The sequence below is a fragment of the Phymastichus coffea genome, unplaced genomic scaffold (genome assembly GCF_024137745.1).
Source record: "Phymastichus coffea isolate CEN01 unplaced genomic scaffold, Cenicafe_Pcof_1.1 PCOF00069, whole genome shotgun sequence".
Taxonomy (NCBI): domain Eukaryota; kingdom Metazoa; phylum Arthropoda; class Insecta; order Hymenoptera; family Eulophidae; genus Phymastichus; species Phymastichus coffea.
Window position 1 is genome coordinate 822,563 of NW_026706880.1, and position 542,779 is coordinate 1,365,341.

A 542,779-nucleotide genomic window follows, 5' to 3' on the forward strand; every position below is an offset into this window, starting at 1 on the left:
GATAATCGGACCTCGGCAAATAATTTTTGCCTAATAAATTGCGTACTAAGCAGATCATTCTTAAGATGTCGGTATGATAAATGCAGTATTATTCGAGACATCGGAGATTTAGCGAATAAACCATGCATTCTCGTTGCACAGTATCAACACAACATAGTGTCTGTTGACACTTTATTTCGAGGTCAGTGCACAATAATAGTTCCGTATTCACGTATATCTTGAAATAGATGTATCGATCGATAAGGGCTCTGTGAAAGCAAAGTAGGAATGGAGAAATAGGCGAAGTAACTAATCCGTTTGGAAATTTCATCCGGTAATAATTCTTTTGGCAGCTTACTTGCTCTCAATTTTCGTTTGGGTTTGCGTTTGCTCACTGCTCGCACACACCGCACATCCACGTAGATATAGTCTCTTCGAGTTCTCTAAATGCTTTTACCTCTCTTTCACTTTGCATCTCCATGTCCACACGTACGAGCGAGCGCTATCGTTCTCACTCTTGCACTTAGCTCTGGGAGCCTCGGACAGGTCGCGCTGGTGAACGAAACGATCGAACCTCGCTCCCTCTCTCTCACTCTCTCTCTCTCTCACTCATTCTCTCTGGTGCGGATCAGCGTATATTTATACAAGGATCCCCACCTTGGTGGTAACGAACAAAGGCTTGGCAAGCCCTCGACAAATTAAAGCTCCGTTGTCTTGCTCGCCGCGCTTATATTGTCGCGAGAGAGAAGATCTATCTGCGCACGGATTTCTCGCTTTTCCAAAGCTGCGCGCTCGCTTACTGTTTGCTTCAATTTAATCGGCGTTATTTGAATAACGGTCCGACGTTCCAGTTCAGTCTCTCGATGCTATACTCTCTTTCTCCCTCGGTTTTATCTTTCGTACCTGTTATAGGTTTTCAGTTGATTATAACTCTTCATGTATGCAGAGCACCAGATGGCTTATATCAATCGAAACATTGATTCCTCTGGCAGTTCACTCGCCCAAGCGAGTAAAAGTAGACGCACGTTGGATTTTAATCAAATCTAGGGCCTTTTCGCCAAATCCGCAATTTAAGCTTATGTGATAATATCAATTACATATGCGTTTGTATAAAAAAGAATGTTAAATAAGTACATTCACATCACCTGTCAAATTAACAATAATCAGTGTTATAATACTACTCCTTATCCGTATAAAAGCTCAACAAACTTAATTGATTCAATTTTGCTCGTACTAATTTTTGGCGATTCGAATAAATTCAGCGAGTTTCCATCATACCGCTTTAATTGCGTTTTCTTCCATCGCTTTTATTGCTAGAGTGAGCGACGAGGGAACAGAGAGAGAGAGAGAGAGAGAGAGAGAGAGAGAGAGAGAGAGAGAGAGAGAGAGAGAGAGAGAGGGCGAGATAGATGTACATACAAGAGAAACTGCTGATTTTTATTTTTGCCGTTGGGACGTTTGATTGAATTGTTGAGAATCAAATGAAATTACAATGAGCTTGATCGCGCTTTAACGAAATTCAATTAAGGTCAGTTTTGTTTGCCTCTGCTGCAGCTGATTGGTTTTCTCATTTGATGACATAACAGCCCTTTATTTTAACTGTGAAATTAGTTATTTCATTCAATACTGTTATTTTGTTGATTACTTGATTTTTCTACAAATGTATTTTGCTTGACGAATAAAAATAAAATAACAAAAGACAGGATTTCACGAAGAACATCGGTTTTGTGAATAAAGAGTTGACCGAAAAACAGTCAATAAGATTTAATAAGATTATTCGAAAGTTACTTGTGGTACTCGCGTATAATTTGCGAGAATATGCGGAGAGGAACCAAAACTTAGAAGCAGTAAGAATGCAAAACTTGAGAGAGTATTTCACGATTATATGCTGCTCTCTTTCTTTACATATATATGTTATATAAATATATGTGTGTCCATAAGAAAAGGGTATAAACTGCAAGAGAGCTTTAAAGTTATCAAACAAGGTATATTCAATTCCTAGGGATTACGAATAAGTATATAGCCGGTGTGGATCGAGCGTGCCAGAATATAATATATTTCAAGCAGCAGCAGCAACAGCCGAGCGACAGCTGCTGGTCCATTCCTACAGGCTAGAGGAGACAGACGGACGGACGACACGACTACGTTACTGGATCGCGCATTTTACGAGTTCGGGGAAGCCCGGCTGCAAGAAAAGCGAGGCTATAGGTATACGCTCGCTGCTGGATTGAAAGACGAGAGAGACAAGGCGACGATAGGCAGAAATATTTAGCAGAAAGGCTGCTGCATCGATTGCAGTATTCGCTTCTGTTTTACTTCTGCATTGACCCGTCCGAAAATAGCATAATATTGAATTTGCTTATTGTACGTATATTGAAATTCGCAGTAGGTGGCTTTTGAGTTGACAATAACCTTGTATTTTCATTTCCTGCACTCTTCTCGAAATTACGTCAACATTATATGACCAAGTGTTTCCTAATTTTTTACTGCAACTACTTACTGTATATATATATCTATGGAAATAGAATGATCGAATTTCGGTTTGACTTCAACCTGAAATTGAATATTATTTTGTGAATATTGAGCTTATTATTAGAAAAACCTTTTGACCAGCCATTAACAAGATATTTCAAAACCACATCTGACATGAATGCTCGTCTTATTTAATTATCATTACGCGCCGTAAGCGAACGTGTACTTGTTCTTCACTCCGGGACATTCGCTCGCAATGTGTTTTCTCTCACCCGCAGTCGAATTTGAGCTTGCAGCTCGGAATGATCGAGCATCGCCAAGGCCTCATCCCTTCTATCTTGGCTGCTCGCTTGCGCTCGTCGTCGTAACAGATGTAAGACGTGCAGCGCGTACATGCCTGGCATATAAAAACACGAAAAAAGTGACAAATCATGAAATTTAAAAAAATTGACCATTAAAATGACAAATCTTGAAATTTCGATAAAAACACGAAAAAAGTGAAAAATCATGAAATTTTGACGAACTGGGGGGGTTATTGGGTTATATTGCAGTGTATTACTCAAGAGAGAGAGAGAGAGAGAGAGAGAGAGAGAGAGAGAGAGAGAGAGAGAGAGAGAGAGCGCGTGCACACTACGCACCTGAAATCATATATCCGCGTGTCGGATTACCATGCCTAAGAGGGAGAGAGAAAGCATCTTGTGCGAATTGCTCTAGGCTGTATATCGCTTGGATTTTCCGTTGCGTCAAGCGGCTGCTGCTGCTTTTGCTACACGAGGATTATATACGCCAAGAAACTTTATAATTTCAACTAAGCCTTGCTTACTCCTTTATCGCGTATCTCGCAAGCCGTTTCTAGTTCTCTAGTTGAGATTCTCTACGATGTGCATATACTTTAAGGAATAGGGGCGCGTCAGCGAATTAATACTTCGTTTTATAAGTAATTTGAAGGATGTATATTACATAGATAGATACTTTTAGTGTGTGTATACGTTAAATCCAGTATGGTACTTTACATTTCATGTGAATTATACTTGTAGACCGATTTTTCGGTCGAACATGTTTTTGCTGGATCGCATATTGAAATAAATTTAATTGTTGTTTGCTGTTTGCCGTTTTACGTCATCTGCAGATATATTAAGTTATATATAAGCTACATATATTTTTTATGAATAATTGTTCAATCTAATGTTATAAGTAATCTATCTGATTTTCCTTGTTTTTAATTTAATAGTAAATGTGAGTAAATTTAGTAGTAAATGTGAAATCGAATCAAACTATTCAGACATTCGAGCATCTATTCTACAAAATTGATAATCACATTTTTTTGCAAATGATAACATGATTATATGTAACATTCAATTTTTCATGTAAAATCATATGAGAAAGTATAAAAATAACAAAATTTAATAGGGTGGATAGAGAAATAATTTTCTCACATCATTCCTTATGTCATCTAATAATAACAACCAGTATTGAGTAAATCGCTCACGTCCGTTGTTTTTTTTTATTAATTTTCTTATATATTTTCGAGCTATTTCTCGGTAAAAATATATCCCATGCGCGTTTGATTTTTTCGTGAGCGACCAACGGTGCTTCGTTCTCGGACTTTTAAAGAGCTAAGACTCTCGCTTGAAGCTTTTCAAATATTAAAACGGTTACCGAATTCTCAAGAGGCCAAAACAACGTAGAGAGAGAGGGAGAGAGAGAGAGAGAGAGAGAGAGAGAGAGAGAGAGAGAGAAACACCTGGGATATATCCGCATGACCCTCTTTCTCACTAGAGTCTCCTGCCTCTCGTCTCTCTGGGCGTGATCGTGGCCTTATATTTAATGTATGCACACACGTACGCGAGGCTCAGTTCGATGGCTACATGTGCACCTTACATATGTAAATTATTAACGTAAGCTCGCCCGGCCTCCAAAGGATTCATGTACTTCATTTCATGTGCCTTTTTCCTACTCTAATCAATTTTATCTGCTCGCAAAGTTTTCTGTCTTATTTGCAAATTCATCACTTTTTCAAAAACGCAAGTCGGAATGTATGAAACATTAAGAGGAGAAAGCTTTCTAGTGATAGTAGCAGTTAAAATTTGTCGTATACGTGTGACTCAAACAGTTTTTAAGCGCTTCGTCAGAGTATAGCGCCTCATTAATATGGGATGGGTAATTAGGTCTCTGTGCTGTTCGTCACATGAATATCACTCTGAGAGTGAGATAACTGTGCGCTTTTGACGGAAGCTCATTCGATAAATGGCGCGAAAGGCGCATGAGATAGTTTGTTTACTGTTCAAGTAAATGCACACCCAAAAACAGCACGAAATTTTCGCCATCATAGTCACATTTCTGCGAGTTTTAAAAAAAATAATCTCCTATGCACTTGAAGTAGTACGTGGAATAATAAAGTGCTGCGACTGAGGCTACGCAGACAGAATTTTCACCCGTCAGAACGATTTGTTAATCTGTTTATAAAATAGTTATTTCTCCCTCAACCGGAATCACCTAGCGCCGAAAATGCATCCTGTGAATTGAATCTCCCCAAGCTGACGATAATTTTGGCCATTATGTGAATATTTCAATGATTTAATCGCCAGGCTAGAAAGAAGAGCGAAGATGTTCAATAAAAAGTTTTTAATGCATAATGTATGAAAATGTAATAAAATGAAGAACGCGGGCACAGAACTAAAAACAAAAGAAGAGCGCGAGGTCGAGCGTCAAGCGAAGTGGTGTGTCGGACCAGTGAGAGAGTCAGCCGGTACGCAGACTGGGAAGGGTAGAAGGTTATTACTCCATAACCCGTGGCTTTTACGGTCGGAACTTGCTACACAGCTTGCGCCCGATAGGCATAAGCAGTACGTAGTGGCATAATAAACCGTGCGTGACGATATCGTTGAATCCGGCATATAACGGCTCTGCGCAACTGGTCACGTAAAGCGTGCAACGCCAGCAAAAGCCGACAAACACAAGGCACAGGCAAAAAATAAGAGGTTCAACGTTCGCTAATTATTATGTACACGTATACTGCGTATCGTATGTAGTAGATAATTTAATTAGCTCGATATCCGATAATATGCGTGAAATTCATCTCCGTGTTTTACCAGCTATTTATACGAGGCGAAGCTTTAGTTTCCCTCTTTTTAAATGCGAGAGGGTGACTACTGCATAGCTCCACCCCTCCTCCCCCACCTGCCGGTACCACAGAATGAATGAGGATAATATTCGCGCGCTCTCGCTACTATGTGCGCCTGATAAATACTCAATGGCGCATTGCATTGAAATAGACTGGCGTCCACTCAGTAAGTTAATCTTTTATGGCTGGCATGCAGCCTCACGTCGTTATTTTCGTATTTTCTCACTCAAAACTAGCACGGCATCATGGAATACTCTTCATAGCTTAATAACACGTTACGGAACTATTCCAAATAGTTTTAATTATTTCGTGCAATAGGAAAACCAATATATGAGTTCTATAATGCCTGTACATGTGGAATAATCAAATTCTGATAAAAAATGATTAACTGCTCGTGACTGCTCGTGTGTGCACATTCGTAAATATAGGTAAATTATCGGCTTTGAACCAACAATAAGTACCTTATGTTAATGCTGGTATTTGTATATATTTGTCCTGCGTATTCAACTGTATAACTTTATACTTTACTATTTCTTGCAAGCATGAATTATTACATTTATATTCTTAGTCGTTTTCTGTTTTGCTATTCATTTTAAAAAGTTCAATTTATTAAAAACAAATAAATATGGCCAATCTACGATTAAGCCACTGAATCAACATTGGTAAATCAGTCAACAACATTTCATTTTAATATTGATTTTTACAAACAAAAAAAACTACTTAATTTTCCAAAGCAATTTGGCATTAATATGCTTATTAAGCATAAAACTCAATGCCAGCTGTGAACGTTGGTCAATTTACAAAACAACTTTTAGATAGATCCGCATGTTTATAAAACTAATGAATTTATTTAACTATTTGGCAAACACGGCTGTGAGCTTCGAATACATTGAAACTTTACCAATGGACTCTACACTCAGGCACTTTATGTACATCTATAGTCCAAGCTGCCATTTACTGGCGAATACCTTAAATTACTGCTCTTCATTCCTGATTTTGTTCCACCATATGACACCGTCAAATATAACCATTTACCACTCTTTCTTTATTTTTGGTTTGGCATGCGTTTACTTGTGAAGAGATCAAACAGATTTTCTAATAACTCTTTCCATTGACATACCGTAATGTACTCATCTTCACTCTGAAGTAATCGAATTTAAATAAATGTTATTTGAAAGCGCGAGTAGTGCTTTCTTCGAAAAGAGAACGAGCATGTTTAGTTGTGTTGATGTAGAGGGAGCCGAACACGTCCATGCCACGTCTCCTGTTCTATTTTATCTGTCTTTTAGCCGTCTGTACTCTAACGTTCGTCCGTCGACGTGCGCGATCTCTCATCCTCCGCTCGAGCACCCTCGTTAAGCGCCTACGTGTCCGCGTTCCGAATCGTCCGATTTCTCGACGAACATTATTTTCGGCCCCCTAGCTCTGACCAATCAGCCGATCGGAAATCGCCCGCGTTCTTTTCTTGCTCTCTTCTCTTTTTTATCTAGACGCACTAGCTCTGGCTTTCTTATTATTTACTGCCATTAATTTAAACGCAGCCATTCCCTTTCCTTTACCCACACTTCTTTCATTCATTTCAATCTTCAATACTTTTTTTCTAACCAAACAGTCTTTCCAATTCATTAGAAAATGTTTAAGTTTTATTAATCTAACATTCCTTTTCTTGGAGTTTATGTATTGTTCATGACGTCTGACCAAATATCTGTTTATACTACTGACGCTGTGGTTTACTGTCAGTTAAAATCTAGATTGGCACTGAAGTTTAAATTCTTCATGCGTAACTTTAAATAAACCTTTCCATTTTCATTTGGAATATTTTGAACGTTAAATCCATACGAGTATAATGCAAGGTTATTGATGATTTATGAAAAAAGTTTGACTAATTCACCGTTGTCAGTGAATCTTGAAATAATTGCTTTTTGATACATCCATATTTATTCTTGACTATAATATTATTCATCTATAAGCTGGGAATAATAGCTGTAAATAGCATGTTAATACTATCGACCGAACTTTTGCAATTCTCAAATTATTCAAAATTATGGTGCATTTTCATAAAACACATAACTTTTTCTAAACTTATTTTTTCGAATAAAGTGTAACAAAACTTAGCGTATTCTGGCACTTGTGCATTGCATGCGTACCTTCTTGAGAGTCACGGACATTGAATTTATGGAGGGGGTGGGAGGAGAAGAAAAATAAGAAGCGCACGCGAATCGTGACAAGCAGGATGAGTCAAGTCGCTGACTAAATTTTGCTTGTTGCAAGTATTTTTTTGTAAACGAAAAGAGCATAGCGGATAGATACGACACGGTGATGCGCATCGAAGACCGAAAGGGCTGGAAATAGAGAAAGAGAAAGAGAGAGAGAGAGAGAGAGAGAGAGCGTGAGGTAACTATGTACGTCACGTCTGGGTTCTGGATTACATTTATATACCCCTCCGTTCGATGCCACGAGTGCGCGGCTCACGCGCAACTCAGTCAGAGAAGGAGGGATAGCCGATGCGCCAATACGTGCCTATAATCTTCTTCCTTTTTTTACCTTATCGTCTTTTTTCAACTTTTACTCTTCACTTCTTACTCTCGTTCTCTCTCTCACGCTCTCTCTCTCTCCCTTTCGCATTCTCTGAAGTTTGCAATAATTCTTTCATATGCTATGTTTTTCTTAGGCTATAAAACTTCTTTCGCTGATGTATCGAGGCTGTTGAATAATACGCAAATACAAAGAAAAATCATTCGAATATATTTAATTTTCTTTCTTGAGTATAACAGACATTTGTCTAAAACTATAGGTGGAATCACGGGAAATTAGATTTGGTATTATTTGAAGAGAAACATATTGTATATTGTTAGAATAACATACGATCGCAGAGTTGTAGCTCCCACAGGTCGTCTTAGTTCTCAACCATCCTCTAGCCATGAGACTCGATAGCCGTTATTAGCAAAGCTTCTTTGGTCACATAATTCCACGTGGATTCGCCACTGTTACGCGCTTGATGAAGCCAGCCAGCGCTGTTGTATACGACGTGAATCAGACCCTATTTCGATGTCTTCATATCTTCTGTACAATATACACGCGTACTGTTCGGGCTGTTATGATACATATAACATTACATAAAAGTAAATTGAAGTCTCAGAAATGGTCCCTTCTATATAACGCTTCAAGAAATAACGCAATAATACGTGTGCGGCTGATTAAGAAGGTATGTAATAGATGAATTAGCATTATAATACTTTTTCCGAATGGCTTATAACCATCAATATACACTATATCGATTATAATTAAATTTATTTATTAAGCTGCAATCTTTGTATATTCTCATCAGGGGTCAGAGCCAATTCAAATTATATGAAATGCGAACTGCGTGTGCGAGAACCGCAGTAAACGTTCCACGTGCTTTTAAGGAATAAGGTTGATTTTTCGCTCAAGCCAATGGCGTATTTATATGACCGCCCGCATTAAAGAGAGAGAGAGAGAGAGTGTTTCTTTGAAAAATATGCCTAGTAAACATTCGATAAATTTGTTACTACTATTCTTTTAGTTCTCGTTTATTTTTTACGTTTTCATTCGTTTACCGAATTCATTGATTTGATCGATTGTTTATTTAACGAAATTATTAGATTAAAATTCCTACTCTATGATTCTATTCTTTCACGAGAACTTTCAAATTTAATCATTTTGGATGAAAAGCTGCCAATTTGTTATACTCACGGTTGTATGCTGAGTCTGTATTTAGAAAGTTCTATAATTTTGCGAAGAATACGCTGATCCTCATACTAAATTATTACTGCACAGAAAGACTGTAGCGTATAAGGAAGAATATTTTAATCAAATTTGTCTCCCAAATTAGTCAATTCTTATATTCTCATATATAACTCTCGTATTACCTTAGCTGCGATATCAGATCTATATTTCAGAGTTTTCAAATATTAATCTAAACATTAATCTGAAATTTTCTCAAACCTAGTTTTCCTCGCAAAAAACCATTGAAAATCATTTAAATAAATTAAAAAATTTTAAATTATTTTACACAAAAATTTTTAAGAATAATTTTTTAATGCTTTATTATTATTAAAAATATAGATTATCGATTCAAATTTATTTAAACAAGACAAAAAGCTAATGTCAATAACAACTGTTATTGTTAATGCAGCATAAGTAATGTTTTTAATAAAGAACGCAGCTTAAGAATATGATATGTGATTCTGTAGTCTCCAAAGGCAATCTTTTTGACTGTAGAGCACGATGACATCGCAAACTCTCGGTAACAATGCTAGCTGAACTTTAAATATTCGAGTGAACGTAAAATTACATTGTAAATATTAATAGAGTCAAAGTTTGCTCTGTAGCTCGATTTGACACTTCACTCCAGTTCTATTTCCAACGAGAAAACAACCAACCAAGATGAAAGCATGCCTTTAAACGGATTAGATCAGTGAGGTTTAGTAGTAAATTTTCGTGGTAAATGTGTTTGTTGTAAACTATAGGCAGATTATAAATTTTTAAAGAAACTGTAAAAAAAATTTCGTATAATAGAAAAGTAAGATCTTTTACAAATGTGATAAATAAAGAAAAAATTTATTCATATAACTGTAATTCTTTATACGTGGACCAATATTGATAAACAATGACAGTTTACTAACAGAGTTATTCAAAAAACTATAGACTATATCGATGTATCAATGTTTATAAAAACTCTGAATAACTGTATTTCTTTTACTTATCTTTGTGATACCATTAAAATAATTGAAAGTATTTAGAAGTCATTAACTCCCACCAACTCAGTTATTATATTTTATCAATGTGTTGTATAGCTACATTGAGATTCCTTTTGTTTATGTGTTTGAAAATATCAGTGCCAAGCGCGTAAAAAGGAAAAAATCCGAAATCACATAAAACTTTTGTTCGGTGACTCACGTACAAAAGAAGACGTCGAGCCGCGGTGTATTACTAGGATAGTGTGAATTCTGAAGAGATCAGTTTCACCGAATTCAGTGCGTAGAACAACCCAATCCGTTTTTCGCTTGCCGTGTTCCTCGAAGCCTTTTTTAGCGAGTTCTCAGAGACCGTCGTGGATTTTCTCGTATTTTATTCATGACATACGGGGCTGTCCTATAGGTTTTTCCGAGAACGTCAGACGAGAGACGTGGGAGGGAGGGTTTAGAAGATGCGCGATATATACGCTAATAGAAGTGGAATACGTGCGTCGTGCAAGTATATATTGTATCTCCGAGCGTAGACCTTCTTTTACTTCTTGTTTATCATTCCTGACTGCGATGCTACGTCAGATTATTAAAATATGCTGATCCATCGCAAAAAATGTAAAGAAATATTAATTTTATTCTGGTCGACGGATTTTTCCGGGAACAGCCTGACAAACATATAATAAAAATAAGCAGAAATATTTAAATTGCGGCATTCATTCATTGAACTCAGTAAGATGGGCATATGCACCTTTTTGATACTAGCGTAGCTATAAACTAGTAATTAAGCCATCTATTTTATTTACTTTTCGGTTAGAAAGCAAAGAAAACAAAGAAAAAATCATAGTGGAGTGAAACATGAAAATAGAGACGAAAATCGAGAACAAGAACACGTCCTAGTTTAAATCCACTGATAAATTTCATTTAGACGTGTACGCCTGCTGCAAACAAGCACTGTCTGCAGACAGTGAATTTAGTGTGATACACAACAGCGCGAGGTAAAGGAGAGAGACAGAACTTCTTTCATCCATAGACTAGTTAATTTTGAATGCAGCAATGCCGTCGAGTCCCAGAGTCCCAATGCAATTAATCAGACAATAGGAAAGAGCCGGCACCTATCACCACCCCGCCAGTATCAAATCTCACTAATCTTTCATCGACACATAATAGTTACTACACTCGTACTTCTCTAATGACCATTTCAGCTTTGAATATATTTCTTGTGTGCATGTCGTTTTGAGTGAACACAAAGATATTTAAAGTTCGTTTAATAAATATTTATATTTGTATAAAATAGCTTTGAATGATGGTTCTCAAAGTTGTTTTTCATTTCTTGCATTGATATTGCAACAAAAATAGTAATTGTCTAGCTCCTCTTTTTTTATTATAGTATTGCTGATCGTTTAACTTTATGTGCAATTTTAACCTGTCGAAATTTGTAATTCCTTTGAGCTATTTCTGAAAGTGGAATTTTCGAGTGAAAGGGTGAACAGGGACCCATTACTACAAAAGCGAGAGAAAGAGTATTAAAGGAAAGAACTGCGTTGGCGGAGCATTATCATTTATATGAAATCCTTTGCGCTCCCTTATGCATAGTCATTATCACTGTACTTTTTTACTCTGCATACAATCGCTGTCAGATCGAAGCGAGTGATTCAATACTCGGCCGAAATCGCTAACTGCATTAAAAGTATTTTGATGAAAGCAATTTCTTATATTCATGATCTACTTATTATTATTTATTTCAAAAATGCATTTTTTATCTTATAAATAATGTAAATAAATTTCAAATCAAAAGTATCGGAAAAATAGTTTATTTAAAAATATTTATAAATTATAATATAACCAGTCGAATTGGAATTGTAATAATAAATGTTTTTAATAGTAGCTGTTTTGAATCGAAGTAAAAAAACACATCTGCAATATTTATCGGTATAGGATATTGGAAACTTATCTAAATATTTCTAATACCATGATAACTGAACTTTTATTAAAGAGGAAATGTATATGTATATATCTTTTATTTTGTAACAGTATAGTTGTTCATGAGAATAATATTCATGAGAAGTTTTAATTTAGTCACTCAAACAGTTAACAACTATCAGTGCCACAATAAATGCGTGAATTAAATCATTTTAACTAATAAGAGGCATAGATTTTAAAAATATTTTTCGATATTAAAATGATTAATAATATTAATTTATCTAAAACTTACCTTAAGGGATCATAATTTTCAAAATAAAATATTTCATTGGTATACTGGTATACGCGACATACTGGTATATGGCGGTAAATAAAGATGTATATATGATTTGAGTTGAGACCTTAGTAGTAAATTTTTCATTTATTGTAATTGATACGGGTCATTTTAAAGATAATAAAAGTAAAGAAAAATAGACTTCAGTGTAATTATTTTAATACTCAAGTTATGAAACTTTTATTAGCAGCTATTAAATCGTTTGATAAAAGCAAGAAATGATGTTTGGAAATGTTCTGATTATTTTCTATTATGAATTTGGAATACGAGAAACTGTTTTACTAATATACATTTTTTCCGTTGTGATATATGTTTTGTAAAAAAATTGAAAAGTCTACCTTTGAAAAAACAAATTAATTTTAAATATGTTAACCAATATAACAAGAAATAAAAAAGTAGATGAGAGCGTATGAAGCGCGTCTGATGTCCCTGGTAAAGCAAAATTTATAATGAAATTAAGTACGATTCATGATAAACAGTTTAGCTGACATTCTGTCAAAAGCTAAATAATTGAAATTTTAGTTTAGTCAGCATCTTGAACTATTACGTGATATATTTTATTATAAGTGAAATATTAAAAATATCGACTTCATAAAGACAGTTTTTTTTACTTCTAATTGTTTATATAAAAAGAAACAAAAACAAAATAAAAAGTAATTGATTGTAATATATATGAAAAGATTATATATATATATATATATATATATATATATATATATATATATATATATATATATATATATATATATATATATATATATATATATATATATATATATATATATATATATATATGGAAATATATTGAAATGGTCGTCGAAGGGAGGTCGAAATAATCCAATTATATGTTTATTTAATTTTCTGTATTTTTAATCGTTAATTTTTCAGATAATAATATGCTATTGAGAGGTTGATAGAAATATAATTTACAAAATATTAAAAAATCAAATTTTCGATATTATTCAAACAGTATTATTATTTCATCGCAGATTTCACACATCGATTTGCTAAATAATTACAATATGGATATAAAACTTGCGTTGAGATATTAAGAAACAATAAAATATAACGCAATAGTTCAGAAATACAAATGAAGTTAGGCAACTTTATACGTAATTTATTTGTTTGTTTGTTTAGTGTACGTGTAAATAATTTATACATACATACATACATACATACATACATAAAAGTAGTTGTTAAAATTTTACTTGCAACCACGATGAAAAAGACACGATGATAAAATGTTTGATTTAGAGCTATTAAATAAAATTCCAATTTATTTACATTAAAATTATTTGTATTTAATCAATTCCATCTCATTAAATTTTACAGAAAAATTAAGATTTAAAAAATAACAGATAATTTTCATTTTATATAAATAATCAATGTTCTAGTTGTAATTCAGAAAAAGAATTTCGACATAATAAGATTAGTTGGAAGGCATTTGTCCTTAGCAAGTTATGGGGTACACATTCAAAAGCACACGACGATACTTCATAATATTCCTTTCTGTTATTCTTTTTTCTAATGATTTTTCAAGCGTAGCAATCGATTTTCATATAAATATATTCACATCACTTTATTTACACTGCGGTTCGTGGTACAATCGTTGATTACACATTTCAATCTAAAATTTTGTTATTTTCAAGAAATATCTGATTTGATGAAACATTTCAAAAAGTAGAAGATCACGTTTCTTTTAAGAAATATTTTTTTCTATTTTTTGTAATATAATTAATATTATATATCTTTCAAAGCATCATAATTATAAAATAAGTTCTTAAATCAGAAATCACTTGAATGTAATATTCCAATTCAAAGTAACAAACTTTCATATTGTTTCACTTTTTATTTTTCATGGTTTTAATGACCACTATTAATATTACATTAAATAAAATATTTATAGTAGGGAATTATTTATAGTTTGGCACTTTTAACTATTTGAAAGTATGTACATCTTTGCTCTAACTTCAATAAAATTATGTTGCAGAAAACAACAGTGAAGTTCGTTTGTAACTTTTAAATATAGCTAGTTATACTGCGTCCTCTTTCTTCTCTATTACAATATGTAGTAGCCTTCCGTTATGTAGGTTTAAGGCTTATATTAAACGTCTAAGTTCTAAAAGAAAGAAAAGCGATCTCTGCCGTTCACATCTGACGTCAGCTTCAGTTTTTTCCGTGTGCGAAGCGATAATACGTATTCTCAAATCTCTCGAGTGTATTTTATTTCAAAGAAGATAAACTAGAAATATATGCAACGAAAATCAAAAAGATCGAATAAAAAAAGGAGTTAGAAAGGCTAAGAACATTGGCACTGAATTCCAGGAAATTAAAATCCAATCGAAAAGAATCGACTGGGTCAAGGTACAAAATATCTTAGACAAGGATTACGATACAATTTTAAACGATCAATATGAAGCATTGTATCAAACTGAAAATTACGAATTTTTTGTTAAGAAAATTAAGAACTCTGTAGCTAAATGTACCTGTATTAGAAAAAGTTTACATGGAAAAATTCACAGGAATTCGGTTCCCTGGTGGCATATCGACTGCGACCGTATAAAAAGGCAAAGGTAGGCCGCCTCCAAACGTGGGAGTATTCTAATATATTAGCTGAGTTCATTGAATACAAGCGACTACGGGCCATGGTAAAAAACTTTTCAGATATAAGAAAAAAAATGCTATCAAGGATTCGCGGGTAAACAATCAATTTACATACGAATCTTCACTATACTTGAAATAAAACTCAAATACTAAAGACTAAATAGACACAAGTCAGTACAAATAGTCTAAATGAAAACTAAAACAATCATGAAAAAATCCAGGAAGCCATTAATAACCTATGCCCAAACGAAGTTCCTAGCGAGCCGGAAAGCTTACCACCGCCGACGGCCAACTCTTTCTTTGATGAACAGTTCAAGTATACCGAATTTAACGTCGCTTTAAACTCACGCGGAAACGAATCTTTGCCGAAAATCGACGGCGTTAATTACGAGGTTTTGCATCAGCTACCAATAAAATATTACTTGCTTCTACTAGACATATTTAACATGTGTCAAAATAACACCTATCCTGAATGCTAGAAAGATATTTATGTACACTTTGTTAAAAAATCTAATAGCAACGGGCTGACCTCTCGTATTAACGTTCTGTCTATGCAAAGTATTTGAATTGATGATATCGAATAGATTGAGATGGTGACTTGAAAATAACAATGTAGATAAGTCAAAGGGCAACTATATTTCTAATATTACCATAATAACACAAGTGTGCCATGATTCACAAATCGAACATCAAAAAGAGGTTTTATTTTCACTATAAGCAGTTGTCGAACTAATCATACTAACCTTAACGAATTGCTAGCTAAAATAAATATAGTACGGGATTCCAAATGTGAATGTGGTGCTAATGTACAGGATCTCAACTACATTTTATGGCAGTGCGACAGGTTTAATACCGAAAGGAAATCCCTACTACGCGTGCTTAGAAAATTCAAACTGTATACTGTATACCCCTTTTGATATGAAAACATTTCTATTAAATCCAATGTAGTGGTAATGCGATAGATATTTAATTTTTTCAAAAAATGAGACATAAAAACATAAAAGTTTAAGAGTACAAAATCTTTAGTATACACTCGGTTATAATTACAATGAACTATTATTTTGTTTAATATGTAAGAATTATTTTTGTGTAGCTAAATGACTTTTACGAGTTAATAAAGCTTTATTAAATATAAGGAGTTGTAAAAAATAAGAGATTGTATAATAAATAATTCAAATTAAGTAGAAAAATTTATTTTTTTAAACTTTGAAAAACAATATGCTGTAATGTAGAAGAGCGAGGACGCAGTATAATTGTACGATCAAGCGAACTTACCTCTAAGTGACGTTCAATCTATATTATATGAAGTCATCATAAATCATCCCGCCAGATCGTAATAAAATTATTATTAGCCCTACCCTTTATCAATTGGAAAAAAAAATGATATCCAAGTGGTCGCTTCTGCCTAGTACTCTCAAAATTGAAGCTGTCATTAGGTATGAGCGGACTTTTTTATTTAGGACTTAAACGTGTGATATTAAGCTTTAAGTCTACGTAGTGGAAGTATACTTCATATTGTAATGTATTCGAGCGAAGACTTGATATAATCTAGATCGAACGTCACTTACAAGTAAATTCGTTTGATCTACAATTATCTATTCATATAATTCATATACGCTATGTTACATTGTCTGACAGATGGAACATTGTTTAAAATTAATAATTGATATAATTCTTATTACACATAACCCAAGGTTTTTTTTACAGAAAACTATTTACAATATTTATTATTCTTACTAGCTAACTTGAATCGCAAGAGCTTTGGGTCATTCGTTTCTAGAATCCATTAGAATACTTCATTCGTTTCACACTCGAACTTAGAGCACCAAAATTTTTATTTATAATTTATGCTTTGTTCATGTATTTTACTTCATCATTAGCATCATAGTACTATTTTGTCGTCCCGATTTTGAATGCCAATACTTGCTTTTGTTAAATGGTAAAATCTACGATTCTTAATCTTAGAAAAGAATTTGAAAAAATGAAATATCGGTTTTTCTTCTCGTTTACAAAAAGAGCAAATTATATTTTGAATAAACAATCATAATTTATGAATTTGTATAATTTTTTGTATATAGCTGTAGGCATTTTAAACCGGGAAGGCAGTGCTATTATTATTATTCATTATTTACTAATAGTATCTCCATTCAATTTTTCAATATTATAGTACTTTGACGTAAGCAGTAGTACTTTCAACTTGTTTTATTAAAATGTTATTTGTACAATATGACTCAGTACAAATTTATTTGATTAAAAACAAAGAATATTCACGGAAAAGGAACCTACTTCATAAATATATTCAGAAGTTGCAATGAATGTTACAATGCATTCGGAAGTTACAACAAATTATTATTACAATTGCACACAAAGCAGTTTATATCGACTTGTGATAGACTTTGAGGAGCACAATAAAATGGTTTAAAATTCAATTTGCTAGAGCAGTAATGCAATGTTGAAGCATAAAAAATGAGTTGATAAAAAAATCGCTTGTGTGAATTTATAATAGTGCAAATAGTGACACAGCATTTATTTTTCGTTCCAAGTGTCACGAAAACTTCATTGAAAAGTTTAACGCCGCTATAAAAAGATGAACTACGTAGTTAGGAAATAGTCCGAACGTATCGCATCGTTAGAACAATGAGAGCTAAGTTGCGAGTTGGTTGATGAAATAGCATCACGCAACGGGCTAATGGTGTAGCGCGTGAAATACGCGTAACTTTTTAACAAAATAACGAGGTAACTGGCTAATGGGTGCCTTTCGCGTGCACGTGAGTTTCTCGCCTGGCGTGCGAAAACTGACACCCTCTTTCTTCTGCGGGTCGCGGCTCGCGGCTCGCGTCGTCGTCGTCGTCGTTTCGGCCGCAAGAAGTTAGTTCGCTAGCCGGGCTTTTGCGGCGTGCGAACTCACGTGGACCACAGAGTCAGTCTCGTCCGATTTTCCGCACGCTCAGGAAATTCCATTAACGAGGTCCGTTAGAATCGTTGGCCTATGAACTGCGAGCGATTGACCGATTAACCAGAATATTTCTTTCCTAATGCTCAATTGGTATGCAAGATATTTCCATTGAAATTTGGATGTTAATCTAGTGTTCATTCACGTGTTCAACTGTTTCTCATTTCACAAAGCAAGATTTTTAGCAAATAAATATATCCCAGTTGCAACATAACAGGGTCGTAATTTTTTTCATTTGGCTGTCCAACAATCCTTGGGGTACTATTTCACTGAAAATACACAAGTTACCAGCTCTCGGCAAGTACAACGGTATATAGAACTGCCACAGTTGCTGCAAGCGTTTTCTCGGCATATGTAGTTGCTACTTTTACCGTATGAAAATTGAATCCCCGAATAAATATAAATTTTTCTCGACTCACTTTTTCTAGCCATTTGTCAGAGTTACCCAATATTTTATTTACTTCAAGCTAGTCCGCGTATTACCTACAATGTTTCTATTTAGACATTCATTTTCACTTGATACATCAATTCAGCTCCCTAGTTTGTATTGTGAATCTTTCATAAATTATGCCTAACAACAATAAATTCAATCTTCTGTATTGTACTCATTAACTTTTTAATAACAGCTTTACACATACTGTTATTGTTCAGTACTTATTCTGCATTTTCCACTCGGCATCCCGTGCTAATTTTATGAAAAAAGTTTTCATTTCATATGACTAATAGACGCACGAGGTTATATTGTATCACGCTGTTAATAATATAAGAACTAAAGTTTAAACATTTAATGCATAAGTCCACCATAAAAAATTGCTTTCGCAATAAATGTTTCAAACGGTAAAAGTAGCTAGAACTTTTACCTAACATAAAATTTGAAGTTACGGCTTTACCTGCTCGCATATAGGTATTGATTAATTGCGCAATGATTTTTTTATTACGTAATAAATTTAGATCCACAGTAATTTATATCCTCTTTCTAGAGTATCAAATGAAAATTGATATAATAAGAAGGAAATTAAAAGTATACGTTACATATTTCAATGGCAAACAACATTCTAATAACTAAATAAAAAAATTATATAGAAAAATAAACAACTGAGAATAGATAATTTTCATTATCAATAAAATATATCATCTGCATGTAAAATGATATATTTTAATCTGTCAAATGAGATAGTAAAAATTGCCGATTAATCAATGAGACGCTTTGACAACAACTCTGTTTTAGGAATAGTTTGCAGTTAACTTTTTGTATGCCTATTCTTTACATTACCGGGATGAACACGTATGTACTGCTCATACTCTTTTTGCAGTGCTATGCCTGCAGATCACGCGGTTTATTACAGCGGGGGGGGGGGGGGGGGCAATGTCGTGCCGTAAAACTTATTTCGGCGCTGGATCGCACAAAAGTGTTCTCGACCGCGTAGTAGCCGCTCGTTCCGTGCAAGACGTAATAGCTCGTAAATAGTTAGAACTCTTGACGTTTTGCAAGAGCGTAGATGTGCACCTTTCTGCTTCGCGTTCTTTAGTTTCTCCATAGACAATCCAATATGTTTAAAAGATTTTCTAACCAATTAAGAAATATTCGTTGTGACTTGCAACTATCGAAGAAAACTTTATCTAAGCGATTATTTATGCATTTCTCGTGGTAAATTTCTAGAATTATATAACAAGTTATTTTTTGTGAGCAACAGCAATTGGCTCGTTATATCTTTACTTGCACTACTTAACTTCTTACAATACGCTTTTTATTAGTCGAGGCAATGGTATGATCAGAATTTTTCCATTTTTTATCGATGAACTTGCAAAAGATGCAATTATCTGAATTGTTGCTCAGACAATATCAGACCAAGATGTATGAATCAATAAATTTTAGAAAAAACGCCTTTATTAATATACCAACTGTTGGAAATCTACATTCTTTTTTAATCCAGTTGGAAAAGCTCCGATAGTGAGTGTTATCTATCCGAATACACGGTTCGCGCAAATGAGTAAAAACAGCGAACCATTTTTTTTTACGAAAAACGAATGAGCCGACGAAAAAACAAAAAAACAAATGAATAACGGGGGTAGGTGAGTGGGCAGTTTTATGCTTATTAATCGCGCGTTGAATGCGTGTAGTATGGGTGAGCCGCGAGTGGGTGGCGCCGATATGCTCACGCGTGTGTGGAGCTTTTGGTGGCCATTAAACGCGCGTCGCGCGATATAACAACGTCACCGTGCAGTATCTCCGTTACGGCTCGGTTGGTTCGGACTGTGGCCGCGCGCGTTCGCTCACGCGTCGCTTAACATAATCCGCTGCCCGCGGCGCCACATAGATTAGCCAACGATGCCTCCTCCGAAAGTGCAAAACTAATCTGATGCACTGGCAAACTACAAAAAAGAACTATGCACAGATATTTTCCACCGTGTACATCGATTTTTTTTTTGTTAGAGAAACCAAATCTGCATGAAACCTCGTTCGACACGCGTTTTCAATCGGCTTCCGTTTGTTCCTCCTTATCGACTTTTTGTAAGCACTTTGTATTTCCAATAGCATGTAAAGCTGTGACGGTTCTTACCTTTCTTATCACTCTGGTTTATTTGTCACTATCATTTAGTTATTTAGTCTTGCTAACTATATTTTACAAAACGAGGGCTAAATGAAAGTAGCAATGTCAAAAGCACGTGCGGGTTAATTGAATTTTCAGTGAAAACTAATAATTTCTATCAGATAAATCTTCAACAAATATGTCAATGTTTTATTAATTTCTTAATCTTATCAAAGTGATCTTTCACTCGAATACACTGGATAAATATAAAATCGCAATAAAGTTGCTGAATTGTTTGCATGAACTACTATCAGCTCTGGTATAATTGAATCGTTGAAATCGTTTCTCTTTCGGTCGGAGCACTTTTGCGGTCGTTCCTTCGAAACTCCGTTTTGAGTAGATACGACAAAGTGAACCGCGAACGAGCTGCCATTTTTCATACCGTCTATTCTTGGCGTAGTATTAATCAAACTAGGGTATCTTGCGCCCCTTGAGACAAGATATAACTTTGCACTTCGCTGTTTCTTTTTTATTCTTTTGACGTGTTTTTTCTTACTTTTTTAGCATTACCCGAACTGTAGAAACGACCGCTGTCTCATTTCTCGTTAAAGTTGACTCGATACACCTTTTAAGAACAGATTCATGGAAATCATTATTTCAAGAATTACTGCTCAGCTCAATCATTCTCATTTGACAACGAAACTAACAATTTAGAAAATAACAGAAAATGTAAAAATTTTCAATCACAATCACGACTCATAAAGACGATTCCAGTGGTAGGAAGACTGTTGACAAGTATAGTAATTATGACAATAATTACGATGTATGTATAATATTGTGCTCCTCAAAGTAGCTACGTGCCAGAAATAATATTTTCTATTGTTAAGATCATTTGTTTAAGCCGTCTCTTATTCACCAGGCTTCAACTCACACTCTCATAAATTATAATTGGAATTTTATACTATTTCTTGAACTTATCATCAATGAATAATCAGCTGATAAGATTAATAACAATATATCTGAGTAATACAAACATATAAAATTTAAAATTCTTACGAAACCAGCCATAAATGATTAGATAAAAAGAAGTTCATGTATTGGCGAGCAAAATTTATTTATCCAACTGATGAAATGATAGATAGACAATAATTTACTTTTAAATATTCATCAGTTCCAAAAATATTTCATGTAATCGTCTTTTTGTCAAATTCATGGCAGTTTTTGAAAAAAGTTCTTATCCGAAGGTGTAGTACTGTGCACCGCACATAGTATACGATCTATGTAGCAGATGACAAAGATTCCTTGGAAAAATTGATCGGCTCAGTCATCAACCGAATGATCAAGTTTAGCCTCTTATTGTATTGCGAGTCCTACGAATGCATTATCCGACAGCAATATTTTGCGAAACGAAGCTTACGGGTAAGTAGAAAAATTAGAGTAGCATCGCCATGAAACAACGAGGAATCCGTATCAAAGGAAACTCATTTTTACATCGTCACGCTCGAACGCGATCCCTGTCGCAGAAGAAAGAACAGAGAGTATCAAGCACTTCGTCCTCGCGTGGCAGCACGACCGATCAGTCAGTGACGGTCTACGTTCGATCAGATTGTGCGTCGATTCCGTGCAGAACGTGGTCCAGCCTGGGCAACAGAATTTTTTCAGTTCACATAATCTACCGTTCGAACGTTCGTGTTTTCTGCTTTAATCCCTATTGCCAGCGATTTCCATAATTTAATCCGAGAATTGGTAAATGCTCAGATGGCTTGAGATATAGAGTGGTGACAAGCACTCGATGTACATACGAACCAATATAAGCGCCAGTCCTAGATGAGTCGCTCAATTGGCAGCCTGGGGAACATAAGGCGGAATATAGGGCCCGGTGAGTATGTACTGCACAGCAACGACCATCAACTGTGGCGCACTCCACCTGATGATGTATGAGCTTCCTGAAACAGAAAATGCATTTCGCCTGTTTATCCAGCAAGCAACAGCAGACTTGCTCGTCTTTGTGCTGTGTACACTGTCGCGTGTCTCTCTGTGGTCTCGTGGGATAGAAGGATAAAGGACACACGTGCGCGTGGCAATTGGAGAGCTGAAATGATCGTAAAAAAGTTTATGACGCCCTCGCACACGCATCGTCTGTGTGAAATATGCCCGGATGAGCTCTAATGCTACTACGCATTATTACTGAAAACTTGACTTTATAGGCCGTGAGAAACACTCCGACACCGAAGAATGCGCTTATTTCTTATGGAGCTGCTAAATAATAGAGGTGCGCGTGAAAGATTGTGATGATCCTCTTTCTCGACCGGTAAATAGGAATTATTGCCGAGCGAAATGTTAACGCGTTGACACCGGCATGATCCGTAAGTGGGTCGTATTTTTCAATATTTTGCTTTCGAATTTCCGAAAAAAATGCAATATTCATCGCAAAAAAAAAGCTTTCCAGCAATGCTACATTTTTAAAATGAATTTTCGAACAATGCTTCGTATTTGCGTATGTCTTTGTACATTGAATATTCACCAAGTAGCATACTGCAAGTTTAATCTTGAAAAGTCGCAGAAATATACGCCGTCGTATTGATGTTACTTGTATTAAAGTCATGTTGTGTGCTTTTAATGGTGCTTAAAAGACGCAAAGCTTAGTTTGGTGAAAAGCCTCGCAACTATTCGAGATGCCCAAAAATTGTACTCACGACGAGAACTCCAATCTAAAGGTTAGATTAATTCAGAACTGTAATAAGGACAGGTATGAAGGGATTCCTTCGTAGACTGTGGCATTACATAGGCATGACGTAGAGCTAAAAAGAACGCGAAGGTCGGGCGAACAGCGCGAGTAAGGATAAGATTTGGATTTTGCAGTAAGTTTCAAGAAAATCCTCTAGAGTGCGTGTTTACGCTTTTGCTCTGGCAGTAGACGACAAGTATTGGTGTTAGTCGATCGTGAGACATTGAAAAGTCGCGTCTTTCTTCTGTTGGCGATTTCGCCGTTAGATGAAATCCGGTCTTGTGCGTTCGTATTGCCACGCGGACGCAACTTATAACTCCCTCAGCGACTAGGGGCCAAGTGCACTTTGGCATTATCTCTATACTCTTGCCCTTCGTGTTCTCGTTTTGTAGCTGTTTACTTTTTCTTCTCTTTATTTCCTCGCGTCGGCCTTTCTCTCCGTGTCGCTTTTGCTGTAATCTTTAGCGTGCAGTTACTTTCTCGAGATTTTCCTCCGTCGCTACAGCAGTAGCACGGCTCCTCTGCCTCTCCAAACGACTATATCGGAAGTTTTATCATTTTATTGGGAGCGAAGTTAGTGTTAAGATAAGCCCCGTGCGCACTGTGCGCCTCAATAAACTTACGAATGTCTCATTATTTTTAATGATACGTTGGCCTCAATCAACGAGCAGTTCAAGATTATATATTATGTAACGATCAACATTTCATCTCGAAACTAACTAAGCTGGATTACATTTCTAATCAAGAATGAAAACAGAAAGAAAAATTATTTTAGTTTTGTCAATTTTTCATGAGAAAATCAAATTCAACATTTTTAAAGGCAAGAAAAGAGGAAGAAAAATAATGAGGCATCAGCTGCCGCTGCTGCATTATTTTATGATTCCATAAATTAATATTTTGATCAAGCTCGGACCGGCGGATACTCATCATCTCTGTTGTATGGCCGAGTATCCTACCCAGGCATCACCAACACACACACACACACACACACACACACACACACACACACAGTAGGCTTAGATTATGCGCTATCGCTTTAAATATCTTATGCGAAGCAACGAAGAGTAAAAGAGGGGTTGGTTGAAGAGGAGAGGCGAGAGGGGTGGCTTTTCGTTTAAGCGAGTTTATGCCGCATCGTCCTCTCTCTCTCTCTTTCTCTCTCTCTCTCTCTCTCTCATACACACACATACACATATACACACAGGGCGTGCCATGAAGCTACGAAAGCCCTTACGCGTAGAAACGTCGGCAGCGCTTCGCTGCTTCTGAGATATACGAGAGCTTATACACTCGCTTGTGTAAAGCCGAGCGGTGTTGGAGAAAAGAGCCGCGAGGCACACACATACACACGCACCGTTGCGCCTCTAAAATCGAAGGAGAGCGAAAAAAACAGAAAGCTCAAAAGCACAAGACACAGGCGCAGACAAGATGTGGCGAGAAAAAAATATATACGAGATCAAAAGTACGTAATTACTTAAAAAAGAGGCTGCTTACTTAATAAGTAGGTCAGGCCCCTTATTTTTCCACGCTTTCGTCTAATGCCTCAAATGATTCACTTTTTTCGCGGTGCGTTACGTAGCCGGGAGCCCATTTTGAAGCGACTTGCGCGCGCACAGTTAATTTAATTATTCATGAACAGCCAAACGTTAAAAACGGGCTCGGCCAACTTAACGAGATTATTCAGCGACCGAATACTTTATTTACAGCTGCAGAAGCAACCTGCTTACCAACGTTGCCCTCGGTATGTTTAACGATCTCTTGTATAAAGCAAGTAAAAGATCGATCGATAGATCTTCAAACGCTTGTCATCTTTAATTTATCGTCACAAATCAAAAATCCTGTGCTCAGTTGCATTGCGTTACGATTATTTCGGTCATCTTTACATCCTATTTCGTTGATCATTCACTTACTTATAGTAATGGACCTTTCTCCTATAAACTTTAGTCCGAAAAAACCAAGCGAGAGTTTAAAAAAAGAGCCTCTCGAGTACGTGGGCATCGCATAAGAGCCTGAAAGTTAACGGAGCGTAACGTAGTTGCGTTACTGCTGCAATCCCAAAAGTGAAATCTTTCACTCGACCTAAACACTTGAATCGCGGACCTTAGTTTCCAGCTCAGAAACGCGGAATCTACAAGGCAAATGAAAATTCAGGATGGTGCGACAAGCGATGTGCGCAGTCGTTGCACTTTGAGATCCTTTATTTACGGTTATTCGATAATAACGGAACGTGCTTAATTAGCCGCTTGTCAAGCTGTCGCCAACATCGACTATAAGTAGGTTAAAGCGTGTTCGCGCTAACATAATAAGTTAATGAACAGTGCAGATTATTTGGAATAGCAACAAAGTTTTTTGGATCCAGAGCTGCGAATAATTTTGAACGCTAGTCATTTAACTGTCTTGCTAAGAGATATCGAATGTTTGATTTAGAAAGAATAGCAGTGTATGAAGCAATATCGGCCAAATTATAATTTCAAATTGTCAAGCTTGATATGACTACAACTAATTTTAGCACATATTTTTGATGTACTTTAATCTCAGTGAATTAGTTAGCATTTGTTCAAAGTGGACACTAAATTTAGTTTGCAATGTTATTTCGTTTCTAGTATGCATTTTTATATAGTATGAGAAATCATGCAAATTGTAATACAGCAATTGAAATGCAGCATTCAACATTGTTTGATGCAAGCTTTCTACAGCATATAAATCACGAATTTATTCGTGCATGCTACTGTTTAATTCGGATGGTAAATGAACGAAAGTTAGTTACATCGTTACATCAAACATGCAAAATAACAAAATGTATCATTAGCGTATTCGTCTATGGTTTGAGTTGAAAATATTGATCAAGATAAATGTATACGAATGATTGAATTAATCCACGACAAATCTATCGTAGCTTATTGTATATCGAACAGAAACTTGCGCGCGGGAGATGCACGTATAAGCGTTTGCGGCGCGTACATGCGGATTATGATTATGAGATTGAGTTTCACGATTGCTCGTCTATATATCCTCGCGCGTACATGCATATATCGAATGCCTCTCTAATTAATTACGAAATTCCCCGTCGGTGTTCGGTGCCCGCTAATAGCTGTTATACAGAAAGTTTGACCGATTCCCAAAGTTATTTTCAAAAGTAGCAGATGTATTTGCGAGCAACTCAATGACCTCGCACTGACAAGTATCTTTTTAATCGGATTATCTCGCTTATTCCTAGCTATGTATACCATGTCGAATTGTTATCCGAGAAAAGTCGATATTGGAAAAGCCGGCTATCGAACCTTAGTCAATTATTAGTCCTTTAATTACACTGCTGTGTCCATAATTCCAAAAACATGAGCGCTTGACTTATCACAATGCTTTAAATTTGTTGTATCAAGTTAACAACCAGACAAAAATACACTTCGTCATTCAATTACTTATAAGTTAAAAGTGGAATATATATTGATAAGCATTTCAAGATGTTCATGCACTTTCGAATAAAACCGAATAAGTTGTATCTCTTATTCCAAAGTTTCACGCTAAAGAAGTGATCGGTTTCAATACGAAAATGACACATTGCTACAGCAGTCGAGAAAGTAACAATGACGAGAATGCAAAGTCACTGGGTAAACATCATGGAACTATGGCTGCAGAAGGTCGGTCGTGTCCCACGAGGAAAACTTATTCGTCTCGACAAGAACCTAATCGTCTCGGTCGTAGAGAGAGAGAGAGAGAGAGAGAGAGAGAGAGAGAGAGAGAGAGAGAGAGAGAGAAAGAGAAAGCAGCGCGCTCGCGCTCGATCCATTAATTATACCACTCGCGCGGGATTAGGTTATCCAAGGGAATATAGCACTGCCATAAGTGCCGCTGCGGCATTTCTCCTCTCTTCCCTCGGCACATACAAGCTGTACGTAGCAGCAGGCTGCGCTCGCGTCTCAGGAAAGTTTCAGCACTCTCGGGGACCGTCTTGCTCTCTCTCCCTCCAGCCATAAGTGCGTGCTCATTGTAGCGTCGTCTCGCTCTATTGCGATTTACTGCGACAAGCCGGCCAGGTAAGCTTCCCTCCACCCTCCTAAAACTTTGCTCCTGCCTCTCCTCTGTCTCTACGTTGTTTCTCTGCAGCTAGTTGTTGAACGCCTCCAACCCTCCCCTTATGACAATAACGCGGACGAGGCAATTATGAATCTTAACTCGTACAAGCTGCATCAACTCAGCTTATGTCTCATTAGCTCCATCGCCAATTGTTGCGAATGGCTGTTTCGATTATAATGCTTGTTTAATGGCTTTGCACCTGCATAACCAATTTCATATTTCGACGCATTGTGTGATGTATTCGCTTTCAAGTCAGAAAAAAACATTCCCTTATTTTTCCTGTAACACGAGGATTTCAATACTATTCTAATAAAAGCTGTTTATTAAGATGCCGAACGTCACATAACGACAGCTATCAATGCTTGATTTGTTCTTCTTACTGGTAGCAAGGCGATTCAATTAATAGCAACGTCAAATATTCTATAATAATAGTAACGCGTAATTGAACTGTAAATATCTTACATTTTAAATTATGTTTCGATCTTGAAATTTTTCCATGAAAAATTTTCTGTTCTAGATTATGACCTTTGGCATATTAGATTTTTGAATTAACTAGTTTGCTCAAATTTACTCGTGAGAATTCAGATCTACGTTGCTTATATTATCTTGACGCAGAATCATAAAAGAATCTTGTACCTATAAATTGCGCGTTAAACGTTATGAGTATAATCCATAAAAAAAATGAAGCTATTACTTGTAGTTAATCATATTATTTTATTCATTGGTTCACAAACCAAGAATTTTCATAAAGAAACACGAAAATTATTTGCTTCTTTGAGGAAAGTTTTCAATTAACGTTCTACTTTTGCTCCAATAGATTTTAGAAGTTTTGAATTATCGATCAAGTTCCTTTCAATCAATTGACCTGAGCTCGCGCTTTGTATACCAACAAGTTCGTAATCCATCCACTCGAGAGATCCTTTGAAAATATCCTTGAAAAAATTTGGTCGATGTACAATTTGGAAGAATGTGAAGTAGCTAGTTTAAGAACTTTAGTATTTATTTTCCTCCTTACCGTGCATTCTTGTTAAAAGTTTTTCTTTAGACTTTGTCATTTGATCCTCCGAATTTCCACTCTATTAGACAACTTTCAGTTCTGATTGAATTTATTAAAATTTTGATGATACGTTTTCAAGTATCATGATTACAATCATTTTATTAAAATGATTAATTAGCCATTGAAAAAGTCTTCAAGTCATTCATACAAAACCTAAAAAGTAAAAATTTACGATGTCGCTTTCAGTAGTTGCTTTGACAGAATGTCATAGTCACCGAAATAGCTGTATAGCTGTTTTAATTGGTTAAAATAACTTGTATAAACTTATGTTTTTCAAATGAATCGTTTATATGCGACAATTTTTCGAAAAACTATCCTGACGCTTCATAAATTTGTTGGTGCATTGCTAAGCTATTGCTAAATTTTAACAGTGTGTATCGTCGAAAGATATGTCTCGAGGTTTACTTCTTTTGGTTGTGGCTGCTCCAGAGAAGCCTCTTTCATAAATCAAAGGATGTCGTGGGTTAGGCGAGAGCATTTTCTCTGGAAATTTATGTGTTTGAGGGATATACCTAAATATTTTCGCCTATCCCTGATGTCTAGCGCCTCTGAGCTATTATTACAGGGGCGGTTTAAGGAAGAAGAGAAAAAAGGGGATATATAAAGTGGCTCTTTTTCTCGTTCACGCCATTTCGTTATTACGCTCGACATAATCCCCAACAGCCTCGAGCGGAAAATGAGATAACCGATCGATCGTTTACCTTGCTGATATCGCACGTTGACGTAACTCTTTTTGATGTGATAATCAGCAAGATTGATTGACGCTTCTGGACTAAATCAAAGAAATGTTCGACAAAATGGATTGCTAATCGGCTAGAACTTTCATGTCAGCTTGCACTGTTGCGAATTTGATATGATTTTATTCAGCCTTGCTATCTTTATTTTAGCATTGTTTTATGATAATGGCTTCTATTCTAATTACTCATCATTGAAATTTGAAAAATAATACCGATAGATGTGCTCGTGATAGTATGAGTATTAATTAAATGATCTGATTAAAATTATTGAATATGAAATTAAATTCCCCTTATAAAAATCATATTATGATCGAATTATTCATTTTCCTTTAAATTAGATGATTGCAAAAGTATCATTTCATCAAATAATACTAGAAGTACTATGAAAAACGGTCGTAATGTTACTTGATCGAATAAAAATTTTTCAATTAGCCAAAGTTATGGAATTCACAAATTCGCGTAAACGTTGATTACACAAGTTTGGTAAGAAAAGGAAGCAGGATTACGAGTGAGGTTCGATCGCGTTTTTTAGCCTTTGTTGCACAAAACGTTGAGCTGCTCTCTCCTTTCATCGGCAAAGTGCACAAGGCGCTCTCACTGATAGTAAGTAGATATTCAGCCGAACGACGCGAGCAAGCATGCACTCATGGGAAATTCGGCGCCTCGAATAAATTTGATATCCTGCGTTGGTGGGTAGGTTGTGCGCGCATAGACATCTCATCGTCTGTGGGCGACTAAGATAGGTAGATGGCCGCGTGTTCTATGTATATGTGGCAAGCTAAAGCTATTGCAAATGCAACGATACCTCAAGCTGTTTCGCGCTGACTTGCCCTCACGAGCGTATGCAGCTGTATATATTTTTTTCTTTTTTTACGAGACGCAATAAAGCTCTTCTCTCTCTCTCTCTCTCTCTCTCTCTCTCTCTCTCTCTCTCTCGGCAGGTATGAATTTCTGAGGCAAGTGCACTTTTAAGACTCTGTCCTTCTGTCTCCTTACCTCCGCGCATATTGCCAGCCCAGAAGTAAGTGGAAGTAACGTGAGTATATGCCAGATCCTTGCGGATATAGCGAGCTTTTGCCTCATACATTCGTATATATATAGAATGCGTAATGTAATAAGTTCGCAAGATTTTTCCATCCAAAAATCAAATCCATTGAACGACAAGTGAAGAATTCACTCTTGTTTGTAGAAATCAGTGTTTGACTTATAAAAATTAAAGAGATATCGGAATACACGATGTCGCTCTCAGTCAATCTCCGAACAGAGAAAATGGAGCTTTACTCTGCCTTCGACGCGGTAGCCGACGGATAATCCCGAGTATTTTGGTATTTCGATAATATTGGCCAAGGCTTCATGTACAAGCTTTGGGAGCTATTTTGATCCCTCCGAGGTTTCCAGGCATCAACCAAACGATCGAATTAGCGCTTAACGAATGTCGACCTGATTTCAGCATTTTCGTTATCATTTACTTAGCCGAGTACCGCGACAGAATCGTGGTTTAGCGATATCTTTGGTTAATATGACTGACTTTGATAAATTTTATTTCAGGAATTATTCGTATTAAAGTTGAAAAGATTTTATTATACGCTGAGTGAAACCTGCACGATTATATGTATTGATTTTTTCGGTGCATCGATGAGAAACGCTTACGAGCGACAAGCATCCATTGTATGTACTTTTCGTTTTTCTTTTTCCCCTTCTGTACTTGTTTCTCTCTCTGCAGGATGAGGCATGTCTGGCTGTACTTAAGCTACGGGGGATTTGCTTGATCCTGACCTAGCGACATTGGTTAACCTGCGGGCTTATCTTGCAGGAAAGAGGAAGACAACGACGGAGGCGACAATAACGCAAAGCTGAGAAAAGAAACGAGGGGAAAGCGGGGGGAGAAAGAGAGAGAGAGAGAGAGAGAGAGCAAAAGGAAAAGATGAGTCTTAGAGAAGAGAAATATAATCGTATTCCGTCAGACAACTGTCAACCGAAATTCATCAATATCGTATATTTGTGGAATATACAAATAACCTCATTGAGACACCTCGTAAAATTGTCTTAAGCATGAATTTCATTTAGTTGAAAAAATGAAATGGTTACTTCAAGTCTCATTACATTAGAGAGCGAAAAAATGCAGAGTTATGTAATTTTTGTAATAGAAATTTGGCGTTCTCATTTCCAAGTATAGCAATGAAATGTGATAAGATGTTTGCTTAGACTTTATATTCATAGCAACTGTGATAGAATAATATAGTAGATCTCATTTCCGCTGAGCGAAAAAACGAAGAGCGAACAAAGCTAGTTTTTAGAGCGAGCTGATCCAACAAGCACGAGTATAAAAGTGAGCGTAATCAAAAGTTCAATTTTATGAATAGAAATTCCTAGGCCTCGAATAAGGGATGAAATTAAAGTACAACTCTTGAAAATAATATAAATCGTAGAGGCAGTTGTGTCGGAAAACACAGCAGAGACAACACTGCGGGCCTCGAATATATATCCTCCGAAAATTTGAAGCTCTGACTGCCCAATTTATCGTTCTTGGTATTCCTTGAATATAGAAGCTGCGAAGAAAGTTACATGAAATCTTGACGAGGAACGGGAATTACCCGCCCGCTCGGAATAAAGCAGCTCCTTTTCTCTTTGCTCGTTTCTCTTTTCATAGGCTTTTATACATTCTATGCTGCCTGAGTTAATCCCGTGCCGTGCCTTATTTCTTTATTATTCGGCAGAAGAAAAAGAACAAATGAAAGTCAATGCTTTTTTACTTATACCGGTAGAAAGTGCGGAGAGTTCATCGTCCAAAGGAACGCGTATGATAAATTCATTTGGCTCATTGACGATTCTAAACGTAGGTGTCGTCTATAACGCAAACTAAATACAATAAGCTGAGCTGTCGCATAAATACATATATACGGCACAGAGGGGTGAGGTTGAGCTTCATTGAGATCGATCGCTTTTGGCGGCGCATGGCGCATATCTGCGTCACGCGGGGAGTACAGAGACCGGGCAGGCATCCAGCCAATAACTTTCACTCGCGAGCGATCCATGCTCATTCTCACCGGAAGGGGAGAGTTGAGACAGTTGGACGCGATGGCGCATTTGAATGGCGTTGATGGGTTCCGCGCGCACAAGGTGGCAGCTAGCGCTGCAGTAGCTCTTGCCTGCTATGCCAACTTTGTTGTTCTTGCCGCTGCGCTAACGTGCAGTTCTGTCTTACAGTTGGATCGATTCAAACTACACAATAATTAATAGCTACACTTGCCGGCTTTCTAGGTGCGCGTAGCATTACGCACGATCTATCATCTCCCTACCCGTACATACTGAATATTCAAGCTATATAATACTTGGCGCAGTGTGCAGATGATGTACCTTTGAATTGCTGGTGATGTCGCTCTCTACGACTCACCTGCGACACCTCACGTGCCCTATGCTGCTGTCCTCTCCCTCCCTCCCTACCTCCCTCGCTCCCTCTCTCTCTCTCTCTCCTTCTCATATCATGAATCATTTTCTCCACGAATATCATTCGTTTTTGTTCACTTCGTTTGAATATACAAACGATTTGCACCTGTCTTTGCTTCAGTATTGATCTGTTTCATAGTGTAGCTTACAAGAAATTATTCGGTAAGACGCTGTCTGGGAATATAGCCCTGGGCAAAGAAGTCTGATCAAAGTCTGGCTGCAACGTATGATCATCCTAACGCTTCGTTATTAATTTCATACTTTTAGTCACACTTTAAGTATGATTTTGAAAAATAATAAATTTCAGGCTATCGGATACAGCTTTCCTAGATTTATGTTACACCTTTTCATTATACAGAACGCAAAAGAAATTAATACCAGTAATAAATATTTTCAACGCTGCATATCTTCAAAATAATATTCAAGCTTTATCTTGTATTTATTCTTGTAACTTTTTTCCGATGGAATCTAGCCTTTTGACCAAATAACTGAAACAACAATAGAGACGGAGCCAGGTAGAAAACGTAAACACTACGAGCCGATGCAAAGCAGCAGAGAGCCATTACCGGGGGTAGGAGTTGTAGCAGTACGAAGTAGCGAAGAAGCGAAAGATACACATATACTATAAGGAGAGAGATAGAGAGACTGGAAGCTAGCTCTCTGACGGTGTTTTGGACGTCGTGTATTTAATATTAACGGAGCAGAACCACGGCATTATAAGATCGCCGCGTGTCGTTGTCTACCTAATAGTATACTCTAAACACGCCGAGGGACGTCCATACATATTTCAGTCTGGTCAAGCTCCGATATACCTACCCTCACGGCTTCTCTCTAGCTAGAGCAATCGTCGTCCTATCCTTTCTAGATTTGCCACAAACTACGGAGTAGAAATAGTCTAGTGATAATCTTAGCAGGGTACGACCTCCTACGTGCGAGTAGCCTCGATTAGATAATCTCCTACTGCAAGGCTCTGTGTCTTGCTGTAATCTGCTCTAGAGATACTTTCTCACTTTTGGACGTATGCGTTAATCTGAGTTGTACTGGCAGATCTAGAATATACAATTCGTGCTAGTGGGCATTTTGTGGAACGTACATATTTTTTAAATATTCTGTGATATCTCGGCAAGTTCCTATAATTCAATTTTCGATGTTTTGTATCTAGCAACGTTTGCACGACACGTAACAAATTTCAATATTTCATCTTTATCATCGATTGCTCGCCTCAATTTCTAAAATACATCTACGACACAAGAAATATGTTTTTTCAGTACAATCCACTGATAATCGTGTTTTTCTATCTCACTGCGTGCATTATACTATGGGGTTACGCAGCAAGTGTCTTTGCAGTGAGTTTCGTCACACTATCCCGAAGACGACGTAACTGTATATAGAATCCTAGCATAGAATGATACAAATTTGGAAGATATTTGGAACACAGAGATTTGGAAGATGACAAACAACACAATAAGGAGATGAGAGACATAAAGCGCAGAGTAAACGAGGCCGAGATCGACAGTGCATGGTGCAGAATAGTGGTTGAAAAAGCCCTTGAGATCGAGCGCGAAAAAGATTAAAAAAACGAAACGGCACTCTTATTAGCTGCGCCGTGCTCTCTCGTAAGTCTCAGTCTACGCTGCAAGGGCTTGGGTAAGGGGGGTGGGGAGGCAAGTTCAGCTAGCTCACCTGTGCTTCTGGCACGGCTATCTCCTCGTTTCACGTCCTGTCTGTCGTAGTCGTTGTCACGATACGGTGGCCTCTCGGTGCGTTTCGGTTGATAGTACGGCGAATATGGTGATGGCCATATGGTCGTCGTACGTCTTGGTGGTGCTACGGTGCTCTTGCGTCCTGAAATACACATATACACACTCTCTAGCTTCAGTGCCAAGGACGCGAACGTTTTATACGGATAAGAATGGGGATCTCTCATCGCGCACTCGAGACTACAATGTGATCGACCGATAGATTGATGCGAGCGTGATCTCATAACACTATTCTACACCATACAGTGATTTTATTTTTTATTGTGAGTTTATTGACACTTTAATCGTGCCAAGGCGCTTGCGTTTTTCATCTTATCAGCAAATAAATTGATTCATAAACATTATGAAAATTGCAAGGGAATATAAAGTTTTTATGAATTCTCTATTGCTAATGGATCTCATCCGAGCGAGTACGAGGAAATTTAACGATTATTCATGACGTGCCTTTTAAAAAACCTTGAAAATAAAAAATCGAAAAATGACCGCGATCGAACATACTGTTACTGTAACGAGAGCAAGATAGTCAGACGAGGATAAAATACCTTTTTTTCTTTCTATTTATTAAACTTTGTTTCTACAGTAATAAAATTAAATAGTCTCGCTTGTTATTGCCAATAGAATTTTGTGACAGCAAAAATATTCTCGTAACAGAGCTTTATAGTGTCATTCATTTATATAATATTTAAATAATGATTGGTCAACGGAATTTATAATTTTAATATGATTAAAATTCCATCAAATAAGAAGTTTCTTCTCTAATTACGTCATTTGAATTTTCAATATATAGCATGTAATTCTTATTCACAAGTGAAACATGACTCCGTTGTATATATTGTAGTTGAAGTATTGATGCTCAACTGTTCATATTCATGAACACTGAAATCCATCATTGTTAAGAAAATACATAAGTCGAAAATAGTCCATTAGTCTCGGTAACTAATAGTAGTTTCGTCGGTGACTTGGTCCAAGTAGGATACAGAGAGCAAGTATGCGCCTCGTAAGCGACAAACAATGCCCAAAGTAGATGGTAACTACGGACGCAACAGTGGCTGGGAGGAGGAGTAACGCGTATAGCGAGTATAGCGAAGCTCGGAAGCATGCATAATCACTCTCAAGTCGAAAGCTCACAAATCTACATTTTGCCCGCGTAGCTGACTTTTGAAAAGCGTCCAACTTGTTGCATTCGATTATACAAGAGCTTCGCCAAGTGTGCATCTTCGGCAACAGACGCGCACTTGCTCGCTCTTTTCCCCGCTCGCTGTTCAGCTGTATACCACTGAGTACAAGTTAAGTGGTAGAAAGGGAAAGAGAGACTGTCAGAAGATTGGATGAAAGTTAATCAAGCTCAATCAAAATCCATTAAGTTGGTTATCGCTGTCACCTAACTGTTTACTAGTCATCATTTTTATTACCAAACGACGAATTTATTGTCGCTCGAATAGTTGAACCAATGTTAAATAAATTGTAATTTAACAAACTTGCGATAATTTATTTTGTTAGCCAATTATTTGAACGGATTTTGTAACCAATGTATGAAAGAATGTTAAGTACAAGTATGTTTGAGTATCTATTGAATTGATTTAAGCGTGTCAAGAAACAAGTACGAGTAGAGCGTAATATAAATTTTTGTCGGCACATGATAAAGCATAAAATTAGTAGGTAAAAAAAGCTGGGTAATCTGCCATTAAAAGCTGGCACAACGTCTACTTCACTTGCACGCGCTGTCTCGTGGCACAAAACACACATGGCTTGGCTCGACCAGCTCTCTCGTACAGAGAGAGAGAGAGAGAGAGAGAGAGAGAGAGAGAGGAGAGAGAGAGAGAGAGAGAGAGAGAGAGAGAGAGAGAGAGAGAGAGAGAGAGAGAGAGATAGGTCTCTTAGCGTCAGACTGCGGCCCACACTACGGAATATTCTCTGTCTCTCTCCTGCATGAGGCACATTCTCTCTTGGCGTCGGTCTGTCTCTGCCGTTCGCACGAGCCACTAAAAAGTTTCCGAATAAAAGTTTAAATACGCCCGTGGCTAAACTTTGTTTTGCCCAGGGATGACGTTCTGCTCACCCTCTCTGTGCTGCGAGCTGGCGTGTGCACATGGAGCTGTGCTGAGTGCGCGAGTGAACGTTTCTTGCGTGACAATATGGCCGTCGGGAGCTGTCTGTATGCTAAGGACAAGCGAATACGTTATAAGCTATCTCCATTCCAGCAAGTCCGTAGATCTGTTGCACATGGAAAAATGGAAAGTAGCTTGGCTAAATATTGGACACGTAAGAGCGTCAAGAAACCGAAGGTGAAGAAATAGTCGTGTTAAAGGGAGCGTGAACGAGATCGATCTGCAAGCTTAATTTCGAACGGGTTGAATTTACTAATAATACGATCCGAGGAAATATCGTCGTCGTGTTTCGTAATTGGCGCAGATTACACGAGAAGCGCAACTTGCCCAATGCTGACACGAGTATCGGGCGTGCGAAGATGCCGCGCTCGTCAACGAGTGCGTGCGCTTGTGTGGGCGTGCGCGTGTCAAAGCTAGGCTGCGAAGGAGCAAACCGCTCCCGCCGTATCTCAAGCAGCTTCTTTTGTCTTGGGATTCTATAAAGCTAGCTTTTTATGAGCTTTCTCTTGCGATTTTCGAGCGCGTATATCAATGCAAGGCCCTCGAGTGCTCTTCTCACTCCCTTTATTTCAACTCTTGCAGAATAGCAGTGTTTTCATTCAATGCCGCCGCTGCCGCCACCGCCGCCGCCGCCGCCCTGTGCAATTCATCTCGCGCGCGCTAACTCTTCTGTATACTCATTTCTATTAAGCATTGTGATGCCGAGAACATCGTAATTTTGCCAAGGAGAATAATGCCATGCCTTGGACAAAGAGTCAAAGAGGGATAAAACTTTGAGATTTTAGTTAGAGTCTACGCTAAGTGCGACGCTAGCGAGCATTTTGTTGATTAGAGGCCGAGAAATTCTGAACTACTTACAACGATGTACAAAGTGTCTCGAATAGCGGATGAGTATAGAATGTTGCTTCGTAAATTTCACCGGATATCTAATTAAATATATTTTATGCGAGATAGATGCCTTTTAAAAACATGCCGTAAATTGCGCAGTGTATACCACGTAATTTCACACTCGGAAAAGTAAATTGACTGTATGGAATTTTCATGTGCCACAATTATTTCACGTGAACTGGCTTTATTGCTACATGCAACAGTAAACATTTTCTTGTCTGTGAAACGAATATTGGACATGATTATTAAATTCTTAAGGCTTATAAAAGAGTCTGCAAACTGCGCAATATGCCTTAAGAATATTAAAAATTCCTTTATATTTCTACTCGAAATAGTCGGATAAGAAAGAATATTGAAAATTTATTGGCATTGAAAGTGGCTTAGTTTTATAGACTGAAATGATTCATTAGTAGAACTATTCAGCTTATGTGTAGCATATTGGCAATAGGAACGCAGAATCGCGACGTACGACGAGCTGCGTGGCAAATTTATGCTTGGTGAAGCTCATACCGGCACAAGTAACTTATCGATCAAGTTAAGTTCCGACCAGCCTTTCTCTCTCGTCCGTCGTCTGGCTGCACGAAATGTGTCTCGAGCGAGGATGTAGCCCAGGGCGGCAAAGCCAACTCTCTGCTTATCTCTCTCTCGCGCTCGTCACGATCCTCGACAAATGCCCGAAATTATTCTCGCTCGCGTACGTAGCGGCGCGCACGGGGCGACGATAATTAATTAGAGCTACGCTCGATCGATATAACATTGCTTTCCGACAGACGCAGAGATATGCGAAACAGGAAATAGAAAGGATGCGACCGCTCATCATTAAACATCCCGCTCTCTGCCTCCCTCTGCTTCATTCAGCTGTTGGAAATTCCGTAATCTAAATACTACTCATTGGTTGCATATCGTGCTCGTGGCATTATTCGTTTACACTGAAATACCCGCAGCAAATTTGCAAACAGCTCATTGAATTTTCAAAATTTTCAGAGCTTCAGCATTTTTTATACTATTCACCTATCCTCAATGTCTAGATATGTTGGAAAATATCAACAATCTCTCAGAACGTTCTACTTTGTTTCGCTTTGTTTCGTCACATCAAGCAATCGTTTCAACTTGCAGTTAACGACACGAATTGAGGTGCCTTTCATGAAACTATGCATTTGTCCAATCACACTTGAATTAAATTACTTACATATTTCTCACAATGTAAAATTCTTTTTTCTATCAATTCTATGACATAAAAATCTCACTCTAGAACTTATCTAGAACAAATTTCATGAAAGCTTATTTCCAAAACAAAATATAAAATACCGTTTCATGGGGAGTATTTTGAAATTCTATATCCCCCAACGGAATGAAATTAAAAGTAATCTCATAAACTGTAGAAGAGTAAAGCAACAAAAAAACTAAATTTCGCGTAAAAACTTTTGAAGTAAGCTCGAAACACGAAAACGAAAAAAAGAAGAAAGTTACGAAAGAAAGCCGTCGTATCGGTGAAACGAACTGGTTAGCCGGTAATGAATTCAAAGGGATGCAAGCATCGTCGAGACGCACGTTTTAGCGGCAGCATAGCCCCGGATGAGGATAGCACCGCAGCGAAAACAACAGTTGGCCGAGTTTGAACCACACATACAGTATAACCGCCGCACAATGTGAGAGGATAGACCCGCCGAGGCTAGAATAAGCTGAACTCGATACGTGCAATGTGATCTTTGTAACGTCTCTTCTAGTGCTTCGCCTTCTCTTATTCATTTTTTAATACTACGATTTTTATATTTTGAGCAAAGTATTCGAATGAAACTTCACGAGCATACATATAATGAACCACGGTAAAAAATTCAAATAATAAGTGAGTAGTTAAGCAGATACACGCAAATAAAGTAGAGATCTTTTTTTTTAATATTTGAACGTGCTAGGTTGAGTCATTTTTAAGCGAGCACGGACTTGTCGCAGTGCACATTTACTCGTTCTCTTCACTTCATTAGGGCGATCCTTGTCAGACTCAATGTCCTGCGATAATTGAATTCTAAATGTGCTTTAATTAGGTCACTTGTTAAGCTGACACGTTGACGATGTAATGGTTTAGCGTTGAAAAATTATAAAATAGCCGCGACCATGATGCACAAGTCGAGTGTACGTATACTTGTTTTACGATCGTTAGAGCACTTGATCTTACTTTGGGAATATTTACGCGAAACACACCATCAAATCGAACGTATATGTGATTTCAGGGATACTTTATTGTTAATGACATTTAAAATAAACAAGTAAATTATAATTAAAGGATTTATTATGACATTCGAAATTTTATGTGAAATTTAATAGTAAGTAGCTTTAATTTGATAAAACGTTTTCTGACAGAAGATGATTTAAATTTAACAAATATTATTATGCAATAATTATAAACTGCGATGCGACAAATTTACAACCTAAAATTTACAATACATGACGAAAATATACAATGTGGGCGATACAACATTATTATTTACGATCCGACTATCTACTATCAATAAATAGTAAATGTATTATATCAAGTAAATAATAAAATGAATCTGTTATAGTTATTGCACTGGCCCACAAAATTTTAGCATTGATTGAACAATCATTTACAGACTAAATGTGTAATATAAGTGGACCTCGTCTGCATCTTAATTCACTTCACTCTGAAATCTTTCTCAAACTCACTTGATTTTTTGCCTGTACGCTATAACGGCGCCTACCTATCGCTTTTCTATCAGTACTTTATCAGCAACCTCGTTTGTAACCTCTTAGAAACACTCCAACTTACGTTCCCTTTTGGCTTCACGCGCGTACGTTCGGAACTATTTTTCATATTTGTCCGCACGTAGACGTAGTAAGCAAGCGAATTTTCTGTTGCGCGATAAGCAAAGAGTGCTAACGTCGATATGACGTTCGTGTACCGCAAATTGTTGCATATACGAACAGATGGGCACAGTGCATCGATTTAATGTTAGAAGTCAATCCTTTAAAGCTCGGATATGAATCTAGATAGAATGAGTGCGCACTTGGTGATGACTGGCTGACGGTGAGAAAAGTATTGAATTCTATTTCAATGAAACTAGATCACCGCGATGAAGCAAGATATTTTCAATAACATTGTCGATAACCTATTATTAGATTTTCAATCTTCTTCTGCTGACACTTTGCTCTTTCTTTATCATTTTTATTCCACTAGCACATCAATTCGCGCCGAGGGCGACAAGAGGCTGGCTATGCACGCGGGCTTGCGACAGGATTCAAGTCTATTTCTAAGGGCTTTTGTTTTTTCTGTACAATGTAAAGTGGAAAGTGAAGTGAAAGATAACAGCAGAAATGCATCCTCACCTTCTTTGTTGGCGCTGCTTTTTATCTCCGTCGCTTTGGGTGGCGCTGAAGGTTTCGAAAATTCTGAAATAGACAGGCGATTTAATTGGCTTTCGCTGTCGCGTCAAAGCGCGCGCATGCAGATTTATTGGCGTTATTTTATTTTATTTTTTCTTTTTTTAGCAAAAATAATTTTCAAAACAAGTCTTCGTTGTCAAATCAGTGCCCAGAGATTTATCCTCTATAATCGGGAAAAAATCGTCTTTGCGCTGCGATAATACTCTCTCCTTTTTGTTGCTTGTCGACTCGTTCATTTTGATTTATTAATTTTAATAAACTATACAATGAAAATCTTTTACTAGGCAAATTAGCTCAATTACACTTAAGTGTCGACATATCGTTGTAACGAACTATTTTTTATTTGAAAAAAAAATATTAGTTTAAGCTCATCCCATTGTACATATATACGTTATCTGTAGATTATAAGTCAATCCGACTGGAAAATAAAATCGAGTCTTTTAAAATTTGATTTTCAATTTACTTTACTAATTATTTATTTTATTTCAATTTCTTAATAAGCATATCAGAATGTCCAATCATAGTTCAGTTAATTTATTACATCAATAAATCATGTTATCAAAGAATCTAGTAATTTTTAATTACTAGATAATAAATTTATTAAATAATAAATAATTGACATAACTTACCATACAACCTAATCGAACCTTCTGTCTCGCCCAGGGAGTTTTTGCTGATACATCGATAATTGCCAAAGTCACCGGGCTGTAAATTACTTATATTGAGATGCATGTGCGTCCTGTAGCTATTCTCATCGTGGTAAGCGGCGTACTTGTCTGTCGACAAAACCATCGAGTTGTTGAACATCCAGTAGCTGATGGCTCGCGGATGAGCTTCTGTTTGGCAGTCGAGTGTGACGTTTGTACCCGAGGGCGCACCCACCAACTGATTCGGCACGAATATCATCGGCGAGACTTTGCATATGAAACAGAAAATATATTTATATTAAGAAATCTTGTGAATGGGTATTCTGACAAATTGTTTTGCATCGTCGGTTTTAATAATGAAATGAGATCCTAGCAGATTTGAAAATGTAGTCCGTGAACCAACGTTATTTTTCCATCTAAAATACGTGTTTGTTATTGTATTGGACTCTCAGTGTGGAATAGATTAGGATCGATGCCTCGGGTAAAAAGGAACGTAAACCCAGTATTCAATTTCCAGAGTCAACAAATACAGGTAAATAAATTATTTAAAGCTTAAAGGTTGTTTTGCTAATTGAAATTCTATTTCGTGCCAACGTCGAAAGCGAGTTTCCAGTCATTGAAGCTTGCTAATGAACCTGTACAGACATTTTTTATTTTTGGACGATTTTTTCTCTCTATTGATGTTATTTGTGAAATTTGTGTATTTGCGCAGCGATATTCATGTTGAATGACCGTTTTTCGTGGAAAAATAACAAGCTTCAATGGCTCTCGCTTTCACGTGAAAAGTTACGGACTTTTATTTTTACTTGAAAATTTGTCAATTAGCAAATTGGTAAATATTTTAATGATAATAAACGCAATGTTTTTTTCGGATATTCAGATTGTTTAATGAGAAAATTGGTACACCAAGCTATCTGACTTTGACTACATGCCGCAAGCATTCCATGATGTATACGTAGACAGTGAATGTGCGAGAAAATTTGGTAAACTAAGGAGATACGTGACTTCAGTAAAGTGACTGAGAGCGAACACGTAGATCTGATTTTTGTATTCTCGCGTATTTCGAGATACGCGATGTCATCTGTAGGGCAAAGAGACAATGCGTCCTGAATTTACGTTATATTGCCAATATATATATACACACACATACGTACTAGCAGATGGGCGGCATAATGCTCATACTCTCACTCACTCACACGTTCGTCGTCGTTGGGGGATATGGCCGAACGATAAATTGGAGCCCATCCTCGGATGGCCGTTGCTCGGCAGATAAAGCACGCAACTAACGTCCCACACGTGACGCATACATACGTGTTGCGCGGTGGACGAAGCGCGATCTATATGATACTTGAAAAAATTGCCAAAACACGCCTACAGAAAAAGACAAGAGCCGAGCGCAAAGACGTTGTTTTAATTTTCACCGCTGGCAATCGATTTGCTCGCTGTTTATTGGGTCAGCATTCGCGTCGGATTTTCAGAAGTTTCCAAATGGTAAAATTTAGAGCGAGAGCTATTCTTCTTGAATTTGATGGAGCGTCGATTTGACGCACATGCAAAAATACAGCCTATATACGTGAGATGAAGTTGGCGACCAAAGGAACGATTGATCTGTCGGGCGCAAATGTTTAGTTAACGCCGTCGCGCTCTCTGGCTCTCTCCGACTCTTGAAATGCGCGAGTGATCGAAGCGCGCGCGCGCGACGTAGATCCAAGATTGAAAAGCAAAATCGAATAATCGCGACGTGTATAGGCGTACATAATCGTATGAATAATCACGTATAAAAATCAAAGGGGAGAGAGAAAGAGATTGAAAAAAGCGATATGATTGCTCGTTCGGTGGCGCTCGAGCTCGTAAACCAAAAAAAAAAAAAAAAATCGCCTATATAAATCACGCTTCAACAAGCACAATTTTATCGGTTTTCTATCTTTACCCCGGCCCGCGCCAGCAAAGCCAGCCGCTCTGTCGCCACCAACTTTCGCGTCGCGCTCAGAACGCTGCGTTCGATGATAAATGATTTTTCAGACTCGCTATTGTGCGCCTTCCCAACTCATCGCTGTGTTCTTCGACTGGGTTAACGCAAGCTCATTCGGAAATTTTAACGAGAGGCCATTTATAGATTTCGCGGGAGTGAAAAGTTGTTGCCGTTGGGAAAGGCGATAATACCAGCAAATTGCGAACAAGCTCGCGGGCTCGAATCCAAGGTAAGAATCTTATTGCTTGCTCTCTCCCCGGCTATAACTCTCACGAGCTCTCCTTTCTCGTGTGTACGGCGATACGTAAACACACACGTATACTGTATTCGTTCACGTCGAATTCACGTATCGGGTTCGCGGCCGTGGCATGTAGCCGACAGGCTTGCCGCAAATCCGCAGATTGCCGCACCCGCTGACCTACCCCCTAATTAACGCATACTTCTGCCCTGGCTTCTCCTCGGCCTATGCTATCCCGCCGGCGAGCCTTTCCTCCCTTCCGGAAGCTGCTTCATGCCGCTGCAATTTGCTTTAGTATTATGTTTCTAGTACACGCGCGCGTACACACTAGCTGCCTCCATTTTGCTCGCTTGATATTCATAAGTGGCTCAAATTATCGCCTGTCTTTACTTTCGACCTACGTAAACAACTTTCGACGTGGATCCTTTTGTCGCTCGCTAATTGATTAATCGCTTAGGCTTCGCGCATAATGTACGCTTCGATGGAGTTTTTTTCAGAACAATTATCACCACGAGAACGAAAACGAGACGACGGATAATTCGAGGAATAATCAAACTGTCAATTTAGCATTCAGCCATACAGGTTTTGATGCTACATATGCGGTGACAGAGCTGCAAGAGAGGAATAAATTTGACGTGATATTCAATATTCAATTTTCGAATGTGGATTCAGAAAACAATACAAACAGTTAGAGTGTACAACGTGACAGAGAGAGAGAGAGAGAGAGAGAGGAAAAGCTGCAAGCGTACGTCATTCGATTATTACTTATGCGACAACAACATCGGGTATAGCCCCGCGGGGCTTGACTGCACTCTTTCCTCTCTTGACTTTTTCTCGATGGTGTTTACGTGGCCCGCGGGCACGAACACTAGGGTAGGGGTCGAGCGAGAGAGTGGGTACAGTGACACAAACGAATGGAGCGCATAAAGGGGAAAAATGAGCGGGACCTGCGGGACGCTTGGCCGACGCTTGCTTGCGCAACAGAGGCCCTGCGCCGCGTATTTCCCATGGGTTTCTTCTTCGCCCGATACATGCAACGCCAATCTACTGCTATCCACTTGTTTACTCCGAAACCCACTCTGCCCCTCGTAGGCGCGTAACAATCAAATTTAAACAATACATGCTCTCGTCGATATAGCATCCGCCACTCGCCTTTCTTCGCAGCTCCCTTTATACATGCACTTTGCGACGTCGAGCCTGCGCGTTTTATCGACGACGAGCTGAGAGAACTACGCGCAGAGGTGGATCGCATTTTTCCTAGATGAAAAATAATGACGTTCGAGCTGCTAAAGTAAGCCCAGATTGAAGCATGAAAGGATAACTTGTCAATAGACACCTACTTCTGATGCTCCTTCATTGATATCGTATGACACTAACCTTCAAGCTTTAGACGTGTTCACACACGTCTAAAGCTAGACTTCGCGTCGCCTTTTACTTTATTCAAACAATTCTTCGCCAGTTATAATAATTTTAACGGCAGAGACATAGCAAGGATTATTCGCTTTTATCTTGAAGCTTTAATTACTTCGATTATTGGTTTTCAATATTTCGGAAACTTCAGTTCTCTCGAGAGACATCTGACAGATAGATTGCGAGCAAATTGGAATTTGATGTTTTGTTCAATTGCAATTATTCAGAGACTATAAATAATACTTACATTCGACGTCGACGATAATTCTTTTGCTCACTGTCGGTGGAACACCGTTACTTGCTATACATAAATAGGCACCCATTTCGTTCCTCGATATCTTCGTAATGTTGAGCGTTTCATCCTCGTAGACGGTCACTGCAAAAATATCGAGAACATGCATTTACTCGTAATTGCCAGATGGAAAACAAGAAAAAATATCGTGGATTATTGAATAGAGTAAAATGAGTCGCGAGCCAGTAGTAAGAAGCACTTAATTGGGAAGTCTAGACCAAAAAAATCCATCGACCGTGTTCGCCCGTCACGCGTTTTACTACCTTCTTGCGTGATTCGCGCATGGCAGCGAATAAAACTGGAGAAGCATTGAGTTTCAAGAGGAAGTTGGCCTCAAATATAAATGGACTTTTGAGCTTGGTATGCTTGAGAGGTCGCTCCGCTGCATCGACTTCCTTTTCGCTCATTCGCTCTGATGGCAAATTAACTACGGAACGTCGTCAAAAGTCTCTCTCTAAGCAAAAATTAATATGTAGACACTTTTGAATGTGCAAGTTCCAAAGAGTCCGCGCGATGCACCCAAGAATCAAGAGTAAAAGATAGAACAAAGAGTACAGAGAGAGAAAGCGAGGAGGCGGGCTGAGCGAGAAGTATAGGCATTGACAAGTGAAGGTTTATTGCTACTGTTATACTACCGCAAGAAACTTTAGCGGGAGCGCGCAACGAGTTATTTACAAACTGTGTCTGCAAAGTTGAAATAAACTCTGGCGCTTGATACTCGCAAAGAAACGTATTCTACATTTTGCTTTAAGTACTGTTCTTCAAATGAAATTTGTCCATAAATCTTTCGAGTAATTATTATACTCTTGTTTGAAGTATGCTTAGTAATAAAAATCCCTGCCTAATAATCGCAACAACGATTTATTTTCGTTAATTATGAAAAGAACTCGAGTATTTTTCAACCTAACAAAGTTTGTAATTTCCAACAGATAAATAAAAGCTTATCTATTTCTCATAACTCTTTAAATTGTCTGGAAAGCTTGCAGGCCAAAGCTAGTATTGAAATTGATAAAAAGGGAAATGGAATGTTTATACAAAAAGGCAATAGATCGGAAAAAACTAAAACAAAAAAAAATGAAATAAAACTGTTGGAAAACACGAGGACGCATAAAAGCCAGTGAGAGGGCGACAAGAGGTAAGGGCTTTTTACGGCCATCCGGTACGAGGTTTCCCTCTCCTTTTCATCCAAGACTCGAAAAGTTCCGCGCGATAGTCAACACACTGCAAAATACAGTAATGCAATTCTGATCGAACACGTATCAGTTTGATATGGCTTCGAATGTTTCCTCAAATCGGCAATGCATTAACATGTTTGTTCGTTTTGCTCGTTTTGTTATTTTGCTTTTACCGGGAGGTAGATTCTCCATTACTGACCATTACTTCTGCACTGTTGATGCATATAATTGTTCAGATGCTGAAAGCTACGAGGAAGTATGTTTGAGCTTCCGATTTGCATTAGTGGGTCGACGATATAAAAGACCATTTCTACATTTCTACCTCAGCACGATAGTAAGAGTGCTCAAAGCTTTGATAATCGAAAACAACATTATGTTCAGAGCTCTAGCAGAATAATCTTGTTATGCCAAGTGGAAATCATCCATATGATTAGGTAGGTGGCCTACATAGAGCAAACAGTTCTCGAATAACATAGCCTCGATTAATTAATCAGCGCGGTTAGCCCAAGTCACTGAAAGCATGTATATTCGAGCGCAGGCGAGTCAACAGCGGATGCGCAACGATTAGGTATAGAGAGAGAGAGAGGCAAGTACTTAAACAGTCGACGGCAAGCAGCGAGCTTACCTCCAGCACGCAAAGCTCGCTCGCCTTCAAACTGCCTCAATTGGCTTTTACCGTTGCTCGAGATCAACTCGCGCACTATAGTTTTTCACAGATGCGGCTCGCAGTTAGTACTCTATCTGTTTACCATCGTCATCTATATATCTCTTTCGTTTACGCGCGCCTACGCGGCAACTTTTAACGAGCCTCAAGTTTGCCTGGGGCTTTCTATCATTCAGCGGCAGAGCCATCAGCACGCGAACTGCCGTGGTGGGTTCAGGCTTTTCGTATGTATACGCGCACATAACTTCCCACCGCGCCTACTCGATCATGTCGCGCGAGTGCTGCACACCACCAATTCCGATGCTCTCGTTATAGTCCTCTCACAATATGTGCATGTGCTTCTGTCACACTTGTTAAGCGTGTCTGCGTGTGTCGCTGTATTTGAAAGGAAACAGAATTCCACGACAAAAATTTCTTTTCTTTTTTTCAGAATCGTCAATTGCGTTCTCACGTCTGTGTGCCGCAACTCTTCCGAAACTTTCTTAACTTTGAAAGTTGATCTCTGGCATTAAATGTTACTTCTACTTTTCATTGCAGCGAATATTTATTTACTTTACTACCATTCAAGTGATGCATTATCGAACAACGTGAAATTCAACAGTAAACGTTGGGTAATAATTGAAAGTAAAGGGTCCGAGAGAGGGAAAATATAAATCTTCGGCACCGTTACAAATAGGCCACACAGCTTGGCCGTATGTCACAGCACCTGCTGGTCCCTCTCCCTCGATCGTCGTGGCGTTAACGCGCAGACGATTACCGTTTACCCTCGCTTGCGTGTGCATGTCTTGCATGGTGGTCCGCGCACACAGCAGCAGTGCCGAGTGTCAACTGTCGTCCAGCTCGAAGGGAGAGGAGTGGCGAGGCTTCTAGTCCGCGAGTAGGCGGCGAAAGGCCCGAGGAAACCGCAATGTTTCCATGCCACGCAAGGGAGGCTGCGGTTTGCGTGGTGTATGCGCGCGCTTGCGACATAATTCGAGCAGCGCCAGGTAACGACGCGCCTCGTCAATGTCAGCCACACCAGTTTCTCTCTCTCTCTCTCTCTCTCTCTCTCTCTCTCTCTCTCTCTCTCATATAAACATTATTACGTTGCTCGTTACTTTTTTAGCTTTTTTTATCACCAACCACAAGCACAAGAGTGTCTCGGTGAATAACAAGTTGGTTGGGTGAGCTTTGTCATTACGATGGTTCCCAATTTGAATTCAACTGATGAAGCTTGCGTACAGCTTGCGTACAGCTTGCGTACAGTTTGCGAATAACGCGCACGTGCTACGTGAAACCTCTAATAGAGCAATTGTTAGAAACGACATGTGACCGTGAGCGTGCGTATCAAGATTAAAATCGGAGGCAATAATGCGAAGATATACGTGAGATACGGTTAACAAATCGGTAAGCAAATGGCCAAATTGATGTGGCTATAATCGCGTATAAGCGCAAAAGGAAACAGGGCAAAACTCTTTACTACGCCGCCGCGCTTTCGAAAACTCGGAGAGGGAGAGAGTGAGAAACCGATTGCCCCTTTAAATTTATAATTGGCGCCTGCTGGGCTCGCTGCGCCAGCTCTGGCCTGTGCATTCGAAACGAAGCTACACATAGAGCGCGAGAGAGTAGGAAGCGCGAGTTCCGTTGTTTGGCGACGCAGCGCACACTGCGCCTTCGACCTCCTACCTCTTCCTTCCCTTATTAGCCCACCATTTCCCTTGTACATGGAGCTCGGAGGCTGAGAGAGAGGCGCAAAGACGGCGTCGTCGACGACTATGCTCTATGTATAGTGGCGTGTGCACACATTAGGATACGGGTGCGGAGAGAGAGCTCCAAGCACTCGCGTGCGATTTCGCGATAATACCCTTCTGATGAATCCGCTTATGCCGGTTTGTTCTCTCTCCTCGACTGCCTGTCTATTTGTCGACTATCGATTACCTCTCTTTGTACTCAATGTTTTAGCACTTTCATGTAACTCTGTGTATTTTTAGTTTTAAAGCTAAATAAATTGTACTGATAAATATGTAACTCGATTGATTTAATTGATTTGAATTATTCAATTTGAATGGACGACAAGAAGCACACGTTGTACATCAGATACTCACAATTTAATTATGTTCAATTAAAGACATTCGATATTTATTGTATCTTATCGGCCAATCTGATCTCAATGATATCTGGCTTATGAATGAATGAAAACTCTATTTTTCGACTAACCGAATTATAAAATACTCAAGGAATCAGTTATTTACGCTACTTGATAATAGCACATATTGATAAAATGGATAACGCAGACTAATAATTCAGTTTTATGATATTCTAGCAATCAAATCTAATATTGAAAACACTGGATTGTGTAAAACAGTCCTATGGTACGAATATAAGCCAGCAACCGTTAGGTTGTCAGAAGTAAAATAAGAACAGTCATTGCTTTAAGAAAATTCATGAGAATTAGGAAGGAGTAATTTTAAAAACGAATTGATGAAATTTATTTCGTATAAAATAATTGAAGGCAAGACGAGTCACACGTCAGACGTTCATTTTATAAGCTTGTCTTCGATGTCCAAAAAGGACATATAGGAACGGAGCCGGACGATTATCATAGCCATTCATCAAGCGACGTAGCGCGAAATTGATAGTCCGCCAAGGCGCGGACGATCCTATTTTTTAATTAGCGCTGCGTGAGCTGCTACTGCGACGGGCGAAGAGAAATATAGAGGAAGGTCGTATAAGTTATTCGTTCTTGCATAATTCCATCATCACTTGACGAGACTTTTTCCTTTTTGCTCGGTCCGCTCGTCTCTCTCTCTCTCTCTCTCTCTCTCTCTCTCTCTCTCTCACGTTCGACGACGTGTGCCCGCATAATTTTTCGCTTTTTTTCTCCCTTTAGAGTCGTCGCTATGGCATACGCTATACATAATAGACTCTTTGTCTTTTCCCGCGTTTTCTCTTTGCTCCCAATCTTTCCTGCTTACTTTTTCATTTTCCTGTGATCATTGCTGCCTACACGCTTGCCCCAGCTATATATTCTTTTATTGATTTTTTTTTTATTTTTTACACTTTTGCTTCCTTTCAAATGTCTTTCGTCGTGATTTCATTTGATTTTCACAGCTATCGCACATGTATATACGCGAACCCTTGAATTGATTTTTCATCGAACGCATGGAATTGGTATGACCATGTTATTCGGTTATTTTGCTCGCGTTCAGCCGAAAACGGAATGAAAATTCATATTTATAAATACTGTTATCACAGCATCGAGTATTTATTAGCAGCATTGAAAAGTACACATCAATATTTAAACAGATAAATGCCGTTGATATTCAGGGCCCAAAAAATCTATGGACTAATTCCGATATGTAGATGCACAAAATTGTATTACGTATGAAATTGCGCAGCTTGGATCTGTCAAAATCTACGATATGCGCGCAAGAGGCGGCTGTATATAAAGCCGCGCCATAAACAACGACGGTAGCCGCTTACACAGCACCTGTCAGCTACTTACTCCAGCGAGGTAATCCCCCTTCATACACTCATCTCAGTCTTGTGCCCCTCCGTGCGGCCAAAGTAAATGCCCTCACTCTTGCGCTGCTTTGGACCATCACTTTCCCACGGGCAAGAGTAAAGGGGGTGAAGTTTCAAGTTGATTAATCCCTACAATATTTAAGAACTCGCTGCTTGCACCACCAACGCGCGTCTGTTCTCTTCCGTCTTCTTCAATCTTTGTTTTACTTTTATCCTCTATCTTTGCTTTATGAATCTTCAGCTAATCTCGCGTTCGCTTCGGTGCACTCGTGCACATATGTACATTTGTTTGGGAAGTCACCGCGCGATTAAGAAAATTATACCGGCGCGAGCTTTCGCAAGCGATATCGCCTACGTGTGCGCACATGGGCGCGCGTCCTTCTCTTACCTCGTATCTGTTTATCGCATTTTTACCTTGCATATTTATGCAAAACAAGTTATTGCGCAACAGCTAACGTGATAGAGAGAGAGAGAGAGAGAGACTTTAAATTTACCCATTCCTATTTTGCGATTTTCCATTGTAAAGGTATCGTACCATACTTGTTATGTTTAAGAAGTTACAAAATTAAAAGTCACTGTGAAAACTAAAATTTGACCGATATTATATAAAATGCTCATTAGGCAGAAGAATGTTCTAGAATCATACTCTTCGTTAATCAATTTGTTTTTCTTATCTTTAGTTGTAAAAGGAGGCGAGGTTACGTGAAGAATCCGATCTTTATTGATTTAAAAATTTTATTTTTTACAAATTGTTTGGAGAAAGCAAAGGACAATGATGAGCGATGCGTAGTTGGCTAAAGCTAAGCTCGCACTGGCGCGCGCCTGTCTCACGTTTTTAAGAGACAAAAATCCATCGAAGTTTACATTTTTTTAAATAAACGACTGTTTCGCGCAGTCTTAATGGACAGCCGCACTCTTCTTTTTCGGTACCTCTCCCCGCTTTCCGTGCTCTCGAGCGCTTTTAGTTCGTCAGCCTGCCTGTCTAAAGTTAGCCATACGCTAACTCTTACCGTAAATAAGCCCACCAGTCCGGTAGCCATGTGTATACCGCGAGGACTACAGCCTCCAGGAAAACCTGGAGCTGTAATTGGCGTCACGGCGACAAAAACGCACAATGCGTTCGCCCGCGTCAATGAGTCGAGCTTTTGGCCAAACAAGAGGCGTAGGCGCATATTGCTGTTATGGTTGCATCTTCGATCGATCGCAGCATGTCATGCGATCGATTGAAGCCGCAACCCACAGCATTCTCACTCGCTACTGATTTTAAGGGTGCTCAACGTACAATATTGAGCCTTGGTGCTTTTTATAATAATCGCTGACCAGTTAAAGCGAGAACAGCTGCATTTTTTTTTATTTTCAGCTTTTTTTACATTAGTAAACTTCGTGAAATGTATAGCAATGTCAAATATGCCGAATTAATGGCAATGCCTAAACGAGCTATTTTTATCTTACACCATTCATTATTTCAAAATGACGAAGGAAAAAAAAATGCCTTTCAAGTCGATCAAATTAATCAGGACATGCACTCGGAGCGAACCAATGAAAAGAAGAAACTAAGGAAAGTGTTACGGTGTTCAAATGGATTATTAAACAACTGATAAAGAATGTAGCGAGGTGATCTCACCTTTAGTGCGTCGGTCGGCGAGTGGAATGCCCTGATTATCCTCGCGCTTCCACTTGATCGTGGGTACGGGGAAGCCGTTGGCTTTGCAGACAAGCGTGACGTTTTGAAACTCGCGCACTGCCACTGTCGACGATGTCGACTCCGAGTCCAATATGTTCGGTGGCACTGCAATCAAAAAACGCCCGCTCACTTTGTTGACCCTATGGCTTCGTTTTACTTTAATATTCCTCCTATTGATATATTTTTTTCTCGAACGTTTAAAATGAAAAAGTTTTTTTTATGCATTGGGTCGTCATGGAGTTTGACATGTGACAGTTCACTCGAATGTTACGGGTATATAAATATAAAACAGTGAATACGCAAGTTCTTTAGATTGATCTATTTCTAAAAACAACTCAAGTAAAATTAGAATATCGATGGCCTAGAGATCAGATGAAATTACCAACGACTTCGAGGAATCCCACTTGGCTCATCATCGGAACTGTGTTGACTTGACACATATAGTAACCGCGGTCCTGTCTCTCGACCGCGTGTATGTGTAGTAGCCAGGTCTTGTGATTGTCGTTCGACACGGAGAACCTTGAAATCTTTGTGACTACGTGCTTATGTACCGAGACGAGCATCTGCCTGCCGACGTGTATCCATACCACCTGCAACAATAAATATATAATGATTCTTAAGCTATTTGTATGATATATTTTATAATTCAAATAACTCCTATGGAACGTATAATTTATTTAGCACTTGTCAGCGATCGATTGCATGAGACATTCTCCTCTTTCAATTATTCAATTTCATTGAATTTAGACAGTAGCACCAGACAAAATATGAACGAGTGCGTGTCAATGACGGAGGTTTATATTTCACTATTAAATGTTGTCTCATCGATTGATCAGCCTGTCTTTATGTAATAATTGTCAATAATTCAACAAAAAATTTTAAATTGTTATGGTAGGATTTACATAAACTACCCAACTAATTGTCAAATTACTGTTGTTACTTAAATAAATTTTTACAACTTGCCAAAAGCTTAATTGTTAGCTGAAAACTAGAAAGAAAGTCCGTGACAGAAGAGCAAGAGACACAGCTGAGAAGAGGAGTGGCGTAAAAAAAGTCGACAGAAGATAGAAAAATGTGAGAAATTTTCCAATAGAGCCGTCAGCCTACGCCCCGAGGATTGTAGTAGGTGCTTCTCCCATCCACAAGTAGGTAACGTGATTTCGCTGCTCCCCCGAGAGAAGTTTGGGAAAGCTTATATATGTATATAGTCATAAGAGAGAAAGAAAAGGAGTGAAAATATAGCGAGTCAGCTCGGTGTCGAGCCCGATCGTTTGATATTTAGAATGTTGTCTCATTTCCACGTCTAAGCTCGCAGCTGCCAACGAGATTGCTTTTTCGGAAAAGCGCTACACGCCGCCAGTTAAAGAAAACGAGTCCTTTCTCTACGCGCAAACTTTTTTCACTTTTCGTTTTATATCACTTCTTCTCCGTAATCCCGCATTATACCTAGCTATCAGTTTGCTACATGCTTATACCGGGTCTTTCAGTTTTTCCTTCTTCGTCTTTTCACTTGTCGATTCCAAAGATATCACTTTCAAGTTGATTGATCATGTAGCAGTGTTAGTATGTCATTGTCGAGAAAAAGCAACATATAAAAATTTTTATGTAATTTGTAAATAAAACTGCTCAGCCCCTTTTTTGCGATTTCGTAACGAGGCTCTATTCGACCTGACTTTTCATGCGTGTCCGCATAATCTCCGCAACGAATTGATCGGTTTCAATGGCAGTAGTTTCATTTAAAAGGCTATATTTTCGAGGCAGTCATGTTTCTTTATTGACTTGGTCGAAGCGTAACTTGTAAAAATGTTGAAAGTCAGCTTCCTTTTTATTAATTTTGCGTACAAGCACGATTGTTCGTACATCTATTTTTCAATAAATATACTTTTATTTTGCAACAGATAAGTCCATCAATAAATTAATAGAGTATCATTTTATAATTGAATCACAAGCACATCAACCAAATATTGAATTGTTCATTCATTTTTATTATTTAATACTGGCATATTATTAGGACCAAACACCCAAACACCAAATGAATAAGCGGTGGTACTGATTATAAACATGAGAGGATATTTAATCAATATATAAAACTCGGATCGTAAATGACATAATATATTTATTTATGAAGGTTTGATTCCTATGATATATTACGCGTTTTTATCAAAATATTTCATTCGCATAGTTACTAAACGTAGTTATTACACATAGTTACTAAACAAGTTTAATTTTAAACTTCTCAAGTATTGCAATCCGCTTCGAGATCGCTTACTTTGCGTATTTTGTTACTTTACTTTTGCATGTTTTTGAGAAAAAAGCCAAAGGTATACGTATAAAGCAGCGAGCTTACAGTGGTGCATTCTTGAAAGATTCTTTCTGAAATTACTTTGTAACGTCAAGAAACGTATGTATGCACTTATACAGCCACGCCACAAGTGGCAGCAAAGGACGACAAGCTTCTTCGCCGGTCCGCGAATATGTACGCATATTACTGAGAGAAAACTGTACGTGAGAGAGAGAGAGAGAGAGAGGAAAAGAGAAAGCAAGGGAGGATGGTGAGGAGGTGAGGTGCGGAGTGAGTTGAAACGCCAGCGGCAAAGCCATTACGACAGTGTTTTACAGACCAACGAGCCGACTTTCACCTTAACTAAGCTTATTCCGCGACAAAGCTCATACGGCGTTCTTGCGAAAATTTCATGCGACAGCAGTGACGGCAGAGCGGGCTCACGACTCCAAACGGGCCGCCACTTTAAACTCAGTTTTTTCTTCTTTTCCTTTACTCTTGCTTGCTTCGTTTCAAAGTGGTTATATTTATTTCCGCCGAAAAAAAGAGCACGCGGAAACGACTTTAAGCGGCAACGGCAAGTGGCCGCGAGGAAAATTTAAATAGCGCTCTCTTTTCCTCTCTCCCGGCTGCTGCAAGAGAGTGCTTGCCGTCGTCGTCGGCGTCGTCGTCGTGGCGTGAGGCTGCGCGCTCACCCCCTTTTTTCTGCACACGCTCGTCAGGCCCCTTAACGAACTCGCAAACTTTGTTCAAGTAAATTTAAGATGCTTACGGGGCTCGCATTAAATAAATGTTGCCTGCTAATTATGAAATTTCTCTACATTCTGGATGATACCCGACTCTTTACTTTTTTTCTCGTTACTCTTTTTATTGCCCAGTACGATGACATATTTTTCGAGTACGCTGCCGAAAAAAAGGAAACTCTATGAAAGGCTGATCATTAAAAAAAAAACTTAGGTTTTTATAGGTAACGTGAAAACAAAAACAATTTTTTTTTCGTAAGTTAAGATAAGCCCAAGATTTAGAAAAAAAGAATGCAGTTTACGAGTCGATTACGTGAAATTAATTTTGAAATAAAATTCCAAGCACTTAAGTGTTTAAAAAAGCACGAATGAAAGCATGTGGCGAAAGGGTATCCACTGTCGAGATGAAGTTTGCAAAGTGAGCTGATAACCTTTTTTACGATAGGGGTAACAAATTGAAAAGTATACAGCGTGCGAGGGAAAGATTGCATTTGCAGTTGGAAGCTGCGTTACGTTTATTGGACCAAGCGAATCCACAAGAAAAAGTGTCTTTCTCTATCGGAGTGCAAGCTCGATTGAAATCTCTGGCAGCGGTTCAAAAGCCTCGAGCGCCAGCGTGCGGCATGTGGCTCTATGTTCCTTCTTTTGTATCCTGCTACTCTTCTACTTGCTGCTGTTTTTTGCTAACGCAAGCCCCGCGGCCGCGAATTAAGCTGTTGGGATAAGCGAATAACTCGAATGCGACTCTGTGTGAGTGTCCGCGACAATTTGTCAAACGGTGATGAAAGCGAGTGAATGGTTTCCGAACGTTTTTGTCATGCCTACACACTCTCTCTCTCTCTCTCTCTCTCGGGCTACCATCCTCACGCCTGGGCGACGTAATGCGCATGAATTTTTCAAAGAATAATCATTTCCATCTCCTCTCCGGGTGAACTCGCGCGCGCACGCTTGTAATTTATTCATTTGACAGTTTGATCGCAAACTTCAGCTGCTGCTAGCTCGCGCACACTTTAGCTCGCCACGATCGCTCTCACTAAATCTCGATGGGCCTCGAGCTTGCAACCAACTTGAGTGGACCCCACTTCTCGCCAGGCGTACCTTCACATTTACATATGAATTGATGTTTTTCTCTTTTACCTTCGGTCACTAACTTTTCTTTCGCTTGCCTCATCCAAGACTTTTTCATTCAAAATAAAAACGTATAGATTATGAGTGTTAAACTTGAAGGAACGGCTGTAAAAATAAAAATAACGGAATCGTGTTTGAATTTCTCTTGATAACGATACTGGATGCTATCTAGTCGAGCTCAATTATTGAATTGAATTATTCATAAACAGTCTGGTACATTATACTAGAAATATAAATCATGACACCAATTAAAAATAGCGTTATTTTATGAACAATGCATTAAGATCTCAAGTTCCGGAACGTAGAGCGAGTTAGCGAGCGCGGTATTGAGGAAGTGTGTGCATGGCAGCGCGTTCGAAGCATTTAGCGCGCGCATACGTCCTTCGAACACGGATTAGAACTCCCTGTCGAAACTATGCCTGGTATTTTAATGAAATTTTCAGCGCATACGAGACCTTAGCAAGAAGTTGGCTAAAGTCTCGAACGAGCACAAGCCTTAGGAGGCTTTCCACACGCCCAACTGGAACACACATTCGCGTCGCTTTGTAACCTCGAGTTTTCCCAGAAGCTCGGCAGTGTGCGCACAAGGCATAGGCAAAACGTAACTTTCGGTACTTTTCCAAATTCTCATAACTCTTGCTCCCTCCTCGTTTCCCAGTCAATAAAACTGAATTCTCTCGCTCGAGCGCGCGCCTGCGAAAGCCGGCTTAAGTTTGCACGAGCTCTCCGCCAATTTTTTTTGCTCAAAAAACACACGTATTGAAAAAAAAAAAAGAAATAAAAACTCTACTCCATCCCACAGGTTTTACGATTCGCTTGGATGATTCATCGCCTGCAGAGCAAGAATTTTCCTATAGCCTTTTTCACCAACTGAACTTTCATCTGAGTCTTCAATAATGTTTGATTCCGTTAAATTTAGTATATTTCAAAAATTAAGCTCACCGCTCTTTTTTCTTCCTACAGGTTCAAAAGTACTGAGCTGTAATAAACTAATTTTTTTTATCACATTTCAAGAAAACAAATTGGATGAGGAATTTTTGGGAAACACGCGTTAGTAGGGCAAATGGCAGAAATCAATCTTGGAACATATTTTACATGGATATTTGAAAATAATAAGCGCGCATAATGAGTTTTATAAATGTCGCAAACATAAGCAATGATCAATGAAAGAAAATTTACATAAACCGTTGAATGGATGAGAAGCAACAGCTACTATAAATGTCAAGCGATGCTAATCTTAATAAGATATATCGGGTAAACTAAATTAGCGTAGAAACCCCCTGAGGACTGAAACGATCAAGAGCGTCAAAATTACTTATTCATATTCAGCTTGAGGGCTGTGAGCTGCCTCTCGCTTGGTACTTTCCGAGAAAGCGTCGCGTGACAAGTCGTTACGTGCGGAGCTGAACGACGACGAAGCCGCGGAACTGCAAAGAACGGCGCTGTCTGTTTTAATCAACTTTTTAAAAATTTCAACGTCGCTGCCGTTGCCCGTTACGTTAAGACCACGGCCTCCTGATTTCCCACCAGATTCTTTGCGCTTTTTACTGCTTGCCTACCATTCACCCTCCAGTTGCTGCTCGATTCTCATTCCCTCTATATTTCATTTTTCATAGTGCACATAAGTACCTACTGTCAACTTTAGCCACCCTCGTTATCCGTTCTCTCTCTCTCTCTCCGTCTCTCTCTCTCCCTCTCTCTCTCTCTCCCTCTCTCTCTCTTTCTCCCTCTCTCTCTCCCTCTCTCTCTCTCTCTCTCTCTCTCTCTCTCTCTCTCTCTGTCAAGACGACACGACACGGTACCGCAAATCCCTGTCTTCTACAAATTGATCACATTTATAATCGACCGCCGCGATTATCTTATGCGCAGAAATTTGAAAAGATTGTAAGATATTTAATCCGTTCGCCGAAGTTTTCATTTTTTACGGACTTATCAAACTTTCCAAACTCTTAAATGCATATCTATCTTATCAGCTTGGAAGGCTTTTTACATCGAGTTCTGTAATTAATCTATAATCTTGCAGCTTACATATTACTTACTTGTATTCTGGTAAACCCTTAAAAATATTTGTCTTATTTTTTATGATATATAAATTCTTGAAGGTAAAGTAAATTAATTCAAAGCTAAAAAATTGTCTTATTTCAACAAAATTTACTATCAAATCTCATTTGCGAATGGCTATTCTCGAAGCACGTCAATTGAACGTGATTTTTTACAGATCTATTGTTAATTAATTAAGTAAAATATGATTGGCTCCATTAATTAGTGCGCGTATGGTTGAGAGTTTGAAAATTTTACAATAGCATTTATCGATGCAACATGAAGTTTTCATTAACAAATATAACCTACTTATTCATTCGGACATTTCTGTGTGGTTGGACGGTACATAACCGATAATTAGTACTCGAATAAATTATTCGCTGAAAAAGTACTGTATATGCATCTCATTGAAAACGCTAGCAACATTAATATTACTGCTAACACATAAAACCTTTATAGCTAATTTACTTCAAAAATGTATATCTAAAATTTTATAATTTAAGAAAGGGTATATTTTTTCCAGCAATATTTCAGTTTCAAGTAAAAAACTGTCTGTACAGAGATTTTATAGAAATGATAAGAAATATGTATAATAGAACTCCACTTCAACAGTAATGATTCTTAAAATGATAAAATTACATCAAACTTAATAGTGATATTCATTCTCATAAACTTACCTTATATGTTCCAAGATTCTCAATAACACAAGGTAAACTAACATCCCTCCCGAGTGCCACTGTGACATTTGGAATAGGCTCAGCAAACATCGGTTTGTCAGAAAGAGCTGAAAATAAAAATAAGTTAGTTTTAAAATTGACAATAAATAAATCAAATGAAATGAGTCAAAATTTATTATTTACTTATAAGAGTGATACAAATGTTATCTCTATCAATGAAAACTATTATATCATTACTTGGCTATAAAAGCTTGATTTCTAGTATAAACTTAGAAACCAAGTAGTTGTTTTTATATGCTGGGGATTCTATTGATTTATATTCGAGATAAGAAGCATATGGAAAATTTCGAATTCAAGATTTTAATATCACATTTACTCGCGAACATTGCATTCGTTAACAAGCACTCGCAAATTCACGTCGTTACACGCTTACATCTCTGAGCAATAATGCAATGCGTTTTGTTATGAATTACGTGAAATTGCATAATTGGCACCACCCGAGTGTTATTCTAATATTCATTGCTAGACTCTTGATGCGAGCACGCGCTTCACGAGATAGTCATTTCCTGCTGCTGAGTTTACTTTAGATATTGTTCTGGGAAATGAAAATTTACTGTTCTATTCCGATTGACGCGTAAATAATTGAGCAATTCAAACGATATTGAAATACTGATGCTGGTGTTCAGCTGTAGTAATGAACAGTACGGTGTACAGTGGTCGTTTCGTGGAGCGTTCTATCTCAGTTGGTTTGTTAGAGCAAAAATTACGAGCTTGCGTCATAAAACTACAGAGACAATATTGAAAAAATTACTACAGATCCTTAGAAACTTTGTAAAATTAGCGAGTTTTGATAAAGCAACCAATGCAATCGTTCAAGTTGAAGAAGATTATCTATCTAATAAATGTAAAAGGTGGCCGAGGATCGGTATCTGCTGCTTTGTACACAACCAAATGCCAGTAAATAATTTTATTTTCTAAATGTGTATCTGACCATTGAAAGCGTGAGATGAAACTTGCGAAGCTAGTTGGGCAGCTGGCCTGATTACTTTTAGTGTTTATTATTGAAAGCGGAGGCGAGTAATAAGTACGGCATCGGTCATATTTGAAAGCTCTTTAAAAGCAAGGACATTTATGAAAACGCGGCCAAGTCAAAGAGAAGAAAAAAATGAAGAGCGCTCAGTTGGACTAAGGAATACACAAGAGAGAAGGCGAGAGCTTCAAGAGTAAAACAAAAGCTCGGCTGGGCGTCGAGTTTTCCCTTTCTCTTTCGCGGGGCGGCTCAGCAACCAGACAGACAGCTGCGCGGGACGTCTCAAAGAGATGGAATAAACGAAGCATTTTCACTTAACACGTGCTCCGTCCGGAAGAGAAGACACCAGCCCGCAATGTACATATAGCACATCTCTCTGCCTCTGTGCATCCTGGGTATATCCGGCTGAAATAATGCTCGCCGCCTCGCGCCGAGGATTGCTTTCATGATGTACGACATGGCGGCGGAATAGAAGCCAGGCGAGAAGAGGCGAGCCTGGCCAAAAGAGGAAGAAGCTTCAAGAGAGAGCGAGGCTAAGGTAAATATCGCCTTGCAATTTCTTTGAAGATCGAAAGAAAAAGACAGAGAGAGAGAGAGAGACCTCTAGGATACGATACAGCTCGATGGATCTCTCTCAAGACATGGTCCAGCACGATGGCGGTACCCACTCGGCTTCCTCCTCGCGAGCGCTAGGAGCCAAAGTAAAAGTAGTGGCGATAAAGGCAACGCGGAAACACGGCCCGAACGAAGTTTGCAGACGAAACGTGGAACTGACAAGTTGCCTTTGACTGGCTGATCTTGCTGAGAATTCCCTTACTTGCTCCTACGGTTTTCCCTCCGCTCCCCCCCCCCCCTCTCGCTCTCTGGCCCTCCCCAACGTGCTCTATTTCTTTCGAGGCAAATACATTTGCCAGCCCGTGCTCCAGTAAATGCACTGTTTAATCGAATCAGATACGGCACGTGGCGTCAGCGAAGGCTCGAGGAACTTGCACTGCCTTTCTTCCTTCCTTTTTTTTCGCGCTCTCTCGGCTTTTTTCTTCTCTCTTTTCTTCTCTTTGCCGCGCGGTCAAAGCGACGGAAGCGAGAAACTTTGGCCCTTGTCCCGGCAAACTTAATGCGCGACGATGAATTCTCGCAACGACGTTGATGGTGCAAACGACTTCATTTGCATTAAATACCAAAGCGCAGCTTTCGAGTGACTTTTCTTGTCCGCGCACAATTATAGCAGTAATCAAAGTAGCCCCACTAATTAATTGTTGCCCGGAAACTCCGTTCTTGTGTCGATATAACTCAATCGAACGCTTAGTCAACAGAAATAATGAAATAATAGTCATATTTGAATGAACAATTATCAGATATTTTGTTATTCAGTAAACGCTCTAATTATGAAATTGTTATGATAAACTTAAATATACTTATTTTCATTACGTTACTTTTGGCCATGTTATATAATATCATTTATTATATAACATTATTTGCATAAATATATTAACATTATATCTGTCGTTACATGCTAATAACAACGAAATGATCGCTGTCAATACAATTATGTAGTGTTATATAGAAAATTATGATTTATGATTGATTGAATCTTTTGTCTACAATGAAAAAAAATATCTTAAATAAAAATGCGATTACTTAGAGCTGGGATACCTTTGAAAGGAATGTCTGTTTTTTCGTGTACCAACAAACCCACAAAACTACCGTAGTATGCAGTTTTTAAGGGATCTGTAAGAGATTAGGCGACAAAGCTCGTTATTATTTATTTTATCCTTGGGGGTCCAAGTTAGCACGCACGCTCGTGCAATTTAAGCACTCGTATTTATTGCTTTTTCGACTAGTGCCGGTGGGGTACATAAGAGCACTTGGTGTTTATAAGCAACCGGATAAAAGATAAAACAGCGCAACGCAACTTTCTAATTTCTTAATAGAGAAACTCTCATCACATTGGTTTTACCGATAATTAAAATGTATTTCAAATTGTTTTATAATAAAAACAAATGAACTTTAAATAAAATAAGGCAGTTTTCTTAATGATTAGATGAAATTTCAAGGCTTTTGGATACAGATGGCGCATTAAATTTGCTCCTCTACAATAGTTCTAGAAGTTCTAGAAGTAGGCGCAGACTCTGAAAATGCTGGTCAGCACTCGAAGTCGAATAAATCAACGAAATATATAGAACGATCAAATTTTTACGACGTTTCTTGGCCGTAAATCGCGTTCGCCATATATAGTTTAATGAAATACACGAGCAGCCGTGAAAATTAATAGGATTTTTACCCGGGAAAATGAAAAGAAACGTATCAGCAGTATCTTGTCAAATATTCCACTTGCAGGGCGAGCATAAAAAACTGACTGTATAATAAAAAAAGGAAAAGCAGCAGCAAGGCCATTTCGATTTTTCGCACCATTCACCATCTGGACGTCTACTTACGTACGCATCAGAGTCCGTTCGCATTAAAAAAAAAAGTGATCACATGCGACCGCAGCTCGTAAACGTAGTGGCGAACGAGCAATCGTATATCGGCCCCTTATATGTGCCCTCTTTTTCTCGATTCTACTCATGCGACAATTCTCTCTCGCTCTCTCTCCCTTTTCGCGCATGACTCGAGTTACGGCTTTTCGCTTCAGCCATCTCCAAGTGAGACAACTGCCTCTATTGATGGGAGTTAGCTACGGAATGGGAGGGGGACACGCGAATAGCAAGAAAAAAAGAAGACTGTAGCAGAGGGCGCAAAAAAAGGAGATACCTAAAGAAATGAGAGGAGGCTGTAGCAGAAGGGAAATCGAGAGGAAAAAGAAAATGGAAAGGCCGCGCAAAAAGAGCTGTAAAACAGAAAATACCGAAAATGGACGCCACGCAAGAGCTACTCCGTATTCTGAATACAATACGTGTATGTAAGCTTTTGCTGACAGGCAAAATAATCCTACAATGCAGAATGAAAGTCAAATATCACGGTCTTCGTATTCAGCCACAAGGCAAATTTTAAAAACAAGGCGTAAAACATACATTAGCAAGATAACAAACAAAATCAAAGAAAAATTGGACTCGTAAGGAAAGAAGATTAAGAACGGAATAATCGAGAAAGAAGAAAATAACAAAGAAGAGGCTAAATAAAAGGTGAAACTATAGAATCGAAAAGAAGAAAAAAGGAAAAAGAAAGAAGGAATAAAAACGGACGGATGGCAAGAAATAAGGAAGAGGGTTATGCGAGTGGGTAAAAGGTGTGCGGATCCCGCTATTCGAAGGGGTTTATCAGCAATAACTCGGGCTCTTTCATATCTCGCCAATAATTTCTCGCCGAGTGCTAGCAGAGAGAGAGGGAGAAGCTAAGAACTCGGCGCGGTCCTTGCGTTGCCGAGGATTCTTTACCACTCTTTCCCCCGCTTCTCCCCACACCTCTTGTGTGCAGTTTGAGAAAGTGCACAGAGTAGGAGAGAGAGCAAAAGAGTCTGGCGAATAGATAGATGTATCCCTGGCTAAGTCGAGGTAGAGATATAAGCCGATCCAACTTGAATTTATCCGACAGATAAAAATGTCTCTTGGAGTTTATATAAGAGGGACAGAGACGCGCGCGCGCGACCCCGCGCCCAGGAGAAGATTTCAATAAAACCCTCGATTGTAAAGTACCGTCGGATAGAAAAGACTGTCCAGGCCGTTACAAGGGTCAATGGAGCTCAAAGTCGACTGGCACGCTCTCACTCCCTTTTATCCTTTGGCTGTGCATGTATCTTATCTGGATATATTTTGTCGCGCGCGTAAACGCTACAAAGAGGTATGACCTTGTACATATGCGTAGATATCCATAGGTCGCTGCAACATATATCTGTACTTGGAGCATATGTGAAAACCGTTTCTACGAATGTTTTACATAGATGTGAAGTCCAAAATAAAAAAGAACAGCTCTTTTATTATCCGTATGTTATTCGACTGATACCTAAGTGATTACATTTGGAGAAGTTTAAGGCAGCAAGGCACAGAAATGCACTTTTTTATAATCTGTAGGTATAGTTTGTTTCAGTTACAGAGTTCGCGATGAAAGTTTGCGTACATTCAGTTACTCAAACTCAAGCGTTGACATGATTAAAACTTGCTCGTATAAATGGACTAAACATACGCATTTGTCAACGAATTATAAAAAGGGTAAAGGGCTTCGTCACTCTCTGCAAATGTCAATGTTGACTGTTTCGTCGCCTGTTAATTTTACAGCTCGTTGGAAGTCGTCATTTCCACTCGGTAAGTTATGAATTCAATGTTGAACGCGCATTTTTAATTAAAAACAAGACACTCCGTTTGCCTCTGCCCGCTAAGAACGTGCAGCTGGAATTTTTCATTTCAGCTTCTAATTGTCCGCCACAACTACATTGCAAGCAAAACAAAGTTGATGAGTGAGCGCGAGCTCAGGCGCTCATTATTCAATACGCAAACGCTGCTCTGTCCATTAGTAAAAGTAGTGTATCTATCTGTATAAATATGTAGAAAGCAAGAGAATTGTTTCATAGCCAAGAAAATTGTAGTCGAAGTGGCATTAAAAGTAGCGGAATGAAGGGGAGAGAGAGAGAGAGAGGAAGTATAGGAGGAGGACTAGAGGAAGCACACTGACACATTCACACGTAGGAACAACGATGGCATAAGGCCTGCGAGAGAGCCGCGCGAAAGCGTAATTAGTCCGGGACACGTCCGTGCGGACTCGCGGCAAGATTAATTGCATGCCGGCAAGTGGCCGCTCGCTCTGCTACCTCGTGTGCTCTTTCTCTCTCTGTGCCCATCGGATGCATGCGCGTGTACTAGCGAAGCACGTGCCACCAATCCCCCGCGGCAACCGAGCAAAGGAAACGCGCTGGATGCGGTTTCGCGCGCACTCTTTCTCTCTCTTGCTCACGTGCAACCTGATACACACATGTGTGTACATGTAAGCACTGAATTGATCGATTTCTAATCTACACTCCGATGCTTATGCAGATGTATCAGCTTTCGAACTTTGTTATACTTTTCAGTAGAAAAATTTATAGAACCACGCTGAAATAAAGTCAGTGTACGGTGGAAAATGAAGATTGTTTTGTACTACTCGTCAAACGTTCAGATTAAAATTCAAAATCCGCTTGGGCATTGGGAAAAAGTTGAAAAATAAACCGAAGATAGGCTTTGTAAAAAGAGGAAGAAAAAACAATGTTGTTACAAATTTTAGAATTATCAAATTTTATTTTTCGATAGATTTTCGAAGGAATTGAACGAAATCACGAATTTTATCTTTTCTTGGAATCCAAGTTTTATGCAGCTGTAAAACTTGTTGTCAGACAATCACATTAATGAAAATTTTCTAGTTAAGCAGGTTAATGCGATTCCGTTATATACATCGATTTCAAGACTTTTCATTCGGGATAATTTTTACTGACGAAATAGCAAATGACAACACCGATTTTTATGTAATGTTATAGCTGAGATGAAAAATGTATAGTTGTCGAAAAGACAATGTTGCCAAAAGATTGAATGAAACAGGTATTGGCTGTGGTATACGTAAGCTCAAAATTTGTATCCCTAGGTAAAAGCCTAAAAGTCGCAAGATGAAAATACCAGCAACACAAAAGTAGAAATAATAGTTTACGTAGCTTCGACTAGCTGCGGTGCGTAATAAGCTGAAAAGCTTTTCTTCGTATATATGCTCGCCTGCGCGTAACAAAAACAAAAGGAAAAGAGCGCGCAAAGCAAGGATAAAAGGGATCAAAGCGAGGGAAATATTTCTTTTGTTACTTATTTAAAGCCGCTCAAATATTAACATTCGCTTTCCTGGGGCGTTTCCACTACATAATACATAGCCTCCTGGCTGCTGGGGATACATATACACGCATAGCTAACACGAGTAACGAGAGAGAGAGAGGGAGTAGAGAGCACAGGCGCATTCACACAGACGCCGACTAGTTGTAATTTATCCGCGAGTATCTACGCAAACGTGATAGCAGGCGCGCGTTCATCCGTTCGGCAGATAATAATGAACTGATGGATGCGTAAGCCACTGCACTGAGCAGTGCCCGTTATGTATTTATGTTGCAAACGAGCAGCAATCGGAATCGAATACAGAGAGAAGAGCAACCTCGAACTAGCGGTAAAATGGAAAGAGCAAGGCTGCGCAGCAATGATTAGACGATAGCTCTACTAGGCATTCGGTTGATACTGCGGCAATGCTCGATATCGCATCGTTGCCAATTCCATTAGTCCAATTGCCAGTGGGAATAGCGCTCCGGCTCACTCCCCCAAGGTCTTCTCATATTTTGGACCCACACACACGCACACGCGCGCACGGACACACACCGTAAACGTCTCAGCGCGTATACCTCAGTGCTGTCTCTACCATTCTCCTTACTTTCCTTGCTCGAGTCGGCCACCTTGCGATCAACTGTTTCAGCAAATTGAAACCCGCCGCTCACTGCTACGCGGCTGACATGCTAATCGCCCCTCGGCTCATCCGGCACGTTTCTTATTTGCGGGATATGAACGCGCAGCGAAAGGAAAACTTGGTGCCAATGGGTCCCAGGAACACGCGATTCTCTATCTCTCTCTCTCTCTCCGCTTACTGCTGCACGTTTCTTCACTGGGCATTGAAACTTTTGCTTTTGTGGCTGACTTCCTCTTTTCCTGTTGCTTCATTATGGCAAATCAAACAAGAGCGAATTTTCTTTTACCGCGAGTATGTTTCATTCTTTTCTTTCTCCTTTTTCTTTTATACGATAATTGTAGTCAACGAGAGATTGGATTTGGATATCTACCGTCATTACAAAATACGGCGTATTCACGTAACTACTTTGTTCGGATTGTGGTTTATTTGTTGTACTATTTGTCGTATCTTTTGCGGATCATTATCGAATTATTTCATTATAGAATGACAATAGATTATCATAAAAAAATCAACGACACGTTGGAAATTGATCGTGTAATTTAGCTCGTTCTTTTCTCGTCCTTTTAGAAAAAAAAGAACCTGACAAAGTGAAGTCAGTTTATTTCTGATCTGATTGGCTGAAAGATAGTCACGTGATCAGCTGTTGCACGAAAGTATATATATGTGGTGTATTCTCATGAAAGATTACAGCAGATATTCGTACGTGATTAAGCGTTCGAAAATTCCATCTGTATATAGTAAGCATGAATTTAATATGATGTGAATGATTTAATCATACTAACCTCAAAATAAAAACCGACTGATACCTCGATAGAAAACTAATTGAATTTTGCTCTATGAATAAACAAAGTCTGCAATAAAAGATACAAATCGATAGATTACCACGATAAAGTATTGTACAGTTATTTCCGCTTTATTCAGTTGCTAATATTATATTAATGCATTTTTTAAAAATGCACTAATTATTATTGTGAACGTCTAGGAAAATTCTAATTTTTCTCGAATTTATATAACATTTTTATTATGTTTGTGGTACTCTTTAATGGTTTTTTGATACAGAAACTCCGATAAAAACTTAAAAGTTCACTGATAGTATTTAAAATCATAAGTATCAACTTGACTGCTTTATTTCCCAAGAAATAAGATTGCCGACTTTATCTCATATGAAATCATCGAAATATTTAATGTATATTGAATTTTCGAATTTTTAATGTCGTCGATAAAAGTTTCGAAGTATATTTGTGCATTAAAATAAATGCGAAAAACGTCGAAAAAGATGTGCGCGAAACGCGTTAGACGTCACTAGTATATGAAACCCGTGATTGCGCTTTTACAGGCGACTTTTCGGTATTGATTATTTCACTTTATGCTATGCTAATTAGTTTGTTGATCACAATGGTGCCACTTCAAAAATCGAATTATTTTAGAAGCCTGCGTTATCTATCGCTCAATTCATATCAGATACGCGTTTTTGGATCGTAATAAGATCTAATTTTCTGGCGGTTAAAACTTTTCACGCGTATCATTAGAGTGATTTTCCCGCGGGAATATGCATACGTATAGGCAAAGCCATCGAAGCTCGCGAGAGCTTGCAGCAAAGCTAATCTATCCGGAGATTGATGAGTGTGCGGAGTATGGCCACTGATAAATGCTGTACGCTGCCTCATGTAAAGGACCCCGATGTACTGCTAGTGATTACTATTATACCAAAGGTTCCATCACAATATAACAATTTCCACTGGAATTTCTCTATCGGCTATGCATTATATTTGTTTAATAACATTTATTTAACTTTGTTGAATCTTCATAAACTGCGTGTGAATTCAAGGTAAATAAATTTCAAGCATCGACAAATAATCAGGGGAAATTGTTTTGAAAATATTAATTTTCGCAGTAGCGAAATGTACGTGTCGAGGAAAACATCAATCAAGCAAACGCAATGGAAAATTAACAGCAAATAATGAGCGCACGGATATTTCAGCATTTATAATCAATATAACAAATATCTTTTTCACTCGTGGATTTATTGATATTTTTTGCATTATTGTTCACAATTTAGCCATCATACATGCGCTTGTGCATTTGTGTTATTATAATTGAAATGTAAACATGGTGAATTAATGATGGCGAGTTCAAATAATTGTAAATGTCAAAATAATAAGTCGAAAGGGACAAAGGAAGCATATCAAGTGCGGCGATGCGTTAGAGGAGTAATTATATTCATTGAAATGGGGCTAACATTAGACACGTGAGAGCACGTTTTTTCAGCACGGTGCGATTTAAGTTTAATTACATAGGTATTAAGTATAGCGAGTCGAGCAAGCAAGGCGAGGCGAGGCCCTGACGATTTTCCGGAAGGACGGAAGCAAGAGAGAGAGAGAGAGAGGAAGAACGCGCGCACTCTGCAGAACTTAACGAGAATTCAGTTGCAGAGTAAGGGACAAGGGAGAACGAACGCCGCGTGCTTTGGAGACATATTCGTTAAACTGCTCGAGCGCGCGTGACATAACGTAGATTAATGAGAATGAAAACTCTGCTGGAAATTTCGGAAAGCCATTGTGTCATGTCCGTCAACGTAAATAAGATCTCGAGATATCACGTCCTGCGGAGATGGTATTTGCAAGGCGCGTCTTTCCATATTTTTATGAATGAAAGTTGATATATTTCATATTTATCTATCGAGTGTCGTACGTGAATTAGTCAAGCCTAAGTAATAAAGCATTCATATTCGTGTTTTTGTTATCAATTGCAAAAAGCAATATATTCTAAAAGAAGAAAAAAAGGAGGAGTAAAATACATGACATTGAGTCGGTGCTACCATGAGTAACTGGCTTCATAAACTATTTACTTTGAAGATTCATGCAATATTTGGTACGGGCGTTTTAGCTCTTTGGCCGTTTCTTAATTATAAATGATATCCAAGACTGAAAGTTTATTAGCGCAAGCTTGACTGCCAAACGTATAAGAAGGAGTAAGATAAATTGTCGTACTCCTTTCTTCTTTTATTTCTTTATCTAGATTCGCGTAACTTTATGATCACAGCTTGGAGAGAAAAAATAAAAGGAACTCCTTCTTTTCTCAGTAGAACAGAATGCTTCTATTAGAAAGTTATAAAAAAGATTTATAAAGTAAATACTATTTCTTGTAGATATTTTCATTGAATTTTCACCGGTGATATTGAATGACTATTGTTAGATTAAATTTTATTTTCGAAAAAAAAATCTGTTTTCGTATTTCACACATGAATGCCAACTTTGTAACAACGTACATTTTTGAAGCGGAGATCTCTGAAGTCGTGATCTTTACCTACTCCATCAAATAATAGAAAAATCGATAGGAGCTATGAAAAAAAGAGGATGTTGCAGGGTACAGAAAGAGAGAAAATTAGAGGAAGAGAGAGAGAGAGAGAGAGAGAGAGAGAGAGAAAGAGAGAAAAGGAGAGAGTAAGAACATATAAAGGCAAATGCAGATATCAAGCAGCACCTCGCGTGTGCACATCATTACTAGAAGGTCAACGAGCATTTCTCGACCGGCAGCATATGCTGCCGATGGAGGCGTCAAGCCTGCGCCTTTATTGAGTGGCATATAGGTCGTGCGAGCGCGTTTCTTTCCTTTCCAGCATGATGGCCCCAATTTTCTTGCCTGCTCAGTCTTCAACGAAAGAAAGAGAGAGAGAAAGAGAGAGAGAGAGAAATATACGCGTTCGCATGCATCAGCTGCGACATTTCAGCGTCCATTCGAGCGACCCGCGGAAACGAGTTTCTTCGTCTGCTATACTTACATTACTATAGCAAGTCGCGTGGAATATACGGTAAATGGCCGAATATGCATTAACACGGTCGAATTCTATGATGAGATTACAATTTTTATCATCTAAATATCACTTGTTGGAATAACAAGTAGCTTTCATATTTCTGTTGCCAAATACAGATGGAATTGAAAACAGATATTCTAGGAAAGAGGTTTTCTGAGAAGCGTAAAAATATTGATGATGCAAGCAATTCCTGTGGTCGAGTATCTAGAATAAGACCATCAGATTCACCATTTATTCATTTGATTTGGTGCAAGAATAATTTCTGCTCGAGTAATCAGTTGGAAAGATATGCTTGAATAGCATCTAGTCGGTTTATTATTAAAAAAATTTGTTGTTTTTTCAGTTTTTTCGATAGAACACAGGTAATAAAGTAATGGAAAATCTATCGTTCCGTTTAGTGTAAATGCTATTATTAATCAAGCTATATTTTTTAAGTAACAAGTAAATTTGAAAAAGTCGTAAGCTGTCATCGTAACACACTCAACAATGTCCTCGCAATAGTGTCATTATATATCAGATTGTACGAACGTCGCGTAATTGAGTAATGCAGAGAGACAAAGAGAGAGCGAGCGCGAGTAAACAACGTTATTTTGTAAAACCGTCTCGTCGCGAATAATCCCTTTAGAAGAAGAGAGAGATATATACGTATATATATAAACGTCGGGCGTAATCTTGCAAGAGCGGTGCGCGGACTCACAAAGCCGCTTGTAGTCTCGTTCAAGCAATTTAAATTCCAAATATCACGAAACGAAATTAATCCAATGCGGAAAGTGGCAAAACGCGCGAGCGAAGAATGGAGTCGCATTCGAAGCAGCGTCACGTCTCGTACCACCGGCGCTGCTGCTGTCGATCCCGCAGCAGCCAGCAGCCCGAGACTATTTTAACGCGGCGGAGCGCGCGTCGACGGGCCGCAATTCAATCATTCCCATTCCGCTCCCAATCCTACGCGACGAGTCTCGCGTGCCTTATAAAACTTTCAGCAGTCTCTTCCTCTCATTCTTCTCGCTGGAGAGGAGGCAGGCACCGGTAGCAGCACCGAGGTAAGCAACCTTATTGTTATCGGCGCACTCACACACCACCGCAGCCAGCAGCTCCGACGGATAAATGTAGAGAAGAATGAAAAAAGCAACGAAAAATAATAGAGGGAGCAGAAATTCGCCACTCGACTAGCGTCGGATAATGGCGCGTAATAGGATATTTCAGGAGCCGTGATGCTTTCTTTTATCGGGTCGAGCATTTAAATGCAAAGCATTATTCAAATGGCAGCTACTCGTGTTGCTGCTGGCGTCGGCGCGTTGCCGCGCTCGCACACACGCGCACACCAAAAGAGTCGCGCAAGGGAGGCACACCGAAACCTCCCCTCTGCCCCCTCTGGGATAGGAGGCTTCATTTCCTGATATTCAAATTGGCTCAAGCATCATCCCGCGGCCATACCACCAGTCGCACAGCCAACTGCATCGCTATATCTTCTCGTTTCGCTTCAAGTTTTTGCTCCCTTGCTGTCCTACTAATATTTCCAAAAGTGACCACGAGTGAGGGAATGCAAAATAAGCTGAAGCCTTGCTTGCGCCTATTGTCGAGCTGACGGAGGATAAGAGGCACTGAGAAAATAATCAGAAGCAACGAGTTGCCGCCAGCAACTAGCGTGAAATCTCGATTGCATTTCTTTTGCGGCGCCTCTTTCGCGGCTCTTGCCACCGCAGCTCGCTCACGCTGGGCGCTCGTTATTTTACGATTAAAAAGGGGAAAGCCAAACCGACCGCGAAATAACTCATTCTGCTCAAGCGACCGAGTGATCGCGGGGTAAATGAAGATAATACTAAAAAGAAGAAGAAGAAGAAGAAGCAAGAAAACGAGGAAATAGCAAGAGAAACGCAGCGGTGCTGGAGGGGGGATAAAATGACTCTCTCTGAGCGGTTTTAAATATGTAAGCACGTTATGTTCCGCGATTCGCACGCGCGGCCGAGGCTCTCTATGAAAAAGTCAAATAGACGAGGGAGAATTATAACGCGAGGTTAGTACGCGGAAAGCCTCATGAATCAGTGATAACTCTTTTTGCTCTCTCTCTCTCTCTCTCTACCTCTCTTCCTCCCTCGCGACGGACAATGAGCTTCCGAGGGACGCGCCAACCTTCTCGTATATTTCACGACCTTGCAATGACGCCCGCTAGCTTTTGAATTTTAAGTGCGTTTTAATCCCTCGCAATGTCACCCTTGCGTAATGTCCCGGTGAAACTGCCAGAAGGACTTTTAATTCTTGGCCGAACGATTTTAAAAGGAGATTTCCTAGAGGTTAATTAGCTCGATCATGCTACCTTCAGTCCTAATGAAACGGATTATCGCTGCAGTCTCTCCGACGCTCTTTTCCGCCCGTATTAATCGCGCTACATCGTCTCAATTGTATTTGCGCTCCTTAATCGTTTTTACATCTCCGCCGATGATTTTCATTCGTTTCAATCGGCCGTGTGCGGCAAGTTTTTCGAGCAATGAAAATATTCAATAAAAGCGCTATTAACTGTCTAACTCTCATAAATTGCGTACCTTTTTTGCTCCATATATCAGGGCATGGTATCCCATGTTATAAAAGAGCTCATAAAATATGTGTAATGGCCATAAAACCTTTTTAAAATTGCATTAGTCACATATGAGTTGAAATGACACGTAAATGTCTACTCGATTTAATAAATAACAGTGCGTTTGCTTGGCGACAATAAGCAAATAAAAAGAAACAAAATATAACAAAAAGGAAAAGAGAGATTTAGCCGTGTAGGGTAGGTGATCTATCAGGTAAGACGTTTAGTTATCAAATTAACTCAGTCTATATACAGTTAGGAGGTCTGACAGCCCATTCGACAGTGACGCGCTCAACGCGATTACAACTCTCAATCTTGAGAGAACGGCGATGCACGTGAGAAAGATTGTCGGTGGTAACGCGCCGGGGAACGGATGGAGGAGCCCGAGCAAAAGAAACTTTTGGCGCTCGTTGACCTCTCTTCTTCTAGCTTGTCCAGTCGTCCTGTGTGCTTTCCGGGAAATTTATACGTAGCCAGCGTAGAAACCGCTATCTTTTAATTTATGCGACGAGCGAGAATTTAATATTCTTGGAGCGCGTCGGGGACGCTCGCGCGTGCCGGCCGACGAGTCTCGCACAGAGACCGAAGTGGGAGGTATTACGCGGGCCAAAGGTTCCTCGGGGGCGCCTCGCTCCTTTGTCGCGCACGCTCGCTGCCCTTTTGCATCTCAAAAAGGGTTAACGGCCGCGATTTCCCGCGCGACACCCCGCTCGTGCTTCTCTTATATGCGCACGGTTAGCAATGTGTTTGTTTCTACTCGCATCTTTAGCTTAGAAGTGATCGTAACTTTTATTTCTTCTCACTTTACATTGCCAATGAATTCGGCGCTTTACAAGTGAATTTCAACGCTAAAAAAACTTCGTTGGTATCAAAGAATTCCATTAAAAAAAGAACAGGCTTCTACGTATAAATTAATACCTATTTTTATGAACGCAAATTTGGTTTTATTATTGTCACAAGACAAAATTGCTTCAAGCGCAAGGTGAAGAGTCGATGATCTGATACAGAACCCTAAACTGTCACTGTTTCGACTAAAACACACATCCCATACGAGTACATAATTTCAGCTCAGCGGATTTGAATGTCTTATCTTTTTTTAAGTGATCATATGCGCCACAGGTATTCAAAATAGTCCAATCGTAAATTTTACCGATTCCGTGTGAGATGGTCGATCGAAATTACAGCCTATCTCCGATACAAAGCAGTCAATAGTAAAATTGATGTACCTTCCGAGTCAAAGTCACAGAGTAAAGCAGGTTACACGCTCTTTGATGAAATCTTGAGATCGCAAGCTCGGATTTCAGCGCTCTAACACTGCGATGTGACAAAACGAAACTTTCTCCGTTATCCAAATAAAAAGATTGCTGCTTGACGAGCTGAAATTGATAAGAATACCGCGAAGAACAAAAGAAGAAAATCCAAGCTTGGCGGGATATGCGCTGAAACTGTAATTATACCGCTGTACGCTCGGCGTGCGGCTTAATTTGGATTTGCAATTGGCCGTAGTCTCTCTCCTCTCTTTTTGCTAAATCTCAATTCTCAACGTTCCTTCTGCCGAGATTAGGTCTAATTGATTTATTTTGCTTTATTTGCCGGGGAGCAAGCTCGCTATTACCCTTTGTCTTTTGGCCTCACACCAGAACTCGACCTCTTATACCACTGGGTCGCGGGGTGTATTAAGACACGACGTCCTGCATACCGAAATCCACGCACGTGCGAAAAGTTTTAGCGCACCGCGCCACGGTTCGACTCTTAACTCCTGCGCGCACGCGCCATGCTATGTTCCTTGGGAGGCGAGCTTGTAAATAGACTCCTGTAACTGTGCTTAAAAGAAAATCAACTGAGTTTATCTTCAGAGACCTTTTGCTAAACGTATCCATGCTTCGCAAATTGGCATCTTCCTTTTTCCTTTGCTGCAATAACGTCACAATCTAAATATATTGATTTCTCAAGTTGTGTCAGATTGGCTAATATGACGAATCAACAAATTTCCTCAAATTTAGATGCAAAAACAATTTTATCAATTGAATAAATCATATTGAAAGAAATGATTTCATTATTCTACAACGAGGCTTTTGTTGATATAACACGTTTCGACTACATTCGAATCATCCAGTTATTCGATTTTCCGTTCCATAAAATTTCATTTTGTATGATAAAGTCGTCACCAGCGTATTCTTGATAAAATACTGCCAGAAAGCTCATCACGCCTCATCAGCTTAACATATGTCTCAATAAGAATCGTACACGAGATATAAAGATTCACGACGCAACCACTGAGGGTAATCGGGGAGGCAGCAGAGAAGCACGAAACGGGTGGGTGTCCTTTATTTCTGAAAATAATCACGCCTAGGTTGTCTCCATCATTATGTTACTTTTTCTCCTTGCAGTCGGCTACCACCAATAGGAATAATTTAAGGTTATCTCGTGTTCCGAATAAATAGAAGATGCTGCCGGAAAAATATCCGGTTACGGCAAGGTATCTCTCCGTCGACGTTGGCCGTAGGGCACGGGTGCACATCGGAAGGAGCATCACGCGCGGGACATAACCGATCGAAAAAGAGAAAGAGAGAAAGCTCACCGAACTTGCACTATCTCCCTCTCCTCTCTCTCTCGTTTTTCTTTCTTGCTCGATTTTCGATCCACGCTCTGCTCGTTTGCTGATAGAGAGTGAGAGAGAGAGGGACGCCGACGGGCTTCTTATCTGTAATTTATACTTTCAATTTAGCCGTAGCTCTCTCACAACCGGCGACCAGTCACTCAACTCCATCGAGCTTACTTACTCCTTCTCTCTTTTACTCTCTTATCCCTCTTTGCTCTCCATCTGTTTGTCTGTGTATATAACTTAGTAGATTCCTCTCTTACTCGCTCTCTTTCAGGCCTTGCGAGAGCCAGTTCGGAAACAACTAGATCGAGGAGATTCCCCTCTTGATATCCACTTCCTCTCGATCTCCTCAGTAGTTCCTTAATTCTCTTGAAGCTTATCGGACACCTCTCGCAAGCTGCAGAGAATTAACGCTCATTATAAGACGCTTATAGGATTCCACGCTGTTTATTAAGCTGCGCTTATTTTCGATGTCGCGCTGCCGCGCCGCCGCAACGTCACGCTAGCCAGAACTGCTACTCTTTCTCCCATCAACTATTTAACGAGAGCCACTCGACTCATCTTCATTTATTTTTATCCGCGGATTTCGAGTATCATATGTAGTCGTAAAATATTACGGTCAACGTTTGCAGGAGCTTCACTTCCTTGAAAGCCTTTTTGTTTCATAATCCTCTTAAAATTCAACTACAATAACGAGCAATTTTAACTTGAATATTGCACTCCGATACAGTAATATCCGTGCTTCACATTATTTCCAAGTTACACCGGTCTAACGCGAAAAGCCCAAGAATCTCGAATTTCTTTATCGTACTGAGTTCCAATTCGCTCTCTTGCGCTCAATCCACTTTGATCGCTGGCGCGCCTCGGCAGCTAATTTCAATTTGGCCGAGAGAGGGAAGACTCTCGCGCGCGAAAGATTAAACTGGAAACTTGGCTCGAGAGAGAGAGAGAGAGAGAGAGAGAGAGAGAGAGAGAGAGAGAGAGAGAGAGAGAGAGAGAGAGAGAGAGAGAGAGAGAGAGAGAGAGAGAGAGAGAGAGAGAGAGAGAGAGAGACAGAGAGACGGCAGCTATTTAGGCCTGCGATTAGCGGACAGCAGCAGCACCGCTTTCTCCGCGATCTGCATGTAACAGCCGCTCAGCGCGACGTATAGCGCGAAAGTTTTTAATCAATTTGGTCCCCTCCCCGTTCTAGTGGAACGCCCTTGCAGCGTTTATCTTCTTCCGCCACGACGATGAACGAAATATATGAGTATATACACAGTCTCTGTGCAGTAGCAGCAAAGCTCGATCGAGAAGAGAGATAGAGAAAGAGGGGACCCCTTCGTGTAGCCATTAGAGGCATAAGCGCTTTTAGGCGAGTGGATCTTGCTTATCGATTTTACTGGACAGAGTAGCAGCCCCCCTCCTCACCTCGAACTATATCCAAGCCGCGTGCACGCACTGAATAGCTCCACTACTGTTACTGGTCATCCGGCAGCCCGCGCGCTCGCTTAATCGCATCCCTGTTGATGCAGGCTTCACGTACTTCTAAAGCGGAGATTAGGATCGTCATTTTGCCCAGCCGCGTTTTATGACTCTGCCGTGTTTCTAACGAGATTAGCATCAAATTTTCTATAACCTCATTTCCTTTTAAGCGCCATTTACGTTTTATACATTGATTATTTCATCTGCGATTATTTTCTATTTTTCGACCGCGCTCGTCAACTGACCGATCGGCGCGAAGAAACCGCTTGTTGATTCCGCTGCTTTGGCAAAGACTCCTGTCTCACAAAGCCTTACTAAATCTAGTGGCATAGCTGCTCGATTGAGCTTTTTCAATAGTCCATAGTGTTTCTTTTCCGCGCTTTTCTGAAACACCAGTTATACTCACTGCACTATACCTTTGTTTGAAAAGATTGTTACTTCACTATACAGTGCACAGAATAGAAAATCTCGGTCTCTGCAAATGTTACATTATAAAAAGTCCTTCGGTTTAAGAGAATAAATCAAATGTCAAAGATAGTAGAAACAATGGAAGATATATATCATTCATTCCCAATACATTTTCTACAGGTGCATCGCGTCGATTTATGTCTGGACGATCCTCTCTTTCTCTCACTCAATATAAAGACAGAGAGCGAATGGCCACCTGTCGTCTTAAACTATTCAATTTCTTTGCTCGCATCGTTGCATTTTTAGCTGCTACTGCAAAATCCTCTTCAAAAGGGCTTTGGTCGAGGATCTATGAGATATAGAAGATAGTTGGATATCAACTTTAACCTGTCTCTTATATATACATTTTTGAGCTGTAGACGTGTTATTTGGATGCTTGTCTCGAAGGAATATCGCTTTGGGCGTCATTACTTCTCGGGTGGAAGTTACTTACGCTACATAAATTCGCCCCATGTAAACACTCGCTCGCTTATCGTTCGATTTCAATTCAATTCGCTCTGCTGAGGACACAATACGCACACGCCTGACAATGCTCTTTCTGTTTTGATGGTATTAGTGCACCGCACTGATACTTTGTTTGTCAGGAGTATTCCGAACCTCATCGACTGTGTCAAGATTACTCTTGGCATAAGTATATTATAAACACAAATAAATATCTTCAAAAGTTGTATAAATTTGAATGAAATTTCATACAATCCTGGAAAATGTGAAAACTCGAATAATAACGATTGTTGTCAGCGACTGTGTAAAAGAATTCTGTCATTTTGTTATATTCGACACACAATGGATCAACGAAGCTTGTCAGCCCAGAGTCAAGCCAATCAGGTGATTGGGATTAATTCTCTAAATGAAAATAATAAAAAGAACAAATTCATCGAATCCTGATCGATAAATGAGAGGTTACACTAGTGCTGTGTGCAAAAATTACAATACTTGAGTTTTTCAATTTTTGAAAATTGTAAATAATTCCATATTCTGCAGTTTTGAAGCTCTCTGCAATGAAAATTTTTTGTTTATCAATTTTCAAACAGATTGTAAGTTAGCGCCGAATAATCGGCAACGGCGTAATAAACCAAAGCGTGGGTTGGTCTAAGCCAAGATCGTCGAAAAAAGAGGAAATCGCTGCTGCTTCTATAATTAGAGTAGCCTCATCAGACTGTCCGTCTCGTCACCGAGTGACGTACAAAAATTGCTCAAGCAAGGAGTCTATCACGCCTGGGGTAGTTGCAGCGCGAGGGTGTATGGGCGTCGCGGCGAGAGAGAAGCAAAGAGAGGCAAAGAAAGCTAAAGCAGAGAGGAGAGAGAAATCTCTTGTGGATAATGATGTTGCGGCTTTTCCGAGCGGGACGACGAGCTTTGTTCGGGTTGGGGCGGCGCGGAAACGGATACCGCTCATCAAGGGCCATCAGTCGAGGCGCGCCCAGCACCATGCGCCAAGCAAAAACTTCTTCCTACTCGGAATTTGTTCCTGTCGCTCCTGTCGTTCTGCTCGCACGTGTCGCCCGCGACAATTAATGGATGCTAGCCGTTGCCACCACTGTCGAAGAATATTCCACCCGCTCGCGATTATTACGCAAGCGCATGAGACGTTCAACATTCGAGATAAAGCCTTTTTTTACTTTCTACGGTGTCTACCATCTCTAGCAATTAGTGTCTTGATCAAAAGCTCCCCGTTTTTCCCGCTACTTTCTCTGGAACAATGGCTGTCGCTTTAATGCTTGTTTGCTACGGCTTTTTTCTCTAAGTTTAGGTGTTTCAGAAAATTACAAGTTACCTACTGTAAAAGAAATTGCTGCCATTATTATTTTTTTTACCCAATGAAAATATAATTAATTACGATTTTACTAAATAAAATTCCAATGTTCTTTCAAGTTTTAATCATTACTGTAAATAAAATTCACACTCGTTAAGGTTATTGAGAAGATAACAGTATATAAACAAATGACGAGGAAAATAAAAATTTCACGACTAATTCAAAATTCAAACATATACAAAAAATCAACTTATTTCGTTCTAAGTCGCGAAATCAAACATGGTGTTGGAAATACAACTTGCCGTATTAAACTCTAAGATTTTGAATGATTGCATTTTGAGCGAGTCTATCCTTCCAAATTTCTCTCTCTCTTTCTCTTTCTAACATTTCGTTTCGGGTTTTATCTTCTTCGTGTTTTGAAGATCATGGAACGTGGCATGTTCTGGCCTTGCCACCATTGGTAATGATTCGCCTGCTATCTCGCTCGGTCCTCAAGTGTAAGATTGGTTCTTGCGGATGACCTAATTCTCCTGCTCGCAAACCTTTTCTACTTTCAAGCATCTTACGTCTTGAAAAGGAAATCGAAAACAATTGTTTCCGATCTGCTAGTGTCAGCAATGCCTGCATCATCTTCGGCGATGGATATACTCGTACGTTGGTTGAGATCTGAACAGCGGCCCACTCACTCGTACCTTTTAAAAATTATTTGATGGAATTTAATTGATCCCTCCAATTTTTTATTAAAAAACTTGAATATTTCAAAGTCTCGTTTTGAAATAAAGTTGATATAGTGATGAAAGAGGAGCTCTGCATTTCTTTCCGCCACTGTGATCTCAACACTCGACTTGTGTCAGTGTATCTCGCTCGTGAACGGTATCGCCCAAACTATCTTTCCCTTTTCGCAAATAACACATCAAATTCTTTTGCTTTTAACATAACGTTTAGATGATTGAATTAGAAGTACGTGATTTTGCTTATACATTTTCTTAATAATAAAAATAGCTCGCGTTGTATTTTGTAAGAGTCGTGCGTTTTTATTTTCACTTCGAGGGAAACTCAAATACATTTTATTTAGTACTTATCGAGAAAGTTGACGGAGAATGGGATGCAAACATCTGGACATATGCAGCTCGTCACTCAGAGGTGATTTTCTCGTGAGCGACACTTGAACGGCCTTAAATTTTCTTTTGTACGTGTTCAGCATCTTTCGGTGGAAAGGTCATAAAAATTAGATCTCATGCGAAGGCGCTGGCACACAATTGAAGGATACTCGGAAAATAAGCGAAAGAAAGAAGTATCGAATATCATAGGTAAAGCGTTTTGGCGCACATGTTATTTAATTTGTTTCTTCTTCGTTATTCTACTTCGCTTATTAACCGTCCAGAAAATACTGTTGATGTAATTAAAATCAAGAAAAGCTAATAAAGAGCAAATCCTTTGAAAAATTCTGTTGGAGTCGTGATTAACAATAGTGTTAGATGGGTACTTCAATTAAAAAGTCAACCGGAAGCACAACGTGTCAGTTCTGAAAGACATAGCGGGTGGATGAGAAAGAGAGGGAGCAGAGTTTCAGAGAGCTAGCACGAGGCATATGTGCTGCTAGCTAGTAGGGACGGCTAATCGGCTTACAGAATTAATCCAGAAAAGTTTCACTCTACAGGTTATACCATGAATGTGGCGTGCTCGTTGGTCCGAAAAAAGTTGACATTGAATAGTCAGCCACAGAGTCAGAGAGAGAAAGACAGAAGGGGAGGGGAAATGACAACAGTCAGGAGTAAAAGAGAAAGCTAGTTGGCTTCTCTAGGACAACAGAAACAAATGCTACCAGTACGAGCATTCCCCTCTCGTCCTTATTCTCCTACCCGCTAAGCTACGCGCTGGAGAATTTAATTAAAATTTAATTCCAGGTTTTGCTAATCCGTAAGTTCGAGGCCACGCGTGCACGGAAGAGAGAGAGAGAGAGAGAGAGAGAGAGAGCTACGGCATCTCTTTTTGCCTCGGCACTGAAAGAGGCAAGCTCCCGAGTACCCCTGCGCGATTCGGGGTTAGAGGCGACGGGGATTACCGCTAAAAGCGTACAAATCCTCGCTCTCTCTCTCTCGCTCTCGCGCGCGCGCTCTGTCTGTCTCGCGTGCAAGCGCAAGTCGCAGTAACAGTATAGTGCTGAGCACGCAGAAAGGACCCGACTCGTTGCTACTACGTCCAGCACAACTTTGCACTCCATACTCTTCTCGTTACTGTCTTTTCCAACAAATCGCTGCCAGCAAAACCTTTCCGATGGATTGCTCTCTTTATTTACTCTATGCGCTTTCTCTGTGCCACAAGCTACTTAGATTGGAAGAAACTGGTAGATGTAGTCTCAATGCTTGTACAACTGCGAATAGAATCACTCAGGTTTATTAGTTTGTCGTACTATGGAGGCCGAAGAGCAGGTTCTGAAAGGGACGGATAGTTACGTGTTACGATCTTTTCAATGGAATCCTAACTCTCGTTTGCATCGTTCGTCTATCAAATCCTATTGGATGGTAAGAGATTAGAGATTATTCGAAATGTTTCACGGGCTTGCGATGATTCTTTGTTAAAAATTTATTCATGAGCGACCCAGGCACATACAATTAGCAGAAAGTTGCCTGTTAACGATTTTTCACTAATTTCAGAGTTAAGCATCTGCCAAGCACCTGAATATAAGTTAATATTACGCCAACCTAACATGTGCGCTTTCGAGCATACGAAATAACTAAGGAGACAGAGAATGTTATCTCACAGTCGCGTCTCATGCAGATACGAAACATTCGTTATCATATCAAAGTGTACAGAGACTCATTTGATTAATTAACTGACAAATGAATGTCAGTCATCATTGGCAATAAATAATCAGAAGTCTCAAAGAAGATTGAATCATCAATTGTTTCCATTTGATATTAAATATTTCTGTCTAAGTAACACATTGACCATCGTATGTTGTGATTTATTTGAAAGTAAATTTGATTGCATAGTAACACGATAGACGTAATTAGAGCAAATCACGTATTTTTGAGGCAATAGCAACTTACTTTGTGTTGTAAATCAAAAGAATCGGGGGTGGAGAAAAAAGCGTCATCAAGTAATTATCCAAACGAGTAATCGATAAAAAGAGACGTCGCGAGTGCGCGCGTGCAGAAAACCTAAGCTAATCGTCAGAGCTGGAGGTTGTGGCTGAAAAGGGGGCGGGAGAGGGTGGATCTCCAATTAATCAGGGCAATTTATTCAGTACAGAAGCTCGTCGTCGTTGACTTGCAACGAAGGAATGAGGAATCTCCCTTTCATCAGTCATGGGTGGAGATACCTCACAACAACAAAAAAACAAGGACGACAATTCTTTTACGGATCTGGCCACGTGAACGTGCATTCGTGCATTCGGAAAGCGCATAGCTTTAAATTACATTCTCGAGTGAAAGGCAGAGAAAGAGAGATAGTCTTTCCCGCTTGATTCCACGTCCAATTGCATCCTCGTAATAGGCTTTAAATGTGAAACAGGCCAACGGACGGTGACACCTAACTCGCGTTCCTGATGGAATTCCTCAGCCTGGCTATATGCACACTCGTTACTCGGCGTCGCGTTCCCTCCTCATCTTCTCTTCTTGCACTCTCTCTCTCTCTCTCTCTCTCTCTCTCTTTCCCCTCCCTCCATTTCCCACGACACTTACCTCTTTCCCTCGCTCCAGCTCGTGCTCCTCAGGCTGTCGCGTCCCGACGAGAAAATGGAAAATACAGCCGTTGTCTGCCGCGGATGCTTTATGAAATTTAATAAATACGAAATGAATCTCCTCGGTCGCACCTCCGCTACTACGTATAGCTGACTATGTATAGAGAGCGAGGGAGAAGCTTGGTTTGCGTGAAGAAAAGGCAGAGCGAAGGCGAGCGAAAACGAGAGGAGATTTTATGTCGAGAGAAAGAGAGAAAGAGAGAGAGAGAGAGAGGAGAGAGAGAGCGAAAAAAAATGCAAGCTCTCCCTCTCTTCCTCTGAGAGGATAAGAAAGAGAGAACGAGTGAGAGAGAGGGAGAGAGAGAGAGCTGGAGCCATTGTTGTCGAATAGGCCAGTTGTTGTCGGCAGCTTTTTCAGCTTGCACAATCTCAGACAAGAATGTTTTGCCTCGGAGATTTTCCGCGCACGAGCAGCCCAAAGAGATTAACCAGCTAATTTAAAATTATGCTCGTTAGCATATTCGTCGGCCTCTGGCTTTTTATATACATGTACACATATACATATATACATGGATTTTGCCGCATGCGCGTACGCTATGCTTTCCAATCTAACCGAAGCTTCTCTTCCTCTCTCTCTCTCTCTCTCTCCCTTTCTCACGGTCATTCAGAAAGTCTCGGCGTAACGAACGACCTCTTTTTGTGCCGAGCCAAATGAAGGCAAGCGCGCTGCCGCCCGGCTAAAGAAATATGCAAATGACCTTTGTTTTCTTTCGCGAGAGGGCTGAGAGCTTTTCTAATTTTCGCGGAATTTTGTCTTCAATTTGAATAGCAGTTTTACGACAATTGTGCTTACCTTTTTTTGTCAACGCTGAGCTAATGATGCCCGATTTTGCGAATAATCAGTATGGACAAAAACGTAAATTAGAAAGAGAATTTTTCACAAGCGATGTGATATTTGTGTTTATGTGGTCATAATTGACTTACCATTTGCGTTTATTGAAATGCTAATTAGACGACCGTGCTTACCTAAAACAATAAAAAGAAATATTATGAACCAATACTGCAGTAAAAAAAATAAATATGCACATATTAAATCTTTAACTGTAAAAGGAAATTTTTTAATTCAAAAGAACTCTTTGTTTATACGGAGAGTTCTTTTAATTTGAATAACGTGCAATTTACGCTGTTTCTTTGAAAAATAACCGCATTCTTGTAATAAGACTGTACACTTGTTTTTTCTAAATTTCTCATAAAATTCCTATTAATATTACGTTGCTCTTTGTGCAACTACTCGAGTGAAATTTTACCGACGTTGGCCTTAGAATTGTTGAGTTATTCGTAGAATTGTTAATACTAAATAAACAAAAGTCAGTGTCTGCGTCAAATGAATTGCTAAGTGCACACACGAGAAACTGCTGTAAATTGATGAAACCAGCCGTAAATTCAAGTGAGGTATCCGTACAGTTCGAACCTGCACAGCAGTGAATCTCGCCTGCGCTGCGGCATACACGTCCGCCTGATTCTGCCGTTTGACGGGCGGAGTAGATGACGACACACGAAAGTGCCGCGGCATGCCTGGCACAGAGAGTACTTGGACGAAAAACAGTTGGGCTTGGCACGACAGTCTCCCCACCTATCCTCGCTCTTGCTCGCGCTTTATTGCAGGACGAAGTTGCTACTAAAAGCTCGATTGCCAAGCCACCAACGTATACAACCGACGCTCGCCTCGATGCTTCGAGATGGCCGCGCTCTCTCTTCTTTTTTCTCTCCTCTCCTTTTACAACTTCATAACTCGCCGTCGCTTACGCGTGTGCGCGCGTGTTTGCTGCAGAAGGTAGCCTCTTATTCGATGCCGCCGCAATTTTCTCGGCCTCCTCGGAGACACCCTCCTCGACCTGCTACTGTTGCTCTTCCTTTTGTCTCGTCTTCGCTGTCGTTTTTTTTCCTTTTCGAGTGAACGTCGTTTATTCATCCGCCGCGATATGGAAGCCCAGGAAGACAACGAGAAGAGTTAATGGTTCGAACAATGATGATCCTATCGCTCTCTGAATAAATAGACTTCTTTGGCAAGTGGATCTTTACAATTATATTTTTCTTTGTTATTTCCAACATAAAAGATATTTTTAATTATGTAACGAAAAACACGCACTTTGAAATGTAATTGAAGCAAACAAAATTTCTTCACTTTACCATATTAATATCGCTTCACTCGTAATATCATTATTTGTTTGGTTCTAACGACGTTAGCGACCCGAGAAATTACGATGTTATCAAGTTATTGCGGCCGATTTTACGATTTTTGAAATAATGAAAATCTACTCTTCCGGAGTTAATAGCTAGTGTTATGTTATAAACTGAAATCGAAATTAAATAGCTTAGTTTGAACGCCAATAACTGTAATAGATTTGTTTTATTTCTAATCGTTTAGATATGGATTTGCAGAAAAGCTTTCTTTAATCAAGCGCAGATTACATTTTTTTATACATTTATACATCAGAGAGACGGGCACTTTCATCAACCAAATTATCAATAAGCCTTAAGAATTCTTCCCTTTTATTACTCTTAATTTTTTCATACATAACATTTCGTCTAAATGAACATTCGTTTCAACATAACAAGTCGGATCAATTATTTACAAAAAAGATGCTCCCTTGAAACCTTGTGCATAAATGAAGATTCCAAATCGTCTAAAAAAATTTATAAGAATTGTTCAAAAAGCAGTAATTCTCATGTTCATGGTACAAAATATTTTGAATAGAACACAAAGATATATAACCCATGAGATTTATCTTTGAATGTCAGAATTTTCGTGAGTAAAAAGTCTGACACGTTCTAGCTAATACTACTTACAGGAAGTTCTTGCTCCCACAAACCGCAAATCTAATCAACGGGGAAAGACGTTGCCGAAATGCGGTTTTGCCTGCTTCGTTTTTCTTTGAAAATCAAATTCATTGCTTAATTCAAGATGTATTTTCCTCTTGTTTTTAGCCAATGAATTTTGTTTTAATAATGTAAAATCTCACATTTAAATAACGCGAGCGCCTATGACGCAGATATTTTGAATATTATTATTTTTCGTTTTTTATGCAAAATTGTGATTCAGAATTATTTAGAAAACGCTATTAATATTTTTTAGTAACGTAAATGTAGTAACGAGTTTCATCTATAAATAGTCAGGTCATCGGACATTGCAGCTAATTTATAGACGTTATTTATGATTTTGAATAATTTTACAATCAATAGCACAATCCCGAAACTATACATACATATATTTTCGTTTAATCAATAACAAAATCCGTATCCACGTGTACGTCACAGTTTCTAACGTTTGAAAGCTGAAAAAGACGAGGTAAACGCTATTCTTATCGCTAATTGTTCTTATTGCGGCTCACAACTTTTAATCAAGTTAACTCACGACACGCAACGATGAGAGAAAAGGCGAGCACGCGACGCTCTGCTAATTTGACTCACAACAGAGGGGAATTAAGATAACGCACAGTGTCTTCTCATCAATGAAAGAAAAGAAGTTGTTACTTTGGCGCAACTTGCATTTATAGGTATACACATTCACATTTGTGTGCTCTCTCGAGCAACTTTACCAACTTCGTATTACGTCAGAGCTAGAACTCTAAACTTTTGATTTAATTACTAATGTTTTTATTCAATCTTCGTTTCTATCTATTAAATGGAAAATTATAAGTCATATCATAATAAGTAGCAATGAAATGTCTCGATTACATTAATAGCCCGATTTGAACAATTACAAATTCGAAATAAATTGGACTATGGTTAATTGAATTGGAAATCATAATTCCACGAAGGAAATGTCTCTGAAGGTAATTTAACACTTTCATCAAGAAGTTGAAACAAGAAGATTAGAAATTATGAAACTATTAAAAGTTTTATTATGAATTAAATATCAAATTATATTATATTTTACTTTATGAAGAACTACTATCTTTCCATTCGTCTCCAAGATAATATTTTTTAGCTTGCTGCATACATTTAATAGAATAGAAAAATAGTTATCTGATCTGATGTTTTCAGTATCGGACAATCGCGAATATCTGCGACATATCTTGCATGGTATTAAAGTTTCAGTCAAAGTCATATATTTCTATAACATACTTCCACATACATACATATATACAAACATTCGTATATAAATAACCGTATATGTATTTCCAAAAAAGTTCGTTTGATTAATCTTCCGTTTTCTCGATTCTCTGTTCAATATGTTATGAAACCCGGCTGAATTCTATAGGCTTCTTTTAATAAGAGAAATGTGTCAAAAACTGAAAATTAAAAAGCATACTTCATAACTCGCTGGTATTACAGCTTATGTATGATATTTGTGATATAGCATATGTGAAGCCTCCGGAAAAAAATTAAACTTTAAATAGTACGAACCATTGCTTTTTTTAAGAAATTATAATATTAAGTAACTATAATTCATAAAAGTCACTTTTAAATACTTTTTTTTTTTTAAACTCGTAGACTGATGGTGGAAGACAAATCTTCACCACACGTCCCAGAGTCCACGCGTTACAATATTGCCAATAGAAATGCACAGCAGCGAAAAAAATCGATATGCAGAATATAAATAGGGCGTTTTCACATTCTGATAGATCGGTGTAGGTGTATATGAAAAGTCGAGGGGATCAAGATTATCATCGGGGCGCGAACACGGGAGACATCAACTGCGTACGACGCCGAACGAAATAAAATGAAAATGGTGATGACAAAAAAAAATGTAGAAACGAGTGGGTTGGGTTCCAAAGTAATGGTAACCTTTTGGTTGATGGCGGGCGTGCATATACGCTACATTAATCGCTGACCGTGGCATGACATGACACTCGTATAAATAATGCATTGGGTTACTAACACTCCCATCGTACATGCGTACACATATATGGGAAAGAGAGAGAGAGAGAGAGAGAGAGACAATGCGAAATGCTCGCATTTTACATAATACATAACTGGGACTGTGCGTGTCCCGTGGGCACGCATCGCACATCCCGAGGTATATAGCTGCGTGCTTAGCCTGGCGATAAATGCGGCGTGAGCATCATCGTCATCGTCGTCGTCGTCGTCGTCACCATCATCATCATCATCATCATCATCATCATCATCATCATCATCATTGGACGCGCATCGACATTGAATCGTACACTGAACATTGTCAATTCAATGACGCGTTCCTCATTGTAGATTTGCAAGTTACCCCTTTAGCAAACCAGATAGCATGCCCTTTAATTCAGCAGCTTGGATTATTGTATGTAGTGTGCGATGTGTGTATTTTGTACTTGCGTTTGCCGATTGATTCGATAGATTAGAAGTCGCCAATATTTTTCAAGCTTAATTGACTTTTATTAGCTAGAGTTGAAAAGTATAGTATTCCAATTGATTTGAACAGAATTAGATTTACACTGTTTTTATAAGGATAAAAGTTTGCTTGAATTTAAACTACTGTCGATTCCACGAGCTTAGGCAGCCTGTATTTTGTACCAGAGAGGTCGCATCTTGAGTCACACAACTGATCTAATACACTTGTGAATAACACAGCACTTGAAATAAATAAATCAGCCTTATTTTAGTCCGCAATTTGCCAGGTAGTGTCGTTTCTTCATTAATCAGTTTATGAAAACGAGCTTATAGACTTGGAAATATGATTATTTAAAGTTTTGCTCGGGGGAAAAAGCGCATGTGATTGAAGCTCAATGCACAGCTAGTCAGAATTTACGATTCCAAGGTGTTTGAAGCTTTGGCAAAGAGGAGCAGTAGTAGTCTGCTCGAGTTTTTCGTCTCACTTCTCTGCGTTTGCTTTTTTTTTTTCGCACAGCTCTACTCAAAGCAGCCGCGAGTCGACGGGGAAAAGAGTAGTAACAGCAGTAGCAGCAGCGGCAGCATGGCGTCATAGCGTCTTTTCAGCACTCTCTACTGCTTTGCGCCGCGTGCTTTTCCTCGAGAATTCAACTATATAAATGCATGGAGAGAGTAAATTTGCACGACGACCGTTGCACGTTTCACGGGGTTAACTGGCTCGCCTCGCTTTCTCGCTCACTTTCTTTTCTCTTCCTGTCGTAAACTTTGTTGTTTCCCTTCCTTTACTCTTCTTTTTTCAAATCCTGCATCTCACGCTCTCTCTCTCTCTCTCTCTCTCTCTCTCTGCGCCATGTGCTAAACTTTCTTCATTTTTTATCTCAATTACGGCATTTGTACGTACTTACTGCTTCGCGCGCTTCTTGAATATTCCACAAAGTGCAATCGTACTTTGCGCGCACGACTTTCTACGCATTAATCGTAGTAGTGTTAAAACATGCCACATAGTTTAAAAAGTAGAAAAAAATTAAAGGCTAGAGCAATCCGGCAAGATTCATTCGAATGCTTATTGTTTTTCCATCTCGATATGTAGGTATATCGAAAACTAATATTTTACGGAAATCCAACGAAAAAATAGAAGAACGCAATCTTTTTCAGATAGCACTTGATCTTTTTCCTCTTTGCTCGATAGTTTACAGCAGCAACATCGATAAAGTATTTTCCTCGTGCATCTGGGTGCAATGTATAAAATAGAGCTCGCGGGCCGCGCAAACTTATTCTCCGCTTGGAAGTAAAACGCCGAGTCAGCTGAAATCCAATCGTCGTCAACACGTGTGTGTGTGTGTGTGTGTGTGTGTGTGTGTGTGTGTGTGTGTGTGCTGCATTTATATGTTGCCGCACAACCATTGGCGAGTGTGTTAAAGGAGGGGGAAGAAAAAAATGAAAGAAGCGCAGCGCAAGGTCCATGGTTTCTACACCGCGTGAGGTATTACACGCGGAAGGAAAAATATTATCGGTATTAGATGGTGTAGAGGAAAGGGCACTCTATATAATTCTCGTGATGCCAGGCCAGATTCTAAGGATAGAAAAGCGCACCAGCCGCCAGAGAAGAAATATGTGTGGCTCGCTGGGGCAGAAGCTGAGCTTTTAAAAATTTTCAGACAGAGAGAGAGAGAGAGAGGGAGAGAGAGAGAGCTTGACTCTGTATGTGTTACATCGAAATAAGCGGCAGCAAGCGCTAGGTGAAAACGCTGCAGCGCCGCTCTGCTCTCGTACGTTGCATTTTCAATTTATGAGCTGATACTTGGCGAAATTTATGGGGCCATCGCCATTCTCGAAGCGAGATACTTTGGTGCGAGTGCGAGAAAGAGAGAGAGAGAGAGAGAGAGAAGTCTGCTTGAGACAGCGACGTAGACTCTCGAACGTTGGAGTGAAACAGAAACTTTCTATTAATTTGAAGCGCTGGCCGTTCTAGTATGCTAGCGCGTATGATTGTTCACGAATGAGAAACCAATTTCAAACGGGATACGTGAGCGAGCAAAGCTTACGTACAGAGACAGAATGTTTGGTATGATTTATTAATTTACCTTTTTGTGTGTTTCATTTTGATGCGGTAAATTTAAATTTTTTCGATTTGATGTGTACATGCGGTTGTATTTTTTGAAAAAATTGCCAGTTGAAATGAAATAAAAAAGGCAGAGCACTTTTTTTCTATATTTCAATCTGTGTATCTGAATTAATGCTTTAAAAGAATTTCAACTAAAAGCTTGAAGTATTGAACTGTGCTGTAAAAGTTAATGATTACGGATTGAAAGTTCATTTACATAAATAGAATTAACGGTATTGAAAGCGCGCGATTTCTTGATTTTGTTAGCTCTACATTTTTTCTGCTAAGACTTTAAAACATCATGTAGTATTAAATAAAACAACCCACCGATATAGAACTCTCTAACGAGTTTAAATGTACATTCTTGAATGAAAATTCTTTTTAGTTATTTTCAAGAAAAGGCGATCAGTGGTGATAATAAAATTGAGAAGAATGAAAATGAACCATTTGGACAATTGATGAAACTGGACTTTAAGATAACCGTATTTTCTTTTCCGGGTACAATTTATCCTTAATGAATTTACTCTTGTTATTTTTATATAAAAAAATCAAGTTCATTGAAAGAAAAAGAAGAGATTAATTATAAACGTCAAGAGTACGTTAAAATCATATCACATCGTGACGATTCGAATTATAATTTTCATACTTTGAATTCCAACAAGGTACATGCCACGTTTACGTAATCTCAAAATGAACTTTCATTGAGTTTTGAAGCTCCTGTGCGCGAGCGCCTTTATCTGATGGAAATTATTTCAACTTTAGTTCGCGTCATTATGCAAGGAGTAATTGAATTCTTAGCGAATATAACACTGAAAGTTCGTTAAAGATTCTCGGGTACTAATGAGCTACGGGAAAATTCATCATTTATCCTCTCACTTTATTTTAATTTGCCGGCTACTACTGCTCAAATGAAAATCATTTCTAAAGCTAATAACCAGTGAGATTACTTGTGTATATATATTCCACGCACGATACAAGAGAAGAAGAAAAAATGCGGATTCATCCGCAAGTCTAGACTCTTGAAATGACACATGTAAATATAGACTGAAAGAGAAAAATCGATAAGTATACATAGCAGCTTGCGCGCTAAGAAATCGGAGTCGTGCGCGCATTCCAAAATATATGAAATGTCGAGCGAGCAGTCGGCGGGAGCAGCTATGGGTTTTCCATATCACAGAAAGAAAAAAGTCATGTATGCATGTCGTGCGCCTCCTAAAGAAGAGTCTTCCTCGGATATATGGAAAAAACGAGCGAGGAGGTAGAAAAGAAGCTGCACTGCCGTCCGATTTTTAATAATGTGAGATATAGAGTCGCGTCGTCGCCGAGAGAGGGAGAAGAGTAAAAAAAAGCTAGAGAAAGCGGCCAACACTCAAGGAGCTCGCGCAATATGAGCAGTAGCAGCCCTTTTCGCACAGCCATACCTCCTCATCGTCGTCTTTGGTGATATATATATACACAGAAAAGCGACTATCTGGCTTTCCTTCTTCAAGAAAGAAAAGGTCTCCACAGCGACGTGACGAGTCTGCAGTTTCGAAATATTTTCACTATGGGCTTTTTTACAAAGTATCTATGTATATGTCGAACTCCAGTCACCCGGGTAATCAATTCGTACAGCTTTTCTGATGCACGTGCAATTATTATTGCTTTCTTAAAAGCCGTCCGATTGCCATATGATTTACATAATACTGTTTGCGCCGTACGCGATCAATACACGAATAATTGCATGTAACGTATATAAACGCACTTTCACTGATTAATTACGCGGTTCTTGATTACGCAATCGGACGCGTGCTGGCGAGGTTGTGTTTAACTAAAGACAATTATATAGCCTCGATATTCCGGAGAGAGAGAGAGGGAGAGAGAGAGAGAGAGAGAGAGAGAGGTTTCTAAACCAATAGTTTTCGTATACAGTGCTTAATTGACTTGGTTTTCAAACGAAAGTCGAAAATTAATTAAGCCTTCAACGCGATTCGGAATACAATTATTTACCAATGACTTTTTCAGTCCACTATAACCATGCGCGAATTAATTAACGTTTAGTCAGAGATTTCGTTCATTTGTTGCTTTTCTCTTGCAAAAGCTTTGCTGTGCGTGTACATAAAAAATAAACACGACAAACGCACAAACCCGTCTGCGTTTATCTCGCTCACGTGTAAATCGCACTTGATACCGTTACAAAGCACTAGCAGCAGTAGCAGCAGTGCAGACTGCTGGAAAATATGGATGTGGGGCGGCGGGCGTCTCTCGTTTGGACTAGAAGAGAGTGGAAAAAACCTACAAAATAGCCCGAAACAAGCACGAGCACTGGCAACTGACGCGCCCCCGCTGATTTGAACTCAAGGCGAAACAAATTAACTACCTCCCTACGCCGCATCCCGTACGTATACATATAGACGCAACAAAAACAGCTTTCGGCTGGCTATGGGATTGATACATAGACTCCACACTGCTACAGACACTTTACGCTTACATAAATTTCACTTAAACGTCACTGTCGCATGAAAGTAACGAGTCTTTTTTATAGCCAGATTTTTATTGCTGTCGACATGATATTGCTCTTAATTGATTTTAATTTATCAGTAGTTGCGAACCACGCTGTGCGCGCTGAGTGACCGTATAGACTCTATCTGATCATAACATTCTATAATCTATGTGATAGAATATTCTCAACTTCATATATTTATCATTCGCTTCGGTAAATTCTTATTTTAGAATAATCAATAGACACCGGTAGTATCATTGTTATCAGCGTGTTATTTTAATTTAGTAAAAAAATTGCACCATAAAATTATTTTTATAGCTTTTATATGTTTGTTTAAACAGTTTGATTTATGATTTCCAAGTCAGTAATTAGAATATTGTACCTTACAGTAAGAAAGAAGATTGCCCGTCAACGATCAAATTGGTAATTATTCCATTATTCTTCGCGAAACAAATATTTTTCACATCCTTTAAAGTTACTGACAGGGAAATCAAATATTTTTCATCACTCAATTACTTAATAAAATCAAAGAGTCAATGGATTATTTCCAGTTCTCCTGCTAAACCTTTACATCGTATCAGCAAGCCAATCAAATGCCAAAATATAATTGACCAACCACAATCAATACCAACTTCACTTTTATAAATAACTCTCCTTTTCAAATTTTATTATCTGATTAATGATCAATTAATAAATTAATTAAATTTTCCGCAATATATGTATTATCGTAATAACAAACACTTTTTCTAATATGCTAATATTGAGTGAACTATGTTAGATCAACCGGAATAAACTAATCATTACATTTTTTATAGCCCGAACGAAGTATATGCGATTACTTTCACAAATATCATGGTTTACATTCAACTTCGATGATAAACAGATTGTAGCCCGCTGGTAAAAGCACTTACATTCATCAGATGCAATATTGATAGTCAATGAAAACAACGTCTCTTATTAGCCGAAAGAAGATTTATCGTCATCACATACATCAAAATACATATTGTATAGCGATCACTACAAAATTATTTGATAATTGATGTAAAGAAAATTGAGTGTTATAAATGTATGCTTGTTTTTTTTTGTATAATAACACGTAGCTATTTTTCGGGTAAATAAATTATTTTTACAAAGACTTTATTTATTGAAATAACAAATTATTTTAGCGCGTAGAATCACAAATATCATCAACATTGATTTAGTATCAAAAAAATTTCATTTTTCTTGCTAAATATCTTAGGAACAAAGAACATGTTAGAATATTTGATAGCGAGTAAAAAATTGTTACTTTCTCACTCTCTCTAAATTGATTATTTTTTGTAAATACAGTTATGGATGCGCTGATATCGATTCAGTTCTGTACAATCTGGAAACACCATGAACACGAAAGGTATAGATAGAGAAAGTGTAAGATTAAATAAATAAACGCACTTATCGCAAGCGCTAGCGATAACAACTGTAGTAGTACTATGAACGTTCAAAAAGTCGGCTTTCAAATCAATTACAGGAACTAAATTTTATAAGCTGGTTATATTTCTTTCTTTCTTTTTTCTCTTATTCATCTGGGAAACCCTTAGAGGTGTACCTAAAACTAAACTTTTGAGATGAGGTTAAGTAAATATAAAAAATCCGAATTTTTTTCGAATTTAGCCGTGAATAAAAAAATGAGGACCGCTCCGTGTGGAGTTTAAGAAAATGAGGTAAAAAATCAAAGAAACAAACGTGGTTTAGTCAGTCTATCTGTGAGGACAGTGCAGGAGGTAAAGTAACCCATCTATTGAATGTTTAACTTGACGTAAGCATGTGAACTCCTAGAGCACGTCAGAGAAAGAGAAAGAGAGAGAGAGAGAGAGAGAGAGAGAGAGAGAGAGAGAGAGAGAGAGAGAGAGAGAGAAAATCGTGCGCATTCAGCTTTTTCTCCAGCTGTCTGGTTCAAGATTACTCGGAAGATATGTAATGGTATGGGACGAGCTGCAATAAATACCCAGTCGAGCCGCCAGAACCTTCCTCGTAGATACACATGATATTCGCCGAATCGACGACTTATATATAAATCACGTCTTCACAAGTTTAAATGTTTATCCGAATGCAGCGTCTGTGTCATATACGTCTGCGTTTGAAAACTAATGCTTTTGTGTTGCAGCAGTCATCTCGAGAGGGCCCATCATCTTCTTTGTTTGCGTTGCTCTTTTTATTTAGACGCTTCCACCTTTGATATGAGATTTAATCGGATTTCATCCCTACGACAGAGGATCTTTCGCATGTTTTCTCATGAGTGAAAGAAAGAGGAAAAGGATTTCGTTAACTGTCAAACGAAAACAAAATAGATAACTTACTTTTCACCTTCATATCTTTGGAATATCATTCTCGTCGGTCAAAATCTATTAGGTTCCAACATTTTCGCATCACTATATGAAAATTGACTCTCGAGGCAAAGTCTAACATGTATCGTTAGAGAGATTCAATAGTGATTGATTTACGTCAGAGCAATGCAATCAAACTCAATCGTAGGTATGCCTTTGAGACAAAGTGAGAGACTCATTCCGTTCGTGCTGACAAAACGTTCCGTCGAGTCCTTTTGACTCTTTTCTACAATGGCGCTCTGGTGAAATTAAGATTTCCGAGAGAACTATTCAATCGATTTACTCTCGGCGTCGCACCACTCTGCAAGCTTCAGCCCTAAATTAGATCTGATTACTTTTCGCTTTCTACGATGGATTAATTGTTGTGAAAAAATATCTCAATAACGTGAGTTCAATTTTGCCTCTAATACAGAAGTATAACAATAGTTATCGAGCAAATCGCGTGACACGGGTGCGAAATTCCAAGTAAAACTTTCGGGAGCAAGATATATATATATATATATATATACATATAAGATATATATACATATATACATACACGTACATTCCATGTGCTTTCTCTGCAGCTTGTTTTCAATGACGACACATCCGGGATTAGAGTTAGAGAAGGGGGCGATATGCAGTAGAAAAGCGATATACAGCAGCAACATATGATTTATCGGCAAGCATAAGGGATGCCCTACTCGCCCACAGCTAAATTATGCTTTCTCCATCTCTCTCCCTCCCACTCCCTCCCTCTCTCTCTCTCTCTCTCTCTCTCTCTCCCAGTCTCTCCCTCTCTCACGCGTATGAACCTATACTTGCAACTGTATACACAGATACTCTCGTCGGCTTTCCTGCTGTTGCAACCGAGACAGAGAGAATGAGCCTGGTGAGCCATGGTTCACATGGGAAATGAATGTTCTGTTGTGGTTTAAACAAGCACCGTGTATAGTTTGCTAACGTGCGACTCTTCGACTTCCATTACTTTTCATTATTTGCATTGCGATTTTTAGAAAATTACAAGATATTTTTAAATGTCCTATGATTAAATAAGTTAAACGGATATGTTCGATAACGGTAAACAATACAAACCAATATTAGTCAAGCTATAAAATATCGTTATTTAATTAAGAGGAATTCACAGTAGATTTAATAAAACAAATAAAATCAGCAAAATGTAAGTACAATATTTTTTTATATTTGGCACCGCTACCAGTCTTGTTATATCAAACTCATGATCATTCGAATTTTTTCACGAAGAAATATTTAATCGATTTCTATAACTGAAAAAAAAAAATTTTTAAATTAACAACGAAAACTATTGGATGGAAAGACAAACATAAAAAGAAAAATTTTTATCACTCGATGTGCGAATCAGTCGCGTGTAGAGGCGAGTGTTGCTCGATAGCGTGAAATTCCTGATACGTGCCAATTCGTGCGTTAGAATATAAAAAAACCTCGTCCACGCAGTGGCGAACGCTTTGTTCGATCACCGAACCAATGTTGATTTGCAAATTTTCACACGTGCTTCGACCCGTGACATACAACTTCATTTCATTGGCCGTATTCTCGTCTTTTTTGTATGGTTTTTAATGTTAAAGCTCACAACCCACGATGGAGATCGAATGAGTAGTGGGCAAAAGAAATAGAAAGAGAGAGAGAGAGAAAGAGAGTTTTACGGCAACCATTTCGATGCAATCGCTCGTTTTATTGCCACCAACGCGCACGGTGATGGTTCTCGTTTCATCGTAATTATAGACTCACGGCTTTGCGAAATTTGCAATTTTAATTACATTTTCCGTCAACCTCCATTATCACAAACATTAAGCAATTCTTTTAATCCCAAACGTATCATAAATTTCGATTTTAACTTGTGCAGCATTGATTATTCGGTTCTTTCAATTTGTTTAAAAAAAAAACAATGTTATCAATTGTATAAAAAATTGATTGGAACAATTCTTCAACATCGAAACGTGATTAAAACTTAAAAAAAAGAAAGCAAGAAAGAAAGAAAATTTGAATGTAAATTTCTAGCAGTAAAAATATACAAGGAATAATATCGATGTTTTGCAGTGGATTTGAAACTCGGTCATGCACGTAAAAGTAGCAATCACTTCTCCCTTTCGTGTACACGAGCATTCCATTCTTATTTTGCCTCTCCCTTTCTCTCTCTCTCTCTCTCTCTCTCCCTTACAGTACTCCACAAGGCCATATTGAAACAACAAAGTGTTAACGAGCGGAAACAAGATAACGGGTGCATTTGCTCGTAACGAGAATTTAAATGGAGAAAAGCGAAATGAAGCTAGCCACACGGCAAATACCGAGGGTTGGAGGACGGGAGTGGATTCCCGATACCCTTGTCGACTTTCCTATAGTATTGCTAATATGAATGTAAAAAAAGCTTCGTGGCCTTACTCACGATTCCATACTTCTACCCTTTTTTTTGCGGATTAATAACTCATGGAAAATGTTGTTATTATTCTACTCAGTTATTGAAACAGTTGTCATTAGTTCAAAATATAGTAACTTTTTTCATAATCATTTTAACAATATGATAATTGGTTTAACTGTCATTTGATAAACTTTTTTGTGAACATCAACGGATACTTATCGGTAAACTTCGTCATTGTCGTAAGTATTCTAGCATAAGCATAGTATAGTCTGTTGCTCACGCTTCATTAGCACAACTGATAGGCCATCACTGTTTATTGACACAAGAATGAGTGGCCCTTTCAATTGATAGAAGAGATCATCATAGGAAAAAGGAAAGAAACCCCTTTATTAGCAATTAAAATAAGAATCGTACAATATTGAGTGTTGGCTCATGGAGTGTTAAAGAGGGTCGAAAGCTTGTCCTGAAGAAAAGAAGAGTAGTGCAAAGCTTTCATCGGGAGGATAATCAACTGTTGCTCTTCTTCGTGTTCTCTTCTCTTTCAACAGTATAGCCAGTAGCCAACGATGCTAAGTACAAGACTGAGAGAGAAAGAGAGCAGGAAAGAGCAGAGCAGAGCGCTCTACACTGTTGCGCGCTTAGCTTTGGCTTCGCGTAGAACGGAAGTTAACTGGAGAGCCTTTCTTTCTCTCTTGCGAGAAGGGGTTAAAGAAACCTTTCTCTTCTTACTCTTTAACACATTCCGCATCGCAGTCGATCTTTTCACTGTCTTCTCACATGGATAACTGTGTTTTTTTACACAGCTCTGTGGAGAGGTGCAAATACAGTGCACGATAAAAGAGTTTTCAACACTCTCAATGTCGGTAATCGACCGGCGACAGCTAAAGGACATTAACGTTGGATATAAATCTTCTATCATCTATGGCACCGATGATGCTTTTTAGTCAACTTTCAATAAGTTGCAAATTCAAAAAATGAAATTGGAAGATATTGTAGCTTTGCAATTTTAAATCATTAAATATGCTGGTCACTTTTAGCATTGTTACATTTAGCATGCAAAATATATCCACGAAATAGGCATACCATATTTTTGAACAAGACAGTCGTACAGGAAAAGTATTACGCGAAGTGATATTAGGAAAAGTATTACAAAAGGAGGAAATTAGCAAAAGAAAACACAGAGAAAATCAGATACACAGGTAAGTGAACAGCATTGTAAGGATAAATACGTATATCCGTAGAAGAATATGAACAGTGCCAGGTAAAGTTGTTCGTTGTGCATCTTTATTATGTCTCTCTTTCACGCTCTCTTGAAACCTAGCTTCTTTCAGTTTTGATAGATTAAATATTAAATATATACTTCGTCTCTCCCTCTCGTTCTTGTGCGGCTCGTTTTTTCAATTATCAAGTCCAATCCCATAGTTATCCTCGGGAGAACGATCGGTCGTCTTTCTTTATTCTCCACGTCCGCGATAAAAGTCGCGAAATCGCCGCTTTATTTAGCAAAGAATCACAAAGATCTCATCCGTCTGTCTTCTTCTCTTTCTGTGTTCGTGCGGACAACCAACGCATTCTCATCTTTTTTTTCTTTCCTTTTCTTTCCCTTCGACCTCTTCCTTTCCCTTTTTTTTCAAGTGTTTGGCCAAGCTAGAGTAAATTTAGCGGTGGACTTTGTCAATACGGCAGCAGCAAACTCTGTTGATTCTGTTTTCGACGCTAGCGGAAACAAGGACCTAACTTTTTCCCCCCGAAAGTATCCTCCATCGTTTTCTTCTCCTAAGCGAGTCATTTAATGTGGCTACCATTTTAGTCTTCTATTTTCTTATTGAGATTTCATTTACGCTTCTCGCCTTAACACATTCGTAAAATACTATAGGTGATCTCGAGCAAAGTTCTATGTATGCAAAAATAAAATTTGATTGCCATGCCGTATCGACGAAAAATGTATTACAACCCAAAAATATAAGAATAAAAAATGGCATTATCAAGTAAATTTTTTATTTGAAAATCGGACTGGCTGCGTAACAACGAAACTGCGATGAGCAAAAGCGTTAGAAGTCAATTAAAGATTTAATGAGGTTGTTAAAATTTCCCAAATGAAATATCATTAGCGTTGAAATATCCTGCGGTAATAAGATTAGTTAATCCCACGTTGTTATAGGCTAGTATGCGACTGAGTTCCCTTGTCCGATTTCATCACAAATGTAAATACTGTCCAGAGCGCGCGTGATATTCCGCTTTTTAAAAACAAAACAGGCTGCATGGAAGAGCATTGAAAATTAAAAAACCCTCTCCTCTGTATTTTCTCCTCTCTGTGCGCGCGAAGTACAGTGTTTTCCAATTTTCAGCGTCACGTCATTAATCTTTAAAGTACAATGGATAAAGCAAAGTACAGAGAGAGAGAGAGAGAGAGAGAGAGAGAGAGAGAGAGAGAGAGAGAGAGAGAGAGAGAGAGAGAGAGAGAGAGAGAGAGAGAGAGAGAGAGTGAGAGAGAGGAGAGAGGAGGGGGCGCTTGTAGTGTGCAACCGCTGAATGATTAAACCTGCCGCACAGAGCAAGACTCGTCAGCGTCATTCATTTCTCGCGTCGCCGCAAAAGAGAGGAGAATATAAAAGCGCGCGCTCGGTGTTCGTCAACAAGCTAGCGTGCTGTGCACACAGACATACAGAGAGAAATAGGGAGAGAGACAGAGGGAGGGAGGGAGAGGGACGGAGAAGTCACTAGCACAAACGGAAAAAACAGAACAAACGTCAACCGAAAAGGGAGAACGAAAGTGACAGAATAAAATAAAAGCGAGAATAATGGCACGAATAAGGCAATACGCAGGGACACAAGGCAGCTGGGACAGCGCATGGATTGTAGATAGATCGTCGAGAGGTTATTCAATTTGAAAGTTTAATATTTGCATTTCGTGCACTGCTGTGACTGCGCGCTATTGAGACAAGTGTAGCCAGCACGCGCTACCTCTCATTCTTTAACGGAGCCTATGTATATGGATACATAATCCTACGCGCCTATCGTCAGTGATAAATCACGAAAAAGGTCGCCTCCCTCTTAGCGCAATAAGAAAGTCTCTGTCATGACGACGAGTGTTGAAAATGTCTCGTTGCCTCAGTTTCCCTCCTGCGAAATATACGTAATGGTTATTTATGTTTGTTCGCCCTTACCAGCCAAAACAAAGAATGCGGCGGCAGCAAGTGATACGAGACAATATACGCTCGGACGCACACGCGGTGTTGTAGTGTTTCTTTTCTTCTCGCTCTGTCTGCTCTATTTGTTTACACGTTAATGTCATGACCTAGCCGTGCGCACGCCGATCTGCGAGTAAGAGAGAGAGAGAGAGAGAGAGAGAGAGAGAGAGAGAGAGAGAAAGAGAGAGACAGCACATGATTTAACGCTCCGTTAACCTGTTCTCGTATTTCTTTCTTCCTCGAGTATTTATTTTTTCGTTTTATTTGCTTCCAGGATTACGTTTGGACGTTCGTCTTTGATCAGATTAATAGTCCGACACAATGTTGACACTGAAAAATACAGGCATCAAAAATTGCCAGCTCCTCCCTTATTCTGATATATATTTATTCTACCGTTGTTTCTTCTTTTTTGCCTATCGTGCTAATTGTAGTCTTTTACTATTCTGCAATTTTTTGGCAATTCCAAACTAGATAAAAGAGTAGACTATAGGCAGAGCAATTTTTCACCCTCAGAGCGATTGAACCGTCGAAAAAAAGGCCGGCATCCAGGCGAATTTAGTGGTACGTAAACGTCACTTAAGCCAGTTTGAAAAGTAACAACGTTTGCTTTAACGAGCGTATGTGACCGAGCAGATAGATTGAGAGTAGACGAGAAGAGAACGACGTGCGGCAGGTGCGAGCACAGATAGGAAACCAAACAGGAAGAGAGAGAGAGAAGAGAGATACGCGCATCGATCGTAGCGCAAGCGGCCTTTGACTGCAGGATTTACTATAGGTCTACAAGAGCTACGACGTGGCGAACGAGAGAGAACGAGAACCATAAAATGCTTGACCTTCTGACCCTCGTCCATTAAAACGTTTACGAGTAACACTGTTGGCCTAAGATGAGCGAACCTCTATGAGGTTACGTTTATCTTGACTTTGAGCGATATCCTGTTGCTAAAAAATTATAATGGTTCATTTGCTGTTACGATGACGTGATTATGGAGATATCAAGCAGGAAAATGACCTTCTTTATTGCACATAAACAGAGATCTAATTCGTGAATGGCAGTTGCAACGGATTTCATGAATTTCAAATATGTTCTTCCGGAGGGCCATGATCTGATTGGTGTATTCGAAATTGTATCGTAACCAGTAGTAAATGCCAACTAAAACATTGTCAAGTGCTGAAATATAATTTATATACGGCATAATGAACGAAACCAGATTTGAAATAGATCAGATGATGAAAGCGTTGTTTTGGAAAATCGTTGGTTGAGTAAAGCATCCATGTTGATGAATCTGACTTGATTCCCATCTAGCTTAAAAGATAAAAGAGCTCTCGAGTCTAATACTCGCTAGGCTGCGACGACTGGCAGCATTAAGAAAATTCGACAGAGCCGACTGACCTCTCCGTCGTCAATTATTCAGCGTAGGAGCGGATAAATCGACAAGAGGCTGCAAGCTCGAAGCTTTACAGTTTGATTTCACGTGGCTCGACGTGGAAGCACGTAACTTAGAGAGATAGAAAGCGGCCGAGGTAGTAGTAGTACTAGCTGTCGGAAGCGGGAGCAAACACCGCTGATCGATTTGAACGCAGATCTTTGTAATCAAGCGGCCAGACGTGCAGCAGCCCGCGTTTGATGCCGTTTTATCTCCGGAAGGAAGCGATGGAAAAATAGCGGAGAGAGAAAAAAGGATGACGCGACGTCGAACGCACTTTAGCAATAGCTCTACCTCTACAAAGGAATACATCAGCCGTCTCTCGCTCTCTTTCTGCATTGCGCTCCGCTCATTCGAGTTTTATCTGCGGGTTGTTCCACTAGCAGCTTAAGCCCCGACGAAATTAAGTCGGGAATGAAAAAGGGAATCATCGCCGTGGCGAGAAGCTTCTATAAAGATTAAATTTGACGCTTCTTTTTGCTCCATCTCCTTTTCTCCCTTTCCTTTCTTTGCTTCCTATTATTCTAGATGAAGTTTTGGTTTGCATATGATTTATTCAGCTGGATTTTTCTTCTGATTTTCGTGAATTAGTTTTTTCCTTCGCCTGAGAAACAATTTACGTAATCTACTTTCTGATTCTACATTATTCAGCGTTAATGGCGTAATTTCTTTGTTTTGATTATTTAAATGTCGAACTGTTTTCTTCGATTGCCATACTTGATGTGACACGATAGCATGAATAATTTGAAAACCATTTTTCATGCAAATCAACGCATAACGATAATATAATAGTTTTCAAATGAACAATATTCTGCGTTGAAAAAATTATATCGAGCAGTATTTAACAAGAAAGGAGAGCCAAATTGAATAATAAATAATCAAGTCGATTAGACATCGACCAGTGAATACCTAAAGACAGCATTTGCGCGTATAATGGTATGTGTACGTTTCAAGGCTTGATGACAGCCAGTACGGAAGTGCAGCGAAACGTTACTTCCAGTTCTTTCCATTTTGTTGAAAAACTGCATCTATGTGTACACTTACATCCACACAGACGCACGTATCGGGGAAAAACGTGGAACTGGTAGCAGAAGAAGCGAGGCGTTTTTCTATGCATGGCATTTTAAAGTAGAGTGAAGAGAGAGAGAGAGAGAGAGAGAGAGAGAGAGAGAGAGAGAGAGAGAGAGAGACTCTAATGCCATAAGCTAACGTCACGTAGCTAACAGGTGTTGCAAGCTTTTCTTTGCCAAGAAAACTTTGATACTTAAGGCCAAAATTTATTGAGTGTCTCTGGTAACGCGTGCCGGTTCGCTCTTTCTACCACACCAAGTAATTTATGTCGAATGCTATACTGCACCAGCAGCAACCTGCCAGACAAAGTCTTTATTCGCCGGCGCGTCAGGACGCTCGCGCCTCGAAACTTTTGCCGCGCGCTGAAATCTCGCAAGTTTATACGCACACACACGAATGGTGGAGTAACGCGGTATCGTTCTTCAAATAATTTCACTGTGAAAGAGGACGAGAAAACGAAAGAGATTTTTGTCTCTAAACTAGCTTTCCTTATTAAGTCTAAACATAGAAGAGCTATGCTGCTATGTAGTATAACCGTAGGTTCTCGTGCTCTAAATTCTCATTACGCACCTTCTTATTCCAAAATCAGCTTTCCCGCAGACTTGCTCCCGGCAGCCGGAGCCTTTCTTAACTCTTCTCCCCGTCGGCTCCCTCCTCTTGCCCAACACCAAGATCTTCAAGTACCTTAATTCGCTCGGCTATTAGGGAGAGCTTGCATGCTCCTTTGCCTTCGGCCTTCTGCGCACATTCATACACTCACACACACGCGTACTTCGGTTCTAGAACGAAGGAAGAAGAGAAAGCTTCTGCTGCACTGAGAGAGACAGAGAAGGCATGGCAAAGAGCTGCTGCACTACCGCCGAGGAGCAAACCGCAAACAGCCTGAATAAGCCTTCTGAATAATTCGCGCCTCGGCGCTACCGAGAGTCAGCTTTTGCGCCAAACTTTTAATCTCTTTACTTGCCTTCTCTCTTTCTCTCACTCTCTCTCTCTCTCTCGCTGTATTTCTCCGTCACTTCCCTTCTTTCTCTCTCTCTCTCTCTCTCTCTCTCTCTCTCTCTCTCTCTCTCTCTCTCTCTCTCTCTCTCTCTTGCTGATGTATATGCATCACGTACACATTCACGAGCATTCGTGTGGGTGCATCTAACCTACTGAATGGTAATGAGCAAGGAAACGCTATAAATCAATGCTATTTTCATTAATTATGCGACATATTGGAACAGAGGCATCTGGTGCGCTTCAATAATTAACATCGTCTAACATTGATATTAATATCATCTCTCTGCATTGTATCGCAGACTCACTTTTTGTTACTTCTGTTCTTATTTCCAACAACTTTTTTTTCTTTAAAAGTCGATTTCTTTTAAATCAGATTATACATGATGTGATTCTAGCATTTCAATTTTTAAATTACTACGTGATTATTTATTCTGGATATTTTTCAAGATGTCTAAAGTTTAGTAACAAGTGAATTGATTTCTGAAAAAATTGAATTTAGGCGATACTTTTAATTATTGGATTTTAGAAATGAAATAAAAGAACGAAAATACTAACTGCCGACCGTCAATATTAATTGAGTTTTTTACGTTGACTAAAATGAAATGCAAGTTAAACAGATTAGCGTTAAGTCAGTTGATTTCGTACTGAAATTCCTTCGTCTAAGGTGCACGCAAGCATTGAATTGTTATTTGAACAGTTAGAGACACACAGGCAGAGAGTCAAGTCTGATTATCCCGGTTAGCTTTCGGACAGGGAGTAAGAGTGTAGCAGCAGCAACGATGCGGCGTTGGGTGCTGGTGGTGGCGCGCAAGAGGCTACGTGACTGCGACTTAAATTAAGTTTAATTAGCGGCGCGACGGTGGCGGCGTTGGTGGCAGGCCCCAAGCTTGCCGGAAATTCGCTGTCGTGCACTCACACGTGCTGCTGCTGGCCTCTGTTACTTGGGCAGCATTTACTATGCGAGCCGGTACTCCGTCAACAGCCCGACTAATGCAGCAGCACCGCCGCCGCTACGGTGCTGCTCTCAATTCGACTTTGAACAAGACGTAAAATATGCAGAGCCGCGTGTTTCGCCATGCTCCCCACTTTCTGTGTAAGCTCTTTGCGGTATCAGCCCTGATTTTTGTCCGTCGCCCTTCGCTTACGCTAATGTTGCGTGCCTCCATGTATTACTAGTATCACTTCTCACCAATCACTTTCATCCAAATTCGATTCAACTTCGTAATGATCAATATCGATGGTATCAAGACGGCTGGCTAATCGTTGAAATTGATCATATCGCCAAATAATCAGTGACACTATTAAATATTTTCATTGATAAACATTATTCAACTGGAACATCGCTCGTTGATGGATATTCTTTTGCATCATGGCTATACACATTTTCAAATTCCTCGCGAGTATTACGATAGGAATTCTGCTTTTTCTTCAGTCTCTTCCACGCCAAGTATCTTACTATTCTCTCGCTCTGGGTGGCGTGTACATACATTCTCCTTCCGAAAATTTCCGCGAGAGAGAGAGAGAGAGAGTGACGTTATTAAGTTACGTACATATTTTCACGTGCCTCCTTACAATCCTGTCTCGCGCGAGTGCGAGCCGTCTTGTTCGCATGTAGTTGCGTAAGTACGCGAGGTATGCGCTAGCATCCTCTTAAGAATTTCAGCCACGTACGCCAGGAGCTACTCTCCTATACCCAACGAAGAAGTCTGTTCGCGGGGGAGTGTGTCTCTTTCTCTCTCTCTTTCTCCCTATCGGTAAAAGTGGGCGATGTCTTTTTTTGGCCTTTTGTGCTGCTGCTGCGGGAGCTATCCCCTTCCGACTTTTTTTCTTTCCCGCGTCTCGAATCGCGGCGGCGGCAGCGGCGAACACGCGCGTTACGTATGCATGTATGACCGCGTGCATGCGCAAGCATATTACGTGGAGGAGCGCGCCTATATGATCAAACAAACACATGTGTGCGCGCGTGTGTGTGCGCGCGCGCGCGCGTGTACCCCTTGCGCGCAGCTCTGCTGGCGCATATTTTAGTAGCTCCGTGCTTTCGCAACTTGAGATGATGTTTTATCAAGTACTCGCACATTTTCTTGTACGAATAGAACTGTTTGCTGCAGCTGATCGACTTTCACACATTCCGTCTTCTTGAGCGAATATTTTGCTATACTTGATTGTTACAACTATACTCATTCACGAATAGATTTGGTCTAAAACATATCCTGTCAAAATAGATGATATGTGTTGAACAGCTTTACTATCTGGTGTCAATTAAACGGTCGGCACAATTACACGTAATTATACACAATGGCAAGCCATCATATCTCTCCATATTTAATTATACAATATAATCCTCATTGAGTCACTTTGGAAAAATTTATAAACTAAGAGAATATTTAACTATTCACATTGGGATGTTGACTTAGAAATTTATATTATATTTATCGAGGAACTTAAGTATAGAATTTGTCGCAAGTAGATTAAGTTCCACTGATATTATTGATCGTTTCCTTAGCTGGTTGAAAGTTTAATTTGATAATTTTTCCAATCGAGTGTACTTTCTGATCACTTAAGTGGGGACATTGCTAACCAACGTGGTCGAGGTCTCGAGAGAATGCTTGGCAAGTACATTTTGGATCGTCAATCAAGTTGTCCCTAGCCAATGACACTGCTAAGTTATAATGGTCCGCTCGTCAAGCGTTGATTGTGGCGATTAGTTTTCTGAAAAGGCTTCACTTTTGAAACCAGGAGTGAGAATATTTGTAAAATATTGAACATCAATTGTTCATTCAAATGAATATATAACAAACAAGAGCATTTGTACCATATAATTGACGATTGAACTTGTATCAACATAAAGGTACGCCAACGTAACCAATTTCATAAAACATCGAAAACAGATATGTTTAGCTCGGACAACGAAAAGATGAGGTGTTGAATGATTTTTACGCTATCAACAGAGAGAAAACTCACGGCTCTTATAGCACGGTAGAGAAAGAGGAAATGTCACAGAGAGAAAGAGAGAGTGGGAGAGAGAGAGAGAGAGAGAGAGAGAAAATCGGATAGAGTGTGAAAAAAAACGCAAGGTGAATAGCGAGGAACGAGCGCAAATGAAAGGCACAAAGTATCAATAGACAATAGCCAACTGATACATTGGCGCTTGGGTGCCGATGAGAGAGCGGTTGACGTGAAGCGGCAGTTGCAGCGACAGCCAACAGAGCCGCCCCCTTGGGTATTACTGGCCGCTCGCGCGTATGTGCTTATGTGTATCGATATAATTGAATCCACTGCCGGCGTCGCCGTATGAGCGGCACACGTTGGTACTGCTGCTTGTTTGCTCATGACGCGACACACAGCCACGTACAAGAGTCTATATAAATAACTGAATGATACGCAGCCGGCAAGTTATGCGCGATTTTTTTTTTCATTTTGTGCCACCTCTCAAGTATACACTCGTGCCTTTTTTTACGTGCTTCTGTGTGTACGCCCAGCACTCGTTGCGCTTTCAGATATACTCTGAAGTAGAGCAAAGCTTGCCGCAACATTACAGCTTTCCAAGCCACGCATTCACCGCGTTTGTTTTATTTTATTTTGTTTTTATCTTTGCCTGCCGTTAATAGCAGTTGGGACTTTTTTCATCCGATATTTCTGACTATTTCTTTTCTTTTACATTTTGTTCTATTTCTTTTGCCTGGTTTTTATTCTGGATGGAAAAAGTCGATACGCAGTGATGTGTTGTTATCGCTTTTGGTTTTTTGATTTTCTTGTTAAGATTCACTATTAGAGCAAACATAAAAAACTTATGATAACGTATGTTATCTTATTTAATTCTTATTTACATAAGAAAAAACAAATTATATTAAATTGACATAAAATTATATAATAAAATATTCAGAGATTGAATACAAAAAAAGTAAAAAAATATACACGATGAAAAATATATAAAAAATGCAGTTTGCAATTTGAGACTCGATGGCTAATTTTATATCCATTGTGGAAGTTTCGACGAAGAGCAATAGTGGAACAAGAGCAGGCAATCTTTATAGGTGGTAAACGACAAGACCTTATATGTTGTGTGCGGGAGCGCCGTGATGACGGTGAAAAGACAAGCCTCGCAATTGTTGGGCAATCAAAGTCTATCTCGCGCAGTTGCCGTCGCTATCTTGTCCTCACTCCTAAGCTCGCGATAGAGCATTGCTTACGAAGGACGACGATAGAGAGAGAGAGAGAGAGAGAGAGAGAGAGAGATGCTGCTGTCAGTGCCTTGAATGCCTATTACTGCATGAGTCTCGTTCGCCACGATCAATAAGTTCCTGTCTACGGCAGCCCTTATACGAGCCAACCAATTGCGCATTGATGGGGAGTTTCACTCTCGCGATCTTTCGCCTTTACTCTTCATAAGTCCTTGAGAAATGGCTACACCCGATTTCACCGAACGCGCTTGCACAATCTGTTTCCAAGTTGTTATCCGTCCTCTCGTCACATTTACTTTTATGCACGATTAAAAGCAGCTGGTTAGATAGATAAATTGAAAATTCTAGAAAGTCGATCAATCTTGAATTTTCGATAGCTCAACTGCACGGTTCTTTCAACTTTTTCAAAATGTTAGAATTGTTGAATGTTCCAATTGAATTAAAAAAAATTGCATCACTGAGATCGATATATGTCACTTTGAACAATTGACTGTTAAGAGTGTTTTTACGAAATAACTCTCTGTACATTTAGTACTGATCGGAATAAATCTAATAATATAGAATTGTTAGAGTTTATAAATTTTGTAAATTTGATTTCCAAAGCTTATACGAATAGCGATAATAGCACATACGATACTTTATACAGAAGCTTCATAGAGTTGGAAGTTGAAAGCCAAAAGTCACAAAGTCTTACCTACACGGAGAGGAAAAAGAATGGACAGAGACACACTTTTATAGAATGGCTAGAGCATTACAATCGGCAAGGCGAAATACAGGAAAATTAAAATTTGAGGCAGCGAGTCCCCTTGGTTGTCCCGGTGATATACAGTAGCGTCGGTTAAGGCACAGGCTCCCTTGCTCTCCCTACCTAGCTGCAACAACGACGGTCAGTACCCTCGGGAAATGCCAGTACCTACTTCTAATCAAGACGGTCCACGCGGCGGCGCTCCACTGCCACCGGAGGGGGTCCGCATACACGTACACACATGCATAGCCCCTGGTGTGCAGCCCGCAATAAAAACCATTTTGCTCTGCACCAACGATAAAATAAATTAATGAAAAATTTGATTAGCCCCCGTGCTCTTGCTAGCCAAGAATAATGCTACATTCAAAAAAAGAGCACGCGTTCACTTGCCTGCATACTGTAGTAGAAAGTAGATTACGGCATACACTTTTCCAGCATTCGGCGGATCAGCGGCTTCGCATGAGCTCGTTTTATATCTTACAAATAATCGAAAAGGACCGTATTCCAGTTGTCTGATACAAATGCGCAAATACGTCTCAAGAAACTTACTGTTTAAATTGCAATAAGAATCAAGGGAAATTAGGCAGTGGTGCAGAAAAGAACAAACAGCGCGGGAAGCTACGAAGGCTAAGCAATAGCTCAAAGATTCGGCCAATAAAATCTGCATACGCGCCGCGAGCGCGAGGGTTATAGCCAATTAGAGGGATATAATAGGGGCTGAGAGCGCTGGCCATCACGCGTATAATGTTCGTTAGTAAAACCATCGGACGTTATTCTCACCTAATCCCTCTCTCGCATAGGATATAAAAGGCTCCGAGTGTTAACGAATGACGCAGCGCGAGCTCGGCTAGTTTTCTCGCGCGAATTCACACGCCAGAATGCCTTCGTACAATAAATAGAGAGCGTAAAAATTCCGTAGGCTAGGCAGCTCGGCATGCAGCTCGCCGCGTGCCCGTGTGCGAGTATGTACGCGATCATTTTCCTCGGAGAGGGAGAATAGCGGTAGCCGGTATAATTCGCGTGATAATTTCTCTCTTGACTGTCGACGGGGGTTGGGGGTGCCACTTGGGAGAGAAATGGGGAATCGATTTTCTTGAGTGGAAGAGTAATCGTCGAAGGGCTCGGGGGACCGCGCGCGGGACTTCGTTATATAGCTCACCTTTGGTCTGTGTACAGAGAGAAGGCACACGCGAACTCTCTGTCATAAATTTTAAGTATGTATCGGCGTAATAAAGAATGGCGCTAACGACTTAGCGATAAGATCTGCGTATTGCTCGCTCTCTTCTATCTTCGTGTGCATCGGGTCGCCACCCTCCACCCTCCCTCCCTCTTTTTCTCGCTACAAGCCGACTCATTAAAGTTTGACTGCCGACAGAATGTTCACTCTGCTTGTTCGTTTTTTTCTTGCTCTTGGCAGACACTCTTGCGTGTGTATTTTCTCGTATTGTCTTGCTGTGATAAGGCCGACTTGATGGCCGTAAATGATCTTTTTAGCGTCGTATTACTGTTGTAAGATAGTCGCAGAATGGCTTTCTTGCTTTTGTGTTAACACTCGTGATTTCTTTTTAGTGACTTTTATTGATATGACGCTGCTCGTGCCTTCCTATCGTGCTCTGAGTGCCGCTGCTTCTTATCGTGCTACGATGATTAACGTGTGTTAGACGGCTTGTAATAACACGTTCGGTTGTAATAATAAAATTTTGTGCTTCTACATTAAGCTACCGAAAAGGATCGATATGTTGCGTAAAAGATCGTTACAATGCTCCAAACTTGCTTATGGTTTTCTACCTAAATTCAAAAATACTCAAAAGAGTATTACAAATATTCATATACTTTAATGATTCATTAATAATGTTGAGTTACCAGAAACATCAGTATTTATAAATAATGTCAAAGTCGTGATATAGTTATAATTAGCTGAATTGACAACTTGTCAGATAAACTGATAAAATTTGAGTTTGAAGCGACAATTGACGTGCAATAAAGACGAGTAGAGCGCTTTATCATGGATGCGTTATTAAACATTGAACAAACAGGGGATGTGGGCATAACGAATCAACGGAACGCAGTCTTACAGAGATATGCATTATATTGAAATGATAAACTTTGAAGCTAATATCGAATAACTCGCAAAGCATGCGGCTGATGGATGTGGAACCGCGAACGGGCTGATTTCAATTTTGGTTCCGCCTGCGCGAGTCGAGTAAGCGCCGCGGGCTGCGACACTGAGAGAATGTCAGGGATAACCTCTCGAGATAGAAACAGAGACACTGCGGAAACAGGTTGAAAGTCATTAAAGGAGCCCCCTGTCAAGAGACGTATGCGCCAATCTCAAACGTTAGACAGGGAGGGAATAAGGAGAGAGAAAGAGAGAGAGAAAGCTTGGGGCGATGGCGGCAGCGGCGGCTTCTCGCTTCTATTCACCGATAAGGATTATATTAGCAGCCTTTTAACTTGAACCACTGGATTTCCGCCGTTTACTTCTGGAATATACCTATAGATCATCTTTCTGCCTTGATTTACATTACAAATGTAATCCTGCCCATGGGTAGTAGCCGCAATGCTATCGATAGATCCATCTGCTGCTGACGTCCATGCGTGTGCGTTAGGTTCACTCACACCCACACACACACACACTGTTATGGAGCTGAATGTGGGAACGCCAGTTGCGAGTAATGAGTTGATTAAAATTCACGAGGCCGGCTCTTTTTTTTTCACGCGCGAACGATTTCATCGCTGAACTTTACTTTTCACTTTCGCCGGAATCAATTTTACCTCCTCCCTTTCCGCTCTACGATTTCTCTACCCTGGCGCGCGCAACCGAGCGAACGTCGGCATCCGCATTTTCATCGGTTCTGGCTCGCTCACCGCCGCTCTATGAATACCATTTAGACGGACCAACAGCTATCTCCACTATCGGCTCGAATAAATGAATAAAAGAAGAATCGTTACGTCAATAATATCGTTCCTAACTCTCTTTCTCTCTTTTTTTTCGACGTATTTTAATTTTTTTCTCTATTCGGTCTTTTGCTTTGTATGCCATTTATCCAATGATATTTTTCGTCGATGATGTCAAGCTTTTTAAAATAGATTTTCAAATTCCACGATGAAATGCATTATAGAATATAGGTTCTATTGCTACGTAATATTATTTCATTTCTTGTTTGCAGCTCAGTTTTGCGTTCATTTCATCTGACTAAATTTTGAAAAGATCAAACTCACAGCAGATACGCTACACAATTAAATATTCAAAATTTGTTTTTCAATGTCAAATAGTTGTTTTATTAGTCAATAATTCAAATTCGTACGAAATGATAATTTATATAATATTTCAATAGTTTGAAAATCAAATTGACATTTTTACTTTGAATTATTTTTCTACCGTAACACAGAAAATAATAATAAATTACTTAAATACAGGTATTAATTACGAGAAAAATTATACAGCAGAACTTAATTAAAGTCTAATATAAATAAGATATAAAGTATCTAAAGAGTTCCTGAAACTTTGGTATTCAATTGCTATTTTGCGCAAAAATCTAAATAGAGTGAAAGCGCGGGTTCGCGAGTACTTACACACTTTGGAAAGTTGACCGGGGCTGGTTAAGAAACAAGTCAAGGAGCAACTGCAATGTATAATAATGAGAGTAACTTGACTGTTACTTTACAACAGCATTCAGTAAAACTTGTCAAATTAATATAATGTTCTGACTTCGACATTTGGCAGAGAAACTTTTGATAACTATTAATTTTGCACTCACCGTGGTATATCATTTCTCGGATCTGCCGGCTGAGATTAACTATTTAATTAGATAGCACTAATCATCCAAAGAGATTCTCGGTATTTGGCAAAAGTTTACACTTGAAAGAAAGTTAAAAAGCACTGCATCTGACAAGTCTGACCAAATCAAAATACGTACTACTTGTCGACCAAAGAGTAACGCTGAATAAGTAAACTTTGAAACTGTAAGTCAAAATAGAGAGTTGCATCGAGAGAAACAATAGAAGGCAGCAATTGGATGAAAAATGGTAGGTTGCAATGTCAAAGGGCGCGAAGAGAGAGTTGGCGATTAGTGTAACAAGCGTCGCGCGGCAGCCAATTACTCTCAGTCAGAAGTTCATCCAACTTTTGGATGGTTCACCCCTTAAGCGGTGGCAGTAGCTCTCGAGAGTCGACGAGCTAATACTCGTATAGTCTGTGCATCGCCGTGCAAGACGCCGAGCCATTAACAGTAGCGAGCGTCGCTCACACCACCCACAGGCGCAAGACCTATTTCTCTACAGTGCGGACCCAAGATGTTGTAGCGTGCGCGTACGAGCGACGAAGATCGAAAGCTGCAATGAATGAACTGCTCGCTGGGCAATCAAGGCAACAACAACACTAGTTGACGGGAATTCCCAACATCGAGTTTAAAATATAGTTCGTATAATCAACACTCGCTCAGCGTTAATATTAAAACGAATAGTTCAAACTTACTTTAACTTTCCTATTATGGCATTCTCCATATTCCAAAAGCGTTAGCAACATTAGCTAGTTTACTAAATTCAAGCAGGAACTACATGGCCGGAAATTCGTGGTGTTGGTAGTGGGATAGTAGTTACGAATTAATGGAGCCGCACGAGTAAAATCAAAGACATTAACATTCGCGCGGCGTTCGCCGGTTGTGCATAACGCGAGGAAAGCCAAAAGCACCAGCATACGAACGCGAAAGGCAAGAGAGCGAGAGAGAGAGAGAGAGAGAGACAGAGACTGTAGGTGTACGCTTCAACCCGAGGAGGAATACCACAGTGGCTACAGGCCAACCCCTTCTCAAGAAACAATATAATGTGATTTAGTAGACCATTACTGCCACTGTACTTTCGACCCCCTCCCCCGCAAGCAGGCTGTAGAGAGGTGTGCGGTGAACCGAGGCTCGCACATCCCGGCGCGAATAACAAGTCGAGCTCATCTTCTCTCCGAGCTTGCGAGTGAAGCTCAGCTTTCTCATCGTCTCTAGCCTTACCTACGTCAACTTTATGCGACATTGCTCCAATTCATTTGTAAGTTATTTTTCTACAAGCGGATGATTATCGTAGCGACGACGATAAAAACAGGAGAATATTCCAAAAGGCAAACCTCTTCAAATTCTCGACGTACGCGCGCATAGCTTTTGGGAAAGGAAAAGATGGATGCGTGGAGCGCAGCGTAGCAACACTCGATAACCGGTCGCCGTACCGACACCACGATATACGCTCCGGACGATTAGCGTAGAACGCTTCCTGAAACATGCGTTAACCGAGGCGCCTCGTAATCCTATTCGCGCTCTCTCTCTCTCTCTCTCTCTCTGTCTCGCGCTCGTGATTCTAGTGCATCTGATACCGCAACTCGGCTTTTAATGGCGCTGAATCTCTCTTCCTCTGTCGCTCTTCACCCTGCGCTAGTTGCCGATCTCGGGTAATGATACTAATCGCGTGCTTACGCGACTGGTAGTTGCGAAAATTCCTGTATTACTGTTTTCATATTCGTCGATTTAAATCAATTTTGTTTTCAAGCATTGCTATATTTTTACATTGTGATGTTCACCTTATAAATTAGCCTTTAAATGAATCGATATCAAATCGATCGTTAATGCTATTTCATACGCAATATCTGCAGTAGTATAAAAAAAAAAAATGTTTTTGATTCGCAATCAGTTTGAATAACTGTTTCAGCCAGTAGAAAATGTTATTCAGCATGAATTGGACGAGAAGTGGAGGAGCGATTGACGCCAAGGAAGAAGGAATTAGGAGGGAAAAAAGAGAGCTTGTTGTTCTTGAGGTTTTGCACATAAAAGAGATGAGAGGCAAGAGAAAGCGCAAGAGCGGCAATCACGGCAGCTGTCTCAAAGAAAAACTCAATTACTCGCGCAAGCAGGTGATTTTTTATTCGAGCACAAGGATCAGCTTTCAGGTTGCTTCGAACAGTTAGCTAGGCGAGTCCTATCTTAATTTCTACTCGGCTAGTTCGACTGCTCAGCTTCTTCTTAGGTGAATTACGCCTTTCTTCGACAAATAGCGGCTCGCACGGGCGCCTAATGCTCAACCAAGCCGATGTAAAAGCCGGATCGTGATTTCCAAGCTCGATCGAGCGTGAAAGGTCTCCATTATTGCTCGTGATTTGTCTTTGGAAGCGTCTTCTCCCTCGAACGAGCGAGCGACCAATACGTTTTACAACGCTTCTGTACAGTCAACTTCGAGCCAAGCCCAAACTGTTTCCAATGAAGAGTTTTAAAGGCCGCTCTGATTAGCTATTTCCAACTTAATGCTCTGTGTTTTATGTACCTTTTAATTATAGCTTGAAGCACGAATAAATCAAGGCAATGTCAAATAGACTGCAACTTTATTGTTTCACTGTCTCACTTTCAACATTCGCAAATGGAGACAGTGTTGCATATCAGTCAATTTGCATTTATTACATTTTATATGACTTCATACTCTCAAGCTTTTCATTTCATCGATCTTCACATGATGTATATACGCGAACATATTTCACAAGTCAGCGCGCAATTAGAAACCGAATTTTATTTAAGCGTAGGATAAGAGTGCCAATAAAAATGGCTTCGCGCCGTTGTAGCATCCAGCAGCAGAGCGTGATTGTCGAAAAGCTCGCAAAAAAACGTAATCGGAAAGGATCATCATTGTCGGGATGGGGGAAACGGGGCGCATCTAAAAAGACGAGATGAAGATGCGAGAGGGAGAGGGACGAGGAGACAGGGGCTACTTTGCATATTCCCCCTCCCTTGGCTGATGTCGCGATTGATCTGCCAAGCGAATTCCATTCCCCGACTTCGCTCGAGAGATGCATAGCCCTTTTATTTCCGATTCTTTCTTCATTCTTAATTCCTTGCGGCGGATTCCTTCTTCTTTTCTTCTTCTCCCGGCATTCGCACAAAGAAGTCCCAGGGGTACCGTTGCCAGAGAGAGCAGAAGCGGACGGCGGCCTCGAAGATTTCCGATCCCGCAAATTTCTCAGATATCTGCGAGCGCGAGAGAAAGTGGGGTGGGGGGATGGGGGCGGCCCGATCATCGCCAGACAATTGCTTCGCTTCGTTTTTATGATCGAAAGAATGTTATTCTCTCACTCGCTTCATCCGGTTTTCATTAGAGTTATTAATCTCGCGAATGTTTCAACGACGAGATTAATACTTTTACGATTGTTACTTTAATAATTTTCATACGCAAAACTAATAAGAAAGTATCAAGAAAGTAAAAGAAAAAAATATCTATGATAAGAGGTATCTGGATTTTTGGTAATCCATCATTGCACGATCAGTCTGTAACTCGGCACAGAAAATTAGCAATTTGTCGAAGTGACGATGAACTTGTCAACTGGAAAGTGCAAGGTAAGTAGAGGATAAGAAAGTTCTCACACAGTGAGAGAGCGAGGAAAAGGAAACGTAAAAGTCTGAGAGAAAGAGAAAAAAGAAAAGCAGCAGCAAATGTTGGTCGCCGAGGAACAGGTAGTCTTCTATGTGGCTGCTTAAGTACTAGATGGTCGTCGTCGAAGTAAGGGAAAGGCAGTTTCGGACTAGAGAAAGCAACATGAAGAGAGAGCGAGCGTCTTTTAATTTATCGCGCGTTGATTTAATTAAATTGCCGAGGCCGCAGAGCCGCTAAAGCCGTTTTTCTTAATTAACCGAGAACGAGTAAGCGTGCGAGCGCAGCAGCTCCAGAAAGCTTGTGCTCTCTTTGCAGCTTGGCAACTCGCTCGTGTAAGAGCAAGACGCTCTGACACTCTTTCCTTTTTCCTCTTCCAACTACTGCTTTGTTTATTTCTTGGTTTTTTCGGCTTCTACACTTTACCTGCTCTCTTTCATGATATCTGTCTCTTCTTTCTTTTTTTCCCTCGTCTTCTTCTCTCATCCACTTCTGCGCGTGTTTTTTCTCATTACTGAATCTGTCCGTCTCTTGCTCGTTCTTTTAATTCCCATGCGTTTGTTTGCAAGTACCTCGACTGCCGGCTTCGCGCATTTCGACGCAAAATCTGTTGTTACGCTACTTACACAAACGACGTCTTATTATCTATTTTTATAAAAGTGTTAGTCGATTCAAAAATCCACAAAAATTAAGTTTACATTAAAACTCGGCAGTCATATTTCACGTATCGCGCACACCAATTTATTTGTAGCGTTAGTAATTCATCAAACTGATCAAATTTGATGGGAAGTGCCTTTGAGTCGAGTCTCGGACAACGTTGATTAGATGAAACCAGTAATCAGACCTAAACAGGTTAATTAAACCGCTACAACGAGCTATTTCGAAAACTTATCTTTCCGTGAATCTTAATGACTTTATTATATTATGATCGACAATATATTAATACCTCTGTGGATTGTTTGCTACAATTTTTCCAATCTTTGTGTGTAAGAAGTTGGATCGGTTGAATGCACGAAAGCTAATGGTATTTGGCTTTGAAGGGAGAGCAGCAATAGCAGCAGCACTCCAGAGTAACTACGGGGCAATCGTCGCGCATCGATTCGACTAACTGCACGATCTCTTTGAGCCACTGTGTCGCGTCTCTGTATACTGTTTGTCATCGCTACTGACTAACTATTAGTCAGCACTGTGTCCGTGTATCCGAATCTCCAGTCGGCTGGCAAACCCCTCTCTATTTAACCACTATCTTCCTGCCGTAATCTCTCCCTTCCTTCGCATACCTAGACGACTCTATCACTGTACTCGCGCATCGACAAACTATACTCTGTAAGTCCTGCTAAAGTTGACATCTTACTTCTTCTATTCGATATCCTATCATTTAGTTATTCTCCTTCAACAATCAAGTAAATATAGGCATTAAAATGTTTAGTGAAAATTCAGAAGAGTAAAAATAAAACGATCTAAAATTATAATAAATTATTTCTTCTGCATTACTTTCTGTAGAGGATCTGTATCTTCTAAACTAAAATAAATCACCATATAAAATGAAAACTTAGATATAGTTGTGTGAATATGTCTTCATTAACAGTTTTTGGAAAGAAATATGAGCAAACTTAATAAATAGAAAAGCTTGTGTTTACTATCCTCGGCTGTCAATGAATCTGTAGTGATTACGAATATTCTGTAGCAAATTTATATTATTTAGTGATAATTGTAACATAGGAATGTTCGAAAATGTAAGAATGATGGTATGTAATTTCACAAATGAATTGTTGCGAGTGTAATTCGAGCAGCTGCAAATAAGTTAAACATTTTTTTATCCGTCTTGAAAAATAAATAAAGAAGCAAATATTGCACTAAACAAAACAGTACTACGTAAAATTTTTTAAATTATTTATCGTCTTAAAACAAGAAAGAATTTCACCGAAGTAGAAGATGGTTACATCTCAGAATTACGTTGAAGCAGTGATATATGATGAATGAAAAGGTAGCATTTATTGAGTTCCTGTAGTTCTTTGTTTGCTCCCCGCTAATTTTGAGCCGCAAAATGCTCTTGAAAGATGTTTACCTTCGGTTTCGAAACCAGTAAGATAGCACAAGAAATAAACGCGTCACAATGAGAGGCCGTACTACTACATCTCGTCACCCTATGTATTTTTCTTCCAAAAAAAGAAAAAGGTAGAAAGAACAAAACGAACTTCTAAGAAAATGGAGGGGAAGAAAATGAGGTAGGAAAGTGAACCCTGCGTGCGCGAACTCTCTTCTTGTCAAGAGGTGTGTGTGTGTGTGTGTGTGTGTGTACATTCATGTGTGTGTGCGTGTGTATAAAGCGAGAGAGAGAGAGAGAGAGAGAGAGAGAAAGAGAGTGTGTGTCGTCGGACAGACGTGGCAGCGAGAGAAAAAGACATTGTTTGATAGTGACAAAGACTTGGAGAATTCAGTGCAAGAGCGGTCCGACGTATACCGCCGGGAGACATCCTGAACATGAGCAAGAGAAAAAAAAGAATACAGTGTCATTTGAGAGACTTGCTCTTTCTTTCGTGATTCTTGTTTTCTTCGCGTGGAGAGCGAAGGTGCAAAACCTACTGACGCTACTCTGTTACTGCTTGTTTCCAACTGTTCGTTCAAATGAAAGTTGCTCGTCTACACTGTGGAGGTAGAGAAAATAAATGTACACGCACCACCTGATTAATTAATACTTACTTTTGAAGGATTTTCGCACTCTCGTTGATTGATCTATTAGAACAATGGGTGGATATATTGACACGTTACAGTTACATTTAACTTGGTTGCTCGGATCAATATTACATTAAAAAATATTCTTGCCAGCAACAACTCACTTGATGACATCAGTTGTCTTTGTCTTATTTCCCGAATCAACCAACCCAATTAACGCATCAAAGCGTTCGATAAATTCATCTATTGTCAAATTTGTTACGTGTCTACTATCTGTGTATATGTCTGTTCTTTCGACGCGTGATTGCGACGTCTGGCTGACGATATTGGCTAACTACTAGCCTTCGCCGAGTAGGGTCCGGTTCGTGTAGCACGGACGGACGAGTATTATGTTATTACGTTACGCTAGAGTCTGGCGTCTGAGTTTGGTATTGACGTGGCAACGTCGTCGTCGCGTCGCAGCCACTCGATCGCAGAATTATAGCCGTAGGTTGTGTGTATACAAGTGGTTTGCCAACGCCTTCATTCCCTTAATTTCATATTAAAATCATTAGAAAAAATCATCAATTTGCATTAGTTTTCAGAGTATCTTTAACAGGATTTTCTGAAAAATTGAAAAAAACAATCCACATGCGAAAAAATTGTACATTGTTGCTTTATCGAGAGCTTTTGATATCTGTTTCGCTTTCACTCGACGAAACGGTTTGTTATTTTTTTGCAACCGGAACTACGCTTTTTTCGTCAGATAGCGCAAAAATAGTTTTCATGTGCGGCAAATTGGCTGGATGATTGAGTTTTCTGTTTTTACAGCGTGGATCGTTTCCAAGAATACCCGGATGAAACGGCAACTTTTATTAAAAACTCGTAACGCTTAGCTTGAAGTAACAAAAGCATGTAGATATTCACTTGGAGTTTTCCCTTATGACGACATTGCCTATAAGTTGATAAATTTATATAACACAGTAGTCTTTCTACCATGGGATATTAAAAAAAGTGATAATTTACAATGGGGTTTTCGCGCTATACGTCGCATCTGAAGCACTTGGAATATCATCGGCGAGGCTTGTCGTCGACGCGTTATCTTAACGAACGAGCACTCGTGCCAGAGAACATGTCTGAATGTGTACGCAAGGCATGAGCGACAAAGAGGCCGACTCTCTGAAAAGGTACGAGTGAAACTCTCGTTGAGAAAACGAAAAAAGCTCGATGGAAAGCACAAGCTGCTAGCTCTCTCTTTTTCTCTCTCACACACACATATACCTCGTCGTTTTTTGCTGTGCCTCTCATTTTCACTCTGTGATTTTTTTTGCTCTGTAATACTTTGTTTTTCTAACACGCACTGGCCTTGGATTTTCTTTTTTCGTTAAATTTTCATCCCTTTCTTTTTTGTGTGAGCTTGTTATTCTTGCGTTTCTCCTTTTCGCAGCTTAAGCTTCGAAACGTGGAGCGCGCAGAGAGAGGAGGAGGGGAGGCGAGACTCGTAGGTAAGCCGAGGCACTTTAAATTCCACGTGCTTACATCGCAAATAGAACTAGCTGCTGCTGCTTGCGAGCGCTACTGAGAAAATTATCGTCGGTGAAATTAGGCGCGGATTAAGACGCGGTTAAAGCGATATAATATTCGCGCCTCGAGCGAATTAAATGAAGAAAAGGGGAAGGGGATGGCAGATTATCTCATACCGTGCGCAGCAAGAGAGAGACGGTAGAAAGAGGTCTTAATTGTCTTTTTCTTTCGCATAGTTTTTGATTAAATTTACACTGATAATATGGATTTTTGATGGGTTTGCTAATAAACAGCTAAAATTCAATTGTCGTATACTTCTCTTTCTTTCTCTCTGGTTATTTAAAAATTGAAATCATTATTAAGTTTAAATCTTTTATCTTCTCTAGCACTATATTCAAAATGGTTTTTTTTTCCAACCGTGGCAATTGTTTGTCTTTAATTGTTTAAAGCACGATAAGGAACCTCATAGCCAGTTTGCGAAATTTTTATTTAATATTTTAAAACATTTGTAACCGAATCGGACCTTTAAATATATCTCACCCCGGTGTGCATGTATTTCCAATACAGAAAAATTTGGTCAATTGGATTTAATTTTCGAGCACGAAGCGAACAAGGGACAAAGTTTTTATTTTTTATCTCAGCAGAGAATATAGTATTTCATATCGAAATGAATCTTGCTGGAAAAACGATAGTTTCTAATCAATTTATTATATCGTCCATACAGTGTATTTAATTGAAATTTGATGCGAGAATCAAAAGGAAAATATTTTAGTACTACTTTTAATTGTGATATCACGAATGGCTTATCGTTACCTACCAATATACCACCTAAAGTCTCTGAAAACGATATTTAATCCAAGTTCATAGGAGGTAGCACAAATCATAATTCTCAGAAAACTACCCATCGTGAAATTTTACCCATCGAGAAGGAAATTAATGGTCCACTCTGCCGGTTGCGGCCATCAGTGCGCAAATGTCAGAAAAGAAAATTAAAAGCGATAATATAGCGTAAAAGCGTTCATTTCTGACTTGGACACTCGAGAGTAGAGACCAAGAAGATGGACAAGGTAAGGTGCGCGCATAATTAATGGGGGGCTTCTTACGCGTGTCAATTAGGCTTGCAGAGTACTGCCGCCGCGGGCTTATAGCACGACACGAAAGGGCCTCTCTCTCTCTCGTCGGTAATTGCATTCACAGCTATTAGTATTCTGTTTGGGTTCCATTATTGTGCAACAGGGGACGCGCGTCCTTACAGTGCTGCGCGCCACTTCCGTGCGTAATTTCATTGCGCACTGATCGCCACCGTCTTGTCAAAGTCAACACTCGAGGCTGTTGCAACGCACGGACACGCCTTATGAAGCTCTTCAAGTAGCTACTATATTAGGCACTGGGTGAAAGCTTATTAGCCTTCAGCAATCTACTTGAATACTAAAATGTTATAATGCGCCTTATGCTAGTCAAAAATAACCTTGTTCAAAGTACGAGTACAGTCTATTCATTTATTTATATACACGATTTTTAATTTCATGACATTCTAATGATAGGATTATTTATTTTTTTGTACCGAAGGTTAATGGATTATTGAAAGAAAACAAAGAAAGAGTTATTTTCTGACCAATGAATGATTAGATATTTCAGTTAAATAACAAAACTAGTTTTATTTTTCATCGAATATGTTGTAGCAATCTAATTCAAACATTATTGCGTTGGAATTGGGTTTTGACTCGGACAATTTACAACTTGAGGGAATAACGAAGCAGATATTTTAAATAAACGAGATTGTTGTACGAGATTGATAGTGACGAAAGAATATCGTTGATATATTGTGACAATCTTAATTCCATTAGACATAAACTAATCGTCGATAGAAAAATGATGAATGACGCCATCGTTACTAATTATTGTTTTAATAATTGATTTGTCGAATCCGAGCTCGGGAAAAGATACTCATAAGTGCCACTCTAATGGTATACTCGTAATTATCTTTTCACACTTTTTCAGTTTAAAGTCAATTGGCTATTTTTTCCTTTAGTCGGCATTTGATCCGTTTCATTTATCGGCTTGTTGTATAGTTCAGGAAGAAAAAATAAATCATTATTATGCAAACAGAACGGGAAGCTGAAATATCAAAAAGTAAATGGATTTCGTTCGGGGAGCTCCAAACAGATTACAAGATAAACGTTTTAGCGTTGCGCGCCGTACGGAGTTGCCGGATAAAAAAGGAGAAAAATTGTGATCGATAACCTTTACTGGATTAGTTTTACACACACACGACTGCCAGAAAAAGTTTCCTTTTAAAAGCCCAATACGCCTCTGCTGATGCTGCTTCGGCCTTCACAAATGAAGTTGCTCGGCGTATCACAAAACACGTTCGAGGGATCAGCCTGTCCCGCAGATTGATTCGATCGATTCAGCAGCAGCAACACAGCAGACCTTGGGTGTTTTACTCTAATTAGTAATTTGCAACTTCATCTTTCTTCCTCGAAAGAAAAGCAACTTTCTCCGTTCCAGTGAAATTTAAATATCGTACGTTTACTCCTCTCCGAAAAAAATTCAATCCGAGTAGAACACACATAAGTCCAAGCAAGAAAGGAAAGTAAAGTTTATCACGCTGACCGATAACATTCAATCAGTTCTATCAATATTAGCCTCAATATTGAAAATGAAATGGCAATCAAGCGTGCAAGCACAATCACACAATTGACATAGCGCGACGACAATTGAAACGAGCGCGTAATAAATAAACAAAACACGCGAGATACAATGGCGAGCAATGTATCCTCGTTAAAGAGTCACGCACATAGAGGGCCGCTTAAATTGGCGACGTGACGATTAGGATAAAGTAGGCGGTGGCTGGGAGGGGGTAGCTTGACTCGCGGGGCACGTAGTGTCGCAGTCAAGGCGCTGACCTACATTATTGGCTTGGTTAAAGCGTGCGCTCAGGCTACGTACGAAGCTTCTACGAGTGCGAGGCCATTGACATCTACCTAAAGGATATTACTCCTGTACATCCACCCCTTATATTATTCTCTCTCGACCTGTTGAAATGTAAAGCTACAATCTGTTCCCTCCGGTTTCAATTCTACATTTCGATACTTTGTATTTCTCTACGTTTCTCAACTACTTATGGATTTTCAACGAGATCCAGCTTTCGGCTTATCAACAACTTAATTCGTTTCTACTGTCAAATTTTCATTAAATAACACTCACCCAATGTTCCTATTGCTTATTATTCTCAATTGTCACGTACCTGGAACAGAGACAATGTGTTTTGTTAACAAAATGATTTTTCGGTATATCCATACAAGAGTTTTAACTGCAATAAAGATTAATAAAATAGTATATTTATAAGCAATATTGTAGTACGAAATGCATCCCATTCAATTTCAACAATACGTTACATCAAATGAAAATATATTCATCACTTTTTTTATATATTTCTGCGAATTTCAATCACATTCCATCATAATTGAAGCATGTTCCGCTACAAATGAAAAACTGATTCAATTTTTTTTTTAACGCATTGTCTGCCGTGGCATATATCAGTAAATTAGTCAAAAAATTCCAATAAAGCTCAATCGGATCAAAATATTAAATTATCTTTTATTCTGTACTCTCGATAAAGGATTCAAGTACTAATGGAACAAAAGGCAATTCGTTTAGGTTGATAAGACGAAAAAGCTAAAACTATCTTTCGTTTCCTTTATACAAGCGAGAAAACAACGGAACACGCCAGTGCGAAATATGCGCACATAAGCCGCTGGGCTGACAAAGCGAGCTCGCTAAATCCCTTGGTGAAAAAAGAATGTGGAAAAGACGACTTATAGCAGCCGCGAGAGTACAAACGGAAACCAAAAAAAACGAATAAATAAAACGACACTGCAACGGCAAAAGAATCGCGCGTAAGCGGAAGAAGAACGGACAAGCGGGGATTTTCCATCTTGGCACTTGCGAAATCCTGCTACTGCTGTGGTTAGCCCTGTTCTCGACACGCGACACCTAAATCAAGTACAACGAGAAAAAAAATCGCTACCCAACGTAATACACGCAGTCCATTCAAATTTGGCGCTTACACACCTTTAGCTATCTTTTTTTGCTGGTGATGGTGATTTAGTAATTTATTTTTTCTGTAATATAAACGTAACTTGGCTAGATATATGTGCGGCGATTCATTCATCTCAGGAACGGGTGAACGCGTTATTCCATGAAAACGAGCGAGCCAGTCGATATCCGTTCTTCCTGTTCTCAGTTTCTCTCTCTTTCTTCTTCGCCGTAAATCGAGTGTGTGAACTTGGGACTGCTCCCCTGGGTACGTGGTTGGCTTACTACTATATACCCTTATATCTACACTGGCCAAAGATTGTCCAGTTGAAAACATAAGCAATACAGTTGTGCTATAAAAACTTATTCACATTGGAGGTGACTTTATGGTGTGATTTTTATCGATACTTAAGTATCTTTGTTGGTTTTATCGACTAACAAATCAATCAACGACTAAATGCTTGGCCTTAGTAGAATGTTTACAAAAATACCTTAAAAAATTGACGGAACACATCGGAACCGACACGATTATTCGCAAGCTTCTGGCAAGCCTATTTCTATCAGCGCAAGTGGCGATTTATAGTTGTATGAGCAAAGTACTAAATGATTCGGTAAAATTATGTCATAGGTCACCAAGAAAGAATATTATGAAATATAAGTGCACTAAGTGCAATGCAATATGCTTTACTAAATTAGCTCACTCCAACTGAACGAAGTAGCAAGTGTTCACATTAATAAATCGCTCTGACCATTAGCAGATAATAATTTTACGAAGCTATGTACATAAAATTAACATGTAAAGACTTGTTGTTGACTTTCCTACCGTAAGTATATAAAAGTATAGCCAGTTGAAGTAAAAGCACTAGCAGTCTTTTCGTCAGTGAAATACTCCGAAAAAAGTCAGGAACGAGAAAAGTAAAGTTAGCATAGTTTAGCACACACGCGCTCTATAGATATTCAAGATACAGAGAAGGAGCGAGCTAAGAAAAAACTTTTGCTGCTCGTATCGCTCGCTCATATGAGCGAGGGATGCGAACGCACCAGAGCAAACTCGACCCGTGTGTGCTCATAGTTGTGCGCACTATTGTTACCTCAAGTACTTGAAAGGTATCTCATACGAGCTGCCCCGAAAATACCTCGTGCATCGTACTTTGCACCCGTGAAAATGAGGCTCGCGTCGATACATACACATACTCATCTATTCCTCGGTACTTTCATATTTTCCTTGATTTTTTCTTACTGCTTAAAGTTTACACGCGAGGGAAAACGCAAGCATAGACATTTTGAAACAGAATTCTACTGGCACAGAATACTACATCAAGCTACATTTTTTACGACAGTTCGTAAATACATTTTTATCGTCCCGTTAAACGAGATCCAACTGGTGAGATATACTCGCTATACTCTAGAGCGGTCACCCGCTCCAACTGTCTCCCTTCTCTCTCTCTCTCTCTCTCTCTCTCTCTCTATCTCTCTCTTTCTCTTTCTCTTTCTCTCGTCCTCGAGGGACTGCCGTTCGCCAGGAAAAAGGAGCTTCTATTCTATGCCCTTCTACCGAGGTTCTCCGTTTACTCATCTTCCTTCGTGTGTCCTTGGGGACGAATGTCAAGAGACGAATCCTTTCGTATGAGTTGTACTTCTTCTTCTTCTTTCTCCTCTTCGACTAAAAATGGAGAGAGAAAAAAACGAATCGCGCTTGAAATTTATGATTTATTCAGACCGTTCTTGATCGTGAATTTGGAATTGGGTAATATTTTAACTTGCAAATGTTACTCTACTTTAACCGAATATTTGCGGTTTTGAAAGTTCACGAAAGCAGATTCTCCTCAAATATCTTCTTGTTCAACTACTCACTTCTTTGAAGTTGGATCACAGTTCCAACCATTCTCATTCGGATGTTATTTTTTTCTTTAATTTTCGTTATTGATAAAATTAGAGTACAGAATTATATATGAAATGATGAAGCGACACTTCGAAAGTTATAAAGCTATAATATAAAATAAGACGTATTTAAAAAAGGAATCAGACCATTGGGACAAGTGAAATAGTCGCACTTATAAAATGCTAAAGTAGATAAGAGCTAAAGGAGGGAAAAAAAATTGGAGAGACAAAAGTCCAGAAAAGTAGAAAAGTTATCAAATTTGATTACACTTGTTTGAGTAGCAGGGAAAGTGGAAACTTCCACCTGAGCCCGCGTTCTCACAGATAGGCGTGTAGAGATGTGTGTATAGTCTTTCTCTGCTCGCGAGCGGATAGCGCCTTCTTTTTTGTCCGCCTCCATGGGAAACGAGGACAAGTTTCGAACTGCTATTGCTATCTAGCAGCGTGTAATGGTTCGCCCGAGATCGTATTAAATATAATTGTTAAAGTTCTTACACACGTGGCCGTTACGACAGTTTCAACTCGAGACCCCTTACCTTCCCCTTCAATGTAAAGCCCACACCCGAACCACCCTTTTTGTAGTCTGGCGAGATACACATATAATTTCAAAACAAAATAAAAGCAAATAGATATTGTGGAAAAATTATGAGGATGAAATATTAGTGGATGGATATGAAAAGTGTGAATGTGCCACTTGTTCTAATTCACATGTCGATGTCGGGTAGACTAACAGCTGAGAAATGCATTGACATTTTTAGACGCGAAAGAATTAACGTGCATCTTTCATTCATTGTCCGGCAAAGACGCGTTTCGCTTCAAACTAAACATATTAATGAAAAAAGCAAAGTATATATATTCTGCAGCAATTAATTTTTAATAATTCGATCGACGAGCAGCATCGTCGATGCGTATGTACCGATTAAAATTTAGGAATTCGGCGCTGATGAGGTGGTGAGGTGTACGGTTAACGAGAGCGCGAAAGATGGCAAAGTCTATTCGCTGGCGAGAAGCAAGCCCCACGAGAGAGATGGGAGGACGCAAGGCCTAACGGGCACGTTAATCAATGAATTATACGCGCAGCACCGCGAAACGTTGCAATTTGGTGGTGGTGGATAGTGTGGCTTGCGTTCCCCTGCGGACAGAGATGAGCTCTCCTTGCCGCCGCCGCCGCCGTCGTCGTCGTTGTCGTCCGCGTCGTCAAATGTTGGAGCCATTCCAAATGAGCTTATTAAATTTACACTTGGCCAGCACCGCGTGACTTGGCTCTGCGCGAGTCGTTTTTTTTTTCGTTTTTACTGCCTATAACCTAATGCTTGGAATATCAATTTTCAGCTGTATCCGTGGAGAGGCTCGTTTATACATGCGCCTCGTAATCGTAAATGTCGATGCGTCGACGAACGAGCCGTGTAAGCGCTTTCCGTAGCAGCGAGAACCGAGAGGCTAATAAGGCCAAGCCACTCGCGTGACATTGCCGCTGTTGCTGGCTGAGCTTTCGATTTAGGGCTTCAAACTGCGGCTTTACGTTTGGCTGTTTAGCACTATCCCCCTGACGCTGCCCTTGCTCGCATTATTAAATCAAATTTTAACGCCGCAGCTGGCTTATTAACGCTCTCACTGGCTGTGTGTTTCACCACCAGCTAACCATCAAAATTAAATGTTGTTGATTGAATTTATGAGTCCTTAGTTTTAATAATTCACGGTTGCGAGTGTACAATATTGCCGTATTATATCAAATCATAATATCGAGATGCCTTTCAAGCAATTATTTCACTGACAGAGACTAAACGCGGCTATACTTTTTAAAAAGGTTTATTAAAATGAAACATCTGCACGTCTGAAATTTATGTAATTATGTGCATAATTCATCCCTCGTCATAAAAATGTGTGATTTCAGTTGTATTAAAGTAAATCATTTCAGTTATATTTTAAACGGTATTTTTTCTCTCAAAAAACGACAAAAACTGGTAAAATTGTAAAAATTCAAAAATCATACCGAAACATTTAAATTTTACTTTATACAACATTTGAGAAAAATCTACTTACGGAGAATCGTCGAGCAATATATATTACGCGCCACGCTGAAAATTACAAGCTCGTGCACGTAACTACGGAATAAAATTCGAACTACGTCCAAAGTAACGACGCTTAATGTTATGGTTCTATGAGTTACGACTCCCGCATCATTAGACTCCGTATGTGTGTTGCAAAAAAAAACTGCCGAGGCCGCAGACCACCACAAGAATCATTACTTTGACGAAATGGCCTCGATTATTCGTTTGTAAAAGCAATTTAAATTAAAAACTTTTTTGTTTTCGCGCTATTTTTATCGTGTAAATTCACACACACACACACACCCACACACGCACACACATATATGCATATTAACCGAAAACATTAACATACACAGAAATAAAATTATTTTTTAACGATTTACATAATATTATTTTATTATTTTCATTCGAATTTAATTTTAGCAATCATATCTAATTACCCCGATATAGCCATAACATAATTAAAGACAGTCGAAACAAAACAGACAAAAAAACGAAAACAAATTAGTTTTAATGAACAATAAATACATACAGAATTAATTAGCACTACGCTATATCGAGAGAGAGAGAGAGAGAGAGTGAGAGAGAGAGAGAGAGAGAGAGTGAGAGAGAGAGAGAGAGAGAGAGAGAGAGAGAAGGGGGGAGGGGGAGGTAGCGATATATAGCAAGAAAGCGAATATAATTAATCAGCAAGTTAAGGTAGGTTATAGTCGTGGAGGGAGGCGCATTTCATTAGCGAATTTTCGCTGGAGCAGCGACTAAACCAGCAAACTCCAACTGCTGCTCTGCTCTCGAGAGCCGCGAGCGCGGGAACCGTTGATCTTGCGTTTCGCCAGTGTCAAGGTAAACCGCGTTTCGCGTTGTTGCCTCGCTGATAACACTAATCTGTAGTTACTGGCGCACAGCTCGATACACCCACTCACCCCTCTTAAGCTTTTGCGGTGGTGCGCACTACACACACACACACACATGTATAGTATGTGTGTGTATATATATATATATATATATATATATATATATATATACATATACACACACAGACGCAGAGCGCGAGGGGGAGGCTAAGATTTAAACCGAAGTACGCCAGAGCAGCAGCAGCGCACTGGAGTTGCGAAAGAGAGTTTGTTTTCTGTTCCATTTTCACTTGGAACACTTCTCTGCAGAAGAGGCAGAGAGAGAGAGAGAGAGAGAGAGAGAGAGAGAGAGAGAGAGAGAGAGAGAGAGAGAGAGAGAGAGCTACGTACTCAGCCATAAAATTCTTGCCCTGGTATTATTAGCGTTATGCAGGATCGAGAAAGTTTTGATGAATTTAGGTTATACGAGTTTTCCTTAGCACAGTTTCTTCTTTTAGCTGCGTTTTATTTTCCCCTACTCATCAGTAACCAGCTTCCTTTCTCTTTTTTCTAAAGCTCTCTCCAAACGGAATATTTCTACCTCTCTCTCTCTCTCTCTCTCTCTCTCTCTCTCTCTCTCTCTAGTTAAACATTAGGGAATAAAAATCCAAACGGATTAATTCATAGTGTGGTAAGAGCCTAATATCGAGTCTTCGTAAAGAAAGCCAGGGCGGCGTTAACGTGCGTGGTTCCCCCACTCGTAGATAACAATACGAATAATACTATTTCAGGGATTTCACAAGTAGTTAACAATGCTAGTAACGTTCGCAAGCTTGTAGAAGAGAGAGAAATCAGAGTCGGATAGCCGAGCGTGACGCTATCGATAAATCCGCGAGCAGTTACGAGGGCACACGTAATTTGAGAGCTTCACTTGCTGCGAAACACCCTGCGTTCGCTCTATATTTCCAGGATAATAATGCAGTGGCCAACCACACTGGTCACATAGATTTTCAGCCCCTCTATCTCTTACTTTTGTTTTTACTTCGATGCGCCCATTACCTTTTAATTCCACTGCCATTGTGTTACAAGTCGAGATCTGATCTGTACTCTGTTGGCGCATTGTCAAATGCCTGAACATCGGATGCAAGCTGAATGCAAATTACACCAGGATCGATCTTTATGAATCATTCGACATAAACATTCCAAAGAAATAATACTCTTTTTTTAGCGAGGTTTTGAAGATGCAGAAAGGAATAAATTCTTACTGTACATGAATACACGTGAGAACGTAAATTCAAGCCGTTATCAATAATAAAAATGCCCATAAGAAATTCATAGTCACACTTACAAAACTCGTATAAAAAAGAAAAGTCTCGTAAAAATTTGAAGTGTAATGCGTCGAAATATGAGACTTATAAGTTTTTTTTTTCTTACACCACAGCTTCTACATTTTATGAAACTTCAAAAAGTTATCAATAAGATTTAGTATGAAATTCCAACTTGGAAAACAACGCGTAAGCGTGAAATTATGACAGTGTATTACTTCTTTAGATGTAAAAATCACCGATGTAAGACTTCACGACAAGCATTCTCGTTGAAATGGATGATCATTAGAAAAACTAGCATGTTTTTGACTCTTTTACAAATTTTCTTATATGCTTATTTATAAACGTACAAGAAAATATTATTTTTTAACAAAAGTTTTTTTTAAAAAGATCTTTTATTGATTGCATATGATATTATTCTGTCTAAGCAGCTATCCATCTCAACTAGGATACTGGCTATAATTTAATATTTAAATTCTTCATTTATACCAATATGCAAGACTTAAAAAATATGAAGTCCTTTCTGTACGCACGCACATATTTACCCATGGATATCACAAAAAATGTTATATTTGGACATCAAAAAACTAATTATGAAAAATTTCGTAGAGTAAAAGTTCCATGTCGTCAAAGAAACAAAATTTATATTTCAGCAAATATTCTGCTCTTTATTAGAAAAAAACCTGTTTGATAAAATAAGAAATAGCATTAAAAAGAGAACGCAGTTATGATTGAGAGACGCACTTGATATGCTCTCAATAATTTCGGTAAAACTATCTGAATAAGGAGTACATGCAAGTTAAAATTCATTAAAATTCATGCAATTTAAAAGCAGTCATAAACTGTCTCTTATACTTCCGTCACGAAGGTTCGTTCATTTGGGGTATTTCTTGTTCTTCGCATATCCTATTAAGTATAATTTATCCACGTTGTTATAAATCTAAAATTTCGTAGAACACTAAAGTCCTGTTCATAATTTTTCCTGTTTTTATTTAATTTGGAATCGAAATAAAACGTGTAAACTTAATGTATATAAAAAAACAAGTGATCGTTGAAAGATTCAATTACAAAAAATAAATTGTAATCGTACTGAAGCCAAGCAGTCATGTAAATGTGCATGCAACAATAAGCCTCTATATGAAATAAAAGCAAACTGCGATAAGACTATTTATTATCAACACTCGATCATTACTCGTACCTCATGTCTAGAAAGTGTCTTTGAAACTCGTTTCTGTCAGACTACGAGTAATCTAGTAGCGGTCCCATCTAATTTCCATTCGCACCCTCGGTTTTCATTTCCATTACGTCATTTGTTCTCTCCCGTACTTGTCTCTGCACGGTAACGGTTGTGAGCGCGTCTTCAAACCAGAGAAACTGCGAGCTACGCAATATTACTTGTCACTCAGAATTCTGTCCTATCGCAATCGCGGTTAAGCCCGAGCACGTCGATTGTTAAAGAAGTCAAAACCAGACGGTCTCTTGCTCGGCACGATGCGACATGACCCTTATCACGCGAGCAAGCAAATTGCTCCGCTGCAGTTTGACGACCTTCTTTTCTTACTTCGCATCGCCGCATTCAACGATTGCCTAATATAATCAAATATTATTTCGACTTTTAAATTGATTCAGGTTGTTCCACATTCACTTTGTTATAAAAATTTACTAAAGAATATCAGTACTAATTAATTTAATGATTGATTAGTTTTCTACGATTTTTCCCGTATCAGATGACAAATGCAGTAACACCATTTCCGAGTAAATAAGCCAATTTTCTTTTTCTCTATTTTTTATTGTTCAAGTAGTAGAAGTAGAGAACTGCGGTGACTACACCAGATTCCATGATAACAAAGAGAAAAGTTTTGCTGCGAAAACGGAAAGTTGCTTAATGCCGGGCATTTTTCACTTTCGTTCTTTCGCCCCACGCGACCCAACCTGAGCGACTCTCTTTCTCTCTCTCGTAGATAACTGGAATTCTGAGGAAAGGAAAGCAACGAATAACCCTTTAAAAAGTCAAAAAGTTCTGCTGATAAACTCGTCTTTTATAAATCATCAATTTTCGAGAATGGAAAACTACGTGAGATTGTTTCGAATAGCACATTAGCTGAAATTGAAAAGTGTACAAGATGAGAGATTATGAATCACTTGATGTTCAACCTGTATTTTTAAATCTTTAATGACATAATTCAATCAAGTTCCATCGAATAAACAAAAAAGGAAATTATATAGCTTGTGAGAAGGTATTAATTATAGTCCAAATAATTATGATTCGTTTTTTTAAATTACAAGAAAACAGAAAACAAACGATTAGACCAAAATATCAATTTTTTGTCAACCCAAAGTACAGAGTATTACACTATATGCTAGCTTATCTCTTAAATTTTGTGAGAAATGTTACACCGAAAATAATGAGAATAATAAATTCGCAACGCGTTGCGAGGTCGCTATAATATCAGCATGGTTATAGTAATATTATCAATAGAAAATAATTGAAAAATTCTTTTATTAGTTTAGGATTGATTATCTACGTCGAAATAGTGCACGCACTGAATTATCAATCAGGATATTATGAACTCGATAGAATCCTTCTGCAAGGAGCAAAAATATTTTATAACATAAACTCCGAACATCATTATATAACATAAATCTGTATCGCTAAAAGATAGTAAAATATATTGAAATCAGATAGCCCGCGTCACGTCAGACACAAAGCAGGCTAGTCAACGTAGGCTGCAAGTCGCGCTCACACACATAGATAAAAGTCGATGATCTATCCGAAGATATTTGCGGCAGTGTGCGAGAGAAGAGCCTCTAGGTGAAAGATAGGCTGAGATACAGTCGAGTTTACGAAGTCAGCTCTGCAGCGGCGGGCGGCGCGAAAGCTTGGGTCGGTATCTCAAACCAGATCAAGATAGATTACCTCGTATGTCTTGGGCCGACAAACCCCTTTTCCTCCCTCAGGTACGTGTGTGTGGGTTGGACGACGACGACGACGACGACTACGATGAGTCGAAACCCCTCTTGAGCTTTCTCGCGCACTCGTCACACGACTTTAACGGACGAGAGGGCCTCGAGTCTCGCTCCCTCTCTCTCTCTCTCTCTCTCTCTCTCTCTCTCTCTCTCTCTCTCTCTCTCTCTCTCTCTCTCTCTCTCTCTCTCTCTCTCTCTCTCTCTCTTGTGGCGAAGGCGCCAAAGCCAAATTAAATTCTAGCCGTGGGCTAACGAGTGACTTTTAATTAACGAGAGTTCGCGCCAAAGCATTTTACGGGCTACGCTAAGAATCGAATTATTTTCATTGAGATTGTTACTTGCCCTGGTGACGAGATGTCCTTGTAAGATACTCTTTGCCCTTTGTCTTTTTCTCTCTCAAATCCTTTTACTATCTCTTTCTCAAAGAAACATTTTCTTACTAATAATATCGAACAAAAAAATATTATTTTGATGCCAAGATTTGGCTTGATCAAGTGTTGAACGTCAACAATTTATTAACAAATAAACCGAACTATTCTCATTAGTTCAAGACGGCCATATGATTTTATTGCAAATCAAAATAGGAGATTCAATGTTATGCCAAACTATAAAATTCATTTACATGGTTCAATTTGCACTTTTCACGACGTAACTTTGGAAAGCGTTAATTTAAAAATGAGCAAACTTTTACTATACATCAATTTACGCACCGTACCTTCTTAACTTTGTTTTTCCTTGGTACTCATAAAACGACTACATTTCGCATCAGTTGTATTTCACATTATGGTTGCATATATAAATTTTGCGTGATTTTCAATTATCAACAACTCATTCACTGGAATTAGATACGTAAATTTCTATGTTCTTGAAGAAATCCATGCTTAAAGAATTATAGTGAAAATCAAAACTTCATCATGGTATAAAGGAAAAATCCTTGCGGTATAATAACAGTGCTTTTCTTGTAGAAAGTCGGCCAATTTGAATAGAAAAAGTTGAAAGTGTGTGTTTAAAGAAGAAGATAACGCTGTAGCATCGCGTAACACAGTACGAGTCCGTTGCACACGAGCTTTACCTCGTTATTAACTACTTAACTGCGCGCCTCAACTTTTATCAGTTTCTTTTTCGTTCGCGTGCAGAACGCAATCAAATTTTTCAATCTCTCTCTCAGCTCGCGCTTCCACATAAATTTTTTAAGCGCGTTTAGTGGCGCGGTGTTGGCGCGAAGCTTGGAAATCGAACTCGATTTCCGCAACTCGAGTATCATTTTCCAAGACGTACGCTCTGCAGTATCTCCATTTCGCCAAGTTGATCGCACCTGAGCCGTCTGCTTTTAGCCGCCAACAGCAGCAGCAGCAGCAGCAGCAGCAGCAGCAGAGCAGCAGCGAATCTCTCCATCGCAGTTTCTTGATTCTTTAATTCGTTTAACGGCCATTACGAGAGCCTCTCTCACCCGCTCGTGCTAGTTCGTCGGGCAGAATAAAAAGAAAAAGGAGAAAGAGGAGAAAAAGGAGGAAAAGGAGCAAAGGAGGGGAGGCAGAAAAACGAGGATGAGGAGACGGCAGAAAATGAGAGTCAAGGAGCTTGCGCTAGCGCGCTCGCGTACACTGAAAAAGAATGGGAATGAGGAAGAGAGATGAAGCGAGCCGAAACTTTTCCATTTCATTACACCGCTCTTTGCCCTGGCCCCTCTGTCCCCTTCGCCCTCAGCTTTCTTGCCGGCCTCTGTTTTCGCTCTCTTTCTCCGAGCGACCATCAACTTTATTACTTTGTAGTCCCCTCTCTCTTTCTCTCTCTCACTCTCATAAGCGCAGACTCGACCCCTCTTTTTCCGACAGCGTCTCACACCCTGCACGCCTCATTTTTATGCGGCATTATTTAGCGCGCTGGAAGTGCAGAGTTATTATGCGACGCTCGCCACTTAGCGCTCGAGTTTTGGCTGTGCGATGCTTTCCGCTCGCTTCTCTGATGCAACCCGTTAGACGTCAAAACTAACTTTTTCACGAGATCACTGCCACGTCTGGCTAAATGAATAACAATAGAGTTTGTATAAATAAATCATAGCTTTCAGTTTATTCAAGGTGGGTCGATATCATATTCTTTATTTTATCAAATTCATCAATACGAGAAATTCAATGGTGAATACTCAACAGTTTAAAACAAACATATTTTATTAGTTACATGCAATAATCAGCTTTTCAACACGAATGAGGAATTTAACTGGAAAAATAATTTTTTAATAACAATATTATTGTCAACAGAAAAATTATGATAAAAATCTAACATAAAACACTGTAAAAAAATGCAGCGTTGGTATTATATCTGTCTTAATAAAAGCAGTTGTTATAATAAATGAAATAAAATTATCTTTGAAGTAATTGCTCTATAAAGAAGATGGTAATCGTGGTACGAATTATGAATCAATTGTTATTGACGTGGAAAAATAAGTATACTGATGTGAAAGGCAAGTCGATTGTATATGCCGAAAGTGCACACGTATTGCAGTATTTCATCATGACAAAGGTGCTCCGATGCATAAATTTCGGCAACGACTAGCTCATAAATAAGCTAGCAAGCATTTCCGAAGCCCAACTCTCTATCCTGCGCCTGCATCGGAGTAGAAGGTATAAGCCGAAGCCGATTCTCACCAGTAGCAGCCTCGGCATAAAATACAGAATTCAGTGCGGATACACGCTGTAGCACGCTTGGACGCCAACAAGATCTCTGGCGAAAAAAGAAAAGAAAAAAGCTGGATAAAACTTCATTGCCTTTCGCTCGCACTTTTGGAGGCAGGCGAGTACAGAGAAGCTGTGTAAGGCTAATCCGAATTAGGGCTGTGGGCATCGTTCTACCGTGCGACCTAACAGATTCTAACGGTTATGCTTACGGTTATGGTTTGGGGCTACTACTAGTATGCTTGTGGTAGCCTCGACGACGTACCGATCCAAACTCGACAGAGAGAGGGAGAGAAGAGGGGAAGAAGGAAAAAAATGAGAGAGGGAGAAGAAAAAAATGTGTAGAATGAAACGCTGCCTAATTACTCGGGAATATCTCGGGAATCGTAATTTCTCAATACTTCTTTCGGACCCTTTGCCTTTATCGCGAGATACCGCATTCTGGGCTCTATGTTCACGCGAAGCTCTCGTTTTATCGGTCTCTCCCGTTTTTTTTTCAGCTGCTACGCCAACCGAGCGTTAAATTGCCGTAAATCGGCACTTTGCCTTTGGCTTAATCAATTTCGTTTAATCGAATTGTACGGCTAGTTTGGTCTTAACGGAATTACCTCATTTGCAAGGGAGGAGTAATCATAAATTTTCCGGATTTTTTGATTGGCTGTTTTGTAAAATCTAATGCGAATATTAAACTCGACGCTGTAAGTTTGATGAGGTTTTCAATTGACTGATTAACAAGATGTCATAACTTATCAAGATAATTTGCAGGAATAATTTCATAATTTGATGAATGTTGCCTATCATCTGATTAGCATAAAATATCTTTACTCGTCACTTGGCACAGAGTATCAAAATATAATCTTCAAAGCGTTACGTTTGAAAGATTGTATAAACTTTAGTAAACTAATGAGCTCATTTTGAAAAACAGTCATTCTCAAACAAATAATAACAGCAACATCGAACAAAAAATAATGGAGCTTATATTTGGGCAGCGCAGGCGAGACTAAGTATATAATAAGCACGCAGTGTACTTTATCTCGTCGCTCACTCATGGGATAGTAGTAGGATGCGCAAACATTCTGACAGTTTACATATATATATGTGTATATATATATATATATATATACATATACATATATATATATATATCCGTGGCTTCGCTAGAAGCACCAGCTGAATAATTCATGGGTGAAAACTTTGCTTTTCCCGATGTAATTTGCAGACGCTAATTTGCTACGCGATAACTCGCTAATGAATCCTCTCTGCCTTATTCTCGCTTTGCCCATAACTCGGTCTTGAGGAATCCACAAGGGAGAGAATTTTATTTGATCGTGCATATGCTTATACGTACATAACATACGCATGCAATACGCAATCGTGAGTGTGCTAAGAGTTCGACCCATTACAGATGCTGTGGTACAGGGACGAAGCATATATATTTATCATTTATATGGGGGCGATGAGATGTCGTTCCAAACCTACAAAACCTACTATATCGTACTTATAGAGTGCAGGATGAACATTGTTCTCCTCACGATGTACTACTGCTAATTGCGATCGCACGTCTGTTTCTCATTATGGAAAGTGATTCTTATTTCCACATTATGCATACGTGCAAACAGGTCAAATTTAAAATCATACGCAAGTACGTTTCCATTAGCTTTATATACTTTTGTTACAAAAGTGAGTCTATCAAGTTTTTTCATTCGTTAATTCATTTATCATTAAGACCTTCTTCTTCTTTGACCGATTAGTTTTTTTAGATTCTCTTTTATTCTTAACAATTATTACTCATTTACTTTTCTCACATGGTTTCTTCAAAATATTCTATGCTTAACATAACTGTATTTCTTTCCTATTCTTAGAAATCTTCTAGTAGCAATCAGAGGAAATTATTTTATTTGAAATTCACAATCATTGATGTAGGTATTTTACAATATGTGACAGCAACTTGTGCCGATATAATTCAGCTATCTCACAGCGTCGTCGTGTAATTGACACATCGGTTTCAAAAATCCGCCGTGTAAATGACAGATTTAACGAAGAAAACACCGTTCGAGAGTGTGAATTGACAACTACTGCAAGTCACTTCAAGACAATAAAATTGTTTAAAGTTGAAGATCGATAAATGGTCGTAGTGTTCGGTAAACGATATTGCCGCACAATTTCAAATCAGACAACATAGTTCACAGCGTACTCACGAAAGAGACGAAAATTCGGATAAAGAGATGGAGTGAGCAAAGAGATAAGAACTATCGGAAACTTTGTACAAGTAGTTTTCTTCTTAGAAAATATCCGCGGTGTCCTTAGAGAATACTCGGAGAGCGAGAGCAACAGACGGCGAATGTTAAGCAAATCAGCCTAATGAATATAGATGCCATGTCGCGTTGACCAGGACTCGCGAGACACGCTCATCGATTACAACTTGCCAAGTGTTAATTTTATGTAATCAGCGTACGCTAAAGTATATGCACGCTACAATCTTATCCTCCCATGTGGGCAAGGATCTTTACACCAAAGGCGAAATCCAGAGTGGGAAAGTGCTAGTGCGTGATGCACATTACGCATGCGAGAGAAACGGATTATCGCATGAAGTGCGAAATGCGCGGGGCTCGAGTCGAGGTTATATAGCCTCGCGCTTGTTGAGGCAACTCGAGAGAAAATTTGCTTTTCAAACCTACAGAGTGAGCATTCCACTTCTCCAGCTGCCTTCATTATTATACAACGTTGTCTCCTCTTGCTAATTATCTCTTGCGTGTCGGTATATCGTGTATCAGCACTTGAGAGTTCATTCTGTATTACACTGTTGAAATAATAAAGGGCAAATTGTTTTTCTTACGCTCTAGCTGTCGAGTCTGCTGCGCTATCGGCAAAATAGTTATATAGATTAATTTCTCGCAGTTTCTTTGTCGCACAAACTTTTCTTCTCAACTATTGTATCGAGTGGTGTTTTTACTCAACTAACTTTCAACGACCATCGATCAAACAATAAGATTAATTGCAACTTTGGATCCAGAAAATAGTTACAATAATTTATTTTAGGAATAATATTACTGGCTACAAACTCCCATTTCAAAAAATAAAAAGTATTCGCGACACTTAGTCGGATTCTGAAAAGAGCTCAGTTATGTGAAAACGTAGCAAAGTCAACTAATTTTCATTGGGTTTTTCGCGAGAGTACATTTTATGCAATTACAGCGTTTCTTTTTTTGTCTTTACAGCCGTGAGGCGTGCTACATGCGATCTCCCTGCTTCAAAATATGAATGCTCGGAGTAAAAAACGAGCGAATTGGTGGGGAGATATAAACGAGCCGTCCGAACGCGCGAAAAAGACGGCAAGACCAGATGGAGATTGCACGAGTGGGAGAGAGAGAGAGAGAGAGTGATAGTGCGAGTGGTGGATGGATAATAGTCGGGGATAGAATTGTTCTCGGAGCAAAAAACCAATCCATCCCTGAGTGTTATCGGATGGCGGAGATACTCGTGAAACGAGAGCTGCGCTGGCTCAGTGGAAAACGCTTAGCTATATATACATAAAAAGATCTTTTTCTTTTTCTACCTTTCGTTTACTGGCCCAAGGCTATATATCCGTATGCAGCTGGCTTTCGCTCGATGTCCATAACTGTGTATTTTTTTACCTTTCCTCTGGAGGATTTTGCGTATTGCGCGACGCATAAGCTATTCACTACGAGATTACGGCTATCATAATTAAAGAAGAACGAAATATGTAAATCACGTACTTTCTTTGCGGATCTATCTTATATGCCAACGTTTTCAGCTTCAACTTTATCACGCATTTGCATTTTTTGTGATTCCGATGTAATTTGATTTTCTCAAATTAAATTAAACAATATGATATAATGGAGACAAAAATAATAATTTAGGCCTGATGTTATTGTTTAAATTACGTGAGAAGTTAAAATTTACAACCAATTATCAAATGTCAGGTTTTCTTATGTCCGACCTCCACAGCAGCAGGAAAAAACCTGCACGACACGCAATGACCGCGAATGTCAGTGGCTGCTGAAAAAAAGATAAAATTGCTAGGAAAAATAACTCAATAAAATAGCACACACCTACACATGTGAGAGAATCTAGAAACGAAATTGAAATAGCAACGTGAGAACAAAAGCTGAATCGTCGGATATTTTACTGTCTTTTCCTATCTATCGAGAATACATTCAGACGTTTGGACAGACAGACCGACAGGCAGCTATAGTGTACGTGTATGTATAGTGCATTTATATATATACATATATATATGTATATTTATAGGTATGCATATATACATAGAAAGGTTTGCGGTGTGTGTATATGAGATATGCGTTCCACTTACTCATTTTTCTTTCTCTAGTATAACCGTCGCGACATTTGATCCGCTCAACCTAGACGTTATGGAGCATAAAGCGTATATATAAAGCCACTGACATGCAGATTGACGTAAGCCCTATTGCCGCTCTAAAAAGTCATTCGCCGCGCCACCGCCTGTTAACGATCGAGCCACATACACAAAACTCGGCCGTGGTGTGTAAGTTTGGCTTTTACTGGGCCACGATGCGATCGATTAGGTAATCAGCCAACGAGTGAGCTTTGCACGCGCCTACCATAAAAAAAAGAAGCCCAGGAACTTTAGGCCATTGGGCTGCTACTGAGAAATAAAAAACACAGCAGACATATACGGCAGAGAAGAAAAATGGGCAATGAGTCGAAGTTTGAATGATCCCGCGTCGTTTGATCGATGAAATAACAAAAGCAAGAGCAAATAGTATACGCACTCTTTGAAGAGGATCTTGGAGTGATTTTAAACTCTCTCTACTCATCTAAACAAGCGGAATTGAAAGAGAACAATGAAATCTAGGAAAATGTTGGTAACTGTGTATTCCCATATGGGATCCCGTGGCTTCTGCAGTCTCTTACAAAAAAAGGGATGAAAAAGAGGATAACAGTACAGCAGTGAACGCCTCACAATGACCGCGAGTACTACTACTCGTGTTGCAATTCTAAAAAGTCACGTAAACTTTACGATTCCCTGCAGGCGTGCCGAGGGAAGAGGCGCTAAAAATTTACCTTCGTTAAAGCGCATTTTCAAAGCCATTGAGAAAGAAGTGAAGTTGATGAAAAAGGGTAACCTTTGATATATACGTGGTATGACTGGGGTAGTCATACACGCAATTCGCTTGCGCGGATGACTGCTGCTCGAGCTGCGGCTCTCTCATTTCCACCCGAATGGAAAAACTTCGATTCCCCAACGGCACTAACTCTCGTGCGAGCAGTACTCTCACTCACCCTATCTTTACTATTCGAGCGTGCGAGCGCGCACGTGCCCTCCTACAGTCGCATCCTTGCTCGACTATTTTCATATTCGTTTTAGCTTTTTTTTCGTGCTCCTACCCGAGATTTGTCAATTCATTTTCAAATAATCAATTCAAACATTCCATTTTCCAAAAAGTCTTCACAAATAATTTGCCCAAAAATCGAAAAGATCTTGTTTGAAAGTGAAATCGGTGAAAACGAATCAATCTTTCAATCTCTGTAACAGATAGTGAATCACCCGAAGACTAATTAATATGATTAAAAACGGAAATAACACAAAGCAGAATATACACTTGAACGTCGTATAAATTCATAAGGATTCGATGAAGTGTAAAGGGATGCTAACAGCAGAAAAGAACGACAGTTGCATCTTGATCTCTCTCCCTCTCTCTCTCTCTCTTTCTATTTCACTTGCAAGTTTCGCTCTTCAATATAAAAGACACATTTAAGATGGCATCTAAATGCGCGCACGCGACGAGTGTGCTTGGTTGCATTCAAAGTTAAGACATTAAACGCGCATCAGCGCTTGAGAGAGAGAAAGAGAGAGAGAAACTCCTCGGGTATTTTAGAATAAAGCAAGAGACAGAGTCTTTGCTCTCTGGTAAAAGATTCAAGAAATGCTCGCTCACCATTTCGGCATTTAGCTAATAACCCACGCTTGCGCGAGCGAAAGGGATGAATGAGAAATGAGCGCTTTGTCGAGTAAAAATTTTGGTCACGATTATTATTATTATGATTATTACTATTATTATTAAAATTATTATTATTATTATTATAAAGTTTTTTAATGATTAAACGAAGAAAATAGATATGTAACCAGCTGATCTTGTTGTATTGCGTTTAGTCTCAATTATTGAACATTGACGAATCGATGTGCAAAGACGCATTATTCAGATGTATGTGCAATATTGCTGTAATTGATGAATGTAGCTAATACGCCAGTAGGTTATTGATGTCGTAATACCTTATTTGTCTGGTTTTGCCATACGTTAATTAGTCATTTGTTTGACCGCAGAGCATGCAAAATTTAATTTTCCCTACATCTGGATCAATGATTTAAATTATGTATGAATATTTCGCTGGCATAATTGAATTGTCCGAGAATATAAAGCTTTACAACCACCAAAATGGAATATATACGAATAGAAAATATAGTAAATATTTCAACAAAGTAGTAAATACATTGAAAATTGAATAGTTATAACAGCAGATAGGTACGTTAAGTCGCGATGAAAGAGCAACGTAAAAACATATGAACACATAAAGAAAAATCACTGCAAATACAGCAGATGAAAAGGCTTACACCTATCATATCTCGCGTGATCAGCCATTTATATATTTGCAGAAAATCTGCAGTCGGCGCGCATGGAAGTTCCAGTTTCTATTGCCGAGCGCGAAAAACACATGTTTAAAAAAAGAAGAGAGAGAGGAAGAGAGAATAAGCCTGTGAATCCAATACAAACGACAAAATAAACAGCAGCAGTATAGTTTGCGCGAACGATGATAGCAACTCGTAAATCAATTTGCAAATAATGCACAAACGTTATAATGTGCTAGAACTCGCGGTGGCAGCACATATATCAAACGCTGCGTATGCGTACACGCGAGCAAAAGGCTCGAGCGATGTGGCCCGTTATATACGGGTTCTTTTATTCGATAGCTGTTGGCGCGCATCTACGTCGTCCTCGCGTAAAACACTTTATAGGAGACGTTCAAACGAGGCGACGATCCGGAAAATAGTGGGAGGCGAGCCGCGACATAGCCAAGTGGGAATTCTTGCAAGCTTCTGCTGCTAGCTGCTGGCCATCGAACGTTGTAGAGAAAACCGACGGCTTTTCTCCTCGCCGGTGCCGGAAAACTGATGGAGTCGTCCTCGTCACACGATCGTATAGCAAAGCTCTCGCGGAAGAAGCGCCGCCACCGACCGATTCAATTTTCAAGTTTGAAAAACGAGCGACTCTGCTCGATTCACCAAGACCATTGAGCTTGCACTTACCTTTTACCTATGTACTTCGTCAGATCTCTCATCGAAATCTTCCTTGACACTTGTCTGTACGCCTTCAAACGATGTCGATGAATTTTGAATATTGGATCGGAGGATTTTTTTCTATCAATTTCTTTAGCCATTATTTCCCACCTATTTTCAATTTTTTGAGACAACGGGAACTCTTTTGAATTCATTTTCAGCGTCAAGTCGAGAGATTCGCTATTTTCAATCGAACGTAAAGTGTCATTATTATCGGAAAAGCAATACTACATATGGCTATAATTGGAATAGTAGTAGGCGATTTTTGGCCAAGTGTTGCCGATGCACTCAAGAAAAATCGTTTTGGTACTACGCGGCGCGCAACCTCACTGGTAATTGCTAAGTGGTCGGTTTTTGGCGCGCGCGTACGTAATAACCATATTCGGATTACCCGTTAACCAACTAGTTTCTTATATTGGAAGAGAAGCTCGGAACGTTTTATCATAATGGACGTCCGCGATTTGATCGAGGTAATGGAGATCAAACGCTACCAGCAATTGCCAGTACAGCTACAATAAAACGTAGAGTGTGTACGTTTATGAAATTGGAACGCGACAAATTACAGGCTGAACGATTTTGTGTATATGTATGTGTATGACTCTCTGTGACTACGCGTATCAATTATTTTTATCACTGCGACCTGCCTGAATGCGCTCACACTTCACGTAGCATTGCGCCAGATTTTATTTCTATTCTCGTGATCCACTCTCCTGAATTTCCTTTTTTACATTCAATTATAGAGCACAACATTTTTAATACTTTGCTGTAATTCTACAATTGGAACAAGATATTTACGTATTTTAATGAAAGAAAGCACACGAATATCTTTGTACACTTCCTTTTATCGAATTATCGTAATCTACATTATATGAGCAGATATATCATACTATGCAAAATTATTAGTCCATTATAGAACTGAATAAGAGAATACGATCCGAGTGCATATCATCGAAGGAAATTCTTTTCCTCTTTCCGATAGGCTATAATTAAATTTGTTCAAAATCAATATCCTCATGGCGATTTCATGCAAATTCCATCTTTATTGTTGAGAATACTCCTAAAAATAAAGGCACGTGTAAGAGAATATTAGAGAGCAGTGCTCACGTGTGACAATGCGTTTGTATAAATTATAACAGGAAAGCAGCTTTGCAAAGAGAAACCTTGGCCATCCAGTTGAATAAGGCATCTGTTTTGACATCAGTAGCAATATGCCGGCTGTTGTATTCTGCGACAGCAGCAGTAGGAAAAGAGCAAGAGAGAGAACGAGAGGCATTAGTGGGCGAAAGAGGCGGCAGCAGACGCTGCTGGCAGGGCGAGCGCTCGCGCTGCGCGCATGTTTCACAGCTCGTTCGCTCTCAAAGCGTCCTACACAACGCACACCTAGTTTCACGCTCGACGTCGCGAAATTGCCTAATAAACTGACATTATTGCGAGAAACGCCGCTGCCGACGCTCCAGAGAGCTGCGCAACCCCCTCCTCTGTGTTACAGCTTGCTGTTGCTGCTCCTGTTGCTGCTGCTGCTGCTGCTACGAGAAACAACCAGACAGATGCGCGACGCGACGGACTGCGAGCTGGAACGAATAACAATACTTTTCTACAAGCTATTGCTCGATTAAGAAGGATAAGTCGCTGGCATAGAAAATATTTTTAAAGTATGGCCGACAGAAAGATGTTAAGAAATAAAAAGAGTCGGGGCACCTTATTTCTTTTATTTCTTTTCAATTTTCTAATGATTTTTAATGTAGCAGACATTAACTGAATTCCTCAAAAGAAAATAAACTGATCGTACGTTTCGAATTGTCTATATTTAAAATCACAGTCGCCATGAATAAATTTGACCATAGCATCGTTGAAAATAAACTAATGGATTTTGAATTTATCAAATTCATCATTTACAAATACTATAATTGCATGACTCTTTTTACATTGTTGAAATATTTATTACAATAATACTACGAACACCGCATAATTCCGAATCACAATATTCAATCTTGAAATAATCATATGCTTTTGAAAACAAAATACAATATTTGTACAGTATTCTAGTAGCGTTTCGCTATTTAATATTTGTCAGTGTACACCTTTGTGGTATCATAAAATGTAAAAGAAAAAAATCTCTGGTAGTACCTGGTCTATAAATATTCATGCAATAAAAAATATCCTATGAAAATGCAAAATTCAAAAATTTACGTGTCAATAAAACAAATCGAAAATTTTATACCTCTTATAATTTTACCCAAGCAATACAAATTCTTTTACAAACTTGGCATGCAGCAGAAAGCGAAAATTTTCGAGATAGTAAAAAAGGTGGAGGCTAGAAATTCCATGCGCAAACTGCCAGTGACAGATGACTTTTCACGTACGAAGAAGACGCGTGTGCAACGTAAACTCCCTCGCGACCTCAAAGTGTACACACACACTCGCGCAGTTATACGCGTACACCGTCTCGCTGTCTCGGGGTAAGAGAGACTCCTCTCGCATGTAACGGAGTGCCGCGCAGTGCATGCATACACGAGAGAACGTATGACGTGAGATTTGAATTTATTCGAAATGGGTTATACAAGAAGAGGTGAGGCTGAGTGTGTATATACATGTTGCAAGAGAGAGAGAGAGAGAGAGAGAGAGAGAGAGAGAGAGAGAGAGAGAGAGACGTTGAGCTCGTTCGTATGCATAGCCGCGCACGTTGATTGGTTGTACGCGTAACCCAGCGCCTCGGCCGAAGTCGTGGCACGTGCGCTTCGCTCTATACTCTCTCTTTCTCTCGTACTATGCCGCCCGTACAGCTAGGGATTAATACCGCTGAGGACACGCCGCGGCCGTAATGTTACACCTGTTATATTAATATATATTTAAATTACCTCGTCAACGTTGGCTTTGAAACTGCCGTTGCTTCATGACGAGAGAGTGAGAGAAAGTGGCATGCCAAAGTGCGCTGTTGCTGCCTAGGTTCTAAGCTAATCCAAGCCCATTCCCATCAAGCCGCGTCAAATCACGACTTTAACTACTACCAAAACAGTCCCTCTCAAACTGCCTCTACAAGTGGCTATTTTCTTTTATCGGTTACGATGAAACACATTTAAGTGTCTGGCTCTCGGAACATACGTTTTTGAAAATTTGAAATTGAAATTCAGTACCCGTCCCAAGTATACATGCATAGAGATGCTGAAGTACCTTTGTAAAATATATTTCTCTCTAAATTGCATGGCACTCTGTCGTCCGTGTCATTTACTCCAGCTATACGGATTTCTACGCTGGAGGATTTGCGCGTTGAGAGCTTGTCGTTGGGCTCTTTTTTTAGGTTGCAGTTAAAAGCTTACACACAATTACCACAGCATAATTCTTGACTTCGAGTATACTATTTCGAGTATACTTCAATCGGTTGGATGGAAAGCGATACTACTGCTTCCTCCAAGATTTACACACTGCATTTGTCACGCTCTGATGTTTCAAACGTCGCAGAAAGCGTCAACAAATAAATTACCGTGAAATGTGTCGAAAACATTTTTACAGTAGTTTAAGAAGAATTTTTCTTAACAAGATGCGGATTTCATACAGAGGACAGATAACTTTAATATTTATTCATTTTTCAGCTTTCAGAAATTACTAAAAGTATTTGAGAAATTTACCTTGACACATTATGGTGACTATGTGTAAAATGCTGAGGGTCAGATAACGACTCCGTCCGTGTCGCTCCGCCATTCTGGAAGTGTTGGTACGTTCAAGAACCTGAAAGTAAAACAAGAATATCACGTTATTTTAGAAATAGATTTATTAAAGTTATTCAACTGTACTATAAGAAATGACTCAAGTATGCAAATTTATTAATTAAATGAACAAAATCAGCGTTATATGACTTTTGATATATTCCCTGGACTTCCATTGTGAAGAATAACGCAGTAGCTTTACAAATGGGACTTAACTTTGTTAAGACTCTTTAGCTATCTTTTATTTTTCTTGCCTGAAACTTTGAGCATATACGCAGTAATTCTGCGGAGACTACTCGCTATGCAAGTAGCATAGCTGCACCAGCGCAACTGAGCTAAAAAACTAAAGAACTTTAATAAATAAATTTCACCTTTTGCTTTTCTCTTCCGGTCAGACGAGAGTTTTTGCTTTTATAAGATACATGCAAAAGTCTCTCTCCGCGGAGGGTCTACGTTATTTATCCATAGCAATTCTGTGTGAGTCTTGTATTTACACATAATGCATGTCGAAAATGGAGTTTTAATTGTCAAAGTCAACTTTGCTAGCCAACTACCTTACGGCTAAGTGTGCGAGCTTGCAAGCTCTTGCTATTTAGCAGAGAGAAAAAAGGGAAGAGTCGGAGATATGTCACGCATGAATCAGATTAAGATTCATAATCCTCGTAGTGCGGTTTCTCTTCTTGCGTAGCCATAACTTTATCTCGCGCGGAAAACACTCTAACATCAAAACTACGTTGGCTAAATTAGATTTAATTTTTCGTTTGAATCGTAGGTTTTTCGAGTAATTTAATAATTTGGGGTTCTTGTACGTTACACAAACTTTTCGTTCTCTACACTAGCGTAGATGACGTGTATTACATATGCGTAGTGAAAATATAACTGGCAAGTGCAGGTAACCAAAAGGGCTTTTGGCGAGTAATTCAAAGACTGTATGCTCTATCCCTCTTACGGTTTTAATTCTCTCTCAGGAGATAAAACGGAAGAGAGAACGAAGAGAAAGGTCCAGTCTGACGAAAGTATAATCAAGTTACAGACAGTTAGTCCACCTCTGTGAGTGACATTCGTTTCTATTCATTATACTTTCCCTTCGCATAATCCTCGGCTCCAGTTTTCATTTCATTTTACCGGGTCCCGTCCGTCTCTCTCTCTCTGCCTCTTTGTCTCTCTCTCTCTCTCTCTCTCTCTCTCTCTCTCTCTCTCTCTCTCTCTCTCTCTCTCTCTCTCTCTCTCTCTCTGATGAACTGTAACTACGTCAAAGTAGACTTCATTCATTTGATAATTTCTCGTCGATTTTTTTCACATTCTATGGATACTGTAAACAATAGTTAAGATCGCTATAACATTTTTCTATGTTGTGAAAGCATCTAGTCCTGCTCTATATTTTGCTATTGGACTTTTTTCATTGAATATGAAACAATCTTCTTTGTTTATACTATTCTCTTAGAAAAAAATTTCATTGAGACTTCTTTAGAAATTTCTAATACTTGAGTTTGTACTTGGAAGTTTTTCAAAATGGCATAAAGGCAGCTTTGTTACAAAACTTTTTTTATTGAAAATTTAAAGAATTCGATAAACAAAAAATTGATATACTAACTTATTTTTTATCATTTATTCCTTTTCTAATAAAATAGAAATAAAGTAGTTAGATTTAGAAAGATTCATTAATGAACTTGAAAGTTATGTCTGACCATATTAAATTCATTCTACTTACATCTATTTCATACAAAGTACATTTTCATTGTCATCAAACTTTCATTTACAATATTTGAATTATAAAATATAACACAGAAGCGCACACATGCATATGTCATTGGCGTATCTTGAGCCAGTCTATTTTTTTTTCAATTGTACTTTATCGCTCAGCAAAAGTGTCGACACTCATATTTTGTCCGTTTCAAAAACGCACAAGTACTAGCAAAGCAACGGCGTATAAAAAAGCTCACTGGCGCGTTTGGGCGTTCAGTGAGAAACGGGACGATAGCGGTGCGAAACAACAACGACACGACGACCAGTGGCGACGGCGGGCCGTCAGGGCATGCACATATGCACGAGTGTTTGGTATGTGTGTATGCGTCCTTCTTCCACCCTCCTTCCCTCCCTCCCTCTCTGACTGTCTGCCTCTCTCTCTCTCTCTCTCTCTCTCTCTCTCTCTCTCTCTCTCTCTCTCTCTCTCTCCCTCTCCACGGGCCAATTAATAGGCGCCGAGCCAACTTCCGGGATTACAAAACTGACCCCCTCACTTCCCCTTTTCCCCAAAGCGCGAGCAACCCATAACAATTACTACTAGTCATCCAGAGAGAGTGAGAGAACTACACGTACGCTTCGGTTCTCACTCGATCTCGCTCTCTCTCTCTCTCTCTCTCTCTCTCTCTCTCTCTCCCTAGCTTTTTTGCTGTTTCGCGTAGATCGCAGCTTCGATTCCGAACGCTGTTTTAACGCAATCGGACAAATTGCCTGCGGTGGAATTCATCTGACTTTTGCCTGTTTTTCCTTTCAAGCTGGGCGAAACAAACTATAGCAAAGAGTTCAACAAATATAGAAAAATGAAGATAGAAAGCAGAACGCGCGCGCGAAATTTATGAGGCGATTTACAAATTGGCGCGTTCTTTAAATCAAAAACTACTGCCATCCTTGATTAAACGGAGCATAAAACGGATTTGATTTCAAAAAGCGCCTGCGGTGTATTTTATTTTCGCTCGGTATCTTTCTCTCTCTCACTCTCTCTCTCATCGAGTTTTAATATAACTTATATCACTATATCACTAACGAATGTGTGGCACAGTTGGCGAGTCAAAACAGATATATCCAGCATGAAAAATCGTCACTGTTGTGTTTGATTGTTTAATCAAATTGATTTTAATGAATGCTCAATGAAAGCTTTCAACGATACGAGCTTTCATCGAGAAGTGCTGTACATTTTCTTCACTCCCTCGCATGTGCATACGCGAGAACGCAAACAATTTGCAGTCCAAAGATTTTATTTAACATTCGCACCAGTTGTACTACAAATGCGATTTTAATTAAATGCGCCAATTTGACATACGGTAACCTTTCGTTTAGGATTCAGAAATGGGATATTTGATTTTTTAATGCATGTTTAGCCATATCAATATTTGTAATTATGCATATGTTTTTACAAAGTATCACCTGTTAAAATAAATTAACGAATATCAGTTACAGAATTTGTAACGGCAACACTGCAGTAAGCCATATTTATATTGGGATAAAATAATAAAGGTAGGCTATCCAATATCATACGTACCACAAGCGTACTTGCGAACGACCAGTTCGAAAATCTATGCCGCCTCATCTTATTGTAATAAACACTTTCCATTATAATCGTAAAATTCAGACTCAAAAATACTTTGCAAATTTCATTAAAAAATTCGGTATACAAGACATACTTTTATTTATGGCTTTTACGGAGAGTAATATTTTTACTAGTAATTTTATCCCTATTATTACCTTGAAGTATTATAATAGTAATGACGTGTTTCAAGGCACAAATGTAAGTTTTTTGTTTTTTTTTACTCCAAATTTATTTATAATCTATCTCAGGTATTGAGACAATAAGCAAATGTTGTTACTTGTTGCTATTAGACATACATATATAATAAACAGCAGTATTCTCCAATGAATATAATGTCCTTGTTTTACAGTATGATTGAAATAATTATGTTAATTTATTTGCGCGTTTAGCGTTTGATCACTGAGGTGTACAGACGTGCCAACGCTGCTTTTTACTCGAAAAGCTAAAGTATTAGCCAATTAGTGAAGTGACAATTAAATTCAAAATTTTATTTAATAAAGTTCACAAAAAAAAACAACGGCGGAATGGCTTCTCAATCAGGAGATGACAAGAGCACTCCTAATAAAAAAAACGAAAACTAGAAAATCGTAACTGGTAAAAGACAAAGAAACAGCCCAGAAAACCAAACTCAAAACAAAAAACGACAAGCACAATTATTAGATTACTGGCTAAGTAATGCAAGCAACAGGTACAAAATATTTCAAGAAAATAAAAAAAATCAAGAAAATCATAGTGAAGAAGAAAACAACAAAGCAAATAAGTTGAAAAGCAAATCCCCTCCGATCTTCGTTTACAATCTAGAAAATATCAAACCGCTAGAAAATCTACTGAACACAATAGTTAAAGAAAATTACACCTTAAAAGTGGTAAGACTAAACAAAATTCAAATTCAGCCGACAATTTCGAAAAAATATTTGACAATTATTACTGCATTGGAAGAAAAAAAATGTAAGTATTTCTACTGAAAAACATGTTTATGATAAAATTAGGTGAATAATTTTGACTGTTGACAATACATATTAATGTATTTTGGGTCAAAATTTATCTTTTTTCTTAAATCACGGTAAGGAATTGCTACGTTTTTTATACTTTAAAATATTTCTGGAGTTCTTTGACCTGAACAAGGACCTCACAAAATTATCGGACTAATGCATCAACCTATTGAACTATCTAATTTAAAAATATATTATTTTTAAATTACATAACCCAATATGTTTTTGACATTTATTTATTCATTCATATATTATTCTTTATGTAATTGAAAAATAAAGAATAAGACTGAAATAAAACGGATATACTTTTGCAATTTTATTCTGATTGCAGATCAAAATATTGTCAAACATTTACACTAAATCATAAATATTTATTTATATATAAAAAGAGTAGTTTGTTCAATATCTGCAATGCTTCGATAGTATAACTAAATGCCTTGGAATGAGCTCATGTATTTGGGATAGAGGTGACCTGGGAGAACTCGTAATATTACATATTTCCTGCATCTAGAGAATTGCATTATCCAGTAGTCCCATTCCAACAGACTGTGCATTTGCAATGCTCCGTCGATTCTACTACTCAGTCAAATCTCGTTGACATGCAAGCGTTTGCTATTATCGATGTCTAGAATGTTATCGATAACTCAATACTTGTCGATTACATGTAGTTACTTTTTAAAATAAATAGAAAGTAAAAAACTCATCTTTTATCGAAACAGTATTTGACTAACATTCATTGAAAAATAAAAAAAATTTCTAGTGAAATAAATGTATCAAAATGTAAATTTCTTATGATTTACGTTGCAAACATCTACTTGAGTTATTTAAAATTATAACTTTTTCTGGCCAACGTAAATTCGAATATTCAAATTTAATATTTACTGGCGCATAGCTTGAGGGAAGCTCTTTTTCATTTCCTGCTACGGAGTGTTCGAAACTTTCGTCCGATGAAATTTCGAAAGTTACACCGTCGTTATCTGCCCGTAAACGACTCGTACATGAAATGCTGTCGTAAGTGCAAGCGAAAAAAGTCAAACTATCATGTTAGTGCCATCATCTTAGTTTTACTAGTCGATACAAATAGGTGTTCAAGGAGGTACGGGATTACGAGTAATTTTGGGGCTCTTACGAAGCTATGAAAATCCCACGACGGAGTTTCAGTTGGAGAGGCGTAATTGGTTCACGTCCTTCAATTTATCCGTCTTTGCGCGCGGCGCCGAGAACATGGACCACGTGGTTTGCACGTAGTGTGCGTAGAAGCATTATTCTAGTGAAATTTATGTTTGGATTGTGATTGGTATCGTCCGCCTACCTAGCATGTGCCAAGTTTTATCAATGTCGCGTCCCGTCACTCACAACGTCGCCTCTTTATTTGACGCTAAAACTTTTAATTAGATAGTCTTAAGAGGCAAAATGACAAACGAATCTTCGCTCGCTATTTAGTGAGGTCAAAAACGCCTTGGCAGATATTTGATAGTAGCTGGATATAATGTTCGAGACATCGATACCTGTCCGTGGAGCTTTTATATTGAGATATGGCCGGGTCCAGCACGTCTAGCCAAAGTTACTTTTATTCAGGGGATTTCTTAACGAGGAAAGTTACGAGAAGAAAGAGACAGCGCCGACGACACCGCCCTCGTTGGTGAATGAGTCTGAGTAGCTTGGATACACAAAATAAGTTTCGCTCTAGATGATAAGACTGCGGTGGGCACAAAAGCCGACTTTCCTTAAATTGCGAGCGTCTAACACTTACTGCGTCGTGTACTCTTATTTATGAGCGGAGATAAGTGTGCTTCGCGGGACAATACACCCGACGAACAGGGGCCCGCGCTGCTGCTAAAGCTACTTCAATTTGGGAATTGCACGTGGCCAAATTGAAAATCTTTGGTTCCAGTGACTTTTATTGAAACAGATAGTGGCCTACACTCATTTCATTGTTAAATAATCTTCTAAGAGTTTGGATCCTCTAATGAAGATTAGCACTGATTTGTTTAGTATTCTACATCTATAAAAAAAGTTAAATAAAGAAAATTAGCATGCCGTAAAGGAGAATACAATTTTGTGACTCGTTAATGAATAATTAGAGACCAATTGTCTTCAATTCGTTTTTAGAGGTGTTTAACTTGATATCTTAATGGCAATCGAAACGTTATAGATAAACCACCTCATGAAGCATTTACAATAATTACATTTATGTAACAATTATACAATAAACGTTATTCAAATCAAACATATTCTCACAATCATGTGAATTTGATTACGGTAGGACCAAATAGTTTATCAATCTGTTCGATCTACATTTTTTATAAGCTGAAATGAATAAAAAACCGAGTCTCTTTTATTGAGTTGAAGTAGTGCGAGAGATTATATGAAAGTCGCATGAAAATTGGAATGATTAATGGAACAGTAATACCGTTTATCTACTTTATGCACACCTTTCGGTTAATATTTACAAGTCTTTCAATTTACAAATGACTGCTATTTCGGTAATAAAGTGGATAATCCCAGAATGAAATCTATTTACAGCTGTACGTATGATTACAATATAAGTTACTTCTCCGGAAAAAGTGTTTTTATATAATAGATTCGCATCTCAAAATAAAAAAATATTCGAGCCAAATTAAAAATAAACTTGGCCATTCTTTGACAAAAATTATTTTAGAAATTTTAAAAATGTGCAGAATTGATTGTAATTAATGTGGGATATTGAATGTTAAATTGAAGTCCGATATATTATAAAATCTTGACAGCATTTATTTCGAAAAATAACAAGGAAACTATTATGAACTTTCAAAACTATGGACTCGACAACTCAAATACTAGTTCTAATATCCGATAACCGTAAGAAGTATTCTTTCGATAATAATGAATAAGTAAAAATTAGTTTTCCGTTAGAACATCAAGATACAAAGATTATTAGTTATTGATTGAATAGTTTCATGAAATAAAAGGAAATGCATGCCGAAAATTAATCAGTGAACCGAACATTTGTTCGCGATCAATCTTTTACTGCAAACGTAATAATCAATATAATCTATTGAAAAAACCAACTAACATTTTCATGCACACGATGAATAATGTAAATTTATTTCAAAAATACATGGAATGAAATCAATATTCGGTATGTTTAGACTGAACACAAAAGCATAAAAGGATTATTAGTATTTCATAAAATTTGCACTAATAATATAGAATATTGATACAGAACCGTCGAACTGACTCTAGTGATTTAAAAATGAAGTACAGATAGTGCGGTTGTACATACGGTTATCTGGGGCTGGAGAGCGAGGAGGTCAGAGTCCTGCCGGCGAATACGAAGTGTCCCGTGAGCTGGAAGCCGGCAATAGTCGGCAGCAGCAGCGGATGTAGCACTACAAGACCGTTTCCGCCAGTACTTGCCAGCCAAGTTACAACTTCCTTTGCCGATTAGCTTGGTCGTGTGGTACCAAAGTCACCAGCGTTTCAAATACATCCATACGCGGTTCTCGCACTCATTCACTATTCATCTCATCGTCACACGCGCATTTACTCGCAGCCTTGTCATCGTCAATGCTAACAATGTTTGCTTAAAAACTGGAGAAAGTCATTGCCGAAATCTAAAGAAAAATTGATCTCCACTTTGCGCAACGGAAAACAGAAGAAAGTATCATAAAAGAAAAACCGAGTGTCGTTCTTCGGGTCCAAAGATACTCGTGAAAAACGAGGTTAGATTATAAACAGATGCGGCATATAAGAAACAGTCAGCCCGAAGGATGTAGCATACGGGCCGTTTGAGCGTACGCGCCAGACTGAGTGGGATTTTCGATAGCAAGCTCCGGCAGCAAGCTTTGCGGAGGATGCTATCTTTCTCTCTCGCGCGCGCACGTCGGTCGAGACGCGACTACTACCTAGCGGCAGCGCGTACACTATGGACAGAGAGAGAGAGAGAGAGAGCACCCCAACTGAACTCTGCGTGCGCGCAGCTCCCGCCCGCCCACTTTTGCCCCTTCTTCTACTGCTCGAGCTCTTTGACGGCCCCCCTCCTACGGCACACGACAAGTGCCAAGATTCACTTGCCGAAAATCAACGACAGCCTATAGGCGTATGGTCTCGTGTAGGGACCTCGGGGGAAAAGGGCGCATCTTTCGGGGCTGATTATTTGTGTGACTATTAGCGGCGCGTGACCAAAGGAACGCTGCTGCTGCTGCTACTGATGCGAGGACCACTGTGTTATCTATTGAAAGTTAATGTCCGGAAAATACGAGCTATTTTCTCGTTAATGCCAGAGCAGCCTCGTAGATGAAACGCGTGCATTACGGTTCAGCAACTTAAATTAAATGCACGTGCGGTGACGCTTCGTCAGTCGAGAGCTGGCTGCTTCTCTCAGTTTCTCTCTTTTATATTTATATTATATCGTATTTTCAGCTTAAGATTTTTTCAAGTCTTTCGTCATTTCCTTTTTATTTAGGCAAACACGCAAGCAAATTTGTGTAATTGAATTAGCGTTTATTACTTACAAATTTGTAATATGATTTCTGCATTTAATTTACATGGTCGAAACAAAACGAAATACTTTTTATGCTTAGTCAAATGAAGCATAGTGATGAAAGAAACTCGGTATGTCAAGAGTCATATTTTTTTTATTTTGTGTTTTTTTTATAATAACGTAAAAGTGTAAAAAGCGGAAAATTAAATAACAATGTAATAAAATTAACGAACCTACGGAATTCCTTTTATTTACAGTTGCTGCTTTTTCGAAAAGTATTTTGAATAAACACATCAATTAACTCTGAACTGAAATTATTTTGTATGGGCAAAATCGTATTATTCATCCAATATTTCTTTTACCACATTAAACACTTTCATTTTATGCAGTAGAGGAAGTTGATAGCATGGTTTCCACTATTAACTATTAACCAAGCGATATAAGTAATTTTTCTCCTCCGCCACATACAGCTGTTATTTACACAATAGTTGATTCAATAGTTTCAAGCGATTCAATTTCGTAATTTCATGAAAATATCTCTACTAATTGTAAGCTATAAAAAATCTGATTTATTAATAATACCATGACTCAAGCAAATTACTAACGAAGTTTTATTTCAATTCTTTAAAGAAGATGACACTTTTCAACCTTCCCTCTGTTAGTATTTATCTCCTCAGAAATAATTATTGACCAAGTAATTAAGTTTTTTTTTCTCAAACCATAAGCTTTCAGTGATACAAAAATAATTGACTCGCGTATATGGGTGTGTGCGTCAGTGCGCGAGTGTGTAAGTTTTGGTGTCCAAAACTTAAACATCACAAATGACGCGGCCGTTATTATTCAGTGAAAGGGACATCGTTACATAGCCACGTACATGGAAGCACAAATGTTCTCTCACTCAAACTGCAGAGTATACACGGGGAAGAGAGAGAGAGAGAGAGAGAGAGAGAGAGAGAGAGAGAGAGAGAGAGAGAGAGAGAGAGAGAGAGCTTGGGCTAGACTGGAAGTATATTTCGCCATGCGCCAGTGGCGCGCGCAAGCGAACGCCGCCAGCCGGGGGTGGTCGAACGTGTTTCTCGTTAAGTGAAGCAATTACTCGACCTATCTATTACTTACACCACCGTCAGCAACTACCGCTGCCTTTTAGTTTTGAAGAGTGCATTAACGGTATTTCAATCCCCCTCCCCTGTTCAACCATCCTCACTGGCTCACGTGCTGCTCTCACTCTCTTTTCTACCTTTCTGCAGTTTTCTTCTTTCTCTCCAACTCCTTATCCATTGAAATCTCTCTCTTTTACTTGTTAAGTCTGTTTTAACAGACGTACTTTTGGCAAAGAGACCGATAATCTGGTATGTTTGTCAAATCACTTGTAGTTTGCATTAGTGGTTAAAGAAATGATAAGAATGCAAAATTGTTGAGTAAGCGTGGCTGTTTATTTCAAAGATCGTCGTTTATCTGACGTCACAGCAGCGAGCCATACTAATTTTCAATGTTAGTAGGCAAAAATCGAATGCGCATTCTTTCATACGGCAAAACTATACGATATGCGATCTTGCAGTCATTTTTCTCGTCAGAATTCTTATTATAAGTGCGTGCATACACGAATGCCAACTTGTTAATATCAAACAAAGAATAAGTATGAATAGCCCTTTCATAGATTTTCATTACGAATTTCGATTATTGCCCACCATTCGCTGTTGGCACATGTTTTCCTTAGTCTCAAATTTTCAATTTCTAGTTCCTGCCCAACTCACCTACATACGTATATGTGTGGCTTTCAGAGTATTTCTCAGCATGAGTAGTAAGACGTTTCTTACGTCTAGCCAAAGCCATTGAAAAAATAAATTTAAATATTGAAAAGAAGTCGTGTACTAAAATATGCAAAATATAACGTGTGCATTTACTCCACCGCTGCAAGAAAATATTGAGACATTTATTGTCGTTATAGTTTGCTTTCGCTAGAACTGATTAACAAAGGACGCAAGTAATTTTGAAAACCACTAATTACAGCTACCAGCCGACACCACGTACAATGCACAATGCTTCATAACACCACATGTCGAATTCAGATTCATTATGCTGCACTATGATCAATTAACATGTTATTGGATCGACGGCGTACTAGTTGAGTGATCGAGAACCTGTTAGTGCTAATCAACCCTAGATATGGTTGAGAAATACCATCGAAATGTATAAATATCTTGGCAAAGATATGGATTGGTAATGGATTGAACATTCAAAGTTATTTTACATCGCTAATTATAATAGAAGCTTCACGAATAAGCGCGCGAAGCACAAGTCGAATAAAATTTGTTCTTCAGATCGGCCAAATGAAAAAAGTTAGCTCACGCTTTAGCATTATTCAAGTTCGAGGTAAAATAAAATAAAAGTTGGTATTTCTCGGTAGCAAAGAGTGTGTTAACGGTAGGTAGGTGGCGACTACGTAACCTCGATGTAGCTGCTGAAAACGAAACGGCAATAAACACATTGGCGCGGCAGGTTTTCCAGGCGATAAGCGAATCGAGAGGCGCCCGCGCAAAACCACGAACGACGGATTAATTTCTCTCTCGCGAGAGCTCGGCTCGCTGGCAAGCAAGCTAGCGTGGCCACTTGACGTAGAGCGCGCAGCCACTCGAAAATTAAGCGATCGATTCCTTGTTAGCCACGATCGCGGCTGCAGACGATTAGGTTAAAAGCCGCCTGCGCGGTACGTGTATATGTGTGTTTGTTTGCGTTGCGGGAGAATGCGGTTTTCAGGTCGAAGGCTTTCGCGCGCCGGCCGTAACGTAACTAATTAGCCGGCGCCTAGTAGAAGTCATCGAAATCAAACAATTAGGGGAAAGCCTGTGTGCGTGCAGGCAATGGCAAGCAAGCTCAGACTGTACACTGCATCGCCGTGCTAGGGATACTTGGGATTTCTCGCGTTGTATCGGAAGCCGCTCTTTCGCGAAACTTGCTCGGCCGTCAAGCGCGTGGAAATTTCATTACCCGGCCTCTGGTGCGTTCGTACGCGTGTACGCTACCGCACACGCGCACGCGACCGAGAGAGGGGGATCGAAGCAAATATCGTAATTTACCCTTGCTTTCTCGCGAGCACACCCCCCAACAAAGCTCAAAGAGAACCAGGTCGAATGCTTCGCGTGCGCAGCTAGCGAAATTTAAAGCTTGCGCTCGCCAAAGCCTCTTTCGTCCAAATTAATAATCATTTGATTAGAACTGCCAGTCGCGCTTGAGCCATTTATACGCTTATTCAATTTTTATCGCATAATATTTATAATAATAATAGTTTATAATGAAACTGCACGCAGCTAGCTATATCGCTAGTCGTGCACACATGAGGCTACGTCGAATAACTATCCGATGCGCGTTACATCAAAGAACCTTCGATTTTATATCATGCCAACAAATTTCAACATAGGTATTTATTCATAGACGATAGCACAGCGGTGTAGTTTCTTTCCGTGTCAATGTTCAGCAAAATTTTCAAGACTAGGCTTCAAATTCGTAATCATTACTGTTAATTTATCATCGAGTTTGAAAGAAGATATCGTTTTGCGTATCCATTATTCTTAACGCTAACGTGTGTCCATTTCAGTAATCGTTATTTTGGAGAACATGTAGCACTTCAAAGATGGTCATCAGTTTTTTTGACCATTCGGTGTTAATCTGGAGCGGCCGGTTTGGTATAGTTTCTCACAAATGACTCAAAAGTTTCCAGATAAAATTGGTTGAGTCGCTGTGAAGATATGCGCTGGTACTCATCAAACGAAATCATGTCGACTACAAAATTGGCATATTTTTTGACATTGATAACAGAAAGATTTCATTTTTCTATAATAATTATCTCTCAATTACAGTAAAAAGGATTGGTTGAATTAAATATTGTTTACTTTCAGATGAATTTTAAAAAGAGAACGAAATTGTGGATTCGCTGTGACATAATCCATAGCGTGTACAAGCTTCGAGCGTGGAAAATTAAGAAGAACACCAATCCGTAACTGGCAATGGCTTTACGAAGTATTAGTCGCGAGCAGAGAGCGAGTGGTCTGTAAGTCTCTCCTCGTGGATTATTGTTTCGTCTGCTGCTTCTATTTTTGTTTACGTGCCTCGTACTAGTACCGCAAAATCTATATCCCAGTGTTTCTGGTAATTGACGTAGAAAACTCGACTATATGGCGAATAGTGGAACCGATTTACATACACTCGTGAAGTTCGCAATGCGTCACTTTCAAAATATTACGAGACGAGTGTAAGACATTTAAAGTATATCATATGCAAGTTGAACAACTATCTAGCTTATACATTCCGACAGGCGAGCTTTAAATTTTCTCGTTCTCCATGTGTGTATATACGTAAGCTTTGGTTGTTGAATAAATAATTTTGTGGTCTGCGCGCATGGATATATATCTCGCAAGCCTCTTACTTCTCGCAACCAAAGAGAGAAGAAGAGAGAGAGAGAGGGAGAGAGAGAGAGAGAGAGAGAGAGAGGCAGACGAAGATAACGTCGGGGGCTAGGGGGCTGGAGCAGTGGTCCGAAGGAATCGATAATAGAGTAGTAGTAATAGTAGATGTAGTAGTAGTAGATGTAGCAGTAGTTATAGTAGCAGCACCCAAAGAGAGGAAAAGGAATGAGAAGAGAAGCATATCTAGGTAGCACCAAAAGAAAAAAGGAGAAGTTAGGCAGAGCGCTAATACCAGAAGATGCGAGTAAGAGAGAGCCGATCTTAATGAAATATGCAGCGAGCTTCTGAGCCTCTCTGTGCTACGGGTGCTATACCAGCAGCAGCGAATAAGACGGAGAGGGGGCGTACTCATTAAAATTCGAAGCAGATGTTGCCCGCAGGAGAGAGTCTCGGTCGGGCGTTATATAGAGTCGCGCGGCTGTACTCGATCGCAGGTAAATCAGAATTTGTGTGTGTATCCGACCTCAGCGTGAGCTGCAACACGTAGCTTTATCCGCGGCTCCAGGTGTTTTCAGCTAGCAAACCGAACGGCGAGCGAACTGCACTGCCTACCCCAAACTTTATCGAGCTTTCGCTTCGATAACTTTCACCTGGATCTTTTTGCCTCCTCTCTCCTTATACCGGGTCTCCAGGCCAATCACCCAAAGAGATACTTTGGTCGCTGAGTTTTCATGATTTATTTCAATGTTAAAGAGTACACCTTTTCGCGGCTTTAATCATCACACCGATGAAGCTTGTTCCGAGAGATTGATAAAATTTTCATTCGTTAAATCAATCATACATTTAAACCAGCAAATTTTCCGAGTAATCAAACGAATGAATGGAATTAATACCCAGTCTTGTGCAAAGATATAAAACAAACATTGCGAAAGAGGGGTCAGTACAAATAATACCCAGTCTATTGGAAAGAGACCAATCAAACATTGCGAAAGAGGGGCCAGTGCAAATAAATAATAAAACTAAAGATTGAAAGCAAAGGCAGAAAATAGAGCGCGAAACTCTAACGATACGTGGAAAGTACGTTGAGTGCTCCATCCTACGTTTGGCCTGTATTGAAAGAGAGAAAAAAAAGGATACAGGCGGACGTAGGGACAGTCACACGAACCACGAACGCTAATAAAAAATGAAGCGAGCGATAAATATCATAAAAGCAAATCGCAGCTAGCCGCTGTATGTATACGTATTGCAGAGAGACAAACTTTTAACTGGGTATGACGCAGCGTAGCGTCATAGCAGCATAGCAGCGCAGCAACGCAGGAGGGTGGGAATGCACCTATGTGTAATGTAGAGCAGCGCAGCAGCCTTTGGCCTCGAAACTTGCGACTTGTGTCAATTAAAACTCGTCCGATACGGGCATGAAATTATTATGTACTAGCCGCATTGTGCAGGACGGAATGTAAGCGCGTGCGTCGATTGTGTTTGCTCGCGTATACAAGCCAGTGCGAGCGCGTGTACGGGCAGCCCAGAAAGAGGGAATGCTCTCGCGCGCCGCTGCAGCTTGGCCGCGCTGTCGCAAGCTTTCAGAATAAAATATGGGCTGCTGGGCCGAGTATCATTCATAATTTATCGGATCTAATTAGCGGACGGTAATTGACTTGGACTACGGCCACGCATCGTCGATCGCTGTGTTCGCGCCGATAATTGTTAATTTTACTATATCCCACGCCTGTACCCCTGGATCTAACTACTAGCAACGTTGCGTGCCCAATCTTCGAGCTTGCGGAACTGATTCGCTCCCTCGTTATCAAGTGATTGCGCGAGTGCGAATTATGCCGCCATTGCCGCACCATGTTCACATAATTTACTTTTGATACGTGGCATTGACGTAATTGCGGTTTTGCGCTTGACAGACGTACGTACGACCTGTTAGTAACGGCGATGTGCATCTATACACCGAGTTTGTTGACCCGAAACCAGTGCATCATTTATTATGTAGCTTTAAAAAACTATATCGATCGGTTCGTTATAGATACGATATCAAATTTTCACTTGTATTTGATAAACGGATACCAAACGCTGACAATTTTCTTGCTTTTGTTGTATTCTTTTTTTATGATCTTGACAGGTAACCACAGCTCCACTGCAGCTAAAAGTAAACACTCGAATAGCCATAAATATCAACCAACTGTATAAAGTATTTAGTCACCGAATCAGTTTGAGATATCGAATTTATCAATTTTTTTATTTGATGATTCATATCAGGCCACGAGTAATCTTCATTTGACCACGGCACGCACATTACTGAAGAACTATGTATCTAATTTTAAGTCAAATATAATAATAGTGCAGTAGTGCACTGACAATGAAATTATAGTTTTCGTTCAAACCAATAATCATTTAGAGCTCTGAAAAATTAATATTGCATGTTAGGAAAGCAAAATTATCGTGAGTAATTAACGCGAATTTCGTAGATCAAGGGAAAAAGCCTGCGTTAAAAAAGCAGAAGTTAACTCAAAAAGATCCAAAGTGACTGGAAAAAAGTGGTGCCATCGATATTGCACAAAGTCTCTCTCTCTCTCTCCCTCTCTCTCTCCCTCTCTCTCCCTCTCTCTCTCTCTCTCTCTCTCTCTCTCTCTCTCTCTTCAGCGGGTAAACACAATAAAGTTGGGACGCAGAGCACGCGTATAGCGCGTTAGCCCATGGCATCAAAGCACAGCTATGCATGCAGAGGCGCCAGTTTGTTCATTCGGCTTAAACACGATCGGATACCTTTGCCGGGTTAGAGCAGCATGAAGTACTAGCACAGCGTAGTTCGTCTTTGGCCAGGATTACGCGCGCCTTATACTGCAGTCCAGACTGTAGCAAACAACATCGAAATTCAGTGGTGGGATCGTAGATAGATAGCCGTCAGAGAGGAGGTGATTACATGCGTTGTTGCGGGCATCTTTGAACGCGAGAGAGCGCAACTTTGCTTGGCTATCCCAAGAGTTTCGTTCGATGTGTAGCTAGAATACATTAAATTTTTAAATGTTCATTCCATTGTGCTCGCCTCTTAAAAGTTATAGGGCGTTTACTACCAAAAGTTGGAAATACTTTGATGTGGAACTAATAAAAGTACTTGTTTACAATGTCATCCAAAATGCTGCAAACATAGTGACGTGTCTATGAGAAACGAGCTGTGTACTAAATGTAAGGAAAACAATTGTTTTTCGAAATCTAGAAAGATCAAGGAAGAATCATTTGCATATAGATAATCGGAGACACGTCAATATCTGGCCCAACACCGCACGGATATGCATGCGAGCTTGCATCAAGCTCCCCACGTACAGGGGGAGCAAAGCTACCGCAATAAGATAGAAGGCGCAAGCAAGCGCAGCGCAGTGCGAAGCATGTAATATACAGCAATAATGGTAATGATGCACGCGCGGCAACGTTGTCGGTGTAATAGCGAACCTGCGCCAGAAACAGAGACAATTCTTTCGCTCCCTTTCTCGTTTCATTTCATACGTGTGTACATATATATATATACACACACACACATATATATATATATACACGTGTACAGTTATAATGCTAGTAAAGGCATTGAAGTCGTTATCCTTCTCCTCTATCCTGTACGTAGATGCAATACGTGGAAGCGTAAGCCATTCGACCCTAATGCAAAACCGTTTCGCCTTCGGACGGCATTTGTTTCATCGATACCACGCACATCTACCTTGTTTCTTTTCTTGTTCTCCTTTGCCTTGCTCGTCTCTACATACTCAGCATTTTCCATGCCTGTGTTATTTGCGAATGTAGGTAACTACCTATTGAATTAGGTTGACGTGTGCGACGACATTGTTTTTACGTGAAAAGTAAATCTGCTGATGAATCAGAGGCTTTCAGTTGACACTTTGTCTAGTTTACGATCAAAATTACTTTACTACTACATGAAAAGCACCAAGCGATTATTTTGCTTTTTATCAAACGACGCTCGTATGCTGCCGTATACATAGTGTTTTGAGAAAGTGAATATAAATGAACAACCGAATTTCAAAAGTAAGTAATTCTCTTGGCGTAGCTTCGTCATCAATTTCAATACGATAAATAAATGATATTAAATATGACATTCTAAAAATACAAAGAAATGCACTTTTCATCGATTCATTGATTGATTTTCAAATGACGGGACATTGGGTAATCACTTAATTTAATTTATATATTGAATCGATAAAATTGTGTTCTTTGACCCAAATTAAATTTTATCTGAAGAGCAGCATATTATCTAACAAAATGAAATTACTTAATAAAGTCGCCATGCATATGCATATTTGAAACTTGAACAAATGAGCGTACGAGTGAACCGCGCTCGTAAAAGAGGGAACATTGCCGTCTTCATTAAAAAAATGGCACGTCGCGTCGAGTCCATTCAAATCAAGTACAAATAAACAAGCGTGACGGAAGAATTGCCCAACTCACGACTATTTTTCTAGAACATCCACTGGTAGTGTAAATGCGCAAAAGCTCGACTCTCATTTTCATCTTCTCGCGAACGAGCCGTACGATGACAGTAGCAACAACGCAAGAGACGATGCACACACAGAACTCGGCGACGTGCATACATTGAAAAATTATTTATAATAGCAAGTCCACGCTCGCCTGGCTCGAAGCGATACTCGCGCATACCCATAACGCAAGTAGTGCGCAACGTGCATTTACAAGAGGACATGAAGGTAAAGAAATGTAGAACGAAGAATACAGGCACTGCGAGGGAAAGAGAGAGGTAGAGCAAAGACATAAACATGGAGAGCCGCAACAGCGACAGCCGTTGTCGCAGGATGAGAACGAAGAAAATGGGCTCTGCAACAGAGCGAGATAGAGAGGGAAAGAGGGAAAGATAAAAGGGGGGGGGGATCGAGTGCAGACTGCAAACGAAATGAAAACCAGAAGCTCGCGAGCTTGCGAGCTTGTAACGCGAGCAAATGCGGGGAAAGAAGAGCGTGAGAGAGAGGATGGTGATGCGCTGGTAGGATGAGTAATGAAACGGTCACGGACAGAGGTTCGCTCTAATCCCGTGGGATCAAAAAGGAAAGCACCCGAAGAGAATGTGGCCAGGGGATCAGAAAGCGATGAGCTCGAGTTCGTTGCTTACCATCCAGCCGAATCTCCTTGTTGCTTCGAAATATACGTACCTATACAAATCCAAGCCAACCAGCGCGTTTTTATATTATGTACATACGCACATGTCACAGGTGAGCTTTTGCTTGTAGGCTTACATACGTACAAAAGTGTCCGACGTATGCGTACTATGCGACAAGCCAACAAAAGAGAATGCAGCAGCAAAAAAGGAGAGACACGATGAGAACGCACGGAATAAAAGGGCTACGTATTAGCCTACCCGCGTGTCTCTCTCTCTCTCTCTCTCTCTGCCTGCGAATATATTATATATGCGCCACATGCGTTTCTGCCTACCTACAGCTCGTGGCAATCCACCTTGTTTTGCTTTCATTCTTTATTTTTCTATTTTATACGTGTACGATACTTTGCTTCTTTTATGTCCATGTCGCTGCGCGAATGAGAAAGCTTGCGCGTTTGAATCTATTACTGATAGAGCTGTTGATCTAAAAGGACAGCTACTTCCTAAGTATACATTTTATTAGCTTTATATTCTTTCTAGGATATATAGTAGTTCTTTCGTGACAAATGGCCGCGTGTTTGGTTAATCGCAATTTTTTCCACGAGTAGTTGAAATGTTTAAATAATGAAATTTCTATCCAATCTTTTTAATAAAAAATAACACTAAAATGCCTGCAATATAGAGAGAATAAATTTATCTTCATATTTCTTCAATTATTTACTTAAGTATTAAATAATAGCTATTAAAATGAAATAAATACCAATCATCACAAACGAAAATCATTGTAATTTATAAGCATTTTACTATTTTGTTGAAATTACCTAATGGAAGTTGGAACCAAGTTCTTTAAAATAATTGACAATAAACCAAGATGTAAAACTTTTTCTTGCATAAATTTGAAAAAAATTCAGCTTGTATTTGTTTTTTTTGACATCAGATTTGATTAGATAATACTAAATTATACAATGCTTACGAACAACTTTCACTGCAAGAGTTACACACACACACACACACACACGCGCGCGCACGCACACACACACACACACACACACACACACACACACACACACACACACACATATAGTTTATTTAAAATCGAAAAATATGTTACAACGATCAAACAATTGAGAATGAGAATAAACAGACGTTACTTACATATCTTTACGTCTAAAAGTTCAAAAATTATAAGCAAATATTAATAATGGTTTTTTGTGAGTATTAAAAACCTATTTTTTAGGTTAACGATAGGAAACAGAGGCTAATACATGATTTTTAGTTAGAATATTATGGCGAATCAAATTTAAATTTATAAAATTTTAAATATCATTTACTTACTCGGTAATGCAGTATGTATATTCTCGAGCTTCTTCGTAGAAAACAACCAAGCCATATTTGTTTTCCTTTTTTCCTTTTTACTATTGTCAGTCACACACAACTTTTTATAGAAAGAAATAAAATACGTTTCTTCAAAACCAAATTACAAAAAGTAGAGTTTTACGTGTATTGACTTTGACATTAACCATTCTCTCATTATCACTAACGAAAAAAAAATTTTTTGTAATTATCGATGTATGAACGTCAACTTCAAAGCGCGAAAAAAATTAACATGGTGTTTTTCATGATTTCTTAATATTTTTATTTTCTAAATGAATTATAGTTACGAATTTAAATATTATTATTATTATACCCAATGGTTCCAGGTACAACCTATAAAATCATTTGCAAAAATACATACAGGTATTATATAAATATTAGCGAGGTAAAATTAAAAAAAACTTTTACAATTGCAAAATATTATGGTATGCTTTATTATAACCATGTATTAAAGATGTTAACGTATCGGTACTTACAAACACGACTTATTGTAAAACTTAAATAATTTTATTTTTTCATTCGCGATCATATCTTAAGACATTTTATTTACAATAGCTAAGTGCAAAGATTGTAACTGGGTTGTCCACTTATCCAAAGCATTATAGCGAGCAGCACACACTGATTTTCTATCTAATTCCAGGACTTGATTGACCTAAAGTAAAATTAATGAAAATGATCTTATTACAAAATCATTAAAATTTGTCTATACTAATAAATATAATTAAGCTTACTTGATCTATTCTGCCCCGAATTGTATTATCCAATATACAAGATGCTAATAAACTTTCCACTTCCGATGCATCAATATTAAGTTCTTTGCTAATAAATGGAATATGAATTCTTGTATATGGTTTTATCAACTTAATAAGCACCTGAAATAAGATATTTTCATGGTTCAAAATTACATTATATTTTAATTAATATTAATTTTATTTTGAATACTATTCTCACCTGAGTCCTAATATTCCTAAGCAAATCTTCAATATGTTCTCTAATAAAAGGGTCGTCCATAATGTTGTTTCTATTTTGTTTCAATATAAGTTCAAATTGATTAATATCATTATTCTGATAACTAACAACCAAATTTGTCATGGCTAAAATTTCAGGATCATTCTTATAAGGCTTTGCTTCTTGAGAATCAAAGGGATTAATTCCTGATTTCATTAACCTTAAAAAATAAAATACAATCTATATCAATCAAATATAAACTAAGAAGTTACTTTAAATGAATACTGAAAATACTAACATATTTGCAAGAACTAAATACTTTAAACATGTTGTTCGACGAGGAGAACCAGATTCATCATAGTTTTTAAATGCTTCAAAAAAGTCAGTATGTGCTCTTTCAAATTCTCCTTCTCTCAAGTGCATTTTTCCTCCACATTCTGTCACATGATAATAGAATATTTAATCACTTAAGAATTGTGATATGAGTAGGAAATGAAAATTTCAAAACAAAAATAACAGTTTACCTCTTATAACACCCATAATTAAAGGATGAGGAATTGCACTTTTGATATGAAGACTTTGTTCATACAGTGTTTTAAGCTTTTTATTGTTTTTTTGAGCTGTATACATTTGAATTTCAAGTGCATAAATCTCCAGAAGTTGAGTACCTTTTTTTAAATCATCTTCACCATCATCAGTCTAGAAAAATAATATTTTTATTTATTAATATTTTAATTTACATATTTTGTAAAATCTTTCCACAATGATTTTATGCCTTACCTGACAACTCTGATGGAGCTGTTTTAATATTTTTGCCAGTTTGGTAAAATCTGACCTGTCGAAATACAATTTTCCTAACTTTGTATTCGTTTTAAACCACAATCTATCATTTTTGGCATCTTTTAGAGCATCCAGCGTAGTTTCATAAAAATCTTGTAATAATTCCATCTGTGAAAAAAGAATAATTTTCAATTTATTTATGTAAAAATAAATAAGAAAGTTTTGAATGTAGTATATACTTACATTTTTGGATGTACTTATGTAATCTAAAATAGAATTAATAGACTTCTCCGAATGATTCCTTGTCACAGCACTTTTAATATATGTAAGCAACTGTTTGTACCTTGACATCATTTCTTTGTAATTATTCTGAAATAAAAATACACAATTTTTAAACAATTCAACATTATTATTGTAAAGTAAGAAATCACTGCAATAAAATAAATGTAATAAAAAGAATTGAAATAAGTTTAATAAAAGAATTGTTATAAGTAAATTAGATTATAAGGAAAAAGTTCATTTGATCATCTCCTTTTGCTACATACCAATTTAAAATTGATTTTTATCATCTGCTTAAGAGCTCTAAATCCCCATTCTCCTTTATCTCCACCTTCCAAATCCAATACTTTCTGAAAACTCTGCAATGCTGCTTTGGGATCATCTTCTTTCAGAGCTTTACTGTTGTAATATTGGTTCTCTAAATCAACGTCTGGTTCAGAATTTGAATCCTCCGAGTACTCCTACAAATATATTTCTGTGTAACAGCTAATTCAAATTAAATTTTAACAGTAAACAATCTTCACAGGAAGAGATAAAGTCATGATGCGATTCATTTTTGCAATTCAATTTTCTAACCTGTACACCGACCACAGACAGACAATACGATTGTAAAAGCAAAGTATTATGAGTCAACTTACTAAACCATAATCCTCTTCTTCTTCACACATGAAATCATCCTCGCCGTCTGACATTTTGGCAAACCTTGGTGAATTGGAATATTAATTAAAAATAATTCTGAGAAATAAAGTCGACTACTATTGTATCGGTACGTTGTAAACACTTTTGATATGTAAGCAACTTTTAAAGTATAACTCCGCTCTACCTTTTCTAAATTACAACTCGATGTTCTAAATACAATCGCAAGGAACAAAATTCAACTTGAAAGCAGTACTGTATAAAAAGACTACATGAAACAGTACATAATGCAATAAATTTACAGAAAGAGTATTTAAAAGTATATTTCTTTTAGACGAGCTTCTCTATCGTCTCTGGTGGTTGCATTGCAACTCCGGTGCAAATGGCTACGCTCATCGCGGCCATTTTTGCAATACTGCGCGTGTATCATGAAAACTACGTTGTGTACATTCTTCATGGCGAGTATACCATTTGAACCAATCACAGAGCGGAAGGAAACCGAATATATTCAAATAATTTTGTTTTTGTATGTCACCAAAGAAAACCAAAGAAAAGGTAAATGTTAACGGTTTTATTTCAATGAATTTCACGCATTAGTTAGCATCTTCAGCAATGTGACAAAATAGTAAAAGATTATATTGTATTTGTAAATTATGTTTACTTTGGTCTTTATAACATTATAAAATTTAAATATTTATATATTATTTACAAGTCGATTCAAGATGAAAAACAACACATTTTATTATAACTAATATTGGTGAACTAATATACTTTTAGCACAATTTAAAATAATAAAAAACTGATACCAAAGCAATGTATTTATACAAAATTTGTTTAATCATATATCTTAATATACTTTAGTCTTTTATTTTCGCAATAAAAGTTGGAAACAGTTTTCATATGTGCTGAGGGCTGGTGGAATACCCTCAAGCTGATTCTGCAAAGCAATAGCATGGGGTATATTCTTCTGTTTGACTAAATTTTCTACTAACAATTTCACATTACTTTCGATTTCCGGCAATGTTCGATTCGTAAAAACTTCTTCGAGAATTTTGTAATACAACTCATGACTAACACTGAAAAATGATGTCAGATTGCAAAAAAAAATTTCTTCAAAGATTACTGAATTTAATGAAAGTGTCTGTAAAAAACATAATAGTAATTATTTATTTATTCTTCAAAATAGAATAACAATAAAGGATATTTCATTACTTTATAATTTGTCATGATATAATCTATAGCTGTTTGTTGAATTGATGGCTCTTTTGAACATAATTGCAAATATATAAGTTGTTCCGGAGTAAGTATTTTTTTTTTATTATTCAAGTACTCAATGAAAACCTAGAAAAAATCTATTATAAATACTGCAGGCTTACGTTATCAAATTAATACAAAGATATATCTTACTTCTTTTGAAATTAATCCTTCTTGTAAAAAGTTTTTAATTTCTTGTAGCAGTCTATCATTAGTCACATTGTTCACTTTATTGATTTCTATCATTTTACTAATTAATTGAATTGTAAGATTCTTATTATCAAGATCAGTATCATTCATATATGATGTTTTAAGCAATAACTTTTTAACTTCCATACAATCATCAAGATTTTGTATTTTTGAAATTTCTTTCACCAAAATTTCGTAGCGTTTTTCAGTTGGCATATGACTTTCTATATTAATCAGTGATTTATCATGATCAATTGTTTCATTTGTTTCATTCTTTATGACATCTAAAGATAAATCCGGCCATTCATCATCCCAACCATCTACTACATTTTTTTCAGTCTGTACAAGTTCTTCAAGTTTAGTAGTTTCTTTTATATTAATAATTTCTCCCATGTTAGTAGATTTTTCTAAGTAAATAGTTTCTTCTATATTAGCAGTTGCTTCTGTGTTAGTAGTTTCTTGTATATTAGTTGTTCTTGGGTCATTTGGTAATTCAGTTAGTTCATTACTCCAAGCATCTGTATCTAGATTCGTTCCAGCAATGCTCAAAGAATTATTAAAGTCAAATGATTGCTGTTCCACTTCAACTTTATCATTTATTGTTGTGTCAGACCATTCATCAGCCCAACCATCTACATCTGAATCTTTATCAATTATACCCAAAGAATTATTTATGCAAGCTATAGATGATTGCTGCTCTTCTTTATCTTTAGAATTGTTAGGCATGCCAGTACAATTGTCATTCCACTCATCTGTATCTAATTTTTGTTCTAAAATGCTCAAAGAATTATTAAAATCAGATACTTGCTGTTCCTCTTCAAATTGATTATTTCTTGTGTTATCAGAATTATTTATACCAGATATCTGCTGATTTTCTTCACCTTTATCATTTTCTGGTATTTCAAGCCATTTTTCACCCCAGACATCTGTATCTAAATCATTTTCCATGATACCTAAATTCTGATCACTTATGTCAGATATAAGTAACTGCTGCTTTTCTTTGTGTTTAGTATTTTCATGTATGTTAGTTGAACCATCACCCCAATCATCTGTATCTAATTGTTTTTCAATAACACTCAATGAATTATTAAAATCAAGTAATTGCTGTTCCTTTGCAGGTTTATCGTTGGTTATGTCAATCCATTCATTTCCCCAGTCATCTGCATTGAAATCCTTTAGTGTAATATCTGAAGCATTATTTGAAGTACATACAATTTCGTCTTCTTCACATCTAATATTATCAGACTTATCAGACCATTCATCACCCCAATTATTCCATGCTACTTCTTCATGTGTTTGTGCATAATCTAATGGTTTCCTTACTTTATTGATAATAGAATGTTTTTCTGCTTCACGTACTCTTTCAACATTCCTAGTTTCGACTTTCAGCACTGAACTTTCATTGGGAGTTTGTTTCAATGCTTGCATCAAAATATTTATCCTTTGCTTCAATTTTTTGTTATCACTATCAGTTTCGGCATTTTTTACCATTGACATGTGCTGTATCAATTCAATCGGATCATATAAAAAAACCTTATATGATTGAGGATGAATCTTTGAATACAACTTGATTGAACAAAAATAGGCTAACATTTGTTGATGCAACTCTATTTGAGGCAAATTCTCGAATAGATCTATTACATCCATGAAATAGTTGTCATCCAAATGTAATAAATAACTCAACCCCATAATACAGTCTTCTGTAAGAGTGTGTTCTGCACATTGAATAAGCACTAAAAAATAAAAGTTTATTAGTATAATACAATTGTGAACCTTAAACCAATTTAAATTTCTGATGAGCACATCATCTAATACTCACAATGATTAACATCACTAACTTCTATACCATATGATGCATTTTCACTCAATAAAGAAATTCGTAATAAGGTCTGACAAAGTTTTAGTTGAAGATTGTAATCAATTTGAGAATACTTTGAGTATTGTGTGTCTAAATTACTTATATCACAATTTTCATGTAGCGATTCATAAAAACTAGAAAATTTTTGAACAAACTTCCTACTTTTCTTTTCTATAATCTGATCTGTCTTTATCTCTTTTAGTGTACTTTCCACAAAATTAAAGTTTAACTTAGACTTCCAAAACTCAGTGTTGCTTGCATTTTTTATCAGATCAAATGTAGATTTTTTTACTATTTGAGCTGAACTTTTAACTATGTCAGTTGATGTTTGAACAATTTTGGGAACAAATTCCTTACTCTCTGTAGTCAGCTAAAAAGTAATTTATAACAAATAAAGAATAATCTATTAAAAAATAAAATGTCCAGAGTAAAAAACTTACTGAATTGTAAATATTTATATTCTCAGCTTCTCCATCTCTATTATCTTCTGACAAAAGATCATTTTCCAATGGCATCAATTTTTCTAAATCAGCATTGAACATTTGAACCTTCAATAAATTAGCACGTTTCATAAACTTTTCTATCATATCACTAGGTCCATTGTGAATGGCAAACCATATACACTGAGTACGAAATGCTAAATCATTGAATTCATCACAATTAGCCATATCCAATGCTATATTCCATGCTGCTTGGTAATTCATTTTGATCATTTGTTTTATGACTGTATAACAAAAATTATAATCTTTCATCTCAAATGACTTTTTTGCTATCAAGTTTAAAACTTTCCCTTCTCTCAGTCGGTTACTTTTATTTTCAACTCTCAAATATTTTGACAAATTTAGTAACTTTTGTTTGTTTTTGTAAGCATCATTTCGACTATTCAAGCAGTCTTCAATTAATTTTATTCTGTCACGTGTCATTCTAACTTGAAATGGTAGAATACTAATGTGAAATTCATTCAAAATTTCTAGTGATTCTATGAGATCATATTCTTCTTTAATTCGACCATTATCATCAGGTACTAAACGAAGACATTCTCTGAAATTAATTAAGTTTGCAATTAATTATTGTTAAAAAGTTATCTTGAAAAGAAATTAAATGTGATAAAATATTTAATATACTTAGCCAAATTCATGTCAGGATCAATAAGACTTTTGGAATTATTAAAATAATCAGAACTGGCTTGTATGATAAAGTCAATTGCTGCTTCATATGACACTTTGAGATGAGAGCGTCCTGTTTTTGTTAATTCCATTAAATTAGTACAACTTTGTATGGCTGTTTTTGATCTGGATTTTAATCTTGCTATCATTGAAATTTCAAAGCAAGTTTCTACTTCCAAACATGTAAACGTGTGTTCTTGAATGTCAAGCATATCATTGAGTATTTGTGACCAATTTTTCTCTGTAGGCATGGGGTATCTAAAAAAATACGTGACTTTTAATTTCAAAACATTGATTATGATTAGTGATAGTAAATAATTAAAAATTACTCACATGTTCATGAAACTTTCACTCAATTGTACAAATAGTTCTTTAGCATCTAAAGTATTTCTTTTACTTGTTCTGATATAATGTAAGGGAACTTTAACTTCATATTTGTTGAGAATTTGTAAACATTTTAATTCTTTTTCTAGATCTTTATATACTTGACTAATATCCTCTCTTCCAGCACAGTGAATTACTGTAGCATCAAATATGGCTTTTGCTTTGGAATACATATCATTGTCACTGCATGCATAAATACAGTCTATGGCCAATGTCGTTATATTTTTTATAGCATCTAATATTTCAGGATCTAAAGACATTTTTAAAGACTCAAAAAATTTAACAGTGAGTGAAAGATTGTCTGTACTCAAACGAATTAAATATTCATATAATAAATCATCGTCTGATGTGTTGCCCTGTTGATCATAAAAATTATTAGATGTTAGCTTATTCTTGTCTTTAAGAAAAAGGAAATAAGATACATTTTTCAAATTTAAGTAATCTACTAATTGTATTTTATTAAAACTATTTGTACAACTACAACAAACATTATACACGATTAAACATGTACTAAGTTATTTCTTTTTAAAATTCGAATAAATAACAAAATCTAATTTTTTTATTAAGACAAAAATGGCAATCAATTTTTTAAAAATTGAGCGCTAATATGAACGAAAATACTTACCAAATAACGTTTTTTTCGTCTACAGTAAGGCAAAAGCATACTTTTTATGTTCTCAACAAAATTATTCTCATCAGAATTTTTCATTAACAGACTAATTTTTTCAAAATCACTCATTTTTTCAACTTTTGTTAATGAAAGTTCTTCAAGTCCAACTTTGTACACGAGATCATCTAAAGTCTCCAACTCAAATAATAATTTTTCCAAGTGATTAATATTGTGAGATTTTCCAATATACACCAAAGATAGTGCATTGTCCACTAAACGACTGTCACGTTCGATCTCGTATGCTCGATCTGTGTACCATTTGTTTAATAAATCTTGTGTATATTCTTTGTTCCTAGAATGCATCCGGATAATAAAGCAAATGCAAGATACTTTCGATATTATGACCTATAGAATACAAATCTTTTACCTGTATACCAAAAGTGCACTTCTGTTTTCATAAATTTGTTCTGTAGTATCACCTTCTATATCAATTATATCTGAAAACACACTTCTTTCAGCCCAATCTTTTGGTCGTAGTTCTTGTTGATATAGTAAAAATAAACGACCTTCAGAGTCGCATTGTGGTAGAAGTTTTTGATATTTTTCTGGATTCAAAGTCTCAGGAAAAAAGCTCAAGATTGTTAGCCAATGAGGTATTAAGTATGACCCATAATATGTAAACATAATTTCTACTCCTCTATGATTACATTCTTTAGCTAATCTAAAATACAGTATAATTTAGCACAATTTACAGTTATAAATAAGTATAGTGATAGTAAAAATATATATTCCATACTTGATAGCATTTTCAAAAGGTGATAGTTGTCTGAATTCTTCATAGAATTTTTTATTAAATTTCGTTGGTGACTCCAGAAGAATTTGAAAGGTTTGCAGCTTATCTAAATGATTAAGAAGTCTTTTTCTTAACTTAATTAACTCTTTTTGGGATTCATTTAAATTATCCTTAGAAATGTTTTCAAGTATTTGATTAACTTTTTGTATCTATAAATAAAAAAAGCACCGTTTTTAGGTAATTTCTATGCGAAAATAATGTAGTATTATAATTCTTATAATAAGTACCTGTTTTAATTCAGAGCTTTTTTTATCCATTTCAATGCCATCATCCAAATCTGAAGGAGTAAATTTACCGTTATCTTCAAAACCTATAGCAACTAATGTTTCCAAGTTAGCTCCAATCAAGCCAAAATTAAGTAATTCTTGTGTAGCCTCTAATGTTTCGGGAACTCTGGATACACATTCATTAAGTACCCATGATCTTTTGCTCACTTTACTCAAATGTTCTTGAATATCATTTATAGAGAATTCAGACTTTCTCCACTGGGTTTGATATACCAAGTCAGGATCTAAATTGTATGTTTTTGCAAGTGATAATGCTTCATCATATGCCTAAATATAAAATAGTGATTAAAAATGGCTTTTTATAAAAAGATACATTGAAGAAAATAAAATATAGTATATAAATATACTTCTAGTTCAATTTTTCTAGCATACAGCTCTTCGGGTGTTGTACTTTTGAGTCCTAGAAGTCTGTAGGTTCTATGAAATACTTTTGATTTCTTTCGTTTTGGTTGAAATTTCTCAATATCGGTTATTGAATACAAAGCACTTTGTAATAAATTTGTTGTGTAATTCAAAATTGTGAGTGGCTTTGACTCATCATCATCTTTTTCACTGTCAGATGACAGTTCTATAATATAAAAGGTAATATATGAATCAGAGCTTTGATTATTAAAAGAATTGAATTATTGAAAATGAAAATACCTGAAATCTGATTATCATTATTAGATTCTCTAGTTCTTTTATTACTAGTCACAATTACTTCACAATCTAAGCATAAAAAACCTTTTATATCACCTAATTCTTCTATTTGAGGATGATTGTATAGAAATTCTGGACTGCATCCTAGTAAATTTTCTAAATGACTGACTGAACAGACAGTAACTGAACCCGAGTACCTTGCAACTATCACAGCCTAGAAGAGTAAATTAAAAGAATACTTATATAAAAAATTCTTATTATTTTATTTAATTAAACTTACATTATCCGACCACCATCCTACATCAATTGGCTGAAATTCTGATATATTAGTAATAGATCTCTTCAACTTAATAGTTTTTAATGGATTTACAGTATCATAATTAGGTTGCTCCATTAATTTCCATTGTTTATGTAATTTCAGTGCTGGTACACTCCATATGGAAATTGTACCATCTATATGAAGGCACACTAAAAATTGATTATTAGGAGAAAGGCTTATTTTGAATATTATTGGCTGAGTTTTATTCTTTACAATTGGAATGAATTGCCATATAGAGAAGCTAGCCTTGTATATATCATTATCTTGAGATGTGACTGAAAGTTTATAGTATGGACAATCGTTCAGTGTCCTCCAACAAGTTAAACCTATTCCAGAAGCTATGCACTGTAAATAAAATTAGATTTTACAAAAATGTATACTTAAATGTAATTTTAGAATATTTGTTGTGAATATGAATTCAAAATGTATATCATGGCTTAAAGAATATTAATTTTATGATTAATATTTACACTTACAGTTAAGCTTTGATTTACATTATTGCCTGCAACAAAAAATAAGTTGTGTCTTTCACTATATACAACTGAATTAACTCCATGTCTATAAAAGTTTCCAAAAGAAAATTCATGGTTTTCATCATATTCACTCCCAGAGATACAATATGATTTAAGTAATCCACTATATGTTACTCTGATAAACTCATAATTCCACTTGTCAGTTTTGACTCTAGGTTTTTTGAAAAACATTGATGCTATGGCATCACCTGCTTCCAGTATATGTGGATTTTGAGACACTGCCTTTGGACTAATGTTAAATAAATTATTGCCAAATGCATTGTAGAAAGATATATAGCCATTACTTGAAGCAAGTGCTAAAATTGAACCATCAGGGCTCCAGACTAATTTTCTCCATTGTGGAAAAGAATCCTTTGGCACTGAAAAATTAAAAAATTATTTGTTACTGTCTACATGTACTTTGAATTTATTTTTTAAAACATGTTGACTTTATTTAATTAATTTTATTAATCATAAAACTTACCAGATGCTTTTCCAACAGCAGATGAATATTCATCCTTTGATTTTCGGATTTCAATAACATTTTCTTGTAGTATAGCAAGAATTCGTCCTTGATCTCCTATCGCAAACTTCCAAGGTAAGGTATAACTGATTTGTTGTGAAATAGTTTCCGGCAAAGAATATCTATTGTTGAGGTATCGTAAGGCATTTTTGATTGTGCCGGACGTTGGCAGAACAACAGAATCATTTTTGAATTTCTGAAATTAAGACGTCGATTAATAGTTATACAAGAACGAAACTATTAGAAGCTATTCCAATTACTGTTATCTCTGGTTCCTGCTTTTTAACAAAATATTCCAAAACTTCGTATAATATCGATTTATTGGATGAATTATTTGTGTTTTCAGTCATTTTTTATACGAAAGTTCTACCATGTATTTAACAAATATACATTATTCAAATTTGATATTTGAAGGTGCTACTATTTATAGGTTATGAATGTTCAAACAACATTTTTCTATGCTATAATGCTGTTCACACTATTACATTATTAAAAAACTAAAAGTTATTCAAACAAAATTGCAAAAAAACTTGTTAAAAGGACACAATTTACTTAATCTTAGTTAATTTCTCAACGATAACATTAAAAACCGTATGTTTAATTATTTCTGTTTATAATGTATATATATATATATATGTAGGTGTGACGTTTGCCATTTCTTGATGTTTGCAATGTCCCGCAGTAATACGTCTGCACTCTGCAGTCTGCTATAGTCACATGATCAAATGCTTATTCTTTGCAAAACAGCTGATATTTTGAATTTGGAAACTTTGTAAAGTCGTAGTAAATATATACATACACATATGACTGCAGAGTTTCGGATCATTTTGTTAAAAAATGTTAAATTCGATAGTAATGAAATTTATATATTTTTTTTGAAAATTTTCACGTAATTTTTGTACGATCTTTAACGAAAAATTGGTAATTTTACTGCATAATATGATCTTGATAATATATTTTGAAAGCCTATTCTTAATCTTTTAAATTTAATTGTTGAATCATAGTAGCAACAGATGTCTTTTTAATATTGATGTACTCTATAATAATTTTTAAAAAGCAACTACCTAAAATAAAATTTTACACAAAACAATTCTAAAATATTCTGTTAAATAAACCTAATCGTTAGCACAACTGTTCACAAATAAGTACACATCAGTAGCTTCTCGAGAAAACTGAATAAGTTACATCCACAGTTTTTAATAAAATTAGTTTGATATATTGGATAAATTCAGGATCAGGATTGCTAAATAATCGAAAAGTTAATGTACCATGCATATACCTAACCCAATTAAGACAAACAATTCTGTAACAGTAGTTTTTGCGTAAATATTTTCACGTTTCGAGGAATTTTAAAAAACATAACATTATCTTCTGGGAACGGTGTGACTTATTAACATTTATAAGCTTAATATGAATAATAGAGCAAATAACTAATTAAACTTTTATTCACATCATTGATAGTATGTACACATACGCACACGCTATATATCTACCTATATACATTATATATGCACTTAAAAGTCATGAAAAATCATGTTTCTTATTTTAATGATTTACATCACTTCTAAAAAAGTGTGAAAAGAATGAAACGTAATAGACTTGAGGTTCTTTAGGTCTATAGTACAGATTAGTAAAATGGTATGGGCAAAAACATGTACACAACATGTACACAATCGGAAATTCCATAAAACTTTCTCGAATTAGACATTTTATGGAATCACTCATATATGAATTTAAATTCCTACATGCATTCATGTTCCTAATGCTAATTGAAATAAATTGTTACTTGAATATTTTCCGTAACATTGAAAGATTAAATAAAGTAATATTATTTAAAATCCATTTTTCAAGCAAAAAAAAGATATAGATTTGAAAATATAAATATTGATTGATATATTTACTTTCATAGAAACAACATTTTAAATTAAAAAGGGTATTCATTTATGCATAACGCTATATCTTAATAAGTATACAGTTGAATATCGAAGGCACGTTTGTTTATTCGTTAATTTTAAATGTTCAAAAAAGTGACATATCTAGTTTTTTTCCAAAAAGTCACAAAATTTATTTAAAAGCATATGAAAATACATAAGTTCTTATTCTTTTACATAAATTTGTATGCACGATAAGTACGAAAACATTAAGAATAATTAATTTACTTTTATATAGCAGAACGTTCGTTACGTGTATAATAAATTATTCAAGTTTTAAGTCCTTCTAATCATACCATACACTCGATTACAAAGTGATCTTTTAGTTTTTAAATGCATTTGTTATAAAGATAAATTAAAAGAAATTACAATAGCGACAGGACCATTGCGTAGTAAAATTTCATGCTTGTAATGAAGACAGCGCGAACAAACGATAAATAAAATTAGTCTCAATTTCTTGAAATAATGGCGGTAAGCGATTATAATACGTTTTGGTAGTGCTTATTTGATATCATCCATGCCTTTTCGTCGATGTGAAAATCCATTGTTTACACAATCGTCGTAAAAAATACATTATCTATAATACATAAAATTATCTGTAACTTCTGAAACAATTTACTAATGTTGAAACACGAAAATACTTGTCAAAAATAGATGCATCTTTAAAATAATTTTGCCGCGTCAAAAATTCACAAGAGTCTTTCAATAATCAAAATACGCAAAATACTTTCATCTACCAACCCATTCGATTGCAGCGAATTCATCAACGACGAGTACATAGTACTCAGAAAAGCTTACTTCCCGTCCATTAACAGGCACATAACAAACTTGATGATTAGGTTGAACTTTACCAATAAGTACTTGGCCGTCTTGAATAACGCGGCCTACAAAGAGGGCTAGGCCATTTTCAGTTTCACCAGCAGGCAAAGCACCCATTGGCACTGCTCCGTTACAACATTTTGCCCAACCAACACCGACACCGCACAACACCTGAAATTGACGCTTGTCGTGGGTATGTCCACCCCAACAGATGCGACAAATAAAATTTGTTATGATGCCTGGTGTCAGCGAGTTTTTATGTCGACTACGGCCGATAAATAGACTATCGTCTTCACGATCGCCTGAAACTGCATCGAAAGGAAGTCCTCGCGTTGGTTCGTAGTCTATCCAATTTTTGTACATTTCAAATAGTTGTGGCCTTACTGCTGCCGCTGTCATTTCGCCTTCTAGATAATACAATATAGATAAAAGAATGTCGATACACAATTCAATATGCATGTAAATTGATTCATACCGTCGAATGTCCATTCGCCTGTTGCACCATAAGCTGTACTAAACCCGATGTAATTTATTGGAAAAGGTTCTTTGTTATGGTAACTAAAAATGTGCGAATGTTCATTTTCGAATTTTACTGATAAATAACCGTCACAAAACCATCTGTAAGAATACATATACACACACATACGTACATAGAAATTTAATTTCAATATAAATCTGTCAAATACTCAGATATCACTTTACAAATTTGCAATATTCAAAATTACTTACTGGATTTGAAAATAACTGTATTCTTCTTCACTTACAATTGAATCAGTTTCCACCTCCTTAAGAATTTGTCCTGTGTTGGTATTCTTTAAGAATGACTTTTTGTTACCGCATCCGCCGATAATAATCTGAAAGAATAAAAGTGATTATACAATAATGCATTGTATAACGAGTTAACATTCACAATATGCCGCACTAATAAAAATATGTACGATGTATTTTGTACCTCATACGCGTCTAATGTATCGTCAGTCAAATTCGTCCTCAAACAAATTCTTGCATCGTGAGCTGCTCTCACGCTTACATTAATTTTTGATTTAGTTATTGGGTAATAAAAGTAATCCAAACTGTTTGGTGTTTCAATGCTCACTGAGAAATTATTGTATTTTTTTATCAATATAAACTTATAAAATCAATTATTTGAGTATTTATTTTGAGATTAATGATTTTTATGTATAAAACTTACTTTTCCTCTTGTTTGTTAATAAAACAATTATACATTTATTATTTGAGCATTAGCATTAAACTTCTTCCATAGAGTGCATTGAGAGTTCTCTTGTCACTGAAAAGCAAATAAAATAGCGGGATTTTTCCATTATTCTTACTTTGGAAAAATAAATTACTCCTACTTATGAAAAATATGCTTCTGATCATTTTTATTAATTGTTATCCTAAGTTTACTTGCACTAGTTTCAAAAATTGACGCAATATTATCGGTTGCTCTAAAACTTCTTTGACACATGCTTTGCGATGTTTCACATTTTGTGTTGTTTTGAAATTATAAGTTATATCACCCTCTGCAGTGTAATAACGTCAGATAACATCAATCCATTCTCATACGTCATAGAGTAGAGTTAATTTTAAGGGCGATATCACGTCAAAAATCGTATTGATACTAATAGTTATAAAACAGTGTAGAAAAATATATATACCACCAGTTCGTAAAGTGTTTAAAATAAATTTAGTTGGAAATTCTGAATCGTTAAGTAAAGTATCTACACGGTATTAGCACTTTCTAAAAAAAGTCTCACTCGCACAATCCACACAGAGAGTAATAATTTTGAACCAGAGAACAGAGCATATCCTGTGATGATTTATAAAGAATTTTGGAGCAAGAAACAAAATAGATTATATGAATTGATTATTACAAGTACAAGAAAAATATTCTGCTTAAGTATAATAATCTCGAGCAATCTTTGCACTCGTGTATAAACCGACGAGCAAAAACAACACTCGACGGTGACGGCCACTGAAAGCAGCTGATCGCCGGTAGATAGAGCGCCATCTACCATGAGATTCGGTTAACATTTTTTAATTCAAGACTAATAAAACAGTTTAATTTGCATTCAATTATACAAAACGCAAAGCATTTATCGATGCTTAATTCGTGAAAACTGTTATGTACGATGCTTAAAAATTACCAATATTGAAATTAAGATTCCAAAATTGTGATACATAATTGCGCTGAAGTTCAAAACAAAAATTAGATAAATTTAATGTGGACTATACTTATTAGATGAAATTTCATTTCATCACGTTCATTTAGACGTATAGAAAAATACGCCCACTTTGGTATAATGTACAATTTTGTACGTATAACAGTACAATGGTACGTATATGTATTTATTAAATATTTTAAAACATTACATTCATATGTCCGATGTTATTTTTGAAATTAATTGCAATTATTATATTCAACCTCGTTCTATATGTTTTCAGTGATTCCGAAACAACTTTACAAACGTTATCAATGCTTATCTATTTATCTTATCATAACGTTGGATTTCATCGATATAATCTGTAATGTTCCAGAAGTCGTCGATGGTTAGTTGGCTACAGTGGTTTTAGCTGGCCCTCTTTTCATAACTAGTTGTTACAGTCCCCTGTCGTATTAAATCATATCCGTTCATTCAGCCTCTCAGTTGTGGCGTCAATGCGTTGCGACAAGCAAGTGCGTATATACGAATACTTATAAAAAATAATCGGTGCATTGTTTTTAAGATATCAGTTGGATAGAAAACAGCAGACACTTAAAATAAACATGACTGAAGGAATATTATTAAAACCTGGACAACAAATTAAGGCGATAATGAATCAAAATGATGCTAGACGATTTGTAGAATTACGATACGGCTTAGTCGTTGAAAGTATAAAAGAACTCGATTCTTATGACGATCGTAACTATCGTATTTTGTGTAAAGATACATCAATAAATAATAATCCATACGTGTCTTCGATAGCAAAAAATGGCTATATATTAAAGGTTATTAACAGCTTAGACTCCAAAAAAACTAGTTTTATTGAAGCTCAGAATGAGTTGTTAATATTCTTGAGCAAAAAGGGTATTATTTGCACAATTCCAGTGAAACAGAAGGACGGGTCATATTATTCGTTAGAGATATTGAATGGTAGCAGTAAGTATATTTTTAATAGGTATACATATATAAAAGCTTATGATTGATAATCTTAAAGATAGAAGCAATACATTTTAATCTCAAATGCATAAAGAGGTTGACGGAGTTACAGGAGCCTATACAAAATGTATAAAGATATGTATAGGTATACAGCTATAAACATATATATTTCGTTATTTTCTTTAAGTATTGAAATGTTTGTAAATATTTGACTCAGCCTTCCTCAAATAACTTTGAAAAGAAGCTAGATACTTATCAAAAGTTTAAAAATATAATATAACTTTAATTTGTTCCGTCATCCACTTCATGAATCAATTCTTTATTTTTATATTGTTACAAAAATAATATTCAAATACATAGTTATTAAATGTTGAAAAATAGTTTTTATTAAATGTGGCATTGAAAAATTATATAAATTGGTACATAGCAGATTAAATTAAAAACTACATATTTAATGAAATATGTATGATAATGTAAACAAAATGATTATTTACATTTCATGCAAAATAACTTAATTTAGGATATTCCAATATTCGAATTATTTTATAGTATTTAAATTTTATATTTTACAAATTTTTTTTCTTATTTTAGGTGAAAAACATGTTGTTCGCTTGTTGACATATTGTGAGGGTGAGATTTTACAAGATGTTCCAAAAACAGCAGAACTTTTAAAAAACGTAGGTTCGTTTACTGCTAGACTGGATAATATTTTAAAAGAATTTTGGCATCCAGCATATGATACTCAAACTTCTCTTTGGGTTATGCCTGCTGTACCAAAAATCCGGGACTTTCTTTTTGTTATGGACGATAAAAGTGATATTAATATCATTGAAGAAATTGTATCAAACTTTGAACAAAAAGTCCTTACCATTATAGATACTTTAGAAAAGGGTATCATACATGGAGATTTGAATGAAAATAATATAGTTATTAGTTCGGATAACAAAGACGTTGGAGCAATTATTGATTTTGGCGATTCTCACAAAAACTGTTTTATTTTCGAATTGGCTATCTCTTTGTGTTACATGATCACTCAAAGTAAAGATATTGAAATGGCTAAATACGTGATTCAGGGTTATCAAGAAGTTCGACAATTAACTTTACAAGAGAAACGTATTTTAAAATTGTGCGTATGTGCCAGATTAGCTCAAAGTTTAGTGCTGGGAAGCTACTCATATCAACGAGAACCAGAAAACGATTATTTAATTCGACAGCATCCAATGAAATGGTTAACCCTAAAGAAACTTTGGCCAATGGATGATAATAAAGTAATGAAAATGTGGAGCATTTAAAATTCAATTAAATTATCTATTATAGACCTGGCTATTTTGTAATAAATTTAAATTTAGTATCGTATTGTATTGTATTGAAATAAAATAACGAATTGCATATGTGTGTGTGTGTGTGTGTGTATAAATGGGAATTATAACATGTTTATATTATTGTAAGATAAATTTCATATTATTTTCAATAGGAGCAGCACGCAGCAATAACCTTTTATTTTTTAGAGATAAGAAAGTGCATGATGCTAGTATGGTGACGGGCAAAGGTCTTAGTTAAAACTACCGCACTAAGATCGAGATTCTTGAGGAGACTTTCGTACATCAAACTAATCTTAATTTGGAGTCAACGGCAAAGTATCCATGCGTTAGCTCGTTTAATTAAAAGCCAAACTTGACATGTCTTTGTATTTTAGTTACGCTTAATATGATAGAGTAATAAAACTTTAATTTCATTGATATATCGTCTTTAATAATTAATCAAAAGTACTTCTCATGCAAGTCTCTATAAAAGTGATTATTATAGTTTTCAAGTAATATTTTTGAATAATTTCATTTATTGAATCTCTATTTTTGAGTAATTTTATTATTAATTAAAAGTATTAATATTTAGAGCATATGCCTGAAACTACAGTGGAGTGCATGTATATAATAATCACGTGCAGATATGTAAAAAAAAGTTTTAATGAGAAAAGATATTTCTGTAAATGCAATAATATTATAAAATCTGCTTTTATATATACACTTTTACATCGCGTACATTAAGTATATCAACAATATTTCGGTTTCAGTTGGCTGTCCTTTCGGAGCACGTTAGCCATTCTCTCTGATAACCTAATTATGACTTCGCTCTTTAATTGTAGAATTACAGCGTTGCGTTAAACATGTTCGCGTTGTCAAATATTTACATGTAGATTGTACATAGTAATTTAAATGTTATTCGAAGGGGAGAAAGGAAAAATTCTAGAAGATACCAAAATAAATTTTAGAAGATATAATAAATACTTATATAAAATTTCACGATGTCATTCGAACATTATGTGGAAAAATTAATTTTTTGTAAAAAATTTTATAGAACTAAAATAAACCTATTATGACGATTATGTTATTGGAGCAATTACGCCGCCCAGTAATATGTTCCCGTATTTATTAGTAAATGTATTATTACTATTGCTGAAAAATATTAGTATTTGAAATTGGTATTAAGAACTAGTGTCACAAGTATACATATCCTCATACATACTAGTATCCCCATATAAAAAAGTGATGGATCCCCTTATAAAAAAATGATGGAAGCCATATTGAAGCATTTTATTCGTGACCTGATTGGCTCAAAAGAAAAAAACCGCGAGAATTCAAATTGATTTTAGTTGATTTTTTATTTCAGATTTAATTTAATTTGTTTTTAGCAAAAAAATAAAATATAAAAAATATAATCTTTCATTCATCATTTATAATCATAATGTAGTTCATTGTTTATCAGTTTTATCCTTTGTAAAAAAAGTGATGGATGCCACGTTGAAGCATATAGTGATCTGATGGCTGAGATATAATTGCGTGATATACTTATGTGGCGGAAAATAAGCATATAGGTGTGGTTTTGAGTTGAGATTTTACTAATAAAAATTCAATTCATCATAATTTATCATACGGATGTTCTATTTTTATTCATCAATAAATATTGACGTATGTAGTCTATTTTAAACAGCATGACTTATTCGTGTCCATTGAAATCTTGAAGTTGACATGTAAAAGGTTCAAATAATGTAATAAACAATAGTAAAACATTAAAAAAAAAGCGCGCGAAGCGCGCTAAATAACACTAGTTATTCAAATTTAAGAAAGTTTAGGTTCAGTTGTAATAAAAAAAGAAACTTCTTTAGACGTAGTTGTTAGTTTATATTTTTGAATACATATACACATACATCACATTAGTATGTACATGTATATAAGAATCAGGCAGTTACATATGTACACAGATGAGATGAACAATCATAAGTACTCTCTTGTCCTCTGGATTATATGTTGTACATAATTTACTCGATGTGGTATATAATACGTGCAGACACTTGAGTGTATATTCATAATAAGTGATTGATCAAAGAACTATATTTTTTTAGATAATTCAGTGTTATATGTACATACGAAAATTTTTTCTATTATTTCTAATGAAATTTCCAAATGATTTATAAATTTGTTGTATACTACACTTTGTTTTGCGCACAATAAGAATATTAAATAAAAATATTCCCTGTTAATCATTTTTGTTTCAAAATCTGTTACAACTTAATTTGTACAATATATATCAGTTAACAGTTCAATAAATGTACGTTATAAAACAAAATCATTATAGACAATGTTATTTTGAAATTTCACTTTATTACTTATACGGCAATATCAGAGATACTATTTACAATGTATACTTTCTGCGATCTCAAACTTATAATTTTTATTAGTATGGGTATAAATATTATTTTTATTCAACCATTTTCATGCTTTCTTTAAGAAAGTGACATACGTAACGTATTAATATAACTTAAGAATAAAAACTTCATGATGCATATATTTTATTGTATAGAAATAATATTTTGTTACTTTTATTTATTCATCTTTTCTCAATATAATCAATTAAATAAATGTAGTAATGGTTTGTCGAAAAATCGTAGAGGCTTCTAAATATATCTGTTCAAATATTAAAATTTTTTCAAGTTATAGTTCGTTATATGAAGTATATTAATTATATTAGTGATCTGAGACAAATAGAATAAGGATATTGTAGTTTGCTTCAATTTACTTTTTATGATGATAATTATTTATATCTTTTATATTTGTTTGGATTATAATTTCCATATCTTGTAATTTTGCACGCAAATGGGAGGAAAAAAGGCTGGGAAAAGAGCATGGATAATAGAAAGCAAACTATATCGAAAATAGAATCTAGAATACTTGTATCGTTATAACTTTTAGCCTTCATTATATTATTTAATCACATTACTCTTTTCATTCCATATTCTATAGCATTTATGCTTAATGACCTTCCCTTTCACATTTGAATGCATATTTTTATTATGCTTAACATTTTTGCTTCTTTAATCATCATTTATTTTTTTTTCTTTTTTGTTAACATCATTTTAATATCGACTTCACTTTGGCAAACCTGTCACGCAGCCATTTCGAGGCAAATTCATTGATGGCGAAAGTACGTCAACAATATAAAATTATCAACACGGAATACTTCATCAGTCGATCGATCAATACTTTGGTATATATGTACGAACGACTGATGCATGCGTCAACGAACTTTCGTCAGACTTACAATTTTCTTTAACAAAATATTATCTTACAATTATCTAATCATACTTACTTTTTATTGCTTACAAACTATTGGCTTACGTTCGACCCGCGAGGGTTTATTTTTTCACACTAGGCATACTTTATGCGTTCTGTAATATATTTATATTTCTTTTTATAATTATATTTTTGCGTAATCCACTTAGCGCGTGATACTTTAACGATACTATACTTTGTTACACATATACGGTAATCCATGCTAGTTTTCAATAGCAAAGACGAAGTAAGTAAGAAACAATCGGATTTTACAAATAATAACAATGAAAGTAATGTTTTCGAATCACAAATCGATTCTTATGGACGTTAGGATTGTAGATAAAAATTTTTTTATTTCTCAGAAAGTTGTGTCATTATCGATTTAAATTTTTTCTTTTCTAATAGGAGTACAGTATCTTGTCAGTCTTAAACAATGAGTTTATCGTATTATTGATTATAGTTTGTTTGAAATATTTTTTAAAAATCATTAATAAATTATTTCTTTTATTCATTGATAAAATTAATGACTCAAAAAAGTCCATCTAATAGATCGTTAAACGATTCTTTACGATATTTTTTGTTCATATTCGATGCACTGATAGATCTTTCGTTCTTACTAAAGTATGAAAGTTTCAGGTTGGTCATCTTAAAATTACGCGAGTAATTTAATAAATTATATATGTCGTTCTTGTCGACAAGATTTGCAACATTGTTTTCCATAAAGAGGTACTCGACACATCCCCATTAGTTTGACTCTTCCACATAATTGTGAATGATCCTTGCACTCATCTGAAAAATAATAAACATTTTTTATTACGTCAGTCAGATTTAAAAATGCTTTTTGTACATATATTTCAAGATTATAATTTTTACCTGGAGATTTAGTACACGGCAATCCTCGACAAGTCTTCATAACTGGTGGCCGAGGTATGTCCCTGCAAGCATTACCGGCTGGTTTCTTCGTTCCAAACCAGACGCATTGTAAAATTCTATATTTGATTCCATCTTCTTCACACGAAGCCGAACACTAAATATACAAATAAAATATTAGTGTAAAATTGCTCTATATAAAAATATAACATTTGAATACTACTCACTTCCGACCATTCGCCTACTCTCCAAACACCTTTGCAAGCGTCATTGTAGCATTCTTGCCGTTGTGGTGGCCTCATAGTTTCGTCACATTTTGCTGAATCAGTAGACGTCGAATTTTTTACTTTATCATCCGTTTCCTCAGTCAAACGACATGCCACTTCTCTTCTTTGCATTGCTTAATTTAAATATTCAAAATAATTAATATTCGATAAAAACAAATCATTTCTTTTGATAAATAAATAAATCTTTACCAGTTTTCCAGTTGAAACAACGCGAGGATTCGCAAGGCGACCACTCGCCGCTGTACCACTGTGGACACCTGCCAGTTCCGCAAGCTCGTACTTTTTCAGGCACAGGATAGCCCGCATCTTCACATAGTGATGCTCCGATTACCGTCCTCGATGCTACTTGTGTTGAATTTGTATCGTTTTTTGCCGAGCGCACTGTGCATTGCGCTCCACGCATCTGTACAAAAGTACGTGTTACTTTATTCACTAGGGATTTCACAATCGATGTTTCTCGATTAAAGGTTGATTAATTCATTTTACCTGGAATCCACCTCCACCACATGTTTGCGAGCATCTCGACCACTCGGTTGTTACCCATTCAAATATCAAATCGTCTTTAGCTGTAACAACAAAAAAGGTTTAACAAATCTGCTGAACCAACGTGAAAAATTTAATTAATGTTATTGATTCCAGATTACCTACCTCTACTGACTACTGGTACAGATCCAATCGTGGGTTCACGATTATTGTCCTCATAACTAAGCACAACAGGTGTTATGTTTTTATTACCCTCAGTTTTGCTCGACGTTTCACTTATAACATTTAGGGACTCATTTGCAGAATCTTTACTCGCTTTTCTATTCAAATCAACTTCTTGCATCACTACATCAGTTTTCTCCACCTGAGAGAATTGGGGCGTAGCTATGGTTTCATTTTCAATCTGCGCATTAGAAGTCTCAGCGACAACCTCGGCTTCCAATTCTTCCGGCGACGAAGATGGTGAATAATCGTCCGTCGTCTTGAGCAACGGTTGATCTTCTTCCGACGTAGTAGTCAGGTTTGTCCGTAGATTTTCGTCTTCTTCCGACTCCCAGGTGTTACTTTGTGTACTCAGTGGTACGATCTCTTCCGATTCGTAGCTTTTCGTCGATTGATGGCGAGCACCTCTTTGGTTTCGGTCAAGCTGTCCTAAGGTACTACCATGATGATGACGTGCACGCGTTGGTCGGTTTACCATTGTCACTGTGGGTTGAGTTTCGTGTTGGTGTCGCGTTGGAGAAATTGTGTTGTCGAACAATTGGTTTTCCTTATTGTGCTCGATTGCGAATACCGTTTCTTCAGCTTCGAAAGGGTCGTCATCTATGAAGATACGCTCTTCGTCAGGACCGAAAGTATTGTCGGGGATAGCCGTATTACCATTACTGCGAAATGGATCAAAATCCGCGTGTGTTGGGTCAAAATAACTTGGCTCTGAGAAACCATTTGTAAATATGTATTGATTTGTTGCTGTACTAGTTGTTGCACGGGTTTCGTGACGGTGAGGCACTTCGTAGTGGTGCTGATCATTCTGAAGATTGACACTGCCGTAGGTGGTGTCTGAACTCGTTGATTCTTGGAATGGCCAGTAACTCTGAGGATTAACGATAATAGTTAATATTTGTTATTTATTCAAGGAGAAAAAGTACCAACTATAATACGATTTTATTTTATCACCATTAACATGCACAGTCATTTTTATTAATTTTTACAATTCCCACCTTGACAGTAGTAATAATGTAATTGAGAGGAGGCATCAGCGTTGAAGCACTCGAAGGAGCAATTGACTCAACCGGCTAGGGTTAGTCATTCGTCAATGTCAGTTAAATTGATTAGTAGTTCATCACCAGTTAGAAAGCGCAAGCAATAATAGCATACCAGAAAGTATTAGTCAGTTACTTTTGATAAGAAGAAAATTGTTTGTCGCAAGATAACAGGGTGAATTTGGAAAATAAGGTTTAAATCTCAGCGCAAAGTATACTTACCTGATGTAGCGGTGTACCGGTGTCTTCGTATTTTCCTGTAGATCCCGAGGGCGATGCGTTCGCTGACTGCTTCTTCTTTTTGCGCGGCTTCTCCGTTGTTTTTTGAGATTTTTGATTATCTTGTCGCGTTTCTTGACTTTCTTCACTGTATACACTGTACGGTTCTGTGGAGAAGTAAGTAAGTATCTTATATACAATGCAAATAAGAACGACCAATACAATGCCGAGATATTAAATACCATGTTTTTTTCATTTTTGATTGAACAGAAGCTTTAATTTTAGAAAATGTATTGCAAGCAATCTCTTATTAACCAACACTATTTTACATAAACAAACAATTCAACTGAAATTTTAATATTTCATAAACTTTGTGTTCTTGAAATTAGTCAAACTGGTATAAACGTGGTTATCAAAAATCGATCGAGAATGAAAGAAAAAACGTGAATTTAACTTAAGAGGACTAACAGATCTTGAAGCTTGTGGGGTTCTTACCAGAATTAACTGGTGCGGAACTAAGACCTTGACGCTGATGCACCGCATTGCCGGAGCGCAAAACTTCCTCGTTGCTCATTAGATCTCGTGGCTTTGGCTTCACCTTCAGATGCATTGCCGCATTTGTTTGTCCGGCTGTAAATTTTCATTTCAGAAGTTCATGAGCCTGACTCCCACGATAACGTTACCCTACTACGCGGTTGGTCTTCTACGATTCGACAACATGATTGATGAGCTTTAGTTTTTCCACCCATTTATTATTTAAAAGACGGGAAAGATATAAAGTTTTGGTTTTTCCATCAGCGATACTATTTTTCAAATTACTTCATATTATATTTTTCATACTTACCCCAACATGAATAAACACCGCTATCTTCAATGTCAATATCGACTATTTTTAAAGCTCCCTTTTTGTTGATCTTGTGTTTCCGCGACTTTCGTAATTCCTCGTGATCCTTCCGCCAAATAATGTGAGCTCTATAAAAATGTAAAATATGGATTAAAATATTATCAGAAAAAAGTTTAAAAAAAATATTATCCTATGACCTAACTTACTTGTCAAATTTCTTGACAGGACAGCGAATTTTGATAACCGGCGTGCCTTGAAAAATCGTCGCCTGCCCCCCAATATCAAGATTAACTTTTTGATTTGGATTGTCTTGAATGTATGTGGTATTTTTAAAGGAAATAATTGGTCGAGCTCCAGCACTAATAGTATCGCAAGCTCGGCTATTGCACTCTTTCTCTGAACGTGGCTTAGGTGATGAACAATCTGACTCTGATCTTGGATCTTTGCGACCCTGTGCCATTACTTGTTCACATGACACCTTTCGTCTCTTTACTCCACCATCACATGTTTTCGAGCACTGCCAAGCATAGATTTATTAAATACTCTCGTTTGCAACCTCAGGAATGTGATTTCATTGATTTATCGGCATTATATAAAATTCTCATCCAAATTTATAAAATGTATCCGTAAAATTTTATTGTACTACTGATTTTGTAAAAAAATTGTTGTGGACGTTAATAAAACACTCTATATAGTCTATATTACGGAACATGTTAAAAAAATTTATCATCAAAATTGGATATTACTCTACATGCAATATGCTTTTACAGAAGTTATTCTGTTTCTCTTTAAAAAAAAAAAAAAATAATTACATTAGTATTTATTGGAAAGAACAATTTTATGGTGTTATTTTCAATACTTCGGAATAATCAATACTCGTTCTCAATATGAATGTGTATATACTTGTTGGTAAAAGGACTAATGAAGTGACCTGAATGAAGTCTGAGAGAATTGATACAATAAATGTGTCATAGTTGCAGTAAAATTCACCACCAAACATAGAATCGTGGGATATACTTGAGTCGTTGAAAAATGTATTAAACTTTTATTAAATTTTACTACAGTCATAATAATTTTTATATGGCAATACTAAAAAGTTAATTATAACAAATAATATACATTAATATGATCTAAATAATTTATTCAACGAACATAGCAAAAATTACATTGAAGTCCTTGATATGTCGTATCAACTGCATATTATATAAAAACAACTGTTCAGGTAATAAGTTATAAGGGCCATGTTGAAATTGATCGCGGTTTAATTTTCTTAACTATCAGAATAAATATTTGATTACTACATAAAAAAATGTTAATCTGAATCATGCATATCAAAAATGCGTGCATTTAATCATTTACCATGCGAACTACATATAATAGGTTAACTTGCAAACTAATAAATAGATAAAAAGTGCACTGGTGATAATGGCCAAAAAGTGGATAGGTATTGGCCGTAACGCATTGATGAATCGTATATGTCTTACTTCAAAGAAGAATTTTTAAGTTGTTATGAGTAAATTGAATCAAATAAAAGAGTTTATTTTGGTTTCTCGAAGCAATGCTAAGTAATTTTAAACTATCTACATAATTTAGGTACATAGTTTAGGAGCTTATTTCCTATATTCTGTTTATAGTAGTAATTATCATGGATTCTACAATCAATATTACCATACCTTTTAAATTTTACTATGTTAGATAACAACTTTCACTACAGTTAGAGTATATTTCATGATTACTATATTTTGTAGTAATTTTTACTACGGATTATGACAAATTTTACAATATTATTTCTCCCGATGTAATTTTTGCAGTTGGGTACGTCGAATGTAATATCCAATTTCCATTAGAGAGATTTCTCGTTCACAAGCGCATGATATCAAGATGCAACGTGGTTTTAATTAAAAATCGATCGATGAGCTTTATCGTATGCGGTGCTAGCATTACAAATGACACCACGACGGCGCATACATTTGCTTTTTCTCAAAGTAAATCTATTTCCAATAAAGGGTTTTTGCTATCAAATTGATTCGACGATGAACTTATAGTGTATCTCACAAGTGGAAGTAGAAGAAGAAGAAGAAAAAGAATTGCCAGAGAAACTCTCAAAAGTTAACGAGGTCCACGGGACGTGGCGACGCGTACGAGTGGAGAGAATAAAATTTCGGTAGTAGCTCGTTATATGTACCTTGCCCCAGTCGCCGACGTGCCACTCGACCGGGCAATCCCAGACATTGCAATACTGACGATCGACAGGCGGTGGCTGCGGACACATGTGATTCGGTACAGCTACTGTGTTGCCAGTACCTCGTGTTACTTCGTGGATGCAGGTCACTTCGCGCGTTTGAATACCTAGTCCGCAGGGACTCGCGCATGGAGTAAAGTCGCTAGTATTCCACCTGTAAACGAACACACGATAAATGTTCAGCTCGCTGCTATGAATTTGATGTATGCCTTTCGCTTTGTAATTCTGAAAAGGACAATTTCATTTATTATGTTTCGTTTTGTTTACACGTATTATTTTTAAAATTTCTTAAAAATCTAACTTCGAAATAGTATCTTTGAACATAGTAAGTGAGAATTAAGTAATTAATAAATAATAAATAAGAATGAATAATTAATAAATGATAAGTTAAGATATAAAGGCTGCATCGCTTTCAGAGATTCTACCAACTACTTCCAATATAAAAATAGAGTAAAGAACTCTGGACAAGACATCACGGTTATGCTTTTAGTAATAATATAATTCAATTTAAATCGTCAAATTTGAACGTTACTACCGCATATTCGTACCTGTAACGTGAAAAATTAATTGATGTCAGTGGATATGTGTCATACAACTATTCTCGGCAGCAGCTTACTATACAAGAATTATGAAATTTTAATGAAATAAGCGTTATATTACCTCGGAGGACAGGGATGGTCGTTGCAGACTCTTATCCTAGATTCTGGCTTCGTATCCGGTGAACATAATAGAGGTGTCACTGCTTTTCCCGTGTCATCTCTGATGCATGTTATTATTAAATCTTGAACTCCTGGCAACGTGTGAAAAAAAAAACTCAATTGTAAATCAAAGCCATAAGAGCTAATGGAATGTTATTGAATTAAATATATCAAGCACATCGAGTATTGCTAACAGTTATGGTTACGAGCACATGAACGTAAAGGTGAACACACCCCCTAAGCAAGTAGCGCTGCAGTCAGTGTATCCGATTTCCTTCCAAGAATACGAAGTCTTAACAGAACTTCCAGAAGCCACTTTGATGTTGGTTTCGTAACCAGTAGCACCAGAACTCGTAGGAATGCCGCTACCACCACCAGCAGCTATTGCAGATGACGAGGACCTAAAGACATCGGTGAGACTGGATTCGGCATAACTACTATCACCCACTGTGTCAATTCGGTAAGCTAAGCTATTCTCCTCGAGACCACAAGCGGGCATTGAGCAATCTTCTGTTTCAACTGGTTTAGGACCTGAGCACTGATGGTCCGGCAACTTAGCTATCATCCGACTGAACTCGAGGAATATCTTGCAGTGCACTTGACGATGTCTGTAACCATCGCCGCAAGTGACGCTACACGGCGACCATTCGTCTGGTATAAACCTGCCGATCAAACGATTTATTAATAAAAGTTGATCGGGTCAGCGATATTTTTGGATTATTTTAGAAACAAGGTAATGGTTCCATTTAGTCCGTACAGTTCTACAAATACAAAGTATGATTTTAATTTGGGGTCGAGCTTTAGGTGTAGTTTATAAAACGAGCCTATCGACTCTTTAGAGAACAATTTCGTGCTATCGGTCTCTAAATATGTCGCTTTATAGCATGATTCAAAACATGAAATAGCTCTCTCAGGTCGATTGCCTGTTGCTTCGCTATATACTAGCTGCGTTATAATTTTAAACTTCTCGAAAGTTACTTTGAAGAAACAATCGAGAGTGTGGCGCCTGCTCGAAAGATATATCCCAGAAATAGCCTCGGAATGAAAACGATCCGCATTCATTTTTGCCAGAGAAAGTGAGTTGAATGCCTCACGAGTTATTTCATTCTCTCTTCTTTTCCATTTATACTTATTCGGGGCAATCGACCCTCTCTCTCTCATTGAAACTTATTCTTGGCAGACCCGAGTCTACTTTTTCCCTCTTGCTCGATCGCCTATTCGCTCTTATTTGAGAGAAGGACTTCTGTCGATTTTATTTAATTTTTTGCACCTTTCGACAGCCATTATTTTAATTTGTCGAAGGCTGCTTCATAGTTTCTGCTCAGAGCCATCTTGAGAGATGCTTAAATTATGAGAAATCAAACATCTCTTATCAGCGTTGATTTACGCTTGAATAGGGAACACTTCTTTTTTTCTCTTTCCATCCGATAAATTCGCGTCAATAAATCATCCTCTCTCTTCATGATATATATGTATAAAATGTGTACCAAGGAGTCGATAAGTTTGAGATTTAAAAAGTTTTCTTCTTTTGAGGGGGCATAGCTGAGCGTACGATTGTTATCGATCAAAATCTCAATATTTTTCTTATGAAACTAAACTTTTGTAGAGAAAGAGAGAGACCGATACACGATAAAGTTTGTTTGCAACTTATACTGCAGCTTTACATTCAAGGCTCACCTTTAGCGCGTTGAAAAGTTTTCTTAACTCACTGGAGAGCTGACAACGTATATGTAACCCTGAGAATATTTGTTTACATGTTCCGCGAGTACTCATCTGCACAACAAAAAACTCTGACCATAAATCTTACTGTATGCAAATACATTTTTTTTCGCCAGTCATCGCACAGTGAGCAAGATTAGCCTTATTATAACCTGGCATCGTAACAAATCAATTATGTAGTCTGAGCATAATGCGAAGCACGTCTTTTCCGACAACGAACAAAAAATTTCACTTCATTAGCATCAACATCGATATGTAGTTCATCACAAGCGGAGGGGTTACGTCACAGTTTTCGTTCTAGATTCTCGCAAAGAAAACATACATATATATGTTTTCCTTTTATATATATATATATATATATATATATATATATATATATATATATATATATACGGACGCACATGCGCGCGTGCGATGCTGCACGAAACGTTGCAAGGATAAACTCGCGCTATACACAGGAGTATTGGATTTGTGCGAACTTTGCCTCTACTAGATTATGGTTTTCGTTGGGGCTGCTCGTGCATGCAACTAGTCGAGTTTAGCACCGTTGCATTCGCCTATGTATGTGTGCGTGGGCAAGTGTGTTAGCTTACGGCTCTCTCTCTCTCTCTCTCTTCTCATTGTTAGCTAATTGATAATAGACACAGTCGCCTCTTCTCTAGAATGATAATAGAATCTCTAGCTACTACTGATAATTACTTCGAAATTGGGACGTTCCATTTGTGTTCCTCGTTTCATTAACGGAATAATGTGATGAAGCATAACATCGTTCCTCTTTATTTTTAGTAATGATGAAGAAACGTAATTATTTTATTTACTTGTCATTAAACGAACAAGCAAGTCTCGTATGTTGACGCAGCACTGTAGCATACATATGAATGAGCAAAGTCGATAGAGAGAGAGAGAGAGAGAGAGAGAGAGAGGAGGGGGGATAGTTCATAGAGCGTGCCAAAAGAATTTCAAACGTAGAAACTCTAAAGTGAAAGAAGCGCGCGAGCACATTTGTCTTGTTTGTACTCACGTTGATTGCGAGGGCACAGGCTGGTCTATAAGCTTCTCTGGCACTGGTGCTGGTGGGTACGACTGCATCAGTGGATGCGTCATCTTCTCTCCGTCTTTTACATAATGTTTAACTTTCATTAAGATGCATATGTACTTTAAAAAAATAACCAAGACTTAAGTAGACTACTAGACTCGCGGGAGACCGATTTTGATGAATCTTTTAGGAAATATTTCTGGTGAAAGAATAAAGACACGCGTCTTTGCATCTTTCGGTTATAGCTCGTAGGTCTTTGTTGGGAATTTACAGGGTCTTAGTTCGAATGTATTGAAAATTAAAGTTACTTTTTAACTTGAAATAACTCTTGAAGAAATGGATATACCACAACTGATAGATATCTGTCTTTTTATTTTTATAAGAAATATTTTTCCGAAGTTTCATCAAAGTGATCTTCCATACGTTCTGATGGCCTTCATGTAAAAGTTGTTTGAATTTTAATGCATATTTTCAGTTTAAATAATTTTTCTATTTCCCTATTTACGGACTGAAAATAAATCTTTTACATAAATAATTTACTCGCGTGTTCAACCTAAAATAATAATAAAATACGATCTAAAAACTTTTCCGTTAAATAAAAAATGTATAACAATGTTTCACAAAGTATTTATATTAAATAATCACGAAGTCTACGATTTCTAGCAAACTATCTACAAGTAGTAACAAATTAACTTGCACGAGAGTACATTTTCTTAGAATGCATTGAACTCACAACTGGGGCAATCGATGTTGGATGCCGGTTTGCAATCTTGTTCGTCTCGAGGTCTCTGCGATGGGTCGCAGTCACTAGAATACTGGCCATTGCCATCCCGACACTCGACATTGCGCGTTTTCACACCGGTACCACAGCTTGCTGAACACTACAATTTCATGTATTTTGGTCAATATTATTGTCAAGATCTTAAGGACCATAAGTTGATTGTGCTTTGTGAATTTGCTTATTTAATAGATTAATATATTCGATTTTTTTTCATTAGTAAAATGATACAGTAAAAATGAGTTTCTAGAATAAATGTTAGTTTTTTTCGGAAATAAATTTAGAAATTGTAAATGGCTTGTCAAAATATGTTCGTTGACCGAATATGAAAATTATAAAAGAAAATAATCGGTGGCCTAAAAAGTCATACTATAGTTTGATTTTTGATCTTCAGACCTCTTAGCTTAATTCAGCTCGGCATTTGCAACTTTGGCGAAGCCTCAGGCAAGATTAAAGAAAAAAAAACAAGACAAAAGGGCACAGAGCAAGCCGAAGAAATAAGAGCACACGAAAAAGTAGAGAAGCCATAGCTGCTGAAACCGCGGACGCGTTCCACAATCACGCTCCTCTTTTGTTCGGTAAAATACTGCGCGCGGGAGTGCGTGAAGCCTGAAGAAATAGTCATGCCAGGTGAAACTGACAGTCAACTGAAAAAGAGATACGACGTCTTGGAGTTAATAAGATATGAGTGACAAAAAAAAAGAAGTAGCCGAGAATGAGCGAGGGTCAGAAGGATTTCACACGAACAAAGTTGCGCTCACGACTGAAGCTTTTACGAGTACAGTAGTCGACAGACAAGAGCAACCGACTATTTTAAAGACTTGGCACTAGAGAAAAACGATTTTCCTTTTTCTTTTTGTCGAGCTCTTCTAATACGCGTGAACTCGTTAGCAGAGACTTGCTTTTTTATTCATACAACACTTTTGCCCGGCGACGAGAAAAACTTTTTTAGCCGTGAGTTAATACCCGTCGCGACTGGCGAGTACAGAACCTACAAGGATAAATGAAAAATTAGTGAAGTGTTTGGTTTAAACAGGGTTGATCACGTTTACCAAATCCTCGCTTACTGCGAATTGTAATTAGCTTAGGCACGTTGGCGTAGTTCAACGATATTGCTTCACACGCAATGCCGCCCACAAACTATAAAATTTCTTGAACTATAAACCTTTTGTCATGTATTTATATAACTTTTTTGGATCAAAGTTTCGAAATAAAATTGGCTATCGTACCTATTTTCCAAGATTTTTTCTTTAACCGTCATATATTCATTAAAACTATAACTTGAAATTCGGTTACGAAATTTCCAATATAAAGCCTTAAAAATTGGTATCTCAAAAATATATTAATTCAGTTTTGGTTAAAACTCCTCAATCGGTGGAGGCAATGTGAAAAGAAAACAACTTTTGACATTTAGTTAATCGATTCGTTAACATCTTCAAAACACTTATTATGATGACTTTATTTGTTTCTTTTTCGTATTGCCTCCACTGACCGAATATAGCTTCAACTATAATAAAGCTATGACAGCCGAGAACAGTGATCAAAGGAAAGTTTTAATTTACTCCCTCACTCGAACAAAAAATCAATATTGTAAAATGATCCACAAAAAAAAAAAATAACTAAGCTTAATCAACGCGGGCAGGTCCTCAGAAAATGTTCTATAAAATTCCTCGTTTGCACCCATTAGCGATAATAAAAAAAATACAAAGTAATAAAGCTGTAAAAATCCAAGTAGAAGAAGAGAAAGAGGGGTCTATTCGCGAAGATAAGAGATGGAGTGCCGTAGGAGAAAAACAAAATAAGAGTGAAAGAGAGAATGGTAGAAGGAGTAAGTGAGATAGGATACAGAGGCCTCGAGTGTTTCCCTCCCTCGTCCCTTTCGGCTGAAGAAAAGCGAACCTCCTGGCTCAATATTTGTTCTCGCGCGGGCCCCTCCCGTCGAGAGGAAAGTCTATCAATTCCTGTCTTCCGCGGCTTATTCACTCTTCCGCTCGACAAAATCATTAACCTGCTCTTTCTTCGCTTTGCCGATAATGCCTCTCCATTCAAAAGTTACATAATCACCGTGCATCATATTTCCTTGCTCGACAATAGGCAAGGAAATCAGTGTCTGATTCTATACGCAATGGAATTTTCAACATACTTTTGTTGGCTTTGGTATATCTATACACTTTGTAACCTTTCTGGAGGATCATTGAGTAATCAATTGATTTCCATTATTGAATTGATTATTCGATCAATGGATATTATCATAATAAATACTACATAAATAGATATTATGATTACAAAGTTTTATACCTCTAATTTTGGTCTCTTTTTTCAATTTGTTACTTGCAATTTTTAATTTGCAGAGAGCTATAACTATAACGACTTCGTATGAGAGTCCTGCGCTTTATTTACAAGACTCTCTTACAAATATTGCATGCAGTGAAACTTTGATAATTCGAAATCCAAGAGTTCGAGTTTCATTTTCGAATCATCGTAATTTAGCGAATGATCAAAGTTTGAATGAACGAGATTTCACTGCAATTTGAAAATACAAATCTGAACTAAAACTAGATATATTTGGAACTGAAAAGTATCGTTTAATATTCTAATCTTTAATCGGTAGATGAAAAGTTCAGCAGATGAAAAGCCAACTTTTTGTACAATACAGTAGATTGAATGTAAGGACACTAAAGCTAAAGAGTAAAGATAAGCAGAAATGCTATGTAAAGAGTCTTTCCAATCATTTTTCTTCCTATTTTCACCGAAGCCTAGAGGGCAAAAGTCTTTCCGATCGTTTTGAATTTTGAAGCCAAAGATAGGATAGAAAGCGAGAGGGAGAGAAAAAGAGAGGGAGAGCCGAGTAAGGAGAGGTAAATCGGATTGCTGTTTGCCTGCATGCAGGATCGCGAGGCCTCGTGTATAGCTTTTAGTTCTCCAAGCCTTTTTCTATAGCATTGTGTCGAAACACACGCAGTCAGGGTTCGCTCTGCTTTCTTTTCTGTTCTCATGCGGTACTCAAATTTTCGCACACTCTAGACTTTTGCAATCACGAGCGCTCACATGCGCGTATTTCGAAATAACCGAAATTGTGATGCTTACCTCGCTCCATTCTCCAGCCTCCCACATGGGACACGAGAAAGCATTGCAGATTTCTTGGAACTTGGGCTTGTGACCCGCAATGCATTTGTAGTCTGCTAACTGTGCATGGAAATGCCAATTCTGGCTTTAATTTAATATGTTGACATGATTTCTGATAATTGCAATTTTGTGTGTTAGATGAGATTAGGGATTGGGAACAAGTTATATTTACTTTGTTCTACATCCAACCTTCATAAATTTTTAACGTAAACGAAAGCTTCTCGAGTTGTCGTTATTAATTCAAGCTTGAACTAGTGAAGCTTCATCGATCAAATGATGTTGCTTACTTGGCTCGTCGTATTGCCGTTTTCCGAAGTACAGAAAACCGCACGACTCCTCGACCCACCACCGCAGGAAACACTGCATTTACTCCAATCGCCGGTCAGCCACCTGCAATAGCAATATACGAGCATTTACAACATATTTACTGAAATTCGAGTTTATTAATAAAATGATAATAAAATGTTTTGAAATGAAGGATATTTCAATGTGTACCGTTTAGAAGGCTTTCAGTAGATTTCATCTTGATAGTTTAAAATATGGAAGCAGTAGCTGCAAATCACTTTCATGATAAAGAAAACGTGACGAATTATTAACGCGTTTTCAGAAACTGAAAACCATTCAAAATTATTCGAGAACTTAATCTCAGAGCTTTTTATAGTTATCGTCGACCCAATTTTCGGTATAATCCGTTGAGGACAAACAGACACTTCTTTTGGCTGCATTTAAGAACCTTTCACTACTTGCATTCAGCATTCCACAGAGAATATTTCATATTCATTATTGACGTGCTCAAGCTGCTGTGCTTCATAAGAGCTTTCGCGCATACGAAAGCGCGTATAAATAGCCAAGAGCGAAAGAGATTGCTTAATGAAAAAGAGCCATTGAAACGTGATTTAGTCATTTACGCATTGGTAAATAGAAATTCAAAGAAGGGGCTCCTGCTGTCAGACGGCAATCAGCACACGAGCGCACTTGCATAATCGATGAAAAAGATTAAGAGGCGTACAGCTTCGAATGGCCCACAACACACGGAAACACAGAAGCGTACTCGAGTAATTGCGTCTCAGATTCCAATTAGCAATGTCGCCGTTTTCCCTCTTTCGCGCCCGGTCAATTCACTGTTTTTTTTTTCTACCTCATTGCACGCAAGCCATGAATTTTCCTTCCACTCTATCAGATCGACTTCTGATACATCATTCATTTGAAATCTCATCTTAACTTGATCTGCATTTGCTTATAATTAGCTTTAATCCTGTCTACTCAATTAATTAGATGTGTTTTTTGGCGATACTATTGCGTTAACAAGGAAGGCGTTAATTTGCGGAATAGCCATCAATGTGGAAGCACTAAAAGCAGTTTATCAATGCTATCGTTCAATTAACTTTCGTTTTAACAAGTATTATTTAACACAAGCCATAAAAATCACGGCAATAGCCTAGGCGCCATTGTACGAAGCGAAGATTCCAAGTGTCGTGGCGGAATCAAAGGTAGCATAAGTCACGCCGCTCTCACTGCAGCATGAGCGCCCTTTCTTTTTTTTCTTTGGCGCAACGTTTGTCTCCGAGACCAGTGTTGAAGCTATCGTATGGCTGAGCACGCTGCACAGCCTCTTCAACCTATCAACTTTAACGAGACTTGAAAAATGTGCTCTGTCTCGCAACGATGGTATGCCTTTTTTTGAGGGTAATATTTGTTTCGCATTCGCGGTTATGAACAACAACTTGCATAATATGCTTTCGTTTCGCTGATTGAAAATTTAAAGGTGCAGTGCAAATGAAATTTCTTCTAAACTAATTCCAGTCGCAGTTGGTAGCTCAGCCTTGGCGATGTTCATATTGACTAACGAATCAAAATCCTCTGCCCGAACGTTAACTTACAAATCAGAATGCAGATATATCCACGATCTCGTGTGTGCAGTCACTCGATCAATCAGTTTCAACAACTGTCCTCCCACTTAACCCGCGTCAAGTGAGCATAGCGCGGACGGCCTTAAATTTCACGTTTTGCGCGCACAGTATATGGAAGCTTATCGTTCTAGCGGTTCTCTCTCGTCAGACACGTTTATCGATCGTTTAATTCGCTCTGTCGCGCAAATACAAGAGTCGAGATGACATGCGACGCATGGGGTGTTCTACCGGCTATTTGTCCTCTGTATAGTGTGCACAGAGTATGGTGGGTGACAGAAGAGAATGGAAAAAGTGAGGATAGACATTGACGTACGTGAGTACTTTGAAAAGACTTGTCTTGGCGCGTTGAAAGCACTCACCAGTTGTGTGAACGATTACGAATAGTAGCTTGGCACTCATACTGATGTAGACTCGAAGAAAGAAAAAACTCGGACGTTCGTTTCCTTGTTTTTCTACGAATATAAATGCGCGCTCTTTAATCCGTATAGTAGTGCAGTTTTACTGCCACCAACTCGTTGCATTAATTGAAATATCAACGGAGTTATGTTGCTCGCAGCTGTCCACTCGTGTATGGCATAGTTGTGCATATTTGCTCTTGGCACATTCTGTGCATCTCTGCACGAGTTATGTAACGCGTTACTTTATTAAATGTTGCATGATAAATAAACGGTATTACTTTTTAACACGTTGACACTGGCATGACTCGTACATAGCTAATAATTTGCAGTAATTTTTGTCCAATTAAAAAAAATTCAATACTCGTCGCAAAAGAATATTTCAACGATGGGCCAAGTAGCATTCAATAATTTGACGAACTTTGAAAATTCATAAAAATACACCGCTAATGTAACGAAAACTGCATAATTTAACAATCTTCAATATGCTGGCTATGTTTGTTAAATAAAAAGAATTACATTATTATTAAGTGTAAATAGATACTTGATCTTTTTTTCTGAATTAATCAAAGCTTAGAAAGTTTGAAGTGGATACTAAGTTATTTAAAGAAGTATGGTGCATACGTAGCTAGTCAATTGAGGCAACATTGCACCTGTAATCCATACATTCAACATTCAAATAAAAATTGACGCGTGAACGAGAACACATGGAGAAGATGCTACCTTGCGAGATGTTCAATTTAATGTTATAACTTGTAAAAAATATTTAATATATATCAGTACAGGCTCTGAATGGTAATTTTTTTAGATCGTATAGGTTTTACATTTTTTTGCTTGTCTCTGAACTTTAACAGCAATTTATTATGTTTGATTGTCTTTATTAATTACAAAAAGTACGTTTTCCTAGAAGTACATTTTTCAATTATTAATTTTTCATGTTTGGAGCTAAAAATAATCAGAAACTTTAAAGCATAATTGAATCGAATCATAATACATGTCCTAACTATATGACAAGTAATTATCAATTTTAGTTTTGTAATCCACCACACTTGCTTAAACATTGGCTATCTCACTTGCATGCTAATGGATCGTTTGCATAAATCTGCGATTTCCCCGAGATATTCATTAGCCCTATTATTAAGCGAGCAAGTTGATTTATTACAAAGGAATAATTATGCTTTTCATTGTTGTTTATCGGTTGCATCTAAGAAATAATTATTTTCAATTATGACAGGGCTTGACGTATGATTGAAAATTAATTTCAATTTCCAATTATGATTTCATGTTAAATGATTTACAATTAATTAAAATTTTCATTTCAATATTTAACGCTGAAATTTGTTGCAAGCTAACATATGCCGATCATTCATTTTTAAATTGTGATTTTTTGTTTGAAAACTGATGCGTGTCTATCAAGAATTTTTAATTTCCTTGTCTAATTTTTAACTTGATTCATAATTTCAATTGAAAAAATAAAATACATATCCAATGATAAGTAATAGAAATCAAATAATTAGTGAAAATAGCAGGTACATAGTGAGGAATTATAAATCTTTCACGCATAAAAGAGCTTTGGCATGAAAAATTAAAGCCAATCAGCAAAACGTGACGCGCACTCAAAGAACATTTTGAAAACGCGATAGAATCGCAGTTGAATGGCTCTCTCCGTCACAGTTAATCATCGAGTGTGAGCTAGCGAATGCGAAGTTAGCAGTCGACTGTGCTCTACCGATAGCGGCGGTGGCTTGCAAGTAGTTTGCTGTAGCAATGGGCAGACAGTAGCGCAGCAACAGCAGTAGTGGAATGCAAGCATCGGAATGCTGCGCGCCTGTGTGTACGTGGACGACGGAGCTCAAGGATAAGGTGACCCCAAGGGGCTAAAGCGACGGCTACACGCTCGCGTTGCACTACTCGAATTAAAGTAAATTTCGCCGAGGCTATAAAGCAATTAGCGCATGATTCGATGGCGCTCGTTCAAGTTAGCTTGATTTATTCATAAGCTCGACACGTATCCACACATAAGTCTAGTGGCTTTTGTCTCATTGGCTTGCACGTAAACCTGCGCACCTAAAATTAGTCCAAGTCGCGCGTGAACGCTCGCGCATATATTTGTTGTACTGTATCACGCGTGGATCCAAACAATTGGAGCGAGCTTGGCTTGCCGCTCGCGTAGCTTCCTGTTATTAGTGGCTGCAATATCCGTGCACGCGGCGGCTATCTAAAAAAGAGCCTTCATCAACGCTGTTATTGTTATCGTTTTGCGCTACTGCTGTCGTTGCTGTCCGTCACTAACGTGGCGTTTCTTGTTATTGATATTTATGGATAGAACCTGCCTGTTAGGTGCAGTTCTTGCGTCTTATGTCCCGAACGAATCATTTTCGTGTATCATGGCGAGTTTGCAAACTATCAAACTTTACCAATTTGTAAATAATGCTCACGATGCATAAAAATTTTTAAAGACCTGGCGAAAGTCAGTGGTACTACTTTCATCAAAGCCCAGAGAAAGAGGAATAAAAGAAAGGAAGAAAGAGAAGAAAAATCGTTGGCTGGCCTACACGAGAGTCGACCAGCCGCGACGACTTGTTTCTCGTTTTCTCTCGTTTTCTCTCGTTGCATGCTCGCGCGCATAAAAACTGTTCACGAGCTGTACTGTCCTTCTCTCTGCACTCGTACTCTTTGGCCCACTTAATGGCTCGCTCAAACTTCAAGACTGAAACTCGTTCGCTTGCCTGCCCACCGACTACGCGTTTTTGCTTTGCGCGACCTACCACCACTTTTCCAAACTTTGAACTTAAATTTGGCTAATTTTCTATTGGCTGGCTTTATAAATCCTTTATTTATTCAATATTTACTCGGCTCCGTTTTATTTATTTATCAAACGCGAACTACCGGAAGTTTATTCTTTGTCTCGGATCAGTTTGTTTCGGTTGTTTTTGGCTCGCTTAGGGATCTTTCATCATGAATCTATTTAACGATAAAAACATGTTCATGGATTGCAAGGAAAAAGAAACTGTATCTGATTAGTTATCTAATCGATCGAGATGTCTCTAAGAAGAATATTTGTTTGTATTATACTTACTTGGTAGAGCAGGGATGAGTGTTGCACGGTAGGAAAACTTTGTTTGGTTTGAAATCTGCATCGCAATTTGTGCTCTCGACAATTTTCTCGACAGTTCCAGTGGTCTTGCATATCGGAGTTGCAATTTTGAATCCTGTAAAATGACAAATTGTAAGTGCTAGATAAGTCGATGCAAGTCTTCAGAGTGCTTTATCGTGTTCATAATGAATACGACAAAGGGGCTAGAAAAAACAACGAGTACAATTGAAGCGCTTGCTAGACGATAGTCAACGCACAATGAAATATGCTAAAACGTACCACCGCCGCAAGACTCAGAACAGGCAGACGTTGATTCCAGCGTCCAAGCGTATTTTGCGTGGCAAGTTGAGCCGTCACCTCCGCAAACGCCACAAACATCCCTGTTTTTACTGCTCCCGACTCTCATATCGCAGCCAACTCTCTGAAAACACAGCAAAGAAAACATCATTCTCAGCTGCTACTAAATTGCGGAGGAAATTTGTACACGGCTTTGGCGATACTTGATCCGAACGCATTAAAATTTCGACGCATAGCTCGCGAGTGAAGTAGGCAGCATAAGTACGAGCGCAGCCCTAATCACTGTAAAATCTGTCCTCGACGGCGCGCACAAGCGTAGAAAACAGTCTGACGAAGCTGATCGCGCGGAAAGAATTTTGAATTAGCTGTCGGCTATGTGTAGACCTACAGCGAGAAAGCGAAAAAAGGAAAAATAGAAGAGTGAGAAGACTTGGGGTGTGCGAGTATGTGTGTATACGAACGCGAACTGATTTGCCATTCAGGCTGCATGCGCGCGAGACTCGCAGGAGAGTCTGCTGATAGCAGCGCCACTGGTACATTATTCATCCCTTATCCAAGCTGTGAGCCCACACGCACAGGTAGGAGGTTGCGAAAGCAACGCGTAGAAAGTAAAAGGAAGATATGATCTGCGGCCTGTCTGTTCACATTATGCAGCGAAGGAACGTTCGAGTTGTGCCTATTAAAAGACGAGTGGAGCCGAAATTGAAGCCAGAAATCATTCTTGCTCTCTTTGAGCCGCACCTCTTCTTCAGATCTAATTACTCGCGGACTTTAATTTTGGCTTCTGCTGAGAGCTGTAATAAATTCTCTTTGCAGCGCTCGTGAATTCGCCGCTGCCGTAAGACTGTAATACCTTCTCTGGATTTGGCTTGAAATACGCTATACCCAGCAAGCGAAGAATGACTCATTGTCGTTTGATTGCGCGCATACTAGGCTATTTTGGTTGAAAATGCGAAAACCGTCGCCGTTCACGCAATACTTGTAACGTCACTGCTAAAGTGTGCGAGACTAGTTATTGTTGGGAGCCTTGGTGGCAAACTTTATGTACGTTCTTGAAACTGTATGCTGATTACGAAACGCTTTCGAGGGATTTGCCAATTAGGAAGTAAAGCTCGTTAACTGTCTTGTGCCACTTGCTTTCTCTCTAATTCGTTACATCGTTCAAAATTGTTGACGTTCTTGTTTGGTTGCTGCTCGAAGATGCGATCGCTTATAGTATTTCTCGCTCGCCACCTGGGCGATCAACAATTATACGCAGCAAACACATCTGATCGATCGTGCCAATTGCAACTATAACTTTTGGTATTGATAAACGATGACTTCAATCAGTCGATTCTAGTGCATGATTTACGCAGAGAAGTGGCTACAATTTCTTATTGTGAATAATTGAAGCGATTCCTTGTCGCGCGCGCTCGACGATGGAGCTGATTGACGTGAGGATGACGCGTGCACTTCTGAGGAGACGCATAGTATCGGAAATGCGATTACGCGAGCATACTACTTGCTTACTCTCGCTCTCTCAATCGCGTAATTGACTCGTACGAAAGTGAAACTCTCGATGGATATGGTGCAGTTGTTGTTGTCGTCGAATCTCATTGCTGTGATTTTTCATCAGTGGAATTGTTTGCTCGAACTTATTTTCAAAATATCATTGAATATAGATTACCAGATATTAATAAGTGACCTTGCAGTAAATTAATTAAACCTATCACGGAATCATTTTGTCAATAATTATAAAAATATTCGCTTTCAGCTATTATCGTATAATAGAACAAGTAAAGAGTAAAAAAAAATTAATTCGCACTCACCATACATTCGCCGTTGATGCATATATCTTGAGTGTCAAGATAGCATTTCGTACCATCCTGTACTTTTTCAGCTAGTTGAACGATGATCGAATCATCCGATTCATACTCGTCGTCATCGTTCGATAGTTTATCTTTCATCGTTTGAGCTTTTAGAACTGCAGATTGCTTCGCCGACGCCCGAAGCAAATTACTGTTGTTAGTTGGTTCACCTCGACATATTAATGCACAAGGCCTTGACAGATCGTAATAGGGATACCATTTTAGTAACTGATCGCTGTGTGGTACACTGTCATAGCTCGAGCATTGCTCTGCACGGGAATCAGTCGGTTTGTCACATGGCTGAAACAAGGAATATTTAAAATATGACATTCTCTAGTTAACTTGTGATGGCGTTTAATTTCAGTACATCCATACCAAAGATTAATTTGCATAATTTATGAACTTAAGAAAAAAATGGAATTATGCATAGAAGATTTAAGAAACATGGCAAGTTGGGTTACGGAACTACTAAATAGTGGATGCCTAAAACAACCGCCACAGTAACAAACTATGTTTTGAAAGTTCCTCAGTAGAATAATTTTACGTTCAGAACGAAACGGTTGCCAGCTTATTTAGTCTACTGAAGTTTGTATGTGCATTTGTCAAAGTTTCAAAAACTGTTTCTCAAAATATAATGTTAATTCAACATTTACTCAAACTAACTTAAAAAATGTAATGCTTTTTTGCCTGGCCATATTCGATGGTGTATTTTACTGCAATATAATAATTTTGTAATTTAATCAATGCACTAACATGATTACTTTACAAAACATTCACTTTTCACGTTTATCTCATCGCAAAAAAACTGTTTAGAAGAATGTTGGTGACGGTGTAGTATTGGAAAAGTTTTGTTATGCCACAGCTTTTTCGCTCAGCGGCCTAGTTTTCTAGTAATTTATCTCTTTTTTCCATAAGAACTTTTACAAAGAAAAGTATTACTAAATAAAATAATAATGTAAATAAACACAAACGGCGTTGGCAAAAAATACAAATGGGAAATAAAAAAAAAAATTTTTTATGAAACAAATCTGTTAACCTAAATGAACAGACTAATTAAAAGGAAAAAATCTTCAAAGATAGAATTAAAGCAAAAATATATGATGGTTGATCCGGATTAATTTTGCTTATAGCTTTGTAAGCACGATCAATTGTTATAGCTGAAAATTCTTGGTGTTTGCAGCTGAGCATTGAAATTGAGGGCTCGATAGAAACTGATGCCATTATACACTGCATTTATGCGTACGCAAGCTATCATAAAACGTAAACAGACGCTCAAAAAGTAAAACCTACTCTTTCCCTTAAAAAAAGTTTATACCGTCAGAATGAAAACATTGAGAGAATCAAGATTGAAAAATATATTTTGAAAGGTTCTGTAAAAAAACATTGGAATGCTAAGATTATTTTTGTATTCTTTCACCGAGATGCAGCTGGTGATGTTAGAAGATAATGGAAGTAAAACTATAGCTTCCAATACTCTAGGGACAACGATAATATCAAGCTTCTCGCTACAGAATAGCAAGAAGTACTCCTTGCAGCAAAGAGACAGCAGTGAAAATATATGCGTAAAATACAAGTTTGCAGTGCGCGAATGATTTTTCTCACAAGTATTGTAAATAAAATAAAGAGTTAGTGTTAAGAACATGTAAATAATCGTTGAGCTGGTTGGTTCGTAAATTGTCTTACTCGAAGCTATCGTGAATGTTTATCGGGTTCAGTTGAACAAACAGTAGCAGTCAAGTACGAAGCACGAGCGAGTCACGTTTCGGTACGCGAACGAACGGTCACGCTTCCATTTTTCCGCAGTTTTCCTTTCGTCGAGTGCGCTCGCTGTTCTCTCTCGCGCGACTACTTTATTTCTCTTAGAGTAGTCGTCGGCTTCTCGTCTCTCTTGTTTTGTGCGCTTTTTCTCCTGCTCGCCTCGCGTTTGTTCTTAAAGCGAGGGGCACGCGCGAGTTACGCGCAGAAAGCTTATTGCCCGTCTTTAGAGATGACGTGACTCTTTCGCGGCGCACAGAGATAAGCGTTTTAATCTTCTGTCGCGTTAGAAAGTTGCTCGGCTAATGTTGTAGATGGAACGCTGAATTGAGCGGCGCGCCGACGGCTGCCAGCCGGAGAAAGCCAAAGCGCGCGAAGCAGACGGACCAGACCTTTTATTTTCGAAAATTTAGCTGTTGCAAGTGACAATCTCAACCACACGTACAAATACATTTGCATTTTATTCGCCAATAAGCTCGCGATCGACTTGTTGATTGTACTTTCTCAACTGTTCGATAGAGAAATAAGCAGGCAATAGGGTCACGCGCTTTACCGTACAGGCACAAGCAAGCTGTGTAATAAAAATAGTTAGGTTATCTCGCTCAATAACCCAAATAAAAGGAAAAAGTACGCACACAAAGCCAACGCCGGGGCTCTCGATTACGCTCCTGTGAACTTTGCCTCCTATATATATCGTATACAAATACACGGTGGATTGCTCTCGCTTTCCTTCTATCGGTCTGCCAAACTTTTTTCGTGCAAATGAAAAAACATTCGGGCACGGGCGGCGAAGAAAAATAAGAAAAGGGACGACTCTTTTCGCACTGGGGAGCGCGGGCATTCGCCTCACGTTGGCGCGAATGCCACGCGAAAAATGCTTGCGTTCACAAAGGAAAAGAGCGAAAGAGAGGAGAGTGCTATGCAATCGTCAAGATAAAACCGGGCACCTGATAGCGAAACACGCTGCAGGCCAGGTTTTACCATGCGTCCGTGTCAAAAACAGTAGATTTCTCTGAGCAAGAGAGAGAGAGAGAGAGCACGTGTTCCTTTGTGCTTCGACCAGGTCATGCGACGTTTGCTTTAGTTGATTTCTCGTGGGCTCTTGATACCACCCCCCTTCCCTTCTTTCTCACTCACCCTCTTGCTGCTATCACTCTTATTTAATGTAATGACTGCCACGTTGTTCTTCTTTGAGCCTTATTTTCTTTGTAACAAATACACTGTAATAAGTATGTGTCAGTCAACCTTCAGTTAGCTTTGTGGGATATTCCAAAGAAGAAATAATTATCAAACGAGTGCATCGCTTTCCGAAAAAAATGATTTCTTATAATTTCAACAAAACAAAACAGCATACAGAAAGCTACTAGACAATTATGCGCTGCCTGCGGTAACGTATACGGTCAAAGCAAACAATTTCCGTTTAATCTGGTTTTCAAACTCCAAAAGCGCTGTTATATAAACAATACAACCAATTACGAGTAAATGCAAATCAACAAAAAGTAAAATTGCAGTTGCGGGAAAAGGAAATGAGTTGGCCACAAAAAAGAGGAGCACACGAGTAGAATTCACTACGTTTAATCGGACGTGCTATAGCCATATCGTTTACAAAACAAAAAATTTTTGAAAAAGGTAAATTGAAGCAGAACGATGAGAATGAAAGAATGGAGAAGGGTGTATCGGAATTGTAAGAATAAAGCCCACATTAGCGGAGAGAATGATTTTCCGAAATATCCATAGCCGAGTAAAACCAATCGTTAAGTTCGATGAAAGCCAACTGAAGAGAGCTTGTTGCGATTATGCACCGTATACCGCTCCTTTCGTGTAGCGCATTTAGCCCATTGGCTTGCGAGAAGGGTGAGTCGGTGAATAGGTGGTTTTTCGCATACTCAACGGAGCGTTAACGCTTATAGGAAAACATGTAGTAGTCGTGCGAAATTCGACCTGGTTTTCGTTTACGAATGAAAGGGGAAAGAGAGGGAGAGATGGTTGCAGGCTATTCAGTTGGCTACTGACCCTTGGCAAATCCCAGCGTTAGCTTTCTGTTGGCTGGTGCGCGTTATGTTGGCTCGCAAACTCACCTCCCCAGGCGCCAGCCCGATTGTTTCATCGGCTCCATTCCGCTAAACGAATCCCCAGATGTGTCAGCGATTTTTGTTTTCCTTTCATTACTGCGCCACGCAAAATTGAGCTTCTCTAACCGATTTTCTCACATACGCAGCAGCCTCAGTTGCACCAAAATGTCAATTTACCGAATTTCACAAGTCAAATATTACCCACGCTAACTTTGTGTAGCTCCTTTCATTCGTTAGCTGATTTTTCAATCTAAACGTCGAGTTTTTCCAAAGGGATAGATTTAGGAGGTCCACGTGCTTTTGCGAAATCCATCCTGCAATATAAATACTTACTTCGGAGCCAACTAGTCGGAGCCCATTTACTTTGGCTTAACTTCCGAAACATGTTTGAGTGGATTGAGTTTTAGCTTCGACTAGTGATCCAAGCATCTGCGTGGTAGCCATTTAATACATAATATTCATACTTCTCTGACGAAGTTACTATCTCCCTTCTTTATTAGATTTTTTTAAACTATAATTCCTCTCTAATTGCTATCTTTCATAATGCTCTATAGCAGCAGGTAAGATCATACTTTGCTCGCATTCATGAGCATTTTTTGCAGAATCGTTAAAGTAGTCGAAACGACATCCGAACGCTCATTACTAATCATGCTGCCGGAGAATAAAAAACGCAGAATATTCGTTTGAGAGATTTGGATTCCATGTAATTCAGTTTTTCAACTTAGCTTTTAGACTACTATTAAAAAGCCCTTTAAATATTCCATAAAAACATACTATGATGGGTTTGTTGACGATGACTACCCCGCCGTCGTTGTGAACTATATGCGTTCACGCCAAATAGCTTTGCTTGTGCACTTCAAACTACGTGCTCAAAAGCAAAGTCACGTGTTGCGCGAAAAATAAAAACAAACTATCGCTTCACCAGTGTGAACATACTGTTTGCGTAATGTAATCCTATCTTTAAAAAATGATAAGTCGCCGACATCCAGCGTTGTGATAGGTTGATGATAAAAAAAACGCGAAATTTTCGTATACTTTGAAATATTTTTATTATAATATTTTTATTATAATAAAGAGTGTGAGATTTATATTTTAGTAGTAAATTCAATGTATGAATAATTAAGATGGATAATAATATGCAAAAGTTGAAATGTACCGTTAATAAATCATTTTGAAAACATCAAACGAAGTTTTGAAGTAATCATTACAAATCGTTAATTTTATAACCACCTGTAATACTGAAATGAATTTTATAGAAAAGAGAAAGAAAATGAATAAAATAAAATAGAGGAGCACATATTCTTATCTTTCATACATTGTAAATTAAGAAGTGTGCGAGCAACGGAAAGTAATTATCAGAATATTAACCCCGTTAAATTTGATAAGTATTCATGGGTGTTCTCGTAGAGGCAACAAAAAGCACAAGGTGTTTAACGTATTACTCATACTAATATACGATTGGTGCCATCATCATAGATATATATACATATATACTATTGGGTATGTAAAGTTTAATGTAGTATAATAATATAATAGCTTTATCTACCGTAGGTTCAATTAATCTTTTGGATAATTTATTTTGAAATGAGTAAAAATTCATCAGTTCTATTTTTATTTATTTGACATATTGATGTAGTTATTCTATTTTAAATAGCATGACTTATTCGTACCCATTAGAATCTCCAAGTTGGCATGTAAATGGTTCAAATAATTTAATAAATAGCAGGAAAACATAAGAGAAAGATCAATCTAATAACAATAGTTTTTTTATAAAATCGTTACGTTTAATTAAATAATACTAATACTATGCAGGTCTTATTTTCTGTGTTTGGAATTTAAGGGTCAGATCTAAATCTTTTGAATCATTGTTGAAAGGATTCGATGACCATATTATTTCTAACGTCGAATTATATTAAAGTTCTTGTTTATTTACAACACTAAATTAGTCATGCGGCTTTTTTACAGAAAATACACAGGTATCGGAAAGTGGAGTGCATTTAGTTGCTATCGAAAATAAGCTTGTTTTGTTCAAGTAGTTGATATCATATACATAAAAGCTTTCTCTCGATTCTTTAGCTCAAAAGCTTGAACGCTCGATAGACCAGCAAAAGATAAAAGAAATTGAGAGTGAAAGAGACGCGTAGACGAAGCAATGGGATAGTCGCATGAAAAAAGAGATCGGATTTTATGGTCGCATACGCGCTCACGCACATACAGACGTGAGTTGGAATGATTGTCAGGTTGACGCGCCGCGTCGACAAGATGAGAGGTTGCGTGCGACTAGGGCTTTTACCGTGCTGCGGCGGCTTCGTGTGTCAATCAGCTCTTGGCGGCCGTTGTCCAATCGGATAGCTCGATTAAAAGTGACGAGCTGTAAAAAGCCCATGCGCTTGGGGTAATTGCAAAGAATCCACTAGCATCTTAAGATCGATGAAGCTTTTGTGAGACGGGTGTACGGACTTTTTAAACGAAATCACGTCGGATTTCGATGTTTCATTCGGAAAGTGAAGGACTTTCAGTGACTGTTGCTTGAATCAACTTAACAGCGGAAAACTGTATATGTAAAATAACTCCCTGGATTTCGAGTGATTTTGAGTTTTTTCAAAGTCGATTTTTAATTTCGAACATCATTATAACAACGTACAGAAACAATGTTATTTTCATTATTTCAGTTGTCTATCAATGACAAAATCCTAATTACTAAAGATTAATCCTCTTGTTACACATAATTAATGTTCGCAAATCGAAATCCCTCTTTTTACCAAAATCCCATGCTATGATATGTAAAAGTCTTCAAGTTATTAAATAAAGTACGAGTAAAACTAAAAGATCCTAGACTGAAAGCAAATTGTCGTCGAAAACTGAATAAAATTCAACGCAAGCTCTGGGCTGGGTAATCAAAATAGAAATAAAAGAAGAAATAAAAGAAGAAATAAAAGGAGAAATAAAAGAGATAAAAAAAATGCATATCACGATTAACGTAGTGTTGAATCTGTATCTGGTAAAAAATTGATTTGCAGCAAAAAGCAAGTATGAAAAAGGCACTAGAATTCGAGCATTTTCGGACGTTATGAATAAACGAATGCGCAGAGAGACAGAGCAGGACTCTGAGCGCATTTCGGCCCTGTGGGACAGCCGAGTGAAAAAAGGGCGTCGAGTAAACACGAGGCAAAAGAGAGTCGTGAAAAACACTGCTGTGGGACTGTTTCTACGCTACATCGCGACTCGAAAGCGTGCCGCATCTTCTTTCTATTTGTCCTCTTTTACTTCCTACTACTTTTGCTACTGCATGAAGATCCAACCTTCGCCCCTTTCCCCTCCCTCGAGACTCTCAATGATGAAGCGAGAAAAGAGAGATGCACACATTATTAGCAGAGAGAATTTTCCATTGGCGCTCGTATACTGCAGGTGTGTAGGCATCAACATGTATATCTCATTATATATGCATCTCTCGGCCATACTTCATTAATCTTCTGTTTATTAAAAGTGTCACAGTATCATCTTGCATTAGCGTATGTGTTTACAAGCAAGCATAAATGAACATTCAAGAGTAGAGCGATAATATTCGGGGAAAGAATATTAATCAGGCAAAAAGCTGCAGTGATAGGCCAAATAGAAAGCGCTTGAGGCCATATACGATGCAGTTGGCTCATGCCGTAGCTTTTAAAAGCTCGGTCCTTGTCTGCATCGCGAATCCCGACATCGTCCTCCGCGAGCAGGAGTAGGAGAAGACAGCGCGCATTCCTAAGGCAAACTCTACAAATCCAATTGGCAGATAGTCGAACGAGGTCAAAACGCCGTTGTCGCCGTGAACGGAGATTCTGGCTGGCTCTGCGTCAGAATCGCGCAACGTATACATGCAAACGTACAGGATTTTTCATCCTCGAGCTCGATCAAAATGTGGGTCGGGTCAGTGTGCGCCTGCACAGGCGCTCGTCCCAAGAGCGATCTCCGTATATGTGTACGTACTGTAGAGAGGGGCAGGGCAAGGGCTCGCCGAGGGGATAAGCAACGAGCCGAGCGTAAAGCTTAGCGCGCGACGATAGCGGGACAACCAACTGTGGATAGGCGCGCGTTGTGTCACCGCCGCTGCTGTTGCTGCTTTAACTGCGGTCCAGATAAGACGACTGCTCGCACGACCGCTTGATGCGGGTTACATATATGGGCCTCGGCTACTGGCAGCTTATACAGGCCTACACACGACGATTTTCATCTCCGTTTGCTGGTCTTGTTATTAGCTTTTCCGTTATAAGAACACGCTACCCATAAATGTTTTCATCGTACGCTCAAATATTAATTTCGCATAAAGCCAGTAATTTGGAATCTATTATCTGTTGCTGAGAAGATTTAATTAGATTATTATTACAGATGGGCGAACACAATATTGAAAATCTATAGATAGATTAATCATCAATTAGCAAAAAAACAGAACGTTAATTGAACGAATTGGAAATACGTGCTATATTATGCAGCGCTTGAATTCCACACGAGTTAGCTTATACAATCTACAAATATACTTTGATTGATCAATAAGAAAACAAGAGATATAACCGTGAGCGAGATAACAGATGGTAAGATGAAAAAAAAAGTTGTATTATTTACCCAAGCGTTACAAGCTACACAACAACTATAGTTTGTATTCGCAACGGCACTATTGTTCTTCGGTGACACGATGCATCTGCATCACGCGTAAATTCCAAAAAATATACAAAATATTTATTGTCATACCTGCACATTGCAAACTTTGTATTTGATGTTCCAAGGTCTGCCTTTGCATGGCTTCCTGCGGCATCGTTTCTGCTGTTTGGATATACCACCCCCGCAGCTCCTGTTTAACAGAACAATTTCCATTCCGATAGTATGTTGATTATGACAAGTGGCGAGCGATTTCCAAGCCGATATTGAAAATATGCAAAAGTTAAAAAATAAGGATAATGAACCTTGAAGCTCGCTTGCGCTTGCTTTTGCGAGGAATATATAATCTTTATGGATGAAAAAACTCGTAGAAAATGTAGGAAAGAAAGGAAAGTAAAGGTTGAGATGGCAAGCTTGCGGAGATCGATGGAGATCTAAGACGCCCGCCGTAAAGATCGTAAAATAGGCGTTTCCGAGCTGTTAGAGTCCGAACTTATAAAGCTCATAAATTATCCGGCGCCTCGCCCGGGAGGCACACGACGAACAGCCTGTTTCCGCGGGCTCCTTGGGAAAACGCTCCACCGTAGGCGAACTTGTCGCGCGCGAGAATCCCAAGCCAAGAATCGTGCAGGCCAAAGGGGAGAAAAAGAAAACGCAGAGGAAAGAAGAAAAGGGGGAGAAAGTACGTGCTAGGTAACCAAGTGGCGTGCTGCGGCGGCGCCAAGAGTCGCAGGAAATTAAGCGCAAGCTCGCTAGCGAAACAAGACTTTTAATTGATTGGGACAATGGAGCGAGGCTAATTTTCTCGACACTTTCGCCAGCTACCACTGCTCTCCTCTTTCTACTACTTCTGCTCTGCTTTCATCGTAGTACGGAACTGCGGCTTTCCAAGCCGATGAATATTAATCATAATTCCTAAATAAGTCGCTTTCCCAGGATGCCTTGCAACGCGGAGCTTGCAAATAAGTTCAAGCCCGTTACAGCTGATACTGTATTAATACGCTAACAATTTTGTCGCTCTCGCTTCATTAATTTTACAAAGCAATTTGTTATACGTAGAGACAGCATGTATTGAAATATAACAAAGTTGCTTACCTCGAACAAGCTGTCCATTCTCCCCATGAGATTCCCTGTAACAAAAGGATAGAAAAAAAAACTTCAGTCACTAGAGGTTTCAGACGTTGTATTGTAGGAAAAGGAGCAATTGACCATAATATTGCACGCGAGTGCATACACGAAGCTTTTACGTAGACATCATTTTAGAATATACATTATGATTTTATATAGTAAACAAGAGAAGATTATGTTGTACATGCAGCTGTTTGCGTATACACTCCAGGTAGACGTCTTTTGTTGAAATATTTTACGGGCTTTTTACTGCTTTTACAATAACGCTATATCACGTAGCGTTGTAGTTATTTTTATTTTGAATAACGTTGAAAACATTGTTTTCCATTAGGGAGGTAGAAGAGAACTTCTTACCCAGGATGGTTTTAGTGAAATTGGATTTGGCGCAATATGCCTTAATGGCGAGCTGGCAGAGCTTTAGCAAAAGAAGCTGTCTCAATTTGTCTAATTTGTCTCACGAGAATAGTAACAATTCTCATTAGGCGACGATATTTCTAGCCATCACAGTGTGTTAAATCATTTTTACGGTAATCCTGTACAAGCGCAATTAATAACTGATATTTCATGAAAATTCTATTCGCGCTATGTCGTCGTCGCGTCAATCGGTACACGCGTACATTTTTCAATAGGCCACCACTTCGACCTGCCGGCTTTGTGCGAGGTTCAGGCTTTTTGGATATTTCATGCGACGGCGGAGCTATCTTCACGTGCACGTACTGTGTAGCTGCGAGACGAATGGCAATGTATTTTCCACGGAGAGAAGGGAATGAGACTTTTATGTGTGTGACGTAGGTTCGACATTGCGAATAACGATTCGCCAATTTTTGCTGAAACTGACTCACTGACAATATTGGCGTATTAATGAATCACATCATAAATTTATCTCAAGCTTTTATTTGCCGTTTTTCAGTTTTTTCCCATCCATATATTCCCGGAAATTTGCATTTATAGAAACTCTGCTTTAAACGTCTTGGAAAGAGAAGAAGATTAATTATTCACAGAGTCGTCATTTTGTTACAAACTTCATTTAAGAGGAATACATATGTATGTATAGTACGTCAAATTCAGTTAAAAAACGTCTGGAAAACTGTTAATTGAATGGACGGGTCATTGCATTATTTTTTCTCAGAAAAAAAAGAAAAGCAGAAATTAATATGCTTATTTCAAACAATATTTTAATAAAGTAGAGAATTCGTCTAAAATAAGAAATGTTCACTGGACTTGTCTTATTTAGAATACTACGATCAAAAAATAAAAAATGCGACGTAAGTAAGGAATCATTTTTATGAAACATTTTATTATCTGATTTTTGTCAAAATTTATCAAAAGATTAAATCATGCAATATAAATAATAATTAACTGCATATCGATTGTAAAATACTTAAATCTATAGCAGTGTAAGATCAAGGACGTCACGAGGATACGAAATAACTTCCTGGTCGTGTATGTATTCTATAGTGATGTCACGTGAGTTTGATGAATACGTGCACATTGCACCCGACGAGTTATGATTTTGCACGTTGGTGTCTCATTCCAATCGCATTCCGTGAGAAAGCAAAACTGTTTCCGCGATATATCTATCGGAGAATCTCGGAGCTTTTCTAAAAAAAAAACGAACGTGAACGTGTTCGATCGACTTTATTTGACGGGTCAAAGGCTTTTTCAATTTTTTACGCTTCAGATTCTCTATTCAAACTTCAATTGCCTCGCGGGTTGCTCCTACTCTCTCTCACACACACGGTATACGGCAAATGCGTTAGCATTGTTTACTATTGCTCGTGCATGGATATTACAATCGATTCGATTTAAAAAAAATTGACGATTAAACGTTAAAAGTTTGTTTCAGACTCTAATAAGTTTTTGACGTATACAATTTTAGATTTGAGCTAACGCAGTAATGTGTATATAAAATATATGTTGAGTACACTGTTACGTTGATTGTTTTTCAAATTTCCTAAAGTATTACAACTAAACGCAAGGAGTAAGTTATATTTCGGTTAGTTCCACCTGGCGCGTTTGAAATTGTATTAGCCAATCTGTGCGATAGGGGAAGCATACATACATCAACAAGGCGTTGCAATTCGTATAGCCAATTTAAAATCAATCTTAGTTGCACTTTGGTGGTGAGTGAGTAAAGGAAAGAGCATTCGTGAGAGCGAGCGATCGGTTTTAAGCCGCTGCTCGCGCGCTTGTAAGTCTGCATTATTCAAACGCGCTTCCTTGGCAATTTCCCGGCCGCTTTCACGCGCTCGCGCTCTCGACTATTCTCTCTCGCTCTCTTTTCGGTGGCTGTAACGACGCTCGCAGAGATTCATTTTGTATTAGAGACTACCTCGAGTCTTCGTCGTCGTCATCGTGTGTCTCGATGAGCCCGTCGATAGTACAATGGCGCGCGACGCCGCATTGTGTGGCGCGGGATTTATTTACGTGCACTCCCAACATCTTGGACGACCCCGTACACGCCTTGATGGTGGCCAAATACTTCAGTCGATCACGTTCAAGAGAAGAGAGAAAGCCCCTTGGATACGTTGTCGACGGAAAATTAAATTGTAGTCTTGTAGTCTGGTCGATTCTTTTACTTTTCAGTTTGATAGTAAAAAGAACTATCAAAGACATGATAATTACAGCTTAGGGTTCGATTTGATACTATAAAAGAGTGCACGCTAAAAGCTTCAAGCATATTTCACAGCAAACGCCTCGAAGCTACATCATAAACGTGCAAAATGACGTTGCGTACGTTCGCTTTGCAAGCTTGCCACGTCACAACATGTTTGAGGTTCTGTTCTTGGCAGTTACAACGTTAACTTTAGCAAACAAGAATTTGCCAAGCGGAATTTTACTGGGAAAAAATGTAAAGCGTCTTTTTTCTCGTTCGAAGTCAAAGCAAAAATTTCTTTTCTGAAATTACGTTGGAGGGGGTGTGCTCACTCTCCTTTTTTTCAAAAAACTGTCAGACGCCGAACGTTTGACACGTAGTCCCCTGCGGTAAGCGTCAGCGGCATGCACGCCACAAGTTTCAGACACGAATATATATTGAATTTCTATGCTGGAGAATATAGACTTGCGACTATCACTGCACGAAGAAAGAAGAAGAAGAAGAAGCCTGCCTGTAGATTTTTTATTAGCTGCATATTATTTTCTTTCGTATTTGATTCTTTTTGTGCGCACGCGTGAGCGAATTTCAACTTGCGAACTCTATTATTCTAGCGGCTACGTGCTACTATTATATAAATGTTTCCGTGTGTGTATGTCGTTTACTTTATTGACGATAGAGAGCTTATTAATTCCCATTCTCTGAGAATAGAGACCAAGTATAGATCAAAGGACCGTGTCCTGCATTCATTTTATACAATGAGCTTTTACAATGTAGCCACGTCAAAAAGTGGTTTGTGTTAGAATGCAAACTTCCATTTATAAACGTGCGACTACCCTTTTACGATATTGTTTTCATAAATTGTCGTGAAAAATGCTCAAATCTCAAGCACGTACTTGAACATGTAAATACTTTTCAGCTGAAATATCAAGTAAAAGAGAATGTAGAATTTTTCTTGTACTATTTGGAATTGTTGTTATAAAATAGGTTGATAAAGGTATAAGAAGCTCATTGTTTACAAAATCTTATAGCAAAGTGTATCTTTCTTCTATCAGAATAAAAATCTCTACTGTTAAGAATGGCAATCAACTTTTTTTTTCTCATTTCCTCCTCATTTTCTCTTTTTTTTAGTGGTGCCGCATCAAGCACTTTACCGTTAGGGCTCGGCGCAACGTCACACTCATCGGCTCCGGTTTTCCATCAAAGAAAAAGCGATCGAATTCTTAAGTAGGAGCCTTACGCTCCTGCTTGCATTATTCAAGGCCTTTCGAAGGAACGTCGTCGTCACAAGACCTCTCTCTCTCTATTTCTTCGACGGCTGCTCTTCTCTTTGGCGGTGAGATTTCTCGCTTGCGCGCGTGCAACTATCAATTTGTCTCTCTCTTCCTCTCTCTCTCTCACCCCGCTTTTCATTCACGCGTCGATTTCCGTGCCAAGCATTAGACTTCCAAATTATTGAGAGCAACAACCGATCTTTTTGCTAATGCAGACCTCCGTCACCACCAACGCTATCGAGAGTGTGGGTCCACTTTCGACAAATCTTCAAGCTAATTCCGATCTTTCATTTGTACGTGCTACACGACTCGAGAGTGCGATCGAAACGTATATGCGCTTATTTATAATTGAGGCCGCCTTCGATTTGATACCGACCCAAAACGGGAATCAGTTAAAGCCAAATATTTTTTTATCTTTTAATATTGCTTTTAAAATTTCTGTCTGTTCTGCTTTTCTTTATAACACAAACAAAGTGATATGAGATTTCCATTGATTAAAAAATTATTTTCCATTAACCACAAAACTTTTACTTTTAACATTGAAACTTATTGTTATTATAGATAAATTACCAGTTTTATACCGTTGAATAGACTCATAAGATTCTTTCCTTAAAAAATTACCAAATAATATCTCATAAGACGTACAAACATGGCAATATCTGATACAATTACATTACTATTTGCTGTCAAGCTTGATTTAATTTATAGGAGAATTTGATGAATCAGCTATCTAAATTTACGATCATAATTCCTCAGCGCGTCGGGAATGAAGATTATGTATTTATTTACGATTGACAGGAGAGAGATTGACGTGGTAGAAGCATGCAGTCTCATCTTGATATATGTTCCCAAAGGAAATCTTATTAACCATGTCGTCTACGTTGACATGCGGTGAGCAGATTTAACGTCGGAAACATAGTAAACGTTTGAAATTTTTGGTTCTGTAAAAATATTTTTCGTTGAATTTGTTTTTTGAACTTACTTCGATAAAACAAATACTCTGCTTGATTCCACTCTTTAACTTTAACAATCCATGGAACTCTATACATTAGTTTTTTTATTAGTGATTCAGCTTTTGATTAAGTAATATATTTAACAAATGAACAGAACAATCTATCAACGTTTGTATACTAACAAATGTGAGAATCTTAATATCGTAAGTAAAATAAATCTCTTAGTAAGAACTGAAGCAAGGAATACTTTAGTCTTTGATAGTAATAACGAATATTAGGCTAGTAGTAAATTTATAAAAACTTAAGAAAAAAACTGACAGTATATGGTAAATTAATAGACGGGAAGATAACCTTTTTATGATTACTGGTCATGATAATCAGTTCTTTATATACTGCTTACTTATAGTAGTATTGCATTTTTAATCATATTTCTATAATTCTATTGCCCTTATTCTTTTTGTATAGCAGCTTATCATGAAACAATATCCAACATCTCCTTCAAAATTTATGCTACTAATGTAACTGAGATTGAACTGACTTATATCTAAAACATCATAATGCTTTTGAATATTAGAGGACCATACTTTTCTGCAATAATTTATTAATAGCCTTAATTCTATAATCAGTGTATATAAAAAGCTATGATATAGATGCTTTTCCTCTAAAAAACTACTATCGTTTTGCATTTTTCTCGATAAAACTAAATTAAAAGAAAGCCTCATTTCATGTATTTATACTTTCTTTAAATATATGTAACTCATTTCTCAAAAATTGTAGAAAATATGTAATAAATCTGGAAATCAAAATAGAAGAAGGAATAGAATTATTATACATTTAAGTCAATAACGCGTAAATAAAATAATAGCTTATCGTGCTTAACATATCTCTATATAATCAAACAAAATATCTACTGCTAACTTTCATTATGAATAAATAATCTTTTCAGTTGTTAATTTTATAAAGAAAAACCTGTTCCTCTTTGTGGAACTTTGAAATATAATTATATAATTGAATCTGCAACAGAAAAATCATGGAACTATCGTTTTATTTAGTGAAGTAACCTATTGGCGAGCATTCAGAGAACAATGACATAATGTTGAGTGTATTACCCATTACAAAGAGAACGATTTTTCAAAGCATCAGAGAGCTTGAAGAGCTGTTAATAGAGAAAAAACGCTGTGAGCTTTTTTACGAGCCCATAAAAGATGTTCAATCGACCTATGTGGACCATCGATATCTCGAAGCTTCACCTTGCTTATATTTACGATTGTCCAGGATATATAACGACACGAAAGACATCCACAAGGCGAGAAATTTTGTTAGGCTTGAGATGGGGGAGAAGACGAAAAAAAATTTTCGATTTCCTTTTAGATCTGTCTGCGGCGAGTATCGACTTTCCATTTCGAGCACCGACAAGGATGCCTGATGCTAAGGCGTATGTGGGCTTGGGCAAAAAAAGTAGACTCCACCAAATGGTTCGAGAGAATGTACTGGGAAAGTGGCACAGCCCCTGAGGCTCAATGTGAACTTTGTACTTATTTCAGAAAATATCATCTTGCAGATAGTGTATAAAGAGGACTATAGAATATTTAATGTTGTTTGGATCGGTTCATTTAGCAAAACAACAGCAAACGTAGAATAAATATTATAATAAGAGATAATCCACGAGCGTTCAACGTAATATGTAAGTAGTAGATCGGTCACGCGCGAATTTAATACTCCGTATTATAGTTACGTCGAATGTTCTCAATGTTGCCGACTTTTTATACAATCGTTTGCTCGCGCATGGGAGTCTCGTAGTTACAAAGTTGCGCCATGAGATTCCTCCATCGGCAATGAACCGCGAAACACGACGCAAAAGCAATCGTGCGACAAACTTAGCCCGTTAAAACGTGGACGAAAAGAACCAAGGTGAAGGGACGTGCCTCTCGCTCTCGTTGTGTATTTTCACGTTATAGGACAGAAAAAGTGCTGGAATTACGATAGTATTAAGCCATTCAATTGGAAGCTCTCGTGGAAAAGAGGAACGGTCAAGTCGTGATACACCGAGGAAACATTAAAAAGATTGTTTTGCTCTTGTTGCCTAATTTTTTTTCGGAGAGATGAAAATGATTTAATTCTAATGCAGCGAAAAATACTGCTGTTGAATTTAATTTTGCAATAGAAGCTGTAGTTATCTGGGCAGATGTACAAGCCCGTCGACTTGCACGCGAAAAATTGTGATTTAACTGCAAATCTACAGAGGTTTCTATAGAGCCAACGTCACGATTAGGCTCTAGATACGTGCTTGGGTTTGAATCAATGTGCTTGATTTGACTGAACGAGCTCGCCCCTCCCCTGTAGAAATCGTCATGAGTGGCATGAGGGATTATTACACGTCAATCAGAATTCTCGCGCCTCCCCTAAAGCTGTACACAATCCTAGACCCTTTACCTCAAAATTGCTAAAGTTTTGCAAGACAACCGTTTTCACGCCTCTCCTGCAACGTTACACCCTTTTCCGTGTTCTCGCTCCCCTTCTTTCCGTTTTGCCAGTTACTGCTCTCTCTTTTTTTATTTGCTCGTTGCATTCATGGGATAGCTACTACAGCCTTTAATTCCTTCTTACTTTGCAGGGTATCAAAACTTTTATTGAAAAGTTAGCACTTGGACAATCCAGTACAAGAGGTAATAAAAATAACTGTTAGGACGTTCAAGTGCGACTCTCAATAGAACAACAATATCGATGTAGTTTATTCATTTCCAGTCGTATTCTCATCATACCCTGATTGCAAGTAAACCACTGCAAGCTACCCATTTTTCTTCTCTTCATTCAAAATTATCATTAACTGCACCGTCAATAATTACTAGTAACTATCCTTACTTTTGAATGTCTCATTACTAAAAATTAATGCTACCATCTTTCCTTATACCCTCACCTGGAATTTATTTATAAAAATTTCTCAAAGAAATATGGATACTCAAAAATATCAATAATAGTGAAAATCTCGTGTGATATTCTGTTCGCGCGTGCTTACATATAAAATTAAAAAATGTACATTACTGTATAGCTCTGTATTTCATAAGATATGAAATAGTTGAATGGTTTTGATGTAAAACAGTAAACTGTAATACTGTCAACTGATCATAAGTAAATTTATATTCATACTATTTTAATATCTTTTTAGTCAAACTCTTGATAAGTGATTTAACAATTTGCAAAGAGAATTTTCGTTCAATTTTCCTACATATAAAACTTAACAAACGGAGTGTAAGCCTGTATGTACCTGGAATCAACAACTCATGAATTATTAACGAACGTGCGCCGGCTTCCCTCGTCTTTAGCGATGTTTGCCAGCTCACGTGCCACCATCTATACGTATATATCATTTGTTTAACGCTGTGAGACGATGACAAGGTGTCGTATAATATTTCGCAATCAAGCTTGTATTTCGAAATTCCTTGAAAAGTCACCTATATTCTGCCATGTAGCTTTGTAAGATTATTTGAGAGTTTGGACAGATTTTACCGAAGGGTTAAAAATACCGATCTTTTCTGTTTATTGGAATGAAAGAAAATTAATATTCAAATGATCTTGCTAGAGTGTATTTTATCAGATCGAATATCCATCAAGTTTTTTGTAATATTCTTTACTTGATGACGAAAATAAAAATCGTTTATAAAACACGTGACTTTTTACATGGATTTGGTTTTAACATTCTCAATAGTTTTAGGCTACAATTAAAATCGACAATACGTCGATTCACCAGTTCAGAAACAAGATAGGTTCGAAAGAAAATACATTTGACCTTTAACATATTGTTACGAACAATATGAAATTCAAAATATACATCATCAGAAATGTGGATCACATTTGAGACATATTGCGATTCTATCGTTGAAATGAACTGTAGTGCCCAAAGTTAGCTTTTTATAAAGACTATCATAATAGTTCTAATGGGAATTGCTACTCTGTCGCCGAGACCCTTCAGCAAAATTGAAGCCCACGCGCGTGTGGGTTGTTGCCTCGTCATCTACACCTCGTCTTATTTGATAGAATTAGCTAATAAAAGTTATACGCGCGTCACGTCCTTCAGCAGTTTATGCTCGAAACAAAATGGATCGACGCGACTACCTATAAGTAACGTGTAATGACTTATTAAAATGAATTTTATAAATTTCGGAAAGAGAAATATAGGAAAAGACCTTACTATGTATAGAAAGTTATTCTTTTGAATATTCTTCCTCAAATTAACCCGTGCATTAGAAAAGTAATATGAAAATAATATAAATTAACTAATAGATTAATGCACTTGAAATGCAATTTATTTTTTGTAGGACAAAAATTAATAAATTTATCATCTACTTTCTCATACTTTACATGCATTTAAAAAGAATGAGTTTACTCAGTGACATTTATAATAATCTTCTGGCCATATATTATTTTACTCATAAAAATTTTCCCTTATTAAAGCTAAACCAAATTGATCTCTGTCGTTCACAACAAGATATCACTTAATAAAGAAAGCCCTGAATTCCCGCGTGTCTTCGGCTCCCCCCCCCCCCCCCCCCCAATCCATCGTTCACGAGCATCGCGCGTATTGAGAAGGAGGAGCTTAGTCAACGATTTTCGCCTTAACCAAAGGCTTGGGCTTTCAACAACTTGCTGTCCCGGCACAAAAGAACAATACCGACGCTCATTCTAACGACACGAGCGCTACGGATAATCTCGTACGTGAGTCCACGGATGAGTAAACCTACCGTATGATACTGTTCCAAGAGCTACATTTTGTCGTTCATCTAATAAAGCTTCTGACAAAGATTCCATGAGTCGACATTATTTTGTCTTATCTGTTAAGGTTTAGAGTGTCAGTATTTTAGAAATATGTGAAAATACACGTTTTTAAGATCATATACCAAAATATTATTTTACGTTTTTTCAAGAGAAAAGAAAATTTTTCAGCGACGATTCTGAATTAACTATTAAAACTTGTACTATCTTCATAAACCAAAAAAGTAATATAAAAAAGTTGGAAGTCGAAGAACGTATAGAAGCGTTGACATTGTGAAGCCTCCTTCCTGACTCATTCTTCCGCGGACTCGCCTCTTAGCTGCAAGCAGAATGGGAACCTTGGCACTCTGGCGCTTGTATGTGCAAGTGCAACGACGAGAGAGGGTGCAAGGCTAAGTGTGCACGAGGATGAGACAAAGAGAATACGAGAGTGGGAGACAAGCACGCGTGCTCATGCACGCGGCAGAATGTCGAGGATGGAGTGCACTGCTACTCGCTACGAGTACAAGGGTAAACGAAAAAAGAAGTGAAAATACCGCCGCCGCCACCAACCCTGTGATAAATGGTCGAAGACGGAAACAAAAAACGCTTGGAAATCCGTTTATTAATTTTTCAAAGGATAAACTTCGCACGCGTAATTTTCATGCTTTTTGACAAAAGCTCATTGTCCCTACTGTAATCACGATTTTGAAAAATTTATTGGTTTGGCCAAATTATAATTTTAATTGTAAATAATGCGCTTGCTCTCTGGCGAGTTTCAAAGGTCTTTAAAAAACATTCAATTATAATTTTAAGTATACGAACTCACAAGATAAAGTAGATAATAAATACATGGTTCACCAAACATCTCGCAGTGACGAAAGGAAAGCTCGAGTGTAAAACAAGCTTGCATTACTATAAGAAAACGTACAATCACAAACGGCATATATTACTGGTTGACACTTTCCTTTCTTTGCAAGCACGAAGCTTAGAAGCTCACACTTCAGGATTCAAGCTCAAGCTTTGTGTGTCATGGCCACTGAATCGAGTCATAAGCACCTTCTTAACATTCAGAGGGTGCATATGCTTGCGTGAGCATCTGGAACCGCGACACTGGAGCAAAGGTCTCCGAGAACAAATCATTCAAACGTGTAGTTTCGATTCAGTATTCAATGACTGCTGAATGTTCATCAACATTTTTTGTCTGCTTTATATCTTACATGCATATAATGGTGAGATCCGTGTATGGCTAATATCTTTTCGGATATTTTCAAAAATATCAGGTTTGAGAGAAATTAAAAATGAAAGCTTTTAGTTGAACATTCAATTTTTTTGTAATCTTTTGAGCGTGTCGATATTCTTTATTGAATTATCTACGTAAATGCAAACAACAAATTCTTTTTAAAGCCATTTTTTTTATGAATTTATCCAGCAAAATTCTAGAAAATAGCTCCAAGCGATGAATTGAAAATACAGAAATCAATTCGTTCAGCTTTGGAATGAGAACATTTTTATCAGGTTCACCGATCTTTTATAAATAGCCCGTCTGACGTTGAACGAAGAAATAGTTTTTTTCTGACTTGAAGTTGAATATTTACGAGTAACTAAATTGTTACCTGATTGGCCGTATCAGTTTCATAACTGCTGGCAGATTGGACAGCTTCTAAACTACTTTCAAATGTGCTATTATCACCTGCAACGATCCCGGTCAGGAATATCTGGAAACAATAAGAAGTTTTATAAGTATTTTATCTTTACATAGAAAATTAATTAGTCAATTGCAGTGATCATAATATATTTATAACGACAAGAAAGATCATTTTCAACAAAATGAAAATTTTTACAGTATAATCTATAATAATATGATCGGTATCATCCCTGAATAATAAGCTCAATTTAAGTTAATCACAAAAACCAAACGTCTATCTGACTGAAATGAAATTACACAAAACGAATTGTGTTAGTTTAGGACATTACCAAGTAAACTCGTCGTTCTAGATTGAGGAAAAAAATTAAAAGATTAAACAACTTTTCAACAGCACTCTATTTAACTTTGGTCTCACCAAAGCCAACAAAACACACGCAAACTAGGTTAATTGGAAAAACGGCATTTCATTGTTTTTAAGTAAATCTAGTTAGAATTTCCGTAATCATTATGAAATTTTTTAACAATTTATCACGATATCCTTGCAAGCGAGAGAGGACCTTAAATTAGTAGAAAATCCACGATGTCGCACCAGAAAATGTACAGCTGTATATAGTAGAACTCGAAATCATTTAAGCGATGAAAGTATGAGAGGGAGGGAGGTGCAAGCGAATACTTAAACGACGTAAGAGCTATATAGACTGGTAAAAACGGCGTTTGCATTATATGTAATTTCGCGCAATAGATAAGGATCTCATGCGCGAACTCGCATCGTTCCCAATGTCTCACGTGCGAGCGGGGAACGTGCGTGTCGTAGATGCCAATTAAAGGCTTGTACATCGCGTAAATCACCGGCCAACCAACATCTTAATTCCATCTCGAATGACAGTTAAGCCGTGGGCCAGCCTTCGTAGATTTCCCCTCCCTTCTTTTTTTTGGCTGTCCTCTCTTACATTCTTTTATTTATACAGCGCTTATTTCTAGGTTGAGAGAACACGCGTGGGCAGATTTAGTTTTGATATGGATTAGTCAACTCTTTAACTCTATGTCCCGATCACCTCGATCTATGTTGCTGCTTGTCACAGATTTTTATCATTGACGAATGTTCATGGGAATCCTAACGAGAAAACTGGTTTCCTTCCGTCAGGCTTTTTAAGAAAGTTGAACATCTTTTAAATGAGCGTACCACAGTGACAGGTTTCACTTTTTTATCTGGCTGCGAACGCAATTGAGATTGATCTGGTTTTTTCGAGGCGATGTTGTATTACAATATTGAAACTAAATGAGCGTGGATTAATGATATACACGTGCGTTAAGGTGCGAACGACGAAAATCAAGATAAGATAGTATTTCAATTACATCGAAATGAACAGTTTTGTCAAGATTGCAGTAATTAATCGTATATAATTTATAATACGTTAGAGAGCATCGAAGAGCGATATATACTCGAGCGAGAAAATTGATTTCGGTTAAAATTATAGGCCAAAATAATCAGGTAAGCAAATAACCGTAAAAATGAGAAAATATGCCTTCATATCCGCAAAGGTATAGGGGGGCGATAAAGGTTGAACGCGCTTGCTGTTATTCTTTTTTTCTTTTCCTCCTCCATCCACAAGCGAGTTTGGCGCTCGTTTAACCGTTTATAGTTGCGTGATAAAAGACGAGCGGTTATTTACAAGGTGCACGGGCTCCCTCCTCTCTGTTCGCGGAGGCTTCGACGAAAAATGGTCGGGTTAAAATTGCTACAGCATTTACGTACACACACCCACGCTTGGCAACTGTCTTGGTTAATGATGTACGCCCGATAGTCGGAGAGAGGATCTCATTTGCGTGCTATCTACGTGCATCGATCGTTGCGGCTATCGCGCGAACGCTATTACGCGCGTTTCGGCACGACTTAGATGAGTCACAAAGATATAGGCTGGGCCGTCCCTCTCTCTTTGCCTGCATAATAAAGCTGAGGTTCATTTTTTCTCTCTCTATTATATTTAGTCAGGCCCAACGGCCAAGTTCAATTTCGGTAGTACCACCGAAGGGAACGTGTGTAACAATCACGCCATTCCTCATTATTAGAAGGCTTTAATTAAACGTAAGTCGAGCAACAGCTAGGGACAATTAACGGAATATAGGTGGAATAGACGAGGATGGTTCAGGGCGCTTACTCTTTTACCAGCGGGATGAAGTTTCGAGTGACGAGTTTTATGCTTGGCTTTTAGTTTCTTTACAACAATTTCTTGTATACGCGACGCTTTTTTTCTTTTTTTTACAAGGTGTCGCGAGCGCGCAAAACTTTCTCTCGGCAAGCAGAAATTACGTCGACTAATGAAAGATAGCTAATTACACAAAAACATATTTTTCCACCGTAAAGTTATGGCAACATCATGGCTATATTACTTTGTTCTTAAATATGATATTTTCTAAATAATAACTTTAATAACAAATAACTTTATTTTGCGAGTTAATGAGTCTTTGCACGAAAAAAATCCTCTTCAGAAAAAGTAAAGATTAAGAACCGATCCTTCCAAAGAGTTACAACTATGTAAAATGCATGGCTGGACAAGTGGCTGTAACAACAGAAAAACGGAGACTCATAATGCGAAGAAGCTAGAGCAGCAGCAGTTTTTCCACTGCGTGTGGATGGGAAGACCCCAACACAGACTCGTACTCCGCGTGACGCTGCGAATATAAAATTAATTCGACTTTACGGGCGGGGTACGATAAGCAACATTCACCCAACTATTTTAATAAATGTGTGAGAACTCAAGAGGCTGCAGAGGCTTACGGCCACAAAATACAAAAAGGTCATTCATTCTGATCGGAAAGCTGGATATTTATCAAATAATATTTACTACCAACTTGTTAATATAATGCCTGTTTAGAAATTCGAAAGTTCTTACATATAATGATTATCAATCATGAATGAGACAATGGAGTGAGTATACGTGCATATATAACTGTACTTTAAAGCTCTGGTTATCCACTTTACGCATTCAAATTTTATTGAATAAGTTGGATCAAGAATATTTAATTGAAAGTTTCTTTACTATTACAATCCATGACTGAAAATCAAAAATGAATACTATCACTTTTATCTCTAATACATTCTATTATGACATTCATATATTATACTAGTAATTTGGTTACAGACAATGATTTTGTACCATTCGATAAATCAATTAACGTAGCTGAAGCCCCATTAATATTTGAAGAGCTACGATTTCATGTAATAAAAATTAAGAATAAGACTATGCGTTGATAATAAAAAATGCACAGCAGCGAAATGTTTTGAATTGTAGATTGAAATCACAAGAGTATGAGTAACACGTATATTATATATTCTTGGCGGAAAATAAGACTCAATAATATTCAGGACGTTGCAATATCACCTCTGTGTAACTGCATTCATGTTAATATACATTGAGGTATATTTCAGTTTAAATTTATCATCGTGCTATGTATTTATTGAATAATATTGTTATCGAGTGAAAAGCGTCAGTTGAAAAATGTCGGAAGCATATTAAAACATCGAAACGAAAAACAGTACAGATAAGTTACAGTAAATGGGTACTTGAAGCTGATATAGATATTCTGATTCATAACTTAAATTTTGCTACAGGCTACTAAAATATACAATCAGACAAGAGTATTTATAACTTTGTTACTAAAAAAGAGTGGCGCGATAAATAGTAATGAAGGTAAATTATGCTAACGAGGAAACAATATAAGCGTCTACTAATCATCGGAAAAAATCTGAACAATGCACGGTAGCGTCCAATTCCACCTCGTGGGCAACAAATTTAAGGCGATAGGGATCCTCTATGAGTGTGGTAACCTTAATCCTCAGTCATTCTGAGATTCCCATCAGCAAGCTCTTCCCCAAAAATGTCTCTACGGGAATGAAGGAGAAATAAAACACAAAAGATTCTCCTAAAAGCTATGTTTTTCCTTGATTTTTCCTGCTATAAATCGCGCCACACATGCGCGCATGCCAAAATTTTATAGTTCCTTTCGAGAACAATACGTATACATACACATTATATTACTCAGACGAATAATTCACAGACGCATCTAATGATGCGGGACCTCCGAGGCAAACGGATATCTGGCGCGAAGAGTTCGGTTACAGTTGTGTGTTTCTTTTTTTATTACCCCTCCTCCAAAGTTTTTTTTTAATAGGATCGGCTCAGTTGCCTCCAATTTCGAAGCACGCGCGAAGGTACAAGAAGGTTGCCCCTTATACAGTGTCGGCCCGCCCAGTAGAATCCTCAGATAGGATCGTCTTTTTTCGCAGTACACACTGTATGTGTGTAATGGGTTAACCTTTCCCGCAGGTCAAAGGCGTTTCTCGCGTGTCTTGTCTCTCTCCCCCGTATCGGAGATATAAAACAAGCGGTGGTTGTAAGTGTGTATGTGATAACCCCCTTCTTGGACTTTCTTGCTCAGGAGTCTTATCTGCGCCACAGCATCTTTCACTCCAAGTCCAAGGGACGCAAGAGCAAAGAGCGACGCGAGCCCCCGAACTAAGGGAGGGAATAGAGATAGAAGAGGATAAAGAGGTAAAGTGAAATGGATGAAGCGAGTGTTGGGGCATTTTCAATTACTTTGGGAAAAGCGTGTGGTGTTTTTGTTCGAAACACACCGGCCGCTATACTGCGCCACACTGTTTATGAGACCGTTGCACTGATCGAGATGTTGCTGCTACGATATCTTCCTTTTTTGCACCTTACACTGTTTGCCTCTCATTTAAACTAAGAAATATTTTGGAATAAATGTTTTCCTTCCTTATTTTATTGTTTTTTCTTAGGGCAACGTTTGGTATTTTAGTTGTCATTGTTGTTGATTTATGTCAAAATTGATAAAGTTTTTTTATTCAACTATTAGATAAAATCTAAATCAAACAACTGTACCCAAGTTGCTTGCCAGATTTATACGCTATGTTACTGTGTACAATCAAACCGTGCACAATTGTCTACACGCCGTTGTATAAATGTAATTGGCAGTTATATTATATAAGCGGTACATTATTTTAACGGAAAAACAAGGGGAAATGGACAACATACTGTGTAAAGTAAAAAAAGCCAATAAAAAACGATATAAATTAGAAAGTCGCGCGGAAAAAAACGTAAGAGAGAGAAAGGCAACGCTTATGAGCTAGGTCTGCTATTTTAAAGCAGGAGTAACAAAAAATAAGAAGAGAGAATTATGAAAGCAAGGCGCGGAAGTGGGTTGCGCGACGGGAATCTTCCTCACATCTACAGTCACGAACTTTCAATTTATTGTGTTCTCGCGGAAAAACGTTGGCTGCATTGATGGACGCCGAGAGGATTGACCGAATAACTTTACTTGAAGTCTAGAGACTTATTGATGAGACGTACGATTTACTTAAGCGTTTTTATATTATGTTATCAGATAAAGCGGTGTTTAATTCTGATTTTAATGTCTTCTTATTTGTATTCTCAACTTACCTTATTCATTTACTTATCTATAAGTATAATTAAATGGTATTTTGATTCTATTTCTCAAATTTATAACAAAAGTACAATTAGATATTTTATAACAACAACAACAAATAAAAGTGCATTTCCTCTTAGTTTCAAAAAAATGTCTTATGAAATGTCTTCGTCTCATACGAGTAAAAGTTCACTTGTGCATTTTGTCCGTATTCTAATAATATGAAAGTTCTGGAAAACTTTACAAACGCTAAAATCTATAAATGTAATTTGAATAAGTATCATTGTGTTATAAAAAAGCTCATGTCTACACGTGAAAATATCATATATTCTCTTTATATATATATATATATATATATATATATATGTGATATATATATGTGATCCATGTACTGTTAATAAGTGATTCAAAGAAAAGAACGATAATATTAAATTTAATTGGTTCGCGTATAAAGCACTTATCGATCTTCATAATGGATATGGCATTTCTCAGAAATCGCGTGGCGTGAAGGTTTATAACAGTTCAAAGAAAATAGAGAAGAAAATAAATGGGGTCATCCGTTGAAAATCTACAGGTACGCGAGAGATGAACCAAGGGCTGAATACGTAAGAAAACAAAGGGCTTGAGGATCGTTCGAAATAAAATAAAAGTCCGGGTAAGGCCATAAATTGAGAACGGAAGGGGGTTTAGGAAGCGCCAAGAATCCGCGTGGCCTTAAACGAATTTTACTGCAGCTTGACGACGACTATAGGCTTCGATGGAAAACTCGGCGCGCGCGTAGAAACATTCGAATTTATCGGAATGATTTTACGTGCACCGCTATCTCGGCGACGATCGCAGCCCCAACTTTCCGAGAAGAGAGAAGATCAAGCTCGATGCAGAGCTGCTCAAGCAGGAGGAGGCGGCGGCCCTACGAAGTCAAACTGTGACGCGAACCGACCGAGGAAATGGCCTCTTAAGCTGAGAAACATTGAAATTTATATCCAGCTCGTTTGTCACTTTGCTGCGCGTCTGAAATATAAGAGAAAGAGTAGAGAGAGAGAGAGAAAGAGAGAGAGAGAAAGAGAGAACATTTATAGAGACGAATGTTTATTGAATTTTTCAAATGTATTTTCTAATATTTTTCCTGATTTTTTTATGACTGGAAGAACATTCCAAATGCGTAATTACCGATTAATAAAAGCCAAATTGCAGGCAAGCCGACGATTGTGCACATAACTATTTTGCTCATAAATTGTTGTGCACAGTAACATACGTAAAAATTGATACACAAATATACTGTATCATAATATACTATGTACCATAAATAATGTGTAAAATATTTATGGGTACAATCGTCGATTTGCCCAATTGCATAAGTCAAGTTCTCTTCCTTTGAATTAACAATCAACTTTATTTCCAGATAATCAATAAACCTTGAAGATTTTTCCAGGAAGCCAATCAGCATTTGAACAGAGATGTCATTTATACAACTTTGCATCAATAGTATAATATTGGAATCTTGAAGTTCAAATGAAAGGAGAGTGCCAACTAGCTTCGAGAAGAGATGGCTCTCGTTTAGCTTGAAGAAAGAGAGAGAAAGCTGCTTAAGACAATGAGCAAAGCAGAACAATGAGGTGATCTATTCAAGCGATCTCTCTCTCTCTCTCTCTCTCTTTCTCTCGTGTATATATATGTATAGATAACGAATCCGCGAAGATGTGATTAATTGAAATTTCCGCAGATCTCGAGTGACTCAATCGAAGGAGAGAAGGCCTTTTTCCTTTGTGTGACGATCTTTAGTCATGTGCGCGAAGCTTCATTTGGGCTGCGCAACCATCAGATAGGATCTACAGCGCGTATATTGCCTTCGGATTGCTGGTTTGATTGAGAATTCAGATTTCAACGAGGTATAAGAAAACGACAGAGACAGCCAATCGGAAAAAGTAAGTTATCGCTTTGGCCTATTTGGCGTTTAGTATTACAACTAGCTTTTGGGTTTTACTCTTTTCTAGTTGTTCCATCTTCGTTGTCGATCTCTCTGAGCGTCGCGTGAGTTCGAGGATGAGCTGCGCCGATCAATGCTTCGCGTTACGTGCCGCGTACTCCTTCCTAGCTGTAAGTTCGTACACGCAAATTATCTGTTCGCGCGCGTTTGATTGTTTTAAGAACTTTCCATTTGCAGGCCGTGTTACTAAAAGCACTTTTAAATGATCTGATAGCAGCCTGCAGAATATCAGTTGATTCCAAATTCAACGCGAGTGTGCAAAAGCGAAAATAAATTGAAACATATGCATTGATCAGATAGCAGAGAAATTAATAATTACAAAGAAATACCAATTCACTGGATAATTAGTTATAATTCAATTCTAGCAATTGTCATCGACAAAGTTTAACAGTTTGGACTTGCAAATTCATTGTCTGTTTGCAACTTCTGTTTGCAAATAGAGATGAATCGGATCATAAATTGCAAATATTACGCAATGTTGTAGTTTCTTTAATGTCCAACACAATTTTGTATGCTTATCAAATCGCAAATTGCACCTCTTCGAAAACGCGCGGCACACATTTCAAGTCTTTTGCAAAGGACTTGGTTTTAATTAACAACCGGGGGCCAAAGCTCGTTCCCCGCAAGAGGCGCTTAGATTTCGCCCAGGCTTATTCCGGAATTAAGACTAATACCCTTTCCTCTACTGCTGTCCCACGGCCGTTCTCTCGCACCTTTCTCAACCCACCAAGATAACCAATGCCGCTTTTCCAACGTTTAAATCTGTAATAGCCCTGCGTAATCGTTAATCAATGAATATACGCGACGCTAGTATTTTAATGACGCTGTCGCTGTTATACCAATATAATCCCATGGCCCGTGAAAGCGTACAAGTTCGTGTAATAGCCGTTTTACACTTCTGCGATTGCGTCAGATATTTGTGTTTATGTTTCGCTCGAGTACATTTTGTACAGAAAAATTTTATTCAGCGTGTATTAAAGCCATCGAGTTTTCTTAACAAAAGTTATTTCCGATCTCGCAGAACAGCATAAATTATAAATTTCATACATTTCACAATACTTCATCAAGCAGGTAATAGCTTTCTTAATTTAGTTATCCAAACAAAAGAGCTTGATTTCCATTTTTAGTTGGGTTTTTTTAATACTCTAGAGAGAAAAAAGGAATAAAGTTTGACAAAGAAGAATACAGCGTTAAGAAACGGTTTGAATGAAGATGCTTCGATGCGCCACTAGAATATCTATAGATAGCTGCCAAACTGTTCTCCATGTGCGAGCTTATCATTGATAGAATCTCTCTCTCTCTCTCTCCTCTCTTTCGCTCTCTTGAGCGGATATGAGAGTTCGACTATAGGTGGTCCGTGACTTTGCGGAAATACGTATACTGGCGCGCGGCACACGCAGGATATCAATTGGATTTTTATGCTCCAATAGGCTTACATACATACACACACCCACACACACACATACACGTCACAATGTAATTGCGATCGATCCTTATTTCAGCGCTAACGTTCTTTTATATTTATCTGATATACAGTTGACCTTCTTTACGAAAATACCAGGAGGCAAATTTGACGCGGCATGAAAGATGAGATTGATCATTTGACTGGGGCGTGATCAAAGAATATTCATAAATAATTACAACGGAAGTCTCTTTCTTATGTTAGCCGTGAAAAAAAGTATTCTTAGCAATATTTTCTACCGGAAATTTCTCGAAACAATATTGACATTGTAAGATGTTAGAAATATAACGAGGAAGCATCTTTATTGACTTTTTCTGGAGAATTTTTAAACTTTAAAGTTCTGATTAACTTAGCACTTATAATTTAGTAACTTTAAGAATAATAAAAATCAACATCTAAAATTTTAGAATGTTTTTGTAAATATTGTTCGAGCTGTTAGTATTCAACAGACATGGAACTGAAGAAACAAATTATAATTGTATTTTATACTTATATATAAAGAAAAAAAAATAAGATTGATATCTGCGATACTCTAATTTACACCTTCATATCGGTTAATCTATATTTGAAAGATATTGAGTGACAACAGTAATTATATATAGATACTGAAAATTTTTAATTATTGAAACCGTATCATTTGCAAATACAGTTGTCTATGGCATATAAATCCAACTTCATGTCTTCTGTATAGGGTTGAGCGACCTGACCAGCTGGCATCTATGCAATCTCATACTCACAACACGGTTATGCAGGAGGGTACAGTGCACTCGACTATAGGTGACTGACACACAGCGAACGAGAGTTACAGTCGTCGCTGTTGGGGTAAGCCTTAGCCATGATATTTTTCCGTATATATGCCCACTCTAGGCAGACGCTCCGCATTCTTATTGATTTCGTGTAAACCCAGCGACGGAATAACAGACGGCTGCCCCACCAAACTCGTGCGTCCTCGTAATATACGGGCTCGCGACCTGTCGTACATCCACCGATTTTTTTTTGTTTCATATCAAACTCATGTTACCTCTAGTTTGTCAATTCCAAGTATTACATAAATTTATAACAAATGTAAAAGTGTATTTAAATCATATTTTATTATAGACTAAGGCTCAACTATCAACTATTGTATTATAATGTTTATCTCACAAATTTGTCTTTTGATTTACAAATTTTTGGTATTCTATTGACTAGCATTTGTGCAATGTTTGTTGCCAAATAAATGTAATAATAGTTTAACCTGATGTACACATTTAGAGCTACCGCGGAAATAGGAAAAATAAGCGCGTTCAAATGAAAGGCCACGTGTGAAAAGCATGTGCTTATATGGGTTTTGACAGAATACGAAGCAACATCAATTCGAACAGAATTGATATTGTGTTATCTAGCCGCGCTTGTATATCTACTGGATAAATAGGTCACACTACGCTTACTCTCTCTCTCTCTCTCTCTCTCTCTCTCTCTCTCTCTCTCTCTCTCTCTCTCTCTTGCATATGCAAATAATTGATTTCATTTCAAAGTTAGGATTTGTAGTATGATCAGGTGATTTTCCAAGACATGTACGATATTTGCGAGATCCCACTTGTTTGACTTTTCGTCTTTGACTAAAGAGGCAATGTAAATGTTTATTCTTAAACTATTTTAGTCATTGTTTTTGCGCTACTCGTGATATTAACAAAAGTGGTACAAGGCATTGGGGAAATCTTGAGTGATGAGTTGGCTTTATATATTTTTTATCTATTCAAGTTTCGTTCCAAATGTCTGCAATACTGCTCTCTTTCCTTACTGATTACTTATAACAAATAACATACAATACATCGAGCATCTCGATAAATTTATGAAAATTGAAAACCTCACGGAACCACGAAACCCACACGATTAATATTTGAAATCGCACTTTACAATCGGACAGTGGTACAGCAGAAGATTCCAAGCAGCGGACCACCTCTTCCCTTGTTCGGCCTAAAATTGGCTTATCGCAGTGGTGAACCAACATTATCCGCTGTTCCGCTAACTAAGCCATCGATTAATAATCTCGACTCGGCCAATCGGTCGTGCAATTACGCGCGCCTACGCGCACGATAATTCAGCTGCACAGACGCAGAAATGGATGTGCGTTATACATACGTATACGCATACCATATCCCAAACAACACGAGGGTTGCATTGTTGACACCTGCGCGAACTCTCGTCTGCTAACCCGAGTTCTGGTAACCCGAGTTCACAAACTACTACCGACTCGCCCTCCTACTTTTCTCCAGTTTCTCTTTTCTTTCTCTGCCAGACTTGCATTCTCTTAATTGAATGCGATCCTTAGGATACGGTTACGCTCTTCGCTTCTTATTTTTCCCGTCCTTCGAGTAGATATATACGTCTGCTTCTTATTCTTCTTCTATTCCGTGCTAATTCTTATGGCACTTGCCGCTACGTGTAGGAATGCCGAAAATGCGCGATTCCATTGCTTTGATAAGTAGAGAAAAGCACTGGTTCTGCATATGGCTTTGCCTGTACGCAATTCTTTTACCTCTTTTTCTTGCACTATTTCTTCTTCGAGAACGATCGTGCATGCGCTATAATCCTGATTATATATTTATCGTTCTAACTTTATTATTTTTTGCTTCGAGAAGCTATTTAAGTTATTTTGTGCGTATTCCTCCGCAGGAGCTGACATGTATTGAAAATATGACCATTGCTTTCCGCTTGAAAAATGTACTCTCGATATATATGCTTGTATAATACTCTTTTTCGTACGAAAGACTATTCTTGTACTGAGAAATTAATTGCTTTCAAATTTGTTATTTCAATAATAGCATTTTGGCACATTTTCGTCTCGAGAAGCTAAATAACAAGTGTAGCATCATCAAAGTTTATTTCTCGGCTACTAAATAGAGCTTATCCCTTATTCGAAACAAGCTCGGCGTCCCATGTGTCCAAAGCCAAAAATTAAGAAAAAAATCGATAAGGTACACGTCGTTACATCTAAATGTGCATGTGTCTCTCATGCTAAAGCTCAATTTCTTCGGTAGCACTGGCTGCATGGAAATATCGAAACTAAGCGCAGAAGAAAGGCCAACATTGTGCGAAGGTGTAATATCAAGCGTTGAATGGACAAGTGGCGCTTATACAAGCGAAAAGAAAATGAGAAATACAGCGCAAAAGGTGCGGGCGCTCACGCAAGCGAGTGAAATGCCAAAAGGCTTGCAAGAAAACGGAAGAGAAAAATGAAAAAGAAAGGGATAGCTACGTTTGTGCCTGTGCGAGGAAAGTTGGCAGATTTCACGTTAAGGCTCTCGGAAAATGAGGACGTTTGAATGCCGTTCCGAAAACGGGTTATCTCGTTATCTTCAGAGCAGAGCGAGGATTGTTCCACACGGGACGAATGCAACGGCAAGTACGTACGTACCTATACCTGCCGATGCTTAGAGAGTAGAGAATTATAATGTACGCCTTCAAAAGCGTCAGAGAATGAATTTATTAACGAAAGATCAACGATGTATTTTACCTCAAAAGCCTTTTACCATTTCCGCTAACGTTTGCAAAATCCATCTACATCTCACGAGAATTCACGTATGTATAGAAAAGCTATAGATTTTAGAATATTTTGAAAGACAACTTTTTTGATAATATTAAAGCTCAAATGCATCGTAAAGTATATTTGAAAATTTAGAGTCAAATAACCAACGGATCCTCTTGTCATAATCATTTGCACTGATTATGCTCTATCCATCATTAGTTAATTGGATGCACAGTCGAGTGCGTGTTTGTTTGAAGCAGCTTCGAATCAAAATCAGTTTCTAATCTGCTTAATTGCATTTTACTTTTAAGCTAATAACAATACGCTTCAATTAATTCGAATCATATCACACGTGTACCATTAGATTATTTTCATCAATATTTGCGCTTCAGTAGTACATATTGATTCACGCAGAGATTGCATTATACGATCAGAATATAATTAGGTTAAAATTTAAACTGTATTCATTGGTTAATGAAGTACATATCAATCCTAGAAACAATTAGCCTAGCTAATAAAACTTTCAAACAAAAATAATGTTACTCTTTCCATCAAAATAACTTCCTCTTACTGTGCCCACTCATATTTATGCAACCGATAGCTGCGAATCAGAAAGAGAGAGAGAGAGAGAGAGAGAGAGAGAGAGAGAGCTAATAAGCTCGTTATACATACTTTACTTAAAGAAAAAATGGCGAAATACTGAAGAAAAAATTATAAAGCCTGGAGATTCCAACGAAATATTTCAAGGATTTACCTTTTTTTTCTTCGTTACTCTTCTCAGTGTAGCGCGGGCAGCCAGCACGGAGAATAGAATTTAGCGAGTACCGCAGAAAGTATAGAGAGAGAGAGAGGGAGAGAGAGAGCCTGAATGCGTCCTAAAGAAGACAATGAGAAGCGGTCTGGCTATAGTCCAACCCCCCTCCCCCCTATCTGTTCTTCCTTTCTTCCCTTTTTATACAACACGGCGGCACGACTTCGTTTCTCTCTCTCTCTCCCTAAGATAACAAGGTAACGATTATTTTCGAATTTCGAGTGTCCTTTGTATCTATAATGAGCCCATTTCTACGATTGTACTCCTTCACGCTGATTTCATGGTGTTTCATTTGAGAAAGGGAATGGTACTTGATAATGAAGCTACATTTGTGATAACAATGGTTCTTCATACTCTATATAAAAAATCTCTGTACTTTGTATTTCTCTACAGTTGAAAGAAGCATCCGAGATATGGACTAGTTTTTTTTATTGTTTTTCTTCATCTCTGACATCAGGACTTTTAAGGCCAGAAGCGCGCGCGAGCAGCTTGCTAATGAAGCCCAGCTGAAGAAACAACAGAACTGCGAGGGAAAGAATGAGACGGCAGAGTTATTTGCAGGCAGCACAAAAAGCTTGCAGAGCTATTTCGCGCGTGTATTTTCGGGGTCACGATGATTTACGTTTTAGAGTGAACGCGCCACGCGAATGCATCATCATTGTTGATCGAAGTCTCGCACTCTCTCAATGGTTGCACGTTCTGCTCGTAAAAACGCCTAAGGGAGAGTAAATATAACGCACTGCTCGCGGCTGCTGTCCGTCCGATAGGGCTGCGCTTATCCATTCAAATGTCAAATCGTGCACCGAATAATATTTGGGTCTGCAGTTGTAAGAATATGTTGCTATACCTGCAATAAATATTTTCGATTTTATTTAGATAGAATAAAACTACAGTTCCGATTAAGCTAGCAATGTATTTCTATAATTTTAATTCAAAAGTTCCTTGCCTAGTCTACTACTCGAGATTCGTACAAATTGTTCAATCTGCTTTTAAGTAAAAATGGTATTGCCTAAAGTATTATGGCAGAGCTTGTCTTGCAGCCAAAAAAAAGAACTTACTTTGCGCATGTCATGAATATATAACAGACGACAAACTTCTAGTTCTAAAGTACATACTGTCGCATGGACTTTTACAAAGTTTATCGGCTGTGCTTTACTACATAAATATTCTTGATTACGAAGCAACTTTATTTTTTGCATTAACCTTCTGACATTGAATTTTAAAAGTTTAATTAATTATACATCCTTAATTATCATTTTAGCTTTAGATAAATCTAACTCTCTTGAGGCTGACTAGAATACTGTTACTTATTGCGCATCATTTGAAAAGAGGATTTTTTTAATTTTCGTCTTTAGCACATCAATCCAAAAATTCAAGGGCCATAATATTGTCTTCGGAAAAGTGTCTTTAACAGGCAGATCGAAGATTGCTTAAGGATTCTCTACATTTAGTGAGGCATGTAGACCTATGTGTGTGTGTGTGTGTGTGTGTGTGTGTGTGTGCGCGTGTGTGCGTGTGTGTGTGAGAGAGAGATATTTTATTATGCTTGATTATTTCAATCAAAAGATAAGTATATTCACAGATAAAAAACGATATATAATGTTTAATAGAATGACGCCGCATTTTTAACTTATTCAGTTGTAAACTAGAAATACACGATATGTATACGTTAACTTCATTTTCCGAAAATACTCAGGAAAGTACGTACTGTATAGTATACTTTACATGAGATTGCATGTTCAACGATAAGATACATCATAGACGAGTGAATGTATATTTTACAGAACATCGATGGATTCGACGTATAGGTTGTGTGCCATCGTCGATACTGTAATTCTCAACCGGATGCATTTGTATAAAGCTCCTCTTGACAAGGGCCTACGCTTCGCTGCCGTAAGCAATAGGGATTATCAAGGATTATGCATGATGTGCCTATGCGTATATGTCATCAAGACCTTCAGCTCTCGAGATCACTGTATATTAAGCTATTTTTAGAGAATTTGTCCTATAAGTTGAAAGACAGATTTACTGTAAATTTTTCTGAATTCTATTTACGTTTATAATCAATAATCTTTGAAGTTTTAATTTGTTTGAGGTTTGAAGTATAATCAATAATCTTAGAAGCCGTCATATAAACGCTTATATAAAAAAAGTATTATGGTACTAGGTAAACAAGCGATTATTGTTGTCAACATTAATGGCTATTTCAAACAATCGTGGCATTTGTCACTCCCAAAACCAATAAGACCAAGTCGAAATGAATAATTTGTATACTTTGACCTTTTCAACAAGTAATTTAAAAGTAACAATTTCTAATCAACGAGTATTCATTTATTTTTAAATATAGCGCTCTTTTTATTTTCAACTAAAAAAAAGTTAATTTTATACATTAAATATTTTGTGTTTATTATTAAGTATTTTAGCGATCATATACAGTGATAATCAAAACTGCATATCGCAAAGTGGCACATAAATGGGTACTGAAAGGGAACACGATCGAGACCATTGAGAAGAGAGCGTCGGAAGGGATGAAAAGGCGCCAACGCGGCGTCCGACTTTGGCGACCAAGCTGTAACTATACATTGCCACCAACTGCTGTGTAGTCGGAGGCGCATTAAACTTGGCAAGCATTTCGCCAGAATACTGCAGCTTCAATCCATTATTTCCTTTTTTAAATTTTTTAATTCGTTTTTTATTTAACCATAGTTTTCATTTATTTTGCATATACAACAGTTGATATTTATCGTTGTTGTATTTGAAAAATAGGAAGTCGTAGGAAAATTTGAAAATTGTATTGCGGTCGTTTTTAAATTATATATTACGTTTTAATTCTTATGTAAATTATTTTTAGAATGATCGTATTTTAAGCGGTAATGTTTATGGCCATTTTATTGGAGTAGCTTACAATAGGAACAGTTCTCCGACATGGATTAGTGTTTATCATCTACTAGATAATACAGATTTATCACACCATCAATTTAAAACTTTTTGTTTTTCTATAAAATAATACATTGATGAATTACTATTATTGTTGAGGTTCTCTTCTTCGAATGTCTACAGTCCTTTATTAACTCATACACTTTGCTATTATATTATTTAATGGATAAAATTTAATTAGAATTTCTTAAAAAAGTATTTTTATATCGATATTATTTTTCTTGAAAATTCGCTGGTAATTGGCACGCACATTATTGATCTATTTTAATCAAAGTAGCTCGACTTACAAGAGGATTAAGAGTGAAACCTTGTCGTCGCAAGATTCTAAAATTTTATTATCTTCGAAATATATACGTGTGGCACAAAAATAACACACTAGGGAATGATTTTTTACCACGCATATTCTGCGATCATCGTAATTGAATTTAACGGTTGCAGCTGCCTGGATTTAGTCGAGGAGAGAGAGCTTTTTAGAGAGATATGTACGAGCGCTGCAGTGGCCTTATTTTAGTGATGCACTCGTGAAAGTTGAGAATTGAACCTCAGGATGCACTGCCAATGATTTATGCAGATCGAAATCCCCAAGCGAGTTGAATGTTCGAGCTAGTTCCGCATAGAGAACCTTTTTTTTCATAAGCGACGCCAGATGATTAATATTTCCGGTGGATAAGCCTTTAGCGATAATGTTGGCCACTAAAAATGAGGAGATCGCGTAATAAAAAGAGCTCTTGAATTAGAACAACCCGGCCAGACTTATTTGTTTAATGATGTTGCTATTTTAGTTATCATCGAGCGTCACCCCAGTTTATTAAAAATAAACAGGAAGCAAATGGATACCAATACAATACACTTTACGTTTTTTATTATTTTTTAAATTATATTTTGCCATTCATTGCCATTTGGAAAGCCGTTATTTCTATTTTTATGTTCCATCTAAATCGAATCACTAAAACATAGTTTAATTTTTTTTAATAGTTAACTATTTCTGTATGTTTGAATGATTCCATTACCAATTTCAATACGCCAAATTTTGTTTTGATTTTATTTTGTTTATAAAAATCAAGATAACATAGTTCGTTGAAGCTCTTACAATAGTGTAGTAGAAGAGATGAGGACGAAGAAAAGAAGACGGAGGGAAAGCGTTAAAACGGCCTTGTTCCTGAGAAATCGGTCAATTTAAACAAATCCCCTTGCTTTTATTATTATTATCCGCACTACAAATTTCACGAGTTTTTGCTCAATTTACTATATATGTATGTATGTAGTATTGGTTTTTATGATGCCGGCTGCTACTGTTTCATACATTTTCAAAGTGCCGCTGCACTCGTATATATGTGTGCATATATGTTTGTCTCTACCTCGGATTTCTGAGTGAATATTGCTTTGTTTTGCAGTTATATGCAGGTGCGCTTGACTGTAATCGTCGTATACATTGATCAAATCGTGAATTTTTTTTACCACGAATAATCATATTGTTTTCCATAAATTGTTTGCCAAACAGATTACAAATCATCATTTTTCGAAAATCATCATCATAAACAAGGTTGGTCAAGCAATAACGTTTGCAACCTGATATTTACTGAAGAATTATTACCTGAAGAATATTTCAGTGTTAATATTGTTTTGGAAATTTGTCGTTGTCATGTCATGTGATTTGAAGCAATGAGACATGACGTGAATACGATGAGAAATATTACTTTATAAAGTTTTAGCTGGCATTAGTAATGTAAAATATGGCAATAAAGTTATTACTTTAAACTAATATCAGTTTACTTGTTGGCTCTAGGGTGATATTTAATCTTGCTTTCCAGTATGTGTAAACTGCTTTTGAAAGGTTTCAACAAAAGTATCAATACCTTCGCTACGCGATATACATAAAAGAAGTTATGTGTAAGAGTATACCGTGCACGCATAAATCGGTGGATTATATTTTAAGATTTTTCAAAATATACTACTAATTATGTAGAACGCACGAATATTGAATTAATTTTTAGTATAGTTATTGATTAATTTTTTTTTTATATTGAATGAATTGCCAACATTATTTATCTAGGTGCAAAATTTTTGTGTTAGAGAACCTTATTCAGATTTCACATTCAGTTTGTAATTTTAAACAAACGTACTTATTTTAAATATCTCAGAATGATTAAAATCCACTGTAAAAAGTATTTAATTATAGATACCCACAAGCGAACTGAAAAGATTGGTAAACTGAATGTAAATATTCCTTTGTAAAATACACTTTCGATGGATTTAAAAATTTGCAAAAACTCAACTGAATTGTAGACTACCAAAGTAAACGGGAATGTAAACCATATGGATGAGTCTACAGAAATAGAAAAATATTTTCAATACGTACTCTTCAAATTTATTCTACGCACTATATTTTAACAGCCAGAGAGAACGTATTAGAGGCAATATGTTGAATGTTGGCAGTAATAATCATGGCGTGAAATGTCATATTAAAAAGAACCGCAGGAGGCATGCCAACTGGCTCGAAAGTTAATTAGCTAAAACGATGCCCCCTCGCGGTTCTGCATTCTCGTAATTTCGCGGGCGTTAATACCATTTAGAAGCCCATGCAATGCATTTCTCGCGCAGCCACAAATGAAATAGCAGCAGAAGCAGCAGCAGCAGCAGCAGCGTCGATGCCTTCAAAGAAAGAGAAAAAAAAAACAGAAACCACAGAGTCGCTTTTGCGGGCTCATCCCTCGCAATGAAAGCGAGAGTTGCGAAGATATAGCAAAGCAGAACGAAGAGACGCAAGACAAACAGAAAAGAACTTTAGCGTATGCGTGCTGAGTAAAAGAAGAAAAGTCAGCGAGTCTAAGCACACAAAGCCAAGATGAAGATATTGCACAAAAACTGATGAATCAAAGAAGGAAACAAGCGAGACAAAAAGAAACTGAGAAATTGACGAATGAAGTGAAGTATAGGGGGCAAAAATGATTAGACTACGTGCAAAATCTCCACATATCAATAACAACGTATTTATGCAAATTCTCTACGCACGCGAAGCGAATAGTTGGCACGTGGCCATAATAATCCTAAAAATCCGATCGACTATGATATCCCGAATGGCTCTCTCGTTTTCTCACTCGCCCCGCGAAAGTCTCTTTGTTGAAATTAATCAATTATAGCCGCTCTCGAACCTCTCTTCTTCCGTTTCTCTCTCTTTTTTCGTTCGTTGCCCGTGTGAGCGCTTAACTTCGTTCCATTTAGCGGCGTAGTGAGAGAGAGAGAGAGAGAGAGAGAGAGAGAGAGACAGACAGTTTAGTTGCTCGAGTTCGGCGAGCTTGTATATACGGCCTCTCTCTCTCTCCCTCTCTCTCGCGCGTTCGAGAGGGATTACATACTAGAACGAGAGAGATGCGCCACATATGTCCGCTGCTCGGCTTTTCGGAGAGACTGTTCGCCCTTCTATTTTTAGCTCTTGTTCGTATCGTACCAAGCTCTCGTTGCCGCTGATAAGTCCATTCGAACATATTACGAGCATGCCGGTGTAATTAGTTTGTTCGCGCCTCTTTCTCTAGCCTTTTTGCCCTCGAAAACGCGGATGTCAAGATTTTCGGTGATTCAATTACTCAGGGTATATTTGCGGCTGAGTTCGAGAGTTGTTTTGACTATCGTGTTATTATCGAGCTATGTCGAGCGCAAGAATGGCGTCATTGTTTCTGCCACTCCCGGAAAGGCGCTCATATAAATGCTATGGATTTTTACCCACTCGGATTGTGTCCCATAGAAGATAGAAGATAGCTACACATCCACCACGTCCACTGAAGAACGAGAGATAGCATAGCGAAGGAGATAAGTAATACGAGCACTGAAAGCCAGCCATCCTGGCGCCACCGCTTCGCACGTCTCTATTGACCCATACATACGCGCATTGATCTTGTACATATAGCGTACCTACGTCCGTATAATAGTAGATATGTCTTGCGCGATCGTTGAACGTACTAAAGTATTTATATGGGAGGACATTAAAAGAGACGCACACGAGAGGACGGAATATATGGGGCCGTAGGCCTGAGCAAAATACAAAAGGCGGCGTACGCACGTATTAAGTGGCGGAATTTTCGGTGTCATCGCCGCCAGCGATATTATTCCCTTCTCTCTCCTCGTGTCAAGGTATCTGCTCTGCAGGCGTAAAATCTTGTCTTCTCCGTTGATAAGTACACAAATTTGTTCCGACGCGGAAGAACCCAGCAATAAGTAAGACTCCGAGGGTTTTTTATGATCGTCAGAGCTTGAATAAAGAAAGCATCCGTTGTACCCCTCTTTCCTTTTCTGTTATATTATCCCCGCGACGGAAATAACATTTTAATTGTAATTCTTTGAATACTTGGGGAAAGCATATAATTACAGATAATTATCTTGTTTAAAGAGCGTTCATTACTTAAACAAGATTTAATTGTCACCTGTGTTGTTACGCTGCTTATTACAGAAGCAATGTTTCTCGTCGTGATTCTCGTTTTCGACTAATTAACGGCTACGCGCGCGGAAGCATATAATTGGACATTCATTACGAGTGACTCGATAAATAGTCAATAAATAGTCATGCTGTTGAGAGCCAATTATTGGTACTAATTGATTCGAGAAAATGCCCATATCCTATTGCGTATTGAACTTTGAGTACAGGTAAAATGAGATGTAAGCGTTGTCCAAGCATTGGCTCGATTATCCGTAATCATGACGAGAGTCGATAGTAGCACGATCAGCAGGTTAGACGATGATGAATGGCGTTGTTGGCGCAAACCACGTAAGCTCACCTTCTCTTCTGCCCCTACGTACCCACAGGCGGAAGGGAGCTTTCGCTTCAGTTCTCTCACGTCTCTCACCGTCGGACCGCTCTTGGTATGCATGCGAAGCATGAAACATAGTAACTCTAACGAGTTGGTCTTATGCTCATAGGCCGCGTCTGTATTTATTATGAAGACTAATAAGCTGCAAGTCTTGTTCACGAGTTTGTCAGGCTGTACTTACATGGCGCGGACCTTACAGCTATTATACCACCGACAAACATTAAACGTCGAGATTTCAACTACGTATATGTATATCGGATCCCTTCCCCCCTGCCTGTCCATTATGTTCCTCGATGAGACACGCTCTGCATTTGAATACGTTATAAGACGTCGCCATCTCTCTCTCTCTCTCTCTCTCTCTCTCTCTCTCGCACTCTCTCTCTCTCTCTCACAGCCCTTTTCTGTTTTCACGGTGTACGGTTTCTGACAAACGATTACAAATTGCCCAGAGCAACTGGCCAATTTTTCTCTACTCTTTGCTCGTTTTCGTGTTCTCGCTTCTCACTTTCTTCTCATAGATATAGTTTTTTTCTTTCTCTTGCACTGTCGGAATAATAAAAGGAAGAAAATGTGTTTTAATACTTGGCTGAAATTTCACTCAAATTATTGATCTACAAATTAGTTGATATTCCGCCAAATGGTTGTGCAACTCCATTCATTTATTTACAATTGTATTAGTGAGACAATATCGTCGAGTATCATTTATAAGTAAATTTATTCTAGAGGTAGTTTTTAGTTGCCAACTCGTCTTTTCACTATCAAAACTTTACATTCGTGTAATTATTCCGTCGCTTCGCATTTTGTCAGCTAACTGTATTTTTGCTCATGGAAATGAAATTCTAAAAGCAATGAAGTGTTCATTGTTTCGCTTGTTTTCACAAGTTTTTGTATTGAAATTTCAAAAATGTATTCTAAAACATATATACATTCGGTTTACTTCTCGGATATCCGACCTGAATATTACAAAAAACATGAAATTTTTAACAATGTTTCCAGAGAAAAATGTAGGTAAACATTTACTGTTGCATCCGCGTGCACTCTTTATATTTATTTTATTTACATCGCAGAGGAAACGAGTGTCATAGTTTCAATTCCTCCAACTAGACATAGTGAAAAAAATCTATCGCGCGACTTTAAAACGCAATAGTATACTAAAAGTTGAATACACTAGTAATTCAAGGAATATGCTATACACGCTGGATCATAATTCACAAGGATAAGTCGCGAGCTTATCGATCCTTCTAAATTTCTTTTCTCTTTTTTCTCTGGCTGTGGATTCGAAAAAGAAAGCTAGCCTACGTGGCGCCCGAGAGGGCATGTCTGCTACGACTGTTGTGCAAAGCGGGGACGACCAAATTTCAGGAAACTATTACCAAATGCCGATTTCACGATAAACCGAACGGATGTTCCGATGGTTAAAGAACAATGTCGCAATATCTTCTTTTCTCCAAGAAAAGAAGATTTCGATAAGTTGAAAAGTATATCCAGCGATTCACTTGTGAATCTGCATATTATCTTAGGTGCTTTTCCTTTATCTTATTACCTTTGATTTCCTAATATTTAAGTATTTATAAGAGAAAAATGACTATATCGAGTATTTTATTTAATCCGTAGGCACAATATTGTGCGATTACAAAATAAAGAATCGAAAAACAGCATTTTTAATAATACTAAGAGTTTTTCAGGATTGTTAAAATCTTTGTTAGTTTTCTATGTAAAAATACATTTCATGATTTCCACTTTCTGCTTAAAATCGCTTTGATGGTAAAGTTTTAATTTTGTTCCACACTTTCAGTGCAGATCAAACGCATAAAGTATCGAACTGATTGATATAAAAAAAAATCTTTTACATTGTTTGAAAATATTTAACTTCTATCAACTTTTTTTATCCATGTTCACAGAAAAAGCACAATACTAATTTCGGCTGGTTGCTTTATTTTCCAATAATATTACATTAGCGTTTTACGTATGCGTGCGCTATGGTTCTAACATACGTCCTCGCGTAATTAATCAACTAAAAATCTTCAGTTCGTTTAGCAATTTTCGAGATAAACTCATTATTCTTCTCTCTATGTGCTCTATATTCCGTACACGTTAATGAAGTTTCCTACGGATTAAAATACAATCTCCATATTATTCGCTCAAATACGGTACTATAATCACGCAGGGTCTAAAGCCGCTTTTTTGTCAGTGTGATCAGTTTTACTAACGGATAAGTTTGAACTTAAATATTTGACATCTAGAGTTATTTCACATTTTTCTTAATGCCAATTGATTCAAAAAATTAAAAAATAGTTATTAACTTCAATAAAGAGAAAGTTACTTACCAGAAGTAGGAGACGACGCATCCTAATGTATGGAAATGGTTCGTTCCTTTCCCAATCAGTTGAATTTTAGTAGCAACTCATCTCTGAAACAAGCAAACATGGAACCATCAAATATTTGCACATTTTTATGTCATATTTTCGCACTCAAACATTAACTTTAGACTCGTGACATGAAATAAACCACGAAAATTGGTGTTGACCGCAAAAAAGAAAAAAAAGTATGAAGAGCTATAATCAAGAAACAACATCAACGCGTCAAGTTGCTGGTAATTTCACTCATTCTTAAGCTCGCACGCGTGTTCCGCCAGCGTATATAGAAATACGGGTAACATGGCTAACAAGTTTTTAATATATTTGAGGGGGGGGGGACTATATATCGAGTTAAATGTATGAGGTCAGAAGAACCTGTTAAATAATTATTGCGCAACTTCGGAGCGCGTTCATGCGTAATCTGGCAACAAATGAAAACTTGCGAAACAAAACGTGCTCGAGTCGATGCCCGCGTTATGTTCAAAACGAAACTGCAAATATTTGCTCGAATGTAATGAGATTTGAGTTTCCAAAACTCATCACGTTAAACTTTGCACGCAGATATGGCATCACAATTGGCATTTGGCATGAGATAAAAGACAATAGCGTTATCCTGAAAGCGTCAATCCTAACAATATTCTAACTAATTTGCAAAGTTGGCTAATTAGTGCTCTCGAATTTTCATTTAACGCACTTGATGTATCGAAACACTAAGGGCGCCTGTCGCTCCTATTGTATAAGCTCACTATTATTGCACCGCAAGCTAATCTTCACAAATTCTATTTCTCCAGCCTAAGGTGCCTAATATATTAACTTGAGTTATCCTACAGTTGAATTGAGGCGGAGGAGCGATGGGATTATTAAAATGTTGTTTGCAAAGTTTTATAATTAAATGTAAAATAAGCGTGTATTTGATAACTTGATAAAAAAGTCAAATGATAAGCACAAAAGTACAGGGAAAAAATAAGAGATGAAATGAGTTGAACGTAGCGAAAATCAATATTTGATCCATAGCTAAGCGAGTGGTTCGAGTAGGCGAGCGTTGTAGTCTCATACATCATCTGAGAAGGTCGATGGTTAAATCCGTAATCGCGTGATAATGAAATCCCATCGACACGTATAGGATAGAGCGCGCTAGGGACATAACGAATTTGAAAAATCCGCAATTTCGCGTGCGCAAGTCTTGCGCAATATAGTATAAAGCTTGTGCAAAGAGACTCTCGTTATCTGGATTGTTCGCTCGAATTAATTGGCAGGTTGCCCGGCTGGCGTGAGATATAAAACGAATCGGAGCTTGTAATAAGTGCGCGCCGCGAAATGACGTTGCTGCTGCTCTCTCTCTCTCTCTCGCCAGAGCTTGCGCTGCTAGAAAGAAAGCGGAACACTTGGAATGAGATTGTTGTAAAGCCTTTATGACGATGATAAAAGCTTGCCTCCTCCGAGACGAGAAGTCTAGCGGCATTGATGCGACGCGTCTTTTCTCCTTGATTTTTTCTCATCCTTATATCTCGCCCGCGACTATCGCGTTTCCCCGCTAGATCTGTTTTACTTTTATTTTTACTGCTAATTTTCCGAGCAGTGGGCGCTGCTGCGGCTCATCCGCGCAATTCTTTAGCACGATGAGTCAGCTTAGTTTGCGCACCTTTCTTCATCATCGTTTCCATCTCTTATTTGTAATTTGACTTGAAATAACCTTTTTCTTCATCGATACTATCTTAATGCTCTTTTATAAATTGCTTTTGTCCAAATCAATGTAATTAAAAACACTGATGATGTTTAATGCGCTTCGTAAGCTCATCTTTTTCTTTTTTTTTTTTTGTTGCATTCATTTCAATGCTATAATATAAATCCAAACTTTTATTAACAAAATTGAAAATTCAATATGTATTAAATATTCCCATGATCTTATATAAGATATAGCCAACGATATTATTATATATACTCATGATTTAAGAATATCAATGAAGGTTAACATTCTTTATCGTCCGAAAATCTATGTCTAAAAATTATCAAAAAGTTTCAAAAATACGATAAAAAATGTAATATAAGTTCTAAAAATATTTTAGTTTTTTATAATTGTATCCTTCACGATCTAACTATAATAATAATACGGTAGACGTTCACGATTGTAATTAGAGCATTTTCCAAATAAATGTTAAAATTTTACGTAACTGAATAAAACCGAAATACTAAATTCACAGTACAATTTCATCGCGATAATCTATTGATTTATCTCTTTTATTGTTTATTTTTTTTATTCGAGTTAACTAATAGTTTAAAAAAGAGAACTGCACCAAGTCGTGTTCAAAGTATAATGTCTTTCAAATACATTACTTTATTGTATTTCATATACATAAAACTTTACATCGTGTGCAATTAGATTGGCATAGCTTAATGCGCAATTTAGTTATAAAGCTTAACAAAGTTCAATTAATTTCTCTATCGAAGTATCAGTCGCTTTTATTTTGAGATTGGTATAACTAAATTAATTGATTAATATTAAATTCATGCTAATTATACTGATACATTTTTCGAACATTTAATTACATACAATAATTTGCAGTAATCTTTTCTTTCTACAACGTGTATATAATGTCACATAACAACTGATCACGTAACTATTTTTAAACCAATCAGATCATGAATAAACTGGCTTCACTTTGTTAGGTTCCTTTTTTTATAAGAGGAAAGAGAAAGAGGAATAAGAGAATGGTTAAACTTTCTCCACTAACATTTTCCTTCCAGCATTACATATAAAAGTTTGACTAAGTAGGTTATCTTGACGTGCAAAGTTCATGAGAAACAATATTAGAAATGTACATTAGTATTATGATTGATATTCCAAGTTTATTTTGTTAGTTTAAATATTTAAGATCTTAATCGATATTTTTATACTACCAAACAGATTATAGTTTTGAAAGAGCCTAATTACCGAAAAGTAAATTGCAATTTATTTTTGTGCAGCAAAATTTTCAACAAAATTAATGTAGCTTAAAATAGCTTCATGAAGACGAATGAAAGTTATAAGCAAGCACGATTAAAGTACATACACACATCGATATACGGCAGATCAAAGTGTGCAATGCGTAGGCTCTTTTCTGATGCCTTTATTTCCCGCTGAAAATTAAAATAAAATGTACAATTGTAATTCCACGAGTTTTACTACGTTACAGAAACGCTAAGGGAAAACTATAGCCGTCGGATGCATAGCCGAGAGGCGAAGCTTGAAAACAAATAGACTTGTCGCTTTAAAGGATTTTATGGTGTACATTGACGCGCGAAGTTGAGTGGGAGAGGGAGGAAAAAGAGTAATGCTTTACGGTTTTAATGAAATGGCGTGACAGCCGTTGTACTACTATTTTCAGAATGCACACAGTAGCCGTGTGTACGAGCTGCTGAAGCAATTGAAGTGACGCGCGACTGTCACGTGGTTGGTTGCCTGACGAAATTTTCCACATTCCAACTACATTCATAGTGTACGGAGTTTCTCAGGAATAATCGGCTGGAATGATACTGCATGTGTTTTTTCAAAAAATTCTACGGTATCGTTGAGGGTAACGCACTCTCTAATTATTATTTTTAATGTTACATGAATTGATGATTTTATTAATGATTTTAGTTTACAAAATACTATATTATATGTAGGGCCTACATATAAGTTCGCGAAATGAATACGTCAATTTTTTATATTATCGGTTGCTAAAATTCATGCATTTCCCATGTGCGATTGTGCATGCAAACGATTACGGTAATTCATAACGCTATCCCTACATTATTATTTACATGTATAATGGCAATGAATTTTATTTTTATCTAATCAACTGCATAATTAATCTTTTTGCAACTTGGTAATTGTAGCTTTATTTGATGATATCGATCATTTGTTGTATTTCAATATTTTCGTTACGAAGAATCTTAAAAATAGAAGTCCTCATTGAGAAGAAATTTCTTTTTAAAAAAATGTTTTAAATTCAAGAAAAATTGAAATGACATTTCAATATGCTCAAGTAAGCGCAACGAATGTAGACATTTAAGCGTTGATATGCGTGATATGGATTATTTCGCTCGACAATTTCCAAATACTAAGTTAATAACTTTTAGTAATTACATCGTGCTGACATATTTGCCCAAAAAAATAATAGAATAATCAAGCACCCCATCGTTGACACATCTAACAGCAGCAAAATGTTTGATAACTTATGGAAAAGACAGCCGATGAATGAAAATCCCGGGTTGGCGGCAAAACAGCGTCGTGCGCACGACACCCCCGACTAATCGATCAATTACTTATACTCAGGGTGGAATTCAATTATCGTCGTTCCTTTGTAATTGCACGCAGCGGCGCATACGCGAATGAGTTACGTAATGAACACGAGGCAGCGTGGTGGTTGTTCTTGCCAACTGCGGCTAAAAAGGCGCGCGAGCGCGACGAATAAACGAGTGTTAGTAAACCGGTGAACAGCGGCAGCAACAACGGTAGCAGAACACGAGGATCGCGACATAAAAGTGGGCCACATGCTTGGCATACTCAATTTTACGAGCGCGAAAGAAGCTTGACAAAGTACAACGCCCTTGCCGCTCAGAGCTCGAGGTCAGAAATTCTCGCATGACAAAAAATATAAAACGTCCAAGCAAGAGAAAATAATGGCGGCGCAGGGCTGTACTTACACACACACACAGTGCAGAGTTGGAGGTCGCGATAATAATGTTACGACTCAGCAAACTAGTTATACAAGGGGCTCGCTTGGTAGTGTGCGAGTTTCTTGGGTGTTGTTGCGGAAATGTCGCTTTTGTATAAAGCGCTTTCCCCGTTTGAGCTTGCACACTACACTGCCGTCGGCAGCATTCGTGTATTTATAGGCGTGAGAATGAACTTTCATCGTAATTTGGTTAAAACTTGAGATTTTATTACGGGCAGATGTGGTCTGCTGCTGCTGTAAGGAGGAAACAGCTCGATGCGAATCGAAAGTTAATTATAGTGCTTTCTCTACTGTTTAACTGTCTTTATCAATTGCCATCTAGTTGATGTTAATTACATTGAGTTATTTCAAAGTTTTTCAAATTCAGTTTTTCATTACTTTATTCTAATTAAAATACATAAACCTTTACATCGCGCGAAATTGAACTGGTATAGTTTAGCGCACAATTTTATTATAAAAAGATAAATAAGCAGAAAAGCTTCTGTTAATTATTTTTATATTTTTATTTAATTGAAAATAAGCTATGCCTCGAAGTCTTAACCAGACTAGACGTTCATACATGAGAGAAGTACAGCGTGATATTCGAGCTTTCGGTTACATTTTCACATTTAACACGAATGCATGCATAGTGTGTACTGCTAATTAAAAGCTGCAAATTTGAATTTCCAGAACTTATTTTGGAAAGTTCAATTTTAATTGAAACAATATTTAAAAATATACGAAAGGATGAGTGATGAATATTTCAATTTATTATATTTGAATGACGAATGCCGAAATCCCATAGTATTTAATATTCTCTTTCAGATTTTCGCGTTCTCTCAAAAAGCAGAGTATCTACATTTCAATTGAAAAGCTTTTTCATCACGAACATTGTGCCTTTCAATAAAGAATAAAGTATCATAAAATCGAACCGATATTGACAGAAATACAAGCTATACTCATTAAGGCAGGAAATGACGATTGTGCAGCATTGGTATCTCGCATTTTGTACACTCTACGAAGGCCGCCTAACTTTCTACCTGGTGAGCTTGTGGGCAGCACTTGAAAAGATGAGCGCATATGTGTGTACGTGCACATGCAGCCGCCTAATACCCAAAAGGTACTTGAAGCATCCCTCGACGCCAGCACTTGCCACTTCCGCCAGACTACGACAGTGGTTGCAGTTACTCGAGAGCGCGTGGAATACTAAACGCCATTTGGCACAAGCCGCAGAGAGAGAGAGAGAGAGAGAGAGAGAGAGAGAGAGAGAGATGTATATATTTTATTCGAGCCAAAGTGAGAGAGAAGTCGTCGATTTGGAGACCGCGTCTTGACGCGTCACGTGCGCGCATCGATTGCTATGCAGCTGCCGCGAACCGCCCGTCTGTGCCTAATTTCATTCTTTTCAAATCGATGAAGCCTTTTTATTGCTCGGACGTAGACGAGAGTACGTAGATGTTGATGACATTGTTTATCAGTTTAGCCTGCTTTGTTCCGGATTTCTTGACGTTTTTCAACTCAATACTAATAGAACAAGCAACGTGAAATTCAATCTCCAAAACTGCTCGTTCACTCCATCTGCCAATTCTCATTATTTATCAGATCGCGATACTGTAAGAAGCTTTTTTTTGCTTAAGATTATACATCTTGTTGCCCTCGCAGACGTACGGACGTAGCCTAGGCGCGTTCCCTGAGGAGAAATTTGGGTTGGGCAATGTTCGTGGATTAGCGAGCCGCTGCGAAAAGTAAACTACGTTCCGCTCTGATTGAATTCCGTTTTTCAGAAAGGGAAAGCAAATGATATGAGACGCACCACCGTACCAGCGCCTGTGGCTGTTCCTCGATTTAATTGCTTTCAACTCTTTGATGCGCGTTCGCGTGCCGCGAGCTTATAGATATACCTACTTCATTCCATCGCTTCGCGGAGCTTTGCGTATACTAAATGTCTCTTATGACCATATCCTATCAACTCTCTAACTTACTTATTCTGTGCATCGACAGACATTCTCAAATTTTATAATTTTCAAATCGCCTTATATCTTCCAAAGAAGCTAACTAATGATTAGCATTCGTTCGCAAAGCGTTGCCATTTCTCTTTGTGCAAATACAATAAATGCAATGACGAGTTACTTATATAGCAGTTGATAATTTTTCTCATCAATGTCAGGAAGATCGACTTTCACCACTTTAACTTTTAAATTGTCGACCTTTTTTCTTGGCAAAGAAACCTTATTAACAACTCATCGTCTTTGTCATTCATTCTTTATTCAGACAAGTATGCTCGTTATTACTTTTTAACAGTATTACGTATACGCTTCATTTGCCGAGATTTTCATCAGCATAAAGCACTCGTGAAAAAAAGAAATCTGAAAAGAGAGTTATGCAAGAAATCTCTTTCGGCTAGAGCTAACCGTCAACCATTTGACAAGCACGCTTCTCTCTCTCTTTCTCTCTCGTTTGATATTTAGGTTATATATATATATATATATATATATATATATATATATATATATATATATATACACGCGCGCGCACACACACACACACACACACACACACACATACCTCGGCATTTAATAAACCATGAAACCGTCCGTGAACGATAGGGGATCTTTCTTTCTCTCGTTAGTTCTTCGGTCAAGTTATAATTAAACGGCGTCATCCCTGACATATCGACAACCATCGTTGACGTCGAACGCCAAGCTGCAAATGAGATCGTGTTATGCGGGATATAGAAAGTAAAACAGTGACACGATAAAGCAATCGCCTGCTTGAATAAAATGTTAGCATTTTTGCCTTGTACCTAAAATATTCATAAAGTAATTTGCCCTCTGGAGTTGAAAAATAACAGTCCAGATAGAAATTGATGGAACTCAATTGGTACGATTTACTTTGGTTCTACTGATACAATAATATACTTTTGCTAATTGATCGTTATTATTAATTTAAAATCAATTTAACTAAGAACAAAGATGCTGTCAAGATATATACAATCTAGACATATAAATAATACAGTGATATAATTCCGGTGAGTAGTCGAATAGCAAATTTAGTCGGACATAAATATTTACATCTGCGGTATAACGTCCAATCTCGTTATATTTGACGAGCTTGACAAGTAATCTCCAAAAATAGCTCTATTTTCTTCGACAATAAATCCAAGTTGATATTGTACGAAGTGCTATCCAATTATCCGTAATGGCTCATTTACGCATGAAGCAGAGAAAGAATGATAAAAATATGAGGATATCATGCACGTGCGTGCAATAGCAAGTCTCTTTATCCCCGTCATCAGGTCGTCCGACGGTACGAAATTACCTTGACCACATTCCGTCCCGTAAATTACACTTGCGAGCAGTAGTTGTAGTAGTGCGCGTTCAGTGGCTCGCAAACGCCTCATAATCGCACCGCGGCGCGCTTGGCCTGCTTTCCTCAGCGCGTCGTTAAAGCAGCCCCATCAACAGTCGAGGGCGAAAGAAGAAATCTCGTATTTATTTTGGCAGCGCCTTTCTCTCTCTCGTTCTTTCTCAAAGATTGCGGATTATCTTTGCGCGCACGCGCACTTCCATTTGTTTGTCCAAGTCTCGTGGTTTCTCATAATAGATAAAAAACCGTAGGCCTTCCTCGTGTATCAAGGCAGAGAGTAAAAATAATCGTTCGGCAGCTTGCTTTGCTGCGGGCGGAAGGGCTGTATAGCTTTGCATGTAATAAGCCGAGTCGTAAAGAGCGAGAGGACAGAAAGACATTTAGCTTGGAAGAGACAGACTTTGAGATGGAGGAATAGATTGGCGGCGACGCATGAAACCACCATGAGATAAGACGAGCGTGTAAGCCTTGTAACCTGCCCCTTCTTCCTCGGTAGTTGCGGCAGAAACCAGTCTATGCTAAATTTCAAGGGAATTAGGTTGTTTCGAGGGTGAGAGAATTTTTTCAAGCTTGTACGAGAATCAGGTATGATTAATCATTGGCGCTTCTTTTTTTCCTTCGGCACTAACGAGACTTTGAATGATTGTCATTGATTGATGAATAATAGAATATCCAGCTGATTAGTGCTTTGATTAATTAAAACGTATAATCATTATTTGGAAACAAGTGCAAACTCTAGAGGAAGAGAAAATTTATGGGGTAAGCATAGCTTCCAACTGCTGGCGAAGAAGGAAGGAAGTTGATTGTCTGCGCGGAGCTGGAATGTCTCAGGCTATGTAGAAGTAAGAGTTGCTTGCCGCTCGTTGAGAAGTTTAGCCGAGTCGTAGGGGAAAAGTTGGAGCTTTCTCTCTCTTTCTATGTGTTTGGCGATCGTTTCGCCGTCGATGCGGGCAGCCAACTCGCGCGCGCATGCGAGAGAGAGAGAGAAAAAGAGAGAGCGAGAGAGGCAAGCGAATTTAAAGGACATTGTAAAATGACGTAAACCACGCGTACTCCCTGACAAGGCCATGCGCATGCGCGTATGTTTGCTCGATTTCGTCTGCCTCGCTAGCTGCACTTAAGCCACAAGGTTGTTTGTCAAAGCTGTGAACTTCGTTCTGTCAGCTGCTCAAGAGCTTTTCTTGATGAGAAAAAGCTTGCAATTATTTTACGCCGTATTACGTATTGTTGGTATTATTCTATATTAAGATAACAATATATTATTCCACTAATTAAACTGATCCCGAATTAACGGACAATTTTAATAATTACCGAAATAGCTAATGTACACCGTGTTATGTATAGTGTTAGTTGATGAGGATTTTTGTACTATAGAATTATAATTGGCAACTACGTCGTTCTAAATATATTGACAGTTTCTTCTTCATAATGTAAAAGATACATGAGCTTATTGTATTATCAATTTCATTCAACTAGACAAAATTTAGATAAATCCTACTCCAGACAGCGCGATTATTAATAAAAATAACATAAAAATATATTACAATTAAACTAGTCGATAGAAACTTCAAAAATCTCTCGTAATTAATTGTTAGTTGATGGAAATCATTAAAAATTTCACTTAGATATCAAAAGCCTATTAATTCACAGAGAAATTAAGGAAATGTGCACTCCCTTGTAATTGAAGAAGAGAAAATATAGAGAGACGAAATAGCACTTCTCGCTGTTTTACACGAAAAGATTAGTCCGTAAGCTCAGCACGGACTACGAGAATTTAAGTGAAGCCGTCCATTACTTCGTAAAATTAGCGTGATTCTGAAAGACGAGTGAAAGAAAGCCCGTGCAAGTGGTGAAAAAGGAAAGATAGAAGCTTGGAAGCAAATAAGAAGTCTACGGAATTTTCTTTCTCCTTTGCCTGTTTCTCCGTCTTTTCTCTCACGTTCCTTTTTCTTCTTCTTCCTGTCTCCTCTCAGTCTGTCGAGACATTCGCTAACGTCCACTTGGAGGTGCTGCCGCGCGACACTATGCTTGACTTGCCCGGCAATTATCTTCCGGCAGTTTTCTACTTGGTTGGCTCTTTCGTTGGCCACGTGCTTTGCATGGAATCGTTTATGACGTCCTCTGTTAGCAGAGCCGCACAATACAAAGACTCCATGAGCTGACCATTTATTTCACTTTCTACTCTAAGTGTTCTACTTAAAGGTCTTATTTAAAATGTTTTTTTCCTTAATTCTGTTAAACAACAAGCCATTCATTTTTGATGAGAAGGATTTATTAGAACTACGCACGTGCTACACATATTGCAAATTATAAATTATAAATGTATCTTTTTTTTTATTTGAAAGGGAAATATCCTTTTTTAACACGATTTTCTAAACAGAGACTCGTATAATAGCCGAAATACAAGTTATAGCAGGCATTCCTCTACTTTGCCATGTGCGCGACAATACTAGACAACTTTTGGCAAGGAAATTGGAAATAGTAATGATCGTGTGCTCGAGATTTTTAGCTGTCAACGCTTAAAGTAACATTTTATATTATTTTTACTTAGCTGTATCGTCATTGATGATGCCTTACAAAGCAATTAATTTATCTTTCGTCGAGCATTGATCGCCAAAGCTTTCTGCGAGAAGCCACATTACTATTTTTGCTCGAACGTGCAAAGCTTTGAAAGAAAGTCCGCTTCATGAAGGAGGAGTCATCTCTGTTCGCAACGTAAAGCTTGCAAAATTGAAAAAGTCTTTTCGTATTGAAGTTACGATCTTGGAAGTATACATGACCAGTGCGCTATAGTTGGATGAGCGTAGTCAAATTCATCGTCACGCTGAAGGAAAATCTCGCCAAGTTTACGAGTAGAAGGCGAAACGCCGCAGCGGCGCCAGAGGGCCGCCTTCGAAAGGATAAACGCCCCTGAAGATTTTCGTATAAGGAGGCCGGAAATGGAGCGAGCCAGACAGGAGAAAGAGCGAGAAATTATGCCAGGCAAAGAGAGCATTGATTTTCTTTTTGGATATGAGCGACCAAGTGTAAGGCAGTGAAGCCGTTTCATGTCGGAAAAATATTTCTTGCTCGATTACTTTTTGTAATGCCAGCTTTCAACGAGACTTTTATGACAGCTTCATGTCGAAAATATCGGCGTGATTTTTGAATGAATACCATGAAAGGTTATCGATCAATTAATGTAAAACACGAATTATCCAATTGCCATATCACTTTTATCACGTAGGCCAATAAAATCAATCGGAAGTCGAACGAGATATCCAATATTCTTTATCATTCTACGAAGTACAATTGAGAGTAGAGCAGGAAACGACGCATGAATGCATGAATGCGTATGTAGGCCAAACGTACTTGTCGGGTCAAAGCATGAGCGTTACTACTTGGCGAGATTTCGTTTTATTCTAGAGGTGTGCTCGTGTAGGCTGTTTGTATTACTGCTGCTGCGGCGGCGACGGCGGCGGCCGCGATGCAAATGCCGATGTCGTGTGGTTCGTGCGACCTCTGCCGTTCTGGCCTGTAGCATGCGCTACTCGCTCGCAAGCCTCCTTTTCCACTTCGTTTCCTTCGCGGCGCAAGCAGCCTCCTTACTTTTTATTCGCCTACGCCGCAGCGTATATGTGATTTCCTGCCACGCACGAAGGGGGATTCTTGTCGACGTACTCGCTTACTTTTTTCTTGGACCTCATTGTTCCCTTGCTGTCTTCGTCTTCTAGTTTTGCGATTGGCTAGATAGGCTGTTCACATTATTCTAGCGGGCTTATCCTTAAATCTACTGGCTCACTTTGCTGTTCATCAGACAGAAATTTTTATAAAGTCACCAGGAAACGCTACAGGCCTAAGCGAAATTTTAATTAAAGATCAGCCGTACGGAAACGAGCGGATGAAAGCTCTCATTCAGTTCTCTTTCTGCTTATTTGGTCAAACTCTAGCCCTATAAAAAAGAGATCTCATTTGAGATAAGTGAGCTAAAGCGATCGCCGAGAAAATTTGCATTTTGAGAACATGTAGGTTCTTGAATTTTATGAAAATGTCGAGGCTTTGACGTCGCTTGGAAAAAGAAAAAGAAAAAAGAAATATATTTTCATTACAGGTAGGAGGAAGAGAAATATGTCGGAAAACATTGAATAACGCAGTCTCAAAGTGCATACGAGCGAGTAAACACAGTAGTAACAGCATATACGACATTATTATTAATATGAGGCGAAGTCGAGTGCTCGCTCGCGCGCTCTCCTATCGCAGACTCGGAGCTCGTTAAAGGTTCTTCAAAGCACTGCTCGTCATCTATGAGTATGTATATATATATATATATATATATATAATCTATGTGCGCGTGTGTGTGACTCTGCCGTTTGAGGTGTGCGCGCGGCTCCAGTCGTGGCTGTCGTGGCTTACCTCTCTACTCGGCGTCCTTTCGTATATACATTTTCTACTGCCCGCACACATTGCTCGCTCTTGTGCATCTCAAAGGAAATACACAAACCCAATGACTTTCATTGATATATCTGTCGCGTTATATGCCCAACTGTTGTGTGCTTCTTATTGTTTAACTTGATTATGTAGCTGTATAGTCGCTGACTTCAACGTATGTCTGCGATTGCTCTATTTTCACCTTGAAAATTTATTTATCCATTAAATCTCGCTCGCTCATTCCAGCCAAAAATAAACTAGCTTAAGATTTATTATTCAATTTTTAGATACAATAATAAATCATTTTTAGTTCATTCGGTTAATTAACGTTGAATCAATTTATTTTCCTAATTAGACAATAAATAATGAAGTAAATTTTAAGTACAGCGTTATTACAAATTGTCTTATCTGTTGAATTTTATTGAAAACAATTGTAGATTGATTACCAAATAATTTTGAAGTATTATTTAGCTATCATGATGCATAGATCTCGGATGAACGTTATAGTGATGAAGGGACCGAAGCTCAAGAGTCGCCTACAGAACATAATACCCGCGGTCCTCTGTGCGTGAACTAGAGCGAAACGACGAAAAAGGCAGGTGTATACTAACAATAAAAGAGTCTTACGTACGTGCCGAGCCATTGTCGATTGCCCGTGAGCAACGCGCGTGCGCACGCACACGAGAATTGCACGAGAATTAGACGACGAGAGAGAAAGCTCGCATAAAAAGCCGTGGGAACAAATGAGAGCGAGGGAGAGATGGAAGGAGAGTAAAAGCGAAGGTCTCAGTCGCAGCCCTGCACACCGACGCTAATTAAACGTCGTTAATAAAGCGGCCCATTATTTTGCGCGGCAGTAGCGGCGGGGCTTAAACTTTGAGATTTCCCTGCGCGCCCGTGTGAGAGTAGAGCTTACGTGTACATATCCATACTACTCTATGCATATAGCTACCTGCTGTTTTAATATACTTTCCACAGGCCTCTTGATGAATAGACCTTTCTCGAACGCTCTTTCTTTCTTTTTTTTAATTTAATATTTTTTCACTTCTTTCTTTCGAGAGTTCGTTCTGCGTGTGCACTGCATCCATTTTCTCGTCGCATACGTTTATTTTCCGTCTGTTTCGACACGTCATTCTCTCTCTCTCTCTCCCTCTCTCTCTCTCTCTCTCTCTCTCTCTCTCTCTCTCTCTCTCTCTCTCTCTCTCTCTCTCTCTCTCTCTCTCTCTCTCTCTGGTGAATTTATTCCAGTTGGTCGAATTTTCGTTGTTGTCACACTCTTTCTCCCTCTCTCGACAGATTGCAGATTGTCGATTACCTGTCTACGCGCGCGAAAAATCCGAATCACAAAATAAATCGTGCATATTGACTTTTGTTATTAAATAAAAATTTTCGTTCTCGAGTGGGTGTGTACGTACTATTGACATTTTTTTCTGTCGAACGAATCATTCTCAAATTATTAAGCAATTAAAATTCATACGTCCGGTAAATTTTTCCCTTATTTCACGGAGTATATTTTTGGTTTCCTGTGCGACTGAAAACATATAAATTACTTTAATCGGCTGAATCGCACTTCAATGTTTGTTTTCAAGTGTAGTAACGTCTTTTAAGGTGAAGCATATCTCTCTTACTACTGGAGAAGCGTACAAGCAGCAGGAGCTGCACGTCTACGGCTAATCTAGTGGAATAACAAGGCCTCCTGCGACGATCATGACGACTGCTCTCTCCGTCGTGTATATATATCGTAAGACGTCTCGGCGAAGGGTTTTCGTCACGTTGACTCTCCACGTAATTCGAAATCTGTATGCAACCGAATCATCGAGGGAAGAGTCCCGGTGCAGCGGTAATAACCACAGTGGGTAACGTTATCATGCAAATTGCACGATAACCCGTATTAGTTCGTTATCCCCCATGCTTCGATCTCTCGGATGTCATTGAGGTACCTCGGTTTGCACACTCAGAACTACTATACAGAATAGTCGCGTCTTGAATATATTTTCTTCTGCGCGGTTGACTGACTTTTAATGTAGAGTTACTTCAAAGCAAACTTTGCTAACTTTGCTAATCGTCGTTTAATATTTCATGACGCATGTATAACTTTTTGCGAAAACTCACTACTCGTGATTAACATATTTACTGCGAGAAAAAAGAGTTGATTATTTAAATTTATCGTTCGTCATCATTTTCAATATTGTCAGAAGATAGTAAAAAGATTATTATTTCATAAAAAAAATTTGATTTTTGCAAATAACAATTATATAATATTGAATAATTATATCATTCCATAACCGTTCTCATCAACGACATAAGTTGTCACTTTTGTGTAAATATTTTTGATAATGTTTTATAGCTTGTGACATTTTATAAAATCTGTCAGCTGAATAAATTACAGTTTATTGTAATCACCGACGTTTCGTAAAGTTATTGACAACGATATATATACATATCACATACGCGCGCACATGCACACACACATATACACACACCTACACATACACGCACACATTTTCTAAAAATTGTATTTTTAGACCTGTGATAACCTTAAACAAACTTCAAAAGTGATTTTTGATCAAACAAAACTTCCTCTACGAGAAAGCAATAATAAATAATTTTCGGTGGAAAATATTGGAAAGATTGAGATAATTTACATTGGTCAATGGCATACGTCAATGTGTTCTAATCGATGATAAAAATTCGATATTGTAAATAACGACAGTAATTGGTGATATTTATTAGTACATCTATGGTCGTGAAAATCCCATTATAATCAAAAACTCATTATTTACACTTAATTGTTCCAATTTTACTCATTGAGATGGACTATACATTTTTTGTCAGACGCTAAATAATTTGATTTTTAACTTATGATTGGGTTGGCTTAATATGTACCTCTGTGGAGTTCGAATGAACTTACTGTTTGAAGAGGCATTAAGAAATATAAAAATAATTAACAAGAACCACTCTCGTGAAAGGTCGATGTGTCGACATAAATATAAATGATTATTTTCATCAATCACTCAAAGAAAAAAAAACGTGAAATCACGAAACAATTGACACGTGATTATCGGAGAATAGCATCGTACATATACAAGAAACGAATGTTCAGATCAAAAAGCGCGCTATCCACAATGAGATATGGAGTCGTAAATCTTGGAAAGCCATTTTTTTCTCCGACTCTCTTTACCTTCCCGTCTCCGTAGAGCACAGGTATGAGAAGTGAGGGGAGAGGGGAGGGCACGCGTGTGATGTGCGCCCCATTAAAAATCTCTCTGTGGCACGGCGGCGAGCAACGAGTGGCCGGGGTGCACACTTTCCTTTATCGTCGTGAGCCGTTAAAGCACGGGAACGTCATCAATCTCTGTTCTCCTCGTAACTGCGAGCATAGGCGCTTTGTACGTAATGATTTCGAGGCGCGAGTATTTCTTCCATTGTGTATTTAGATTTCTTGTTTTTATTGCATTTAGTGACCTTCACTCAACTCAAACTTACCTATTTGTATGAACCACATTATATTTATCTGCTTTTCTACTGGTTAATTATGTCGTACTTCACGATATAACTTAGATATAGTTGGAATTGTTGAATGATATCAGAGTATTATTTATATAACTCAAAAGTAATTGTAAATTAAACATTTGTTATTGAATTTTCTTTAACTTATGTGACCAATCTGTTTTGTTATTGAAGAGTTTTTAATTAAAAAATATTCACTCGAATGAATAATCGTTCAATCGATATAAGCAAAAAAGCACAGTGTAGAATAAAAGAAAGAGCGCAGATTAATGCGTCATGCAGCTTTGCAGTTCCGCGCGTTTAGTCTCTCGGGGATCTAGTCGTCGCTCTCTTGGTAGCCGGCCACTTTGTATTCCGCGCCTGCGAGGAAACATCCCGTTATAATAATAGCAAAGCGGCCTGCATCTCTCGTGGGAGGACCAAGGAATTACCTTTTGGGAAAAATACATAGATACACAAGTATAGTCCTATTGACGTCTGGTCGTATGTCTGAAACTGGTGCTTCAACTTTACAAAGTTCCTTTTTGGCCGTAAGGATTTGAAACTAGTTTTACAGTGTGACGCGGTACTCGAGGCAGCGAACGCGTGAATTTTTTAGGCCTCCATCGACGATGAGATTTGGGTGTGCACGGGAGAAATCCAAAATTAAGTGTTTATTTATTTTAGCCGTAACGAGCTAAGTTTTCCAGCAAACCAGCCCTCTTTTCAGCGTGGCAAGCCTCTCGTGTGAAAATATTAACTTGCAATTTCAAGTTGGCCCACTTGCTGCTGCTGCCGCGAAACGTTCTCTTGCGCGCTTTAACTTTACAATCTTGAAACTTTTTGGGAACGAGTGAAATTAACACAAGCGCGATTATATATAAAACAAAGCAATTGTTGAGCTTGTTGAGTATCAGGCACTTTATATTTGTTTAAATTTCGTAGATTGGCACATTTACACGTGCTAATACTTGTAGACTAAACTTTGCGTTTTAAGTAGATGAAGCCTGCATTCAGTCAGACATTCAATACAAATCATGGAAATTCACAATGATAAGTCATCACTGCGGCTTATAATCATAATTCAAAAAGTGTAAAACAAAAAAAGTTGGAGAACGACGAGTAACGAGACATTCGGTCCGGGTTCTTTTCTCTTTTTTCGAAAAAAAGTCTTATTAATAGGGAGCACTAGGGCGCCAGCCGAAAATGATTCAGAGCGAGTGCAGAGAAAGAGTCTTGGCTCCGTGCACTGCGGAAAACTTGCCGAGAATTACTGATGACCCCTGGCCTCCTTGGGACGCGCTCGCGTTTCCGTTTCGATTGCTCTGCTTGCCGGATGTGACGCAGCCGATTTTTACTCTGGCGATCTTGCTACACTGGCGGCCGATATTCTCGTTTTCTACGCTCATGAGATTTCTAACCTTCGTTCCTATTTCCGTTGGATTTCTCAAGTCTTCTTTTTCGTTTTATTCGTATTTTCTTTCGTGGTTATACCATCTTGCTGCAGTATCCGCCTCAATCTTTTCTTATCGACTGTCCACGCTTTTTTTCTGGTCATACACCACTCATTTATCTATATTACAGACACCTATTTATGTTCGACATACTTGACTTTTCACGCAGAAGCATCTTTGTTTAGACAGTACACCAAGCTCGAATTGAGTAAGAAATAAATATCTCAATAAATTACATTTTAGGTGAAGTATCTATACCCGCCATTTATAACTTGTCACTTTATCAGCGAAACATTCTTTTGTATGTGTAAGGCGCAAGCTGATGAAAAGTTGCTGACGAATGCCAAACCCATTTGCCGGCAATGTTTGTACGTTTAGAAACGCAGGAGACCAAAGTAATACAGCAGGCAGCAGTCCTTCTGTCTCTTCTGACAGTGGTAAGCTTTCTCTCCATGAACTGCAGTCCAATAGTCATTCATAAGCCGAAAGCGCAGTGTGCCAACAGAGAAGCCGTTGATGTTTCGGAAAGAGAAAGAGAGAGAGAGAGAGAGAGAAACTAACTGCAGCCAGAAACAAAAAGCGGCCTAGCCCCAGATAGATATAAATTAGCGAGTGCAGTCAGAGGGGGGAGGGGGGAAGAAGCACAGACAAAAGCTGTACGCGAGCGGGCTTCAGCCTGCACAGTTCGGATGTCAATTTGCCCGAGGTACAATGCCTCAATCAGAAGGCAAACAGCAACGGGCCGCCACCAGCGCCGAGAGAGAGAGAGGGAGGGAGAACTGGACCAAGCTGCATTTTACATAGGGGAAGGTCGTTCTCGTCGTGTTCACGTTCGTGACGGGCATGCTTCAACGTTTGCACACCTGACGCACATATAGCAACCGGAGAAAGACACAATGTCGCACGTTATCCTCCCCCCCCATATAAACGAAGAGCACGCTGTGATTGAAAGACACGCACACACGCATCGAAGCCCAAAGCTTTCAATAGATTATTCTTCATCCGAGCTTCGATTATTGTATGTATGCACAGTAGGATGTGTGCGCGGTCGCGCGACTTTTGTTAATGCTTTGTTTCTAGTTGATCATTCGTAAATGAATGGATGTTTGTATAATGATTTCTATTGATTTTGGTTCAATGATACTTTTGATGAGTCGCCATTTTGTTAACTAACAGTTTTGGATTGTTGAAAGCTCATTATTTTTCGTTTCGCCACAGCTATATAATAAAAGATAATGCTCTATCGGCATTTTATTACAATTCGAAAGGACTCTCGAAAATTATATAATCGAAGGTAAACTCTGTTCTTTCCTCTGGGAATGCTTTGTCTTCGGGCGTTCCGCTTCTATTTAATTCTCTTTGCAGTCGGTAAACTTGTACAGACTTGAGATAGAAAAGCATGCCAGTCAGTCATTGTTAGTATCCTCAAGAGAGAGACTCTCTTTTTCATCATTTTTAATTGCATAGCAAAATATTGATTGCAGAACCGGTGTTTCTAAAATTGAAAAATTGACGGCTTGTTATGCACGACAACTCGCAGCTTTTATCTTAATACATCGATAATGGCCAACATTTACAGATTTTGACATTTTAATTGTTACCAACTGCATCAACTTTTGCAATAACAATACAGAAATATTTTTCATCAAATTGTTTTTTGTTCATTATTTGATCTTTTCAAGAACCATAATCAGGATAAGAATGTTTAATGAGCGGTCAAATGATCATTTGTATTTCAAGTGCTATAGCCAGCTTCAATAAATGTTTTCTTGTTCTTCTCTAATGCATGTACGGTAATACTTGAGAAAGGTATAAAGATTAACTGACCTAACGAAAGCGAATTGACGATTTTGTTCTTGAATAAGGTCATCTTGCTATTCCAAATATTTCGACAAAAAAATTGTCATAAAAATGTATAAAATAATTGGACGTATTGCTTACAATTTACCAATGTACACCATATCGTTCCATCGTTCAAAATTTAATACTAAAAAAAGAACTAGCTTGCTTGCTTTACTTTTACCTACAAAAAAGTCATAATGAGTAGTTCTCCAATGAAAAATAAAGAAAAAAAAAGAGAAACTCTCGAAAAGTATAAAGAGTTTGCAAGCACGAGTTCGAAGTGTAGTACACCAAAGCCACAAAATACGTGCCTGCACTCGAATCTCAAGTGTGTATTCACAAAACGGCCCCCACATAGCTATCGTTTACCAGCACTCACATTCAGCTGAAGTATGAGTCCGTTTCCTGCTAGCTGATACGCGGCGCCCACGCCCGTAGAGAGAGTACATCTGCGTATATAATATAGATGCGCGCAACTCGCGTACGATCGACCAAAATAACTCTAGGTGCTTGACCAAAATAACAGGGCGCCGCTACTGTGGTTTTTGATCAGGAATACTGCAAGTTTCAAGTTTCTATAATGTGCAGGTAGCTATTCGCAAGCTCCGTAATTTTCGGCAACAACTATACTTTACCTGGATATATTTTGTTCTTTTCGAGTCAGTTTCGGACGAGCATATACGTTTCTATCATTAGGATTAACATGGCTATTATAACCTAAACTTGTATTTTTAAGAACGTGACAAGTAATGATTTGCTTTTGATATTTGATTTTTTAGTGTTTTAAATTCGGTTTCTAAAATCGATAGAGAATTTTTGTGAATAGACTATTCGATAGCAGAATGACAAATTGCTATCGACGTCAAATATAAAAAGTGTGTTGAACTACATTTCAATATTCGCATTTGACTTGGATAAGTAGATTGGTACGTCGATTCGTAAACAGAGATTGAATCTTAATCGAATTTCCATAGTGGAAAATATTATGGAAATTCTAAATTGATGCAAATCAAGGTTCAAGCATGACGCGATAAATCCAAATCATATTATCAATGAACGAGAGCGAGAGAGAGAGAGAGAGAGAGAGAGAGAGAGAGAGAGAAATTCCTCGATGACGAAGAGAGAAAAACGATTGTCGTTCAAGGGTGAGCGCGGATTTATTTCTACGATACGATTACATCCATCTCGCTTACTTTATGGCTGCACCAAGTGGCTTGGCGAGGAATTCATTTTCGGCGCTGAAGAGCTCAACTGGAAAATTCAACATGTATCGAACGGTGTTGGTAATGTGCCTCACAGAGGCAAAGTCAATGTGCTTGTTAACTGATTTATTTAAGGGTCTGTAGATATGACTCTTTAGCGTGTTGTCCTTAGTTTGAAAAGTACTGACTCGCGTGTAAAAACATCATTATCACGTCAAATATTTTTTAGTATTGATTATTTAAACATTTCAGAAGAGTTACAGAGAAGTTAAGAATTTCAACAAGTGATATCGTTAGTGGCCTACTCAATATGACTATTTTATTTGAAGTGCTAATGGAAAGTACTTATTATATAACTTCCTTATTCTCTAGATCTACGGAAGGACAAGTGTAGCTGAATAAAATCAAACGTCATCTAATTTCAACTCGTCACAGAGCGTACTAGCCACAATAACGAATTACAAAGCTCCACAGTTCATAGCGAGAAGCATACGTGAAAAGCACAATGCAGCCGCAGTAAAGCCAACAAACACACAAATACGTATAACGTGGAGAAATCGAAGGAACGAAGAAAGAGGAAGGTCAACTTGATGCATGTAGTCAGCGCACTAGCATCCGATATACATGCACAGAGTTAGAACGAGGGTGGGGGTTGCAAGCACAATGGCAGTCAAGCGAGCAGTGAAAGCTGTACACGCGGTACAAAGTGCTTCGTCAACATCGCCAGCGAACATCCTCTCTTCGATGCACAAGGGAAAGGCACTTTCCCGAATTAAGGCATTACTTAACCGAAAGAGGGGCCGCCGCCGTGCCTGAGTGAACGCCACATCGAGTATACCACCACCTTCGTCACCGGTAATTCATCAGGTTACTCGTATACTAGCCCCTTAATGACGTGTATCGCTAATTGCTACGTAGCAGGGCTTCTCTTTTTTTGCCGAGTAAGCTTAGCAGCTACAATAGGCTATTGGCAATTCGTTGGCCCCGTAATTAAGTAGATTTATTACGTGATACCATTTTTTTAGCTTCATACCGAAGTTCAAAGGGTGTATTATTTATGGTATTAACAATATGACGCTAAAATGTATAACAGTTTATTCTTTTATTTTATCTAGGCTTCATTAGTCATATTAAAATAATTGCGATATTAGATTCTCAAATAAATTCTATATTTTTTATTTGAATATAAAGAACAACTGCATGATGTTTACAATTTGTCACCATTTACTTATAACACTTTTACATATTACTATTATGCTTTCTTTAAGTGTAAAACCTAACCTGAGCTACACCTGGTAGAATTGCTTATATTTCGCTTATTACATTTAATTTAAAAATCTATTAAGAACGCTGCTCGCGCACATGAACCAAGGTACTTAACTGTAGGGTCCGAGTTAGTGCTTTTGGGCGAGGACTAAAGGTCCTCCTGTCGAGATAAGATGCACCGCTCCCCTTCAACCATGGCGTATGTAGTTTCTCTGTATGGCTCGTTTGTTTCGTTGGAATAATAGTAGTTTTTCTTGATGAGCCCGAAAATCCCTATGGGCTTGAGGAATCGAAGAACGAGAAAGCGATCACGAGCTAAAGCAAACAAGAATCCAATCGGCTCGGCGGATGGCAAGCGACTTCCCGTCATCGCTCCAACGATTAGGTCGCTTAATTTTTGTTCCAGTCGGCAAAGGCATACACGCCGTTTCGAAGTCTCTTACTATATTTATATACTATAAATTTAGGTGTACGGCGCGACGATATAAATAAATGATTTACATCGTTACAAGTGTAAAATAGTGCTTGTTACCAAACTTTTTCCTAAAAAATACTTATTTTTGAAAGTTCATTTTCACATTACTTCTAAACTGAAAAGTTCCTTAATAATTTTAAAATAACGAGCAGTTGGATAAACACTAGCGTATCAAATTTAGTATCAAGTTTGGTTCAAAGTTTGTTTTGCAGTGAGCGTAGTATTCACGCTACGTTGGTGCTCGCTGCCTCGTTTAATTGCAGAAAGCCACCTCAAAGTAGTCGTCATCGCAGTGGCTCTCATGTATTTCTACGTAATAAAACATCAGTTTTAGTTACCCTCTTGAAATTCATCCCCAGTAGTACAACCAAGTCTCACGATTCTATTTGACAAACGTAAATAAGAAACTTGTTGCGAGTTTAATGAGAATTTTATTCAAATGAAATTATTTTAGTTTGTGTTTAGAGCTAATTACGAATTTTATTTTTCATTTATCTTGTCGCTGTCGGCAAAACTTGACACCTCCAAGGTTTACTGCTTTTATTAAATGTACATAACGTTGACCGTTGTAACAGCTCTGGCTATTTGTAGCACGAAAAACTCATCATTAGCATATGACGGGATTCATGAGTATCACAAAGAAATCCGGGATCTGTCGAATACTTGGAAAAGTACATTGTGTTGGGAGCTTTCGAAAGCAGGAGTAATAAAACACGAAAATTCACTGGGGGATACAGAGTCAGAAAATTTTTACTACGCTTTCTCGACGTTTATTTTCGCTCGGACGCACCGTTCGCGACGAAAAAAACGAACAGCAGAGAAAGTTGAAAAAAAATTATAACAGAAAAAGAAAGGGCTGCTAGTACAAATCAAAACGGCTACCACGGTCGCACGCATCAGATTGGATTCAATACTGCCACGAATAAAAAGTTGGCCCATGTGTAGATTCGCGAAGCAGTGCCGAAGCGCTTGCGGAGCTTCGACACTGCATTGTTTATACAGAGCATGGCGCAGAGCTTTCACCGCTACGAGCATATAACGAGCTGACAAACTTTTTTTTGCTACCCTTGACTTGTTGTTGCTGCACTGCTGCTGCAGCTCGACGGTCCATTTGTTTACTTCCAATTCAAATTTTCAAATGTTTGATTTACTCGGCCATTCGCTAACGTTTTTTTAATTTTGTAACGAGGATTGACGCTGGTTGCTCCAGTGCCAACAATGCCAAACTTATCAATGCTGCTTCTAGCCATTAAAACATTTTAAAACCAAAAATAAACTTTACCTGCTTTCTTTTTATTGATTGTTCTAATATTTTTACGTGAATGATGAAAAAAGTATTTGTTATTTACTGTTTTTATTGATTAACCAAAAAATTATTTTTTGTAGAAAGAAAATGTTCGTTAAGTAGTAAAAAATATAACAATAATAATAATATATAAAATAAAAAAGCTACACGCACTTATCGATATCGTATATAGGTCGACACGTGTGTGTGTGTGTGTATGTGTAAGTGAATGATAAAAAGAAACACGTTGTGCTTGTCGACGAACGCGACACTTCCACAAATGTAGCGGCACGTTTCACCGCATTTATCTAGATGTATCTTTCGATTTCGAGGCTTCACCAGTTGCCAAAATGAAGAAGTCAGAGTTAGCACAATATGCATTCAGACCTCTGAACTCACCGAAATATGGCTGTGAAAATTGAGTTTTGCCAACGACCGACTTGGACGCTGCTGCCGTACAGTGCATCGCAGATGGCATTTTGATAAGCCATTTTTTCCTCTATTTTATATTTGATCCTTCCTTTTTAAATCAGCCAAATTTTTTATATGAACTTGAAAATTCACTTAAAAAGAGTAAAATGTGTTTTTAAAATAGATTAATAGATATGTTTAATCATTAATATATAAAAATTGAGAAATTTTGATTATATTGTTTTTGAAAAAAACTTTAATTGTAATATTCTTGTTCGAACGTTTAGGTACTGAATTTTGTTGTGTCACAACTTGTCATCCAATGCATTCATTGCTTTGTTCACATATAAACACAGTACCAAAGTGATACAGTTTTAGGAAATTTATAATTTCATAGACGAAAATGAATTACTCTAAAGAATGCAAATCCCGTTCAAATTGACTGATAAAATGCAAAATACGTTAACATAAATTTCAAACGAGTGCTGCTCGATGAATATTCAGCGAGCTACGACATTATTAAATCAAAGTCTCAAAGTATACAGCATACCAAAATAAGCAGTCTTAACGTTCCCGTCGAAACGTGAATGCTAAAGCCTCCCCGAAAGAAGCCACAGCTAAGAAAGTAGGGCTTTGTCAAAAATACGCCTTCACTTCGCAGACGAGCGAGCGATCGAGTGGAAATCGAGTAACTTGTCGCGCGACTTCCGTGACTCGTTGCCGATGACCCATGTCATACGTCAGCCAATCGATTTCGTTTACTTGTCTGCGTGGCTTGCAGACACAAAACAGAGAATATAGAATAAAAACGGGAGGGTTGGATAGCGCTTCATTCGCAAAAGTAATGATTGCACTAGAAAGAAAATCAACTAACCAACCTACAGAGTTTTCATTTTCACGACTTTTTCTCTTCTACAATGGCCGAGCGCAAACATCGCATAGTGTGTTGCATTGTACGCGTGAGTAAAGTGGGTAATTGAATTGAATTTTCTTTTTCTGTTATTTCATTGAAAAATAAAGCTTTTCCGCAAAACCATACATACTCAAAATCTTTTCAAGTTTTACCATGTTTTCCCCATGATTCATTGTTTTATACCTAATTATGATACTTTTCTTTTTGTTATATCGCTATTCTATTTTTATACTCATGATTAAACTTTGGAGTAATTTGTTCTATGATTTCTTTTATTTTTCTAAGTTTATCAACTTCGATTATACGATGTGGTCAAATGAATTTCGAACGGTATAGCTTCGCATTCATTTCATCGATCGCACACTGGTGTAATAAATTACTTGCGTATATGTACTTCTGACAACTTATTGAACATGTAAACTATAAATGTAAACTATAAGAGCTTATCGAGCGACCAAGAAACTTATATAAATGTCCCTTCCTGCGAGTCGAGATGTAAAGATGATTTGAGCGTATACCTGACTGAATGATGAACTACGGTTAAAGCGATGGAGATTTGAGGGAGATTAGCGAGGACTAAGAAATGTAACAAGACGTAGAAGATACAAGAATCAGATTATCCTGGTTTTATCTCAATTAAGTGAGTTGTGTTAAACACAGCTTATAGAAACATTTTTTAAGTTAGAAATCGAAAATATAGTTAAGCTTTAAGCACACTTGAAATAAACAACGTGTATAAAATATACTAAATGAGACTCTACGTTTATTCATTCATTTTCGTGAAATATTGTATTTGACATGGCTTCATAACTCAGGATTTATGACATTAAGAATCGCCCGCGCCAATCTTTGGTCATGATAAAATGCATTCAGGTACTCGACACAAAAGATATTATAATCGAAATATGACTGGAGTCAGAAAATTAAGGTCGCTTGAAAAATAAATAAAGTTCTCTTGGATACCAAACTTCGTATCGTAATGTGCTTACACAATAGAGTATGTCTTTTACAAACAGCGGGTCTGAGATGACTTGTATTAATTTGCCTTACCATCAAAAGCAATACCTTCACATCGATTTATAATTTTACTTCTTCACTTACGATCGCATTTATATTTGTGTATTTTATGGGCAAGATGTGACCAATTTGTTATACCCAAACGATGTATATTGCGAACAAAATACTCGCACTCACAAGATTTGAGACAGAAGATAAATGGATGGAATATAAACTGTCTGGCAGGTATTGTTACGTTTGGCATCCCGATAAGCATCGGCTCACTTGGAGCGAGAAATACCTGACTGAATACAATCCATAATAGGCAGCTGCAGGTGACCAGTTAAAAAGACAAAGTTATCATTTCTTTTCTGGGCTTCATTTTTTGCTTTGCTGTCACGACGAGTTAAGGAATTAAGATAGCTTTTGTGACTGATGTCGGTGAGCTGCTTTTGACGCACAGGTACACAAAGAATTTCGAGCGACATGAGTTATCGCAAAGCGTTTCTTATCTTGCTGAAAGAAATGTAAATTTTTTTCCCTACGAGAATAGAAATTTTTTTGTTATTATAATATGATATGAAAATATAACTTCAAGTTAACTTTAAGACTGCTTGAAACAAATGAATGGATTAAATGAAAAATAATATAGTCGATATCTTTATAAAGATCAGGTCGGATAAATCTTATCAGAATGTCTTGATCCAGCTAAAAATATCCGTATAGAATTCAACGCTTCGTAATATGTATAATTATAGCACTTGAATATCGAATAAAAATATCGTTTATCGTTATTACAAGTCACTTTACTTAAAGTAATTCTGCTTTCAGAATGTACTGAAAGTTTGATTATCTTGTGAGTCTGTGAGTGAGGATGGTGAAGGTAATAGGCCATTCGGTTGTACGCCACTGCGCCATCGCGACGAGACCTTGGCCACTGCAGTATACATTTCAGATGCGCAACCACACGAGATTCTCCATAGTATTGTATGCGTGTATGTGTGTGTGTGTCTGTGTGCGTATGAGCACAGCTATGCACAGTCATTGCGAATTCTAGTTGAAAGGATGTTATGGCATACATAAGTGTATAAGGATCCGTTTCCTCTGCTAACGGAAGCGACGGCAATACTACTTTCAAGGTGTTGTTTACTCGATCATTGAAATTAATAATCATTTAAGGGAATAGATATTTTCTATAATAAACAGAAAGTGAATGTTGTTCAATTTTTTTGATTGCCTTAAACATATCCCCTACTGTTTATTAACACTTTTCGGAAGATCAAATAATAGTTTTAATACAAAAGTAATTATAACAATTACAAACTGTATAGCTGTTGCACAAACCAAATACACATCTGTATACTAGCCTCTAAAACTTTAACATACTTGATAGCATTTTTCACGTAGAAGGTAATTATTTATCGCGAATCAATTTTAATATATATATATATAAAACGACGAGAAAATTGTTGTTGAATGAATGTGCAGCATTCATAATTTCTGTTGACTAAATATGATTGAGAATTTAAACTCGCGAAGTCGGCTCATGAAACATTCATTCAATTGCAGTGTGCTCGTCAAAATATTCGTGGCATTACGTGTGTGACACTTTGCGAATAATAGACAAATGATCGCCCATTTGAAATTATACGGTTAAAACATGAAATCATCAAAGTTCGTATTGAAAAGACAATGGGCGAATCAAAGCGAGTCTAATTCACGGGATCGCGCAGACGGAACACAATAATATTGGCGCGCGCGTGCGCTCTTCCCAGAAATTTCGTCTAATTAACGACCGTGTCAAACGACGTCGTCCTGACGCCGCACAAGATTGTGTTCCTCGCATACGAGCATTCGCTTGCATTACCACACAATGATCATCTCGTAAAGTTTCATGCCTGCGTCTCCTCTCATTTTTTTCACGATGTTTTCATTCGAAGGCCGCCCACACACGAGCACATACACGAACGATATTGCAATCTTCCAACAGCTCGATTTCTTTTGCGGTAGCACCATAGCGCACTTTCTTCCTCGCATAGCGACTTTTTGCCTTTCTCTATTTGTAGTGCAAAATTTGAGAGATAAGTAGTGAGTAAATCGAAAGAAAAAGAGCTTCGTGACCTTCGTTTTATTCGCATTAGATCTTCATTTTTTCATATTTTGCTAACGTATTTATGATTACTTATTGGTATTTGAAAACGCAAACTCTATTTTACTCTATTTTGGTATTCTGTAACATTTTCGTTATATTTTAATTTAGTGTAGTATCGATCGAAATTCCTTTTCAAAATAAACGAAACGCAGTATAAAGCGAAATATTTGATTTAAACAAATAATACAATGTTCCTCAAATATTGAACTTTAGCTTCATTGCAACTATTAAAAAGATGATGACCAATTAAATGTAATCAAATGATGTTATAATTATTTGTATAACAGTGAAATATCAATAATGAAATAATGCAAGAACAATTTTAATCACAACATACATGAGTGCTAACAGTGAATCGTTTGACATTGCTAGTACCAAAAACGCGAGTGTGCATACGATATGAATGCTTTTGATGAAAACAAAAGAATTCAAGCGGCTCTTTTGCAGTTAAGCATTCGCGATCAAAGCGCGAACAATGTCAACATGACACTTGATGCGCGAATCAACTTTCTTGTAGCTGGCTTTTCCAGGCGGTACCTGGAAAAGAAACCCTCAAAAAACCCTCTGTTATGCGTGGAGGGTAAACGTCATTTTTTTGAACAACTTGCAGCCGAGTGCGCTAATGCGTCAAGTACGTCATTTTTCTCGTATGACTTTCTCTATGGATCTCAATTTCTACTGTGAGAAATGTACATACTAGACCGCATCCACGCCAATTATTTTTCCCAACAACAAAATAAAAAAAATCAATAAAAAACAGAAAATGTTACTACTCGGAATATTTAGTTAGAAACTATTTTTCATCATTTCTGCAATAATCTCATTGAGACTAACTACACTTCAAAGCCTACAAGGATATTCTTTTGAATAGATAATTTCCGTGTTGAAAAAACGCTCTGTCGTGCAAAATATTTTTTCCAAAACCAACAGTTGCATCAGCAAAGTGATTGAAAGCAGCACCATAAATTAATTATATCCATAATTGGAGCATCTCATTTGAGACGAGGATTGCTATTGGATAATGAGCGATCATTGCCTCGTGAAATACTGTGCTGTACATGTGCGAGTGGTACTACCAATCATAACGCTGAAAATTAATTAAACACGATTATTTCATGGAAAGGTGGCAGTCGTGTAAGGCAGAGTTATCAATATTCAATTTTCAAAACATTTTAATTTTACGTGAATCGGTACTTGCAACTTACAAGAATCTGCCGAAATGAAAATTATGTCATGAAAAATAAGGAAATAGCAAGTGATATTATGTTGACTTTGAATTATAAGTTCGTTTAATTAACTCACTTTAAAAGAAATTAGTTCGACTCTTTTTGGAATAAGCTAACAAGTAAATATAAAAAAGCAAATTCTAGTCAAACGAAGCGAGAAAGAACTGTACACTTCCTTTATCTTTTATTTTAGGACAGAAGAATAAAATCTAATCTCGAACGAAACGTTTTACAATTTATCGTATTTATAGTGGAATGGTTGTCGAAGATAAAAGAAAAAAAAACAGAGTAGAAGAAGAAACGCGCGTAGAAATAAGAAAAAAAATAAAGAAATCGGATTTCCTCGAGGCTGCTAGGGAGCTGCGCCCAAGGCAATTGGGCCGCGTCGCCAGCCGATCCCCGAGGGAAGGTCGCTCGCGCGCCGGCACTAAACCGAAATGACCGGTAATCGCACACGGCCCCAAAAGAAAGGATACTACGCGGCACTCGCACATACGTCGCCATTACAGAACATCTCCTCCGAGGCTTTACACCTACACACCTTTCCAATGAACACTGCTACTGCAGTCTGTGTATTGATCAAATCCTAAAACTGTCTGAGACACTGCAGGTTACACAGATTTTTTCTTCCAAGAGCTTTTCATTTTATTATTTAACGTAACTTCGTGTAGAAAGCTTGTCATCGCATTAAGTTATTTAAAAGTTTAATGAAACAATTTTTAGGCAACGCGAGCGAACTTTTCTGCGACTCATCTATATAGCAGCACAAGACAATAGAGACCATGCGCGAAATAAAATTACACGTGCCTCTTTGGTAGGGTGCACGTTCGTCCACGTATATAGGTGTATATTGAAGCGAAGCAGCGCAGCTCTCGCATCGGAATTGCCGATCGGTAGGCGGCGCGCAGCCGGTAATTGCTTTTCGAAGCGCCTCATTACGCTAGAAGAGCAGGCAGCGGAGAGGGAGACGGGGAGGGGAGCTTCACGATGACGGAGGGATAAAAGGTCCATATGTATGTGGGTATGTGTCGGTGAATATCAGAAAACCAAATAGTTTGCGCATGATATTTTGCCGAGAGCGGAATATTACGAAAAATTCAAATGCCGCAAATTATATTTCAATCTCACATTTATTTTTTCTTAGATTACTTTTCGAACTCGCGCGCAATAATTTTATTTAGAAATGGTAAAGGAGCTGTATTAACGACAAATAAACATTGTTTCATTGTAAGTCTACCAGCAGCGATAACTTTTTTTCGTTTAGTTTTAAGTTGTAAACCTAAATATTTTGAATATAATCCTCGTTATCACTTAAAACCACGCTGCTTACTATCAAAACTTTGTGGTTTTTCACTCGCGCAACAGTTTCGCACTCCGTTAAAAATAATCAAGATAATTAATCCCTCAAGACTTTAATTTGAAAATAGTGTGGAGCAAAAGCAAAATTCTCGGGAATCCGCAATAGCCGCTTGCGGAATGAAAAAAAAAAAATAAGAAACAGCCGTGATGGCGAGAAGGTGGTGAAGGGGGGGGGGGATCAGGCGGCAAAAAAACAATCAAGGAAAAGCGCGCGCGGAGCAAAGAAGAGAAGAAGAGGGAAGAGGAGGGTTGTAAGATATATAGATAAAGAGGGTAAAGAGACAGAAGAAGAGGGATAGGTGGGCAGCAGTGCAGTAGAGTCGCGGCCAACGAAAGCGAAACAAAGTAGAAATTGCGCAAGCTCCTCACGGCTAGCTTGCAAACGAACAATTAAGCGGCCGCGAAGAAGAGCGAGCGAGCGAGTTGTAATTCCAAAGCCGTGTCCGGGCTCGTTAGCCTCGCGCGCTACACCACATCACCGCGATCTCTTTCTCGTCGACGCTCGCGTCCCCCCCCCCCCCCCCTCCCGAAATGGGAATCCGTCCCGGAAACTCGTTCGGCGAAACTGCTCTTGGCACGATCGCATCGTGTGCGCCGCTCTCTATGCCCGATCGATGTCGTCGTCGCGTCCTCCTTTTTCACCCACACGCGCGGGCGCGCGCTTACTGCCTAGCTCGCTGGTTCTTTCCCTTTCGCGTCATTTCATCCCAAAAAGAGCGAGAGAGAAAGAGAGAGAACCCCCTAGCACGTATCGCACCGACACTTTGTGCGATTGTCAAGCATGACTATGTGGGACGTTGTGCGAGTCTTTCTAGTTGTGTTTCTCTCTCTCTCTCTCTCTCCCTCTCTCTCTCTTTCCCTACGTGTCAAAATGCCCGCTTGGGACTACGGGTATCTATGTTTTTTGGTTTTTTGCTTTTTTCTGTAATTGTTGGATGCCCCTTCGCCACGTGCTAATCACGATCTTGTGTGCTGGTCGTCCAAGGTCGAACACGAGAGTGTCAACACTACTTCGAGTCTTGATTCGCTCGAAACTTGAAATGTCAACTGATTATCCGCGTACTTTTCGAGTGTTTCCACGTTGAAAATTGGATAGAGTATATTTATCATAATAAAACTTGACTGTGAATTTTTGCAAATAACATGTACACGTGTGTCACTACAAGGTAAGTGCTTAGAAACTTAATTCATGTTGATAAATACAGTAATAGTGAATACGTACAAGTGGATGATAAATGAAACGAATTAGCCGCACATATAATGTAATTATATCTCCACGTCCTATTAAAAAAGTCATTTCGGTAAATAACATTTTCAACGTTCTCTAGACTTGTAAATAATGGCGGCAGATTTGATGCATTTTCAGTCATTAAAACACAATCCACAGGTAATTTATACATATCAACTGACAAATGTTATAAATATAATCGCATTCAGTGGTCGAATGCGCCTCAATTATGCACTCACACTCCACAAACGGTGTGCACGTAGTCCCGAGGCTCGGACTCCGTTGAAAAATTGCTCGGCCGTGTATATCAGTGGTACAAAGTAGGCGCGCGTCATAGTTCCAATGAAAAGGAAGAAAAAAAAAGTCTCCCACGGCGCTCGGGGTTGTGACTTTTCCAAAACTAACTCAAGCAGGTAAAATTCAACGGCAACACTACCAAAGAAACTCGCATTGGAGAAATTTTCTCAGGCTCCTCTTTGCGGCAGAGACAAAGAGTGAACGTTGTAAATAATTGCCGAAAAGCAGACCATAGACTGCTTTTCCGACCATCGAGACACGCATTGGTAGTTAGACCCCCACCGTCACCTAATCTCTTAAGGTGAATATTTTGGCGCTTTGTCACCTGGTGCGCCACACGCTTCCTGTGTTTTTGCAAGGCTTTATATGTACTACCATTGAGGAGGTGAAAATTTTGCGGCTTTAAGCCAACAGTTTCAACCTACACGCTTGTCTTGGCCTTCTCTACACATCTTCTCTCACGATCTTACTCTACAAATATGTGAGTGCGTCAAGTTTAATGCCTTCAATGTATTTACATTTATTGTTATTATTTACTTCTTAATCAAATTAAAACGACCAATTACTTCTAATTAATAATTCTTGAGTGTTGATACATTTTTAGAAATATCTTCAATTTCGCGTATTCCAATTATAAAAACGAAGTTTTCTTTTTAAGAAAAATTTGCCTCTATTTTTTTTAATAGCAGCAATACTTAAAAGTGTCTGGATGTATATTTTCATTGAATAGAAGCAAACCAAAAATCATGAGCAGGAAAAGTGTTAAGGCAGTTATAAAAAGTAACAGGTAGAGATCTGAATAAAGCAGTAAAACTCTATTTAAAGAACATCCAACTGGCTTCCAGGTATTAGCGATTTTTTCCCTCGCGCTAGCTTCCACTTCGACCTGATCGACCGGAGTTAATCGGCTATTTCCTCCGAATGACAAACCGACAAGCAGCTAATAACAAGTACCGTTAAATTTCAGGTTCAGGTAATTAGGAGCGACGGCTAAAAAGAAAAAAGGGAAGAAAAAGAAACGAGAAAAGATCGCCGTGAAGGCGTCAGTGCAGAAAAAATGTCGCAATGTTAATTGACCTTTCTGCTTAATAGAGCGTAAAGGTGATAAAAGGCAGGTTCTTCTTTTTCCTGTTCTGCCTCTTCTCTCTCTCTCTCTCTCTCTCTCTCTCTCTCTCTCTCTCTCTCTCTCTCTCTTGTTCCCTCTCTCTCCCTCTCTCTTAAAAGAGGGATGAGCTACTTGGTCGGAAAGGTGCACGCGCCCACCAAGTTGAGGAAGGTCACTAAAACGACACACAATGAAGCAGCCGCGCGTGAAAAGCCGGAATGTCAAGAGCGACGAAGCAGGCTAGAGAAAAAGGAAACGTTGCAGGGCAGATCGAGGGAAAGAAGGGACGCTGCTGCAGAGTGGACACGGCCGCAAAAATCAGGCAACGATGAACTACTTTTCTTTCTATCCTGATATAGAGGCGCTGCACTGCTGCAACCATTATATATACCGAGCAGGGAAATTCTCTCAACCACTCTCTCACTTTCGACACGCTGAGAACTCTGGAATGTCCTTTCATATTCTCCTTCTCTTTTTAAAGTGCATGCCTACACATACACGCATTCTCCTTTGCTATCTCCTGCCCTCTCATTCTTTTTTCTTGTTACTTCGGCTGCGTGCTCATCACTTCCGTGTCCAGCTCTGGCGTCTTCACGACGGCACCCCAAAAAACAAAAGCGCCGCAGACAATTGATCTTTTACATAGATTTGCAGCTGTTTTATTTAACATTTCCGACAATTATACTTTGATCGTGCATCTCTAAATGATTATTTATTGAATTTATTTTTTCAGAATCACCTCTATTAATAGGACTGCGTGAAAAAATGCAAGGCTATTGTGTTTCGATTTCTTTTTCAAAAGAGCTTGTATGCACTTTCACGCCGCGGTGACGGAGCATGTCTTTGCAAAAGCGAGGAAAAAATCCCGTTTCAGTCGACAATAGCCGCGAGAACGGCAAACGAAATGAATCGGGCAGCTCGCGAAGATCATCGTGACAAGGTGTTCCACTCATTTTTTTTTTTTTTTTTTGAAAAGCTGCTTTGTTCTGTGTTGGCAAGTGGCATAATCGTGATGATTCCTTAATAGATGCTTTGACGGCGCGCGCGTCTCCTGCTGTGAAAATCAATTTGCGCGGGATTAAGAGGTGCGCGCTCGTGGCTCACCATTTGCAAATGAAAGCAAACGGGCTCTTGAGAGACACATATAGACAGAGTGAGAGAGGAACTGGGTTAATTATCAAGCAGTAGTGTTTGACTCTCGCGGACAATGCAATTGCCTCGAGCGCCCGCAGGATAAAGATGAGAGACCGCCGCAAGCGCGAACCCGACCTTATTGTTGTTGCTCATCTCTACCCGCCCACTCGCATGTTTTCGTCTTTTCTTCACAGCTGCCTGCCGTACCGACACTCCTTCGTGCCTAACATTGCTTCGTACGCTCTACTACATTCTAAGATTCGTTTCAAGAATTCATTTTATCGATCGACACTACACATTTTATTGCCTTATTTTAACTTCCATTATTAGGTTATACTGTTCTATCTTCGTCACGTTGTGCCACTCGTACTTTCAATTTTAATTAGCAAAAAAAAGCAAAACTCTAATTACCTAGAGAAAACTGACAGCCAGGTGAATTAAACAGAGAGATAACAGACAAAATATTGAACATTCAAAGCTCGCTTGAGCTCTTCAATTATTTTCTTGACCGTTATATTATAAAAAAAAGAGCCGAATAATCGATGAAACGTACATTTCGGCCCAACGTTTCGATGCAAAAAAAAGTACTGGTAGCTCAAAACAAACAGTGCAGTCCGTGTGCAATGTGTGCAATCGATTTTATGCTCACGCACGCTCTGATGATTTTTGTAACGATGCATTTAACGAATAACACATTTTTTTATGTAAAAATCCTATCATCCCGGTGACTAACGAGTCGCACAAAATCATACATATGAATAATAAGCACGTGTATTTCCGAATAATGACGAATAAGTATGTTGTGATGAACGAGCTAACGAAAAAATTCGAATTAGCTACGATTGCATCTCCAAAGATATTAAAGAAGAAAGCTCTCCAGTGAATCTGTAGTGCAAATCTTTGGGTAGTTACTAATTGGTTTGGCTTATATCTTTTCAACGCAAATCGCCGGGAAGAGAGATCCGTTGAGTGGCAGGATCCGTCGGAAATGCGGGACACGGCTAGCTACCTATATCCCCCTGCTCCGTCTTCCGGCACTGCAGTATAGAGAGAGAGTGAGCAGCGTACACGAGCGCGGAACACTTACCAATCCATTAATCGAGCAATCGCGCGGGCAATCCCTAGCACCCGTCACCTGTACACCCAAACGATTGCCACCGGTGCACCTGCACCTAGCTGCACGCTATCTCGTCACATATTATTTTCGGAAAATATTACAATTCACGTTTGAATTCGATTATCGGCGAATTGGTTTTCATTAGATTTTGCACTCATTCACCAAAAATTGATCGGAAACTTAGTAGGAGTAATGAATTCCAATGCTAAATATTCAGTGTTAATCAAGCGCCATCGATATGATTAAATTACAATTGAATAATCGCGCATGAATTGTAAAACAGGTATGATGTCGGTCGATTACTTACAAAAAGAGTAGAACCACTATCGATTTTCACATTTCTTAATCGCTTAATGTCGTAATCGATCGTACGACAGCTGAAAAAAAGAAAGTCATTAACGAAGCACTTATAAAATAGTAAGTTGGCACAGGTGTGAGGCTCGATAATGAAAAGCGAGCGTTTCTCCTGGGGCGTACGAGCAAAAGGGGGTGGCAACTTGTGCAATCAATTACGCGAAGAATTTGGCGGTGATCTTAGCACCTGTGAAACTTATCCGTGTCAAAATTAATAAACGAGCTCACGCGCGCCCAACTCGACTCTAACGTGCTAGAAATCACTATTGCACGCTTCACTGTACGTGCGCGCGTGCATTAAATGATTTTCGCGCGTCCCGTTAATTGGGTCGCCTATATAACTTTGAGCACCGGACTCCCTCCCTCCTGCTGCTCTCGTGGGTGTGTGCGCGCACGCGCGCGCTTGTGTGTGCTAAGGTCCTATTAAGGTTTTTCAAAACGGACGCGCGAGCGTGTAATATTAATAGATTTTATAGACAGCTACTGTGGCGAGGGTAATTAGGCCTTGACTCTTTATACTCGAGAGATACTGGCACAGAAGCCACGTCACTTTTGATTAATAACTAGCGCAAGTTCTAACGATCAACGTTAGGTCCAATTCTTTAGATAACGTTTTGCTTCCTTCTCATGCGACATCGATATTTGCTTACTGATCACTGCAGCTTAAGTTTGATTAGCGTTGTTGGATGCGACACTAATTAAACAAAAGGAATATTTGCTGAGTATGTATTTTGAATTTGTGAACGTTTGCACTTTTGAAATTAAATTGTTCTTTGGATGTGAGTTGTTGAGATTTGATGTATCCGAAAAACGACATATTATTATTAATAGCATGTTACCAATACATGAAAATACGATTAAAAAACTCGGTAAGAATAAAAAATAAAAGATAAAAAGTAAAAAACTAATGGTTATTCTATTAATTATTTTTTTTAATAAATAAAACTGAATATTACAACAATTTCGATCGTTTTCTCAGTTCTCAAAAGTTATTTTTACCTTTTACTTATTTTCATTCTACCATTAGAATCTTTTGACAAGTATAAAAACTCATTGCAGTCATCGAATGTATAGGGCGATGAGACCCCACATAATTGCCTAAAATTATTGAATCAACATGGCCCTTTACCGTGCTCTCAATTAATCAAATTGGTCGAAAGTGAATGTTTGACAAGGGCTTCCGACGTACATCTTGCAGAAGACTGTGTCAAGCTCGTAAACAAGCGATCTCGATCGGTAGTACGCCAAATCAACATTCCACCTCTTCAAAGCGAATCTAAATCCTCCCCCTACTTTTATTCCAGTCTCTCGATCACCGTTGTCGCTACTAAAGCTTAGTATAGGTGACGATAAGTGGGCGAAGCCCGACGAGACATCCAGAGAAGCTGAAAAGGAGGAGGAACAAAAGGTTCTCTCAGAGCCAACTATATATCTGTATATATATGTTCGCGCTTCATCCATTGAGCAGATTAAAGAATAAGAGAGGTTCGGCGCTACTGCCTTTGATCTCTTCTCACTAGCCTCCGCAATGTACAGAGGTGCGATAAAAGCACATGTAGTACGTAACAAAAGCTGCAAAGCGCTATCCAACCTGTGTACTTTTTCTTTGCACGAACCGCGAGGCCGAGTTTTGTTAATCTAGCGGCTTTGTATATATATGAAATTGCATTTACGGATTGAATTTCTGCGCCGGATGTGAACTCGTTTATTTGGCTTGTGGATATTGATTTCAACGCCGACAACGGCAAAAAAAAAAACAGTTATAACGTAATTGAATCACGTTTGGATCCCTTTATGATCTTTTTTTTTAATTGTTGTTTTATCTTTGATGAAGATCGGACGTTTGTTGTAATTTGAAAACGTTTTTGTGACATTTATTTGTTTGTGCGCAGCACTGTGAGAAATTCAATATTGTACGCATGTATTTTGTAAAACAGCACATTGCGAGACATCCAAGAGTATTGACACGTGTTTTGTAAAATAGCGATCTCCGATATTTGTTCCAGGTGTCTTTCATTCGAAACGTTTTGACAGCAGTTTCAGAATGAATTTATTTTTATTTGCGAGTTCTAAATTCGCTATCATTATCTTCATTCATTAGAAACACAATTATAGACTTTTCCACGCCATCGAAACAACTTAACTCTCTAAAAATATATTTTGAAATATGAATAGTACGCTTGCCTTTGCCAATATTTTAAGCGGGTTCATTATGTACGTTAATTAATAAATGATAAATAATACTGGATTGGCAAGCTTTTGAAGGCTAGAAATAATTATGATGTGGATTTCTCAGAGAAAAATAAAATAAATTTCGAGCTACTTAAAAAAAAAAGCGATTAAATTGGAATGATATAGGTTGGCATTTGGAAATAAAAAAAGATAAAGCACCGTTCGAGTTGCACTTGGCGACTTTTGCTAGTTGCGAGTGTACACGTGCGCGCGCGTGGAAGGCTTACGAACTGATGCGAAGGCACTCTGCAGCACGACAATAATCCTAGGCGTTGCGCGAGGAGCTTTTATATCGCCGTCGCTTTGCTCTCGAAAAAAAAGCACGAGGAGTGCGCCACGCGCAGTTGCCGCATGCGGCGAGTTAGCTTTTTCTTTTGAGCGAGTGTCGGCGGCGCCAGTGCGTCGTAAAAATCTCCGCAAGAAAACGGCTTTACCGTGAGTTGCTTGCTCATCACGGCATAATGTGGAAATTATATCTGGCTAAAGGGGCACGCATATTATACTCACGAGGAATGCTCGAATTGACGCGAGCATGACCCGACCGGCTTACGCTCGATTAATCGCTTGCCGGCCGCTTTCGTGTCCGTCAATGATCCTTATCTTGCCAATGCGCCGCACTCGACTGTTAACAGGCACTTGCACTCAGACACTCACTGCCCTTAGCGTTACTTGTGTAAAGAAAACTATCACTCTCGCGAGGTAAACCTTAACAGTTGATTTTCCTTTCAAGGCTGCTCCCAATTCGTGCTAAGAGTTTCCATCACTCGCGAACTTACAGTATGAAAAAAGAAAAATCCGTAGAGCCGCATAGAGATTAACAATTAGCGAAGTACCCTGCTGACGGTCAGCGATAGATGAATATAGCAATACCACTGTGTACAGTGTGCGAAGCACACGAGGAGGGTGCACAGACAGCGAACGAGGGTTGCGCGGCGTCGGCGCACGATGTGGCCTGCTCGAGGTTCGCCGCGTGAATGCTGCTAAAGGCGCGCTCGCCCGCTCTCTCTCTCTCTCTCTCTCGCTCTCGTTTCCTCTCGTTGGCATGACGCGCGCGCACCACCACTTTGGACCGCGTGCGCGCCCGGCCGTATACCGTACACAGTCCCGCCAATGTTCGCTCATCCGCATCCCTCAATCCCGTTGACGCTATCTGTCCGCGAGATCCTCTATTTGTCTATCTAATCATTTTCGATTTACTTGATCGTACGTAGCCATTGACTTTTTTAGTTCTCCATCTGGTCAAAGAAGTTTTTTGAGATGCTTGCATTTGCAATTGAGTTTGCATTATACTGAATAATGCGTGATTAAACGGAACCAAAACTATACTTATCAAGGGACACATTATTATTGTTGTTATTATTATTATCATTATTATTATTATTATTATTATTATTATTATTCAATGATTTCAGCGTAAAGCAAACGCCTACCGAAAGCTAGCCGTCTTAAACAATACACTGTCATTTCGCACTTTTGGCTGTTATCAAAACTTTGGCGAGTACTGGCGACGCGGCGTCGTCGGCTTTCTGCGTCTGTATAAGCAACCCTGGAGCCGCGCTGTCGTTCATCGATCCGGGTAGATGCGTTGTTTTTTCTCTCTCTTTCTCGCTGTTTCCGCGGAACATCTTTTACCTCGGAATAAATCTCAGCTCCGAAATTGTGCTTTTATGGTGATTTTACGAGGTTTCAATCTTGTTTGTCTTATATAAAGACTTGACAGTCATTGTTGTAAGTTCAAATATAAGAGTACAACAATCATGTACAAAAACTGTATGATTTGATTTATAATACTTAATAGTAATTGACGGCTATTTCGTCAAACATTCTGCGATTTTCCTGGCAAACAAACATTCTACTTTCGGAGATGAGTTGAAAGCAGAAATAACATGATTGTATTGTACTGTTGATAAATATTATACTGTACGAAAAAATAGTTTAAACTTCTAAGTTTTCACTTTCTTGAACTATTTACATACTTATTTTAATAATATAAATGACTTCCAGTTGAAGTCTTTCGAGTTGAACAATATTTGCTTGAAAGAAATAATACAGTGTGTTTGGGTCATAGCTATTGCATGGTTGCTAGTACCGTTTTTGAACGTGTGTGTAAGTATACGGCCGTTCGCTCAGGCGAGTGTAGATGTTTTGATTTTGAGTCTAGTTAATCCTCGATCGCTATCCTAAAGAGTGAATATGAAACGCAAGTGTGATGTCCAACCAACCTTGCTTTTTGTATAACACATATGGTCTTGAAGACTGGTATTTATTTGCTGTTTAAATCATTCGCCTATCATCAATTACTTTTCCGACAAAAAATTAGTCATGCTATCGAACACAGTAAACTAAGAAAATTTAAGAACTTGCGTACAGGGAGATAAATTTTGAGAAACCATTTAAGTCTTTATGAAGAAAGCCACCTTACTATATTCTGAAAAGTTAATCGATCCCTAGATATCAAATTAGCATTATTATTACAATGTGTTTACAAGGTAAGAGAAATTTGGACTGCCGTCAGCCCGCAAAGTTCGCATTATGCTTTAGTACATTTGCACCCTACAGTTGCATCGACAATTGCACACTGTGCGCCCTCGTAAATATACAGAGAATTTTGGTTGATTTGAATACCGATATGGATTGTTGATGTACTCGTATACAGGAACGATACACAACGAAAACACAAACTTGCACCCCTACCCTCCATCTAGTATCCTTCCTACAGTCAATAAATGGAAAGTTGTGACAGGTGAATTGACCAGAGGATATTATTAATCAACCGGCTTTTTACGGATTGTTCATTCATTAGTCAATGACTATTTTCAAAATTAAATCGTTTTTTCTAATACAAACATCTAAAATAAAATGCTGAATAGAAAAAAAGAACGATAATTTCAATTTTCCATCTGTCATTTTTGATATAGTATATAATATAATATCTGTCATATTTAAAATATGAATTCTATACATCTAAAACTACATAGGTAGGCATAGCACATGCAAGACTCACAAAAGCTACGATTCACATGACACCAAAAAACTAGTGTACCCTATTCCCAAAGTGCTATCAAACTAACACCGCCGGCGATTTTCGAGGATGACCATGTATATAAGCATCGCATAAGCATATAATAATAATAGAGGTAAAGCGCTGTACTACGATAAGCACCAAAAGTGCCAAGGCAGCAACATTTAGTTGCATAAAGTTCGAGCTGACCCTCGTGTGAAACGCGTGTTTGCATAAAAGCTGCTATATTTTTATCAGAAACAGATCTTCGAATGTCCTTTTGCCACCCACGCAAACATTTATGTATGCCGTTCATTTAAATATTATTAATACTATATTTAACTAAATCGGCATCAACTCAATCGATTCATTCAGTGCACTAAAAATACATCTCAATTAAGTATATCAAATGTAGCATGACAAAATCAAGGTGGATTAAAATCCATTCATTAAAGCATAAATGCTATATGTCTACAAATGTGGTAACTTTAACATAGAAAATTTATTTAAAAAATAATTTTTATTTAATTGTTTAATTTTTAATATAAGTATTTTATATGCCAGCCTATATTAGAACACCCCGTACTTCTGTTTGCTTTGAAGTACTTATTTTCTATATCTTTATTTACTGAGAATTAAATTTCAGTCAATACAATTTATACGAAATGTTAATCTGGAATGATTCGAAACGTAGCTACACATAAACATTTGTACAATGAGATAATGATTTTATAATTTTCCAAAAGTGTTTTATTTTTATGTTACAGTGCATAATCGATCTTATAGGGTTATTCTGAGAGATTTGAATAATATTATCAGAAACTTTACATTATACAAATTTAATTAAAAATTTAACTTCAATTCTTTAAAGTTAACTAATAATATTATTCATTAATGGAGAAATTTCACAACTTCAAATTTATATGAATTATCACAATTATCGTACACAAAATATTATATTTGTGAATTTACGTAAATTTTTATATAATAAAAAATATGTAAAATATCAGTAGAATTTAGTTCATTTTCAAAGATAATACTTAAAGAATTGTCCATGTACTCGTGATAATTATCATTCTTTTATCAAAGATGTTCAACTGTTTTCTTCAGTAACGAATCAAAATTTTTCTTGAAAATAAATAAGAAATTCTTTAAGAAAATTATTGATTAAACTATAAATTTAATAATCTCTCTGACCGGCATGAACGCAGAGATAAAAAAAATTTTTTCAGAGATCTATCGTTCCTTTGTACTGAAAACTAAAAACATAAAAGAATATATGATTTAGTGGGTATATTTTCTTGTATAAATGTGTGTCCACATAATTCAACATTAGTATTATTTAGAATGAAAAATTACTTTGTCATAACACAAAATGAAAAATACGAAAAATACGAAAATCGAAAAATGATACATTTCTGTATAACTATGAGTCGTAACTTCAAATCATAAAATATAAGATTTTTTAAAATGAAAATTAGAATAAAATGCATATCTAACACAATTTTTTTCATATACTTCAATTTCAATAAAGAGGGCTTCGTCTTACCAAAATCGAATTACAGATCGAATAAGATCATTTTTTAAAAGATGTAACATGAATTTTATAAAACTTAAACAATTCTGTAGTCAATTTTGTTGAGATTATTCAGTTTTCTAATTTTTTAGACGAATATTAGATTAGATGGTGGTTCACCTGCTTTGGACATGTATAAAAAGCACCTAAGTATGTTGAAGGCAGCTTAGATTTTAACAAACAAATTTGTATGCTTTAACTAGTATCTTATAATGACCAATTAGTCATTTGCATCGTAAAGTGTATTTAGAATGTCGCTAAAGGAGGAATCAAAAGCATAATATGAGAATTATTTATAATATACTACATGATATTATATATAATCTTAAAATGTATATAATGCGGAAGTATATTCCATTTATACAAAATTTCATACAAAATTTGACTTATATGTATACATGTAATAAATGAGTACATATTGTTGTTAATGACAAAATAAATGACCAGCAGTCAATTTATGTATACAATTTTCACAAATTACATATTATCCTAAATTATATATAACATTTTGTGATTATACGTAATATTTCGTAAATTATACATTATACTAAAATCATTCAAAGATTATATGTGACATTTAATACAATTTTGTGTAGATATATATATCTATAGATAATCTAATCCATAATGCTAGAAACAATTTTTCTCTTTAGTCATCTATTGATTATTGAATTTTTGCGCCCTGCGCAGATTTCTGATGTATCGACTTGTTGATAAATATTTTAGTCTCGTATTTTCAGAGAATGAAAAAGTTTAAATCTCCCGTCCATAATTTTTGGTTTTATACGTAATAAGTATTCATTGTTAAGAACTTTTTCAGTATATAGCTATAGCTTTATTATTTCTGGTCTTTTACATTTGATAGGTAAAGCGACATCTTTTGTTATTATTATGTACTACAGACATAATTACTGTACCGATGGAGCATTGATCCCTTTTTCTAAGCGATTATAGCGCCTCCACGCGATGCGCACTATGGCACGCGCAACAATTTCGCAGGCATACGGATGTGTGTGTGTGTGTAATGTGAGTGTGTGTACATATCAACCGCATGTTCGATCGGCACAACAGCGACGCAAAGTATAAGTACTACAGTAGTGTCAGTGTTAGCTTGAGTACGAGTAACAAAAAAAGGATAAAACTCCTATTTGCAGCACACCACGTTGTTGGTGACACGTCAACGCGTACACGCGCGTTTGCATGTGTTAAATTACAAGTTGTACGTATATTTACACACGCCGCTAGAGCCAGATATTAATTATCTTTTTATCCCTACACATGATCGTAAGATCCGTATGTGATAGTCGCAAAGGATATCCTTTCACGCAGAATCGAAAAAACCACTGTGAGTACACACTCAACAAGTGTCCAAGGTGCACAAGATCGAAACTCGTAAAATATATCATAGGATCAAGTGAATAATTGTAAAAATATGGATTGTCATAGACCACGTGCTCTTGAAAATTAAAAATTATCTTGGCAGTGCGTGGCATTCCACGCAATATGAGGAAAAGTCGGACTGCGGGGGGCGAACATGGCATTAAGAGGAAGCTGTGATACCATCGACCGTAACGTACGGGACCGTATAGATCAATAAATTTAGATTCGAGAGAAGTATAGATGCTTTCTTCTCAAATAGTTCGTCATTTTTATTTGGAAGCTACTAATGACGTTACGAACTTAGAATGGAGTACGTTTTGCACAAAATTATTTATTGTTGCCTTTTGATCATCGGATCTCTTTTCATTCATACGTCTTCTACAAAGGTGATAAGTATTTTTAAATTTAAACATTTGAATAATTAATATTCAAAATTTCATATAAAAATGTATTTCTTCTTATTGTAAAAAAAGGTACATCATTTGGAAGACAGAAAATTTGCTTCCGCTGAATATTTAGACCCAGAGATTGACGAAAGAGATATTGGTCCTGAACTTCCGATTTCCCCATTAGATCAACCGTTTTATAAAAAGGCCAGCCTATTCATACCGCCGCGAAATAGTTATCCTGACAAATTAAATCCAAGTGAGTAATAGATTTTTATAATGTAGAAATTAATGACTAAATTTATAAACAAGCATAATAATAGTAGCAAAGATATTGAGCATAAATGAAAATAGGAAATAAAATAAATAAGACGCATTTCATAAAAAATTATTATTTATACACAATGAATGTCGTCAAGAGATTCCAACGGACTTAATTTACTCTGTTAATGAAAAACCTTGAAAACTTCTCTGCGTAGTTGGTAATGCCTTTGAGCCTTGTACTCTATGAAACCGAAAAAAAGCGCGAAATTTTTAATTTTTCTATACATGGAAATAATAATTGTATTATATATCTCGAAGTGAAAAATTTATATTTCAACAGTAAATTAAATTTACGAATAATTAATATAGGTAATAATCTACAAAAATTGAAATATGTTATTAATAAATGGTTGGTGATTTACTAGTCGTCGATTATGGTTTTAAAAGAGAATAAGGCTATGATGCTACGGAATTACCAACTAAGCAGAAAAAGGTTTTTAAGATTTTTCTTTCTCTAAATGAATTATTTCCATTGGAACCTCTTGAGGACATTCATTGTGTATAAATAAAGTGCTATCAACTATTATTTTCATAAAATTAAAAGCAAGTAGAACATAAACTCTGATTTACTGTGAATAGTTTTTGTTTTTTTTATTAGTACCAAAGATTTTTTTGTCGAAATAATAGTTGAGTGCATGTTATTTACGTACAATGAATATTCCAAAAAATTTTCAAAGTTCCAAAAAAGTTTTAATTCTTTTGTGAGAAAACCTTAAATTATCTTTCTTTACTCAATCGGTAACGCCATTGAGCGTTAAAAACAATAAGAAAGAAACATAATCGAGTGTAGGTTCCTGTATATTTTTTCAATAATTAGAATGTTAGAATGCTATTTAAAAAAAGTGACGAGTCACCAATATCCAACGTTGTAATTAGTTGATGCGAAAAAAATGCAAAATTTTTAATTGTCCTATACTTTAATAACAACCTTCAGCCAACAAGAATTGTTCCCAAAATATTGCCAAAACATTTTTCTGGAAACATCGCAACATTTCTACAACATTTTGGCAATTTTTTTGGAAACGTCCTTGAAACATAAAACAAATATACGTTTTATTCTATATATAAAATTTTGAGTATTGACCACAGAAATTTTTGTTTTATCAATGTTTTAATGATGTTTTATTAACATTTCAAAAAATGTTGCCAAAATGTTGTAGAAATGTTTCCGCAAAAATCTCGTTAACTGAATTAAATACTTTGTAATGTTTTAGAAACGTGCCTAAATGTTGCAGAAAGGTTCTTAAACGTATGTTATAACAACATTGTGATAACGTTCAGAAAACTGATTTCAGCAACATTTTGGCAACACTTGGCTTCAAACAGGTCGACATTTGATCATTTCGAAAACATTGTTGCAACATTTTTGACGGTTGCCGGAAAAGTTGTAATGTTTCCAGTAAAATATTTTGATAACATTTTAAAAACAATTCTTGCTGGCTGGGACTGTATTATATATCTAGAAGTATTTGTATTTCAGCAGGAAATTTAGTTTACGAATAATTAATATAGGTCAAAATATACAAAAATTGAAATATACCGTTAATAAATCGTTTTAAGAAAATAAGAGGTTATCTTTTCAAATTTCAATAATTAGTATGAATCAATAATTTGATTACCATCTATGAAATTAAGAATGCCATCTTCAAATTTGATTGAAAGAGAAAAGTGAATGGAACAAATTGGAAGAAATTACATTTTTATTTTTTTATATTGTAAAGATATAAGTATGAAATTAATTATTAGAATATAAAATTTGAAGAATGTTTAAGGGTGTTTTTCCATGAAGTAACAAAATAACATACGATGTTGAAATGTATTACTAATACTAATATAATACTAAGTCCGTAGAAAACTACTGTTATTGAGTAAAGTCATGGTTGAATGATACAAGCAATTTAATAAATAATAGAAAAACAACGAAAAAGCGCCCGAAGCACATTAAATTACGTTATTATATTATATGATAAATTGCTCACGTAGCAAAACATAGCGACAAATATCTAAAAATAAATCTTATCGCAAATGTCATACGATAGATCAGAAATGATAACAAACAAAGGATCTTATAGATGAGTTACGAAAAATAATTTTAGTAGAAAAATATAATCTATTCTTTGTTTTAGTATGTGTATTGGTATTGGAAAAACTAATTTTTAAGTTTTCATTATTTACTTTCATTATTATTCTTTGAATAAATGTATTTTTACCTTTTTTTTATTTATAGCACTACCTTCAAGCTGATTAAGTATTGTTGTTTTCCAAATAGACCATTTAATAATGTAGAAAATGACATAAATGCTTTAGATGTTTGTATATCTAAATTTTTCAATTAAATTAAACATCTTTGCAGATATAAAGTGGGACTCTTCATGGGCTTCAGATTTAGACTTTGGACAAATATCAGCAGTGTCTATAGACCCAAATGGAAATGTTGGCATATTTCATAGGGGAGAACGAATTTGGGACTCCTCAACTTTTGGCACTGATAATAAATTTAATATCAATAGAGGACCTATACGACAAAATACAATTATGCTGTTAGACAAGACTGGCAAGGTGCTACTAGAATGGGGAAAAAACATGTTTTTTCTTCCTCATGGTTTAACTATAGATAATTTAGGAAATTATTGGCTTACTGACGTGGCTATGCATCAAGTGTTCAAGTTTGATGGCAAAGATATTGAAAAACATAAACAGCAGCTTAAGAGGCAAAGATATAGTCAACATAATAGCGCATCCGAAAAATTTGATGTTAAAAATTTATTTGCAAATAGCATTATAAAACCCTCGCTAAATCTCGGTGAAGCGTTTCAACCAGGAAATGATAACACTCGATTCTGTAAACCTACAGCAATAGCGGTTCTAACAAATGGAGATTTTTTCGTTAGCGATGGTTACTGTAATTCCAGGATTATTAAATTCAATAAAGATGGTGAAAGAATTCTGAAGTGGGGTAGATCATGGGCACTTGATCGTAAGTAGTTTTTAGTTATAATATTTATTGAATTTTACTTTGTTTATTAATGTTTTTATTGTATTACTTTATTTTTGCATTTTTTATCTATATCAATTTAACTTTTTTGTTATTATATTCTATATCAAAAGAAGATAAATAATAATGTAAAATAGAAAATTGAATTGTTCATTTCAGAAAGAGTTTTAAGTAGCAATGAGCCCCCAAAAAATGCTTTCTTAATACCACATGCCCTTGCGCTTGCAGAAGAACATGATCTTGTATTTGTCGCTGACAGAGAAAATGCTAGGATAATTTGTAATCATGCCAGCAATGGGTCATTTTATAAAGAATATAAAAGTCCTATGTTAGGAGCTGCTGTTTATAGCATTGCATATGCTAACAACAAAATTTACTTAGTTAACGGTAACCGATATCTAGAAAACATGCATATTCGGGGATATGTTCTAGATATGTATTCTGGAGAAATTTTATCCCAATTTGCTCCAGGCATAGATATGGATAGTCCACATGATCTTGCTGTGACATCTGACGAACGGGAAATTTACGTAGTTGAGTTGAATTCGCACAAGATATACAAATTTAATCAAGGTCAATGTTTAACTAAAAATCGATGCAGAAATAAGATTTTACTTAATAATTTGTAATAATTATTTTACATATTTTTAGACTTAAAAGACGTTCCGTCGAATCCAAATACCAATAAAGATGATATGGAAACTAAGACTCTGAAGTATGAAAACTCGAATCGAAAAGAAAGAAAACCATCGCAAAGAGGCATTGTGATTGTGGCTATTATTGCCGCATTATTATTCATATGCTTCTGCATATTATTAGCAGTACTATTTGCAAGATATCAAAAAAGAGGTAGTCGTTTGTGTTACGATGAACCTAATGTTGAATTAAGTAAGCTAGTTGATGGATAGAAACACTAAATCTTTATGTTTATATTTTTTTATGAGCACTAGTACTTTTTGTATGTTTGTATTTTACTTAAATATGTGACTTGTAATATATGTGTTGGCAATTGACTTGTAAATATGTAAAATTTTACTATAGAATTATATCATAAGGCAGCTATTTTTTTATTTTTATTAGTACTCACTTTGTAAAACATTCTGCTCATCGAAAAATGTCTCTTATTTATAGTGTATTCATTTGTATGCAGTACATGTTTGTAGCCCCTTAGCAATTATTTATAAAATATTATTTTGCCCACTTTATATCGCATGTGATATGTTTATTTTTATCTTCTTTTGTGTTTCTTGTATGTGTGTTATCTCAATCATTGTCAACAACCATTGATAAATTTGAATACATATTCTTCAGTATAATTGCTTCATTTTCTGTATTCAATATTTTTTCTACAAATATCAACATGCATGAAACATTTAATATATTTCTTTAACAAGCAGGTTGTTTACTTCCACCTTACAAAAGAACAGAATGGAATGATGATCAAAACGACAACTTTAAACTCTTGAGCCTTTTGGGAAATCGTAAAAAATTCACAATGTTTGAAAACAGACCAAATACACGAGATTTCAGCAAAGTTAACACTGAACCTGAAACTTCAGAAGACGAGACTTTAGATAATGCTACCGAAAAAATAATTTAAATATAATATTGCAGTTAAAAAAGTTACAATACAAATTCCTAAAATATAAAATCAACAATTAAAAAGAAAAAATTTTTATACTAAATATTTCTATGTATACATTCTGTATACATTCTGGTATGTACAATCTATATTTTAAAACATGTTTATTCTAAAGCAGAATATTAAAAGAGTATATCGTTTCAAAATCATCGACATTTATTTTGAAAATCTATGTAACATATCATTATATACAAATTAAATATGTATTAAATCGTCTAGTATTGTCAAAATTATTTTTATAACTAAATAAATGCATGGAATTCCTAAGTTGGTCCCTTGTAATGATTATGTTTATAAGATATTTGTAATATATAATAGATTTTACCAAAACTTCACTTGTTAATGTAAGATACCATTTATTGAAGAAAAAAAATAGCCATTTTATGGAACAAAAATTATACCTATCACTGAAATTATAGAAAGTTCTTTTATATTAAATTTTTTTGTGTTTACTTGAATTGAATTTACACATAGAAATATAGATATAACACATGTTACCATTACTAATAATAAAATGGTTTAATTTTATTCTCAAAAATTTGAACAATATGCGACCGAATATTTTATTCTACGCATTTTTTAGGAATGTATTGAAAAATTTGCATATATTTGAAAATCAGACTACGGTCAAACAAAAGTTTGATCAGTTTTACAAATCTAGCATATATCTGTCTCTTTGTCTTCTTCGTAAAATGTATAAAATAATTTTTGTTGAATTTTGTTCTGTTGTTATGAAATATTAGAAATATGACTTGCGCGCGCGTGCTTGTGTGTGTGTGTGTGTGCGCGCGCGCGCATGTATGTATATATCAATTATCATATAAATGGTTGTTATGGGTGAATCATGTATCGACATCCGGAATGAAACACTTGAAGTATTACGAATATGAGTATAATACATTTTGATTTATCAATAAGTTGGAGAGATAACCATAAATAGAAAAATCAATTTAATCAATACGAATCTGCTTTTACGATTTGATATTTTATCATTTATTTCATAATACGTTTATTTAAATAATAAATCTCATAATTAATGTGTTAAGCCTTCAAAAATATATTCTAATAATTGAACACATCATTTAGAAAAAGTGCAATGACGTAATCAGAAAAAATGAACTTGAGATTGATGCGTGTGTGTATATAACAAATAGTTCATGGAAACGCTATTTATAGATATATAAATATTTAATTTCAGTTTTTATGTGACCAAACATGTAAAAATTACTGATTTTATGAGAATCCTAAAGCTATTGATAAGTTAATCGAATTATTTATGAATGTAATTATCGTAGATATTGTATTTTGTAACTAATGAAAATTATGTTACTAATGTAACGTTAATGTATTTGATTGTATATTTTGAATAAAAATAGATATTTTTTAAAATAATGCTACTCAGATGATTTCAATTGGTTACAATAAAAACATATGTAGTTTAAATATCTAACTTTGATCGCTGCTCCCACCTACCATAGTTTTCTCTTAGTTAAAGTTATGCTCGAGTAGTCCAGACAATATAAATAACTTTTGACGTTTCCTTAACAGATTTGTTAACTTCTTCAGAAACATTATTGTGAAAGAAACACAATGAAACAGAATGGAAAAGCAGTATGAAAAACAACTAGAAGACATCAACACAAGACATTTGTATTGATATGTTACAATAAATTTCCTGAAGAGGTTAACGAATCTGTTAATGAAACATCAAAAGTTATTTTCTTTCAGTATTGCTTCCACCGATCAAGCATAGTTAGAACTAAGATTAACATTTATAACGTCGTTAATTTAAACCCCTTTCTCAAAAAATCTATATACAGTACGTGATATCCAATTTAATTTCTTCATAAAATAGGCTTCTTTTATGCCTAACTGCTCTGAAAAGATTTTCAGCATGTTGATTATTGCGAAGAAAATATTGTTGTTTATTCAAAAAAATAATAGAAAATGTTCAAATATTTCAATAATGATTTATTTTACACATTCAGCTGACTTCTATACACAACTATACAACGATGAAAACAAAAGTTTCATAAATCATTCAATATCTTGCTATGAATAAAACGTGACAAGTCATCATATATCGAGCAATAAAAGCAATCAATTTTAGTTTACTGCTTTGGAACTACGTTTTGTGTTTTGGACGTACCACTTTTGTTCCTTATTTCATGTTCAATAAAATGAGCAAAATCTTCAATTTATATCATAAATTTAAACTCAATTTTGTTATATCAATTGTATTTGAAAGTCCAACAGTCAGTCTTGAAATAATATAATTCAAACAATTATATTGATTAAAATTATGTGTGCGATAATAAACTACAATTTATTTTCGGATACTATGCATCATAAAAACTAATGGAAATTTTTGTAATATAATTATGATATTGAAATACATCAATTGCATTTTTTATTGAAAAATTTAACCATTATAAGTTTTAATAATAGTGTAAATAATTAGAATCACGTGAATTGATACATTATTCATAATAATTTATTGATTACCAAAATAATTTCTGTTAATCTTCAATCTTCCAAATCACACAAATTAATTGATAACGATTCCTATTAAATATATAACAATATTGTTGTCAAGGTAGCTTACTATCAAATTTTGACCAAAAAACTAAAACAGTTAAAATGTATTCAAACGCTAGTATAAAAATTACGTAACATTAGAAAATAATTGTCAAATTAGAATAATAATTAATAGTCATATTTAAAACTAATTAACCGAAAGTTACTAAGAATTTATTTCTTCATGTTCAATAATATTTTAAGAGCTATTTTCTATGTAAGAGGTTAATAAATTTTTAGATTCAATGAAAATAGCTTATAAAAATGGAAGTATTGAGCTTTAGGATAAATGGATGTGGCTTGCATATTTTTTATGTCTGAAAATAATTTTCATATTACATGTAAATTGGCCATTGACCACCAAAAGGTGTGAAATTCTTCTTGTTAATTTGATTGAATCTATAATAAGCAACTTGTCGGAAGTTGAAATGAAGGCATTGGTACTAGAATGAATTCAGTGTTAGTGTAAAGAGCGCACTTATCCGTAATACTCAAGAAAAAAAAAATAACTACTTCCATTAATAAACTTCATATCATCATTATATACAAGAATAACTAATAATTGAAAGTTTTTCTACAATTTTTGATATCAAATGTTTAATTTTAGATAGAAAACTACCTTGGATATTTCAATTATATAGCATAATGATACCATGAAATCCTATTATTATTGATATGCGAAAACAACAATGAAAATAATTTAACTTTTTGTAAGAATATAACTATGGATCAACGTTACAAACGGTAGCTTCATTATTGTGTTGATGCGAATAATCTATTTTGGGAACTCTTCTAAAACAACTCAGTTGTACTTATTGAAAAAATATTTAATAATTACTTTAAAGCAATACGTTACATTTTTATGTATCAATTCAATGTATGTACATTGATGTTGTCTATATTTTTCATACTTTTATCGAAACTGTATTTAACTTTAAGACTCGAAAAGTCAGCTTCGTTGCCATTTTAATGTGTAACTGTAGAAACAAATAGTCACGCACGATTAGATCATTCATATCATCAGTTTGTACATGGAAAATCGTATACGTTTGTTAGTACACTGATAGTACAGACTAAAGCTAATTTTTCATCGCAGTAATTTTATTAAGTTGATGCGATATTCGCATATTTCTGGTATGTACGGGTATGTGTATAAGTATGATTTATTTAGATATCTATCTATATTTTTTAACTCGTAATTTTTATTAGTTCCTACTTTAAATTCGTACAATAATAACTGTGGAATAATGTATGATAACAGTAATTCATTTTTCCCTTGAATTGTTCAATGAAGCAACGTATTTCATGTATCGTATCTTTATCAGTTTGTATTCTTAATACATTTTTATTTCACATGTCGTATGTTCCTAGAATATCGTATTAACTTTTCGGGAAAAACATTTATTAAATATAGACTTTACTGAATCGTTGCCGTAGTCAGAAGAATAATAATATAGCGAAATTAAAAATATATTGAAGTTTTTGTTGCATTCTTATATTCTTTAAACATTTTTTCAATGGTTAATTCATTTAATGACCTGAAAAAATAAGTTATTGAAACTTTCTTGTTTATATCTTGAAATACGAATTTAATCGTAGTAGATTCGATAACATTAAATGAACATTCATCATTTCAAATAAATATTGATATTCTATCAATTACTCTTTAATTAAGTAAAATGATAATAATTGGTTTTGCTATTTTCATTCAATCTATTCAGTATCTGTCTGGTATCAACTGATTTTCTGCTTTACAAATATCATTAAAATTATCATACATACACGGATATACGTAGATACTTAACTAATTCTGTTAGACAACTAGATGTATAGCTTACGATATATTTACAAAACATTGGTACGTCTCATTGACAACAAAACTTGACAGTAATAATTACAATAAGCTTATTGTATAAGGATAAGTTGTAAAGTATTTAATTCGTATCTAATTGCGCAATACATTTTATTTTCCAAATGCAACCTAGATTATGCTAAATCATGTTTGAAATTGACATTCAAGTCACTGTTTTCAATTCATGAAACGGTTTAGTTAGATTTATAAATCATTCGTAACTCTTACATTGATTTCTAATTAATATCAATTTACAAATGATCCTTTATCTCTGAATTTTATCACACATTTTCAACTTGATTTCAGAGTAGAGCCGTGAATTATGTTTAAATATATTATAAAGTACTGTAATGCATATGAAGGCATTTTATTTATACACAATAAACAGTGTGAGAAATTCGGTAAAAAATTGTTATTTTCCTGTTTATTTAAAATTCTAAAGAAAAATTTTATACATACGCACGTAGTATGTAAAACCGAGTTGATAACAATCAATGCTGAATACGCTATTACCAATGTGGTAATCCATTTTTGCTGTAATTGATCATTATGTAAAATGGAATCTAATATGGAAATCGTGTACTTTTTGAACTATTTTTGAATTAAATTAAATTAAATAAACTGTTATTTCTATGATTCTACATTAATGTTTTACACTCGTAATCACGTAGTATTCAACTGGTTTTCCAGCTTTTCGAAATCAAGTCGAATCTTACAATCAATATCAAAACCATGTGTTGCACATTAAAAATACTTATTTAAAAAAATCATTTACCATAAAACTAAAGCAAAGCAATTATTTGCATAGTTTGATAACCTAGACATATTTCGAAATCATTTTTTATGCAAAAAAAACTGATATTTTATAATTTTCAATTAAAAATCTAATTCGAAAATTCTTCGTAGCTGAAGCATCATGGTAGCTCCATTTTTATAATTGGTAATGTAGGAATAATCTAAATGTATAAAATAATGACTACACAAATATTCAATTTTACAATATTACACTGCTTCTATACTCGTGACTATTATCATAGGTAATTTTGTAGAACAAATGACCTACCATACAAAGAGCACTTTCATAAAAATTAGTTCATCTGAATGAAGTGTTTTCTTAAAAGAAACTGTCTTTAATTTATGAAATATAAATTCAAAGCCTAACATACGTTCTAATTTTGTTATTATTAAAAAGTATCAAAAACTTTAATTGTACCAGCTATCGATTCCATATTTTGAAAAGTAACTTTTTCTTACTAATAAGTATTGTAAATAAACGAATTTCATGGTGAATTCACTACTCTAATTTGTAGTGAAAGAATATACAACATGTTATAGATTCATTTTTGTTGATTAATTTGGTATTTCACCAATTTTTGTGGAGATCGTTTGGCATTTTACTAAAATTTTTCTAATTAAAAACAAAAAAATAAAGAGTTGTACGGTTCTAAAAATAAAAGTCTCTTATAACTTTAAAATCGACCAAAAATATCTGACTAAATTTTCCAAGACTTTCAATCATTTAGTGTTCAAGTCTCTCATTTTGCAAGCTCCTGAGAAATTCATATATTTCATAATTCATTGCACGACTCCCCGCCATCTTGTAATCACGACTTGATTCATCTGTACCAGTTGATGCGTGGTATACTTGTAGTTTATTTATCTATATGTAATATTTACAATGCCACGTGTTGATACTATAAGGTAACTCGTCGTATACATTTCGTTTCGCCTCGATTATCGAGACACAAAGAACTCGAATCGTTGCACTGACGAACGAGATAATTGTCATTTCACTATGCTGAATATATATGGTATACTACTTAATGTTTAACAAAATTTAAAAAATGATAATTTCTCCTCTTGTGCAAATATAAACTACTATTTGCTTCTCAAGAAGGCTTATTCGGCAATCATCCACCAACGAACATCTGGGCTGCAAATGCTTACATCTACCCAGGTTTTTCAAAAACAGTTGGTAATTGAAAGTTCGTCATATGGATGGATTACGTTGGAATCTTGTTGAGAAAGTGTACTTTGATAAATGAAAACAAAGGGAACAAATAGAATTTTAATTTCCAACGCAGCGTCTTTTTAATAAACGGAGCTGTACTCGATGTCGTGGGCATACTGGGGCGGTGGACCCGCAGGCGGCTGAGGACTGTACTGTTGCTGCTGTTGCTGCTGCTGCTGTTGCTGTTGAGAATCGGATGCTCGACGCCTGAGGGCAGCAATGCTGTGGGCCCCCCGCCAGTCGGTGGTGTCGGTGCTCTCACACGAGTTGGCGCCGTTGTTGTTCGGCGTGACGGGCGCACTTCCGGTACCGTTGCCACCGCCTCCACCACCAGACGGCGAGTTCTGGCCACAGCTCAAGCTCGAGCCCAGCGCTCCGGCGCCGGCACTGCTCTGGCTCGTTGCGCCGCTCGATGTGCCAGCTCCAGCACCGTTGCCTCCTCCTCCGCCACCACCGGTGCCGCTTGGCGGAGACCCCCGCGATGCTGACATGTGCACGCCGCCTACCAATTCGTGGGAAATTATTCGATCATTGTTTATCCTTTTCGTACTCTGAAGTTTATTTCAATGCAAATCTCAATAATTTTGCTTGCAAATCAAAGTAATTTCGTTGAAAGAATTATAAGCAAAATTTTGCTAAAGTAGTGCATTCCATGAGAGTTTACTCTTCTTTCAGTTAAACTTTAAAATATTCACAATAAAATACTATAAAGTATGAGTCGAATTCAAACTGGGGTATACTTCTTCAGATAAGAATTGTGATCGATCAAATAAATTTGGTGTGTTCGCAAAGTTACCTTTTGTTGCTAAGCTAGGTCCATTGTATCCGTTCCCTTGGCAGAACCCCCAGCCTCTTTCCGATGCTGCAATTTGATATACAGGTCCATGTTTTGTTAAGTTCTCTAGTCACCGATCATCTGAAATTTATTTTACCAGAACGTATTGACTCATCATGGTGTCGATTAAATTTCAATTCACAATCGCTTATTCTCATAATGAAGATTTTCTATAAAAAATTTAAATTTGTCATAAAATTCAGAACGAATGTAATTAAAAAGACTAATCATAGTATTCACTTGATTGTGTCAAGAAATGTAATCATCTTTGCAATCAGAATACGTTCTTGTAAATTTGCTTTCAGATTATTGAGAAAGATTTTTCTTTTGAGATATAATAAAAAGTACAGTAACATGAACATTCATAATAGCCTAGCTTAGCATTCCGTGAAACTTTGTGAACACAATGAAAAAATGTTCTAAAATGATAATCTTATAAAATTGTTATACGTGCTAAAACTAAAGTTTTGCATAAAATGCTATATTCCATAAAATAATCTGGTAAAAATTTTAAACACAATATAATACATAAAATCTAAGAAATTACGACTGTGCTTAAAGCAGCACACTTTTTCTCCATTTCCCCATTCAAATGAAGCCAGCAGCAAATAAAGTCATAATGCGTTCTCGGAACTAAACTAAAATGCCGACAAGGTATATATACGCTCACGCATTAGCACTAATACATGCCAGTGCGGAACGACGGAGCGGTGCAAAGTGCATAGAAGATAAGCAACCATTCCGTGGCTACCGTCCGATCGTAAAGCGCAACCTTTTTCTCGTCTATACTGCTGGCTCGGACGCTCGACCTGCGTTTGTCTGTTTAGGCCCCGGTCCCATAGGTACGTACGGATGCGGACGGATACGGATCACTAAAAATATCTAGTTCGATTATTTAGTACCAACACTACCGGTAGTGAGCAAAAGTGACTGTTGCTTAAAACTGTAGCGCCGAACGTACCACATTTAATTAACGCCTATCTAACCTTTACATTATTGCAGTCTATAAGATGGCAAATGATAGAGAATTGATAGACTTTCAACTACAATTAGTGGAATTAGGCCTTAATTTTATGGAAGTACTTGAATATATGAGAAGAAGAAGAAAATATATATAAATTATATGTATTAATCATCCCAAAAACTTTTTTTACATTAGCATACTCATCAATAAGCAATATTCATGAAAATTTGAAAAGTAAATTGTAGACCTGAGATTTGAACATTAAATGTGGTACGTTCGGCGCTACAGTTTTAAACAACAGTCACTTTTACTCACTACCGGTAGTGTTGGTATTAAATAATCGAACTAGATATTTTTAGTGATGTTACTACAGTTGCGATTCGCGTCCGTATCCGTCCGCATCCGTACGTACCTATGGGACCGGGGGGACCGGGGTCTTATCCCCGCCTGCCTGTCAGATTGCCGTTTTTCTCATTCACTTCTTTTCTTTTACTACTTCAAAAAATTCATAAATACGTCATTGTAACATTTGAATTTTGTATTTATTCATTTATTTATTATTGTATTAAAGTATGAAATAAAAGACGATCGTAACCTTAAATACTTTGAAATATCTCATCAGATTTGTCATTCTTACAAATTAGCAGGGTCTATCCGTTGGATAATTGACATTTTGTCTTAAACTGTGGCTCCGAAAATCCTGATGTCATGTGCAGGCGCCTCTGGCACACACAGCCGATTTCAAGTTTATGTATCCAATTGTCTTTGGAATTTTTGGCTTCTTTACTTCTTTTCTCTCATACTATTTTTAAAAGAGAGTAAAGATATTTAAGCATAGAGCAAGAGGACGTTTACAGTGGATTCGGTGGCGTTTCATACATCGTGAGTTAATTGGCACCTTGTAGAGACGCTTGAAGCACGAGTGAGCAAGAGCCACGGGTGTTAATTATTATTGAAAAGTGAAAAATGAGTCCTACTCTAAAAGTTGTTTGTACGTTGTGTTACCGTGCAAAGGTAAGTAGCCTCTCGTTTTCAGTTTTTTGTACACTCTTAGGAACTCCCAGAAGTCGAAATGTTTTCAGGTTTTTATCAGTATATCGAACTTTGACCGGATCAAGAATATTCATAAATTATTTTTAGCTATTTTCGTATTTTTTAAATGCTTGAGGTTTAAAATAATTTCGACAGGTCATTGTACCCATGGAATCATCCAAAAAGATCCGATTAATAATTATTCGGAAATTCTAAAATGAAACACCCCGAATATTCAAATCATTCACAAAAAGTCATGACTGTTCTGTATTTTTTCTTTGATATATCGTATTATCTGCTTCTCAAGTATAGCTTTAACGTTATAATAGATGATAATTGGCACTGCAAGGTGTCAAAGATGCATTTTGCGTATGCGTTGGTCCAGTTATATGTAGGTTCTTCCCTGTGCAAATATCTTGAACTTATGACGAAAAAAATCCTACTGGTATTGCAAAATTTATTACTCGACTCTGAATAACAACCCTGGAATTATTAATAATGATGCACTATGTTGTCTAGTGATATTGTTGTTCATCTAATACTTGTATTTTCATTTTTATAAAAGAAATTATCACTACTGTAATCTAAGAAAGTCATGCCAACCTTTTTTTAATATTAAACATTTGAAATAAGTTTACGAAAAGTTAATCTCGCAATTAGAACAACGAAAACTATTTGTTGTGAAAACAGACAGACAATAGCGTGATTAATATGACAAAGTGAGTATTAGAAAAGTCTCGAAAAATTGAAAGGTCCTGCACGAGCGGCCGTAAGATCTGATGAGATACTTGGAATGAGACGAAAGTATAGTCATACTTGCACATGGACATGTGGCAAGCCCGCACGCAGCCTCCCTCCGGGGCTCGCCCAAGACAGGTTGCATCTCGAGACGTTCTCGCCGGTAAACAGACTCGGTGAACGCGTATACCAAGCGCGAGAGTCCGAGATCTCGCACCTAGGTGCGACCACCTTGAGCCTCTGGCTCCACGAGACCGAGCAAATACACGAGGTCGCGCGCGCTTCGCTTCATTGTTTTTCCGTCTCGAATTCTCGCCACTCGTTCTCTTGCTCGACGCACACATGTACACCGAAAACTTTAAGTGTGCGTGTGCTTGTGCTCGCAATGACGACGCGCTCGAATTTTGTTGCTTGCCAGATCAGGGAGCTCCGTGGTTTTGAAAGAACCCGAACAAGTTTGACGTGCATCTGGAAGATTGATTTTTCGAATCATTTTTAATATTATTCGACACTGTAATTTCACAACCGAACCTAATTAGTCGATCAATATGTACACGAAAACCCCTAATCGAATAAAAATGTTACAAGCGAGATCAATAGTCAAATCTTGATGGTACTCTGCTCGAATAAGTTCAATAGTGAAATTTCACAAAGTAATAAATTGAATTTTCAAAACTGCTCGTAATTTGGAATGATAATAATCTCGACTGCACACTTTGTAAAATACGGAAGACTATTTGCTTTTTTACATTTTATTAAAGTGTCAAGAAAATGAGGTGTGAAATATGTAAAATGTCCAGTAATAAAATGCACAGAAAGATTTTATTTCTTTTAAATATTCTTTTACAATCACAATGTCTTTTCTAATGCAGTTTAAATGATTGTCTGGAGGATTGTTAAGAATAATAATGACATTGCAATTCAATATTTAAGGAAATATCTTACTGTAACTAAATAAACTTCAATGTAGAAAAAATCAGACAAAGATATTGTATGGTCAATCAGTATCTTGCTTTCGAATGAATAGACACATAGACAAAAAATGTAAAATGAGCTGTACGCAATAAGAACTATGTCGTGAGATTACATTCCGTAGAATTTTTAACTGTCCAAAGAAACGATTGAAGAAGTGAAACGAAAAGTTCTCACGGGCGTTAATGTGACATTACAAATGGAGACAAAAAAAGCAAAAGATGCTCGAGGCGCGAAGTCTCACATGCAGAGAGAAGACTCTCGTTAGCAAGAACTCACCTAAAGAATTGAGCCCGTAGCTCGCTTGATAGACCGTCTGTGATGGACTACTGATCAGCTGCCCACTATTGCTGAGGCCAAGACTCGTGCCCAGGCTACCTGAACTTTGCTGGGCAAGTTGGCCTAAACTCTGACCAAAACCGCCCATGCCCATACCGCTTTGACTTAGTTGGCCGAGACCTGTCCAACAGAAATGAAGGCTTGATTTTACATTTGTTTCTTTTTTAATCATTCTTACTCAAGTAGATATTTCTTGCGTTAAAAAATACAATAAGTTTCAGTTATATTTGCAATCCCATTGAAACAATCACTTCATAAAACTTGATTAGAACAAGTTATATTTGAAAATACTGTGCCATCCGTTGCTATAAAAAAGCGCTTTGATTAATCATATGCAAGTCGATATTTAAAGATAATTCAACACTTTTATTTTAAATTAGATTGCAATGGCTGTTTTAACGAGATGAGGATAGTTGATGTAGTTATTCATCTGCCGCGGTAACTTTATACTGATGAAGTTCAAACATGTAAGCAAAGTATACTAATTTGTTGCGTTGAATGGTTTTTAATACCCGATAACGAAGTTTGAATACCTCTTGAAACAGGCAATAGAATTATGCACACATAATAAATGTAAACGATATTTCCATTAACGCGTATCTAAAACTTTATTACGTCTAATTGACAAAACAACATAGTAAAGTGCATCCGCATGCAAAAGCTTTCAAACTTGTTGAAAAATTTACTATGAAAACAAAGGGACGCATCAATGAACAGGAACTTTTACTGGTAAAACAAAGTACAACACGCGCGAATGAAGGCAAAGGAGCAACAAGCCGAAAAAATGTTTTATCAAGTAGCAGCTGGTGTGCCGATCCAATGTAACAGAGTGTAGAGAAAGAAGGAAAACGAAAGAGCTAAAAGCCTTTTGAAATATTGAATGAATGGGTAGGGAGGAGATGACCGACCTGGAGCCATTCCCCATCGATCGGTCGGCGCGTGGAACATGGAGGTGCCACAGAGGTCGGAGCTCACCGCGCCGAACGGCGGCAGTCCGTGCGACGGCAGCAATGCGCCTGGCGATCTGAACACGTTTGTCGTCTTCTTGCGCTTCTTCCACTTTGCACGACGATTTTGAAACCAAACCTGCAAACGTACATATCGTTTACAATCACAACAATGAGTCTTCGATAAACCGAATGAAAAATACATATCAATTTTCAGAGCACATCTCAATACTCAATATTCGCAAATACCTCTAACTCGTCAAGCGGAAAATACATATCCGTGTAATGCACAATCTTTTTAAGGACTTTAGTAGAGGACACTTACTTTTACGTTCGAGAGGTAAAAGTAATACTCATAGAGATACCTGCTCCTATAGACAAATATCAGAAGTTCGCGAATTTGAATGTGGCTTGAAAAATTGGAGGTGGTAGCTTGTTTGCTTAACTTGTTGGAAATGTTTTTTTGTTCAAATAACCCGATCAACAGTATATTTTATTTGTTTTGAGAAAATCTGATTGTGCAATAGGTAACAAATTGAATGAAGCATTGAACGGTACAAAGAAATATATACATACTAATGTTCAAAATTAGCACCAACGGTAACAGAAATAAAGTTATACTTTTATTCATTAAGAATCTTTTGTTGAATTCCATATAATACAAAGTCTGAATTAACGAGCCTGTAAAACGTTATGAGTTGCAGCTACTGCATTGGATCAATGTACTGTTGCTATAGTACTGAATATTGATACAGAAAAGAATATAATTCTTATTTGTCGGCAACCGACAATCAGAATAAAGCGAAAAGTACTTGAATGCTTTCTAAAATAAGCAGTTTAAAACATATTTCAAAAGCTGCCAATGAACTCAATAGAAATATCTGAAGTTCCATGAACTGACAAAAGTCAATCAGTGCCGAATAGATGGAGCGCGGGTGCGCGAGTCGCTTGGGCAATTTCGCGTGTGAAGAAAAACGAGGTATGTCGCAAAGCAAGCAAACCAGAAATATAAAGGCCGCGTGTCCCTTGGCATTAGGACAATATCTTAGGACCATTAGTCGGTGGAGGAAGGGATGGCGAGCTGCGCCCGGCAGCTATTAGCCGTGGCGTTATGAGCTGTTGATTCTGGCCACGTAGTGGCCTCCCCCTGCCTCTATAAGCCGTCGACTTGATTTATTGATATCGCATGCAAAGCCTACAACGTTCGCTCTCTCTCTCTCTCTATCTGCCTTCTATTTCTCGCCTACTCACCCACGCACACACTCACACGGAGAATCCAAACTTCTCTCCATCTCTTCTGCTACGTGGCGTAGCATCGCCGCAACGGCGACGACAGTAGTAGCGCCCATAAATTAGTACTTTGACATTAACGCGCGCGCATGCTTCGTTCAGTCATCTGTTTCTTTTGCTTACTTTTGCACGCAAGTGTGTGTGCGTGGTGCGTACAAACGTATATCTACACCGCGAGCTTGTACGAGAAAAATTGACTCGTTCATGTACACGTAGATGTGTCGAAGACAGAGTCGGGATAGATGTATGTACGTGTAACACGTGACAACAAAGATGTCATATTAAAAGGAACTATTGCTTAGTGGTGTTCCCTCAAAGCAAATATCTCTGTGTGTGAAGTCTTGTGCTCGTGCGGCTCAGCTGGCAGCGATATCGCGTATGAAACCCCTGTTACAACGTATCACACGGATTATGCGAATACAATTGCCAAACTCGTAAGATTGCTGTTCGGGATCGAATCTTTGCTCTTACGTACTTTCAAGCGTTCATTGTTGAGAATAAGTAGTCATCGAACCGCTTCCGTTGTTTCTTGAAAAAATTTACTGATTTAGAAAGTCAGTAAGAAGCATTAACAATAGCACCATTAACATTTTTAGAATATAAAAAAATAGATGAAAGCTATATGAAATTACCGTAGAACAAAGGATTCAAAGATGTATAACGTGCAAGGTAAAAAATTCTGTGAAATCGGCAAAAAAGATCGAAGACAATCGGCGTCCGTTCGAAGGAAAGCAACAGACTCGACCAATCATCGAGTCGTTTATCGAGGAATTAAAATTGAGGTGTGTGATCTAATCGCCGACGCTTGTATCGCAGCCCTTGTACTGTAGACCAACGGGTGGGCGTGTCGTTCTTGTATTTCACTGCGCGCAACCCCACATGCTTTCGTGACCCGGCGAGCAGCTCTCTTTCATAGTTCTGGCTCTGACGGCTGCTTATCATCGAATAATGCCACACCGCGCACTTCCTTAATTTGTTCGTTTCTTGCTCATGCAACTGACGGTTAAGCTTCTGCTTTACACTTAAAGGTGAGGTCGGATAGGTCTGATGTAAGGTCGGTCGATAAATTATTTCGATAGTTTTCAAATAGCTTACTTTTCTTAATCGTTATTCACTTGGTTGTATTTTATGATGTATCGTTCACATTTAGAAAATAATTTTTTTTAATTACGAGTGAGATATCGTTGTTCTTTCGAAAATTCATTCAATAAATTTACTAAATTTCTACACAAGAAAATTTGAAGATTATTTTTTAATCTTACGAGATATTATAAAAAGTTTATTGATTTATTTAAAATATATTATTTGAAAAGGAATAAAAAGTTTCTGTAATTATTGGCACTATCAAGTGAACAGCTTTACTAGGGCAGATGTTTCAATTGCATGTAACACCTGGCTACGTTTTCTTTGCCGAATCATGTATATGACAATTTATATTTTTCAATAACATAAATATTTTTTCCGAAAATAGTAATATTGAGTAAACGAAATCCATAACAATGAAAAAGTAATAAAAGTAAAATAAAAAGTCACGGGCTCTTAAAAAATCGATCAAATTCCATTATCTACTTACAACTTGGCGCTCTTGCTAAAGTAAGCATTGATATTAATAAATTGTCCCAACGTTATAATCATGAGGCCAATCGAAGTGTTCGTTGAAAATAAAGATGGCAATCTAGGACCATCATAACTAACCAGTTATTAAATAAATTTTTTCATTCGCTTTTTAAGACTGAAAAAGCATATTAAGATAATTAAAATCTTGCAAATTAATATTCTAGTAATGAAATCCTCAGAACCCAAACGTAGGAAATCAAATTAGAGATAATTTTTCTATAGGTCTACAGATAGCATATAGATATATTTGCAACTACTTTACATACGTGGAAAAATCGACTATTGAACACTGTAAAAATTTACCATAACAAATTATTTTATGCGATTTCATCAAATTCAATTCTCTTTATTTAGTAAATTTTTATATAGTCACGACAAGAATAAATCGTTCTTGACTATTTCGTAACAATAGAGTAGTGAAGAATAAATGCATTAATTTAAAAGCCTACTAAAAAGATATACTCAGTTATAAGATGACGCTGATATAGCTTGGCATCATGATCTTTCGTCAAAGAAAGCTAGCGCTCCGTCTTCAATATATCAAGGTGGCTTCTCAAGAAGATCTTTTCGTGAGTGGCTTCGGATTCTCGCGCCCAATGGTTTTTCAAGGGAGAAAGAAACGCTCGATGACGACAAACTTTTAGCCGTTTTATCTCTTTTCCGATATTGAGAGTACCGATGAAGAAAGCCGAATCCTATTGCGAAGATAGATTTTATAGTGAAACTTTGCGATCGAACCTTGAGCTTATTTTCACCAATACCGTTTCGACAGTGTATCGCATTAATTTTTCGTGGCCTATAGAGCTATTTAATTTCCTATAGAGGTATTTGTAATTTCCAATAGAAAAGTATTTTTAACTTAAAATTAAAAGTTCAAGAAAAGCAAACAATTCCTCACGATTATTAATTATTAGACAATTTATCGGCTGATGGCTTTTATTTATTTAAATTCACCGTCTATTGCAAAACAAACGAAGTTGTTTGGTCAAAAGTGCAGGTAAACATGAAAAAAATAGTAATTCATGGCTGCTCGGCAGCTTCTAAGTGACATGATTGCGATAAGAGCGCGTGATTTTCATCCAACAAGTGTCGAAGAAGATAAAGGTCAAGAAGTCCGAAAAAGGGAAAGAGAAAGAAAACAGCGCTGAAAAAGAAAGATGGCTATGTGACCTCGAGGCAAGCAGGCAGGCGTTAGAGCGACATAATGAAAATAAATACTGTATAAACTTGCGGGTCGAGCAATAGCCTCTGATTGATGATCAGAGCCAGGGGTCGCGCGCGCGCGAGAGCTCTTTTTTTCGGAGGGGTCGCCCGCAGGCGCAAAAGACGCATTACCTAACCCCCTCGGACCACCTACGGCACCAGCCGGCTTTATACGTGTTTCTGTGCGCGGCTATATACTTTGCTTTCCTTCGCTGCTGTTGCAGCTGTTTGCGGATGGTATTAGCTTCTGACTTTATACGATCATCGCATTGATTCACGCTTTGGTAATTTTCTAATTTGATGCCGGCGACCCAGTAATTTCAATAGAATATATACGCTTATTTGATATTTTCGAGCGATGTTTGTCGTAAATTGCATTATCCGTTAACATTGTTTACTTAACTACTTACAATTTAAGTCAAAAAGGAATATTAAAAACATTAATTAATAAAGATTACTACAAACTCAAACTATTTATCATTAAAAATACTTTATGCCTATAGCTATAAATGGTTTTAGTTTACAGCTCGGCAAGATTGAAATAAACTGATATGTCATAATAATAACATAAATCATCACGGTAAAAATACGAGTTTACAAAATGACAGTTCTCCAAGTAGGACCTATGTATAGTAGAAAGACTCAAACAAGTCTTTGTGAAAATCAACTTCTTTTTAAAAGAGTATATTTTTTTCATACTGATGAAATTTTTCTTGTTACACGAGGTTTTTGAGTGATTCGTACCCAGACTTTATTTTTTCAATAATATAGTATATTTGACGTTTTGAAAAACGTCACTTAACTTCGTTTGTTTTGTAATAGGGATCGTTCGTTTTTTAAAACGTCAAATATACTACATTATTACGAGTTGAACTACAATCAAACTTCATCGATAAATTAAACTTGTAAACGATTTAATTTTTATTCACTAAAGAAGGAATACTAATAAAAATGTGACGTTGCAGATTATAAGTAATCAACCTCCGGAACTCCACTGCTATCAAAACAGATGAAATTCCGATGTCGTTTACTTCTTCGAATGGACTTCTTTTACCTCGATTCCGATCTTATATGCTTCGTTGCCTTGTTTGTGCTCCGATAACGCTGGTGGATGCCTGCGACTTAGTTGTTGATCAACAACCAGACTGGTATCAACGTTTTGACAATAGCGTGCTGACGTCATCAAGCATGGTCTGATCCCCGCATGCCAAGGAAATTAAGTGATTTTCTCTGCAACAGCGCTCTAACCTTTAAAACCTATTTGCTCTTAATTCCCTTACCTCAACTATCCTGCAACTTATTACACTGCTGCTTCATCCCGACCGGAATCGCTCGAGGAAAGGTTTCGCTCGTGTTCACGTGATAATAGTTTTAACTATAAATTTTTATGTTTTTACAATTGATTAAAAGCTTGTAAAGATAGTTCTTCAAACTTTGATATTTCACAAGCAATCAATTTAGAGTAAAAACATTCTATTATCAAACGCTATTTGAATGAATCATTTATCTTCGTATTTGATGAAAATAGAATAATTATATATGGTTTTATTTGAAAAAATAGAGATTGCATATTTTTTGTATCGGATAAGAAATGATCGATAACGTAATCGAATCCGAATTTTATTCTTTCATGAAAAGTCTATAGAGACAATCAAGGTGAACAACACTATTGGGTGAATACTTTTTCATACCTTTTGGCAACGTCGCACCTGAGCATTACAGTCTTACGGATTAATCGGGTTTTACGGGTGTCAGGACGGGTAATATATAAAAGAATCGGGAAGCATCGGTATCAAACACGTGTAAAAGATGTAAGTGAGTAATCGCTGTGAGGTCTGAGTCATGAATAAACGTCGTCGCCTCGTCACACCTGTAAAGAGAGCTTAATAAGAAAACATCTACGTCTCACGGAACGTCTACAATAGCTAAGTTGGCCGCACCGCTACAAGCCAATCACGCAATCGCAGACAGTTTGCAATGGACGCCCCATCGTGATAATCGTTTCCTATTTTCGAACGGAAGGCTCAGTGCAGCTTTGTCGTGCCACCATGGCGCTTGGAAAATCCGCGCTAGCCATGCGCGGCCCGTTATCAAGCTGAAACCGCGCGCGGCGCGGCTTGCATAGAAATTAAAGGCTCGATTTTATCGCAGCGCCAGTGATAAAACTTGGCGCGAAACTGCGGCCATCTCGTAAACTTGATCCGTTTATACTTTATTATTATTTCACGGATGCAATATCGTTGGCTTAGCTACGGCCCCGTCGCCTCAGAGAAACAGAGAGCCCTCGTCAAATTAGCTAAAACTGCTCGTGTGCCACAGGCTTTCGCAACGTATATGAGCTGTGCGCACATGCCCATAGGCAGCACTGCGACCACCTTTATGTGTAGGCTGCTGCTGCTGCTGCTGCTGCTGCTGCTGCTGCTGCTGCTGCTGCTGCTGCTGCTGCTGCTACTACTGCTGTGATATTTAAGGGCGCGCACGCGAGAGTATCGCTGTAAAACTTGCCACTTTGATTGGGCTCCTCGTCTTTTATAGGCAACGAGTCGAGCTTCCTTTTCTTCGCCGCTTTTTACTTTTCTCTTACTAGTTATTCTTCAAATATTACGAACAACTGTGAGAATTTCAATACGGATCCAGTTAAAACAATGTTTGTTTACAAAACAAATCGAATGATTAGAATGGTTTTTCTGCGTCAATACATTACATGGAATATAACGAAATAGTCACAGAATAAAAGATAGAAAAGTCATAATAAAATGGGCGTTAGATGAAGCTCCCAAGGGGAGGGAGGGAGATGTCAAGGTTGCAACACAGTTTATCCATTGCTCGCGCCTTGCATCCCTTCTATACGTATCTTACCCAGTGCTACTTATTCATTTTCATTCCCGCTCACCCGCAAATGCACATACGATTTGCTATAATCGAGCAAGGGCGCAGTAACACATTTTTGTCCCGCATGCGACGATGACAGGCTTAGCCTAGAAGCTAATATCGCGCGATACCTATACATATTAATGACTACATTAAAAAATCAACCCTCCTACCGAACTTGCCTCTGCTCTGCATCCGCCTGCTTGACTTCAGATTGGAAACTTCTTCAGTTCTTGAGACGGATACATGTTTTTTTAAAAGAACAAATGGTTCTAAATCTATCTTTTGGGAAACGTATTTGACGGTGCGCATAACTATCGAAGGAGAAAATGAGATGTCCAAATTTCAAAATCAAACTTGCATGAAGCGATAAAATGTCATTGTAAATCTATTGAATAACCGTTAAAAGTAAATACTCAACATGACTTCAACACTGTTTTATTACCTAATCACAGCAGCCAATAAAAATATGAATATGTATCCTAAAGTATTACGAGCGAAGCAGTCATTTATGCTTTCATAAGTTGTAAAATTGGTTGACTATCTGAAGTCGATATACAGTTGTGTAACTATAAAATTTTAATACCTGCACGTGTCTGAATCAATTCAGAGTTGACTGCAGGTATAACGATACGAGTGACAGATACTTCATTTGCTACAACTTTATGGCACAGACTGCCTACACATCTGTACCGTTATTCAAGTTATATTGATGTGAATACTACCAAGCAGCGAGTCACCGTTCCTCTTGTAAATCTCCTAATCGATTATTGGAGTGTTTATAAACGTCAGCAGTCTGCCAACTAAATTATTTATACTATTGGTTTATGTAGATTGAAAACGTTTAATCTTGAAAGTGGAACAGTATCGGCACAGCTTGAAAAATCAAGTGATGAATGTAACAATTGATCAAGTTTTATTAAATAATTAATAATTCATAAACTCATGAAACGAGAAAAAACGTTTAACTTATAAAACTATTCTTTGTTTAATACTATCCAGTAAAACAAACAGTGACATAAAATTAAACTTCACGCCGATCACTTGCTCCTGACTTATCGTCAACTCGGCTTACGTGTTTGTCGTGATAAGCAAAAAAATAAAAGAAAAAAAACGAATGTATTCAAAGAAGAGAGACACGCGACAGCAACGCATCCAGCAGAAGGGAGGGCGCGTCGCGTCGCTTCGCGCCACAGTCGAACAGACACATGAACTGAGTGGCATACAACTAAATGCGAAATGCCTGTTCTTCTCGCTCAGTTCACGCGTGAACGGTATACAGTCCGAATGCACTCGCCGCTGCCCATTTCTCAAAGCTCCACAGCAACCTGCTTGCTTCTCTTTTCTCTCTTCCCCCGTCCATGTGCCAGTCCCACGAGGAAAGCGACGACGAAAAGCCAACCACCACAGCACCTAAGGTCGACGCGCCATTTATTCCCTTTGGGGCTCACAAGAAACGCACATGTGCAAACGCAGATTCACTTTCGACCACCAATATCTATCCCGAAACTTTCGTCTGTATGTGTACGTGATTGTGCGCACGAGGCTTTCCGATCGATTGGGCGGCTTTAAATGATGCGCTCTGGGACTTCGATCTGGGAGCAATATCGTGCGGTGAATCTTTCGCGCGGGCCCTGTTTATATCTAGTCATTCCGTCTTTGTCTATAGGCTCTAATTTATTGTTACGTTTGATTAACGCCATCGAGGAATATCGATGATGCTCTCTTTCTGCTGAAATTACACATGTTGATATTGTAATAGTACCTATTACATTCAAATGTTCAAGAGAGTGAGAAGAAAAAAAGTTTATTTTACTTAGAGTCACTAAAAAAAAACTTTAACGAGGCGTTCAATGAAATGAGCCATCCTGTTAAATCCAACGACCACTTCGTCCTTTAAACCGCTCAATAAAGATTAATAAAGCGCTCATATGTGCGCGATGCGTGCACTAAAAGCTCGACCAAAAAAAGAGCAGACCGGCCAGAGTTTGATCGTTCTTTCGGGATATCTGCCCATAAAACTGCTAGGCAATTGAGAGAATGAGAGAGAGAGAGAGAGAGAGAGTCGGACCCTTGAAGCCATAGGCAGCGAGAGCTGCAGCAGTTACCTGTGCCGAGGTGCTGTCTGGCAGTTAAGTTAAATGCTCCGTTACTGGACATTAACTGAAGCGTCTATGGCCGCACTGAATACTCTCTGCTAGGGACTATCCTTTTACCCCTTTCTGTCCTTTCGTTCGCGCGTTATACGACTGCAATTTTAATCGGATTTTTATTAGCATTACATTTTAATCTCCGTTCCGCATATTTTTCATTGATGTGAATGCAATGTCGCGGGTATCATCATACTTTGATTATTAAGTGACTTAATCAGTACTATGCTATTGATTATGTAATGAGTAAACTAAGGCAGAGCCTACTTTATGTTAGCTTAGAAGGAATGATAGTGAGTTGAGCTTAAACAGTGTCTATTACTTGAACTTTGGTGCTAAATGCTTTTCTGACTCAATGTGAAATCTGCTGACTATATTTAAATAATTAATTACAGCAACATCCTACCGGGCTTAGAAATAGTAAGCAGTTCTCTCTGAATAAATGAAAGGCTAGGCTATAGCCAGAATGTCGCAAAACTACCGGCTATAAAAATAGACTATTTCTCTCTCAACTTGCCAATATAAATTTATAAATTATTAAAGATGATAAAAGGGATGGATTGGCAGACATATAGGGTGGCAAGCGAAATAAAAAATTAGCTAGTTGCAGTAATGGAAAGAGAAGCGAATTGCAGTTCGGGCCAAAAAGAGAAAAGAGTGAGATGAGAGGGACGCGATAACAGAGCCGATAAAGTTCATTTCCATAGAGCTGAAAACGGAAAGTCTCTGTTTGGACTGCTGCAGCTGGGGGTATTAAAATTCACGTAATTAAAACGAGCAAAGCACCAATACGTGTTTTAAATATAAATAAAGCGACGCGTCGATGTGGCTCCCTCTCACTGACCAAGCTTATAAACGCAAGCGCCGGAAAAAAGCTTTTATCGTCGCACCGTGAGCAGCTCACTCGTGGCGTCGCTGCAGGTGGATAAAAAAAAATACGAAAGCCAGCAATTGGCGTGATTGAGCTTTATTTGAAACATCGAGAGTACGAGAGCTGACAATTAAATTTCCAGTAAAAATTACACAGGAAGATCTTCGTCATGGCAACAGGAACTTTGATGTTGCAACATTTTTTACTGCACTGTCCGCAGAATAATTTTATTTCATTCAACCATTCAACTCTATTGAACATCATAGTAATTTACCGCGTACATTTAGCTAGTACGGATACGTCATTCACAGTCAGCTGCGTCTACATTATTGACCAGTAAAGATCTTAACATTACATAATTGAAACCATAATCTAACAAGATATTCTTGGCGTAAAAAAATATTTAATGTTAAAATTATGGCTGCAGTTGAAGGAACTCCTTGGCAGCTTAGAGGACAACATTTAATGAGATAATTTGAAAAATAACGTTATCGATCATCAAGAGTCAATCAAACTTAATTAATTTAATCAATCCATTTATCTCTTACCTCGAAAATCAAACTGACCTCTCGATCGATACATTTTATTTAATACCTACATATACCTAACTATTTTGTTGTAATTTTAATTAACATTAAAATTGTGGCATTAGTCCATTTAAAAAAAACCATCAATCTTGTTATCGACGTGAAATAAAATATTGTCACCACGTTACTATCTCCAAAAGTATACAAAATAAAGACAAAGTGTTTACAAATCATCGCAATAAACGAGTTAAATCTTTCCAACATTCCTAATAAATTTCACAAAAATGCCATTGCAAAATCAAATTTCAGTAGGTCGAAAAACCGCCAAAAAATATCCGCATATTACAACTTCAACACGAGTATACCAGTGAAAGCTCATAACAATCGTTGAGCGCTGTATATAGCGCAATACTCGTAACCAGTACGTGGTAGAGAGCCTTCTTTTTGTCTATATGAAACAAAAAAAACAATAAAAAAACGCGCGAGCAGACGCACGCGGCGCCATGGCAAGGCCAACAGCGAGGAATCTCACAAAGCGAGAGAGAGAGAGTCGCTCGATAGCGTCAGGGCGCCGATTGGCTGCAAGCCGAGGGCGGCCGGTTGCCCTGGCAACACGTTTCCTCTAGCCAAGTTACCCAACCAATGTTTACCCTCACAGCGCCATGAAGTCCTCCAAACCAATAATGCGCAAGCGCAAAGCTTTTCCCTCCCGAGCAACTCTCTGCTGCTTTGTCGGACCTGATCGCTTTGACTATGACTTTGGATAGGCGATTTTTGTTTTCTTATTTTTGACTGCATTCGTCGCTACGTTATTTCCATGAAGAAATTGCAAAGTCGAATATTAGTAAGTTGCAATCTGATATCGATTTAATAAGCACTGCTTAACTTTTTCTGAGTTTTTGCAAACTATTAATGACATTGTAACGTAGAGTTGTACATTCGAATGTTAATAATTTGGTACAATGAGCACTACTTTTACAATATTGTAAACTGCAGCTTTATCTCGAAAGCTCAAAGCACTCAAAGCAAAGTACAATTAAAAACATAGTAATCTTTTTCTGGCGAATGACTAGGTTTTATATGCTTGGCCTGTCTCCACTCGTGTCGTACAAGTAAAAGCCCATTTCAATTAAAGTAACGCCCCTATACACCGACACGCTCATTTTCCGCGTCCTACTGTATTCGCTGGTGTATACAACAATCGTCGACGGCATCAAGGTGCCCGAGAGGAGCATTCGCGATCCCTTATTCATTGTATAGATATAGAGTGAAAGCACGTTTGATCCACTCGACATTCGCATATATCCGAATCACATCAAAGCCACATTCCACGTGAGCTTTCTACGATAAGATTTAATATTGAAAATAAAGTTTATTGGGTTTTTCGTAAGAGTAATATGCATGTTTTCATGATCAAATTTATATTGTAGTATGCATTAATAAAGACTAATTATGAAGTCATAATTCTTTTACCCCTATTAAAATTCGCCTAACTGCACTTACATGTTTCTGCTATTTTCTCTCTTTCTCTCTCTGTTACTCAACTCTCTCGCATTTTCGTATACTGAAAGTAGAAAAAGCTGCTTGATATGCAGTCGACGCACCGCTTGACTGACGCTTTCAGTTCCGAATAAAAATTTCATGAATTTCTATTAGCTTCAGTTTTCCCCTGTGAGCACATATTCACATCACATTTGCCATGATTGCGTTAAAAGTTGGCCGTTATCTTGGCTTTTATTGTTTTTTTACGAGAACCTTCAGATGACCGTCAATTATGGAATTGGAATTGACAGAAATTGGTTTGTGTAGCAGAGCTAAGTAGCGATTCTAAGCTCTGCGATTAATTCGACGACTTCATTAGCGTTCTCGAGTTAACTTGAAATCAGCGCGAGAGAGCGGAAAGCCAAACTAGAGAGAGAGAGAGAGAGAGAGAGAGAGAGAGAGGGCCATGGGGTAGCGTTTGTGGTTTGACGACGACGCGCCGCTCGCACCGGAACGAGTGGGCAACTGAGATAGAGCCATGGAAATTCGACGGGGCTTAGCGTGCGCGCGCGCCAAGCGCAAGGCTTCAAGTTTCACTTTAATCCGGAAAGCCAGTGTAGGCCCTGGTAATTGATACGGGCGCAAACTTTCCTGCGACTACAATAATCACTCAACCGCCTCCCGAGTACCATACAGTTGCCGACGCTACCAGTAGCAAAGCGAAAGTACGAGCTTGCAAGGGAAAGAACATTTTCTTCGACTTTTTGATTGATCGCCGCAACTTTAACCTTGTGTCGGTTTTAGGAATCTTGAAAAACTAACGTGCCTTCCTTTGATTTTCATCAGCGCGTCAAGATTGATAATTATATTTCAAGCCAGTCAATTGTCATCGGAAGAGAAATGAAAAAAAAAAAAAACAAAAAACGGAAGACTCACTTGAACTCTGCTCTCGGTAAGGCCGATCTTCATTGCGATTTCCTCCCTGAGAAAGATGTCCGGGTAGTGGGTTTTACTGAAACACCTCTCGAGCTCGTTCAGTTGAGCTGGCGTAAATCTCGTTCGGTGGCGCTTTTGCTTGGCTGGCTTGTCGTCATTTTGCGACACCGGGCAACCACCTTTTTTCAACAAGGGTAGAACACTGATTAACGAGCTTGATCTTCAGCTATTTTCCTCGTTATCTTTAATTTTATTATATTCGTGAAAGCTTCACCGAATTCGCACAATCTACAACAGACAAGTTCTTTATCAAACTGAACTTGATGGGATGAATTAATTATTGTAATTTTTAAATATTCAAATACTTGCGATGACTCTTTTACATCAATTATTGAATAATTCCGATCTGCCTTTGAATTATGTCGCATCGAATTATGTTGGAAGTTTTAACATTCTCTCATCAATTAGATATGGACGTGAATAAATATGAAATACATAGAATAACGAAAACCCCACAAATAGTAAAATGGAAATCCGAATTAGCGTTTTAACAACAGACAGTATTTTTAATTAAACAAACCTGTACCAGGCATGGTCATGATTAGATCCTGGGGAAGCGTGAGACCTCCGCCACCGGAGAGGCCACTGCCCAGATTTACTCCCAGGACGCCGTCCAATTTATCGTGACGTTTCAAGTCTTGGACATGGAGATCTTTTACGCCTGCACAAGTGAATAAGTTTAATTCTTTAAAATGAACTTTATACGATTTATCAACTATTTCTTTGCAAGAGGATGCAGGTAAAGGAAGATTTCATATTTCCTCGAAAAAATAAGTTATGTTAAGTAAATATGATTCAACTACTAGGAAAACTTGATATGCCCCTAGAAGTACAAGTTATTCACGAAAGCTCCTATTATAAAATCATTTCTAATGAAAATTGAACGTCTCAGAAGCATTAAGCCAGTTATATCTCATCCTAACATTAGTTTACACAATAAAAAAGCAACTCTCACCGTCATTTATGATCGTTAGATAACAGACATCTAACAAAATAACTCTCAAAAATCATCCACACCATCACATCCTTTTACTCGACCTTAAATTCTCAACCGTTTAGTCACCAGAATAAAAAAATCATTCACATTTGGATAATATTCTTCCCAAAACCAAAGCAACTAACACCAAAGCACTCAAACACAATGCAACAATAGAACAGAGTGGCAAAATAACAGCAAAGTGAAAAACAAAAGAGATTAACAATTCACGTACGATAGACGGAGCAAGAATTTTTAGCCGTCGGTCGTCGACGATGCGCGCGCGGACTGATCTGGCGAGCAGCTTAAATTTGTATAGGAGCAGAAGCAGCAGTGCTCGGCAAAAAGGTGGAGCGGTGAGCTCGAACGGCTTACTTAGCACTGAGGTGTGAGAATCGTCACCGGCTTCTCTCTCTCACACACACACACACACACTCACTCTCTTTCTCTTTCTCACCAGCTCCTATAAGCGAGCAAACATGCATGCTAAACCTCATGTGCGAGACTCCCGCGTATATGCATATACATGTGTATGATCGATGAGTGTAGGCGACGAGAGAGCGTGAAGAATGAACTGGCCTTTGGTTAAAAAGAGGGGAGTGGAAAAAACGCTGGATAAAAAGTATTAGTAGTGTGAAAGTTGGTATATAGACTTTTTTTTATATATTTTATTTGCCAAACAGAATAACAATAATTTCAACGTTGGAGTTATAAAAGTCACTTCGTATTTTTTTCATGGAAATAAAATGTACACTTCTAATTGGTAAACAAATATTAAAAATTAAAATGTTGATTAATGTAAGTTTCAAAAAATAAAACTCTTGTTTCGGTAAAATTTTTAAAGTATATAAAATATTACATTCTTTAATGAGTTTTTTCCGTTTTGAGATGCTTGCTGCTAATAATATATAAAAACTATACCCCCTTTCACTCAATTTTTACCGTTTAACCTCTTAGTATAAATACCCTCAGAATTGAAACTATTACTTGTTGTTTGTCTGTAACACGAGAACGTAACAATCAGAAAATATTCTTTCTCTCGTTATATCAAAAAATCTTTAAAGATCGTGCACAATGTTATTTGTGAAATGACAAATTTATGATTTTTGATTACTCTGGTAAATAATTGTATGGTATACCATCTCTCAATGATTATTGTATTTGTTAATCATTTGTGTGTTTTAACAGCCTTGATAAGGATGACAAATTATATTATCGAAACGTTAGCAATAAATAAATAATAAATGCTTGAAAGGATCCTTAGGATTTTAATTTTTCAATAATCCTTAAATTTAATATATAACATTGTTAACGTTGATTTTATTCATTGCAATGAACGTTATTTTACTGCAGTTTGGTACCAATAATAAACGAGAATGATAAATAATATTTTACTCCTCGCTTTGAGATTATTTACAATTATATTTTTGCAAAGTTCAACGTTTCTGTTACGCTTGATTGCTATAGCAAACTTGCAGTGTAAAATATAAAAAATCCTTCATAACAAGGATATTTTACTTAATTGAATAAAATGAAGCATTTCATGTGTTGAACACTACTGAAAAAATAATTAAAATGAAAGCTAATACGAAAATAATTATTACTTATAAATTAATATAATTTTAATTAGACTAATAAATCTAGATGATTTTGCTTCAAACGCCCTTGCAATGCCAGAGCACGTGGTCAATTCAGCTTTGTTATTACAAACCGTATCAATTCATTCATTCATATCATATCAAATAGTAAAATAATGCTACAATGCATCCCTCATCATAGCGTGAAAACCCCTTACATCAAACAGAAGATATACTACAGGACGGACTGGGTCGTCGTATATACAACGGCGCATCGAACAGGTTGACCATTAACTGTTGACACCGTATTATAAAAGTTAAAGTTGGCCCTGCTTCAATGAACGGAGGAAGCACGCGTCACTGACACGTCCTAGGCATGAATGGACTTTTACGACTATGTAGTGGTCCGGCGTCTTTCTTTTTTCAGTTTTCGTCTTTTACGAGACACCTCTCGGCCGCGAGAGAGCAACTCGATGACTTTATTTCCGATCTTTATTGCGGCAAGCATTTACAAGGGGCTTTGATGGTTCCGGAAGCCTCCGAAAAAAGCAACGAAAAAAGAAGCCCAAATATACACGATGCATGTTTTGTGTGCCGAGTGCTGCCGACGATTTTTCAAAGCTTAAAATACCTCAATAAAGCCCTTTCCTATCCTCTGTTCACTCTACTTTTTCTCGAGATCTCGTTTCGATACCAGCTCATGAGTTTCTCGTTATTGCATATACGAACGCTTCAAATTTAAAATTAACTAAAGTGTCTGTATTCAATTTATTTATTATTTTATCTTATTTTCAGCTGACAATCCAAATCGTTGAGTGATCCTTGTTTTAATTCGAAATCATTGTAGATGATTATAATAAATTACATGTATTATCTCACTATCACTCTAATATTTCTATAATTCCAATAAATTAGATACAACTTTTTTAATTGAATACACATCTAAATTGCATCCACCTTCATAGACCCCGACGTACTTTGGTGCTGGTAGGCTTCCGTCGCACAAAGGCCGACAAGTACGTGAAATAATATATAACTACTGTCGATTTAATCACTCATTTTCTCAAAGCCATGTTTCCTGTGAATTCACTGCAATTAACTCACAATTATGTGTTTCACTTGAATTACACGTTGTGTAAAAGATTTCAAAAATATTTCGGAGTCTCTTCCGCCGACCGCTAGTAACGAAACCTGGATATCTCAATGGTTTGACTATCGTGTCTTTCAATTTTCAAAACAGATTCTCTAACCGTATTGATTGATAAGAAGTACTGCATAATTTTAGGAATTTCAGCACTATTTAAGCGTCTATCGATCAATTAAACGGAACTGCACTTGAGTCATTGGCCGGAAAGATTAATGCAAAATTCAAAAGTATTACGGCAGGTGATAAGATTGACACGATTCTGTTATCGTGAGCACGCCGCTATCGTAAAGTAAGAACAGGAAAAATGTTCCCCTTCGACCATAACACTTTGATGTGCACGTAAAAGTAAGCTGGTGACAAAAGCTCGGAAGGAAAATGCAAGGTAAGAGACAAGTTTTCTTACCTGAGAGGCCGTGAATCGAGCCACCGGCGGAGAGGTTGTTGAGCATACCTCCGCGGGGCCGAGACGGCTCCAGCAGCACTGTCGCGCCGGGCACCACCGCCAAAATGATGTATCCACTTGGACCAGCCTCTCGGCCGTCAAGCGTTTAAACGTACCTTATTCTCTTCCCCTCTATGCGAATAAAAAAAAACCACCAATTGCGCGTCTACTTCCTGTCTCCTCTTCGAGATAATATCTTCCGAATTACGCACTTGCTTGGAAAATGACTTTACGAATCCATATCACTGGGCACGCATCAAACAATATGGTTTTTCATGCGCCGTCGAACCGAGATCCATACCTCGCGATGCCATACAGCCAACTGTCCGGTCTCGGTTTGCGCCGCCATGTCCGCAGCCCCACCACCACCACCACTACTACCCTTCGCCTCCCTATCGTGCGCAAGCAAGCGAGCAAGTATCTCGCTACCTTTCTCGCGCTCGCTCGTGGGCGTGATATTAAATCACTCCTACGCCAAGCGAGCGCGCTATCGCCCGAGATATCTTATTCGAAATGGATCTGGGGGATTGACTTCGAGCTCAACAGCCGAATAATACGCCGGCGCGAGTACGCTACTACTATATACTACTCTGCTTATGTCAGCTTACAATAGATACATATATTAGTTTACAGCCTTTTCCATAGTGCACCTCCAACGCAACAAGCTCAATGAATATTTTTTCATACTCGACGGGATATGGATTACAACATCAATTGTTCTGCCGAATTATCTGTTCGCAGTATGCAAAAATATTCGTGGAACTGCCTTGTAATATCTGTGACAATTAACCGACAAAATAACGTTGCTGTTATTAATTTACGCGCTTGCGCTTTTAAAATTGAGCAAGTTTCTGTGAGCGTAATATAACAAGCCTCTTATAGAAAAATTCTTTTGCGAGGTAGCTCGATATTAGTTTCTTCTCTTTTATCGGGCCAAATTTGAAATAATATCGATGAAGCATTGAAAAATGATGGAGTTGCTGTTTTCAACTCCATACATAGGGTAGCAAATAGCGATGAAAAATTCATGAATCATAAATATTCAGTTGCAATTAGAAATTAACTAAAATGGTCAATACCTATTCTAAAAATTTGAAAAAATCATCTTTCATCGGCAAGTCATTTCCGTGCGATAATCGTATGTATAATCCAGCAAATATTAAAACCCTTGTACGTTAAATTTGGAAGTGTGTCTTCTTTCTTTCTTTGCGTTTCCTTCAATCTTTGCTTGGCTAAGCTTCGCGGTATTTCAGCTCAGCGTCCTCTCTCTCTTTTTTCCCAATACAGTTGCAGGCTTCTCTCTGTATTTTCACCTGTCTCTCTCCCACTCAGTCGATAGCTGCGCCACTTGCAACCAAGTGGGCGTGGCGTGACTCGTTGCCAGTGTCCAATAGTAAGTCGAGCCAACCCTCGCGGTTCCCCCACTCGCTGAAGCTTGGCGCAAGCACAGCGCCGAGATTTATTGAAATTTTATTTTTATGATCGTCGACGTTTTCTCTCTCTCTCTCTCTCTCCCTCTCTCTCTCTCTCTCTCTCTCTCTCTTTCTGTCTGAAGGGAGAAAGAAAACCTCGTGCCAGCCGCGAGTAGCACGAGACACGAAGAGCACAGCCACGAGGAGTGAACCACTAGCCGGCCGGGAATAGCTTCTCTCTCTTTCTCTCTTCCCTTCTCCCTCCTCCCTTTCGTTCCCTCGGCTCGCTTTTTCGCCTCTTCGGCGACGACGTCGGCGACGTCGAGTTTTGCCCTCCTCTTAATTCAATATAACCCGCTACGGACTGCTGCTGCCGTCTTTGTCTTGCTCACTCTTGTCGATTTTTTTCTATGCTTCTCCTTCCTTGCCTTTCTTCTTCTCAAGCTTCTCATTTTTAAGCGCTATTTCTGATTTATTTTCTCTCTGCCAACAATTTGGTCGGCGAATTAAATTCGACAGTACTATTTGATATTTTGCAAAGATACGAATTTTATAAAAAAGCTAACGACGCTTTGTGTTTGGCGAAACTTTATGAAGTCTTCAAAAAATCACGCGTAATGATAGGGTGGAAGGTAAAAATTCTTCGTCAGCGTATATGGGTAATTCTAGGCTATTTCGATTGACTTGTAACCCTTAGATTACGGATTTTTTTTTAATTTGGCACAATTGTTGTACACATAAAACTGAGATTTTTCCCAAATTTTGGAGACGATACATTAATTATATCAAAAGTTATTAACAATTAAAGAAAAATGATAAAAAATTTTCAAACAGCTATATTTTAAAAACTAATAAAGATATCGAAGTCGGATTTTTTTCAAAATACTTATAATGCCTTAAAATTTCGAAATAATTACAACAATAAACAATAAAAATTTTTTTTCGAAAGTTATTAACTTTTTGTTTAAACAATTGCTAATATCTCAAAAAGTATATTTTTTTTTTGAAAAATTCTTGCTCCTACGTATTCCTGAGGATTTTTGCTATCGAAATCAATCATAAAATTCAAGGGCCCGACATGTCGGAAAGCGTAGCCCTAATCAAAAGAAGATGCCTCAGTGTACGTCGCAACGACAGCAGGACGTCTTCGTGGTCTTACGCTGAGGCGTCTTCTTTTGATTAGGGCTACGCTTTCCGATATGTCGGGCCCTTGAATTTTATGATTGATTTCGATAGCAAAAATCCTCAGGAATACGTAGGAGCAAGAATTTTTCAAAAAAAAAATATACTTTTTGAGATATTAGCAATTGTTTAAACAAAAAGTTAATAACTTTCGAAAAAAAATTTTTATTGTTTATTGTTGTAATTATTTCGAAAGTTCAAGGTATTATAAGTAATTTGGGAAAACTCCGATTCGGTATCTTTATTAGTTTTTTAGATTAAAGCTAAAGTACCTTTCGACCGTGAGTCCGCTGGAGCGCTACCGCAGCCTTACGCCGAGGCGTCTTCTTTTGATTAGGGCTACGCTTTCCGATATGTCGGGCCCTTCAATTTTATGATTGATTTCGATAGCAAAAATCCTCAGGAATACGTAGGAGCAAGAATTTTTCAAAAAAAAAATATACTTTTTGAGATATTAGCAATTGTTTAAACAAAAAGTTAATAACTTTCGAAAAAAAATTTTTATTGTTTATTGTTGTAATTATTTCGAAATTTTAAGGCATTATAAGTATTTTGAAAAAAATCCGACTTCGATATCTTTATTAGTTTTTAAAATATAGCTGTTTGAAAATTTTTTATCATTTTTCTTTAATTGTTAATAACTTTTGATATAATTAATGTATCGTCTCCAAAATTTGGGAAAAATCTCAGTTTTATGTGTACAACAATTGTGCCAAATTAAAAAAAAATCCGTAACCTAAGGGTTACAAGTCAATCGAAATAGCCTAGAATTACCCATATAGAAAATTATATTGAAATACACCACATGGATCGGACACGAGCAACTGCAAATAAGACCATAGTGCAGAGAAAAAGGTGAATTCTCATCGAATATATAACACAACAGTCAATAATGAAAGAGGCAATGGCATTGATCATCGCTTGGCGTACAGGATGGCTAATAACGAGCAGACATTCGTGTGTTATTCGAAGCGCGCACCTCGCTCGCGCAAAATCACGTTTACATCTCCATCGCGAATTAATCAAGCATTTGATTGAATTAGCAGATAGGCGAGCAGCGGCAGTAGTGCAGGGTTACATCGCTCATACGGAAACCTGTCCGTCTATCTCTATCTTTTTGAAGTTGGCGCGGCGCGCACATACGCGCAACCGCAGAATAGTGCGTGTGCAGGATAGCGCATTATTTAGCTTCGATTGAATTAGGCTTGACGCGAAGCTCGCAGTTACATACGGCCGTCTCATGGCTTCGCTCGCTACGCTGAATTATTACTCGCGCGCAGCGCGAGCTCGCATTGTGCGCAAACTATGCGCGCGTATACGCCTCTGCGCCAATTCGTTACCGCGGGCTGTAGTTTTCCTCGGAGAACCGGTGGTGACGCTGTCGGTCTCCGCATTTTTATTTATTCTATTGCTGCGCTATCTTTTTCTATGCTACAAAATCAATAGTCGACTAGCAATATATCTTCAAAGATTAATTATACTAAAAATAATAAACGATTATGATTGCCAGTGTAGAAAAAGTATGCTCACAAAGTATGGTGATGTACTTTATGGAGTATGGGAAAAGTTCAGCCAAGCTTCAATAACCCAAGCTTTTACGTAACCAAGTGCGATCAGAAGGAAAAGTGGTTTCCGTGAAACCTGGCTTTTCTCGTATTATTTTACGTAGATCCACATATCATTCAATGCTCGAGTTGCTCTGCGCACGAAAGATAGATGACGAAAAATATTCTAGAAATTATTATATCCAAGAAATTCTTAGAATAATATCATGAATTAGTAAACTACAGGAATGCCTCAATAATTGAAAATTCAAAAAATTCATGCAACAACCGTTTAATAGCTTAGCAAAAGTTTCGGTCGTAGCTAGTTGCCCTAAAGCCAATACGATAAAAAATCAGTCAGACTGAAAAGGCAGTAGTACAGAGGCGGGACGCGCGACGACTGGCAGCACAGTCTAGCAGTCACTACGTGCAATCGATTTGAAACAGACGAGACGCGCGGCCAGCAGCAAATTGACAAGGTGTCGAATGCAGAGACGACTGCGCCTCAATGCCTCTAGGCTTTCAAACCACTCTTCTGTTTTATAATTGCTTCAAGTTACTATGTTTGTTCTCGCTCTCTCTTTCATTATTTCCGACTTAATTCATTCCTTGATGCGACATAATCTTCCTACGTCAATTAAATTTCAATTATAAATTGATGTTTCTTTTAAACACATAATATTTTTAAAGAATGAATACATCGACATATTGTGTACTGCTCCTCGTATTACGGGAACTTGGTCGAATTTTGGTCGCAGTAGTACAACGTAGTGTCAAGTCAGCCAAGACTATATTGTCGACAAATGTAATTTCAACAAATGAATCCACAAATTGTTCAAAACAACTATTCAATAACTTATCATTCAATTTTGTTTGAATAAAATATTATGTGTGATCAGAAATGATGCCGGGCAAATACCTAATACTCAAACAAGCCTGTATACATACATACGTATCTCAACCACACTGAAACAAACCAAATATGCTAGGAAAACCGGAGTATTTTAAATGGCTATAATAAGCAACTGGTTTTTACGTCTAGTTTAGATATTTGTTTATTTTTTACATTGTTGTACATCCAACGGTATAGTATCTGTTAATAAACTGGTCGGAATATTTAAATAGAAAATACTTTACAGAGATAGCTTATCGTGAGTCCAATGGCCTGTGCCTTATTGATTAATGAGATATTGTTGAATTCTATTTCCATCGTCGTTGTATTCTACACTGAAGAATCAGAAATTGGTTTAGAACAGTGTCATAGATTCCGTATGGGTGTCCGCGAAATCCCGGAGGCTTATACACGTACAACCTAGAGGTAGGCATTGTTCAAGCTCTTTGTAGTATCGGCGAGATAAATCCAGGAGAATATCCTTCAAAATTAAATACGGGAAAGATCCAGTGTCGAATACAACGGCGAAGAGTATAGCTATAAAGATATGGCGAATTACACGCGGGCAAAAGCACCCTCGCACATGCACAGTTCCACGCTCTCTATAATATTCGGAGCAGTGAATAGGGAGCAGATAGATGCAAGCTCCGACCACTCGGCCAATTCTCTCGGATAGCGGGACCATCGGCGCGGCGGCGGCGTCGGCAGCAGCAGCAGCAACAGCACACCGCCGCCGCTTGTGCTTCATTTGCGAACGGTTGCCGGCGTGCCGACCATATCTCGCATTCCTCGCGCGTTCGCCAACGAGTCGAATAACTCGCTGCTGCTTCCTGAGGGTTTCCGAGCTTCGCTTGCAATTTCCGAAAATCGCGCGCGCACTCGATACAAACAACTCCTCGATTTGGCCGCGCGTACACGCTACACGAGATTTTTCCTGCAACTTCTCGTTGCTTGTGTGTACGCGGACATGAACATTCTCGCAAGCCGATTTTTCAAGGTGGCCCTGGCCGGCGTCGTAGATCTTCTTTTTCCTATTATTCTTCCAGACCGAAATGGCGCGGCTACCGGTTCGCGGATAATAGCTCGAGCAAACTTTTCCCAAGCTTTCTTCTATATATGTATACTTTAGCTCGCGCCACGTGAAACCGAGCTGCTCTGTGTCTATATACAGGTAGCCAACCGCCTGCTCACTTACTCAAAGTTTAATTAGTTTTCAGAAGCTTGCGGAAACAGCAGAACACCTCCGAATACTCGCCAAGCCATGAGAAATATTTACAGGCGCGCAGCCAGAAGAGAAAAGAAAGAAAGATTAAATAAAAGGCGGCGCACACACAGGCGCTTGCATAGGCCCGTTTTCTTCTACGTGTACGTGTGCTCGTAGAACCTACGGCCTAAGTTTTGGATGCGAGAGCCAACTTGCCCGCGCGCAAGGATACTATCCGAGACAATTTCAAGCTACAAGTTTTTCAATTTGCCCAGTGCGTAACTTCGCTACAACTTTCTTCTTCCTTCTCTCGCTTATTTTATCTCTCTTCGCGAGCTTTTCCAGCCTCAACTTCTTGTTGCATATTTTCTTCTTGCAGTTTTTAGAGAATTTGAGAACAAGCATTTACAAAGCCGCCCTTAGAAAACTGATGAGTAAAGAACAACGAGATATTAATTGATGGAAAGCCAGATTTTAGAATTCTATATGATTATTTTATCTGTTCTTCCTTTATCAAGACCCATCAAAACATTCGCATTCTCCTTTCTATAACTCTTAACGGCGACGACAAACAGTACACACGGACATACGGCCTTTTCCTCTTTCTCTTCCCGTTTCCTAATGGAAATTGATTACTGCAAGAAAGCGATATCTAAATCATGTGGTAGTCGTACGCCCTGCCAAAGCTTTTTTCCCCTCGGTTTTTCTCACTCTTAGCGTGCTTAGTTGCTCCGTACCTTTTGCCTACCATGGGGACTTTTTGTCTGCGATAATTAAGTTGTAAAGAACTCATTTCGTTGGCTTTGCTACATACAACTGTCAAACGTTTGGACAAATACAGTATTGCAATATTTCGGCTTCTCCCGTAATACGATTCTGGGAAAATAATTGCGTAAACTAGCAGCATGAACATAGCTTATTGCTTGGCAGAGACTTTGTAAAAAGAAATTGGCACTGAGATAAAGCTCAGAGAGGTATAGCTGGTTACAGGAATAAAACTAAAATAAGCAATAACGTACTACCCAAGAGTCAACTGATAACACAAGAAAAAATTCTTCCGCGAGGAATGTTTAGGTTATTGTTGGCGTGCTTGTGTATCAACTCGCGTTTAATACGCTTTGTAAATCCGTTAGGCGTTTATCAGTGCAATCGTAAATAGCAACAGCAAGCCTCCGTCGGCAAGATCTATCTGCAAGACAAGGCAATCTCATAGTTTCGCCGAGCTGCGACGACATGTATACGACGTAGGCAGCAGCGCAAGCTCGATCCTGAATAACGAGTGAGCCAGAGAAAGCGGAGGGCGTTTCCCTGGAAAATTTGTCGCTCTACGTACCGTGTGCATCCCAGCAGCACGTAGTACACACGGCCAACTGACGGTGAAAAAATTACGCGCCGAGAGTTGGCAAATGCGAAACAAGCGAGCTTTACGTGCGAGGCTGCGAAAAAACGGGGCCCATAGCTCGACCCACGACGACCTTATCGGTATATGGAAATATGGCCGTTTTAAAACTCGTCACAAGTGGATTTCGCTAAGTTTTTCCTTTCAGCAGTCTTGCTGCCTCCCGCGCTCGCTCCAAGAAAACGCGAGACTGCAGTATTCCTGATCCGCTCGGATGAACTTCCGACTTACTGCTAAAACGTGGCAAGATTTACGGGTCGTAAGTTAAGTCCGAAGCTGCGGAGATTTATTAGATTTATTATAGTGGTATAGCTCGCAGCGATATACCCAAGTCTCATGTCCGCGGGCATGTATGTAACATCCTCTGTCACTGCGCGCGCTCCATGTCTATGAATGCTGTATGTGTATACAGCCGTTACACATATCTACAGATTTTGATGCGCGCACCCGCCTCTCTCTGGGCTGTTGGTTCTTCCAATTTTTTATTTTTCGTGATTAACTGTTTTTTTTAGCAATTTCGCTGCATACATATTTATATATTATGACTTCAATAATGGATGATATTGGCTTCAAAATATAGCTTTTTTGAATATAGATCGCGATGCCGAGAAATCAATAGAAATTAGTATATCAGTGCTAGACCAACACTGTCACTCAGTTTCAACTCATTTTATACAATAGTTTTTCTGAAAACCAATTTTCCAACCTATCATCGAATCATTATTTTACAATTAATTTGATTTTATGTCACTTCATTTTCAAGTATTTTTTCAAAAAGAAATTACTTTGTCGAATGAGACTAAATTTATTTACATTATTTTCACACAGTAATCTATTTATTTACATCAGTTTTTTCAGCTTTGGAAGCTAATGTCAGGCTTCATTTTCTAGCAAAGACTAATCATTTACCTATCTATAGACACAACGTGTAGAAGGGTCTCAAAAAATTCAAATCTGTAGAAACTGCAACCGTCAGCCAAAGATGTTATCTTATAAGAATTATTATTATTATTATTATTATTAGCAATAAATTGTTACCGGAACTCGAAAATTGATTGTGAAAATAGATTGTTAATAGGAAAGACAAATTTCCATTGGAATATGGAAAAAAATTAATACAATTGACGTTCCATCAAAGGCTATGTTTATCTGTATTAAAGTGAGTTAATGTATTCTACAGATATTATTGACTGCTGGCATTTCATAAGTGAACGTCTCCAGGTTAATGTTTTTAAATTACTAATTATACGTATCTCTATCCATGGACAACTTTATGACGGGAAATTTAATTTCAATTTATTTAAAATAAAGAAAACACACACCATACTTTAGGCTAGGATGTGTGTCTTTTTCTTCACACACAACACTTACCATATTGGTTTTGATAGTCAATTAGCCATGATGACTCTGGATAATGCTCATTGTCCAATCTCCGACTGTGATAGAAATCTAGCTATGCTGTTTGCGCACATGAGTGCGTGCACACACAGAACTTCGAGCGCCAAGCAAATCCACCCTACCGAACAATATCTATCTTTCAACACGCCCGGTCATTTAACTTAATAACGTGCATGCGCTCAAAGTGGGATGACTCGACCTTGGATATACTTCATTCGATGTTGCTTATTCTTGTAAAAATCTTTGATATCAGATCTTCAGCTACAAAAACTTCAAAATTTAATTAGGCAATGTATATTAGCTCACAAATATAATGACAATAAATACATCCTGCATCGTACATGAATAACGTAAAATATTTTACGATCGGACTCAATCTAGTTAGTCACTCAATTTAATTATAGAGACGAGCTGCACGCTTTTGCCCCAGGTTTCTGGGAGGAAAGGGGGGGAAGGGGTTTAGGAGTTTGGAAAGCACAGTTTTCAAAGTCATCATTGTTTTTCCGAAATTCAACTTCGGAAATTCAACTTTTTATAAGTGTAATGATTAATCATTCTATATAGTTTGAATCGAGCGAAGAATCGAGATTTCCAAATATAGCTTCAGTCTACAGCAATCTAAGACACAGTTATCAGCATATAACCTGTAGATAGCAAAAAGACTAAACGATGGGCATATAAGCAACAGTATAGTGTAGGCGATAGGTACATAGAACAGGCAAGAAATGGCATATAGTGGCCGCACCCTTGTATCATGGGTCAGCTACCCCTCCATTGGATTACTAGACCCCCAATGGAGGGAAAAATGTAATATAAAAGGCTTATCGGCTAAGCTGTTAATATGTTGCGCGTACGTAGGACGAGCTGAGGACAGAGAAAGGGACTAAGGTATAGGTTGCGGGGCTCTCGCGACCGAGAAACCTTGCGTATTGTACATATACCCTATATACCTGTTTATATATCGTTCTCTCTCACCCTGTGGACATATGTCCCTCGTAATCTTCTAAATTTTACGCTTGTAAAACGCTCGTTTAATAGCAGGGGCCTAGCAAAGTTAACCTTTGCTCTCTCTCTCTCTCTCTCTCTCTCTCTCTTTCTATTTATCTTGCATATTTTTAGCTTTTCATTTGAATTTGCACCGTGGTAATATCTTCTTATCTCTTCTTACGAAATTGAACTGAATTGCGTAAAGTATTTCGTTTTTATTGGCTTCTTGCTCTCTCCAAGTGAGATTATTAATATGGGCTATGGCTATTATTATATCTGCCTGCTGTAACTGTCTGAAGTACGAACGTTATTAGCTTATTGATCAGAATGTATTTACGTTTATTTAAAACTGCAAAATTCAGCGTATATTCCTACTTCATATAATGAAGTAACCCAAACGTGAAGTCGATAACACTTGAAATGATTTTACTGTATTGATGCGCTACGTTAAATTTTCGCAAATACGCAGCTACTATTTGTTCGTTTTATTCTTACGCACGTGTCAAAAATCAATCAAACTTGTGAGAGTAATGAACATCTAACGTCTCATACGCCTGTCAAAATAAATCTAAACCAAAATGCCGTAAGAACCGTTTGAATTTTTTCCAATGGTCGTCTGATTTATCGAGCATACCTTGAGCGATTTGTTGTAAGAACTCTACGAATAAAATTCTCCCCGGACTCATCGTCAGGCGTCACTATTAGAAGGGGGGGGGGGGGCAGTCGAATACAAAGTATTTACATATACAACACGGCGTAGTAGCATCGTGTCGACGTAGCCAGAAAATTTCGACAATAAAGCACACGTGTCGACGCGTGGCAGCTAAAACTAATTGAGATATGGAATTTACTTGGGCGCGCACGCATCCGCGCACTGTCAGGACTGTTCTGTTTTCGTGAGAGTCATTCGGACGACTATGTGCGAGCGCATCCCTCGCTTACTCTCTACCTATAACATTTGCCGCCTTGGCACGAGTGCTTATTAAATTTCAGATAGTTGGAGCACTATTGTATACTACTATGCGAGTTACCTGCGGCTGTTCGCTAGATATATTCCACGCTTTGAACGTTTATTCGAGTAAAATATTCAACTTATCAGCATAAGAAATTGTTAATAGTTACAGGTACTTCAATTTATCACCAATTAATCAATTTCTTTTGCTATGTGATGAAAAGATTCTGAAAACAACCAGTGTATTTTAGAAAGGAAATTTCCTCAAATATTCAATATTAAAAATATCAATGAATATTGAAATGTATGACTTTTTAGAAATTTCCAAATGTATAATTTTTTCTTTTCTTACAATAAAGATCTTATATCTTGAATTGATTTACATCTTTGACATTTTTTATATATATTCTGTAATTGATATACGAAGAAATTTATTTTACATGTTCTATTTTATATTTTGATAATAGGTTGGATAAAATGTGTGTATACGAAAAATAGACATTCGGCAGCTGAATTATGTGAAACTTATAAAAATCTGAAAAAACGGGAAATTTCAATTCGGAATGCAGGAAAATGAATGACAGTAGTTTTCAATGTTACTAATATCACTTATTTGACTGAAATTAAATGCGCTTCGATGTAAATTAAAGCAGTCAATAAATTGAGTGAAAGTTTCTTCCTGTACGGCAAAAAGCGAACGTAAATTAATTTAACTGAATGTATATATAAAAATAGAGCTCCAGCACGCAGTCGGTAATTTATCAAACATATAAAAAGAAATCCCTCAGCAAAGATTATTGCAAGATAAAAATAGCTGCCTAGTTTAATATGTCGCGCGCGTGCGAGTTTGCAGTGCGCGGTTTATATAACGCTAGCGCTTCTCGATATAGGCTAGCTGCCAGTGATCCGGACAGTCTGTGGCAGTTAATTTAGAGGCCATTTCCTCTGTAAATAGCCAATAAAAGCACCAGGCACGCGGGGTTGGAAGAGAGAGAGAGAGAGAGAGAGGACTCGAAGTTCGCGAGACAGCAGCGTGAGCGAGTGGAAGAGATTGCCGAGTGGGGCGCGATGGCGGCGCCCCCGGAATGCGCGCAATATTATAAAATTTAATGTCTTGCTTTACGGGCCACGATATAGCATAGTAGTCCAGGAATTCTGCGTGCTTTTGCCGGCGCGGAGCCTCAATATTTACAGTTTTGTATACAGAGCGAGAGACGCAGATTTCTCTTCTTTTTTTGGAGCCTCGGTCCTTTATTGGAAATACTCGGACGTCGAAATCACTGTTTGCTTTAGTTGAAAGTGACGAGATTTGCCTTTTTACGGAAACTATTCGATAGTCTTGTCTTTATCCTTATGCCAACAGGATACACGTTTATCTGTAGCTGGCAATTTGTTTCGAGACTTGGGAGACTTTTTCGATTTTTATCTCTGTTACTTAACAAATATAAGTTTTGACAATGTTGCGGAAAAAGATGTTTTTGTTTTTGAAAGCTCCCTGGATCTGGAAAGAAAAACGAATTGTACATGGGTAAAAAATTATTAGAATGAGTTAAATTCTTGTCAAATTATATTTGAAAAATGCATCGCAATTTGTCGTTAAATCAATATCTCCTTTCCAATTGTCAATAATCCGCTGAATTGAAGGAAAATGACGACGATTCCTCTGAAAAATGACAAATACATGCAGCCGGCAGTTTGCACACGTGCGAGGTGGAAGCAAGGGTTTGGTGCACTCGAAAGCAGGTAAAGGAAAGAAAGAGAGAGAGAGAGAATCGGCAAGTGAGAGAAAGTGAAAGGGAGATAGATAACGCGGGCACACGAGAATGTGCGAGGCAGAGCGAGTATACAGCTATACGTATACGTATATTCTCTGCAAAAGGGAGCAAGCGAGAGGTCGGCGGCGTCGGCGTCACCACGGAAATCAAGAGTAATGCCAACACGAAACTGCACTACCCCGCGCTCGCTCTCTCTCGTAGCCAGCCCCTACGCAAGCTTCCGACGGCCAGAGAAAGAGAGAGAGATAGTAATGATACGCGCAAGCGAGTGAGAGAATCACAACCATCCCACTCTCTCGCACACACGTAGCGCGCAGCGAGTGCCTTCACGAGCTCGCTACACCCAACAGAGCGCGAGCGCCCCTTCCCTGCTCGCAGAGTTCGGAGACGCGCGATTCTCGCAGGCCGACCCTTGGGAGTAAGCTGCTACGACGCCCCGCGCCCGCGTCCTGCGCGCACCACTATCACCGAGGCTACCGTCGCTTGCCGTTTTCTCACGGAACCACTCTTTTAGTTCTTTACAAGCTTCCTTCTTCATATTTTGTCAATCATTGCTATTCCGTTCTTTCAAATCTATTCGCTATTCCGCCATTTGGGACAATTCAGATGCAATGCGACATCACCATGGAGTTCGCTTTATAGCTGCCACTCCATTCGGTTCACTGCTTGCCAAATATTTGCTTTCAGGAATTTCCCGAATCCTCGTCTGTTTGATTTGCACGTATTCATTTGATAATGCCAAATTCCATATTATGTATTTATTTTCAAATAAAATACATAATATGGTTTTCAGGTAATAATGTAATCACGTAATAAATTGGCTACGGTTATTAACGAGCTTAATATGTACATTGTATTATCAAACATAAAAGAGGAATGAGTGGGAGGACGACGAGAGCTGACAATCATTGCGATGAGTTGCCGCTCAACCACAGAGGGAAGCTTTGAATATCAGTGTCAAAGTGGACTGGATGTGTGTCTTCCAAACCCAAAAAAGAGCGCCGCACGAAAATGCGGCCATTCGTATGATCGGCCTCGCATGAAGGGAAGAAGCTTCTCCTATGGGAGCTTCTGTGCCGAAACGTCTTTTAATATACACTATATCTTCAATGAGCTGAGGGGTTTCAACGCCCTATAACAACCATCAACCCCGCAACGATGAGCGCTCGGGACGCGCTGTTTTCTCGGTTAGCGCGGATGGAATCTGTTGTCTTGATCGGAAGCCTATAGTTTGTTTATGATATATTTAGTGGGATTCGTTTATTATTGTAGATGAGGAAATAGCACGAATAAATTACACCGTAACAACTGCTTCAATAGGAGACTATGGACTTTTATGGAACCACTATATGTTTTATAAAAAAAAAGAAATATTATTTACTACATGTTTTAATCAGGAGTTTTATCCCCATTCGAATGAACCTCTGGCTTTACTGAAACTTATTAATTCAATTTTTTTCCTGTGCCTGGTTATTGCTACGTATCTAGCTTTATTGCATTACATCTTATCTATAAAAATTATAAAAATAGAGTACACAAATGATCAATGAAATTCATTTGAAAAAGGCAAATTTGATATTTTATGAATGATACTTTCATAAATGAACATTGCACAAATGATAATGTTCACGTATTTGACAAAAGGTATTTTCAATAACGCAATATTCTGATGACATTAAGATCTCTACGAAATCAGTAGATATCTCAATATTATTGAGGAATCTATTATTTCGACAATTTATGCTAAAGTAAAGATTTTTAAATTATAACTAGGACCCTTTAATAAAATCCATTTATAAGATTTCTTTCTTTCTTCTCTTTACAGCGAAACATCATTAATTGTGCTTATTAAATCGAAGTACATATGATCTAATAATTACATCTACTTACGTTAACACTGGTAAAGCTAAGTTTGAAATTAAATATTTTTCTTCGCCTTTTTGTTTGGAAAATTGGCCATTCCAAAAGAAATGTTATGTTTGGACGTGTCAATGACAAAGGGCTACATATTTCTAGAACTGATCTCATTGTAAAGAAAACAGTACTGTAAGAGACCGCACAATCCATCCCAACAACCAAATAACATGATTAACACGTTATAGCAGACATAACTTTTTCACTCTAACTCTGATGATACAACTGAATGCCAAGCAACTATCTTGCGTTAAACAATGCCAATAACTTAGCAACGATCTAATTTTCATTTTTTCGACATTTGGTAGCGAAATTCACTTTGATTTTAATAATTGTTTAAAAATGTAAATAATATGGCTAAAATAATTAAGTAAAGAAGTCGTCAATGCAGATTTTTTCATGTTGAATAAAATTAAATTATCACTGAAATGTATAACTAACTTCTCGAAAAAAAATTGTCTCGAGTAATCTTTAGAATATAAGAAAATTCGTTGAAGCGCTTTGCTTTGTAGAAAACACAATAATCGCTAGCACTATTTAGTGTGCAAGTAAGGGAAAGTGCTACGAGCCGGAAAATGGATCTCGTCTGCTTATATTGCAGCAGATTAAATTAATTCTGGTAAATTAATTGGTAGTTAAGATGTTTAGTCCTAAGTGAGAGAGTCTAGTTTCCCTACTACCTCTCTACCTCTTTCACGTCACTCCCACCTTTATTATAAATCTCTCCTTGTTTTCTCATGTCTATTCATTGTCGTTTCTCACTTTATCTTTTGTTATGCTACTAAAGTTGCTTCTTGTACTACATAATATAAAATATGAATTTAGACTTCACAAAGTAACAAATATACAAACAATTTTATTTCTAAAATATTGTCATTAATCTTAGCTCTATAACAATTAAATCTTAGTAAATATTTTCAATAAAAAAAGTAAATACTTTCTTTTAAATTATTTGGTATAACTTAATTAAACATCACCACAGAAAACTTTACTATATAATACCGCTAGTCCTAAAATAAATCCACAGTGAATGAATATTTGAGAAAATTAACATATTTACAAATCTATATCTTATTGTATCGTTGTACAATGGTGCTCTATTTTATAAAAAGATTTAATAATAATGTACAGTCCTCTCATTCGTTCAAGCCTCGAATCGAGCAATAAAAGAAATTTTTAATAAATGCTAAACTATTTATTTGCGAAAGTTTTTAGTTATATATTTTTATTTATCTATACATTTAAAAAATATTTTTTTTAATTAATATAATTATTCGCATTAGTTTTTTCATTTTATCTTAGAAAATGCCCAGAATTTATCTAGTTTGAAAAAATGTTGTAATACCTTCTTTATCGATAAATAGTAAGACCGGTTTCTATTCAAGAAGCGTTCCGAGATATACCCTAGATAACACGTACGTATATGATATATCGCGCATATATATATATATATTTGACCGAAGTACCAACTATTGATAATTAATTATAATTCTTTAAAGTATTTCGTTAAATATTTAAAATTAATCAATAATAGTAAGATTCAATAAAAGAAATAAAAGGCATTATTTGTTTACTCGTATATTTCTATTAATACAAAAATTTCATAGAATGTCAGTTTTATATATTAAAAATCGTAATATGCTACAATATATTTGTATAAAATAGCATATAACTGTTGCAGAAATATAAATATTTAAATTTTCTAACATTTTTTATATTCAACAGTCATAAAACATTAAGCAATAGATTCTAAGATTGATGTTGGCACTTTGAATGAATATTATATAAGCTTTCAATCGTTCGTTGTACAATGTAAAATTATACTTTCATTAATAGTTGCATAGATCGATGAAATGGACGGTGTTTATATTGGAACACAAACATTTGTACGACTACAATATATGAAATGTTTATAAATAATATATTCTATGAATTCAATCGCATCCGATCTTTAACAGTGCATGAAGATTCATTAAATAACGAGATTGAGACGAAATAAAAGATCTTCTTTCTTTTCAATATTTCCAAATGGATAAATGCAACTTAAGGATGCGTAAAGAATAAATCAACATTAAGATATTAATGCTAAAAGACACTTCTTGTAATCACCACTGCAATCACTCTGAAATTAAATAAATTTAATTATAATTGTGTAAAAAGTGCGTCAATTTTACTTATCTGTAAATAATCGATAATAAATATATGTATATGAAACTTACAGATATGGCGTCTTCTAAACTTTGACCATATTGTTGTATGTAAGCTTGTTTAATTTCGCCCATGTCGATTTCAGATCTGGTAACAATTAGTCGTATAAGTCGCTGATCTTCTGTTCCTGCACCTTTCATGCTTTTGTACAACTGTTCAGCAAAAAAGCCAGCTCTGTTTTTAACGCATTTTACTAAAACAGTAATAAAAAAAATTATATTAAAAACTTAAAATTTACGAAATGACACAGTTATAGGCGATCACGTTTTCACTTACCAATGGCAAGTAATCCTTTCTGAATATCGCCAGAAAATTCATTTTCAATGGCTCTTTCAATATCATGACCTGTGATATTACTGTACTGATCAAATATTTGTTTCAACTGAGGAATATTTCTTTGAACCAGAATTGAGTTGAAAACAGATTCATCTGTTCCAAAACGAATTTCACCTGAAAAATATTATTGATTTTTAAATTCATATCTAATTACAATAAGTTTCAATTAACACAATAAAATGTAAACAATCAATTAAAATTTATTGATATATATTTATTCAAATTTAAAAAGAAACTTACCAGCTTGTAATAATTGACGAGCATCATTAGTAGCAGCTGCGAGGTCAATATTGAATGACTCATCCCTATTGCCACAGCATAAAGACACCATGAGTCGTTTGAAGTTGCCAGAAGTATCACCCCTCAAGTCATCTTCCAAAGTTCTTCCATACACTGTAAGTGAAATTCATTTGTTTATATGTATATTTAATTTTATAAATAAATAAATATTACTCTAATGAAAGCATCTCATTAATATAAATAATAAAGTTGTAAGTAAACAGATTTTAAAGATCTTTTAAAGTATTAAAAAATAAACCATTTTAACAGAAACTTAAGGTATTATTACATTATTTCGCATTGTTAATAAAAAAGATAATCAACTCAAGTTTTTGTTAAATAATTAAGTTACAGGTAGTATATAATAGTATTTAATTTCAAATAACAAATTATTTTACTCTTAATACATCGTTTAAAAATGTTTTTACCTAATCAGTGAATACAATTTCTTAAGCATTTCAATATATTATAAATAAAGTATTTACTTGCTTGATATGCCTGCTTGATCACTTGTATTTCATGATTGGACATAGTACATAATACTTCAATCAAAGCAGATTCTTCAGTACCAATACCACTCATTGCATCATGTAATTCCTTTGCATAGAATTGAGGTAAAGGCGTCATCATTGCAACAAGTACTTTTTCAAAATTTCCAGAAGTCTCCGATTTCAAATCTTTAATTAAATCCTACAACACAGAAACGATATGTCTAATTGGTTTTACAATAATTATTAATGATTGAATGTATCCATTCATTCAAAAAATATTACCTTGCCATATAATGTTTTGAATTGATTTGCAATTGCTTGGCGTTGCAAATTGGTACGATGGGCAAGAACTTGTATAATAGCTTTTTCATCTGTGCCAAAACCTTTCATTGCTTTTCTTAAAACTTCAGCATCTGCTCTTGGATCAAAGTTAGAATATTCAGTAACAGTAGGAGATAGCTGCAACAGAAATTAGTTATCAAATTAAATGAGCATTATTAGAGTAATAATTTATTTTATTATAATATAAAACAGGACCACATCTTAATGTCTACGTTACCACATAATCAGTGTCTCATCATTATTACCAAAAAATATATATAAAAATAATTCTTTAGGAGAATATGCAGTATTTTTTATTTTATATTATCTGATATATACAAATTTATCTGATAATTTGGGATATCCATTTTCCACAAAAACAACTCTCACCTTAGCCGGAGCCTTAGTGATTCGAGGGGCCGGTGTTGGTCCTCCATAATTATAGTTTCCACTGACCTGACCCCCAGAATACCCTCCGCCCGGATAAGGAGTCGAGCCAATATTATTTGCAGATGATATAGGATCTGGTTTTTCTAAACCACTCAAAGTAGGATACAAGCCTGAGTTAGAAGTATGGCTAGGATTTTGGGATGCACTAGACCCTAATGGAGATGGATAAAGCTGCTGAGATTGAGAATTGGAGTTAGGTGGATAGGGTTGTTGTTGTGAGGTCTGTGGTGAATAAGATTGTGTTTGTTGGGGATGAGGTGGATAAAGTTGTGGTTGTTTTGGAGTAATAGATGGAAAAGGTAGTTGAGAAGGAGACGAATAAGGTTGATTTGCAGAGTGAGATGGGTATAATGATTGTGGTAGATGAGGTTGTGGGAGATAAGGCTGCTGCCGTTGATGAAATTCTTGAGAAGGATTTGGTGGTTGAAATGCCGAATAATTTTGACCCATAGGATATGGCGTAGATGATTGCGATGTGAATGGTTGTGGGATACCTCCACCTGCATTTGGATAGGGTACCTGTTGAGGTAAATAACCAGGACCAGGAGGATACATAGAAAATGGTTGTGGCATTCCAAAGGATGTTGGAACTTGAGAATATGGTGGAGCACTTGGAGGAGCAGAGGGTGTTCCTGGAGGTAATCCAAAAGAAGTAGGTGGTTTTTGTCCTGGGAATGGTGGGCCCTTGTATTGACAAAGTCAAGGAATGCATAAGTGTAAAAAGATATTTAATACCAATTCAATTATAATAGATTTTTTTGAATTATTTGAACAAATTTAAATTCATTTTATTTTATGTATATTTTATGTAGTTATCGTAATATCATCTCAAATAACAATAAATATCATTTAATAAACATGAATAAACTTATCTTAAAATACCTTCAGATTGATATTTTGTTATTTTTATTAGAAATGAATATAACTATAAATGTTGTCAATTTCATTATTGTGTATATGACTTTTAAATGAAAAATAAAGTTTAAAAAATAGCCATTACATTCTATTTGTTCTAAATTAAGCTGAAAATACAAATGAAAAAAATTGAAATATATGTCAAATATACTCACTTGATAACCGTAGCTCATGTTGAATTTTGTGTATTAGTCCTCTGAGCAGTAAATTAATTCTACAAAATATGAAACATAACTTATAAGTATTCAATATTCAAAAAAGTTTCATAATTATTTTTGCATTTAATGTTTTGAAAAGTTAGCTTAATTTTAAAATTAAAAAATTGATTGTTCAATGGCTTTAAAACATGGACACGAAATTTAAGAAAAAGTAAAGTAACTAAAAATACAGATATAACTCGTCACACCCAGTAAATAAGAAAATCGAAGAGAAATTTCGTAGTATGGTTAGTACAACGTAAGAAAAAAAGGTCAGTCAAGGCCCGAGGGACTACTAACAAGAGCGAAGCTCAAATTTTTATATTTTGTAATTATTTTGTAATTAAAAGAATGTTTTCTGATTAGATAAAAACTCTGATGGTTTTATTTTAAATGTAGAATTTTCTAACGTTCACTATATAGCGCTATCGGTTGCAACACGCGCGCGCGTGTGTACGTGTATATATGCAATTATGTGAGGCTACGAGCCAACTGTCGTGCGCAGACGCATAAGCCGATGTTGTTTCAGCCAGATCGTTGCACAAATGACCATTCAATTCCGTGACGATAGAATAGCTTCGCTCTAAAATAATTGCAACGTCGCCTGGCATCATTGCATTGCTGCATTAAAATATGAAGTGCTATAAAAATTCGGTAGCAACGCGAATGTACATATTACACAATTAGTTTTTCACCGACAACATTCTTAACACTACAAGACAAGAAAGTATTATTTAATTGCCGTTTCAGATCTTTCCCTGACAGTGTCTACCGACTTATAATGATGAATAGCGCTGAGTGTACAAACATATAAGTACATATAACCTTTACGTGTTAAAAATATATAATTACATACAATGATGCAAGTGTATCGTAACGTTGAATTCATCGCGGTAAACTTGTCAGACGTCATGACATTTACAGTGCTCTCCAAATCTAAATTTTACATACACGTGTCAATGTATTCCGGTTCCCGATAGACTCAAAACCAAGTTGAATAAAATTTCCCAGATTATCGATGCTTTTCGAAATATAAAAATACTTCGAAAAGTTACTACAGATCAAAATAATGATTACAAATAGAAAACTACTGACTATTGATTGTGCGTTCGTTGCTGTGTGAAAATTTCGTGTCTCCTAGCTGGTAGGTTCTGCTCAATACTGCTGACGCTATCTGACTGACTGCAATCCACTTGAGCGCGACGTCACGTCACTGCGACCTTTTTAAAAGGTATCGCATATGCTTATACATCAGGAGGGAAGAGGGGGGCTCCGAAAAAAAAAGAACAAAAGGTATGAGCAAGGGGAATTTAGAATTAGAAGAAAATTTACGAAAAGAAGAGATTTCTTAAATAAAATTGTAAAATTGTGAGTGTACATATATATATATATATAACGTATACATATTTTATTAACCAAATTTAATAATGCAATTAATAAACAATTATTTATCCACTTGAAGTGCATTATATATTTATTGATAAAAGCGTGATTTAGTATTTTGAATAAGAAATACATGCAAAAAGTAAAAAAGAATTATCTTTACAGTATTTGAAAATTATGTAAATTTAGATAATAATAGACAGTCAGTTCTGATATATTTCAATATTGTCAGTGAAACACAAAATTATAAAGAACGCCTTAATATACGTATTTTAATATGAATTGTGAATAAATTGCGTTGATTTTGAAAGTAAATAAAAAAATCGTTTTGTTTATACTCGTGATTCAGTGTGCTATGGTATATATTGTGTCGTTAAGGAAGGAATTTTGCCTACGTGTTTTAAGGCAGCGCTGTGGCTTAACGAGCTACGGTAAACCTACGTCATTGACGAGATCTCACCAATGATTCACTCTTCTACTCAACGTCAGTCACCTTGGCAGTATCTTAATGTTTTAAATATTACCTATTGAAATCAATTTTATTTAAATATCATTTCTAAGCTTTTGAAAAAAAATGAAATCTATCTTTATAACGGCATAAATACTACAAATCTCTAAAAAAATTACTTTCTATTCAACAAACGTTCATCACGTTTTTTATTACTCTTCTATTCTACTATTCCATTATTCTATGTATTACCTTGTTATTACTCTTCTTTTTGTATCGCATCATCGGAATCAATTTTAAACATTTTTCGAAGAAGTGAAATCCTACTACAGAATGGCATAGGTGCTTTAAATTACTTTACATAAATTATCAAATAATATGTATCAATTTTTTTATAACTATGTTTTATATTGTGATAGTTGCATCTAAATTTTGAAATTCTTTCTCTATCCATCTCGCTATTTGCTCAAAATTAGTTTTAGACTTCTTATACAAATTAAATCAAAACGTATCAAATGACATAATATAAAAAAAAACATCCATTAAAATTTACAAGTTTTATGAATGATATAAAAGTCATTACTGAATTTTTGAAGATAAAGAAAAAATATGAAACGTATATATTTGTGCTGCAACACGGCAGCAGATGTGCACTCATGTGCAATAGCAAGTGTGGAACAAATTTTTACTACTGGAGGAGAAAATGAAATGGGACCATTTCAATAAATGATCCTATCCTATCCTATCCTCCTAATCCTCCTATATAAAAAAAGAGATGGACTGGAAAGTGTTCCGTTTTATTCATGACGTGATTGCGTGATAGATGGTCACATGATATGACGTATCATGTACACGCATATATGATTACTGATTTGATTAGACGCGCGAAATAAATCTTTAAAAATATAAGATATTATTCAGGATTATGCTAATTATTCATTATTATTAACCAATAATTTGAGTTTGTCATCTGTAAAAATTTCAAAATCATTGTCCTGAATAATTGTAGTTGGAAAGATCGTTGAAATAACAGTTTTCAATGTGATAAATTGTAAAGTTCATATATATGAAATATAAATGTTTTGTAGATAAACTAACTTCTCGATTGCAAACTGTAACTGACTAATGACGCATGTGTCTAGTATATAGTACATTACGATACAAGTGCGGGAAAATGGATTCTTGTCTCGTGTGGCGTTTACGCCCAAGCGAAGCGAGGGTGGAAAGGTACACGAGACGCTCTTTCCCGAACATGTGCCGTACTGTATTTTTTGATAGGACGTGTGGAAAGTGCGATTTTCAACGCACATTTGTTGCCGAGCGTGCGGGAAAAACACACTTTCCGCACGGAGTGTCGAAATATTTTTATTTGCGCGTATGAATGAATAAACATCCATTAGTTTTCATATTACAATAGTTATATGTGAGACCTATATTATTTTAGAAAAATATGGTTTCTCTCTTTTATTAAAAAGAAAACTTTCGGTGTCGAGAACAAATAATTATATTCTTTTGAGACTGAATTCTATTTGCAACGCGACAAGTCCTTCTATCACCTAAGTATTTTTGCTTAAAAAATTATACTTCAGGCTTTGAAAATGAAGACACGCTAAGCATGACATATTTAGAGTTTTATTTATTTCGTTTTAAACGTAGAGATATTGAGTTTAAATTTGGACAATTAATTAATACATACAATTAACAATACAAATAAAGTTAAATGGTTAACAGAATTGTGTTTCAGAAATTTCTTCGATAAATTTTTAAGACATTTGTACAATTTACAACTAAGTTCTTAATAAAATACTTGTTTTAAGCAAAAAATTCTAAATTCTACCAGTTATTATTTTACATTAATCATTGAATAGAAATAATTATTGAAAGAACATCAATGTTACTACTCAAAACTTGAATTTGATTCTTAAATAAGTTTGTGTCTAAAATAGTAAAGAATGAATCTGGCGCCATTGATGGTGGTAAAGGTTGCCAAGTATCTGATTAAATATGGCAACCACGCTAGTTCGGCATGAATGGAAAGTGGCATCTTGAAGATGTGCGCTTTGAACACTCTCGCTCGTGGTTGAGGCCCAGCAACTTCTCTCTACTTTGCTGTAGCTCTGCGCTACGCTCGCTCTTCTCGTCAGCCGATGATCTTGCGATCATCCTGAAATATCGTAGTTCCGCGGCTTGGTCTTCAGCATTGGCTGGTCTAAAGTCATCCCGAGTCGATATCTTCTTTAAATTATTCTGCTGCAAATGAGTGGGATTCGCAAATCTGTACCAGTTAAGTACCACGTGCTCGGGATTTATTCTTTTGAACTCTATAGAATGTCAAATTGTTATTTTTCTAACTAAATAATTTCATCGGTAACAAAATGTGGATAGATTTGAATAGCGATAGTACGGTGAACCTCTGAAATTTTGCGTATGATGTGTGTTAAAAATGCGCTTCAACTCTATCATACAAGAAATATAATAAAAAACTGCCTATGACTTTCTGTAAGGACCTGCCGATATACTTTCAACTGAATAATAAATAATTGAAATTAAAACATAATTGAACAAAAAATTTATTAATGTATTTATATATATCATGTCGAAAATAAACCATTTTTATATATTTTATTGTTAATATTTGTTTTATGCTTAAATATTTTACAAAATCTATCGACATGAACTGCGTTAATTTAATATGTTTATTAAGAAAAATAAGGTAATATTAATTCTGTATTTTTTATGAGATAAAACATTCAAAGCAATATAACTGAAAATTTTATGGATAAGAAACTTGTTATTAATTATAAATATGATAAGATAATCTATTTATCTATAAAATTTATCTTTAGCCAGATAAACTTGGCATATATAAAAACTCGAATACGACTTATAATTTACTGAGATTTCCGTTTCTAAATGTTCAATCATATATTGTAAATAAATATATATAAATTTAGAATAACTATATGGAACAATACTTTAATTGTTTTTAATAATTGTAAATATCTATGCAATTTATTATATAAAAAATTATCAATAAATTTTTTATCAAGTATTCTTAAACTTTTGTTATTGAAATATTTTTTTATAATACTTAACCAGGTAACGAATAATCGAAAATAATAGTCATCTAATACTGTTGGAAGTGCACGATAATACTTTTATAAAAGTAGCTTCACCAAGCAATGTTTCTATTAATATTTTTAATAACGACGATTTGGAGTATTCCAGGTATGTACTAGTAAATACTTTATAAATTATTACAGTTTCAACAACATGGTTATACTAAATATTTACATAAACTACAGCTTCAGCACAGAAATGCGATCCACTTGATTTTGGAAAAGGAAGTGTAGTATGTCAATGTAACTCTACATACTGTGACTATTATCCTGATCCTTCTCCTCCAAATAAAGGAGAATTTATTTTGTACACTTCAAGCAAAGGTGGAAAACGACTTGAACGATATGACGGCAGAATTTCAAACGACCTTGGAAACGGTTATAAAATTAAAATTAATGTGAAAAAAGAATATCAAAAAATTGAAGGATTCGGAGGAGCATTTACGGATGCCGCATTAATAAATATAAAATCACTCAGTTCAAGTACCCAAGATCATTTGATGCGGTACGAATAAACGGAATTTTTTATAATCAATATATTCCATCTATTACTTACATTTTCTATATTAAATTATATTTTTAAAATATAATTTTTCCAAGATCTTATTTCACTTCTAATGGAAGTAATTACAACCTTGGTCGTGTACCTATCGCTGGAAGTGATTTTTCTACAAGAGGTTACACGTATGACGATACAGAGGGAGATACAGCTTTAAAAAATTTTACATTAGCTAAAGAAGATATTGAATTGAAAATTCCATTAATGAAAGAAGCTTTAAAATTGAATCAAGAATTAAGATTTCTATCAGCTTCATGGACTGCTCCGCCATGGATGAAAAACCGATATTCATACAATGGATTTAGTAAATATAATTAATTTATGTCTATTTCGAACTCTCTAATGCCTAAATTTATATTTAACTAATATTTTTATATTTCTTCTGATAAAACACCATGTTACTAAATTAATTTTAGGTTACTTGCAAGAAAAATATTATCAAATCTATGCAAAATATATAGTAAAGTTTCTGGAAGAATATAAAAAAAATGGTTTAGATATATGGGCTGTGTCAACGGGAAATGAACCTTTTACCTCATTACTTCCTATAAGTAAGATTAATTCTATGTTTTGGTCATCTGGTACTGCCTCAAAATGGGTCATAAATAATTTAGGCCCTACATTAGAAAAATCAAATAGTAATGCTACAGTTATACTAATGCTAGATGATCAAAGAATGTCATTGCCTTGGTATGTGATTGATGTAAAGACGCGACACAGTGAAGCTTTGAAATACATCAAAGGGATTGCTGTTCATTGGTATACTGACGATTTTATTCCTGCTAAAGTCCTCAGTTTAACTCATGATATTGTTCCTGAAAAATTTATTTTGATGACAGAAGCTTGCCTTGGTAAGTAATTCTTCTAAATATATGGTTTCGTATGGGACTAATCACTGTTTGATACTCTCACTATATATCAGTTAAACATTAATTAGACAATATTAATAAATATTTTACTTTAAAAGTTAAGATGCTGATAGAAGTATACCATTTACTACGACTGGACAATTTTCCAAAACTAATGCTAAAACTTTCATAATCATATAATTTTAGAATTATTTTTTATTCTTTAAAAATAGTACATGATGACACTTATATTAATTTTATAGGTGATCGTCCGTGGGAAAATCCAAAAGTTATTTTAGGATCATGGTCACGAGCAGAACGTTTGATTGCAAAATTATTTGAAGTACGTTTTATATATTGATTTTAAATTAAATATCATAATTAATATAATAAAACTATACTAAAATTCGTCTGTAGAATTTGAATCACTGGGTTGTGGGATGGGTAGACTGGAATCTTGCTTTAGATACTAATGGTGGTCCCAATTGGGTTAAAAATTATGTAGATGCACCAATAATTGTTGACGCTGGGAAAGATGTATTTTACAAACAACCACTGTATTATGCTATGATTCATTTTAGTAAATTCATACCACGAAATTCAATTAACGTAAAGTCTGAAAGTAACAACAGAAATATTTTATCAATAGCATTCAAAACTAATAATGGTCATAAAACTGTTCTCTTATATAATAGGTAAATGCGATATACTCAAGTAAACATAAGAATAATAATATTAGTAAGTCATATGATAAAACATTCTTTTTGTTACAGAAGTAATAAGAAAATGAATGTATCTGTGATTGATGACGAAATCGGCAACATAAACATTGAACTACCAGAATATTCACTCCATACTATTTTATATTAAATTAATTTACATTAGTAATATAGAAATATATTAGTAATATAGAATTATATATTTAATACCAATATAATCAATATACATATAATTTTAATTACATCTACCTCTCCTTTGATAGAATCACGAAAATTAATTGAAAGTTCAGAAATAGCGTTGTAATAAAATAAATCATTCCATTTTCAAAATAATTCGATACTTTATATGCGAATTCATCATCTGCAATATATTATGCGGTCTATTCATATATTCGATGATTTTCATTAACATTAGTTATGGATAATTTTATGTAGGCATATTTTGAAGACTGCGACTTCTTAGTATACGTACATATAATAGTAATAAGTAATGTAGTATTGGAAAAATTTTTTAAATCTGCAATAAAATTTCGATTATAACGATTATATATCCCATTAATATGAAGAAAATTATGTTTCATCTAACGCAAACAAATGGATCCATAATTTGCAAAAAATATTAAAAATTAAATACTACCAGCAATTAATTTTTTACATGGATTACGTAATCAAAATAATTATAGAGACTAAAGATGATTGAAAATAAGCTCTTTTCTGTCATGAATTATATGCAATTATTCTATGCAACTAATAATAAAAATTATAATAGAAATACTTGGTAATATAAAACATTTGTAAAGGTTGATTAAATAAATAATTGCACAGACCGACAAAATTTCAAAATATAAAAAACCTAAAAATGCGATAGTATATTTCCGAAGCTATTCGATGCGCTGAATCAGAATCTGAGTTTAGAATTGATCCATAATAATCTCGAGATATCCTAACATAAAAGTGTGAAAATCACGATATTTTGCTATGTTCGAGGTTACGTAATATCGTGAATAAATTTTTCTTCCAATAAGAAGAGTAGTGACAAAGCATCGCTCTTGCCCATTAAAACCCAATTTCGAATTCTTTCATTGAAATGTCATTGATTGAAGTAAACCACCCCCAGAGCGCTCCTGAATTTTGGGTCGTTATCTCTCACGATTTTACTTCACGGTCGTCTCTTATCATATGCGCGCTCCTTAATTAGGTTTGGATATAAGATTAAAGAAGAGAAAACCATTACATGTTCAAAATAATTTATTAAAAACGTTGCATACTTAATATTCGAATCCGTAATTAGCAATATATTATGCAGTTTATGCATATATTCAATAATGTTATATAGTAACTATGCATGTTATGTGAGTATTTACGAGCAATTCTTTATGTTTTTATTTTTTGCAGTCAGTACTTACATGTTTGGACAAGAAAAATCCATTATTATATCAATCGTTGAAAAATTTTACATATTGTTTGAAGTTATGATTCATCATAAGACGTATTCGCGATATTTTCGCAATTTATTTTACTTTATTTTAAAAAAATTATGATGTAAACAAAATCTGATTAAGAGTTCACAGTGTGATTAATTTTTATAAGGCTATAAAGAAGCTAGTGTTATACTATCTTTTCATTTTGATAAACTATTACATAATTACTATTGAGCTTAGAAGCTTTTATATTGACTAAAAGGTGAATTTTTGCTGGTACTGTAGTAGTAAAAAAGCTTCAATTTTAATTTTTCTGAAAAATGTCTAATTATCTTTTAAATACATTTTTATAGTTGATGGCATTGCTTACAAATATAATGAAACAAGGGCAGGAAAATAGATTCTGGTCTTGTTGCAACGTTTCAGCCTGATCGAAGAATAAATATTGAGCCAATAGACAAGAATTTTATCCCGAATTTATATTGTACTATATTTCCTAACGCGATAAGTAAAAACAAATTTCTGAGTACAGCCTTTCTGTCGAATGAATAAAGAAATTATCTTTTCGGCTGAGGTATTGAGAAATATATTATGATTACAATTTTATTAAATACTTCAGTAAAGATATTTTGAACTGTTCCTTGCAGAACTTTTCAATTGTGATTTTATGTTTAACTTTAGTGAAATGAATATGAACTTTGAGAAAAATTTCCATTCGTGTAACTATTTGACACTGTCAATGCGAAATTCTTACGATCTGTAGCTAATCTGTTGTAAAAAAATAAGCTCATGAAATAAAAATTCTCTGTAATTAAATTATATATTATTTACATATATCAATTTCAGAAATGGCTTATGTTACAGTATGTACGCGACTAACATGGATCATTTTTTCAGTAACACATAGGTGTAAGTCTTTATATGAGAAATACAAAAAAAGTTAATAATCGTACCTTTTGTATTGCATGAATATTTTTTTTTATTGAGATAAATTTGATTAATTATCATTTCATAATAATTAATTAATTGATTTTTTAATTTCTATATATTAAGAATACTTCTGAAATCTTTAGTTGCATTATTTCGATAAATAATAATAATACTAATTACAATTCCTGACTGAAAAATAAATATTATAATTTAAATCAAAAGATTTTCTCATATTTCCAATTTAAAATTTAAATTATTTCAAATTTCAATAATTTCCTGAACTTATATTTTATAATATATATTTTATCATGCTACTTGCAGTTATCAGTCTTATATAAATTGATTGGAACTTATTGCATTTCAAATTTTAATTTATGAAAAATATAATTGCAATTGATGTGAGTTACAAAACGTAAAAATTACATTGCAATAAAATTGTGACTTATTCAGTGGTGAAATAATATTTCAAAAAATTATTACTTATGTCAATTTATAAGATCAAAATCTTGTTTATATATGTTTTCTTTTTATAAATAGTCTAAAATTGCTCTTAATTTACTTTTTCTACAGATATTGTTTTTATTTTATGGTGTAGTGTAATTTGCTAAAATAAGCAAATAATTTAATTTATATTTTCAATCCCTGTAAAATAGATATATGGCTAAATTATTCATTTCCTTTTGCCGCATTTACAAGAAGCTGATTATTTTTGTAACCCCAGTGTTAAGATGATGACGTTATCAATTATCAGAATCTTTTTTTATTAATGCTTTATTGTAAACAGAATTAAAAACAGAATAATGCAACAGAAAAAAGACAGAAATAACATTATTTTCTGCAAATTTATCATTGCTTCAAAATTATGTTATAACAATTATATCTGTCGATAAAGTATCTTGTTCTAACAATAAAAATTTTGTTTTTTTCGGTAAAATTTTGTAACTTTGGCTTTAATTTTATGTTCTTTCCTCATTTTATAGCATTTCATACGTTGAAAAGATAAACCGACATTCATTATAACGTTATTATTTTTTTAGTCTACATAAAGTTGATTAAAGACAGAATAAATCGCTTCGAACCTTTACGCACGCCTTGTGCTTTACATTTCAAATGTTTAACATAATAATAAAATATGATTCTTCAGAAGCGTATTTTTCATAAAAATGTATCATTTATAATCACACTATGTTTTTTAATCTTATCATATATCATTTATACTACATTTAGTTTATATGCTTCAAGAGCAAAATTTCCATTTTAAAATATTAAAAAAAAATTATTTTATTACTATTAATTTTTTTTTCTCAAAGTAATTTGAATTTTCTTCCTAAATTTAATACGTAACAGATGGTTTTCCAACAGTCGACAATTAATAATACGGATAGTAACATTGAAAATGAAATATATAAATAATGCAATACTTGAGCAATATATGTTTCAAATAATTAACTCAAACATCACAAATAATTAGTTGAAAAATAGTCGGTCAGTTTCAATTTGAGTAGGGTTTATGATATGCCCTACGTATTTTAGATTGTTTACAATAACGTTGTGGTATATACAATACATAAATTTACTGTTCTATTGCTATGAACAGTTCTTATTATTGTTCGCTACAGTCACATTCTACATTAATAGCCGTGTATATATTTTACAAGACAACACAAGATGACTCCGATTTAACAATATTTTGTGCATTATAACTTTTTTTGCAACTAATTTAAGTTCGGACCGTACATAGTAATGGTGCGTTCATTACTGAAAAATCATTGACCTTAAAATGTCTTTGATATTCAGTAGTTTATCGAAACCATTTACATTAAACAATATAAATTAATTTCTACAATATTTACATTATAAATACGAGCCATAAAGATCCTTAAAATAAATAACATAATCAGTGTCATTGTTACTTGTGACAAAATTTTCATAAACGTAATAGTCGATTTCGTCGAGTTCGTCAATTTCAACAGATTGTATGGCCATAAATCTAAAATAACTTATAAAGTATTACAATCAAGAAACACATGAGGGCGCGTTATTTTTATCGAACTTTTCACTAATTTATGCTACTTTAAGTAGTAAGTTCCTTTGTAATAAAATCATATAAGTCTTCTATTTTTTTTAATTTTCGTTCATATATTGCATAAAATAGTTTAACAGGTTAAATTTTATTTTAGAATTAGAAAAACTATGAATTATTGACTGTTTATTTAAGACAGCTTTTTGCATGTATTTTAAAATTCTTCTTATTTATTCCATTCAACTCATTTGATCTCATTATTTTACTTACTTTTATATGTAATAAAATGATAAGCACATAGTTTCATTTATATTGATAATTTTTTTTAACTCAACTTTATGTATGTTAAAAAAAGTTTTTTTTTGTAAAAGTATATAATAAAATTTGTTTTTAATGAACATAAAACTGCAAGCGAAGGTTTCGCTGTCATAGGATTGTACTTAGATTTGATAGAAAATAATTGAATACCAATGCTTGCATAAAAATTGTACTTATAATTTTTCACTTACTATGTAAGATTACAAATTTAAATGTCAAGGCTCAGAAATAACACAGTTTGAAATGTTATCAGAAGGCCATTACATAGTGTATTGAAGAAAATCATTCTTTTTACTTTTGTATTAAAATTGAAATGTAAGTGTATGAAATTCATCGTTATGCCAACTATCGAAGACAATTATCGGGTGAAAAATGAAGTAAAGAAGTATGAAGTAGTAATGACTGGCAGTGAAATCGAAAATTAAATTAACTATCTTTTAAATTGATTTATTGTTTTATTAGAATAAAAACTATTCATAATTCTTATTCGTGTTTTTTCGATGATTGAATGCAATAGAATATTATTTAGGAAATATAATGTTTTTTAAATTCAATTAAAGAATATTATTGCATAAATTTTTTATAGAGACCATACCAAACTTCAATTTAAATTCATTATGAATTCAAATTTTTAATAGAAATTATTTTATTTGGCACTTTTTCATAAACATTGAGTCATTTTGGTTAATTTATTATTTAGAATCTTAATTTAAAAGTTTGGTCCCAAAATCATAAGATTCAAATACGATAAATATTAAATTAGAAAATTTGCTATAATATAAGTTATTAGCAGTAAAAATATCACTGGTTTGATTTCATTGTTTGTTAAAATGATTCATTGTTTAATAAAATGGATTATACTAAAAATTATTTTGTGCTTCGATAGTTGATGTTTCATTTTAGTGCGATTTAAACATATTCATCATATTCGTCTATTTGAAATTGTTACTTGTATATATAAAATTTTTATACTTCAATGTATACGAGTCGCAAAACAATACAATTATATAAAAAATGATTTTCAAAGATTTGTAGCAAGCTGAATCTTTTATAATAATGATTTATATAGTATAATCAAACCATTTTACATTTCAGAATTGAAATTAATTAAAAGTTTTAATCATGGAGATCCGTTATGAGTTATGGAACTTCATAGTATTTATTGGCTGTGATTCGAAAAGTCAAGATTAATATATCTGTACTACAAACCATTTTTATTTTTAAATTAACAACCTTTTTAAAATTGTTGTTTTCAACTCTAATAACTCAAACACTTAAAATAAAAATTATTTTGATGCTTCTTATTGTGTATTATTTCAATGAAATTTAATAAAAATATTTTATCTTTTATTTTGTTGTGCCTTAAAGAAAAATTAGATTGATTTGCGTATCAACAACGAATTTTTTTGGGAAAATTTTTATAAAACACGATAAAAAAATTATATTTTTATGTAATTTGACTTATTGCTTATCAATTTGACTTAAACATTCAAATCAAATGATTAATAAGAAATGTCCTTGTTAGTGGCAAATGTCGTCAATTTTCTATGCTTTTCATTATTTTAAAATACTTAATTTTCAACCTTAACCTTCTCAAGTATTGACAATGCTTGATTTTTATAATAGCTTAATAGTTTATATGCGACCATATTAGACAACTTCCATGTATTTTATTATTTTTGTGTAATTATGATTGAAAAACTAAAATCAAAGCAGTGTTCGTTTTATGAAAATCTTGTACTAAAATTGCTTGATTTCTAGAAATAAGTATTTATGTTTCAATTACTTAATTTTTTCATGCGAAATGTTCTCAAATACTTGTGAGTTTGCTTATGATACTCGACAAGTGCAACTGTTACTATTTCTCTACAATTGAGTTACTTTTATGTATATGTACATTTATTAACAACATGCTCGTGCCCATTATACGTACATCGTTGATTTTAATTTTTGCCCTGAAATAAATAAACCAAACATCAAATTCGTACGCGAAGTTAATGATATTAACTTCATGATTCTTATTGATTATTGATAATATCTCGAGGTAAGCTCTGTTAATAATACAATCAACACTCGTATTGGTTGAGCAACAATTTTAGAGCACAGCTCTACGAAGGAAACAGTTCAATAATGATCAATTGTCAATCGTCACTTTATTATTTATCACATAAGTTTCGACTACCTACATTGATTCATACTTACTTGACTTCATCTAATTACATTACATTTTATCGCACAATACTATAGGAGTGTTTTTTTGCTTACTGTTTTAAATAATCTTACCAAATGCAGCGTTTTGTACACACCATATGGTTATTATTTCAGCAGCAGCAAACTTATTGTTTGGTCGTACACACTAACAGACTTAGAGCTTAATTGTTAATTTGAAAGTTGAATACCTAGTGCATGCACTGAATTTCGTATGCACTGTTTACTTTTATTTTTAAACTGCGTCTAACGTAATATATGCATAATACGAAATCGACTAAAGATAGTATCTCCTTTTTCTGCTTTGTAATGTAAATTCAATCATTTTTTTTTTAGTTTCTTAACAGTTAAAACTTACACATAATATTCATAAATTAGCGCGAGAACGAGAGAGATTTCTTTCATTCGAAATCTTGGACAAATTAATTGGAAGAATCTGTGCCACAACTTTGTAAATCAACATTCATCATTCGCTTAATAATTCATAATATCTATAAAATTAATACCAAAATTCAATAAAAGTTTTGCATGAAAAGGCAAAACTCATTACCAAACGATATAAAGTCATTACGCGAATAAGATTATTTTCTTCATTTGTCTTCTGCTTCTTATCACTTGCAGAAATCTATCTGTGTCTCGTGATGCGAGTTCTGTGCGTTACGTCAATGGTTGGAACATATTTGATTCACTAATCGTGCATACGATAGCCATCGTTTAATGGAAGAAGTTTCACAACCTGTGCAAAAAATCATAGTGGTTCGAGCAAGGTCCACAACGGAAGAATTCGTATAGCACACTTACCCATGGGGAAATGAGGGGGAGAGAGAGAGAGAGAGCGCGCGCGAGATATAGGTTACGCAGAGCTTACAATCCCCTGGGTGAGCAACAATCTGGCTGTCGATGCGACGTAGCGAAGGGAGTTGAGGTTGTCGATCGTCACACAGTGGTGACGCGATCGACCTCGACGTATCGCACAGAACTCTCGCTGTGTCAGCAAATCACTTCCTTGCCGTCGATGATGGCCGTCTCGGAGGAGACGCTCTTCAATCGGTGCTGAGACAGTGAACGGCCACCTGGGCCCTGGCGACAAGCTCGCCACGACATTATACATAGTAAACCGGCGATCGAGAACAATGCTATTGCGCCGAGACCGAGATGCAGTGGTGGCAATTTCAATAGTATCGAGCAGTGGGACAAGGCCTCGTCGTAACCGGTCGGACAGTGGCTCACACCATCGCACCATAGCGATGCGTTTATGCAGGCGTCCAACTCCGGGCAGCGGTGCTCACAGTCTTGTCCCGATTGTAGACCCGCTAGAGCCGATAGCACCGTGGGTCTGTTGGCGAATTCGTCAATTATTATAACAAACATCACGATCTTTGTTCAGTTTATATTTTCATATTATCTTCTGCACAGTTTAATTGTACTTCAAAGAAGTCTCTAATGTCTGTTAAATCATACGTTTATCTAAATAACCTGACAATTCTAATGAAAATAATGCAAAATCTTTCCAAAAGCTTGATTGTCACGAAGAACGAACTTCAATTGAAAATGACAAGGAAACTTACCGTCTAGTGAGTTCAAGCCACATAACATTGTACTCGGTATTCTCTTTCTGGCTGATAACATACTCGATGGCGATGCTTCGAGCAGATTGATGGCTTGGTGGTTTGAATATGTCAGTGGGGTCATTGACGGTCCAGCCGTCGCTGAATACCTCGACGAAGCTATGGCGTGCATTGCCACCTGGTTTCGGGCATACGGCTGCGTGAAGTTCGCCTGCAGTCTGCACCACGATGCGGTTAGGCGTTTCACACTTGGTGCGGTTACTTGCTATTACTCCGGGAAGCCTCACGTATAGGAACTGCTCGTGTGCAGGCTCGATTAACCACGGAAGGCTCTCGCAGTGGAGCTGCAGCAGATGTTTCAATTTAGTTTTGGTCTTTTATTGGGAATCGGTAATATCGACTTACTAAGTTGACGTTTACATGTCGAGGAGAACATTTAAAAGAAGGACATTTAGTAAAACAAATAATGCTTACTTCATCTGCATCTTCCAGATAGAGTTGATTTTTTATTTCACCGGAAGGCCCGCGAACCCTCCTCTTTTGCAGGCACTGTGTTGTGGTTTTAACAAAGTCCCACTGACCCTCAAAGAAGAGGTTATTGTAGTCGTCGAGGGCATTCATCGAATGAACCATCAAGTGAACCTCGACAATGTTTGACTTTGATTTGAAGTGCATTGGCAGTGAGCGATTCGAGCAAAAGCAATCCCGTTGTATCACTGCTGCGTTTGCCCATGGCAGTTCCATTACCTGTGTGTGTACGTTACACATTCATACACCACAATGCACCATATTAGAATAGAAACTAGCCTTCGACCAGTTGGCTTATATAAGTTATTCATCGAGTCAGCTTGGGACGGATAACGCTGCTCACTGTATTGGGAGGTCCCTGGCATGTTACGCATGAGCCGAAAAATTATCGATTTTGGTCAATATACTGCGGCTTTTCAATCGAATTTGCCTTCCGAATTTATGCGTCTAAATGTGAATGTATTATCATCAGTGATTTTATCATCAAAGCTCAAAAAATGCATAATAGTATAATATCCCGGAGCAATATAAATGAATCAGTATGAAACGAAATTGATGAAACAGAGGAGTATCGTAATTCAATAATCTACATACGCTTGTGCTGTCTGCTCGTTCCAATTAATGTGCAATTGTTTCTGACAATCGGCAAATAAAGCGCTGACAAAAAGAGGACGATCGATGCGTGCACGTTGTATTTTCATTTCTCGTAAGCGAAGTTGAAACAAGCCTTTTAGGAGCGTTTGTTCGATAATATCCAATTTTTGTGATCGTACAAATCATCGCGATATTTAAACGCGCGCAAAGTCAAGTGACGTTACAAAAGGCAAGGTCTAATGATCAAAAACAAAGGCGACCGCTCGAACGCTTACACACTGTGCAGACGGCTTTTTTTTTTGCGCGGGCTATTGCGCTTAATTAATACAGAAACGAAAGCAAGCGCATACATACGCTGGAATTGCGTATTGCCATAGTGACAAAATGTCCAGCAAAACTATCTCTAGGCTAGTCTCTTTGTAGGCGCGTTGCTACGATAGTTCCGAGTGTGTACTGCACCGGACGGCCGGCGAAATAGAAGAGCAATCGCCACGCGGGCATGCTGTGGACCTGGAGCAGCGCTTATGCGAAAAAAGAGAGCCGCTCGTGCAGCCTTCGTTTCCGTTCTCGTTTTAAACGCTTGCTATTGTCGTCGCTTTCGCACCCTTCACGCCTGCGTATATACACGTTCAATTTTGCTTCATTTCTTTTTTATTCTTCCTTTTCTTTACTCTATAAAGCGTGGAATATATCATATGTGGGCCGCCTTTTTTATTAAAATTTTATCTCGATTGGAATAGATTTTATTAATTACGTTCGAAATTACTCCAGAGTATCTGCGTAAGTAATACGGAAAAGCGGATAATTTGAATAAGTGAACGACCAGTGAAAATATTTGTAATTTTTTACAGTTTAAACATGCCGTGAATATCATTATATAATTCAATCTTCCTACAAGTAGACTAATAAGCACAAGTAGACTATAGAATATCGGTTAAAGCAAGTTTATTAGATAGATTTATTCTGATAAGAAAAACTATTTTAGACTAGAGACATTTTCAAAATATCTATTTTTTTCTGATTTCACATTTCGTCATTATTTGGTCGATCTTCAAACAAAAGCTATTAGCCGTTTTATAAATTGTCCACGTCTTTTTTTGCATTATTTTATGAAAATTGTTGCAATAATTCTCATTTTCTATACATATTATATTACGAGCCTCTTCCTCAAGATCAGACTCCATACTAACAATACCACAATTTTTAAAGTAAAATAATTTACGACAGTCTTGCGCAGTCTGTGATTGAGTTTCACTCTTCCATTTAGTGCTGTTGTTACCACAGGTGTCCAAAACAGTACAAGAATTTTTTCTTCCATGGTATTGCAAGACCGTCGCCACACTACGCCAGCATCGCTAGTCGATACAGATTGTCAAGCATTTAAATTGCTTTCCTTCAAAAACTATAGTATCATCGGCATGGAGTAGGGTCACTACACTGTGATCTCGGGAAAGACGCTCTCCAAATAGTTCCGTAAAAATTTCACTTAAATAAGTTCGTTAAATTGTTGAATTATCTGCTACAAGGGCACTAACCTCACGGAAAATCAAACTTATTCTGCAAAACATCTGTAAGATATGCGGTTCACGGCTCTACCTAGAACTGCGTAAAGCTTGCATAATAAGAAGTACAAAATATGAGCGAAGAGGAAAATTCGTCGAGGCTTCACATCGTAGCAAGTTACTCGTAGAATCTAACGTTGATTTCTCACTCGTGTGCCTTTTGTGTAAATCTAGATATCGACCCGACGCGTCGCTGCTCGTCAACTACAACGGGGACGGAATTCCGCCAAGGAGGAAAAGGAGCGAATAAGTATAGGGAAAATCCTTGGGAAGTTTACCTTCAAAGAGAAGCTGCTTGTACCGACACAAAGAAGTCGATTGAAATCGGAACTTGAAACGCTACGACAAGAGCGGTTGCCGTTGAGGAGCTTGTTGAACCGCAATTTCACTACCTCGTCGTGTTCACCTTCGAAGCGGTAAATACAACTGAAACAACAAACAAAAAAGAATATAAATATTTCAGCTCGCGCGATGATTCGCATGCAATCGCTTATTTTCGACCTCGAATTTCCGAACACACATAGAAAGTTACTCGAGCCTTGTGGCGCTCGAAACGTTCCCCGTATGAAGACTCCACTGATCTTCTGCTGACCTCTCTTTCAAATTTGCAAGCCGTGCCAAATCTTCTTATGTCGTCACTGTCCTTTCCTCATATTATCGATAGTCGATATTGAATTAATCACGGTTCGTTGCCTCTCCATTAAAGTGATGGGCGTAAACTTAGACGAATATTATCATATCAGAAAATCAGGTTTTTCTGTGTGCACCGACTGTTGACGCAGAATTTCAACGTGCCATTTTAATAGCAGCTATTGTAATTAACGTATAATTTGAATGATTCAGGGAAACAAGTCTATATATCGTAAAAATGAGTATTAACTGGTTATAGTTGGCTGGGCTATTTTCAGGTAATTTACGTGATTGTTCGAATAGAGTTACTTCGTACCTGCACACATATACGTGGGGCATGCTCTCCTACCTAACAGCGCTCCGTAATTACTATGCAAACAAGCATTAGGTTATTATTACCCTAGTATAGACTAGCTACATTTCGCTGTCGGACGCCAACTGGCAATTACACTACACTGCCATGAAATCTCGAGAAGTAGATGCGAGATAGGATATAAGCCAAGAGAAAAGGGACGTATACAAAAAGCTATCTAAACGTGAATAGAAAATATTATTGAATAACTCGAAGAAGCGGATAATATCGTATTGTTGATGGCTTTCAATAATCTCGTTGGTCACTACCCTTAACCATTTGGATTTTCGAAAGAGAACAGTGGCCATATCATCCTGCGCTGAGTCTATTCACGCGTTATGAATTTTACGGGGCTTTGCTTTTTTGCGGCTTCGCCAGAGCTTTATTCATCGATTTCAACTGAAAAAAAGCGATTTTTAACGACGGACTATTTTTTTTCTGCGGCGGTTCAACGATTAATCATGATTTTATAGTTGGAATCAAACCAATTTCGATCACAGTTCAATGGCTTACGTTGTTCATTGACAAAGACTAGTAAAATTTCATGTAATATAGTAGATAAATAAAATATGTTCCTCAATATTTTTTATAAGTATGTGAAATAACCTGAAGCACCTGTGACCTGCATATCGCGAGTTCAATATACGATGCCAATATAGCACAATTCAAACGGCTATTGAACGACTCAACTCTAACGCAGCCGATAGGAATTCGTTATCACGTAGCGTGCGACTGAAAAAAATGGCCGCTTGTGGTTTTTTTATATCGTAAAAACCGAAAGCGACTTCCTGTTTTTACGAGCCCTATAAAAGTCGGCGAACCAACCGATATTTTATAAGAGTTAAACCAAGATATCTAACTGCGCGTAGGTCGTGAGGTCACCTGATAGAGAAATCACGACGACGAGCAGATTCTCCTTGTGTAGATCTATTTACTCAACTCCTTTTCTTTCTCTAGTTATCTTGTTCAATCTGCCTTTCAGGGTCGTCATTATGGTCGTTTACAAACTCAACTAAAATTTCTGCAATTCAATTATCGGATCTTGTCGATTTGCCTTATCGTCGAGCACTTTTTTAATTGTACACTAATTTGCTCACTGACAATTTTAATCCGGTCGTTTAATAATAAATGAGCTATTGATACACTTACGTCAAATTCTTGGCTCCTCCACGCCCATATAAGAAAATATCTCTTGGTGCGCGAAACCTTCTGTCTGGATAACTATCACGATTTCGACTGTAGAATACACGGGAACAAGGTCCAGCTCCATAAGGATCTCCATCTTGGTAAAGGTCAACAAATTCGTAGAGAGCACGGAAATCCAAGGGCCTGTATAATAATAATAATCAAAATTTCATCGATATTCCTACTTGAAAGTGAAATAAGAAAAAAAATGAGGTTGCTGAAAGTGAAACTATTTTTCGGCTACACGTACTCGATTGGCTGAGTAGTAAATAAATAAATAAGTAAATCCTAGCATGAAAGGACATCTGAAAGAACATTCTCGGAAGCTCACTCTTAATTTAAGAGCTCGAGCGCGAGAGTAAATTCATTTTCCACCGGGTGTATTTCTATCCTGGAGGTTTTATAGCGTCGATTGACTGATTTTATCGTCGCAGTGAAAATCCACTCACGGCACTCTCTCTCCTCTCGTTTTCTTTCTGTAAACGAGAGAGAGAGAGAGAGAGAGAGAGAGAGAGAGAGAGAGAGAGAGAGAGAGAGAGAGAGAGTGCACGGTCAGTCAGTAGCAGAGAAGTACTTGATTTTAAGAGGTACAGAGAACCACGGGATAGAAAAGGGAATATTGAGAAAGAGAAAAAAAGCATGGGATATAAGAGAGCTTGCAGCGATAGTATATGTAGTTGTAGGTTAAGACGCGGCCTATACGATTGCGAGTTCGCGAATCCGAGAAAGTGATATTTGAGATAAGCGAAAAAATTGCCGATCGCTTTGAAAATTGAATACAACTGTCACGGCGAATAAGCGTCAAAGGAAACATTATTTCTCAAATCAATCAGTACAATTGAACGACTGTTCGCAAGCGCCATAGCAGCGAAGACGAGTGTTGTGCATCGCAATCATCATCAAGATCCATCTCGACATTGCGCAGCATCAAAGTAGCGCGCGAGGGAGATAAAAAAAAGCCGTTGGGCAAAGAATAAAGGTCGCGCTTATATATCTCCTTTCTCTCCCGACGACCCCTTTTTTTCATTTTGGAAACGCGTGTACAGAGAAACACATATAGCTGTTGGTACTACTAGCCTGAGGGCGGTAGTCTCGGTGACGAGTATCTCGATGGTGAGGCTGCTGCCGGTCGAGATGAAACTTTCGCCCAGCGAGCAGGGACGGCTGCTGTTTTGAAAGATCACGTGGTCACAGCTGCGCGGTACCTTGTCCCTGCAGTAACGTGCCATTAGAGTCGTATTACTTGCTAGTCGGCTGCTCGCTATGGGCTTCGTTCCTCCAGTCGCTGTAACGCTACTGCCATCTTCTTTTTCGCTGTAAATATTTATACTTATTTAGTTTACATTTGCCATTGGTGAAAGCTACGGTCAGATCATTACAGGTATAGACGTTGCGAAATTTACTGTTCACTTGGTTAATTTTACAAATAAATTACACGAAAAGACATTTCGCTCGTTATTATGTATTCAGCTTGTCAATAGTGATTATTTGCATTGTTATATTCTCCAGAGGAATTTATAAATTGTCAGTAGTAATTAGTTAAAATTTGTCCAATGCAAAGTGCCTACTTAGCATTTAAATATTTAAATGAGTGCATAATTCAAAACATCCTCGCGTCACTTGCTTAGCACATCGTAGTTAATTAATTTTGAGCTCAATTCTTACCAGGACACATCGTTACAGTCAGCAGCAGAAAGTGGCATCATCTCACCGTCCCAAATCTTAAGACTCGTTGAGCAATCATCATCGGTGACAGCGGAATTGCTGCCAACATGGAACTTAAGAACTGAGAGCCATACTCGAAATTGCGGTTGAATAGTAGGTGGTTGCTGTCTTCCCCACTTAATGTCAGCCTTGGTTGGGAATTTGGGTATGGGTCTTGGCGACATTGGACTCGGGTAATCATTACTTTCTCCGCGTAAGTGATATAGGCAAGTAGTGTTGCGGGGCAGTGAGTGTCGGGGCGAGGTGAGCATACCACCAGTGTCCCCGCGTAACCAGAACTCGCAACGTTTACCTTTCGAGTACATCGTCGAGTTGAAGTCCACAAATTTCACCTGGTAACAGACGTGTAGATTAGTTAGCCAGCGCGTACAGTTCTACAAGTTGTAATGTCGTTTGCATTTTTTGTGTCGGTCTGACACAATTTGACTCGTTCTACTTGATTCAGCGTGAGCGAATGGTTACGAACATAAACGTACCAGCAGGATCGATCTTTAAAAATTATAATGAATACGAGATGAATGTATGTCCCAGTCGATCTACCTGTACGTCCAGTTGGAAGCCATGAAGCGAATGCGGCGGCGATGGATGGAGGAAGGTCCCGTAGGGCGAAGTCGTGAACACGACAAGGAGATCTTTACCGCTACTGATGACCTCGGGCAGTGGCTCACCACCACCGCAGAATTTTAGTATAACTGGCTCCATCGTGTTATAACCATCATAGATTGTTACGTGATCCTATTTGAACACAATTCGATAATTGAATTTCACCTATAGGTAGGCGCACGACGATTATCGTCCACACTACGCGAGTTATATTCAGTTTCATTTTGGTAAATGCGTGTAACCAGTTGCGTTATTTCAATTTTAGCGTAGTTTCTCTGTTTTATGATCGACAGTAGCCTGATTCTCAAGCATATTTGTTTTTTTTCTACCAACACACGATATGGAATTCTTTTTACATTGAAATTCCGATAATAAAAGATGAAGTAGAAACATTCATGTTTTATATTTTGTGCAGGCCGAGAGCTCAGCTAGAGAGTGAGTACGATCTCTGTTAAGATATAGTTTCGTACTCGATTTGTCCAATATTGTTGTTGTTGGCCGTGAGAGAGCAATAAAAAGTAGATCATAAAACTTTAACTTGGGCTAGCAGGCTTTATTATAAAAGTTTAATACCTTGACTATATCACAGTCATCCCAGAGTCGGAGTTCTCGAGGCGGTGGTTCACCCTGAGTTGGCGCTTTCGATCGTACTGCAATCAACTGGCCCCGTGGCTGCCTTACGGATATTAAAGGATGCTTTCCCTCGGGCACTTCGTGTTGGCGAATCTATCGAGAGAAAAAATTCAAGAAATAAAATTTGTTTTTATTATATTAAACATTTTCGCCTCGTAGTATCGATGTGAAATTTGTGGAATTCATAGCTTAAAGAGCCATATGCACATAGTAGGTCGTCATCGAAGAAATGATATTCCGATAAACTGTAAACTCATTGAATTTTAACGAGACGATATTTTCGGGCCTGTAAGGTAGACGATAAGCCAGATGGCGAAAAATGGCAGAGCTCACACAGCAATTATTTGATCGGTTTGAATTGTCCATCATTCACACCAATAGCTGCGATGTGACATCGAAAATAGAGAAATTACGTGGCTATAGAGGACGACATAAGTTTGCTCGCGAGCAGAATAGGTAAGGCAATGACGAAATTTCTTCATTCAATTAAGAATGCTCGAGCTGGGTAAGGCACATACAGCGGCAATTGAAGCCCACCGCTTTTGGCCGTCGGCAAGATATCGGTTCGCAAACAATGCATATCCAGCTCCCTCCATGGAATATCCGGGACGCGCGCGCGAAACGAGCGCGAAGTTTCTGCATCGAGGATGGGGAGCTCGCCAGGATATTCCGATAACGCCCATTGTGGCGCTCACCGCTAAAAGCAATTTTATTCGATGAAAGCCGATTTGCTAGTCCGCGCGCGGGCCTTACGAACGACCCTTCGCGCAAAGTATAGCTTTTTACCGATCAATATATCTACATTCGTTGCTTTTACTCACACTAAGACTTTTGTTTACGTGTGTGCTGAGTCGTAGCGCCACTACGCTCTTGTTTGTTACTTCTCGCAGCCAAGAAGGAGAAAGCGTTTGCATTGATCGTGTATACCGACAACATTGCACTGCCTGAATAATGCAATGAATCAAGCAAAATTCCGCCAACGAATGGCAAGCTTAATCACCTTCTTTCGCGATGTAATTTTTACAAGAGTTTCTTTGTTGGAGTTAATAGAGATCGAAAATTGGCTGCAGTAAGGAAAGGTTATTCTTTTTAATGCGCCGGATCTCAACAACATTTGTCCTCTGTGTAATTTTTATTTCAGAAATTAGCAATAAAAAGCTTCCAACGTTTACGGAAAAATAACGATGTGAACTATTTCGTTAAAAAAATGCACGTTATACATAAATTAAGCCGTCACTCTCCACAACTTACTGCATAGTAACACGTGAGGTTTCGCGGATACAATCCAGGAAAGTTGGGTGACTGAAGCCGACAGCGTTTCCGATCGCAATCGCTAAAAGTCTTGGAGCAATAGGTGCCTGATATTAACTCGCCCAAGTATTGCTCAGGGCTTGGTTTCCTTGCAGTTGGCTCCAGCACTACCATTGGCGTTTCTTTTGTCACTGGCGCAGCCATCGTTTTACTCGGCTTTGTCGGTTTCACTGTTGTCAATCTTGTCATGGTGTTTGCAGACTTACTGGATGATCGCTGTGTTGGCGTTAGATCCGTCGGTGTAATACTCGAAACAAACGATAGCAGTGCCTGCTGGGTTATGCCTGCGAAAGATTACAACATTTGATTTTACGTACAACATCAAACCAATTTTTCAAGAAACCAAGTATACTTACCAACGAAAGGATTGTTGTATCTTACGACAGCCTCGGAACGTCTAATCATCTTGTAGGCCATACGAAAGTCGAAATTGAATCCAGTCTGATCTTTGCTGAGCCTAAATAAGCGTAGCGTTATCGAGACTGAAGATGTCTCGCTGTAGTAGATCGCTGGACCACGGGATGATCCGCACCAGTGGCCCCCAACGTCCGGCCGATTTGACTCCGATATCTGTAGTGAGCCATCCGGGCATCCCGCTGCCGTGAACGATACGAATTTCCCGAGTGTAAAGCTGTCAAACGTCAGCTGCAACAATACGTTCAGTTGTATGTTTATATTGGTGGTCCAACCTGACTTAGTTTATTTGATATTTGTTTATTGCTTTGATATATCAACTAGACTTGCAATTATTTCGTAATTGTAAATGTTACTTTCATTCGAAAACTGTAATCAAAATATCTGAACAAATTAAGTTATTTAAGCAAAATACTGAAATCAAAATAGGGTCAAACGTAAGCGGGCATATGCGTCGCCGTACGTTGGAATTCTGAAATAGAGCTCAAAGACAGGAAAAACGAAATTGAGCAAAAGTTAAATGGTATTAAAAAGGCAGGCACAAGTTCGCTTTTGCGCGGCTCTTTTTCGATAACGTGTCGCTTTAACTTTACGCGTGGTACGTTCTCTCTCTCTCTCTCTCTCTCTCTCTCTCAACACACGTACATACGCCAAAAAGGTAATGTATACTCGAAAATGGAGAATCGTGAGAGTGCTCAACGATGCGGGCTGTTTCACAGCTGAAAATGTGTGGGGAAAAAGAGAGAAAATGGATGGTAAGTCTCAAGCCGCTTTAAGTGTGAATTTTTAGAGTTCAAAACTCTTCTTCCTTTTTTCAGAACGAGAAAACTGCTTTTTATGAAGCACAGAAAAATATCTATTTTTGATTTTTATTTAATATTTGATTGTATGATGGTGTTTTAAAATATATATTACTCCTTCCAAGTTGGCGTTACAGGATGAGCTGGATGAAAACTACAGTTTCGAAACTGTAAAACACACTTTTGTACAGCACGGGCTCTCCGAGTTAACCATTTGCCAAAGTTATAACTTGCATTATTATTGCAGTATGTCAAGTTTAAATTTTGTAAATCGTTAATACTAGATACCACGAGATAATAATTTAAAAATCGCGTAATAATTAAAAAAATTAATTGTGATATAATTAACGAACAAACTTATTAATAGCATAACTCTATAAGCTCCGCTTCAAGTCAATTCAGCGCATCTTTGCTACTGTTCAAATTACACATATGAGTACTAGTAACACTTCAACTAGCTCAAACTTTTTACTTTAATAATTAATAAAAGGTTTGCTTTTATGATGTAGCAGTGTGATATGTTTCAAACTTCAAAATTATCCTCACGCGCTGCAATGCTTTTTTCTTCTCATATTGTTTTCAAACTATGAGGCGATATTTTATACAAATTCTGCTATTATTTTCTTCAAATAATTATTTCTTTGCGAAGAATATTGAATTATAATTGCGAAAGAGAGAAGTACTGTTCTCTAAAGTTAATTTTTTGATAAAACATATGTCATTTAATGATTCACAACAATTTAAAATCTTTAAATGTATCCTTTTCTTAAAAATTCAAAGTAAGGAATATTCTATATTATTCTGAAATGAAAGATGGTGTACTCAAACGCTTAAATGTTCCCAATTTAAGATAATTGTACATACCTGAACGATATCACCGAGATCGTCACCGGGTGCGCTGAAAGTAAGCTTGCAGTTGTAAGGCACCTTGTCTTCTTTTGGACGATGAAGCTCCAATTCATAAGTCTTGCCCACATCCCCATAGTATGTTCTGTTGCATGCTGTAACATGAAAATATACAAAGATTACTTTTATTTAAATTTTATTGATAATCCTTTATTTTTGTGGTTTATACTAGGGTGGTCCCATAAGTAACCGGCCTGACCTAGAGATGGTAGTAGTTGCTCGAAAAATATTACTGTACTAGAAAGTACACAATTTATAAAGCATATGTTTCGAGTTTGAAGACGCCACGTTTTTTAGTATTTGTTTGGCAGCCATTAATAGTGAACGTATTTAGAAAATTTTTTAGAACCATTTTTAAAAAATAAGTGAAAATGGAGAAAATTGGTCATCGTCATGTGGTACGATACTTTTATTTGAAAGGCCTCAGCTCAACTAGTATAAAAATTGAACTAGATTCTACTCTGGGTGAGTCTACTCCTTCGTTTATAACAGTAAAATACTGAGTAGCAGAGTTAAAATGAGGCCGTACGAGCTGCCAAGACAAGCATTGTAGTGGCCGACTAAATGAAGTGACGATTCCAGAAATGGTAAAGAAAATCCAGAACTGAAATAAATATTATTTTTTTTCTAAAATTTTGGGGTTTTCTTTGTTGGGTGAGGTACTTATGAAACCACTCTCGTGTGCTTTCTACCGCGCAATTTTCGCTTATTACATTCCATTTCTATCTCTCTCTCTCTCTCTCTCTCTCTCTTACTCTGCATTTTTTATAATTTACGCCACTTCCGTCACATCTCTTATTGCAAGACTGTGCAATCACATTGGGTGATAATTCTTTTCAGAATACGCCGGCAGAATATCTTGATAATCTTTCCTGCATTAGTTTCTGTTATGTTGTTACTGAGAATTGTCATTAAAAATCGTATTTTTCTTTTAATCTTTTAACGTAACATTATGGAGATCACGCGGTTATTTTTTTCAACAATTTTAATATGATAAAATATTAGTTTAGAAGAAATTTGATTGAAGATGCCCGAAATTTTAATTATATGTTGTCTGCGTTATATCTGAATTTATTTTTTGTTCAACAGGTCGTGACGAATTAAACTAAAAAACGTCTAAATTCAATCGTAAAAATACAGGCTATATTCAATCTTATAATTTTCCTTTCTCTTTGGCATCCATCAACTATCGGTTTACTTTGAATGTGTACAGTAGTATGGTTCTGACGACTTGCAATCATGTAATTTCACGATATAAGAAAAGGGTGAGGATAAATCGAATTAAAAACATCGACACGCAGAACGAAAGTCGCGAAACTCGTGTTACCATGTCGGTTGGGCTTCACAGCCCCCTGAATCACCTAGAGGCTTAAAGCAGTTCTATTGTAGGGTTTCATGGCCAATTCATCAAAAAACTCCCTGTCTCTCTAGGCTTATGTACGATTTCTTGAATTCTAGGAATACCGAAGAGATAAGAAGGAACTAACTTGAGTGTGAACGATTATGCATTTTCAGTAATATGTGTGTAAAGAGAAATGAAAAGGATATTCGTATGTCTTATTGAAATTTAATTCTTTATCAAAAATTGAATTAATAGATATAGTTATAAAAGGAAAGATAATGTCTATTGTTACTTCAATTAAAACGTATATCGATTGCCTTCTAAGGTAAGAAAGTCATGTGAGGATATTTTTTGTTGAATTCATCACGCACTCGCGGCGTCATGGAAACGAAATGTGAATGAGTAAGCCGAAAAAACCTGAGGTTCTTGGGCTACTGGAGACTCTAGAGAATAAGATTCCTTGTTAGATAACCCTGCTGATAGACATTCGAACCTTTACCCTACGAGTTTCGAGCTGTGTGTATTGATAAGATTCTCGCATTCTGTATAGACAAAATTGTATTCTTGACGTAATGCTACTAAGAATATACAGAAATGCAATTCTTGACAAAATAATATTACGCGAGATTTACTTGAAATCATATTTTATTATTTTTGGTGTGCAAATGGCATTTCATACTTAACAAAGTGCAATAAAATTATAATAAACTAAATGAATTATAATAAAATTATAATCACTTATAACTAAATTGTGAATCAAATTGCGTGATGAATTTATCTTTATTTAAATATTTATTAAATTGCTACTGCTTTACATGAAATCATTGTACTAATTTTATTGATAAAAATAATAAAGTAAAGAAAATAACCATAGTGGCATGAGCAAAAACAAATACACTTTGGTAAAGAAAAAGCACGTTGCTTTTGATGTTGGCTACTTTGTATATCAGTTATAAACATTTTTTGCTCTTCAAAAGCCTCGTGATACATTCTTTTCTTTTTTGTACATACACGTGTACACGCGTCACGCATGACAATTATTTTTCTTCTTTTGTTTTTTGTTCTGTCTACGCGCCACTGTAGCACAGTGTGGAAAGTATTATGTGGCTTTACGTTTACAAGCTTTTATTTTTCACAAAAAAGTGTCATTGCATGATTAATTCTCTTTGATCGGACTCCCTTTCAGCTCAGTATTTCTTGCCAAGATGAACCTTCATGAGAATTTACTTGAAAAGGTTTTCACGTCATTTATAGTGTTGTTTAGCGTTATGCAATATCATTAAATCTAAGATAAAGGCATGATTGAAATATACTGAAAATTATTTGCAATGATAGTATTTCATTTAAAAAGCTTGCATCAAGTTTCATTCATAGCTGAAGTTGACTTCAAGAGCAAAGAGATTAGCAGCTTGCGGAGTACGCAGCGTTATCTTTATCTCCACTTTTGAAACTTCTGTTTCTTCTATCTGGCTCGGATCGAGCTCGTAAAGCTCGACATTTTCCCGTAGACTTTTCGCAAGCCGAACGGAAGGAGAAGCTCTCTTTCTTTACCGAGAAATCAAGAAGTTATTTTCTCAGTCTGTCTCTGCTCCCTTTCCTTTTTCTATTTTTCATTTCTATACTTAACTACTTTTTTCTTTTGCACATTTTCTATTTTGATTGATTTAATGCAATTCCATTTTGGCTTAGTCGAGAATTTTCAGTTACTTGAATTTTGAGTGCTCGAATGTTATAAGTGTAATCAAGTAAAGGCGAGGCGAAAAGGTTCTCGGCTCAATAATATGGAATAAAAGTCACGAAATAAATAGATAATTGATCAATCAACCATGAATTTATAAAACTATTTTACTGCGATTAAATCTTGGTTCTGTTTTCACAGATTAAGTTCAATTTAGTTCTTTATCAATTAATTTGGGTGGTGTAAATAAGCTTCAAAGAAAGTAAGCGAACGTTGCTTCGGCTTTAGAGAACGAGTTAGCTTTGAGACAATTTTCGGATAAAAATTTTTGAATAAAAATTGACTCGAAAAGTAAATGGTTTCACGCTATAAAATAGGCTTTTCCGTGGAAACGTGCCATCATCAGCAGCCAAGGTTTGTGCTCATCAAATGTTCTATACATATATATACATTTCATTTCCGCGGCTTTTAACGCTGAACCTCGAACTCGGCTTTTTTTCTTCTGCCTCTTCCAGCTCAGGAATATCTCGAGCTCGTGCGCACAAGAAATTTCCTTTTCACCTGCTGTGGCGTGTGCTTGCAGTTCAGTTCCGCCCCATTCGAGAGCATACATTATATCCAGACGCTCGGCTATCAGCGTAGCCGGGCGGGGAGTGCGAAGAATGAGAAAATCCGAACGAGGAAAACTCCTTCGGGCGGCAAATCAGACGAAAAGACAAAGAGGCGAAAAATAAAAAAGAGAAGGCTCGCGCGGACGAAGCCAAAGTCTGCGTCTGTCGCGTAAAGTTTGTTCGCTCGTCACTCGTGGAACGTTTTTATCCGCAGATGTATTTATAAGGAGCTCGTCAGGACTTTTGTGAAAATCTTGCTTGCGTCTAGCGTGGTACCTTTAATTATAAGCCAGAAACTTGATCGCTTTCCGAGTGAAAAACTTTTATATGGCTATTAAATTTGAATCTCTCCACTCGGTCCCTCGGATAATAACTCCAAAGCTCCATACCCCTCGAGTCTGCTTCAGGTGACCTTTAATAAATCTTTGACTAGCTATTTGTACGATATACTTGAATGAAAACGAAAACACGTAAAATGGTCTCGCCTGCAATTTCATAAACCCTAGTCGCGGTTGTGTAAAACGGAATCCTTCGTCGCGGTAAATCTCCGGCGAATTTTCGAAAGCCCTCGCATAACCGAGTAATTTTGTAAAGCTCGGCCGGTGAAAATTATATTTTGGCCGGTGTGTAACTATACGCACGCGAGCCCTTTGTGGCTGGGCAAAGCTGCATTTGCATTAACGCGATAACGTCGCGTAGACCCACGAAAATCCGTCGAGTGGGGATGTCGTCGTCGAAGCCACGTCGTCGCCGTCGTCGTCGGCAAGCTGCTTAACTGCAGCGTTTACTTTGTCTCTCGCACACGCGGGAGAGTGGGATAGCGCGAGCTTACACAAGTCGTTCGTAAATAGAGATGAGGGATGCGACGGCGTGATCGAGTGCGCCGAAGCTCGAAATCGCCGCGATATTGGGATTTCCGCGAGTGCTCGCTCGCTCGCTCTTATCACCTGCGCGCGTGTTCGTACAAGCGTGCGCGCGATCTCCTCCCGGCAAATATTTTCGTTCAACGACGGCCTATAGCAGCCCGCGCCCAGAGACATTTGCTTTGGATTCCTGCAGTCGTGCTTTTGTCGTTCAATTTATTCTCCGAAATAAATGCAAAAGTAATGTCATTGACGACCTTGCTTCTGATTCGACTCTGTGCTCAGTGATACGGTTCAAATAATCAGAGAGATGCAAGAAAAAAATCAATCTAACGCGATATCATTCCTACAGTTGCGGCAACGGAAAAGTAAATTACTTTCGCTTCAAGAAACTTTCAAAGGTAATTAATCACAGCTTTCTATTTTAACGACGCCATTTTCGTAGTCTTCGTATATTTATACTATATACTCGTATTATTTGTTAGTAGCTCTAGCCAAGTGGATGGTTTATAACAGAATACATTTCCATGAATTTTCAATCGTAATGTTAAAAGCGTCCATTTACTGATATGCTAATTCACACAAACATGCAATATTTATTCGCATGAATTTTCATTTGGACTGTCAGTAGCGTTAATTCTATAGCATTGATTGGGAAACGTCAAAAAGTCAATCCTTCCATAAATTTTGCCGATAGCAAAGCAATCATCGGAAAACGCACCTTCAGCGAATTCCGACAGAGCAGAAAACGCATCGCACATCTGGAACGCAGCCGGGCAGTATTAGCAGTAGCAGCAGCAGCACCAGCAGCAAATGGATTCTCAATAAACAACGAATGCAGTTTTCTTTCAATTTTCTGCTGGCAGTCGCAGCAGCTAGCGAACAGAATCCCGAATGACGTGAGCGCTCGCGCGCGAATAACTCAATAGCCAGATGCGCCATTACTGGGCAGGCTTAGCCAGGTCAGAGGCTCGATGGCTCACTGAAATAACGACCTCGAGAAGAATTGGGGCGCGAGATCTACCAGATCGGCCTGTTTTCGAAAGCCTATGGCACACGCGTAGGCCGATTGCTGGATTTCTGCGTGCACGCACCCATGTGAGCGTATTTATAGAACACCTTTTAGGACATTTCATTTGGGATAGCGAGCAGGATTCGGCTGCTCAATGGAAAGGGCTAGAGAAAGAGCTCGTTTTAATTCCATTAAGCCCACGTCCGAAAGAGATGCGTGAGTTTGCCATGAAAGGGAAGAAGAGATTGCACTTCACTTTTAGAGCCACCAGACTATTAAGAGAATAATTTCGCGGTTTTTTACGTGACAAGACTTAAGCTTCAAGTATTAATTAGCATTTTTACTTTTAAAAACTCGCATCTTACAAGTCGTATTCGTCAAAAGTTTTATCAAGTTATTCGTTTTCGCTGTGGTCTTATATCTTTTGCCTATCAAGTTTTCTGCGATTTCATAAGCCAAGTACTTTATAACATAGTTTCCAACTGTGTTTCCAACTCTATCTAATATTCCATTTTCTATTATATGCTACGATGAACAATATTATAAGATGAAGTGGAGAACGATGGAAGAAAACAAGTTTAGTACGCGCCACTTCTTACATGTGTCGATTTAGCAAAAAGTATAGCAAAAGCAAGCGTGTGTGTATGTGTGTGTGTGTATTAATGGATACACGCGAAAAGGTGTAAGTGAATTTCAAATATATCGGTACAGGCGTACGTTCATAGCAGCTACTATATATCTGAAGTTGAAACCACTACTACAGGCCTGTGACCCAAATGCTGATCTTTTGGACGCTCGCCAATTCTCTATGTCCGTCCGTAACTCGCTCTTCTCGTTCTTCTCCTACCTTCAAAATATACACATATACATGCATTAGTTCTCGTACATCCAAAACCAACCTATATTTTTTTATAAACACGCACACACCGACGTTCGTTTTTTAAAATCTTTTCGCGACCAACTCTTTTAATCTAATCTAAAAGAAAGACACTCGTTCATGTACGCGCGTATACCATGTATTTTTGCCGTCAACTGGCACAGGCAATACATTCGCGAATGATATATCAATATCGAGAGCCGATGAATCAAGCGGTCAGCTGTCTGTCTCTCTTTCTCTCTCTTGCGCTTGCACGCGTACGCGATTGTGCAAACCTCGGATTTGTCCGTACAGTCTGTCGCTCGCCCTCGTTCTCTTATCTCGTTCGCAGCTATTGTTATGTGTATGTTTTTTTCGTTCGTCAACGACCATTACGAAAAATATTCCTTTTTGTGCGCTTCAACGTTTGTTTATCTTCTTTCTTCGTTTCGTATCGTTATTCGATTCCAGTGATGCTGCTTTTGATACTTCGTTTCGTTGCTTTCTGGTTACGTGTTCTCATTAGGCAAACTTTCCTTTAATTTTCTTCTTTGCCATTTTTTGATATTATATCGAGTAGAACTTGTCGTTATACAGGTGTTCTATTGAAAATCAAAATTTTGGCGTTTTTTATTTTTTCGTTCATTTTACTAATATAAATTTAATATCAACTTCATATCATTTTAGTATAATATATTAAAGAATTGGCCTATTTACATGAAACGAATAATGCTCTAATGTTTTTGGTCACTGTTAATTTTATTATTTAAAGCAATGAAAAATTGGTGGCAGCTTTTCTTTGAATTAAAAATTGAAGCTATGACTTTTGTTTCGATAATTCAACGAGACTTAAAATATCTCTCAAACTCATATCTAAGAAAAGCTTTAGAAATTTTTTTAAGCTTTAACAAGGTTTAAGTTCGCAACTCTCTTAAATAAGATTAACATCCTCGAAAAAGCGAAAGGCAAATAAAGTTTTAATTTTTTCAGTATGTCGACAACTAGCCCCATATACCTATACATTTCTAAGTTTATGTGCTCGCGAAGAGACTATGTGCAATACCAGAGTTGAAATATCTACCCGAGCGGTATACGTACTTCTGGCAGGCAGCGCCAGTGTTAGACCTCTGCACAGAAACGAGCGTAAAAACAGTGGAAATACTCGACGTTAAACGCGCCAAACGCGTTACGTCAAACGCGCCTGTTATCTTTATGCGCGCGACCCTGCAGCTGCTGTGTTTTATGAAAGCTTATGCAAAGGATTTTTCATTTTTCCTCACTTGGTCGTATTTTATAAAATTTCAGATATTTTAAGAATATTACATATGTCTATGAAAGCTAGACTTCTTTAATTTTGAATAGAATTACTTGAACGTGATGTAGTTTGAAGGGTAACCGTAGCCTTTGCACGTGGAAACGTGGTAGCTGTGGAGCAAAAAAGGATTAAATCTACTTTGAGTTGTTGGCTATTCTTTGGGTTTCTCGTTTTAATTATAAGCCAGTAACAGAACCTATTGTTATTTATCTTTAGTTTCGTTTCGGGAGTATGTTATTTGAATAATAAAATTATTATTAATCAGTTACATCAAATTTATTATACAAATAATTTGATGTAACAAAATGAAATTCTAAAACACACTATAACTAAATTCTACTACTCCAAAAAATATTCGGTAAATAAAATTGTATTATCTATTAAACCTTGCGTCAATCACTGTCAATTTAAAAAAAAATGCAGAGAATATCAAACTGTCGATGAGCAATGAAACTATAACAGAAACAATAAAACGAAGCATTTATAGAAACCATACAGAGAAAAAAATATCCACTGTTTGTATGAAAGAATGAAATTTAGTTAAGCCGCTGGCGCAAAATGACTAGAGAGCAAGACGCGAACGAAACTGTAACTTCGAAGTGCTGAAGTTGATATAGAGTAGTGGCTGGCCACATATGACGAATTCATTTGATATCACATTTATAACTTCGAGTTTTTAATTCCGAAGATCAGTGAGTCAGAAGGCGCAACGCGACTGACGAGTTTTTGATGAGCGCGCGAGCGCATACACGTTGTTATATACGTATATAGCTGCAGCAAGCCTGTACGTGCGATTAATTGTTTTTCGCGCTTCAAACCTCGATATCTGCGAATCTAGCTTACACTCACACAGCCGCAAGCGTATATCAATCTCGTATCGTCCGCATCCATAACTCGCCGTCGCCTCTGTCTCTCCCTCGTCTGCCATATTCCAATGAATTATACTCACGCGAATGTTATACCCACCCCGTCAATGGAACGACATAGATGTAACGCGTATCGATGTGTTTGCGATGAAGTGTGAGAACGTATTACTCGAGGCTATGCATAGTTTAAAGCAACATCAACATAGCCAAATACGACAATCTGATCAGCTTGCTTTTACACAGTTATTGCCGTGTTGTTGACCCTTCCTCGACATTACGCGTTTTCTCTGAATTTGATGTATGGCCAATTGAACCTCTCGCAAGCTTAACTTATCGTACTCGATCGACATCTAATTTGGTTAATTGAAAGCTAAAGCTTTGATTTTTGCCATCAATATATTGAGTGTCTTGAACTATGATGAGAAAATGATGATCGATCATATTGAAAATACAAGTTGATATTTTTGTGATTATTTATATTTCTATATCACACTATACGTTGAAAGGTCATTACTAGTTTTGCCGGAAGTGGTCTTACTGTTTGTTAGAAAGCGGTGGATAACCATCTATACCGAAAATTCAACGAATAATGATACTATACTTGATTATTATAAAGATCATGAAATTCTTGTGTCAATCTTCTATTTAGATTATTATTTTCTAGTGCATTCCCATGCCCCAAATGTTAGGATTTTATGTAAAAATTAGATTAAAATGTATGCTACCAAATTTAATACACCGTAAAGTTTTTTATATTACATATTCATTTATCACTAATTAAAATTTTAATAAACTACATGGTACAATGTACGTTGCAAAATTTGATACAATATAAATTTACAATAAATCAATATTCAAAACAAAAAAAGTAACGAATAAGTGATTGTCTTATTAACAACCTTATAACCGTGATGTTTGGGTCAAAAAGAATTCTATTCATGAGAACATCGTGACTACGTTCATTCGTTTATCCCTAGCCTATATATCCAGAAAAGCAATAAACGAAAAGGAAAAAAGAAGGAAAGAAAACAACAATTTTCTACTCACGCGAACACTGCTGCTGTTCATCGCTTTTATCACCGCAATCGTCGATGAGATTGCAGACTTTATTCAGGCCGATGCAGCGTCCGTTGTTACACTGGAACTCACTCTGTCGACAAGACAGTACCACCGCCACCGTCAGCGCGAGGACACTGCTATAAAGAATCCAACATGAACCTGCAATTAGACCAAGGGCAAAAAAAACTTTGGTTAGTATCGCTGACTCAACTCTGCCAAATGAAATTGGGTTTACGATGATCAGGTTGTTTCGTCTATTTGATATTATTATTTGTTTTATTTAAATGAGAGTGTCATTCAAAATATTTATACAAATTGGATGGACGAAAGTAAAAGAACCAATTTCGGTTACGACGACACATATTTCAACACGGTAAGTGCACGATAATCCTATGAGTTTCATCTAGCTGTTACGATCATAAAAAGAAGCAATATGTGTAAAAGGGTATTCCCAGATGCTTCGCAGAGTAATTGTGATACTTGAGTATAAATTATTACTTACAATTAGTATGATTATATAAGAGGAAATAATTAAATAGGTATTACAGTAGGGCTGAAACTTGATTGTCTACATTCAAGACAATTAATATATCTGTTAAAATAAAAAGTCTTCTCGTAAAAGTCCTTCCATAAAAAGCCGTGATATTGTTTCCAAGTTATAAAAAATTAATTAAATCGGGTATGCAATCAAGACGTTTCTTTATCTTTGCGCGTAGTATATGGCCCCTGCCATGTCAGTTTCGACGATGGCAATTAATCAAACAACTAGCTAGAGAGTGTCTCTGTCTTTCTCGCTCGCGCAGTAATTCATTGTCGCATTAATCAAAGTCCGCGTCCGCATTGCCGTTGGCCCTCTAAGTTGAAAGTTGAACTTTATTAAAAGCTGCAAGCTCGACAAATAAAATCGAGAGCTCTGTCGAGGACAAAACTCGCGTAGGATTCATTATATTTGCCGGCCTGCGAGAGCAGCGCAATTTCGTGCCAAGTTGTATTTTACCCTGCGCGCGTCTCTCTGGCTTGCCGAAATTTTCATTAAGCCCCCTCTCGGCTGCTGCCCGAAGCTGATATTACATAGCTGAGACAACGTAGGTACTCTAGGAAGTGTTGTAAGTGCAACGACACATAGGCAAGGCAAATGTAGCGTTGATGGGCAGTACGCTCCTCGACAACTAAACCAATGAACACCGTATTGTACGTCTACCCTTGGCAGGCTACTTTTCAAGTCTAACTAAATGAAGAGCTTAATATTTTGCAGGCTGAGGAATAGACGCGTCGAAGAAAGAAAGCGAGTCTGCCTATCGGCAATCCAATTAGCTTGCTAACCGCGCGCATAAAGCGTACGCGGCGCTTACTTAGGCAAGCGGCGAGCTGGGCATGGCTTATGCATATGAAATATCAGAGCTTGGCGCCGAGAGCTTTAAATTTTATGCAGAATTTAATCAAGAGCCTCGCTTGCGATGAGTACGCGAGCCGTGATAACGCCTAGTTCACCTTACTTTTCCTTGACAGACGTACGGAGAACTGACTGAGACAGATATGCTAAAAAAACACACTCACACAGCTACTGCTTGCATACTTACTTCGCTAAAAGACCGACGGAACGTCGGGCTCGCGAGAAGCTGTAAAATTTTCGACTGAAGAATAACTTAAGCACCAAATTCCCTCTTGCCGCGAGGCCTCAAAAGAAATTTCACGTGGAAGAGAAATTAATGGGGATTTCCTCCTTTGCTTCTTTCCTTCTGTACGTGTACTCGGCTTTTTTCCTTCTCCCTTTCGTCTTCCCCTCTGTCCCACGTTGATCTTCTTGCCGCAAATTTTCATTCTCGCTCTTTCTAATTAATGTTGAAATTTAGCTTTGGATATCCGGTGAATAATGAAACAAATCAATTCTGTACAGCGTTGAGGAAAGCTTTATAAATGACTCGCTGACATCGAATTTGGTACCTTGCGATGTGTACTTTCCAAAGTTCGACGTACGCTTTGCTCGGTAAATATTCATTCGTACAATAGCAATTTGTTAGACCTGTGCAGCGGTAAAATATTTGCACGATTAACATTCAAATGATTTTAGCAAGTTCTGTGCTCGTTTGCAAACGAAAATTTCTAAAGATCGACACTGCCAATTGGTGCGTAACAAGAATCAATCATCAACCGTTTGTCAATAAATACACAATGGAATATATTGCAGTAAAATCGAATGGTACGGCGAGTAACAATCGAACCGGTAGTCGGAGGAACGTTACAGAGGAAGGATAGGCACATGACTCGACACCACGATTCGCTTCGCAGTCAATGAACAGAGAGTATGGATTATACCGCGTTTGACAGAATATACGGAAATCGAAAATCGTTTCACGTGGTTTGACGATTGATTACACGTGGATTTTTAAAAGAACGTAGTAAGCAATGTGCGTGTTTGAGAGTTCACTCGATACTTCAAGTAAAAGCACGTCTTAGTCCATAAAATGAAAGAAAACAGCTAAGCTTTACCGCGTGTTGTGGACAGCAATTTTTACAAGTGTCGTGGTGCCGTGTAATAAAATAGCTTGTAGAACAGGTGCACTTTAATGTTGGTTCAGCACGTAAAATGGTAATTGTATCGTGCTGGCTTCCACTGCAAAGACTCAAAACTTAAGTGTCGACTTTTCATTCCTTTTCTCGTTCTCTCGTATTATCGTTCTCATGCTTAGCCTACTATACTACTGCCAAGCTCTCACTGCCTCTCTCTCTCTCTTTCGCTCTCTGCGTTACGGCGTGAGCGGGAAATAAAGGCCAAAACGCGCGAAAGGAGAAAGCGAATGCGACAGAAAAAAGAAAGGGCTAATGAGACTGGCAAATAAACTTGCCACTGCCTGCTAACCAAGAAAGCCACTAAATAACAGCTCTTAAACTTTACGCATCTGCTTTATTTGATATAATTATGCCTCTTAGAATAAACGAGCCTCACCCTTTTCCAGTTTCCCTAGGAAAACTGCTTTACTATGTCTACATACTGCTTCTTTTACTGTTTCTAATTAACGTCCAAGCGATGTAAGAAGGATTCAAATTAGAACATCCGTTAAATATATTTCACTGCAACTTAATATTTTTTTAATTTACATTACTGTCAAGTGATAGTTCATTATGAAAATATACGATATTATAAAAATATTAATTTCTCCAATTAGTATAGCAACAGTTAATTGTTCAGAATCAAAAATAAATATCATTATCAAATCTGTTGAATCAATAGATCAAATATTTACATAGAAATTCATGTATCAAATACATGTCAAACGTTTCTCTATTCGCATTATAATTCGTGTTGATGATGTGACCTTAGGTAGAATATTGTTGCAAATAATATAATAGATATAATGAAGAGTTAATTATACACTACAGTCAGTCAGATTTATAAAGCAAGTTATGTGTCTAGACTAGTTAATTCGTGTATTCATTTGCGCAAAGCTTAAGAGAGCTTAATCAAGAGAAAAAACGTTCGTGAACATTCCTGTGAAACATAAACATCTTTAACGAATTAGTGTAAAAGGTTTTAAGTTGCCGATACTCGCGTAAAGAAAAATTGTACAAAGGAGATGAAAGTTTTTTTCACAGCAATATAAGACTTTCAAAATGATAGACAACAAAAAATTTTGGTATTTGACATAGCAATCCTCTTTGTAGCTGTCGTTTACGTTCTCCTTGACTTTGGTCGTCGGGCACTCCTATTTATGAGAAGTTTACATGAGTGAGGGTAAGTATTTATGGCTTTTTATCCACTGAACGCGTGAGCGCTTTATTAAGCCAAGCTTAAAAACATTTCCTTTATCCCCGCTCATCATGCTACCTCCTTGTTTTCGTTTGCTACAAGCAAATTTATTATTCAAAGCTCATTTGCCAAAGGATATACGGCATTGCTGTTCACTTGAATTCTGTTAACAAATTGAGATGTAGGTAACGTAAAATAAATAAAATTTCTTGGATAGTTCTAGATGTAGTAGACTTAAAATATCGAAAATGAAGAAACTGAAAAAGCGTTAGTTCAATATCTGTCTATATCTTACTATTTTATCGTGTAGTAACTGATTTATAATGTTTTATGTTCTCTTGCAGATTACAGTTTTCGTTATCGAGTGAAACGTCCAATAAAGGAAAATAAATGAGAATAGCAATCTGTATATATATATATATATATATATATATATATATATATATATATATATATATATATATTATTGAGTGAATGCGATCTAATATTACGATGAAAGTTGATCTTCTGATAATAAGTAGCTAGAAACAAAGGAGAATGAACGGGCATGTAATGTGCTTCCCAATCAAGAAATAGTGTCTACAGAAAGTCAAGATCGAGCAGATACGTAAAGAGAGTATAGGAAAAGAAGAGAATGAGAGAGAGAGAGAGAGAGAGAGACTGAGGGAGAAAAAGACTATGGCAATAACAAAGTGAGCGAAAGAGCCATGGAAGGGAAAGAAGTTAAAGGCGTCCAGTCAAAGGTTAAAGCTGCAAATCACCGAGATGAATGGACCTGAGTGCCGCTAATAATCCCCGACTCTCAGCCAGGGTCGCACTTTTTTTTTCTTTTTTCTTGCCGCACGCGAGAGATCGATTCCTCGCGGGACTACATAGCTGCTCCTCTCTCTAGGGAAAGTGAGATTCCATGGTCGATTACGCCGAGGATTTTCGGCCTCCCATTTTCCACGTAACGCACGACGAGGACCGTTTTAACGCGACTAAACCTCTTATACAAACGACCCCGTAAACGTGTCTGTTTCCTACGTGTATCTGCAGCTCTTGCTCGCGAGACGAGACGTGAGAGGTTATCCTTGTTCGCTTGCAATGTTGACTTTTATACGATTCAACAGGGAATTGACGGTCGAGTGTAATGCAATGGTAAGTACCGTTTGCGGAGTATACTTGTCTATCCCCCTTTTTAAATTGTATATTTGCTTAAAATATAGACGAAGCTAATGTTTTTTGGGTGCTTGTGCTTTGTTACTTCTTCTGAAAACAGCTGCTTTTAATACTGTCACGAAGTTTGAAATAGTCGAGTCTATATAACGGGACTGCTAATAAGCTCTCAAACTATCCAAACTGCCGAAGAATTGGAAATCCTCAAAGTGCAAACTTGGCGTGCCTAGTAAATATACCAACGATGGTAACGGAACGCGAGCAACGCCCCTAGAGCCGACCAAATACTACGTGCTGATGAGCAAGCTCTTATTGCAAGTATTTGCCGACAAATCCCTTTGGTGAGCCCGCGGAAGCAGAGAGCGAGACAGGACAAGCCGCGTGTCTCTCCTTCATCCAATTTTTCCTTTTGGCATTTGCTGCCCTCTCATCTCGCGAGACACCAAGGCCTCAAACTTTCAAACGAGGCGAGGGTGCGTGTGTACCCTGAAGAATTCGCATGAATTTCAAAGCGCACGAAAAAGGGGAGATTCGCGTCGGTCCGGCTTCACACAGTGATGTACCGCTTGTGCAAACAATCGAGCCTACCACACACCCTCCACCCTATCTTTTCTCTGCTGCTTGGTCGATATATACGCCGCCGCCGCTCGCTGCAAATTGAAATACAACGCGCGCGCACGCCCACGTCGCCGACGTTTCCCCGGAGGTGTCGACATGTTAAACGAGCTGCCAGCGGATTTATTGGATTCGCTCGAGTTGAATTAACGTTCGGTTTTGAGGGATGACGCCACTTGACAGTCGCGCGGCTTGTTGCTTTTTCCCCAAGCGTACGTCAGTTTTCTTCGGTAAACAAATTCAACGGTATCAATCTTATCGATTCATTGAAATTACATCGAGATAAATTAATGTAGGAAAAAAACTGGGCAATTTCCACAGCAGCGAAAACGATTTTACTCTTATGTTTATCCGAGGATGCGCATTTTATTTTGTACTGCAGCGTCAATCAAGCAACAATGAACTGAACCGAAGCTTCAATCGCTGTTATCACAAGAGCGATTTCGGATGTACATTGAAGTTAAATATTTCAGTTGGTATGCCATTTGAATGATCGGAATTTTACGGAATAATTACATTTCTACTTATTTATTTAAAAAAAAATCGAGAAAACTAATTGTCTCTGTTGATAGCCGTAAATAATGCTAATTTACTGTACGATGTTGTTTGACGTTAATTTTGCAAGCGGCGACTAATTAGAGACGCAGAGAATGGTCTATGTATACAGGTGTTGTATAGCGCTTATGAATAGGAGTATATTGACAAAGTTATACATGCAAATGTGGGTGTGAATAGACGGTAGTAGATAAACTATTTACATAGCAAGTATGTATACTCGGCTCGAAGTGGCTTCCTGCTACTCCGTGAAATTTATTGCAGGGAGCATTGATATAATGACCCCTTGAACTAAACGTCATTAAAATTGCGACTAGTAGTCATCAATTCCAATGCAAAATAGTTTTGCAGGCCAATAAAAAAATCAGTCGCTTTCCACCATCCCCAAATGCTCGGCAGTATGTGATTGCGGATTCATATCCTGAAAACGGATCATGGAAAGCTTATCCAAACAACACAGCCAAGGGAACATCACGCGGGCACGTACAGGCAGGTTGATCGGCGATCGATTGCTCGGACGGCCGCGGCGGTGCGACTGGGCTGTTCGACTCAGGGCTCAGGCACGCGAAATTCCACATCCGGACGGCGATAAGACTCGAGATTTCAGCGAGTGCGAGCGGCGCGTTTGGCGGGGAGAGGCAGGCCGATCAATCGCGGTAGGGCGTCGAACCAAGCCCTGAGCTATCGGCCGAACACCTGCTTCCGGGAGATATCTGCCGCAACAAGGAGGCCAAGCGTAATCTGGGTCACACGGAGGCAACCCTGGGCTTGCGATGACTACACGCTGTTCTCATTTCTCTTCTACTGCTATATACATCGCCACTTTTTCTCTTTCTCTCTGTTTCTCTTGGCTGCGCTTTCGCTCTCGTCTCCGGTCAAAGCCCGGCTAAGGGATCATCTCCCTTTTAACCGTGTCTCCGATATTGGCTAGCCAGCGTAAAAAGGCAGGAAAAAAATCTTCTCTGTCTGACACGGCTACAGTAAAAATGAATTAAAACTTATTTTTCATCAACTTCAACGTCGAATTTTAATTGAATCACCGATAAGTGTCGTAATTCATTACGACATACATTTTACAATAATTATGCCAGTGCAATGAAATTTCCTGACAAATACTCGTATGATTACGCAATGCCGTAATGTCGTCTTGATATGACTCGAAGCTCACAAATATCGTGCCTGTGCTCCTCGATCTACAATTGATTTGATCAACTCGGTTAGTATACTTCGAATTACAAGAGCAAATATTTTTTCCGTAGTATACTTTCAAGCGCTATTTGCGCTAGAAATACGAAAATCGAAAAACTTTGAACTTTTTAACTCCAAGAAAATTGACGGAAAGCTGGAATGAAACACTCTAAGACAATTTTGAAATTAGCGGGCTTACAATAATTCTGCGACAATTATAAATTCAATTCGAGTGAAATAAAAAATCAACGTAGGTTTGACAATTCTATTCGATTAACTATTTTCGAACGAATATGAGCAAGAAAAAAATGGAAAGTACAAAAGATATAAACACAACGTTACGTAAGCCTTCTTGTCACTTATATTAGATATTCAAGCCATAACGCCTTCCTTGCGTAGGGATCGATAATTTCGTAATTAACGCGGTCTGATTAAACTAGCTGCAAGCGAGAATAATATCATTAGAGGTAGAGTTGCGGCGATAGCTGTTTTTACTGTTTAATTGAGAATCCCTAAAGCGCGGACATCGCAATATTCTGGTAGAGAAAAATAACGAGAAAAACTCGTAATTACTCGAAGCTTAGTATTGTAGAAAGTAGTAGGGTAGCAAAATAATACTCATAAATATTAGATAAATTGTCAACTCGTAAAATTACCAGCCACTCTCCACATATCTAAAAAACATTGATTTATTAAAAATACGAAAAAAACTAAATCCTATTGGATATTTTCTGAAGCTTCACTCAAGAAGAAACCTAGACGTATCGCGTAAGAGATTTAAAACTCTTTTGGTTGTGGTAGTCTCATGTGTCTTTGATCACGTGCTTCATTAACATCAGCTTGTACTAGCGCACTAGAGTCAAGTTTCTCTCGACTGCTATGCTGCTGTCTCGCGTCAAAGTTGACCGAGGATTAGTTCTCTTCCGTAGGTTTCCAATTTTTTTTCTCTCTACGCTACTCGGCTTTACTTTTTGGCTGTTGACTGTCAACTATAGAGCTTCAACAACAAAGTTTTTGTTACTAACGTCGAGCTTGACTTTAGCCAGTTTTAAAAGTTCACAGATCCACAGAGTGTCTCTCTCGTTCAAGAAAAAAATTAGGTCCGTGGAATAACAGCTATTTGAAATCGAAAGGCCATGAGTTAGAAGCTTTATGACGTAACAAGAAGTTTTTTCGAGTCATAGTATCAGAATACAGCATGACGATAGACAGAATTTAGCGAATTGAACATTAGACATCGTTTATTTGTATATAAGAACTTAATATCATGCATTTATAATGAGAGACTTGATAAAAAATTTACGTAGTTAAGAAATTGTAGTGCACACGGGTTGAAGCTTTACATAAGGACAAATCAAGCAGAGAAACAGAAGCCCGTCCATTGAATCACGTAGGCAATTGTATTGATACTCTGAATTTCAAGCTCCGAGGAAAAAAGTGCTATTATTGCATTATCCAGCTGAATGGAAGACGTAGAATGACAAAAATTTGGACCATAGAAGAAATGCCTTGCAGCACTGCTGCTGTTGAGGCAGATTCGGATAGCCGTACGACAGTGGCAACGACGTTATCAAATTGGGGCCATCCGATTTCGATGAAGCCGAAAAAAGTAGAGGCAAGAGAGACAACGACGAAAGAGGTATACGTCCAAAACAAAAGAACGACATGCTTCAAGAGAGATAAATGAAAAGATAGCAGACCTGATAGTTGCAACGATCGGGAAATCCACCTCGGAGAAACAGCCAAATAAATAAAGATACATGAGAAGATACGATAGTTTGCCAATAAAATTTTAGATTGGATAAGCATTCGTTATTTTAGGAAAAGAGAAGAGATGAGATACAATATCGTCCCTGTTTTCAATAATGCTTACCTAATAACAAAAAATATTGAATAGACATTGAATGTTTGTGTTTATAAAAAATTTATTTGAGGTTCTCTCAAAATAAATTCAATCTTCATCATTTCTTTAATAATTTTTCAACATTCTGCAAACATCAGTGAAAGCAGGTTAATTCCGTCGCAGCTATAAAAAATAAACTTAAAAATTTTTCAAAATAACATTGTGCGTAAGCCGTCCATTCGCAATTCAACGAGAGTACTTAATAATGCTCATATCGAGCAATGCATTAAGCTATAAGCATGGAAAGCCATCGACAGCAACAAACCTACCAAAAAAGCAAACGAACCAACAGCTGCAGTAAAAAAAAAACGGAAAAACAACAAAGTGTAGCGCAGAGTAGTAGTGACGATCGATTATCGGCTCGTCGCGGCTTATCGTGCTCGCGCAGGAGGAGAGAGAGAGAGAGAGGAATGCACCGAGAACTAGTTGTAAACTGTTCAAGTAATTGGCCGATCGGTATATATGCATATACGTATAAGCTTACTAGTATATATTCTGAAATAGAATTCGCTAATGCCGTTTCATAGGCAGAGTTACGTTCGGCGATAATTCATCATGGCTCGCGAACGGTACAGCGTAGACCTTGCGAGAAGCAAACTCAAAGTTAGATCGACAGAGAGAGAGAGAGAGAGAGAGAGAGAGAGAGAGGAGGGGGTAGAAGCCGGGCAACTAGCCAGAGAGTTGCACATCTTTCGCTCCCTTCGTAACTCGTATTCGTGAGTAAGGGGCTTCCAGTGTGAATGGTGTTCGATAAGCGTATCATTGAGGATGCTAAGATTTTATCAGTGTTCACTAAGCAAATTTTACGCACTGCAACTCTTAAATAGGATAGTTTGTATTTTATTATTTAAAAAATTGTATTTATCTGCTATTTATTATTGCAAAGAGATGCTATCTTTTCTATTCGATTAAGAAATAGTTGATAAAGTACTGAACTATTCATAAATTATAACAACGAATATTTATGTGTACATTCAATTTATCATGCCCATCACACAGTTACTTGTTAGTTATTTTATATTCTATATGAATAATCGTTAAAAAATCATTCGTCAACATCAATCATATGTCCTATTTCCATTTCATTTTCAATAAAGAAACATTTTACAGCTGTTCTTTTCGTATACATAGTTTCTTTCGAAATTTGACTGAAAAATATAGTTTAATTATCCTTAGAATGGACAATTACTATTATTCTTACTGAAATATAACTAATTCCGTTCAATGATTGCTCAGAATTGAGGATATATGTAAAATGCACTGTCTCTCTCGTTCGATGTATTAATGGCAATTGTAGGGTCCGGCTTTAGCAATTCAAAGGTTTGAGGTGGGCTGGAGGTAATAACATCAAAGCATTAACCATTTGCTCACACACGCATACACACATACATACGCACGACTCGGGAGAATTCGAATAGCGTGTGTAACGTTTGGCCCTTAATCAATCCACTTGGCGCATCGACAGTCGATACACGCGTTGCTCGGCTCTGCTAGCTCTCTCCCCTTTCCTTCTCCATCACACACACACACACACACACACACACACATACACGCACGCACGCACGCAGGCACACACATACACACACATAGTGCCTTTTCTTTGTATAAATTCGCAATGCTCTCTCTACTTCGTATTCGCTGCACTACTCTGCACCTTTTAGTGCGACTTTTGCCCCCCCCCCCCGCCCTCTGATTTCATGTGTCCTTGCCGCGAATTTCCAAGTGCCATTGAAGCTAAAGTTTCCGAAGCTGAAAAAGGAGAAGAGAGAGAGCTTTGTTGCAATGCTAGAGAGGTTCGCTTGCCAGTTGATCTTTCATAAGGAGCTTTTAAAGTTATACGTGCTCGTAGCTTTTCTTTCAATCCCATTACTTGGATCTTACACACACACACACACACACACACACACACACACACACACACACACACACACACACACACACACAACCTATTATTCGCAAAAGCTTTGCAACAAAAGTCTTGCAGATAAACGATGTTAAATTATTGAAGGTGTTTTCCATTTTTCTTTTATTTGATATTCGACTGTTTATATTTATTGTTCGCGGAAATTATTTCAATTCCATTCGTAATGGATGACTGTTGTTCATGGATCCATCTGTGTTATTAATAGCTTCACTTTACCAGATTTTGAGATAAAGCCATCTAGTTTGATTTATTACGGCTATATAAATGGTCTCTCTAGCATATGAAATGCGTACAATTATAATCCAGCAATCAATCAACTATTTTACATCTATAACATAATAAGTAACCATTTAATCGACGCAATTTTTATTGCTTGTCTAATAGCGTCGTTTTGATCATTTTACGGTGTCTATATTATGCATGACAATTAAAAAGATAAAATTTATTTTGACCGTGAAAATTCAGCAAACGATCATGTGTGAAAGAGATTTCCAATATGATAGCGTCAAAGAGTTCTTGCAGTGAACTAGCTTTGACACACAGACTACTCGCTATAAAATGGGATCGAGTGGAGCGGCAGAAAAAAGCAAAGGCACCCAGGCAAAAAGAAAAATAGGCCTCGAACGAAAGAGCGTGAGCCATCGAATTTGACGCCTCGCAAACGACCATTCTCGTCCTCTTGAGCTTCATACTTTTTTCTTACCACGCCCCCATATCTCTTTTCAAACGATCTAGCCAACGCCGCAGTTCAGTGAACGCGCGATGAAAACTTAGGATGCAACGTGCGAGTGTTTGTCTCACTCTATCTTGACTTTTTCCACTGTCCGACGCATACGTCAACAGGCTGGTCACGTTCTTTTTTTCTTCGCGAATACCTCGTTGACATGACACAGTGTATATTGGCGCCGACACACTTGGGATCACCTCTATTTCGTGGACTTTTATCTTGACCAATAGCTACCTCCCACAGGACTTTTCTTCGATTCTCTCTTTTTTTCTTTCTCGTCACCTTTTTTTGCCATCTTCTGAGCTTTTCGCATACATTTCTTTCAGGAAGCATGGAAGTGACTGCTTATTTTTCTTTACTGTTGCGCGAGACATTTTTTTTAAATCACCGTTGAGGACTGATGAGCAGGAATAAATATTTACCAATTTATTTATTAAATCTAAATTTATTTGAAAAACTTGAAGCTGACAATTAAAACGGAATTCAATAGAACGGTATAAATTTAAATATACTACTGTAAGTAACATGTATTGATTATTGAGTCGATGGTCGATAGGTTACAAAGTTGCATGCGTATTTCGAATAGAAAGCAAACCTGTCTGCTCGATAACTGAGATCAGAGTGCCGCCAGTTTGTCGTCTTCTCGTAACATCACAGACGGAAGCTTGGCCTTCTAATTTCAATCGATCTAATTTCTGCGTCATTTATCTCTTATTTAATTTCCATCTCAGTAGTTTACTCTATGAATCCTTGAAAAGACACTGCAAGTTTAGTTGAATGATTGAAATGTACAGATAAAGCTTAGGTTCGACTTCGACGTATATACGTAGACGATAACCTCGTCGTAGCTATGTGAAACACGGCGGCCCTCGCCTCTCGTGATGAATTTATTGGGAATTAACTATGCGCGCGTCCACGTTTCCACAAACAAAACAAAAAACCAAACAAAAGCATAAAATCTCTCGATCGCATCATTTCGCTACAGCTGCGCACCAGGTGGGAGTTTTATTGCAGCTTATTTGTCGCTGGAAAACCGTCCGCAACATTCACTTGAATGGATCTGAAAAGATAATACTTTTTTGTGGATTTCATATCTTTTTTCAAGTTTTTCAAACATAACTGGCTTTATTTCTCATAGAACGTATATATATATATATATATATATATATATATATATATATATATATATATATATATATATAATTACGGATTTCTTCATCTCGATTATTTCTAAGCTATTTATAAAAAATACGTTTGTATCGAATAATCATCAATAGCTTGTTCACTCTTAATTCTCAATTTTCCAGATACATTGAATCAATAAAGTAATACACAAATTAAACACATTTTATAGTCTGGTTAAGAAAAGACAATCAAAATCTTTCAGAAATAAACATTGCAATCGTATTTTTCAATCAACTGTTATTTAAGACGAACAATTTAAAGTAATGTTTTGATAATAGCAATTTTTCTCTTGTTTTTTTAGGAAAACCAAAGCATCAGTGTATTGTTCATTTGGTTTTGGAACGTGTTTCGCTTTTTAGACAAATATTCTCTGCAAAGTACACACGTGTCCTCGTTTCTTGTTCTCTTTCGCGTTACCATCGTATCTCATTATCCGATTTCCGTGTTTTTCCATCTCTTCTGAGTTCTTCCATAAAATCCATTCAACTCCCGTCCTACTTGTCATGGCATTTCTTTTTTTCATTCAACGAATCAAAAATAGCAGATTATACCTAACTTTATCTCTGAAATGTCTTAAGGTCATAACACAAGAGTTTTCTAGGTCTTGTTAACCGTTCGCGAGACTATGTCAAGTTGATTGCCGGATCTTCCCTATTACCAGAGGCACTAACGAATCCGTAAACGTGATAGGACGTTACGTTGTGACATTATTTCTTACTTTTTATTTATCAACTCCAAAGCTGTGGTGCACGTGTAGCTTGGATTCTGTCACTGTATTATCAAATTTTAGATTTACAAGTATAGTATGGTTTTAAAAAATGGCAAAACAGAAAAAAAACTCTAACTTAAAGAAACATCCATATGAAACAAAAGAATTTCGAATGAATTCTGAACTTACCTCGATAGATACCTTAAGCAAACAATAGTCACTCGTAAAAACCACAACCATTATCTGGCAAACTTGGTTTAGAAGTCGAATCGTTTCGGGCAATTCAATAGCATTGCCGGCATCGGCGGTAAGGTGAGCCAAAGGAGATAGGGAGGGGAGTGTGTAGACGGAAGGCAAACAAGTTTAGGGGTGAGGGTGGGCATTCGTCAGGGCAGTGATTTCGCGTTTGGCGAGCGTTGGCAGGGACTTGAAAAATGCAGCACGCGCGCACGCGAATTCGAATCGTTCCACTTGAGATTCCGTTGGTGTATACTCCTCGCCGTATGCTTACCTTGCATCCACGACAATACCCTTCGCAGCCTGTACTCTCTCTCTCTCTTTCAGCTGCCGCTGCTGCTGACGTACACACAAATAACCGCGCGTACAGCCGACTGCCGATTTAGAAGCCACTGACGGAGACAAATGCGTGCGGTTGAGAGACGCGCCCGATTAAAGGATCACTCCCAATCCTAGTTGTCGTATAGATTTCTCTCTAGCCTCATAAATAAATAGAGCTGCATTGCGAAAGAATACATTAAACCAGGATCGCACATGTACCTTCTAATTTATCCGTTTGCTGCTTTTTTGCGGGTTATCCCGCTGCCTTTTCACAATATCATGTAATACTATTTGTTCCAAATCCAGTCATTGTTTTCTTAGTAGCCATGCGGTTTAAAATTATCAACTTGTAATTCTCTCTCCCTCTCTCTCTCTCTTTTTCTTAAGTCTAGAATAATTGAAAGAATCTCTAGACTATACTTTAATGCTTTATACTCTGTTGTATCTTCATTTTATTTATGTTTTCATTTATATCTTAACTTATTTATATCTGACTGTGACAGTTTCGTGACCAAAGTCTTGTATTGAACTGAAATATTTATAATCTGTGCTATCATTTGTAAGTTGTATGTTGCCTTACAGCAAATAAAGGACCATCTATCTATCTTTGACTCCCTGTGGCTGATGGTTAATGCAGGTGTAAATAATTGATTCTAGGGCTCGACACGTAGACACACGAATACTTGACCGTTGGGAAATTTGTAATGGCGTTTCGAGCTTGCTGTGCTTCCGTGAACTCAGAAATATAAATAGCAGAGTCAAAATCGAATTTACTGACATTTCGAAGGAATTGATTTCCAATGCTTCCATTTTATTGGTATAACTGAATTTTTCAATTACTAGACATAAAAGTCATACTTTCCATGCTTCATTTTTAAAAGTAATTTTTTCGTTTTATTCTAAATTCTAAGCATTGGAAGGCGGGGCCATTCAAGAAAATATTGAAAAATAAAATGCTCGATTTTGAATTCCATGGAAAAAGAGAGAATTGACAAAAGAAGCAATATCATAAACTTTTGTACGTTCCATGAAAATTTTGCGCCAGAAATCGCAGAGCTGGTTTCGCGACGTTGGATGCTGGCGAAACGGGGGTCGAGAGGAGAAAAAAGCGGACGGTCACACGCGGTCGCATAGCTAGCTGCCAGCGCGGAATGAACGGGTTACTGCTCGATAGCCTTTTTTTAATCCAATAATCCACGGGGTGCGAGCCATTCATCAAGGCTGCTGCTGCTGCCGTTGCTCGCGAAAAATCGAACGGCGGCACATGAATTCCTGAGGCGCTGCTGCTCGATATTCAGCGCTGCACATTGCCGCGGAGCCTTTAATATTCATTACCATTACGCAAATTGTCTGAAGCACTCGCGTAACAATGGCTTTTGCTCGGTGCATGTGGTGCGCGAGTTCAGTACGCGTTCCTAGAAAAAGTGGAAAAAGCAGCTGCAAGCCCGCGCGTGCCGCATTACTTCTCTTTGTGGAAACTTGCACATTTTGCAGCGTAGCTCTTTCGAAATGATACTGCATGGCGCATGGATGTGAATCGATACGTGAATTTCTGCCCGGCAAAGGTGGAAAGCTGCACGCACGCTTTCAAAGACTTGTAAGAACGTATTCGATTTATTGCGTACGTAGAGCTTGGAAGAGAGGGCTGCACCTGCATACGCCGACAATGTTCAGGAGAGCGTCGGCTAGCTGCAAACCATCAAAAATTCCAACTCCGGCCAGTATTGAACTTGACGTGGTCGGTACATTGACGAATCTTTGAGCGAGTCAATCACTGCATTCTGCTGAATTAACGGAAAGTCGAGGGGTATAATACAGGAGGCGAACATAGCTATACGAGGCGCTGCATTCGAAACCGTCCATCAATTAGAGTCAGTAAACTAATCTCTCACCCCTCCAGCCGAACGTATGACCGAGCATTCGCGCAGGAATATTGTTCCTAGTATGCCCCGGCCGCGTTCCCGACATAATTAATCTGATTAAGTAAGAGCGCAGAGCGCGCGCTAACCGTCAACCCGTTAATACCCTCATTTTCAGCCGCGCAAGCCAGTTCATTTTCCAACGGTTTGCCTGCTACAGGAGGTAGTTAACTTGATTCGCGCATGGTTAGCTTCACCGATTGTTTATCTATCGCCACTGCGAACCGATGCCACTTTTGCATCTCATTTTCGTGTCGCAAGATTAGCCAACGAATCTGCTTTTCAGCTTGTCCTATTCTAAAAAGCCCCAATGAAGTACACTAAAGCGACATATAACGCAATGGCTTCAGTTTTCATCGCTCTTCATTTATAAAGGCAAAGAGTGGCCCATTCGCTTCTTACGGTCGCCTAACCGATGGTTAAAGTAATGACCTGCCGGGAACCGTCCTCACTGTACCGATAAAATTCAGTCCTTAAAAGCCACCGAGCACAATGCCAAACCCAATGAAATCTCAGTGGCAGTGCGTATTTATATACGTATAGTATGTAAATGAGCTCGAGACACGGCCTGCAGTTGCAGTTTGCGTTTTGTCTACGGGTGTAAGCGGGTAAAATAAAGGCCCGAGCAACGAGCGAACCAGCCATCAATCGAATTAGCTTTGTACGCGACCTCTCACTCGATTACTTAATCTTTCTCGTTGCTGGCAACTGCAAGCTAGTTCCCACTATACTACTTCTAATGCATTTAAAGTCGCTCGGTGTGCTGCTTAGCTCGCTCGACACCGACAGTTCTGCATTCTACTTTATTTCTAATCTCTCATTTTCTGTTCAATTATTATGCGAATCATGTACATTCACTGATTTACAGTTGATATTATTTACAATATAGATCTAACAATACGCCGATAGCTCCATATTTTCATTACCATGCTCGTTTCACTAGTACCTTCGGAAATTATGATGGTGTATTTCTTACACTGATTGTATTTTTTTCTTAGCCAACAGATATAATTATTTTAAAACACGAAAAACTATTCCAAATTTACGTCATGTTATTTCAAATGTCAAAAAATTACATTAAAATGTACTGACATAGGCAACCCAAGAAACGTCTATTTTTTTTTTATAAAATTTAAATTAAATTTTTCAAATCATACAAAAGTTTTAAGGGAGTATTTTGAATTTGAGAAAGAAAATAATTTCAGTGTCAAATTGCCAGTTACTCTTATAAAATTAATTTCAATATTTTTATGTTTATGTTTTTAAAACGGAAAGCCTTCGGATGAAAAAAGAATAAAATGACTCTTAACTTTTCCAACTAGCTCGCAGAAATAGGCGAAAAACACGAGTGAATTTTTGACGGTCAATTATAAGGAACAGCAGTAGCAAAGTTTTGCTTCGGTGCGGTGACGGCAAACGAAAACTCCGATTCCTTCCCATCAAAAACATATGTCGTTCGCGCAAAAATGCTTCTTAGCGAAAAACTTTGATTTGCACGAGAGCTCTGCACTCGTACACGTGAATAACTGTTTCAATTTCTCAAAAAAGTTTTTTGGTAGGTAGAACGAGAAATCGGGCAACTTAACCGGATGGAGGAAATTAAATATTTCTCACAGTCGCTCGCGCGATGTTGAATGTGAAAAAGCAATGCGAAAATATGAGTTTAGATCGAAACGGAGGGAAGCTATTAGAAACCACTCGAATGCTGCTATGCAATTTACTAGTTTTAGTGCCATATGCATAAACGTGTATATATATTTATCGATAGTCGATATTCGTACATATAACGAGTTGCACTCTGCCTTTAATAATCTGTGTCTTTATTTCGTCGGCAGAGGAAAGAGTATTGGAACTGAAAAATTCGCGTAGAACACTTTAAAGATGGAACTCGCCGAGGAAAATGGTAAGGTATCTCGGCAACAGTCGTTCTTCGGTTGCAAAGGATCAAATAAAAGCTTAAAAAAAGGCAAGCAGGCTCACATAGAAAACCTACGGAACGTATGCTGGCAGAAAGAAAAGAGTTTTCGAGTTTTCTCCCTCTCTCCCGCAAGAAGGGCTTTTTTATGAGAAAAGTTGGCTCTGCCGCATATCCAGAATGCATATTACGCGTAAAAATCTCATTATACCAGTTGTTTGGCATAAAGCGCTGTCTGTATAGCCCAGGGCTTCTTGACCTTCGCGATGAAGCGCACAGAGAGCGTCGGCAACCACAACTAGAGAGAAAGAGAGGGAGGAGAACTCGACCACACACCATCAAAGTTCGACAGCGCACGCAACTTGCTCGCTCTCCTGTGCAGCTCATTTTGCGCTTTGCATTGAAAACTCGAGATTCCGATCTCGCCACCGAGCACTATATACATATATCGTAGCTCTCTATACTGCACGTCTGCGTCTCTCTATGTATATGCTACTATACTGTATCATTGTGGCTCGATGAACTTGTTCAGTTTTTGAATGCAAATTAACCATAGATTACGTGCGGCTTAACGTTGATAATGATATTATAATTGGTTTATACACCTAATTAAACCGCGATTACGTTGAGCTTTGCTGCTGACTTACTGATCTAATAGCTGATGTTGTTATTTATTAATAAATATCTTTAGATTAAAACTCGACCTATATTTTGAAGCTTTATGAATAAAAACACTGAACCTGATGTAAACTATTTGTTAAAGAATTGCAACTATCTGTCTTAACTTGACTCACCCTTCGGTCGCTCGTCCTTTGAAAAATTGCAATTTTAGCGCTTTAAAGCTTTTTGCAAGTTGAATGTGTGCGTCAACAGATATGCGTACATTTGACGATAGATGGACGGCACTTTGTCAGGTCATCAATAAAAGTTTACATCATTCATTGTTAGATGGGCAAAGAGGTTAGTTGTATAAATAAATGAGCTGTAGAATTTAAGGTAACGTCATGAAAGTTCGAGAATGGATTGCGGTTAGAGATCAAAAGCCGATGTAATAGCATGAATAATCGGAATGGTAGTCGAAACAGTCGTTAGTTGTGCGTAATGAGAATTGGAGGAATAAGCGATAGCAAGTTGTTTGATCGAAATCGTTGTATCTGATGCCAAGGAAGAGGCTCTTTAAAGAATATTAAAGCTCTGGGCGACGAGGAAGAAATGAGTGAAAGGCGCGCCTCTTGAGAGAACTGAGTGCAGTACGCAGCAGCATAAAAGTGCCAACGGTAACTATTCATCCCTGAAGAATATGACACCTTTATTTTCATAATCCTCCCAAAGCTTTTGTTATATCACGAAATATTATCTGTAAATTCTCCGAGATGAGCTTGAAATTGGTCTTCTCGGAGAGAAAAAGAGAGAGAAAGCTACAGTAAGTACTCTTGAGAATCACCCTTACATGTTTTTCCTTGCTGATATAAACTGACTTCTATTGCGAAAAGTCAAAGTTTATGTACTGGCGTATACGTCTCTTCAAATGGCCTAATATTTTCCGCTCTTGGGAGCCTATCGTGCTTAACAATTCATGCGTACTTCCACTGCTTACGGATGTTGTGAAATGCGAAAAACTCGAAAACATCTAGCCTCTAGATGACATTTCCTGAAGACAGCTTTACTTTACTCCCGCGTAACTTTTCAAGTATATAAACAAGTACGATAACAACTAAATGATCAATTTTTGTATTATTGCTAATTATTCATATTTTTACGTGCATAATGTTTGCATTACGTATAGAATTATAAATATTTTATTATTTTTTATTCTAATCAACATGCCAGTTTGTCATATTATTCTGAACGTTTTGTTTTGAACTTAAAACATATTGTACACTGTAAGTTTTGAGGTGAAAGTTTAAAGTACATTTCAGAGAAGTACTTGTAACCGTCCGAACAAGTATATATTTTCAGATTAAAATGGATACAATTTGGAAATATAATATTTATAGTTGTTACTGAAGAACTCGAAAAATTCATTTATCTAAAACAAAGTTGAGTACATGTCCGGTCTTATAAGATTAGCAAAAAAGCCAATCCCTCAGAATCATGATTTCTCGAAACAAAAAAAAAATAATCCAGGCATATAAATCATATAATATAAGCTAATAAAGTCACGTAAAGCAGATGCGAGCAAGCCATAAACAGAGCAAAGTGAGTCATTCGTAGTCACTAGTAGAATCAAATAAAAGTAACTTCATCTATTCAAACGTCAGGTTGGCCTAAAAGCAAAAGTAACAGCGCGTATTCAGAAATGTGCCGGGCACGTAAATAGTTCCGGAAGAGAAAGCTCTCTCTCTCTCTGACATCCTGGGCTTTAAGCATCTTTAGCTGACGTTGGGTCCACAGGGACATCACGACCAGCTTGCAATGAGTTGCGCGAGCGCGTGCCCATTTATTAACGAAGCGCGTACGAGAGAGAAAGCCAAGAGTGAGACGATGATAATAATAATGATGATAATGCTCGTACGTTGGCCAAATGGTAAGCCCTCGCTGAGGATAAATTCGCATCATGCAAACATAAGCTACGAGAGAGACATTGATGGAAACACGACGCGAATCTTCTATGAGTCATGCTGCTGCGAAATAAAGGAGTGGATCGAGGCCAGCCTCTCCAGCCAAATTAATTTCTTCGTAAGCGGATGAGAGATGGATGTATTGGCTTCTCTCCTGAAGGCATTTGCTGAATGCAAATACACCGCCGCCGCCGCCGCCGCCGCTCTAGGTTTTATATTTTTTTTCTTTTTTCACTCGCTCGCTTGCGAAACGGAAGGAAGAAAAAAACAATGAAGGGCAGCGATGCGTAAATTGGAATCGAGATTTATCGTGCCCTAGATGGCAAAAGTTCTTTTACTTCTCTTTTAATTTGCATTTATAATAAAATCGAAAAGCTTCCGCTCGCCGGTCCTATTCGAAAAAACGTAACTAGCAAATTTATAAAATGAAACGAAAAGCAAACAACATTGAAAGATGAAAATTTTCTCTTTAGGTAACACCGCCATGGCAAGTTTTTTTTCCATCGTTTCGATTAATAAATCATAAAGCAAAATTTCAGTTAAACGTCAAAGTTCGGACAGCGAAGAATCGAGTGACTATCGGAAAAATTGAAATGGCGCAGTCGAAAAGCTCTCGAAGATCCATAAATCTCATGTGGGCTTAAAAGTGTTAAAGAGTTGAAAAAAAGTTGGTAAATTGTATGGAGCGGGGCTAGGGAAAATACGAACTAATCCGGTGGCGGCCAGCTCTAGCGCGGGGCAGTTTATTATCGGCTTCAGCTCGTTATCGGTCGAAACCCTCCCTCCCGCTGCTAATTATACGAGAGAGAGAGAGAGAGAGAGAGAGAGAGTGAGAGAGAGAGGTGCTACAGCCAAAACAACCTGCCGAGCGTTGCCGATTGCATGCCATTAATCTTTGCAAGCGCCCACACGAAAAGCGCTATCTTTTCAATAACGGCTCTTTCGCGTGTACTTCGCATAGACATGCTTATAGATATACTCTTTTTCGTTCGTTTTTCTGCGCTCTACATTCGACAACTTATAGCGTGTATCACTCGTGCGACGTATATAGAGCTGTTAGTAGTAATTATTATTTCTTTTTGTGGATGGACCAGCGTGCCTTTTCAGAGGATATATTCAAGTCAACTCATTGGATTTTGCAAGTTATTTATTGCATTGATATTTACCGAAAGCAGAAATAGCCTTAAGCGGCATAAAAGATTTTCAAATGCACTTTGAAAGAGCAAATTACTGGCAATTCGATTTGGTAAAAATCACGCTGATATTGATAAATGATGGGGCAACGTAAAGGCCAACACCTCAACACCTTCGATGATGTTATTAAAGCGGCTCGCGTTGACGCAGCGGCTACTAAAAAGATCGCATTGATCGAGAAAAGTTGGCCAGAAAAAAGGGCAAGAGGAGCTAATTGAAAAGCTCGTTAATCAGCGTAGAAACTAATTAATAGCCAATGATAGATCCCTCTTTGGTTAGTGCGGAGGGCGAAGAACGCTCGTTACAAGTAAGGTTCATTAGGACGGAGAATCGTCCATTGTAATCTTCGGTAAATTTACGGGGGAAAGGACTCTTCTCTTTTATTTTGGGCTCTGGCTTCTCTTTCTTTGGTTCGACAGAGCGGAAATTGGCGGAAATTCTGAATTATGCATGCGCGACTTGGGGGAGAGAGAGAGAGCCCCGTTAAAATAACGCTCCGCGCGCAAAGTTCTGCAGTCACCTACTTATACTCGCCAAGCTGTATTTATCTGTCTCCTCTGGGCGCAGTAGTGTTCTTCTGGCTTTTTATCGCCATCCATCTCACGAGTTTCTTTTTTTCGCCAGTCACTTGCGCGCTGCTATCTGGATGCTTTTTGCTCGCTCCACGAGCGGCCGATCGTCCTTGCTGCTACCGAGGGAAGCAGGAAGCAGCACGAAAGAATGGACAAACTTTGCGGCAGCGGCGAGGTCGGAGAATGAAGTTCTTGTACTGCCTTGGCAGGGCCTTTTTCTCTTTCTCTCTGATGCGAATTATCGTTGCTCCTATCACTACTACTTTTAGCTCGCTGCCTAACAGATTACACTAAAGCAGCAGTGTATTTTTCTTTCCAACAGCTATTTGTAAATATATCTGTGTTAGCGCTTATCTTTAACAAAGTAACTACGACTGTAGCTGTTTTCAAAACGCGCCTTCATCCGTTTAAACAGACTTAAGCGAGGCACGCAATATATACCAACTTGTCCGCAAGCATCGGTAGTACCATAGTCGTTGCATGTTCATCGTAGCTTCTTAACTGTTTATATTTTTCTCATTCGTTCAGTGATATGAAATTTCGTTCGCTATACAATATTGCATTCCAACCGTGATGAAATACTCTTACGGCGTGCAATATTATTGTTATTTATTCAGCAGACTTACGAGAAGATTATAAACCCAGTTTATTTCGTCAGTTCTACACGATGAAACTCTGTCGCCTTGTAATATCGCCGTAAAAGTCTGGAAATGCTAATTAATTTATGCAAACAAGCCATAGTCACGAGTACGAAAATAAGAGCGTACGAGCAAATAAAGCATGCGCCAACAGCAACATAAAACTCTGACCAGCGAGAGAGTTGTTAAATCTACATCGATCGGTCGTTAATGGAACAAAGTGCGCTGCGCTCGCGTACAGTGTTATTGCTGGTGAAGAGGCGGAAAAATAAAAAAATGTTTGCATGTTCCGTCGCCAGGCGCCTGCGCCACTTGATTCACAAGGGAGAGCGCAGACCCACTCGATAATTGGCCTCGATTACCCCTGCGGCTGAGTTCTATTTTTTTCTCTATCTTTCTTTATTTCCGCGTTTTCTTTAGTGGCAATGCCGAATCTGAAAAGTCACACGAGTGATTTGTCGCGAACCTGCCGAGGTAATACAAGCGCGTGTCAGAGAGAGAGAGAGAGAGAGAGAGAGAGAGAGAGAGAGAGAGAGAGAGAGAGAGAGAGAGAGCCGACGCTTATGCTAACCATATTGAGGTTGCCAAGCAGAGAGAGGGAGAGAGAGAGCCTCTGAGCAAGAATCAAATAAGATGTAATGCTATGCTATGTCCACTATGATAGTAATCTCGTCGGATGTCAAACTTTTTTTAAGTAACATTTACGTACTGAAGATTAATGACGCTTCATGAAATTGCTTTATACCTTAAAATTCGCTATGGTAATTTTAAAGAAAAACAAAAGAAATTAAATATGAATTGAAAGAAAAGCCGATCGTATATACAGTGCTTTTCCAATAACGCAAATCAATCACTGTCCATGTACGAGAAAAGCAAATATTTATTGGAAAATTAAAAAATTGAATTTTGTAGATAGAAATAAAATCAGCAATATAGGCTTGTCTATGCAACGCAATTCTACTATCGAGGCTATCATTGGATTATATTCAATCATTTATTCTCACATCAGTTATATATTAAATTTCTAACATTCAATGACAATACATTCACATGCGTCTGTTTGTAAGCAAATAGCCGATAAACTTGCAAATAATTCACGTTGCTATACCCTTTTTTTGAGTACAAGGCCATACACGCTTGAAAAAGATGACTTATTGAGTGTCAATTCGTAAGGCGTACATTTCCCTAGCTGACGGATGATGGTAGCGAATGGAGGTGATCATGAAAGACGTACGCCAACAATTCTTTTCTAAATGATATCATATGGAAGCTTTTTCAAATGTCATCGTGCAGTAAACAGTTCAATTCCTATTGTTGTGAGAAGAAAAAATTGAGACATTGTACGCGTCGTCGTGTCGAAATGCATAACGTTCGTTCGAGGGTCAGTGTTCTATATAGCTAGTGAGTGCAGCATTCAACAATGTCTAACAATCACGTAAACTTAATGACTCAGCATGAATAGTTTGTGAAAGTGCATTTGAGGGAGAAGAGAGTCTCAAAGTAACAATTGGCCCCCGCGTCTTAGTGAGTCACCTGCAGCGGCATCTCAGGTCATCGTCCCGTAGGGTGGCACTGACACCGCGACCTGCATTCGGGCCATTGTGCCATATTGCTGCTACTGCTGGGGGCGCTACATTCGATTGCGTCATCGGCCGCGCTGCGCAGAGGCTAGCGCTGCCGCTGCTACTGCTGCAGCCGAGTGTGCAGCGAGCTTCAATTTTGCCGAGCTACTCATTCATAACCGTACTGCTATAGCTTAATTCGCCCGCGACTTTCGTCCTCCTTTGTACCTCTCTTCTCTCTTTTCTTTTCTTTTCTTTTTTATAAAACTGTTTCGTCGCTGTCGATCTTAAATCCGGACTGCTTTCGTGCGCTTTCATTTTTACGAGGGATCAGTACGTCATGGTTGCTTTCATTTTTTCTTCTAATGCACCCGACTGGAGGTAATTATTTCTACGCCTATATAATACATATAATACATGGTTTTGTTGATGGCGCTTTTATGAAATTCAAATGATTGTTTTTTAACAAATAGAATTTCATAAAAGTAAGAAAAATCTTTTATAAACAAACAGTAACTACATTGTTTTATTTTCCAAAAATCGTCAGGAGCGTAAAAATCCTGAAAAGTTTCAATTTTTTTATACTTTGATTTTCGCGGGAAACTCTATGTACTTAACTTTTTTCATTAAAATTGCTTTTTAATTTTTAATCACAACTCATTTCATCATAAATATCTGGATTTCGACAATTTTTTTCGAAATAATTTGCTTACCCGGATTATGCATTCTAGTTACGCGTGAGTGCTGCAAAAAGGATACAACAAATTGTGCAAAAGCGGGAATGAAGTAAGAAACTTGTAAAAAGCTTGTCATGTATTACTAATGTAGGGATATTAAGATAATTATTTATTGAATTTGAATGGATATAAGCTTAATGTTTTTAGATTACGAAAATTTCAATTTCAAATGTTGTTCGATTAAAGTATACTTGTTTCTATAAAATTGTAGATTGGAGTATTGCCATCTTTCATCGGATAAAGTATATTTTAAAATGATTTAGAAACTCATCGGCAATCCTAAGCTTAAAAATTCTCACAAAGACTAGAATATTACTCTTTTACTTGCTTTTACATTTTTGTTCATCTGCTGGACTATTTGAATATGACAATAGTCTGATCCCTTTCGTTGGCAAGATCTCTTTTTTTTAATCATTGGGTTGAATAATATCTGAAAAGGGATTTGGATCACTTTTTTCAAAGTTGAACTGTAAGTGATTAAAAATAATGTTAAAAGTGAAGTTTTCGTGATGTTATCGTGAAAAATCTGCTAAAAGTATTTCAAATATTTTTTATTTTTCCACAATACTTATAACTAGTTACAAGCAAATATTCCATTAAAATATTTTTGAAAAGCTAAACAAAGATATTTTTTTTTAAAAACTGTTATTTGGCAAGAAACTAGTGGATTGGCTTAAAATAATGAATCCGATGGGACATTATTATTCGGCCAAGTGATGCAGCTGCATTTATCGAGTTGACCTATAATAACGAGTATAATGAAAATAGTGAGAAAAAGCCAGAGCAGTGCGAGAGAAAGAGAGAGAGAAAGAGAGTAACGAAATAGAGAAAGGAGAGAGAGGAAGTAATAGCAGCATATAGATAGAAAAGGAAAAGAAAAGAACAGTACAGAGCGAGTTGAAGAATAGCCTCCGATTGCAGCTTTTGTGCACGCGTTTCCTCTCGGCTCATTCCCTTGCACGCTTTATCTTTTCCCGCGTGGTTTGTTTCCACGTTCACTTGCCTGCTTTGCCTGCCCCTCATCTTTCTCTCGCTCATTGTGCACGCTCCGGGATTTCAGCTATTGTTATCAACTCGTAATTAAATGCCAGCGCGAGTGAGCCACCCTGTTCTCAAATATTGGTTATCGTCAACACCGACGCACCAACGCTATACTCGCGAAAACAAATTAGCGCAGCCTCCGAATGTTTCATAAAATATTTTTCATCGGTAATATTCTAACTGACGTGGCAAAATGGGCTATCAACATTTTACTGCGTTCATAGCAAATCTTCTTTGCGTTTCAATCAAATTACACACGTCGTTTCTATTCAACTTGCAAGAAACACACGAGTGTTGCAGTCTTATCAATCGTTTCACATATCACATTTCGATGCAAATGTTGTAATTGTCCGCGCTATAGAAGGACAATGGGAAATAGCAAGCCGCAGGGAAAAGGCCGCAGACATCGATGCATCGAGCGCGGAGGCGCAATAACGAGGCTACTGATCTTTTTCCTATAAACACGTAGCTAATAATGTGCAGCGTCACTTTAAAAATAGACGAATGCAAAAGATAGTAGTCTACCCCACATATCTACAGATGCATGGGATAATACTCTGTAAAAAGGGTGCACGCAGTCTTAAACTTACACAACGGCTATCGAAGCATTAAACACGCGCATCAAAAGGTTTTTATAGGAACGGACGTACCCTTATTTACTTTAACGTCGTCGTAAAACTTTGTCATAAATCTTGCTCTCCCGCGCACTATCCAGTCATAATGCATAATACAAAACAGTTCATCGATCCGCAGTGTACAATAAAAGGAAAACAAGAGAAAAGAAGGCGATCATTTTTCACTTTGTAACCTTACGATCAGCCTCGAATACTTAAAGCATTGGCAGTAAAACAATCGAGCGCTGAGAGTCACGTTCGCATCAATGCGAATACCTGCTGAATCGCAGCTTTCGCGCTCGGCTGTGGCACAGAAAGTCAGTGGATAACTATTGCATACATGGTGCGTACGTGCGACCTCTTTACGCGCTGGAAACATCGTGGTACCGCGCGCTTCGGGAGCTTAATCACATGACGCATATACGGTACACACACGAACGCACACATATCCGCCGCCGCCCGTCGCATCTGTGTGCACGTGGCTTTATGCCACACATACACCCGATAAGAAGCAGCTTGCGAGCTTGAAGGCGTGTATGTTTCAAGCCCAACATGCACACACAAGTATCGCAAATTATTATTCAAGCCAGTGAACTGACGCCGCCGACGTCGCGACCCAACGCTTGCCCGAACTTTTCCTCCGCTAACAAACTTAGGCCGAAACTTTCTCTACCAAACGCTAGTTCGTCTATGGCCCTCCATCGCAAGACAAAAAAGGGGTAGGAGAGTAGACTAGTAATCGTATAATTGCTCACGTAGGAGACTCTGCAAGTGTCGGGGGTTCTTCTTCACTTATCAAACTGAAAGTTACAGCCTCGAGGGGTTTTCAGGCCGTCAATTTGAATTTTTCGAGCTTGCAGACTGCTCGTGACTTTATTACAGTTGTCGATTACTTCGACATACATTATATATATATATTTATATATTACGTGGCTGGCCACGTATTTCTCAATAACTTCCATGTCGTCGGATTTGTTTCTCATAGGCTACTCTTATTCTAAACTATGAGCGAAGATTTCTAAAGTAGAAACTTCCATACGTAGGAGTATTTTACTTGCAGATTCAATACTGCAGTTGACAAGAGAAACTAATTTGAAATTAAAAATAAAACGATCATTAGATATTGTCATTGAATTTATCTATCCTTCGTACGTGAGTTTATTTGATTTGTTATTAATCTATCGTCAAAGTAATGTAAGGTAAAACATTTTTTCTTAGGAATTCAGAGTCTCGTAAATAGAACGCGAGGATCAGCCGGACAATGATAAATTTCCAACGTAATCTAAATTATCAGGCGCAAACGTCCAGACGAGGTCGAAATCACACTTTCACACATGTATCTAGCTTTACTTGTCCAATAGAGCTTGGGCAATAAGAGATTTCGAGCACGTTTGCTTTTGCCAGCGGGCGTAAATGGAGTGCTCGGCCAGCAAGTGTCGAAAAATACGACTTCCATCTATTTTTATCGCATTTGACAACAGCAAAGGAAGAGGTAACCGTAGGCGACCTTTAATCATTGAGTGCGGTTTGAAGCAGAATTGTTTGAATTTAAAAAATAATCAAGCCTCTCTGGTCAAAGCTCTGCTTTTCAAACGAATTGGAAAGGTATAAACTTACGAGCCTAAAGTATAAGTTGCGCAAGCTGAAAAATTGAATTGACATGACACTGCCCAGCAATAGAGTCCTTTAAAAGCTTAAAATCCGCCAGCAGTCGATATATATATACAGCTGCTAAACGCCATTCGTAGTGGGAGATTCAAGTTTTGAAGCCATCTCAATTATGATAATAGGTGAGAAGCCGGTCCGTTTGTTCGCACATAGTAATCGTAATTCAAGTTGAAGCTTTGGTCGATGGCTTTGTCCGTCTGCTTACGCTTTCATCCATTTGCGTACTCTCGTCTTCCCTTAAAGTTCTAATGGCTTGGAGAAATTTGCACGCAAAGCACACGATTTATCGCGCTAGCGATTATCAACGACGCTTATTAACGAAGCTTCTATCCGAATTGGCCGTGTTCAGGTGCACTAGCCATACCTTAAGAGGAAAAATTAGGAGCTGCTTGCCTGGGAAAATTCAAAGAGATATTAAAAAGCTACTGTTCTTAGTGCAAAGCCCTGATCTTCTCTCCTTTTTACTCTATTCTTTCTCAGCTTTTCTTGTTCACACTGCTTCAGTTCTCGCTCGTTAATTATCGTTAATTGGACGCTAGACGCACGCCGGCACTGTGCACCATGCGCTTTTTCTGCGTCGCAAGCTGTAATTAACGAGGAACAAAAAGGCTTTGCCCTTCGTCACGATCGCTTTCTCCGAAAAGTATCTTCTCGGATGCGCACCTTGTTCGACTTGTGAAGCTTGCAGATAGCTAATTAATCATAATTCCTGAGAACGTAACGCACTTTAATTTGTGCATCAGATTTAACAATTCTGAGCAAAGACGCATCTGCGATCTTTCCTGCATTTGCTTCATCGAGCACTACAACTTGGTAAAATCCAAAGCTCACGTTCGGTAAGTCAGTTATGAGGCGGGTTGCCGACGGAGATACAAGACTTTCGTGAGTGAAATAAAAAGTGAGTATGTATGATTTCATTTTACGTTAGTAAACCTCCGAATTCATACTGCAGTCTGCTTGTTTGACTTTTGCGTGTTTGACGCGTAATTATAGCTGAAATGAGAATTACTAAAATTATATTGCGGTTGCACTATTCGAGGTTCATGAGCCGTAAATATTCGCGTCGTAGCAGTCACCGCGATTACCCAAGAGATGCATTTGTGAACGATACAATTGTCACAAAATATCGAGAATTTAATCTTTAATCTTGATGTTGTTGACCATGTACTTAGCGAAACATCTATCGATTTCAATTTTCAATCAGACAAAACATCTTGCAAAGCCATAGAGAGACGCAAGCACAATAAGATGAAGATACTTGTCTCGGAGTGGTCGGCACGCGATTCATTCAGCTCGGTTGAGGACGTGAGAATGAATAGTGCACTCGTAATACTGTGATTGCTTTTGTAGCTGGCAGCAGTGACGCCTCGGGTGGCGTTCCATCGATCATCCATTTGTCCGTAAAGCTATAAGGTCCCGATCAACTGAAGTTATTCTTTAACAAAAGCACGGCTGACACGGCGGCTTTATCAAAAGCCTCGAACTCGAGCAGAGGGGCCAACTAAGACCCTCTTTCTATCTTATTCAGAAAATTCGCTTCACTGACTCTCGCTTACGCTGCTGTATTACATGGACGATTCAACTTCAAGTTAAAATCGTGCCCTTTTGAGCCCCTTCCTCGCTTGTTTCTTTGTGCAGTTTGTGTTCCTATCGAAGCTTATGCCTCTTAAACTTCACCAAAGGTTTGGTCCAGAGCATTTGTTATTTACTTTAAACCAATTCCAGAGTAGCATTTATGTCACAAAAGCAAGCTAACTACATACTTACCTGGATAGTTTACTTACATTAAATTATTACGTGAATTTCACTTCATTTTGTATGTAGCATTGCTGCGTGTATTTTTACATACCGATTATTTACACAAAGCAATCAATTTGAGTAGCTCCATGCTTGTCGCGCCTGTAGAAGACGGCGTTGATGTGATGTGGGTAAACAATAAGTGTGTCATTTGCAGGCGCGTCGTCAAAATTGCTATAACCCCGAGAGAATCGATAGAGAGAAGTGCTACACGAAGAAGCTGTGTCCGTAAGAGGGGACAATCCGTGCCGATACTTTTGTGAGCTCGTGTGCGAACTTTCTCTCCTGTCAATAACTGCCTTGTCAAGGCGCATGCACACAGCGGATCGACTCTAACTACTTGAGCGAATTACCTAAGTAGGAGAAGGCAAGACACTGCGGATTGTAATGAAATTTTCCAAGTTGAGTACACCTTTGATTATCAATTCATTGGTCCTCATGTAAATCTGATTTCAACGGCGACTTAAAATAGTTTTTCGAAATTTCGAAGCCAATTCGCTGGCAAGAGAAGGAGGCGGGCAAACGAGGCTTTAGCGGTCCGAACAAACTGTTATCAAAGATTTTAACACCGCAAACTTTCCGTTTACTCTACTCATTCAAGTTTGATTACACAACTTGAGCTCTTTTTATTAGAATGCAATTACGAGGCTGAGTGATTTACACCATAGATAAACTAACGGACTAATTAAACGTTTTTATTCTTCGCGTTATGATGTAATCTTTTTGGTAAGATCTGCCTACTGAAATTACAGCATTTCTACGAGTATAATTAAATTTTCACGGACACATACAGGGAAAGCTTGCTCTACGTATATTCTAAGCTGTGATATGGAAAGTTCTGTTGGGTACAGCTCAAATAACGATGTGTTTATCATGTGATAAATCAGAGCTGGCAGTACCAAGACGGCGTACCAATACTGCTACCCGGTATAATCGTATGACTACTATCATAAAATATTTGTTCAACGTAAGCAAGAAACAGTAAGCGTGATATTTCTTACATGTTGGAATGCAGCAAAGACGTATACCATTGTAAATTGATACGGGTCAAACTTGACAACTTACACAAGTTGCTGATAAAGTGAGTAGCCGAGAAATGAAACTTGCCGCGTGCAATTCGTAAATTCCTCGTGTTTACAGCTGAAGGTATTTTGCCCAGGCTATTCTTACTTAGTTCGTCGCGTGTTTGAAAACTTTACAAGTTGGTCGAAGACGCGCTCGCGCGCCCCATGCTTCACGTATCCATTTCTTATGAGCCTGCTTACATGTGGTCTCCACCGAAGAAAAAGCGGAATAGAAAAGTTTCCTGCAGAAAATAAATTTGTAGTTATATTGAAAACGCAAACGTCGACTGACAAATTTATGCGCATAAACATCAGAATCCACGTGAAAATCAATTTATTGGAAATCGACTTGCACGCGACATTTATTCATACGTGGAAGTAAACCCACTTTGATCCGTGGATGCCCATCACAGTTTCACAGCTTCCAGCGAACGTTAAATCCGACAAAACAGACTACTCTCACGTACGTACTTGACCTATAGCAGCACACACGCATTTACGCGTGGTCGTACACTCGCACACCTGCACACACCTGCCTCGTTATACTCGCTAACGCGACAAAGGTGGTCGCGTGAAACACAGAAGCGGCAATCAGTTGGTGATCGCCAATAAAGCGTGCAGCGAGTTTAACTTGCGCACTCGCCGAAGAGTCCGAAATAAAAAAGGCTCGATCTTGCAGATCGCGGGGCACAAGTCTACGCATATAAAATCATGCTCTATGGGTAAAGTGCGAAGAGAGACCTGCGAAGCCAACAACAGCCGGACAGAATGCGAGATCGCGCGTAGTCGCCCTTTCATCGGCGCTTTAATGCTTTTGACGGCCTCGCGCGCCGACTATAATTCTTCTGAGGCGGCGTAGCAGTCGAGCATGATTAATAAGCTGTTGCCAGCTCGCTCCGAAACCTGCCACTAATGAGTAATACCAACGACGCCAAAGCTTCCTCAGCGAACGCTAAGAGTCGACGAGTGTATCGACGCTTGAAGTAGACAAAGACAAACAACCGTAACTGCATGTATTAATTTTGTAGCAACGCATAGTGTGAATTAACTATTAAATTACACAATTATACAGAAGACTGATGAGAACCTCCTCACGTATACCTACCTCCATATTGTTTTCGAGCACTGAGGATTTATCGGCGAATGAGAAGCTTTCGTGCCTTTACAATTTCTCGAATTAACTCGTTTAGGTGAGGCCTTCATTCCTTTCCGACAGTTGTAGATCTGAGCTCAGAGATACGCGCTTTATCTTAGAGCTAGCTGTGTACAACTCAACGCCTAACGAAACAACGTGCTATCAGTCAAGACGAATCTTCAGCGACCCGAGTTCCTTTCCGTGCGCTAAGTAGTAGAGTCAAGACTGTGTCAGACACTGATTCTGATTGTGAATCAAGAAATTCACACTGCTTTTATCTGTTTACAAATCACGCGAACAGAAAGACTACTTCTAAAGGCACGGATACTAAGTTCTATTGGATTGCTGAAACTTTGAAGAAAGTTTGCATTGTAAACATTTTCTTACGTCGTCGTCTGATCGTTCACTAACGAAAAATATTGGTTTTCAACATGTACAAAATTGAGAAAGGCAAATACTTGAACGAGAATATCGGCTTTGAGGAACTAGTATTTGAAAGCCATATAACAACGATTCGATTTTCGCAAGAAAAGACGTAAGAGAAAACGTAAATTAAGAAATCTAGATTGAGAGTAAATCCCTCTAAAGAAGAAAAAATAAAATATGTGAAAACGAGATGCGACTACACCGTTACCCGCGCTCTTTTTCGCAGTACAAAGAAACGATTCAATAAAGCTTTGGTGTATAAATCGCTCACGGAAATACGAAAGTCTGCTAATGCCAGACACAATGACGTTCGGAGAAAGAAAAAGGTATATCACGCGATCTCGTATTTCTCAATTAACCCCAGACACTTCAATTTCGGTAATCCCAACACACTTCCACAGAACGTTTTTTCTAGTAGTCAAAAGATTTTTTCAAAATTTCAGAAGTCGAAATTCGTTACCGAGTCACGTTTTTAACTATAATTTATGTTATTATTCATATTTCAAAAGCATATTAATACTTTCTAATCAGTGCTCATTGAGTCATGATAACGAACAGACGTGTGCCGTAGTCTGTTCGTGAGTCGATTCTGGTTTGTTTACATTTGCAGCTCTGTGATATGTATGCTCAAACTCGACGTAGCGTTTCGTTATATAGTTTGCTAAAGTTCTGAGTGAGTGCTTGTCGCCGGTTTTGCGACTTTTTTGCTCAAAGTTGCGGGTCTCCATAATAAAGGTGTAGTTTTAACTTCAATCAACCCAAGTTCGTCCTCTCCAAAAGTCCCATCTTCCTATGCTCAAGTTACGTACCAATCAAAAAGTAAGCAAGTCATTGTTATTGAAGCAGTAGATGGTTTATCAATTGATGACTATATCGACGGTCTCTAAATGCTAATCAGTGTCGGTAACATTAAATTTATCTCTAAAAGCTTAGGTGCTAGTGTGTGCGTTTTTGTTACAAATTAAGCCTTGATAGAAAGATTAGAAAAGAAGTCTATTCGTATCCAGAGCATCAATGGTAATTGGTAGGCATACTAGACCCCTTATAGAAAAGAATAAGCGAGTTGTAATTTCTAATGTTAATCCTAGAATTCCAAACCAACTGTTAGTAGACTTAAAGGGAATAGAGATTTAGCTCGTTTCTTAAATATATTACATACGAGCCGGCACAAGCAAACCCCGGTCGTACTCACATTCTTTCTTTCTGTCGTCAAGTTTACATTAAGGACGGTGACGATCACTTCTGCCTATAAGTCTCTTCAAATCAACTACAACAACATTAACTACTGGATTTATCTTAGTACAGATTCTACCAACTACTTTGTTTGCAACCAAATAGGCCACATAGTGAAACAGTGCCCAAAGAACACCTCGCCTTCTGTTACACTTACTCAACATACTACTGTAAACATTGTAGTGGAAACTTCAATCTCGAAGAAAATTTCGACCGAATTGCAAACTCCATCTTCAGTAATGTCCTTCCTTAATAATACAGCCATCATCAAACGAGCCCTGTTGCTCTCCGATAACCTCTCCTTAATTAGCAATAACGCGGGTTACTCTACTTAGCTAAGTCTAATGATCCCAAGCAATTTCTCAAATCACCTATCAGGGAAAAAACCTAAAAAAGATTCAAATGTAAATGAGGAAAGATTACTTGAGGCGCACAATAACTCTGATACACTATTACACAATATCAACTCTATAACTTATTACCGAAAAAAGATCAATTATTTCTCTAATATCGATCTAATTTTCTTCTCTAACGGTATCACCGACAAAATCAATGTGATAAGTCAATGACGAAACTTGGGGCTCTGATCATTTTCCAATTTTTATCGATATTGATGTCTGACATAGGATATACGTAGGATTGCAGCTTATATTAACATAAAACCAATTAGTACGAGTAAATTTGAGATTGAATGATTTTTTGCGATTACAAACTAATGTAACTATTAATGTAACAGTAGTAAAATAATTCTTCATTGGATTAAAATTGCCTAAATTATAAGAAAACTTTCTAATTGGATATTTCAACTCGCTGATATAAATCCATTAATTTTCATCATTACATGTTTGATCAAACATTAGCCCCCTTGCTCGAGCTTGGCAGACCGGCAGCTGCAGCAATGAATCCCATATTCAATCAAATCAGCTAGCTTCAATTTAGTGGACAAGTCAAATATAATATACAAATGAAGTTTGACTGGTAGATTAACAATGAAGTACATGACTGCGATATAGTGTATACATCAGCAGCTATGCTCGTATCAGTGCACAGCTCATTGTGGGTTTGTATAAAGTGTATACGTGTGTATACGGAAAACCAACAGTGGATCTTCTCGTTAACACATCGAATTTTATCGCGGCTGACCAAAATTCGCTCAGAACTTGCCGATGGATCCACGTCATAAAGCTAAACTGCACGCACCCGAGTACGTAAGCGTATTTGTACAGACAACTTCTCAAGCATTGTACGCAGTCGTACTCGTTCGTTAAATCTCTCGATCCCTTCCTTTACCATAAGCTAGCACTCCCATATAGATAAAGTAAAAATTTACCCAATTTTTCATTATTGATAAGGTAGTTTGCAGTTTTTTTAACATATATATTGAAATTATAATGCATGAGCTTTTCAACGAAACGTGAAATATTGATTACCAATATGTATTAATTTATGAGATTATTTACGAAAGCTTCGACAAATTCATTTGGAAAATCTCATATTTCTGAATTGGTTACTTACAATGGCATTTAATTAAACAACGAGTCAGAGCGTATATTAAATTAGGTAATACCATCATTCATAGTAAATATTTATTGATAGTCACCGAACAAATTGTGCGACCGTATAATTTTATTAAAAATAAAATCAACAAAAGATATAAATTACAGTACCACGTAACATTCGTAAAGATGGAGCAATACAAATCAAAATCTTTTTTATGCCCAGCGCCCTCGGGAAATTGGCAAGCTCGTAGCTTGACTTCACCTCGGTTGTCAATTCTCACGTGCTATGGACTTACCAATACTCTCTCGGCCTAGGTACGTAATCTACTGTTACAAGAAAGCTTATCCATACGCTATTTTTCTTAGTAAATCAGTTAAGAAATAATTTTCTCAAGGAAGAAAGAAAAAGCTCGTCAAAACTCACGAGAATTATTCTTCGTGCCTACTTGTACGGTTCGTGTTGGTAAATACACTGTAATTTTGCGCTAAAATTGATGCTCTATGTGCTTGAGAAAGACATCAATGAAAGTTCAGTGGCCTGGCAGTAATCACCTGCAAAAATCTGATAATTCTAACTCATAAAACTCGCGCATGTGAACTTTACGTACAAACGTATTTCATGTTTAGAAATACGTACAGTAAAGCATGAATTAGTCCGACTTTATCTACTCTAACAATTTCTATCGGCTTAATCTAATAAAGTATTTAAAATAATTTTCTAATTTTAATGAGATTTAAGCATGCAGCCAGCAAATCAGTAGAATATGATAATCGTAATATACAATTGAAAATAACTTAATCTTTTCAAATAGGTTACAATTCATTCAATTGAAAGCAATAATTCCTTGGAAGGTAGCAGTAAAGCATTTATTAGAATGTGTACAGCCAAGAGTAGGATGCACCTGCGTGCGATCAATGTAGACGCTGATATAACGGTCTGCTTATTCGTTGTCCTTGCTACTTATTACCCGTTATTGCTGCCTGTTCAAGCTTTGACAATTTACTACGAGAGTATTGTGATATTGAACTATCTGTTTTTCCACTTTCATTAATAGTGCGTTTCCATAGTAAATTAATAATTAAAATATATTCTTATTTTTGTTTCATTCTGTGTTCGCGTGCTTTGCGCTCCGTGTACTATTGTAGGCATGCGCGCGCATGCGCACTCTTTTTAGCCTTGGCAAGGAGCTTTCGAACTTGCGCGTAACCCATGTTGAAAGGAAACACTAGCTTCTCTCAATCTTAATCCCTTTCTTTCTGTTGGTATGCCGTTATTAGAAATGCTCTATTTTGTTTACTTCGTGCCGAATGTGAAAAAATGAGGTATGTCAATACATGTGTTGGAAAACCCAGCGGTCGGCTGCCAGCTCCCTACGCTGTATCGCTTCAAGAAAAAGAACTGATCTACCGCGCTGAATGAGCAGGCTCTAGTATAATCTTTCTAGGCGCGAATTCACACACGTAGCGTTTTATTCCGTTTACGTAAGCGCATTGATTTCTCTCTTTGCGTGACATGCGGATCACAGGGACGCTCCCATAGACAAAAGGAGCAAGTGCCAGATGTGCCTGCTGCACTAGCTGAGGGCCCATCGTCTCGTCTGTGGTGTTACATCGTAGTGAGGGCTGTTCCCGTCTCCGAGACGTCGAAACTACGTGCGTCACAGTTATCACCGGAACTACTTCCCCTCTCAATCATAATTGTGCGAGCGTTGCCCGCAAAGATTCGAGGTAGGAGAGCTCTCTGCAAGCGCGTTGAATTGGGTTATTGGCTATTCGATTTCCATTATTGTGCAGATAGTACGAGCCTATCTAGTCTTCTTTTATTATTAAATTATAAGTTTCCAATCTTTGTCAAGCTTTGTCGCCTTTTCTCTCTTCCTCTGAGAATTTTTTTTTCCGTTAGAAATGAATCGTTCATTTTGCCTCTGTTTTTATAGATTAATAATTATCTGTATACTTACACACTAATTTAAATCATATGATTTTATTGTAGCGAATAATCTTTAGCAACTAACCATTAAAATACTGTGTTAGACCACAATCAGAGAAATAAAATCAATTTAGAAGTTTTAATAATGAAAGTTGCCAACGACTTGATAGTGAGTTATTGGAAATATTACGAATTCAAATTACATACGACTTAATCAGCATGGAAATTCCATTGAAATTAAGTATTCGTTTTCATCTTATAACGAAATTCAATTTTTTCCGTAATACTTTATTAAGCATGCAAAAACCGATAACCAAAAGAATGAAGTTTATTATGTTGCACAAATTGCTTTGCCTAAATAATCGTGTAATTTTCGTTACAGCCACAGGTGCACAGTTATAAACGCTTAATTATGCATATTATCAAAATAAGAAAGCTAAGCGAAAGCTATTTAAATAGATTCAGAAAACTGCAAGGGAGAAATACTGGAAGAACAATAAAAAAAAGAGAGTTCTGCAGCAGAGTAGCAGTACGAGGGTGCTGGTGTCATTGGCCTTGGTGTGTAAATTTGAACATTGAAATATGCAGCAGTGCTTGTTTACTCCGCGAGCACTAGCGAGATGTGCACGCGTATATATAAGAGCAAACATCACGAGTGCCGGTCGCGCGAGTGCGAACCTAACTTTATAAAACAGACGTCGCAGTAGCGCTTGCTACTCTTTGTCTATATATGTCGCGTTAATTAAAACTTCGTTTGACTCGCAAATTCTTTGGTCCAGCAGAAAGTGAGTGAGAGAGGTATCACCAGTGGAGCGAGCGAAGCCCGCATGCAAACATTGAAAACTCCATAGTTCATCCGGCGACAAATGGCACTAGCTCGCAGCAAGCGAAATGGGTTGCAAGCTCAGTGGAGAGTCACCACCACGACTCGAGATCGTTTGCCGGATCCATAAGTCATGAGGAAAGGACTCCCCTTCTCTTGCTGTTACTGTACTATACTGCTATTGTTTACACATATACGTCTATGTGTGTGTAACTCCCCCCTCTCTATATATGTGTGTGTAAACAGACTTTATCTCGTTGAGAGCCGAGGCGATGGCGACAATCAAGCGGTTTCTTGCGGTGTGAACTTTTTTCCCGTCTATATATTTTTCACGCTCACAGACAGATAATAGTGGAATGACGGGAGGAAGGAAATAAAATTTCCGATGTATGTGTGTGTGAGAGAGAGGGAGAGAGTGACCCCTTTAGTCTGGGAATCCAGATAACTGTAACTTAACGCTTTTATCGGATGTGTGTATTTGAATCGCTCACTTCCTATGTTGTAAGCTTTGGCGATTGTAGAGGTTGCAATATTTATTTGTAGAATAAATTAGTGCCTAAATTGGTCAATTGTAAATATTGATTGCAAGAATGAAGTTATATATTTATATTTACGTTCTAACATATTGCCTACATTTTATTAAGCAGATTAACTGCTATGTTTGTTTACAATGGCAATGCCTTAACGACAGAAAAGACAGCTGTAAACGATAAAATTATTTCTCGTCATAAAGTTACCATGTCCATAGTTTTTCCGAAAGAAATAACTTATCACAAAAAGAAAATCTGGCGATACGCTCTTCCTTTCGAGTGGCAGCGATAACGAGCAGCGGACAATGGAGAAAGCGGCAAGATTTTATGTAGTCAGTCGATTTTTATGTATCGATGTGTATTAAGAAATTTTCATGTTTATAATTGATGCCACGAGTCTATCCGAGTTAGCTATTCTGATTAATCTATTGGTTAATTATGCACCATTGAGATCATATGGCATAACTTTGTATGACCAGAATAATTTTAGTGGTGAATAACAATAGCTGTGTATTTACAGCTTGTGTATAAAAAAATATGTTAAAAATACATCGAGAGGCTCAATAATTTATAAAATACAAATCGATATTTCCGTGATAAAAAGATGGTTTAACTCATTTAGATGAAAATTATTATCTGTGCTCAGATAATTTGAAATTCAATTAAAAACATACCTATTACAGTGTAAACTTTATTTATATAAAAGTGAAACTGATTTATAATAAAAACAGCTCAACAAGAGATTTGTTATTTATATCATCATTTTTTTATTGTATTGTATGAATATACAGTTGATTATAAACTGACTATGATGAAGAAAAAATAAAATTTGGAATGACAGTCATCGAAGTTAAAAGAAGCTCACACAGTGAAATACAGAGGTGAATAATAAACAGCGGCTTGTCTATCAGTTTTATCGAGTATCTAGCGGGCTCACGCACAAGTGAACACGTGTAGGTACACGTGCACCGAGGAAAGACAAGATCAGTGGAGCCGAGGGCGTTGAAACGCGAGTGCTGCCACGATCACACACGTACAACCGAGGCAGAGAGAGAGAGAGAGAGAGAGAGAGAGAGAGAGAGAGAGAGAGAGAGAAGTGTTTGCACAAGCAAGGTGAGCGAACCCACGAGCCTTCCCAAGAAAGAGAGAGAAAGAGAGTAACGCCCGCTTCAATTATTATCGGCCGATTCAGGTACTCGACCTTCCGCTCGTAAGCTTTCCTCCTGCACTTCCCTCTTTCTCGCAAGCTCCTCTAGTTGTACCAACGCCGACTGTAATTATCGGCTTCCGCGTAATTGTGCTGTCGTTTCGCACTCAGACAGATACGGCTAAACTTATTCCACATGCACACCTCCACACAATTTATTTCAACACTTCTCTCTCTCTCTCTCTCTCTCATATAATTTATACGTGACTCTTACTTTTATTTTTATTTGAAACAAGAACTCTTCTGCGTTCACTTCAATCGATCGCCGTGAAACGTGATTTGAATTGGCGATGTAAACGAGGAACGTTTGTTACCACGGAATAAAAAAGGAAGTATTCCTGCACTCGTGTTAAGTGGATAGAGACGAAAATCCAGATGAAGAGTATTCATTCTAAAGCTCCTTCTTCTTTCCTTCTTCGTTTCCTTTTTATTACAAATTGGATTTGTTCGGTGAAAAAAATTGATTAATTATACTAAGTAGCTGTTACGTTCGGGAAACTTGGATTGTTAACCTTCTTAAGTTGATCTTTGTTTTAGTTAATGTTCTTTTAGTAAAAATGAGATGAAATGACCGTGTTGTTGTAACAGTTATCAGTCAATATATATTTTACTCCATTATGGTTGTATTGACTGTAAAATTAAATATAACTTGTAAACGATAATGATCACTCCAATAAACCGCTTTAGAACTTGCTGCAGCTGGAAATGTAATTAGAGATGGAAATGAATCTGCGCATTGATCGCCGTTTCTTTGGTAAATTGATGCGTTTATATTCGCTTAAAGAATATCATCTTGCCTTATCAGAATAGCTCGTTCAAAGTAGAGACACCATTACCAAACGATCAAAATAAATTTCATCGAGAAGAGGTTAACATAAAATTTAATAGCCTTTTAAAAGGTGAACGCTGAGCATGCCTTAGCTCAATCCACGCATAAAATTATCAAATATAGGGCCACAAACATAGATCATAGTAAAGAACGTGATATATAATTTTAATAGAAAATTCTTGGCGAGTGCTTAGGAAGAAAAAGCGTACTTATATACGCTCACAGTTATCGTTGAGCCATCAATATATCGGAATGCAAGTTATTGGTTGAACTCGGCACTTTGAACTTTCCAAGGCTGCGGCAACTCGCGAGAAAAAAACGAAAGACAGTATAACGCAAGGGAGTGAGGGAGAATGAGTGGCCCGAGGCGTCGAATGTCATGAAACTAGGACAGCAGCGGCAGAAGCACTCACTTCGCCTCTCCTAGCGATTCCAGTTTCTTTTTTTCTTCTACATTATAGCTCTTGCACTTATAGATATATGCGCCTATTGTATTTTCTTCACCCTCGTTTTCTGCAATTTCCGTTTTGGTCCCGATAGTTTTCAACCTTCAGCTATCTCTTATATTCGAGACTGACGACAAACTATTGTTTTCATTGATATTTACTCATCCTGACGTTGGAAGCAATAAAATATCGAATTTATGCCCTTTCAAACGCTTTAAGGTGTCAGTTAAATATCTAACTGGTTGATGGAAAATCGAATAAAAATGTGTAAGACGTATATTTAATTTTAAACATCAGAAACAGATGGATATTGATTATTCGCCTTTGCAACGTTTCGCAAAAAGAGAGACTTACTAATGAACCACAATGAAGGGAAAAAAAAAGCTCGCAAAAGCACATCAGACAGTTGAGTCATCCTTGTTTTTCTCGCTGCCAGCTTAAAGATCCGATGAGCGAAAAAGCATAATTAATTTCCAATAATCCCTTTGTTCTTTACCTCTGCGTTGAACAATGCAGCTTACACAGCACTGTCAGCACAGCGCTATGAGTAAAAAAAGTCAAGTGTTTATATCGGATGAATGTCATATACGAGACATGGTCGGATTCACAGTACAGAAAGAAAAAGGTCGGTGCCATGAGCGCGATACACACAAAAGACACGGAAAAATGGATGCGCTTTGTGTAATAAAACGTTCGCCTGATATATGTACCAAGCGGAAAATGTATTTGATCAAAATTCAGCGGGAAAAAGCGTCAGAGCGAGGGATCGAACGAGCGCCCAGGTGGCATTCCCTCGTGAAAATGACGTAGTCTCGCGTAAATTTTCATCTGCGCACGTAGAGGGGAGAGAACATCGACGCATAGAAAACCAAAGGCGTGGCCACACACACAGCAAATCGGGAGTCTTATATTATCGTTTCTCCCTATTTCTTCGTGTGCGAATACAGCAATAATCGATTTTCCTGATTATTTATTAACAAAATCGTCTCCACTGCCTGATCGATGTTCCATTCTAGAAGATATAGTCCCTCCATATTTTAGCGTATACGAAGATGGCATACGGCATTTCAGCCTTGGAATTGAAGGTGCATAGGCGCATGAAAATATTAGGCTAGGAGGTACTTTTTCCTTTCTTTGCTGAGCAGCTGATTTTCCTTTAGATTATCCCGGTACAATCGACTGCCAAAAGAAACTAAATCTTGCAAAGAAAAATATGAAGCTACAATTAATAAGAAAGTTTACAGCCAGTGCAGTAAGCGTTCACGTGCGGCACACAATCTATCAATACCAAAACAAAGCGATCTTCCTTCTATTATTCATTTATACTTCAAATTGCGTAATACTATGTGATGCAGTGAGAAAGTCCGAGTACGGTCAGACGAGACAAAGAGAGAGAGAGAGAGATCGTTGGCACGAACCTCGTACACGAGCACATGTTTCAATATTCAAGTTTTTAATCTTTCGGCTTGGAGCAACGCCAAAGTGAAATCTGGAAAATGTAAAGAAGGATATGGACCGCCAACAAACTCTACTATAATCCAAGCACATTATGATAGCGAGGATCTTGGCCGACACGCATATAAACTAGATTAGCGCTCGTATAGATGTATACTATTCCACACAATAGCCTTATCTACGACGTAATTTTGCAATAATTAAGCCGATACGAGCGGTATATGCGTATACCAAAGTCAATGCGCACGTTATAAGTAACTTTTAAGCTTCCTCTCTCTGCTGGGGTTAACTTATCGTGAAGTTCAAAGGCAGTGAGAGAGCGCATCAACCCCAAGGGACCGGAAGCTCCTAGCAGCTATATATACATTGACCTAAGAAGACGCGGGACTACTTCAATTAGTTAGCGACAGGTGAGGCAAGGAAGCTTTTAATTATTGCGCGGTGTATTGCGACTTACTTGTCTTACTTTTTTCTATTCTTCTTTCGCTTCCTCGCGCAGCTCCATTCAAATTTGTTAATAGGAACTTTGGCCGCTTTCTTTATTAAAGAAACTTGGAGGCGAAAGAGCGGATCTCGAGTCAATTTTCCCCGTAAATTTCTTGTATACTTCTGCCTGCAATAACGGGCTTCAATCATTCGGGAAAGCCGCTGCTGTCTGTCTACCATCGGTATGACTTTCAGCTTCATTATGAAAGCGATTACTCGCGCTAGGGATAATTAATTTGGAATAGTACTATAAAGGAGACTCAAAACGCTAAGCGTCAAAGACAGCAGTACGCTGGAAAATTATTGCGCCATCGAGTTGCTGCTGCTGCTGCGCGCTATCTAATTATACGGAATATTCCATGAGTATAAAACGGCATCGTCCTTGTTTCGCCAAAAGAACAGTGTCTGCTTCACGATTCTACGAAATGCAGAGTGCAATGGCAATTACGGTAAGCCATCTTCAAAGAATTTAGAGAAACACGTTTAACTCGTTAAAATATGAAATTGCGTGAATGAGAAAGCATACTGCGTATATGCGCGACTAAAGCTTTACACGCCCACAGCATGAGCTATACTACTGGCCAAACGCGCCGCGGAAATTTGCCGGAGGAGGGGAGGGCGGGGGTGGGGGCACGGTCGTGCTTCTCGAGGCAGCAGTCCAGTGCAAATTCAATTAAACCGACATTTAAGCGGCCAATCAAGAGCCCTCACAACGACACTTCCAATACGCTCGAGCCCAAACGAAACTCATTCGTGTCAAACGATGATCGAATAAGAATAGAATGCTAGAAAAAATATTAAAACGACAGCTTAATGAACTTGAGTGTATGCCACCGTTAAACCGCCTAATTTGCAATTAGGAGCGAAGCTCTCCCTACGAACTCCTTTAATGGCCCTGCCAAGTCTACTTCCGGTCGATTGTTCGCTCTGTGCTCATCTCGAGCGCAATTAAATTTTCCCCTCGCCTGCCTCGACCAAAGGAATTATTGCTTTTACTCGCTTTTACCTACTCTTCCTCTCTATCTCCTTTCTTGCGTCCCTTCCTTTTCTATAAATTCAACCTAATAATGCCCGTCTGCCCAGCTTTGCGTAAGTTACGTCTACATTGTCCTGTGACTTTTCTGCGTAATCTTGCTTTCGAAGAGAATCTTTGATGTCTATTGCTTAACTTTAGTCAATAGAACTAAAGCATCTATAATCCTTTATTTATCTTTAAATTCCAATAACTGTCTTTTTCATATACACTACAAAACAATTTTTATTTCATGTACGTAGCGAATTGAACATCTTTTACTTTTCTCTTGATGTGTGTACTATTAAGAACGAATTTTTTTAATTAGATAACTCATTCGATGGCGTGCAAAAATAAAATATCTAGAATTACAAATTCAACCCATGTCTGATCAAACTTGAATATAAACTACTTGTGAATTAAGTTAAAGCTGAGATAATTAAATTACAACATTTTAAGTTAACTATACACAATATTTCTTTTAATATTAATAAAAATTAGACTGAAATAATAAAATCAAAGTTACAGAAAGAATGAATGAAACTATAATATTATTTTTATATAAGGATAACGAAAAGGTCAGTTAATACTGTATTTTGAGAAAATTAGCAAAATAACGAATACTAACCTGTTTCTAGCATCTCAAAAGACTCAATGACCGCTCACCTCGGAGCTAGTTTTCCCTGAGCTTTTCCTCAGCAATTCCCACCTCTTTGTAAAGTGAAACTTCGCGCGATAAGTCTTGCTATCCTGCGACTCTCAAATTCTGAATCTGAAAGTCACCGAATTTCTGAGTATTTTCCTTCAGCTTTTGAAAATGCCCGAATCTTCCTGTTAGAAAACTTGAAGGTCAAACTGACAATTGTACTACAGCTTCCGAGGGATGAGACCCTCCCGTCACGGCACGGAATGTACAATTATGGATTTGATGTCTTCGAATTCTCCCCTTAGAAAAGCTAGTATTTTCCCGTCACAGCGCAGCTGGGCACGGCCTCAACGTTTATTTCAGCACGTGAAGGGCGGATGCAAGACTTATGGCTAAAACTAATTGTTTTCGCCAACGGTAATTTTGCATTTAAAATGAGGCGAAACTGCCAACGGGTGAATCAAAGGCTACTTCATAGCTCGTAAATTATTAAATAAATAAAAATAAATTGTAATTTTATTTCAGCAGCATTTTCATATCACGTGTAGATAACCTCGCATATAGCCAATATGCATCCGGCGTCAAGTAGCACAACAAAATAAAATCTATAGATTTACAAGCTAAAGATCGACGTCTTGTAATCTTGTCGCATCGCTTTCGCATATCTCTTTTTAAGCGAAATCAACAATTGTATAATAAAATAATAATAATCCTTCTTATAATAGTAATGACAATCTATAATATAATAATAATAAAAATTACGCATCCTATCTACATAACAACTTGTACGGATATGTCGATGTTCGAGCGTAATTAAAAGTTAATGAAGCAAACACGATCTGTGAATAAATTCAATTGTGCTTGAGAACATATAGAATTTATTCATCTGCAACATTTTAATTATTTATTTGACTTTTCCAAGCACAGTTGGAAATTCATTCAGTTTTATAAACATCATCAAAACACACGTAAAGATATGCAATCAACTTTGACGTATTCAATTATCTTATTTAATTTAAACAAACAGGCCAATCTATATATATATATATATATATATATATATATATAACATGCGAGGGAGAGTTACAATTTCCTGATTGAATGCAACAGAGATCCAATTGTTGGCGTGCAAAAGCTTTCAGTATACGAGGGACAAAGAGCAAATACAATACCTTTGTCACAGAGAAGCTAACGAATCACGACGCCTCTTTTGGGAAACCAACTTTACGTGACTTTCTGCTATGAATGTCGTATAAATTTTGCTGAACATAATAGAAAAAAATTGTAACTCGCTATAGCGAATTTCCATTTTTTTTGTTCAAAGAATTATTACCATTTCATTTTTCATTCACGAACGAAATTCACGTATCTTGGATAATTTTGCATCCGTTTAACAAAAAAAAAATGATGTCTCAAAAGACAGTCTCGGAGCGCGAGAGCACAAACGTCACAGAGAGAGGTAAACGAGAAAGACTACAGCTTGACAAGAAAGAGGCGGGCAAAGGAAAGGAAAAGATGTTACGGCGCCATTTTCGTCCAAGCGCCAAATGTGATATTCATGCGGTGTGGCGACGACGGCGGCTCACATTTCTCAGTCTTTACTCGAGGGCGAAGCCTGGGTGTGTACATATGTGCATGCGTATACACACTCTCATGTGTCTCCTACAGGCGACGCAAAACAAAGAAGCGTCTGAAGATCCGTGGCCAGTTTTAATTTTCATCATAGCCCCTTCTAGCTCTTTTGGCCGGAGAAGACCACAGCGCAACGCAGCGACAGACACATGCGCGTCCTCGGTTAATTAGGTTATGCAAAGCAGCCTGCCACGCGCGGTCTGTGTATATGTATATATTGAGGGTTAGCCCCGCTGGGGATTTCGGAATTTCAGCTTGCGCAAGCGCGCTACAAGCTTCCTACAAAATGAAAGAGCGTGGGAGAGAGAGAGAGAGAGAGAGAGAGAGAGAGAGAGAGAGAGAGAGAGAGAGAGAGAGAGAGAGAGAGAGAGGAGGGGGACGCTGGAATTTTTGCGCGGCGAGGAAACTGCGAGTGCCGCATGCGATGCGGCATCCCGAGATTCCACGAACAGCCCCGAGCTATGACGATTGCACGCGCAAGTTCGCAAGCTTTCACTTTGCATTGTTGAGAGCTTTCGGTCAGAAGATTTTATGAAAATTGATCCAAAGGACAATGCAGAGGTTGTTGCAATTACTTTAAAAGTAATAAATTATCTGTGGAAATGAATATGTCCAATTGGCCTTATATAATTTATTTATTTGAGCGACCTTTGTACTTTATTTAATTGACTCTGATGTACATGTATTTATACGAATACGCATTTATATTATTTTTGCTCGTGAATATTAGTATCCTTTAAAAAATTCATTGTGCACTGACGTGTATAATTAATCAAATTTATTTAATTGACTTCACCTTTCATGCCGATGAATGGTATCCTGTCCATTCGAGGTGTTTCTTCACTTCCACTAGAAGTAAGGATAAGCACGTCGTTTCTCTCAAATGTGAATCACGACGAGAATGCAGCTAAGCATTCTTCGACAAGCTATCGTCAATCTGAACGTGATCCTCAACATTTATCTAAGATCCTTATTAACACTGTGCTTATCAATCAGTCTCTTCAATTGCGCCTGCAACAAAACATCGAATACACCTTTACATTATGATTATCAGCAGATATGAAATTCAATGACGTTCCAAGTATTTTACATTGTACAATGAAAGCATTTGCATAAAGTTCCCGAAGCAACTGTCTCGGCAAAGATTGCACGAATTTCTGGCCGCCGCGACGCAGCACTATAATAAAGCGTAATTCCTGAGCACTCGCAGTGTCACACGCGTAATTCTAGTGTGCTCGTGCGAGCTGATCTCTCTCTCTTCTCGACAATGCGACGTCTTCGAAATTCTCGGAATTGCCGCAGTTGAAACGTCAAGTCCGCGATCTGCATGAAAAAATAATGCAAGCCACGAGAAAAACGATGAGATTGCAAGTGGAGCAGAAAAGAAAACGGAATCAGTTGAAAATAGCGTCTGAAGCAGTAAAACACAGAGAGAAAAAGTCTAGCCAAGAAATCAAAAGCTATCTTAAATCCATCTGCGTGTTCGAGACGTCCACCTTGGCTAAAGAAAAATGGTTCTGCTGATTCGCGCGCACGATATGCCTGCAGTGTGCAGCCAGAAAAACAGAGAGAGAGAGAGAGAGAGAGAGAGAGAGAGAGAGAGAGAGAGAGAGAGAGAGAGACGACAAATAAGCAAGAAGGAAAAGGCGGAACGAGCCCGCCTTGACGCGCTGGCTGTTTCTTGGATTTTCTTCTCTCTCTCTTTCTGTCTGCCCCCACTTATTTTCGAGTTCCTGCGCCCACTACCGGGGAGGGGCAAGGTAAAAGTCTCGAGCGTAAGCCGCGTCGTAAATTGGGGTCATCAAGAAAGTGGAAAGAAGCTCGCGAGGGATGGAGCCAACTCACACTCGTTGTACATGTGTGCGACTGTAGGATGGCAGGGTGGTGCACTCGCACACACTTTAACTCTCAAATCCTGTGTACTTTTTGGCGGATGGCTGCCAAGCAAACACCGCGTGGCGCATATTAACGCGCCTTGCGCACAAAATCACGCAAGCACTTTGCTAAATTGTTTTTTCGGTCAGCGCCAGTTTAAATATAAGAAAAGTTAGACTTGTACAGGTAGTTTCGCTTCTTTAGCGACTTGACTGAGGATTTTTATGACTTTGACTACTTTAAACAAGAAATATAATTGAAAAATCTCTTTTCTTCTACTTAATTTCTATTAATTTCTTTTCTTCTGCATAAAATGAGCTTAATCGAAAAATATTCGATAAACTCTCAGTAAGAAGTCCTAATCCTTATAAAAATAATGAAAAAGATTACGATAAATCCAAAAAAAGGTGAAACGGGCACAAGCTTCGACAAAGAAAAAATAACATAGGCTCAAGGGCATCGGCAAAGATATTAACGATCACAATCTTATCACGCTCCACTTTTTTGGAAAATTGGGTTTTTCATTCAGCTACTACCCGCATACGCGAATCAGAAGCACCGATTGTATCCTCGTTGCTAGAGCAGAATCTACATTGTAAACTTATGCATTCAATAAATTACAAGATGAGACTGAGGCTTCAACGTTTCGTAAAAGTTATTAGGTTCGTTGCAGCTTTGTAGCCACGAGCGCGTTGTTGTAGTTTACCCGCGAATCAATCGGATGAACTTGGCTCGAGAAGCTCCAACAGGCTTCTGAGCAGCCCACAGCCCACAGCTTGTGCCCTATCTTACCGTGCCATCGCTCCTTTCCGTGTCACCGCGGGAAAAGATTCAAAACAGAAAGTCAAAAAATTTTGCCTAATACACACGCGTCAAGGCCAGCAAACCTGTTTTTGCCTGATAAGCAATTGAATTACTATGCGACTGGTTTTTATAGAGTAAGCTCTTCCGGTCTACGTTTTATTGTTCTGCTTACTGGTAGTGAAACAAGTTTGCAATGTGAAACCGTGTAAGCCAAATAAATGCCGAAAATGAAGATCCGCCGGCAGCAAAAGGGTTTTCTTTCGAAGTCATGATTTTCAGTGGAAAAGCGATAGAGAGTGGCTGCAGAGGAGGCATTAAAAACAATTAAAGGAAGCGAATCAATCCCTTTGAAAAGTCGTTTGTTTGCGAATGGGATCGAATGGTATACTGTAATTCGCTTACGTGAATCTCCAGAGCTGGAGGACAGGATAGCGGAGGCCAGAATGTAGTTCATTGTCCCTTTACTTTCTATTCAGCATCAGAGTGAATATAAATTGAAGGATTTCGTGTAATCGATTACATTAATTCCGATCGCACTTACGAGCAGTGAAATCCAATGAAAATGCGATTATATTATGATTAATTACGCGATTGGCGATTGAAATAATTTTTCATATTTTTGTAACACGCTGCTATCACTTACGTGACATTGTGGTTTGTCCAGTTGATCAACTTCTTTTGGCCGTTGCAGTCAATCGATTAACCATAAGTTTTCACTTGGCGCACGATGGAAAAGCATCGAGTAAACGTATTAGTAATTTTTCAGCCAAGTTGCCCCGCGCTCTTATATCGATTTGGCTTGATTTACGAGCGCGGCATCGAGTTGCCGAAAAATTGTTGATTTATAAACGGCTTCGCGGACGCGCCAAGCCTACACACACACGCGCGTACAAAGAGATATCGCTTACTCACGAGTTAATCGTAGCCCACGTCGACGGGTAGTAGCTCGATCGAATTCTTTTCTTTCTGTAGAGAATGGAGAAAACCTATCCACTCGCTCATATTATCCCGCTTAAACGAGTCTTTACGCCCGGTGATTGCTAGCAGCCGAATCTCCGTATATCCTTTCGTATACTTTCGCCCTCGCGCCGAACGAAAAGGAAAAAAATAAGAGAAGCGGAAGAACCAATGACGCGCGCGCACGCCGCCACCGAAGGAAGAAGAAAAATGACCGAGACAAGTGGGCGAAAAAATGCGTTTGCGTTGCGTCTTGGCAAACTTTGACGATTGTGCGAGAAAAAAGGAGGGTACGGGCTAACGGACAAGGTTTGCCGTCCCGTCTTCTCTCTTTTTTCCCTGAAAGGCCACATAAAAAATTGCCGCCGTGGCCTTTCCTTGCTTTCTATCAAAGACATCAGACTATACGCGCAGCTCAAACTCGTCTACAAAGTATAGATGAACGACCAAGGCCAAAACTCGCCGGCTGGAAAATTAATTTTTCTTAGGCTTTAACTTTACTACTCCATGTTTCCTGTTTTCTTTTTTGCTCGAGTAATGCTGGGCTCTATATTCATGTAAATTTATGAATGTTTCATTGATAGATATGACATGAATATTTTTTTCCATGTAATATTATATACGACCATTATTTTCCATTTTAATATCATTATTTATGTATCTCGTATTTTTAACGTTCATTTTATCTGTTTGACATCCATCAAAAAGAGTATTTTTTCCCTTCATTTATTAGTTATTATGAATGTCTATAATAGCTATAAATTATTTTTCTTCTTACTTTATTAATCAGAATTATTGACAAAACTTTTTTCAAAAATTAACGTATTCAGACGAATACTAATCACGGTACTTTTGTAATAGTTTTATAGATATTACATTCTCACCAAATGTTCGTTTTGTTTACACTATTGGCTGGTTATTTATCTTTCCGCCCTTCATTGAAGACTCGCTGAATTTAATTTTCATTTTTAGTTGTCATATGCACATGTGCACTGCTCGCATATATATACGAGTAAAAGCTCACGTGCACGTGAGAGCCAATGCGTAAGCAAGAATAGCGAGTAATAAAGTTTTGTCGCGAGTAAATCAAATTTTTCTCAATTAATTTCACTCTGTGGTAGTGCATTTTCTATTCTAATACTTTGCTTAAAAATATTAACAATATAAGTTTGATCAAAGAATATGAAATGTACAATAACATATAAAATGCAAAATATCAATATTTCATAACGATCAAACTTGTAGATAATTATTAATTAAAAAAAAATCGATTATCAATTTTCAACAATGAAATTTACAACTCGAAATCGACTTAGCAATATGTTATTTGATGGAAGTGCAGCACCGAAAATTATTCGTCGAAGCAATGCATGCTAATCAGACTGAAGATTAATGACCACGGTGGTATAATAATCTTTTTAACATAAATATGATGATGAGCAATAATTAATTGCGAAATTGGCAATTTACTTTCTACCTTTCTGCTAACGGATTTTTAAATTAAATAAAATATTGCTTTTCTACAAAAGTGATAACGTATAATTTTTAGTGACAGAGAACAAATATCAATTAATCATATTTACTAACTACTTTAGATTTTATCTCGACTATTTTTATGAACATAGATAACACGCTAATTATTCAGCAGAAAATAGACAGATCGATAAAACTCGATATGTAGCAAAACGCAAAAAGCACATTTTCCAAATCAAATACAGACCGACGGTAGCGATAAATTGAAAATCACAATATGAACTCTGAATTTTTTTATATAAAAAACGTATATTTCTCAACAGAAGAGTCCATCGAGTACTGTTGGTGTAGGTTCTCTCGCAAACGGTTGCATATCAATGGTTGCCTTCGTTCTCTTCTCTCTCGCACTCGTTCACCAATGAACTCAAAACACTTTTGTAGCGCTGAGCTAGGTTTTCCTAATACTCTTTGAGATTCAAAAAACCATAAAGTATGAAGCCCCGACAGTTAACAGCAGCGGCTTTGATATTACATGGATTTTCCAGAACGTTAACAATCATAGCTTGATAAAGGGCTTCAAAAAAGAAGATAAAAAAGCAGGTACATATCTCGTCATCAATGGTGGAAAATGCATCTATGCTAGTTCACGCGTCCGTTGAATGTTGAAACAATAACCGCTAAGTGAGCAACGCAAACGAACGACAGAAGGAGAGAGAGAGAGAGAGAGAGAGAGCGATGACGCAAGCACTGGCGAGAGAAAAGGGAAGGGGAGAAAAGTAATCACCTCGAGATGAACTCGCCTCGCTGCGATTCGATGCTGCCAACTCGGTTAGTCGCTCTTGTGAGCGCGCTCTTCGATTGCGATGGCATGTTGAATGTGCGCTCTACCAACTGTCGCGAGCTGCAATGCGTTTGTTTCTCGTTTCTTCCACCGCTAACTTCTTGATATCCCCGAAGCACTTGCAATCAATCACTGACTGAACGACAAACAAAAACGCAACAAACAGAACTGAAAGCTCGAGTAGTCCAAGTGGCTGCTCAGCTCAAACGCCAAGCATTCCACAGGTGCACGTCGCAAAGGCTGCAGCACATAGCAGGTGCAACTCGCAACGGAACGAGGAAACCAACAAACCTCAAGCTCAAGCGCGACGCACGAGCATGCGACTACACAGGCATAAGCACTAGGCTCTGAGGCGCGACGTGACACGAACGCGACAATGACCGCAGCGAGAGCTTGCGCGCTAGTACGCGAGCACTGGCAGTTGCTGCTGGTGGATTGAACCGATGCGAGCTGTGGCCCGCGCCGAGCAACACTGACGGGGCTAAACGCGCGACCGAGCCACCACACGCAGCAGCAGCAGCAGCGCACAGCCCGCCGTGACTGCCGCACGAGGGGGATGACCCAATTCGACTCTCTCGCTCTGATCTCTGCTGCTGGGGCCGAGTCTGCGCACCTTCCTCTTCGTTGTCGTCTTCGTCCCAGAGCTCCGCAAAGGAAATAACCCTCCAACTCTTATCTATTCACATTGGCCACCCAAGACTTTTCGGATCATTTTCGATACTTCTGCCTATCTTTCCTCGTGTCGTTGCTGTCTTTCTTCGTTCATTTTTGGGACGGGCAGAGAGCCGACAATCTATATCTCGAGCACGCTCGCGCGCGAGCTAAGGGCAATTTCCAGAAGACGAGAAACGACCCGAGAACTAAATTGGCCCTGAAAAGCGTGACCTTACACTCGTTAAACTAAGCGCTCGCTCATATTCTCTTTGAATGGCGCTTAGATGCATGTATGACTCGAATTTCAAACTGACGCGTTCGCGTAGTTTTTGTACAGTTTTTACACGTGACGTCCGTGAATTTTCTTTGTAAGTGAATATTAAAAGCTGTTTTTCGATTTTTCTTCATTGTTTTTATTGTCTGTAGCTTTTCGCAAATATATTTTTAACATTTGCGTTTTTCCTGAATCGTTTGGTTTTGCATAAAAACCCACTCCTCTCAGCAAGTTTTTCGCTCCCTTGCTCTTTACGTCAGTTAGTAAAAGAAATGTTACGTAGCATTTTACGAGTGTAACCGTCAGCTATCCATTTTTAAATGAGGCAGCGAATTCGTTTGTGACTGAATGGCAACTTTTAAAAATTAAATTTATTTATTTATTACCATAGTATATATACGTTAATTACATAGTCGCAATAAACATACATGTGAAATGTAAATCGAATTGAAATGTAATGAAGGATTGTTTTTAAAATAGTAACTCTTTTCATTTGATAACACTCTATTTCTGCTCTTGTTTTCGTTTCCATGGATACGTTGGTCGTGAGTTGAATACATTTATTTGAACTGTATGCCTGAATAAAAATTCTGTTTTTTCTGCCAATATATATTGTTGTGATGAACCGCTAAAATACAACACGTACAATCTCATCAATAAATTTATACACTGTATTAATTTTAAAATGTTATATACAATATGACATTCTATAAAAATACACGTGCCTGCCACATATTGCGTTTTAATCGTACAATAAACTATAAAAACAAGCAACGTAATAGAATGAGACTTTTTGTGTTTATTGTAAAATTATGCTTTCATGAATCAATTCTCAAATTTCAGGATTTTATTGGAAATAAAATCACATAATCTAGCTATTCACAGTTTTTCTTGAAATAACTTTTCAGGTAATCGGGTCAGCGCCGCGGGAAAAGCAGAAAAACCAATTTTTCAGCTTCACCAAAGTCCAAGTACAAATATTGGCATATTTGAAGATATAAATCGATCAAGGTATACCGAAGCAAAACAATAAATTAATATGACTTACATTTGTTTTAGATTGTTTTACCAATATTATCAATAGGTAAATTGTAACTACAAATGTAAAGTATTTTTTTCTAGAAAAAGGAGTATAGAAGATGAAGTTGCAAAGCCAAAAGAAAATACATTAAAAGAATGCAAAAAAAGCGACAAACGAATTTGAAATAAACAAGTTTTCAAATGTTTTCGCTTTGTTAAAACAAGCTACTGCATTGTTTCCCCGAACAAAAGCGCGTGGGCAATCAAAACCCAAAAAGTTGTTGAACTACTTCGTGGAACACCACATTCTAATTTATTGTCTTGACCAATTTATTGCAACTGTACAATCTTTTAAAATTTCGTTTATAAGCATTATAAGATTAACGTACATATTTTGTCATAATAGTAATTTTGTATTACAGTATATTATGTAGCATTGAAATCGTATGATCAGTTTATAAACAAGTTACGGTAAATCGTGAAAATATTCGCAAGTTTACATCGTTAGGAAAAAGCATTCCTTATTCAATTTAAAAAATAAACGAGCTGTCATAAGGGCACTTTCGTAAATTCCGAAGGTTTACTCAATGATATTTGTAAACGTGTGTCTGACGGTTTCTGATGTGGTTGATGTGACGTTCGTAGACAAATAATCAATGCTGTTTATTAAAGATCGTTAATTGAAAAATGTGACATTTTTAATCAAAAACTACACTTGATGTAGAAATAAAAATTAATGCCATCCTACATAAGTGCAACATACACATTCACAGACAAAAAACAAGAGCGCAAGCGGAGATGCTGCGGACTGTACGCACTGATCGATATGTAGTGGCAAGAGAGAGAAGGGGCAGAGGGTTCGATGTCGCGCACGCTGCGGCAGTCGAAGCGTTGGCGGGTTCAATACGCGCGCACTATAATCCAACACTCGTTGATTGCCCAAAGACTTGCGTGACTAGCATGCTACTCGTCATTTATCTAAGTTCTCACATTCTCCTGCTTTGAAGTGAGCATTTCATTTGCTAATATTATGTTCAAAATTCGAATGCTTTTTAAATTTAGTTCTTTTTCGATTAAACTTACATTTTTATACAAATCACAGAAAATTTAAATTGAATATTTTTCCTTGCACATAAATCAGCGCTTTTCGCAGTCAAATCATTTGAATAAAATACCCGTTTAATCTTACTTGATCATATTTAAAAGTTGATTTACAAGCCTTGGAAGAGATAACAAATTTGGAACATCGCTATACATTCGGAATGTTCTCTTATAGAACAAAAAATTTTTCTGATAGAAAACATCTCAATGAAAATAAAATGACGTTTATTATAGAATATTGTACTCATTTTTATCCTCAGAAAAGATGAGCATTAGTTGAGGTATCGAAATGCTCTTGAAGAGCAACACACTTCACACGTACTACCACTTGAACAACGAAATACTTCCGTCAATTATTTTTAAAAAACATGTGACGAGATCAATCTATGTGAAACTTGATTAGTAAAATACAATAACAGAGAAACCATAAATGAAAATTACTTGTACACATCATTAAATAAGTCTTGCTATGATAAATAACGCAATCTTCATCAGAACCATTGTATATTGGTACTGCAGTTCGCAAATAAATTTTTTACCTACAACTGTTGCTTCACGTGAATTAATTTTTCTCAAGAAAAAATAGCTTCCATACCCTTCTTCGTAATCTTGTACATCATGGATAAAACAATGATCATCTATTAAACAAGATATTCCGCTTGGTAGATTGAATATGGCAATTAACGTATGTCTATTTGTATTTCAAATTTCAAATTTCCATTGAAATAAATTTTTTAGTAAATGACTTCTTTTTAATATTTAAACAATGTGCTGTTATGAATATTTGTAACAATAAGATAAGTAATATTAATCTAGTTAATAAAGAATTAATACTCCTTGTGTAGGTAGCGTTCTGTTGATGATGTCCTAAGGATTGCTTTATTGAATTCTTTCCAATGTGTATTTGAAAATCCAAACGTTAAAATCCAGCTTGCGGCGGCGAAATAGTTCTACAGCAGTTTAATTAATTTATCGGGCTTCGAATTTAATGCACTGAGGTGCTAGCGGACCAACAGTAATTCAAGTCGATATAGCCGCGGGCGCAAGTCGTACAGCACTCTCAGAGACGTATCCCCAAGGGATTTTATCCGCATTTCGCCATTTAGGTGGTCGAGCCTGCGAGCTCGTAAGAATGCCTAAGCCGCGCAAGATTCAAAATAAAAAAGAAAGGAGAAAGCTACGAGCGTTAGAGAGGTAAAAAGTCTCTTGGCACGGCAGTTATATCACAGAAAAAGAAGATTTCGCGATATCGACAGACGCTCGCTGCGACGAGCTTTTTCTTTGCACTTCTTCTTTCAACTTGCTGGGCATTAAGCTATTCAGAACTAATGTGCATATTCCGTTTTAACCACAGCTTTTTTAGATGGAACAAACGCTTTATTTTGTTTTTCAACAATTCCAGTATACTATTTATGTTATTACTGTTCTAAGCTTTCATCTTTGTATCTTTGACGTGCTGCATTAGAAATCAGTAATCAACAATTTCTTACGTATTTAGTGAAAAAACTAGTGATCAGTATTCGAGTTTATGTCAACTTATTTGATGAATACTTTTCTAATACTTGTGAGAATTTGATGAGCCTGAACTATGATGAGTAACCCAGATTATAAAAAGGAAAAGTTAAATTTATAGCGTTTAACGTGAAAATTTGAAGTTGGCGTGGCCGAATGCGATACGCGCGCGTAGGTGTCTATTGTCAGCAGGAAATTTTTTGAAGCGCAGTAAAAGAGAGCTTTTGTGCGAGCGCGAACTCGCGAAGAAGATTCACGCAAAAAATTGCCCATCATAAAACTCGAAATCGAAGCACCTAAATAATTGAAGCGTCTTCTGGATTTTTGTACTCAAAAAAACCGGCGCAACGCATTTACGCGTAATACCTACAACAAGAAAATGTATGCAGCTCGGAAAATGCTTTCAGTTTCATTTCTCTGACTAACAGGCGTGCAAAAGTCTGATGCAACGTAAACTCGTTCGCAACACGATCGTTTTTGCGATTTTGATCCTTTGACGGTATGTCGTCGTTTCGTTCACAATTGCTCGCGCGACGTATCGTTCGTGTGCCAGACATATTTTTACGAGAGCGACAGCAAAAATTAAACGAGAGTCAGATCGTTGCGCCTACTCCCTGCAATTTTTCCTTTGCCATCCCTTCACAGCCCGCTTTGTTCACCTCGCAGAATAGCTCGTGGTAAAAGGAAATCAGAGGCTCGCGCGCGCGAACTGCGAGCGTAAAACCGTCAATAAAGTCGCGAGGTATGCGAAAGAGAAAGAGAGAGAGAGAGAGAGAGAGAGAGAGAGAGAGAGAACGTCGACGTCGATGACGTGCGGCTGAATTTTAACGAGCCGCTTTTTCTCTCATTCTCTTCGCGCTTACGATGCGTCGTCGCATAGCTAAAAGAATCTCATTAAAACTCGCTTACTGCAAAGTCTACTGCAACAATCATGCGATTTGTGGAAATATAACGCATAAAAATGATTTCTTTTCAAGAATTTCATAGGCTATCCGTAATTTCATTGGATTATCCAGAGCAGTGTTCTTTTTTTCACATTGAACGACGGTGGAAAATCAAAGTTGAAATCGGAAGATATGAAATATCACGAGACTAATTTTCATTAAAAATTATCGATATTTCTACGACATGATTATGAGAAGCAGATATTTTTGAGTATTATATATAAATGAAAGAACATATATTCATCCAGTAATCTTTTAACTGTGAACCAAGTTGTTCATCAATAGATAAAAGTCATACGAAACTTCAATTGGGAGTACTTTTCTCACGTCTACAAATGAAAGCAAAAAACTCTAGCAAGCCGTAAATGTACCACCCCGGAGGGTGAAATTCCCTAATGTCATCCTCTAGGGCACACAGGAGAGCGAGAGAGCGAGGCGAGATGCGTGAGAGTAAACGAGTCCTTGAATATTCAGCGGCAATGCGACGACAAGCTCGGGCGCTCATTGGTTCCGGTACTCGCTCGATGCACTTGCAGCTATACGTCATTATGCTCATGCATAACGTTAGAAGAACGAACAAACATCACTAGTTTCCCGCGTTTCCTGCTCTGTTATTCTCCCTCGAGGGTTTAATTGTTCATTCGTTCAATTGCATCGCCTCTTGAACCCCAGCTGTAATTGGATTCAGTCGAGCGCAATTGCACATTTAAATTGGTAATTTTTATCTCATCTGTAATCTTGGCAACATTTCAATTTTCTAATCTTATTTGCGATAGAATAAAGGTGTCATTATTGAAATAATTTCTATTGAATTTCTCGATTATTGCTCTATCAATTTCAGGAGAAATATTTGAATTCGTTAAAACTCACACACTTATGCTGTAGAAAACGACATCTGAAAAAATTTTTCATCTTACAAGAAACTCAATTTTTCATTAAAGTTAATTGTATGATATACATAATATTCGAACTATTAAGGTTACAAGATCACATACTGATATTGCCAAATATAAATCTTTCTTCTTAAGGTTTACTAATTCTGTGCTTGATATCGTCTCTGTATTTAAGTTATTTTAAGTGTGCGTACAAGTCAAAAACACAAAAATTCCCTTTTCGCTCTGTTTGTGACCTGGATTTTGCTTCACCAAAAAGATCAATATGAGGTGAATAAAAGAGGGAGAGGAAGGGCTGGACAGCTATTAAAAGTTCCTACTTCAACTGGCATTCAACTTCCAAAAATCAATAAATCAATAGAGCCTCGTACATTTTGACAATCATTATGAATATTCATAATGATTCAAAGTGATTGTTGTGACAAGTTAAAAGAACTTATTTTTTAATAAAGCATTTTCAATTTTGATAATGAAATGTCTACTTCGTAAAACGTTCCACTTCATCTGCATAACGCTTGAATTTTCAGTCTAACATTCAAATATTTAAATATTTTTAATCGGAAAAAAAGTTCTCGAGTCGTAGTTGAGACATTTTTTCCATTGGCAAGCATATTTGATCTAAAAATGTTCACAAAATTCTATATTCAAAATCTTACTCGGCAAGTTCGATAGCAGAAAAAATACAAAAACAAGAAAATGTTAGAAAATGTAGAAAGAAAACGAAAAAAAGAGTCATCTAGAAAAGTGCGAAAAGTTGAACGAGAAGGAAAACAGAGGAGGAGTAGTATACAAGCGTAAATATTGCAGGGGAACAAAGCGAAATTGAGGAAGGCTAAGTAGTAGAACAAAATGAACTAGGCATTTGAACACTCGGCCAAATGCTACTGCAAAGTGCACAAGAGAGTCTAGGAAAAGAGAACAATCGTATATAGGTCGCATTTTCAGTGCCACGACCTGAATTCGTAAGAGGTCGTGACCGAGCTAAGCAACCGTAGCAATCGAAACTTACCATTGCAACTGCAATGCACGCGGTGAATAAAACCGAATGTACCTTCAAACAATTGTCAACGTTACTGAAGCAAAATTATCAACATCAACATCAATTATCAACATTAATAATGGTCAGCTTTCGTTCAAACGTCACATTGTTTTTTTTTCAACAATATTATATGAACGATATAAACACATTAATAGAGTACGGTAATAAATATCAGTTTCCTATTCTCATTATACCTTATTTTCTAAGGCAATAATTTAATTAATTCGATATTGCATTAATAAGGTTCATCAAACACCTTACTGTGAAGAGATGTACTATTCATATTACAGTGATCGTATTAACAATACGTAAAAACTATGTTCCGATAAATTTAATAATCGATTTATTTTATCAACAGATTATAGACATTTTTAATTAGCATTTGGAACTTTATATAGATATATCAATAAAATCGTGACTCAATCAAATCTGAGATTGGATCAAAGCGTACATGTAGTCTGGATCCATAAATTAGCTCTCAATATATTTTTTTATCTCTGCATTAACGCAAGTTAGATTTGAAAAAATTTGACTTTGATTAAAAAATACTTCTTTCACATAGAAAAAATTTGTTCACTTGCTAATTTTTAGAAATATTATTTTTGTTCTATGACTTTTTCAAAATAAATAACAACACGAAATATGCATAAAAATCAATGACAACGCCATATATAGTTTATAAAAAATTTAATATTTGTTTTTAAATATTTGAAATTTCTAATGTTTTATTTCATTTGATATAATCATTTTGTGCTTGTATCTCCATTTTCTTAAGGCGTTCATTACTATAGCAAAACTCATCATGCATCTGTTCGATTACTTCAAAAAAACATCACATGCTTTTATTATTAATATGAATTATTTGAAATTATCCGAATAAAGCTATTGAAAAAGTAAATCTTACGTTTGCCTTTCACAAACTTTTCTATCAACATATTTTCTGTATTGCCAAAATTAAGTTCAAAATTTACTTGTTATCATATTTGTGAAACAAATAGTTGTTTAAAAATATTGAAGATATATTATAGCAAAACAACACCAGTATTTATTATAAAAAAGCAATCCTATAAATTTATAGATGGTTTTAAGGCATTATAATCTCAACACTTGTCATATCGATCGATTAAGTTGACCCATCAGGCATAATTAGCTTCTATTTAATTTGTAACATTTAAAAATAATAATTTTACGAATTATATCGTTCAAAAATCGAAACAAAGCCAAAAAAACGAGATCTCGAAAAATCTATACACTTGGTACACAAATATTGGATTAAAAAAAAGCAACAATGCTAATAGATTCTTTTTAAATTGTACCAACAAAAAATACGAAAGTTATAATTCGTATCTTCCTGTAAAAAAGATAAATCAAGGTTTGCAGAGTAATATTGATCGTATATCTTTATTTTTACTAGATGGCAGTGGCTCTCCAACTAAGAGTCCAATATGCTAATGCGTATGCGTAATTGCAATGATAATACATTGATCAGATATTCATTGGTGACCCGCGAAGTTGAAAATTCAATTTATTTTCCACAATTGAACATCTATGATACCAAATTAGGTTAGGTCAAGAGTTATTTTGGCAAATTGTGCTCCCACAACTTATCAGAAAAAAATCCATTTGATGTCGTCAATACTGAATCGTCAAAAATAATTTTTATTTTGAACTTCGCAGGTTACCAATTAATGTCCGGTCAATGTACGGTCATTGTAATCACGCATGCGCATCGACTTTTAGTTAGAGAAAGTGTCACGGTGGTTTAGTGGATAGAACACCGGTCTTTTATGCCGATGTCCGGGGTTCAATTCCCGGCGAGTCCAATGGGTTTCTTTCAATAAAAGTATATGTGTCAAAATTAACATTGTGGCTTTGGTGGTTCGGATTCCACCTTAAACTGTAAATCCAGTATCCGGATTGGCTCCTCGGATGCTGATCTCCTGACACTCCTTCCGTAGAAACGACCAAACGACTATGTAAAAGTAGTCCAAATATTTCTCCAGCAGAACCCGGTCCTCTCTAGCCTACAACTTATAACGAAAAAAAAAATCGCACTAAAGCCATCGCCATCCAATAAACCTAAACCAAAATCTTTTAGTAGGAGGACTACTATCATCCAGTAAAGATAAAGATATAAGATCAATGATACTCTGAAAAACTTTATTTATCTTTTTTATAATATAAAAAATAGCTCCAAGTATATATGATCTTTTTTAATACACAATATTTAAAATGGCTTGAAAAGATCTCTAAAATGAGCTGTCACGGAGCTTCATGGGTTCATTTTCAGCTAACATATTGAGCTTCAAAGATACACTCGTTTTATTCTCGGGTGAGTAACGATGGTTGGACGAAAGTGTATGTGAACTTTTCATTTACATTACAATCAGAAAAGAACAAGCTTTTGTAATTGTTCGAAGATTCAGTTAAAACCGAATAGTTCCAAAAGTAGACCAAAATCTTTGTTCATTTTCAACAGTTAAAACATTCTGAAAAGAAGTCTCGTAAAAATAGTAAATTATTTAAAAAATTTTTTTTGAGAGGAAAATGCACTGGAAGCTTTAAAGATGAAATCGATGTCTATAAAAGGATAAAGAATAAAGAGCGAGAAAAGTTGGTATTTGGAAGTCCATTTGCAAGTGCGTAGTTGTAGTAGCAAAACTAGCTAGACTACTAGCAGCCCTTACTTCATAGCGCCTCTTTTCGTTCATACAAAGTGAACTTTAAAACGGATTCTGACGGCTCGGTGAGCGCAAGTGGGTACGCCAGCAACCCGAGCCCTCATTTTTTCTCTCGCACTCGTATATTTTCCCAACCGCTAAATGCGCCCGCGCGAAATGCTCTAATGGCGGAAGAAAGGCCAAAACAGAGGTACGAAAAACGAACCCTGTATTGACAATCACCAAGTTAAAGAATACAATCAAAATACTTATTAGTAGCCAGAGCTGCTCGCGTTATTATTATATTAACAATTTATGAAATCGCAGCAAGTAGGTCCTAATCGGTGTTTTCTAGAAGGGGGATCCTGAATTGTTGCTACCGTGATAAGCCATTTGCGTGGTAATCTAATAAAATTATTCGAGAAGTTGATTTTATTAAACTTATTCTAAGAATAAAATAATAAGAATTTTTTAAAACCGTTTTATGCCTATTACTTGTTTTTACTAACGAATAAAAATCTTACAACATTTTGGTTGCGTCATGCAAGATATTGCTATCTTATTTATTATTAATTTTTTGCTAATGGATATAATGGTAAACGAATTTACTCTAAAAAATATGATCAAGTATTTCTGATTATGCAAATATATATGTATTATTATTTCAATGTTTGCTTGATATAATCCTTTTATTGATTCTTTGGATAGAATAGTTCTTATTGAAAAATTATGTGACTTCACCAACAATCAATGTAAATTCAAGAAAAGCATCTCCTTATATGGTGTTTACTTTACATACAAAGATTATTTTTTTATTACTATATCAATATAAGTTGAATATTTACTTTGATTTTTTTCGGTCTTAAAAAATTAGAAACTACCTACTGGAGACAAAATACTTACCATCTCGGCAGATATCTACCTTATCGGTGAAGTTAAGTCAATCAACTCTCAGAAGATGGAGTTCAGTTGCACACTTTTTACGTATGTAAAAAAGATTTTAATATTAATCATAGAATAATAAATCCACAAAATAACTATTGAATTCTTTAATTCTTCTCACTAAGACTGTTGCTTTTATTTTGTTTAACCATATCAAAAAGTAAATATCTGTTTTTCTTAGGCATTGAAAATTAAAAGACAATAAAATAATCAAAAGTGAATTTATTATTATTCATCGGTATTGGTGAAAAAATAAGTCTATTTTTATAATGTGCATATTGTGTATTTATACATTGAAAATAACATTAACTACAATTGTTCAGAAAAGAGCTTAGAGCGACAATGTCGCGATAACATCTCAAACAATAGCCGTGAGATTTCACAGGTAAATTAAGAGATGGCAAACCAGATAGAAGATAGTTATTGCACCAAATAACGCAGACGACAATCTTAAAAAAATAAGAATTTTTTGTATTTTTCGCACAAAGTAGTCGTCGTCACATAAAAAAGAGAAATAGCATTCAAAACAGTGTGCACAATCATTCAGACTCCTCTAAAAAATAATAAACATAAAAAGAGGTAACAAAAATAATATTAATAATTAATAATTGCTCAAATAGAATAATAATTATTTGCTCACGTGTATGAAAAATTCACATATCACATTTTGTGTATAGCTGTCTGCTTTACTACGAAAGGACTAGCTTAGACTTATAATCTTATGAATGTACGTCAAGTCTTCATTAGAAGTCAATTATTCCTTAAAGTTGACAATGGAATACATATTATTTAAATACATTTTTCAAAGAATTTTAACGCAATCAATTAAATATATGTAGATGCATTTCCGTTCCTTTTTTAAAAGAATAAAAAAAAAGAATGTTTATTAGTATGCATGCTTAATATGTATCACACTCAGGCTTAGAGCCGAAATTTTGTGGTACTACATGAGCTTTGTTGTGCCAAATTTTGATTTAACAAGTATCGATTTATATTTATTTATTTACATATTAAATATTCGCTTGCTATTATTGCAGATATTTACAAGAAATGCTTACACTGTATTTACATCGTCACACGTAACAACATATTTCGAACGTCTTATTATACAAAAGAACTGAAGATAAACCATTTCATAAAGCTATTTTTGAAAATTTCAATTATAATTTTCATAACAAATATCGAACCAATAATATAAAATTTTGTTAGTGAACCTAATAATGAAATAAAATAAATACTCATTTTCGATAAACTTGACAATAAATTTACGTAAACTACTTAAAAAATGAATTTCTTTTTTAGTTTACATTTAATCAATGTAAAGAATCATAATAATATTTTAGTTAAACTTTATTATTTACATCATATTTCAATTTTGTCATTGATTTTAATAAATATCTGTCAATCAAAAAAATAACATAATTTCGAAGATAACCAAACAAAATTTTTTTAAAACCAAACCCAATGAAAAAAATTTTGTCAAAATATGATCTCAATGGCATAATAAACAATTTGATTTTTAAAAAGAATATTCTCACACATACAATTATCGATCATGAAAATTTTATAAAATTGTGTTTTATCATATTAACCTGATGAAATCACTATTTGAAAATGCATATACATCGATTTACATTTGACATTATAGCTATACATTAAATAAATCTTTTGTATAGCAAAATTGATGTAATACAGTTTACAAATGGTATGCATTTCATTAAATATAGCTTCATTTTTTATTTTACATGTATTAAAGATTTCAATGTTTTTTTAACACGTTTGTTCAAATAAAAAGTCTTTTGGGCTTCAAAAGAAGTTACCATTGTCTCGCTTGAAGTGCGTGTCTTTTTGGATTTGCCATCATCTGTGCGGGCAGTACGAGAAGTGAGGGAACAAGTGACAGTGAAGAGATCTGAACCTGTAAACGAAAATATGTAGTTTCTGTAATTTTATAAATAAATGAGACTTAACACTGACGATCAGGTGAAGAGTGCATAAAAAGATAATTTTTTTTTTCTTGTTTGATTGCAAAGCATATGATTTGAATTTACGAAAAATTGACATTGATCAAATTGCTGGAATATTGGAAAACATGCGTAATAAAGCTGTAAAACACGAAATGTTTTCTTAATAAGATAATACGGATGTGTAAAAGAATTTTTTTACATGAGATTCCAGTAGTAGTAAATGTTATTGCTCATGATATACTTTCCAGCAAAGTATTCTATAGAGATATTATTTACTTTATAGCAGTTCTTTTCTGTATATATTTATGAAGCTTCCTCAATGTGACATTTGTAAAAGCTACAAACAACTGCGGGAAATTTTTGGTAGAACGCTACTACAGCATTTTCTTCTATCGACACGAGAACAAAAGTGACTATCCTACCTTTTTGGATCGTCTGCAGTGCTAAAGCCGTCTATTTTAACAACGTTCCAGTCATCCCGTGGTCCTTTGGAATAACTGAACGATACCTGTAATCAGTTGGAAATTGATCGATTAGTATTTGCGAATAATGAACTTTGACATTTCCTGCTAAAAAGCATGACTGAACTTTACTAAATTGAACTTTAGCATTATTTTGTTTAGGAAGGTCATTATGTAATCTTCAATTATATTTTTCCATCATTAGAAAGTACTTGTGCAAAGTACAATTAATCAAACATGTAACTGGAAATTCACAGATGATGTATTTCCAGTTAGACACAAAGTGAATTGTTTCCTTTCAAAAAACTCGCTCGTGCAGGGAAGAAAAGATTTTACGACAATGTGCATCTCGTATTTTCCATCCTTTTTTTCGCTTCATCCGCAATTCTATGACAAGCCAACCGCTGCCAGCAGTCGTCGCACTTTTACATTGCAATTTTCCGGGCACTCTTTTCTTTCGCACCAACGCCCGTTATTTTCACTTTTCCCGGCCTGAGTACACTAGCGCTCTTGTATCATTTAGTGCGCGCGACAGGTAGGAAGCAATCCTCCATGAATTGCTGTTTTTCGCTCTCAGCCCCTGTCGGATCAACTTCTCTTTCCAAAAATATCCTTGTGCATTGAATCTAAAGCAAGATTGGAAGAAAAATCCTCCATGTGATTTGACAAGGTAAAAAGCATTTCAGCTAGGAAGTGGTATGATAAATGGCGAGCGTTAACGATCAAGTGCAGTTAGCTGCAGTGCAAAATAAGGCAAGAACAAAACGACGACTCTGGGAATGCAAGTCTAATTGATGGTCCAGCCGCAACGAGATAACGCCTTATCATTGGGCGTACAAAGCGTAGAGCGGGGATTGAAAACATAAGTCATATCGATCGGATCAGTGAAAAAAGCTCTATACTTTCTTGGCGTTGTTGGTCGCGATCAAGATACAAAGACGGGAGTGACGAGCGCGAGCGAGCAGTCAAGCGATGTTTGACAAAGTGCCTGCGCAGAGTACGGAGCAAAAGAAAGCTGACGCGCAGCCTTTTATCGAAACGGTTGCATCGCGCGGACAGAGCAAAGAACTTAATAAACGAGTTATGCGCGAGCATATATCTCGACGTCTCGATCTCCGGTAAACCTAGAGGTTCGATGCCTTAGATCCTTTTTCCGCGCGCAAGCACGGAAACTTTCTTACGCTCGCTAGGGCGGCCTTTATAAGGAACTAACTGGTTTATTATGATGTATGACTTTGTTGCTATTCGAATTGACTCGTTTCCATGGAATTCCCATCCTGAATCTCATAAAAGACAAAATTGCTACTGTCTATCCAGTCCATCAACTTTGCCATGGAATTACGTGATTTTATACAAATGTCAAACTCAAACAAATTCAATTATCGAGGCTCCTACGTGCATACCATGGATTATTTGCTAAAGTAAGATGGCATTTCATTAGCTGAGTCGTAGCGATTATTGGAACGATCTGTGTACCTGAGCAAGCCTAAATTACGGAATTGCATATTTTAGGAAAGAGAAACGTAGACGTGCGAACACGCCAAGTGAATTTCAACAGACTGAAAATCAGATTTCTTTGCTAGTCAATTCGAAGCGCGTGGCAAAGAATGCTATAAAAAAACTGCTAGATATATAATCTACGGTTCGGTAGAATAAAATAACAACCAAATAACTGACCTGATCGTGAAAAGTGTCTTTGTTGAGGAACTTGAGAATTTCAAGATGCGAATGAAACTGCTCGACAACGGTAAGCTGTTTCTTCAGCAAGTGCTCGATTATGTAGCCCATCGTCACATCGTCGGGTAGTCTGATCCTATCTCCAACTGTGATGAACTTGCCGCCTCTGTAACAGCAACATGTAGTATATAAATATGAGAAATAACGAGATCGATTTAATTTTCTACTTTTTCTATAAATAATCAACTAAACTCCTTTACGTGCTCACTAAAATCACTCAGGACTTTTCGCTATGTATATATCGTAATTACAGGTGCAAAGTCATCGAGCCTCATTAATATCATTTCTTTTTTTTCTAGCGAAAGGAGAGAAAAAAAACCTCTATCGCTAAGTCGGGTGGCGACGGAAATGCTTTCTCATTAGCAACGACACGAAACAGAGAAAAAGGAAAGAAAAAACACGAAGAAATCAATGCTTACTTTCGCAAAAAGCGCAGCAACGCAGCTAACATATCCAGCGAGGCCTCGTTACGCGAGCAAGTTCGCAACGGTTATAGAGACCGATCACACACTGGCACACGTATATATATATATATATATATATATATATATATATATATAACGCACACTTGCACTAACAAAGTAACGCATCTGTACATGTATATAGAATCGACCGAATATCGAGAATTTTGTTTATTTTTTTGCCTGGCATGGAGATTAAAAAAAAAAAAAAGAAAATAAAAGAAGAGAGGCGAGAGAAGAAAAATAAAAGGAACGGCGAATCTCTTTGAAAGAGAGAGCGAGAATATCGCCACCGCGCGGAATTTAATTATTCGAGCTGGCTTTAATTCGGCAACATTCCGGCGGCGGCGTATGGAGATTAGGGACGGTGGCCCTCGTAGCACCCGCTATGAGATTTACCTCCGCTGCTGCTCCATTAAACGAAAGCGGCTTATTACGCTCGATACACACGCATACACACGCGCGTATCCTTCTGCTCTCTCGCTCTTTCCCTCTCTCGTTGCCTCGATTATTCGCCAATGGCTTGGATTTGCCTTTACAGATTCCTGTATTTATTACGAAACGTTTATCTTAGTTTTTTATTGCCTTTTGTAATAATCAAAGCGAGCGAGAGTCTTTGATCGATAATTACCTCCACGCGTATAACAACTTTTCGTTACTTCTTGTTTTCTATAAAGATATAAAGGGGGTGCTTTTGCGCGCATCAGCCTGTTGCCATAGATACGTTAGCTTATCTGCCGCTCGGTCAATTAAAAGTTTTCCATTAAGGAAGCACATATTCAATGGTGTTTGCTGAAATCCTTTGAAACTTTCATTTTTTAACAGATAAGCCAGTAACTAATTCGAACTATCTTTCTTGCACTTTTAGACTTCAGAATTTTGCAATTTCACTTAGGACTCTTTAAGTCGACAAACTTGAATGATTGGCCTAGTCGAAGAAAACTTGAGTTTGCAATCGAAAAGCATAGCACGTGAAATATATTAGCACAAGTAGATTAGCACACGAATGCGCTCATTGGCAGGCAGGTAAAGCAAGAAGAGCGAAGCCGACTTTTATTCTGTTTTTTCACTGTTACTGACGAAAAAGCAGAAGCGGCGGTGCGGCGCGGCAGTGCAGCAACAACAACCCCCGAAAAAACGTTGGCAATCGAAAAGAAAGAAGACGGAGAGAAGCGGCAGCTATATATGCCTTTCCGCGAGCTGCCAATTAGGGCACTGCCAAAGATATACTAGTCAGAGAGTGCGGCAGGAGATAGAGGACGGTGACGAGGAGGAGGCCCGAGCGCTTTAATTAACATTTTTCGTTTCGATTGGTCCGTCCGTACTTCGGCTTCGGCTTCTCATTAGCGAATACCGCACTCTCCCTTTTTCGTCTCTGATATGCTCTGTACGTCTATATGTTTGCAACGCATTGTTTATTTTGCTGGCCCGGGACCTTGATTTTTCGGGCAAAAGCTCAGCAACGACGACGACCTTTTTAATTGGACAGATTAGTCGGCAGAGGTATCCTTTACGTCTTCAGTCGTTTGTCGCGGGCGCTTTCTCTCTCTCTCTCTCTCTCTCTCTCTCTCTCTCTCTCTCTCTCTGTCTTTCTCTCCCTCTCAGGAGGGCGAGAAAGAAACTGAACGAAATAAAGCCGCCAGTGCCTGAATATCGGCCTCGTTAAAATACCACTCGACGAAATCGAAAATTTCGAGGTTAAGTGCGCGCAACTCAAGGCTAATATAATACGACGACAGCAAGGGGAATCTTTTCCGAATCCTTGCAGCTCTGCAGCTCCTTTTTTTCTTTGCCGCCTCTCTCTCTCTCTCTCTCTCGTATTCTCCCGCGGCTTCTTTTACTCTTCGTTTTTTATTGGCGCGTTGTTTTGTCGTCGCGGAGTTGTGTATCTTTGTACCAGCATCGTCACTGGCTCTAATTAAACTACGATGTTTATGTGCAACTTTACCACGCTGCGCATCGTTAAAATTTTCACTGCGCTCAAACGCCTAAATATATTAGATATCCGGGCTCGGACTGCAATTATGATTTTTGATATATACGAACCTACTTAATCAATTATCGCTACGCAAGCTTGTTACTTTCAATTATCAAAGTTACTTGTTCAGCGTGCGCCAGATTTGGATTTTGTGAATATAGTTAATTACAATGATGTCAGAGCTTGCTTGACATGCTACTCTACGTTTAATGAGGATGCGTGGCAGTTGTCTGTCTGCAGCAGCCAATTGAAGGCGGCGCGCGCAGCCGTTTCTGATTATTCCATTTGCGAGAAGGGCATAATTATCGCGTTAGTTCCGTGACACGTTGACCGTTTAAATGACCCCAGCATTCGAGTCCCAAAAGAACATTTGCATATTTTATCCAGTTCCACGTGCGCCATGCACGATTCGACCACGCATTTGCATACATTAATCAGCTCAAGACAGATATTACGTCGTTCGAATGAAAGCTCATGCAAAAACTGATTCTTAAGCGGAATCGTTTGGACACACGCAACGCTATCGAATTGCGCTCGACACTTCGTTCGCAGTTTCGCAAGAAGAGATACTGATCCGAATGATGAATCGAGAGATTCGCAGAGCGTGGAATCTGGCGAGGACCTCATTAACGTTGACGATAAGCCTGTCAACCGAGCGAGCCCGACATCAAAGTGCCCTACCGAAAACTATTGCAGGTTCCACGAACTACGAGGCGCCGATCGATCGTCAATGTTTGTCAACAGAATAAAAAAAAAGGATGAACGTAGCTAAGCATATTACGCGCGCACACGGCAAAATCTCGATGAAAAAGACCCGTAAAAAATGCACAAGATAAGGCGGAAGAAGAAAAAGGGATGGAAGCTAGCCGCCACCGATCATTCCATTATTATTATTTTCTCTGGCTCGGTCGGGGCAGCTAATTGGATTTCTTCGGTCGCGGCCTCTGCTGATTGCTCATAAAACCAATTTGGGCATTCCCGCAGGCTAGGCACAACAGAGAGACTCTCCATCCGTGTGTATACGCCAGGAGCTTTAGTGCGCGCGCTAGCAGCACCGAGCGCTTACAATTAGTTGTGCTTTTGCCAGATATGCCTACTCTCCCGGCCGATCAAAGGGCCTAATCGTGCGCCATCGTATTTCTGTACACTCGTATTCATATGTGGTTAAATTTCATTTGGCTCGCTTGCGATCGTATCAAGTTGAACGGTAGAATGGGTATGGATACGCGAATTAAAGCTGAAAATTGCGGCTTCGCTGTTAATGACATCACTTCCGCTGCTGCCTTGCGACTGTTCATTGCGACGCCTCTCTCGCAGCGTACGTATATGCGTCTTCTTCAATCTTGATTCGTTCTTTGCAGCCTGCGAACGTGTGTAGCTGCACTGCGGCAGAGAGAGAAAGAGAAAAGCAGCTGCCTATATAAACCCGAATAAGACGTCACGACTACACGTGCTATGCGCGCTCTCTGCCCCCCCCCCCTTCTCGCCCTCCGGTCGATGAGATAGCCGCTATCTCATCGGCTATACGGATAGAGTACATTACCACGGAATTCGCAAGTGGAAGTCATTTAACACGCACTTACTTACATTTTGTAATTTTCAAACGGCCACCTGACAGGAGAACCGAAAAAATAACTTAAATATCATTCCGTCTCGCATGAGTATCAAGTTGAATTCGAGCATGAGCGATCGGCAGCAGCTGCGCGAGCGGCCAATTGCCGAGGCAAGCGACATGCTGCCAAGGAATGAAAAAAATGCGTCTGTAGCGCAGACGGAGATTTGTTATCGGAAGAGAAGCATCGCGCGCCGGCAAGCATGGCACGAGGTTTCTGGAATAAACACTCGTTATTTATTGACTGGCTATGTTAATTTTATGATCTCAGCGACAACGAAGCCAGCAGTGTGTCGAGCGTTTGATTGACGATCCGGAATCGTCATTTCCTCACGCGCTCGCGCTGCTTCTTTTTCGGGCGTGCTATCGCTCGAAAGATCTTGGGCGTTTATAATTCTTTTTTAACGAGCCACAGATGAGCTTCGGATGATAATTGAGAGTGTGATGCGTGAATTCGGTAAATTTCAATCGACGAATTGCCTTCGCTACCTGTTATTGTTGTTGTTGTTGTTGTTGTTGGCTTTGTATTCGGCGCCGAATGCAAACGCTGTGATCTCGCATTTAATCTCGTGAATCGCTTATCGAAATGACTAAAACAGATTAGACGCAACAATATTTTCAGTTCGGAAATTCGATCGGGAATGAGACAGCAGAAATTTGTGTACAATGATGGTAATCAGAAGCACTTGGCCGCGACGGCTAGTCATTAAAAATGCCCATTCAACGTTTCAATATAACACCTACCGAAAATTCCAAATCATTAAAGCCTTCCCTCCTGTCTAAACTGAAAAGCTGCCGCGGCAGCACAACAAAAGGGTTGTGAGTTGCGAATGACTCGGCGGCTTAATATTCGCAAACTCACGTACGTGCGACAAAAAACGAGAGCAGCACGCGAAGGAATAAAGCGGAGACTCGACAATAGAAAATGCGGAATCGCAATACGAAACCTGTGTGAAGGATTGGTCATGCCCATTGTTAAACGAACGGAGAAAAAGAAGGTGGAGGAAGCAGCGACTACAGCGACTAATTAAGACCCACCGCCGCGTACGTGTATGCTGACTCCTGTTGCCCATTATACGGATTCCAAGATTTGCTTATTGACGCTCGCGCTCTGGCCCTTAACGTTGCACCGTAATTTTTCGTAATAGGACTCTTCGCGGAGAGCGACGGGGTCCACCTTTTTTCGAAGACTCACGCGCACCTCACCGGCACTCCCGGCTTCATTTTTTCTTCGTCAGCAGTCATTTTTCCAGCGCTTTAATTCTCAAGCGCGCGCACGCGCACCCAGAGCAACGAAGGCGAGTCGGTAGTTGGAACAGAAACTCTTTTTGCGTACAAAAAAGAGCAGGTAAAATAGCTTACCTACTTCGGATAGCACTGCGCTAACCACGTAACGGCTAGAATAGAGTGGAAGTTCGCCAGAGAAAAGTTTGCTGCTGCTCGCGGCAAGAGCATAAATTATCAACGATTAAATTGCTCGCGAGGGCAAGTATCACCTAGAACTGCTCTCACGTGGGGTGTGTGTGCAATCTTTCCTCTCTCTCTCTCTCCCTCTCTATACCTTCCTTTTTTTCATCCGTTACTGAACTACGTTCCCGTAGATCTCGCGGCGCTTTTTTCTCGCCGCGCCGGCGTCGGCAAACGAAGATCTCGCTTCAGTGAATTCCGAGAGAGAGAGAGAGAGAGCGACATTTCTCGCGATCCTGATCCTCTTCGCGTCTCTAACCCCTATGTTACTCGTCTTTCTCTCTTTCTCTCGTTTGGGTTACGTGCTTAATGAAATAGCAAGCTCTGCGAGTCGACAAACGAGCGCCGCGTTATTCCGACCAAAGAGTGGTGGGAAAGCGTGCGAGAAATTTCGCCTCTGTAACGATTTAATTTGATTGTGACGACGAGGACAACCAAAAGCTTCTATTCAATTATCGATACGATCTGTGGAAATGAAAAGACCAAGGACGCCGCGTCAATTGTAATTTTGTACTACTGCACCAAATTCCAAGCGAAAAATATTTTTCAGCCTGCTTTTATAATACAGTGTCGTTGGCCAAACTGTCGTACGAGTGGGCGTCCTACGTAAGCATTGAAATTCAAATGCCGCAACTCGTAGCCTTGTAGCGAAGGCAATGCGCCAGCACGAGATTGGCTTTAAACTCTCATCAGCAATTCGAGTGGCAGTCAAGCGTATATCGGAGAATATAATCAAGTCGCGATAACAACGTTGGTGAAAAGGAAGAGGAGCACACGTGGACTCTCGTAATGCTGTGGGCGTGGCACAATTACACCTGCACGGCTCTCTCGAAGACACTAGCGGATGCGGCATTTCCTATATACAGCAAGCAGTCTAATAATTATTACGCTCTGCCGACTACATCGTCGCGATTCTTTCTCACGTCGTTTTCTTCTTCCTGGCGTATAGTTAAAGATAGCACTATGTGGGAATGAAGGCGGGTGGGGTCGCTCGCTCACTTTTGGCCGTATATTCCGCGGATATTCCGGAAGCCAGAAAGAGAGAAGAGAGAAACGAAACTATGCGGTTTCGGAATTTTAATGGGCGGCAAGCAGAAGCGACAAATTTCATGACCATTGACGCGCATTAAAACTCTACGGGGGCCCTCGCACCAGCAGCTACTATCTATATTTATAGATGGCGCGATTGCCTGATAGATATGTGCTATTTCTTCAAAGTCTTTTTCAAATTGGGATGACTGACGAAACACCCAGCGCAAATGAGTCGTTAACGCCTTATCAAGATCTTCCGATTGATACGCGGACCTGGCTCGATTCGAGGTAAAATCAAGTTTCTATGATATTTCCTCAGTGAAACTGAGAAAAGACATTTACATTTAATTTGCTACCGGCTCATCGTAATTTATGGCCCATAGCCGGCGGTCGTCTATAAACTCGAGTTTGAGGAAAAGAGATCTTTTTATACATATAGATGCAGGAGATATAAAAATTCATTAGCATTGAAGTAGCGGCTAATTATATGCACACCATATAATCCATAAAATAAAAAGCAGATGAAGGCGCGCCGGAAGGGGGGCTTTTATCTTGGTATAATTGATATTCCATTACATAGCCTAATATTAGCTGCCAACATACAAGAGTACGGAATCGCACGCGGCCGAACGACCAAATAATCAGCTTTCATGAATTCCAAACTGAATTTTCATATTATCTGATCCGACATTTATATTCAAATGAGATATTCTATCCTTGAGAAAAGCTCTTTTACGCAAGAGACTTTTTACTCGCATAAGTAAGCAACATTTAACCTTTAAACATCCCTTTATTTTGCAAACCGAAGGAAAACCCTGCAGACAATTTATTTTGAGATGGCTGTGCGCACGGCATAATGAATTCATTATAACTGATAATACGAGCTCCCAGGCTATAGCGAGACGTACTAGTGCTTCGTGCCAAAATTCAACTGATAAAATAATAATAGCTTCAACGCTCGCTTCCCGTGGCTAGTACTCCGATCAACATGATGCGTCTCCGCCCACTTTCGCTTCCTCGTCTTTTCATTTTCGTTATTATCCTCCGCTGCACTTTCTCCCTTATTCGCAACTTACTTGTTCATTTCTACGTACTGTCTCCTTGCATCCTCTGTCATTTCCTATATTATCAACTGCATCTTGCTTTTTTTCATCGCGCACATCGTCCTTCCCATTGCCCACTGCACACCACAAGCTCATATCGATTTTATTACTCAATCTTACGATCGTACACCGCCCATATGCTACTCGTCGCTTTTATTGCCAATACACATATCTCGTGTCTTTTCTTTTTACCATGCGCGCGCGGCCACGTCTTCATTTACTGAAAAATGATTGCCAACATTCTTTCTCCCTCTCGCTTTCTCGTTTTTCTCGATTTTATTGTTCCGACCGCAAATTACTTTTTACCCGAGTTATTTCCATTTACACCAGACGGCTAACAAACACGCAAGGCATCTTGAGTAAATAAATTCTTCAGTGATTGTACACAAATTTTGCAACTTATAAGCACGTTGTTGTCAAAGAAATTGAGACTAAAAACTTTTTGTGCGACTTGAAATTGACAATGTTTTGCTTATAAATTTATAAAGGAAAAAAATCAAGTTAGGGCAGGCCAGTAAAATTACGTGTCGAAAGCAGAGTGCTTTTGGTTCGATATAGTCGACCGCGATGTTCTCGAAGAAAAGGAAAGAAAAGAACATTGATGCGGTTCTTGCAGTGCAAGTATATCGAGAACGACGATCGATCGATGTCAAAACTCGCTGTGTAGACTTAATGAAGTTGTTCTCGTTATAAATTTTGAAATTTCGTGACGCGCCTAATTACGGAAAATCGATGACAAGACGTCCTGAAAAAGCAGCTTACTTTATTATTCCATGCTCGTTCGGATTAATTTCAATTGGAGCGCATCAAACCCGATTGCATTATCGATTTGGTTTCAGCTCAAATGTTGTTAAGCTTCACGATTTTTCGAGCCAGAAATACAGTTTGATTTGACCCATATCATCGCGTCAAGACTTGAAAGTGATGATATTTTAATGTTTCATACACGTTAAGTATTCGCACTGAAATGGCGAATGGCGCCTACAATACATTAATCAGAAACTGAACAAAAAAATTTGTTGCGTCAAGTCAAATTTGCATTGAAACAATTGGACGCAGAAGCTTTTTGCACAAAGAGCAACATTGAAAACACTCAAATATCTGTTTGTCGACGGGAACGAGAGCGTAGTGGCCCGTCAGTCAAACGTTCACAGAGAACAAAATGCGCTACGCCTCTATCGAGTTGATGCAACGTTGGAGGCGCTTTGCTGACTGTCGTCAAAGTCAACATTTGAATTGCCCTCGACACTTATTTTTTTTTATATCCTCGTGCTCGCTTCGACGCCAGCAATTCCATCGCCAGCATAAAAGAGTCCACTCTTGCGCTCCCACACATGGCAATCCTGTGAGAGAACGAAGAAGAGGCGCTAGTCGGTGAAAAACAAGAGACGGCCTTCTCAAACGGAAGCTGAAGAAAGGAGGGAAAAGAGGAGCGTCAAGATCAAGAGTGTTTAAGGACATTAAAAAAGACAAGTAGCGGCAGCGTGGAGGCGGCTACCTTCTTGTACAAACGTTTCCTCGTGTCGATGTGTGCGTTCGGTTAAACTCGTCAAATGGGTCACTACCACTAGATCGCCATTTGCGACGATGACCAAATGGCTTTTTCTCGAGCACACTCACCTTCGCTCTTTCTCTGTTTATTTATGACACATACGTCAGCCAACCAAGCTGTCGGTAATTACAATTATAATTGACACACGCATGCGCGCGCGCACTCACACACATCATGCAACTTTTGCTACAAGAGGGTGTGACTCTTCATTATTAACGTCGACGCGAAATTCATTTGTCAATGTACAGTGCCGCGACGTGAACATTACAGTTTTCCTTCATGCATTAAATGCCAGTAAATAATAAATACGTATCGACTTGTTCTTCTTGTCAATGTTATAAATACTACGATTTTCTTACTCTTATAGTTCAATCTTTTCTTTATGAAACTTCAGAAAATCTCGCTTAGTAATTACGAAACTACTTAGCACTAACTATCTCTAAAACATTGGCAATGTAGAACGCGAGTAAAATGAAAATGTACAGTTACACATTTTGAAATTACACGATCCCGTTAGAAATTTGTAAGTACTACGGGACTAATTGAAAACTTGTGTCTTAATGTTAACTTGAGAGCAAGCAACGTTTCACTAATAATGACATTGTTATTTTTGGACATTGAGCATAATAGATGTGTTAGGAAATGAAAGGAAAAGCTTAAATAGTATGCTAAAATGCAGAGTACATGGGCTTATACGTATATCTGTTCTGGCAAGGCATCTAATTAAACAAATGAAATCATCAGTTTCTAAGAACTAGCATTAAAATAAAAGAAAAAGATAATGAACGTGAAGATATAATGAAGTAGGAAGAATGGGAGGTGGTGATGCGGTCGGTGTGTTGGCGGGGTGCGCCACACATATTTGTCAAGATATGCCAAATGGAAATTTAACATGCAGAAGCATTAAAGTCGTAGGAGAGAGAATGAAGTCAGTGAGAAAAGGGTAGATATAAGAAATGAGTGTCTGACAGTAGGGGGGCGCAGACGCGAAGAAGCCTCGGAAAAGTTAGCTTGTGTCTGGCGCGACACACGCTGCACACACTGCAGACACGAGAAGGAGAATGATAGTAAAAATAAGAGCAAGATGCTCCGCAAAAACAACTCACCCAGCCACTGGTATCATTTTGAGCGCGAGCGCCCTGCTGATGCAGAAACCGGCGCCACCCGTGGCGAACCAGAATCGGACCTTCTGCTGTAACAGACAAAACGCCAGATTGCTTATTACGATATATACATATATACTACAACATATACATATACATAGAGACATATATACACACAGCCACCATGAAGGCTTATAACGCTCTTCCTTATTTCCTTCATTCTCACTCGGACACGCTTTAAGCTTTTTGGCGCGAGCGAGCCAGCCTGCAATTTATGTTACGACTGCGCAGGAGGGGGTAGCCGCTCAATTAATTTTCGTTAATGGGCCCCGGGGCTTTAGTTCTTTCTTTTCTTGTGCCGCTTGCGCGCACACGCCCGCGACGAGAGTCCAGAGATCGATTTGCGATGCAAGCGCGAGAGTGATGAATGTTTTTGCCGACTAATGGCTCTTCTTCCTCCTCTTCTTCTTCTTCTTCTTCATCCTCTTCTTCTCTCCTACTATTTCTTCTTCATGACCATCACTACGTTTTATCGTATATCGCTTAATTGCCATGACCAATTTCGACGATCAAACGTACATACTTCATCGTTGTATTTCTGTATGAAAACATTATTCGCGTGCGTTAAACCAAGTGCTTGTAAAGTATCTAGCTGGGGATCAAATAAATAAATGACTGCTTAATTCGGTATCCTATAATTAAAAAAAGAAAGAGATCAGTCTTCGTCTTAAAATCACATTGTGTCGTATCGCTTGCACATATATTTCGTCTGTTCGCAATCGATCAAGGTAAAATGCCAACCGGAAAATCTAAAGCACTGATCTCTTTACTGACAGTTTACAACGACAACTTTTTGTAAATTCAGATTGCAATGTAAAATTTTTGATACACGAAGATAAAGAACTGATGTACAGGCGGCGGTCGTGGAGTGGAAACGAAAACGGATGGGATGATTCGAAAGAAGCGTTTTGATGTGTCACACGTGAAAAATTCAAGTGGATAAAACAATCACGCAGATGCATCGGGACAAAAAGAGAGTCAGACATATCTGAAATAATCTGAAGACATATCGATGATCGATGGCAGCCGAATAGTTGCCGAAAAGTCGGCTCGAGCTACTCGAGTAAAAGTATAAATTTATAATTCAATATCCGTTAGTTAACGAATCATCAATAAAATTTCACGCCTCATTGATTTTTGTCAGTCCGCGTACAAGTGTACCACACTCAACTACAATAAACTGCCGCGAGAGAATTGAGAAATTAGTTAGCGCGCAATCGATTGTATCTGCCGGTGAGATCCAAATGAAAACGCAGCTATGGGTGTGTGCGTGGGAGCTGGTGCTACGATTAAACGATCGATCAAAGCGAGCGTCGGCGGAATTGATCGATCCGGCAATCGATACCAACTGTGCGCCTACTCTGTGCAGCAACGGACGCGCGAGCAGGGGCCTTTTCGTACACATTGCGCTATGCGTAGGATTAGTTACGAACCGAATGTATTTTATTGTGCTTGCAACTAACGTCGCTTATCAAATCTGTCGATGAATGACGAAATTTCCGTGACGCTAAACACCGAATGAACGATGATATACACAAAATGAGAATACTCAAAAGTCGTCTTGATGCAATAGGATTTTCGTTATTTAGAAATATTCGTTATTTCTGGATGAAATGAACTGTTTAAGCAAATGAATAAAAACAATGAAAACGATGTTCTTGTAAGAGGTCCGAAGAGGAAATTGACTGCTGTCAGAAGAGGATTGGATAATGTTCGGACTTAACGAAAGAACTTAGTTAGTGACTTTTATTAAAATTCCATTTGCTAAATCTATAGAATTAATTGGAACGCGCATGGAAAGCACTTTTGCAAAGACATTTCCAATCGAAAGTACACACAGTGTAGAGAAACGGCAAACATGAATTGAAGCTGAAGGCAAAAAGGTTCGGCGAACGAAACTCGCGCAGGGTAGATGTTGTCCATTTAGCCAGTTTATCGGTACCAATCATAAAGCATAATGCTCTCGGAGCTCCTGGAAGCGAACGAAAGGAAAAGAACAAAAGGAAACAAGAGCGAGCAAAGCAGAAGAGGAACAAGAGGAGCAGTGCACGGCTTTAAATACGATGAATTATACGCGTAGAGAGAATGCAAAGCTGCTGAAGCGCTAGCGTACAGTGTCCCTTCGCGGTTCTGCCTCCTCCTCCTTTTGGCTTAACGGTTTTTAAGTGGCCGCGCGCCTCAGATTTTACGGGCGCTCTACCGTTCGTGCAAGAGCAGCTCTCTCCTCTCTCGTATTTACACTGATAGTGTCTGCGGGGACGCGCACGCCCTGGCGACGGCAGCTATAGCGCTCACTGGCTGCATCGATGCGTAGACAGCACGCGCAGCCCACTGTGGACGTCTTGACCTGCTGCAAGATTGTATCGGCATTTTTTCATTTTTCGTTCGGGAGTCTATTGTCGGCATTGGTCAGCGAGTTCAAACATAACCACCAATTGGATGCTGCTCGTTAGCAACTGGGTAGAGATGAGGTAGCTCGGCACGTTGAAGGCGAGCAGCGCGCTCTTAATGGACCGCAAAGCGACTTGCGCGGTGTGCACAGCTTTCAACGACAGCTATCGCGCAGCTTTTCTTCTTTCGGCAAGACGAGAAATCTGCGGTCCTTGGCTCTCTCGGCTACTCTCGAACACGGCAACAACGCTTCGTGGGAGGATTTGCGTTGCTTATCCTTGTTTTCGAGATGACGACGACAAGCTGCGTCGCGAAGCTGCACGTGATCTGCTCGACGCACGTTCGGGAAGCTTGCCGGAGTTTCGCGCGCGAAAACGCGAATTCAGCAGAAAACTCATTTGCGGACATACGAGCTAGTAGATGCGTGCGCACGACAATAAACAAATTGCTCGAGATAACGGAATCCCAGTGGTAATTTCAAACCTCCCGCGATCGCAGCAGAGGGCAGTTTACGCCCAAACGTTTTAATGCGAGGATCGCACGCGATTCTCGCACTCGTGCTGCAGCGATAAATTCAGGCGTTTTCGCCAGCCTTGAACATCCCGAAGCGACCGCCAACAAAGTTTCAGTTGGTATCGAGTGTCTGCGAGTGGTCGTCGCGTCGCGGTCGCAATAAACGTCAGGGTGCTCTAGCGCGCTAAGAGAGTGGGTGGCTACGGTGCTACATCAAAGGACTAATGAACCGAGCCAAGATCTCGATAGCCAAGAGTCGGAGTAAATATAGCTAGGTTCCTTTTTCTTTTTGGCGCGTGTATAAGTTTTGTATAGCCGCGCGGGTCTGCTACTTTACGAGTGCACGCGAGAGGAAGCACAACGTACACTCCGCGGTAGCCTACAAGATAACCACCTACTAGTTAGCGATGATTAAAGACACACGGACCTGCTTGAAATATTTCGAGTTGGAGATGAAGGGAAAATAAAGGAGAAGAGCTATGAACATAATTCAGTAACGCGGGTCAATCAAGGGCAAAAAGATCGAAGAGCGGGATAAGCAGGCATCATTAAAGCTGCAACCTGTAAGCTCTTTGGGGCTTTGTACCGAGGGCAAAAAAGAACGCGAACGAAAATGAAAGGGAGCACTAATGAAATAACCCGCTCCGAAGATGTAGACGAGCGAGAGACGTGGTTGCTGCACCGGCGTTTATTGGGAAGCTGCGTCGCGATGAGAAGAGAGCGATAAGCCACGGGGACTCGTTTTAATTATGAGACCAGAAGGTGCGATAAGAGAAAGAGCACGTGCGCGGACGAGCACGTCAGTCGATTTTCCTGTGTGTGACTCGCTAATGATTGACTGTATAGTTGCACATACGAGTTTTCTTTCTCCCTCTGGTTTTTATGGGCCATCGGCAGCGAGCCCGCTGGAATTTTAACAAGAGCGGGTTATAACGACCTGCGCGGCGTGTTATAAATTTTGTCGGTTTCGCTTGATCGCCGACGAGCAACTTGTTTTTTCAGTTGATCGATCCGAGCATCCATCTTGCCGGACGATTCACTTTGCCACGTTGCAGATTAGCCGAGAGCACTAGTCTTAGTCCGTGATACGATGGAAAAGGAAAAATAGGCTCGCACTGCCAAGAGAGCGAGCGTCGTACGCGCGCGCGCGCCCCGCCAGCTTAGGAATGTAACTGCTCGGAGATCCCCGAGTTTGTTATCTCGGCGGGCAATCGGTAGCAGCGTCTCACACTCCCGCGTGGGCTTGGGCGCGTATTATGCACCAGGCCCGTTATCGGTATGCTTCCTCTTTTTCCCTCTTGCGCTCGACATTCAATTGGACGCGCCAGATAACGAATCACGGCGCTCTCTTCGTTCCTTCGATCGCAAGGACAATCGCAAGGACAATATTGTGGAAAAACCAACAGCATTCCAAACGATTGCTGACTGATTGCTGCGGTCTGGATCGTCCTCTTATATCAATTCCGCGGGAGTGCGTCGATCAAGACTTCACGCCTGTCATTACAGGCTCGGGCTAGCTCGGCTGCTGTTGTAGCGCCGATCGAGCCACATCGTCACGAGGTTCGCGAGGATTTGCTTATTTTCATCGTCTGATTGTTCCGAAAATGTCCTTTATAGCGGGTCGAAGCCTTCCGTTGACTACCTTTGCTCACGAAAACCATGAGCCTATTCAAATGCTGCTTCTGATTTGCTCGCACGGCGCGGTGAGCAGCCACGTATTTGTTCCCTCTTTTCTTCGTGTAATGTGTGAGCTATTCTGTGGTTGGCTTCGTTATTAGCTTGGAATTGCTGCGATGCGCGCTGTTACGGACCTCTCGTGGTGTGCTATTGCGGTTAGAGACAAACTAAGCATCGCCTGCCAAAGTGTAAGGCACTATTGGAGCAGTTGCCTCGAAAAAGCGAGCGTTTTTATGCTTGATGTCGCATAAGAATTTCATTCGATCCCGCGGCAACGATCTCGATTCGTTCTCGCCTCTGCCCCGCTGGGCTGGCTCATTTTTGCGCTTGGTTTTATCAAGAAGATGCTTATCTGCGAGCAGCAGCAGAAGCAAAAGCCTATCTCGCGTGTACATCAAAATACGAGAGAGCTCGGGCGCCCTTTTACACGCTTCCTCTGGTTTGGCGGATGATGGGGCAGCGTGTTTCCTGCTACTGCTGCTGCTGCCGCTGCTGCCGCTGCTGCCGCTGCTGCCGCTGCTGCCGCTGCTGCCGCTGTCTCCCCTTGCGTTACTTTTTCTTCTTTATTACTGCGTATTAACATATTGCCGGACAAATATTGCCGATTCTCCGGGGCTCGTTGCAGCCGCCAGTGTGTGCCAGCGCATGGCGCTCGTGGAATTTTATCCAGGCGCAGCCATTGTTCAAGCTTCTTTACGGCTGCAAGTTTATAACGAGGCTCGATCCGAACGGTAAATCATCGCTGCTGCCGTGCGTCTCAGCCTCTGCGATTAAAACGTTACAATTGAAGCACGCACGATCCCAAGCTTTAACGCACCTGCGAGTAAATCATATCCAAAGCGATGGCGATAGCATCAGCAAGACGCGGCAATGAAAATCAAGCGTGCTTTAATTAGGCACAAATAAAAAACCCAGCAAATGCGTGAATGCAGCTCTCTTTGGCCGCGATAATAAAACTCGGCGGCGAGGCGGCGATATTCAGGTAGTCGGTATAATTAAAGTGAAAAATTTTATTTGCCAGCCCTATGCTCGCAGGCCAGTCTCATTACCGAGGATATTTGCGTAAATCAAAAAGCGCTTTTTTTTAATTATTTTTCCGTGCTCTGTGTGGTGGTAGCTCGGCTCGCCATTTTTTTCGTTAATCTCTGCGCGGCCCGGAGTTAAAGGGACGAGCAAAAACCGAAACTCAATCCCTCTCTCCCTCTCTCCCTCGAGATCGTTATCCAGCTCTTAAATCATTCTCCGAGCATCCATGCATTTCGCATGCATCTCATATTATGCTCGTACACACCACTATACACGCCAACCAAATATCCTGCATTTATAAGATACAAGGGACTGCAACAATTTAAATAAAGCGCGAGCAACGCAGGGGGAGAGAGGGAGAGAGCTGAATTCTTCCGAGGCTGCCGCCACGGCAGCAGCAGATAAGCATCCCCACCTCCTTCGCTTGCGTTCTCTTGCTTTCGCGGTCAATTTTTACACCGCCAGGCTCGATACAACAAATTAATAACTTTCACTGGAAAAAATCTTACAACCTCATGCTAACGATCAACCTTGTCACGCGCTTAATCGTACGGCTCCAACTGTACTTTTGCATCTCACTGTGCATAAAAATATATAGCGCGACGTCAGCAAAAGATGAACCGACTGGGCTTTTCTAGGCAACGAGCAGTTCACACTTACGCTTTAACAATGAATTTTAAGAGAAGTGATTTTTCGAAAGTCACCTGATGCGTCCGATAATTCATCGAGGCAAACGTACAAGAGGAGGATGCACGTGGCTCTTGAACTCGAGCAAAAAAGGGCGCTTGATCCCTGATCCCGGCAAGATAAGATAGAGCAGCCGAGAAGATAGGAAAGCAAGATTCTCTCTTCTCCTATCGTGTGCGATTATGCGTCGTCGTAGCCGCGGTCGTAGCTGTCGTCGCGCCTTCGTTGCTATATTTTTTTTTGTGGAAAATCGATAGCGAACGCGAGATAAATGGATGGCCAACCGATTTAAATCAGCGCCGCTCGCGTTAGTACGTAGAAGAAATCGATTTTCCTCAGCGATAGAGAGAATGGGAAAGAAGCGGCGTAGAGGCGCAGAAGCGCAGAGGTGCAGAGGAGAGAAAGATAGATGGCGAGGTAAAAAGATCGGTGCGGCCACTTATCCAATTTATCCGAGACAAGCACCCGCGCCAGAGTGTCGCCAGTTTGTCTGCATACGCGAGCTTTTGCCGTGCATGCCTCAGCGCTCGAGGATGTTTTTCTTCTTCACTCTGGAATGAGCATGTCGATTGTTTCCGCTAAATGGACGTGTCGTCAAGTGTTACATCGATTAACAACGATCTTCGCGAAGAGCGCGAACGATGTGTGCGCCAGTCGAGACGGCTCGACGCCTTTGGTTGCAATTAACGCGAGGGATGTAAACTCTCGTCGCGCGGGTCGTTAGCGTCGACCACCTCCTTGGCTACCTACCTACTTTCGTACGCTCAAATTTTCTTTTTTTTTAGGACGATTTTTAGGAGCGCTCTTTAGACTTGGCCAAAAATCTCTGACGCCAATCGACATCTCCTCAATTGAAAAACAAAGGATGAATATTCGATGAAATCTTGGAAAAACTCAGTTGGTAGTCTTTCACTGTTGTGCCATGCACCAAACAATGAAAAAAAATTTTCAAGTACGGCACCATTGTTTCCGAGAAATGCTTAATGAGGCTACCTAAAAGCACTGAGATATGAATTTTAAGAGCATGCGCATCAAACCGTGGGCTATAAAATGCATTCGACGAAAATTATAAGGCTTACTTTCCAATCTATAACCAAGATAACAAAGACACGTCGCGGCGACAGTGGCATCTACTGGCATCGCTTCCGAAACTCAAAACATCAAATCCATAAAAATAATTATTTAGTTGCAAAGGTGCAATGCAGTTTGACGCGAAGGCACGTAGTGGAGAAGCTGAGAAATCACGCGAAAGACGTACGTACGGTTTTTCGTGCGGCTTTTGCGGTGCTAAGACGGATAAGATCTCTCGCACATGCATCCCTGCCGCTATCATAATAATATCGAAGCACCTAATGGACGTGCGCCTGATATATATATATATATATATATATAGCTTCTCCACTGTAGCCGTTATACACCGCGCCCATACCTATACACTTACCTACCTATATAATTGCACCTTCTTACTGACTGCCAGGCTGTCTGTTACTACTGATCCCGACATATCCTCGGCTGCCGCGCAATCACGTAACTCTCCTCTTGTTCTTGGCTTATTCCACAGAGATTGAACATCAAATTGTAGATTAAAAAGTTTGCAATTAAAAACTTCCCAGTCATCGGAAGCTCATTATGTATTTGTTGCCCTCGACAAACTCAATGATAAAGTTCAAACCGGCAATTTGCAGCAAAAAATCGAATCAGATAAAAAGCCTGCGCGAAACGAAATACATTGAAGCGAGGTTGCATTTGAAAGCCATTAAAAGAAATTAAAAACTTTTTTTTCCTTTCTCGAACGTCGCTCTTATTATATACATACGATTCGAAAGCAATAAAAAGCCAGAGGGAGAGAGAGAGTCGGCTTTATGCCCTTGTTATATATTTAATGTCTCTCAAGAAAGTTTTCGAAGCAATTAGGTGGTCTTTGAGGGGCTTAAAATTACGGGAAATGCAAGTTCGCCTTCGAGCACGGAGAATTAAAATATTGAAAAATAAAGAAAAAGAAAATTGGAATATCGCTTGCCTACATGTCGAAACTACGTGAGAGAAAATTACACCTCTCCTTGAGGAGACGTACGTCACGACAGGCTCACTCGTGCCTCGTCGAACACAGGAAGCGAGCATTGCGTAGGAAACGATAGCTAAGCAACACATACCCTCGTCAGCTGCATACGAACTATCTGCTAATCCATTTGTACGTTCTTTTTTTAGAACTCATAAATTTGCGACGCTATTATCAAGATGACACGTGGGCTTGAAAAACCGATTAGGAATTAGGGTTTCAGCTGTTTCGATTATTTTCAGGTGAAAGAAGGCCGAACAAGAGAAGCAAAAGCAACAGGCATGAGAGAAGTTCAATTTAAATACGCCGAGAGATTAGAGGCATAAATTTTGATATATTTCGCTAAAGATGAATAATTGATTCTTCTCAATTTGTTGCCAACCCACAGAGCTAATCATTGGCTCTGCTATTATCCGACATTCTCCTAAACCTACGTCATCGCTATCTTTTTTTCTTTTATTTTTCAATTTGGAAACTGTCAGTATCTTGTTTTCGAACGTGTATAATCCGTCGCGTAATATAAAACAAAAGGTCCATTACAGACAAGAGATAGCCATAACTCGCGACGAACAAGTATTTCGGCGAAATGGAGGTATAATCCGCAGGCGGAGCCTCTTTCTCTCTCTCTCAAAACCAACATTTTTTTCCACATGGACAGCGTATATGTGTGCGCGTGCGAAATTAATAGCAGCGCTATATAGCTGTTAGCGCGAATAATCCGCGAAGAGAAGCGCAGAAATCCAATTTTCCGCATCGCATCGCGCCGCCAGACGGATATGTATCCCGTGTCATGGTGGTGGCGTCGGCTTTTTCCCTTCTTCCACGGATTCCTGACAAACCGCAGACTTACACCGGACGCGCGAGCACGCGATCTTTGATTTTTTTGAGTTTTCTCATTTTCGTAAAATTGATGCTGATGCGGCTTGGACGTATAACGATCGCATGCATTTACTGAAAATAAAATTGTCGGCGCGTGTAGTCGGGGTTTCAGGCCAAAACGGTAAAACTTAGTCTGTGCCCGAAGATGTATCGAATCGTATGAATCAGAAGCGAGACCGCTTAGTGGCAGAAAGAAAAAAAGCCTGTACATATCCTTCCAGTCTCTTCTCTTTTGATATATTAAAAGTAGGAGAGAGAGAGAAAGAGAGGGAGAGCGAGAGAGAGAGAGAGGGAGAGTGAGGGTCGCGCGCTACTCGTTTTAATTTGCGGCTCTGCTCGATTCATTCTTTTTTCATCGGTTTATTTCTGAAGGCTGCCTCCTTTTTTTCCTTTCTCGTAGACGAGAGAAAATCGCACTCTGCGGTCAGGCGGATGCGCGCCATATGTCGCGCATTCCTGCACTTTGAATATATATCTCTCATTCTCGATTATTCCTGTCTCCCTCCTTGTGTTCTTTGCTTCTTTCCGACTCGGCGCCCATGCTGAGAGATTGAGACGGATGAGAAAGCGTTTGCGCTTCAGTCTCGCGCAAGCAAATTAATGCTACGAAAGAGCTTTTTCTCGAACGCGCAATCGGAATATGATTGCAATCAATTTTATCGCCTGGACGTTAAGGTTATCGTTTTGGCAACAGGCGTCTCGTGTCCTTCTGTTCGGCTTATAATACCAACAGTATTTTTTCGGACCCCGGCCCGGGCTTTTTTCTCTCTTCGCTTCCTTGACCGAAAAAAACTCAGTATCGACTTTGGCCTCGGCTCAGCTACCGCGTCCGCAAAGGCGGCCAAATTAAAGGATTCCAGACGTCTAACAACGCTCTCGCTTCTATTTTAATCCTCTTTCCGTCGAGTTCTCTCCTTCTTGTGCTATTTTAACGAGCCAGCGAACGGCCCGCCTTCATCGACGCAACGGGATTTTCGTGCAATCATATCGTTCGATAAATTTTCGACCATTAATGATTCTTTCTTGTGGAGATCTTCAAAGTGAAAAGATGGTTGCATTTCGGCGAGTAACTAACGGCAACTAAAGCTTTCTCACAGTCCAACATTTCAATATTTTTATTTTTATTTCCGTTTGTCCCATTCAATTTACCCTCGAATAAGCTTTCCCCACGAGCAAAGCGATTAGGAGAAATGTCTAAATCGATTGGTTCAAAAATCCACGAAACACTGTCAAAAGACAAATAACCTAGTCATATGACAACGTGTTACTCGTATGAATTTGAAGCTAAGTCACGTAGCTTGGCTCGCAATCATTATAGAGTGACAATTATGCCAGCTGCGCGGCCATTACGAAAAAGTGTTACAAGAGCCTCGCGGAAGCCTTGTCGTCGTCGACGACGTGGGAGAGCAAGTAGTCGACAATTAGCGAGCGAGGTGCCGTTAAAGTGCTCTTTCTCTCTCCCTCGGGCTGCATCGGTGAACATTTTTGTCGATCTTGATAATTGCTAGATACACGGACGTTCCGGAGTAAGCGAATTAAGCGACTTTTACACCTATGCCAGCAGCAATAATTAACGGCAATAATTTTTCAAAATTACATCAGCTTAGTGTACTTTCTTGATATCTGGAGATGTGACGTTATTGAATAGCAAGATCGTATTTGCGAAATTTACAAGTATTTTATTCCAATTGATCAACACCTGACGTAATAAATTATCGTCATTCGAGAATAAAAAATGTGTTATAAGACGACAAAAACTAGTCACTGTGCACTTTCAGTTGACAAGCAGTTGTAATTAATCACAACACACTGCGTAAAAAACCACCCTGCAGGAATAGCAAGTACAGGTGCGCAAAAAATCAAATAAGACAAAGTATTCGATAAGCAATAAAAAAAGGAGAATATCGAAGAGCTATTGCACTGCGGGGCCGTCGTCGCAAGTAAAAGCAGAAAAAGCACTCTAGTATGAGAATCCAGATAAATGGCAGTTGAATGATCGACGGTCATTTTCACGTCAGGCTGGGCTCACTCGCAATTGCTATCGCGTTCGCGCAATCGACTACACACACACACACATGGCGCTAGCGATGGTGACGGTGGTGGTGGTGATGCAGCAGTCAGCTGTCAGCGGGGTGCGCGAGCGCCAATGATATAATGGGTATCGTGTGCGATTGAAACCACCGCAATTCAGCGCGAATCTAATTGTTTGCACGCATCTGAAAAACTTGTTAAATATCGCAGATATATATTTACACCAAAGAATTTCTCCTTCCTAATTTGTTTCGGTCGTACTTTATGTGTTTTACGCCACAAAGGAGGTGTAGCTTCGAAACGGAAAATAAGACAAGAAAACAGGTTACCTATAATCTGACGCGTCGTAAATTAATTAAACGTAATACAAGGCGTTCTTGCCGAAAACTTATCGCACCGTCGTAAACATAGCAGGAAAATACTTGCCGTCATATTCCAGAATCTAATGACTAACCGTTTTCACTGAGCCGCGCCTGCTCTGGCAAAGATAAAACCGAAATATGCCGCACCGCATGTAGTTCTTTGTTTTTTTCGTAAGTTAAAGTGACTTGAAATGGCAAAGCACATAAGTGCATACCAGTAAACTAGAAGCTTATTACCGATTATCCGCCAGCGAGTACTCTTTGCAGACTGTTTTACGCAAAGTAGGTGCAAACTTGCATAGGCACGGGGAGGCCATCAAGGAAATTGAAAGAATCCCGGTGAAGCAAGTGTAACTCGAGAACCTCTTGTCGAAAGACCTATCAATATGTAGGTCTTTGTCGATGTCGGACTTACGCACTCGGTTGTCTGACGGTTCGTCCGACTAGTCGTTGCTTTGCCTCTACACACGACAAGGATCTAAAATGCATATGAGTTTTCTTGGTCGCGGTGAGATGATCGTTCCGCATGTGCACGTACGTGTATTGCGAACAACACATGGCAAGGTACGAAGGCCGATAACCGTCAAAGATAGCCACATAGTATAACGAACATTAAATTGCCCTCTAGCCCCTAGCTTCCTCCATATTATAAAATATCCGAGCGATAGGATGAAAGGGAGGAGTAGAGCTTGCCGTGGTCGCTCTACAACGATTCCTTAGACCGTGAGCTCGCAGATTTGCACGGCTGATAAGCAGCAGCAGCAGCAGCAGCAACAGCAGCAGCACGCGTGGCTATACGTACATGCATATAGCCATATAGCTGTATGGCTATTGCCGTGTCCAGCTTTTCGTTGTGATTTATTGCTTTGCCAGCAAAACCTTATCGGCTGCTAGGGTACTGCTCTTCAAATCCACTGCGCCACGTGACACACATGCATATAAGAATCTTACATCATGTAGTGATTTAATGCTTGTCGATTTCTCGTATATCGTATTAATGAAGAGTGATTACGGCATTCGCGACTGGTTCATTGAATAAAAGAGATTTTTATTATCAAGTACTCGATGAAAGTTGAAATTTCCTAATTTCTAGTACAAATTCATCGTCATTTGACTTACGACGACCAATTTATTTTTACATTTATTTTCATAACGTAAATCAAAAAATGAACGTTAAATTTAATAATTCTGCTACGTGAATCCGCTGAAATTTGTTCGAACGACAGTTTGAAAATAATACAGCATATAGAATAAGCCAGGTATATAGTGCACGTGCGCACACGTGCATCGCGGGGCAACTGAACTCGAGCAACGGTGCTCGTACGTGGCGAGGCGTGACGCGACCTTGCGAGAAAGAACGACGTTCGAAGGCTGATGGATTTTCAAGCACGAGGCGTTTATGAAAAATACGTGTGCTGGCAGAGGCCTGTAAAAGAGCAGCGGAGCAGCAACTATTGCGGACAGTAAACGCAGCGATAACAACGCGCGGAACGGCCGTTTTTCGCGCAAAACACCTCGCGCTCGGCAGCTGCGCACCATTCGCAACGTCGTTTTAATGTGCTTCGTTTTAGCGAGGGGCAGGCTGGTGCGCGCTATGAGATATTATGCGTCTGGAATTGAATTTTTTTCGCGGCTAGCAGTTTTTAATTGGACCGAGCGTTCTGACTTTATAAAACGCGCATAACGAACGAACAGTCATTCTTTGAAGCTGTGCGTTTCGTGCAACATTTCCAGGTAAACTTCTCGTTGTTCAGTCATTCGAAATCCCTTAAATGCACCCTCGCGCATAAGACAGACAGTGTGCACGAAACTATTTCCTTTTCTCTGCAATATCTACGCCAAACAGTGGGATATTTTTCTTATCGAATTCATGGCTACGACAGCAACTGCGCCGTGTGAACGAAGAATGCTGAATCATAGAGTCTGTCACTATGACATCTTCGCAAGTGTTAATTTACGTAGGTGCTCGTGCTTTCTGCGTCGCGTACCGATAACTTTGTGCGTGCAAACAATCGACGTACGGAAATAAACGACGACGACGACGACGACGACGATGAGTATGTACGCAGTGAGCGCAAGGACAGGACGAGTTACGCATTTGTAGGATCATCGTCGTCCGAAGGTAATGTCCGTTATATGCCACAGCCGCACTCGCCGCTACGGCGGTCGTTGAGCATTAGCGTAATCCCACAGTAATTTCCGATGCAATATCGAGGCATCAAACTGTCATCGAGTCGTTTTCACGGGAAGCGCTCTGTGGTCACTGACCGCTGCTTCGTACGACCACACGTATCGGGTAAATATGCAGCTGAATGAAAATTATCGAAATATATGCTTTGTTAATAAATGTTTGTTAAGCTTAAACGATGCGGGCGTCGACTGCGATCACTTAATGCCACCTACACGCTCGAATTAACCAGGATCTGATCAGAAATTATGTTAATTAACGGATGACTCTCGGCATTTGGCAATTGGTACAATGGCAAGCGCCTGCGAGACGCAAGAGAATCCGCGTTTCAGGAATGCGATCGATGATCCGTACAATACGCCCGATGGTCGCAGACGATAAGCTCGTCCAAGACCAGCCCACTAACATGCCAATCAGCGTAGAATTTTTCTTAACTCATCGACTTTCGTTGTACCGCGTACGCGCAATAAGGAGGCAAGGGTCAGCGCGCCTGCGAGCTCGACTCGTGTCCACAATTAAGCGATTGAAGCGGTACCGAGGAAAAAGCAAAAACATCGAGTGTCTGCGGAGGACGCCAAAAAAGAAGGCCGATTCAAAGGGAAGAGCTCACCGATCGCTTTGAAGAATCAGCAGTTTGCCGATTGATCTCCAGCGGAGTTGGTATCGACGGCCTGCCGAGGTACCAATCCTCACGGGGATTGTAATTGTCCAGCAGCTTCAGCAGTCTTGGCACATTCACGTAATTGTCGTCGTCGAAGTGACAAAACCATCTGTAACACATCAAACGATATCCGCTTAATATGTATCGTTTTCATTTTTTAACTTGCAATAAGTCTTTATTTGCTCCAGGAAACCTAGTCCCACTAATAAATGCACTCAAAAAGGGACTTTTATGGACGCTCAAATTCCTAAACTCTTTCCTTATGACGATGTTTCGAGTGTAGGCGCTGTAGCGCCAGCACGACTATAACGCAATCAATGTACGCGTCAGTAGATGGGAACAGGCTGTTAGGATTCTTCCTGGAACGTCACATGTACGAGTTCTTGCTGCTTGTAAAGTAAACACCCTAGCAACGTATCTTCCTTTTTACTCCTTTTTTGCATAAACTGAACATACAACGTTCTCTCGTAAACCCCACCCTTCAAACATGAAATTTACGAGTACAGTTTGAACTTAATTAGCGTTATATGATAAAACATACAAACTTGACGATTTTATCGTCACAACTCGGCGCGACATACCTCACGCTTGTGCACGTTTTTATTGTTACTTATTTTTAACTAAAATATCACAAAATGAAGTCACCATTATGAATTTGTTAAAAATTTCTAATGCAAGTATACGGAAGCGATGCGAACCTAATGAATCTTATTCGCGAATCAATAATGAATAGAAACAAAGATTTCTCGCAGAAATAATGGCAAGTTGCCGAAATGGAGCAATCGTGTACATATACGTAACAACAACAAGGGTAGTTGCGTGGGAAAGCAAAAGCGTGCGACTTAATGTTTCTCCCCTTCATGGCAAGGCTTCCCTCGCGTCCTCGTTTCTTTCTGCTTTTTTTTCAACTGGTGGCCGAAGCGGGTGCGTGCTTGGACTTGAATATAATGGGGACCTCCTCGACAGCTTTGGCTAAATTACTGAGTATACACGTGGGCCATTGTATTACGCTCTCGACACGTGACTCTTACCATACGTACATAAGGTCAATTTATCGTTGCAGAGAATCGCGTACAATGCTGTGTATATTTTGGTCGGATATTCTGGGTTATTTCTATGCAGTTGACAATTGAAATCAAGAAAATAAATCTTTCACAAGGATTGTGCGAATCACACGTTCAACTTTTTCGGAATGAAAGTGTACAGCGCGCGAATCTAGGCTATCAATTTCAATCACATATCGATTTAGTCTCATTCTCGACCAATGTCCTGACGCAACGCAGCGACCGCTCATTCCCACCCTCGTCTTTCCTTTTTGTACGTGCCTCGTGCACTGATTGACACGGGGATGCACTTGGCATGTGAACTGGGAAAAGTCCGCCTCTCTCGATTGCCATTGCGGTGTATATATAAGTATAGTGCAACATGAGCCTCGTTCTTTCGGAGAGTGTTTAATTAAAGTCGTTAAGTCGCTCCGCGCCTTTCTTTCTTTTTTTTATCTTTACGCCCCCTACTTTTAAATCTAATTCTACTTGATTCCCGTAATCAGCACAACTGGAGCTTGTCAAGAGACCGATTCCTACACAACCTTCGTATCTCTCTGCCATTTTTATTCTTTGTCAGTTGCGTCCAAGTGCAGCCTTCATTAATATACACTACTCGAAACATACAGTGCAATGGTACTCTAGGCTTTTATTTGTAATGCGTTTACATGTGCCGATTCCGACTGAACAAACTTGCACTTGTCGTAAATTTTATATTTTTAAATCTGTGATATTTTATCGTGTGTACCGAGTTACTGCAATGTTTGTAAGACGTTTTCAAAAATGTAGCTTATTTTTAATATAGATTTTATGGCTTTTGCGAGCATCAGTGGTTCAGTGGTCGGATGCTCGTTCCTCACTTATAGTGGAATATTCCCTAAGTCTTAGCGCGTGTAACTATGTGTCTGCTTGCACATAAACTGTCGCCAAAGTAACAAACACTTTATTAGCGCATCGATTTATTAATACTAAATCTTACTCGCGACTATTAAGCGAATCGATAATGACATTTTACAAAATTTCACCGTGGCAAAAGAAATTACCTGTAAATTTGCTGGTCACTCTCATCAGTATACATTGCTCCACATATGTTCCACGACAAAAATAACGGCATCGCGCAGGATATGAATAATACCTCAATTATCTATAAAATGTTTTATACTAGGTCAGCGAACAAAACACCAACGTATAGTAGTTCGAACCGCCTCAGGTGAAAAGGAAGGACACAAAAAAACGATTGTTTTTCATAAACGAAAAACAAATCAATAACTTTGCATAGATTGATCGATATGATCATTTAAAAATAATATTAAACGCACAAAAAACTGTTTGCTACTTATACACTGACTGCCCATCAAGTGGCAATTGTATACTCGTAAGTCTGAACACACAGCCTTCCCCACTCTCTCTTCGACTCTGCTTCGTCACCATTCTATTCTCCTTTATTGCATCCAACAAAAATTACGATAATCAGGTATGCAAACTTTTTAAAATTTTTACTAATTGTTGCTAATTATGTAGGCTGACATGATTCCGCAGTCATAGCCTAGAATCCCTTTGCGATGTTGATTGTCCAAGGGTGCACTCGCACACATACCGTTAATAAGCGAGATGTTCTCTTGTGAAACGTGCTTATTTTCTATATCCACATAAGATTAAAGCTGTAAAGTAACTGTATAGCATTTTTCTGATGCAAGTAAAATGATGATTTTGGAAAAAGAGGGAAGGGTTTTGTAAGCTCTGACGACAATTGTTTTAAACTTTTAAATTGTTTTAAATTATGTTGATGCATTAGAGCGGCGGTGTATACCTATAGGCACGAAAGAAAAGGTGCTCGAGCCTTGATCATCGAGCGAAGGGCAAGATTGCCAATTAGGAAAAATTGCCAAGAGTGTGAGAGCGACTACTACTTGTTACACACGCGATAGATCGTCGTCGCCAGTCACCGGATGCTACCACCATCACTGCAGCCACCATCAACCGCCACGAATGAAATTATACACGTCGAAGAAATCGCGGCGGTGGCGGCGGCGGCGGCGGCTGTCTCGGCAAGAAACTTACGGATCACCTTTCCTACCAAGCATCCTCGTGCCAGCGCACGGACAACTTGAGGCGGCTCCGATATACACTCACTTTTTGCACTCTTTTGCGCCAGGCCTTCTTGTAGATCTAATTTCATTTATTACTTTTTTGGTTGTAGGCGCGAGGGAAAAGGATCGATGACAGACAGTTCTTTAGTAGCGCAGCCATGAGCACCGATGGACGAAGGATGACAAGTTTCTATTTCGAAAACGTAAGCCACTTCGTGTAAATTTGAATTAGCATTCGTACATTTTAATGGAGCCGATCTCGATCGTCAGCTAAACGCTATAATTTGAGCAAAAAAGAGAATGCAAATTGGCGTGATGTAGAGTGAGCGTGCGTGTAGATCGGATGAGGCGAGGGGATGCGGATAAAATGAAATGCAACGAATTGATCGATTCATCGCGCGAGCGCACTCTCGCCCGATCAATCAGTCAATCAGTCTTCCACTCTTCCATTATCTCCATTTCCCCATCTGCGTCGTCTTGCTCCCTCTCGTGCATATCTACATATACATACAGTGGACGTGCTTGTCGTTCTCGTTATAGCATTTTACCTCGGGCTAGATACTTGGACACTGCAGGCTACGAAAGTATGCGCATGGCATGCTTCAAATAAAATAGACACCGTTCTTCGCTGTACGATTGTACCAAACGTTTTTCAAGCACACGAGTAAAAAGGTTGATCGAATTTTCCAATCGCATTGCGATTTATTCGATTTCATTGTCGATCGATCAATCTTGCGTATTGTATCTGGTTACGCATCGACGCATCGACCGACTCAAGTGTGTGTCATCGCACGCGAGCCTTCGGCGTCAGCCCAGTCGCGCAAGCCATTGGACCTAATATTTCGCCATTAGTCATTGCACTGTTATTCTACTATTGTATCGTTTACTCGCAGACAAGCTAAAGTGCAATGGCATTCGAGATTTGACTTTGAATTGGGAGCCGTCGTCCCGGACGTTTTGGCCGCGGCCTTGGCCGCCGTCAGCGTCTTATCGTTAAAATACGCAGAATCGCCGGTAGGTCGGGCGGACTTGTCGATCGCGCTCGAAACTTGCTGGATTCATCGCAGCATACCAACAAGGAGGACCAGGTGTCATAAAGAACTAGCGGACAAACAGCGCGCAGCGAGCGCAGCTCTGCACACACCGCGCGTACAGCGATTATCCAAGCCGGCAGGTAATGAGCGTAAAGGGGCCATTGCTATATTTGCGTGGACGCAGGATGCTCGGTGTCGTTAGTAATACTGGCCCGAAGCTGCGTGCGCGCGCGCGCGTCGAGGACTCTCGCAGCGGCGTATCGGTCGGAAGATCGGCAATTACCGTGCTCAACGCACTGCTCTCGTTTCTTCTTCTTTTTCTCATCCTCCCTCTGCTCCCGCCCTTCGCTGCTCCTACCTAGCCAGTATAACTCGCTCGCTGGGCCGATTTAACCCGTGGCGATCGCTCAAGTACGTTAATTATGTATAGCCGGCACAGCCCACTGAGGATTGTCTAGCGGCCTTCTTGCCTCGCAGACTCGGCAAGCGCATTAGCCTATAGGCAGAGGCAGCTTTCGCAGTTTTTTTTCTATCTTCAGCGTCGCGCTCATTTTTCTGCGTGCTAAGGTAAACTGCGTGCGCGCACGGCCATTTGCATTCTCGGCAGAGAGATTTACAGTTAGCGAATCGTCGTGGAGAAACCGAGCAGAGCGCGCAGTCTTATCTGTTATTCCAACTAAATGTAATTTTCGTGATAAAAAGAGGAGAAAAAGTGGAGAGACGACGTTGGCGCGGCCAATCGCACTTTTCTCAGCCCGCACGCGGCCCTGACTAATTGCCCGTGTCTTTTTCGCGCCAGTTCTCTGCCGCACTTTCAATCTCGGCTCCTTTCAGATGTCTCCTGAGCCGCGCTCCACAGCCACGGCCAGCGATAAGACCTGCCTGGCTTTTCCCTCCTTGCGCGCGCGCGCGCGCGCGGACGCCAATCTTGCGATCGAATCGCAAGCCTCCCAAACCCCTCGTCGTACAGAGACGTAACAAAGCGTGCTAACCTTCTCTCATCTGCATCTCGCCGTAGATCTTGCAAGCACTCTGTGAGCTTTTCAAGTTCACGGCTACTCTGCGCTCGATCCTTCGAAAACCATTAAAAAGCGGTAGAGGCAGTCTTAGCTGCCAGTATGCGCGTCTGATGTTTCTTCTATTTTATGTTTCTACGAGTTGCCACTCGATTGTTCGGCTTCGAATGAAGAATATTGAGCATCGTGCGAGCCTCGGTCCGAGTGATTTTATTAGGCAGTCAGCCGCGAGAGAGGCGAGGACTGCTACCGACTGGATTCCAGATTGCCCGAGGAAAATGGAGTCACGCTTACACTATAGGCGCACGGTACCCAAGAAATTACAGACTGCGCGACGACGATCCGACAAAACAGAGCAGCACGAGACGCAGGCGCGAGCACTTGATTGAAGGGAAAAGAGCCTCGCTCGCGCGCCAGAATTTGCATGAGATTTGCTGCCCCGGCCACACGTATACAGCAGAAACACGCGATCGAACGCTGCTGCTCTATTCGCAATCACATGCACACAACTTGGCCTTGTCGTTTCCCAGCTTGCTTCTTCGTTTTTCCGTCGGCCGGCAGCGCCAGTGAAAGAGTGAACAACTGAAAAGAAGCGCGACTCTTTTGCGCCACTGTTTTGCGCCAGCTGCCGGTCAGCCGGGTTAGCCGGGTTAGCCGGGTCCACGATTGAGACAAGACAAAATACAATACATCCCCAGCTCTGTACTTTCGGCTGAGGCTGAACATCGCCAGAAGTTTTATTGCGCAAGCAATAACATTTAATCGACGTGCGATTTTACTGCCGAGAGCATAGCCCGACAAGGAAGGGCGACCGAAGAGACAAGCAACCTCTCTCCATTAACGCCCACGCAGAAAATTGAAATTAGGCAAATAAATTGAGACTGTAGAGCAGCCACTAGCCGACGATTCATGCCGAAGCTGTCATTTATTAATAAGAGAACTATTCGCGGTATCTATTAATTACGCAACGACAAATCAATAATGCAAGAACGCAATAAACCAATAACGTACTATTCGAGTGACTTGTAATAAGTCACTGGCTGTCAATGATGAAAGCGACAAAACGGCATAAATAACCAATCGATAGTACAGTTCAGAAATACCAAGTGACAGCCAGGATGCACAAACGCGCTAATTGCAAAGGGCCTTACGCGTTCGCACAAGACTGACTTGCCTATATATATGTGGCGGTCACTTGCATATGCCCGTTTCTTCTTCCTCTTCCTCCTCCTCTACTTCCGTTTTTTGAGCCCAAACGTATTTGTGTTCGCTTCATATTTTTCATTTTTATTCTCTGCCTCTCGTTGTTCATTGTTGAACGATATTTTGCTTATATCCTTCGCTGCTACAGACCTCAATTAAAAATAACGCTATGATAAATGCATTCGGCGAAAAGAGCGGCTGTATATAAATCCCACCGGTGCAGAGCAATTCAAAAGTTTTATAATCTCGTGAACGCAGCGCAAGTATGCTTAGTTATGCTTCGAACATCCGAGCTTCCGGAATGCAGAGGAGTATGCGCTTTATGCATGCAATGCAAAGCTAATTCGTCGGAACAACCGATGATCCATTTTAATTTTTGCACCTTATCCCGTGTGCCTCTCAAATTGCGCGCTGAGCTTTATGATTTGTCGACAATTTGAAATTGAAGCACGTGCTGAATAAACATGCCCTCAGCGAATTGATACACGGGCACAACAATTATTTTCACCTCGATTCGTGCGGTTAAACGCGTCAAGACGCATATTCTTTACAGTACTTACAAGCTGCTTCGCCGACCTCCATGAGAACAAAAGGCAGGACGAGCAGAGTTTTGAATAAAGTGGAAAATGCGTTTCCGTTACTGCATCTAATTTTCTCGGCTTGGCTACTCGCCCTCCCAAGCAGAAAACAGCTGTGAATAGAATACTTGGCGCTGTTGCTCTTTGGCATTTAATACCGTTTTTCTCTAGCTACCGCCAAAGATATTCTTCCAGCAGTAGGAATAACAAAAATTTGTCATCGAGAATATCATTCACTTTCCCCGAAGCTCTAAGTATACGAGCGTCGCCACGCGTAGATATAGTATACTGAGAAGCTCGCAGCGACAGCAGCGTCACGGGCAATTTACGTCCTTTGTAGCCATTACAGATCCTTGGATCCTTCCACCTGCCACTGTCCGCTGCTTTTGCACTAAGAGAAAAGTCTCAGGGCGGCTAATCCGCGCCGCTGCACTCTGCATCCATCTTCCTCCCGTTTCTTCTTCTTGCTGCCATTGTTTCTCCAACGACTTCCTAATTCCAATGTACTTTTTTGGTGTCTGGCGGAAATCGTGAACTTCAATAAACTTGCTGCATTTGAAAAACTCATTGCAGCCTCGGTTTTCAGCAAGTACCGTTCGATTTTGCTCCAACGAGTCGTGATGGAACAATTAGCTAATACGTACTACACGCACAGAACAAGGCTTTGAAGGAGAATGACGTGGCTAATAAAACAAGTCGATGCAACGGCATGGCAGGATGTACCCTCGGCGAAATATGCGGTTTGCTAAAACTCATTGCACGAGGCGAGACAAGGACTGATTTTTGCCGTGGAGTCCCTCTTGTAGTAACGTCGTTTAATTACTTTACCGACCAACCGAAAGGACGGTAGTTACTAGCGAATTACATCGCCGAGACGATTAACGTCTCCTCTGCCCTACCCTCTTCTTTTTTTCGATTTTTCGAAGAGAGAAGAGAAAAGCTTCTGCCTCGCCTCGCAGACAGGCTGAGTACTTCTTATTATTGCCTGCGCAGCAGCCGTCGCCGTGCCACTGCCGCGCCACCGCGCCGTTTCAAAATCAACGCACCGTCGCTAATAACAAAGCCAAATTTAAATTGCAAAGGCTTGGCCTCCTTCACTTCCTTTGACTCGAGATCAATTAAAGGCACGCGTCTGCTGCCGCTCAGTCGATAATCGTATTACCTTGCGCGAGTGATTGCAATAATTGAAGTGTAACTTTTTTCGTGACGCGCGAGCACTGCGAGAGCTCAGATTGTGCGGTTGAGAGGCTCTTTCTTTTATTTCAAAGCCAATTTCACAGCTCGACAAAATTCATTAGTCGTTCGCGGATAAATCAGCTGCGCTTCTTCGCGCTCTCGGGTGACCTCGTGACACAAAGCTGCATTAAAGCCCGTGCGGGGAGGTGCCGGCTTACCAATTTAAAAGTCAACGCAACGCAACTCAGTTCCTTTCGGAAGGTCTTTTCATACGTGCCGCTTTTTTTCTGCCTCTTTTTCAGAGTTGCTTAATATACTCGCTCATACTCCTTTCGGAACGCCCTAATTTACGAGGTACGAGATAATTAGATGCGCAAGTTGAACATTTCATTTTTGACATTTAATTATGCCGCGCTATGAACTTTCAACAAGATCCATATCATCGCGCAAGTCTTGCTTGGCGTCTGTATGCCAACTAAACAAGACAATCCCAATTTACATGGCAATTGGCGAACTACTTGGATAGCCCGTTAAAAATGCGCACCTGCGCAAAAACAAGAGCCTCCTCCGTTCTCAAGTTGCCATTACTCCGGTGCATTACGCTGCGTGGGTAACCCAAGCCTATCAAGATTTCCGTTTTTCCGTAAATAAGCCGCCGAAAAAAGAGAAGCAGTTTTGCCCAGTCGCACTTCAAATCACATTATTTAGGCTGCGAGTACATAGGCACCCAAATCCAAGGTGAGCGTGTGGCTTATACAGATATGTGTTCCATCATGCTTGCTTAGTAGACGTACGCCAATGGTGCACACCTCGTCGCAAGCCTACGGTCATCCTAGTAAGCTTTTTTTCGTTCGACTTGGAAATGACAGGTTCATCGCGCGTGACTCGCGTCAAACGCAAATATTTGTTGATTGTTCAAGTTGTATAGTTGACGGGACGAATCGGCCCGTTGAAATCACGTTGCAGCAGCATTGCACTCACTCTCTTCCTCTCCACTGAAGCAAATCAGCTGCTTCGTTATCGCGTAGAGTGCCACGATCGCGAGCAGTCGGTTGACCCGAATCGCAAGGGCAAATTATCCGTGTTTTACGTGTTTATCGCCGAAGGAGCGCGAGGAGTCGTTCCTCTGCAACGGACTTTCACTTGGTTGGTGAATGCGATATATAGCAGGTAGGTAACGTCGAATGCGACCTCTCTGCTTACGTGTAGAGCGCGTGCGGTCCAAGAGACGATTACACTGCTCGGCACGGATTCGTCGTCTTTTCTGCGTGTGTAAAAGTATAAGTAACTGGTGAAGTGATGGTCAACGAATAAATCGTTAAAAGGATTGCCAAAGACCTATAAGACGGAGACGAAACAGAGACCGAGGGAAGAAATCCAATTCCCCGTAGCCATAAGTCGGATTAAAACCTTCACCGTGTGCTTTCATCTCGCAGCATTACCTCCTCCATCATTCGCCTGATGAGAGATTTCAAAGAAGAAGAGCCACGAGTGATTTCGGTTGGCTGCAGTCTGTGCTTCCGGCCCGGCGATTTTTCGGCCAACGAATAACAAGCATTTTGGCTCACAGCACCGCGCTGCATAATAGACGCGGACCAGGCGAGACGCTCGCTCGTCAAAGCTGGCAGCGAGGCAGTAGTCGTAAATGTTGCTTGCGAACGACGCAGAAGTATCCCCTGTTGAAACGTTGGAATTTCACTGACGGGTAATCAGTGCTCCATGGAATTACTAAATCTTTTAGTGAAATTGATTACCGAAGAGAATGCTATGCCGTTCGGTGAACAATAACGACGTCAGTGCTAGGTGAGCAAGTCTCGTCTGCGATACGATTGAAATGACTTGGACCGCTTGAAAAATAAAAAAGCCAACAAAAGCTCGGTCGCGAGGGGCCCATAAGCAGTAGTGACGGTGGTGGTAGGTAGGAACGACGGCACGGGTTGCGCACGAGCAGCCCTCGAGCGTTTTGTTGGTAGAGAATCCGTTCTGCTTAGCTCGCGTGCTTCGGCTTTTACTTGTTGGTCGCGCGCGCACTTGACTGCGCCCTGCAGCAAAGCCTCCAAATGATTGATTATTAAAGCCGATGGAGCTTTTCCGATATCGATTTTACATTCGACAAAGTCTTTCGCTAGTCGATCGGTGCCGCGAAATTGGTGCGACGGAACTTGACGCGGAAGGAAGAGTATTGGCCGTGTGGTGGGCGATATGTATTGTAAAATCGCAGGTAGTCTCCGTCAAATTATAATTACAGTCTCTGAAGCGCGTAAAGGTCATATAGGTGACTACCTTGCGCATTGAAGAAAGGAAAAATAGGAGCTGCGCTCGTTTTTAATCGAAATCCCCTCTACGAAGGAGAGAAAAAGAAACAGCAGCAAGAGCGAGAGCCTCGACTCGAGCATTTCCATTTTCGAGCCGTTTATCTCGCGACCACGCCCTCGACTCAAAGCGTAAAACCGCCTGGATATTGACCTCCACAAATCTTGGCGAGCGCGCACACGAGAGTCAGCTCGAGCTGATTCAGCAGATATTGCCGAGCTCAACTGCGTGCGGCCCTTTTCTTCGCTATATCCTCATCGGCGCGCCGCCCAATAATGTGCCATGAATACAAAAAGGCCACCATGCTTCTTGCGATTATTCAAAGCTGATGTTGCGATGCTGTGTCGCCTGTAGCAACTGTGTTCAATTGTCGAAATTGCAACGGTGTGGCGGTTAATTGTACGCTAGGCAGGGCTGTAGTTGCGATCAAGGTGAACGGGCACGGCAGCGCGCGAACGCCGTGGAGCTGTCAGGCAGCGGCGGCAATCGCCTCGCGTCCTCGGGAGCTGCCTGCAGTCTTCCGAAATTGGGCAGCAGTGTACACCTAGAGGCCGAGCAGATCAGCTGTTCGCGCGTAGGTACACGAGGCACGAAGCGGATGAGCCAATGAACGCACGCGACGGCCAGAGCAAGCGGCGACAGAAAAAGAGAGTCAACGAGCAGTTTCCGGGCGGCTTGGCATGGCCCTCTTTCTCTGTATAAGCGCGCCTGTCAGCCACTATACGCGTGCTTGCAGAATTAATGCTCACCTTCGTGTCCGCCTGCGCGTGTGAGCAATAGTTGCCGATGAACACGTCACTGCTATCCGTACCGTCTGCCTTGCTTGGCTGTGCTCGATGGCTGCATGTGTGCTGTCCGACCGATCGAGACGTTCGATGCTCGAGAGCTTGCGAGTACTCAATCGCGCGTCACCTAATCAAGGTGGCTGGGCCAGGTGTTGCATTGGCGCAACTCGAGTGATTGAGACTCGAGCGAAAGACCAGGCGACAAGACGACGAGCTTTGCAATTTAGAACAAAGATCGTTAATGTGCAGCGCAGCTACGTGAAATGCGTATACACATCCGCATACAACGACGAGATATTAGCATACGAACGTCCGAGGCGGGCACTGCGGTAATATGAGGTATCGTTTCCTTTGTCGATATTTGCTGCATAGTACAAGCACAGTGCGCGGCTAGCGTTGCTGCTTTTAATGCCGCCGGAGCCCCGTGCATAATGCGCCAGCGAGACAACATTAATTACGCTCGCATCTTGCATATCGCGCATGCACGCGCGCGCAGCGGATTCAACAATTCAAGGGAGACCTTCTCGCTGTTCTGGAGCAATGTCAATAGCCGCGCAGACGTGCTTTTCAAAGGTCCCGTTTCCGATTATCTTGATTATGTGCTTTCTAGCGGCGTTGCGCTCGCCGTCGTACCAAAGAACAATAAAATTAAAATTAAAGCGCGTTCGCGCATCGCAACATCGCGCATCTAACACGTGTATTATCAAACGAAAATTCATCGTAAAACTCTCTAGTGAATAATTAATAACACGATGAATGCGTTATGGAAATCAGTGCATTAACCGGAGTCATTAAGTTGTTAACGTAATTATTTTTGCGAACGACGAATCATTAAATCAGCCTCAGTTCCACTATGATTATTACTGTCATTCTCAGAATCACATCGCATCTAACCTTTATTTCACAAGATATTACAAAAATTAATGTGAAAATGGATTTTAAAACAAGACAAGTGCGGTTGTACACCCGTCACGTCTGTTGTTAGTTGTTTCATCTGGCAAGAAGATGGTAATAAAGTGTAAAGATCTCATACAAGTCTGGGAAATAAATTACTTATAATTGCGACAATCTCGTTATCGGCACGGAACATCTTGTGGAGCGCTCTCTTCTCTCTCTCTCTCTCTCTCTCTCTCTCTCTCTCTTGGCGGATCATTTGCTGAGGAGTTTAGTGCATGACATTTCAAGTCCTCGTTTCTCTTGTATATATAATATATGTATTTTTTAATCACTTGATTTTCTGTGTGCGCAATCAAGGCAATATTCGATCCTACATAGACAACACATACAACTGTCGAAATGAAAAAGTACTGTGTCTTCTCTCTTGTTTTCAGTCACTTGTGTGACCAGTTTTGCACAAATCTATTCTAAATGAAAGATTTACCCTAAGGGAACTACATTGCAGAAAAAAGAATGAATTTAATTGCAAAAAATTGGAAGCACTCTTTCAGACGTGTATCGCACACTGCACTCTACGAAACCAAATAGAATGTCGCAGAGAGAGAGAGAGAGAGAGAGAGAGACAATGTCGATCGACCGAAGAGAAAGAATTGGATGTCGTTAAGTATAAACAGAGAGCTGTGGAAAAATATCAGCTGTCCGTTCAGTATATCGGACTTGCTCTCTTTAACGATCTACGCCCATCGACCAGAAAGCTATCCTCCCGTGGGACATTAAGTGAGACGCGCGCGAGAGGTACACACTCGTCGTTAGCGCGAGCGAGCAGCCAAAGGAGATTTATAACGAGAGGCTGCTTGCTGCCGATGAGAATGTCGCTTCGATTGAACGAAAGCCTGTCGTCTTCTCCGTTGCGTTTCTTCTCTCTTGTGTCCCCGTGAGTTTCTTACATTCGGTAGAACCGAGTCTCTCATAGTTTATTAACGGTAACCAGAAATCCGCCAAAGGAATTTAGATTTTAAATACGTGAAAAATAGGCTTGTAAAGATTTGAAATACTCGTTAGCGCGGCGGCTCTCGTTTACCCATTTCCTTCTTTTGCCCAGGCCGATTAATGCATTCTTTATGGGCGCGCTGCAGTTGGAAGTTTAATTAATCGAAAGCCGCGATAAGCCAGGAGAAGAAGAAGAAGCTAAAGGGAAAAGCGCGTCTTTCAATGCAATATGCATATTTACTTAATGGGCCGGAAAAAGGATAAAGATAGACTGACTATCCGATTTCGCGGATTCATATTGATGTAGCACGTCTGTGTACCTTATCTGCGAAGCTTCCGATGAATTAATAAACGAGTCTCTCGGAAAACGAGCATATCTCAGTTAACCCGATCAATAATTTCATATCTCTCTGTAGCCTTGATCTCTCCATTGATGAAATGCCGGGTCGCCAAATAAGATTATCGAATGAAAAACATACTCATATTTCCGAGGCAAAATGGCAAGGAGCTCCGATCGACAAAATAAAAGCGACATTATCTTTAAGTACACATGGTCGATTGGACGACTCGACAATTTCATGTACAAGACACGCTTTCTCAACGTCATAATCAGTAACTAATTTCGAAGTCCCTCTCCTCATCACATGGCTCTTATCGTCGTCTTGAACCAAAAAGCCTGCGCAAAATGCCCAGTGGCGTTTGCATTAAAATCTCTCTCTCTCTCTCTCGCGTGCAAATGAAATGCGCAAAAAGGACCCGTCTGGCCACTCGAAGAAGTAAAGAGCCGGGAACATCGTCTCGTATCCGATCAGAGATAATATACGCGAGAGGTGTACTTGCAGCCGATGAAAGACGAAAAAAGGGGGGCAAAGGGGCGACGCGTCACTCGATCGCCTGCCTGTGCATGCCCCGGGTATCAGGTGCAAACCTGTTTTACAAAAGACCGAGCAGAGTTCCCCGGCACGCACGCAGTTGTGTATGCTCGCAATAGGCCTAGAGGCAGAGAAGGATCGGAGAACTCGAAGCTGATTTCGCGATGCATACGTTTAATCACTCGACGCGTTTAATCTGCCTTCAAACTCCATTTGCGAACCGCTGAAAAGTTTGGACAGTAGCGTAAGCACCTCGCGCGAGAGAATGGCAAAACGAAGACACGACGTCTCAACGAGAAAGGAACAAGTCGAGAGCTAGCTCACTACTCGGATCGAGAGATTGAAAAGTTGCGGAGAGACCGCAGCGACAGCGACTGCGGCCACCAGCTATTCTCAATCTCACGCCATGTGCACTTCTAAAGTTTCCTGAAAAATGGCTCTCTCCGACAATTTCATCGGATTTCTACCGAAACTAGATATAGAAGTGACCATTCAATGGGATGCGTGCACTGGCCGCACAAACAGATCTCTCTCGACATCCGACACTTTAACGCGGCCGAAAGAAGGGCTTTTAAAAGGTTACTAACGACAAGTGTATATAGTAGTCTCGAGTTTCGCGCGGAACCTTTCCGATCCAGAGATGGAAGCAGCCATTGACTCTCTCTTCTTTAAACATACGCAAGCGCGAGATTTTACATGGACCCGCTCGCGTCAATAAATCAATTGGACCAATCGACCAAAGCAGAGGGGTCAAATCGATTAGCGAACATTGATCAAACTGTTATGCGCATTCTATTCGTTTCCTTTCTTGCACTGCTTGCTCATCGTATGTAGCGTGTAATAGACTCACGCTCGTAGACTGCGCGATCAAAAAATCGCCATTATTTCCGAGTCGCACAGGCGATTGCCGATTTCTTGCAATTGAGAATCCCTATCCATTTTCTATCGGCTTGCAAGTCACACTATGGCCGTGTCGCATGAATAATTTTTTTACACTTTTGCAGCCCAACACTCGATGGATCGGCGTACGTGCAGCTATAAATTTCCGCACTGAAATTTTAACAAATAACTCCGCGAGCCGCCAACAGAAGGACAATTGAAAATCCTAGTTGCAAGTAAGCTGCGCCACAGCTCCGTAGGCTTCGACTTTACAGCTTTTTTTCTGAGAGAAAAGATGCAGTCTTTACGGTGCGCAACTGCAGCCAAGAAATTATTCACTACGCCGCAATTTTACAGTCGGTGTAATTTGAAGGTTCCCATGAACGGACAACGGAGTATTAGTCGGATCATCCGAGGATGAAATGAAATTCAGCAAGCTTTTGAACGGACTACTAGCACCACGTACGCTGCTTAATCATCGGAAAATTTTCATTGGCAATTTGATTAGTATCGGCAAAAGCGCACCTACAGTCCGCGTAGCTGCATATAAACGATGGCCGGCGATTTTTCAGGCAGCGCCCTCCGCCGCGGTAGCTAGCGAATATTCCGTACGCGTCGCTGCATAATTGACCGGCGTTCGATTTTTACAAGCGTCAAATATTCGCGATAATAAAATGTTGACTGGTCGGACTGAGTGCAAGTACATTGAGATGGAAGATGAGAGAACGATTTAATGAGTGAATTGATTTAACGAGTACAATCGATAACTTAAGAAGACCGCGAGAACGACGATTCGACACGACAAAAAGACAAAGCACACGCCGCGTCGCTCTTTCCATTGTGCAACGTTTTTTCGCTCGCTCAACTTCCGAAAGCTTCCGAGAATATCGCAGCAGCCTTTTTGCCGTCGCAGCCTTGCTGCTGTACACGCGAATCACGTGTTAGGCGCGCTGCTCGATCACAGAACGTAACAAGGATGCAACACACCTGCAACTCACTCTTGTATGTATATGTTTAGCTACTGAGATTGCAACTCTCTCTTGCTATGTGCGACAGTTTGTTGAATATGCAGTGCAGTGCTGCTGCACCTTACTTGGCCGGATAAAATTTCCTTTTGAGAATCGCGAAGCGTGAAATTCGACGTTTGCGACTTTCATTGCAAATTGCGACCTTCCTTTTGCTCTTTTTTCGCTCTCGCAGTTCTAGTCAGAGAAACTGGCAACTCGCAGAATTTTATTACGTGCAAGTCATAAAGTTATGCATTTGGTTTTTGTTGATCGCGCGGCGTTGCAAACATCCCGATGCAAAGCCTATAAATAAATCCAGCATAAAATAGGTCAAATTATACAGTCGCACGGAGGAGGAGGGTCATCCGCGCGCACGGCAGCGCGGCGAGATAGTACAAAACGATTGGCAAGGGGGAGAGAAGAGAGAATCGCGGTGTGTTCAGGTGCGCACGAAGGCCGATTCATATGCGGGCTGCTTCGAATACATTTGTAAGAGGCTCCACTTGAATTTCATGAAAAGTAAAACAAAGTGAAGACTGCTGCGTTTTTTTTTTTGTTTTTTTTTTTGTTTTTTTTCTCTTCTCATTTTTGTACAGTCGAAGGGAGAGATTTTAAAGTTTCAAAGCGCTCAGCGCCCCTTCATTGGATTTCTTACATTTTCGAGCACTCAACCTTGTATTTCATGTACATATGTATGTACATGTCCTGTCTTTGTCCTGTAACTCTTCCACCTGACTTATCAATATATGCTTGCTTACGCTTTTTGCAGCTTGTCGATTTGCCACTCCACAAGTTAAATGGATATTTCAGGCATAAAACGTACCACAAAAATACATCAGCGCGCGCGCGATCCGAAATTGTACAGAAGAAAAGAAATGCTGAGCATGGTTTCCGTGACAAGATGTCAACGTAAAACGCTCTCTCCCTCTGCCTTTTCATTTTCGCATTTGCGGGCGGCGCGTACAGTGACTAATCATATGGCCGCGTGCGCACCAGAACGCATGAATAAAGACGCCTTGCGTTTTTGCCTCGCGAAGGAAAAAAAAAAGTTCCCTTCTTTTTTCATGACCCACTCGGGGCTTTCGCTCTCTGCGAGCATCAAAGAGACACACAGCAGCAGCAAAAGCAGCAAAAGCAGCACAAGCAGCACTCAAAAAATGGAAAGGCTAAAAAACAAATTAGGAGGTTGCTGCTACTGCTGAGAGGAATAAAAGGGGACCACAAGCGAGGGTTGCGCTCTCGGATATAAGAAAGAAAAGGCTAAGTGAATTTGAAGAAAGTAAAGCCTGACATCGGGCATACGAAGCAGTTAATGGAAGAAAAAATCTCGCGTAAGTTTGATATTAGCAAAGGAACGTCACGCTAATTACCGATCGGTGCGGATGCGCGCGCGCAAGCGTAATTATACACAGGCGGCGCACAGACGCACAATCCTGTCTATCGCGGAGAGTCGAACGAAGGAAAGAGAGGAAAGACATTAAAGAGCAGCGAGCAAAACAACACGTATATATAGTAGAGAGACAGAGCGAGGGAGTCTCGACGAAGGAGAGAGACTCAATAAGCAATGAAGATGACTTGGGCAAAAGGAAGAAGCAGCGTAGAGACAGAGTCCGAGACAGCGAAAAGGGAACGAAGGGCAAGTCCGCACAGTGGAGAGAGAGAGAGAGAGAGCTGAAAAAAGGAGCGCGCTCGCGCGTCTTTTGGTCGTCTCTAAACGCTTATTATGCGGCATTACCAGCCCTTCGAATACATAATAGCAGAGTCACGCGACCAGCCAAGTAAGTTTTTTCTCTCGACGACGACGGCGACCAAGTAATTAAAGCAGTGGCGTGTACCCGTCGGAAAGCTGAAAATCGCTGCGTGCTTTCGACCACGGCTGATGTCGCCTAACTTTCGCGCTGATTCGATCGAGCGTAAGCTATTTATTAATTCGCTGCTGCGCGTCAATGAATGCCAACTGGACGATTCGCGTACTCGATAACTCCCGACTAATTCATCCGATCGTTTAATTTCAACTTCACATTTCGCACGAATCAAGCGCAGAAGTGTAAAACCTGAAGGAACATAGCGTTCAGGGAGCATTACAAATGAAAGATGCCCGAGACAACAAAAGCCCACAAATAGAGAAACACACGGAAGCGCCAACTCCGCGAACCAGAGTCATTAATAACGCGCCTTATCGCGTCGCAGGTGGACCGTCCTCCTCTTTAACTCCCATTATAATAAGCAATAAATATTCGCGAACCAAAAGAACTAGGCTTTATTCCATGGATTCGAGCGCTTATTACATTGCGAAAAATTTATCTTCTCTCTCGCGGCAACCAACATAAACTTTCTTTTTTTTAACGCCAGAAAACTCATCGTTACGAATTATAGTACGCAGGTTTTCCTGTGCTATTGACCGAAGCGATCGGTGTTTGATTCACGCCTGCTTTTTGTTCTCTAAGTGATCCACGCGTTTGGATTCAAGAGATTGTAATCGTGCCCGATGCTTAGATGATTTGCGAGTCTCATTTGCATCGGAAACTTTTGAATAACCGTGTGCCTGTACGTGGGTTCGGGCTGTGTGTCGGGACATTCATACGACCAATTTTCAATATTGTCAATGTTAGCGGATTTTCTTCCTCGACGAGTTTCATTTCTTTATTAAGCCACACTCTCCGAGCGTCCATACAGGCATGATACGCGAGGACAGGTATATCAAATGCCACTCTCAGCTGGCATCAGCGTAACATAATTTCGGGGAGAGCTTTTCCAAGTACCGAGCAGGCGCGTGTTGCGATAAAGTGTCTTGGGCAATATGACATTCAGAGCTGCTCGAAATATATGGCACTTGTTCCCGCGCGCCAACACTGCCAGATGCTTCCACTCTCTCTTGTAAGTTCATCGACTTTTTTCGTCATTGAACGTCAGGCTGCAGCTGTATCGACGCTGCGCCGATCAGAGTACATCAGTCTTGGAAAAATCGTTTGTGCCAGACTACGAAAAAACGAAAAAACGAAAAAACGAAATAACGACGAGCTGGAAATAAATTAAAAAACGAAATTCATCTCCGCCTGAAAATATCCCTGAAAATATAAAATATCCTCTTTCGGCCGCCTAAACCACCTGAAAAAGGCGCCCATCTCTCTCGCTAAATTCCAAGCAAGGCCCCCCGAGAAGAAGAAGAAGAAGAAGAAGAAGAAGAAGAAGAAGAAGAAGCTGCAACAGCAGTAGCAGCATCGCCAAAGGAAGATCGAATTCGCTCGCTACGGAAAGAGGAGACGCACGCGCCCGCATTCTTAAATGCGAGGACGACGCGCGAGATGAATACTCAACGAGTTTCGGCGTGCGCGAGCTGCCGTGTGTGCGCTCCAAGCTCTCTTGCAGATTGAATCGTCCTGTGCAACGAGGACGAGAAACGGCTTCAGCACGCTGCAATCGTCTGCTAAGCAGTGCGCTTACTGGCTTCTTAGCCCGCCTCGTGATTAGCTTTCCTCTACTACTGCGCGCTGCTCCTGCTTTTCAACTGACGCAAGCGTTCCGCAAATTGGCCCACCCTGCCAATTGATTTCTATCCACAATTGTCGTACGAGCTTTTTTCACTCTCCTTCCTCTTTTGTTTTTCGCAAGCTTCCACGCGTTGCCCTCGGCTCGCCATTTTCGATTCTCCTTGCTCCCTCCCATCTACTGCCACTTACTCGTCTATCCAACTGCTGGCTGTTTACTCTGTCTCCCTCATTCTACTATACTCCGCTTTTGTGCGCGCAACCTGCCGCGTTATGTGCTTTCTCTCGTTGCGTCTTTCTCTCCTCCAAGAAACCTCGTATATGCGCGCATTGTGCGTGCTTTCACAAAAGGACTGAAAGCAGACGCGAGACTCGTCTTCAAAATTGCAAAAAAAGTCATTTACAATACTTTGTGCTTCCGTGCAACGTTCTTCCTGCTTGCTTGCAGCCTGTCGTAATATTAGATTCGTAAGGATGCATGACGGAAAGATTGGCTTTTTTAAATGTTTGAACGAAGCTAATCATATAGTTTGTTTGCACGGAGCTGCTGTTTTCTCATCAAATATTGACATTCGAGTGTTCAAAAAAAAAAAAAAAAGTTCGAGACAGTTACGTTATCGGAATAAGAGTTCCAATGAAAACTCTGCACTGTATTTCTACCTGTCATACATATATCGCGATATTGAATCTAAATATTGACCGTTGCTCGCTCTTCTCAAGGCTATCTGTAGGATCGTCAAATAATTTTATTTTTTCGAAATAAATGACGATACTTGGATACAATATATGAAACGCTTTCAAGACAGGCCAAAATATGTACAAGACACTTTTGAGTGGCAAAAGGCAAACTCGAGTTGATAGGGGGCAAAAATGAAAAAAGAGAAATCGAGGCCAATCGATCAGTGAGAAAGCACCTCGAGTGCGTTCGCAGATAACAATCTTCCCTTTTTTTCTCAACGGTCATCGTGGCAAAAGTGAAAATCGCAGTTGCCGTTGGCTTGCCTCGAGGACGAATATACAATAGAAAAAGTGGAAGGTGATGAAAAAAAGCATCTCTCTAATCTCGGCTACAGTCCATCCTAGAACGTTAAACGGTGAGCGCCGCCGAATGTCAATTACGATCGAGGTCTCGATTATATTAATGCGTCCGTATGTTTACGGACAAATTGAATTATCGTCGAGCGTCGATTACGCGAGTCTAGGCTCGTATCATCGTCTATCATCGCTAGTGACTTTTACTAAAAATACGCCGAGTGGTCAGTGTCGTTCGTGTCATCATTTATTGCATTGAGTTGATACACTTGGCATCGAATTTTACACCTACGCCGATCCTCATATAACTGATACACTTCTCCACTCACGGGAGCATTGAACGTGTCTTAATACTAAAAATATATCTGTACTGGATAACATAGCACTGGAAATTTTTCAATTTTTCAATTCAATTTTTCAATACATCCATTCTATTTATTAATATAGCTTAGAATATTTATACACAAGAAAATGAAATCCAAGCAATGCTGCATTCAGACTACAGTATTTTAGTTCTACTCGTGAAATTGAAATTATTCACAAGATCAATTTTAACAAAAACCTTGTGAATTTTATGATTAAGAATCGATTGAATATACTAAATAAACATGTTGACATCATTGACAAGTTTATTTCCAATTAAAACAAGCATCGATATTCCAATGAATTGTCGACTGACGATTCTCGCGAAAGATTCAAATAATTGATTAGACGAGTTTTAGTCGATCAGCCCTGAATGTCCTGCTGAATAGTTGATCGAAGCCTTTGCTAATTCCATTTTAACTACAAATCTGAGACACGCTAGAAAAACATATATATAGAGTGCGTCTCGAGTGGCATAATCAGAATCATCAAGAATTTCGAGGGTACGGCAAACACGCATATATACACACAGAGACGACCGAGAGTTAATTTTATGTAAAATTCAGTAGCGGTGGCGACAATTTACTCACGCACTCGTTCGTTTACATCGTTTTGCGTCACGTTCGTCGTTCTGCTGCTGCTGTACTTAACGGAAGGCAAACACGCACGTCGCCAGGTACTCAAGTGCCTCGACGGAGTTAGACACTTTGCTTTTAACTCTCTTTCTCTCTCTTTCTCTTTCGCTGCACTTAACTCTCGACCATCATGATCCAGCACAAATCCACGCATCCAGATTTTAGCTTTTAAGCGAAGAAAAATTTGCTCATCTACGTTTTCCAATTAAATTTTACGCTGTCTCAATTAGCAAAAAATGTAGCAGTCATGTTCTCGTATAAAGTTGGAAAGTTTATCTGGACCTGTCTTCCGATGCTGACACGAGAGCGAATCACACCACGCATATAGGTATCGAATGTCTTGGAGGTGAGATGGAATCATCTTTATAAAATAAAAATAAAACCTGGACTCGACCTTCTAAAGTTAATCCGTGTTAATAGATTCTAATTTATGAATTAAGAATCGTCCAGTCTGTATACAGAAATTCCATATAATATCTGAAAATGTCTCTGCAGGGAGGCGTACGAAAACCTCTGAATCGGAATGTTTCTTTCTTTCAAAGTTATATCTTCTAACTGCAAAGTGTTAAAATAAGCACGCGGATACAGACGTTTAAATTGAAGACGTGACGTAGAAAAAAAGAAAAAAGAAATTAAGAGCAATTTTCGCGCTGGCTCGATGCTTAATTACAAGAGCCAAACTTGGACTGTTGCGTTTTGGCCATATATAGCGAAAAGCCGCCATACGACGACAGAATCGAGTGTTCGTTAGCGCGGTGCTTGGTTTTCAGACGCGGAAACATATATGATATAAATCGGTTTCACGCCCGTTTCGCGCGGAGATCAACCTGCTCGGAATAAAGAAAAAGAACAAACAAAAAAGAAGCAGGAAAGCAGATCGGCCGCCGACTGAAGGTTGACGCCAATTAAGTGGCTAATTCGCTCATTAACCATCGCGCTCGTCTCTTCTTGTGCTTGGAAATGAGAAGAAAGAAACGAAACAAGAAATTCCGACTGTCTCGAATTTTTATGGTGGTATCTCACGCGATGCACGCGAGGTAAAAACATAACGATGCGCCTCTTTTTCTCGCTGATATCGCCTTTGGAAATATATGTGGGGGCGCTCCTCCGCGAGCATTTCGAATGAGGCGTTTGGGGAACTCGGTCTATTAAGCGGGCCGCAAGATAATATATGAATAATAAAAAAGAAAACAACATCGCACCTTGTGAATCTTTCGTCGATGCGCTGCGTCTGCTGATCTGAAACTCTCGAAAAAATGGCGCGTCGATTGATATACGGAGGACATTCCAAACTATATGCGACGTGTCAGTTTATGCTGATAACGTCCGAGTTTTAAGTGCAAACGTGTGTTCATTTTACCTACAAAATTCTCCTAGATTTCCATCAGAATTCCTAATTAGTTCTAGACTCTTGACTCTACCGCCATTGCAAATATGCGCAATGCTACGCTGACGAGCATTCCGATTTTACGTATTCGTCGCAGAGCGATGTCGGCTGCTTTTATCATATCAACGCGAGGAGCTGCCGAGATCAACAATCAGTCAGTGTTCCACATGTAGATTTATTTACGACGGTAAATAAAATAAAGCCTGATGATGATGCGACAGAGAAAAAAAAACAAAAAAACAAGCTGATTAATGAACCTCATCACGTAGCAGATCCAGATGACAGCTCCGCTATAATAAATTTGCTAGAACGGCTGAGATAGTAAAACTTTTATGAAACTTTGTCGAAAGCATGAATTTGAAAATAGCAAGAAAAGTGGGAGTTAATTGCGACGGCTAGTTGGATGTGCGGACGCCTCGTAATTTAGACACATAAGAAGCACACAGTCTTGAAAGATTCCGTTGGGGAACGTGCACACGACTGGTCTCTCTATTTTTAAGACCGAACAAAAAGGACAAATCGACGGTCAAGGTAACAAAATATCATAAATTGCAGCTCTTTCGCTTCGATCGTCCGTAAAAAAAGAGAAAGAGTCTCTCTTTTTATTTGGCCAGTTTGAAATTCCGCGTGTGACCGTAAACCAAACGATCGTGCCCCGCAAATGGCCATTAATATTCATAGAGTGAAGAGATCAGGCAGCGTAAAGCGGTGGAGCTATTAGCGCACGACTCTTTGAATAAAAAAAAAAGAAAGAGATGAACGAATCGCTGTGCATTACTCACTTTCTGCCGCTCTCCAGGAACTTGTCGAACTCTACGGACATTTTGCAACAGAGGGCCCGACGGTTGTGCGAAGACGAACACTTGGTATTGATCATGTGACCATCTGCAAAAAGCAAGCGATAAAGAAATATTAATATTCTCACCTTGTTTATATTCCCTTTCAGAAATTTACCCCTACGGAAGATTTCTATCGGGTGCAAATCGTTGGAATAGACGGCCAGCCAAGATTAAATCGTCGTATGACTTAATTATGCTTTATGGGCATAACAGCTTTTTCGACTTAAAAGCTTTTCCTGGTTCGTTCTTTTCTCTCCACACATAAACCTAACTGTTTCTAATCCCCGTCGCATATTTCATATATTCTCAGGCAAAGGCCACGCAATGCAGACAATTTAACCATTGACAATTCTTTAACGAAAAATTTCCATTTCTCACCGAAACTAACAAGCAAGCGAATCTATTTAGAAGAGACACGGGCCATAGTGTCATGTCATGACGAAATCATCTCAACAGATATCTTAGGAGGCTTATGGAACCCTGGGCTGACTAGCCACTCTCTTCGGCAATGCGCGGACACGATGTCTACTTGAGTTGCTACGCAGTCGGTAGATCGATTACTCGGGATTTCCCTCTGAACCTGGCGCAGTGGTAATCTATTTAATCAACTTGATTTAATTTGATAAGTTTTACACCACAATAGCTCGCACGCGCGACAACCGCAATTACCATTGCCGTACACCGAAATAACGAATCTTCTCCCTTCCGTCCGTGAAACGGCGCTCGGCGACGAGCAATTAATTACGCAAGCGGGTTAATAGCCTCGTCACCTCTTTGCTGCAGTAGCACGGCCTAATTAATTAATTCGCGTTGCGACTACTAGATCGACCTTCCCCGCTCATTATAAGCACCAGGTGCACTCTGACTTCAAAACTAGAACTCACTCGTGTTAAACAGACCATTTGATTAAACGAGACGCCAGAATACACATGACGTGACGCCAGAATACACATCGCGTGTAATTCGACAAAATAGTGGCTCATCGGGCTCATGTATTTACGCGCGAGAAGAAATTGATTGCTTATTCCGACGCAACGTTCAACACCTCTTTCTCGCGCAATATGATGAAAACACATAGCAGCTGGCTAAAGTGCCAGGTAAATTACGCGAGGACGAGTGCAAAGGTAATCTTGGAAGAGATGAGCAATGGACGATACAAGTCATGCATAATGTGCCAAGCTGCTCTCTCCCTTTTTTTGGCCTAAGGCCTTTTTTGAAGAGCTATTACAGAGTCGGGTCAAATGTCGGATGCAGACAGGCAGCAGCTACAGCCTCGAGGCTCGCGTGCTCTTTCATTTTTTATCTCTTGCACGCTACCTTCTGCCTGCGCCGAGTCGGTCTTTTAAACTCTCGGCGAGATTTTCGCTTCGCACGCGCGGATCGATGTCAGTGTGTCGTCGTCGTCTTCCGCGGGTCTAAGCATTTTGCCAGTTTTTTTTTCTTTAGTGCTTCCATTTCAAGAATTGATGACAATACTCACTCGTTTGATTTTGGTAGTAGGGATCGTCCCTGTCCGTGAAAAACCACGTCTGTAACAAAAGAATAAATTACCATTAATTTGTCATGCCTTCAGAAAGATACGATTGCTTTCTAGCAAAACAGATATCGCATTTTTTCATATCACGCGGCATGCGATTTATGAGCGCACAGAATTTGGCTCTTTGTGTCGTTCGGAAAGAGTTCAACGCCATGTGGCTTGCTACTATAAAGTAAGGGAGCCATCAGACTCTATTTTTAGAATGCTGCCGAGCAGTTAAGAAATTTCGACTGAGCCAAGGAGAAAGACTTATTACTGGCGCCTTGATCATTTATCAAAATCATCAAGAGAGAACAATAATTTAACTCTCGAGAAGTAATCCTGGATTTAATCCGGTTTAATCTCATTTTCAATATCATTCAATTCATCGTTCTAAATCAGCTTCCAAATTGTAACTCGATTCATCCGCTTATCGATCACAAGTTTATTTTTTACACGCAACATCGCTGACATCGGCTCTCTATATTTCAACAGAAAAGCCGCACGAGAAAAAACGAAAAAACAAAGTGCAACAAAAGTAGGACAGTCGAGAGCGAGATTGCACGTGATCAAATAATCCGTTGATTTATAAAGTAGAATACCTATTTGACTAGAGCAGGTCACTGTCCTCCGCGCATGCTTTTGACGCACTGCACCCATTGCAGCTCGTCTACTTTAGCATTCAGTTCACAAAAGTCATAAATTCAAAAAATAAATTCATACTCTCTCGTTTATCTGACGAAAGAGAATGAAGGATGTGTGATTTGAAAAATGAAAATGCGTGCTTTGTGCCAATATCATTCTGTCGAGTGCTCGGCTAGATTTGGTTTGAAATGTGTTTGAAATGTGTTTGAAAGCGGCGAAGGACAACGGAAGCCTATTCTCCAAAAATAGCTTCGTTCAAACTCCAACGCCCTCAGCAGCGCAGAAAGAGTTGCCCTTCGATCCGTGGTTGTCACCTCGGCAACGATTCACGCTCGCGCCACGCCAACGACGTAAACGAGCCCGAGTACTCGTTCTTTTTCACGCACACGCACGCGCACGACTCGAGCGAGCAGGTGTAGCGTGCAGCTGAGGAATCCACGAATTAAAACGTCGCGGCCGTACGATAAAGTACGCGACTGCACAAAACGTCTTCGGCACGGCGGCGGTTCGATCGGCAATGTAGGCAAAATTGAGAGCGGAGAAGGAGAAAAAAATTGTAGCTGGGTGAACGACCGCGCCCTGTGTGCAGGTGCCACGGCTGCCGCTATCCTTTTTATCGATCCTCCCCGAACGCCGACGACATCGAAACCTCATTGTGCCTGCTCGGCTATCTGGTGCAGATGAAACTCTTATTTGATATGCAAATTTCAGAGCGAGCGAGCGAGCCAGCACGAGGAATTTTTATACGAGAGCCTGCTTCAATCCTTTTAATTGAAGCTTTTGTCGTCTAACGTTCTAAATGTTATCGTCGCAGCAAATGTGCGCGGAGATATAGCTGCGTGTACGAAGTTTGTAAACGCGGATGGAATCTCTCACGTGAAACGAGATTACAGTGTTACATTACGCAGATTTGAATATGCAGAATGCAGAGCGCAATATTTATTTATCAAAGGTAACCTGGAATTCATATTTATGTGCTCTTTTCAACGTAGAACATCCGCCAAATAAAATGCAAAACGAGCAGTTGTCCGGTGTTAAAAACAACCGAGCGAACGTAGCACGAGGCACGTCGTAGAAATGAAGACGAAAAAAGAAGAAGCCAACTCACCAAATAGGCGGCAGAATGCAGCGTGTCGCAAAAAGACAAGTGGCAGCAAGTGAAAAGAAAGTGTGAAGAATCCGATAGTAGATATGAGATAGTGCGAGCTTGGAAATAAAGCAAGATCGAGGGGGTCAATCTCGCGCGAGGAAGCTAGATGCTGATACGAGCGTTCGAGGAACGAAAGCGAGAGCGCTAACGAGACAAGAGAGACAGAGACAGAAGAATCTGATCTCTCGCGCGGCACACGATTAATGGGTTTAATTGCGAAACACGCGCGCTCATACGTAGCCTCCTTCTTTCACGCGCATGGCATTTGAATCGACTTGATTACTCTTTCCACATTTCCTTTACTTCTACGGTACGGACGGAGTGCCGAGTGCCCGAAAAGCCGAGGATTATCGAACTTGCGTATAGAAAACGCACCGTAGTAAGCGTGCAAATTACAATTTGCGGGAGCAATATTAAATAAAGTTCCGAGAGCATTGCTGCTCATGGGCAATATTAACGAAATTTCAATCATGCAAATTTTCTAATTATATTTCGCCCAAGAAATTACATAGATTTATTTTGAATTTGCGTAAGGCATATTCAAAGGATTCGAAAAAAATAAATCATTCCATACTTATTCTACTTGATTTTAAATTGACTGAGCTCAAGCAATCGGTATATAAAATTTTCAAGTACGATAGACACGATAGAGGAGCAAGCACATGTTACAAGTAAGAAAAGTGAAAAGCCTGTATCAGTACTGTATAGGTCAATCGTGTGCTATGCAGGCGGTAGAAAGAAACGAGTTTCTCCTGTTGGACGAGTAGTAGCGTCAAGTTGTTCCTCCGAAAGAAAGAGAGCAAAAAAAGAAAAAAGACATACACCCTTTGTCCCGAAAAAAGGGAGCGAGCGAAAATAAGGGATCAAATAAAGCAAAGGTAATTGACCAATTATCGCGGCGCAGTCGAGGCCTCGTGAAAATTGCCAGTGGCCTGGGCGATCGAATTTGGCCAAAAAGCCCGAGAGTCGATAGTCACTGCGAAGATAATAGCGCTAGTGTGTTGGTGTGTGTGTGCTCAACCAACAGCACTTTCTTTCCGAGTCGCGCACTGTGTTTCGTTATGGCTATGGCTGTGGGCTTGCGTGCTGCACACACGCACGCGCGCGCGCGCTCGGTGCGCTGTTTACATCACCGCGGCCACTGTTTCGTGATTTACAATTCGAGAGCATAATAACAGAACGTTGAACACAGTTTTTTTACACCTCTCGCGGACAAAAGCCAAAAAATCAATACAATCATGCAGCAATCGCAGCCCCCTGCAAGCTTCATTTCGACCAAATTACAAAAATTGATTTCAAAATGAAATTATTCGAAATGTTAGGGTATGCCTTTATCGCTTGGCAGCAGTCGCGAGCCAATTCCGCACGATGACTTTGGAGAAGTCGTGTAGAGAGCTCGATTTAGCCTCCGTCGTCGATTTTCAAGATGACTTTTAGGATTTCTTCCGTCCTGTTCAAAGCGGATTCGCGTTTCTCTTCTTTCTCCTTCCACGCAATAGGAAATAGCAGTCTCGTGACAAAAAAAAAACTTTGCTTTCAATGCAAGTCTCTGAACTTTTCTAAGAGTTTTAAAAGACCTTCGCGGACCGAAGGTAGTTTTTCCGAGATATGAAATTACACAATGCTGCACAAACAGAAATCTGATGCGATTATGACGAAGGTGGCGAACGAAATAACAAACAACCGCGTATCGATAAAAATCGCGTTGTGCCGGTACAAAGCCCAACACCTCCCTCTTCCTCTGTTGTTCGATTGAGAAAGTCTCTCTCTCTCTCGATTGGTAGCTTCCCCTCAATTTCGCCTTGGCGTAAGGCAAAACCTCTGATTACAGCAGGCGATCTTGGTACCTCTCTCTCTCTCTTTCTCCCGCTCTCTTCTGCGCCGCTGCGCATTCAATTTTCGCTCTCGGTGCAGCGCGCGCGCATCGCTTAATTATCGGCAGAGAGTACTGTATAGCGAAGGGGGCAACAACAAAAATCGCGCGCGCGGCTTGAGCGTCATTTCGAGAGTTCGCTCGCGCTCGCGCGCAAAGAGGAAAACGAGTGAGAGAGGTCGAAGGTAAAAAGCCGTGAGATCTTCCCACGAGACTGACTTCTTCTTGTTATTCGCGGTCCGTTTGAGACTTTGATGGATTGGAAATAAAATTTGCTTTCGCAGAGACGATCGTCTGATCGAGCATGCCACAGCCTTAGCTGCTTGACAGTTGCGTGGGTCCACCACAAGTTTCGCAGCGATATTAAGCCAATTCCTACACAGTCCGTGTCAACCATCTCGATACGAGATCGCAAAAAATAACTCGTGTGCGACCACGATCCCAGACAATAAAAGCAATCCGAAAAAGAAAGAAAAGTGTAGCTAAAAACAGAAGGAAAGAAAAGTGCGGCTAACCGAGGTAGCCAAGCGCAAGCGGACATGAGCGCTGGAAAGCCATTTCCCGCCTGGAGCGCGAGAGCGGTGAGAGGAGCTGAACGAAGAAAGCTCGGCGTCACGTCCGTTACATCCGGACTGCTCTTCCGCGTTGGAGCTCGTATCAGCTCGTTATCATCGGTCTCCGGGGGTCCCCTTGACACCTCCGTATAACTCGTGCCCCCACGCTGATGCTCGATTGGCCGACAGTGCGCGCAATTAGCCGCTATGCCCGATACCGATCGCCAACCCACGCCGCGTGCATGCACCACACGCATCACCAATCTCGCTCTGTCTTTGCGCGGTGAAAGGATGCGCGCGTGCAGTGCCAGTCGTGCCGTAACCGACACGTGTCGACGCACTCGACAGCGAAGTAAGGTCGGAAAGGTGCCGCTAGAGAAGAGACCGCGCAAATCCTAACCCGTACCTTATCGATCCGAAGTAGTCAAAGTTGAAATTGGTCAGGCGCAAGCTTCAGTGAGTACCAACACAGTCCATTTATTTTTCCATCGAAGATTAACCACAGCGACCGCGATTCGAGCGCTTCGTCGTCGTGCGATCGCAGCTCCTCGATATTTTCCGAGGCAATCATTCCTATCGGGCAAGCTTTCGGCTTGGACAATTCCCAAAAATTCAGTTCGCGGCTGCTACCTCGTGTCGACCCAAGCAAATGTCGATGTAGCAAAATACCCAAGACGCCCAAGACGCCCAAGACGCGGACGAGCGCGCATCGCTTTACACGCTCGCAATTACACGAAGATAGCGAAAAGAGAAAGGGAGGCGAAGGTGGGCATTGTCTACACGCATGCTCGCGCTTTTTCTCACGCGCGCGCGCGCACGCAGAGATTTGCCTGTGTGCGCCTCCTTGCCTTGACGAGCCTCCTCTCGCGGTCCGTACGTGCGTTTCGTGGGAACGCGGAATTTATGCTCGGCGTATAGCTTACTTCCCTTATTTTTGCGGGGCGTAAGCAAGAGCTTCATTAAAAGGTTGCGTTTTTGCGGGCGGCATTGCCAAGTATCATAAAGAGTAAAAAGGTTTAACGTCTGCAAGCCTGCAAGCGCCGCCGACGCCGTGCGAGCTCGTATACCGATCGCCTTCTCTTTCCCTTTCCGCCGCCTGCACCGATGCCAGTCGCATGGCAAAAACTCACTCGCTCTCATTTGCATTTCAGTGGGCTAGTTGAGCCGTACTTTCTTGCTTTTGCCAGGATCAAGCTTGATTTAGCCAACGGAGAGCTTGCGAATGTTGCGTCTTCGACTGTTCGTGCAATTTGTAATTCGTCAATGTCGCCAAGCAAGAGAAGCAAAAGAAAGCCGATAATTCGCGCGGCCAATAAACCGACGATATCTCGAGCACGCTGCCTGTAAACGTATAACGGCTGCGAGAGCTTGGCGCAGTTTGACGTATTATTTCCGGCCTTTCTTCGTTGCCGACTTATATACCCATAGATGTGTGCACATGAGTATTACACCTAGCTCGTGCAAGCTGACTATATAGAGGCATCACGTGTCCGAAAGCCGCGCTACGCAAGGGAAAGGCTAATTTACGAAGGAATCGAAGGCGAATCTGTTGCTGCGCGTGTGCTTCTAACGCGTAACGTTGCGCGGCACCGGCTTTGAAGCTTCAGCCGTACGATGCAGGCAAGGCGCAGATAAGCCGCTTATCCAACTATTTTCGGTATGGCAATCTTGAACGAACCTGATCTTTGGCCAACTGAAACCAGCTGTCGATGATGGCGGGCAGCCTCGAGTGGTGATAGTGTCGCGTAGTCTTCACGCCGATGAAGACGTCGACGAGATCAGTGGAGAACGGGGCCATGGTGGCAGTGGCAACGGACGGCGTGACCGCCGCAGGTTCCTCGACTAAGAGTGTCGAGCGAGCCGCCGGCACCGCGCCGAGTCCCAGCAGACGTGGCATCGGCACCTCCGGCGACGCGTCGCCGCTTATCTCCTCGACGACACCTTGATCCTCCACCCACTGTCAACACGTGTTTAACTGTGAATCGGCTCTGTCGTGGCTGCTTGTCCAACCGAACCTCGCTGTTCATTCGTCAAAGTAACTATTTTCAGAGCGAGGCGTCGGGGAACAAAGACGCGAGCATTTTTCGAACGTAAACAAAGCGCGAAGGACAAAGACAACGAAAGCGATCTGCCGACTGTATGACTGACGCCTGCTCGTATTAAGAGGCACGTTAAGCACGTTAGGCACCTTTTCGGTGACAAGAAAACAACTCGCGTCGCTTATATCATTCGGAAAACGGTATAAATTCGCTTACAGCTGGGCAAACGCGAGTGGCCGATAAAGCCAACATACCTGTCTGGGCGCGACAGCCTGGTAGAGCAGAACGGTAGCGTAGGCGGTGGCGATGAGTAGCACGAGGGCTTGCAGTGCCCGGCGGCCAGGCAGCAACATTTGTCGTTGGCGCATGCCCTGGCCGCCGCCTTCATCCGAGGCGCAGCTACAACAGTCGTCTTCTTCGCCTACTCGTTCTCGCTGGGGGTGCAGTGGCCGTTTATCCTCCCAGGCCCAACCACTGATGCACGTGATTTCGGGCAGGCTCATCGGGACTGGCGCCTAGCAGCTCCAATGCCGGAGCTGCCGACATGTGCTGTCAATCGCACTTTTCTTCACGATGACTGCTTGCGCTGACGTCGCTTTTCTTTTCGTTCGAAACTTTCTGCCGATCACGGTTCGACACTCGCGATCACCTCATTTGCGGCTTCGATTGTCATGTGCAAGCTGTCAACAATTTAAACTGCGTCGTGCGCGCAACGCATGCGCGCTCGACAGTCGCGGGCGGAGACGCAAAGCACAACAACGAACGATAGTCGTGCCGCGCCGACGGACGACCACCGACTGAACTCGCGCGCGCGACCGGCGTAAATACACAGCTGTGCTTGCTGCGGCAGACTTGCTTCTCAGTGGGGTTGCAGCGAACGAGAGAGAGAGAGAGAGAGAGAGAGAGCGCCAGCAGGTGACTTGGTGGGGATCTGCACACACATACACAGTGCGACGACCAAGGCTCATAGGCTTTATATCGCGGAATATCGCGGAACTGTTAGCAGCTCCTTTTTTTACTCTCTCTCCCTCTCTCTCTCAACTTTCCTTGAGGCACCGGTGTGGGTGAAACACGCTGGATGAGTGCCTGCACGTGCCTTCTAATGTCCTAGCTTAGAACGTGTTTTCGACTCTCGCTCGCTGTACGCCTTTGCTGTTATTGTTTGTTCACTAATCCGCACACGCGCAAAACGGGTTTGATTGACTGCCACTGGCAATTATGGTATACAAATAAAAAATCAAATCTTTGACTAAGCTCACTTTTTGATTGTTCATTTTGGCGCATACAATATGTCAACATGGGAACAAACTTTTAGAATAAATTCAATATCGCGCATTGATTGACGTTGTTTCGCTCTCGGATTGGTCAAAAATTTATTTTTGACAAAAAGGAACTGTTACCAAAGATTTACTGCTATAATGCGATATATCTCATCACTTATATATATAAAACATGGCAATGTAATCAATACTTTTTGAAGGAAGTCGAAAGTCTGAAATTTTCTGAATCCTCAATAACTTGCTACATATGATAATATTGATTAATACTTAATTTAAGAGTTCACTTAATTCCCAAAGTTTATCGAAATAGCGCATAATTGATCGAATTACATGCTATATAGTAGCAGATATGAAGAGAAATTTTAATTAAACATTAGAATTATACAAGTTTGAAAACAAAGCTGATTATAATGGATTGCAGATTGCATTAACTCTAAGTTATTGTAAAATAGAAGAGTTGATTGAAATTTCAGAGTGCACCAATCAACATAATTGTTTTATCAAAGACGACTAGTTGTAAGAGGAACAGTATGAAATTTTCAATCCTTGATTTCTCTGCTACTTCGACGGATATTCCTAGATTACTGTATATAAAAATTTCATGTCCAACAAGCGCATTAGGCGCGTTTGTCGATTCATAATTTATTTAACTTTTCATCTTGATTGGAATTTAAAATCAATTATTTGAACTTCGATAGGAGTCTATCGAATAGTATCGTTTAACATTCTTTTCAGCCAAGACGGCAATAATAGAGTTATTATGTACAGAGGACACTTAATCGGTAACGTGGTAGCTTACGCGCGAGTAGCGCCACGGCCGTACAGGGTGGCTATTACGGTGGACGTTGCGTCATCCTCAGCCGCCGTACTGAGCTCGTAACATTCGACGATTATTCATCCTCAACCGCGTTAAACTCGATACAGCGACTTACGGCGAGTCACTCAGTCGTGTTCCGGGCTACCGTGAAAGGCATATATTAGCGAAACGGCTAGTACAAAGGACTCAAAACCAAAGCAATCCGCGCTAACAGCAGTGCAGGTCTGTACCGTTTGGTATTATCAATTTAGGAGAAAATAAAAAGATGGATAACTATAAAATCTGTGGGTAATTGCGTTGCAAGCAACTTCGTTACTGATTGAGTGTCATCTGTATGATAACTCGACCATGGCCTTGCCAAGATTGAAACATTTTTTAAGCACCATAAGCCAGACACAGTACGATTACGGTTGAAGTTACGTTTGCATCGCGGGATTATAAAAGTTTCGACGCTCGCTGCTTCGGGCTTAGACTATCCTGCCCTGCAAACATCCTCCTCAACCGTAATCATGCTTAAGATACATAAATAACTAATATTACCTCGTTTGCAAATTTTATTATTGTTTGTTTTATAAGAAGAAATAAAAGCGCTGTAGCTTATCTATATGAAAAAAGTGGTAATACATTAATAAAATATTTGCGGAACTGTATGTGAGATAAATCAGAAAATCTTTCATATCCGGACTTTCGAAGGAATTTGGTGCGCTGAATCCAAATCTGAACTCAGAATTACTCCATCACCCTCAGTTTTCGAGATATCCTAACCTAAAAGCGTCATAAACTCGTTTTTTTGCTGTTTTCCATCCCCGACAACTTTGTGAAAAAAATGTTTTTTGCAAATTTGACGACGGTATTTTAAAGAATAACTCTTGCCCTTCAAAACGCACTCCTCATTTTTCTAATATCATTTTTTCGACAGAGATATAACACATTAAATGATAAATTTGCATTTAAGCAAAAGTTTAAACAGAGGAATGTTTCGCTGAAAGATAACAGTGATAAACCTTGCAAGGTACAGCATTAGTGGGTTAAAGAACATGGATGTAGTGGTCGGGGGTTATTGCAGAGTACAGGAATCTTGGGTTGAGGTACTTTGGATGTAGCGGGCTAAGGTTATTGCCTATCAGGATAGAGGAGTTCTTTTTTACGGTACTTGGGATATTATTTTTTTTAATGTAGATTATCTTTAAGGGAAACTATACTCTGCTTAAATGACATTTGCAAAAATGCCAATTTATCATACTTTATTGTCATATCTCTGTAAAAAAAATGATATCGAAAAAATGAGTGCATTTTAAAGAGCAAAAATTGCTCTTTAAAGTACAGTCGTCAAAGTTGCAGAAAAATATTTTTTCACAAAGTTACAGGTGTTAAAAAACACCAATAAACATCTTAACTTAACGATTTTAAGTTAAGATATCTCGAAAACTGAGGGTAATGGAGTAATTCCAAGCTCAGATTTTGATTCAGCGCATCAAATTGTGGGTGTAAAAATATGTGGGCCTTTGATAATTTTGCCTTACTATCCTATAATTAATGGTCATTAATCTGGAAGGAAGAAGAACTAGAACATGTAATCGAATATCTAATTAGTTAAGTTCATTTACACGATTATCTCTGGTACGTGAATTGCTTAATATGTTGTATGAAAATGATTCAATATTTTATTCTTAATTTTTCAATTTAATATGTTTTGTATATATTTTTACATTCTAGAATTAAAATAAAAACTCGATGTTTATAATAAAAATTTTTATGCACAACTCGTGTACTTTACATTTTTATAAAAAGTTCGTTGTCCTTGTTCAGGAAACTCATATATTATTAACGCTAATTTTTTCCGTTTAACGTGATATACAAAAGTTGAAATTGATATGGTATAAGCTCACAATTTTTCTACAGTCGGATAATTACTTTATGAGATCAATAAAATCTTACTTCAAAATTTCAATGATAGATATTATTCTCAGTACTACAAGAGACAAAAAGACAAATAGAAGATAAGTTAAAAAATACAAATTTTTGCGGAAATCGAACAGCAACGCAGAAAAACTTTGAACGAATGAGAAACGAAACAACACATTTGTTGTATTATTTATATTAATGATAATTAATTGGCTCTGCACCAGAATTGTTAAAACCATAAAAATTATACTATAATCTCAAGACTTGCGAACGAAATAGAAGCGCAGCTAAGTGTTATTATAATAGCGCGTACAACATATTCAATAATAATCTATATTGCGATTCTTGTAGAACTGTAGATTCGGGTAAATTTCATCGAATCCATTTGCATGTACAATAGGCAGACGTGAGAATACCTCCACACAATTTCGAAGGGAGTACTGCGTATATATGTAGTCATACTTGCCATCAAGCCTGCATCCGATAGGAGTGTAAATCCTAATAAGGAAAATGAACAAATTATATACGTTATTACTTGATTAATATACCAAATGCACGATATTAGAATTATTTTGCCTGAAAAATTTTTTTCCGCTATTACATGTATATTATACATTCAGAAATATATTATGATCATATGCATTAAAATGTTATTCTATTATAGTAGAAATGGAAGGCATGAATATTTTAGAAATATTTCTGTCATGTGCATTGTACCTCTTTGTCTTACAATGTTGTTTTTCTGAAACAGATACATCATTGACATCGTTTGAAATATAATTCAAAGACTTTTGATAACAGAATAAAAATAATGGTTTGAAATGCTATAATTCATTTTATTCTATTGACAATTTATAGACTGAACTATTATTACATGATTATTTATTATAAAATATATTTTCATAAATTCCAAACATAAATACTAGTCTGTTGCTATATCTTATCATGTTTTTCAGTACGTGTTATAGCCTTTTATTCTCAACTCACCTACAATAAATTAGAGCTTAATCAAAGGTTGAAAAATTATTGAAGGAAAACTATATAAAAAAAGTCTTTGAATTTATATCACACTTTTTGAATCATAATCATATCAATACATATTGATAAGTAACAATTCAAAATTTAAGCAATTGGACCAGAAATAGATAATTATTTATGCAGACCATATTATCTGTAATACAAATGTTTTTTTAAATAAACCTGTCTCCAATACTTTCCACGATGAATAAGATTTAATAGGGAAATTATTTCATATCAATTATAGCACTAAACAATTATTTCATAAGCAATAAATTGTTATTGGTCATATGAAACATTTGCAAACATATCAGTTAAGTGAAACAAAAATAAAATAAAATAAAAATCTCAGCGTAGAAATTATCTTAAAAAATAAAGTGACAAATATGTATTACAATATTTTTATTATGTATAACATATTTACATTTGTACAGTGATTATTTAGCAAACGCCAAATCTAAAAATATAAATAATAAGCGAATCGTAAGTACATACACATGATACGCACACGTAGTCTCACAAAACAATGAAGTCAAGGACATTAAATAGAATTGAAAACTATTTATATAAATTTCACGCGTGTGAAAATCAATTTAATAATGCCCTTTAACAAAAAAATTCATTTTACAAAATTCACAAACTAAAATCAAATTTATTCATCAATACAGGATGAACATTATCTTTTTTATATAAATCACTCGTTCATTCATTAATTAATTAATTCATTCATTCATTCGTTCATTCATTCATTCATTCATTATTAGCTAAAAATAATCTTCTAATAAAAGATTTTCACGTTACTCGCTTCCGTAATAAAACAATACTGTTGTAAAGCTTTATGGCTGGGCCTAATCTCAAACCCATTGTAGATACCAAATCTTCTTGAGTCAGCATGAGAAAACCATCGCCATCGAGATTCTGCAATAAAGATATATGATAAACGATAGTTATAATCATTTACAATTATAGTTAACAAGCGCTTTTAAATATATTATTTATTTAAACTTACATGCTTTCTAAAGACGCTACCAATTTCTCTGCAATTTGGTAAACTTTGAATAAACTTAATTACTTCCTCACTGGACCATCTCCGAGGATTTGTATTCTGTTTTGATACAACTCTATTTAAAGCATTACTATGCTTTGCCCATACATGAGGTGCATCCGGCATAGGATTATATCCCGGATTATAAACGGAATGATAAAGTTCCATCCGTAACTGCTTATCTGGCATAGTTGGAGCATATGGCGTCGATGTTGACGAAGTATTATGATTAGAAGTAAAGGAAGAAAGGCTATTTGATTCATCCTGTCCAAATTTCCTGAAAATAAAAAAATAATTATTGATAAACAATTGAATAGATTTTTTATTTTGTTTTTCAAAAATATTGCATTTGTCAGTTCAATTTTGAAATAAAAATCGAAAAATATTCTTAGAAATAGGCTCTGAATATCTTTATATCTACCTTTTCTTTCTTTTTCTATAGATTTCTTCTTCATCCGTTTGACCATCACTATTAATCCTCCATTTGCCACTCAGTCTGAAAAAAATTAAGATAAGTAAAGATGCTCAATAATTGATTAAATTTAAATATTTTACTTGTAAAATAAATATATATACCTTTCAGAAGTGTCAATTTTTTCATTTTTATCAGATGAATCGCCATCTTCTTGTTTGATAGTTTCGGTTTTAATTGGCTTTTCTTCGAAAGATAAAAGTCGTTTTTCAAAACGATCAGTCTTATTTTTCTCTAGTTTTTCTAGTTTTGGTTTTTCTACTGTGACTTCTTCATCGAAGTCATTCACTTCGTGTTTCAAATTTAATCGATCTGTAATCGTTTTTATTTTATTTATATTTTGTGGTGAGTATGGGCAACCTGAAGCAGAATTGTGCGTTGCAAATTTGGGTCCTTTGACATGTCCGATTCCTCGACAACCAAAAGTTCCACATTCTGGACGTTCGCTGAGGTTATCTTGAGCTAAATATAATAAGCAAATATTTTTGAGTTTATTTTTCCGATATTATTACAAGTGCAATTAATACGTTTACTATAGTTTAGATTACTTCGAGAAAAAATTTTGTCATTCATTGCATCAGGTTAAAAAAGTTATGAAATATAGTAAGAGCTTTCAACTTTCAATTGTTCAATTCTTACTTCTACTGAAATACTCTATTCATTTTGAATTCAGTTTCAGATCTCCAAATATAAAATATTATAATTGCAATAAACGATACTGTACAAATACATTTCTAAATTTAATATATCTAATGTATGAGTCATTTTAAAAATTAAACAAATTACAAAAATATAATCTGATTCACAATCAATAAAAATGTGAATTAATCAGAAAATACTTTTTTCATACTTTATACTTTCCTTATACTTTATAAAAATTTTTCAGAAAAGCTTTTCAAACTTACAAAATAATTATATTTTGTTCTCAATTCGAATTTTTCTTGTTAGATTTATTGTTTTATAATTTAAGATAATTGGAAAACAATAATATATATATATATATATATATATATATATAAGTTTAGATTTTGTTTAATAAAGTGAAGAAGAAACTATAATACCAAAACTAGAATCAACGCTTTTGGAACTGGGAGATATAATTCATGCATAGATATTTCTCCGATTTTTCGTCTTACAGAATATAAAAAAATTTTTATTTTTGTTTTTTTTTGTAAATGGATAAAAAAAGAAAAACGAGCAACTTACTCAATGGAGGTTCTAATGGATGGCCAGTTTTTGAACACCATCCCATTGGATGAATATCAGGCGAGTCATCATCAACCCAATATCCATGATTTTCAGGCCAGCCGTCAAATCGAATTTTGATCCTATTAGAAAAGCAATTCCTGTATTAGCTCGATTATTCTTGTTTTTTATTGAAAATATGTTTACGTTCATATAGCTTACATGTGATCTTTAACATCTTCAACAGTTGTGACTCTTATCAATTGTGGTAACCTCTTATCGACTGCTTCAAGCTTCATACAGCGTTTGAATGCGCAAGGTGGCCGTTGTTTAAAAGCTCGAGATGGAGCTGCGATACTACCAGTACTTTTTAAATACGCATCCCACGAAAAAGATTTTGCATCTTTGAAAACTGTAAATAAAAAATACAATATAGTATACATGTATGTCAATAATGCATAATAAAGTACTTATTAGTTATAGTTTTACATTTCAATATTATATGCATCGTTTACATTATCCATTTTAATACTATCTGTATTTCTTTTCAAATTTTTCAGAATAATATTCAGTTTTTATGACAAGTAGTAATAAGTATATAAATATATTTGTTGTTGTAATATATTATTTGTCTATAAACTCTGAAATTATACTCACAGTTAGGAGGTGTTAAACTACGTCCATTATGATGACACCAGCCGATTGGATGTATATATGGTGAGCTTACATCTGCCCAGTAATCATATACATCATCCCAAGAATCAAAATGCACAAGAATTCTTGAATCCATAACGTCTGCTACACTTGCCACACATACCAATGAAGAATGCTTACGATCGACAGCTTCAAGCTTCATTCCGACACGAAAACCGGTTGGAAGCATTGACTAAAACAAAGTTAAACCATTTAGAACTTCAAATAAACATATCAATTATACAATGACTTTTTCGATAATATTCATTTTCAGTAACAAACGATAGTTCGTGATTCTAATATTGTACTTACATTTCTGTTAGAAAAAATAGTTTTTGGAACTGATGTAGCTTTACAAATTTTGAGATAAGCGTTCCAATTAAAATTATCTTGAGTATAACCTTTAGGAGGCTGCAATTTGTGTCCATTTTTTTCTGCCCAGCCAACGGGAAAAATATCCATACTATCAGCATTGACCCAGAAATCAAAATTTTCTGCATACCCATCAAAATGCAATCGAAGTCTGTAACCTACAATTTAAAGTATTTTAATAAATTTATTTATTTAATAAGCTGAATAAGCACTCACAACACATATTAATACTTACCAACTACTTCAGCAACTGTCAGGACACAATAATGCGATGGATTATTTGGATCAATACCCTCCAATTTCATACTAACTTTAAAATTGTTTTTAGTATATGGGAAAGGATCCTTGAATAATTTGACTGGTGCTGCTTTGGTTTTCGTATGTTCAAGATATTTTGACCACGAAAATCCTAACTTGCCTGTTTGCCATGGGTACTGCAATATTCAATCAAAAGTATAATTATATATCATCATAGATGGAGCAATAATACTAATAACAATAAGTATAAGGCATACCTTTGACTCTGAATCCCCTTGAGTTTCGTCATCCATCAGAGAAATATTTGTATCTTTCGTATCTTCATCTGTATCAGGCTTGGACTTTTCTTCCAATTTGTCAAATGTATCTTCACTGTCTTTTGACTTGTCATCATCGTTTGCCTTTGAACTGAGGTCTTTATTTTTTTCTCTTTCTTGTTCTTGAAGCAATTTTTTCCGTCTTTTCTTTACTTTCATTTCTTTACTATTAAAATAAATCAAAATAATTATTATGATATAAGAATTATTTAAAGATTAGAGTTAGATATTTGACAATTGTACGTGTTCTTTTACATACTTTAGTTCTTTTTCTTTGCGTAACTTTTGTTGTCTTAAATCTTCAATGTATTCAGAACACGAAGGGCTGCAAGAATTTGGGGTATGAAATTCTGATGCTAAACCATGACAACCACATCCCTCACAACAATAGAATGTGTCTGCTGATACAGATCTTGCTTTTTTATCCCCTAGCTTTTTTTCGTTCACTGTAGTTGGAGAGCAACTCTTAGAAGAACTTTGTGTTAGGCATTTGTTTTCTTTGTCACCAATATTACTATCTCTATCCTGCTTGTTGTCTCCTTCGTCGACAACTTCCATCAATCCAAATTCATTCATACAAAACTGCATAAAATATAATATTAAAGAAAATAGAAACATGATGTATCTTTTAATAAGTATTATTAAATAAGTATTATTAAATTAATAAGTATTAATACTACTTTACCTTCAGATTACTACCAGGTAATGAACCGACACCATCTTTCCATTCTAAGGCTTTCGTGGCATCATAATTTGAATCATTCTGAAATAAAGTTGTCTGAGCTTTAATTTCTTCATTACTTTGTTTTCCATTAACTTTTTCACATTTCTCAATAATTTCAATCTCTTGACTATTTAATTTTCTAATAATTTCATCTGATATGGAAGGACGTTTAAGTTTTTTCTCTTCACTTGGAACAACTTCTATAAATGTTATATCATCATCGCTTTCTTTGCCTCTCTTCTTGTCTTTTTCTTGTGTCACGTCTGGACTACTCAGCGTATAACTAGTCATTTCCGACGTGTCTTGCAAAGAAGATTGTAAATCTTGCTTTCTCACTCGGACTTTTTCTCCTGACCCACGTAGTATATTGCTAATTGTTTTTTTCCGTTTTTCAGAATTATTGTCGTCTTTTTTAGGAATAGGAGTTATTACTGCCGAATCTGGATTTTCAGTTATTTGTATACTATCTGATGAATTACTATTACTTTTTGGCCCATTTAATAAGCTCATCTTAGATATTGGATGTAATGGTGGAGGGTTAGATGCCGCGTTTGACGTCTTCGATTCTCTCAGAACTAAAAATTAGATATTGATATAAAAATGAGATGATACAATATTAAAGTAATAAATAGATGAAATATAATATGACCAATACAACATACCTGTTATCGCACCGGAATTAATGTGACCGTTATTATATTTGAGGTTCAAGTTTTGTTCAAGACCGAGTCTCTTCTTTGTAATGGAAACACTTTGTTGTGGAATACTCATAGGCAATATGATATTGGTCATATGCTTAGGAGTTTGATTCTGTACATTCCTAGTTGTTGTATTAGCTGTTGGAGTCACATGTGAAATAACTGGTGCAATAACTAGTTTTTGTGAAAGCTGTGCTGCAGATATTGATCCTTCATGGACAAAATTATAAATAAAATTAAAATTATCACATTTGATTACTTAAATGATAAATCAGTTCAAATTCATATTAATTTTTTAAAGTAAGAAAAAATGAATTATACTCAGATTTTAGTTTATCGTAATACGTTACATTAATTTACCTTGAGGTATTACAACTGTTTCTTGAGGTTTAGGTTTAATAAAATAAGCAATACTAGGTGCTGCCTGAGTGTGAATCTGACTCTCTTGAGATGTACCAAGAGGCATTATCTGTGCACTAGATGCATTAGACTTACGTACTAAAATATGTTTCTGAGTTTGTGCAGGACTTGCAGGATTAACAGAATTTATTTGCCTTCGAATAGTGATTGGCTGTGCAATTTGATTTTGACCAACTTGACTGAGGCCTTGCAGTACAATCTGCAAAAAAATGTAAAAAGAGAAGGATAACACTAAGTTATTGTTATTTTAAGGAAAGATCTAAAAACATTAATTGAATTTTCAGGAAAACTATATATTTCTAAAATAAACAACAAAGTTTTTATCGACAAGAAATGATTCACATATCTGTCACTATGAGATGTTGATACAAAACTATTTAAAATTATTGATATTACCAGTATCTTTTTAATAATGCTCTGTAGTAATTTTAAATTATGATACATTTTTAACATAAAAGTATCTTCACAATATTACATTACAAACAAGTATCATTTTAATAATGTTGTGATTATCAAAGTAAATAAAAGTATACGTATATTACTATGATAAGCTATAATAAAAAATTATTTAATCGATTTTTTCAAATAATAAACTAAAAATATTAACTTTTTCCATCGGATTTATATAAACAAATAATCTCTAATTATAAATTCAAGAAATTATGTAATAATTTAATGTTGAATTCATATTAGAATTATATTTGTTCAAAACAGCGAAAAAAAGATGAACAATCAATAACTAGGTTAAAAATGTATAATAGTCATGCAGTGAAATGTTCCATATTACTCAGATTGCCCTAATTTACCTTTTTTATAAACGTCAAAATTAACAAAGAAAATGAATAGATACAACATCTATAGCAAATTATTGTTTATCATTACAATTATAAAAAAAAGAGATAATGAAGCTTTTCGAACGTAAAAATCATTGACATACGTAGCAGTCGAATAAAAATTACGAAATCAACGAAGAATCCCGACGAGCAGGTAGGAAAATAACTATAATGGCAAGATGTATTAAGAACGAAGCAAAGTATACTTATAGGCACGGATAATGTTGGATATTTACATGACTTTATATAACAGTTAAAATTGTCTGGATGAATGCACCGAAAATTTGACCCTCAAAGTGTAGTGCAGAGACACGCGTACTTTTAGTGAGTTTTCAGACGAGCGATAGTAGTAGCAGCATGGAAAAGCAAATAGTGAGTGGAAGCACGCGAACGCCAAGACGAGAGCGAGTCCTATTTAGTATAGGCTTAATAGCACACTGCCGAGGCATGAGAGGTATAGTAGCACGTCAGTGCAACGCACGCAGCCGCGTAAAGGTGCGTACACAGCGCCCGGCGCGTATCTTCGAATAAGCAGGTGCAGCTGTCAATGAGAGGAAAACGTACCTGATTGAAAGCAGCGATCTGCGACTTGTTGACCACGTGGAATTGCGATTGTTGCTGATTCAAGCCGTTGCCGTTCTCCGAGTTGCTCTGTTGGATGTACAGCATCGACATTACATGGGTGGCTGCTGGATCTTCGGCGTTGGCGGTGCCAGAGGCGACGGTCGCGCAGGCTGTCGTCGTTGCTGCTCCTACCGCTGCTGCTGGACAATTGCTGCCCACGCTGCTGTTGCCGACTACGCTTGGCAAGACTGCAGCAGCAGCTAGCTCCTCTAAACACTTTTCGCCAGTGTCTTCAACAAGGATCTCCTCCATTCTGTAATCACACACATTTCACGCGCGTACTTGAAAAAAATGCACATACACATTCTCGCTTATCGAGCATATCATTGCCGGATTGCCCGCAAGTGAGCTACATCTCGTTAGTCATTTGCGATTCTACGAGTGACTTGATAATCATCGTCTCTCCACTCGTTCAACGTTACATTTTTCAAACTTCTCTTCACGCTCATCGCTGTGCCCAGTGCAGCTAGAGCGATTAAGATGAAGCTGAGCTATGTAGGATATTGATTTTGATCAAAAGAAATAATTAGAGCCAGCCAATGCTCTCAAATGTTTTATATGTCACGCAGTTTCAGAATTTTCTATGAAAAATCAGTTTTATGCAATTTGCAATTGAAACAGAAACTATCTGCAAGATGAACACGTGCAACGTGAATTCCAATGCAATATGGTCATTGCAGATGGTCTCGTGATCCAATCGAACTGTCGTAAGCGACGAATATGTTGTTGAATAAAGCTCATCCGAGTTATACAAGCAATAAATGCGATATAAATGTTGTGTACTGAAACAACCATCCGGATGGCTTACAAGCAGGTAATAATTTTCTTTAATGATCCCTGATAAAACTAATATGAAAGCCGCTTCGATCAATGACACTAACGAGGACATTCATTGTCAAATCCAACATGACGGATAATTTTCACGATTGGTTCTAAAGACTCGACGAACAGGTGTAAAGCAGTTGGCGAACAAAGAAAATTGTATGAGATAATGTAGCAGGGTGTCATTACAGCGATCACATGATCGACGTGTGAGTGGCCCAGGTGAGCAGCCGAAATCGCTATCGAATCGTCCATCGTGTCCATCGAAGCTAAAAGACTGCTTTGCGGCCAATCGACATCCGATCCCTCCCTCGCAGCAATGCTGGATGCCCACAAATATGTATGTTACAACGTCGTCGTCGTCGATCTAGACCATTGTTGTGCATGCCGACATGGAAGCGAGAGACTCGGCAAGCGACGACGCTGGCGACGACGGTGATGGTTTTGGTGTGCACGGAAAAAATCGATGGCTCTATCGCGCGCGCACAGCAGCTCGACCAGCTCGACTTCACGCGGTACGTGCTAGGCACTATCTAAAGACACGGCAACGAGAGAACGTTCTTGCCGCAGCGCTTCGATTATACCGAACACACGTGCGCGCCGCGGCAGAGTCTCTCTCACCAACGAGTATTTTTCGCTTTGCGAGCACGGCTTTTTAAATTTGCTGCTGACGATTCCGACGACTCACTTGGCAAATGCCAGTGGTTTTTATATTGGTTCAGTTCCCCCGAAGACGATCGCGCCAAGCGAGAACGCACAAGCACAGAGACGAAGCTTACTCGCGCACCACACTCGAGCGTTTGTCTTGAGACGCTACTCCACCGAGCGAGCTGATTTCACCGGGAAACTGGTCACCTGCAGCCGTGCGCGTTAAAGTCTACATACTTCGCGTCTGCGTATCCGAGCAACAGAGCAACTTGGGGAACCACCAGGCAACTCGTTTGGACGAACAACCGACGCACGCTATTCTCCTCCTCGAGGCACTCGCGCCTACTACCAAATAACGAAGCAGACGTCGACAAAAGCACGTACGCCACGGTCTGTCCGAGATGCGATTTCAAAAATTTATCCGTCGACGGCTTTTCAAAGTGTCGCCCGAGCCTGATGATCCACGCGAGTGATCCGTTTTTCACGCTGGGCCGCTGCTGCTGCCAAGCTACCAGCACTCGCACCAGCACTCGAACAAGCACTCACTGACTCGCTTCACGGCGCGGCCCGAAATCCACACCTACACACCAATTCCTAGTTGTGTGCGAGTATACTTGTAGTTGCGCCTTGCAGCGTTGCCGTGCAGCGCGCAAATCGCGAAAGCGCGCCAAGTTCAAATGCCCGCTCGATGCCATGTCGCCTGTGTGCAGCTTGTCGCTTGATTCGTCGTTTAGTCGCGTCCTACGCGCTGACGACCTGATCGCCGCCGCAATCGTTGCAACTTGCACGTGTACCACGACAGTGCGCGAATGAAACTCTGTCTTGTTATTGCCTAAAGACTCTATGGGTAACACTGGTGCCATTACATTTCTATTTTTCATGAAAAGTTGTTGACGCGCGTAGATAAATGTCGTTGAGAACGCACTTGAAAGATCGCAAAGATCTATTGCAATGCGAATGATTATTGCAAAAAAAAACGAATATTTGTTTATAGGAACGCTCGTGTGGATAGCTCAAAGCTTCTTCCTCGTTACGGAATATTTTCTAAGGAAGCTAACACCTTGCTCCCCATCGCTTCGGCTTTCATGAAAATCAATTGCAAATTCTTTAATGTGCGCTACATTACTCACATCCTTCCTATACCATAAGAATTTCGCTACAGATTTTAAATGGATACACGTGGTTGCAAGCTTGACACGTGTTATTTTATTGTATTATTTTGTTATTTTGTTGAAATTGATCAACGCACATTTACGCACATCTACATCGGCTACACGAGATAGACCAGGCGAGTTGATGCAGATGGCGCTTGAGAAGGGCAGATCCGTACACGATACGTTGGCACCTAGTCACTGCCACAATGAATCAAGAGAAAATTTCAATAATAGAATAGATATGTTAAGCAATGTCAATAGTTACTTTATTTTAGCTACTTACAAGCACTTTCTATCTTGCATATTCATCGACCGACACTTCTACACACATACTTGTTGAACGAAAGCTTAACCTGCACTTTTTCAACACACCACTTCGCGTTATTTCTTACGTAGCTTTTATTCTTATTGTTTGAACCACTATCTTTTACAATTGCTGCAATCTTTAAATTTCCATGGGAATACTCTTGTTATTTCAATTTGAAATAAACGTAGTTCTTGAAGTAACAATAACAAGAAAATAGCAACGTTATAGTTATATTTTATAAATATGTTGTTAAATGTAAAAGAAACTGTAAGGATTGTTTGAGTGGATTTTATTGTAAACGGATCATATGAAAAAATAATTTTATAAGCTGAGCATTAACACTTATTAGAGAAAATTGACAAATTTGCCTGTAACTTGAATTCAATATCAGGATTTGGACGGCATTATTATCGTATAAAAATAAACTAGAATTTCATAAATGTAATAATGAAATTTGATGCTTCGAATGCTCGTATGGTAAAATTAGAACAACGTTAGCATCAAAAAGTAGTATACAATCAGCATTCTGCATTTTAGCGCAGTTGAAGAGTGATTGCATAATAGGCGGAACTACACGTATTCCACCGTGTTATCTTTTTCAACTTTACAACAATTTTTTTTATCTGGATTTAAGCCATCAGTTGAAACTTCGTCTAAATAAATTATGATACTAGCTAATAATAAAAATAGCTAAAATGAGCATGACAGTGCAAATGGATTAAAAGTGAAAATTATTAAAGACGATTGACAAGAAAATTTGGTAGACACTGTATAGCTACATATACACGTACACGTGATTAAAAATTGACTAATAAAAACCAAACGTAAAATCTTTGAAATCGTATAGAAGTTGCTTATTCAACGTCAGCATCACTTCTAAGTATTTTGGAAAAAGTAATTGAAAGAAACGCATGAAATATGGAATAGTGAATAATACTCACAACCATTTGCAGATTCGTTTTTTTAACAGGGCATCACTTTGAAATACTTCCAGAAATTAAATAAAGCAACAATCAGTTAATGAAAAGGCTCGTAGAGTAAGAGTGGTTTTCATGAAACTACAACGCCACAGCTCGTGGAAACGGCCAACTACAGTAACCAATAGCATAACGGTAAATCTTTCTCTCCACGAGCGGGACGCGATCGATTCGTCCAGCGGTGCGCGCGCGTTTGGTATCCAAGGTCGTATGGCGCGCACACCAAACTACTTTCTTTTTTTCTTCTTTGTAATTCTATTATTGTAAATATACTTGTTCTAAACTGCCTTAAAAGTATATTGATGACGGCGTATCTTCGGACGCCATTGCTGATCTCAATTCCAGTCTATTTTACAATTAAAATTTTCCTCCGAAAAGTGCATCAATCTAAGGAGACTACAGCACTTGTTACATTTTTCAGTAAAATTCGTAAATAACGCAACTTTCATAGTTTAATTATATTTTTTCTCATTCACGACTTTCCAGTCAAATGATGACGAATTTTAAGTTTTAGTTTAAGAAAATAACAGCAGCGTCTAAAAATCTTTACGAAACTGCGCAAAAATTAATTGCAGTCAATAAAACTGTAATTAACAGGCATTTTCATTGCACGGTGTTATCATTGACAATTATCCTGATGCATCTTAACAATAGATAATGATACACAATACGCACTCTTAAGCTACTTTTTTATTATGCTACTTATGTCAGCTTTTGGTAACTTCAAATATGCATCGCGCAACACGGCCTATGACTCTAACCTATAAAACTCCAATTTAAACTGCAAGTGTAGTTTAACACTTTTTTTCAATATTGTCTTACACGCAAATATAATTTATTTAGAACTGTAAGATAAACCTCTAAAATATTTTTTAAATAAAGATTTTTTCGTTCAATTCTTTTTTAATTTAAAATATGAATAAACTGGAGATAAATTCACATCTCAGAATTCTATCAACGAAATTAGACGTTTTATGCGTACTACATAATATAGTATTTTTTTTACTTACAGATATGATACTTTGTACTTTGAGGACAATTCTTGCACTTTGGCTTCCCGATAACAATAACTAGAATCACAACTTTATAAGCCGCGGCAACGTGTAAAAACAAGCATGATCACTAAAACTTTTATGGAAATCCAAACAAGTTTAGCGTAGGTCATGCGCGTGGGCACGCACTGTATATATATATGCGAAAATGAAGCCCGCTCTTGCTCTCGTCTGGACGATTTTCCCCGCCACGAAGTCTCCTCCCCCGCACAATGATTATTCGCTATCTTTTTCTCCCTCTCCCTTTCTTCTCTCTCCTCACTCTCGGTCTGTCTCTCTTGCTCTCTCTTTCTCTCTCTATCTATCTCTTTCTCTTTCCCGCGTGTACTACGACCATGCGTATTGTGTAAATGTGTATTCAGCAGTATTCAGTAGCTTCACACGGACAGGTAATGCGCATGCGCGCCAAAGGATCGCCCTTTTCGCAAAAATTTTGCAACATCCACATCGTAGCTACATGTGTATGTCATGTATGTTTAATCAACATGTATTATAATATTTCAACATTTTATTACATGTTAATTTACTACAGCACTATTACTAAATGTTATGCATATCCAGTAACTAGGCTTTGTTCATTCTAGTATTTTCGAATTCGTCTGTTTAATTCGTCACGTTTACGTACGAGTTACCGAGATTTCGTAGAATTAAAATAAATCTAATAGCATTTTTGTTGCAATATAAAGTTTGACGTGCACAATTGCCTTGAGACTGATTTTGATAGAAAATTTCATATCCATATTCAAGAACTTGCAATTTTTTTTACCTGCACTATGAACGATGTACCAAAGAAACTATGCTAACAATTTCACGCATATAACCACGCGACGAATATACTGAATTATCTCTAACTATATCTATCATTACAAAATTTTGATATAAGTTCACCATATCAATCTTTTTATGTTATCCAATACAATTAATATTCTCGATAAGCTTGTTTCGTCCTTTATTTTGTGTGTGCCCAAAAAGAATATAAATACTCACTGCAATATCGGCGAAGAGTACTGCGAAGTGTTGCTTGAAGGTTTGCGTTGATGTATGATCGACAAATTCGCCACTAAACTGACTTTTCATTGAAAAATAGCAAAAAGAGGGAACGGCCGGGACTTGCAGTCGGCTCGCGGACGCTTTAATAGCGAAGGGAGAAATGCAGGAGCATCACCAACTCTGCGAACCTTTATGTCACTGAACGGCACACAGTCTGGAATTAAAGTAAAGTAACCATCTAAAATTAAAAGATTGTACTTCGATAATTTTTGAATTAAACAACTGATTACTTTTTTTGCACAAGTACCACTGGATTTCGTGAGTAGTGTAGTGCTCTCACGTTTAAAAGTTGTTAGGTCGCCATCAGCTTTCGATTGCAGGTGTGTGCATGAGTGGTGTATACAACACACACAAGCGTGTGCTTCAGTTCAATCGTTCGAAGACAAAGCTGCGCATGCGTCTTGACACTCAATCTTGACGATTTTCGGGTTCAACACACACGTCGTGCTAATATTACGCGAGTGCAAGGGAGAAAAAAACAAATGCCTGGAAGATTCTCTCGCGATCTTATAGTCATAGCTATATAACTGCCTTAAGTCTCATCATTTTTCTCTTCCTTTTCCCTTTATTATTTATCTTTGTATTTTTGACCTGTTTGGTAAATATTATTTTATTTGTTCGATTTACATCAGCATCTTGATCTTCATAAAATCTACCATTAATCTATGTATTATCTAGAATAAGTACATACGATTACATACGTATCCACATTTGGTTTTACAAGAACCATTATATAATTTTTTATTTTATTACAGTTTATAAAATAACACTTATGACTTTACGTACTTGGATAAATAAGCTATTTTATAATTTACAGATCTACAAAAAATTATCTTGTAAATTATTTTTACAGATGTAATAGTTTATGAAATATATAATTACTATCTATTATTATCTGAGAAATTATGAAAAACAAAATTAACTAGACTAAAAATATTTGTACTATTCAAAGACTAGTTAAATAATTTTACTATACGGTTTTGAAACCATATCTATTAGAAATAATATAAAATAAACTGTTAATATTCAGTTAAAACATGCGTACATAGTTCAAGGCGCCGAACCGGAGTTTTAAATAAAATTTCGTCCTAATACCGTTTGATTACTTACGTTACAGATCAATTATTTTTCATATCTTTTATGAATGTATTACCGAATTATCCTATTTAAAAAAAGGGAATCTTCGCACCTTATATGCAACATGATTGGTTCATACAAATAAAGAGCGCGAAATTTTTAATTTTCATATACTTTAAAATAGTTGCATTATAAATCTAGAAGTATGTGATTTACATTTTAGCAATAAATTCGCTTTATGAATAATCAAAGTAGATAATAATCTACAAAAATGGAAATATACAATTAATAAATCATTTTAAGATAATAGAAGGTTATATTTCGATATCAGTATAAATCAATAATTTTATAACCATCTAAGATACTAAAATTAATAATGTCTTAAAATTTGGTTGAAATAAAGAGAAAGTGAATAGAATAGAATGATGGAAAATATATTCTTATCTTTCGTAAACTGTAAATTTAGAGGTAAGTGGACAACGGAAACTATAATTATCAGAATATTGAACTTATTAATTTGGGAAAGTGTTTACGGGTGTTTTCAATGAAGCAACAAAAAAACATACTTAATGCATAACCCGTACTAACATATTACTTTTAGGTATGCTAGGTTCACTATCTTACAATAGTATAATAACCTTAATATATTTTATCAATTACGAGTTTAATTAATTTTTTAGATTATTTTTCCGATACATCTAGATTAAATGAGTTCATCAGTTATTGTGAAAAAATCAGTGTCAATTTTATTTTTGTTTCATTAATAAATATCTATGAATGTAGTGTTTCAAACAGCATGATTTGTCTATGCGTACCAATAGAATCTTAAAATTGTCATGTAAAAGGTTCAAGTAATTTAATAAATAACAAAAGAAAAATATAAAAGAAAGAACGCGTGAAGTGCTCTAAATATTAGTGGAGTAAAATTGAGAATAGAAACTCGAACAAGAGAAAGAACGAGACGGAAATAGACTGGATTCTAACCTAATAATGTGCTCAAGACAAAGACGGAAGTACGCAACTACGAATTGGCGCTCCAAGCTAATGCCTATAGTGTCGAGCGTGCATGTAGTGCGTCATATTACGGTCCACCGATAATGGTCGCATACTGAAAGAAAAGAATTGTGTGACACTCAAAACGATTCCATCAATTAACGAGGCCAAAGAATGTCTATCAATTTGTCGAAACGGATTTAAAAAGTATAGTTTAAAAAGTTGTCATCATCAGCTGATACCCTCACGATCGTATATAGAACTGCAGCCATTATCAACGACGAAAGTTGCCAAGACGGACAAGAATAACAATAACAAATCCAAGCTATCTATCATATAACTACAACTGATATCACCGCAAAATGTTGTTTGTGGGTAAGACATTATATTTTATTATCGTTATTAATGTCAATCCATTAATGCAGAGCAGATTGCTTGCATATTTCTCCACTCCGCGGACAAGAAAGCTATTTATACATTTTTTAAGCAGTACAATGCGCATTAGTTTCTAGTTTTTGTGTATATCTATATAGGAATGGTGATGAATATTTATGTTATATAAGTAAATGAACCACTGTGTTAAGCTTCATTTTATCTACATAAATGTATGTTATTATGATTTTGGAAAATTTTGATAGTATGGCGTCACATCGATTAAACTATGGAACTATGGTGTGTGTTATATATATATATATATATATATATATATATATATATATATATATATATATATCTTGCACGAGCGCCCTCTTATACAACGTATGTGCCACTATGTGAGATTTCATGACAGAGATGTAAACAATCCAAGAATTCGATTTCTTTAATCAGCAAAAGATATGGCTGCGTACTTTGTGATCAGGTTTTTTTTAATTTTTTTAATTAATAACGTGCTCATTTGCGGACGTTAAGCTGGACATCCACTTCAATCTAGCGATTCATTACATTAAATAAACATCTGTACATCGGAAAAAATAATTTTCCTGCACAAATATCTTATTATTTTTAGCTCTAAGAATAGTGTTTAATCGTAGTATAAAATATTAGCAAGCATCTATGAAAATTATGTTATAATTACTAATATATGATTATTAATTTTTTTCAGATATACAGTATTCATTGGTTTAATATATACTCATCAAAATGCTAGTAGCAAGAGTATAACTTACCAATTAAATAGTTTTGATTAAATAAAGTTAAGAAAATCATATGTAAAGATGGGAGGTGCATTTAGTAGTGGGCAAGACAATGATGAACTTGTAGACAATCTTGTTGACTCTGGATATATCAGATCAAAGAACATTGAACAGGTCTTTAGAGCAGTTGATAGAGGAGATTATTTTCTTTCCTCACACAGAGATAGTGCTTATAAAGATTTTGCTTGGAAGCATGGTAATATACATTTGTCAGCACCATGCATTTACTGTGAAGTCATGGAAGAACTTGCTCTCAAACCAGGGCTTAGCTTTTTGAATTTAGGTTCTGGAACTGGATATTTAAGTACTATGGTAGGCTTGTTATTAAGTAAGTATATTTAATCTCCATAGTGTTATTATCTTGTGTTTTAACGTTTTCCAAATGACAATGGATTTTTGTTTGTTATTATAGCCCAAAATGGTACAAATCATGGTATTGAACTTTACGAAGATTGTGTTAGATATTCATATGATAGACTAGATGAGTTCAAACAAAAATCTTTGGCTCTCGATGAGTTTGATTTTTGTGAGCCAACTTTTGTTCAAGGTAAAAAAATTAGTATAATTTTGCAATGCTACACTGACTACTCAATGAATTACTATCATAATAATTTTTACAGGGAATTGTTTGAGTGCAGTACCTGGACGTAGATATGATAGGGTATATTGTGGAGCAACATGTCCTGAAACTCATGAAGAACTAATTAAGGAGTTTGTGAAAGTTGGTGGTATTTTAGTCATGCCTTATAAAGACCATTTAGTCAAAATCAAGAGGGTGGATGAGTCTAAGTGGGAACAAAAAATAATACTGCCAGTTTCTTTTACTACTTTGATTATTCCCCCAGCAAACGAGTCACCATGTCAATTACGTAAGCTAGAAATCTTGATTTTCAATAATTAATCTTGGATTCGTTTACTTACAAACTAAAAAATGTATTACTACTTCATTGTTTACTTCAGGAATATACAAAATTTCCTAATGAAATTATATGATTGAATATTTTTATTCAGATTTAAAAAAATTTAACGTCTAAATAGTGAAAATTACAATTTCAGCTGATTGTCATCCACTCTCTTTACAAGAGTTATGTCGTGGTAAAATTCGCAGGCGACTCCGCCATAATGTTTGGGTAGAACACACAGACTTGGAAACGCGAAAATCGATCTCGTCCCAAAGGTGCCGACCAAGTCCACCTCATCAAAATCTACGTCAATACGTCATACCAATTTTCGAAGAATCTGATGAAAACTTATCAGACGATAATGAAGAATCTCGCGTACGTGAGAATCAACTGTTACTTAGCGTTGACGGTCCACCAGGTGAAAATTTGCGTACTACATTACAATTTGTACGGGCTGTCATTCGACCGAACAATACCGAAAACGGCGATAATGATAATGATGAAGATGACTATATCAATTGGCCTTACGAAGAAGAATCTCCGAGTACAGAGGAAGATACTCACTGTGATACTAATTTTAGTAGTGAGAGGGAACGACAGGACTCTGAGAGCAGCTCCGAGCAGGATTCGGCTTGCGAAAAATTTCAGTCCGAAGAAAATAACGATGATAATATCGATAAACTCGATGGAAGGCCAGGACCAACTTCTGGTAAAAATAACTTTTAATCTTACATTATACTTCTTTCTGATTTTAATGTCATCGTATTGATCTTTGTTCGCGTTTTGTACAGGTTTTTCCGCTTATTCAAATATGAGTGAGAGTGAGAGTGATCAGGATGATGACAACGAACGCAATGCAAATCGCGAGTCTCGTTCATCTTCAGATCATCAATCAACAACTACACATAGAAAAAAACAAAATCGTAGAGACAAAGGTGACAGTGGTATTGTGGACGATGTTTGCAATGCTGGAAACGATGAGGCTAGTTTTAGTTCCGATTCAGAATTTGCACATGGAACACCAGTGAAACACAAGCGCAGCTCCTCCAGTACACGAGATAATAACGACAGAGATAGTGAGCCGACCAGCAAACGCAGCCCATTAAAAACGTTAAATTGCAGTGATAATCTATTCACAGGTCATTATGTCGATACAAATGCTTTTTCGTCTTACATGAAAGAGAAAATACACCAATTACCTCTGCCCTACTCTGTCAAGTTATATGTAAATTACAATCGAAATTTGTAATTTTTATAGACTATATAAGTTTGAATAGAAGTATGAGAATACAGTACGAATGATTTGATGCTATTTGAAGTTTTAAAAGTATAAAAAGATCGCCTAATCTGTAATTTTGTATTTCTTAAAATTATACTTTCGAAGTAAAAAATGCTACTCGTTATACTTTCTGAAATGATATTATTTTTCAATGTACTTGATTTAAGATATATACATATATATATAGCATATAGCATATATAGCATATATAGCATATATATATATATATATATATATATATTATGAGAAAGATTCAAATACGCCGTTTTATGCATTTTATTTTATGGATTATCTTTGAAATATGTATGTATATATGCACATATAGACATATATATGCTCGCGCGCGCGTGTGTGTTTATAATTCATCTAAATACTTGTTATAACTTAAACTTTATGTAGATATATTTTTTAAATAAATAAGAATGTAAATAAATTTGAAATGGAAGGCATGGAAATAATATCGTTAAATTATATTTTGATTTGCTCTAAATTAATTTTCCTGTTGATTGTAACATAATTAGAATCATACAAAATGTTATATTACAAATTCATATTTAAAAATACTATATTTTTTATTCCATAAAGTCAACATTAGTGAAAAAATTATTGCTGCTATATATTAATCACGAAGAGTTTTTTATGATAATTATCGTATTTTTCGCACACAATTGAAAATTTTGAAATAAAGTTATTGAATTTGTGGCAAAAAAATTTCAATTATAAATGTAAAATGCGCATATCATAAATGCTGAATAAATGAGTCCATTATCGAATTTAAATATTAAATACTCTTACGGATTATAATTAAATGTATTTTTGTAATTTAAGTTTTAATTTCTTATAAGTTTAATGGGTTAGATAGAAGGTAAAAAATTAGTAAAATATAATTGAATTAAGCTTTATAAATTTTTCGATTATTGTTTGCACGATTTCGGCTAAGATCATTTGGAAAGATTTATTAAAAAAAAACTGTCTATCTTCAAACAGAGCGTATCAATGCAATATGGGAAACTAATCTATGTAAATGACAGTTTTATTTAAATTAACTTAAAATTATTAATCGCATGGATTAGTTTTAATTTGTAGATAATTTTAATTTTTGAGATACCATGTAACAAAATGCTGTTAGGTACAATCGTTTCTTATCGTTTTATCTTATATTATGAAAATTTTAACGGTTCACGAATGATTCACTCAACAGCTATATGGAAAATCTATATAGCCTAAATCAGTAACAGATTATTTTATATATTTTTATAAAGCCTATGCAAGTTATACGTGTACATACTATTTTTTTTAATCTGTTATTACATAATATAATAGTTATTCCTATTGACATCGGTGTCACTGTATGAAAGCTTATCTACAAACTTTTACCTAACGTTTAATTTATTTACTGGGATAAAAATTAATGTAGTGATATGAAGAAAATGTTAATGGAAAAAGATATTAATTAATTACACAGATTTATGATTAATTTTTAGAATGTAATGGAATACAATTTTAAGTACAATTTGTTGGTCAATGAACAGTTTTCAAAGCTGAAAAATGTTATATAATTGCACTGAAAACAAATTTTGAAACACGAGGAATACTTTTAACATGCAATTTCCTTTAGTAACTAGATCGTTTCGTTGCAAGGAAATATTACCTTTATTACGTAAAGAATACTTTTGTAACAAAAGTATTTACTTAAAATTGAAGTCCTTTTGGTACAAGAGGAATGTGTTTTCTATGCATTGTTGACGGTTAAAAGTATGTTTAGTTTTAGAAAGAAGGGCATTTGACAGTCGAAGAATAAGGGATGATATTAATTAAAAAAGTAAAGATTCGAAATCAATACGCAATTTTAGAGTAGAGTAAAAAGGAAAAAGTATGGTATTATTGCCTATTACAAGTATTGCGCATTATAAGTTAAACTATAATGAAACGAACTTTGAAAGAGCAGCCTATTATTGAGGAAAAACTTTAAATTAAAATCTGCTTAACAAAAATAGATCTTTTCTTTTATTGAAAGACTCTCAAATTGATGATATCACAGGTATGATTTTAACAGAAATAATTCTCATACTTTATAGTTGAATTCTGGAATATCGTTTTGTTAGAACGATTATGCGTTCACATTAGAAAGTTTTTAGGCGTTATGCAATTTCAGCTCTAAAATTGAAGAAGTTCTGCTAGTTTGTAACTGATGACAGCATAATGTAGTAATACGGAATTGGCTTGCCCTGCGTATGACGTCGTCGTGCAACAACTTTCAAATAGTGATAAAACTTGTGCGTAACTTGTCAAGCTTGGCAAAATGCACACTGTAACAATGTGTCATTGGAAATTTACCGTTGAAAAAGCTCTTGATTCATAATCGTAAAATATTCAGAATATCTGGGTGAATCTTACAATAGTACTGTTTGGACGAAAAAATAAAATGAATTTTGTATATTCGATTGGAAGATATCTTAATGTGTTAAAATAATATCGATCGTGGGGTTTTATATTCTCTTTCTAAGGTTTCCGCAAAATGTAGATTACACATAAATAAAAACTCATGTACAGCAAGGGAAAGCTCAAGGTTAATAGGAAACAAATGGGCAAGCATGAATGTTCATCACGGGCGTTTATATATCACCGTTGGTATCCTAGTAAATGGGTCACGTATCTAGTATTGAGTGTGTAAACATTGATACTTGTTTGCGGACTGCAAGTCGGTTACAGTTTGATCTAGCCGTTTCAATTCGTCCGCGCACACACGAAGAAGTGAGTGAGGATTGACACCAACTGCGCGTAACTATACCACTAACATTTCTCACTTGCTAGTTCCAGGAGAGTTTTAGTCAACAGAAAAACTTTAATTACCCGGCCGTTGCACCATAACTCAGACAGTCTTTTGCCGATAAATTTTAATCAAGAATCAAATGAAAGATCAAAGAGAAGCAGAGAGAGAGAGAGAGAGAGAGAGAGAGTGTAGGTGAGTTAGCAGCAAGTCCCTTAAGCAATAATCTCAGGGAGCGATTGAAGCTGTATATATACGAAGGCAATATACAAGTGCGAGCTATATACATAGAGAACTCGGCTTAAGCCCTTCGCGCGTGCGTCGCGACAAAAGTGTAGCCGAGTACATATCGAGAGAGAGAGAGAGAGAGAGAGAGAGAGCATGAAGGTGAACCTTACTCCGAATTAGCTTACTGAGCCTTGAACGCTTGAATGAGGTTGTCTTCGCCTTTCTTGCACGCGGTCTCGTGGCTTTACTTCCAGTCCCCGGCTGTCCGCGGAAGGGCTCCGTCGCGGCGCGGTTTGGATACAGCAGGCCTGCTGGTCGAACGTCGTTCTCTCGAGTAAGGAGCCTTGTGGAGAATGGATCTTCATTCGGAAATCGAAAATCGGTATATACAAGCAGAAACCTATATTTTTAGAGGTTTTTTACTTGTAGAGTCTTCTAGATAAATCTTGTGATAAAATTAATAGAGAGAGAGAGAGAGAGAGAGAGAGAGAGAGAGAGAGAGAGAGAGAGAGAGAGAGACGAAACGAAAAATATCAAACGAACCAATTTCTCTCTTGGAAAGGTAAAATAGAAAAAAAGACGAGTTAAAGCTTTGGCAGTGCGCTGTCACGCCTGGCTTGCTGGCGCCAATTTGAAAACATCGCCACAGCCAGTGAAATAAAAAAGAAAAAGCGCGGATAAAGCGCGCTCGCAGGCGCTTGCACGGAATTCCATTAATGAATGGAGCTCGCGTCGCGCACTTGCGCACTCATGCAGTCACAACCAGTCGAAAGAGCGAGGCGTAACGACGAACAAGCAAAAGACTAAAAATCCATCCGTCGAGCAGGCGACAAGCAGATTAGAATCAATAGCTCTCGGTAGCTTGTGGAAGCACCGATATATGCGTGTCGCCTGCCTCGCGCCAGTATATGTGCGAGCCAGCCGTCGCATATCCTGATAGCTCTTTTGGCTTGCCCGAGCTGCCTGGAGTTCGCGCTATTGCCTATAGGCTGATTGAACTTCGATTAATTTCACGACCACTTCTCCGGATCGCATTTGCCCTACGCAGGCTTCCGCTTCGTATGTACGAGCACCCTCTGCCCCTCTCGCTCTACCCGACTGCCACTGCTTATTGGATTTATTTTTTCCTCCTTGGTTTAACCCGACAACTTTTTTTCCTTTTGTTACTTATCGCACACGCTAGACTGCGAACTTACTCGACCGAAAGTTGATAAGAGATCGTACGTTATACTCTCTGCCAAGAAAAGGAACGGCTTTTTCAACTTGCCATTCCTTAAAATCCTCTGAATATATGATCATATACTTGATACCTGCCTAGAATAAAATACTACATACTTTCACTTGTCTTCTGTCTGTCTCTCTCTCAGCTCTCTTTCTATCTCGGCGCGACGCTCCACTCTATATGTATGGAAAGTACTTCAGACTGTTGCTGAAAGCAAGCCAAACTTTTGGCGCTCATTCGATCAATGTGTCTAATATTGCATTTGGCTCGAGTGATTATGCGTTCGTGCGCGCGTGCTTTGCAAACGAACAGTTTACAGTCCCGATACATATTAATAAACTAAAATTTATTTATATTATTTTGTTACACTCCTTATATATTCTTCACAAATGCATTTTCACGTACATGAGCTAGCATTCGTTGGATCTATTCTTTCTTCTTCAATACTTGATTAATCTCAATTTATTAAAAAAATAAGAAATGCATTTAATTATAGACAATTTATATAATTAAATTTTAAAGTCATGATCGCAGTATCTTGCTCTGAAAACTAGCTATCGAACAAAGCTCTTTATTATTGATTAGCTGAGTTGCTAACTATACGTTAAATATCCTTGAATTATAACTATATAAAATAAAGATATTGAAAAATTGAGCATGAAAAAAATGCATGTACGGAATTTATAAGGGTATGAAGTGTATGCCAATGAAATATTTAAGAAGTTTAAGAGCTAAAGAATGCGGTGTAGCGGTCAAAAATTAAGCATGAAGCTATGCTACTAGAAAGGATAGCAGCCGTATATATTTTCAGGGGGGCCACAGATGTCTTTTCACCCGTTTAAATAACTGATAAAAGAAGAGACCACAGGCCAGAGAGGCAAAACGTAGTTTCGTGGTCGCGCACAACTTCATAGCATT

The 542,779-nt window shown here is 38.0% G+C and overlaps 14 protein-coding genes across 39 annotated transcripts; 4 read left to right on the top strand and 10 right to left on the bottom strand.

Annotated features, from left to right (window-relative positions):
• Nucleotides 1–19,462: 19,462 nt before the first annotated feature.
• LOC131667651 (lachesin-like) lies at nt 19,463–155,744 on the bottom strand. 3 transcript variants are annotated; one of them, XM_058941219.1, is made up of 11 exons: nt 155,277–155,744; nt 147,632–147,731; nt 59,280–59,386; nt 52,793–53,000; nt 52,351–52,515; nt 45,339–45,467; nt 41,454–41,738; nt 40,768–40,830; nt 34,353–34,514; nt 22,433–22,572; nt 19,463–22,266 (listed from the first exon to the last, which is right to left on the bottom strand). In XM_058941219.1, exons 2-10 carry the CDS (start codon nt 147,702–147,704, stop codon nt 22,463–22,465), a joined length of 1,302 nt encoding a protein of 433 aa, XP_058797202.1. In that variant the 5' UTR covers nt 147,705–147,731; nt 155,277–155,744; the 3' UTR covers nt 19,463–22,266; nt 22,433–22,462. The 3 variants fall into 3 exon arrangements, with proteins under 3 accessions (XP_058797202.1, XP_058797201.1, XP_058797203.1); XM_058941218.1 differs by having other exon boundaries at nt 19,463–22,572; XM_058941220.1 differs by lacking the exon at nt 34,353–34,514 and having other exon boundaries at nt 19,463–22,572.
• Nucleotides 155,745–167,785: 12,041 nt separating this feature from the next.
• On the bottom strand, nt 167,786–170,408 carry LOC131667648 (COP9 signalosome complex subunit 2). 3 transcript variants are annotated; one of them, XM_058941212.1, is made up of 9 exons: nt 170,200–170,408; nt 170,015–170,078; nt 169,643–169,837; nt 169,098–169,466; nt 168,842–169,016; nt 168,616–168,754; nt 168,321–168,537; nt 168,101–168,241; nt 167,786–168,021 (listed from the first exon to the last, which is right to left on the bottom strand). In XM_058941212.1, exons 2-9 carry the CDS (start codon nt 170,066–170,068, stop codon nt 167,902–167,904), a joined length of 1,410 nt encoding a protein of 469 aa, XP_058797195.1. In that variant the 5' UTR covers nt 170,069–170,078; nt 170,200–170,408; the 3' UTR covers nt 167,786–167,901. The 3 variants fall into 3 exon arrangements, with proteins under 3 accessions (XP_058797195.1, XP_058797196.1, XP_058797194.1); XM_058941213.1 differs by having other exon boundaries at nt 169,098–169,265; nt 169,341–169,466; nt 170,015–170,408; XM_058941211.1 differs by having other exon boundaries at nt 170,015–170,408.
• Nucleotides 170,409–170,609: 201 nt separating this feature from the next.
• Nucleotides 170,610–179,192, bottom strand: LOC131667637 (NBAS subunit of NRZ tethering complex-like). Its single transcript, XM_058941189.1, has 17 exons — nt 178,867–179,192; nt 178,568–178,802; nt 178,048–178,463; nt 177,533–177,916; nt 177,256–177,466; nt 176,961–177,181; nt 176,554–176,880; nt 176,270–176,475; nt 175,901–176,194; nt 175,489–175,825; nt 174,813–175,219; nt 174,438–174,737; nt 173,754–174,354; nt 173,275–173,683; nt 171,420–173,188; nt 171,225–171,353; nt 170,610–171,153 (listed from the first exon to the last, which is right to left on the bottom strand). Exons 1-17 carry the CDS (start codon nt 178,954–178,956, stop codon nt 170,878–170,880), a joined length of 6,612 nt encoding a protein of 2,203 aa, XP_058797172.1. The 5' UTR covers nt 178,957–179,192; the 3' UTR covers nt 170,610–170,877.
• A 1,487-nt stretch (nt 179,193–180,679) lies between these two features.
• LOC131667678 (uncharacterized) lies at nt 180,680–183,281 on the bottom strand. Its single transcript, XM_058941272.1, has 6 exons — nt 183,015–183,281; nt 182,549–182,644; nt 182,309–182,451; nt 182,086–182,210; nt 181,832–181,974; nt 180,680–181,763 (listed from the first exon to the last, which is right to left on the bottom strand). Coding segments are annotated over exons 2-6 (909 nt in total). The 5' UTR covers nt 182,550–182,644; nt 183,015–183,281; the 3' UTR covers nt 180,680–181,266.
• Nucleotides 183,282–183,471: 190 nt separating this feature from the next.
• Nucleotides 183,472–186,204, top strand: LOC131667664 (hydroxylysine kinase). Its single transcript, XM_058941247.1, has 3 exons — nt 183,472–183,691; nt 183,802–184,496; nt 185,088–186,204. The coding sequence occupies exons 2-3, from the start codon at nt 184,124–184,126 to the stop codon at nt 185,786–185,788; spliced, it is 1,074 nt and encodes a 357-aa protein (XP_058797230.1). The 5' UTR covers nt 183,472–183,691; nt 183,802–184,123; the 3' UTR covers nt 185,789–186,204.
• Nucleotides 186,205–187,459: 1,255 nt separating this feature from the next.
• Nucleotides 187,460–293,276, bottom strand: LOC131667680 (protein madd-4). Of its 3 annotated transcripts, none has more exons than XM_058941274.1 (26): nt 292,829–293,276; nt 254,303–254,385; nt 230,989–231,090; nt 219,771–219,805; nt 218,769–218,868; nt 210,175–210,513; nt 208,349–208,490; nt 208,052–208,184; nt 202,955–203,057; nt 202,629–202,727; nt 199,497–199,644; nt 198,749–198,842; nt 196,243–196,670; nt 195,971–196,100; nt 195,254–195,464; nt 193,275–193,585; nt 193,069–193,196; nt 192,720–192,854; nt 192,228–192,391; nt 191,964–192,038; nt 190,909–191,836; nt 190,747–190,826; nt 190,450–190,663; nt 190,201–190,373; nt 189,977–190,130; nt 187,460–189,892 (listed from the first exon to the last, which is right to left on the bottom strand). In XM_058941274.1, exons 2-26 carry the CDS (start codon nt 254,321–254,323, stop codon nt 189,777–189,779), a joined length of 4,563 nt encoding a protein of 1,520 aa, XP_058797257.1. In that variant the 5' UTR covers nt 254,324–254,385; nt 292,829–293,276; the 3' UTR covers nt 187,460–189,776. The 3 variants fall into 3 exon arrangements, with proteins under 3 accessions (XP_058797257.1, XP_058797258.1, XP_058797259.1); XM_058941275.1 differs by having other exon boundaries at nt 292,864–292,880; XM_058941276.1 differs by lacking the exon at nt 191,964–192,038.
• Nucleotides 293,277–297,893: 4,617 nt separating this feature from the next.
• Nucleotides 297,894–304,949, top strand: LOC131667638 (peptidyl-alpha-hydroxyglycine alpha-amidating lyase 1). 6 transcript variants are annotated; one of them, XM_058941192.1, is made up of 8 exons: nt 297,894–298,117; nt 298,188–298,243; nt 298,345–298,664; nt 298,752–298,923; nt 301,342–301,965; nt 302,143–302,556; nt 302,635–302,871; nt 303,378–304,949. In XM_058941192.1, exons 3-8 carry the CDS (start codon nt 298,584–298,586, stop codon nt 303,581–303,583), a joined length of 1,734 nt encoding a protein of 577 aa, XP_058797175.1. In that variant the 5' UTR covers nt 297,894–298,117; nt 298,188–298,243; nt 298,345–298,583; the 3' UTR covers nt 303,584–304,949. The 6 variants fall into 6 exon arrangements, with proteins under 6 accessions (XP_058797175.1, XP_058797174.1, XP_058797173.1 ...); XM_058941191.1 differs by having other exon boundaries at nt 297,894–298,243; XM_058941190.1 differs by having other exon boundaries at nt 298,188–298,664.
• A 3,477-nt stretch (nt 304,950–308,426) lies between these two features.
• On the bottom strand, nt 308,427–333,327 carry LOC131667641 (homeobox protein orthopedia-like). Of its 6 annotated transcripts, XM_058941199.1 has the most exons (8): nt 333,254–333,327; nt 333,003–333,173; nt 329,420–329,560; nt 328,840–329,018; nt 315,854–316,031; nt 314,886–315,065; nt 310,862–310,927; nt 308,427–310,567 (listed from the first exon to the last, which is right to left on the bottom strand). In XM_058941199.1, exons 2-8 carry the CDS (start codon nt 333,046–333,048, stop codon nt 310,146–310,148), a joined length of 1,212 nt encoding a protein of 403 aa, XP_058797182.1. In that variant the 5' UTR covers nt 333,049–333,173; nt 333,254–333,327; the 3' UTR covers nt 308,427–310,145. The 6 variants fall into 6 exon arrangements, with proteins under 6 accessions (XP_058797182.1, XP_058797185.1, XP_058797181.1 ...); XM_058941202.1 differs by having other exon boundaries at nt 329,426–329,560; nt 333,003–333,297; XM_058941198.1 differs by having other exon boundaries at nt 333,003–333,297.
• Nucleotides 333,328–349,274: 15,947 nt separating this feature from the next.
• On the bottom strand, nt 349,275–354,080 carry LOC131667629 (annexin B9-like). Of its 3 annotated transcripts, none has more exons than XM_058941167.1 (9): nt 353,993–354,080; nt 352,856–352,914; nt 351,726–352,469; nt 351,297–351,473; nt 351,009–351,213; nt 350,485–350,637; nt 350,185–350,358; nt 349,920–350,101; nt 349,275–349,822 (listed from the first exon to the last, which is right to left on the bottom strand). In XM_058941167.1, exons 2-9 carry the CDS (start codon nt 352,871–352,873, stop codon nt 349,772–349,774), a joined length of 1,704 nt encoding a protein of 567 aa, XP_058797150.1. In that variant the 5' UTR covers nt 352,874–352,914; nt 353,993–354,080; the 3' UTR covers nt 349,275–349,771. The 3 variants fall into 3 exon arrangements, with proteins under 3 accessions (XP_058797150.1, XP_058797153.1, XP_058797151.1); XM_058941170.1 differs by lacking the exon at nt 353,993–354,080 and adding an exon at nt 353,308–353,368; XM_058941168.1 differs by lacking the exon at nt 353,993–354,080 and adding an exon at nt 353,107–353,176.
• Nucleotides 354,081–357,849: 3,769 nt separating this feature from the next.
• On the top strand, nt 357,850–360,124 carry LOC131667662 (lysosomal acid glucosylceramidase-like). The gene is made up of 7 exons (XM_058941245.1): nt 357,850–357,956; nt 358,034–358,352; nt 358,448–358,710; nt 358,823–359,257; nt 359,518–359,597; nt 359,672–359,949; nt 360,028–360,124. The coding sequence occupies exons 1-7, from the start codon at nt 357,911–357,913 to the stop codon at nt 360,122–360,124; spliced, it is 1,518 nt and encodes a 505-aa protein (XP_058797228.1). The 5' UTR covers nt 357,850–357,910.
• A 2,598-nt stretch (nt 360,125–362,722) lies between these two features.
• Nucleotides 362,723–442,596, bottom strand: LOC131667689 (uncharacterized). 2 transcript variants are annotated; one of them, XR_009302209.1, is made up of 16 exons: nt 442,021–442,596; nt 436,924–437,138; nt 389,275–389,445; nt 379,643–379,779; nt 377,921–378,209; nt 377,505–377,848; nt 376,194–376,346; nt 375,558–375,752; nt 374,958–375,349; nt 374,370–374,606; nt 373,257–373,436; nt 371,404–371,551; nt 368,916–369,188; nt 368,442–368,785; nt 367,675–368,209; nt 362,723–367,609 (listed from the first exon to the last, which is right to left on the bottom strand). XR_009302209.1 is itself a non-coding variant. In XM_058941285.1 (15 exons), the coding sequence occupies exons 2-15, from the start codon at nt 436,952–436,954 to the stop codon at nt 367,864–367,866; spliced, it is 3,240 nt and encodes a 1,079-aa protein (XP_058797268.1). In that variant the 5' UTR covers nt 436,955–437,138; nt 442,021–442,596; the 3' UTR covers nt 362,723–367,863. The 2 variants fall into 2 exon arrangements, 1 of the variants encoding a protein (XP_058797268.1); XM_058941285.1 differs by having other exon boundaries at nt 362,723–368,209.
• A 10,796-nt stretch (nt 442,597–453,392) lies between these two features.
• On the bottom strand, nt 453,393–514,329 carry LOC131667642 (fringe glycosyltransferase). 2 transcript variants are annotated; one of them, XM_058941206.1, is made up of 9 exons: nt 513,782–514,329; nt 513,167–513,445; nt 507,231–507,279; nt 505,694–505,796; nt 482,073–482,232; nt 467,593–467,675; nt 457,222–457,387; nt 455,506–455,591; nt 453,393–455,034 (listed from the first exon to the last, which is right to left on the bottom strand). In XM_058941206.1, the coding sequence occupies exons 1-9, from the start codon at nt 514,028–514,030 to the stop codon at nt 454,977–454,979; spliced, it is 1,233 nt and encodes a 410-aa protein (XP_058797189.1). In that variant the 5' UTR covers nt 514,031–514,329; the 3' UTR covers nt 453,393–454,976. The 2 variants fall into 2 exon arrangements, with proteins under 2 accessions (XP_058797189.1, XP_058797188.1); XM_058941205.1 differs by having other exon boundaries at nt 467,593–467,678.
• Nucleotides 514,330–518,949: 4,620 nt separating this feature from the next.
• Nucleotides 518,950–532,592, bottom strand: LOC131667631 (lethal(3)malignant brain tumor-like protein 3). Of its 5 annotated transcripts, none has more exons than XM_058941175.1 (16): nt 532,135–532,592; nt 526,128–526,440; nt 524,671–524,929; nt 524,275–524,520; nt 523,574–524,187; nt 523,148–523,470; nt 522,829–523,054; nt 522,549–522,747; nt 522,254–522,471; nt 521,906–522,134; nt 521,471–521,660; nt 521,270–521,391; nt 520,168–520,525; nt 520,013–520,087; nt 519,556–519,868; nt 518,950–519,464 (listed from the first exon to the last, which is right to left on the bottom strand). In XM_058941175.1, exons 2-16 carry the CDS (start codon nt 526,437–526,439, stop codon nt 519,339–519,341), a joined length of 3,810 nt encoding a protein of 1,269 aa, XP_058797158.1. In that variant the 5' UTR covers nt 526,440; nt 532,135–532,592; the 3' UTR covers nt 518,950–519,338. The 5 variants fall into 5 exon arrangements, with proteins under 5 accessions (XP_058797158.1, XP_058797159.1, XP_058797157.1 ...); XM_058941176.1 differs by lacking the exon at nt 532,135–532,592 and adding an exon at nt 531,106–531,254; XM_058941174.1 differs by lacking the exon at nt 532,135–532,592 and adding an exon at nt 530,060–530,170.
• Nucleotides 532,593–534,335: 1,743 nt separating this feature from the next.
• Nucleotides 534,336–538,112, top strand: LOC131667654 (protein-L-isoaspartate O-methyltransferase domain-containing protein 1-like). 2 transcript variants are annotated; one of them, XM_058941224.1, is made up of 6 exons: nt 534,336–534,642; nt 535,370–535,788; nt 535,873–536,007; nt 536,081–536,329; nt 536,517–537,071; nt 537,154–538,112. In XM_058941224.1, the coding sequence occupies exons 2-6, from the start codon at nt 535,482–535,484 to the stop codon at nt 537,609–537,611; spliced, it is 1,704 nt and encodes a 567-aa protein (XP_058797207.1). In that variant the 5' UTR covers nt 534,336–534,642; nt 535,370–535,481; the 3' UTR covers nt 537,612–538,112. The 2 variants fall into 2 exon arrangements, with proteins under 2 accessions (XP_058797207.1, XP_058797208.1); XM_058941225.1 differs by having other exon boundaries at nt 534,336–534,638.
• The last annotated feature ends 4,667 nt before the right edge of the window (nt 538,113–542,779 follow it).

What these genes read in the sequence shown, in the direction of transcription:
- LOC131667651 (XM_058941219.1), bottom strand. Translation starts at nt 147,704, where the DNA reads ATGGCGGAGCGACACGGACGGAGTCGTTATCTGACCCTCAGCATTTTA. An exon ending in AATTATCGTCGACGTCGAAT is followed by an intron (nt 41,739 to 45,338) that starts GTAAGTATTATT and finishes TCATATGCAAAG; the next exon opens with TCTCGCCGATGATATTCGTG. An exon ending in AGGTTCGATTAGGTTGTATG is followed by an intron (nt 40,831 to 41,453) that starts GTAAGTTATGTC and finishes TGTCTATTTCAG; the next exon opens with AATTTTCGAAACCTTCAGCG.
- LOC131667648 (XM_058941212.1), bottom strand. Translation starts at nt 170,068, where the DNA reads ATGTCAGACGGCGAGGATGATTTCATGTGTGAAGAAGAAGAGGATTAT. An exon ending in AGCTCCATCAGAGTTGTCAG is followed by an intron (nt 169,017 to 169,097) that starts GTAAGGCATAAA and finishes TTATTTTTCTAG; the next exon opens with ACTGATGATGGTGAAGATGA. An exon ending in TATTTAGTTCTTGCAAATAT is followed by an intron (nt 168,538 to 168,615) that starts GTTAGTATTTTC and finishes TTATTTTTTAAG; the next exon opens with GTTAATGAAATCAGGAATTA.
- LOC131667637 (XM_058941189.1), bottom strand. Translation starts at nt 178,956, where the DNA reads ATGACTGAAAACACAAATAATTCATCCAATAAATCGATATTATACGAA. An exon ending in AGCAGGAACCAGAGATAACA is followed by an intron (nt 178,803 to 178,866) that starts GTAATTGGAATA and finishes TCTTAATTTCAG; the next exon opens with AAATTCAAAAATGATTCTGT. An exon ending in AGTGAAAGTTTCATGAACAT is followed by an intron (nt 174,738 to 174,812) that starts GTGAGTAATTTT and finishes GTATTTTTTTAG; the next exon opens with ATACCCCATGCCTACAGAGA.
- LOC131667678 (XM_058941272.1), bottom strand. An exon ending in ATACATTAGACGCGTATGAG is followed by an intron (nt 182,211 to 182,308) that starts GTACAAAATACA and finishes TTATTCTTTCAG; the next exon opens with ATTATTATCGGCGGATGCGG. An exon ending in AGGCGAATGGACATTCGACG is followed by an intron (nt 181,764 to 181,831) that starts GTATGAATCAAT and finishes TGTATTATCTAG; the next exon opens with AAGGCGAAATGACAGCGGCA.
- LOC131667664 (XM_058941247.1), top strand. Translation starts at nt 184,124, where the DNA reads ATGACTGAAGGAATATTATTAAAACCTGGACAACAAATTAAGGCGATA. An exon ending in AGAGATATTGAATGGTAGCA is followed by an intron (nt 184,497 to 185,087) that starts GTAAGTATATTT and finishes TTCTTATTTTAG; the next exon opens with GTGAAAAACATGTTGTTCGC.
- LOC131667680 (XM_058941274.1), bottom strand. Translation starts at nt 254,323, where the DNA reads ATGCGTCGTCTCCTACTTCTG. An exon ending in AGGCTGGAGAATGGAGCGAG is followed by an intron (nt 199,645 to 202,628) that starts GTAAGCATCACA and finishes ATGAAATTGTAG; the next exon opens with TGTTCAGCAAGCTGTGGTAC. An exon ending in CCTGTGCCCTCGCAATCAAC is followed by an intron (nt 196,671 to 198,748) that starts GTGAGTACAAAC and finishes TTTGATCGGCAG; the next exon opens with GTTTATACCAGACGAATGGT.
- LOC131667638 (XM_058941191.1), top strand. Translation starts at nt 298,584, where the DNA reads ATGGAGTACGTTTTGCACAAAATTATTTATTGTTGCCTTTTGATCATC. An exon ending in TCCTGACAAATTAAATCCAA is followed by an intron (nt 298,924 to 301,341) that starts GTGAGTAATAGA and finishes ACATCTTTGCAG; the next exon opens with ATATAAAGTGGGACTCTTCA. An exon ending in TAGATCATGGGCACTTGATC is followed by an intron (nt 301,966 to 302,142) that starts GTAAGTAGTTTT and finishes TGTTCATTTCAG; the next exon opens with AAAGAGTTTTAAGTAGCAAT.
- LOC131667641 (XM_058941200.1), bottom strand. Translation starts at nt 333,048, where the DNA reads ATGCTCAACAACCTCTCCGCCGGTGGCTCGATTCACGGCCTCTCAG. An exon ending in CTCGATTCACGGCCTCTCAG is followed by an intron (nt 329,561 to 333,002) that starts GTAAGAAAACTT and finishes TCACTTGTGCAG; the next exon opens with GCGTAAAAGATCTCCATGTC. An exon ending in TGCCTGGTACAGGTTTGTTT is followed by an intron (nt 329,026 to 329,411) that starts AATTAAAAATAC and finishes CTACCCTTGTTG; the next exon opens with AAAAAAGGTGGTTGCCCGGT.
- LOC131667629 (XM_058941167.1), bottom strand. An exon ending in TCACTAAGGCTCCGGCTAAG is followed by an intron (nt 351,474 to 351,725) that starts GTGAGAGTTGTT and finishes TTTCTGTTGCAG; the next exon opens with CTATCTCCTACTGTTACTGA. An exon ending in GAAAGGATTACTTGCCATTG is followed by an intron (nt 350,102 to 350,184) that starts GTAAGTGAAAAC and finishes TTACTGTTTTAG; the next exon opens with TAAAATGCGTTAAAAACAGA.
- LOC131667662 (XM_058941245.1), top strand. Translation starts at nt 357,911, where the DNA reads ATGTTTCTATTAATATTTTTAATAACGACGATTTGGAGTATTCCAG. An exon ending in ACCCAAGATCATTTGATGCG is followed by an intron (nt 358,353 to 358,447) that starts GTACGAATAAAC and finishes AATTTTTCCAAG; the next exon opens with ATCTTATTTCACTTCTAATG. An exon ending in ATATTCATACAATGGATTTA is followed by an intron (nt 358,711 to 358,822) that starts GTAAATATAATT and finishes AATTAATTTTAG; the next exon opens with GTTACTTGCAAGAAAAATAT.
- LOC131667689 (XM_058941285.1), bottom strand. Translation starts at nt 436,954, where the DNA reads ATGGACAGGATACCATTCATCGGCATGAAAG. An exon ending in GCTTCCAACTGGACGTACAG is followed by an intron (nt 375,350 to 375,557) that starts GTAGATCGACTG and finishes GTCTGTTACCAG; the next exon opens with GTGAAATTTGTGGACTTCAA. An exon ending in CAAGCAGCTTCTCTTTGAAG is followed by an intron (nt 369,189 to 371,403) that starts GTAAACTTCCCA and finishes GTACACACACAG; the next exon opens with GTAATGGAACTGCCATGGGC.
- LOC131667642 (XM_058941205.1), bottom strand. Translation starts at nt 514,030, where the DNA reads ATGAGCCTGCCCGAAATCACGTGCATCAGTGGTTGGGCCTGGGAGGAT. An exon ending in CTACTACCAAAATCAAACGA is followed by an intron (nt 505,797 to 507,230) that starts GTGAGTATTGTC and finishes TGCTTTTTGCAG; the next exon opens with ATGGTCACATGATCAATACC. An exon ending in CTGATTCTTCAAAGCGATCG is followed by an intron (nt 467,679 to 482,072) that starts GTGAGCTCTTCC and finishes TGTCTGTTACAG; the next exon opens with CAGAAGGTCCGATTCTGGTT.
- LOC131667631 (XM_058941175.1), bottom strand. Translation starts at nt 526,439, where the DNA reads ATGGAGGAGATCCTTGTTGAAGACACTGGCGAAAAGTGTTTAGAGGAG. An exon ending in AACAGTTGTAATACCTCAAG is followed by an intron (nt 524,521 to 524,670) that starts GTAAATTAATGT and finishes TTGTCCATGAAG; the next exon opens with GATCAATATCTGCAGCACAG. An exon ending in TATAGAAAAAGAAAGAAAAG is followed by an intron (nt 519,869 to 520,012) that starts GTAGATATAAAG and finishes TTTTATTTTCAG; the next exon opens with GAAATTTGGACAGGATGAAT.
- LOC131667654 (XM_058941224.1), top strand. Translation starts at nt 535,482, where the DNA reads ATGGGAGGTGCATTTAGTAGTGGGCAAGACAATGATGAACTTGTAGAC. An exon ending in TGAGCCAACTTTTGTTCAAG is followed by an intron (nt 536,008 to 536,080) that starts GTAAAAAAATTA and finishes TAATTTTTACAG; the next exon opens with GGAATTGTTTGAGTGCAGTA. An exon ending in CGAGTCACCATGTCAATTAC is followed by an intron (nt 536,330 to 536,516) that starts GTAAGCTAGAAA and finishes TTACAATTTCAG; the next exon opens with CTGATTGTCATCCACTCTCT.